We start from the raw sequence: 560,888 nt of genomic DNA, 5'->3' as shown, positions 1-560,888 counted from the left end.
ACAATGTTCTTGAAAAACCGCAAATATAAATTTGTTTCCTATTTTTTTATTAAGTTTTAAGGTTTTTATAATTTTCCCTTTATATGTAGCCAGTAACCTATCTTGGTGCCAAATTTGGAGGTTCTAAGTTTGCTAGAAGTACCTTAGACTTTTGATGATCGGTCAGTGAGTGAGTCAGTGACAAAATGGTGTAACTTTGATCGCTCATAACTCGTAAATTATTTATTCAAATTTCTTGTAATTTTGGGACTGAGCTTGTTCTAATACTTACTCTTGGTCATCGAAAACCTAAACTCCTAGCTTTGTTCACATGGAAGATACAGGGGGCTGAAATAGCCGCGAAACGCTTCGAGAAAAGATGGTACGGCCGTGCCCGCTTTGCTCGAGTCTTGGCTGGGGCACTGCCGTGCCCTCAGATACACGTCAACACGAACACTTAATTCCGAATACATCAAATCTATATCGATGAAATTATAATTGCCAGTCTCAAAAACAGCTCCCAAATAATAAAAGAAAACATAAATTCAAAAATTCCCATATAACATAAATGTTTTAATTACAGGTCCAAAAGTTAATTGAATTACAATTTTTGGAAGCCCTTCAACGGTAGGGTGGCCCTCATTTGCGTCTGCGCAGGTAAACGTCCAGATGCCGGAATATTATAAATCTTTCGCCCCATTGTCTATGGGCCTTTTTTTAGCCATCACTGGACACATGGCCCAAGACTTGGTAATAAGCAGATGGCCGTGAAATATGCTGGTAACTCGCTGTTTTTGTTACATTGACCACCTTTTGACTTGATTTTTTGACTTTTTATTTCTTAGTGGTCATCAATTTTGAGATAGATACGAGTATGCGAGTATCAGTGCTGGTCTGGTCTCCTTTTGCATGATGTCATTTATTTTTCTGCTGTCTGCTGAATTGAATTTTAAAATAATTTAGTATCAAGTATTCAATAATATTTGGCACAACATTGAATAAATAATAATTTTGTTTACTGTGTATTTCACACTTATATGGATGAACTCCAAGCATTAATAGTATTTTAGATCAGCACTGTTTGTAGTACACAACACATGACATGACAAAACTATTTTTATCAACGATTAGACCATTTATCTCAATTAATTACGAAAATCTTAACACAGCAATCAAACCTGATATAAAATGTTCAACAAATCGAACTCGACCATAAAGATACAACAGAGTTAATATACAATTCTCGATTAAACAATCTTTTATCTAAAAATCGAATGATACCTAAATCTGAATCGATTACATATTAAACATGATTGTAATCACATAAACTTTACCTCGTACATTAGCCATTTTAAATATGAACTTACCTTTGTTTTTCAATCATAAGCCTTCTGTTCATATTGATACGGTTCAGTTCTAAATACACTAACAAAAAAAATATCAAAACATTTTGCCAATGCAAATTGAGCCTTATTGAGGTGACATTAAGTTTAAAATACCACTAATCAAAATGACAAGAATCTCTATTTTTACGTCAAATGTAACCACACCCACGTGCTCCTTAATTTTAACTATAAATAGTAAGTATTTCATAGGAGAGGCCGACATACGAGATAATCTAACTTAGAATATGTTAATTGCATTCCGGATTATAACCACAGTTTGTAAACTTAACTGGTTTCTGTTGGCGACTGTTTGGCTAGAAGTAAAACAATAGTATACAAACTTATTACATGTAATTGCTTAGATTCTATACAAGGCTACTCAAGGCAGTTTACTTTTGAAGACAAGCAAAATAAAAGCAATGACGAAAATGAACCTACAGTCATAAAATTCAATGAAAAGGTTACTGATGTAGTAGTTAATAATACATGAGCCGCAAGTACACGGGTGAGTTGCATCAATATTCATTCAATTAACCAAATTAGTTACAATAACGACGATGTTTTGACAATTAATGTTAACATCTGAACAGTAGCGGAGATAGTACACCTTAATGGTAAGTTATAGGCATGTAGTGTCAATGATATTAAAGTAGCAAACATTTAAACTGTCGATGTACTTAATTCTGCTTACACTTATTGTAAAAATTGAATGTAACTGTCCCAGAATGGCATTAACACACAAACTGTATTACTTAACCTTTAGGAATTCTGATCTACGTATCTGGATTTTCTGTAATCTAGGCAAACGTAATCGAGAGCAAAATCTAATTGGTAATCTAACTATAGGTGAAAGGATTAAAGCTCACTAGATTATAATAAATATGTTCATGCAAATTTTGGTCCTTCGAGCCGCGAAAACACAGAAGGGCCCATTAAATTAGTGTCGTCCTTAAATTCTAATCCTACAAACAAGAGCTCCCGTTCCAATGCTTCACCACATTAAATGCTGAGCATAAACCACATTCGAATTTGTTACAATTCCCTAAAGCCTTGGACACGACAAATCTAACAGGTAACCAAACGCTCATTACCGACCTTCCAATTGAATCTGACACTGTACATAGTGTCACCACGATTGTAAGTATTTTTGAGGACAATAATACCAAATTAAAGTAGTAACGAAATAACTAAGAAATTAATTTAATTAAAGAACTAAGTTGAAACAATATTTTTGTCTGCAAACGAACTATTAAGCCAGTAATTTACAAAGCCCAGAAGCTAGAACCCAACCATTAGCAAACTAAATGATCAATTATCGGAAACCTATTGACGTAAGTGGGTCATATTCAAAAAAATTGTATATTAAAACGTCCAACAGAGTTAGTCTTTTTTAAAGAATAGCTACTAGCTAATTACTCTTAAAACAGAATAAACATTTATTTCAGCATTATGAAAAACAAAAATAACGCCCCATAATCCTCAATGAATGATTAATTTTAAAAGAAAACTACAACGTAGAACATTTGTTTTCATATAAGCAATGCGTGTCCACATTCTTGGCGCGACATTTAGAAAACATTTTATTATTCAATATTAGTATTTTAACTGACAAATAATTGATTTCTTAGCAGAGCATTGTGGAACCTGAAAGAATTTGCTAACATTATCATGAAATATAACACGCAGAATTCAGGAATAATTAATTAAAGCAAGTCTTGATTTCACTTCATTTCTGTTATTCCTGTCTGTTACATTAGTAATTTTAATATTTTTGTAGTAGTTATCAAAATTATTTTACCTAAAACATTAGCAACTGAACTGTCAAAAGAGTCGACTAATCAAAAATGTTCGGTAATTTTGTTAAGCGCAACAAGCACGAAATATTGTGGTGCAGTGATTATTCGACAATTAAAAGTTACTTATTACTGTGAGACTTTTAAAGTATCGGTAAGTACTTTTACTGTTTTATAACTCAGCTTAGAATAAATGTATATTGACACTATCACTGTACTATACAAGTTTCGTATAAAGTAAGAATTAGCATTGAAAAAGAGATTTTTTTAGATTAGACACAAGCAATTTATTCATATCGGTTATCATATCGATTACTTTTTTCTGTGACGTAACAGATATGAACGGTTAAGGTTTGTTCACAGTGTACGTACCGAGATAAAAACGTATTTAATCAAACCTACCACTTTTCTTTTTATTTTATAATTTTATAAAGGTATCTTTACGAAAAGTCGACATGAACAGAGTAAATAAAAATCAATCCACTAATAAAATATAAAACTCGAAAATGTTTTCTATCGATATACATTTTTACAATCGATATTTGCAGGTAACATCATGTATTATAATGGGATAAGTTTGGGATAGTTACCTACCTACGAATGGCTTTAGTTCGGGTATAAGAATTGCTGTGGTGTTTGTTTTAGAATATTTAATATTTATGTATTAAGGTTTTCTTTTCTTCACAGGCAATATGCCACTAACACCAGGTGGACGACAGCGAAATTATAGAGAACAATTCGAATACTACTATCTACTTATTTTCTTTTAAAAGTGCGTCGTTATATACTGACCCTAATAATTCGTCTCTGTTACTTTTCCGTTATAACAATATAGCTTTCCTATCTGTTTCATATCTGTTTTTTACAATTTTTTTGAAAACGACCCAAGTACAAGCTACTGTTTATGAAATCATACAACAGTATCTTTAATCGTTTCCACTGTTTCCACTCCATTCTTTGAGATGCGATCATCAATTCTTCGAACAAAACGAGACACGGATTCTAAGACAGCTAAGATAAAGAACGCATACAAAAATGCAGCACCCATGTTACATTGCCATTTTAAATACCAGGACGTTCCCCCAAAATGTCTGGCGATCCTAACAGCGTACTGTTTACTAAAACAACACATAAATAAACCGAAAGCCAAAGCTAGGTCAGGTGAAGGTAGTTCTTGCGGAATTCGATCCCCTCCCTCCCTTCGGTAACCATTCACCCCCCTCTAGCCCGCTAACTGTACTCGGGTTGAGATGATCCTTATTTGAAAGTTGCGGCTAAAGGTTTTAGCGAGAGGATGGGTTAAGTATGCTGCAACCTTTAAATATCTATCCATATAAAAAATATTGGAGATACGCCCAAACCTTTCTTAACATAATCTTAGAAAAAAATAGTTGTAAATCTTGCCTGGAAAATAAACATAAGCCAAAGGTGTATGCTTAAGTTAACCTTTAAAATGCAAACACATTTAAATCCAATAAGTTCAAATACTAACTAAACTAATATCTTAACGACTTAATTACGGTTAAAATTACTCAATCAGGCTTTATAACTAACAATACATGCACAGAATACATCCTACGATTCGAGCGCTAGTAAATGCTGCGCAAGCGCACAGGAGCCTGCGCGGGAGTGGCGCCGTGACCCGATGTGAGGACCCGATCGGCCTTAAAGGTCGCATTGAATGGTATTGGAATGCTTTTGACTATTTAAGTACCAGAGACAAGAGTTTTCAAGTTTTGTTGTGTGGGTATGCAAAGGTTTAGAATGAAGGATGGCTTTCATATTCTTGTATGTGCTATTGTAATGGTTTACGTGATGTTGATAGATTTTGTAGTACGAGTGTACTAAGTCGCGTTGGATTGAGACTACTCTTGTGTGACAAAGTCCATTCTTTTTATATGATTAGTGATAATTCAGTCCGCGTTCATATGTTGTTTGTTATGTTTATGAACGCGAAAGTATAATTTTGCAATCAATATTTTTTGATAAAAAAATTGCGACTAATAATTAGGGGTTTTTATAAATTAGAAAAAGAGTATATTGATAAAACAGGTAACAACCAATTAGTATAAATTGCAGCTTTACATACAGAACTTAATTCAAATGAACTACCAGTATGAATATATTGACCTAAAATGACGCCGATCATGACTAATAGTGGTAATTACTCTAAAGTGTGAAATAACTTTAATGTTAACTTCATTGCAATATAAGAGATAAGTACGTTTAATAAAATAGTAAATAGAAATACGAAAATTATAAGCAATTTAACATACATTCTTATCTGCGTAGTGAAGAGGCAAACTCAAAAAAAGGTAACCTTACAAAAGACCACAGTGTTAAAAACGCAATTACCCATAATAAAAATGACACAAACGATCAGATATTCAAAAACAAAACCCCCTAATAAAAACAGTCCACCCTAATAGATGATGATGTAAAGGTCACAGTGAGCGAGCAGGGAACCGAACCCGCTACCGTTGCTATCTACGAATAGTAACTAGTCGTGTGTCACGAGGCGTTAAGCATCGTAGTTATAACGGCAAGGGGATCCTAGGTCTTAGTACCGTTGCGACCAAAATTATGGGTGAAGATGTTTGGCAAGGTTAAGGAAGGTCGTGAAGGTGGTGGAATAAACTTTGCTCCTTTGTTTCGTTTTGTTTTTCAATGAGTTTGGTTGTAGCCGCTTCGAAATCTTAGTTTTATTTAGTAAAGTTGACTTTGTGATTTTATAGCCCACTAGCTTTTGCCCACAACTTCGTTCGCGTGGAATAGTGACTACCAGCAGATTTTTGATTTAACCAATAGATGGACATATAGCATGTCCGGATTTTTTTTTTTTTTTTGTAATAAAAACTATCCTATGTCCTTTCTCAAGTTTCAAACTATGTCTGTACCAAATTTCACACAAATCGGTTCAGTAGTTTAGGCGTGAAGAAAAGACAGACAGACAGACAGAAAGACAGACAGACAGACAGATAGAGTTACTTTCGCATTTATAATATTAGTTTGGATGAATGTTAAAAAGATGTATCTAGGTATTTACATATGACTCCAAGACTTTTTCATTCAATACGGAATTTTTAAAAAACACGCGGGTTTTCAGTTTACCGTAGTCTTCAACAGACGCCTTATCCTCATCAAAAACAATAGCTACAACCAATCCTATAAACTTAAAGCTACACTAACAACTTCCATATGTGCACCAACTATTCAAGCTCAAACCTGCAAAGCTCCAATTCAACAAATTTCACAATAAAACATCTGCGAAAATCCCAAAAAAGGTCATAAAACACGTGTTCTTCGTTGAAAAGTCAAATTCCCTAATTACCCAGGTAACGCACGTGCAAACTCATTATTATGTTCAAACAATGGATTAAATGGTTTAGCACATCTGGCTGGATGAGTCCTGGATCGGAAACATCTGGATCATTGTTTAGTCTTCGGCAAGTTAGGACAAGCATTTAAAAGTTTAATAACAGTTATATTTAGAGTTCAGTGTCTGGAGATAAAAATAATGCTGTTTGTAGGAGTGCTCCTTTGGACTTGAGAGAAGCAGTATTTTCAAAGGACGTAGCTGGTGATCCATTGGAACATCGAATTAAATTTTAAAATAGTTATAACTAAAATTAAATTCACCAAAAAATTCTTTGGTCCATAAATCAGATCTTACAGATAAAGTTACCTACTTCATCAATATAATTTCTGAGAACAATACTTCGTTTAGAGAAAACTAACAAAAGGATACATTTCTCAATTGAAAACATATTGGCATCAATAATGACGCAATCTCTCTTAATCCACATGAAAAAGATGTGATTTCTAAAGATAAAAATCTGACCCTAGTAGATTTATTTGCGGAAAAGAATGACTAATATAGTGTTAAATCTCATTGTGTAGTTGAAAACCATGAACTTAATACTACAGGTCTATAAAATGAATCAGATAAACATTATTAGCATCATCATCATCATGATCTAAGATCTAGCTTTCATGATTCATTGCGAAGATGCAATTTAATATAGTACTTGCAATATAATGCACTCGTATAAGCAAATTACCTGTAATAATGGATATTATTTTATGGGTAATATAATGTAATTTATCTATTGTTTATACTTCATCTTTATGTTCTTCTTTTGTTTTGTAAGCTTCTAGATCTTGTTTGACAACATTTTATACGATTTTTATGTGAGGGCAAGCTTATTTGTTACTCTATATTTACTTATCCACACTTAACCGCATATTTTTCTCAAAGATTACAGACATAAAGTCAATTGACCCTTTAACCTCTCCGACCAAAGATTAAAGAATTTGACGGCATACCGGACTCCAATTTATTCGAGGTCACATTTTCACCAACGGAAACCTCACCTTCGGAAGAGCTTTGCATAACTTCAAGTAAAAACGTCTTGGATGCACCTTTTTAGGGTCCCACAATATGCCGCTGCAGGCAAACCGCTTTCTACAAAAACTGCATGTAATCGGAAAAAGTGCCTATCAAAAATGTCCTCTTGACTAAGATTAATTAGGGAAGTTCTTAACTTGTATTTCTATAATTCATTCTAATTAAAATCTCAATAATTCACTCAGATACCGGACCACAGCCTTAAATCAAGAGGTCTCTTGACCTGCCATTTCATGACCCGTAAAAATATTTCACAATTATGTTTCATCTTAAGTATTTCAAGTTCCGGAATCCATGAGTCATCCAGTTTCCCATACATCGTGAGACGGTCATGAATCACACTTTGATAAAAATACTTACTTATATATTAACTATTCAATTGCAAATGTCAGTGGTTACATGTTGCTTGTTAGATTTTTTTATTAAAGCCTTTTATTCCGTCGAGTGTAACTGGCCAGACCTCTTCAATAATATGATGACTAAATACTGAATAATATGACAAGAAGTCTATGTAATTTTTGTTCGGCTATTAGTGTATCAGTTCTTAGCATATAATAGCTTAGCTATAGAATGTGAACATTTTGACCAAAACAGTAGTAGTATTGAATTCTAAGCCTCATTTCTCGAAATCAACCACTGTTTGTCTATATTTAGATTAGGGGAATCTAAATATAGACAAACAATGGTGGTAATTCCAATATCTTTGCAATTTAAAACAAAATGTTTGGTATTCCCCAGGGCTGCATTTTTGGGCCATTGTCAAATAAATGTTACTTTCTACAATTTATACGAATTTGAAAATTAATTGCCGACCTAAAAAGGACTCTTAACACAGAAGCAAAGTTTAGTAACTCGTTCGAGGAGTCAAACTTTCGGAGTAACAACTATGAGTCTATGACGCTTAAAAACCGACATTGCAAAACAGGTATTACTTATAATCCTATTGAGTAAATTCCTAAGAACTCATCGGTTACTCTGAGTTGGTTGAACCTGTTTTTAACGCAACACTATTTAAATATCAGTCTGTTTCGTCTATACAAATGTCAACTGTTCAGTTAATAGAGTTAACAGTATAGGTTATGTGGTATTTGTAGTTGCAATCTTAGATAAAGTAGTTATGTTACTGTTAATTGCGAATTTTATTGAGATTAACTGTTTAGTTTTGAACCCTCCAGTTATTTCTTGGGAACTAGTTCAACTGATACGTGTGGATTTAACGAACGAAAGTGAACTTTCAGAAGGATCCTAAAATCCAATATCTAATCTTACTAAAAGGTACTTACTGTGTTGAGGAAGTTAGATAGGAAGCCGTCGCTTCAAACTCAGCTGGATCCGGTCACACTGAAATTAAACTTTAATATAGCTGGGAAAAGGCTAGGCTAATAATGGAAGCCCCTAAACAATAATGTTGAACAATTAAAGAAATAAACTTAGCTTTTACGTGAAAAAGTCGTCAACACCAAAGTTAACCATAAACTTTTAAAGGAAATAGTTTATTGCAAAGCAATTGAAACAAGAAAATTCTCACACCAAATTAATGGTGTTGGATGGTTCGCAGGGCTCCCATGACACCATAAAATGATTATGACTCATCAATGACACAAATAATCGTGAAAACGTGTACCAACATGTTAAAAATACAGTTACTCGGAAACTAGCTTCGGTATATAATCTGGGTAAATTGAAACCTGATTGAGAAGGCATAGGAATGTCTAGACAACATTAAATTGTCGTAAATCGCGTATCAATAACATCGTGGCTTGTTTTCACTGAAAGGTTAAGTAGAAACTTGCTTACAAGTATAGGGGGTAACATTGTGTAATATTTCAAGATGTCATGGTTGTCAAATTATGTTCCCCTAAAAATAAAAGTCATAAGACCAGTAAAATTTTGTGCGACCTCATCTCATTTCACAATTTTCAGATTTTCAATTACGATATTATTAGGTTGAATTGAATGCTCAAATATGGACCATTCATTTTGTTTTTGTTTTTTCAATTATTTTCTTAGCTGTACTAAAAAATAAACCCCACCAATATCATCATCCTCCTGCCCCTATCCCAAATATATTTTTGTTGTCGTTTTCTTCCATATTCCTCTATCCGAAATCAATATCTCACAAGCAACATTTCCCTCCAACCATATCATCTATAAAAAAAAACATTCATAATCAAAATCATTTAACCAGCGCCCATGTCACGTATTGTGAAAACCAGCCTGCAACTGAACTTTCAAGCCGTTTCTCTGTAAGATGTTACTCGTACAGGGTGAAATCGTTGGCATGTCACTTGTTAGAAAGGGCACTACATAAACTATGCATAGATAACCCCGACAGAAGCTAAATCTATTGCCTAGACATTAGTCATTAGGTAATTTTGTTGGATCTGTTTGAGATACGCGTTATGTAAGTTGGGTTTAGAACTGTTTAACCTATACCTGTCTAATACTAATATCATTAAGAGAAACATTGTTAAAGGCTCCGAATCTACTGAACTGGTTTGAAATAGTTTTTCGTCGTTGGGAAGCTAGATTATGTCCGAATAACATAGGCTGTATTTTATTAGCAGTAGTTCCCACGGGACGCCGGTGATAAGAAAAATAGCAAGTTGAGTATAAAATTAAAATCTTACATAAGCCTATGATCAATAATATCAAACAAATGGATGTCCTATGGCTGAGATAATGATGATTTTAAACGCCGACTCAATGATGGAGACAAACCCATACTGAATATATTTTCACCAGTTTCGCTAAATCGTAGAAATATTTAGCAAGGCAAAGCAACAGGTATTCTCGCTTTTGTGGCTGGTGGTAAAGGAAGTCGTTTACATTCCTAAGTTATGTAAGTGGCTGATAAATATCATGCAATGCAGTGTAAATACGTAAAAGCTTTACGACTATTTAGTACTTAATCTGTGGGGTATTAACAAAAATTGTCACTTATTTACTGAGCTTTGGTCACACAGTCACAATACATGATCTTTATCACACTTATAGCTTAAGGAAACATTTAATTTTAGAAACTTCATTAACTAATCTACTATTACAATAAGATGACTCACATCTTATATGATATATCACTTACGATTTCTTTCAATCAGTCAAAAATTAAGCACCTGTAATCCATTCCGAATTGCCTCCAATCCCAAACAATAAAACAAAACAGCATCAAACATCAAAGTAACCAAAGTTAAAAGCTTTCATACATACACTATAGAGGTACTTTTATTATAATAGACATTGGAATTTTATCATCTAAATCTGGCATTTTATTACTGTCTACATTCTACATTATGTCTGTTACAATCGTAGCTGTAATCCTAAATACTTGCTTGAAAGCATATTAATTCATGTTTTCAACATATAAATTGTATATGACGTCTACATTTCGCGTAGACACCTGTGCTGGCTTAGCATGCGATTATGCTAGGGCTGACACTTAGCCCTAACTTTCGAGAAACAAGAAAAATTTTATGAGTGTCGGAAAATAGGGCTGCTTCATACATAGTAGTTATAGCAAAGTGTATTTATTTTTTCAATCAGAATTAAAGTATAGCTAATGATAAAATATTGTGAAATTCGTAAGTTCATATTATTAGCCACATGTTATAGTAAAAACATGTTTGTAAAAAAATGCCAAAGATACGCATGAAAAAATAAAATATGAGATCGCTGATTGCCTATACGGATCTTTAAAAATAGGCATTTAATGTATAACCTTGCTTTAACTATAGTAGTTAATTTTATGATCACAAAAAAACTAGTCGTAGATATATTCTAATTAATATAAATTCAATAATAAAACGAAATGTTAAACAGATAAGCAGCACGCGCTAATATAATAAATATTCCATTTACGATACAACAACTTACAACAATTTCAGAAAAAACCTAAAACCCGGTTTTGTTTTTTTGGTTGCATAATTAAAAAACAATGAATAAATTGTGCCTTTTATAGAAAGAGCTGGTTTTAGATAATTCTGAAGAATACTCCTATTATTTAATTTGATACAGAAATGTGAATAAAGAGAAGAAAAATAAATATTTTGTCATTGATTTTTATTCAAGCTTTATATTAATATGCACTAGCCGTTTTTGGGAACTACTGGCCGATAAATTATAGCCTATGTTGCTTGGGAATAGTGTAGCTTTCCAACAATTAAATAATCTTTCAAATCAGTTCAGTAGTTTCGGTGCCTTTTGGGTACAAAACAAACAAAAATATTTAAAAAATCCTCTTATATTACGTAGCATAGTCAAACTTTTGGACAGCCCTAAAGATCCTCTACAATATATCTTGGGCACACTTTCCAATGAAGATGGGTTACCACTTTCTGTTAGGCGTACCATACATTCCATACTGCAGCCTATTCGGCACGAGCGGGTCTACTGATTTACGAAGATGCAAATATGTTAGAAATATATGCATTTATTGTTGCAGAATTAATTTTTGGTCAATGACCTGTGGAGGGGGAGGGTATGACCCCGAGTTATATACATGTATATGTTAACGTAATATATGTATACTTGTTTTATTAAGAGCCAAAGTATATGCTTTTAATTTTATCAAGTAATAAAAGCGGTCAGTCACTTTGGAAGCTGATTAAAATTGAAAGTGAAGCTTTTGCTAATGAGTGTGATTATGCAAATGAAATAAATATTAAAATAATAGTTTTAATTGTCTAATATTCTCTGACATACCTAATTGAATGCTTTACTTTACTCATATCTGAAGAAACCAGCACTTTACTTATGTCACACAATACTCATGCCAAAAAGATCTAAACTTTAAAAAATAAAGACTTCAACCTCACATTCTAAACCTAAAACAAAAGCCTTACCATCAATAACCTAACCTTGGCAATATAGCATACCGCATCAACTCCTGCGCAGCTCAGCACGTAAGTGAATACCTATCCCCGCTGCCGAGGCCACTGGGTCGCGAGCAGGTCGCGCAGACAGACAGACAAACACCATCATGCCACCAGGATGTGCTTAATAAGATTATATATATACTACATTATATATTTATACATTATGTTTTTATTGCAATTTTTCTGTATGATTGATGTGTTACATAGGTTTATTTTAGAGTGTGGTGAGGTGCGGGATTGTTCGAAAGAGTTACCGCGGCCCCTAGTACTTAAAGAGTTTGAAGAAGGAACATGGTGGGTTTAGTCAGTAAGAGTCTGACACTCCCTCACTCTGCACCCACAGCGGAAGAGGATGTTTGGTGATGTCTTCATTGATACTGTTTTCTTTGTGTAAATTATGTTTTTAATAGAGAAAGAACATCTATTGATGAGCTTGAGACCTTATAAAACTACAATTTTATATGCTCACATACACATTGCAAGCTAGAGTAGCTAATTACTGCAAGTAAATCTAATTTATACCAAAAGCAGTGCTAGAAACAAAAAGTTCGCTAAAATAATTACGTTATTTTTGTATTACTGTTAAGTTAATAAAACTTAAAAATAAACCTAACAGTATTTGCCAAATAAACTCGATGGGAATCGCCAACCGCGATGTTTTTTGTTGATTCATAATAACTTGTTACTAGTTAAGAGAAACAAAAAAATTGCTCCGTCATTTGTACATTTGCATCTTCAAATGAAAGTTTGGTACAATGTTTAAGAACATTTTAATAATAGATATTAGCTTTAAGTTGTATTTTCTTGTTCAGTTAGAGCCGAAACAGGAAATTGAGATCAAAAGTAATCATATTAACAAGGCTATGAACCCAATTTCTTTCAAACCCATTGCCTTTTTTCTATATTTTTTTAACAAACTACAAGTCAATTTATAAAAGTATTTACAAAGATATTATAACACCTATTTCAAATGTTCCATAATTCTAAACAGGTCAAGAAACTGCCCAGACAATCTTTTCAAAAATAATAGACGTTGACACAAATTCTCGGTACCAATAATCTTTGTATCTGCATCAAGCGGAAGATTTTGGTAACACAATTATTTTCTTCAAAATAATTATAACCATACATTTCTAGTACCTATATATAACTTTAAAAATTACTAAGTGTCTTAGTATATACAGGTTTTAAAGGGGACGGTCAAACATTACACGTAACACGAGATATTTCATCCCCGTGTAAGATGCCAACACATCTGCTGAGCCTCTTGTCTGTAAGTGACCATATGTGGCTGCGACTGACATCAGGTGGGCCTAACATCCACCAGAATATATTGATACCAATTAAAAAGAATACCGATATTGATAACATTAATTTGCATGAACTTTGTAAAGTTTTAAAAAATATTTATGGAAAAACGAGTTGTTATAATTATTTTTTTGACGTAGGTTTTAAATTTCAAATCAAGCCTATTTGTGTTATTTGCAATAAAAACTAAAAAAGCCTAAATTGTTGTCATAACATGTTTGGCCACTTTTTTCTTGTTTTTATTAGTCTGACACGCACTGAAATGAGCTCAAGTTTTTTTTCAATTCGTAGTAAAATGCCTACAACCAGATTTAAATCATTTTGGAGATCATCAAATGATCTGATGACTAGTCGCCAACAGTGTAAAAAGTTTTTTAAGGCCTCAAAAGTGAGATAAATAAAAGAAATATGTACATCCTTCACTCGACTGCCAAGAAGAATAATTGTCTTTCATTAAATCAATTTACACATAAGGTACAAAAGTACTAAATATCAACTTACGCAAAAATAAAATCTAGTTTTTACTTTAAAACACATTTATCAAAAAATCTAAAAATCAATTTAAACACAAATAATATATTTTATTTTTATTTATCATTGCAACAAACAACCTAAACAATAACAAATTAATCCACACACAATCGGCAGATTCAAAGCCGTTTGCAAGCGCCTGCGCACCCACGTCACATTAATGGCAATCCGCTAAAATTAACATCATTAATTGGTTACGGCCACACTTGAGAATAAGCTTTATCAATATAAAGTAAAGACCACACGGTTATACCTACACTTATTATATTAAGTTTTTATGTTTTTTTTTTTAACTAAGTTAACTCGTCATAAAAATAAATCTGTGCGAACCTCTAGCTATATTGCGAAAAATCTTTTGGCGATTAATAAGTTTCAACTTGTTTTGGGCAAAGAAAAATGTCATCTTATCATAATTACGTATTGTTTTCTTGTGATTCACAATGACGCTAGTTATTATGCAGCCTAACTTTCATTTGTACCTAACTCGTTTATATAAAATACTTTAAAGCGTGGGCGCTTACTAAGGATATCTAGCAATGTATTCTCGTCAATACTACCGATGTAACACTTAGATAATTTCTCAAATCAACTCACAATACTCAAATATTTTAGCACTGTTCCATTCAATTCGACCATTAAAGCCACAACACAAGGACATATGAAAATACATTCTGAAATTCCAATCACTGCTACACTCATATAAATATTATAAAATAAACTTGTAATCTTTTACATAGGTAAATATACCATCTGTCATTGTGAAAGTACGATTTTGATGCTTATACCCATAATTAAAAGGTCGAGATTGATTTAAAAGGTGATTGTTTTACATAGCGCAATATGTCGACCGCCGATTTGGATCCTGTAGCTAATATATGAGCGGTCACAAAATCACCTGTTGCCACTACACACCTGTTCAATACAATCACATCTGACAGTCTTGCGCAGGCTAATATGAACCTTATTACAAACATCGTAAGGTAGAATGTAAATGTTAAAGTAGCAAACTTTTTTCCTCGACGATATCTGACCGAAATTACGAAAAAAGTCTCGTTAAAAAACATCTTTGGACAGTTTTGAGATTGATAAAAAATTTGTTTCTGATCGCGTTTAAAAAATTCGAGAATATCTGCGGCGCGTTGACACTGGCAGATTGCAAGTGCCTTCGCCATTAAAAAGTTATCGATGTTTTTTGGCGGGACATATTTTTAGCGGCAACATTGACGGTAAAAATACGCAATGCACATTTTTCGCGACATTTATTTCAGTTTTTTATGAATTTTACGTTACAACGATAAGTTTATCTGACAATTCGCACCTTGTCGACATTAGCTGAATATATTTCCGCACTTTTTAGGTAGTAACAGTTTCTCATGCTGTTTATCTAAATTATTATTTTTGAATACAGCTTGCGTAATTGTCGATAATTTCTGGCGCCATTTCTTCGAGCATCAATATTCAAACAGGACACAATAAATACTGTATAAACAACAAACTAATATACAACCTGTGGATCGACGTAATTATACAAGAAGTTTTCCCCGTATCCGCCCGGGCTCATCCTTATTTCTGCACTCCCATATAGGCAGAGCTTTCACTTTAGCCATACTGCGATTTGAATCTCTCTACAATTTCTATTTTAGAATGTACCTAGTATATCTACATATATCAAACCAGTCGTACCATCTCCGAGTTAGAAAATAAAATGTCAAAGGTATTGCAGTAAAGCATAGATGGTTCTAATCTGCATACCTATTTGTTAAGTAGGTAAGTCTTGTTCATTTCTAAAGTGCTTACTATAATTATATAGTGAAGACTTTGTTACACTGGTTTCATGGGAGCTTTGTACATTAAATGATTTATAACGACCATACTTATATCTAGTTTGAAATGTAACTAAAAATTTTCAATTAGCGCTCCGACCGTCTCATGCAACATGTCAGAACGCAAAAGGCGGTATGTGCATACCTCTATATATCTATACTCCCTTTTGTTTCAGAGTAAAAGATTTTACGGCTCCGCTAGTAAAGGTATGTAATAAACCGTAGAGTTTAATAGCTCTGTAACTGATTTTGTAACTTCGTCTTATTGTTAATTAATTCTGGTGACTGTTCAGAACGTTTTATGGGGACCGACACAGGCCTGAGATCTGTTAGGGAGTTATGGCTTATTCCTTCATCGTAAATGTCCACTACTGAATATTTCGCAACAATGACCATGGATGTTACTATGAAGTTCTAAGAGTTTGGTTTTGTAACTCTTTGTAGAAAACTTGTTATTCTTTATGTCGATACCACTTTTAGCTGAATCTATCTGTTATGGTACAAAATGGTCAGTCTAGTATGGTGTTTATGAATTGCTTTTAAGTTTGGTTATATTTTCGCCATCGATATTAAGTCATCTTAATATTGCTATCATCTAAAATGGAGTCATTTCAACATGGTTATAAAACAAAGTAAAGGTATAAATTCAATCCAGTATCAAATGTATGAACGAAATCTAGTTTTTTGACCATCTCACCGAAAGTTACAATAACTTTAGTTTTATTGGCACAATATAGAGCTTTTATATACATGTAGTTCCATGATATCACTGTAAAATAAGTTGTTTGGGATATATATACACCCTATATATAGTAAGTTATATACATATAGTAGTCCTCAAGCACATATAAATGTGTTATTACTTGCTGAATAAAAATTAAAAACAGGCCAACGAGAAAAGTCGAAAAAAATAGGTAACTGATACACACCTTAGATCGTTGCCTAAAATCAATTAATCTTAATCAGGTATGCAACATCTTAAATTCCACAAAATTAACTTCAGATTTAAATAATGAATGCAAATGATTTCCCAAATATTCGTCATAATTAACTAGCAATCCATAACAGTCAGTTAGTATAACCCCATCAATTGTTTTAATAATTAATTTCGTATCAGATCTCACGCCCACCTAACGTCACGATTTCGCTTTTAATGCAATTAGTAAAACGTCAAAATATTTTGAAAAATATATTAGTCTCGTATTAAATAGAAATTAATCGCTTGAATATATTGCGTTTATGCAATATTTTCCGATTTTATAGTCTGTAGTTTAGAATGACATAAAAAGGTTTGATTCGACCGGCTACTGTTTTTAAAAGTCATTACATGTAGTTTTTAATGACACAAACTTTCTATAAACATCTGTAAGTTTCAACTTTTATTAGATTTAATGATAATACAAGTATGTTAAGTAAGTCGCTTCAAGGCGATGAAACTTAATGCCCTCAAATATTTCGCCTGTATCTGTCCATCTCAACGATGTCAGCAGCCATATAATTTTATTTAATCATAATTTAATTTCTGTAATTAAATATTATTTTCTAGGATTTGAACCGCAATCTAAAGTACATCACGTTTTCTAATTTACAGTTAGTTGGTCCTGATAAGGCGTTAGTGGCCAATGTGTTGCGTGTGTATTACTCTGCGTATGCGCAAGTGTCGGCTAGAACAAAGATGCGCCTAATTAGTGATATCATTGCCTAACATTAATCAGTTGACCTCGTCTAAACATTCACTGCATCACCCTACGCAAATTCACAATGCGCAAGTATTTATTTTTAGCCAATTGTGCGATAAGGTCACACAATAAATTAATTATCCCAATAAATTATTTCACTTTCATATTATTAGGCAAATGATTAATTATTAATTGAGAATTATTAATTTATTGTAATCTGTATAAACGGTAATCCATAGAGTATCGTCGCTAGGTGAAAGTATTTTCTAAGATGTGTTTTTATGTTATTACTAATGGCGTTTTTCTGTTATCCATTGATTTTGATGAATAGTGTTTTATGAATATTAATCATAATACTCTACATATTAAACAGGTGTTCTTGGTTGTACGTCTAAAGTTTTACCAGAAGCCATTAAAATAATGATTTAATATATTCAGAGATATTTGATGAGCTAGTTCCATATTTCGACCAATTATAATATTAGAGTCTACTCTTCTAGTGATAGCACAGTCATCGAAAATGCTTTTCAAACTAGAAATTGTGATGGCTCAAAAGAATAAAAATAAAATAGAGTCGATAATTGCAATAAACACCGTATCTCCTCCAATATCAAAATATCGTAAAAAAACTAACCCAATATAAACCAAATTAACCGGCTCTAAACTTAAGAATGCGTAGAATTAAATAAATTAAGTTGTGTCAGATCTGTCAGTCATAAACGCAATAACGATACAATTATAAACAATCTCACGAAAGTCGAGCCGGCCCAATAAAAATAACAACGGTTATCAATTACATATCGACCGTCTTACAACCTTTTTGGAGACCTCTGGTTTTGAAGAGAAACCAAAAACTCTATGGTCAGCATCTGATTCTATTTTCAAAATTACGACGCCATGACATCACTACAATCTTCTGCCAATTTCATCGTATCGTCAATGATTTTTAAATAAAATATCAGTCTGGAGCTAAAATGTTGTATTAATAAGCAAAAACCACTTTTTTATCTTCCACAGACATGAATAAAGTTTTCAGAAATACTAGAAATGAGAACATTATATTTAAAAAATCACGTATGCGTTACGATGAAGTTTTGAAACAAGTATATTTTTTACATGCTTTAAAAAAAACAACCCGATATTCTTAAAAAAAAACGAAATGCCAAAGATTGTGACGCACTGATAGAAAACTGTTCAGTATAAAATTTGTTGTTTCTACCTCCTGATTTTGGCCTTTGCATACATACAGCAGCTGATCTAAACACAGGTATTGACGAATATTTGCCAAATTTTCTTCTATCTACTACTAAAGGAAAGTATTTTTCACAACCCAAGCATTTATATTTTTCGCAATTCGGTTCTAACTTTAAAGAATCCCATCTTTGTAACCACGTGTCTAATGTTAGTCCAAAATTGAATGCTTCTAGGTCTTTCCATCCTCCGTGTTCTATATCTGTCGTTAAGCCAGTAGGTTTACTTTTTCTATAGCTTTATTAATATGTCTCAACGAGTAAACATCTATAATAACTAGTTAGGCATGTATTTCAAGTCCCAATATTTTCTATAGCACGAGCCACCAACCAGTTGTTCCTTTTGATCCGCTGCGCCATCCAAAAGGTCAAAAATGGCGCGTGTCCAACTAGATACCAGCTAATTTAGGCTAATGACCTCATATTCTTTTAATATATCTACGGAATCTATCCTCCTTTTTTCGATTTAAACTTGCCTCAGACCGGTTCTTCAATGTAACAATAAACTGGTCAGTTACATCGGTCTATTATCATATGTACGCGTTCCAATTAGTACTTTATTATTAATAGTTAAAACGCGTGTCTTTATGATCTGTCTGTCTGTGAGTTTGTAGCACGCGAACATATCGGCTCTTATACGGAATTACGCCGTGACGATTGGGCGATGAACACACGGTGGGATATTGGAATGTACAGATTAATTTCGACGAAAAAACCTCACGGAATTGACGCGATCATCTTTTGATTTCAAATGTATTGTTTCATTCATAAGAAGAAAGTTTGTCTATAGGTATATACTGTTTCTGAATCGTGTCTTAGACTATTCCTATGAACACTAATAAAACCCAGTAGGGAAGAAAAATCATCTAATTTTGATTTAGCCGAAAGGCCATTCATCTTCATCCTCCAGCCCTTGATCCAATTTATTTGGGACCTGAAGTACCTCTTCTCCTTCTTTGCTTCTTTGTCTGATATCATAATCTCTAACAACATTTCCCAAAAGGGGACTATGATCCCAAAAATCCCCTCGTGTGCACCACACCGCCAAGTCACAGATCTTACACCATCGGACCGTAGCGATTGCTAACGACTCAGCAATTCGTCTCAACGCGTAAAATGTATTCCATATAACAACAAGACACGATCAACTATTATATATTACTTGCATTTAGATAATAACCTCCATAGATCTTCTTCACCATAAAGACCTCGTTACGGTAAGGTTTGAAATAACAAAGGTAACAGGCATTTTGGTATCTAACGCTTGATTTTTATGTGGTGTTAATCTTATGTTTAAAAGATAAAGATAGATGTACGAAAGATAAGAAATGCCGATTTGAAGGTAAGCTGTCGTATAAAAAAGCGAAAATGGTTATTTGCATACATGTTTTTATCTGTAAATGTTGGTCAGATTAAGTTCGAGGTAATCGGGCAATTTTGCTGTTTATTTCTAAGATATTTGCTAAATTAGGTGTAGTTTTTTAGGTATATGGTAATAGATCTGCAACATTTCTTGGAAATGTCAATGAAGAATATAGCTCTTAGTAAGAGAGCAGTACTAGTTTTTTGTATATTAGATTGTCAATTTATGTTGTCAAATTAGCAAATAAGGTCTCTTTTCGCTTGAGACACAGGTTTAACCTAGTTCAAGCAATTATAATGTTAGCACATATGTCTAGATTTTAAGAAATAATGTTGTTTAATGTGAACTTTGATAAATGAATAAATGATTTGGATTTGGATTTGGAGTACCAGCATTGAGACAAAAGTTTGAAGATAACAAGATCAAAGTCAAGAGATATATAAATAGGTAATATTCAAAGACATCTAACAAGATCAAGGTCAAGAGTTATATATATAATATTCAAAGAAAGACATCTTATAGCAAATAAAGATATTGAAACTTAAAAACAAAGCATTAAGCTAAACAATTGACAAAGATAATGACTGTCCCAGCATCGCTAATAAGTCAGTTGACATAAGTTCTAAAGATACATTAATACAAACTAGTAACAAAGTAACACTGGAATGTAAGATCTTACAAAATACCATAACCTGTGCCATAAGTAATGAACCGAGCCCAGAGTTAAATAACTGAGTCTATTCAAATAAAATGTCTAAGTGCTCCTAAACCTGAACATTCTAATTTATTTATCTTCATGCTACTTATCGTGTTACCTAACTTGCCTAAGCCATGTTCTTCTTCTTACTAACCTGCATTTTCCCTTTCTTTTCCAAACCTTTCCTTTACGACATCAGAAATGTCTTCATTATCATTAAAAAGTCTATTCATACATTTTTCATCAGTATCTATATGTTCATTTTGTTCTTCCCTTTCATAAGCCACTTAATCTTCCTGCTTTCCTCCATCATCTAAATAAAGTTCTAAAATCAAAAATACTCCTATCATAAACCCGTTAAAAGCTATTAAGTTCAACACCAACTCGACTAAAAACTAAAAAGGTGTAAAAGAGCTTACGGCCTCCAAACGAATATAATTTAATCCCACACCAATAAAGTGGAAACACTATTACTTTCTCATGATATTTGCAGCCGTATAAACGACTCGAATAGAAATGTAGGTACCTTCCTACACCGTAGTCAACAAGTCTGGCCAGCCCAAAGAATGCTCGAAGCTATTTACAAACCCAACTATCAAATTATGTAAATCACAAACTATACATCAACAATTGCATAACAAAATATCTAACAAGACGGTCATTAATTAAAATGTTCCAACTATCAAAACTTAAGTAGAAATCCGACCCGTAGCCGCTACTTTTAAATTATCAGAAAATTCGACGTCACAGCAAATTGGATTCGGAGACATTTATCAGAAAAATCTGTAATAACATCTCTTGATAAATTAACAGATCGGGTGTTAACGTTCTAACTTATATCCAAACTTTACTACATTCAAAAATAGACTCTAAACTTAAAATAGCAAAGCTCGTTTTCCAGTGTTGATATTTGAAGAATTTTACGGTCATCGGCTGTTGCCGTACGGATCAGTTGTATGTAGAATTATGAAACGTTTAGATGTTTAATGATATAATAATTAACAAAATAATGGGAATTACCATATTTTATAAAGAACTTTCAATGCTCTGACAGAGCAATGGAAGCAGGAAACATAGTGCGCAGTTCATTAAGACAGTGTAAATAGGGCAGTAAGAAGAAGAAGTACAACGTAAATTATCTAAGAATTTAAAAGGAAAACCCATAACATTGAAATCAAACAGCCTCACTCACTTAAAAATCCACATTCTGTTAAACAAATCTCCAAATTAACCTTCTCGATTGAAATCTAATTCCAATTACACCCAAAGTAGTTCCGAACAGTATTCGAGTATTCGTCCAATAAACGGAGGGCCGTATCTAAGAAACTTATCTGAATAATTTCAATGGCACGCCATCCAGCCGGGATGACCCATGGGTCGAGCTTTCTACAGGCTGCGACGTCATGCGACGCGTCAACTTGTAATTAATGGCCGCTGCAGCACTAGGAAAGCTGCGCAGACGCATTCGAAACCTGGAGGTTGTGATGCCAGCTACGGTTGACCCCCAAAATTGGGGTAGACTATCGATAGAGAAGTTTTTTTAGGGATTAATATTTGGAGTTGGTATTTTTGGGGTTAAAATATGTTTCTTCTGCTTGACCTCATCCCAATTTTATTTAAAATGTTGTTGGCATAATTTTTCTAACTTTACAGTAATTTCTGCGGATGGCAAAAAATCTAAAAATGGTTTGATTGAATACTTGGTCGTTGTTGAGCAATTTTGGTGGCAAATTCAGTTGACATTTTAATTGTTTTAGGGGAGAAATGCACATACAGTTGGCAACCCAGCCTGGAGCCTAAATCGCGCTGTTTAATTATGATAATTTGACAGCTGGCGAGTTGGCAAATTAAATATAACATTGCAGCTGTAATTTCGTTTTGTAATTAATGTGTTATATGTTTCGTTGTGTCGTGGTCAGTGGGTGGTTGATGTATGAATGGTCACGGCTTTTTTTGTAGCCTATAAGCTTATGATTGATTTTGTGCATGTAATTCAATTAGGAAATTGTAACCTGTTTCTTTGCTTAGATATGACTGTCAAAGTAGCTTGTTTTGCAAGTGCTGGTAGAAAGTTTTTTGACTCCTCTATCTAATCTCATAAAAAACTAGCTGATGTATTAATAACTGGGATGTCAAAATATTTTTATCCTTTTTTATATAGCTCCTATGTTATCCTGAGTAATAACTGTTTATTTATTTAAAAAAGTCAATTGATAAAAAAATGCCACTTGGTCATTATTGCAAAAAACACTATACAAACGGACATAAATGGTTGCTTTCATTTTATCCAAGAAAACAGCAATAAGAACAAATTGTATCAGAAATTGTGCATCAACATACACTAAGTAATTGTCAATGTCCCCACAAAATAAGTTATCAAAAGGAACAGTTGAAAAGTAATGTTTTATCCCGTAATCGTCGCCATTAGGCTGAATGCCTAGGCATTTAACTAATAATAGGCGCTTATCTTGTCCAGATGTCCGCCATCTTAGCGTCGCCCCGCCATTTTTGTGTCAAAATGATTAGTTTTAAATAAAACACCTGTTACACGGTTGTAAATTTTATCTGTACTTCGATATGCACTAATGGATATGAAAAAAGTATTTTATACATCTGTTAATAGAATTTTTGATAAACACAATAATATTTCGTAAAACTTATGCTTATGGCTTGAAAGTTCATGTTTTCAATTAACCGTGCTACTTAAAAGGTACCTAAAAGATAATGTAATGCAATTACATTTTCATTTTAATTATTATTGTGTGAACGATACAAGTTTCTGCTTTCGTAATGTTTAGTTTGTAATTTGGAATCAATATAAGTAACAACACCAAAACTGATTGACCAAATTACTTACTAAACCCGATGTGATAGAATAAGAATTCTACAAGATCTCCGTATAAATTCTCCCCCGATTTAGACACATATTCGTCGCTAGCAAAATATTTCTTTCTCTGACCAAAAATACCTGCCCAGCCTTGCAGAAATGAACGTAATGTTATCATATTACTTATACTAAAACAATATATAAAAACAGTTCAATGCCCCATTCTTACACCGTATCGTAGTTCTCATGCCAGACAAAACAAACGTAATATTTATAAAGATGAAAGAACATCATAATCAGGCTATCAGTTCCTGTGTTAACTTTGATAAACATACAGATTTCACTTTAATAAGAAACCGGTAATGCTATGCATATTTCGATAAATAGCCGAATTTATAAGCATTTTTGTGTAAAACATGCTAAGTACTAGTAGTATAAATTATAGTTGCGTTTTAGTAAAATTGCACGAAGTTAAGTTTATTTTTATGCTTGCGTATCTTGGGCACCACTATGACTGAGTAGCTAAAGTACCTGTAGGAAAATGTCTTGAGGAAACCTAACCTTGCAGCGTGAGGGAGTGTCAGACTCTTATTGACTAAAACCCGTCATGTTCCTTCTTAAGCCCTTTATGTACCAGGGCCACGGTCACTCTTTCGAATAATCCCGCAGCCCAGACAGTCTTTGGCCCTGGTGGGTCCCACTGGGGTGTATAATTGTACTGGGTAATACTTCAACTAGAATCCCCCACTCAGAAAATATATTTTCATTAGCTAAAAGTTCATTAACCACGACTATTAAAATGATACAAAATATGACCGTCACATACATACAACATGTATTCTGTAATGGCCGTTTCTTGTTCATAATACATAAATATTTTATAACCTCCAGACGCACAGCCATTGATGAATTTCTAACAGCTTGGAGACGCGAGGATACATAGCAATACTTCTATGGTCACCATAAATTATATGGGAGTTTAGTCCATTAGATATACCATTCTCTTAGGTGATGAGTTAACGATACCATTAAAGATACATACTAAATCAATGTCCAAAAATATACCGAGTCTATTAAAAATATTCTGACATTATGTTACCTACAGTTCTTGTCAAATTTTCCCGCTACAATATTACCCCTAATGCTGAAAAATTTAGCTCATTTTATGCTATTATTTGATGTCACATATTTCAAAACTGGCAACCCTATCTAAGATGGCGACGTAAGCAGTGTCGCGTCGTAAACGCATCTTTATTATAATGAAGTACTATCAAGTGTAATGTTGCGAGTCTTTAGCAGGCACTCCTAGGCGTTAGACCGCTTCTACACCTGTGGCGTAATTCAGATTCTGAATCTATGTGCATGCGCAACTGTTTACAATTCATAATTATATGTTGAACTGTGTTTAAGTAAACCATCTTACTGATGGTAGTATGATAACTGTCGGTTTCTACCACTAAAGACTACTTAGCTATAATTACTCGAACAATAAAACATATAACAGAAGACGATCACTTACGAAACAAACAAACAGAAACATACTTTACAATAAACATAGATATTAAATAAAAGCACAACAAACAAGAAGAAATCACGACTCCCAATAAATCAAAGACTAGTAAATGTAAAAACTGAGAAAACAGACTCGACATTCCATTCATATAGAAAAAGATAGCAAAGGGCTAACTCAAGACTTTTATTACATCTAAGTTATTAGGCATTTAGCGCAAATGATTAAAATCAGCGTAAAATAATTAAAAGATTTATGCATCTATAAAGATCTTTCGATGTTCTTGGTCGTTTTTAGTATGAATTCGCTATAGGCTGTATAAATCGTGAATTGGAAATTCTTGTTGATGGTGAACGGAGATGAAATTATAGATAAGATCTTAAGGTTGAGGTTTCTTATCGAAGTTTACCAATATGATAAAGCGGTTTGAACTTCTTCTTTCAGTGTTTAGATATCCTATCTAGCAAGGAAGGATAGGCTACTTTTTATGCGGCAGAGTGGATCAGTCCCAACACAGGAGGTAAATGAAACTATAGAAGTTAGTTTGTGATACAATGAGAAATACGAAATGAAGTTTCTTCTTCAGGAACAAATACCTTTCAGAGGGTAGTTCCGTGACGGTCAATGAATTCAGCAAAAATGACTACCTACTTAAGTACACACTTCTAATGATTATGATTGTATGCATTAACACGTTCATCGCGGAAGCCCATTTATGCATCTAGTTAATATGACGCAACGAGATCTATAAGTTCTCGTCGTGATCCATCAGGAATAACGCAACGAGATCCAGCAGATCTCGTACGACTCAGTCACTTCAAACCCCAATAGTTTTATGAAATTTGAATAATTTTATATTTTTTTTGTATGTGTAGGTAGGGGATGATCAGACCTTTTAGTAGGTTTTCACCGCCTCAAGTTATGTCGAAAACAATAATGGAAAATTTACAAAATAGAAAAACGAGAACTTTTGGATCTCGTTCTGCACTAGATAGCAAGAAAATGCGAGTTCTTTTAGATCTCGTTTTGCAGATATTGCATAGTATCGATAAAAAAAATAGTGATGAGAAACAATAAGACCAACAACATTATCGATAAAAGTAATCATTTATTATAATAATAAACTATTCAGTGCAAAAAATGACAATGTTTTTCATTAAAACATGGAAGACACATAGTTTTTTCACACTTCACACAGAAACCTTTTACCTGTTTTGTCTTTTTATCAGCTTCCTTGCTAGTCATTGTTTTTCGTGCCTTTTCATAGCAACTCACACAACGTCTCTTCTTGGTATTCACTATATATTTGTGTTCAGTGGTCACTTCCGGATTACAGCGTAATTGATATGCACACATCGAAAGTTGACACGACACTAATTATTTTCTTGTGAGGATTCGCACGAGATCGCTACGAGATCCTTTAGTTCTCGTTTCGCGCTAGATGCAAAATTTTACTATTTGGTCGCAACGAGACCTATTAGATCTCGTACGTTTTTATTCATAAAAATACTACATCCAATGTACCTAATGTGAACAAAAATATTTGTCTCACTCTGTCAGTAAAGAAACATACAGAAATATCATTTGCCGAAATGAGATGGACATAGGATTTCACTTGCGCGATACTAAAACGTCACAAACGAGAACTAAAAGGTCTCGTTCCGCGTTGAACGTGTTAATTTCTTCTGGGAAACTGTTTTAGTAGCAGTTGCTTGCAAGATATTCTTACTTACAAACTTGTGCACGTATTCGAGTAGGTACGTTGAAATCCAGCGATTTTTCAATGCACCACTTACTTACGTCACAACTAGACAGGTTTCTTCGATATGCGTGTGCGCTATAAGAATGAATCGTGGCCATCAAAAATGAACCTTGAGTTTAAAACAATAGAATACTTAATTGTATCCAGGTATTTTGCAGAGATATTCGAAAACATTAGTAAGGACTCAAAATTAGCTTCATTCATGTAGGTTAGCTTTATTTATTTTAGAAATTGCCAACCCTAAAGGTCACATAAACCTACAGGTCCCTAAATGACCCTAAGATGCGCCGGCGCCGGTAAAATCCACATAATTTTCAAATTACCGTATCGAAAACACGTTCATATTTCGAAGTTGTAATTATCCAATATAGTAACATTTAGTATTACAGGTAGGTTGAGCAATGGTGAACGCCTTATACAAATTCACTAATTACGACGGCAGACGAACAGAAATCTATGTAAACTGGTTATGCGGGGATACAATGGGTACGCTACTGAAATTAATACTTACGGCATTGCTTTAAATATTTTTTACCTCAGTACTTACCTCTTCACAATAGATTGTAATTGCAAATATTAGATGAGTAAATAATTAAAATGCAGGTCCAAATTAACCTTTAACTTGTAATTCACTTTGATCATAAAAATGCATAACTTAGCCACATAAAAATCTCCAAAGATGACTTCTAATTTTATAACACAAACACATCCAACAGACTATTTATCGAAATTATAGTGTTTTACGATCGATTGACATGAAAACATGGGCAATCATTAGCTTGTCTATGGCGCGTTTGGCGGGAAAAGTTCTGTCGGCCATGATGAGTTCCAAATGATATTTTATACGATAATCAAATGAGTTTTATTAACATAAATAGTACCGCGGTTTATGCAAGTGAATGCTTCTTGTGTAATCCTGCATTCTTGAGCCCGGCTATGCGTAAGCGCTGAAACCGAGGTAATCGCGTACTTTCGCGGCCCGGCGAATCGTAAACTTGAATCGATTTCGTGATATTTGTAGCATCGATATTGTTTTTATCGATTTTATTTACGTGTTTTTGATGATTTTTGCGAATTACTTACCTGGTAAATTTTGTTATAGGTCTTGGTCAGGTTTAAAGGTCATCGGTAAAAATTACTAAAAAAATATTGCATAAATAAAAATCACAATAATTTACACGTTTTATAGCCTTGTTTATACAAAAGGGCAGCTCGTGAACAAGAAATATCGATAAACTCTAAAGATCTCAAGTATCTTAACGCTAGTTAGCGATCTCTGTAAGTAGTAAGCAGTAAGTAGAACCGCACCAAATATGGACAATAAAACTACTTAATTAAAATTCAGTCCAACGAAGAAATTGATTAACCACATATTTATTCGCCTCATGCTCACTGATAACATCGAAAATTCGCTTAAAAACTCCTTACTCTCAATTAGCTAATTAATGGTTGATAATTATATCTACGTTACCGTATATTTTATACAACATTTCTTGGGTCTAGAAAGCTGCGATCACTTTTTTTTAACACAACACGTTTATACATAGAAAGAAAAAAATCCTACAAGTTACAGCATTCGCGAATTCCTACCATCAAATTGTTTGTCATGGGAACACTTTCGACTAACATTACCACGCTTAAAAAATAATATCGATAATTTTAAATTACTGTTTTCACTTCAAACGTATCCGTCATAAAATTCACTCATCAACTTCGACGAATCAATTCATACGTCAGTGGATACCAACTTACATACTCCAAACACATAGAAATATCAACCTTATCTTTGAGAAATAAGGTCTACATGAAGTTACTATGTAAGTTTGTGAGAATTCAAGTGACGTATGGAAATGTCAAAGACACAATGAAGTAATGAAATCGTCCACGCACGAGCATTCTTCTCATAGTGTCAATATTGTTGTCTATTGTTCGGTGTCAATTAGGTAATTGAATTTAAATATGCTACTTAAGCTTCAATGTAAGGCTTTATATTTTAAAGGCTGTAAGTATCTTTCTGATGTTGAAATCTTGAGGGTTTTGCAGATTTTTGAACGGCACAAGGCGATCAAGGCGTTTGGTTTTTTTTTACCAAAAATATATCGATTCTGCTTAGACTTATTTCAGCCTACAATTTCAGTATTTAACCAGTGATAAACTGGTCCAAAATCAAGTACTAAAAAGCCTTTACCTACAAAATTAAATTCCCATGACACAGCAATCAAATCAAATCTCAAATCCTATCAGATAGAAGATAAAACTTAACATGTAGGAAGTGGTTTCAATAAAAAATCCTTCAGGCTTCAAACATACATTGCTCACGAATTATGTACATTGTACATTGCCTATGTATTGTAATTGACTACTTTGCATCATCGATATCAGGCCGCCTTGACCTACAGTTGTCGGTTAGATTCGTTATCAAATAAGAACAATGATTTTAATTTTGCATGCCGATAAAAAAATCTATGATTTGTTCCGTATATAAATTGAATTAAAAGAAAAAATGCTTATCATGTTATAATTAAGTCATCGCAAGATTTAAGGTTCCATAAGTGAGATGTACTAGTGTCTTTAATTTCTAGCGAAATTAAGTTACTTTTTATTTCATTTACGATAGTCCTATCTTCTCTGATTTTTGACACAAAATTTACAAAAAAAAAAGCTTTGTGTACTTTACCTATTCATGAAGTATCAAAACTTTTAGACCTTCGCCAATATGTGCATACAAGAAGTAGGTACAGTTTAAAAAATGCCTGAACTTCAAACAAATACAACCTATTTATTTTTAAGGGGCACGGAAAAAATCAATGAGTTGACGGAAAATTGGTGGATAAGTGCTTTCATTAAATATCATTTTCCTAGGAAATGTAAGCTCAATCTTAAACTTAAGTCCAATATATCATACGTTTAGCTCAGATTTAATATTTTGTCTGTTTTCATTAGAAAACTGAACAAATCGGAATTATTGGCAGCGACAATACTTTATAGATCTGTCATCTAAAAAAAAGGCGGTAACCCATTTCCCGCTAATTTTGATGTCATTTTGACAGCACAGATATTTTTTCACTGGCACAGGCATTAAAATAGGTCAGCCAAATACAAAAAAAAGTTTATAAATATTCCTGCATATCTCAAAAACTAATTTTGATGTCAGGGTCTGAAACGAGCGTGTTGGGCGTGGCTCAGGTGTGGTACGTCGGTGATTCTTTGTTTAAACACCACTAATGTTATTGTTCTACAGCACGCCATTTTATTGACAATAAGCTTTATTTAAATAGGTTTTAATCAGAGTTCATTCATTCGTATTTTGTACATTGAACTTAACTTAAGTTTATTTTTGTCATTTGGAATAAAAATAAGTTATCTGTTGATGCTAATTTTATTAGGTTTTACAGAGGAGGAAATGGTTAATAACCGACAATTGGGTATCGTTAATTTTATATTTTTATATCTAAAGATTGAGCTGCCGATAAACGTACAGATCTATTTCCGAACTCATTTAAGACTGAATTGATGATAGTTAACGGGTTAACCACAGTTAAATAGGGTTATTTGCGATGGCCACTGTAAAATTAATACTTCTTTGTGTGTTGCCAGACGATAGAACAGCTTGGTGTTATTAAACTATTATCGAAGTTAGCGTCTTAATTAGAACACCTGTTTTATAATTAAGTAATAGAACTAGTTTAAGTAATAAAACTTACTAGATCAAGATTTCCTAGTTGGTGTCCAAAAAGTTTATTGTCTATTATACGCTTTTTTTGGTATAGACGTAAAGAACTTAGCTTATTTTTTTATATCGTTGGAAGATGCAAGTAAATCCACGGAGCTATAAACCGAGGCCCACAAGCCATAGTTCACAATAAAAGCCTACGCTCATAGAATTTCAGTGAACCCACAAACTTGCATATTTTACAATTAACTATTACATTGATGAATCATCGTCCTTATATGTATAAGGTTTAAGATTACGTAAGTACCTAAGCATTATCCTAAGATTTGTAAGCGGGATTTACTTAGGTAATATGAAGAGGCCATTTTATGAGATTGAGTAAATAGTTGATATAACTGTCGAGCCTATGAGCTTAGTCAAAGCGAAAGACACATACCTATCATCATCATCGACCTTCTTATTGTCTCACTGTAGGGCACATTCTTCTTCTCATGCAGAGAAAGAAAGAATGCATTGATCACCACGCTTGCTCACCAAAAGACACATTACGGATCTTTGAAAATGATGTGACCAAAGTTAAAAGTAAATAATTCGCCTTTTACCCTTTTGGAGCTCATACAGTTTTAATTTCTTCCTAGATTAAAATTTTCAACTTCTCTTCGCGATTCACCTTACCCCTAATTACCTTCCAATTGTTTTTTTTTAAGTTTAATATTAACAATACATATTGTAAATGAATGCTTACAAAGTAATTTGGGTCTGTCAATTCCAGGTAACAGGCGTGCCTAGACTTTAATTAGGCTTATCGTTAATTAGGACGTTTCTCCTGGGAATGTCTTTATTAGTCTGTCGGCGAAATTAGTATTTGAAAGGTTTTTTTTTAAAACAATGATGCATGTATGATGAAGGTACGAAGGTAAAACAGCGAAAATGTTGGCCAATATACTTAATTAGTAGGAAGAATATAACATGGACTATATTTTGCAAAATCATTAAAAAGAAGATGGTTTGCCTTTTTGAGCGGGCCCCATAAAAGAATCCTTCAAATTCAAATTTATTTAGAAGGAGGTTCTATATTCGAGTAATAACTTTTTTATGTTCGTTTATCCATCGATTTAACAGCGTTTGTTGGTATAGACAACTTGTATTATTTCTGTAGTTAATAAATCTAAAGAATTTTACAAGTAACTTTGCTAAAGAAAATATCTTACAAAGTAAGCACAATAAACAAACACACACACAATACACGTACTTTACGACATGTGCACAAGATAAAGCCGCTAATTATTCCTTTCTCAGGTCTATTAAGAGTTTTAATTAATATAATTGACTAATACGGACGATGACTACTGTAAAACGCACTACTTAATTGCTAGATTTAATCTGCCTAGACTGTTAGCAAGATAAACCCGGAATTTAAACTAGTTTTTTTTTTAAGTGGCATAAAGAGAATTTTATCTGTTTGTTGTCTAGAGTTGCGGAGTTTGTATTTTTTTTAATCTGTGGTAAAAAAAAAACACATTTAAAAACATTCTTCGACATAGGTACTTATGTATGTACATAAGAAGGTAGTTATATATGGCAAAAAAATAAAGGATTTTATTTTAACAAAAATAGTGTTAGAGCATTAAATAAAAATTGCAAAGTTCACAGATGATTGTATTTTACCCATTCCAAGATGTACTAATGAATATTGAGATATAACTCTACATAAACTAATTGCCTAATTGAATGAACACAATAGCCATTTAGCCTACGGAGTGAACTAAATAAAAAGGCCGTTGTAAGGCGTGGTAGCCAATAAAAGTAGGTTATTCGTTCTACGAAGTGCGACAAGTAATTAGTTATTTTTTCGACACTAGTCGGTGCTAGGGTTAATTAATGTATTGTGTTGGAAAGGCTTTTAAAGGTGGTCCTATTTTATTTTTATATTTTATGAGAAATTATACCTACCGACCCATTTAATACTTACCTTATAAGTCGAAAAAAATAATAAAGTATAATTAATATTACTTAGCCTAGTATGAAAACAACACACCTACATACAAGTCAAGAAACATACAAAATTACCTTAGAAAAAAAAACTTACTTAATAAAACTATAACAAGGCAAATTAAAATAATGACTTCATTCTTCCTGGGCTACTGGCGTTTACCACTCCAGGGAACGAATGGTTGTTTTAATATAAATCATTCATTCAGCCTTTGGGCTTCATGAATATATTTATCATTCTCTTATCGGTTTTACCAGCTGCCAATAATTGTGCAGATTTACAAAAATTTGCATCCGTAAAATGAAACGTTATCACGCCAGCCCTGCGCTTTCTTATTTACATTATTTAAAAACTATTTTTCAATGGCCTACAATTAAACACTGTTTTATTCCAAAATACTTAAATAAGAACCTAATCACAGTCTTCGAATTAAGAAACTAGATCTACCTTAATTAAAAATACCAATACCAACGATATTAAGTAGTATAGATAAATATACTAAGATAAAAGAAAAAAAATGTTTTTTTTTAAATATTTTAATACGTAACCTGCCGAACCCTTTAGAACACATAAGCTATTTGTTCCCACCTAGTCTGCTAGGAATCAACTGATTAGCCCCTAACATCCACCCACATAATTTCCTAAAACAAGATAGCTAGTTAGGTACCTTCAGTAGGCAAACGTTGATAGCCTGCCTAACTAACTACCCCTATTGAAACTGTCACAACGGCATGCTAATAACTGTGTTACCATGTGACAAGCCAGAAAACCAGTATGTTTATTTTGAACTTTTGAGTGTCCATAATGAATCAAGCTACTGAACATGATTATAAATGGCCATGTGTACAGACACTATAAGCTATCAAAATTTACACAGCGGTAGACCGGTACTCGAACATCATTATACATTCTTTTGACAAGACGTGTCTTTAAATAATTAAAAAAAAGAAACTGCATAGCAGTCTATTCATCTCCGAAGTTTTTACACAGGGGCACGTGTTCGCATACAGTACATGGGCTGTTTTCCGTGTATTTTCTGGTCGGGTGCGCAGCGGTGCGCGCGGGCGGTGCGCGGGGCGCGCGGGGCAGGTCGCCGGCAGCGCGCATCAGCCGGCGGCGCGCCCGCACCGCGGCCGCCGCCCGCCCTCAGTCCGCCGTCACGCGCCGCCGCGACAACACGTTATTAAGGCCTCTGTACGCCACTATACGCGACGCGCGCGTTTCGAACGTAGTGAACGATCTCGCGACCGGTTCGCCGTAGCCCATGAGCGACCAGTGACATCTCGATACTTGTGCTGTGTGACTTGCAGTGAAACGCTCAGTGCATACATGTGCAAGTGATGGATTACTGCGGATCTACCTTCGAGTGCTGACGACCGGGTACGGTCCCGACGTATGCCCCGGCGCCGCTAGCCCGGACGCGCCAGCATGCGCGCCCCCGCGGTGCTCATCGCCCTGCTAGGGTTTCTGCCCCAGGTACTGATATCGACACCCAAAACCGCGAATCCCCGTTTGTTTACGTTTCGCATCGGCGTAATCCAATCGAAAACTCGTGGTTCGCATCGCTTCTCATAAACAAGGCAGCGATGCAAACCGGCGGGTGTAGGTGCGACCGCTGTGCACTAGGCGATAGTTTCCCACGAGCGTGGCGCGCGGCCGGCCTGCCAGATCGTCCTGGATAGTGCTGGGGAGCGAGGGTGTAGTGTAGGTTAGGCGAGCGAGCAGTCGTGACCGGCCGCGACTCGGCCCGCCGACTCCTCCCCGCGCCTGTGTGTGTCCGATACGTTTACCGAGCAAACATAGGTACATAGTTATAAAGAAAGTTCAGGTTTTAATACGACCGGCGCGCGGGGTCAGCTAGGTCGCGAGCCTCTTCGTTTTAAAATTAGATGCATTCCGAGGCTTTGCGGCGGATCCGAGTCGGCACGAGACGTGTTCGCGACGATCTGCATGCACTGCACCAACGACAAGAATAACTCTTCCAGACGAGTCTCAAGGCGCGCGATATTTCGGGCAGGGTTAGTAGTTCGGTCTAGTTTACACGACAGAACCCTTTGCTTGTTTATTGACCGTCGCTAATCGTCGGAAAATAGGCGCCGAAAGTACTTAAACTGGACATAAATAAACAATGCGCTCTAGATGAAAGTTCTGAGAAAATTGACAAGAGGTGGTAGACTGTAAATATCTAGAGTAATATGAGGTCATCGCCCTGTGAACCGGTCAAGGTTACTTGTCCTACGCCAAGGGTTGCGGCCGTGGAGAGCTCACGGTGACGTGTGAACTTCACACTTCATGTAACTTTCGTGCTTTTTATCGCAACACTTTTATATGCGATATAAGTAGCCTGGCTTATCGATAAACGTAGACTTAATTAACTTCGTTATTTGCCTCATTAACGACTAAAGGAAACATATCAATCATTCGAGTGTAGCCTTTCAGTCCAATGGGCGGAGATACAAGATGTTTATTTATGTCCGGAGAACATCTAAGAGTACCTACATTTTAAACAAGCTAAAGAAAAGCACATCGTATGATTCACCCAACCACCGGTAAATAGGTACATGTTCGAGTCGATACTTAATCGATATGTAGATCTCCGCCTTACGTTCCCAACATTGTTAGGAGTGCGCCTAGCTAAAGTTAAGCCTATTTACAAGCGCTACCGAAATGTCAACAAGGGCCCGATAATAATAAAAAAATCGATACTTGTCTCGGGTAACTTTTTGTTCTCCCGCATCGTTTACCGGTCTCCGAGTGCAATTTACAACGAGGGAGCTATTCCCCAATGTATGCGTGTGCGCACTGTGAACGAATAGTTATAATGTGTTCGCAAAATGTACCGTTAATATCACAAACACATGCACTTTGTTATACGAATATTAATAAAACTCGTCCGCGAACAACCGGTGTGTCGGGAATTGATCCTCACTCCGGCTGATCCGTGTGATTTTTGTGCACTTTTTATCATCAATTGCTGTTTTAATTGTTTTTCTGATGCGCCAATCAGGTTTAATTAAATAGTGTGGGTCCTTTTCACACCAGCATACATTGTGTAGGTATCTATTTATTTATAGTCCTGTGCGTGTGTGTGCGTGCGAGTGAGTTTTCAAGGCGCTATAATACATTATGAATGAAGTCGCGTTGTTTCATAAAAAAACGGTATTTTGCGCACCACCGCTCAGGACTGGTTTGTCTTGCCCCTGGTCCCGTCTACGTGACGACGATCGTGCATTGATGTAATTGTCCCACCGATCAGTCAACTCGATTCTTTATACTCGATACATCCGTAGGAATCGATGTCCGGATTTTTCTTTTTTTACCACACGTGCAAGCCAGTAGCTAATTCAGCTGCATTATTCTTTCTTTGATCGCGTTCGAAACTCGAATCGCGTGATCATTCCACCGCCTTTTTGATCGGAAGCGGCGTCGGAAACACGTCTGCCCGAAAACCGCAACGTAATAATTTCCAATTTCAAATAAGTAAATAATTCACTGAAGGTTGCTTGTTTCGATTCGTGATCGCGTTTATCCCTGAGAAATTATTCAGAGGATAGGTTTATTAAAAACGGTTGTATCCTTATTTTCCATGTATGGTTATAAATTAGTTGATATTTTTTAATGCAATAGGTAGGACATTGTTGCATTCTATAACGTATTCTTGATTACGCTCGGCGTCTACCTGTCGCAAATCTAGGACATAGCATGTCATAGCGCGCATGGAACGTTAGCAGTGCGTGTATGATTGCGTTGCGATTGGTGATATAATCGATATATATTTCAATTTTAGGTGTGTATCTGTCTATGTGTTCAGTGTAACTTGTCTATGCGTTCATAGGGCTGTCAGAGTTTATATTCGAAATTTAAAATTCAACTCATAAAGTTGCCAATTCAATGTTTAAAAAATAAAAATGAAATCTGTTTTTTAATTATAAAGGAAGTTAACAGTTTGAAACTGGTAACCCCGGTAATATTACCCGAGCAGGTGCAGTCATTAATGGCAACTCTTAAACACACTAACATCTGCTTTTTCCACAATCCACTCAAGTCGGGCACACGAATTCTAATTGCCGGCTTGACATGTTGATTTAAAGTTCAATTCTCACTGTTGAATTGGTTAACTGAGTAAACCAGACGTTTTAATGGTCATTTTTACTGCTTAAAACCTCATATGAAAGTAGACTAAACTGTTATACGTGTCATACTTAAACTTACTAAAACTTGATCAAGTTTTACCTACATACGTTCGTAGAAAATGTTGAATTCCATTAGATTAGATATTAAATGCCTACCTAGAAAAACTAGCCAGCAGCTTGAATTATTTCTAATAAAAATGCCTAGTTCGTAATTTCAATACTGTAATCCACTAGTGTTCTCGTACCGTAAAGTTTACTTCATAAAGTTGGGTAACTAGTGTTAATTTTATATGAAGAAACCATTTCGTTAGCGAATACCTACCACTAACAAAGTTTTCTCTGTAATTTCCCAACAATTTGGTAAGTAAAATACTCTTATTATAAACCACCTGCCGTTTTAGAACCTCATTCACGAAAAAATCACATAAAACAGTAACAAAAGCACAATAATAAATTAAACGTCATATGTCATGTTAGCAATAACTATTTAAGTATGTGAAACTCCTTAACGGTAGGTTTTTAACCCTGTTATAATTTCGTCCATTGTCCAAAATGGTTTTTGTTCTATGTGAACCGACTCAATTATAAAAGACTTTATACGAAATACGTATAATCGCCGGTTTTTAACAGCTTAACTATGTGAAATTTTAAGTTTTCGTCTCATTGTGACGAGCATGTAATGACCGATTGTGAGGCGCGTGCGTCTCTCAATAGATACTTGGAAAAATATAATGCATCTAAAACATACTTTAAAAAATTATACTGTATGAAAAATACTAAAATTAATTATGCCATAACATAATTGGCCGATGTGGAACAGCCGCTCATTACAGCCATATACGGCCATTAAAATGTATAAAAGTTTTTGTGTTTCAATCCCGTCCGGACGTTTAATTGATTCCCAGTGACATTCGTGAAAAAACAAATATGGCTGCCAGGACCATTGATCAGATTACGCAATGTAACCAAACTGGATGCTCGGGGAAGTCAATATTATGTATTATTTATAAACAGACGCGATGCTTAGCTTTCTTGTGCGAAATTATCAAAGGATAAGTCGATTGAATGATGTGCTTCGCGATAAACCATTACCATAAATGTGTTTGTAATAAGTAAATAATTCAACCCTATTTCGGAACGAGTGCGCAATGTCGATGGTAGGGAGCTCGTTCGTTTTCAAATTTCGAAATTTATCGGATGCCGCGTAATTCAACCAGTAACCTTCTAATTTAAGGTTCTATTGTTTAGTGTTGCTAGTGCAAATTATTAAATTCCGAATTGGGTAAATGTGTCAGCGAAGCTGGTAAGTGTAGGTTGCACAAGAATAGAGCTTCAGGCATAGCGGAGTGATGAGTCGGTGCTTCTATTACACGTGGGTTGAAAGTTAAGGCCATAAGTTGACAGTTATGAATACTCACTTACTTGATGCTGCGAATAAGTTATTACTTACTGTGTGGGCGTCAATTAAGAAATAATTAAACGCGTAATGAGAATAAGATTACACGCTCGTTATTTCGTAACTGCATCTAAATCTTCTTATGTACTCAAAGTGGTAAGCAAACGGAACTGTGGTCGACTGTATTATACCGTTTCATAACGTTGCAACGAATTACGATGTGCAATGGATGATAGCAGTTACATTGAAAATAATTCCATTCCTTCCTCTACGCATTAAGTATCGACATGATGTATTTTAGATCGATATTCTATTGACAATTTAGTAAGCATCAATACTGCAGGATGATTTAAACTATCTCCCAGCTTTTCAAAAGTGTATGTCAAGTAATTATTTCGGTAGTCAAACAAGAAAGGTTAAACTCTAAAGAATTTTAATAAGTTCCATATTCAATCTCGTCAGTGAGAGGTTCACACGTATAATCCCAATAACAATTCAAGCAAGAAGATCTGGTTTACGATATAAGAGAGTACACGACTCCGATCATAGCGCTCCGTACACCGACGCACGAAATCTCAATTCGCTTGTGCAACACGCTTAAATAACCGCAAAATACCTTATTATGCGCTTTCCATATACGTTCTAGGCAATCTACGGGGCCTATTACGTTCCTCGCTCATGATTCTCCGTTAATTTCAAATTCCTGACTTAGATCATAAGTTCTTATGTCGGCACAGCTGCCAGCATCGACACAAAGGAGATCGCAACATTTGTCGCGCGACTAAATATCCTTACGTTTTATAAAAGGCCGTTTATTTTCTTCTAAAGACGTTCTGTGAAACGGAACGCCCTTTGTGAGCCAACCCGGCGCGTCCCCCTCAACACAATACCGACATTGAAACTAAGTTCTGTGAAAAGTCAGGTCAGAAAACCAATTAGTGACAGCGTTCATTCATCAGCTGCTATAAGACTTAATATAATAGTTTTTTCCATGTGCAATTAATTTGGTCTCGCGCCCGTCGTTCTATTTAAAGGCCGAACATCTTTATGGCATGTGTAGAATATGAACTCTAAAAAACCTAAATGAAAAAATAAATCATACTCGATGATTCCAAATTTAAATGGGATATTGCGAATTGATGCACTGGCCACATCGTCGCGCTATTAAAAGACTCTGTTTTGGTGTTTATTTTAACACATTTCGCGTGTGTATAACGGGAGAGATGAAAAACATTCCCCTGTGTTTCATTATTTGTGTTATTTTTAGACTACGTTCAACCTGCTTGAACGAGTGTTTACTCTGTTGCCTTACTTACATACAATAGCGTTCACATTATTACTCCTTATTATATCTCCGGATAAGTGACTTCAAAAATGCGTTTCGGCTTAATACTAAGAGGTAAATAGCATCCGCTTAGTAAGTGTTCAATAAATCATTCTGACGCAGTAATTTTCTTTGAAAATATGTCTAGATCGTGATTCTGTACGATTAAAACAAAAAAGAATTAATGTAACTCAATATATTAGTTGAAATGTTATTACGAGATGGCCGATTAGGTATTCAAATCAATTTGAATGGTTTGCTCGATGGCTCGCTCGGCGCAATTAATGTTGCCATGCTCGTACTTTCCTTTTAACGTGGAAAAAAAATATTGATGTTCACGACTGACGTCGAATGCATTAACTTGTATTGGTATGTTAAATAAATTAACGCCGTGTTGATTACTGACACACATTCGAATTTGTTGTATCGATTAATTTAATAAAATAGATCGTGTTAAGAAAACAATTTGAAGGTTTTATTAAAGTTAAATAAAGGTAGTGACTAATTGTCGATAAAAGTTAGCGCCTTTTAAAATGTAGTCTAAACAACATCAATCAGAGAATCAGCGCGTCAAATCTGCCCGAAGACATAATAAAACATAAGTTATTCGGTAGTCGGGTAAGTATTATTTAATTGTCGGTCTGTCCAGCCCGGGGCGAGGCGATGAACGCTCGCTTCCCGCTACGTTTTTTAACGCACTTTTTGTCTTTACCGTAATTCACTAACTTATTTACATTAACAACTTATTAATAGTTCAATCTATTAAGTAGTTTGTACTTTAATTTTTAGAAATTAGCTTTTATACAGTAGACCACAATCCATCAAATTCCTTGCTACTATAACTCGTCTATAAACAATTGACCGACAAAAAAGGGGATGTTTAGAGTGGTGCGTAGCTTTTTTTCTGCATTTTTTTGGATCCGCTCCTACCTGACAACCACGTGAATGTGTGAAGTGAGGGTACTCCATCCTCCTCTTTTGTAAGCTAGAAGAAAGAGAGGACGCGACGTTTCGCGCAGTCGGATACAGAGTTTCACCCCTGTCGCACACGCAGGAAGTTTGTTCAAATCTGGTGTATTTTTTTACCGTGGTTTTGTTTAAACGGGGGCTGAATTTGACGAGGATAGACATACCGTCTAATAGATAAGGCTCTACTGAATGGATGATTGTTCTGTCTCTTATCTTTGACAATACAAACTGAAGGTCATACTTCGTGGGAAACTAATTAAGAAAGCTTCTGAATGTGGTTATAATCCATTTGTTATGTGCCAAGCAAAAACCTCTGTACGGTCCCGGAATCTATGATACATACATTATTTATTCATGCTTAATTCAACATTAATTTTGCCTTGTATGTAAGCCGGGGCTATTAATAATGAGATGAAGGCTTATCAACAAAAAATATTTACTAAAATATAGTCAAAACTGACTGTATAAGGTATTCTGGGTCATTAACAAGTCTTATAATGATTCGGACCACGTCACGATTTAACGAGAGACATACTAAAGTTTTATGAATGTAATTTATTGTTGTATAGCCAACTAAATAAATAATCAATTAGAACGAAAGCACCGGAAATGATTCTTTTAAAACCTTTTTTATTTCATAAAGTTTATACCTTCTGCGCGCGCGCAACATAGTATTAGTCGCCGGTAATGATTTGCCAAGACATGGCCGCCATAATTTAATACGTACCACTTCCTTCCGATGCCATATAAAACAGGATAGGCTTTTTGACTTAACTTTTATAATCTGTGTTATTTTAAATTTTAATTCGACATTTACCTTAGCTTGGCTTTAAATAGTTTTAACATTATAAAACTCCTTGTTTCTTATAATTAATAATTGCCAGCACATAATTATATTAACCATACAATGTAAGGATAATAGACGGCTGTTCTGAAACTGCTAACATTACAAGCTCGCTCCCTAATGCATTAGTCTTAAAACTTGTTGACCCTACATGCACTGCGACCAACTGCATTCTTCCATTAATATAAGGGTTGTGCACCCTGGAGGGCAACAGAACCAGTTATTATTATTCATACAGTACAAAAAAACTCAGGGGAATTCTAGTCGTCTCTTTAACAACTGCTTATCTATCATCGCGCTTCAAAATATCCAAGTTCTTCATCAAAATCGGTAGTCCTGACTAAGATCGTTTAAAACAAAGCGGGGGGTATTGTTTGACAGTTCGATTGACAAAAAATGCATTGTTACGTCAGTAACGTTCGAAATTCGATTCATAGGGGTGTTACCGGGTTCACCCCACACGCGTTGTTACTTGCAACCCCATTTTTGAGCGACCTACATAAAGTGTCCAGTAAAACCGTTAATGTCTCGACGGGATCGATCGCACGGACAGTTGTGCAAATAGTTTGTTTGAGGATTACATCTTTGGGGCGACGAAAGCTGTATTGCCAGTTTGTTTGTTGTTGTCACACTGAATCTGATATATTGACACACTTAATCTTTACATTTACCCCATTCCTGACACGTTTACTACATTATTTGTTTTTCTCCTTCCAGGTGCTGACGTCTGGTTCCTTCGAACTTAGGATAAAAAGTTTTACGAACTCATTGGGTAGGTTAAGTAGTGGGCAGTGCTGTGATGGTTCCTCAAATAGTGACGCGCCGTGTTTGGCGCCGTGCAGGACTAAATTCCGAGTGTGCCTCAAGATATATCAAGCTAACATCGACACCACGTCACCGTGTACCTTCGGTGACATTACAACGCCTGTGTTGGGCGGCAACTCATTGGATGTGCCCAACCTGCACGTGGAAGGATTTAGCAATCCCATCGTGTTCCCCTTCGATTTCACATGGCCGGTAAGTGTCTTAAAATAAGTCTTTCGTACTCGTAGACGGTATTGATGTTTCGTAAACAAAACAACACCTCATTAATTTTGTAGGCAACAGTAAAATCAATACGTCGTAAAAGAAGCATTAAGTAGCAACCCTACATCAATAAATCAACGCGCTGGAAGTTACCAACGCTCAAATTCCAATAATCCACGCGGAGACCACTCCGGCCATCTCATTCGCCGTAAATAATAGTAAAAAAGAAATTAAGGGATTCTATATTCAAATTTGACAGAAGCGATGACGATAAGAATACTTGATGGTTTAACGAGCAGCCGCGTGGGAGGATTACAGCGTTCAATGGTTCATTTTTAATTAATTATGAAGTCGCTCTGTGTACGGGCAGCCGTGTGTTATTAGATGTAGTCGGTTAGCCTTCGTCGTGGCTGTGTTCTCATCTTCACCGGCGATTAGAGCGCAGAGGCCGGCCGGAATCGTGATTCGATATTGTAATTACATGTTATTTATTTACAGATCGCGCTTAGATCTATCTCGATTCCAAGGATAACGGACGTCTTAATTGGACCTTAGTTACGGTTATTTCGCTCGGCGTCAATTGTGTACGGTTTACACAGGCCGCGTGTGGACCTAGAGGTTTCGAGTGCTATTTGTATTTTATTTAGCGGCCCGCTTCAAATGTCGTACCGTCTCGTAATGTTTGAGCAAACAATCGGACCCAAGCCGCGCTTGCACAAGCTCCGACCATCTGGAGAAAACGTGACATTTGGTAACTAAACCAAACTGCAGGTACACCCAACTGGGCATAGTCGAAATTTAAAACTTTTTCGGATAGTGGAAGCGCGTCCGGTAACTGCCGCTATCATTCCGAATGAATTGGCGCTAAATTGAAACTTCCTGTTTAAATTCACATAGAGCTCTCTATTGCAAGCATGTGTTGACATGCGATCAATTGAGCGAAAGCGGCCTGCAGAATGGTTTAATCTATCAAATTTCAAAAGTGACAGGCTAAGCTGACGTCGATTCTACGCCATGTGCAGTTTATCTTACTGCAGTCGGACATCGAAAGTCACCCATATGTCGCTAAAACTGTTAAATCCTGTGCCCGAGGATATGCGCCATACGCCTCGCCGCTTACCGATACAGTTACAGTTCGATGCGTCTCATTTAAATAATACAATCTGCCCCTAGCATTATTAGTAGAAGCTGACTTGGATTTTTTCTCACAATGAGGTCATCGTCGGCCAGAGAAGCGCCTGTTTTACGAGGCATATCGCGCGCACGAATAAATATGTACCGGGTTATGTGTTAGTATATGGTATGTTCCGCACGCTGGCTTCGTGACCGGCCCGGCAGGTGAACGGGCTCCGCGCCGAGACGCTCGCAGACGCTCGATTTTCGAATTTGACATTTAATTTACTCATCGAATTCTCGATGGCTGGCATCACAATATTTTGAAACTTGAACCAGCCAGCGCGCTGACACTAACCGGCCTGCTGTAATACAACCTCGGCGAAGTAATCTTAAACGCAACTGCATCCGAACTTTATCTGATCCCTTGTGAAATAAATCGGTGCTAGAGCCGTAAGGAGATTTGACCCGCACGATAATAGGTCATGAGCATATTAATATTACTGACAACATCGAACAGTGAAATTACAAGTAAAGCGGCGCGCGCGTTAACGACGCATAGAAACGATATATCATGCAGCGTTTAGAGAAAGAGATGGCTCACTCCGAAAAGAAATCTCATTTGTATGCAGTCGCTCGGCGCGGCGGCGGGATTTCATTTATTTCACTCTCATACAATTTGTGTTTGTAAATCACAAGTTTTATATTGTGATGCGCACTCCGAGGCCCGTTAGGCAGTCCGGATGTCAAAGAGGTGAGGACCGGATTATGAGCGAGTCTTCGCACGTACCGAGAGCGGCTAATGGCTGGCTCACATCGCGGATAGGAGAAAGGTCAACGATACTTGCCCTTAATGCCAGGGGTGTACACCCCACGGCATGAACGGGCCCATTCACTAGCGCCGCGTACAACCGTTATCCGCTGCCGTTTTAATGCGAAAAAATGTTGAGCTTATGCAATTGTGCATTTACACCTGCTTTGCGGAGAGAGCGCCAAATGTCACAGTGTGCTTCCGCGCATGCGCGGGCCCGGCGCGCGCGCATTACGCGGGGCTGGCCGTGAACTATACTTTTTATGGATCCAAGATCCGTATTGCGTGATGTTACTCATAGACGGCATTGTGTCTTATCTTAATAAATTTGTCCATCATCTATTGTTACGCAGTTACAATAAATTCGATGGTTAATCTCTCGCTATTGTAGTCTGCAGCTGTTAATTCGAACTGTTTGGTGAGACTAGGAAGTGCAGTGTAGGATCGTAGCTGTCGTCTGATCATAACTCACAAATATTCCGCAAGTCATTTTCCCACGGGGCGGGGATTACGAAGACCCCCTACTATTTACGATCTTGCAAAAACTCGCACCGAACGGTCGTAATTATTAATTGCGGAAATACCTGAAACTGTTTTTCTAAAGACCTTTATCCACCGCATCTTAAAATAGCTCGTTTAATTTATTTTAAGTGGAACCTTTGCATGCATAGCGGTTGCTAATAGCGACAAATATCTAAAATTAAAATAGTTATTTGAAGGCTTAAAGAATAACCCTAGAATGCAGCGGGAGGTGGGCCCTGTATTCTTTAATTAGTTAACTTATCTATTCCGTTAGTAACACCTTGAATAAAAATAACGAGTTTCTTTAGTTTCGTGATAAGGAATGTTAGTTACTAGTTACTGGTAAGCTGTGGGCGAAGGAAATAATAAATTAGAATTGTTTTTAGGACATAGGTGCTGAATATTTTGCGATCATTTGCCTTTAGTTAATTTGCTTGTATTTTTTATTTATTCTTTGCATACTACTTATGACATTATTTGCCTTTAATTTTTAGCCCTATTTTTCAATGTCAAATCATCAAAATTTCTCTATTCTAGAATAAATAATTTCCAATCTAAATAGGAAATAATTAATAATAGCGATATTTTGACGGCCACCGATAACAAGGCCATGTGCATCTCATGTTTCGGAAGTCATTACCAGCAATGTGGCACAAACCATCCAGCATTTGTTACCGACTTGACTCATTTCATTAATTAACCTTAATTAAAAACACCAACTTAAATGACCAAATTCATGTTTTTAAAAATAATTTTCTAAGCAACAGACCGAGAAGTTCAGCTTCCTCTATGGTTCGGAGCAAAAAGTATGTATGCAAGTTAACTTGTGTAGAATTAACAAAACAAATACTACATTATCTACGGTTTTAAAAGCTCAGCCTGATTAATGTATTTGTGTCGTTAAGTGAAGAAACACACGTCTTTATTGTGGAACAAGTAGACTAAGCAACAGCGTAACTAATTCTAGAGATTGTTACTTATTTTGCATGTTTCGTAAAATAGTTTCACGCTCCAAATAGCACCGCTCTAATGAAAGTATGAAAATTCTTCTTTAAGTACCTACATGGTCACAATTCATGCGTGTACCATTTTTTTTTAAATAAGTACAGGTGTATTCTGAGAAATTAACGTTTTAGTGACGTCACGTTCCATTCGAATTTCAAAACAATAGTACGGTAACGCACGCGGCGTCGGTCGAATGCCGTTCTTAATCCATTGTCGCGTGTGAACTCAGTCGCTTTTTGCGCTTCATAGCGGCGTACACATTAGAAAGTAATTAACGATCCACAGCGCGTCGCGTAAAAACTCACACCTCGACCAAACTTGTGCCTCAAATCGTCAGTAATTACATTAGAATCGTAATCGGTTACGCGCCCCGCATTATTATTCGCCCGACAACCGCCGCTTATATAAGTTTCCACTTCAAAAACGTAAAACCTTCGCACGCATCATCGACTTATTACTACATAATGTAACGCGATATGAGCGTCGGACGCTTTATAAACCCATAGTTGGAGTAACTTCCGTCTAGTTTTTTATCGTGGAGAGAGCTCTTAATAATTTCCTTTATTTCAATCCGCTCGCGCTCGCTCGGGATCCTCTTAAAATACTTACCCCTACATCCGCTTCTTTTAATAAAGTCTACCGAAGCTATGGAATGCCTCATTGGATGTTGTTCCCTCTTCGACAGCGTCTTATATCTCTCTCCTTTCCGACGCGCGGCAATTAAACTTTAAACAAAAAAGCATCGCGAAAGAAATTCCACGTAAAAGTAGGGTGCGCGCGTTACTGCTCGCTGTATGCGCCATTACAATATCACTTGTAACGCGATTTCATAAGTTTCAAATTTAAACAATCGGAGCGTGGATAATTAGTCAGGTTGCATTGTTCGGAGCCAGTGCACATGCATTCAGCAACCTATCAATTAACCGGTCTCTGCTATTCTAGCTGATCCGCCTAAATAAACTGAACATACTTACGCGTAACCGAACGTCACTATTATTCCCAGTGCTAAAATAACAATGCGTGCATTAGAAAACTGGCTAGTAAATAATGTTTAGTCATACGAAAGATAAAGGAATAAGCTCATCACAGTGAATAGACAATAAAAGTTAACCGGCCTTGTTATAGTTGTTATTACAACGCCTCTCCGAGCGAGCGCTAAGAAAACACTCCTTTTTCAAATGGACGCTCGTTTACGGTCAAATTCTGACATTTTAACTGCGTCTCTATAACGTTTACGGCTGCTAATAAAATTGTTCAAAGAGCCCGATTTATTATGGTAGCCAAAAAGTAATTTGCGTCCCGGTATTTTTTTTAACGACGCATATGTATGCGGATTAAATACCTAATTGAGTGATGTCAATCAAAATTCGAATTATGTGTATAAATAGGCAGTCGGCGCGTTCCTAAATAAATCCGTGTCCGTTTTAGGCGATCGAGCGCGTTCCGTTTTTATTGAGTGGCGGCCAGAGTGCGGGTGAGTTCTCACGTACTGCTAGGGCGAGGAGCCCTCAAATCTGCAATGATGAAATTCCTCGCGTTCCTGACTTTATTCATCACACGCGCGCAGTTTCTAGGAATTGTGAGTCGCAGTGCGAGCGGCTCACATGCTCCGCTCGTATCCGCAACCTCGCGAATAAATCGTCGCCATTATTTAGTATGGGAGGAGCGCCGGTACTTACGTACGTACGTACATACTTCGACGAATTTATGGACGTGTCAAAGGCCGATCATAGGCTGGGAACTACCGCGAGCAAAACTTGCAAATTAGAATGACCGAATGTTTTGAATTTGTCAGAAATCGTACACCGAAGACCCCGATTACATCTGGTCAAGATTCAAAGTGGAAGTTTTCTTAGAACCCGCCACAATTTGTCAATGTTCACACGGTGTGATTCGATCACTTTTGGCAACCGTAATACTTTATTTCCATACGATAACCGTGTTTTGAATATAAACATTTCTATTAAAAGTAGTAATACAAGTCATCGCTGTTTCTAGTTTAAATACTGGCGTATGCAAAGTGGATTAGGAAAAAACTGAGATGATATAAAAATATACGGATCATGTCGAAACTTGTACGTGGAGGCTGTGCGCGTCATTCTCGGTAAAATCCGGATGAACCGATCAGGAGATTGTTTGTTTTTAGTGCGGTTTCGGTTTCATCGGCGTACCCTTCTCATGGCCTTATCAGATCACGGTAGAGAGCGGGGCCCGGCGTGGATGTCTCACAAAATTTGTTAACTCGATTCTTTATTTTTTAATTCTTATGCTTCATTCAAATCGGTCCGTTGTTTATGGCCGACATTTTCATTTTTGGAATTCTTCAGCGGCGGGCTGAGGTCCCGGCCGTCTCCGAATACCGCCGATGCCATGTGAAAATTAAGGGTACCCTTTTTCACTTCGGCCTCGATTCAAAGTCCCGAATTCCTTATGCGAGTGTCTTTTTTCGCGATGATTGTAATTGAGGGCAATAAATTGTTAATGTCTGACTTATTTCGTGTGTCGTATACGGAGCGGACCGGTCGTTAGCGGTAAAAAAAGTAGTTACGTCTGTCTTAATGTTTCCTAGCTGGGTTTCGTAAAATAATCGTCACAGATATAAAGTATAACATTTCGTTTGAGTTACGACTGGCTTTTTAACTTTTTAATGTTTCCCGGTAAAGCGGGCTGGGTAATTAATCCTTTCATAATGTACTAAACAGTCGGTTAATTTTTCCTATGTGGTCACACCAGTGTTTACTTTCTCGGTTTTAGTGGGCAACACTGGAACTTTATTATAGCATCAATTTAATGGTTATTATTTATGATTGGCGTGTGAAAATGGTTAACGTTTTTAATTGGTTGAACATTTTATGTCGTACCTGGACGTTAAAGATTAGTTAATTGACACGTCTCTCGGCGAGTGAACAAAATTATCTCATGAGCTTATTTGCAGTCTGCAGCGATCAAACATCATGAAGTTCATATAAAGTTATAAAAAACTGTCCTGTTGATTTCCCGAAACATAAAATCAACATTTAAACACTAAAATGTTTATGAATTCACACGTTAAGTAGGTATAAAGTCATAAATCTTGCGTAAGATTGTTGGAACAGATCCAAAACTCTTTATAACATTAGAATCATATTGCTTTATAAAAAAGGAACTACATACACGTATCTATTCGGGGTTTTTACCTCTTAATTTTAAGCATTCCATTTTCGAATACAAACAAAGGATTTCTCTTGTTAAACAATTTGAATTTGGAACTTGGTAGGTTCACATGAGCCACGAGGTCGCTATTGCTTTGAGAACGTCTCGCTTTTGTCTATATGCGCTTGCGCAGACGTGCTCGTACACCAACAAGGATAAACCGGCCGGCTTGGAAAGTACGTTCAACTGCTAAAATAGCTCCGCGGAGGTGGCCTCGCGATTCAGCAGCGCAATAGAGAGGCTCAGTACCTCGCTCAGTTACTTGACTTTAACACGAAACTGCTTAACATTCTAACAGAATGCATGTATGTACTCCATGTCGCCAATAAACTGTCGACCTGAATTTTTTGTTGGAGAATATTTGTACAGGAAGTCTCCCGTTCACACGGTGTTTATTACATTTATTACACAATCCCAACAAAACTTGCAGGCCTTTTTATTATACAAGAAAACCTAATTCGGTATTAAAATTATGATTCATCGGGTCAATGCACCTCACATTCGTCGCTGCCAAAATAGAAGGAGATAAAGTTAATTAAATGCATTAATAAATAAATGCGCTCGAAACGCTTTTAATAAATAAAACAAGTTACGCGTTCCATATTTATCGGACAGACTTGAATTTGCATATCTTTTTTAATTTGACGTATTGTACGGAGCAAGTCTTCAGTTGTCTACATATCAACACGACAACATTCGATTTACAAATCGATTCAGCCATTCATTGAAATCGAGACCTTATTGCATCGCGTTAACAATCGATTTTAAGACGCTGGCTGAAGCACAACTTTGTCGGGGTACAAATGAAAAAAAAAAAACCTGTCCAAAGCGATGTTACCACACTAGCAAAGTGTGAAATATGAAATCACGACTCTTCCACTTGCCCGGGTGTTTGTGTTCCAAATATTTTCTCGTGTCGAAACGATACTCGAAAGCGAACTAGGTACGGTAATATCTTTTTGTGATGTTTTATATAAATACTTCCGATATTGTACACTATTGACCGAAACCAATGGTAAGGTGACCTTGTTCCATTTTATCGAAGCGGTACCTCTGACTATTACTGTTTACGCTGAGAACTCCGATGAGAAACCCGTAGTCTCTTTCAAAAGTTTTTGTTAATCTCTAAACTCAATAATAAGCTGTTACCAAAACCAACAAACAAGAGAAACATCTGTTGCCATTTTTAAACGGCTTCATTTCACTTAAACAATAAACAGAACAATAGAAGGCGAAACACGTGGCGAGGCCCAAACAGAGGTCCTTTTCACTGGACACCTGATTATACCTTTTGTTCTTTAAAAATCCCAAACACATGGCGCTAACAAATAAGAAGCACTAAAGTTAAGCTCGGTTCCCACGTATCCTTTCGCCGGATTCTTTAATTAATAACGAAATAACGTCGAAACGAGCTCCGATATGGAAGTAGCCTCTTTAGGCACCCCCATAAAACGATTATCAAATAATTCCTCTGCATTCATACCGTGGTATCAGTCTATTCGTCCGTAATACAATTTAACGCATCGCTCTCGCGGGATAAAATTAATGTGTCTCGATACGGTGCGATCACAGCCCGATATTATGTTTTTAATGAATAAAAACCAAAAAGAACACGTTCAATTCGGAACGGTGATCATTAACGCGTCGGCTGGCGATGCTACAATATTTCAGAATTTAATCGAATACCTACTGCGTGTGTGACGACTGATAAAATTAGCATTTCGCAAATAAGGCTAGCTTAACACGGACTAATACGTTTCCTTAATTGCCTGTGTAGCCTAGGCAACGAGTCTCGCCGACTTGTTGTATAAGTATACGGTATCGCCAACTCGACACGTTCATAAAGGCTACCTGCACACGTACGCTTACGTCGGCCGCTTTTTATGGGCTGGCTCGAGAGTCACTGTCGTGGGAACCGGCATATACTTACGAGCGACCACAGCTGACCGAAATGCGTTCTCCATACTCGATTAACAAATCAATACGCTCTATACTACGACTCGCCATATTTGATCGGGTGCACGCAACACAAATCATAATAAAGTATTTTGACAAGCGTCTCTCGCTCCTTATATTGATACGACGTTTACGATAAATCCGCTTTTCAAACACTGATAATGGTGATTTTGTATCGTTTAAGGTTTAAATTCGTCCAGGCGGCGGGCTCGGCTGCTTGGTATTCAGTGAGACGCGATAACACGTCCGCTTGTATTGTCTAACTATTTAACGTAACTTATTATAAATTCGTCAAAACCGTGGACGTAACGAAAGTTTAATTGAGATCTCGTCGTTTAAAAAGTGTTAGAAAAAGCGCTCGCTTTTTGTGACGCGCCGTTGTGCGTTGTGAAACGTCAGATTTCTCGTATTGATTTCCATCAGCCGACAATAATCATTGTTCGTTAGAGACGTGGTATCAGTTCCTATGCAAATAGACACTATTGTTCGTGCATGCAAATACTGTTTTCATTCATAGAGCTTAATTGAAGACGGGCGACATCTGTCAGGAAAAACTGAATCACTCGTTAAAGTAGGTGGTGGTGATCAAATGAGGTATTAGTTAAGCGGTGACCCTTCGTATCCGGCGCGCGCGCAGCTGCGCCTGCGACCCGTCACATGCTTATTGTAATTATAATCCAGCTTCAGAGATTCCCCCGCGTCCGTCTTCGTCTTTAATCGTCGTCTTTAGTCTACAGCTTTCATCGCGGTTGATTGACTAACCAATTGCAAACAATATTATTTCAACTCTTTCTATGTATAATTAAAGCTACTTACTTAATTGATTTAGGAAAACATAAACACAGCAACATTAGTCTAAAATAAAACTTCTCGTTAAACTTGTTTAATTAATACACATGAGACCACCGTTCAAGACTTTTTGAATCCGATATGCGTGTGTCATAGAAGTGGGTCGCGTTTCCACTCGCCGTCAATGTTTCAATGACTTTTATTCTCACAAGTCAGTTTTATTTGTACGTTTCTTAAACGGCGATATAATCTGCAATAACACTCAATTTTAGTTTCAATATTTAACCGAAAATTGCTCATCGATAACTCACATCCGTAGTGTAATTAAAACAGCGATTAGAGAAGTAAAGGTCGGGAACACTAGGCGGCGGTCGCCGGTCGGCGAGTATCGGCGGGATCGAGTGTTTTATGACCGGCGACCGGTTCCGATCGCGCTGGGAGAGATTTCATAAACCGAGAGTCGTGTACATTTTTGCATGAACGGAACTTGACAAAACACCCATTGATAAGTTCCGTCCCAGGCGCCTTAAAGCTGTTGACACGCACCGTTATCAAGTTTTTAATCGATTTTCGACTGCCGTTTCGCCTCCTTACGTAAACATGGACTAATGTCAACAGCTCGATATCAGATACGCACTCGTTCCTATTCGTGTTTTTTATAAGTCCGTTTGCCACGGGATCAGCCGATGTAGGCAGCCCGCTCGTTAGTGAAGCGAGCCAGCGTCATTGCCTTATTGCGTTTGTATTATTTTTAGCATGATATTGAAACAATTTCGCTGCCATCTGCTCCCGGGTTCACCTGTCTATCATGTTGTTAATTTACACTCGTCGGCTATTAACATTGTCGTTAAATAAAGGAAATATTTGAAATTCTTAACTGCCGCGCCCATGTTTAAAGGTCTCTCGTGAATGTTCTAAGATGATGTACATTGATTATTTTGGTATGTTTTGGAGGATGGTTTAAGTAAATGACGCAATGCTGAAACGTAATAAATGTGTGAACTAATGAAAGAACTGAACAAACTTGACGTGAAAGTAAATTTCAAAAGACAGGTGGAATAATTGTTGTCGCCGGTAACACGAGACCTGCTAATAAGTTGTACAATTGGAGTTTCACTTCCTTTATCGACGACTTGTAGATATTGTGATGGTTATCTCGCCCCATGTTTGTAATGCAATAATGTAACAGGCTGGTTTTATGTTGCAGGGCACATTCACGCTTATAGTGGAAGCGTGGCACGACACGAACGAGACGTCCAGATCTGATGGTGAGTTGATTGTTCTCCTTATAATACGATTATGATAAAAAGGGTCATGAAAATCTTCGTCCGCCTTGTAAAATTCAAATCACGTCGGTCACGACTCACTCACATTCAGGTTTCACTGTAATTCTGGGTGTTTATCGTGCATTTAACGGACAGTATGTATATTTGAATGCTCATATTATCATATCGTGGAAGACAAAAATGTTCCCATGGTGTGGACGCTTGGTGTTCAAGGCACGCGGCGATGCGCGTGATTCGCTTCGCAATGCGCGCGCTATTCTAATAAACTCAGCCTTCTGTAGGACGAAAATTTAGTAGAAATGTTCTAATGTATTCCGATGGCCGTTGACCGGCACCTAGACGTCGCGCTATGAAAATTACTTACGGAATATAGGCAAATTGGTTACCTACTTTGTTTAAACTGCCTTTTATACGAGAACACTCGCTCTGACACGCCAACTTGGCCACAAAATCGTTTCTAAGCCATGTGCTCGAATATAATTTTAGATTGTTATCATTTTATAATAATCGATTGGATAAGTTTTGCTCGTTCCCGTTTGATATCACGAGAAGCCTAAACGCCCAATAAAGAATCGACAGTTTATGTCTTACATGCGACGTGGCGTGACCGAAAAAACGATTCAGAATGAATTGTAACCGTCCGGGTCGTAAATACATCATCGTGATAATACGCCGCGTGCATCGATACACAACTCCTGCTACATCGCTACACGAACAAAACAAAACACTCCACCAGACTCCAAGCCCGAATCTAAAACGACGCGCCCAATTCGATTTTCAAAATTATTTAAATGGCGGACGCGAAAACTGACCAGCGACGCCCATTTCTTAATTAGATTTTCATACCGCTGCACTCTGACCGACATAATTACTACTCCTGACCGACTAACAAAAAAACTCCGGTGATTTACTTAGGAGATTTGGAGATACGGCGAGGTGTGTCTACGGGCCGGTTTACCGAAAATCATTAGCGTCCGAAGTGGATAGCTTAGAGGACGGGTATATTTTTAATACGGCTCGGGAGCGATGGGCGGCGCCGGTTCACTACCGAGAAATGTTACCAACAGAAATCTAATCAACCATAATAACAGGTTACACGCACGCCGTTTGTGTTCACTCACTATCGACTCACCGGGCTAATGCTTAATTAAATCACATTCTGTTTTTTATCTAATACCCAAATTGAACAGCTGCATTGGCTTAGAAAGCGGCCGTTGCACGTAGCTAATTCATTGTCGCGACCCTTGCGAGTATTTCATATTTATGCACAAGACATTGAAGAATGGCAAGAATGGCGACACACGACTCCCAGAATCCAATATATCATAGATGAACACGCGGCGCATTGAGGAGCTCACGGCGATGAATAAAGAGATTCTTGTGCTAAACAAATAAGTATACAACAATGGTCGCTGGCAATCCTGATGTTGTCGCTCGGCTCCTTCACCGAAATCTTTTGTGTAGCGCCCGAGGCAAGCCGGGCCCCACCTGGCCCGCACTAACGGGCCGCCGCATTGTTTACTTACTGGATGCTAAAAAATACAACTCCGAGGGAAGTCAGGGAATTTTTTAGTTTACACTTCATCTTTCGTCGTCGTAGGGCTTGAACATGATAAAAAATATCAGGAAGGCGCTCCGGAAGGTTCGATTTATGATGTAGCAGGCGCGGTGGCTCTCAGGAAGCGCTGTCGACAGATGCTCGGCACATGCTCTCGGATAATAGGTGGGCACACTTCTTATGTCTCGTCCTGTGCTCTTGTTTACACTACCGCCGGTGTCGGCCGCACTGTTTACGATTATTGCATTACTTAGCTTTACTAGCCCATATAGGCGAAATCAGGAAAAAGAGCGTGTGAAAAGTGACGATAAGAGATTCGTAGAGGCAATTACTGACGCGGGCCGGTGCGCCGCCCCGGGCCCGGCTACCGCTCGCCGGCTGACATTACACGACCGAGATGTGATTATCGATACAGTTATGTTGTGACGGCTGTTTATCTCGCTATCCGGCCGTGCATTATTAGTCAATTCATTACTCTAGCGGGTGGTGCGGCCCGTGCGCGGTTCCCAGGGCTCTCGCGACTCGCGTATCATTACTCGCCTCGTTAATTGGCTTTCACGAAGGTTAAGCACCACGTCAGCCGTCTGGAAATGTAACGACTACATTGCGCAATCCTTCGCATTCATCGAATCCTTCGCGCGGAACGTTAACGTTCGTATTTTCTCACAGGACAATGGGGAATTTCAAACGCGAACCGTCCTACGTGTCTTACGCGAAATCTCTTAAAATAACATTGACAACATCTTGAAATCTTTAATTTGGCTCCTCGAGGCCCTCAAAGCTCGAGTGGATCAGTTATTTATCGAGTGCAAGAGGCGACGTCTCCGAGGCGCACTTCTCGTAACGAAATATTCGTTGAGTGTTAGAAGTGGACAGTTTTATAAACAAAAGTGGCGCGTCGTTTGTGTAGACAAGCCCATTGATGAGATGTAGTTTCCCACAGCGGCGGGCGGCGCGCGGCCGTACGACCGGCCCGGGCAGGTGTCCGAATCGAGACGAGTGGAAATCGACACATCGCTTAATGATGTGGGCCTCACCTGCGGAAAACGGTCGACGAACCTTCGCGCGTCAACGCTGCTCGACGTCGCGGTTTCGATTTCGTTGGAAACCTCCCACCGATCACTAATTAGATCGCTCGCGATCCAGTCGCGCTAGGCGCTGTCAGGCCGCGGCTATATGTATAATGAACGAGGAGCCAGGCTCAACATCCGGTGGCCGCATTATCGATCGATCGATCATATCGGCGGAAGCGTCGCGTGATCGTGCATCCCCCGCGCTTCCCCAAAATCGCGTTTCAACATCCCAAATCGCTCGCGTCCGCCACTAGCGCAGCCGACTCAAATTATCAGTTATTTTGCTTTCTTTTGTTTTTGTTTATTGGCGTTTGCTGTTCGGATATATTTTCGTTTTATTTGTAGTGACCTCTGGGTCCATAATTACACGTTATCTGGCGCACCGGCGCGGTCGGGCACGTACTGATGCTGCCTCGTCCTTCTTTAAATGTGTTATTTATTTGTGAATTGGAATTACATTAATAGATGCGATAGTGGGGTACACCTTCATTTAATATCGTTACGCCGTTGAATTAGGATGATGTCTGTAATTTGTTCGGTTGTTTCTGGAGAATCCAACTTTGGGCTCGGACGAGTCGAATAGAGGAGAAAAACGTTGTACGAACGCAATTTACCTACAAATTGCTTGCCGAGTTGAATGTTGTAGGGTTGGTAGGAGGACCTAATTATCTTCTTTTTAAGTATCTATGTGTTGGCAGTTCTTCGATAGCTTTATGCTTTTGTTTTTGTAAGTTTTTAAAATAAAACTGGAGCGTTATTGTAGTGATGGCAGGGCAATTCTCCGGACAGCCCTGTTGCACCGGAGGCTGGGTGCACGGTTGCCATAATTCTCGAGCGCACATTGGAACTAAATTGCAAGCGGTCGGCGCTCAGTTCCCACACATCACTTTTCTAATTCCCTCCGAACTGCACACTGGCTTTCATAATTTCTTTGTCCATTTAAGCCTTGAACACACTGCAGTTATCGTTAAAATTAAATTTTTACTCACGCTCACCACGTATAGAATTTAAAACGATAAAATTGATGAGTGTTGAGTAGAATAAACTTCATAATATTTAATCGGAATGAAAGGCCCGATCGAAATAAATTGATAGCTCTCGTCTGATTGTATTTTCGTTAGGTACACAACCGGCGTAGCATACGCGTTTTATCTTCTAGATTTATTGTACAGATACGATCTTTGTAAGCCTACACGAGACCGGTAAATCGTGTGCGCTATGCTTTATGCCAGCAATGTCGATGCAATAATCGTTTCCATGATATTAAATATGAAAATTGAATTTGTATTCTTTGCGCCATTTTCGCTGAATGTCGTGACAACGTCCAATGTCATTCCGATATTTTGCGAGTTGAGACTTTCTTAGAAAAGTTTATTTTTGATTTGTTTAAACAGTTGCTTAAGAACTGGATGTTTTGTGAATTCCTTGTTATTTATTGGCTTTTCAAGTTGGACAGTCGCCGGCAAAATTATACTGGGGCATTTGCCGATGCTCCTGCAAACTATTTGGAGCGATTCATTTGGATTTGCTGCATCAAATATAATTCAAAACAATGCACATACCGTAGAGCTTAGTTGCGCAGCATCCGCGTCGTTTATTCCAAGGACTGCACACAAGGATGTGTCAGTGACCTGTGACCTGTTTTCCGTATAAATACACGCACTCGACCACTCCAAAACTCAAACAGCATCCATCGCGAGAGATCGTCGATGCTGCATCTCGTGATCATTACGGACCTGCTTAGCACTGACATCGAAAACAAAAGGAACACTTGTACCCCATACGCCACGAAATTAGTCGGGATCGAACGTTTTTATATACCTTTTAATTTTATTTCGCGTCTGGTTTAATTTTATCTTCTGTCGGGATTGCCGGCTTAGGAATGTACCCATCGAAGCAACAAGAGTAAAAAGTGGGCATACACGACGAGAAATAAATAAAGGTAGAAACTGGTCGACGCTGAGATTTCTTAGCTAGGGCTGGCGCGTTAACTGTCCAAACTAGGACGGGCCACCGACAAAAAATGTTTTCTCACCACGATGACTTGTGTTTATTCCTTGTATAGAGCTTTAATTTGATAGCTCTAAATTGTTTCGGCGTTTGTCTTTAAACGCTTTGTGTTTTTCTCCCGCTTATTTTGAATCGTATAAATTAAATCAGTTTCTGGACTGTGCAGTTGCGAAGTCTTTTGTTTTGTTTCCATAATGAGAGCAATAATGGCAGCCCTATAGCGAGTCAGCACTTACGCGGTTTGATGAATGGAGTGGCAGTTTTTCAAATCAATGCAGCGGGTTGTTTTCACAGACTACTTTTTGCTCGTCACTTATGTAATGCCAGCCTGGCTCGCTCGGAGCCGTCCAGTGGCTTTTTCTAAGTTAAACGCTGTACTTACGCGTGGTTTACAAGTAATATGTTACATAAAGAATGAAGTTAAAACTATTAATCAATCACACCGGCGCCGGCGACGAATCAAAACAGTGAATCACGCTTGGGAACAATGAAATCTCACGGTCGAATGCGGGCTTCAAACGCTCCACGTTAACAGGTCAATTTACTTCTGTAACCCTTTCCCACGCTGATAAAGGAATATTTTGTCTCTTTACCCGTATTCTTATTAATTAAAAATGTCCCGTTAATTTTTTCGGGGCAGATGTGGCAAATTCTTGGGAAACATGTTTGTTTTGCACCTGCGGTCCCGAAAATGCGCAGTCCGATATTCCGCACCTGTATAAACTTTTAAAATTCATAGAGTGAACTGACGAGGAGGTAATTCCGACCGTGGAGTGCGATCGTATGTTTCAATTATTCATTTAAGTTCAATAGGCAAGCTCACCTCAGGCTCGGTATTAACGAGCCTCCGCTGAACTTTTTGCCACATTATGCCAGTCGTTAGCCATGTAGCATCGCGTTAGGTGCATGTAAACTAATCATTAGCGATAAACGTCAAACGGTCGAAGATTTTCATGGCTGTTAGCAGCCAACAACTTTATTACAGAAAAAAAATGTCTCTGAAACTAATTTGTTAATAATTGGTGTTTGTAGATACCCTAATCGCGCGCATGACGAAGCAGAGCGTGGCTGATGTTGGCGGCCCTTGGATCGAAGAAGAGCAGCGGTGGGGTGGCCCTGGTGCGGCTCACCTGCGGCTGTCCTACCGGGTGACCTGTGCCGCTCACTACTACGGCGCTGGGTGCGAGGTGCTGTGCAGGCCCAGGGACGACGCCTTCGGACACTACACCTGCTCGCCCGCGGGGGAGATCGTGTGCAAGGCTGGCTGGACGGGCGACTATTGCTCTAAACGTAAGTACCTACCTTTTTTTCTTCCAGCAATGACCATTACAGTCGCTAACCACATTGTCCTCAAAAGAATGCTATAGTCACATATTGTGTTCATTGACAAAGAAATTGAAGTGTATCTTTTGTGCGCAACGTTACCTGGCAGACACCCGATCGCGCTGGTTCCTTGTATAAACACTCCTAGTTACATAAAAAATTACCGAACAATAATGTGAAATTTCTAAATATACAGCTATAAAAATAGTCGAAAACTAAATAGATTAGTAGGTAGGCGTAATACGGTTCCAACCTGGATTTCGTGCGAAATCAGGCTGATTCACCTCGCTACAAATAAGAGGCCTTGATTATTACGAATTAAAGATAAAAATTCCGTACACCGTCATACATGGTGTCCTAAATTTCCGATATCCCAGTTTATTATATAGAGCGTCCCACAATTCACTCTTCCTCATTAAAGCGACGACAATTTTTAGCCTGACATCCTCTCATAAACATTATAATTGTGACCGCCATAGAAACATTATAATGATGTAACATGAATTCATGACACACCCCGTTTTGTAATAAACATTGTACAAGACGATCGCTAACTTGGTATAAAAATGCGCACAGCATCTGTTGGGAATATAATTATTGTACATGGTTTACTTGTAAAATCGTTTATTTCAATAATGTTGCGAACGGCGCACACTAATCTCTTCAGTTGTAACAAACAATAATGGAGGGTATTACTTTAAAATGTCATCCTTCATTCGACGATGTGACTTGAAAAAACGAATAACCATCTCCACTTAAAGTCGTTAAATTAGTACTGTTTGTTTAGTGCTAAACGCTTTAAATAAATATAGACTTACAACTATAAAATTCTTAATATGGCGGCATAATGTTTGCCTTTTCTAATGTCAGTTTTGACAGATGTTAGAACGGCGGACGTCTATATATTTTTTATTATTTCTAATACCGCCATGCGAATAGTAATGGCACTAATTATCTCATAGCTTGGGAGTCGTAAATCGTATTTTTAATTAGTCCCATATCATTTAGTGAATTCACATTATTTATAAGGTTATTTGTACTTCCCGTGCCATCGGCCGGCCTCCAAGCAAACGACTCATGATTTTAATTACTATAACTATTTTTTGTATTACGGTTCGTCGCTATAAACTCATATAAACTATAGTTTCATAGTAATTACAGCTGAATATTATCATAATTTAATGTTAAAATTTCTACATACTTACACAATTCATTACATTTTTATGTGTATAATTGTTGAGATATTTTCCTGAAGCTTGATTGTTTTTAATTAATTTTCTTGCTAATGGTACATTAAATTTCGTTGGCGCGGCACTAATTACACTTTGGATTTGATTTTTTGTCTGGTTCTGACATTATTACAATAGAATCGTTAAATCATATATAACTACCCATTCACGTAGACGTCAAGGACCTCTCAAAAGCTTAGGATTCATTATTTTTTGTAAATCTAATTCACAGTGATAAAAACCAACACATCATAACACCTAATTTATACTCGATTTCAACTTCTAAAGTTACAAAGATTCAAGATTAAGATTAGGTTTATCTACCAGAATAAACATCAAACTAATGGCTATGTTGGCAGTGAATGTCAAATCAACCGGCCGGCTTACCATGATATAATTTTCTAATTGATTAAAATTACATCATTATTTAGTATTGGAAATATCGGAATACAGTTGTACGGCATCGGCGCGACAATATTAATATTGTGTCCGTCATAGTTTATTGGTAGCGTGTGACCGCCGCGCGGCGCACTGTTTGCGTTCCACTGCGCATCATGCGTTTGTAAACAAAAGCAGCGGACGCTCCGCTCACTCGCCATCAGAATGTCCGCTCGCTTTTACCTATCGATCTTGCGCATTTCTAATAAAACAGTAAGATCACGTCATTACGACGTCCTGGCGTATGTTAAGCACATCGCGTCTCGTATTGTTGCACAAAGCTGCGCGTCTTGCAGAGATGCATTGTGGCCGGGCGGCGGGCGGATGTCGCGTCGCAATCTCGGCAGCCCCACCTGCCGCCGAGTTCCCACACTCCGGCGCCGCAAAAAACGCGCCAGACAGAGACGGCACGCCCCGCTCTCTGTAGCGCGCCGTCCCGCTCGCGCGCCAGGGCTGTGCCCGCCCGACGCAGCCTCCACGCGACTCCATAACCACGAAATCACAATTTTCTGGAAAAAGTAAACAAACGACAACCCGACACGATCGATATTCGAAGCATCCCAAAAACGGACAAACAAAAAATGTACTAATAAAATACACATTTTTGAAATGGAACGTGTGAAAGGTGCAATATTGCGAACGTAAACGGTCGTACATTACACGAATGTTCTGCAATAAAAGTGTCGGCAACCCTATCAGCGGAGTTTGTATCGGCGATTACGAAAATGTAAAAGCGAGAGAAGCGGCCATAATGTAATGAAAACAACGCAGTAGGTTCGCGCACGCACACAGCCGCTCGCGGGCCGCTACACAGATGCCACGAACCGGGTCAAAAACACCTTTAAACGAGAACTGAACACCAATCGAAATAAACTCTACTTGACCGTGTCACGAAAGCTGGCTCACATCTGCCGAACGGTATCTCGCCTTCTGGGAAAGCTTAACAATCCCGAAAACTTATTTGCATGTCCCGCCGGCATTATCCGCGTCCAGCTCTCCTGCTTAATGATAGGGTAAACATCGCGAGAGGAACCCTTTATGGCCGCTTAATTTCGCCTAATTGTTAACAAGAGTAAAGTTCTCACGAATATTACCTTCTGTGTTGTATCGCGAATCCCACGCGCACCTAATTTCCGTTTGGGAATAGGAGCAGATGCAAGGATCAGTTAAATATTTGCTGAACTCGTGTGGGAAGTGTCAGGGACGTCCTTTTTGTCATCCTACCTGTCCTCGGCGAAGGCCGGGGCTCCGGAGACCTTGGTCGCAGTGCGGCGCACGCTAGCCTTTCATTACGAATCGATACAGTTCATGTCCATTGATAATAATTAATAGGTCTGCAGGAGTGCGCCATAACATCCTCCCCGCGGCTTCTTCGTGCCCACTTACGGCCTAAATTGGTTTTGGAGTGTAATTTTTACTACCGTTTTACCTCAGTTCGAGGGTCAAGATAAGTTCGAGTGGTCTGGAGTGGCAGCACGGCACACATCCCGGCACTCGAGCGCTTTGATCTGCCCTGGCCGACCGGCCGCGGCGCCTCACTTACTTTTTCTCCGTCTCTTACGAGCCTCATAAAGTTTTATTAATAATTCATTGTAATGGCCTCCCGCAGGTCATGAGAAGCAATTGTTTTAAATAGCAATTTATTTTATTCGCGAAAGTGTGAAACTTACGTGAAAGCGGATTACATTTTCAATTTTCTAACCAGTAAAAAACATAGCAGTCGGGATAATAATAGAAGTTACCGCGTGAGTGAGTTAACCAATTCGCCGGAGTGCGGCTTAAGCCGATTTGCGCGCGCTCGGAGCAAGTTTGGGGGCTTTATGCTCGCTCGGCTGTGTTTAAACCTATAATAGAGTCTAGGGAGTGCGGCGGGAAGGCTAATCTCTTTTATGCAGCTCCCGAGTTTCTTTAAGCTCACAAAATAACTCTCCGACTCCGCGGTATAGTCGGAGCTTCGCTGAAATTGCTTCCTCGTTCAATTTAGAACCGGAATAAGCCAGTTTACATTTGCATTTGGATAGGGAATGAAAGTTATGATCAAGATGGCGTCTAGTATTTTTCTAGCGAGTTAGGGGAATAGTAACGGTCGAGCGACGGTTAGGCTCCCCGCGCTATCTGCCCCCCTTTGTATTCGCTCCGATAACTTGCCCATGCGCACCCGAGCGATACGACGAGCACACCACTTCTTATTTCTAAACCATTTTTCTTAACATCAGCGATACATTGCCGCTTGGCTTTTTTTGAAATTATGTTTGTTACGTGTCTACGCCGCAATGAACTTGTACTCCCTCAAGCTATCGAAACACATAATGCTCAACATGAAATGAGAACAGGGTAAAGTTCGACATATACAGTATTAAATACAAAGGTAACGATGCGCACATACCAGACACTGAACTTACTGCTACAATTAGCTCTAAATATAAATCCCTGAAGACACAGCTTGTAGCCGAGACCAAAGTGCTCTTGCAAATGAAATTAAAGTGAAAATTTTAATGTAATGTTATAAAGCAGAGAGAGGATTTCGTTGTAGTTACGAGGTGGTGCGACTGAAGATAAATAGTGTGTGTGCGCGACCTCGCCCCCGGCCGGGACGCTAACGAACCTCTCTCTTTGTTGCACTCGCCGTGTCCTTTACGGCGAAACTGCACACAGATTCCAACGTTAATGCGAGATACCGCGCGGGAATCGAATATCATCCCGATGATTAAACGCTCCTGCTTCCTCTACAATTAAAGAAATCCATTAGTGTAGTGCTCGCTCCATTGTGAGCGCTTTGTCTTTGTGACGCTAACGAATGTTTTGTTTTGTTGCAGCGCGATGCTTGCCCGGCTGCGACGCGGAGCACGGCCACTGCCTCAAGCCCGACGAATGCATGTGAGTATCCACTTCACACCTTTGTGCTAAACGCTTACGTTACCTCCCTCGGGTCTAAATCATTCATCCTCCTCATTGTTCGCTACGAGAAGAAAGACATGCTTTTTGTCGCTTGTTATCACGTCCTATTGTGAACTAACGAATGTTGTCGTTTAATTCCAGTTGTCATTCGGGCTGGGTGGGCGAGCTGTGCGACCAATGCGAGCGGCACCCGGGTTGTGTGCACGGCACGTGCTCGCGACCCTGGGACTGCATCTGCGAGGAGGGCTGGGGCGGCCTGTTCTGCAACCAGGACCTCAACTACTGCACCAACCACCGGCCGTGCCGCAACGGTGGGACCTGCCATAACACCGGCCAGGGCAGCTACACCTGCATGTGTCCGCCCGAGTACACGGGGCCCGACTGCGAGAAGTCGCTGCACTCATGCGCCGTGCGGCCCTGCCTCAACGGCGGCGCCTGCGTGCCCGACGAGGGCGGCGAGCTCGCCTGCGCCTGTCCGCAGGGGTACGAAGGTGCTCGCTGCGAGACCCGCCGCCTCACCTGCTCCGACCAACCCTGCCGGAACGGCGGCATCTGCGAACCTCGCGGTGCCGGCTACGTGTGCGTGTGTCCCGTCGGCTACGCCGGCACGGACTGCGCCCTCGAGGCTGACCCGTGTGCCGCCGGGCCCTGCCGCAACGGCGCCACCTGCACGCGCGCTGGCGACGGCTTCAAGTGCACCTGCCGGCCTGGCTTCCGAGGCAACCGCTGCGAGATAGACATCGACGACTGCGCAGGCATCATGTGCGAGCACGGCGGCACCTGCGTCGACCTCGTCAACGGACAACGCTGTCAGTGTGCACCCGGCTTCGTCGGCCCGAGATGCGAAACCAGAGTAGACCTGTGCCTCGCTAAACCTTGTGCGAACGGCGGCGAATGCTTGATTCTGGACAACGATTATGAGTGCCGGTGCCGGCCCGGTTTCGCCGGCAAAGACTGCAGCATAGACATCGACGAGTGTTCATCATCTCCGTGCCGGAACGGCGGCACGTGCAGAGACCGGGTGGACGGGTACCAGTGCGCGTGCCCGGCGGGCTGGGGCGGCAAGGCGTGCACGGTGTCGCTGGCAGAGCTGGCGGCGCGGCAGGCGGGCGGGCACCTGCGGCGCGTGGGCGACGAGGCGGCGCTGTCGGGCCCGCAGGTGGCGTGGATCGCGAGCGTGACGGCCGTGGTGCCGCTGGTGGCGCTGGCGGCCGTGCTGGGCATCGTGTGCGTGCGGCGGCGGCGGGCGCGGGCGGCGCGGGCGGCCGACGCCGAGGCGCGCGCGCAGAACGCGGCCAACGCGGGCGGCCACGTCATCCGCAACACGTGGGGCAAGTGCGACGCGCCCGCGCCCGAGTGCCAGAACGCGCACAACGCCGCCGCCGAGGAGTGCAAGCGCAAGACGCTCAACACCGAGAGCGCCCGCCTGCTGGCCGCGCTCGACCCGCGCCTCTCGCGGCTCTCCGCGGACTCCGCCTACTGCGCCAATAGGTCAGTATTTATGACTATTTCACTTGAGTTCCAAAACCAAAAATACTAACACTATCCCCAAAAGAGCCCATCTAAATCAGCTCTTCTTTTGGTTACCTCTCAGTGCTAATTCTCATACATACACCTTGATCAAATGTCGTGCGACAATAATCTAATGTGACATTTTGTATTGTTACAGCGATACATCGCTAGTGAAGCGGGCGCTAGAAGGCGGAGGGGTGTACGTGTTAGACGACCATTGCTTGCCGCCGACGTACGCGACACAAGTGTAGTGATACTAATGCGTCGATGGACAACACTAACTTATTTATTCACAACGGACGCTCGTGCGAAACAGGCTGTGCGCCGCGTGTAAATATAGCGTAAAGTGTAAAGTGACCCTGTATAAACGGCTAGTTATAAGCGTTCCGAAGTATTTATTTAAGAGAGCGATTCGTACGCCCCTGTAAATAGTATTGGCGGGACGGATCGTGTTTTTTCCGCCCCTGATCGGCGAGCGTCGTGGCGACCGCGAGGACCGCGCCGCCGAGGGGCCGGTGGACAAGTCCACGTCGCGATCTCTGTCACTTGGGGCCGGCGCATTCTGGCACAATGTAAACACATCTAAATCGTTGCTAAATTTCAATTACATTGTTGTATAAAACTTTTTTATAACTTTTTGATAGTCTCGTCCAAGTAGAATTCTCAAATACTTGTTTACATTGTTTACAAAATGATCTCGCCCCAAGTTAGGTAACGTGTGCTGCGTCCCGTAGTTCGGTCCGCTGCGCGACGCCGCAGCACGACGCGGCACTGCGCTCGGCTCGGCTGCTGCTCGGGGAGCGACGTGCCGCGCCGTGACACAACACAACTAACACTATCCCTCTAGACTCGCACCAGTATAGAAACCAAACCGTGCGTAAAATAAGATTAGACTAATTTATGAAAAAATAATAATCAACGCGAATGATGCGTTCATCAGTTTTACATTGATTTATATTTTGTGATTGACTAATTGTTGTCATTTGTTCCTATGATTATGATAGTGAATTACTCCACACGAAAAATCTTGATCAGGTTTTCTTGAAAATCGACATAGATTTTTTTCTCTTTTCTCCTAACTTCCGTACTCGGGATGTAGATCAGTTAGCACGATAATTTAACGTTCCTGAGACTGTGACCGCCATTTCTACAACGTGTATGCGCGTACGCATGCAGGTGGTAAAAGTCGCGGTCGCGCCACACAAATATTCACGCACGTAATTAGTCCATAGGTTAAAATTAACTTCAGTACTTATAGAAACAAATTGTCGAAACCTAAGTCATTGTGTATAAAAGCATAAGTTTTAGTGTAAGTATATTCTCCATTACTTATAAGAGTACTGAGACAATATAAAGGTGTCATTAGGCAACATAGGACACGATAACTCTGCTTGTTTTAACTTATTTATTTTAATAGGTACGGTTCTCGAGATATGTTGTGTTTATAGATTCGGCTCGACCCGCCACACCCGCCGCCGCGCGGGGTGGAGCGTCGACCACGAATCGTCTTTATGAAATAATTTATGTTAAATTACATTTTTATAAAGTCCGTGTAGATATATGCGGTAAGTGATAGGTAATATCACATCTTATGTTGCCTTTTGTACTCGAACGTAGATTAAAAAGGTTAAATCGACAAAATTGTAAAAATATGAATAGACTGATGATCAATAATAATTCTCTTGTATTTAATTTTTTAAGATGACAAATAAGTTTAAATTATGAGGAAATAAAGAACATCCAAATGTACTAAAAATAGAATCATAATTTTTGTACTTAATTGATCACAGTGAACCTTTCATTTTTCTTTTTGAGAATTACGTAATTATATGTCAAAATTATGATTTCCATTCCGAACAATAAAATGACAGTATTTTTAATTTATTTATTACAACCGTATCATTATAATTATTGTGAATTTCTTGTAATTTTTATGAACAAAATCATTGTTTAATTATTTTTTGAGCTTAAGTTTACAATTGACTGATGTAAATTGACTTATTGATATTTTGGACACATTTTATTAAATCATGAATGTATTTGTGCCTGTATGTGTGAGTATACTGAAAGATAAAAATGTCAAATCATTCCATTTCTTAGCTAAGTAGCCTTTATCTATAAATCTAATGTTTAATTTCGCTATTTTCTTATTATTGTTTATTTTGCATGTGAAACCAGTGATTGTCTTAATTGTTCTATATTTCGTCCTTGTGGACAAAGTACAATTATCTGTTATCTATCTTAGTATTATATTATTACCTTTTGGTATATTCACATAGATTTATGTTTCAAAAGAAAAATGAAAGTAATCTTCATTAGAAGGAAGCTGTAACCGATAATTCCATAAATAGATCCTAACAGAATAAAAGTCATATTGTGTTGCTAATGCGTGATGCATTACGAGTGTTTGTGACGACGTGTAATTATTGCAGTGGATGCAAACGAGAATAAAATGTTAATAATAAACAATTGTTTACAAAAAATTAAAAAGGTCATTTTATTTTCCTCATCTGTGGCACACAATCCTAACCCGAAAATGCTCAATTGGACTCTGGAAACAGTAGTTTTATATTCAATTGGAGTTCCCAAATAACCGGACTGAAATTACTAGTTTCAAACACGCTTATTAATGCACAAAAAATCATTACAATACTTTTCTAGTAAAAACACAACATGATGAGAGTCCCATCATACGGGGTATCGAGAGTATCATGATAATGTATTGTCATGAACAGCTGCCAAATTTTATGAACCTACGAGCCTCCCAAGATAGTTTCGTAACCTATAGAAAACTCTATTACATACTTAGGTTGACCTAATAAAAACGTGTTAATAAATGACTAAGCACTAATGATGCGCACGCAGCAGAAACTCTCAATAGAACAAAAAACCCCCGATTTTGAAACATTATTTATCACTGCTCTGCTCCTGTTAGTATAGCCTGATGATATATAGCCTTCCTCGTAAATGGGCTATCTAACACCTAAGAATTTTGCAAATCGGACCAGTAGTTCCGTACCAGTAGTTCAGTCAGTAGTGAAGGCGAATGTTGTTGAATTTAAAGATTTTAATTATGCAGATAATTAGTGTTAGACGTCCTATAATTGTGTATGGTAAATAAAAATTTGTGTATGCAGCCATTGTGGAGAAATTTACCAAAAACAGATTCCGCTGGGCGAACGTTGTCCTGGCGGAACTTTTTTAATCCATAGACTTTAGAAGAAAAGAGATGTGTCCAAAAATTAGTGTGTATTTGTGTATAATTATTTATGTATGAATGAAATCAGTGCATGCATAAACTTCGGAGAAATTCAAGTTTCCGCTACGCGAACGTTTGGTCATTAGCTAGTTTTCATATAAAGCGCTTGCACAGAGAGCTGTAGATTTTTACATACGTTGTTTTGAATTTATTTATATGTCGGAGGCGTCATCAGGATGGCACTATCGTCCGACATCAGTTAGGGTAATCAAGCAAAGAGATAAATTTGGATCTACAACGCTAGGCAATACCACTAGGTACGCTAGACGTGACGTAGGGTAGTAACGCCACGAACACTCAATGAAGACGACCAAGACCGAACTAAGACTGAACTAAGACTGAGCTCCGCGGACGCCGCGCTGACCGCCACGACTCCGCCAAGCGCGCCAAATTGTTGTTTCACCGAAAACGCCACCAGAGGGCGCGCTTGCGTCTCGTTCAGTGACCGTACTATTGACTATCTCCGACACGGCCATAACTGACATACACACGTCCTCGTGTGGCTACACATTGTACCTGGTGACAGAAGAAAACAAAACTGGAGTAATTTTTCAGCTCGGCCTACCTGACTACACGAGTAGGAATGACAAAATAATTTTAAACAAAACAGAAACGAAATGTTTAGAATAAATGCCACAATCTAAAAATCAATCGAAATCAGATCACACAATCTCGAATCAATGCACCATGTAAATGATCCAGACAGACCTAAGTCAATCAGAAATCGATAGGCTCCAGTCCTTCTCACTGGGCGTGTCAAAGATGAAAAATGATCAGTCCTTCTCACTGATATGATTTAAAATGATCAGTCCTTCTCACTGATATGATTTAAAATGATCAGTCCTTCTCACTGATATGATTTAGAATTATCAGTCCTTCTCACTGATAAGTTGTGACAATGACGATATCTTTGACACAAGCATTCCAGTCCTTCTCACTGATATGGTAAGGTAGGAATTGCATCTGAACAATGAACTTTACAATGGAATTATTAACTTGAAATAAAATCAGCGAAATCAATTCGAACAAAATCAGTCGCAATCATCAGTCAGATACAATTATCATGCGAGCATTAATTAGAGTTCGATGAAGTACCTTCGCCTGGGTCATCGACCTCCAAATCAACACCAACTAAATCTAATTCAGTAGCTTGGGGCATCCTTATATTGTGGGCATACTGCTAGGTTCTATTGCCAGTTAAAGATTTCAAAACATAGCGATCGCCTTCAAGTAACTCAAGAACTTAAAATGGCCCTTTAAACTTAGGGTCAAGTTTAACTGGATTGCGCTCTTCATTTTTTATTAAAAGTAGGTCACCAACTTATCAACGAGACAGACTGCCTCTCAAGGTTATTAGTGTCTTACGACAATTAATCACAAAAATAAACCAAAAATGGATTGGTCTCACCGGGTTTCCACTTTCCACTCAACGAGCATGATGATGCGCACATCGCTATGGCCCGCAGTACAGCAAGGCTTTCGCGGACGTGAAGCCACGGAGATGCACGAGCACCAACACTCCGACCTCACGATGACACGTTGGGCTCCTGGCAGGCAGCTGGGATGCTCCGCAGTAAATTTGTCGCCATATTGCACAATCACCGTCATTGTTGAAACATGAAAAAAAAAGACAAATTCGGTTAATTTTCTGGCATAGGCAAATTTCCTACCTTCAATAACTTAGCTTGACATGTAACAATGGAAACCGATACCATTACCATAACCGTAGTTACCATACTTGTACCTTCGCTGAAATTCTTAATAAATCTTCTACTACAAACTCCATTTCAAATTATCGACGTTACATTTTTTTTTGTTAGTGGGTAGAAATTTATCTTCGCATGGCGAATTCGAAACGCATGTGGGCATTTGGATTGCAATCCCACTTTTGATGTCGGAGGCGTCATCAGGATGGCACTATCGTCCGACATCAGTTAGGGTAATCAAGCAAAGAGATAAATTTGGATCTACAACGCTAGGCAATAACACTAGGTACGCTAGACGTGACGTAGGGTAGTAACGCCACGAACACTCAATGAAGACTCGACCAAGACCGAACTAAGACTGAACTAAGACTGAGCTCCGCGGACGCCGCGCTGACCGCCACGACTCCGCCAAGCGCGCCAAATTGTTGTTTCACCGAAAACGCCACCAGAGGGCGCGCTTGCGTCTCGTTCAGTGACCGTACTATTGACTATCTCCGACATATATTTGTTTAAAAAACAGATTTAGAAAAAGTCGCAGGGTTTAAAAGATAAAAATATAAACGTAAAATACACTTATTAGGTCTTAGTTCTTCAAGTATGCAGTTTGGGGTCTAAATCACGTTTAAACAAACCTTGTAAGTGTCTGCAACATGTTGCCAAGTATCAATGATGTTTTGTTCTAAAGTCTATGGATTAAAAAAATTTTCCGCCAGGACAACGTTCGCCCAGCGGAATCAGTTTTCGGTGAATTTCTCCACAATGGCTGCATACATTATTAAAAATATATCTGAATACATCAATGAGAAAATTCCGGTAGTAGCCATATTTTTTGACATGAGTAAGGCTTTTGATTTTGTAGATCATGAGATCCTGCTCTACAAATGTGAAAAATATGGCATCAGAGGTGTAACTCTAGACTGGATAAAAAGTTTTTTATCCAATCGTAAACAATGTGTTGAAATTACTTGTTTACATCATACAAGGTCAATAAATATGGTGTTCCACAAGGGAGCGTTCTGGGCCCCTTGTTATTCTTACTATACATTAATGACTCCGAAGAGTATAATCAGCCCCTGTGTCTAGCATTTGTGGACTATGAGAAGGCCTTTGACTCGGTTGAAATCTGGTCTTTTCTGGAGTCCCTGCAGCGTTGTCAAGTAGATTGGCGATACATCCAAGTGATGAGATGTCTCTACGAAGCCGCTACAATGTCCGTCCAAGTACAGAATCAGCAAACAAGGCCCATACCGTTGCATCGAGGAGTGAGACAAGGGGATGTTATTTCCCCGAAACTGTTCACTAATGCAATGGAGGATATGTTCAAGACGCTGAACTGGAAAGGACGCGGCATCAACATCAATGGCGAACACATCTCTCACTTGAGATTTGCTGACGATATCGTCATCATGGCGGAAACGCTGCAGGACCTACAACAGATGCTTAACGACCTGGCTGAATCTTCTCTACGCATCGGCCTACGGATGAACTTGGACAAAACCAAGGTCATGTTCAATGAACATGTTCTACCGGAACCGATTGCGATACACGGCGCCGTTCTCGAAGTTGTTCGGAAATATGTATACCTCGGGCAGACATTGCAGTTAGGTAGAAACAACTTTGAGGACGAGGTGAATAGGAGAATTCAGTTGGGTTGGGCTGCATTTGGGAAGCTACGTCGAGTCCTAACATCGTCGATTCCATAGTGCCTAAAGACAAAAGTCTTCAATCAGTGCGTCCTACCTGTCATGACTTACGGAGCCGAAACGTGGACACTGACGGTACGGCTGGTCCACAAGTTTAAAGTCGCTCAGCGGGCTATGGAAAGAGCTATGCTCGGCGTTTCTCTGAGGGATCGCATCAGAAATGAGGTAATCCGTCAGAGAACCAAGGTCATCGACATAGCCTACCGAATCAGCAAGCTGAAGTGGCAGTGGGCTGGCCATATTAGCCGAAGAACCGATAACCGTTGGGGTAAACGAGTTCTAGAGTGGAGACCGCGCCTCGGCAAACGTAGTGTAGGACGTCCTCAGGCACGGTGGAGTGATGACTTGCGCAAGACGGCTGGCAGGAGCTGGATGCGAGAAGCCGAAAATCGATCTCAGTGGCGTGCACTTGGAGAGGCCTATGTCCAGCAGTGGACTGCGATAGGCTGATGATGATGATGATGAATGACTTACCAGTAACCCTGTATATATAATAACTATATACTATTTGTTGAGTGTATGTATCGGCTCATTAACCTCACTCTAGCACGTCTTCACTCCGCGGCGGTAGGTAACAGACTGCCCTGTGCCTGTGCAGACTGATTCCCCCACCCCGCACCCTGCGTGTGAGTGTAGGAACGAGACGACAGATGTTTGATAGTGTGTGTGTGTTTGTTTGTTATGATCGTGTATGCTACACCGGGTACCACCTATGTTTTAAGCAAATAAATGTTTCTTTCTTTCTTACACAAACTTTTATTTACCATACACAATCGTCTTACACTAATTATCTGTATAATTAAAATCTTTAAATTCAACAACATTCCGCTGCGCGAACACACACTTCTTTTTAAAGTTTCCTTCATAGGTGTGGGTTGGTATAACCAGTCATAAAATAATATTTATAGTTGACAGAATAGAATTGACATGAAAATAGAGGTCATTTTCGATTGTTTGGTTGGTTTTGCATTGAATCATTTCTGCACAAAACGGTCCTTGTATATTATTGCACCGTGTGGAAACTATAGATGGCGTTATAATCCCGACAGTAGAGACACCGTGCGAGTAAAAAAAGAAACTTTCCAGACCCATTAGTTGTCACTGTCTAGTCTGTAATTGTGATTTTACAATAATTAAAAATATAAAATACAACGATTAAAATTATAAAATATCAAAAGGCCAAAAGCTATTCGAGTCGGACCATGTTTTTGATGTCATAGAAACAGTTGGCCAAGACAAGAAACAATATTAACTGGCAAAATTGTTGCTCAGACAAAAATTTCAAATGTATATGATGTTAAGATAACAGTAAGTACCTTTTTTAAATTAATTGTTATTACAATATCTTTAGAAAATCATTATTTCTATTTTTGATTTTTATCTCTGTCCTTTCAGCTTGATTGCAATAGAAACATTAAAAGTGCAACTTGTAAATCCAAGGCAGGTCTATCAGGACAATGTAAGCACGTCTGTGCCTTAGTGCATTACGTAAATTCTGCAGAAAGTGCAGAATCGAAAACCAGTTATGCACAACAATGGGGCAAACCAACGTACCGACAGTTACTGGGTTATGATAAAGGAGTGACAATGGCAGAGTTATTTCCAACTCCACCAATAAGTATTAAAGTATTACGTGTGTTTTACAACTGCATTTATCCATTTAATTCTTTCATCCCTAAGCCATGGCATGTGAGTACTATTAGTAGGGAAATAGTAAAATTTTACACCCTTGGAGTTGTTTTTGGATGTATTACAGCATCCAGCAATACAACAATACATTTTGATAACTTAAATTAGCAAAATTTAACACGAATATTCAGAATTTTTTCCATGGTTTGACAGTACAATTTTTGACACTTGAGGGAAAAGTTTCGGATATAAGTCACGAGATGGCAGGGTCATCGCTACGCACGGTGCCTCTGTAGGTAGACAATGAATCGTACACTTGTGTGATTCTTATGTTGCTGGGTGCGTAGTAGGGGAAAATTAAACAATGAATTACGTTACAGCCTTATTTATTATTTGGTTATTAGTAACAAATATACTATTTACAAAATACATAATTAGCCTACCAAGTAGAATTGTCTTAAAGATGTATGAATTAAATCTTATTTGTTACATCTTTTACCTAAAAATTGGTAAATTACAATATATTATCGTCAATTGAAGTTACTTTTCACTCAAAGTATGGGCAAATATTGAGAACAATAACTTTTCGTATAAAATGCAAGTGACTGAATTTTACTAATTAATTTTAATAGAAATAAAAATAATACATCGTTCAAAATTCAATCACAATAAATTAAAATCAAACAGCAGTCACGTTTTCGGTAAAACTTCCTACTTATACATAATAAGTATCTATTTGCCCACAAGCCCGGCTTCCTGTATATGCTGAAGTAAAAACACTTATGTGAATTAACGTCGCGAATCCCATGTACAGGAAGCCCAAAGCTATCCTAAATAACCCTAAAACAAAGACATCTATTCACCCGTGTGAAACAAAAATATCAACACGGTGCATAATAAAATCTTATATTACATTATCGTGACTTCAACAAAGCGTAAGCAGCGTTCTCCAAAAAATTAAACATTGTACTTTTATTTGCTGGCGACATCTTCTTGATGTCAATTAAATTCGTATACAATTAATTGGTATCTTAGATAGCCAAAATAACTGATGTATGTCAGATTCTACAGAAAAGCGTTTGGAAAAATAACAGGCAGTGAAAACTAACAGTGCAGTGCTTTGCATACTGGTAATAGTCAAAAGAAACATTATGGTCACTATCATTGAGGTCACGAGCTCGTAAAAATTGTAGACAAATAAACCTATGTAGCTTAAAACTAGTGTAAGACTAATCGCCACTGCGGGGCGAGCGATCTGTACTGGCGCGGTCTTGCGCGTCGCCGTTCTGTCGCGGCGAGCCGGAGCGGGACCGGGACGCGGAGCGGTCGCGAGACGCCGACCGGTCGCGGGACCCGGACCGGGACCGAGAGCGGGAACGTGAACGAGACTTAGTCGGACGACGTTCTTCCTCACGCTTCGGAGACGCTTCCTTGCTGCGTGAGCGAGATCTTTCCCTGTTAATTTATAATAAAACATTTGTTAGGATTGTGCAGAAAATAAAAAGGTTTTTGTCTTTAATTTCCACTTTCAATACGTTTTGTTTCATTTTATGTCAGGGAGTTTTAGTGATTGAAGTTAGCAGTGCAATTAATGGCAGAATAATTTTGATTTATTTATAAAGCTCTTAGTGATATTATTTACAGTGAATATAAGTACAGAATAGTTAAATATGAGATACATATTACAAAGATGCAGATGATGATGAACTGGCAGATTTGTTAGTATTAATTAGCAGGAATAATTCAATTCAGTAAAGTAAATTAATATGAATTGTTTCAAACCTGAGCCGATCTGGTAAGTGAAATGTAAAATGATTAAGAGCAAACAGCTAAACAACATCAAATGCTCACCTTGGAACGGCTTCTCTTCGTAATGCGGGAAAACATGGATCGAGTTAATAATGTTTGGTAATGTGCAATCAATATTAATAACATTGGATGAATTTTGTTAATATGTGGATGCCAATGGGTTTAGTTGTGGACTGAATCTGACAATAATGCTTTTATGTGCGAGATTATATTTCGGTCAGATAAAATGTAAAATTGTGGGAGTGTCTGCTATGACATAAGAGTTCAATGTTGTGCATTGCACACGTGTTTAATTAACAAGCACAGCAAATCGAAGTGCCCTATGCAAATTTCAAAACAACAGAATTTTGATAACTACATAGAAAAAATTGCATCTTTCAACATAACGGATATTTGGCCATTTTCATAGAGCATGTCGACAAAAGAAAAATAACCTCACAGAATTCGCACAACCGTCAGACTGAACGATTGAAAGCACACATGTGGACTTACTTGGAGGCGGCTTTCGGCGATCGGGACTTAGACCTCGAGGCAGACTTGTCGCCGTTCCTCTCGGCGGACTTGCGCGGGGAGGCTGATCGCCGGTCGGATCTACGGGACGCCGAGCGACGGTCGGATCTACGGGACGCCGAGCGACGGTCAGATCTACGGGACGCCGAGCGACGGTCGGATGCTCGGGACGCCGATGGAGACCGCGACTTCGAACGACTGCGATCCCTAATCGACGCCGACATCGAACGCCAAAAATGGTAGTAATAGCTGGGTTTAGTTACGTCCACTACTCAAGTCTGTCGACAGTTGTAGCTGCCCAATTTTGACCCAACCATAAGTAGTCCAATAAGTAATCTGATTTGATATGTTGGTTTGGCTGCATTGGGCAGATACAACTCTTTCGAACTGACTTGTAAACACAAACAAATGTGACCCAACATACATGTCTGTATCTTGCATCACATTTTGATTAAAAAATATGGCTAAGATGTCTACGATAAGTAGAGTACTATTGGCTAAGTACTTACAGTTTTAAATTTTGCTCAGCGCAAGTAATAACACACCTAGCCAAATGAATACTAGGTTAATTTGTATACATATTCATGCATATATTAATTTGATATTGATTGCATTTATTGCTGGAGCATTTTGCATTTTAGAAAGAAATTTTTGCATGCAAGCATAATATTTGAGATTTGAAGGGGAATGCAGTCAGTTAAGAAAATTAGCAGACTACTTAGAGAATCAGTATTTGTGCATATTTTATATCCCACCAGTCTCAAACTGTGCATAAGTTTACTATATGAAATAGCTCTAATATAATAGCTAAATAGTCTGCTCCAAACTTGACATTATGAGAGAACTATTGCAATGATCTATTGAGATGATTTTAATTGGGTCTATTCAACTAGTATGGCTTAAGGCCTTATTAATTACATGATGTTACATTATTTATGAGGCTCCTGCTATGTAAAATATCTGATGATATTGCAAATTAAATATTTTAGCCAATTTTACTTTCATGATTAAATTTCATATAAAATGATTATGCATACAAATACTAAGATTAATATTGCATAAAACTACATATGAAATTGCTGAAATCTAATATAGAAATTAGCTATTATCATATACTGCGTATCTAAAAGCTTGAGATGGTAATGAGCTATCAAATTATTTACATAGCAGGGTCACGAGGTGGTTGTTAAGGTGTATACTCACTTGGAGCGCGATCTGGAGCGAGACTTGGCGACGGGGCTCTTGCTCTTCGGTCTGGACTTGGAGCGAGAGCGACTGCGCGACGAGCGACGGGAGCGAGACCTGGAACGTATGTACATCACTTTTCTAAAACTGCAGTGGTGTTAGCCTAAGTAGTGAGTTCTGCTAGACGTTTCCTCAGTAATAGTTTTATCAGCAAGAGCTTTCAGCCCCGAAAGATGGTAAATAATATAGTATCATCATGAAAGTGGTCAGGTTGAAAATCACGCAACTTAGTTATGCATCCGTTATAAAATAAAATATATGAACCCATTACAGAGAGTGGCATTATTGTAGCCTGAAATCAGGGACGCTTTAATCAATTTTCATGATCAGTCACGTCGTGCTCAAGACTAAGAAATCTTAAGGAATTAATTTCTGTTCACTAAGAAAAAGGCTTACAATTGGTAGTATTACATACCTGGAGCGGCTGCGCCTGCGGTCCCTGGATCGCGACCGGCTGCGGCTTGAGGACGAGCGCGAGCGGCGACGGGATCCGCGCCTCGCCTCAATCAGACGGATTCGACGGCCATTCAGCTCAGTACCATCAAGTTTTTCAATAGCAGCGCGCATGTCCGAGTGTGTAGCAAACTCTACCACACTATAAGATAGAAAAAGGGAGTTTTAGAACATGATTTTAGAAATAAGTGGTGGTTTTTTGGATGGGAGGTGTCCTCAGTAAGATTTTTATCATCAAGAGCTATCAGCCCCGAAAGATGGTAAATGGTATAGTATCATCATGAAAATAAATTGTTTATATTAAGTCGGAAGTTTCATTGGTTATTTTTTTTGCATATACACAAAGAAATAAATTTCAAGATTCATATGGCTTGTTACTGGAATGCTGGAATGAAAATTATAAAACTTTCAAAATACCGACATGAAAGTGAAATCTTTAGCACCCTTTTCTAAACGAAATTCTAGAGATATTGTAGCCAATAGAATAATCTTAAGGTCATACCAATTTCCTTCTTACCGAGGCGTCAACTTACCCTTCATTTCTATGTTGCTTGTGAGCGTCAGCGTAGGTAACTTCACCAGCTTGACGCATGTAATCCTTCAAGTCCTGCAAACCAATGGTTCGCGTTAATAAAGTGAATGTTAAACAAACTTTAAAAACTTTTGCAAAAGTCATCATCAGAATAAAGTCTTATCATCAAGGTCTTCAGCCCCGAAAGATGGTAAAAAAACGATCTCATCATGAACTTTGCAAAAGTTTATGGAATTTTAGCGAATTCGATATTGGGATTACATATTGAGACAAGTATCCTAACGAAATAAAAAGATGGAACGATAGATACGCTTTTCACAGCGTTTTCGTATACGTTTCTCATCGGTTGGCATTGTTTACGTGACTTGTTCACAGTATTCTCGCCTGGTTTTCCTTACGCAGCTACAAATCCAAGTTTCTCAGGTATCGATCGTCCGCCCAGTTTCTTTGATTTCTGTAAGAAACTGCTCATATAAGTCTACAAGAATCGTTGTCATTGCCTTCAGCTATGTGACACTGTTGACTCGCCATCCTTGCTCTCATTTGTGTTGTTATGTCCCGGTCTGGTGAATTGCCACATCCATCCGAATAGTGTATCCAGCCATCATTGAGTTGCGTTGATTTCTGCCTTCTGCTCACGGCCTTGTAAATATCCTTTTGATACAGCCAAACGCCTCATCTGTTATTGGTCATCTGGACTTCAAGTGGGGTCAACGTTTGTCTTCTGGCATCAGCGATAATCAAGTATCAGGTATCATCTACTCCTCTCGTGCAGTCCATTGTACAACATGCATCTTCAACTTCCAAACAAGTTGAATATTCTGCGTAAACAATGTTACCGTGCGAATTTTCGTATACGAAAAGCTGATCAAGCCGTAATAGAAAATAAACTTGACGTACGAACGAAATGATTCGAATGGAAGTTCACGATAGTGAGGCTAATCATATTTTATGCTATTGTTATGTAAAGTATGTACTTCACTATTGCGAACAAGATGTTAAAACTTAAAGTTAACAATGATATAATGAATTTAAAATGGGAGATTGCACATAACGAGAAAACGGCTCCTGTTGTCTGTGCCCCCCTATCGACTTTACCTTGGCGGGGGCCACCGGGTGACCGGGGGGTGTCGGCTGGAGGGGCGGCCGGGGAGGGCGTCATCACGTCACCGGAGCTCCGGGACCGATCCTAACATCGCCTCAGACCACATCGCACACAGCGCTACATCGAGGACTCTGGCCACGATACGCCACCTTCTGTTGTTTTTAAAAATTATCTATAAAGCTCGTAAGTAAGTTTGGTACAACACTTGTATAAAAAAATACTGTTTTTAGAATATGAATGTTATGCACAGTGCTAAGTTTGACAGTTTAAGTATGTTGTGTTATGCTAAGTTAAAGTTATGATTGTTACTATTCGACAAATTATTTTGTATTGTTTCATGTTTATTAGTAAAGCAAATAGGGTGGTGTGGAGCTCTCGAGGCCTTGAAGGTGGTCCAAAGATAGGTTTGCACGACAGGTCCGTTCCTCGCCAGGTTTGGGTTTGATTCATCGCGCCGTCATTCCAGGCAGTGTTCTTTGTGATTGTTATCATTACTTGTTTCCTTAAAGTGTCCTTTCATGGCTTCAATATTCATGTCTCCAGTGTACGTCATCGGCGTCCTTCTCCAGTTCTGTCCACCATAGTGTGTAAGCGCCTTCGTCCGAATAGTGAAAGTCCGTTCCGGCCAGAATGTCCAGTGTTGGTGGTTCGTGATCGTCACGCTCGCGACTATAGGTACCGTCCGTGCAGGTGACGTAGGCCGGCCAGCCCTCAACAAAGAGTGAAGATGTCCAGGACCCTGGGTGATAGGTGATGGAATGATGATGGGCCCAATGGTGTCCCGGCTCGATTTCTTACCTGCCAGCTAATGCGGCTAGACAGATTTTCGACGACTAGTCGATACTCGGTGCGCGTCGGCGGTCCGTATCTATAACTGTAGTCACTGTGGAACAAATATTTTGTATTACAATATCATTCAATACTGTTTTTTAATGACTCCAACCGTTGTCCAAGTGATGTGTATGTTTGTTACACTTTTTTAATGGATTTGGATGAAACTTGGCAGTAACATAGCTTACATCAGAATAAGTTATGTAAATCTGAGTTACAGTCGCAGTATATTAAAGTGTATAATGTATGTATTTACAAAAAAATATTCTTCAGGGCTTGTATTTCATGACTTTGAAATATAGTTCATAATTGGACGTAGTTATGCAGAAACGTTCCAACCCACAAGTCACCCGAAATCGAGTTATTGTGATTGAACAGCCTAAAATTTAGCATGTGGTTATCTAAACTGAATATAATTCAACAATAAAACCTCTAGTACCTTTACTAGTTAGAATAAAAAGAATACAACTGAAACGCGTAAATGCTTATATAAAAAATTCAACTTGAATTTGAGATATAAGCATTTACGCGTACAGTGGGTTGGAACGTTTCTGCATAACTACGTCCAATTATTCCTTTTCATTTATAGTAGGTATACTACAGTTGTTTATCGTTGACTTGTTTTTCTAGATATTGCTTATAATGCTTATCTACAAGTTACACAAGTTATTTTAAATGACCATAATGAATTGCAAAACGATATTGATAAATCAATATCTATGCTGTACTTACAGAAAATGGCTGTAACGCAAAAGAAAAACCAATGTCATAACTATGCTCTAAAAACAGAATGTGATTGAACCTATGTCAATAAAAGCTAAATGGGAGATGTTATTCTTTGATCACCTTTTATGTAAAATACAAATTTAAAACTATATTTCACACTAAAGTTTTAAGCCAACTTAGATTGTAATTTGAAGCCACTAAGAGCTATTTCTCAGTGGTCTTTGTGCTTGTCTGTGCACAGGTAGCACGTGATATAATTTGTACAGTGGGGCTCAAAAATCTTCTCCTTTTCTACATCGAGGGTACTTTCTACAGCATCTAGTTCTATGTTCTACTGAGGCGGAACTAATGTTGTGTTTGTACTGACGAGTGTATTGTGCCTAGCTGAATGAAGACTGGAGAAAAAGCATAGCAAAAACACGTCCACAACAAAAATAGTGTACGAAATACGTAATATGTAACACGGGGCTGTTATGCAAAAACAAAACAAGGATAATCATAAAATGATTGAAAATTTTGTAACTATCGCAATATAAATAAAGCTGTAGAAAGATCAGAAAAGATGGGGTTCGAAAGATGTTTAGTATGTGGGAATGGGTCCTCAAGCAGACTAATGTTTAGCATGCAGAAACAATATAGGTAATAGCAGGAAAGAGTAAAACCTCAGAAATTGGACTCTGTAGAAATGATCTTATTATAGGTTGTGATAAGAAAACTGACAAGATAAGACTTTTCGGGTACATCAGTTCGAATTTTCTGCGCAAGCACAAAACAATCCCTTGTTCTATTTGAATGCAGTCCGGAATAGGACGAAAGTATGCCAGAAAGGGGGAATGTTTCATGGGCGCAGCAAGGATTAGATTTCAGGAGCATCAGGTGTTCTTCAGCCACCAACCCGTTTCCCGGCTTGACATTAACGGGCATTACCTCTCAGTCGGTTCCTATGTCCGTATAGGAGCTATAGGTTGTCGGAGGTGTATTTGGTTGGAAAGCCTGGCTACGCCCATGTATGTTGTTGCATATCATGCCCGTGTTCGCAATACAGACGGTTCACGTCTCGGCGGCGGGCGTCGCGGCGGCGGCGGCGGCAGATCCCGGCAGCGCCAGCGGTCCGAGCCCCGCGGCATGCCGCGAGCCCTCTCCACCGACACCCTACAACATAGCGACACTCACTCGTATCGCGACCGGCCGCGGTCGCGCTCGTAGTAGCGGTCGCGGCGGTAACGGTCGGCGCTGCGGTCGATGCCCCTGGCCGGCTCCACCACCACCCTGCGGCACACCCACGGTCTACTGTTAGCACTGCCCTCCCCCGTCCTCGCACTCCCACCGACCACACCATCTCCCACTGACAGCCTACCAATCGGCAGCTAATGCACACAGATACAACTTGCTGGGACTCGAACCCAAGTTGAAATAAATTCAATTATGAAATCTCCAACAGATTTAAATAATACACATTTAGAAAGTCAATCGGTGATCAATTTAGATTGCATAAGTTACAGTTTGACCTGAAAACATAGAAATTAACCAATTTCACATCTAAATTTGTTTGGCAACATTCCCAATCTCACCTAATGAAATAGGCACTTTGTAATTACAGTCTAAGATGTGTAAATTTAGGTTCAATTTAAATGCTTAACATACCAATTGGTAAGCAGATATTTTCATGGAGTTTTAATGCAGTCCAGTACATCAACATTCATTATTCAACACTTAACATGTCAGTGAATAAAATAAACAAGAAATTATGGTTTGATGTTTCCAATTGAAATAAACAAAAGTAATAAAAGATTATGATTTCCCTAAATAAACTTCACTCCATACAATTCTCTTACGTTCATTCATGTTCATATGTATCAGTCCTCCATGCACACAGTGATATGTGGAGCCGGCTGATAAAGAAAATTAATTATTAAATTGAAAATAAAGTGAAATTAAAATGATTTGATATTAATCTACATAAGACTGCTTTACTTTTATCTTACTAGACTATACATTAGGGAAATTGGCAGTATAATAAAAAAATATACTAAAATGTACTGAAATAATATCAACTTTACAGCCAGGAAAATTCTTACCTCTCCCCGAGTAGCTCTTTCCCATTTAATTCATAGACTGCATCATCTGCATCTCTATAATCTTCAAATTCCTGTTTAGATAAAAGTTGTGTTTAGTTTATATGGTAGCCAATAGCCATTGTAGTACGAGATGAGACTTTTAAACAACTGCTGTAATGTAATGTTTCTGTATGAAATTGTTTCAAAACATAGGTATTGTAACAGTCGTAAGATAAATAAAGAGATAGCCTTTTTATATTTAGTAGGAGCATTTGATTTAGTGACAATCAAATAGAATTACAAAATAGTTAATATGAAATTAAACCAACAAAAAATTGATAAGGTATAATATATGGCCTTCAAAATAATTCTAGAAAAACAAAACGCGGGAGATAAGAATATCAAGACCGCTATTAATTGGCAAAATAAATAGCCTTGTTTATGAACTCACCACAAATCCATAGCCATTCTTGATGAGTATGTCCCTTATTCTGCCGAAGCCTTTGAAGAATTTCTCCAAATCTCTGTCTCGGACGCCGAAAGGCAGTCCACCGACGTAAACACGTGAGCCCACCATGTTCTGATAACAGTATAAATAAACTATTTTACAACAATACAACAAGTTTTACAACGAAAGACGACCTCTTTACGAGAAATTGCAGCCACTGAGGCTAGAACTAAATGTGGAACGTGTAAATTTGGCAAATGCGTCGATGCGTGGCGGCTCGCCACTGGCGGCGTTTTTAGCCCCCGCGTGGGGTACAACTTCAACACTAATAGAAATATAGTCGCGAATTACAGTTCACTATACACAACAATATATCGTTTATTTCGAAATCAATGCTTCAAACGTTATCGATCAAACGTGGTAATTTATCTATATGAAATTCACTCACCGACGCAGTATCAAAACAGTGACCGAGCAATTAAATATGTATGGGAATAAAAGAGTAACGAAATGAAAAATCAATAGCGCTAACTTAGGTCTTACACAAAAATAAACCTAAATATTCTTACGTTTAAGAAATTATGCACAACTCCACGAGTTCAAGAACTTCACCCGCGTCTTGCGACGAAACAATATGGCGGCTGTACCCGGGCAAATTTTAACTCAAGTAGAAAATAATATTTACCTTATTTAACAGGACAGAAAATACATCAACTTCTAGAATTTAGTTTCTTGCTGCTTTTTTAACAATATTTAGTGTTCAATAGTGTATTATTTAGTTTAAATTTCAATACAGCTACACTCCAGACACGTGCACCAGTTTCGCAGAAGCCGGAAGTGAAACCAAAATCTAGAGATGGGACTACAATCAACTACGATGCAATGTGTATGATTGTAGTCGATTAATTTTTAGTTGCTACAATTGAAATCACTCGGTTATGGTGGGTGGTATTTAATACTGTCATAATCGATTAAATTCATTCGTATATTATGTGAAAATAATTTACTAATACTTAAAAAAGATATAATCTCTGACTATTCTGTTCATAGATTTGTTTTTCTAATATCAATATTTAACTAAAATCGACTATTTACATTTGTTAATCGATTGCTAGGTTGCCAAAAGAAAAAATATATTGGTCAAAACAAGGATAAATAAATAATTAAATAGAATAGAATAGAATAAATAAATAAAATTGAATACTATGATAGAATTTATTTTCATAAAACCCTTTTATTATGTCAACCTGTCTACCGACATCTTCATATTTGTGTTTGTGAAAATAATTTACGCATAATATGTAATAACCGTAATCTTTTATTTTCAATTAATCGAATACTGTTTGTATTGATATAAGCTACAATCGAGTGTTTACATTTCAGTGTAAATCACTAGCCGGATATCGCTGTGTTGCCAAAAGCAAAAAATAATTGGTCAAAACAAGAAGGAACTTTGATCATACAAAGAAGGATGGATTTCATTATTGCGTAGAAAATATTCTTGTAAAATAAATATTAATTTTGTATGAGTGTCAGTGTTGAAAGTCTCTCTAAAAGTTTATTATAAATTAATGTGACTGAAATAAATTGGTCTTATCAGATAAAACTTTAAAAATTACTGAATTGAGTTCCCAAGCCAAGGATAATCGATAATAAATCCTATCATTTTATCTATCCTGTGACTTGGTGTGAGTCGATTACAGATTACCTATTTATTCGCACCTACAGCACCTTATTATTTTAGAGATCACATAGATCAATACTCTTTTTTTTGGGATAGATACAAGGAACTAGCAAGAATGAAGGAGGTGGTTTCATAGGATTACGTTTGGGATGAAGGAAGTTTTTCTTTTAAGGACTGATTTCTCAATCATCAGTTAGCTTCTATCTGAGGAATAAATATGGCGGCTTGACATATTTTCTATACAAAAGCTGTCAAAACGTCGAACAAATTCATCAGATAAAAGTTATCTGACGATTGAAAAATCAGCCCTAATTCTAATCTTGTCCTGGCAGTGACATTCTCCGCCAATGAGGGTTTTCTAAAATGGCGTCCACTAGGTGGCAGCACCGAGGCGTCAGGTCCAGGTACCTGTCAAAACACATACACGATTTATATGGTTTATTTATTCTTAAAAACGTTACAAACGGAATATTGTTTTCCAAAATGCCACAGTGTTGTGCAGTGCCTATGTGTGCAAATAAAAAAGGAGGACATAAGTTCCCTACAAAAGATAAAAGCCGATTAAAACAGTGGCTTGTAGCCATTCGAAGAGATTTTACTCCAACGAAAAATAGCCTCGTTTGCAAAAGCCACTTCACAGAGGACGATTACGAGCTACCGAAGGACTCAGTATTAGAAAAACGTAAGAATATGTTGTACTTATTTATAATGATAAACTTTAGTAAAGTCACCTTGATTATGTCTGTGCGCGACTAACCTTCAATGATGTAGTGCAAACGTTTTTTAGTACTAAACTTGCCTTATCAAAAATTACTTCATTAAAACATTATATTTATTGAATTATTATTTCAGCCAGACCTGTGTTGAAAAAATGTGCAGTGCCAAGTCGATTCCCATGGAATGAAGAAAATTCTAGCTTGCATCAAAAAAAGAAGGAGCGACATCAAAGGCGTTTGGCGCGAAATAAAAAGAAAATTAGTGTCCAAGTACACATAAACAATGAAAAAGAGAAGGATGACACCTTCCTCATGGAAACTACAAACTTTTGCGAAGTAGAAATTGAATTCGAGAAGAAACAGAAAGATATTGGTATCCAATGTGATTTATATGGAAGTGATAATCTCAAAACATTTAAAGAATGTCCTCCAAATGAAAACAAAAAAAAACAATCTTCAATTGCAAATGTGCTGGATATAACCAATGCGGCCGAAGTACAGTTTTATACTGGTTTCCAAGATTATGAACATATCAAATTCATATTTAGTATTTTTGGAGATGAAGTAAATTGTTTAAAATATTATCCTCAACTGAAAACATTGAAGGTGCCGTTTCTAAACCCTTGTGATCAATTCCTTCTAGTGTTAATTAAATTACGCCGGAACATGCTATTTACAGAACTCGCCTTTCGATCGAAGATTGATAAAACGGTACTGAGTAACATTTTTATAACATGGATCAATTACTTATATTGTAAATTGAAAGAGTTAAATGTTTGGGTGCCAAAACAATGCATAGATAAAAATATGAAATACTATGGCAAGATTAATCCATGCACTGTGATAGTAGATTGCACGGAAATAAAAATAGAGAAGCCCAAAAATCCATTTACACGACAACTTATATATTCCACTTGCAAATTAGCAAATACTCTAAAAGTTTTAGTTGGGATTTCAGCATCAGGCTGCGTTACATTTGTGTCCGATGCATATGGTGGATCTACGAGTGATCGTGAATTGTTTGAAAAATGTGGACTTATTGATAAACTTGAACCTAATGATATCATTCTTTGTGACCGTGGCTTTAATGTGCAAGACCTAGTGTGCCATAAAAATGTTACAGTTAATGTGCCAGAATTTTTAAAAAATACTGATGGACAATTTGAGACTTCTCAACTGACAAGGTCAAAAAAAATATCTTCAGAACAGATACACGTTGAAAGGGTCATTGGTTTGGCTAAAACTTTTAAGATCTTAAGCGGCAAGTTGGATTCAAAATTGGTGCCTTTAGCAGATAGAATAATATTTGTATGTTTTATGTTAACCAATTTCAAAAATAATATTATAAAGTAAAACATGTTTTTTTCAATTTTATTTTATTGATGTCGCTTTTACCAGTACTGTATTAAACATACTTTGTTAAATAATAAATAACAAAAATACAAAATTAAACTTTGTTCTAATTTCTATCACATAGAATCTTACAATATACTATAAAAATATATTAACAATCATACATATTTTTTGCTACCTTTGGCAACATAAATTGAAAAAAGAAAGCTTTTACTCGAGGGATTATAATATTTTGTATAAATGAATCATTTTTTTTTAACATTTATTATTTTTTCATCAACATTAGTCCATATAAATAAATCACAACAATCTCTTCCTGTGACAAGTAACTGCGTTTGGATTTGGTAATAATAGTTGCTTGTTTCTTTCAGTTGCAAATACTCCGAATCGCGCTCTAAATGGAAATAATTGTTGGATCCAATCATTTCATCCTTTATGGAATATGGACATTTAACTTCTAAAATTTTGTTATCTCCAATTAATCCATCACGAGAAGCGCCAATGAAAGGGTACTGCACAGAAACATATAAACCACAGCGTTCTTCTTTTTTTCCAGTTTTCCCCTCATATGCTTCAATGAGGGTTTTCTAAAATGCCGTCCACGAGGTGGCAGCACCGAGTCGTCAGGTCCAGGTAACTGTCAAAGTGCTTATCTTTACTATGAATAGTGAACGATTTTAGTGTTTTTTTTATTATTTTATAATTAAAGCACTGCATTATTGTTTTACTATTGCGGTTGAGTAAATAAAAAAAACTAAATCATATTGTGTTAACAAATTTTTCAACAAGCATATCCTTAGTACCAGTGACTTTTGCACCCTCTCTCTTAGCTCAATTTTTAGTTCGGAAACCTTATTCTGACCGTAGTCCATAATAAAATCAATAACACTTCCAATATAACAGAATTTCAATAAACAATAAGTTCGGCACCTACAATAGGGTATTTTAGTCTAGATGAGAAAAAAATTAAAAGTGTATTACAATGATTGTTTAGAGGAAAAGCAATCGGGAAATGTTAGTTTCACTTCGTAAGATACATAAATATATTTTTTATTGCAGTTTAAAGTTTTTAGGTTTTTTTATCTGTCTTCTATTCTATTCTATTTTTCTTTATGGCAAATTGTCGATGCCTATGTCGACGATTCTGCCACTGACGAGTGAAAAGAGAGAAGCACGTAGTGTTGCCATTAAACAAACAACTTTGGAAGTGAACACTACGAAATGTCGCCGCCATGCTAATGACGTCATTACGGTAGTAAACAACTTTTAACCAAGTGTTTCTCATATTTATATCCACTGGTACTTGAATCCATAATTTGTCTGGTGTTTTTACACTAGTGTTCTCACATTCAGAAACAACACACTAACGATACGGAGCATAATTACTCATTATTAAAATTTTCAATACATATCAAAATATGTATTACTGACAGCTGTAGTTTGTTTACTAACGTAATGATGTCATGACCAAAAAACAATCATGGCGTCCGTTGTGTGCCGCGCATAGACATAATATTAGTAAACAGGACTGCGCATATAAACCCAAAAAACGAGCCGAGTGAAACAGTTAGTACAGAGGCTGTCTGTCCCTTTCTAATAGGGTGACTATGAGATTAAGCTATGTGAGACAAATCCGAATTTGCTAAGATTATTAAAAGCAGATTTTTATTGAAGTTTTAACTTACGCAGTTTGTGACCTTAAGATACTTATAAAGGCTTTTAATAATTAGCGGGAATTAGCAGTATAAAAGCAGGAAGATTCGAAGTGAAGACTGTTTTTTTTTGTATTTCTACTTCATATATAGACTGCTGAGCCATTTATGTCGCCTTTCTTCATTTTTTGGGAAGCTATAACAATAGTACAACAGTTTTAAAATCCATCACCCATATTTTCACTCATTACAAGAATTCATGGGCACCCTAGCTGTTTGGTTTACGAAAATGTTATTATTAGCTAACCTGTGGAACGATATATTGCAACCACCATAGCATTCACTTTTACAAGTATAAACGCAACACTTTTTCACCATTTAGGTAGTTTAAATTGATTTAATACAAAAAATATAAACAAAATTTTAAATGCTGATTACGCGCCAAGAATGTTCAGGGTTACCGTTAGAAAATAAAAAAAGCAAAATAAAAATTTATGTTGTTTATGTTTTAATAATAAATACGAATAAATTAATGCGATTGTTATTAATTTGTTGACTTACAATTGTTAAAATAAGATACAAATTTTATGTGATTCAATTGTTTTTTGGGAAGACAAAACTTTTGATCACAACATTTTTTTATGCTGGCAAGGTGTTAGAAAGAGACAAACAGCCTCCGTTCGAACTATCCCTGTCGGCTCGGATTTGCCTCTGTGTATTATGCAACCAATTTAGTACCTTATTGCGTTAGAATAGAGTTTATTTTCGTAAATATATATTTTGAGCGTGCGCAATCTTGTTTAGTAATATTATATCTATGGTGCCGCGTTTTCGCGAAATACGCGCGAAATTTGAAATTATGATAAAACAATTAATTTATATTCGTACATAACGTGAGAAAAAAAAATATTTTTAATTTTTTAGAGATATATTAAGACTAAAGAATTTATTTAAGGTATATTTCAAAAATGCATGTAATACCCTATTCCATACATAGGTACGTGGCGCCACCCGGTGGCAGAAAAAAGGGAAAAAACCCTCATTGCTGTGGTTTCCATAGACTTGCCCCATTCTAAGGCCGTGCTTACTATTTTCTTATTACATATAAGGCTTTGTGCATACTTTTCTTGGTCCTTTTTAGCAGTAAATTTACAAATCTCACCGACTCTTGAAGCAGTCACTCGAAAAGATCGTTCTGTATACCATAACTTTGACTTCGTCTGATTTTTAGTTTTCTTTTCAATTTCCTTTGCTGAGTCAGTAGTTACCTGTTAGGGGCAAAGGATAAGGAAAGTATGAAGGTATAAACTTAAACAAACATCTATAATCCCTATGCTAGTGCAATCAATATTGATGATTACATAATATACAAAATAATAAAAAAATCTGGTAGCTACAACTTCTCATGATTCACCACCTCGCTTGCAACAGTAGGGGAGAGCGGGGCTGAAAGTGCCGATTTTGACAAATCCTTTTAAGATTCGGATAAAACAAGTACTATGTCTGAAAGTAGTGGTTCATCCTAAGCCAAATTTAATCTATTTTACGAATTTAACTTCAGATTTTGCACATTTTTAATAGTTTTTATGAAAATGCGATTTTTTTATACAGAGGCGGCAAGGCACTACCAACCCCAATCTGGGGCAAGTTGTGCCGTAGCTGAGGTCGGTTGTGCCGTTGATAATGCTGGGAGTTTTATATGAATGAAAATTAATTAGGAAATTAAAACACATCAGTTTTATAATAATATATTTATTCGTTATATTTTTTAATATAAATCAACAGTTTTTAAAGTTTAATTGTATAATACTAAGTATTCCAATAAAAAAAAAACAAGGAAGCTTCTTATGTAATTATTCAAACATAAAAACGTATTTTTAATCAATAGTTTGTACTTATTTTTATGCGAATGAGATCAATTATTAATATGTTCCAAAATTATTAACTTTTTAATCAGTCTCGAGTCTTTTTAAGAAATAAAAAATATGCCAAAACTAGTTACTCTCCAGGTGATTGATCAGAATTAGGACATACAAATGCTTGGTTTTCTTCATCTTCAATACATTGCAAATGGGCCCAATTCTTACATTCTCTGCATTCAATCCATTGTTCTCCAGGGGCAGAGTTAGAATAAGCATCACAACAAATGATACAGAACCATTCTTGTTCGTCATCAGAACTGTCGTCATCTTGCAATACTCTTCTCTTAGTGGGGTTTTTAGTCGGCTTTTTTGTTTGTTTACCCTTTCCCTTGCATTTTCCCGTCCCTTTTCCCTTAACCTTCTTTTTAGTTTCGCTTTCTTTTTTCTTCTTTTTACTAGCCTGTTCTTCTGCTAAAGCATTTTTCTCTGGAGTGTCCGTAAGAACAGCTGTCTTTCTTTTACGTGCTTTAGTATGTCCAATTAGTCGGGGAGGTGCTTTAGGCAGTGGTCTTATTAGCTCTGGTGAGAAAACTGCTGCATTTTTATCTCCTGTGTTATTATCAACTGATTGAGGAGGCTGGAAACTGCATATTTTCTTTCTTTCATAATAGCTCGCGTAAATATAAACAATACTGAAACAATATAGGTTGGTTAGGGGTTGGTTGTGCCGCGGCACAAGCAGCCCCACATGAACGGCACATTTTACCCCGTTTATGATAGTGTGATATTTTGTCTCCCATATAAAAATCACTGTACACAAAGCATTAAAATTACAAACTAGGATAAATAACAAACATTTTACAAAAACTCACATATTAAAAGCACGAAAAATGCTAGCTTGAGACCAAAAAGTATTGAAACGAAAATATTTACTTACGTGGCGCTGGAGGACCCTCACATGCAGTACGACCCGGTCCGCGTCGCTGACGCAACTAAAATGGCAGCCGCGTGTGCGCGACTGTTAGGCCTTACGCGACACAATACGATCGCATATATCTATCTCTTTCTGTTTTTGAGATATTCGCGTTGGCACAATTTACCCCCGGCACTTTCAGCCCCGCTCTCCCCTACTGGCAATAAGATTGTACAAGTCGTAGCTACTATAATGAATAAATTCATCTGGAATAAATGGCTTACAGATATTTTATTAAGAATAAGTTGATGATGTAAAGGAAAAGGTAGGTAATCATGGTCATGTATCACATCTTGCATGTTAGCACTGTCCAAAATTCCACATAATCCCACACAAGTCTTTTTTGTGACAATGAGCAGTAGTTAATGACTTTATTTCTAACTGTTGCAGCCCATTCTTTTCCCTGACTGATAGACTGTGGTCTTGGATCATAGCACGTACTTCTTTTCTTTTTTTTGCAAACATTATATTCTGCTATTTCATATGAAAGGTTCTCTGCTTTTTCCGGCGAAACATCAAGTTTATTTTTTTTAGGTAGGTACATGCCATACTTGTTTTTTTTGTGTTGGAGTCATTTTAATGAACCATTTATTCTGCTCTCGGATTTTGAGTATAGCATAGCACAAAACTATAAAATGTAATATGTATGTATGTATGTATATATTTTGTGTATTATTGTCCATATATTCTATATATATATATATTTTTTTTTTCTTTGCATGTAGATTGTATTAAAAACTGCACCTACCACTGCTATTTCCCCACCACCCAAAGGTAGACTGGGAGAAAACGCCTAATGCGTTAAGTCCGCCATTGTACTATTTGTGCAAAAAGTATTATAAATAAATAAATAAAACTGACACATGCTTGCAAATGGCTTTTGGTCCTTTCCCTGCTACACATTCACACACCGATTGTATAATAGATCCACTTCCATTACATATGGCAATTGAAGCAAAATAAGTGAGGGCTTTTGTATTTTCAGAATTAACTTGACCTTTGAAAAATATATGTGTACTAGTATTTGCGGTCACTAATGCGAGTAGGTAGTTATTTTGCAGCATATTATAACCTCTTCTGTGCACTGCAGAATAATCTGACATTCCTATGCCGTCTTTATACAATTCAAGGAAATACGTATTTATGTTAATAATGTCAAAATTGGGTAAAACTGTTTTTGAATCCACACTTTTGTATAACTTTTCTTCTGGCCATTCTATTACATAATTAATCTCACTTGAGAGATTAGAATTATCATTTTTATTTGATTTGAAGTTGTTGTTTCTGTCATAGTCATTTAGCCTGGAATATATAATATACATTAATCAACAACAACTCACTAAAACACAAATAACTTCAATTTAGTAGTTAAAAAAAATCAATCAAATTGTGGAAACAAATAGAAGTAGATTATGTTTACCTTTCAATGAGCTTTTCTTTAGTACCAGTAACTTTTGCGCCTCTCTTTTTGAGCTCAATCTTCAGTTCGGCAACCTTTCTTTGGCCGTAATCCATAATAAAATCAATAACACTTCCAAATACATAAAATTTTACTAAAATAATAATACGTTCGGTAAGAATCTGTGCTATCTGACAGCTGTTTGGACCTGACGCATACGAAGCGCCGCCTGGCGGCAGAAAAAGTATCGAAAACCCTCATTTCTCTGTTCCATTACAGTCCTCAGTTTTAATAAAAACAACCAATTTAAAATTCAAAATTTTATTTCCATTCCAAAAGCCAACATATCATAATGCAATCGTTATTAATTATACGCTCTCGAGCCCTTCCGAAGAAAGAAAAAATTAAATGCATTTCCGTCGCATGTCTATTTTCTTCCAATTATCTAGTTATACACTAAATTATAAAAATTAAAAGAAATATGACACACTACTAGGGGCACTGACTGCCTTATTAAGAAAATTATAGAATGTTGGAAGTACTTTCGCTGTGGTTTTTTTTACAATAATAAAATTTCAAAATACTAGTTACCCGATGGGATAAAAACAATTCAAAAAAGCGTTTTTTAGCAAACCACAGGGAGAGTGTACTTAATTACATACTAATTATACATTCGTTATAAGAATGCGCCACACAAGACAGTCATACGCAAGGCTAAGGCATTTTACATTACATCTGTCCTGTAAGGACTTGGCTCACACATCGAAAGCATAACAATTTTAGTACATAGACCAAATGACAAAAAATCAGGAATACTAAAATTCCAATTTAGTTCTGATTAAAATATGATAAAGTTTATCTCTTTCAGATCAACCATTAAATGTTTTTACAATATTTTCAGAAGGTACATTTTGAGCTAAAATTGGGATATTTTAACCGTTAGAGAGACAGTTGCTAGTTTCTACTCTACTTCATTAATTGCTACCTACAAATTTTGGATAAAATACTGTAGTGTATATTTATGTAAGGCTGCAAACAAATTGCCGAATCATGGGCAGTTAATTATAATGTCTGAGCAACATATTATGAGCAAGTGTTGCCCACGCAATAAATTATGTTAATTGGTAGAAAAAATGTGTAAACCGGTACGTAAAGAAAAACAATAAAGTATGTTTACGTTTACGTATTATTAAATTGAATATTCAGACTGAATACAGTCTGCCTAGATTTTGAGAAGAAGTATATTTGAGAAAAATAAAAAGTATATAAACATTTAATAATAATATTAAAATGTCCTAGAAAATTCATGGCTAAAAGGGGAAAAGTATTATAATTGACATAATATAGTTATTTAAAAATAAATCAACAAATAATTGACAATACAATAAATAGTTACACATATTTAAAAACTAAATATTTAATTATAAAACAGAAAATCAATAACAATGAATAATATTTTTATTTAATCAGGCACATCATAATTTATTCAATGGTATTCGATAATAATATTTGGATAGTGATTGATGAGAATTAAATTGACGAAATTATTAATAAAATAAGATTTGAAAATGATTCATATTGTTTTCATGATTTATAATCAAGGGTCGTAATATTCACTATACAATGTACATACACTAGCAGATCAACCTACCCCAATCTGTCAAATTTTATCAATCAAACGTTAACCTTCCTCTATTGTGATAAGGTTGAAAATCTATTGAAGAAATTTGTCAGTTGGAGGTAGGTTGATCTGCTGTCATTTGTACGCAAATAGTTATTTGCACGGAACAATTACTATTTTTTGTATATGCCACCAGAAAACAGTGAAAATGAAAATGTATTTGCTATTTAGATTCATGGTTTTTCGTGATTGACACAATAAAAGTACTAAGAATTATAGATATGTATTGAATCAAATGTTTGTTAAATTGAAACACTAGTTTATCAGTCTTTATAAATATTTTTCAGGTAAGGCCACGACGATAACTCATTAAAATGAGAACTGATAATTCTATTTCGAGGAAGAAATAAGTTGTCGTTGTCTTAAATGTTAGATTTTTAGTGACTTTTTCATTGAGCTGACTTAAGTTGGGGCCTTAAACATGAACTTATAATAAGCCTGCTTGCTTAATTTGACTTGTTTTTTTTCATCTTTGGGAAAGGTTTTAAGTTCTTCTCCCAAGCAATGGATAGTATTAAAAATGTCAAATAAAGCTAGCCTCTATGGTCCCCGTTTTTTTATACCAGCCAGTGAATGATTTAGTGCGGTTGCTCTGTTGCAGGACTATCAAAGGTAGTCTGCATTGATTATAAAATATTATATAAATATACACTAGGTATATAATAATATCTCTCACATATAAACCAGAATAACCCACCAAAACTCATGCCTGGTCACGTGAACTCATGAAAAAGTCATTAAAAATCTATTTTTATTGAAAAATATTGTTTTCAGCAGAATATCTGTCACACAGCGCATTCTCACCTATTTTAAGTAATCTATCAAATAATTGTACTAAAATAGGCATGCTTCTACTCTACATACAAACTTAAGAAACGTTTGTCAATGTTAGTACATTATTACTAAAATATAGACTAACTATTTTGAACTTCATCTGATACAGATGATTTATTATTTTTTTGGAACACTTTTTCTATTTGAACTTTTTTTTGCTGTGAGCAATTAAAATGTCTAATAATGCGAATAGATCTTAATTAACTTCATCTTGCTAAACGTTAGTCATTCCAATATTTCGGTCACATCTATGTAGTTTAAAAATCTTCATGTTAAACATAATCATAACTTGGTTACTCCTACATGTCAGTACGTCATTCTGGAATTCTCCATAGATACGTTTCTATGTTAGTAACAACGTCAATCAAAACCTTTACTCATTCTAACCATTGTCTAGTCAAAATGTTAGTAAAATAATAAAAATTATTGCTTCACGCAATCCTGACTTTCGTCATAGCCGAACGTACTCGTTCTACATTCAAAAAACCGTCATAATTCCAAGCCGTTTGAATACTTCAAATTGGCGTTAGCACGAAAAGGCGTGCTGAATACTGAAACCTTTAGCTAGCTAGCTAGTGATTGTCACGTGGATTTACACGTTTAGTGGTTCAGACTGGGGGAGGTCCTCGCACGTAGCGGAGCTGTGGGGTGAGTGTTTGAGCGAGGGAGTTGAGGGCGTCGCAACAACGAGGCCTCTCGACCAGCCAGGCGGCCAGGAGTAGAGCCACGAGACACAACTGTATGGGCAGTGAAGACCGGAGAACTCGCCACACCCAACCTCCTCGGGGACTGTAGTCGGGGTCGCCAGACCCTGTTTTGCTGCCGGCAACTGCGGCAATGCTGTTGTCCCTGCTGGCAAAGAGAAAAAAAGAATTAATATTGACTTATTCGTGAATAAAGGGTCGTATTATATTGTTTTGTACCCTATAATTCAGTTTTGTGGGGGTAAAAACTATGTTTTATACTGATATTTTTGCTCTGTGCAATGAGGTGTTGCCAGAGTGAAATCCGAAAAAAACTACCAACGTCTGAAGAAGGTGTGTTAAAGTTAGGACCAAAATTACAGTAATGTAACTTACGTTTCCTCCTCAATCTTCAGATCAGGAATGCTGAGCTCAACTAAAGCACGACAAGATTCTTGTAGTGTACGCACTTCGTTTTCTGTTTGCTCCATACGCTGTAACCAATAAGAGAATAAATTAGCAAAACCGAAGATTTATAATATTTGTTTACAAATGCTTTTCTGGTAACTTTCTACTCGGTCTGCTGATGAAATAGAAAATACGTCTTATTATACGTATTTTCATATTTGAAACAAACCGTCTTATACCGTTTATCTATGCTTATCATTCTTAAATACTCTCTGAAGAATTAAATATAAACCACCTAGAAACTGATTTCTTTCTCAAGAATACTATACTAACAGTTTCTTTTATAAGATCCCTGTAATAAGATCACAAAGTTCTTACCTTAGCAATAGCCCTCTGAGCCGGTGAATTCGGCGCCAACGCAGCCTGCAGGCGCCTGGCGAGCTCTCGCAAGGCGCTCAGCCGTCGCGCGCGGCGCCCGGCGCCCTCGCTGTCGCCGTCCGATATACCGGAGTCGGAGAGCGAGTCGCATGTTGAACCACCCTGGAGGAAGAGATATATGGTCTATATGGACAGTAATACCCGTTACTTATACGCTCCATAACGGGAATTTTCGATGTAGGACAAAAGTAGCAAAATAGGCCTAAGAAAGAAGAAAAGAAAAGACAGTAAAGAAGGCCGTTGTTTTAGGAGGTTTAGGATGATGTAACTGATGTTTTTTCTTCCTTAGAGGGTTATAAAAGGACCCGTAATCCGAGAGGGAAACTAAATACTATAAATTAAATTTAAAAAAAAAGGAATTGAACCAACAAGAAATATTGCAAACAATGTCATTTTGCCAGGAATCAATGATATATGTAATTATGTTGCCCTGATTTTAGGAGATAATTCCCTGGCAAAATCAATAGAACAAACTTATTTACAGAAACAAGAAGTATCCAATGTATTCAGATGCATACCTTCTTCTTATCCACAAGAGACGCGGCCAGTTGCCTTATCTGAGCGGCGACTTCGGTCTGGTCCCCAGTAATGGCACCACGGTCCCTCAAGGCTTCCAAAGTCGCCAGGTCTCCTCTCAAAGCACCTTGGAGCTCCCGAAGAGCACTCTCCCATTCTGCCCAAGCGCAGACTGCTTTTTCCAAAGACAGAAGCTCGTTTGAAGTTCTGAAATGATTTTGGAGTTAAGAATAGGTACGCTGAAATTGCATAGGTCATAAAAAGTATGATTTAATTGATCTCCGTCTAGTCGTGTCGAATTGCAGTCCCATCGGGCTATGAGAATAAAGGAACAAAAGTGTACCTGCGTCTATGCAAATGCTTATGTAGGTTTTATAATATGTCCTGCGCAGCTGGCTGATCTCTATATGAGGACAGCCGTGGCCAATTCGGAAGCTTTTAAGAAAATAAGAAGCTTTGAGAATTTTCTAATATGAAGGCTGGAAGTCAATCAAAATTACGCAGACTGCATAAGTTACAGCTTCAAGTTTAGAGTAAAAAATGTGCAATAACCTTCTTAGTCTCACATATTTTTTTTACCAGCAAAAACGAGACACAGCCATTCAAACAATGTCATTGTACCCATGACGAACAATGAGACGAGCAATGATTCACTCTAATACTTAGGTATTGCTTTACGCTCCAGTAGTCAATAGATTTTGTTTATCTGTATCTCACGACTTGTCTCCGTTTAAGTCTTTTGCTTTTTGTTTGAATGAATCACTGTTTATAATTCTTGTGACTAACTTAGGTAGGTGAAGTCAGTCTTTTCTTGTGTGAACGTCAAAGGAATTAATTGTTTGAATCTAACCATACCTTTATATTCTTTTGTATTAACATAAACGAGAATAGGGTCAAATAGGGTGTGTAATAAAAGAACTGGCAACAGCTGGTTTGACTGCTCTACGAGGAAATCTTATTCAAACTTATGTGAATTGAGCAGTTATTATACTTGTGTTTCTTATAACAGCGCTTTCAAACTGACAGATTTTTGCTTTATGGATTGTGTCGCACATAGACCAATAGTCTTGGGTTTGTATTTGCGCCGAAAAATTGATAATTATCAATTCTTCTTACCGTTGATGAGCATCATCCCACGCAGACAACAAAGCTGCAAGATCAGCACCAAGGCCTCCGTCATCATTCTCCATGTCTCCCAGAGCACGGCGCACTGACACGGTCAGTTTCAACATGGATACCTTGCATTCTAGCAGGCGGGATAGACGCTCCTGTGAATAAGAATATTTAGGATCATTACACATTATACTCATTAGTTAATGAGTTATATACACTTTCGAAGTAGGAATTATATCTAACTATATACCATAAGCGCTTTCGCTCGCGTCCTATAGGAATTATTCTGAGTACCCGGATTAAAATTATCCGATACCTTTCAAGAATGACCACATAGACTACATATTCTGAATGAAAATGCTCATTTGCAAAACTATTTCGTTTGGTGTATAAAGTGACACTTATTTTTGAAGTGGTTATCATACTCGTATATCGTGAAGTATACCGACAAATATACTTGAGTAAGACCTTAGCGTTTGAGTAATCGGACGTAAGACCGGTACTGTGTAAACTAATTAACTAACCGGAATAGAATACACTAATAGGCGAACAAATTATGTTCACCACGTTATGCAGCTATTAAGACATTAGAAATTGTAGGTTCATTATGATAAGCTTGAGTCTGTTACTGGCCACATATTTATTCATATCTATGGATCGACTATTAACCTTAACGAAAACCTTAAAGAAATAGAAAAACAAATAGGATTGTAATGGTTGAGGGGCAATTGAAGAGGGATCCTGCCTTATCCACAGCACTTGACGAAACGAAAATGATACCTTAATTTTATGACTTCCAAAAACCAAAGGCCGTAGGAGGATAGACAAGACAGACATACTTAATAGCTAGGGCTACTCAACCTACCTTCAACTCCTCAATCCTCCTATGCAGCTGAGCTCTGGTATGTGGCTGAGGGGCGCAGTCTCCGGGCTCGCATATATCGTCGAGTGTCTCCCGGAGCGCCGCCATTTCCCTGCGCAGGCGTCTTGCACCACCGCGTCTGGTTGCCGCCGCGCGAAGAGCTGACCATCTTGCTGATACCGCTGTGGAAGAAAGAAAGGCAAGGTTTAATTAAAATGGAATTAAAGAAAACTAACCCACATTGAGCAAGCCCGGTGATTAATCTCCATCCTTCTCCTTATGAGAGGAGGCCTGTGCCCAGCAGTGAGACAACAAAAAGGCTGTACTTATGGGTATGTAATGTTTTCCAATTAGTAAGATTCTGTAGGTCTTTATCGAGACGCTCTGATACTTCAGTCTTAGTAAAGTCTCAATAACTTGGTAAAGACATACAGAAGTACCAAAGTCTTTGTTCGAGAGTCCATACATTGATGTAATCAAGACGTTTCTTCAAAAGATCAAAGACAGCAAAAGAGCCCATTGAAAGTGCTAAACGAAGCAAATCTGGGCCAATCTGTTGATCATAAAATACGCCCTGCAGAACTCAATGATAATGACGATAAAAATATAACATCAAAGAGTTATCCCGTTCATGCCTATACTTTGGAAAAATTACTTGCTATAGTATCGATTCCAGAGTTTCAATTTTCTTCTCGTACTTTAATGGTTTAACATTACACTCCAATTCCATAATTACACTCCGAGAGATCCCGTTAAAAATACGCCTTGTTTACTTGCATAGGCCATAGGATGCGCGGGCGCAAGTGGGTCGGTTCGCGTCCGCTAGTATATCAGTTAGTGGGTTAATGCGCCACAATAATACTCGTTGAATGCCAGGTGACGTGCTTTTGTTTTATAGGCTTTAATATGTATTTGTGGTACTGGCTGGAGATTTCGAATGTTGAGGTTAGACTGGATGGCGTCTAAGTATTGAATGGGTTTGTTGCGTTCCAGTTATATCTTTCATATTTCATGAAGTCTGAATGGGACTTAAAGACAAAGCTTCATAATCAGATTTACATACTTAATCCTAGTCATGTGATGCTTATATTTCTCTGTGTATATCCTAGATCAGAGGCTAAAATGATGTTGGAAGGCGATCGTCAAATGTTTTTACTCTATTTGCTCTACGACTCAAAATAACACGAAGTAGGTAGGTACAGTAGGTAATAGCATGATTTACACAAAGGTACAATGTTTGCGTGCTGACTTTGATCTTATGACCTCAGGCGCATTGCTAGTATGCACCGATTTAGCTTACAAACTAAATATTATAATACAGTCATCTATGTTGTCTTTTTTAAAGTGGTTCTATCAGTTCTTTATTAAGTCTGATGTCAATACTGGCCTACATAAACACCATAAACTAGAAAGCTTGAAAGGACAATCATAAATATTGCCAGCTGTTTGAAATTCGAGTGTTGCCACAACACAAAATTAAAACGTCAATAAAACTTGATTCATGTCGTCCTGTCCACCTCTATTAGTGATGTGACCGTTACTTTTAAAATATTTCTTTCTAAAGGAAACAGATTAGGTAAACAAGTTTATAAGTAATTCTTTGTAAAGTTAACACAACTGATCTATTTGTGGACGACGACAATATTGAGCCAGTTTAAAATATACTGAGAAACGAAGTTGGAACTGTCACTTCAGTAGCAGAGTTATTTGTTTTGGATCATAGTAAACCATAAATAACTAAAATAAGAGAACTGGTGGCGACATGTGTTTATCCTTAGTAAGGTAAACGGATATGTTTCCTAATAAAATCAAATAAAATAGACTTAAGACTATCGAACTTTCTTATTTAGTGAATCTATAGTCAGGAATCTTTCATGAATAGAAATAACAAACACTTGGGTAAGTACCTACAACATATTTAAGTTCGTAGCTTTGAGAGATTAATAAAAAGAAATGGCAGCTATACGAGTCAATAAATAGTTTCGAAAAGAGGTAATAAATAATAATAATACATCGTAACCAAGAGATGCTGAAATGTTTAAAACTAAAGAAAACGAAACTAATCAAATTAACAGTATTGAACAATATACCCACCAAAGTAATAAAACAAGAAATATCAGTTACGACATAACCAATAAATACAATTCCTTTCTCCGCAACTGCTGCACAAATTGCAATGCAATTCTATATAATTATAGTGAATTATGCACGTATGCCTCTGACTGCATTTATCTGGGTACAGGCAATACTTTAATTGGCATTATTAGGAAATTGCACAACAGATAAATAGGAGACTTGTAATATGTCTCTATAATGTTTAAATAGACTTAATCAAGTAATACAAACACGGAACATATTATATTTAATACCTATAATACCTGTGATTCACAAATATAAAAAACGATTTGATTTGAATAAGTAGGTACCAAATTCTGATCTAAGATGTAAAATTGTTTGAATGATTAACCAGGAATTCTAACTTTGATATTTAGCCGTTGATGTTTCTAATTAGTTAAGTATGGAAACGATTTCGTTCAATTAATTTATGCATCAAAAATTTCATAAATAACTTTTCTAAATCTTAAAATAACTGTGCTTATAAGATTAAATCTTTCAATGAAACCAGATTAATTCCATTAACGGAGATAGCAGATCAAATTGTAAATTGACACAACGAAATAAAAATGTGCATAAATAATGATTGTTGCATAATACTACTCGTATACTCGTACAGCTAAATACTTGAGGAACTATAAATTATAATATTACACAACTATCATCAAAGAAGTCCAGTTTAGTGGAAAGGAAACTCATTCATAAGATCTGATTGCCATCTTGGAACGGAAATTGGCGATGTCTTGCTAGACCTATCTATTTTTAGACATAACTGCAAAACCCGACTTAGATTACTCTACAGGGCCATATAATTGAGGAGTAAATGTACGAATCATGAATGAAAGATTAAACTAATGCTAAGATCTTAGCTAGCCAATCGGAATTAAGTACCTATCTGATTTATAATTATGTCTATGATTCGATTTATTTTAATGAGATCTAAGGTAAAGCATTTTCTGTGTAATAGTACTTTCAATTTTCTAGTAAGAGCTATATGATTGATGCTGGCCGCCATTTTTGTGCGGTCTCATACCATAAACAAGGCTTTCTGGAATAGAAACTCAAACCACAGAACTCATGTCAGTTATGCAAGTGTTATATTTGTTACTGCCTCGTTGGTCTAGCTGTCGCAAGTGCGGCTGCTGAGCACGAGGTCTCGGGTTCGATTCCCGAGTCGGGCCGAAATCGCTTTGTGGGTTTTAGAAGACTTTCACAAAGCAGCCCGGAGCCTGGAAGCTGGTGATTGATACACCCGTGCATCGGAGAGCACGTAAATGTCGGTCCTGCGCCTGATCTCTCTCGGTCGTGTCCGTCCCATCGGGCTATGAGAGTTAAGGAATAGTGAGTGCACCTGTGTCTGCGCAAATGCTCGTGCACTATAATATGTCCTGCGTATTTGGCTAATCTCCTTACATGAGAACAGCCGCCGTAGCCGATAATCGGCTTGGAGGACATCATCATATTTGTTTAAGAGTAGTAAGAATTTACGCAATCATAATTCAATTTAACCACGTTTGTTAAGGAAGAAGTAAAGCGAAAAGGGCCTTGTTTAACATTCGTCGTAAACCGACCATAAATCAGGATAGATACGACAAAGCCGGCGTGCGCATCGAAATAGCGCCCTAAATGTCACTGGGTCCCTGAACTTGTGTTGCACATAATATTGCTAATTTGAAGTCAACGAACTTGGGACATTTCGCAAATGTCTAGACATCTGTTTTTGGTTGGGTCGCTTCCAAATAAATCTGTGCCTATTGGTTCAGGAAATTGGGTACACGTTGGGTAGGATACAATGAGTTTTATTCGACAGTGTGCAAACTAGGATTCCTAATATTAGTTTCGTTCGTATTTTATTGATTTTGACTGATTTTTTTTATATTGACAATGCAAATTATAAACGATGAGTTATGACTATCAATTTCAGACATATAAATCATGTAAGATCATTATACAATTTATAAAATTAAATTTTCTATTCTCAAACACACAGAAAAAATAATAATTTAATGGAAATCACATAAATTCGAATACAATATAATTTATGTGGCAATTTAGAATCAGTACAATACCGCATTTGCAAGAACATTGTGAATTTTCATACAATAGGAGCAGATTTGTAATCGATTTATCAATTCGAACATTCGATTATTGGTTAGTCGCAACGCAATCGAGTAATGCAGCTGTATAGAAGGGATGTGACGAAATCTCCAATTGAATTCGAATATGGAGCAAACAATTTTGCGTCCTGAGAAGAACGGAAGGCAATTTGTTAGACTAGAGATGTAACAAAAGTATCGATACTGATACATATTGTGAAGCTACATCTTACTGAGGTAAGCCAAGTATATTTACAAATACCTACACAACTATTGTTGCAGAAATCCGTAAAAAAAATTATGAAATAGTTCTATGTTATCTGTAGGTAATGTTACAGTTATCAAAACCGTAAATAGTAAAATTTTGACATCATAACATAGCTTATCTTATCTCAAAATGGATAGCGTATTTTTACTATTTTAACTCTGTAACAGTCTAAAATATTATCGATACTTTTTCCGGATCCCTATTCGCAAGTGAGTCATTCGTCAGTCAAATTCAACGAGCTATTACGATTTCCTTTTGAGTGCGGGCAGCTTGAGAACTAACAGAACGTTTCTCGTTCAAAATCTGCATTCTATTTTCAATTTTAGTCGTTATTTTTGAATTCCTATCCAACATGGTGGCTAATTTGCCGCCATAAAATGACAGTTCTGGGTAATGGTTATGATTCTATTTTCAAATGTTATTTTATCTGCAGGATGTCAAATAATGTCCATATGGTTTGAATACTATTCTTGGCAAAGCCTGAAAAACGTTTGCAATTTGTTCCTTATTTTATTTTCTTTTACAATAAGACGCACGCGCAGTCTAAATTGCCGAAAACTGTTTTTATCGTCAACCGTTATAAAGTCAAGGTTGAATCGTGTTGTCGATACGGGGACTTTTCTGTGAAATGTTTGCATAAAATTTTGCACTTGTTATCGCCCTTTTCAGCGTGGAAAGCGTATAAAACATATACGTATGTTGAACAATTTAATTATGTCCTGTACGTAGATGGATAAATAAATACTAAGTGGAACGAACATGTCCGTTTTTAACACAAGATCTCGTTACTGCACATGTAAATCCGGATTACAAGAAATACTAAGCATTTCTTACGAAAATGAATACATTACGCCGTATGCGGTGTTGCCAGTTGCAAGCTGACAATCTCACATCCTCGGTGAAAGCAAACAAATTGTAAAGTAAGCGATTACGATGCGCCCGCGCACCTCGTAAACTTGCCGCATTAGGAATTCTTAATCGGTCATCGATATGTGCTTTAGACATCATTGACACTTTGACGTGTAAATTATTAATTTATAAACAAATCATTTATTCAGGAAATCATTAAATATTGCAATTACATCATTGTTACAATCTTTATAGATTAATTTTATCGCGTTATCGAACATCGATAACTTGACTGAAAACATTAGATAGCCACGGAAACGTTATCTACGTCTACGAAATTATTCTTGTAAAACTATTCATTCAAACATACTTAAATGTGTATTATATTCTAAACTTAGGGGCAACGATCATGACAAAGATGTACAAGAGGATGAGAATATTTTAAGACAGATCTCACAATACCTGGGTACTGTACGTAGCAATCCATTACCAAGCTGTCAACTCGATCATGCGCAGGATTCGACGGCAAGGTCGGCTGCACGACTGTGCACCGCGGCGCTCACGCACACATTGACTACAACCTGGCGAAAACGCCACGGCACTAACGATGACTAACTAGCAAACACTAACAATAAACTATTTCACCAAATGCAAATCCAACTTTGTCTTTTCGTCATCTGTTTCAATAACCCAAAGTGCACCTATTCAAGACACAATAACGTCTCAATTGCAACGTTCAAACGCCACACACTTGCAAATAAGGTGTGATTGACGGAAAACTAACGGTACAGAAACAAAGTTATATCTCTAAATGGGTCAAAGGAAAAAGTGCCTTGAGACGAAGCTATTTCGTATTTGCTTGACTGCAGAAACAACGTTGCACAATATAAGTACAACGTTACGAATGCAAGGTGACCCCGCCGGAGATATTGAGTTTCTTCATAGATCTCAGAGATACTGTATTCAATATGAATAGAAATTATGTATACAGAAAGGCTAACTTGTTGCAAGGTAAACCCTTGGGAAAATTGTATGATATTCATCCGCAGCATTTAACAGATTCAATTTATAGTGATTTCATTAAATTTCCAATTGCTGGAAAGTTAGTGAGCACAGAAAGTCGATGCGAAGATAATCATATTGAAACTGGAAATAACAAAGGGCACTTAGTTGAAGGTAGAAACACGAAACAAGGACTTGATATAAAATCTAATTAAGATTTGACACAAGCTACTTCACATGAAGATATCACTCACGAAACTGTCCAATGAAGTGAAGCGACGGTTGGGCGGATTAACAAGCGTAGTGAATTTGATACCAGAGGTTATCAAGACGAGGTCTTGACCGCAATGGAACAAATGAAGTCATAATAGAAACTCAGAAATTGAAACGACGCGGCCTTGTGTAGATACGATAACAAAATAAACAAGACAAGATAATGGCATAACGGAGAAGTGTGTTAATATAAAAGAAAAGAATATTTGACCTCGTATTATACTTGGCCGTTCACTGACGTTAACAATACCAGTTTTCATGAACAAAGCACAAAGCTAGACAAACTGAATTTCATAACAAAGTTAAACCTAAAAATCTAGAATCACGTTCCACAGACTAATTTCCTTATTCGTTACGGGACAGTTAACTTAATTAAAAGCTGCCAGCGTGAAACAGGATAAAGATTTATTACCAGAACAGGTTATCTGAGAGCAGTTAAAATCCGGCCAGAATGATCTCAGGATTACATCGTAATCACCTCCTTGACAAGGGGATTCAAAGTAACGACATTATCGCAATAGAGTTAACGTAAAAGCTGGCAAATCATGAATTACACACAATTGTTGCCGTGACAATACAAATAAAACTGAACCAGTCCAATCTTCAATCATAAACGCCGAAGAAAAATATAATCTTCGCGAGATATCTAAAGATAGCAACACGATATAGCTAATGCATCTTTATGAAAGTAAATTACTAACCGCTCTTCATAAAGAAACTCATAACACTTCCTTAAGTAGAAAATAAAGCTAATTAAATCATCTCACTCCATATGTTTGGCATCATTCAATCACGCAACGCTTTTACATACCAATTTGTGAACGCTGCCAGCATATTAAAAACAACGTAACCTAAAATATACTTGCCGGAACTTATGCCGTGAATCAAATCATTAATTTATTGTATAATAATACTGAGTCACGTTATAAGAATGAATTATATAGGAATTCTTTTGGGATTGCATTGCCGTTATTCGGTTATATAATGTTTAATTAATGCGACTATATTGTTTGCGTGTGGTAACAAAGTGAAATTGATACTTTTTTTAAAGTGACTTTTATAGCTACAGCTACCAATTGTTGTCTGGTTTCCTGAATGAATGACATTTGGGCAATGTCGTGTGTATTATATTCGCAGTTAACATCAATTGTGTCGTGTCTCTTAGCCAATAACATTGTCCTTGCCAGTTATATTGGCATAACAAGTGCCAGTTTTTGCCAGGAGTTGCGCAATGGATGCAGTTGCCACATGGGAAACGTGGACAAAATTAACGGTAAAAATATAGCCGTCATCGCTAGCTGACCTACTCACGATTTTGACTGCACTGTTAATTATAGAAAACTTCGACTAATCCTCTATTGTTTATGGATGTATGTTATAGACAAGATTAATGCGTTATGTTCGTGTATTTATAGACAAGGTTTAATTTAGATCGGCTGTACATACCTAAATACATAAGTTAGGATGCATTAAAAACACGTATATGTACCAAGTGGGCTACATAAATCTAGACTCCATGTTCCTGTATGTCATGATATCCAACTGCTAGAGGAGAGAAAATGATATATTTGCAATAGATGTTGTTCATTGATAAACGGTGTATGATATAGTGTCCCAACGATATTTAATACGACACTTACACCGCTTAGATTTCATGTAAACTGGCTCAAGACTTGCTACCTGTTTTGTAAGTAAATTGAACACTATTTCAGTGTTTCTTAATATAGTTTAGTGTGCAGTAGAACTTGTCTGATATAAAGGCCATTTTGTCTAGGCTGAGAAGTTGCGCAATACCTAACTTTGGTAATTACGGTACAAATTAAAATTATAATTAAGTAAGACGTTCGTTACGCTTCTCTTTTGTTCTCATTTTGGTCCATTTTTTTTGTTATAAAGCATTGTGTGCAAAAGTAAGGTTATCTGCAAATATGATCTTTTTTTTAACGACGTCCAAAATCATTAAATGACCCCTCCCGCTGTGGGTTAGCAGCGGTGAGGGAGTGTCAGACTCTTACTGACTAAAAACCGTCGTGTTTCGTCATAGGCCTTTTATGTACCAGTCCCTTCTTCCTACGACCATCCTCACAATTTCTAATCTTTCCCCACAAATACAAGCTATTCGGAACAAGGCAATTAAGGTCTGTTTCCTAGTCATCAGCTAACAAACCTTTGTTATAGCCCACGCATCTGATTCATTATTACGCGAACTTTCATATTGTGCAGCCATTGAGTAGGCGATCACCACCAAGGTTTTATTGCGGAAGATGCTGGTGCTACACTAAATGTTAGAGGGTCCTAAGGTAAGGTTGTCTGTAGACTAATTTTTTTCGAAAATCTTTCTCTGTCACTGACAACTTTTTCTGGCTATTGAAAAACATTCTTCCCTATGTGAAGCCTGAGTTTTTATGCAAGATTTTTCTTTAATTTGTTGGGGACTTTCAGTTGAATGCCTTTTAAAAAAATTATACCTAGACCTGTTGCAATGTTTTATATTTCTAACGCATGATCCCTTAAATTTTATCTTAATGGACGGCAGATCAAACATATTTACAGGAGTCTTTCACAAAAGACATATGGCGTCGTTAGTTTATCACTAGTGGCCTCTAACACATTCCTAATCTTATACTTCTAATAAGTACTATCTTATAGAGAAAATGGCGAAGCACGAAGATGTGGTGCGCGTTGTTGACAGGCGTAGGACGAGTGTAGGCGAACGAGTCCTATCGGGTCAAGTACACTGCCTTAGGAGTTTATTTAAACGCACTTTACTAAGTAAATAAAGCGCTAATGTCTTAAACCAAATATAATACCTTGATAATAATATCGCGACGATATAATCAACCCGAGTCTTTGTAAATAATGTCATATTTTTTTAAAATGTAGGGAAATACCTCTAGTACATTGATAATTTGATATACAAACTCTAGTAGTGCCCATATTTAGTAGGTGAAATACCATAGTAAAGAATTTTGGTATGCAAGTTTTGGGAATTTATTGTTTTCGGTCGATGCGTGTGTTTTTTTGTGTAATTGTAGTCTATTGAATGATCGGACATGCACAGGTGCAGTAATTGTATTTTTGCATGTTTGAAACTATTTCTGCGTTATTTTCTTTATACCTGATATTTTGATAATTAAAATAAACAATTTGTTATTTCTCACTGCGTCTATAACGCTGTAACTTTATTGTGTTATAAATAAAAGGAGATATTTGATAAATATCGAAACTAGACACATACAATATTATATTATCATAATATTCATAATAAAATCGTTTACAAAAAAAGAAACGTTTAAATCGAAAACCCACCGAATAACGCAGACAAAAAACAAATTAAAAAAAAGAAAGCTTCTCATAAAAAACTGTCAATAAAAATAAAGCTATCCATTCACTACGCTACTGAAACAAAAATGTATTACGACTAACATTTGGCAATAACTCACCGACTTCCTCATTGTTCGCGGTAGCGGTAGATGTCGCAGATAAGTTCATTTTGGCAACAGTATCACTGTGATATAATGAACAGGGTTCCTTCAATACATCACTTTCACACCACACTATGTAATGAAGAGCTGTTAGATAAAAATGTTAAGTCACTATTTGAACACTGGTAACATTGTGTTGGGGTAAATGGACTGATTGTCGGCACTAAAACTATCAATTTTAGTAAGTATTTATTTTTTAATGTTAGAAAAAAATATTTAAAATTGTAATATGTAATTTATAATATGTAAAATAATTAGATAAATAATTACTATGGCAAAAGGTTTTGATACGACTCTAATTTGCTTATATCATGGGGCATTAATAAAATATATTTAATTGAATGCCATATAATTATCATACAAAAAATAAACTTCAGTCAGGCAAAAGAGCTAACTTTAGAACTCAATAAACTCTATGAACTCAACTGAACCAAAATAAAATCTAGTGCCAACAACTAGTTCTTTCACCCCAATACAAAAAAGCATAGACCTATCAGTTATAGTTTTAAACAATGATGCAACGTCACGACTTATTTTGATCATTATCAGTCCGAAGAGGTCTTAATTGAAATAATGATAGTTATTGAACAGCTAAATCATGATTTAGTGAATGCGCATGAGTTTCAGTTTTGAGTTACGGTTACATCATAAAAAAGGTTTTACTACTTTCGCTTCAGAGATAACAATGTTGTGCGGTTGTTGCTGCCGTAACTACAATAAAAAAAAAGAAATGTACCTAATTTAAAATATTATTTACCTACACATATTGCAAAACGTTTTGTTGTAGTAAGAGGCAATTTCAAATTAAGAATGAACTTATTTTTTATTCGGTACCTACTACATTGTTAAACTATATTTCAAACTGGCACGTGCTTCGTTCTTGTTTACATCGAAAACAATTTGACCAATATTGAAAATGGAACGCGTTCAAACGTCAAACAAGCGAATCAATCACTCGGAAACAATTGTAGCCAGCCAGTAATACATCAGAGAATTCAATGTTAGCGGTACTCCAGACGAACTAGAATGTCCGCTTGTCCCGTTATTCCGACAAATGTAATTAACGGATTAATCTTTAATGACAATAGAATGACTGTTAATGATTTATATCTGACATTAAGATAGTAAATTGGTTTGTTTTGGTTTTAACATTCGAATTTATGTTTTGAGATTATGTGCTGAATTGAACTTAGTCTTTAAACTTGAAGGACTATCAAAAAAAAATATGGTTCTAATTAAATAATTACTTTATTTGAAAGTTTGTGTTTTATTAGAATCTTTACAGAGTAAAATCGTGGATATGATCTGATTTAAAAATTATATACAGGAAGTTAATTTATAAACCCGGCGGGGTATGTCCAGTATGTCACCGTGATTAGCAGTCTACTTGAGTGGAAGTGAAACTGTCGTAAGTTACCGACATGTATGATAGAACGAGTCTCAAGCCACTTTCCTTAACACGACACACGGATTCCTGCCATCAATTCTAAACTAAAATATGGACATTAACTTAGAAACTTAGAACCAGTCTTTAATTAAATCAACGACAATAAATCTCTATGGATACGCAGATAAAACTAATAAAACCATAGACTTAAGTGGATGACATAGAAAAAAGTAGGCATTGGCCATAAAATAACGGTGTTCTTTTTTCAAATTTAAAACCACGAAACCTCATAAAATAAGATTTCAAGACATAACTATAAAAATTAAATAAGACATTGAACTTTATGTGCAAAGTTCAATTTAAAAACGTTAATGGCTGCCCATAATAACAGACTAAAACAGTAATTTGGTGCTCTTATACTTATTATGTTATTCGATATAGCATTTAAGCAACTCCTTCGAACTTCGAAACAAAAAAAGGTAAACATAACGAGCACAAAAAAAGTCTCGATTTACTCGACTAATGAGTATCGATTAGAATATAATTGTAGTCAATTGTAACAAGGTGATCAATACTGACCTATAGGAACTAGATCAATGTCACTTGTCTATGAATAATTAGTAAGGTCTACATATAAGGAGGTTTGACTTGTAAGGAGTGGCTCTGATCTCATGAGATGACTGATGTACCTACGTAAAGGTTTCTAACGAAGGAGTATTGACCTTCGATTCTTTTGTAAAGGCTCAAGGATAACTTGGTTGTAATATAAAGTAACCTGTATGTAATCTTAAGGTAACTTGTAAAGTTTTTATCATAAGAGACATAATTTTGACTTACAACCAAAGAATGTTGAGATTTGAAAATCCATACTTCAATAAAAAAATTATATAAAATGCCCATAAGATATAAACCTGATCATAAAACCATAATAAAGTACACAGCACTTTCCCTATTTTATATTTTTAAAGCTTTAACTGGGTGTCTCATACACAATTTACTTTAAGTATGCTGCATAAATTACGTTAAAAAAAAGTTTAAAAAGCTGATCTGACCGCAAGAACATAAAATATGAAAAAAAAAACTTTCGCGTCGCAAGGAGAAATCTTTGCATTTTATAATAAAAAGACAACTTACGCAAATTATGTATTTGCGAAATAATTCACAGCATTCGACCTTTCAGCTCTTTGTTTAAAGAAAAAAAAAATTGCATGCAAGGTGCTGTTTTTGCTTGGTTATGCAAATGTCAGGTACCAAAACCAGACGCTAATGTTCTGAGGTTTACAATACATAAATTATATTTAAATAACGCCTCCGCTGTTTGGCGAGAACAAATGTTTTAAAGATCAAAGTTTGAACGACGATGAATTTTGCAGAGAGTAATTTTCAAAATATATCTACAGTGATTACATTTTTTGAATTGTCTGTAGAAAAAGATGTGCAATAAAGTAATCTAGCTTAAAGGAAGTTTGCAAGTAAAACATGTCTCTTAGATACCTTGCAACTTGAAAACTCGACAAACAATGCTATCAATACGGAGCCATTACGAACAATCTGAGCGTGCAATACTACTTAAACAAAATGGAAACATTCGACAGTGTCTTGTCCACTAATGCATTTACACCGGTATAGATTATTCAGCTTAAGAAAGAGAAACTAGTTACACAATATTTTTACAATTACGTCACGCCATAGACAATAATGTCACAAATTATGGGTCAGATTGATAGAGCTGTGATTGATGCAATTTAGAAGAATGAGGTTTTAATATGATTGAGACACTTCGAAGTGAATTATGGCCAGTAATCGTATGTTTAAATTAAGAATGACAAAAGACAGTAAGTGCATCTGAATAAAGTTATGATGACATGACAGCATTTTTTTTCTCTAACTACTGACGTTATTGTAGCATAACCATTTAATGATTTCTTTTAAGAGATAATTGAAATACAAGCTTTCAATGCAATCATAAAATATTCTCATAAAACAATAATTCCACGAATAAAACTTTCCACGATTGTTATAGATACCTTTTCCCTTTTTATCGACACAACCGTCACTGGAAAAGGTTTCCACTTATACTTCTTAGTAAAAGTAGATTTTTTATTCTAAGTACTTATAATAAAGAAGAAGAATAAAATTGAAAAGTTTGTCCCAAATTCAGAGTCGTAAAGCAAGTTCGTAATGTGTTTAAAAACGAGTTTTGTGTCAACATTAGGTAAAAAAACAGTGAAAGTGATTACCTAATTCTAAAAGGTATAAAGGTACCAATACGTAAACATCGTCATTTTGAATCAGAATACTTTTGGCACAAAATTATTTGATAACTTTTAACCTAAGTTTCTTTTTATGGATAAACCTAAGAAACCTAGGTAAAGTTAAAATAAGCGTATTAAAAAATATACCTTCATTTAAATCTATAATATGAGGAAAATTGTTCCGTTGTAATAATCGATAAGTTTGAATATAATAGAGATACAAAATGGTATCTTGCGATGTAAGACTCATTATTAAAAGTAGTCTTGAACCCTTGACCTTATGACGATAAAGGTGAACACATTATCGACAGAAAAGGAATTGATGTAATATTTATTGTTGTACAAGCGATTGGATATCTAAAAGATGATATAACAGATAGTGTAGCTGGAGGGATTATTCAAATATTTGAAATGGTTAAACGAATGCGATTGCGTAACGGATTTATGGCACTGCATCGATATTGAATGCCGAATGCATAATCAAATAGTTCGCCCACACCATGAAGTTTAAAGACTGCAAGTTCGAATCAATAACGTGAATTAAAATCCACCGAGAAACAATTTCTGCTATGTTCACAGCTGGCAATTTATAAACACTTCTGATATTATTCACCAAGGTCGTTTTAAGAACGTAGAAAATGTACGTAACGTTGATAATAAAACGCAGTTTTTCAATACCAACATAAAAATACATTAAATCAAAATTAGGACACCGTTGCAACCATAACACATTGCCAGAAGCGAAAGTCAAATAACCACTCATGCGCATCCAGTTTCACTTAACGAGACAAAATGCAAATGCAATTAAAGTGACGAACTAAATGGTTACATTAAAAAACCAATCAAATTACATGTTTACGAAGAAATTGGCACTGTTTTTAAACTTGATGTACGAACGCGAATCGGAAACGTAAACACAGCAACCGCGGACTGAAGCGACAGCCGACGTGCGTCGCTCCCCCGACCAGCTGATACACTGCTCCGTACCTTTGAGCACGAAAATACCTTCCAACCGCTTCAAGCGACAGATTACCAACTCCATCTATTAATACGACATTAATCATTAAACGCTTGCAGCGCTGCATTATCAAAATCTATTTATCGAATGATATCACCTTGGTGCTACACATAGAAGCATCCAGTACGAAATTAATGGAGTTATAAAGATCAGTTAATCCATTGTTTTGTGACTTAACAAAGGATGGGGTCATTTCTTGATCCGGTTTTGAGAAAGATGATCATATAACTAGTGCGCAAAGTCCGTTATTATTCGCTTTAATTAAAATACAAGGCCTCCTTTATATGCGCAACAATGAGAAAATTATAAAATAATCAACACAACTTGAGAACGCGAAAGTAAGACAATGGCAGCAATTTGTTCCACAGTTTTGCGAAACAGAAGCGCACGATTCTCATAATGTGCACATGTGCTTGGTTAAAATTAAACAATAGAAACTAAATGATCACCAGACAAGACATACCTAATACAATCTAAATTTCCTGACTGTATCACGGAATCCAAGAACTTAGTTTACAATCCATAAGTGTTCTTTGATATACAATATGCGTGTTTCATTATTTGTCGTGTCAATAAGCAATGCCATAAAATTACCAACAAGTAGCAGGCCAACGTTGATCTAACAACTAGAAAACACGCGACTATTATTTACAACAAAAACAAAAGGGAAAGAAATGTGGACGTCCTAATCGACCAATTTGTATGAATCGCCTTTCATCGGCATGTGTCTGCCATAGCAATTACATTTCCTTTTGTAGGTATAGCTACCGTAACAGCATTCCTAATGATTATCCCTTCTTTAGTAACATTATGGCCTATCTCCTTGCAATTAGAGAGTACTTAAGTAATTAAATCGTTAGACTCCTTTTCGATTTCAAGAATATCCGGCCTTTGCAGTTCTGCGAAAGGATTGAATTGTACTTTACGAATAAGGCAAACGGAATTATGTGTTTGTCGTCACGATGTAAAATGCTGTGTTTATTGGAGATTTCTTTTTGTACTGTTACTTGGATTTGCAGGATAATAATACTTGTTTTAGGGTCATCAACCTGATCATCTTTAGCCTACATTAAGTTTTGTTGACGATCTTTTTTCCTTATTGTATTTTGGGAACTCGTTCTTTTACCCGTTAAAGCCTCATCAGATTCTTTAACACCTCTTTTCTGTAGATAATTTATTCGGAATGGCTATGACAAGAATGCATGGCTAAATAAAGACTCAAACATTCGGTATCAGTTCAAGAGATTCCTTAGAATCCTTAGAGTAAGCATAAACGATAACGTAAGTCAAAGCCAATTAGCAGCCTGTTATCGTTATTTCTTTTAGATAACAATGTTATTTCTTGTTTTAGTTCACCTTCTACCATCGTTTCTCCGGCCTTGTGGAGATTGACATTACAGATGCAGATTTTATATAGAACTATTTTACTAGGCTGACAATAGTTGGCGCCATTGCCAAAGAATGCACTATCCGCCATTTTGTGTGACGTCACAGTACATGTTTAACGAGTTAACCTTGTGACGTTGGAGTAATTATACTGTTGGTCTTACTTAACTCTGTATTTACCTAGGAATTGTTTTTTTTTTGTAATGTTTGGGTATTCTATTCTACTTCCTATTTAAAACAGGTACAATTGTTTGGATGGGAAGATGATACTTCAACCTAGTTTTCTAAACAAATTGGGTGTTAGTTAAACGGAAAAACTAGGTCCTTGAATATATACAGGTCTATACAGAGTTACAGGCAGACCGTGTAGTTTATCCGAAAGGTGTGCTAGAATGGATTTGTCTTGTTTCAATGTGTGAAGCTGCTTGCAGTAAAATATTGACTGATCACATACATATTATTATAGGTAAGTTTATATGGATGACATCATATGTAAATATGTATGTGCTTAAGTTACCACGCAGATTATTCTCAGACTTTAGCTCTAAGTACTTCTATTTAAACTTACTCATAATATTGCTGAAGTATTAACGGTGCTTTGACCTACAATAAAGAGGTCGTAAGTAATATATTTCGATCTTTTCCTATTAGGTAATATCTTTTTTGTCCACGTGCGTGGAGTTGTCATAACAGCAAAGTGTTAAATACTTCGGTCACGCTCTGTTAATTTTGAAGATCTAAGCCGCTGCAATGTAAGGCGCGACGGCCGATTTAATGAACCAATGATCCGAATAATATTGAGACATTTTGTCATTAATTTGTTTAAAGATTTAGATATAATGAACAAATAAAAAAAATATACTGAAAATAATTTCACGCTGTATCACTCATTACTGCCAAATAAAATTTAGACACACTGTGTAATTATTACTGAAAATAATATCAATAAAAAAAACTTACATTTACGAGGTGCACTATGCTTTTTGAAATCCTGAACGAAAACCAAGACTCTTGTGCAAACTACCATTTTCATTCACAAGTTGCACCTTTAAAAAACAAAACAGCACTGACAGTTTTCTAAGTCTAGTTACTAAATGATTATTTATCCTCCTATTGAAAAATGATGTCATCTTTCGTGATGCGATGTTTACATAGCCAGGAAAAATCTAAGCTTATTGGTCTTTCAAATTATTATACTTTGTTCCACACCTACTTTGTACAATGAATTTGGTAATTTGACATCAAAATCGTAGTGCATATGAAATCAAGAACGTACCTATATTTTTTATCTGTGTTTGATTTATGATGACTGATGTCTGTTATTTTTAGATGGAGGAATTAAGTAGGTACCTATCCTTAAATTATTTTTGGAACAGTTTTTTTTAAGTCGGTTGAAAGATGAACGGTTAATTAAAGGTAGGTGAGTTTTGCTATGTAATGTAAATAAACGGTTAGAAAATATATTCAGAGATCAGATATAGGATTATTTATTGGGATTTTTCTAAGAGAGGTACGCACCTATTTCGCTTCTAAGGGGATGCGAGCAAAACCATGACAAATTAGTTTTAGAAACAAAGGTAAATGTTGTGTTTTTTTTTCTACATGGGCAAAGTATCTTCAGTACATAAAAATAATAAGTATATGCAGACGCCAATTATATTTTTATATCACTCAGACCAGTTTTTGTATTCCTTTGTTAGCAGAATAATAATTACATACGTCATCTTGTGCTAATAAATGCATTATCTAGTGAACATACAAAGTCCGTCTGCAAAGTTTGCATACTCGTGTCGCAATGTAGATTTTGGGGTTACACATGACACGAAACGTTTTCGCAATTTTGATTAACAAGCCAATGTAATAAGGTCTAGAATCGTCTGGCATTGTTATGCAGTTGACTAAAATAATATTTATTTTTGGACATACATTTGTTAAAAGAAACAAAGTGGGTGCAGGGGTAACTCGTTCAAGATATATTTTTAGATAAAATTATAGGTACGTATCTATAAAATGTTTACTTAAGATTTTATCTAGGTACATATAAAGCTTTTAGGGGTTAAGCAAGTGCTTGAGAGTCATTGAGATGTTTTTTCCTTTTAAAGAGTTTTATTTTAAGACACCCTTCAAGTTTACTGTTTTGGTTGGGTTTATCTGCCTTATTATTCAACGAAGTTTTATGGATTTCGAAATGTAAAGGCTTAAAGCAAAAGCAGCAATTCTTGAGGTCATTGACTTTGTATAGTGTAGGTATTAAGAACTAAATGCGTAACAATGCGTCTTAGTAATGTACTGACACAAATAATTTTATTTATAAATGATACAATAAACTATTGTGTTTAAATGAAGCATTCCTTTAGTTAGACAGTAATGTGGATCAGATTATATTCTGTTCTATAATGTTTAAACAATATTTTTCTCTGCTTGATCAATGTGTTCCTCTTCAAATATTTCCTTTTTTACGTGTGGTTATTTTGTTTTTATAACAGACAACAAGAATCTATCAATATAAAATTAGAATAAGCAAATCTATGATCGAGAACTTTTTGAATTCCGAACGTGAAAGGTGACAGTATGACATTTACGGTCGTACCAGTGACGTTTTACGTTGTATTATTCGGGCACATCACTACAAACGCTTGCAAAAAACTAGTGTGTCCACATTTAAGCTGTTAGCGAGACGGTTCCGCTTTCATAGGCAGAAATAGATGGAGACGAACGAATGGGCGTGTGATCGCCTGCCGTGTCGCCGTTTCCTGGTCCCAGGGCTGACAACTTGACAATATTATACCGTATAATACGCCTTATTACTTATTTGTGGAAACACTTCAAAGGACCAAGTTTAAGGGAACGATTATTGCGTGAAACGAGTGTTATTGCGAGTTTGTATGTACTTCAACAGAGCGGAAATATCTTGATACTGAGAATGGTTGGTTTTGTATGGTTTATTTTTGCGCAGCTCGGATTTTATATTAATAAAAACCATGTATAACTCTCTAGCTTTACTATTTCTTAAGGCATTGTATACCTACCTACTTATAGGCAGTTTAGAATAAAATATTTTTTTTTTTGGTCTGGCAACCCTAAATTGCACGGATGAGGATACTAACGGTTCGTAACTTGTGCAGGCTGAACTACCGAAATAATATGACATCAAAAGATAAGCTTTAAAACCGGTGTTTAGATATACAAATGCGATAGCAAGGAACATGTATTTTTGGCCTATTTGGTGGCCAATTAATAAAATATGTTATTTAAGAGAACCGTTAACGACGGTATCAATACTAAGAAAATAAATAAATAACATTATTAAATACGAATGTTGCTCGGTGTTGCCCTGTTATTGTACTTAGATTCCACTCTAAAAATGGTCCCCTTCTGTAAGTAAGTACTCAATGGTGCACCACTTACGTTTCCGTTCATTGACAATTCCGCGACAGTTTGATCAAACATCCGCCTTCGAAGCGTTATGGCTGTCTGGGCATAGACACTATATAGGTACGAAATAAATAGAGGGGGATAGACGCGTGCGGAAATGAGGTTGTAATTTTCTTGTCTTTGATCACAAGAAAACCATGTAATATTATAGTAATAGTGTTCATCAATACCGACATCTTGATTTAAAACGTATGATATAACGTGAAAGTACATTAACTCCAAACTTGATTACTTTTACGTAACACCGATTCCCTTACAAAACGCTCTGTACGACATGCAATTTGCAAACAAGAACCAGCTTTTGGTATAATTTAACGTCCCTCGAATAAAAAAATAAATCAAAAAGTGCAAAGGCGTCGTCTGAATGGCCAAATATGGCGTCAGCCTTGATCGCGACCGAGATTGGACAGTAATCGCGAGATTCGTTCAGAAACCGGTCGTAACATGAGTAACCGCGGTTCATGACCACCAACCGTCCGCAGTTTTGCATGAAACGAGATATTCATGCTTACAGTTGCGTTCATAATGCAATTGCATTGTCTTGTCATGTTCTTTTTTTGAACAGTTTTTTTCTGGTCGCAGCTGTCAATTTGAGGTAGTCATGAGTGACTTTGCGGTGACGTTTGACATGTTTTTTCTACATTACCTAGTGAATGTAAGGTCAGATGTTTCCTAACTTAAAACTGTTTGAGCTTTCCTTGGTAATTAAATGTTACGATAACATTTAACGGGTAACTTTATGTTCAGTTATTTGTGAAGTGTACTAACCTCTAACGTCTCGTTGCAAAGTGGTAGAAAGCGTGCCGCCAGCCAGGGCCGCATCTAATAGGTTGATATTTTCCCGGCACCGAGTGACGATCTCCGTCTGTGCAACGAAAAAATAACGTTTGCAAAACAGAAAAAAGTAACTCAAACAAAAAACTAAGTATTATATTTAGCGAAAAACATTTTACAATAACTTAATAATAATTACGACTAACTCACTTTATTATCCATCACATATCTTCGTTTTTGACAACACCATTCAGTTTTACAATGTGTATGAGAACAAACATGCAGCATTCGTCTGTATTTATTCAGAGTTTAAAACTTTTGTGTATGCAAACATAATGCCCAAGCTATCAAGAACTAAACGCCAAACATATATTAGACAAGCAGAAAGGCCCACTGCAATGCTATAAAGTAGAGAGACTGTAGGACATTTCAAAATCTGCTGAATTATATCAATGTACTGTCTGTATGTGTAGTATTTAGAGAAGGGTGTTAATTGACTGAAACTCCATATTAAATTTTTATAATTTTGCATTTATTTTTCAACCATTTATACAAAGATCACTTGGTTCTTTAACATTTTGTAAAAAAATAAGATCAATTAACAACCTATCCCTATTCAACATAATATTAATACATGTACAACTATACTGTGAGATGTAGGAGTTCAGTCAAATCACATTTACAAGAAAATAATATTAATATTATGCCAAGTTAACGTATTAATGATACAAAAGAATACAACCAAAGATTAATAAGACTATTGACAAAGTAAACACTAATGTTAAGTACGTAAAATTATATCACTCAATGACAAGAATCACGTTATTTAATAACGATGTACCCAGTCTGCTAAATAAATAGTAATAAATATTTTGAGCGATTGAAAACGATTGTTCTCGTTTCCGAACTGCTTCGAAAACGTCAAATGTGACAGCTGTCAATTTGACATTTCAAGCTTATCAGTTGATGAATTTTATAACTATTACTGCAAATGATTTTCAAAACCCAAGCGTTCATAACCCTGAGCACCTAACTTAAGACTAAATAATTAATAAACTGTAACGCTTTCCCTAAAATTTTGACCTCACCTAGCACCATGTTATCACCACCAATAGGATGAGGATGATTTAAAAAAAAAGAGAAAAAAAACAGGCAGTTAGTAAAAATCTACACAAATCACAATCACACAACAAACGTTCAATGTTAGTAGAAAGAAAAATCAAACATAAAAATGAAAAAGAACTAGAAAATGGCCAAATTTAGTTGCGATTCCAATCATGAAAGTTTCACTCGTGTACTAAAGCCAAAAAATACTGATTTCAATTCTAATAAAAAATCACTCTGAGCAAAAATCAATAAAATACAACTACATAATTGTGAAACTGTCACAATAATGATGAAATAAATTAATGAGTTAGTAATTTATCCGTACGTACACTGCGATGGTCAGACTTACGTATTCACTAGCATTTATAGATTATAAACTATAAATGCTTGCAGTTTGTACATAAATAAGTATTTACTTTTAATTACAACTATTCACACTATAAGTACTCATGTCATTATATTGGAATGTCTATAAGAGATCGTAGTTACCTCTGGCTACCTATGCATATCTGCTTACATTTTTACATGCATTTGTAAAATGCAGCTAAACCAAGCTGACAATTGACTATCAGAACAAACGTAACATATCCTATAAATAACTATAAAAATGAGTTCGTTGTCAATGCGTATATATAGGCACGTATACGTGTTTAACGCGTCTGACGATCGCAGCGAACCTAATGCGTATACTTACATAAATAAGGATAAATATCACACAAGCCCAAGCCATATGTCATTGGAGGTGTATGTAAACTATAACTAGGACGGAGAAGGCGGCGACGGCGAGGCAGAGCCGCGCGCGCAGGCAGGCGGGGCGGCGCGTCACGCACGACACCGCGTCCGAGTCGTCCGAGAAGCTGCTGCTGAAATCGTTATCGAATTGTGTCCTTACGTAGTCGAACGCGCGCAGCAGGTCGGGCGAGGCGTCGTGGCGCGCCAGCTGCGCCTCCGCCGCGTCCAGCGCCGCGCCCGAGCGCCGCAGCAGCGCCCGCGCGCCCTCCGCCTCCGAGTCCGACTCGCCCCAGCGCCGCTTCACCGGGCTCGACGACTCGCCCTCCGAGTCCGCGCTCTCCGTCGACCGCCGCCGCAGCTCCGACAGCGCGATCTTCTGCAACTCCGACTCCCCGTCCTTGTCCGTCCTCCTCCGTCTGCTCAGCGAGTCCAGTATGTCCGGCCGGTTGTTCACTTCAGTATACTCCAACGAGCTGTTGATCTCATCGCTGGTCAAGTTCGAGCTGTGCCGTCTGCGGCTCAGAGCCTGCACGTTGAGCAAATCGAACTCGGGCGATCGCTTGCTGTTTTTGCGTTCGCTCTCTGACGGTTTGCGGCGTCGAACGCCTTCGCTGCTTTCGATGCTAGTGTTGTTTCTAGATCGTTCTAGACTGTCGAGGAGGGACTTTTTGCGTTCGGCGCTGGACATGGACTTTTTCGGTTTTCTGGAGGGTGTTTCTATGGGCGAGTTTCTGGTGGGCCGCTTGTACCGAGGGAGGCTGCGCTCTCGCGACACGTCGGAGGGGGGACGGCGCCGGCGGGTGCCGCTCGGGCTCTGGTCGTTCTCGGGCTGCGCTGACAGGCTGGAACAGCAGTCGGACTGCGAGTCCAGGAAGGCTCGGTAGTCATCGCCGAACTCTAGGAGACGACGCGCTGCATCCGAATCGGGAGCTTCTGAATATGGTTCCGAGTTGTACTTTTCCTGTTGAAAAATAAACTTGATTAGTTATTCCATTTTATTGACACCCGTCAGTAGTTTTACTTAGAAATTAAAAACACATATCATCAATTACTTATGTAAAATACTTCAAAACTGACCTGATAGAAATCCCACGCTTGCTCCGAAAACGAGCTATGCTCTTCAGTGCCTGCGGTCACACTTTTGTCTATATCTGAGTCCTTGTCTATAGATAAGTCCCACAACCGACTGGGGTCTCCTAAACTTAGAGCTATGAAGTTCCTTTCTCTTTCTAGGCTTCTAGCTAGTCGGGGCCTTACTGGGCCTCCAGCAGGGCCTAGTTTGAAGCTCGGGGCCACTGGTTCGGCCTCATTTTGCTCTGGAATGGCACTGTCGGGTTCCCGGGTCGATATGTGGGTCTTTTCGATGCTCTTGCGCAGGTGGGCGATGGTGGCGAGTTGTTGCTTTATAAGTTCCTCGTCGCTGTCGTTGCCTGATGTTGATGTTGTGTCGAACCTGTTGGGAGAATAAGTTGTGTGAGCTTTGTTGGTTTCGTACTTAGAAGTCAGTGGAGCCTTGTAAAAAATGTGGTATGTCAAACTTTATTGTGGACAGATAAATACATACATAGATTCTAGTAATGAAAAGATTAACTTTCGATTGTCTGCGACGTCAAAAAATCAGGTCAAGGCCATCTTTTTAGTAAAAACCTATTATGTACTAGATACAATGTGATGAAGATGTCTTTGTTACAAGCTTCAGTCTATATTTTACCTGCTCTTCCTACTTGTAGCGGGGTCACTGGCAGCACTTCTCTCGTGCTTGTCCTCAATCTCAGGGCTCAACCTGCCGCAGAAGGAGAGGGACTTCACAAGCCTCTCTCCCCTCCTCACGGCGGTATTATTTCTGCGAAGTTTGAGCCTCTTGCGCCGGAGCCAGCCGTGTTTGTCGCCAGCCTCCACGCAAGACGTGCAGGCTTCTGTCATCGTGTTCGTACTTGAGACGTGACCCTGGTGATGGAAGATGGAAGAATTAGGAATGTTTTAAGGTAAAACTGCTGTGCTTCAAATGCAAAACTTTCTGATTGGATATTAGACAATTTCTTGATACATTAAATTACTGTCTGTAAAAAGGACCTCAAGTAAGGTAGGTTACTCAATATTGTGATTGAAAACTACATTGGCAATGATGCAGCGCTCCAGCTTGCTTCTTGCAGATTTAAAATCTTCTAACATTCGATATCCCAAAGACGTTGAAATTAAACTTGTTTTATAATATCTGAAGGAAACCTTATACTCTACTAACAACATGAAAAGCACATAAATACAATTAAATTAATCACAAATGCGATTGAAAAGCCGACAAGTGCTATATCTAAAGATTGCCCATATTGTATTTACATATAAGATCTAAAATATTGAAATCTTGAATTTGCTTAGTTTTAAGCCGCCATACCTGAACCGTAGTAGAACTTCCACGAAGCTTTGAGTTTGAGTTAGAAGGCGTCACCCTCTGAGGAGACGCGAGGGTGTTCAAAGCAGATTCAGATATAGACATGTTGTGCGACATAGCGGCAACGTCGCCCGCGGTGGGCGTGGCCGCGAGCGAGGTGCCGGCGCCGCTCAGCTGCGACAAACATGACACCGACCACGGCCGTGCGCTGTTGCCAGCCCGCTTCTTGCGCAGTGTCACCTAAAGCGAGAGTATGCCTCAACCTTATGTTATGTACAGTGCGATGTTAGTCAAAATCAGTGTGTCAATGTTAAAGCACACAGATAGTAACATTATTTATACATATGTTCTTTTTTTATCTATTACAGATTCTTTGCTGAAGTGCAGGTTCAAATTAGATACTTGGAAGTTCCCAAAATTACATCATTTGAAGAGAAAATTAGATACTGACGTGTCATTACATGGTTAATTAATGTTGTAAGTACACAAACAAAGCTAATCGATATTAGTCTTTACTACACGTAGGATAAAGTCTATTTTACCTTGGCATGGTGTGTGGGAGTTACGGTGCAAGTAGAAGTGCTCATGTCCATGGATGAGTGGATGTTTCGTTCTTCGGATGTCAGGGAGGTGTCCACTTCACTTTCAGTTGTGTATTCCCCTGAAGCATCGTAGCTTTCTGTGCACTGAAAGTTAAAATACGAATGAAAATTATCATATAGTTGTATTTAGGTACCAACAACACAGTAGATCACTTGTAAATGAAATTCGTATAATTTTTTAATTAAGTAAAAGTAAATGACCTTTTCCAAGTATCTAATAACATTGTTTTAGTCACTAGCGGTTGGATTACAAATGACTTTTCTCAATAAATTCTGAGAATGTGCTCAAAGGATAACTTTAAAGTCACTAACCTGATTATTATCATTCTTGCCTTCCGAGCTCTGATTCAACCATTCCTTGATCCTGGACATTTTGTTTCTACTAACATTCTTTCCCTCCTCTTCAAACGACAGCGGCTTAAAACTCCTCGAACCCTTCTTTTTCGACAGCGCTTGTTTCTGCACCAATTCCTCTGCTTGGTTCACTAACCTCACTATATCTTTGGACCTTTCCACTCTCAATAAATCCGGTGTTGATGACTCTAATTTCGGTTTTGGCGACGGTGGTTTTTCTTTCTTTTCATCCAAGGGTAATTCGCACTGTATTTCAACTGATGACGTCATTAAATCTGTGGAGTCCTCGTTACCAATTTTAGCACCACCAACGTAAGTCCATTCTTCTTCTGAAGATTCTTCTTGTGACTTCTCTGTTTCAATCATCTGTCTGTCCGAATCTGTGTCGTGGTGCCTGAAGTAGAATGTGGCCAAATGTTTCGATTTTCGATCTGTTTGATTAAATTTCGACGTGTCAACTGGCTTCTTTCTTTTAATTACTGTCGGCGGAGTTTTCAATTTTCCTTCGATGCCGACGTTGTGTACTTCGAGGCCTGTGGAAGAAACTACGGTTGTATGATCGTATGCAAATACCGTCACTTGTTTATTTGTTTGTAAATCACTGGATTTTTCAACACTAAGCACAATGCTATTGTTTTAGAATTCAAATCAGTCGAGAGTTGTGTGCTATGTGAAAATGGAAAGCGTTGTTCATTGATGGTTTGCTATTGATATGTGAAATGTCACGCGTCATTGTTAAGATCATAAGAAGGGATATCTTTACCTATTTAGAATGAGGTGAAGATTGTTTTTATACCAGTATAATTATAGCCATCTTAGCACTATAAGTGAAAGTTCTACAGAGAACGGACATATCTTCAAAGGCTGTACCCAGACCAAAATATAATTATGGACGGTTCAGTAATTGACAATCGCAAGACCAAGAAGGTTTCTAGGATGTTAGAGCCACCCTCTTTGAACCTAAGTGTGGGTGATGTTCTAGAAATTACCATCGACATGATCAGTAGCGGGCACGGTCTGGTCAGTGGTCCGCGCGGTGACATCACAAGCACCGGGCACGCGCCTCTCGTCCGCCATCTTGGAACAGCGCGAGCGCTCCAACTCCGACTCGCAATCCGACCCGAAGCCTCGCCAAGTGTACGTTAGCACATATTCTTGTTCCTCCTGAAAGAAAATTAATTTGTTAGTCTTTTTTGTCAGTTCTAGTGCAGTTTTAAAGCCAGTGTTTTGAATGGTTCGCTGTAATATATTAGCTTATCCTTAAAAGACGTTGTGGGATTCGTTGCTGTCGTGAAAACTGACGTCGTTGTGGTATATGAATAACATTAACTGGGATCCTATAAGAAACGAACTCCAGCTCTTCAAGAATTAAAATGTACGTAAAGTGAGATACAGTTTCGAAGATATGAGAGAAGTGCAGACTAAATTGCATCATCATCACTATATCCAAGTATAAAAAGGAAGATGTATTGTGTTGTTCAAGTTGCCATATTTTGCTCACGATTTTTGCACCAGTATTCAAGTACTACAACTAAAACATAAAGAAGGCCAGTGGCCAGTGATTCTTACCTCAGACGCAGACTGTCTGCTATCCAGCGAACTATCCCTTCGTCGCGCATTGACCGGGGTCCTCTGTCTTCGTGGCGAACCCTTCTTGCTGAGCCTCGGCTGCTTCAGTGCTGGCTCGTCGTCACTGTCACTCGCAGCTTCCACTGACAAACAGCCCTGGAATAATGGAAATTAGTTGGATTAAACATTGTGTTTATAAGTTTAGATGTTTATAGTTTAGATTGGAAAAATGGAGCTCCGTCAGTTACAAATTGATATGACTTTTTGGAAAAAGTAACACTCATTTTCTCCTGGTCCTTTTAATAAAGTGCTTCTAATTTTTTTTGTCCGCATTGCCAGTAATTGTATTTGCCAAAAGACCGTACCAGTACTAATGGTTAAATATCAATAAAGACTTAATCATAAACAATAATTTTACCGGTAAATATTGTGTCTTATCCGCCAAACAACAAGATTTTGCCAGTGCACTCATATTATGTAAATTAATCATATTTAATACATAATTCCGCGTTGTATTTACGTGTAGTTATCACAAAATACCAAATATTACTACGATAAAAATCGTTCGTCTCACTAAGCACGTCATATTGATTGCAGAACTGATAAAATATCTCTGAACATTGCTTATAACCTAGATCAAGGTCCATTTTGGTAGACATCTACTAAACTCATAATATTGCTTGGATCAAGGTACAGGTACAAAGTGCAAAACATACCTACATAGGTCTAAAATATTTTTACAAGTCACTACAAGATATCTAAATAAAAATATTCCAATCGTTAACTCTAAAATTCTCAGTCACACCGCCATAAAAAAAATCAAATATTTACTGCATCCATTCATAAGCTATCCAAGCAAATCCATTTAAAATTAATTTACGACCAATAAAAGTCATTTTTAAGATCCCCATACATTCATAGGCTACCACGAAATGATATAAATTAACCCTCAAAAGAGTCGTTATGGTCTAACTATCCCTAAGCGTGATATAAATGGGTCAACTATTAAGTGTAACCTAGCAACGGGGATCATAACATGGCGGATACCGTGCGTATAACTTACATTATTTATTTGTGTATGACAGAGGTCACGTGGCCTAACCCTTTAGTGTCCACGTTGTATTAAACGCCATTGTTTCGAAAATTCAATAATGCGTGTGTGGTTTTAATGGACGTATTTTTGTCCTTGAACAGAGTAGCTAGGGTATCTTTTAATCTGAATATTATTCTGGTCAGTATTTATGCTATTTGCATACTACTCATAACCACTACATCAAATTACTGACACTAACACTGACTGAAAAAGTATATAAGTACCATAAAGTCACCTTGCAGTTTCAATTTAGGCCCTAACCAATTCACAAGCCCCTACTTTCCCAGAAATTGAAGTTTTAGAAAAATATCACCCCATAGCTATTCCACTCAATTGCATCCCATTGAAGGGGGTTAAATCAATTCTGCACACTTGGGGTCTGGTGTCATGTTTGCAAACAACTCCGGGTGGCTGATTGCCCTATTGTATTGGTGAGAATATAGTGAGCAACGCTATAATGTCGCTTGCTCTTTTAGGAGATAGGGGGATAAGGAAGTACTAATTTCGTACGGAGTTTGATTATGGGTTGGTGTTAGAAGAGAAGTGATATATAGGAAGACGCTTTGTGAAATTATATTTTTGTAAGTGCGTTTAAAATCAAAAAGGTTACTGTATACTTGCTGATTCTGACAGTACTATTAGGCACCTGATAAGATTCTATCCTTCGGTCATGATTAGGTTTTTTAAAAGCTCTCTCCGAACTTAACATTTGAAAGACCATCATTGCGCGACCCACTTTTAAAATGCAACAGACTTCCTAACTGATGGAGTGACTTCAACTCATGCTATCAGTATGCAATATATGTATATCAATAAGCTTGTTTTATTTACCTGATTATCGATCCTAGCCAAACAGGCTTCCAAATGGCACTGCCACTCAATCGCCCGCAGGTACAGCAGATGCCAACGACGTTCAAGCGCACGCGCCGCGTCTCCTCCACCGCAGAGCCTCACCACCGAGCTCACGATCCGACCGTGGCATTCCACGTCGCGTTGTAATACCTGGGGGAGAAAGATACATACATGTGATAAGTATAGCAATTCAAAAGAGGGTGAAAGTCTGGAAGGCCGCTGGTAAGGGTTAGTCAAAACAGATGGATTCGCAGCATCATTAGGACGAACTTTCGAGGCATCAAATTATAATGACTATCATGATTTTACTTATTGAAACGAGAAGGGAAAAATAGAACGGGCCAATTGCTCGCAATACACAATATATACTTAATATAGGGAATTTATACGCTGATTAGGTGCGCCTACGGTGCAAGTTGCGTCAACGTGAGTTCCAGCTACATTTCTAAGTACCGCCACTACTAACCATGAAAGAGAGATCACTATAGCTGATATCACACAAACAGTTTTAGGTTAACAAAATGACAAAACATAAAAACCTTTTAACAAACACAATGCAAGTATCGATACTCATCAAAACAAGAATGCGGATCTCATAACAAACAAGATCATAGTTTCCGATACGAAATTCGTTGCGTAACACAGAACCAATACTATAAAGGAGCCGGCCCTAGCCTTTACATCCAAAGAAAAAGAAACAAAAACTATCAAAGTTTACACAATAAAAGATGGCGGTGCGAGAGCGAACACCGACCAATCAAAATTAACAATAGCCGTTGACACAATAAGTCAGAGCCATTTAGTTGGAAAAAATAAAATTGAAAATCGAACAATGAGCGGAACGTGCTCTGGTAGTCGCGCACGCGCATCTGACTATGACAGCCGATATTACGGTATTTATCAACAAAGAAAATTTCGTCGAGAAAGATGAATTCCTGATTTGAATTATAGGATTTTCCTGTTTTGCATTTGTTTGTCAAGTTCCTATAACAAATTCCAGGTATACGAAATGAGTTCTAGGTAGAACTTGTTTTCATTCGGTCTTAAAAAGCGTGAAATCAAACTGCGCCTGTCACGTCCTGATCGTATTTGTCACCATTATTCAGCACTTACTAAGAAGGTGCTAAAAGACCAGTACTCAAAGTATACGAGGCAAAATAAATCGTAAACCATGTTCAAGTTGACTAACATCACTATGCAGAATTATAACTAAATATTCCGACAATCCGAGTTACGATCTTCGAGCGTACTATCGTCACAGATACCGTCAAACCGACTTCATTGGCCTATCTAGGAGTAAAAGATGACATCACAAGACATGTCGACGGCCAGTAACAGTTTCTTAGTGAGATGAACGACCATAGATTGGATCAGTTCTGTTACAAACTCGCGAAGGGATACCATGTTTGGCGGTATCTTGGGACATGGCCGGCTTAAGAGGTGTAAGAAATATTTACTATCAGATGCGGTAGGAGATATCTCAGTTCTGGGTATTACGGCTTTGCTTAATGAGAGGAGTTTGATGGTGCTGTGATTGTACTTAATACTTGCAGAAGTATGAAAAGATAAGACGAAAGGGCATTTGTATAAATATAAAACTGCGTTTATAGTGCCTTGTTCATAACTTTAACTAGAAATAGTGGGTCTAACTACACGAGTCATTGCTGGCTCTGCTAGCGTTGCATCCCATATAAATTACAACTAGATGGATGCACCGATTACATACCAAATTACAAATTTATCGAGATCGTTGGACGTCGTTCCGATGCCGATTGCTTGGGAAAACGATACGGAATAGGAATGGGAAAGTTTACTATTAGAACCGACAGTTGCTTAATACGAGTTAGACATAATTTGATTTTAGGTTTAGTAGGTTCCTTAGCATATATGTTTAGGTTTGAAGACCCAAGCACAATGGGCCACGACACCGGTAAAAAAACTACATAAAATTAAAAGCTTTATGGTGTATTCTGGAGCGTTTTATAAGTTATATTGAGGTCACAGATACAAGATTTTTAGTGGGAGAAAATTTTATAGCTGTATCGTAACTATCCATAAACTTTTATCATTCGATAACATATATTAAGTTTTGATAACCAGGTGAGAAACGAATAGGCACTACCAATATCGCCCACAGGTAAACATATTATTAGTTTATTAACTAAAGATGAAAATGTAATATTTATTTTCACACGGAATATGTTGTGAAACTGGTTTTAGAAATGAGTTTCATTGATGCATCAACAATTTCAATATTATTGTTATTATATATGTCCATATAAAATGAGATAATATAGAAGTTATATGTATTATTTATAGGACAATTTATTTGTAAAAGTAATCATTTTCATCGCAAGAGAACATGAAAGTAAATATTGAGAATATCAATACTGAACTGAATATTAGAAACGAATTTCTAACCATACTAATATATCTAACCATTTTAATTTAGCAGTTGCAAAAGCCATTAACCAAAAGGACATCTAAAGGACAAAACATAAACTTGCAACTGATATCGCAACTACAGATCCTAATTACACACTCATTACAAATGATACTATCCTTAATATAATTATCACTTTACACGAAGCCTTACTCCAAAAGGTCGGAGGAGTCAAGGCGAATAATGTCATTTGGCATTTTCTTAGCGAATCCATTCGTGATATACCGAAGCTTCGAGTAAGGCAGTTAACTCTATTGAAACGTCAAAATGATTAGTAGGCGTCATGCTCAATGCATGCTGATGATGTTATAAATGTACTAACAAATTGTTTGTTGGGTGCTGCAGTTGTAAATGGTCTTTTAAGTTGAAGACAGTGAAGGCTAGCTCCCTTTCAGTGATTGATTATGTCTGTATTGTCACGATTTTCTTTAGGTACAATTGGGCTTGATTTCACTACAAAGCTTAATTAGATATTATCTTGTTTCTGAACATGGTTAGTTAGTGCATCAATTTATTCAGAATCTTTATTAAAATATCCATTATTATCAAGCCATATTTTTAGCTTGTCAACGTTAAAGTGTTCGTTGACTTGTAATCTGATGAAGCCATGGCAAATCAGTTCACCATGGCGATAAAACTGAATGGGATTACGCAAGTTAGGAGCCCATGGTTACTGTTGTGCTTAGTCAGGCCACGATTTTATTTTTTATTAGATTCTGCTGTTGCAACATTTTGATTCTCGTTGAAATTGTGGAAGGTGGGAACTTTTGGAAACTCGGCTTGCATGAAGTAATAGTCCATTTAAATCTTATTACATCATGCGCTATCATTAGTATATCTTAAAGCATTGCCAAATTTTTAACATTTACCTGCTATTTTGATACATTGCCTAAAGTAAAGAATCCTTTGTAAAACATATATATATTCCTTTAATTATGTGCAAATCATAAAGCTTTAATAAAGTGAGTGTATTGCTCATTGTTGTTATTGGCATTCGAATAAACGGTCATATTCCCACGCATTCCTTCGATGGCTATAACTTTGTTCATCTCCATAGAATGCCCACACATAAACTGTTACCTCATAATCGAGACATCTATTACTTTCGATAACAACAATGGCTAAATGCATTTCCTATGCATTGTACTGACAATAATGATTGTCTTCGACGTCATTATTACCAGTTTTGGTACAAACGTCATGTACAATGGTACGAGTGTCGTGTTGCAATGAGTATTTAGTTGTTGGACGTGGTTTATCATCATAATTGACAGATGTAAGAAAACGTCTCATTGTTTCTTGGTTTGTAATGACAGTATTTGGTCGGAGACTATTGTGAACTTGATGTTCATATTCGTTTAGATTAACTACAGCAAAAATCATAAACCTTAATTTTGTGTTTTCATTATCACATTTAAGCAACACTTTTCCTCTGCCCTTTATTAGAAATCAAACTTAAGCTTTAACAATAGAACAATAAGTACAAGGAAAACGCTTACCCGCAATTATTTTTTCTGGTACAAAGTATAATTTGTAATTATTGGCTACAGAAGATAACGCGTTAAAAAATTAAGAGCGACAAGATAATTGTGGGCTTTTGTTAACCATACTTATAATTACTTTAAAACATAAACAAGGTCAAATGTAGAAGTTATACTAAGACGGATGTGTTTATACCTTGAGGCTAAAGTAGAGCCTATTCATGATCAAGCGTTTGATCTCCAGTGCTTTGTATGAAATTGCAAAATGTAATTATGAAACGAACATATCATCAATGTAGATTATAGTTTAAAGAAAGTTGTGTCTTTGATTGAGAGTGACATGTTATAATACATCAGTTTCATATTTAGTCTCATACATATGCAGCTGGTGGTAAAAAATTAATAATATGTTATGGGACTTCGGCGTATAGAGATTTCACTTGTCACCATTGTCTTAAGAGCTTTTTGTATTGTTTACCATTGGATTAAGGAACTTTCCTAGTAAAGAGTCGTGAGTCGTTAATTTCGAGTAGGTACTTATTTCACCTGCCTTTAATTTTCTTTTGTGAGCATTACAAACGAAGTATTATTAAATCTTTTGAAATTGCAGTCATGACCCCAGCTCCGGAATAATTTACAGTTTGCATAAATGAGTTTCTAATGGTTTTAAGAAACGCATTATACTTACCATTTGTGAAGGTCTAAGGATGTCGTAGATTTTCGAATAAAATGTACAGTTTCCAGCCTTATCTCAGAAAATAATAGAGTCTACAGTTAAAAATCTTGAAGGCCTTTACGCTTTGCATCAAATCATTTTATTGCAGGTGTTAATCATTTCCGTTTCGTATATCCCATGCGGAAATGGTACAAAGCTAATTATCCATTACAATGTGCTTTATGTCAAGGCAATAAAATTGCAAATTGATTGTTCTAACTGCACGTGAAGTTTACGTCAAGGTCTAAACAGCGCATGCCGGTGGAGTCATCGTCCGCTGTCGACGGAATTAGCCGAACGGTAGACGGAAATAGCCGAATGTGAAGAAATATGCGCCTGTCCGCGTTTCTGCAAATGTTTAAGGTGAGACGGGGTGCGCACGCGCGGTCAATGGCGGACTGTACCTGTTTATATCTCAGCCCTTTTAAACTAGTTTTACGGTTACTGGAACTTACATAATCTTTGTTTACAAAGACAGGATGTTCTGACGACTAAAGATTTACCGTTGGAGTAATAAATAAAGTTTAAGAACACAGTAACACTGTCCCATCTCAATCCATTTGGAAATACAGTTTTCTAATCACAATAACGTACATACAAATGGGTTTTGTCTATATTCAAGTTCGAAAGTCTTCGTAGGGAAATTTGCAAGCCGCGGAACAATAGTGCAGACCTTACGACCTATCACGTTTGACCATAAAAGTGACGCTATAAAAGTTGTAAGTAGCACTTGCGGCTGGAAGCATGTAAGTGTGACCATAGATGTAAAGGAATGACTGTAGAAGCAATATGCTTGAAAGACGATTCAATTGACTTGCAATATTACGTATAGTGCTGTGGAACTGGTAATGATTTTAATGGTATTGGATAAGGAGTTGAGTTATTTAACAATGAAATTATATTGATCTAAAATCTCTTTCCTAATACATGCTTGGAGTTCAATAATATTGATCAACGACAAAGCCTTGACTTTATTGAAGATATGGACAATATTGCTATTGTTCGTAAACACGTGCACTTTAAAACCAGTGATAGGACAACTGGCTGTCACGGCGGGTTAACTATCAAGGCCTTTTGCATTCCTAGCTAATTGTCTTTCAGATAGAACTGCGTTCACGACTGAGTCAGTAATCTTTTCAAGCGTTTGTAAGCCTTGAGACTTATTGTTTCTAGAATTTGATTAGTTTGTTAGAATTTAGGGATTTGAGTCAGCCAAGGCTGCTGGAAGTGAACGGGCTTTTGGAAGGATGTATGATGATGGTAATAATGATTTACTAGTAACTGCTGGTTTTAAGCAAACTGCAGATGGTTTCTGACGTATTAGGTATTATTTTAATCTTATACTTGGAATTCACATGAAAATCGATTATGTTTATGTGGAAGAAGTGTAAAACGCAGGAGGGTACATGAGTACTGAGACAATGCTTCCTTCTAAATCAGAATATTGAAGGACTTCAAAAGGGATTTATATCTTCCAATACCTCAAATCAAAATTAGTTTTACGATTCAGACTTATCTAAGCTCCAAGCTAAAACACAATTTGCCACAAACCTTGAAGGCTCGTGCGATATCCGAGACCAATCAGCTGCAATTATGCTGTCGCTATTTATCCAAGTGCACTTTGAGGTGCCGCAGTGTAAATCATTGGCAGAGAAATCAATCTAGTAGGTGCCGTTATAATATGGGTTATGTCAACGCAAAAGGGACGAACGGACGTAGGACCGGATTGAGGTAAGCAATTTTCTAGCCTAGGATATTCTCAATTTACTGTTAATCAGGGCTGGGAGACAGGTAAAAAGGGCAATCGTTGTGCTTTGGATTGTTGAGGTTTTATTAAGTTTTATTAGAAAAATAAGAAGACTGCTCTGGTTAATTGCAAAATGTGAAGAAAAAGATTTGAATTAGGTGGTGCTGCTAAGCGTTTTGTTATGTTTGTTCTTTTAATGAGCTCAGTGAGGGACACGTAGTCTTTCATTAAAAAAGAAGAGACCTGTTCAATTCTCTAAAGCTTATTTAGCACATGCAGAATTAGGTACCATTCACTTTACATACGACGAAGGCTATTCAAATAATAAGCTTGGTAAGAATGATGCTATCTAAAGCAAAGTTAATAACAGAAAGGGCTTACGTTCAGAAGCTAACATTTATGATGGATTGTCTGGATAACCAACTGTTACAACGAAACCTGTCTGAACTCCAACCAACCCTGATTTTAATCCACTAAGCAATGGACGTATTAGATCCAAGAGAAAGATACGTTACACTAATCCTTTGAAGAATAAGTAGGGACAGTCATTGGTAAGCAGCAAATTATATTCTGACATGCAATGAAGATAGACGGCCTAGGTGCAAAGTTTTTACTTTAACATAGATTATGTGTGTTCCCGGATGAACACACGGAGTTTTACTAGATACTAGCAATATATTCATGGTTTATTATTCATTAAAGTGCCAGGTTCTTGCTGTCAGCATAACATATGAATAAAAGAAGATTTTGCCCAAGTAGTAATAAATGAGAATCACCAATTTAATTTGGAGAAAGTTCTCTTTAAGGGTAACCGCAAGAACAATACGTTATAAAATATTACACAACACCAAGGTTTTTATACTTATTGCAGTCTAATTGGGTTTCTTTAACACATTTTTGTAATTTACTGAATTACTGCTGAATGACGTAAAGCCTGTCACTTTCATAGTGTTGATCAAAACAGAAACTGTTACTTTAGAACAATATTAAGCTTAAACCTTAAGTCAAAAGCTCTGCGTCCTCAATGTGAATAGCCTCTAGATTGCAGAAGACAATAAAAATACTGAAGCGTTCTTAATAGCCGTGCAGAAAAAACTAGACTTAATTGCTACACGAACAAAGCCGTGCTCAAGGCCGAAACACATTGATGGAGGCACACAGCAAAGATCCGTTACTCATTGTAAAGGCTTAACAGTAAGTTGTAACATTTTGAGTACACCACAGAGAACATAGATTGTCAAATAGCCGCCATCTTCCCACAGCCCGCGAGTAATTGGCGCGAATTAGCTCAGATTCACATAATGCCGCCATTACTCGCAGAATGTTGCCAGTGTAATTAAATAAACGTTCTTCGTAAAGGTTCACAGAAAACATTAGTCGTGTGTGTACTCTAGGGAATAGAAAAATTGAACTACGATTATAAAGCAATGACTTGCTGCCAGCTCTGAAGAAATAATTATAAATAGTTATTACTTACTGGAATTAAAAAGAATTTCAATTAAAGCTTTTAGTGAAGAAATATTGAAAATCTTTAAATGGGAAAATAAATGTGAAGTCGTCATTGTTAAGTGCAGCAACAAGATTTATTAACCATATTTATTACAATATGCAATAATCAATAAAAACTTAACAACATTTAAGAGAAACTTTAAAACAAAACGAAAACTATCTTCATCATCTTAACAATATGACATGATGAATTTGTAAATGTAGATGTCGCTACTTGCAATTATATTTTAAGATTCAAGGGTTTCTTAGGCCAATAACGGCCATTCAAAAATTGCCATCGCGGACGGTATTTCACGTCCACACGGCGGGGTATTGGTAAAGTTTTCAACTAGCAATAATCGCACCTCGGATTAACCTCATTGGTTACGACATTGCCTCTGCGCAAAGTTAACTTGAGAGAAGTTCGCGCCCGACCCACCCAAATCGTTGTAACGAAACCATAGCGCGATCTAACTCGATCCCAACGCCATCTATCGAGCGAGGGGTAAGTTTTTGTTGCGAACGCTTCTTCTTTGAGTATGGACAGAAAATAAAACTATGAATGCAAATTGGATACTCATTCAGCTGCGAATTTATAGCGTATTATAATTCATAATATTATAAGTATTAATAAAAGACTTGAAAAAATATGAGACAGGGTTTAAAACACAGATTCGAATGAAAACAACGAGGAAAACTATTTACGCTCAAACAAAAAAGTAAAGCGGATATCTCCAGTCAATTAACCTTTTAATTACATGGAAGAACAAATTGGCTAACAAGCCTCCAATGGATTGGGGACAATTTCATGCAAGAGCGATGTCGTAGAAACAATGAGAGAAACAAAACTATAACTATGGGAAAGTTTTTACAATGCTCGTAGAAATTAAAACTTAAGTGGTTACAAAAATTGTGACGCAACAGTAATTGTCGAGTACAGTAACAGTCGAGTAATTGAAGGAAATGGAAATTAAAATGCAAATGGATTTAACGTATGGTTTGATTCACTTATTTTCTTCGTAACATCTGATTAGAGAAATGTTGTTTTTTGCTAATAACATGATGTTAACAAAGTAAAAGCAAAATGACATGGTCAAAATGAGGATAAAGATTTCAAACAATCTCGCAAGAACAAAAGTCGTAAACAGATGATTCTAAATAACGATGACGATAGAAAATCTAAACATTATCGTATCCCAATCGCAATTGAATTCGTTACGAGTGATAGAAACAACAATATTATGAAACACCATAGCACTTATTACGTAAAAAGTGATAAAGAAAGTTGGAATCATACGCATAGTGCTGTAGACAGCCGTTGCGAATTGCAAAACAGTCGTTTCGAAGGAGCAGCATAGCGAATTAAAATGGAACCACCATTAAGAGGTCATTCTGACGTAATATCGAGTATCGATAACAAGTGCTTGCATTAGGTAAACCAAATGAGCCGTGAACGAATGAAGCCGTGAAATTAGCTATCTCAGATTGATGTAATGGGGACGTTGTGATAGGCAGACAAACAGAAATAACAATCTATATGTGTCGATGGACTACTAATACTGTAATATCGATATTGTATCGGAAATGTGTTGCAATTTCTCACGCCTAGCTGCCGAGTTGCGGATGTAACAGCTATTTTATTTGAACGAAGTAATAAAAGAAATAGAACAATAGCTTTGGCACCATCGCCATTAGATGATGTTACGACTGTTGTAAATAGTGTCCGTCGGAGAAAAGTAATTTATAAAATAAAAAAGGCATGGGACGTGGTTTACGTAAGTCTAATATTGCATTCAGTGCTTTGCCCTCAGAAAATGCAATAAGAGCTACTGGTATCAATTTCAAAATATTGATTAAAACACGAATAGCAGTAATATTCTTAGAAATGAATTACATGGTTATACCTAATATTGCTCATATAACAATTGCATTTAACGTGAAAATTACAAATGTTTCCATTACGATGAATATTTCTGTACAATCTGCGCTGTCAGATACATCGGTTGTCGAAATTACTGACAAACCGCAGCGTGATGAGCTCTTACGAAATATAGTGAATCATCAAAATAATGTAGTTGCGAAATGTTAGATGAAAAATTCTTGAGTAAAGGAAAAGATGAAGTTCTTGGCTTCTTTTGGCTGAGCTGCCGATTTTCAGAGTTTTAACTTTCAATTCTGCAATCCTTTAGTTCATTCAAAGAATGTGTAGGCTTGGCCGCTGTTACTTTATTGAAATGTGGTTCGATTTGGTTTTGATTAATGAAAATTACAGTTGTTCAATTGAGCGAAACTATTATTTTCTTATGTAAATTATACTTTGACTAAAACAGGTCCCAAGCATTCCTAATATTCATTTATCAACTCCCAAAACACGAACAGAAACTACAGTATTTAAAGAACCTAAAACAACATAAAAGACAGTTTTAAAATCAGCATTTGCTCTACATTTTCCTCATTTCCATATAAAAACAAACCATTTTCCTTACGTCACAAATCATTGACCCCATCCACGCCTCCATTGATTGTAAACTTGTTACTCTATCCATTATAGACATCGATTACCATATTACACAACACTGCCTTAACAAGACTGCTAATATGACAATTTACATATTCAAATTAGTCATGACTCATGTTGAGATGAATGAAGACATTTTGCGAATCCTTTGCCTTGCCTTGTAGCATCTCAATATTGTATCTATCTTTTCTTCTTCTTAATCGAGATAGGAATTTGACATTACTTGTATGGTGCTTATGTCAAATTTCTATCTCTAGTTACCAAATCAAAAGATAGACAGTATATTGGAAACGGCTATAAATCGAAGTTTCGTTAGATTATGATCCGATGCAACTCATCTTTGTTTATGCTGCCCATCCGGTGAGGAAACTGGCATTTGCAAGGCTTGTGAGTCAGTGCTATTTGCAACTTGGGTTTGGGTTGAAGGACTATAATTATGTCGTAAGAAGTACTAGCTATAGTGATGCACGATGCATTCAATGGAATATTTTTGAACAAGCCCCTAGCTCGAAATACGATTATAGCTTCTGAATTGATCAATCGAAACGTTGAAACAAAATTCAAGTCTTAGCAACCTATTGTCCTTATAGCAATAAAGCCTTATTGCTACATGTAAATAAACTAATTACAGTTAAGTTCCAGCTGTATTTAACACAGCTTTATCACTTGAGACTGTTCATTGCTCAACGCACAGCTGCGCTTGCCGCCCCGGCCATACATCGCACGCGCATATTTCACAATTCGCCATTGGAACGAGACCAATAACCACATTGTTTACATGTTATGGCTAGAAGAGGTTAAACGTAAACAAATTCAGTAACGGATAAACATAATGAGTTAAATTAGTGTAAATACGGTGGAGTTTATAAAGATGTGTGAACTTATTTAGGGATTTTATCGAGATAAAATATGTGTAAATTGCTATAAAGCATAGTAAAAGAGTTCCCATAAGGATCTCTCGCAGTAGGTTCTCTATGGTATTGTTATAGAAAAATCACTAACTACTAAGGAAAACAGTTTCTGAATTAATAAGGACCATTGACGTAATCAAAACTGAAGCTAATCAGCAATTCCACAACCAAAACTAGATAACTATTGCAGCAACACATCAAGACAATTGAGAAACTATAATAATGACCGTTATAAAACAATTCGAAACCCGTGCTGCACTGCGATATGGTCCATTAAAGAATTGCATCGAACATATGCGAGTGGCCGATCATTACTATGATTTGCGGCGCTGCCTCGTGGTCATTGTGGTCTGATTGCTGACTTTACAAACTTACTGTTTCATTTCACATTCCTTTATAGTATACACTCTCTAATACTTTAAAGTCTGCAGAGAAAGGCTTTGCCGTTTTGTCATCAGCAACTATATCATTGTCTTATTCTCCCGTTATTATGATATCACTTTCTTGATGAAATCTCTTGAGTTCGAAGACAGCTGTGTAAACTAATGCTGTTGGTTTTGTTGTTTGTTCGCTAGCTGGGAAAAGTCCGTGATTCGATCGCTTAAAGCAAATGAGCCTACTTTTTAAATAAACTTGTTCGTTACTTTGAGAGTTGCAGTAATTGGTAATGTAAAAGAGAAATCTTTATTGACTAAAATGTCACACCTGCGTGACATTAAACCGATACTTATTGCATACACGCATATTAATCCAGATCCGCTTTTAATCGATAATGAAAAGGAAAATAATGAAGTGCAAGACGTTGCACCACAAATGACGCGACATTAGCACTTACTTCATGTTGAAGATATGCCTGAATATTCTGAGAAAGATAACGTATAAATGTAATTAAGAAATTGTACGACTCGGGACAATACCGCAACTGCAGTGAGACTTGAATTACGCACCAGGTGCAACGTACTGCTAATCTGATAAACTTCATACTTTATAACTTCACTGGCTTCTGACATCATAAATTGTCTATAGACACTTTTATAAGCCACCGTCTTTGTGCTTAGTTTATCGACAAGCGCTATCTTTTGCAAAGTAGGCGTACAACTTGTTAGATATTTTATGTGTTTTCATTTTACAATCCCAGGTGGTTCAAGGTTCTCTAGAATTTGATTCATAGAACAATAAAAGCGTGTTCGTTTTTGAATCGAAGTTATGATCAGATCATGTTTAGAATCGGCCACTGTTTGACGAAAACTTAACCGAAATAAAATGCCACATAACATCAGACTTCGAAAACCGCAAATTCAATAACCCTAATCAGACTTTCTTACATAATCAAATTACGAAAGAAATTAAATATTAGCAAACCAAACTTATCGACGCAAAACCAACAGTACTTGTCAAACCTCTTACTCGATCCACCGACGGCTTCGAATATTTACCTGTAACAAAAGAGTAGGAAACGTTAGTAACACAATACAAATCTGAAGTAGATTCTGACCCCTCCAGAGTTCAAGAACCCGCGGACACTTCAATACAGTTCAAGTACATTTGTAATTGAATTACAACCAAAGCCGCAGTTGTACTGTTTGACTCTGACATTAACAACTCCTTTTCGATGTAAAACAGAAATGTAAAGGGAACTCTCTGTTAGGGTCGGTACAATGTTGCATAATGGCGTCCCGTGCTATTGGAATTTTTCGTTCAAACAATGTTTGGTTGGAAAACAAAAGCTTCAATAGAACTGTTGTTGGATTGTGTTGTTACTGTTGCTTGATTTATAAGTAAACATTCATAAATAGTTGTGAGATTTATCTTTGTTTTAGCATTTTCTAACAATGCAACAGTTTCTTTATAGTGCCTAATGAAAACATGTAAATTAAGCAGAAAATTCTTGGTTCAACTTAGATTCATATGCAAAATCATAAATTCGCCGCTTTAAAAAACAACGCAGACAAAAAAGTACGTCCTTGCTTTCAAAAACTTGAACAATTTAAAAGTGCAGACAGCCCCAAATTACTACAAATTACATACCCAGTAGCACCGGCCTATTCCATTCGCGGAAAATAAAATTGCAATTTATACACTCAAGATATCAACACGTAACATTAGACGTGTTCAATCGATCAACTGTCAAATAAGTAATCATCACACATATAATTTACTTGATGAATTAAATGAAAGTCCGTCCGTCACTAGTAGAGCTAATCAAGAGTAAAGTGCTGAAATGTAAAGCATAGTGATCTAACCGCTGTATTATACAACTGACAATTATGTTGCGGTTGGTAGCATCGATAAATTGCAAGATGGATGGGTGGAAATATAGTTAAGTTGTAAAGATAGGGAGTAAAGTCGAGACATATTAGGGATTGACAAGAAAATCTAGGGCTTTCTATAAAAAAGCTAAAATTATAAAGCCTATAAATGTACAAGGGATTGATGTTTAAAGTAAAAGAATATAGTTTCAAGTCGTATTGATAAAGACCAAAAATAACAAACTAAAGATTAAAAACTTCAAAATAGGGATTAGATATGGATCAGGAAGTAACAGCTTATAACATAGTTATAACTTATAGTTGCATTACATAAATATCTACGAACCTTCAGAAGCTAATGTAGGAGAGGAAACAGTAATTTGCGTGTTTGACTGACAGACAAAGCACTTGTAATAAGTCCTACGTAACACCAGTATGAACCAGATAACAATAATATAATTGAACATTTGAAGCTTGGACCTTGAAAGTTACACAAGAACAAAGGCGTTATGCTTTACATTGTTAAATTTTGTATAATGCTGTACAGTTGTGAAACAGATAATGTAATTATAGATACCGAAATTGCATACATTGGAGTACTGGAAGATATTGCAGTTATAAACGTGGGCTTGTAAGATTATGAGTAAATTGATTGCGGTAACATTTTGAATGTTTTGATAGCCAATAATGACCAACTAAATGAACAATCGAGCATCAAAAATGAGTAAGACGGTCTAGTATGTCAAAAAGGAATGCAAAAATGAGAAACATAGATCACAATGAATTTTACAATAGCGTTGTCATAGTAGCGCCCACAATAATTTATAGTACGGCCAGAACGGTACACATAGTAACTCCTAATAATATGACAGCAATTGGAGCCAAAAATCTCGAGACGCATACCTAGACAGAAGTCAGGTTATTCAACCCGTATGAATAAACGTACTGTTCTATCATCATCCGCCTACATCATATTACTAATTCGTTTACGATTCGTAGTGCGTCCCACGTGCAATCTCGAGTGGATATACACTTCTTATGCTAATCTGCAGGTACTGTGGTTTTGTATAGCTTATTTACAATTTTGAATGCAGGTCGTAGGTCAAATGTATTTGCATTTTGATCAAGTAATGCTGTGGTATCTTCACGACTTCATTTATTTGGTGAAGGGTTAAAATGGCGGCATAGTATTTGTGCTACTACAAATTTGAAATAAGCACAGCAGAAACCGGCCAAAATTAATACTCTACTATTTAGGATTACTGTTCGTTGACACAGAAATGCATCTACATTACTTCCTTATTTAATTAATTAGTGTTAATTGCCTTAGCGACAAGGTAAATAATATCTTTGTAGGATATTACGTGTAAACATTTGTGCGACAAAAATAAACGTATTAACGAAAGTGAGACATGTCACGACACATTACCATCTTAAACGAGCGTTAAACTAGTTTTGCTGATGTTAAATGATACGCATTTATCTACGAGTTAAAACACACCTGTCGGGCTTAGAAGTCTTGTAAATTTTCCTTAGAAATCTCTTCTTGCAGATCTATATGTCATAGCTACTATCTGTAATTTTGAGTTTATGCCTAATCACCACAACATAAGTAAGAATCGACAGGAATGGATAATTCTGAAGTAATTAGTCACACAAAAGACTGAAAGCTTCTTAATTAACTTGTAATGACTTTACACACAATTTAGAAGCTAACGCTGTTCAAGACAGTTTCGCAAATTAAGATCCGTTATTAACAGTAAAACATAGCGAGTGGCCGGCAGAGCTACTTGACTTGAATGAGAGGCTCCAGGCTATACCTGATGAGGTCAACTTCAGATAGTTACCTATTGTTCAGTTCCTAGTAATAATATTCAAGATAGAAAAGATATAACATAATTTACGAACGATGGACAGGAAATGAGAGAAAAGTTCTGAGAAAATCGGGAGTTAATCTTTACTGGTTAGTCGTTAGAGTTAAGTGGGGATGCTGTTAACACGGTCACACTTGCTGGATGAGACAAAGATTAAATAGGGAATACTACACCAAGATAGACAAAGACGGATAAAGAAGAGTACAATTCAAGCAAATAAGGCAATGACAATGGAAAGGTTGGTTTTATTCTAGAATAAAAAAGCCTAGAAGCAAAGTTAAGTAATTACGTTTTACCACTTGACATCAATATCCACCAGACCGATTGAATATCACTGAATGATTGATTTGATTCTGATATTAACAAAATGCAGTGACCGGATGAATTTGTCTGTACAGAAACAATTTATTTATCTAACTAAATGCACAATGTGAAATGACTTTCAATTTAAAAATCTTTATTTGATTCGCTGACGTAACAGACGTGTTAATTATTAGTAAGTTTAGACTATCTGTTAAAAGCAATGAAGTTAGTTTTCGAAATAGACTTGAGGTACATTCAAAAGTTAATTGCGAATATAAAGTAGGAAAATAAGTACTGGAAATATTTAGACAAAGTTTATGGAAGCAACAATGTTTCGCTTAGGTAAACAATGTCTAAGTAGTTAGCCTGTGAGGCCAAGCGTAGCATTCAATGTAACGGCTGCAAGCTAAGTGAGATAAAGTTTACTATTTCAAAGTGTTTATGAAGCTTCAACTCAGCAGCTAAATACAATAGAAAACGCTGAGAAAAGTAATCAAAATAATCCAACCAAAGATACGCACTTCATGAAATATTTAGCTCGAGATAATGTTAAGAAAACAACGTTTTCTCGAAGTGGCTGCGAGGTATGCGAAGGGTTTGAGTTACAATGATGTCAAGTAGCAACAGTTAGTCTGTTGGAATTTAATCTCAATTGATTGTGACAACTGACATGATAAGCAATTGATGATCATAATATTTTCCACAGCATCAGTTACAGACAGATTGCAAGATAAACCATCACTGTTTCAACAAGTCTATTTAAATACAGAATTATTTCTAGGCTTAACGTAATACTCTCATAAGAGTATATAATTTTCTAAGTAGTTCAACCTCGTGCGGAAACATACAACTCAGTTATAAGGTTAGTCACAGACGTTTATTCTCATGATCTCCTTGTAGCAATTCCAGAGATTTACAAGTTCCCCTACCGTAACACGAGTAGGCGGAGCCCAGATTCTAAATCATTTAGCCAATTCTTACGTGGAACAAATTGAGTCATTTTGTCTATTTCAACGTCTATATTTGCAACCATATTACTTTGAACCCTTGCACGGACAACTACTGTGATACTTGCTTCAATAACGATCAGTTTCTCGGAAAATCCATGTTTATTTAAATTGGTTATGCTAGTGTTCAGAGGGCATTGTCGATTTACGAAGATGATGCAAGGCAAACGGCAAAAACTTATGATAGCATTATCTATTACCGCTACAGCCACAAGATGTTTGTTCAGCGACTCGTGTTAGAATGTAAAAGAGAGACTTATGTACTGGTGTTAAGTTACGGAAGTCTGAACAACTGACCAGACTCTTGAGTTTGTGATTTCTACTCGATTGCTTTTGAGTGCAGTCGTCGATGTCATAAAACATGACGATTGTATTTCTTGAGATAATATAAATGTTTATCATGAAACTGCATTTGAAGAACATTTAAGTGAAGTAAAAAATACATAAAATGATGTCAGAGGTTCAGAAAAGCATAAAGTGTTAGCGTGTTAAAATGTAATTTGAATCATACAGGAAGGTAAAAACAACGACCTTGTGGTGTCGACAGTTAAATGCGCTTCGAGTTTTGTTCAGGTTCCGTGAGATCATCAATAAAACGTCCAAATAAATGATAATGCAAACGTGCATATTTTGCACGGTACATAAACCTTGTCTATCATTAAGCCATCAGGAAATGCTACTGAGCATAACACAAAAGCACTACTCAAACGCAAAGATGCTTGCTTACGAATAGTTGATGCAAAGGCAGTTGTGTGCACAACAGGCTGTGCTAAGGAAGATAATACGGGTAAATGAAATAGAAGAACCTGATGATGGAGATATCAACAATGAAGAGCATCCCGCAATAATAATCCCAAAATGGTTTTAACAGCTTGATATTCTTGTACTAGATAGTATTATAAGGAAGTGTTTTTATTGCCAGTTAACAACAGAGTACTAAGAATGAGATCACCGACGTGTGAGTCATTTAGTCTATTAATTTACTACGAACATAACTTGTTTCTGGTTGTTGAGGCATTGACCTATTTAGAGGTCTATTCGCTACCCTTTGTCTATAAATTAATTTAGAATATATTGCGACTGCCACATGTTTACTACGGTTTGCTTATGAATTTAACTACAGATGCGTTTACTGGTAGTAATGTTATATCACATCCTGTGATGGTGGCAGTAATGTGTAAGTGGAAATATAATTGTTAGTGCTAGTCACAATTTAAAAAGATCGTCGTTTTTAAATGAAATTATGTACTTATTCAATTCTACGTAATTCTAAGATAATTGCTGGCTTCAGTAAAACTGCAAGTAGTAGCTATCTTGAGACATAATTAAAATCGCCAGTTAAAGTTATCCACTCGGAGAAAGGAAAATTTAGATCCAGAAAATAGATTATCCAACCACGGAAGTTGAACAAATCGTGCTGAGTTTTATCAATAAACATAACTCAATCTATTTAGCTGTAAATTTATCGAGTACAACACGAATAATTTCAAAAGCACTACAGCGATGTGGTAATTGGGAACAAATCACAGTACGTGCGGACAAATTAACCTACATCTCGCGTGGTTTAGGTTGACGCTTGTGTGATGACTGTAGATGTGGCCGAGGCGACGAACGTAACGGGACGAACACGTGCTCTCGATTCAGCGAACATTGCATCCGCAAACATTATTGTTTGCAAACCAGTTCAGCTAGCGTTAATTAGCATTCGACAAACTAAGCCACTCAATTCAGAAGCTGATCACATTGATTAATGATCAAACATTGAAGACAGAGATCGTAAAGACATGTTAGAAAAGCATAAGATGATAATTAAGATGATGCAACCGCTAAATATTTACAAGAATTTAATTCGACTGTTGTAACACGTTGTCAGCTAATTCACGTTGTCATTTGCCCCTCTGTTGATAACTCACAATTTGTGATGCCTCATACAATAAAGCTGTGACTAATCTTAGGACTGACAAATTTGTAGGCCACATTGTTAGACTAATCAAAAACAATTGCATGACTGAAATTGTATATGATTTCACGTGAGATCACGAAGATATCAAATTACTAGCATTAGTTACTCTTAATGAATGTTATGAATACACTTGACTGTGCGCTAGTTTTTCATTGGCAATATACTAGTGCAAAAACTATTGCTAAGACTATGTTTGCTCCGAATCTGATATATTGATAGTGTAAGCTAAATCTACTTTTGCTTTGGTTTTGCTGAATTTCAAAACCATTTGTTGAGTCTTGCAAACCTGAGTAGATTTGCATGATACTAAATCATGAATCGCTATCCCAGCTACCAAAGTAAGAATCAAAACATTACATAAACACATTAATCAAGAAAATAACAAAGAAACAAAAGAGAAAGTGGATAACACTAATACAGATACATACCCCGAACACAATGAAGGGTTCAATGGTGTACTCGACAATCCTTTCTGAAAGCCGACGATAAGGCTTGATAATGGCGAGCTGTTACTCACAGATAAAATATTGATCGGCGATTCAATAAAGCTTCGTTATGAAGTGCGACCTACCGTGGTGCTCGGTATATCTGGAACGTGGCGTATTAAGGGCAAGAATGGCGAAGTGCAATGGAATAAAACCAGTTTAGCAGAGCGATTTTATACATCTGTTTCTTTTGCTTTTGTTCCTTTTGAAAAGATAGTATTCTTGGAAGGTTTTGGGGCTCTTGTTTTTGATGTCATTAATGCCGTACCTTTTATTGCTGCAGTAACGAATATCGTGTTCTGGCTTGTTGTGAAAGGTTAATTGGAGAGGTTATGTGTAACTGTCGTGAACATGAATTTTGTCGTACTTATGCATAAATTCAATAATTTGTGCTGTCAACTGTATCAAGTGATTTCTAGCACGCTTCCTCAGTCATACATCAGCTACATATTCGTTTTCAATTCCGCAAGAAATAATATTATGGATATCTTCGTTTCCACACAAAGATCTTTACGTAACATTGTTTTTAGCATATGGATAATCTGATAAAAGAAATCCTTTAAAAAGATATCGTATGACATTGACATGCGGTGTGTTGTGTTAATCGGAGAATGCATTGCTAGATATGATATCGGATCACGTTGCATGTTCTTTATTTGACTCATTGTTGACCACGAGTACTATGACGCGATTTGATTTATGGAGTTGTAATGTGCTTTTACATTATTTATGCGTAAACATTATTTCCATAGAGAGCCTTGGATTTATGTTAACAGATAGCTAAACGGATGTTTAATACTCTTGTATTAAATATTTCTACCCTCCATCCATTATACAATGTGTCCCGGGGATAAGTGACCGCCCGAAATTTTTTGAATATTTGTACAAAATTAAGGATAATTTCCTTTATATTTGGGACTTACCGCCTTTGGTTTTTTTTTAATGATTTTTACTAAATACTGTGACGTGCTGCAGTTTTTTTAAGATATTTCCTAAGTTTTTACATATTTTTAAATTCTTTTTTCTTTATTGACTAGTCGACATCATAGTTTATCAATTAAAATTATCAAACATAACAACAATGTAATAAAACATTTATTAGAAAAAAAAGAAAATAAAAATTCAAAGAAAATAACGCCTTTTTTTCAGTTTTTCCAAAATAAGTCCAATAAATGCCCCTTAATATCACTTTCTTTTAATTTATTAATAAACTACATGATATTTCCTACAATGGCTCAGAACAATGTTTGCTGCTATTTCAAACAAATGCAAAAATACAGTCAGTTGAAATTGACTCCTACTCGGTAAAAAAAGAGCAAAGCCTGTTATTATCAGGCCTGACAAAAATTTTTTTTTTATGATTTTTTTCAAAAATATAAAAGAAATTATCCTTAATTTTGTACAAATATTCAAAAAATTTCGGGCGGTCACTTATGCCCGGGACACATTGTATTGTAATAACGAGGTACAGCAGTTCTGGTTGGCTACTAAATAACATTGTATGAGAATTGGTACTCAGTGCCTTTCGTCGCGTTAAAAAACCATTACAATGTAACAAGGTACGAACATCATTGTCTACCACCATAATGACCAGAAAGCTGTAGAGGTTGCCGACACCATGACACAGGCTTCTTCAGAATCGTTTCCATCGATTGCATCATCAATATCTGAATCGATTAAATCTAAATCGATTCCTCATACAAAGGCTTCTACTTAACGTTGTATATCCGTTAATGGCACACGTCATTCCGGCTGCATTACGGCCCTAGCTGCATTAGCTTCAACACTTTCACGTTGTCTATCATTGTTCAGTTCCTACACCACATCAAGAACTTACAACACCTCTATTACATCTTACAGGGTTGCCACATCAATAACATGTTGCTATTGTTTCTTGCTAATCGACGATTTACAAGTATGACCGCAGAGCGAGATATATAAGTCAATCAAAGCTCACAATGGCTGCTTTGTGACAAACAAGAATAAGAAGACAAACTTCTACGAGCAGATCGAAAGGTTTTTAACATGAACTCATTTTTTTTACACCTTAAAAGATGAATTTCAGTTTCATCAATAGCAAGCTATCGTTTACAGATATTAACTAAAAATGAATGAAGGGTATAATTAGAGTAATTAAATACCTACCGCACAAAATAATAGCGAAAATATTAATCTACTTTCTCAAGAATATCAATCAGTTTGCGTGATTGCCAACCTTACAATTCTGGACTGAAACCATTAGTCTCTGTTCGGACTTAGTATAAAGCCATTGATTAGACACAAATATTAGCATATTAGATTCGTGATAAATCTTACAAGGTGAAGGTAATTCTAGAGCTACTAATAAATAATTTACCGATTGAAATGTTCTGGTAGTCGGACATGATGTAGATAGATTTCCTAAGGGGAATGAAGGAGAAACTGCGAATGTAACAGGTGTTCCTTGATCGAGGGAAACAGAATATTATAGTGATTTAAACAATAAACCAGTCATCCATACCTGTGAGAGCAATACTGGAAGAACAAAATGAAATACATATAAACAAATCTTAACCCACGGATTTGAAAAAAAAGAAGCAATGTAGATTGGTGTTAACTAATAAAGTAAACGGGTAATCAAAGAAACTAAGAGCCATGTGTATGTAAGAAAATAATTGCAGATAAACAGTGAGCCAAATGTACTAAATGAAGGTGAAAGTGTCATCCAAAAGCTACGTAATACTTTGATTTGTTAACAATGACGTAATGTATGTAATGTATTATTTAATAATAGAAATATAATTGAGTTGCGTACAAAAGAAAGTCAACACTCGAAGATTTGGGATTGCTTCGGTAACGCAACGCAAACAGTTAATGGGGATATCAAAAGCATTGTAGGAACTACTACATCAAGTTCATAGACCCGGTTGGTTCGCAAATATTACTTCAACAGAAATAAAATTAATGCGCCCAGAAACTATTTGCAGAGTTAATAACTTTATAAGCTTAGTTTGTAAATATTTTATATACTTTAATATAATTTTAACCAATATCATAATTTTATTATTATCCTCTTATTCGTTTATGTCTGTTTGGCGCTATTATTGCCAAGTTAGACCCTAGTCTATTCATTACAAGATAAACCTTATAAATTTTAACGACATGCTTTACCATAAGAGGCCCTTCTTATATTTCTTATTCAATTGCGTTCTATTGCAGTAGTATAAAGCACTGACAAATTCTAGGTAATGCTAAACATTGACTTGATTGACAGTACACCTCCAAGTATCAATTACTTTAACGGCCTGCCCATGTACGAGTCGTATAAGAGAAAGTACGGATTTTCGAAGACGAGAACAAAATTTTACTGTAACGTCGCACGGTAATTGAAAAATATTTCCTAGACGGAATATGGAAACGGACAATTTAGACAAGTGACAGTCAAAGCTAATGAGATAAAACAGACTAAAATTTAATGCAAGAGCAACCTAATCCATTGTTGAAAATGATGAAAAAGAACAGCTATAAAACTAAGTTACTAATTACGTATCAAATTGGTAATTAGGTGTGAAGCCGAATATCTACAAAGTATCAAAATCCGACAAAATAAACGAAACAAAGCATCATTTGTAACACTTGCCCGACAACAAACAAAAGCCGACAGATATAACACTAGAGCCAGCCACATTATTTAATGCAACATTGTTACATGATTTATCGCTCGAAAGGACAATGTACAATCGATTTTATTGTTACCGCATCGATAAATCCATTCGAGTTATTAGAATTAAGAGTCGAATCGCGAGAATCGATTTATGCATCACGTTGTACGGAAACAATTATTGCAGGATTTGAGCTCTTCCCTGCGACAGCGACGGTGAAATTGTCATGCTCATGAGAATTGGTAAATAGTACGTTTGTCAGTCTAATGGCACCATCATTTACTTTCCTTCCGTCAAGGGTAGGAAGACATTCGAAGGAAATTGATTTTGATGTAATTTCGCTAAATGCATCATTGACGAGGTCACGAAGTTAATCATAGGGTAAGCTTAATTATGCAAACCTATCTATCAGGCCAGTAATGGGTAATTTTGAAAGTCATTACTGATACATGACTTAGGAAATTGGTAATTTATAGTCGTTATGGAAATGGAAGCTTTTCGATTACACGTGAGCATGCATGAGACGATTACTTTAATTGAGAAGTTACTTATTTCTAAAATGAACGTTACGATAGAAATTTTAGAATTTCCAATTTTACCAAGTGCAAGTGATTTTTAACTAATTAATCAGACCAGTCAACACTTCGACTAACAAACCTAAAAAGAGGAAGCTACCAAAAAAGGGTCCCCTTATCTAAAAGAAGACGAACATCAGTTGAAATAGACACGACAAATAAATAAGATTTACGATACCCTTCCCGGTAAAGACCGTGAACGTTCAGTAATTTACGAGCCTTCATCATGAGAAGACATCATTTACTACTTTCTTGCTTCACAATGGAAGCTGTATACAATTTTATGAGCGTCTAATCATGGGTTGAGAGATGAAGTCAGCTTTGCATAATTAGTGACCTAGGAATACAAATTATGTTCAGTCATTTCTGAAAGCTCTTTCAAGAGCTAGGTACTGTTATAAGAGGTGAAACTGCTTTCATAGCAGATAGACATAAAAATGTTATAGAAGTTGACAACTATGAAGGAATGGAATGGAGATCAGAAACATGCCAATAACTAAGACATAGTGGTTATAGTGTAGCATTGAAAAACAAGATTCAAGTACAAAATTCAGCTCTGTTAAGTTCACAATGATACCATTACTTGTATTTGTGTTCCGTTATCCTCAATGTGGTCATATCGCTATAATAAACATTATTTAAAGTGGTCCATAAAATCTGCAACCCTCATTGTAACGGTATTTGTTCATAACCTTACATCACTTGGAGTTATATGCTGTTTCTGTGATTCATGGTTTGTTAAAATGTTATTTTCGCAACTAATTGCCTCTACCTGAGGTAACTTTAAAGAAGACATTTGTTTCTGTCATGTTATTTTGTTCTCAGTAGCTGTGTTTGTTCTTACGTGGGAATCTTAAAGGATATTGTAATCTATGATGAACAAATCTACCTTCTTACATTACGTGGACAGTATCCTCTGCCATTCGATTCACCATCGATGTGGGAGGTTCAATTCGACAGTGAATAACTCCAAACTGTTACGAATCTTGGGATGTACCTCACGAGTAATAATTTTTACTGACCGTTCAATTAACCTTTACCGACCTCAAATTGGATGAAAACCACAGATTTCTTTCGAAGATTCAATGCTATCTGAAACTTACGCAACGCTTTCTTTCAAACTTCTAATTGAACTGTTATCTAACAAGTAAGTCACTGATATATCGACTGATAAAGTTCCTAAATTGAGATTAATGTTTGCGGCTGGTTTGACTGGATCCTACGACATTCACATAAATAACATTCTCGTACTAATTTAGATAAAAATGAGTCAGGTTTGTGAGAACAGATTTACGATTTTTGATAAGCAATGTGCGATTTTTATGTGTTGAATGTTAATTAAATGGAATTAATCTAAAATGTATCTTTTTTATCAACATCATAAACAACATATAACATAATAAAGAATATCTATCTATCTATCATTTATGGTGTTAGATATGTAGATGAACTTCAGGCAAACTACTTTTTACTAGTCAATAAAGTTTTACGCAAATCACCTTAAGTATGCAAGAACAAACTACACAAGTTCCGCTCATAAGTTGAGTCTCATCATCATTATACTAAAACCACGAGCTCAATACAAATCCTTCAAAACAAACTAGTGGTTCGTGCGCAGGTCCTCGTTGCAATGATTTACAGTAAACGCGATCAGCGCGTGCGCCTTCGCTCGGCAATCATCGGCGGGCGTCGGGCTGTCTCGGCGGTCACGAAGTTCGTTAGGCCAAGGAAGCGGAAACTCGCGAAACCTTGAGTGTTGCTAGTAATGTAATGTGTGAATGTGTGTTTTTTTTATGGTATTACATGGGTCTTATGTAAGGTAACTAATGGTGGATGTAAAATTCACACGTTTTTATGTGGCCTAAATCCACTTCATATGACTTTAAGCTTCTACCACCTTATTATAAAACGTGGCTTTAAGAAGTACCCGCTTTAGTAATAGGTTTAGTCCACTTATTTTGTTCGGGACGGTGTTTCAAACGTAATACGAAAGCTGGTACTTTTTTAATACCACATTTTATAATAATTTAGCTAGAGATTCATTTCGGTAAAGAATCGAATATCAATTCTAGATTTAAAAAAATACAAAACATAAGTGTAACCTGAACATGCTAATTTGTTGACAAATGCATTGCGTTCGAGTCAGACAAATGATCTCTTTAACATTGATTATGCTTACAAGGTTTCATATTGTATTACAGAAGCATATACATATTTCAATAGAAGCGTGGGAATTGACCGAAGTCAGTATAAAAAACTTTATTCACTTAAAACTAGAATGATATAAGAAATCAGAAATACATATTTATTTGTTTGTGTAAGCGTTATAAATATACATAACACCTATTTTGTTTAATTAAATTAAGCATGGAAAATATTTTTTGCTTGATATACCTCTATAAAAAAAACTCTTAAAATGCCGGAACGACTTGCGAAAATAATTTGCTTAATCTATGTCTTTTTGATTGGCGGATTAATGTCAACTTATAAAAGGCGTTTAATTAATTAAATTAATAGCTGTAATTTCAATATTATATGGGTTATGTGACTAAGGTATATTCTTTTTATTAGTGAGAATTCTTCGACTTGTTTAAGAAATGACAAGCCATGGACGTTTGTGCCTTTGCAGTGCAAAATCTATACAACTGATATATAAAATTCTTTCATAGTGTTACATTATATGTTGTGACCTTTTTGTTCCTATTGTAATATCGCCATTTGAATCGGTTTCGGAATGTGAATCTAATCCTTGAAAGCCTATAGGTGGAGCTAATATGATTAGTTCCGGGTCATTTAGTCGCCATAGCTGTACAGCCTACGATGATGTCATAATCGAAGTTATGGTAAGTAAACATTGTTTTTTTTTGTACGAATCTCATTTGAATTACAATTTTATTTACTTGAAAAGGTTTTATAGGAATTTAATATAAGAAAGTTTTCCTTTATTTTCATAGCAGTAAAAAAATCATACTATTTTTCGGATCTGATAAGATTTTAGTTAGCGTTTTGTCGGCCATTGATGAAGTTGAAAAAACTCCATAAGAGTCGTGAAGTATGGAATAACAAAAGCACCCTTTCTTCTAACTCCTTAGAACTAAAGATACGCACTTAACTGACTGTAATATTAACACAGCAACGAGCCGTCCCCATATTAAACTGAAAGATGAAAGCCAACACAACAGCTAATACCTTATCTGAGTTCTAATAACTATAAAAGCTAATAGCATAGTTCAGTATTTCATAGGCGTTACTAATTGTAGCAAGTCCGGCCTAGTTTTAACAACTGACTATTATGACTTCGCCGTACGAATAGCTGAAGTATGAAAGAACATGCACCATTTAGGAACAGTTGAGAATAGCTTCGGAACGGTAAGGAACAGCTTCGGAACTGTTGGAAATAACTTTGGAACAGTTCGGGACAGTAACTTGGTTATTTCAATAGGAACGCTAGATATTGACTGGGCATTGTCACCTAGAAGGGTTTCTAAGTATAAGAAGCCGAATTAGGAATATCAATATTTTACATTAAAACGACTTGCCATGTGACATGCTACATCGCTCCGGCGGTATAAAAAAGTTCAAAGTTCCAAAATCGGCAAATTATACGTTCTATTATGAAGAATTGTTTCACATGACGAAAAAAAAACAGAGAGCTTAATGAATGCATCATCTATCGCCCACAGATCAGTCGATAGGGAAGTTTTTTACCAAGAAAAAAATACAAAACATTAAGCCCAAAACTAATAAACATAACTCGATACAAACCATGAGCCATCAATAAAAAATCTGAGGGTATAAAAGGAAAATATACAAAAAAAGATAATTAAACAAGTAACCCTACGTTGGGATGCAGCCACCCTCTCGAAATAATTGTTTACACAACATGCCACCCCGCATGAGATGCCACGGAAACTAGATATTTTATCATGTGGTACATAGAGCTATGTAGGATTAGATAGTACAGAAGTTACACGGGACTTTATTTAAAAAATGTCAGCATAAAGCATAATAACATTTGGAGTATAATTTTTATATAAGTAAATGTTGATAATGCCGAGAACATGAAGTGACCTGTTATTTTTGGAATTATTCATATAATTATCTGATTTTATTCTGAGCAATGATAAAAATACTTATACGTATTCTGTTGCATAAGCAAATAAGGTATTGTGAAATTTTGAATTTGAGAAATACATAAACGGCTTGTTGCTTGAATAATTGTGCCTATGTACTATGTGTTCTATCTTTTTTTTTTCTGTATTCTGTGTGTGTATCTGTGTACATGAACTATTAAATAAATAAATAAAATAAATAAATAATTTGAAAAACCTAGCTATGGTGACCACCCAGCCTTCGGCCCTAGATTAAGTCTGTACGCACACATGTATAATGTGCTGACTATAATTTTAAGAACTTAGGTAGATAAGTCGCCCCACCGGAGATGTCGCGCCGAGATGGGTCAGACAGTAGATTAGTTTTTTTACAATTAAAAGTACCTCAGAATCGGTAACACGCTTTTAATTTGTCTCCCGAAATTCCTTAGTAGTAATACTTAGTAATTTCAATAGTTTCCCCGCTCCGGAAACAAGAGTGGCGCAGCCGGTAGGATTTCGCTGTTATATTCCTAAATTCTTCGCGGTTTTAAATTCGTCGCGTGTCTCGAGGACGAGCTGCACGATAGCTGTGGGAATTTAAGGACGAGTGAAATCCGACGAACCAAATAAATTACTCTTGGTGCGTGTGGGCAAACAAAGGAATACCAAGGATGAGAGTAGCAGCTGGCTGGTGAGTGATTTTTCGCCAATCCATGTTCCTCTATCCCCAATACTTAATACCTACATTATTTTGAGATTAAACCTCTCATTATAACGTGTTCATTTAGATTATTGGCTTATCTCATTGTGTTCTATAAATAGAACCGACATAGAGTAGTTAAACTTTCAGAGACGCCAATTAATTGTTATCTCAAGTGTATTCTTTGCATTGATATTTTTATAAATGTGTTTTATTAAAAGTAATAAGTAAAGTGTATGTAATTCTACACCTAATATAAAAAAAAATATATATTTTATACATTAATATTTTTAATTTTATTACCTAAACTATTACATACATTTTGCGTCTAATTATTTTCTGATTTACGTGTGTTATGTTTGAATTGTGTTATCTTGTGTGTTTCATAGCATAGTCAATTGTACTCTCACGAATTGTTTTATCTGTTCCGTTCTCTACTCTGTGAACATGATGACTTCAGTGACTATTGAACAAATACCCAAAGAAATTATTCAATTAATACCTTTGTATAATGGTGATAAAAGACAGTTAAATCTTTATTTGCGAAAGTGTCAGTATGTCCTTGACCGATATAAGGGTAGCCACGAACAAAATCTTTACGTTTATAATGTTTTAACTAGTCGATTGAGAGATGACGCCGCAGCGCTCTTATCAGAACGTGAAGATATTGTGACATGGTCTGCTTTTAAAGATCTACTTATTCAACATTTTGGAGACCCGCGTAGCGAAGCGTGCATTAATATCGAATTAGAATCCTTAAAAATTAAATCCGGTGAAAGTTATTTAGAATTTTGTAATAGAATCCAAAGTGTTCGATCATTATTGATGTCCAAGGTCAACATGATTGAGGATACTGATTTGAAGAGTGCAAAGACAATTATTTATAACAATACGGCCTTGAATGTGTTCTTATACAATCTCCCAGAGAATATGGTTCGTATTGTAAGGCTTAAGGCACCCTCTAGTTTAGAAGCGGCCTTGAGTATAGTACTTGAGGAAGTTAATTTCTTAGAGCAGTATAATACTAGGAATCGCATTTACGGTCAATCTAGCAGTTTCGGATCAAAATTGGTAATGACGCCAGCGGGATACAAACCTTTATTGCCAAATAATATTACCACACCTAAATTTAATTTCGGTATTCCACAGAATAAATTCAATCAGCCCCAAGGTCAATTACCAAATGCATTAACATCACGCCCCAAGCCTGGGTACTTACCCCAATCTCAACAATTTGGGTACAGGCCACCCCAACAATTCGGGTACAGGCCACCTCAACAATTCGGGTATAGGCCACCTCAACCATTTGGGTACAGGCCACCCCAACAATTAGGATACAGGCCACCGCCACAGTTTGGCTATAAACCGTTGCAACCTCAGCAGTTTGGTTACAAATCCCCCAATAATTCTAATACCCCACAAATACTAAAACCTCAAACGCAAACTACTGATGTGTCTATGCGAACAGCCCAACCTAAATCGAATGTACCACAAGGTTTCAATTTAAATGAATTGTCTGCTGACGACTATGAGCCTTATTACAATAACTATTACTCTAACTATGACGATGACTATTATGGTGACTCAAATGAAATTAATTATCATGACGAGACTCATGTTGACTATGAATTACAATCAGAAAATGAAATTCAGGCACTGGATTTTCAGGAGAGTGCCTCGACGGACAAGAAATCTTAGAATTAAATTTTGACTCTAATTTAGAGCTACCGTATATTTATGTAGAAGAGATAGACGCAAAATGATGATAGATACTGGTAGTATGAGATCGTTCATTGGTCCTACAAAAGCATATGAGTATTTTACGACTATATACGTAATGAAAATTTTCAGGTGGTTAGTACTCATGCTACTAGTAGACATAATGAAGTAATAGAAATTCCTCTTCTACCTACCTTTGTTAGTGACGATTGGCATAAGTTCTATGTATACGAAGTAGATCCACGGTATGACGGGCTTATAGGTAACGACCTTTACAGCAATTAGGTGCAATTATTGATCTAAAAGAACGAATCTTAAAACGAATTCCACTTGTATTCCAATAATCAATAATAATTTAAATTATAAAATTACTGTACAGCCACGTTCAGAACAACGATTTAAATTGCCAGTAGATCAATATTCAGGTGACGCTATTCTTGACTACCAAGAATTTCGAAATGGACTACGAATGCCTAGTGCTTTAGTAAACTGTGATAGTGGATACGCATTTACAGTAATTCAAAACACTTCAGATTGCCCAAAACAACTGACTATTTGCCAACCTTTCACAGTAACGCCATATGAAAATACAGAATACAACATTAATTTTACTACGACCAATACTCCTCTAGAAATTGACAAATTACTTGAAGAAAATTTAGATAAATTAAGACTCGATCATACCAATGGCGAAGAACGTGAGAAAATTTATGCACTTTGTAGGGAATATAAGGACATATTCTACTGTGACCAAATCCCCCTTACGTTTACTAATCAGGTTAAACATCACATACGTACCAAAAATGAAGATCCTATATACATTAAACCCTATAGACAGGCACCTTTCATCCAAAACGAAATAAATAATCAGGTAGAAAAATTACTTCATGAAAATGTTATACAAGAATCTCATTCCCCTTGGAGTGCTCCAGTTCACCTTGTCCCTAAAAAGAAGGATGCGTCTGGTGAAATTAAATACAGGATGGTAATAGACTACAGACGACTGAATGACATAACCATAGACGACAAATACCCCCTACCTAATATTAATGACCTTTTCGACAAACTAGGAAAGAGTGTGTACTTCACCACATTGGATCTAGCAAGCGGCTACCACCAAATAGAAGTAGAAGAGAAGGATAGACAGAAGACAGCTTTTTCGACGCAAAATGGCCATTTTGAGTTTCTCAGAATGCCGTTTGGACTTAAAACCGCTCCTGCTACCTTCCAACGGACCATGGATAATATTTTGCGTGGTCTGCAAGGACTCCACTGCATGGTATACTTGGATGACATAATAATTTACGGAAATAGCCTTGACGAAATGATAAATAAATTAAGAATTGTATTTGACCGACTTAGAACAACTAACATGAAAATTCAATTAGACAAATCTGAATTTTTACGCAAAGAAGTGCTCTACCTTGGACACACTATAACTAAAGACGGGCTAAAGCCTAATGACGACAAAATAAACGCTGTATTGAATTACCCGTTACCAAAGACAACGACAGAGATTAAGAGCTTTCTTGGACTTGTAGGTTACTACAGACGTTTTATAAAAGATTTTGCAAAAATTACTCAACCATTGACAGCCTGCTTAAAAAAGCGCAACAAAATTGTTATTGACCAGAAATACATAGACGCATTTAACAAATGCAAGGAACTCCTGACACATGCCCCACTGTTACAATACCCTGACTATGACAAAACATTTATACTGACGACCGACGCATCCAATGTCGCTCTAGGCGCTGTGCTGTCACAAGGACAGATTGGCAGTGACAAGCCCATTGCGTATGCTAGTCGTACCCTCAGTGATACAGAATCACGTTATAGTACCATCGAACGTGAACTGCTCGCTATAGTGTGGGCAGTAAAGCATTTTAGGCCCTATCTGTACGGTAGAAAATTCTATATATATACTGACCACCGTCCCTTAACTTGGCTCCAATCTCTTAAAGACCCTAGTAGCAAACTCACACGTTGGCGGTTACGTTTGCAAGATTACGACTTTGATTTAATTCACAAAAACGGCAAACAAAATACAAATGCAGACGCTCTGTCCAGAATAAAAATCAATGCCTTACTCACAGACGACGAAAATCAGTCTCTAGCAGTTAATATTGATGAGAAGGAAGATAAAAATCTAAATGAATGTGCAGATAGTAAAGGTTCATCAACAGTAACGATATCTGATTCTAGTCGAACTATGACCTGTAGTCCTATAGATTTTTCCGACAATATTAGAGAAGTTCACTACGATACAAATGAGTATCCAATACGATCAGTGTCCAGTAAGTCGAACGAAACCGTTCATTCCGCTGTAGAATTAGAATCAACCGGTATACCTATTTTACATGAGGCGATCGACACCAAGCCGAATCAAATCTTAATATTTTCATGGTTTAAAAATCAAATGCATGTTAAGAACCTGTCACGTGACAAACAAAAGATATTAGAAGTTTTCCTGCCAAAAGATAATCCGCAATTAGTAAAGGACTTTTTAAAGGAATACATACAGCCAAAATTAAAATATTTCATTTATTTTGAGGAGAATGAACATCGGAAACTATTTAGCAATATAATAATTGAACTATTCAGAAAGGGAACTATTAACCTATTTGAATGTACAGAAAGAGTTATTTTGTAGAAGATGAAGGAGAGCAAAAGGCACTTATACTTAAACACCATGAAGGAAAGACCTGTCATAGAGGCATAAAAGAAACGCTAGTTAGGCTCCGTAGAAATTATTATTGGAATAGAATGCAGGAAACTGTAACAGCCGTCATAAACAGTTGCGATGGGTGCCGTAGAATGAAATATGATAGGAAACCCATCAAACCTATATTACAACTAACACAAACCCAAGACGCGCCTTTTCAAGAGCTATTTATAGATCTTTTTAGTATAGAAGGTAAAACTTATTTAACTATAATTGACGCATTTAGCAAATTAGGTCAGGCAATCGAAACTCAGGGAAAATCAACTCCCGAAGTAACTAGAGCACTGATGAAATATTTTTCGTATTACGGTACACCCAGAAGAATAAGCTCAGACCCCGGAACCGAATTTAATAATGAACTAATTAAGGAATTTTTGAATTTACATAAAATTGATTTCCACATTGGAACCCCTAATAACCCCAATTCAATGGGTCTTATTGAGAGGTTCCACTCCACTATAATAGAAATTTACAGACTGGCCAAATACGAAAAACAATGTACTGATGCGGCTTCGGTTATGACTTATTCTGTTCTGGCATACAATCACACTATTCACTCAGTCACTGAACTTGCACCATTTGAAGTTGTCTTCGGACATACCGACTCAAGCAGTCCGTTTAGCATAGAATTAGAAAAACGTTATTTCCAAAAATTAGTAAAAGATCATGCAAAAAGAATAAAAACATTATACGAACACTTAGCAGACAAAATGGTTAATATTAAAGAAAAGAATAGAGAGAGTAAGGGTGGTGAAGGTGAAATAAAGTTTAAAAAAGGAGAAATTGTTTTCGGTAAAGACATAAATAAGCGTAAAAGTAAGGATAAGCCCCGATATATAAAAGCTGTAGTAACAGGCAAAGCAGATAAAAATATTTTACCTATAAAAATAGGAGAAAGGGATACCAAAATTCCTATTAAAAATATAAAACGTCCTCCACAGGTGCGGCATATTATTGATGACAGTCACGATGCTGTCGCTGGCCCTTCATCTGCAAAATCTTGAAGGTAATCCAGGAGTTTTACCGGTGAAACAAGGTCATGCATATTTCCAAACTGATCAGTGGACTATTGTAAAGATCATCAGCCTAGATCAAATTTATACTGACCTTAACTACATCTCTACCAACTATCAAGCGCTTTGTAATTTAATTGATTGGAATGCATCATACTCACAAGAAATTATGACTATTAAAATGCATACAGATTCCATACGTGATTTAACTGTAGAAAAATACCAACAGCTTATACCATCCAAACGATCTAAACGAGGACTCATTAATCCACTGGGCTCTATTATAAAAATTGTTACCGGTAATTTGGATCATGATGATGCGCTGAAGTATGATAATCTCATTTCTAAATTGAATCAAGGTCAAATCACTATATCTAAAAGGTTAACATTGGTCTCTAAAATGTTTGACAGTTTTATTAATGCCACTGAAACTATTGAACAGAATACAATTAACTTCCATAACAGGTTAACTAAAATTGAAACATTAATTAAAGATTTAACTGCTCAGCAAAATAGTTGGATTTTTCTGACGTACTTAACTGGGTTGTTCAATGTTTTCATGAGTAACTTTCGTACTATATTTATTAGATTAAGTGAAATCGAAACTGCACTTGCATTAAGCAGAGTCTCTATTTTACATCAATCAATTGTTAATTCTTCAGAACTTTTATATCATCTTAAATTAATATCCGAATATGAAAGCTTAATATATCCTCCCGCCGAAGCGAACTTGTTAAAAATAGAAGAGATTATATGTGTTAAATCATTTATTAAAAGTAATCAAATAACGTTTATAATGGAGATACCACTTACCGATAATGTTACTTATAACTATTATAAGATTTACTCCCTACCAATTTTCCATGACACCGAAAATAAGACCCTAGCTATTTTCCCCAAATACCCTTACCTATTGGCGAAAGAAAATAGATACTCACCAATCGCAATACCGTGTAGACCATTCTCTGCCGGTGCTCGCTTCCTCTGCACTGCAGACAACAGGATCCCCTTCTATGAACTTACCTGTGTCGAACAGCTTATGAATTTCGAAAACGACCTTACCCTTTGCAAACAACATCCAATAGAAATCGAACAGGTCAGAGTCCAACAAGTCGCTAACAACAACTGGATCCTGTATAGTGAAGAGAAGACCACACTAACAGAACGATGCAAGGATGAGACCAGTAGACAATTGGTATTTGGTACTTACCTGATGACCATCGAAGAACCCTGTGAGGTGGAGATTCATGGCATACACATTAATCATCGTATCTTCATAGAGTCCGATGTGGTGAAAAGAGTACCAATCATCGCCTTACCTCAGTTACGCACTAACGCACAGCTATCCAGTACACGTGCACTTGATATGAAGGGCATAAATCTAGACGAAGTGAAATATATGGCGTATTCGTTAAAACATAGTGAAGTGATCGAAAGTGTTTTTGATAAAAGGGACAGTAGCTTCAGTGCGTCCTTGGTGTACGTGACCTTAGGTTTAGTTATTTTAAGTATTTTTGTATTTTCCGTTTATGTTGTTCGGCTCAAATTGCTGAAATACACGTGTTTCAAGAAAAATTATCGGAACCAATCTAAAATCGATTCTCCCGATAATTTTCCTCTTAAGGTCGGAGGAGCTATGGTGACCACCCAGCCTTCGGCCCTAGATTAAGTCTGTACGCACACATGTATAATGTGCTGACTATAATTTTAAGAACTTAGGTAGATAAGTCGCCCCACCGGAGATGTCGCGCCGAGATGGGTCAGACAGTAGATTAGTTTTTTTACAATTAAAAGTACCTCAGAATCGGTAACACGCTTTTAATTTGTCTCCCGAAATTCCTTAGTAGTAATACTTAGTAATTTCAATAGTTTCCCCGCTCCGGAAACAAGAGTACCTGCACAATTATAGCAAGTGACAACAAGCAACAGTCCTTGACAATGTTACTCATTTTAATGGGGGTCTCTAAACGTTTTCTAACTCTATAAAAATTCAATCACCATCAGATAATAAGGCGATGCGCTCATAAGACCCGAAACCATGTCTAATCAACATCCGAGTGATGAGTGCAAGCCCTAATGCTTCTACTGCCCACATTACCAACACTTTTTATTCATTAGAAAAAGCACCATATATTAAGAGAACAATAATTAATTATAATAATTTATTTATTTAATACTTTTAAAGTAAAGAACGTTTAGAAAACGAAGATAATTTTGGAAATGTTGTCATGCCAGGTCATTGAGCCAAACTTTAAAATTGTCATCGTGGAAAGTTTGAACAGATTCATGAATAAACATGACGGAATCATGAATGAATGTGTACAACACGAGAAATATTGGCATCTTGACAAAACCGTAAGACTGACGAGCTGAGATTAACGCTAAGCAGTATTGAGTGAAACATTACATAAGATGCATTAACTACTTAATCCAACAGATCAATATCAACAGTATAAAGAATACGGTACATAATTATTTCATACAATCAAATCGTGAAATCAGTAAAAGTGACGTGGTATCTTAAAAGGATCATTATTACTTAATAGGTGATAATATAAATAATGTAATGGTGTCTACACACCAAAGCCGCTGATGCCGGCGGCACAGCCCGGCGGCCCAACCCGCCGGCCGTATTTTGTACAATCATGCCGCCGGCTTTCATAGAGTATTTGACAATTACTAGAACACCACATGCCGCGGTAGTCGTGCCGCCGGGCTGTGCCGCCGGGTCAGCGGCTTTGGTGTGTAGACCCCTTAACATTACCGGATGCTGAAGGTTTGAGTGATATAACGTGTTTAAGAAATCAACTAAATGAGATAGAGTAATTAAATTTAATTATTGTACAAGATTTATTACTTGTTTGCATTCTACAATCACCTAGCTCTAATTTTTAGCATTACTCAATTACGTTATTAGAAACTAGAATTTTGTTTCCATAATGCATTCTAAAATTATATGTAGGTATATTTAAGAAGAACAAGATTTCATCAATAATCTAGATTTTTTATCAATCGCCGTCAAAACTAGCACACGTCAGAGATAAGATACGGCTGACAATATGATTGATGTCCAAAACACGTCTGGTACGAAGGGAAACCAGCCGGATGCGGTTTTACTGAATAGAAGAAGATTTTATGACATCGACAATGTTTTTACTCTTTCTAAAGCAGGATATGAAACTATTCATCTAACATTTGACAATAAAGAAATTGAAGATGACAAATTCATGTAACAAGATATCAACGATACAATAGACGAGTACCCACATAAAAATCTAGCACAAAGGGATATGAGCAATTAAGTGCAATAGATGATTAGGAAGAAGAAGGCCAAACTTAGCATAACATCAAAATTATCAGTAAAACCGTATACATTACACCAGCACATGACTTTCAGAGTATCAAATGACAAAACAAAACCTTCAATTTAGAGGTTAAATTACATATTACAGTACCATTGGCATTGTATGTACATCTGTCAAATGACGTCGATGAAGTTGGGGACAGATGCGTGAACAATATTGTTCCCGATGAGGGAGAACTAAATGACCCATAATAAAACGAACGGAAGCACTTTAAACTTCGAAATTATAATAATGAATGGGAGTTATTGATTGGTTTAACCGGTACTTAACTGTTTAGTAGTAGAGAACGGTAAAGGGGAGATAACAACCCATAAACGGTTAAAGAATCAATCAAATGTTAAGAAATAGAACATCCGCGTCTGTCTTCACTCCCCCATCACTGAACCAAATCGTACGAATTCGGGGAAACCATGTTTTTGTGTCTAAATACGAAACAATGGAAGAACGTGACTAATGGTGTGACTTGATCTTATTACTGACTTTATTTGTTAAGAAACCGATGTTAGAATAACCACTGGCAAACTATTACAAAATAATCTGAACATTAGAGATCCGGATATAACCACAGATCCTGCAAATGAATATGGAGCAAATACCAGAAAGTAATAAAATAACTATAAAAGGAAAATACCTCTAGGCTTAATTAAGGCTGAAGCAAATTTTCAAACGACCCACAAATCCTTTTCAAACAACAATAAAGCGATAGCGAAAGCGGAACTGCAAATCGATTCACAATTAGCAGTAAAAGTTAATCGATAAAGGAATATTCAGATACTAGGCCAAGACTTAGGTCGAGTTATCGGAGCGTGGCTTAACCTCGTACTTGCAAAAATTTTGTTGATCAGCGACCTAGGGTGACAATAGAAAAATTCTAGTTACGGTCACAAAGTTTCTCTCTTCATTTGTTTGTTTTAGAATATTATTTAGTTTATTTTCATCTTCTTTAGAAGGCTGATGATGTTTGCCTACAATACGAACTAATGATGATTAATCACTTTTTATATTTCTATCCAAAACTAAACTAATTCCATTTTTTGTTTCAACCATTATTTTCGCTTCCGTTGCGTTAATTAACTAAACCGTTAGAGCGTGATCTAAACCAAATTCATATTGTGCATTTAGACCGAAATCCATTTCATTATTGTGTTGAGAAACTTCCAAAGTATTAATTTCAAGTAGCGTTGGTATGCTAAACAATTCATTTAGTGTTGAGTTGTGCATTAGTTGTGCGCAGCTGAACAAATGCGCGCCAAGGCTGGACAGATCGTGACAGAGCCCCTGTGAACGAGTAAACAATTCATTCGGTATCAGTTTCTAAAATGGTTCTATTTATGTTGTCCTTTAGGCGTAAGCGCACTTTATAGACGTCAAACGGTCATAAATTAAAGTCGCTAACTTGGTTACGGCAACCGATTACTGGTGTTGGCATAATCTCAAATATGGTATGATAGAATTTCAAGGCTCTTGGTGAAATATTTGCACGAAAGAAAGCCTCACATAACTGAATAATATAAAACAAAAGATGTAGAATAGACCACATCTATCACGTAGTAATATTTATTTTTTAGTTATGAATAAAAGGCCAAGCCTTTATCTCGTCTTAAAAGACAATGAAGACGCTAAACTTCTTACATTATCTTTAGTAAGTAAGGCTTATTCTAAATTACCCTTACATCATCATACTAATATAGGGTAATCCATTACTGAGCAGTAGACAGTCTATGAATAAGGGTAATCCTACATTATGTTCGTAACGTAATCGTTATCCCTTTGTGTGCTAGTTTCGTCATTATTGCTAGTAAATGTACTATAAGATCTAGTAATTCATTTACTCTTGTTTTAGTTTGTTGGGTACTGTCATTCGATGCTGTGTATTTTTTTTTCTATAATATTCATTATTTTATTTGAGACTTCCACTATTTCTATGCCTTTATCCTTTAGTTCTTCTCAATCAATTCATTCAAAAGTATTAATTCTATAGTCTTAGTAAAAAAAACTACGAGTCACAGCACTACAATTCATAAAGATTTTACGTTCAATATTTTTGGGGGTTTGTACAAGTAATCAATCATTTCCTCCCCATCTCTTGCAATAATGTTTCGACTAATGATTCGCGACCATCGATAATATTTTTTTCTACCATTACTGTAACTGCAGCACTAATATCGAGTATTGAAATATCAGCTAATATCGATTATTCTATCCAAATATGGGGTCGTTGATCTATGGTAGAACGATAAATTCAAATCGATAAGTTTTGCTGATAGCCGAGCTCGGTTCAGTACGATATCGATAGTTTTAATAATAATGGGAGCGATTTAGTATGCAGTAATACAGAGCATGAAATTGAACTGCTGAAATTATACTGCAAGCTATACTTGCAAGTTTAATAATTATTATTTACCTAAGAAAATTATCGAAGAAAGAAAATATATTTTGAAGATCATTATCTACTTTTACCTTTCAAACAATACCGGTGTCATTGCAAACAATTGATGATTTACCTGCAACAAATAAACATAAAAATAAGAAAAGTTATTATACTCCAATTTCAACAATATAAAAATAAAAAAGTAACCTGAAAACATAATATCTGACAATAGAAAAAAGATCGTAATAAGGCAGGTCAAAGTTCAAATAAAGAGAAGAGAAGATTTAAAAGATAACAATAACTGTATTCTGTTTACATGAGATAATCCAAATTGCTAAACTATTTTTAAATTCACGCTTCAATCCATTGCAAAATAAACCTTACAATCTAACTTATAAAGTACCAAATGCTATAAACATATAAATACACTCAATAGTAGCTTCGTGTAAAACCAAGCTCTATAAAAACGATTTAATCACAGCTTCGGAGTTCAAGCAGCAAATAGTTCGGAATCCATTCCAGTTTGTCTATGGTCATCATTGTTCTAAGAAAGCGAATAAAAAGTTTGGCAATTGGCAACACCAGCAGTGAAAAAGTTTTCATCCCGAATAATTGAAATTGTATGAGATAGATCGTGTTATTAAAAATTATGATTTGTATGGGTAATATAGAAAAAAAAAACTAGCTCGTATCATGTTTTAAATCAGTACGCCAGGTGTTCAACGGTAAAAAAAACATGAGCAAGAGTCATACTCTTCTCGTCCCATCTTTAAAAAAAAAAACCGTTAACCCTTACGTTCTATGCCATAATTTTTTATTCAATACAGTGATGTTATCTGAAAGTAGTTTTCTTTATACACAACCATCTTGTCTGAAACGTTCTTGTATTATTTAGGGCACAAACCAGGAATAAATCTCAACAACTTGAAAAATATCCATCATTAATATGAATTAAACCTTGACTCTAATATCTACAACCTTTATATTAATATGTATCATTTATCAAGGTCCTGTCCAATCAAATGGTCAAAATTAATTACGAATCTATTCAAAAGAAAATCTTTTTGTGTTTCGGAGATTGATTACAGACATAAGTAGAACATCATAAATGAAGGGAAAAAACCAAGCACACCTGTATCAGAATTTATTGTTATATTTATTTATAAAATGGCCAGTTTTTTATGGTGGCAACACTTGCGGTCATTGACGTGGCCTTGGTCAGTGTTGCAAGAGAAAAAATTAAGTGGACACGATAAATCGATTACGTCATCGTTTGGGCCACTCTAGTGAAACAGCAAAAGTTTTTATGATGGTTTTAAGCTGAGAGGCTTTTATGAATATTTTCACAGTTTATACCTTAAGTGGATTGTATTGTACCTACATTAAGTCTCGATGCAGCACTGAACAATAAGAAAATAAAGTTATCTGAGAATAATCTTGAACTAGCATCGATGTTGCAAGTGCATAAAAAATCTTAGCCAATAAAACAAATACAACGAAAAAACCGGCAAAGAAACTTCAAGGTTTCGCAAAAAACGAATACAAGTATTGAAATCTCTCAGTACCTAGATACCAACAAAATGAGTAATGCTTGAAAATTCGTGTCATATTCAGTTACATGCCCACGGCGAGTAAACTTAAACTTCGGTAGTCGATATTAAGTTTCTTGCGAACAAAAACATGATAATTTTTTGCAATAAAGAAACCTGTTCATACCGTACGTTAACTTTCTCGATTATCGTGAATATCGATATTTTACTCGTTCTGAAATTAGGACTTGTTACACGGTATTTACTTGACTAATTAAGTATTTACAGTTAAGGAATTTGGCCGGGTCAAGTTTTTTTTTTTCTTAATAAAATTGCCAGGCACTCCACTATGATTAAAAGTAAGCGTTAAAATGAATGGTGTCGGTAATTATATTTACACGTGCCTGGGTTCTAATTTCATGTTAATATAAGATTATGTAGTCATCTTTTATTAGAAAAAACGCTTCTTTTTCTATAAAACCACTTTAATTACATTATTACAAACAATTACTCGTAACTCATTTAAAGAATACGCTACAAAAAATAAAAAGATAAGAGAACACGCTTTTATTTTCCAAAAAAGTCCAAATACGACTTTAATACTATGTTCTATCATTAAGTTTCAGTTCATATCTTCCGGCTCCATCATCAGATCAGTTCGACTGTACCATATTTTCGTATTGTCATCAGAGGTCATTACTACATTCAGCTACCAATTTTTTTAACACTCTCCTTTGAAGATGGTAAAAAATTAGTTAGGTACCTAAGATTCCATTACATAGTTTCATACAGATCGACCTAATAAAAGCGTGTTAAAAACAAGTATAACACATCCATTTCGCATTTTAAAGGCAACACCTTCCCCGAGAGTATTCAATAACTTTCTCCGTAAACGCATTTCCAATCGATTGGGCAGCTATCGAGAATCGATATTGATTATCGATTTTATCTTTTATGGACACGAAATAAGTGTCAGTTTGTTTAGTCAAATGCGTTATTTAAGTGAAGAAACATCGCAATAAATCGTTCAGAGCACGCACAAAAATTAAAAGTAAATATTTATTAATGAATTAGTTTTAGAAAAGTATTGTTTGATTTATGAAATTGCACAAAAAACTGGTCGATTTTCTCAGTTCTGGTCAAGATTAATGACCAATACATACTTCTTTAGGGTTCGGTTGTTAGGTGGGATTCCTAATTGAGTACTGCCTTTTCTGGTCGTGGGTCTCTACACTTCTATACTATATAACTATTACAGCCACTAAAACATTGTTATCTCAAAGTATCAGTTACTCCGAACCAAATAAGAACCATACGGAACCAATATAGCTCTCGGAAGAGGTTCAATTCTATTTTTAAAATGAGATAGGCAGGCGTCATAAGTATCGTACGATAGACGCACGCGCAAATTATATATTGTGCAACAGATAAAAAGTAACGACAAATGCCGAATGGAGTCGAGAAAAGCTTTACGTAATATGAGATTGTGAAGTTAATTGTCCAATAATTGTTTAAGTGTTTTGTAGATAGTGAGGAAATGTTGGTAAGTAAATAAACAATGGTAGTTAGTAAAAGAATCCAATCGATAAAAATGGTATAAAGATGAATTCCTATAACATAAAGTAAGATGCACTTACTGAAAGTGAGTCAAATGTATTCACTGGAATATAAGGTGGCTAAAGCTGTGTAAATTGACATACAGTTGAATAACCAATAAAAAAAAAATGAACTGCAGCCTCTCAAAGTAGACAGTCAAACGTCTACCGTAGTCATATCTACCTCTCACTTAAAACTAATTACTAAAGACAAATGAGTGGTCAAACAAACCAATATAAGTACATTTCACACTTAGCTTACTGTAGCACGTCGGGTCTAGTTACAATGCTCGCGGATGATCGCCGGAGCGTTAAGACCAAAGACATGTCGGTTCACACCGAAGCTGCTACTTGTGGTCATAGATTAGGTACGTTCGTTTTAATAGATATGGCACAGTTTTGATTGGATAGAGGTGACAGTTTTAGAACGTTATTATGTGATTTATTTCTAGTGATAGGCATTTGTTGCCAATCTATGAAACCTGAAGAGGGATTAACTAATAGGAACTCTTTTTGATAACAAGTTTCAAGTTGACGATTAATAGGTTACTTTAAATAACAAAGTTTCAAGCATCCAAAATAGATGAAGGACTTATGGAAAATTTTGAATAAAACCTAGCTGAAGCCACATTAACAATGGATCAAATCAATTTATTTTGGAGCATTAGGAAACGCTGAGCGAAACAAAAACGACCTTATTTTTTGTGAGCACGCGCAACTAAACACCAGCCTTCAACGAACGAAGGCGTCATCGCTATTTCTGAATTCAAAATACATAATTACCAATACAATTTGATTTTCAAATTAAGCGTTATTGCTGCATAATAAAACAAACAACAAGAAAAAGCTACTCTTGATCATGACTTTATAAGTTTAGAAATCTCATATTTAAGTCAAATTAATTCCGAACTTGGACTGTCTGCGTTATTAATATTCTATTTAATTTAATATACGATATATTTGCTAGAAAGTTTAGCTTATAAGTCCCTTACGGATGTATAAAAAATCGGATACGGAGGGCATGGTATGGCTACGCTTGACGGCAGTTTGGTAATTGCAGTAGGATGTGATTAGTTCCTGGGGGCAATGCTTCAGCTACATTCCTTATTAAAACTTCCTCTGTATGCTTAACTATAGCAATAAAATTGATAATTTTATTTAAAGCTGTAATGCACTACTGGAGTCTTTTAGCTGTATTGGCATATTCTGCTTCAGTGTTCTCCAAGTGTCTGTCTTTATCAACCTGAGCAAGCAATTTCGAAAAGTCGTTGACTCTTTTGTGTCCATCGAAAGCAAGAATCGCTTCGACAGCTTTTACTCTCCACACATGTCCAGCCTAACACGCCATGACACATCTGTTTATCGCTAATTATCTCTTTCTAAATCGTTCACTTTCTACTCTAATACTGGCTAACTTCCCCGAGGCGGTACTAAGTACATTATGCTAAGTACAGCAATTTCATGTATGGAACATATAATTTGTGCATAAATTGACTCAGATTGTGCAACCGTGAACAAGTGGCCATTTCAACAGCTCATGTGAGCTTGTATTGGTTGTTGATTGATTGTGACGAGGGCAGCGATCCAATCACTTGTTGGGATTCGTGTTTTATTTGATTCTTTGAGATGTTTTGTGTTCTGGGTGTTGTTTGTGGCTAGTACTTTCTAGTATAGTAATGTAGGCATCAAAAAGTCTGAAATAACTAAAGAGCTTTGAGTGGAATTTGTCGTCACATGAAAAAAACATGCCTGGGTCGTACAGTTTTCTGGTAATTCAATTACAATTGACATTACCTGGATGACACTAATTGTTGAATCACAACCTCCCGGGAAGGACCAACATTTGAAATTCAAAAGGAACCAATATTATTCAACTAAAAGTCACGATTGAGCCATTATTCATCCCTTAGAACCCGTAATGAATAAAAACTTTAGAGAAATGTGTACTGAGAATAAGTAGCTTAAAGATGGAACTGTAGAACCAATTCTACAAGTCTCCAATCTGCTTTTGCGCAAAAATGAACCTTGTTTCGAAGGTGATAAGGTTCGTTATGGTGGTAATAAGTTGGTAACAGGACCCGAGCATCCGCCTGCGCAGGTGCCATCACACCTTGCGCATGAGTCGAGAAAAAAGCAAAAAAGTCGTCGAACAGCTGTTACTTTTGTTCCAAGATTTAAAAGGATTTCGCAGAAAAAACGCATTCCTTGTTCAACAAACGTTAGCGTGAATCCGCTTCCGAAGTTCAATGAGGTGCTATAGTAAACGCTGAGTAATTGAATTTAATTAGACGTATTGGAAACAATAAATCCTGATAATTTGCGAGTAGTACAGCTAATTGCATTTGTACTAGCCGATGATGTCAGAAGTGCGAAAAACAACACTACAGAAGCATAATCGATGTTAGTAAACGAATAAGTGTTGAGTAACAAGGATTTAGGAGAAGAATAAACAAGTATTACCGTTGAAGTGTTTGATTTGCAAGCAACTACTGCTATAACAGTGAAAGTTGAGAGAGTTAAATAAATAATAAAATAAATAAATAAATAAATTGTTTATTACTTCACTTTGTACATAATTTTTACAATATTTGCTTAATTCTAAAAAGTGCTGATGTATAATTTGCCCGAACTAGGTAAAAACCTGTGTCTCGGGCGTAAAAGTGCTTATTATAATATTTATACCGAATTAACAATAAATTGCTGTTAGTAACTAAAAACTAGGTCAATGTGACAAACACAGTGTTATTATTACACATATTTATAATAATGCTTACATACTAATTTAAAACTAAATGTTCTGATTATCTCTAGGTAATTTTGATTTATTACAATTGGCGTATAAAATCAGTAAACAAACTATCTCTAAGTAAAAACATACAATTATGTATTGTGTAAAATTGATAAAATCTAATGCATGGCGCTCTCAGGCGCCTTCATAATCCACCGAGTTAATGTACCTGTATTCAGCGGCTTTCCTAGCAGGGCAATCCAAATCTCCTGTCTTATGGTTGTGGGGTTTATTGTAGCGCTTGCAGGTTGCACATTTCGTTGGTTGTTCCTTCGAAGAGCACTCTTGAGTTGTGTGTCCTTCTGCACCACAGTGGCTACAAGTAGAGGTGATGGACTTGCAAGTCTTGGATGCATGACCATACTGCTGGCTCTTGAAGCACCGAGTCACGAGGGTGAAATCTCGTACCGGGCACGAGGTCCAGTTTATATAGATCCTGTTTTGATTCACTAGGGCTCTCCGGACGCTTGCTGGCACTTCAATAATAAAGTTGCAGTTGTCAGCATCCCTTTTTCCTGACTTATGGCTTAATTTGATTGAGGATAAAAATGCATCTTTGGTCAAATTTGGTAGTTTGTCGACAATGTTTTGTTCATAAATACATTTGAAAACTTCTATCTCTGCCATGTCAGTAGGGACCCCAATAATTACGATACGGGGCTTCCGCTTACGAGGTTCATCAACAGTAAGTCCAGATGTAGAACGCTCGACAGTCTGCTTCAATTTTTGGATGTCGTCCTTGGTCTCAGTGCTTATTATTACACCACCGTTTCTTATTTTTCGTAGTCCACGTACCTTCAGTTTCATTTCTTCAGGACAAACTGTCTTTTGTACTAAATTTTTGGTATCTTCACTGGTCTTGGTACTGTCTCTGGGATATATAGCGACTGAGCTGGTTGCATGAGGCCGTATAAGGGTTTTTGTACCCTTCACCATGTCAGCAAAGGAAGTGCTTTCCTGTTTCTGTTTGATCAGGTTCTCTTCTAGCTTTTGCTTGATCTCAGTCAAGCTACTAGCAAGGTCTTCATTTTCCTTAAACGTTTGCAAGGTGGCGTAGTTTTGGAGGGCTTTATGTTTCAATGACTGGTATTGCACAGCCATTTGAGAGACTGCACGACCGACTTTAAGACATAGGCTACTTACTCTTAGTTTTTGTTCGGAATTCATCTTGCCTTCCGAAACCATGGTCGTCACCTCATTCAGGCACTTCTCAATGCTATTCATCCAGGACTGAATTTCGGGAGTAGAATAAATCTCAACTTCATCATCTTGTGCGCGACCTCTGGCTACTGCTGGTGATGAAGAGCAATGCGGCAGTCCGCCACGACGAGAGGGGCTGCTATCCATAATTGTTGAAGTTTATTTTTTGTCCATATTTGCAATAAAAACTGTATATTTCAGAATAATAACACTATGTCTCGAAAACTAGGTCAAAATAAAAATTGTTAATTTATGCTATTATTAGATTGCTGCGATGAGCACGTCCGCGTTCGTCGAGTTGTGGTCGAGTTCCAAGTTAAAAATGAAATAGGAGAAATTATTCATGTAAACAATTTAACAGAGGCAGGATTAAATCTGAAGCTAAAGTCAGTATGAAAAAAAATATGGCAAAGAGAAAATGACGCAAAGAATAATCAAAAGAAGTCGATATTTTCTCGAAAGTTCATCAATAAATTCACCTGCTATTATATTGACAACCAAATTTCACAATAAGCCCTTCATAAAACATATGCAAATATGATTTTCACATGCTGTCATATAAAAATCATATTTATAGCTGCGGCTTGTGACTGCGTGGGAGTTGAACGGTGTCTTCAAGAAATCGAGTTATGAAGGTACATCGATCAGTCATACAGTAATAAGTGTCAACGGTTAAAATGTTTTCAATAAAATTAGAGGAGGAATATAAGACAATGGTAGTATTTTTAATATTATTGTTTTATATGACAAGAAAGATGGTTATGTGAAAGATGATATGGCTAGAAACAAACATAAAAATGGAGGCATCGTTGGAGGTATGGATGTGAAGAAAGACGTTCCGGATAAGAGACGGCTCTGGCTAGACTAAGCTAATAAGATTTGGCCAAATTTAAAACGAATGACAAAATACAGCAAAAAAATGTTTATTATAACATGAATGTTAAAGTGTTTTGTGAACCACATTTTCTAAACAATCACAGCATTTCATGTGAAAAGATCTAGTACTGGACATTAAATAAAGGTTGGTGACAATTTTGCTCTGAGAAAGTTGTGAAATGCATCATGATTATCTTATTGTTCTACAGATTTAAAACTTTATCTTCCATAAAGTCGCGTTTTATCACTTTCTAATCTTTTGTTTTTGTTATGAAATATTTCATTTTTGTTAGAAAGTTTTGTTTGTGTACTTAGATCGTTATGGTAAAGGTTTTTAATTTTTATTATACTTTACGTAACTATAAATTTGTTATAGTATATAGCCCAAATTGCTTTTAGTTGAAGTGATTTTTCATAAAATTCTTAAGCTCAACCTAAAACTAAACAATTCTTTCAAACTATAGAACAACAAAATGAAAATACTGATGAATTGCATAAAGTTGTTAATAATAAGGCCTATATTAAGGCCCTTCCGTCTAATTCTAGTCACGAAGAATAAGCAAAAAATCACAATGCCCTGTTTTTCCATGAGCTCCAAAAAAACTTAATTGTGCATTTGTGACTCACGATACACATCGAAGTGAACGATATAAAACATTCGTAAGTACATTCATATCTTTTTTATATCAACGTATAAAAACCTCTTTGCTGAAGTAGGCTTCATTACAGCGCGTGCGCATTTATCAGACATCTCTTTGTCCGGTAGGTGCTCTCAAAAAACGGCCTTGATTTTTTCTACTGGCAATTTTTCTTTTTTCTTTAAATGTTACACTTGTTTGGCTCGAGGCTGAAATATTTCTAACCACAGATTGTGTTAATCATTGTTACTGTCAGTCGAAGCGTTGTTTTATATCATGCCAGTATAAAATTAATTGATTATCGCTTTAAGTATTTCTTCCTAAAATGGTAAGCGATTATTACTCTGACTTGTTTGACGGTAGCAATAATTAATTTATTTGTAAGTATACATTTAATAACGAGTCAATAAACATCGACATTAAGACTCATTAGCATATATATAATATAGTTATTGAATGTGTTTACATTCATAATTATGTAATAATCAATACAGCGGATAAAGTAGCGACTAATAATTGAAATTTTATTACAAATCTGACCACACATCGAGTTAAAGATATCGATGACATAAAGACATATAAAAAGAAAGAAATGTCGATTATACCCAATGTTTAAAGAGAAATTGCTTTCGGTCGTAAATAATATTAAATTGAGGATATTGAATCGCAGTTTCGGATATTGCATAACGCTATTTGAAGCAATATTACTTTAGTCTTTAAAATAACGGACAAAATCTGGACGTCGCTAAAAAAGACATAAACACGAAGACAGCAGATAATGTTCCCATTGAATCTAGCAATCTTGTAATGGTTTGAAAATAATGAACATTTTAATTGTTATGCATTATTAATAGCAAAAGATTTTCTAATTCATAAGCCAATGATAATAAGGCAATCTAAGTGACCATAAAACGGTAATTGGCGAAAAGTCAATGACTGATGTACTGTTACTCACTGTTAAATCTAGACACAGATTTAATTGTAATGGTTGAAACATTACTATAACATAAACCATTAAATGATCTTTTAGCTATGATTTACACAGAAAACCTTGGAAACCGACTCAGTGATCAAGCTAAGACTAGAGATTTATTGGTACTAAATCGTTGAATTGTAAAGATTTTATGGACATCACTAATAAGGCGAGTAATAAGATCTATGCTTTATTTCATGGCCTATAGTTAAAGTTACTGACTGTTGAATAGTTACCTCAGTACCAGATACTTGACCTTCGTAAGAATCGAAAAGATCAGGGTGACTACAGATTTTCAAAAGTGTCCAAATCAAGCAAACAGACCAATCATGAAAACAACAAAATAAAATCCCAAAAAAAAAATGTAACCTGAAGCGGTAAAAGTGCATCAATTCAATAATGACTTTATTGTTTTTACCTTTACACAAGAGCTACAATTACTAGTTGTGAACAAAGCTGAAGAAAGTTAACAAACAAGATAACATGTGTTTTTGCTCGATAGTGAGAGCATACATTTTATAAAAAGACATGCCGAAGAATTATGGAAAGTTATAGAAGCTTTACACATTGCTAATGATGTCTAGAAAAAATGTTAAATTATCATTGGAGCGGATTTTAACAGCAATTTTAAAAGCAATTAACATGTGTTTGACTTTTGACATTTGGAGAAATCTGCAAGTTAGTTAACTTTCGATTAATAAAATGATTAATTATCAAAATTCATTAATCCAAATGTCAACTAGAATCCCAATCAACAATAGAATATACAACAGTAGTAATCAGACGCCTTTTCTTTAATACTGAAATGAATAGAGATAACGATGAGAAATTAATTGAAACAGAAATGAGAAAGACTAATACAAGGGAAAAGTATAGGAGTTATTTTAAACAGTGACATGAGATAATCAATCTAATATTAGCAATCAATCAACGACGAGTATTAACAAATAGTGGTGTACTGAGTGAATTTCCAGAGAAAGTGAACGATCGTTCAAACATAGATTAATATGATGTCAGAACCGTCAAAAGCCTCACTTTTAGACGTTAATGAGATGGTATTACGATATTTTAATGCGCCTATTAGAATTGAAACTAAAAACGTACAGAACAAATTGTATGAAATTGATTGTAATGATAGATCGGCCTTTTAAGTTCAGGGGTCAGAGTTGTGTAAGAATGTCTGCTAATCTGATGGCTGTTACAAGAGATTGAAGAGAGGTTAAACTTATTTGCATGTAATACTTATTTGTTTTACATGCTTTTACTTTGTCTTTAGATTGATTCAGTATGTTCCGGTTTGTTTTTATTAGTACTGGCCGTAGTTATGATGCTTGAGGAAGGCTTACCTCACTCTGATGTTGTTTCGGTTTGATATGGCGGTCTTGGCGAATCGAATATTTATGTATCGAAACAAGAAAACCATCAAAGAGACTTCGTATAGCACAATATTGAAAGCATTCCACAGTTTACATCGATTCATTCTAGGTACAGCTCTATAGATAAGATAAATGACTATCTCAAATTATTCATGTTTATGATCATACAATATTTCCCATTTTTACGTCACACATGCTTTCCGACTTTGATCGATCGTTCATGTACGACTTCCTTCGTCATGTCGTGTACTTGTCGAAGTGTCAATGCAGTTAGATAACTGTTGCATACTCATCAATCACCTTCAAACATAGTTTCCGAAAGGCTGGGGTCAACCAGTGTCATTGTGGATATATTATATTTGCGAAAGGGTTGTGTAAAATATTTAATTTGGTTAGACGTTTTGCGACATGCCAAGCTGTCAAGTTCGCTAATAATGTTGGCTTAAGTCACAATCGAATTTATGTAAGTATGAGAATTTGCATTTCAAATAATTGACGCAAATATTGAGTTAGCAAACATAGCCAAAGATGCAGGAGCAAAGTGTAAAAATAACAACAAAGCATTTCCAAACCACGGAAGTCACGAAGCCAAATTCACAAACATTTACGGAAGAAATTCAGCTAAACAACGCTCTAAAACATTAGTACCAAATTCTCGTGCATAATAGGGCTATCAAAATCGAATAACATCGTACGCACCTCTTGGTAATGCACCGGGGGCAATTTGCTGGTACTTTCACCTACGCACAGACGGAAATACACAGTGCTTTCCAAACTGACGGACTTAAGGATGGTTTACAGCGTAAATCGGTACTATAGATCTTCAGGCCATGTTGAGCAATGAGAAACTGTATCTTGAAAATGTTGGTAGAGAAGTAGATGGAGCAGATTTTCCAGTTTCGCGTGCAGGAGTGGTTGCTAAATAATTTCTGGGTCTAGTAAATAAACTTTCAACTGAAGCATAAAATGTTTATAAAGCTAATGTTAAGTACGTATGGTTAACCCATAAAATTGAAAACATAGCACTTGAAGATATAATAAAAAATAATAAGATAACTAGACGTCGGCAAAATTAGCCCATAACAAAATAAGAGTATCCGACAAAATATATCGTTGCTACTGACCACATCTAAAGTATGTAGTCCAATCCACTTAATACATTGGCCAAGAACGATCATAAATAAATTAAGCCCTTCAAATATCTCCAAGAGTACCAACATCATCAGAAAAATAAAAAAAGAATCTGGAACACTTCCAGCGACCTTGGGCCCCTTAAGAATGGTCGACTCACGCGCAGTATTAATTTAGAGAATGTCCTACTTTTCGCTCATAGAAAATTGCTGATTGTCTGCATAGGATACTTCTTTTGCAATCCGTGATTGATATTATTTTATTATATCATATTGTTCGTCAATTTCGTAAGAAATAATTCTATTAGTAAAGTGTGTAGCTTACTGTTTATGTGTTTGAGGAAGTAATTCTTTTCCAATAACGTCTTTGCCATTATAATGTCTCAGTATTATGGGCCTTTCAACAATAACAATGAATTCTAAATTATGTTATACAATGATGCGTTGATGTAATCTTTCGGAGCCACTATTGAATGTTTGTGCAACTTCTTGTTGTTCCTATTAATTATTCGGCATTGACCTATTTTGTCTATGATTCACGTATTTGGTTCTGGCGCCATCCATACGTTGGTCCTAGTTTTATTATGTGTGAAACAGATTAAAGTTGTGATGTGTTGCTATGCTTATTAGCAGGGTTACAAACATCAGACACAAAACTAAAATAATACAATGATTTTTTTCCGATCTGCGCTAGGATCGCAACGAAGAATAACTTTTGTATAAAATCTACTACCTATTTGAAAAGTTTGCTTTTACGAAGATGAGGTTTTTTTAAGGTAAGAGTTTCATGAAACTTCTCTCATTTGGATTCGTACAGAATGTATAACGAGTATATTAATTGGAGCTATCTGGTACATGCAATATACCCCAGCCGTACCCACATACCGCAATCAACATTTTAATAAAGTAATCGAACACCACCCATTTGGAAAGCGCAAACATGAACTAATCGGTATAAATTATCCGCAAATTGAACATGCTATAATAAATAAAATCAATTACTTCAACCTCATACATGTTTAGAATAATGATACTAGAAACAGATGTTCAAAAATTGCAAACTAGGCCATCTAACCGATCGTGTGAGAGCAAATTAGTCATATCTTAAAGTAGCGATGTATAAAAATATATGAGACCACCCAGGCCACTAACATCAATAAATTGTAACATTATTAATAGGAGTTTGATCATGAACAATAATAAATAGAGAGTTGATTACTATCATGACTTCTTAGCTACCGGAAAAGAATTCGAAGCTATGAATTATCTGTAAACAGATATAGGATCTGATGGACAGAATATTGTAAATAACGCAACAAGATCAATTAACGTAAATTAAGATAAAATACAACGTGCGGCTTTTCATAAATACTGTATAGTAGAATCAACGACGTTTACGTCTTTCAACAGTAACCTAAGGCTAAGGTCGTTAATAGCTTTCTATAAATACTGAGGAAGTTTATTGTGTTATGCAACTAGATTAATGGTAAGCATAATGTCCGTATCAGCAAGAGTTACAACTGGATCTATTATCGAATACGTCAAACTTGATGGTCAATAAACAGATGATTGACAACTTAACAAATTGTCCGTGTTAGAATTTCGAAAGATAAGGAAGCGTATTGTCTTCCTTATGAACATGAAAATGGTGAACAAAACAGATAAACTTACCAATACAATCTTGAAATGCGCTAAAAATTATTGCAGGCAAATCTTATTAGTAGAACAGTAACTATATTTAATAGCGAAGGCAATAAAAACTTCCAGTAACAAACGGTAAAGCAAAACTTAAATCTATGACTGCAGACAGTTTACAATTTCTAATTAAAATGTCCCACTAATTTCGATTTACACCCGATTGAGTATCGAACAATGATTAGCTTTAACCAAGTCAGAGGAAACTAGAAGCTGTTTTAGTGTTAGCTTGTTAACAGATAACGAGGGAAACTAAGATATACCACCATAATTATTAGCTATTAAAATATTAATATTCTATTCAGGAAGCCATTGAGAAAGTAATGATCGGATAACAGGCTATCAAGAGTTTTGATATTGATTGAAAATGGCTTTTTGTTAATACTGTTGGGAACGAGTTTCATGCTGTATTGTAGCCAGTTAATCCTATGCGGCAACATGAAATGGAAGAAATACCTGCATTGTGTATGAATATGCATATGTCGTAATGCTTGACCCTGTAGGGTTCATTCTCAGGAATGAATAGACGAATAGCAATGCTTCGGATGGGCATGAGACCGCTAAAATATTTCCGGGCTGCAAAGATCAATGTTTCTGCAAATATTTGGTTCTGCTTGTATTTAAACATAACAGCAGCTACAGATAAACTTTCTCTGACGCTTTAAATTCGATAACAATAAAAATATCGATTAAGAAGGCACGAAATTCCCACCCACATATCGACCACCTGGGTTACGTACTAACAGTACAAGTCCACAATTAATCACTGCAATCAGAAGAGTTCCCACCGGCGCAGGCGCCGCGCCTCAATCACTGCCTCAACGAGATTGATAGAGGTGGATAGTGCTATTCATCACTGCGCAACCCACTCATGGTGCCTATGTCTTATTGGCAGCGACTAGCTGTTTGATATGGTAATGCGATGGTTGAAGACGCATTTAAGCTTTAATATCTGATGAATAATACGTATTTAAATGTTTCGAAAACATAACGACTAAAAAAGCATACAACTGATTTAGCAAATTAGACGTACGATTTTCGGATTGTTCTATTTTTCAATGAGAATTAATATCTATTTATAACTAAAACCTTCACATTAAACGAACGACCCTGTTTATTCAGAATCCATGAATATTCGACCTATTATAGCTTTGAATAAAAGGCATTGTACTCAGGTTAACAATACAGACAGAGGCCACAAAAAGTCTATAACAAATATAATTTGGTTACCACGCGACGACCGGCGTTTCGCTTCAATTACAGATCGAACGCTTTGTGTCAAAAAATGTGAACCTTCAAAGTTTTAAATCAATATTCGAGTGACAACAACAACGACAGTAAACGAAAATATGATCTTAACGTTATTGAGACTTCAAACTGAAGCTAAAGATACAGAAGTAAATCCAGATGACGGAGATGTTAAAAAAGAAAGCAAGCATACAATAGGTGATGAAACAGATAATCCAACTAATCCCATCGCTACTCGCCATCAATAAGACGGCGGCGTATACGCAAGAGCCATGGCTCAAAACAGACAGCCATTGTGTAGGCCGAAACCCTAAAGTGGATCAAGTACAGCTAATTTTGTAAGCGATCGTCAAACTCACAACAAAGACTGTGAAACCGACTAAATTATGGTTGTAAGTTTTGTATGATTTATGTGTTGTGAGGCAAGATGGATTCTGCAACGCTTGTTGGAGATGTTAATGCTGATGGCGAGATGAATGATGTTACTTTGTAACCATTGAAAGATTCAGATGACAAGCGATGAAGCATGTATCGTATAGTAGTAGATAGGATAGTTAGGTATGGTAAGACGATGTCTGAATAAACCAAGTACATGCAAATGTTATAATGATAAATTCACTGGACTGATTAAATTCCTCATAACACCAAATGCATCAGCATAAAACTAAATACAACAACTTATAAAATGAAAGCTTGATCCAAAGAAATGATTGTTTTACACAATCGTAACACGCTCTGATTACGCACTGATTGCAAGTCAATCAAGATGATAGATATATAATTGTTATTACATTTACGTGTTATAACGCACTAGGCTTTAAATAATGTATCTGGTGTTCCATCTTTGAATATAGAAACAATATCTGAGACTACGTAAATGGTTTAGGAGCTAGGGATGACATAATCGAAATTATGGTCAACAATCATTCAAATACTAACAGAACGCCTACCACTTGTCTAGATTAGATAACTATTAGGTGATTGTGAGAACTAATATAATTGCTAAGTTTAATAATGGAAATCCTTCACATTATTTACGATCTTGCCTTCTTGCTATCCTACCATTGATGATACATCCGAATATGTAAGATGCAAGATCTAATCCATAAGAGAAGTAGTTCATGACTTCAGACAAAGCGTTGAGATTATTTCTCAGCGATAAATATTTCACCTCCAAAGCCCTTATGAAAACCACTTAAGCATCTGTCTTGCTATCTTGATCAATAAAAGCATCTCATAGAAAATGCACCGAGTATATGTACGTGTAACCTAGTAAGTTGTAGATGACCCTATCGATAACGAGATTTCTTCCGCTCTCATTTGTCGACTGAAATTATAGGCTTGTGAGCTACAATCTTACATGAATAATACAATAGAACGGAACTACTTAAGTCTAATTATAATGTAATTAATACTGTTGCTGATTATGATTTAATTGTGGCGTATCGTGAAGCTTTCAATTGGCCGTGAGATAGATCGCAGGATGGAACTGTCGATGTTAAGTGCACTGAAGAGGATGAAGGTTATGTAATTAATTCCTTGGTTTTTAATGATGATGGAGCTGAACAGTCTGTTAGTAGAGGTAGTATTTTTAAGGAAGGGTGGTAAAATGTCAAACATCTTAAAGAAGAGGTATGTTAAGTTCATTGCGTTTATCATGTGAAATCTGAGTGGTTGTTACTGATTACTGGTTCCGAAATGTGATGGATTAGAAAGATTGTATAGCAGAACAGACATGTAATTTTCATCGTCACAACTTGATGTATTGCTACAATTTAAAATACCTCTCTTCGCGTGTCTCGTCATAAGTGTATCACGCATGCTTGACTAATATTATAATACCATAGCCCATAACTTGATCCTTTAAAATGATGCCCTAAACAAATTCATAATTACTTGGGACCAGTCTAACGGCTTGTCACAAATCAACTTTACAATCAGCGGTACTTTCACTCTGTATTTTTCAATTACTGCTATTACTTTAATAACATAATCGTAAATGGTTGGAATAAGAGCAATGTATGTTAATTGTGATAGTATAAAAAGCTATGACTACTTTTACTATGAGGGCAATATTAATTGCTGAAACGGTTGCTTTAAAATATTATGAGCAGCTATTTAATTGAAGTGCTCTATCTTACAATGCTGTGTTACTGCCTAGTTAAGGAATTTATTTTCTAAGCTTCTATGAAGCGACCACCAACACGCTCCATTTCTGGGTCAATCAGCAAATACCGTATGCGACAATCCTATCGATAGCCAACGACATTTACAATTGTAAATGCAATTCATATCCGTTCAATTTAATTTAACTGTAACGCATACAGACGAAACTAATTGTGAATGATAAGTACTAGGAGAGCATCGCTCAAGGCAGATCTCGATAAGCCTAGGAATAAAACATACCTGTCGGCTGGCGTTAGACGACGATTTATTTCGAGAGTGGGTGTCACACAGTACTGTACCGCCCCCGCTTAGATTTATTTACTACGACTTAATTGACTGAGGAGGAATAGATTAGATTTAATTCAAACGATTAGCGATAAGATCTGGTGTCAGAGTGAAGAATGGTTGTGAGGTTGTGACCTGTTGGTGTAATGTTTTCTTATGCAAGGATATATTAATTTTTGAACTGTTTAATTATTTAACTTGTCAATCCTGTCTTTTTATATTTATTACAAAGCTTCATCTATCACCTATGTGCTGGTCGCGATTTCTTCAGCTTTTTTTACTCTCATTATTTATCCTAGAGCCAATAAAATCAAAATTAGTTGACGAACATCACCGTCCTCGTGTTACACACTCGTTTCAAAAATAATAACATTACACTTCGGTGTGACACACAGCCGTTTCAACACGGATGACTAGCAGTCGCGAACGATTCATTATTATTGTAATTGGACACGAGACACTAGGATAAATAGCTCTGGTTTATATCTGATCTTCGTACTATCAAATTGAAACCGAAAAACGAAGAGATAAAGTGCATTTTAGATTGACAAGGTGATGTGAAAATGGCTTATCAATCTGTGTCAGAAAAGTGAGGAGTACGTCTTTTAAGAGATTGTTACAAATTCGTTGGCTTGACTCATTTTTCTTTCCGTCTTCAACTTTTGTTATTAATTGTTGGTCTTTGAAACCTACCTTGCTGAAAGACTGGTAACCATTCTAGACGTTTTAGTGGAAAAGATGAGGTTCTTACCTGTAACAATAGAAAAAGTCAAACATAAGTAAATTATACGCTATAATTTTATGTAGATCACTATTATGTAATATCGGATATGTAATTTCTGTTCATTTAAAATCGTCGGATATCCCTGAAAATGCTGTTCAATATAAAACGTATCCTATGTATATGGCATTAAGGTTTTCTTTTCCTTAACAACCTTTACAGAGGGTAGTAACTATTATGCATATGAGAATGATAAAACAAGAAGCAATTTTAGAAATAGTGTGAAGTCACGATTGCAATAAGATGACTAAACAAAACATTGGATAGTAGGTATATTCTCTTTCGCTTCTTTAAAACGAGATCATTGATCCTTTTGGTATTAACATAGAGGTATTTCTACCTCTTCTGAAAAGGTACTTCTGAAAAGGCGAAAGCCTTTTCAGAAGTACCTTTAGAACCTTTACCTTTAGTTTTCAGTACGTTTAGAATACTAAAGATGAAATAGCTTCAATATTTCATTTTCTATGACAATAGAGTTAATTTCATCAATCTTTCAGGATTGTGGGTTTGTTCTTAGAGTTACCAAATACATGGAACGAAATTTTTTGATATATAACGTATGGATTTTCATCAATAGAAACTATTATAACAGTGGGACGACCATTTGATGTTTTTACATCTACATACATTCTTATCAAGAAGCCAATGGTTGTTTACTGGCTTGAAGGCATCTCAGGAACTATTTGTCGGATTTGAAAACTCTGTGTTAGGAAGCCCATTCAATGGCCCAGGTACTGTTCATCTGGTAGTAGTAAAATAAAATGTGTTCCACTACTGTCGAAAACACAAGGAGTTCCCATAGAAGTTTACTGTTCTCTAGGACATTAATAGATTCATAGCCTAGCTCCAAATGTGCCGTTACGTCCTTACTGCATAACCATAGAGTAATAATAGCATAGAGTGCCAGATGTGGGCCCTCCCACGGTTCGGTGTTGCCCTCATCAAGATTGGTCGATATTGTTCGATTCGGAATTCAAATTTGAATGTATAACGGACGAGGGGTGTGATGATCACGACTTTTTGGTCTAGCTAGAACACTTTTTTTAACTACTACAGCTTAACCTTAGCTTTAGATATTTTTCTGTCTGTCATTGTTCCATAATCAATATGTCTTAAGTCCATAATCGGAATAATTTACAAACTATGAATACTTTATAGCTTTACTTCTGAATTTATAATAATTCCTAACCCCATATAACAGTTTCCAATTGATTATAATGTTTATTCAGCTGTCGCATTTGGACTATAAAGTGATTGGCTATTAAAATGTAAATAAATATTATGCAGCCATAAACCGGACAGGCAAACGATTCGAATCGAAAGTTGCCATAATAAATAATGTGTTATTTTAGGTGAAATTATGCAGAAAGGAGGTCGATTGTGTTTACTGGTGCTATCTGGCAGATAGGCGCTCTGATAACGTTGAGATTAGTATCCCCTACATAATGTATTACAGATATTATTAATTTATATTATTAAACGGACAAGTTTAGTACAAACATAACCTTGGCAATACCTAACCTAAATAGAGACATATAGTATGCCGTTTTACCTGCGATGAAAACAAAGACGCGCCTAGAAGTTGAGAGTGGGCACTTATTTGACTATCGGATTAACGTTGTCTACATACTTATAAATATTTACCTACAACATAACCTTACCACATTAGAAAGGCTTCCTTAAACACCAGATTTTCTTTTATATAATTTCTAAATCCGTATTACAGACGCTCGAGAAGCCTCGAGGCAAATTAAACGTGGTCTTAAAAGCGCCTTTAAAATTTGACGTGGTAATTAACCCTGTTAATTCTAAGCTAGAATTAAATTCTGAACATGAAAGAAATTACCCTCAAGGTAGTATTTCACTATAAATTGAGCTAAGCGGATTTATAGCAGGATGTTGGTATTAAACAATTGAAGAGAATGAGGTTATAATAACTATACTAAATGTTCAGAAGCTTTGACCCGAAAACTTCACAAAATAATAAATACAATAATAAGATGAAGAGATTTATTGGAGTGACCTCTGAAGATTCTAGAGCAAACGTTTTTTGCACACGACTACCTGCATTTAGTATTCATAGAATTAGCAGTCTAACAGCAACTGACGTAATCATTTATTTTGATAGGAAAAAAACAGAAATCAATAATACTAGTTGCTAAGTGGACCAACAGCATTCAGCAGACAGTTTCTTATAGAAGCCAAAGAAATCAAACGAAATATTTCATCACATTTAAAGAATAGGTACAAATTACTGAAACATCGAACAAACAAACCTTGACTTATGTTAGAAGAACATGCAACAAGAAAAAACTCAAGTGCAAAAACTAACAAAGAACAAAATATAAATATGAAGAACTTTGTTTAGTTTGCAATACGTCATCACTTCTCAAGTAAGGTATCACCTGTTTGAAGTCACGTAATCAGCCAATACGGCTTACAACTGTATACAGCAAATCATCCATTTATCTGATCGTGATATACCAAAATCCTAATCTTAACGAGTGTTAGGTGTACTAACAATGGTATAGAATCATCGGAACGTTGCAAGGATTTTTTATTTGACACCTTTAGTCGGCACACGAGTCCAGTTCAATCTAGTCTACAGAACTATTTCTCGTAAGCCTTACTTATACGAAATACTCGTAGAGTGATCGGAGATAGACGTTATAAATTAAAGACGAAATCATGAAAAATAATCAAAGTATCATTGACTTGACTGAGGACGAACTCATCGTCCCATCCTTCAGATATCTTGAAATGGATATAATTACATATTAGCAGAATTATAACAAAGAACCATCATGCCCATGACTGTACACTATATTATATTTATCCTCCTCACATTCATGAGCATACAAGTTTCGAACAATTGTGGGAAATATTGCTCAAATTATACATCAAAATACCTTATACTGTAACATTAACATTTGCATGATCATGTAAATTCCGATCATTAAAAAAATTATGAACTTGGCAAACGCAAAAATGAAGAAGATAACATTGAAGGAGTTTATAAAGAGAGCGAAGACAAAAACAATATAAAGACAGTACTTAGCGCCAGGTTAAAATTAGGCTAGCCAGTTTGAACGAGAATTCAAATACAATGCAACAGAGATTCAAATGCAAATGCTAACAATGAGTAAGAAATACTTAAAATAGACATTGCAAGCGCGCAGCATCCCGCAGTAACGGGAAGCGGGTCAGTTTATTATTAACGCGTACAATTAAGAGTTGCTACGGCTGCACTAGAGGCAGGTGTAGGCCAGTAATACAGCTCCTTGTGTAAAAATCTTCAGAAGAATCTTCATCTATGATTGCACATTATTCATATAGCATCTGATTCAGCTTGCAATACAATACACCAAGTTCATCTTTGAATATTATATTTGCTTAATACTGTGAAGCTACATTACAAACGAAAATTGTATCAATTTTGATGACGACTAGCGTTGAATCCACACAGAAAGTTTCATCTACCTCTTTGACACATGGTTCAAACTATTCAAGTTTATGTTTTTTGTATAGTACAATATCGTCTTGTGATACTTCTGTCCTGTCCATGATAGTTACAAGTCCGTCAGCAAACAATAACACATGCATGCAATATGGTGCACATTGTACTGAATACGTGAAGTGTAAGCGCATGTGGGCCAATTCAGCGTTATTAGAAAAGAGCGATAACCTCCTTTGCTTTGGAATTCTTTTACGCTTTGTATTTTATTAAGAGGTTTTACGTCTAGATTTATTGTGTGATATGGATCTTTACTTTTTCTGCTCTTGCAATAGAGGATTTAAGAACCAAGAGACTGGCACGATTCAAATGTGTTTTAATTAATATAAATTTGGTTTACCTAATTCCAGTATCTTCTATACAAAATATTTGTGTCATATAAAAGTAATTTGGCTAGAGACCAGACTGGTTCTCGATCTTTGACATCTTTCAACTTTCAACGACTGGGAAAGACGTTTAAAATTGATCGCATTTCAACAAATCTTTCACCAGCCTCATTAACCCTTAACTATAGGAATTATGCCTCTGTTCATAATCAATATAAAAACCACTTCAAATAGGCACGTTTCTTCGTCACATCAGAGTGAGCTAAATTTATATTTCCGCATAATGAAATTTGAGTGATGTGTGTTGACTATTCCCAAAAGGAAACACTAATGGAAGAACAGTTTCCTTTCTAAGAACTTCTGTTACCGAAGTATTTTGAGAGTATAATGTCTGCTCTGAAGATCTAAATGCTTGCCCATTTGGTAAGGCATGAGTTTAAGAGTTAGTTTAGCAGGACCCCGTTTTAGTGCGTGTTGTCAATGTTGTGTAAATATTATCCCCATTCCATATCGCACGTTTGGAAAACTTCAATGGAATACACTGCTTTTGTATCAACGTCCATTACATAAATTACAATTCCTACACACCAATTAAGATTTGAATCATACTTTCATTCATATTTCACTAACAAATACTTTTCTGACAGCACCATTTGTTTTCTTAACACAAACAAATACTCTGGTGCATGATTTTTTAATCTGAGCATTTTATCGAATGACCGACTAGTGGGGGTTTATCGTAGTATTGTTATCAAGCATTTCTATTTATATTGCGACTACGACGGTGTACTCACGTGGGCCGATATTTGGTTTCTATTAGCTTATTGGTATAGTGTTAAATATATCGATGAACGTGAGAAAACTTACGATGATAAAATCTTTGATGTACACGACTTGTAACAATTGAAGGAGGTTCATCCTAGGTGATGTAGAACAATTGACAATACTGATTAAACGCCTAAGCAGAGTTTATGTCACTGATAAGATTACTTTAATTGATATAAAACTGACTCATTCGGAACGAGTGTGTAGAAAGTGTCACGTTAACAAACATATTTTACTCAAATAAAAGTAAAACTAATTAACACACATTCAGAGTTAGCAAAGCAAATCTATGTCAAATCCTAGCTATACAAATACAAACTAAACAAAATGGATTTGTCAAAGATAATGATCGCAAATGACAAACGAACACCTGAGTTCCAATCTATTAAAACAAAGAAACTCAAGAGCTTTCTAATTGCTTGGAACAGCCACTAATTTAGATTTATGGTGATTTTTAATTCACACCTGTGACAATGCAAATTAGACTTTATGCTGAAGAAAATAAAGTTGAAGTAACGAAGGGGTTTGGTGATGTATTGCTGCGCAAAAGGGCATTGCTATGATAATAGCGCATGTGTTACGGGACTGGCTTGCACGAAAGGGGGACCGATATAAAGTTGTTTGAAGCAAGCAACGTTTCTCAATGCATTGTGATATTGTCAGCTATATGAAGAATGACTGTAAAGGGGGAAGGAAAATGCACGTGTGGAGTTGAGAGTTCTACCAAATACTTGGAAATATGCAACATAATGCCACGGACCAAAGTTAAAGGATCTAATTTTTGGAGCATCGAATCAATGCAATAAATTAAGTCAAAAGGGTCGTTCTTAATGCTATAGATTTGGAGACACTTGGATCAGCCAATACAAACGCAATAAACTGCAGACCAGCTTTTCCAAGTACTTGGAAGCCAGATCTACTTACAACATAGAAGTTACGAGCTAGGAACAGCTACGGGCCACCGATTAAATCATTAACTCGTTCAACGACAGCAGTTTCTCGGTACAGTTTAAGTTACAAGGTTAAAAAGGTCAGGGTGAATGACCCCTTGTCAGTTTTTTAGTAAGCTTTCTCTATATTTATCGTGGTTAAACACGCTAGTTGATTTAATAGTAACTGGACTAAGTTAAGTAATTATGTGTTTAGATCTTCGTGTTTTAAACTAATTACTTGAGCTGGTTATTATTGCTATTAGCTGGTTATTATTGCAAGCGTCTGCGTTAAGTTTGAAGTGCAAAAACGTAAGTGCTGAAGTAACCTTTAAGTTAACTACTAAAGTTGGCTTTCGATCGCACTTTTTTACCTTAATCCTAGGGAATTTATTAATAAATTATGTTTATAGAAGACTCCTTTGTACACGATGCTTTTTTGCAAGATAATTCTTACCTTGTAGCTAAGGGACTTGGTTATTCTACAGGTTCACTATACACTATAAAATTCAAGAGTCCTATTATAACATTTATTTTAGGGCTGATTTATGGCTGAACTATTAATGACCGGCTCCTGCACTTTTGTTCGCTAATCAAAACTGTAATACCTACAGCTATATGGCCACGGAAGTACTACACGCAATTTATATTTATATGAACCCAACATTTTTCCCATAATTTTATTTTTATTATGTTTAATAAGTAAGCAGTGACTTTACGCAATAAAACTATGGTAATAGAAAGAAAATTGTTAGTGCATTATCATGTTCAATGTGTAGTTCCGTTATACGATGGGCTAATTTGTGAACAGATAAGATCTGATGGCGGTTTCTGATACGAACCTTGTTTTTACATGGTATGGGGTGGTGTTTTATGAGTTCTAAGTGGCGAAATGTGGTTATTTTTTACAGCGCTTATGTATTTACATATATTTTTAATTGATATAAAAATGGTTCACTCCTAGGTACGTCTAATTTTAATTACGAGTTTTAACGTCATAGTAGGTATTCAAGAGTTAATTATTATCTCACATAATTTATTATCAATGTGATATGAATAATATCACCTAAACATTCACTTTTACGTGAGTTCACATTCGTTGCGTGCGCAAGTACCAATATCAAACGTAATGAGGTCACAAATCAAGTAGGTTAACGGCCTTTTCTGTTCTTTTTTCGATTCAATATATTTTAATTTTTCTGTATCAATAGGCAGATTGGCATTTATTTTAAAAAAGTTCCATGTGTCAAAAAATAACTGTTCCATATTTGAATATACGCGGTGACAGTTAGTCCTTCGTTCGAAAATCGGTTCAAATCAGATTGTTTATGAAAAAAATACGTTACCTAATCGTATAGTTCATACTATGGGCCATGGCTACCTGTCAAGCGGTGTCGCGTGACTATCATAGCTAGGGGACGGGAACGCGTGTTACCAATACTCATATGATAAATATTGTAATACTTAATGCTAATACTTGTAACTGAGGGAAATACTCGTAAAGTTGTATTTAATCGTATGTGATTAAAAACTTGATAACGTAGTACCAAACATGCATGCCTGAGCTCAAAAGTCTTGTGCGCATTTTTTATTCGAACATAAGAAAAATTGTCGTGAAACAGATTTTTTTTTGAAAACATAATAATGATCGAATTTTTGTTTAGTCACTAACGAGAGCCGAATCAGCCTTATCACACATTAGCACTTTGGGTATTAGAACAGGAAATAACATTTACCATTGTTAGATTAATTTTTAAAACACATTTTATATCAACTAAAACCACTTTTGCAAGGAAACGACACCGTATTTGAATATTATATTTGTTTTTATTTCGGTAAATATGATCCCAACATGCATAGCATTAAACAGCTTTTTTGGACAAAAACATCCCCATTTTTAGTAAACCAATGGACTTATAGGATGTTATCTTCCTAAATATTTCAACAACTTGTTTCATGTATTATTTTAGTCCCAAGGGATCTTGTTAGAAAACTTTTTGCGTAAAAACTCCTCAGGAAACGGCCTCTTTGTCGCCTTTCTGTTATTTTTTTATACTGTGCATACTAAGAGCATCCGCCCGCACAACTTATTCACACCTTATGGTACCCTGGTGGAAGGCAAGGCGAGATATTCATGAGATTACATATTAAACATTGACAAAATGGCCATTTCAAAGTACAGAACACTTTCTTTCATATGCAAAGAGGTTGGTAGTGCGTTGAAAATTCAGTTTTACAGTTCAGTTGCTGTGATTTCCATGTTTAGTAGTATTCAGAAATTTGAATAGTTTAGTTTTACTTCAAAATATGAAATTAAAAATACGTTAGGGTTAAAAAAGACATAATTTCTCCATTTCAAAACGAAAATAAATTACACAGAGGTGTCAAACACGAATAAAAAATCAAAGCGTTTCGCTCCCTCTTTTCTTCGATAAAAATAAATACGAAAGCAATTTGAAAGAACAATTATCACGCCTTGGTCTAGGGGTGGCCCTTATGTGGGACAGGGCACAGCGGTCATTGAACCTTGTTGACTAATGGAACTACTAATTATGACCTATTTTCTGACATTACCGTCGTAAATACTTCGCGGGTTTTATTGTTGAGGTGAATGAAACCGCCGTACCTTGGTTTCGTTGTTCTTATGCACACAACCAGGGATATTTCCCGTTGTTCATTATGATTTATTACTGATGAACATTAGCATCTAAAATAGCGCCAATAAAAAATATTGCTTATAAATGAGACCAACCAGCTATCTTAAATATTTTAAACATTCAAATTCGGAACAATTTGCTCTCGTCTGTTGAAAACTAAAACAAGGTAACTTACTTTAACCCGCATTTCTCAGTGGCCAGTAACACTAGAGGCGTCACATTACTCAAGTTGCTAGACATTAATACTATTCGATTGACACAAAACCGAATCAATGGCACATATATTTATCGAAGTCGCCGCCGCAGGCAGAGACGCGGTCTAGATAATCAGATTAACCTGAAAGCGCAGCCATGAATTATTTGCAGAAATTATATTAGGATACCACGTTTTCATTTACAACAGCCTTTCCTGTTGTGTCGTTTGTGAGGGAATTTACGAGTTGGCTTTAATGAGGTTGGCTATTGGAAGTTGTGACTAATTTTACAAGCTAGTTATTTGAATTATGCCTACCTTAAGACAGGTTATTAGTTTGGTTTTAAGATGAAAAAAGTAGCGTCATTATAGTGGTCAATAACAGTTAATATTATGAGACAGTTGATAAAGTAAATCAATCAAAACAAACAAGTACTTTATAGATACTATTATAATGAACTATTAGGACATGCAAATATGCATTCAATTAGCTCAAGTGCACCGCGCCTCGAAATTCACACTTTTGAACTTACGATCGCGTAAAAACCAAGTACAGTGAAACCACACCTTTATCTACATTGAATATCAAATGTAATTTAATTTCAATTAAGGGGAAAAGTTCAAATTGTTAATGTATAAGGAAACCAACCCGCTTTTTGCTATCCTTTAGTAGGAAATGAATGCGCGGTAAATAGCAACTAAATCAATCAAAACTACAATAATATTGAACTATGTTTAATTTTGGAAAAGTGTTCCCTTATTTACTTTTTTAAACAAAAGACAAAGCTAAAACAAATGTTGCAATACCTAACAAAAGATTACGCGAAGTGTTACACCAAACAGAGTCCAAAACAAGATTCCCGACCTTACACAACAAATAATAAGGTCGCATATCTCTTAACACACTCAAATAGGGTCCCTACGTATCATCAATGTAATTTGTCCACCGTACTACAAGGCCAAAGAATTGAAATTGGAATATAAATCTTACTATTCATCCGCCATCATGATTAACAGGTCAATGACCGCGCTATTCAAAATGGCTGACAGGCAATCGCGGTTTTTGAAAATGGAATTTTATTAGAACGATGTGGTTATCGAAGCTATTTCTATGCAATGGTGGAAAACATTGATTTGTGAGAAGAAACTTAGGTTCATAGTAGTTTGTTATGTTGTGTTAAAGCCAAAATAACAAATTGCAGCAATAAAGTTTTATTTTTAAGAAGCATGCAGTGTAAGGCCAAGGAAAGTTAAAGGTTTCTGTTATCTTTATTAACTGTTACATAAATTAGCTTTTATATAAAAATATCCGTGCTTTACTAAAATGCAGTCGAATATAAATAACATAAAAACGACTTTAATGACAGATATTGAAATTCAATTTACTTTCTACAGCCAGGAAAACGATTCCCAGGTATTTTGTATTCAAATTAGTTTCGATAACTTAAATAAGATCGTTTGATTTCGTTCGTGGTGTTGAAATGACACCGCTCAATGAATGGTGACCTTGGATTATATGGGACTGTGACCAATCCATGGTTTTGAAGTAAAACCCATGATAATGTTAATGGTTAGCGGGGGAAAACTAAAATTAGAAATGTATATGAGGAAAAATAGTTTATAATACATATATTGTTTCTGTTTGCCCAAATATAAATATAGCTTGATTTTTAAGTGAACCACACAGGCCATGTTTGAAAATTTAAATGCTATTGACGTCTGGGTAATGACCATTTTCATGACTCAAAACGGTATTTCCGACAAAAGAGTTTCAGCTCGTGGTCATTTACCTATCTGTACACTAGGTATGATTTGATATAGAGACTGCACATATTTTCTAGCTGCAGTAATCGAATACTTTTCTCACACGTATGTACATTTCCTATTTACCCATACACAACAAACAGATTTTCGGCTTTAATTTTCACATTCTATACACAAAAACAACGGTCACGATTAGTAGGTATATTCGTCAAACAAAGCCCTTGTACACATCGATATACAAACAAACTTCCACCTCATTTTTTATTTACTTTTCCACGGCAACCGTAGTTACAGTCAGCTTGGAAGGTAGGTCAAGTATGAGGCATAGTACCAAAAATGTATGGCTCACGCGAATCGACTATTGACATGCATTCGTATTCTATTCTATTCTATTTTTGCTTCTGGCAAACGATGCCGTCGATGTCGACGTCGACGATTCTGCCACTGACAAGTGATATGAGAAGCAAGTAGGTATATTAAAAAAAAAAATAATAATAAAAAAAAAAAAAAAAATTGATAGAGAACTTTAAGAAAAATGCGTTCTTTCACTGATTGTGGAACTTGTCGAGTTAGTAAGACGGCACTGAAACAAACACATAAATAAAATTGATAAATTGTTAGTACACAAAAAAAACATATATATACATTAAAATATTGCCACAACCACATAGACAGTGACCAAAATTGGTCAAAGTCTACACTTTAATATTATTTTGGAGGATGTAAATTAATAGGGTATGGAACAGTTCTGGAGAGGAATGTGTTAAAAGGGAAGGGAAGTTAATTGGTACAGGAATCTTTAATTCAATGAGGCGGTTGTATAGGTCGAAGGATGGGGTGTTTATGGAGCAGTTGAAAAAGATGTGCTCCAAGCTACCTTCATCCAGTCCACACTCACATAGAGACGAGTCCTGTACGCGTATTTTGCGTAGGAATACAGGCGTGCAGCAATGGCCTAAACGAATTCTGCTTAGGACCGATATCACGTGCTTGGGAAATTTCTTAAAATGGAAATACCAGGGCTTGCTTTGAATGAAAGGTTGGACGTTAAAAAAGAATCTGCCCTTTTTCCTGCTGGAAACGTTCCAATATTCTTGCCACGCAGTCTCAAGATGCGCTTTTGGAAGGTTCAGCAGGTCATACCCTTGAAGGGAGAAGTGCGCAGGATCGGCTGTAGTTGATGTGCAAGCATCTTTAGCCAGGGCGTCTACACATTCATTGCCCTTGATACCACAATGGCTAGGTATCCATACTAAATGAACCTCCTTTTGTTGGATACTACAGGATAAAAGGGACTTTTTAATATTTAGGATGATTGGGCTATGGAGTTTGGTTTTAAATGGATTTTGGGATAGTGCTTGAAGGCAGCTTAGGGAGTCTGAAAAGATAACCCCTGAGCTGATATCATGGGATTCTATAAACAGGCACGCTTCCAATAATGCCACACACTCGCCTGTAAATACAGAGGACTCCTTTGGACATTTAAATTTTAAAATAATTCTAGAATTTTGATAATATACTGCAGCACCTGTGTAACCGCTTGATGTTAGTTTAGAAGCGTCGGTAAAAAATCTCTGAAACCCAAGCCATCGTTCTTCCACCACCGCATTGAAGGCAGAATTGGCCGAAGGGGACTTTTTGGAAATACCGACATTATAATATATTTTAGGAATATAACAAAGGACTTCATAGGAAAAGTTATAGAGGGGTAATCTGGGGTACTGGGTTATGGGGCAATTCAGATTTTGGATATGTCGGTATGTTTTCAGAATTAGTGGGACTTCTTTGTGTTCCCAGTACTTGGAGGATCTACATAAGGAATCTAAATCTTTGAGTTTAGGGATGAGAGGGTGGGAACTTTTGGGAAACACGCGGGATAGGAAACGGGAAGCTAGATATTGCCTCCTCAGGGCTAAAGGAGGTTCGGCACATTCTACCTGCAAAGCGTTAACGGGAGAGGATTTCATGCAACCTGTGATGATCCGAAGACATTGAGACTGGAGCATATCTAATCTTGCCAAGGCACCCCTGTTGCAAGGAATCAGAACAAATGAGCCATAGTCTAGTATACTGCGGACTAGCGCATTGTAAATTAGTTTCATGGTGTAGGGATGAGCCCCCCACCATACACCAGAAAGGACTTTTAATATTGAAATGACCCTTTCGCACCTTTTGACCAGGTAACCCAAGTGGTCAGTTCCAGTCAACTTTGAGTCAAGGTAGACCCCTAAGAATTTAGCCTTCCTAACAACAGGAACGCCCTGACCTTGAACTTTAATATTAACCTGAGGGATCAGACGTTTCCGAGAAAAAATTACTGCCGAGCTTTTTGGAGCAGATAGTGACAGGCCATGATCTAGAAGCCACTGGTGCAGAGAGTCCAGAGAAAGGCAGAGTGAAGAAGCAGCGTCCACAATTGAATCATTGGTTACGTAGAGCGCCAGATCGTCAGCGTATTGCAGAATGCGGCAGTCTCTGTTTAAGCAGGAACCAATGTCAATTGTGTACAAGTTGTATAAAAGTGGACTAAGGACAGAGCCTTGGGGAAGGCCCTTCCATGTGAATCTCTCCTCAAATACCTCACCCTGCACCCTCAGCACCAAAGACCGCGACATAAGAAGTGCGCATATGCATTGAACCATCTTGACCGGGAGACTCAGCTGTTGCAGTTTCTGCCTGAGAATGGGAAGAAGGACACTGTCATATGCGGAGGAAATATCTAGGAAGGCGGCTACAACAGATTCATTTTTGGAAAATGCTGTACGAACATCAGTTACTAATGTTGCCACGCTGTCCATTGTGCTAAGTCCCTTCCTAAAACCAAATTGATGACTCGGCAGCAAGTCCCTAGATTCGACCAACCACTCAAGTCTATTTTTAATCAGGTGTTCAAATAATTTGGCCAAGACTGAGGACAAGGCAATTGGTCTAAGGCCATTCGGATCATCAACATTTTTGCCGGGTTTCAGAAGAGGAATTATAATTTGCAGTTTCCATTGATCAGGAACCCAACCCGAACAGTAACAATAATTTATAATATCAAGAAAATATTTTTTTGGAGTTGTACCGGCATGAACGATAAATGAATACGGTACTCCATCAATGCCCGGGGCAGAATCCCGAACATGCCGGAGCACCGCATTCAATTCATCCAATGTGAATGGTTCGTCCAAAGGGTCATCCACTACATCCACAGGCGATTGTACGAATTCAGAATACAAGGGAACATAGGCTGGAGCAATTTTGTTAAAAAAGGATTCAGCGGTTTGTCTAGAGATAGGGGAGGATATTGATGGAGAGCACCCACGTCTGAAGCGGTTTATGCTCTTCCATACTGCGGACACCGGAGTGGAGGGAGAAAGAGAGGTGCAAAACTTAACCCAACCACGACGTTTCTTCTTACGAAGAAGTCGCTGGGATCGGGCGTACACTCGTCTGTACTGTAGTAAATTGTCGTTGTTCATCGCTTCATTGTACTGTTTTTCGACTTCTTTTCGTTCACGAATCGCGGCTGTGCAGTCTGGGTCCCACCACGGGGGTGAAGGAATTTTACTTTTCGCACTATTTCGCAGGGGGAACGTGGAATCAGCACTGGAGGTTATAGCTGAGACAAAAGACTCGTAACAACTCTTAGCATGGCAGTGACCAGAAGAATTTGCGAAAGCAGAAGTTAAATTTGGAAGATCTCTAATTTTCTCCTCCAACAAAGAAGCAAATCTTGACCAGTCCGGTTTAGATAGATTGTACTTCAGAAGTGGAGGGGAACTTTTCTCTAGATAGGTTTTATTTAATAAAGTGATAACAATAGGGAAGTGGTCGCTACCATGCGTCAGAGCGGTACATTGCCAATGAAACGATGCCGCCAACTCTACAGAACAGAATGTGAGATCTACACAACTCTTTTGCTGCCCAGGAAGGGATCTGCGAGTAGGACAACCATCATTTAAGATGCACAGGTTTAGGTCATCGAGGATTTCTACTAAACCTTCCCCAAACGCATCACATCGGTTGGAGCCCCACCTAAAGTGGTGACAATTAAAATCTCCCATAACTAGCATAGGCCCATCTACATTATTGAAAACATCTCTAAGTGTGGCTAAAAAATTTTGATGAGGGTGGGAAATATAAATGGATAGGACTGTTATGCCTTCGAATTTTGCTGCAACCATGTTAATTTCACCATTCAGAGCCGGAAGCGAGAGGGTCGAGAGCGGAACTCTATTGTTAATGAGAAGAGCCGACCCTCCATATCCATCAGACCTATCACATCTCAAAATATTAAAGTGTGGCATGCGAAAGCTGAGACTTGGGGTAAGCCAAGTCTCAGCGATGGAACAAGCCAAGGGCTTGTATTTGTTGAGCAGGAATATGAGGTCATGCTTCTTATGAAACACGCTCCTCACATTCCATTGCAGGAATACCTGGCGAGGCGCCATTTTTAAAATTCAGTAAGAGAGTAACAAGTTGATGGGCGACGTTGGACGGTATTTGGGAGTTATTGGAAAGAACAGTTGAAAGGACTTTACTTAGAATTTCAATTAAAGAGGATAAATTATTAGAATCAGCAAAGGGGTTATTGAGGGCGCAGCCATTAGGCTGAGAAGGTGGGGGAGTGTTAATAATATGTTGATGAGCAACTTTGTCGTAAGAAGGAGAGAGGGGAGCATGGGTCTTAGGCTTTAAGAAAACAGTTTTGCGGTAAGACTGAGAATTACTAACTGTTGATTTTGCAGCATTCGCATAATTACGAGAAACAGGTGGAATTATTTTGCTAACCTCAGCATATGAAAGTGATTTCTCAGCCATAAGATTCTTTATGGCTTTCTGCCTACCAAGCTCCGGGCAAGACTTGCTATTAGCAAAGTGATTGCCAGAGCAGAGTACACAGAAGGCCTCGCTCTCAGAAATGCTGCAACCATCACCAGGGTGATCGTGGCCACATTTGCTGCAGCGTGGTTTCGAACGACATATAGACTCCACATGACCGAACCTACAACACTTGCGGCACTGAATGGTAGGGTAGACATATTGTGAGACTGGAAGAGATGTATAGCAACAGTATATCCTTGTGGGCAGAACTTGGCCATCAAAAGTAATGACACAAGTTTCAGTAGGCTTAAATTCCGTTATACCATCTCTAAAAACCTTTCTACTAATGCGCCGAATCTTGAGTATTTGTCCACATCCAGAGGGCACAGTGAGGTAGTTCAGAGCTTCTTCTTCAGTGAGGTCTGTAGGCACACCAGTGACAACACCCATGCGGGTTATATTAAATGTGGGGATTGCAGCAACATAACTATTTTTTGATAATATACTGTTTATAATAAAAGAATTAGCATCCTGAGGGGATGAGAATTCAACCGATACTCTATTCCTACCTACTTTTTTGACGCCATCACGTACAATATTAGCGATATTGTTGTTCACCAGGAACATGCCAAAAGTAACTGGGTGTAATGTGGTACCCGCATTAGGCTGAGACTCCAAGCGTGAGACATGGACGATGAACGGAGCTTTATCAGTGGCAGAGTATCTACTGCGACCAATTTGGTTTCTCTGCTGTTTAGTCGGTACGTGGTTCGACGCATTATTATCATCACCAGAACGTTTCCTACCGTTCTGCTGAGGGGAGGATTGGTATTCAGAATGGGACGGGATCTGGGACTCCGCGATGCTGCAAGCAACATCTGCGAATTGGGAAAGTGGATAGTTGGGAGATGGCGGAGCAAAAGAGATGTCAGGTGGATCAGGGTCTGGCGGTTTATTGCGATCCATATCTAGTTAAAAACTTACTTGACTAGACGGAAAACGTTCACACACAAAAACGAACACAAGGACAACACACAAAAACGAAAACAAGTCACAAAAAGTCACTTAAACGCTCAAAATAAACAAAAATCCTAGACACACGTGCTACCAGAAACACTCTGTGGCGAGAATCCACATGCATTCGTAGCTTCTAATGACATTTCACGAGGAAACGTCAACTTTCCCTGTAATGATTGCCAAGGAGGTGACATTTGTGCTTGAGTTAGTCTATGTCTAGAAAGAAGAAACGGTAAAAATTTCGGTGTAAAGGTTGGGCTGCTTTTATTCATGATTGGTCCTTTTTGGTGTTAGCGAAGTTATTTTGTGCTATGACGCATAAGATAGGAATTCTTCTGATTAAATCTAACTTCTTTAGTTTCTTTTCTAGGTTGATATATTAATACCAGCATCAAAACTCAGCTTTACAAATATTTTGTTCTAAATCAAATACCCGAAAAATGAATGTGTTGGATGGGTCTTGTTTATTGTCGCGTTTTGTGCAGATGTTGTCGAACCTAACCTTACCTACCTATGTTGTTACGTTCTCAAGTATGTGACATGTATGTTATTATTGAGAATAAAGATTCTTTAAACCTAATACACATATAGTATAGAGGTAAATATCATGCATTCGAATTGTTAGGCTTCTACGGCAGTGAGCACTAATTAGGACATAAATACTAAAACCAGCTAAAACAGCAGAATAAGCCCCATAGGAGATACATAACAAGCAAGGATAACCCACGACTTCTCATAAATAAACATAAGCTAAATCTAGGCCACATGTCTACATTACGTCATTAGTAATCGAATATTACGTGTTTATTAATTTATCGAAAGGAAATGAACCATTAAGCATTTCCGCATTTAATATTAAATTAGGAGAAAGACCATATGTTTATAGAAACTATATGTTTAGAATCGATTTGATAATAATCGGTAGTTATTAATAATCGAATGATCTTTAAGATGATGTTTGCAAGGAAGAGACTTTCGTTGGTTCTCACAGACGTAATATTACTAATCATATGTAATTAAATGATTTGAAATTAGAATGCAGTTCCTGACAGTTAAAAATCGATTTAATAACTTCAAGTAGTCATATTATTATTTTAATTGAAGTTCGTTTTATGATCCAAAGTTTGCTATCGAATTTATGATAGTGTCATATTTACTTACAGTTTATGAAAACATTACGTGACCCACAGCAATAGGATAGGAGTATCCAATTAAACAAGGTTAATGAAGTAAATATCAATGCGACTCAAGTAAATACCAAAAATAACACTATAATATTTATTTATTTAATGTTTCTGCACATTTCGTACAAGGCGGACTTAATATCATAGGCGTTTTTGCCAGTCTACCTTTGGGTGGCGGACAAATAGCTGTGGTAGGTGCAAAGTTTTACCAAGTTACATTACAAAAAGTTTTTTAATCAACCATACAACCAACGACAGTGTACTTACAGAGAATTATAACAGTTTTTTTACTAAAACCATTGCTTGTAAGACTTTCTAAGTATACACAGTATCTACAAAGTTGACGTATCTTAGCATAAACTCTTGGACGGAAGCGTAGGGACACGTGTTCGGTTCCGGCCCCGCCCCTGCTTCCTCAAGGCCTCATTAACTGACTAAATGTGGAACATGTCCACATTGTTGTTTAGAGACATGAAACATGTTGCTGTTGGTTATATGTTGTTAGTGTAGTAACTTGTTGAAGTTCGGTTAAAATTAAATTGTTCAGTTTAAATGTCTTCATCAAAACTTATTATGCTTGATACATTCACGATTATGAAAATATTCTGTACTTGTTAATTGGTTAGCTAAACACAGGCAAAATTAACTACAAATATAGTTATCGGCACGGATATTGAGCCCTGACCTTCACCTGCGCAGAAGCGATTTATTGGTTTATTGCCTTATGTGTACAGTGCGCAAAGCGATCCCCACTCTTCCGCCGAGAGCTCAATATCCGTGCCGGTAACTATATCATACTTTAACTTAACTATTGGTGTCCTTCAAATGTTACTCATCATTATAATAGATCACAAATTACGATAATCATTTAAATTAAATTCCAACATTTCCAACACACTATTAAAATTCTTCACCCCAATCTAAAAACACTAACTTTCATCAGCCCATTCACGCATTCCAGGAACAAGTTGGAAGACAATCGCAAGTGCACTCGATACGAGTTTTTGATCGAATGACGTCGCGTTATATCGAGTACAAACAATCGTAGCGAGAGATCTCGATTCTCGCATTCCGAGTTCCCACGCCCCCGTGGGAGAGACGGGATGACATAGAATAAGTTGTTACAGAAGGTTCAGTGAGAAAATGAGCTGGATTTACAGATAGTTGAAACTGTTTTGAAACTACAGTTTATTGAATTACGAAGAAATGTTTCTTTTTCTTTCCGATAAGTTTAAGATTAAAATTAATGTGTACGATTTTCAATAGACACTGTTTACACACAAGTGTTTTAGTTTTACTCAGTTAGGTATAAAGTTCAAAAAAATAATATTTAGAATACAGCTTAGAAATGTCATTTCTGATATAAGGTAAACGCGGGTGAAGTCGTCATGCCCCAATAGTCGTCAATTAATCTTAAAACTTTTATTATTATTTTCTACTGAACTTAAAATGGGCCGGTTTATATATCAACATATTCTTGATAATATATTGCACAATTGAAATAACAATACGGGGTTTTAACAGTCACGGCTTTTAAGATATGTTATTTCAAACGTGTGTGCCCTAACAAAATCGTTTTTTCGTGAAGTTCAGCTGTCAAAAGTGAAACTCAGCACGTGGTTTTGTGTTTTGATTTACATAACTCCAGTGGGGTCTGTGGTATGTTTCTTTGTTCAATTAGATAGTTAAGTTTATTTGCTAGCGATGTAATATGCAATTTGGAATACTTTTAACATAGAAGATATATTTATTTTATGTGACATCTATTGGTACTTCAAAACTCCCATTTGACCCAAAACCCGTCAATTTTACAATTATTATGACGACTACTGGGACATGCTCAAAAGTTGCACCTAAACTCGTCATAATGAGGATATTTTGTGTTTTACAGTACAAAATGCGAATAAATAGCTAATATCGGGACTTTTACAAAATTGATAACTGTCTAGAACAAACATATTTAAGGTTAAGATTACATTTGTTCATAAAACTGCGTTTCTTTAAGCTTTTTCTTAGGGGTAAATTTTACTCTGCTGGTTCTAGATGCACGTACACAGTCATGTTATTCGATTCAATTAATATGTTTCTTAATGGTTAAATCCCCTGTTTTCTATAAGTATGCACTTCCTACGAGTGTTTTTTCAGGTATATATTGGCCGCTCCGCCATTCGATTAAGATCTACCGCTTTGGGTACAAGTAGGTCTAGCACTAGCCTTTGTTTCTACTACGCTTGGATTACAATTTGTGGCAAACAAAAATTGACTGTTCTTACACTATGCTTTTTGTTCGAAATAACTGCATTTCGTTATGCGTATTGTACCGCGTCTTCCTAACGTGCCTTAATAGCGCCTGTATAAAAATTAGGTCATTCAACTAGTTTTGACGCAAAAATATTAAAATCAGTTTTAAAACTAAGATGACATAGCTTTCATCGCTGTCACTTCTTTGCTTGTCGTATTCGATATTGATGGGTAAAGAGTAATCTTAAGTAAGATTTTTTATTTAAAATTGTCTGTATTTAGTGATTGCATGATCGTAATTTTAATAGCAGATCATGACTGAAAGAAACTACAAGCAAGAGGGCCTTTTAAAAGTCATAAAAGCTGTAAATCAAGGGCCCAAACACAACATCAGATGCAGCAAAAAAATTTAAAACGCCCTTTTAAGACAACTTTAATGAAATGGTTACACAAAACCGACGATTATCCCTGTATATACTATAGAAATGAACCCAAGGACAATCTCCGGTTCTGTGCTAAAGTATTGCTAACTATGGAGGAAAACTACTTGGGCTATTGCGTTGCGAGGGATGTTGATTGGATATAGGAAACTATAGGAACTATGGCACTTGGAAAAAAGTCGTGGTGGCCTGGTGGGCCAAGAATCAACCTCTCAAGTATGAGGGCGCGGGTTCGACTCCAGGTCAGGCAAGTACCAACGCAACTTTTCTAAGTTTGTATGTACTTTCTAAGTATATCCAGCAATGACACCAATGACTGTGTTTCGGATGGCACGTTAAACTGTAGGTCCCGGCTATCCTTGAACATCCTTGGCAGTCGTTACGGGTAGTCAAAAGTCAGTAAGTCTCACACCAGTCTAACCAAGGGGTATTGGGTTGCCTGGGTAACTGGGTTGAGGAGGTCAGATAGACAGTCGCTTCTTGTAAAGTACTGGTACTCGGCTGAATCCGGTTAGACTGGAAGCCGACCCCAACATAGTTGGGAAAAAAGGCTCGGAGGATGATGATGATGAGGAACTATGGCACCTGCCGATGACAATGTATAAAATACATGTTAAAATGGCAGGTGGAGACTCGCCACCTCACTTACTGGGCCCCCGGGAATCAGTTGCTAAATCGCAACAAGAGGGCAACAGGTACATGAGCGGCTGAAGGGTGAGGATACCTCGGCGGACTTTAAACGCAGATCACGCGCTCCCTGTGGGTCCAGCATCACCGGCCCACTCGCCACTTACCACGAGGCACCTACCCTACGAGCAGGGCTGCTAACCCTGCTCTAGCGACTCCACTCTGGTCGGCCAATGAAGGCAAGCCAAGAGGCGGGAGACCTTCACTCCAGCAGGCCGGAGATGGGGGACAGTATACTCTCCCTGGAGCACTCGGATATATAGCCCCGCGGGGTCGCTACTCCCCGTCATCCACCTCAGATGCCCTGTGGGGCTTATTAGATATTATTATTATTGAGTTTGAACGGTTAGTTGTACCTAATCATATTTTATTTTTTGATTGATTCCTTTAAGACAGTAGACAGTTTAAACTGTCTATAGAGATTTTTGCAAATGGTACTTAGCATGCGCTAAGCAGTTCAGAAGTTTTGATGAATGACTATTTCGCGATAAGCTATATAAATGAATGTGGCTTTTATTTTTTGTGAATACTAATTATTTTATTTTACAATTTAAATATTTTAAAAGTAATTATTTTACTCGTGCTACATATGCACATGACTGCATCGTTATTATGATTAAAAAATATAACATACTAGCTTCTGCCAGCGGTTTCACCCGCATCCCGTGGGAACTACTTCCCGTACCGGAATAAAAAGTAGCCTATAGCCTTCCTCGAAAGAAATATTCAAATCGGACCAGTAGTTCCTGAGATTAGCATCATCATCAGCCTATCGCAGTCCACTGCTGGACATAGGCCTCTCCAAGTGCACGCCACTGAGATCGATTTTCGGCTACTCGCATCCAGCTCCTGCCAGCCGTCTTGCGCAAGTCATCACTCCACCGTGCCTGAGGACGTCCTACACTACGCTTGCCGAGTCGTGGTCTCCACTCTAGAACTCGTTTACCCCAACGGTTATCGGTTCTTCGGCTAATATGGCCAGCCCACTGCCACTTCAGCTTGCTGATTCGGTGGGCTATGTCGATGACCTTGGTTCTCTGACGGATTACCTCATTTCTGATGCGATCCCTCAGAGAAATGCCAAGCATAGCCCTTTCCATAGCCCGCTGAGCGACTTTAAACTTGTGGACCAGCCGTACCGTCAGTGTCCACGTTTCGGCTCCGTAAGTCATGACAGGTAGGACGCACTGATTGAAGACTTTCGTCTTTAGGCACTGTGGGATCGACGATGTTAGGACTCGACGTAGCTTCCCAAATGCAGCCCAACCCAACTGAATTCTCCTATTCACCTCGTCCTCAAAGTTGTTTCTACCTAACTGCAATGTCTGCCCGAGGTATACATATTTCCGAACAACTTCGAGAACGGCGCCGTGTATCGCAATCGGTTCCGGTAGAACATGTTCATTGAACATGACCTTGGTTTTGTCCAAGTTCATCCGTAGGCCGATGCGTAGAGAAGATTCAGCCAGGTCGTTCAGCATTTGTTGTAGGTCCTGCAGCGTTTCTGCCATGATGACGATATCGTCAGCAAATCGCAAGTGAGAGATGTGTTCGCCATTGATGTTGATGCCACGTCCATTCCAATTCAGCGTCTTGAACATATCCTCCATTGCATTAGTGAACAGTTTCGGGGAAATAACATCCCCTTGTCTCACTCCTCGATGCAACGGTATGGGCCTAGTTTGCTGATTTTGTACTTGGACGGACATTGTAGCGGCTTCGTAGAGACATCTCATCACTTGGATGTATCGCCAATCTACTTGACAACGCTGCAGGGACTCCAGAACAGACCAGATTTCAACCGAGTCAAAGGCCTTCTCATAGTCCACAAATGCTAGACATTAGCGCGTTCAAACAAACAAACTCTTCAGCTTTATAATATTAGTATAGTTATCGGCACGAATCTTGAGCTGTGACCTACTCCTGCGCAGAAGTATTTATTGGGTCCCTTTTGTGGTATGAAGTGAGGCGCGGGGACGGGCTTGTAGTGTGTGTACCCTAGTAAGTAAGTACTTCATTATATTCCTGTGCATGTATGTTTAAGCTTAGTAATGTATTTTTGTAATGTACCATTTAAGTGTGAAAAGCACACAATAAAGTAGACCGTTAACGCGAACACATGTCTTTGATTTTACCCGACACTTCATGGCGACCCTGCCACACAAAGTCATATCGCGAGTGAAATTGTTTAAGATGTTTTGAAGAACTATATCAAGTTAATATGGACAATATATAAAGTGAATTTGGACAATAAATGTATATACGTATCCAACTCAAATCGGTGTGACAATATCATTATTTTCAACATGGGTACTACCCAATCAAGGGAGGAAACCATAATTGCGCAAACGGCAGCAGGTGATGGAAAGAACAGCGCTACTGCAAACCAGGGAACCGGTTACTCCAGCATCAGCACGACCAACATTCTTCTGACGCTCATCGCGATCGTACTACTGGCAGCCGCGTGCTACGCATTCTGTCATTTTTATAAGAAGATGCATAACAAGTGGATGGAGAGGCAGATGAACCGCAGGTCCATTCGTCGCAGGCAAGCCTCGGCGTTCTTCGAGAAACGCGCTACCCGTGATGGTACCGACATGCCCGTGTAAGTGCGAAATAAAAAGTGATAGTGCTTAAAATATAATATAGTAGTGCTGAGTTAGGTACCTATGAATAAAACCGTGTTCTACTTCATATATGACTGTTGATGCTCATTAGAGACATTATTTAATTAACAAACAACTAGCAAATCAAAATAGTGTTTTAAGTAAATAACCTTGAAAGTTTTATAACATTAACGCTCATAAATCGTGCACGGAGACACAACGAACTCGATACCTTGCGCCGTATATGTAATGTTATCGCTTATTGTTTTCTTGGAAGATAGTAATTGAAGAATCGTAGGAAATTATTATTTTAGTAGTTAGAAAGATAACTTAGTATTTCTTTATGTTCTATTTTTAGATTATGGCAGATGATTTTATTAAAATATATGGCGATTTGGTGGATATTCGTAAATATTTGATAAAGAAAGGGCAAGCCAGATTTACGGGTTCAATTGCACAGAATAAGTTAAAAGAGGCTAACGATTTATTTAGTAAAGCGCAATTATTATATACTAAGTTATCGCACGATTTAAAGCCGGAGTTAGTGACGCAATTATCTACTACTTTTGACAACATAAAAGGTATATTTTTAAAGATAACTGAACTGTGTAATTTGCCACCAAGTGAAATAAAAATTGACAAAATGGAATTTGACATAAAAACGGCGTGTAATTTAATCCCTCTTATGGACGGTAAAGAAGAGACTACGAAACGATTGATTGATGCTGTTGAAATGTATGCGGATATGTTGAACGAATCGGGAAAAAATCTCTTAGTAAAATTTGTGCTTAAAGGTCGCTTATCCGAAAATGCTAAGCTGCGTTTATCGAAAAGCTATGACACGGTTCCCACCCTAATACAAGATATAAGAAAACATTTATTAGTTGTAAAGTCTTTTACTGCTATTCAGTCTCGTATTCAAAACCTAAACCAAGGTTTTAGGTCAATTGACGAGTACGGTTCTGAGCTAGAACAACTTTTTACAGACTTGACCATCTCGCAGGCAGACGGAGATTCGTCCAAGTTCACGGTTTTAAAACCATTAAATGAAAAAATGGCCATTAAAAAGTTTTCAGATGGGTTGAAAAATTCTAGGCTGAGTACCATCGTGGCTGCTCGCAACTATGACAGCCTCAAGGACGCCATACAGGGTGCAAAGGACGAGGAGGTGTCTACGCCCTCTACGTCCGCTAAACTGGACGTCATGCAGTTTTCCAGAAGAAGTCGAGGTAGGTTTACACCTGCTACTGGATTTAGAGGTCAAGGTCAACGTGGCCGTAATTTCTTTTCTTTTAATAATTATAACCACCGGGGTTACGGAAGATCTTTTCAGAATTCCCACCGCGGTAGATCTTATTCTCAGGCAAATTTTAACAATACTCGATATTACCAGCGTGGCAATAGGCGAGGCAATAATTATAGGCGGAATAATATTTTTTCCGCGCAGCCTGTGCAACCCGCGCAGGAACCAGCACCAGGTCCTGTTTCCCAGAATTTGAGCGACAATAATCAAAATATAAATAGCAAGCAGTTTTTTCGATTTTAACCATTATATTTTAGCTTGCAAGGGACGATGTCAATTCGTAACATTTAATTGTAACGATAGAAAATATTCCTTTTTAGTAGACACGGGAGCATCAATATCCATTATTAGAAAGAATGAATTACCAGATTCGATACGCATATGTTATAATAGTACTACTATCAACGGAATAGGTGGCCAGATCAACTCCTTAGGATATGTAACCTTGAAACTTGTGTCAGAAAATAATGACGTTTTTTTTCATAGATTTTATGTTTTTGAAAATTTGCCCTTTCAGGCAACTGGTATTTTAGGCTTAGATTTTCTCTCTACTTATGGTTGTAATGTTGATTTGGCCTCCAACGTATTAGTTATTAATAATGGAGGTAAATTAATTTACTTACCTATCTCGTCTAGACCAGGATTAACGTTTGTTAATAATAACTGCATAGTATTACCGGCTCGAAGTGAATCGGTTCATTATGTGAATTTAGGTACTAATATAAATGCCGATTGTGTTGTTTGCTCAAGAGAGATAGAGAAAGATGTTTTTCTGGCAGGTGCTATAGTCAAGCCTAAGAACGGTAGGATTCCAGTTAAAATACTTAACGTTACAGATACGGAAATCAGATTAGAAAATTTTATTCCTGAAGTTAACTTATTAAACGAATATTATATTTTTTCTTTTGACAAGAGTAACGCAAATGCGAATAGAGCTGAAACTTTACTGTCCTTGTTAGAACTAAAGCATCTTAATAGTGAAGAAAAGAGTTCAATCGAATTAATTTGCACAAAATATTCTGACTTATTCTTTTTGCCAGGAGATAAGTTAACAACCACCAACGTCTACGAGCAATCTATAACACTTAGACCAAACGTTACTTCCACGTATGTAAAACCCTATAGACTGCCTCAATCAATGAAACCTGAAATTGATAGACAAGTAAAGCAAATGCTCAAGGACGATATAATAGAAGAGTCTTCAAGCGAATGGAACAGTCCAGTGTTACTAGTCCCCAAAAAGTCTGAAGGCTGTAAAAAGTGGCGTTTAGTAGTGGACTATAGAAAACTTAACGAGGTAATAGTTGACGATAAGTTTCCACTACCGAACATCACAGACATCTTAGACTCACTTTCAGGCTCAATTTATTTCACTCATTTAGACCTATATCAAGGTTATTTTCAGGTTAAACTAAGCCCTGATAGTCGCAAATATACTGCTTTTTCCACTAGTTCTGGTCAGTATCAACTAAAGCGTCTTCCTATGGGACTTAAAACTTCCTGTAGCAACTTTAGTAGGGTTATGTCTATCGCTATGTCGGGACTGACATATGACAAATGTTTTGTGTATCTCGACGATCTAATTATTTTTGGGCGTAACCTAAATTCCCATAATAAAAATTTGATTGACGTTCTCGAAAGATTAAGAAAAGTAAACTTAAAACTAAATCCAAGCAAATGCCAATTTTTAAAAAAGGAGATATTATATCTTGGACATTTAGTTTCTGCAGACGGGGTGTTACCCGATCCAGAAAAGACAATAGTTTTACAAAATTACCCGGTACCAAAAAATGTAGATGAGGTGAAACGCTTTGTAGCCTTCTGCAACTACTATCGTAAATTCGTACCATCTTTTGCTGACATAACACTACCATTAAATCGATTATGCAGAAAAAATGTAATTTTTGATTGGACAGTAGAATGTCAAAAGTCTTTCGACGCTCTTAAACAGAAATTAATTAGCCCGCCCATACTTCAATACCCAGACTTCTCAGAATCAAATGAATTCATCTTGCAGACAGATGCGTCAGGTGTAGCTATCGGTGCAGTGTTATGCAACAAGGACTTAAGGCCCGTAGCTTATGCTAGTAGACCACTGAACAAGGGAGAATTAAACTACCCCACAATACAAAAAGAACTTACCGCTATAGTCTGGGCAGTAAAATACTTTAGACCATATTTATATGGCAGACATTTTACTATAATGACCGACCATAAGCCACTTATTTATCTGTTTGGGATGAAAGATCCCTCTAGCAGGCTGTTGAAGTTTCGTTTAGTGCTTGAGGAGTATGATTTCAAAATTACGTATGTGCAAGGGAAAGATAACGTAGTCGCAGATGCATTATCCAGAGTGATTGTGACTTCTCGCGACTTAAAATGTATGAATGAGAAAATTTCAGAAGTTAATGTCATGACTAGAGCGCAAAAAATTAAAATTAATGAGAGGAGTAAGAATGAATCACTGCCAATTAGTAAATTTACCGACGACGGGTCTGATCAGCCTAGAGTTGTAGAGTTACTAAGAAAGCCGAGTGATGTTGTGGAGATGATTTTGTTAGAGAAGGATGAAGTAGATAAGTATAGAAGAGATAATATGATAAGTGATGAAGACGAGTGTCTCGCTTATATTCCTAATAAAATGATGTTATGTGTAAACCTCGACTTTAGGACACATTTCTCGCGAGCCGAATTTGTGACTAAGTTGGAGAAGTTTAGTAAGTACGTACAAATAAAAGAAGTATGCATAGTGAAAAATAATGAGAATGAAGAGTTTATAAAAGGTTTGTGTCATGAAATACAAACATTAAAAGATTGGACGGGACCGAGAGTATGCATATTGAGAGGAATAGAAAGAATCGATGACGATAATGAAAAACAATTTATATTAAATGATTTTCACTTACTGCCCACCAGCGGACATGCTGGTGTGCGCAGGATGACTAACAACATTAAAAGACGATATTTCTGGCCAGGCATCTATAAAGACGTTCTTGATTTTGTAAAAAAGTGTCCTACATGTCAGAAGACCAAATATAGTAGGTACACAAAACAGCCGATGACAATCACGACGACTGCGTCATCAGGTTTTGAAAAAATATTTTTAGACCTTGTAGGCCCTTTAGATAAAGACGAGGAAGGAAATTGTTATCTCTTAACCATTCAGTGTGAATTAACAAAATTTATAGAAGCTTATCCTATCGCAAATAAGGAAGCAGCAACAGTAGCTAAATCATTTGTACAAAATTTTGTTTTACGTTTTGGTATACCGAAAGTAATAGCCACCGACAGAGGTTCAGAATTTATTTCTCACATTATGGTTGAAGTTTGCAAATTGTTAAACATAGAAAAAATAATGTCAACAGCATACCATCATCAATCAATCGGTTCACTCGAAAATGCTCACAAGCACCTAGGCGCTTTTCTAAGGACCTATTCAGGCAATAACGGTTACGACTGGTCACACTGGATACCGTTTTGGTGTTTCAGTTATAATAATACCGTTCATTCAGAGACGAAGTACACGCCCTTCGAACTTATTTTCGGTAGGTCGTGTAATATACCTACTAATATTAAGAATTGTAGTAAGATAGATCCATTATATAACCCAAATGACTATTCTTTAGATTTAAGATATAGGCTACAGACTGCACTTAAAGATGCTAAACATAATTTAGAGATAAGTAAGGAAAATAGAAAACTAGTATATGATAAGAAGTGTAATCCTGTTACTTATAATATAAACGATTTAGTGTTAGTTAAAAGTGAAGGAAGAAGGAAATTAGATTATATTTTTGAAGGCCCTTATGTTGTAATTGAGGATATGGGTCCCAATGTCAAAATTTTAAAACAAAATAAAATTAAGTTAATTCATAAGGATAGAACTAAATTGTTCCATAACTAGTTATAAATCTTATTTTTAATAATCTTGTGTAATATTAACAAAAAAAAAAAATCAAAGAGCTCTGATTTTTTTTTTCCTCACCGCCGGAGGTGTAGTGTGTGTACCCTAGTAAGTAAGTACTTCATTATATTCCTGTGCATGTATGTTTAAGCTTAGTAATGTATTTTTGTAATGTACCATTTAAGTGTGAAAAGCACACAATAAAGTAGACCGTTAACGCGAACACATGTCTTTGATTTTACCCGACACTTCAGGCTAAAGCGGGGATTGGCCCGCAGTGCATCGCGTCATAGCGGTCACTCGGGATTGGTCCTTTGCTAATAAATCACTTCTGCGCAGATGTAGGTCAGAGCTCAAAATTCGTGCCGATAACTATATAGATATTTTATACATAGACTGGTTTTGTGATTCCAAGCGTTTGATAGATAGGAATATAAATTAAAATGCAACCATGTATCTGTTTTATTGAATACCTGCTCTTCTAACAGATTATGACCTGCTATCCTAAATAGGAATTTGGTTTTTTATCTATCTACCTACCTGATGTTTCAGAAGCACAAGTATGCTTAACAAATTCAAGCACAAAAAAAATGTACATAACTTGAACCTTATGTTCAAGAGCAGAGAGTTTACATTAGCATTAAAAGTTGACGAGTACTGGGATAATTTGACGAGTATCCGTACAAATCAGACGACTATTGGTACAAATCGCCCTTTTTTTACTTTTGCCTTAATAAGTATATAAATCCATCAAAATGATTAAAAAAACATTAGTTAATTAGAATAATGAATAAATACTCTATCACGTCATGCAAACATTTTCATTTTCTATTGAATATTTAACACACAGTAGCGCTTCAAAGTCAGTGATTTCCGAAATCCGACGACTATTGGTACGTTTACCTTATGTACCTCTAATGTAATCGCCGTAGTAGGAGGACCTTCTGTATCTACAAACTCCATGGTAAAAAATTATAGTGTACACACACAACTGTTACAAATATTGATAGAAGTGCACATGGCAGGATCTTATGTTTACTCTGCGCCTTACAAGGTTGGTCTATTAAAGTGTTTCATAGAAAAAGAAATGCTTTTCACTTGAAAAGGACATCAGAGATCTCTATCTCCTGAACAATTGGTAAATTAAATGATTGGTCGGTTTAAAAAAGGAACGAGCTATAAATGTAATAGGTAGTATAGAAAAGTAAGGATGCCTTTTACTTTTGAACTTCGAACAATGTCGTGTTGTTTTATTTTTTATAGATACATTTTTTTGATGCCATGTAAAATAGCGTTATTAGCTGATCATTTCCACAATTTTCCCTTTAATTTTCTCTTATCTTTTCCATAGTTAAAAAAACGCCATTGTATAAATTTTCGCACCTGTCAATTAACCTCAAATAAAACTACGTAACTATAGACAATTTTACGTTTTTCAAATAATGTAATGGCGGTCCCAGACAATAGGAGCGGCGATGTTACTTACCGATTAGCCCTAATGTGTGGACGCGCCATGCAAGCGCATTTTATAGACCGTAAAATTCGTTGTTTATGAACTATGTTGTTTATATTGTAACATGGGAACTATTTACGGTGTAAATACCAAAGATTTTATTTATTTGTTAAACATGCATACAGCAGAGGTAATCATGTTTTCTAGGAACATACATCCACGTTATTATTAAAATAAACATTAGTTTTAACACTTACATCTAAACTCGAACTCTAATGGCAGTATTAATAATCAGTTTTGCTTACCTGAAACAAAAATATTATCCATAAGTATTTATAAACAAAACCAACAGTACATACTATATTATTCTTTGACGAATCACCTAAAGATATCTTCCTAAACTAAACAATATAAAGTTTCTTTCACATTAAAAACCTCATTAATAAAATAAACAAACAAATACGTCTTCAAAATACAATTGAAACTTCAAAATTAATTAAAGCAAGTGGCATTTACTTGATCACGCCTCCACATTAAAATCTTAATAACAAAAGTGAACTAAACTATCATTATAAACTGTAACCTTTGCTCTAGCAGTTATTTTAACATTTTAAGGTCGCATTACAAAAGCACATTTTGACTGACAACTAATTCAGGAGAGGCCTTTTAGTCAAATGATTTTTAAGTCATCAGCGATAGCGGGTAACAAAAAAACAGCCGTTTTCTCGTGTCCAGTGGGAACTACTACCGGGATAAAATATAGCCTATGTTGCTTGGGAAGAGTGTAGCTTTCCAACAGTGAAAGAATTTTTCAAAACGGTTCAGTAGTTTTGGAGCCTTAGGGTATTTAGTGTTTGCTACTCCGAACATAACTGTGAGCAAATGGCCAACTTTAGTGGAATTTGTCAAAAACTGTTATGTAAATACTAAAATTAAAACATTGTGTTTGCACGCCTTTAGTTTACACAATGATTCATTGATAGATCATTATTAGAAAATCATTGACGCAATTACACAACTGTTAGTGTCATGTTTGCGTCAATTATTTCCTTAATTTGTGGTTAATAAGCCATATGTTGCATACTGCAATGGTTTTGTTCTAAATATGGATATAAGACCCATATTTATTTGTGTTAAGCCTTTTTACGGCTCAGGCTAAAACCATTCCGACATTACCAGAGAAAGTCATTAAGATATTTCTTTTATTCACTACGTTCCATAAAACTTTAAATGTGTTAATATTCGTATAAATTTCCTATTTTATTACTCAACATGTATTCAATACCCCGCTTTGTTCCTCTAACTTAATCCTTCGCCAGCGAAGTGACACTTTCCGTCCATCCGCGGTGATGCATAGCGAATGTCTCTTAACCATAGCCTGAAGATTCAGTTAAACCACACTTGACAGGTCGATGACCTTTTGTAAAATATCTATTACGACATCCATGCATCGGCAACTGGATTTAGGTTAATTTTTTAGGAGCTAAACTGGCATATTGTAAAGTATCAATTACATACATTGTTTTGATGATTTGTAAATAATGTATTCAGTTTTGTTATGACAAATAAATGGCCAAGTTTAAACAAAGTACTATTTTTCAGGTTGAATTATTTTACATATTCAAACAATAGGTACTACAAAAAGCCCAACCTAAGAGATTGATTTACAAAGTCAATAACTTACTTTGAAATAAGACATGTTAAACATTTGACATTGGCATTTTAATTTAATGCCCACTTAATTTTAAACTAGTTACACGACCTGTATAGATAAAAACTGTCACTTTTTGCAGTACACGGTAACAACAGACAGTTTGTCGCCCGATTTATTTAAAGAAACCATTTTGTAATCGATTCGCTCTGCTTACAAGCCGGATACTCAGTCGTTTACAGACATCAAAGGAAAATGCTATATTTATGGGTTAACGCCTGAAATGGCTTTAATAGATTTTGTTAAGTCCGGGATTCAATATACGAGTCTCAAATTCGATCTTTAGAATGAAAGTGTAGAATTAATGAGAAAATAATAAAGATAAAGAGTTGCTGCAACAGTAGCTCAACAGATTTGACGACCTCGATGGCGCAATAGTCACCATGCCGGACTGACGAATCTGAGGTCCCGGGTTCGATTCCCGGTTCGGTCGACATGTGTGTGATGAGCATGTTTGTTGGCCGTGGTCTGGGTGTTACAATATGTATATGTATGTATATGTAGCTATATGTAGTTTATCAGTTGTGTTAGCACCCATAACACAAGTTAACTAATAACTTACCATGGGGCTAGCCGACCGTGTGTGAAAATGTGTCCAGACATTATTTATTATTTAGATAGACTTAAAGCAAATTATGAACGAATGAATACTGAAAATCATGGCAATACTGTAGTTTACAGGGCCTCTGTTACTGTTACAGTTACCTTTTTATCGTCCTACTGCTAGGCACAGGCCTCCTGTCACACGGAGAAGGATTGAGCATTAATCACAACAAGTCCTCTACAAGTTCCAATATCCTCTACAACTATTAACCATGATTAATCGGAGTTATCATCCATAATTTAACAAGATGATAATTTCCCACAATTAAAATGCCTCTCACGTAAACAAGGCGGTTCTGTAAGTAAGCAATAAATAACAAATACACACATTAAAGGCTAGGTTAGGGCATCAAACGGTCCGATTGGAAATCTAATCGCATGCACAGCAAGGCATCATTTGAAAGTTACACGGAGTGGCTTTCGAACGTCTCCAACGATTAATTACCCCGTTAGTCTTTGTACACATGATTACAGACAAATGTGAGAAACTTACGCCTAGAAAGTGAAATTTTAAACCCGAGTTTAAAGTTGTAAAAGAGGATGCACCAATCCCTCCCTCTTAAGGTAAACTTCTAAGAGCTCTTCTTCATGAATACATTGTTAATTTAAAACCTCATCTTAATCTTAATGATAATAACATAATTTAGCTACTGATTTTAACCAGCTTCCAAGAAAAGAATCTTGATCAAGCGATGGACAACTATAGCCAGTTTCTTCTCAGCTTTGTCTGTGATTAGCTATGTATTATGTTTTTAAAATCAATGAATGGATGAACCGCCAACAATAGCACTGAGAATCCAGCCATAAACTCATTTGCCTTTCCCATAGAAATAGTCCAACAGATTAAAGATATACTATATTATACCGTGGTGCAAAATCCCATGGAAAAAGAGGATCAATATAATTCCCACACGATCAACACTTTTAGTCTAACGGTGTGGCATTAGCCATAAAGTGTAATAGAACCGACTTGTTAGCGAATATCACGACGATCATTAAGTAACCCACTTCCCAGGCTGGCACGTCAACCTGCTGATACACTTTTATGTTCCTAGTATTCAAATTACTGGAAAAAATCAGGAAAACAAGAAACCAAAATGTGCAGTTTTACCTCGATGATATTGTTGTTTGTAAAGATCTGTGACTAGGCAACACTGATGCAAATTATTCCATTAGTTTTTATTGGCCCAAATATAATTCCACTAGAAAGTGTTATTCGTCGAAAAAATCAGAAGTGATTTGAAGATGATATAATTGCGTCCTAATCACCAGGTGATAGTGTAAATCTAAACGATTCAATAACTGATCAATTAGAATATATGAATCGCTTAATTCATACCAATATATGCATCTTCGCACATTTCAATATTCGTAAAAGGCAATCAACGAGTAATTAACTACCGAATTCAGAAGCAAATTAATCCTCGAATTTGGCTATCAACAATTTAAAACATACTAAAAGAGAAAACGATGCTTATGAGTCTGAAATCTTACCTTAAGAAGAAAGAGTAATCAGGGGTCCTAAATCAAGGCACATTGAAATTTGCACAAAGCTCATCAAACAAAGACGCGTCCCACACAATCATTATAACGATCCATTGAAACCAGCCTCTAATTAGGTATTACATACAACCTGAATAGCCATGTATGAGACTGCATCCCATTCAAACGTTATCCGATAACACTTTAATTAGACTGATGTAGAAATCTCGTGACGTGCATGAGAATTAGCTGTCAAAAGATTAATTAAAATTAACAATATCCGCTGAGGAAGAGGGTGTTTCGTTTGACTTATGTAATTTGATCGCAGTTTAAAAGGTAGACATTTGAGCTTCTTGTTCAGTGGGTAAGTCGCTACGATGTTCAAATGTTTTTTCGAAATCACCACGACAAAAAACATCAACACGCTTAGCCTGGAGCAATATTGAAATCCAAATCCATTCTCTGCTTTGCTCGATGATTTATCAATAGCAATTATTATCTGCAATGCAAATATCAGTTTCGCAAACAATAAAACGTTATAAATATCGCACGCATGCGGCATCGCTGTGTATGTAATCAATCCCACATGCACTGTTTTTACAACATTAACCCAAATTATCAGCAATTAACTAATCGTAATCAAACACTGACATTTCCTTTTTAATCGCACGTCTGCAATGAATCAATAGTATACCTACTTGCATTTACGCAAGTTTCATATGATTGGAACGAAATATAGGGAATGGATAAGCCTACACTGAGCTTTCAAAATATTGAGATTACTTCAACCCACAACACGCATGTACAACCATAAAAGGTTAGATATAAATAATCCTATAAAATCAACGACAATCATCAACAGACAGCTAATCAGAAAATTTTGCAACATGAACTGAGGCATCATGAGTAATCATTCAGCTAGTTTAGTAAACCGTCGAATCATATCAAAGACGTTGTAGATAATAAAATTATTGTAGTGCACATTGATGCAAATCTGATAAATAAAGATAAAATTCTTACAATTTATTACGTCAAAGGCAAATTATTGCAAATCTGCCTTGTCTAAGCAGTTTATCTTAAACCAACAGCTTCACGGCAAATTACATAAAGTAATGAAAGTCCTTCATCAGTCCCTGTCAGAGTCCCTGCAATCTGCTTATCTCCATCGATTGAGATCATTTCAAGTCGCCGAGAGGGTACTATAACTCCAGATTTAATAAAATCCAGCCTTGGAGAGAGCTGGCCAAAGTGTTAGGGGCCAACGTTTGCACAGTCATTATTTTGTTAGCGATTTCAGTGAAAACACTTGGAAATTTCTGATCAAATTACCAGTTATGGATTTATGAGCAGTCGGATAGATCGTTACGTACGCATTTACTACACTTATCAATTTTCATCGTTTACATGTTCTGTGGCCAGTAACTTGTATTTTCTCACTTGATTCCAGGAATCCGGTAGTAATTCTGATTTAATTTTCTGATACATCGTGTGCAATATTTCAAAGTGTTGATTAAGCATTAGAGTTGTTATTGCCACCACTTACATCAAGTGATGGTTGCCATAAATTAATAATATTACCACTTATTGCTTTCACAAAATCACATCAATCTTGAGCACTATTATTTATGGTCCTTTAACAGATCCCAATTAAATATCATCTACAGAAGCCAACGCATTTAACAACGTAACGATACCAACTAATAATAACGTACGTAATACCCAAGTCCTACTGAAACCTATTAATTAACATTTGATCTTAGTTTTCCCTTTCATTACAGCTGGCAACTTGTAAATTTACGCCAACAATTTCTTTACTGAGGTGCTGTTCAATTTATTAAACAGGGACACTAAAGTCCTGTGTATTGTAGCTTTTATCTGCAAAGTTTCGACACACTCTGTGCTTCGTAAGACAAATCGTCTCGCCTATTCGCCTGACACCAGAACACGCAATTTCTCCTGATAGTTCAAAGATAAGTTCAGTTAGACTGTAAAATATACTCTCGTCTATGTTTTGGTTGTCCGTATTTGTTATTTCAACGTCTGCATCATGGCAAACAGTCCTGATTTCCATTACCTTGATCATTACTTTTGTCTGTTTCGTAATAAAGGTGGCATTGTGTGATGTGACCGCGATGTGCAACGGATGGCGATGAATAGACCACCTCAAGCATTAATTTTTAAATTGGAAAATAATTGCATCCGAAGTGACATTGCAGATTATGATGTCATACAGATGTCCGTCGAAAATACCGTCTTAGAATAAAATTAATTATGATGATATTTATAAAATGTCGTAGATTCAAATCTATGAGTAACAAGAAATAAATCAACATGTCCTCAGGGTTCTTAGATGGTATCAAGTACAGCCAACAAATTACTTGCCATTCATTACCATATCCACATTTTACAGGAAAACCTCAACAAAATGCTAGTATGTCCTAGCAGGAAGCATGGACAGGCCAGTTTAATAGCGAAGGAAGCTATCAAGTTGTCGCTGCTACACTATTAGCTACTATGCCGATAGAGAGATTTATGTAAGACCATCGCGACGAAAATAGACGGGGAACCTTCGGACATCCACGGCATTTGTAAACGTGAATTGCAGGAATGATAATTGACGATGATAGCCTAATCTTATTAGCGAACTGAGATATAAGGGAGATTGATGACATACTCAATCGTGGAAAAAGATTCAACAATCCTGAACTTGTTTCACTTTTATCAAGATTTATAGAACAACTAGATTATCTTATTTATCTGGCTACTTAATTAACATTATCGGGCCTGTTCGAACTTGATATAAAGAGGATAGTAAAGAGTACGGAGAAATTACATTAAAAACACTAATAGAACAAGAAAAAAACGCTCATCATGATGAACCAAATCATCGGTCATCACGAAACACGATGGCCAAAACAAAGGGAAAGGCAGGCGTTGCTTCATAAATGATAGCTTTGTAATACAAAACAATACACTCCTACGCCGTATTGCCACATAAATATGAAGTTTGAAGCATTCAAGCATTTTAAACAAAGGCAAACGATAATAAAATGGTAGCAGGGCTAGAAAGCCCTTCATGTGCCGCTAGCATATTGGTCATGAGAATTTTACGTGATTTCTATGAGTTTTACTCATTAAACATGGGTATGAGGCATGTTTACTATCCAATACCATCGGTACTTACATATTTGTAATGGAAAATTCAAGTGACAATACATAAATATTTCATCGGAAACGACGGAACACTTTGGTGGTATATTGTAATTTTATTTATAGGTGCTATGTAACGATTACCATTAACATATTTCGCAAATGTAAATCGCTGCTGAAAATATTTCCCTCCTATATTCTTATTCTTAATCTCTATGCTCACACGTGTGACCGACTTTAACCTGGTAACGATTTCTAAATCTAGACAACCTATATAGAAATTCGCAGCAAAATTCTAGACCACTTCCTCAATCCACATTAATTTCATTTCAAAGATCTCATAATATAATCCCTTAGCTAATTTAAAACTCAGTCATTAATCTACTTGCATTTACTACTACAATCGTAAACGCTGCACCGAAAGCCTTAATTAATGTTAACCGACTTTTAAAGTCACGCAATCTATCCAAGGTAAAAATAGAAGGCTGTTTGAACTTAACCCTGTTATTTGTGAAAATCTCTGTTCTGAATCACGTAGACATTAGTCAGTTGTTATTCACCAGCAGCGAGAAATAGACGGACCGAGATGCACTGGTACAGTTGACACCGCGTAATATTAGTTCATCCAGTAGGATGAGCCATGAGATCATGTTAGATATTAATAATATTGTAGCCGCTATTACAAAGTGCAATAGTGACTTTGTCAAAACGGATTTTCTATTTAGTAATCGCGATATAGATGCAGAGTACAAAACTAAAGATGATAAAAATACTACTCATGATATCTTTGTTTATAATCAAGAGCACATTGACCTAACAAATAAACAAAGCTTAGAAATGATCCACATTGATATTATAAAAATGTTTAGTTTTCCGTCTACCGGTTAGGTTGAGACTGCGGTGCCACCAATGTGTGTATATGATAAGGAGTGGGTCTACTGCTCAAACAAACACAGTATGTTTGCTTATTATTATCACAACAAATATGGGAAACATAGTAGACGGTGCATGACGAAATTTAAGCCACCATGTGAACCACCGTATCGATAAAGTCAATAAAGAAAGTAGGATTATAGTAGACTTAACAAATATAAAAGATAGTGAACTATTGGTCGTATTTAAGGAAATGCAATTGATGTAGATATATGTTTAGATCGAAGCCAACCATGACATATTACAAATTACAATACAATAATTATGAAAAACAAAACGCAGTAAGGCTGACAAACAAAACACGTTGATAAAGCTACAAACATAATTCTAAACTAGGTGTTATTTCACGAGAAGTTACAGCTAACAATACCTGCTAAGTCAAATGAGGTAAATAGGTTACGACAATGCAAGATATCGATCGACTGGCAATCGTACATTGTGGTAATCTTTGAACTTGAGTCGTTGATGTATGGGACTCTAACAAGTAATGATACATTGTACATGAGTATACTACCGTGCTGGGCCAAGAGGGCAGGAAGAAATTATCAATATTACTTTGGCGAGAATGAACAGCTAGTAGGTGTGAGAAAAGAGCTTCCTATATCATGCTTAGTTTGAAAAGTCAGATTAAGTCAAATGTTAGGTGCTGTTTCTAAAAGACAAAAGTCTTGACTTAGCTTAGACTACCTACCTGTATTACCCAACGAGGTTGCGAAAGCCTGTTGCTCTAAACTAAATTAAAATTGATATTCAACCGCACTTGTTTAGGTCGAAAGCGTTCAAGTGAAGAGTTTTAAATTAGTAAGGTAGCCAATGATAGACAGAATTAGGTTACAAACGTAAGAAAAAAGAAAATGCGCTATATTTGGAGCCTCAAGTGACAGTGACATACAGCAAGAAAAACCTGAAATGTACTTGCATCGTGTTCCAAGTATTTTTTTACTTTGTTGCTACGAAGTACGTGTTGTAAAGTAAAATATAAAAGCGTGATGTTGAGAGAAAGGGAATAAAAACAAATCTGAAGCTAGCGGATTTTAAATGACGTAGAAAATGTTAATGTTTTCTGCACAATCAGAGGTCAGAGCGTTGGCTTACTTCGCGACTATGTAGCGTGTGGCAGATGCATCATGGTGCATTGAGGTGTAATTTCACACTGAGATGTAGTTGGGTCTATTTTTTATATTGATGACAGTGTATCAAAGCCTGCTTTAGTACTCAAAAGTACACATAAGAAATAGAGCGTCGCCAAAAATGTATCTTAAAGGTTCCAAACTCATAAGAAACTAAAGCAACGGTTTTGTGTCAAATGGCAAGCAAAGTATCTTCATGCACAGCCAATTATCTTCATGTACGACAAACACCTTTCCAAGCCTACGAGTCATGACAAAGAAATTACAAATGGGCTCCATCAGCGTTCGACACTGACGAAAAGTGTGACCATCAAAATGGTCTGAAAGCCATCAGTGGAACATCCGACAAAAACTGACCTAGTCTGGATAACAACTGACTGCAACAGCATAGCGGTATATTCAGATTACATTTAGAGTGACGCCGCTTTCGGTTGGTATTGTTATACGCTTTTTAGTTCGCGGGCAGATCGTAACCGCTGTGGGTGACTCAATCGCTTCCACGAATTGTGTGCGGTGAACAGAAATGATGCTGAGAAAAGCCTTGGGTTGCAACTACTTGGAGATTTCCGCCACTTTGCATTTGTTGCGTATGCATTGTTATCTGTATGTCTGAATTTTGAATACGCATGCTGAGGCCCAAGCGCATATAGTTGCTCGAGTTCAGATATTTGTTCGATCATGCGTATCATATTAGAGTCACGCAATGTCTCTTAGGGTGGTATTATTGAAATCGATATTAAGGTCTGATCGTTGTACCGTGTCTGTTATTAAATTGCCTACAACAACAATCATTCTAATTAATCAAAGACAGTGCATGACATTCTTAACAATCAGCCTATCGTTAATCCGAATCTCTTTCGGTCACCAAGCACACTTTCAAATAAGGTTACTCCAATCAATGATGCAACGGTTAATATTTTTATTAATATTTTTTATAATCAATGCATCAATTTTAATCGGCGATACGAAAATATCGCAATCCTCCATTTCTACATATAATACCAAAACGGTTATATCACAAATTCACGCATTCGTTTCAATCGTTCAAATGGTAAATAAAATGTTATGAACATAACCTATAACTGGACAGTTAACAGAGTAATTGAAGTTTTAAGAAAACAATTTGAATTTAAAAAAGAAACAAGATGGCGGTTAAGTTGTAGCAACGAAACCTGAGCCGAACTAGGGCGTGAAGAGAACGTTGAAACAGTCGGATACAATCCAAAACACGCACGTATTCACCAATACCACGGTAATAATATATGAGAAAATATACTAATTGGCGAGAGTATAAATACTGCTGAATGTAAAAGTGAAAATTACGAGCCAATGAGTATTTTCAATAATGAAGATAAAGGCAGAGAAAATGTACTTCAAGAAAATGGATTGATAATTGTAAATTAAAAATAATTAAGAACAGCTGCTCAAAGAGAAGTTACTGATAGTGATAGATCTATACCAAACACACTGCGAGGTTTCGGTAAGCAAAGCTACAAGAGTAATAGAACACATGTCAAAAACATTGACATACGATATCAAACTTCATTGAGTAAACTACTTTCTGGTAAAGAAGGCCAAGTTCGTGTTTATTTGTATAAAATTAATGAGATTTGATACCCGGCCAAGATCAGTCTTATTTGCATTAATTAATGTGTCTGTCTGAACCTTAATTGCGACAAAACAGCGGTTTGTACAAATTGTTCTCAATTTCTGCAATACCGTTGACAGGGAGTGGTTAAGCTAATTATTCTAAATTCTTAAGATTAATGTCATCTATTTCGGCACCTCTTTCAACAACTGCTTTTGGAAATAGACATTTTTGGCAACCATCAAGATTGATAACCCCAATTATTTTTTAAACGTCTGTCTAGGAATTTAAGTTAAACAGTCTAGACTACACCCATAAAAGATGCCTAAATACAGCATTATCTCCATAAAAAGATAGTTCAAAAGCCGTTTGCGACTCCATCAAATTCATAAGCTTTACCACAGGCTTTACTAAAATTAAATGCATGGAAGATAGTTTCAAAACAGTAAGATTTATCAGCTCCAATGAATGTCTGAATATAGCAAGCCCAGTTCAAATTATTATGATTGAAAGGCAATTTGTGCAAGCTGTGTACCCAGGCTGTTTCAATATGATTTAGGTGTTCCAAACAATATCTCAACTAGCTTGGTATAAATCACAATAGTTCAATTAGTGAACATAAATCAAAATACGCAAGGCTAATAGGTCAGTGAGTCAACTATCTATGAAGTACGAAGCGAATGTAGAAGCAGCGAATGTACTTGGCACACTATCGATTAACGATCTGAAAGGGCGATTCGAATAATCGTAAAAAAATACTATGTAATTGCGATCGTTTATCGGCTTTCCGTTTTAAACTGTTCTAATGGCAACATTGCCCTTAATGTCTACTTTTATGTTAGGTATGTTAATATTAAATGCTATTATTTTTATAGGCTCGTTGGTTGATTGGCTCAAGTCAATTCTGGGAAGTATGTTTAGTGTATCATTAAGTATACCATGCCAAATTTTCGGATCATCAACTCCTATGTAATCATCGACAACTTGATCATCCTCAATGTTTATTTCTCCAATCCTCGTTTCTCCTTTAACATCTAAACGAGTTCCTTTTCCAAAGTACACATTATTCATACCAATTAAAGTAACGGTCAAGCATATGCACAAATTCACAGTTGTGTAAATTCTCATTGGAAAGTTATCATGGAGATTAACGTCAGCTGTCAATCACGGTTCATCGACTATTACTAACAGATGGGCACTCCGTTTTAGGGCAATCATTTCACAAGGCGTGTCAAAGAAAGTACCATAAAAGAGCCACATATGCACGACTGGCATAAATTACATTTGATGGGTGTTGGCTAATTCGTGGGTACTGAGACCGTAAGTATCTTATCACGCGAAGCTGTATTTATTAAATAAGAGATTGCTGGTGATAGGTATTGTGAGTGCGATAGTATTTTAATAGCTTCCTTAATTGAAGTATTCCCTCGATTATTACGTAACTAGGCTTGGGTGGTTTTCAAAATTAGTTGCTGGACTTCACTCTCGACTCTTATATACCTGGGTAGTTTGATTTGCTATATAATTTGTTAAAAATACACAACTCACCTAATAGTTTGTATCATCTCATTAAACGCGAAATGCTCCTTCCAGTATCGTGGTCCCAATGTTGAAGGCAATGATCCAATGGAAAATCATACGTATTCGTTTCAATTTCATAAAATACTTCAAAAATATGTTTGTACTTAGTTTATAAGAGCACTTGTTGCAGGTCACTTTGTTATTTCGATTGTTCGTCTGGAAAACGGAATGTTATGAATGTCCTTTTGGTACAAAAACAGTAAACAAACTTGTTTCTAACATGCAGGGAAACCATAAAATTGTTAGTTAGGATGTAAATAATTCAATAGATACACCCGACATTCCAAAGCCGTATAACATATTTATCGAAACTACATTAATGGACATCATCCTTAACGATCCAAAAAAGGACAAAAAAAGCAAAGATGCGGGCGCCTTAACAAACTCGGTTCAATTTCAACCTTATTATTTTAGTAATAAGTCTCAGAAAAGATAACAAAATTAACACAAGCCCAGTGCACTGTCACCTCGGTTACTTTATGAGCTATGTTTTGAAAGTTAATTTACTAACAATAGAACATAAACTTGCCGCATAACGATGGCACAGCTACAAGATCAAAAATATACACAAACAATATAAAAGAGAAAATCTTCATCACAATAAAAATAAAACGAGAGAAATGCAGTGCAATGAAATCGACACTGCGAACGAAAAACACCGCAAACAGCTCGTAAAAAGTAGACGTCTACTGGACGACCCACATAATTTAAAGCTTTTAAGTCATAAAGACGGCAATTAAATCTAGAATTGTAAGTAAAACAAAAAAAATATGCACAAAGCCGGTAAAACACTTCTAAGCGAAATAATTGGCCAGTGTCATAACAGTCGAAAGTCAACGATCAGTTAACAAAGCAGAAAATGAAACACATGAAACTGCGGCTTTCAATTCGAGTGAGTCATCAACGCCAGTTGTCTGCTTAATGACGTATTATCCAATTTCACTAATAGTTAGCGAGCAATCGAGCGTTTCAGGCGTCGTTGCAAAGACAAGTGTTTCAGCTTCAGAACATAAAATCAACAAAACTTCATCAAATGTGTCACATGCTTGACAATCAGTCCCGGTTCAGTGATCTTCGATTTTCGCTTTCTTTCATGGAAGTCATTCATTTTCGCGTGACAACTTGGATACTTGCCACCTTGAGGTTACGCAATACATGTGATGGTACTCACAGTTTCAGTACACACCATGACTCACAGGAAGTGTCAGATTAGAACCGGTGGAATTGTAATCGAAAATAGACAAAAACTACTACCAATTGCTACAGGTGAATTGGGTAATTTGAAACTAGATTGCAAGTTTCTGTTAGATAAGAGAATTCATGCTGACAAGGTGTAAAAAATCCAGCCACCGAAGTCACGTATAGAAGAGAACCGAAGCGTGGAGGGATTGGCAGAAAATAACAAAATCCAAAGCATTCGCTACTGGACGGTGCCGCAAATGTTGACTAATTCAAAGATTTACAAGCGACAGTGTTAAAACATAGATAATATTGGAGCTTTGATACAATTAGTGAAGTTAGTAGTAAATTAACTGCCCACACATGACACGTTGTTTACATTAGTTATGTGCAGCCGAGTACGATTAAGTACTGTTTATAAATGAAGAAGAGGTACATAATTTACTGTTAACTTTGAACATTATGGATGCTTTGTGCAAGAAAAACAGCAACTTTGTGTGGCAGCGGATTCCACATGCGAATCATTTAGGAAGTCGAGTCTTATGAACACTCCAGTTATGAGTAACAATGATAGCTGTTTACAACTCAGCCGTTAATAATCATGTATAAATAACTCGTGAGCACGTTAGTCACCAAGCAGTCTACGCTCAAATGCCAGTTACTGACTAGTTAGATATGTTAATTATTGCAACGAGCAAAGCTTTACAAGGTGCGCTCAGTAACCTCGAAACAGAAAGTCTGAATGCATCGCCATCGTATTAAACGGTCAAGGTGAATCAGTCTAGCGATTGGACAGATTAGCCAAAGATGCGAGCCATAAATGATATCAAAGTAGATTATGATAAACAAAAGCAATCCAACTGATTATATTTTCTACAGATAACACTGAAATTATTGACACCACAAAAATCAATTGTAAAAATAATGATGATGTAAGAAAATAAGCTGAAGTCGCAGCCTTCAAAGGAATACCTACAGATGCGTCGAAATTCGTTCACGAGAAAGACGCCCGCATATAAGTCAGGATAACCACAGCCGAACCGCACTCGCAAACTGGTTTCGGTGCACTATTATTATTAAAGGCTCGTGCCAATATACGGGCAGAAACGTGCTCCAACACAATACAGTTAACAAAGAAATATAAAACTTTAATCCGTAACGTAATTACTGCAAAAATTTTATACCAAAAGGACACAAAACTCAAGACGTCTCAGAAAATCCACACGATGTTACTTTTCATTTGTTTTTAGTTGTTCGAATTCATTACATGCATTCACTATCACATCCATTAATAATAAGGCACTTGTCTAAACGTTAGGTTATAAAAACAGTTCAAAAAGTGTGTTAAAATAAATTCTCCGAGTTGAGCGCAACAAACTGCCTGCGTGAGTCGGCCGCGCGCAGAGCCGGCGACTCGCAAACTGTTCCGTTCCGTTTCAAACTAAACATCAACGGCCACGCGGACTGCGCCCTACCTCTCTGTCTCCCTCACTATCGAGGAAATCATCACGCGAGAACGAGACGGCTACCAGTCAAACGTCGTCCGAGTCTTATCGCAGGATAAAGTTTACAGCGACGTGAATAGTTTCCGAGCATTAGCCAGAGAGGAATGGGGCGATTACTTTTTTTGTGTATTTGGCAGGACTTTTTTCTTGTCGAATGTTGGATTGGTTTGAACTTCTATTTTTGTTATCTGAGCGCGTTTGAGCGGAACGAGCGGCACGAGACAGACTTTGTTTGGAACGGAAGCAAGCTGATGATTGACCCAGGATTCTCGGAAGTCTCGTTATGTTTAACACATCCTCGAAGATAGACGCATGAACAATTGAGTCTAGTTCAAGGCCAAAATCAAGCTCTAATCGGTTATTATTAAAAAACCGCAGCACATAAAGATCAAACAGCCAACGCGATTTAACCGTGGCAAAAATCTCGAAACCAGTCGTTCACGATTTTTGCTATAAGTGGCTGCATGAACGCATGTATAAACGATGACCTCAATTCGCATCTGCTATCTAAAGAGATCTCCTATAGTTATCGATCAAATATCACGCCACAAGTTAGGAACCCGGTAGAATTAGATCATCGCTTGCTTCTAGTGGCATTAACAGGCAAACAATAATTGAGTTTTTGAGGAAAATGTTAATCAGAATGAACTAGAAAGAAGGGTTATGAAACATTTGTAATAACTATGCAAATATAATAAATCGACGTGTTAAGATAGAAGTGTTATATCGGGACGATTGTCTTGTAAATTGAGTTACACAACACCAGAAACGATAAATATTTATTTAGCATTAGTTTCTTTGGCCTGTTGCACGCCAAAAATTACCTACATAGAAAACAAAAGAAATTTTTTGACCTTATTTCAGCAGACATACATTTCAATAATTGCCAAAATAAAACAAAGTTAGACTTAGGAAGTGTATGTAACAATAAATTAAACGTATTTAACGAATTAATTGGAAACTATCCGCAATACAACGAAATCAAAAGCAATGACTCAAATACAATCAATTTGTTCTTGAGTATTGCAATTGCTATTAACAGCATGATATTGAAGTAGATGCAAGTGTTCTAAAGACATTGCTGTGTCCACTTTTTATTTTTGATCCTATGGAGATAGAAAAAGCAGCATACTTCAAAGACACATTACTAATTGCACTTTTTAGAGACGAGCTTCCATTACGACGAATATGGACATTAAACAACATATCCGGAAAGGAAATCACGTAAACAATCATTATAAAAAACCACTGGGGAATGTCGCGTGGAATTGTGTGAAAGAGAAAAGCGTAATTGGCAATCAGATGGTCGGCTTTCTCTCACAATGCGTTATATATTGTGTAGGATGCCGGAATCATCTTTGGGGCAAACGATGACCGTCTAAAACTTCAATAGGATTTATAATGAACTGACCAATTGAATCATTCTGATTAGCTCTTTTGTCAATTCCATTATCATATTGTTGCCAATAAACGGTTGAATAAGAACTAATTCGAGAATAATATGCGTGAGAAGGCCGTATTCTTCTTTCGTTTCATAATCTGCATTTTAATGTTTGACGGAAGCAATAATGGTTCCATCATAACATAATAGATTACCTAATGCAGTTGCATTATCAGCGATGGTTTTATTAATATATTTATAGATTGGAATCAGTTCTTAATGTAATATCTTACTATATCGCTATATTGTGTTAATCTTTGTAGTACTGGTGATTACCAAGAGCAGGGTCCTCCGGTACGTAATCTAAAAGAGATCAGTTCATTACGAAGGGATAATAAAAACGGCCAATTGTTGCTTTTCATACCAGTCACTCATGGCTATTGACATACGAAACAGAAAGTTTATGGGTTTTTAATGACTACTTTATATCTGGAGTTTGAGGCCATAGCATTGTAAAAGCAATAAATAAATGAAAAGAATCATAAACACAGTATTGCAAATATGATTACTCCGGAAGGACGTGAAATAACACAGTTTTATTAAAATTGTATAACAGCTTCAATTAAGATCAACTTGACAAATTGAAGGAATAACAAGCCTTTGAAAGATTAAATTGATGTCAGGCAGATGAACTAGAAATCCTAAAGTGACAAAGAAGCTAACAAGGTACTTTCTAAGAATGAGAGCAAAACTGTTCAATGCAAAAGATTGATGCTTCAACACAAATCTGGATCAGAACACAATAAGGGCCTTTTGTAGAAAGAACTGCCAAACTTTCTCCTAGCCCTTTCAAGTGTCGACAAAAACATTTATTTATCTTACTGCAAATTTATGTATGTACCTACCTATTTCTTCAGATACAATTTCGTCTTTCTTGAAAGTGAAGATTACTGAAAATATATTATAATTTGAAATTGAACAATTTGGGATCAATTGAATTTATCTCATCACATTCTATCAGTTATGTAATGCAACAGATAATTCTATTATCATCCGATGTGCGGTTCGATAAACCAAAAGGAATGGCATTTCGACATAAATCACTTTGAAAGTGTCGACATGTATATTCTCGTTCACTCGAAATATGAAGTAACTTTGATGCTTTGGCAGAAATCAAGATTAGCAGAATCTTTGCAGATCTCAGAAAAAGCGTGATTTTAAAACGAAAGAAAATCAAACTAAACATATCAATAGAAAGGGATAAGTTTGAAAACAAGTCTCAAAGACGACATGACATGATGGTATCTTCAAATTAAAAGCGTTGATTTTGTCGCGTGTGAGCATTTTCTAACCACACATTCATAAGATCTAAACAATATTCGTGTAGTACGAAGTCACGTTCGTCTGCACAAAAGAAGTACATATAACAATGGACAAGAGTTGAAAAGCGTGGTCTTTTTAGAAGCATGCGCATACATTTCCGACTAAAGGAGAGATGTAATTGATTTTTAATGGGAATAATCCAGCCCTTGCGCAAGATACATCACGAATAATAAAGGTCTGTGAAGATATTATGCGGCAATAAAACAGGTATCATAAAGTTTTAATATCATTTTCAACTTCAGTAAGCTTTCTAGTAAGAAATGATAAGGATTTATTTTAATGGTCATCTACGTCTAGCCTGAATTATGCACATGATGATAAAATTTTGCCTGTCTCATTACAGTCTCCTCTGCTAGATTTACTGCATAATATTATTTAACTGCGTCTATGGAGTTTAAAATATATCCGATTGACCCAACTTCACCATGATTGGTTGCAGCGCCTTTTACTCCTTCCAGCCTATTGGGAGTTAGAGCTTTCTCATTTACATGAAACACCTGTGTATTGTAGCAATATATCAAAGGAAACTGACTACGCTTCCTTAAACAGTGGTAATAGACGTTATCTCTTCATTTATATCGAGTTACAATTATTAGTGTTCGCTTCCCGGTCTTGAGCGTTGCGTGGCAAGCTTCCGTATTCTGCCAGATAAATATTGGATGTGCCAACAGGAACATACGGCTGATGTATGGAAATGGTAACTTTCTAAACAATTTTATGCATGCAAATTGTGGATTGTTGAGTGAAAATACGGCCCGCGGTTTGGTGTTATGGAAGCCGATGAAACAAAGATTGTGGTTGCATCGGATATATGTGATTCCGGTCAGCGAGAAGCTGGAATGAATATTGCAGAGAGATTCTATGTTTAGATTCAACCAACCCCAAACGAAAGGCATGGATCTTAAAATTATTCTCAAGCAGGCAATCATTAGTAGTAAAGTCTTCTTTCTAAAACAGCACTTCTAATTAGTCAAAAAAGATTAAGAAACCCTTGCCAAAATAACGGAAAATTAGAATCGTGTGTCTTATTGGACAGTTTTACGTTAATCCTGTCCAATTCATGTTGACTTTGGGCAAACGCCAATATTCACAATGACAAAATGTTACGCAAAGGAAACTGGTCATCGTTAAAAAAGCGACAAATTCTATTTTTATACCGGTCCGTTTATATGTTTCATACTAATGTGTGTTTTGGATCTAAAACTGGATCTAGTCTGTGATATATTCACCTTGAAATGTATTATAACACACGAAAACAAAATCAGATTCTCTTTACTCCATTTGGTATTCTAATTACTTTTTTGTTGTTTTCATTTGTATCAGTCCTCATAATATGTATCGTCTTGCTGCTCATCTCATACCAAATTATCTATATCTCGAATCATCCGTCAATTTCATTCCAAATTCGAATCCTTCTCCTTGGTGGCCAGAATGGGTATTCAAATTATATTCCTACGAGTACGTTTAGTTTCCCCAAAGGCAGCTAAAGTGGTAAGCCCTAGTCCCCATAACTCAGTGAGCATCGTTTCCGTGAGATCGCTGCACATCTGCTATGCTGCAAGCCCCGCCCACATCATGCCCACGCGCAGGTAATGCTCATGCACGGATTTTAAAGGTCTCACATTAAGTTAGACACATAATTTGTTTTTGGTCTGTAAAGGTTAGCAAGGTGCGTACTTAGGTAAATAACAAATTGTTTTTTGGTTATCTTAATTCGCCATCTTTGTCTTGGTCGACTGCAGCTTGCGAGATGGATCGAAAATATTACCATAGAGTTTCTTGCATTATTGCCCAACAAGTACTTCAGCCGTAACGTGATTTTCTATATTTATAACAAAATTACCAACACCAGGAAACATATCAATCATCAAATCAAACGATTTCTCATCTAATCGCGAATATTCCGAGAAAATCTTAGCTGCAGGCGGTTCCTATTTTCCAATAGATTTGAAGTGGGCAATTTGTAGAGATAACAATTCGTTGGCTAACAATAAGTTGCCTGTAGACGTTTCACATTAGAGTGGGCACGATCGACTTGTTGCCGCGAGCAATGTCGCGTAATTCCTTGCTTCGTGTGAAGTGACCCGTGCTTTACCGTAAGCAAGGGGAAAGGAAAGTGCAGAAGGCTTACTTTTAAAAACACTTCGTACTGAATTGGATGTGAGTGACAGATTGCATGAGTTCTTAAGGAATAGTGAAGCTTGGTCACATGGGGAATAAATATGAGAACAAGCTGCGTAATATAGATTTCATTAAATAATAGAATGTCATGAAGCCAGTTAAACTGAGTCAGTTTGCACTAATTAGCATTTTAATTCTGGTATTTTGGCTACCAATCATAAAAAAGTCATATGCATACATTCTTGCAAATATCAATTCGGGTGAGTCATTTGTTTCTATCATAATAAAACTTATTAGTGTGCATATAGATGATTTGTGTGAACTGCATCTACTGCTTCTAATTTTCTTTGTAGTAACTGTGGGTGCTTGGTTAACGTAATAACCACAGGTACCCAGTTACCCAATATTCCGTTACGGTCAACACCTGATTAGTGATTAGGATTCGATAATTGGGCTTAACTGACAGCTTTGTTATTTTTATTGTCCACGGAAGTTTGCTTAGAAAGTCTTACTGTCAAATAAACAATGGGGATTGCAGAACAATGTTCCGTATTATGACAATGATTTTGAAATATTGGATAATTGAAACCTGTGAGGCGATTGTCGTTATTCAATAAACATTTTTTATTACCTACCTCAAAAGCATGTTTTGCATTTCCGACGCCGCTGGTGAAAAGCAATGCTGAAGAAATATAGTTCAGAAACCAGACTACATTGAAGGGTCTTGAACATTAAGCAACACAACTACAGATAGAAGAAAAGACAATATTTTTGATTCAAGATCTTTTTGGCGACAACAATAGATAAAACTCGTATGTTTGCTTTAACATATTTTTGCTACTATAAAAAATAACATTCCATAAACTTGCATCGTCCACCACACTGAAGATATAATCCTCTACATATATGCACCCGCACACATTGAAACAATAACATATGCTCAACTCCCCACAATTACTCCCACTGATTTGTAAGGGCCGGCAGTTTAACGGGTTTCCATAAAATTAGGGAAACACAGGGGCCTACTCAACAAAACATCGAGAACGATCGAAAATTAAACGAATTATCGATACTCCCAAGTGATTTTGAACGCGAATAATAAGTACAGATTTCTCATTGAATTTCACTGTGCAAAGCAAATTATTCATAAGTTTTGTTTTTTGTCAAGTTTAGAGAGAGTGCAGTCACTGCAAACTTTTATTCTTCGTTTGTTTAGGTACATTACAAAGAGCTGGTATCTAGCCGGTATTAGGCCAACTGAAAAGTATTTATGATTGGCATAAAGATTTCTTTCAAAAAAATTGCCAGCCATCGGGTCTATCTCAGTTCTTAGTTCCCGGTCGCCCGTGTGTAGTGTTGGACAAATTGGTATCGATCTATCCTTAGTGCTGCGCGCGATACGGTCGAGTGACCGTCGATCAGACGTGACGGGCAAGTGTTCAGTGACGGCGATTGCTAAAAGGGTAGGTTTGTATAGTTATGGACATATGGCACGATATTCAAATATTATAATGAATTTTAATTTACTGATATTTTTGACCAATGGGATTCAATACCAACCTATTTAATCTGACATTTAGTTAACAACTTCTTAAAGTGAAACAGAAATGCATATTCGTTTTATCTCGAAGTCTGCCTCCTGACCATACCATGGTAGTATACCATATAAATTAGGAGACGAAAGAGATAAAACGAATATACATTTCTTTAATTGCCAAAGAGACAAAAAGTCCCTAAAAATATATTCGCCAATGATAAAGCATATAGACGAGACCCCTGCAATGATCGACACTTACAACCTAAAATAAACTTAGATCAAAGCTACATTTACACCTTAAACATGCCAATAACACGAAGCAAACTAAATTATGCAAACAACAGTTAATTGACAACTTTCTTATCACTTACAGGCGTGTAATTACATGTATTAAGAAGCAGCGTCCGGTTATAAAACTGCGTGTAAACACAAGTTCGATCCCGGGTCGTGAACGCCTCGTTTGTAGTAAGTTTTATAGACAACTACCTACTGACTAAAACCCATCATGTTCCTTCGTAGGCGTTTTATGTACCAGGGCCGCGGTAACTCTTTCGAACAATCCTGCAGCTCGCTGGGGTTGCTGGGCCCTGTTGGTGGTTGGTTCGAGGTTCTTCGAGTCGAGACTTTGCTTTATTTAATTTTAACATTTTCGAAACAATTACGACTAAAAGAAACGCTAAAGATGAGTAATTTGGTACTTGAAGGCCATTTAAAACTTTTTTCAAAATGTCGAATGTTTGGGAATCGATGTTTTATACACCAAAAATATACGGAGAAGCCATATTCCAGCCAAAGGTACAAATAGTTAGTGATACATTTCCTTCTTTCAGATTTTGTACTCTCCAGAAGAACGTTATTTTTCTTCATGAGCTGCTTATAAAACAGTATTAGCAGTGCGTGAGTACGTATTTAACTATGCAACAATTGTTTCAACAATAAAATCAAGAACAATCGTGATTCGCATTCCTTTGTTTCTCTACCTCAAAAATTAATAAGTGTACACTGTAATTAGATTTCTATCAAACAAAACATGTATAGAGCAGATAGTTCGCCCTACAAAGTGAGGGTATTATCTTAGTGTTACGATCGCCGTATCTGTGGTGGCCATCGATAAACATTGACTACACAATAACGTGGCTGTCATTGTAACAGTCAAACCTTTGTTCAGGTTTATGTCATTAGGGTTTAAGGTTTGGTTACACTGAGGCGTAAAGTAAGTCAAAAGTTACATTGATTGGAGAAAACTCAAACGTCATCTGGCTGTCATTTTTTCCTTGATTTAATTTAGTAATGTTACAAATGTCCAACTAATTCAATAATCTTATAGTTACTTACTATTTATGCAAACTCAGGATACATTTAATTAACAAGACCTGCAAATATTATGACACATAAAAGACTTTTCAATTCGTAATAAAACGTTAACTTATTAACTACAACATTTCAATTAACTAAACCTGACTCAATGTCGTCGACGTAAAACGTAATAGATCTGGTTTTGAAAGGAACGGAGATTGAAAAGTTTTATAGTTTACTAGCGACTCGCCCCGGCTTCGCGCGAGTGCAATGATGATACTAAATATTCTCCACTATTTAATGGATAGCAGCGTAGGACGTCCACCAACAACGTGAACAGACGATCTTATAAAGGTCACCAAAAGACGCTGGATGCAGGTCGCCTCAAACAGGTATCTGTGGAGATCTAAGGGGGAGGCCTATGTTCAGCAGTGGACTTCCTATGGCTGAGATGATGATGATGATGATGATGATTTAATGGATGTTATTGTAAAGCCTCCTTTTCAATCACTCTATCTATTTAAAAAACCGCATGTAAATCGGTTGGACAGTTTTGAAGATTTAAGGTTGCAAAGGGACACAGGGTTATAGGGACATGAGAACAGAAAAAGCGACTTTGTTTTATACTACGTAGTGAAGTCCGGAACTTAGGACCAGAGTCACTATCCTAAGAGGATGCAGCTTAACTAAAGAGACAGACGTTAGAGAAAGCTTTATTAAACGGATAATTGTTTTTATTGATCAATTACTTTCCAACGGATGTGGTTCTGGACATGCTTAATGAACTTTTAAGTACTGCACTAAATTACAAGCATCTTGATGGAGACAGTGAAATGAGCAAAGATATATAGGTACTAAACTGTGCAGGGCTTAGGACTAATTTTTTATAAAAATAAATCAGTTATATATTTTCTACATGTAATCATTTTTACCCTTAATTATTGGATTGGTTTATCCAGGCTTCCCTAGGTTGGTATTACTTTTTAACCGACTTCCCAAAAAGGAGGAGGTTCTCAATTCGTCGGGATCTTTTTTTTATTTTTTATGTATGTTCACCGATTACTCAGAGACGCCTCGACCGATTTGCAATTTTTTTTTTTGTTTGATAGGGTTTACCTCCCAGGTAATCCCATAGTCACCAGGTCAGGATCTGATGATGGAAACCCTGAGAAATCGAGGGCAACTTTCGAAAATTGTAGGCAAACGTACGGTAAAAACTTGACACTAAGGCGCATGTCTGATAACACTATGCAATGGTGAAGGTTTGGAGCTGACCTGATGATGAAGACCAGAGAAGGTCGAGGGAACTTGAACAATGAATGTGTAAACTACCTCGTGTTTGGGCTTATTTTGTTTGTATTGACGAGACCTTTGCAACAGTGAAGGTTTGAAGCTGACCTGATGATGGAGACCAGCGAAGGTCAAGGGAACTCGACAATTGAATATGTAAACTACCTCGTGCTTGGGCTTATATTGTTCGTATTGATGAGAACTTTCCACTGCGGATATGACATGCGGATAGTGACAACTATGCTTGTCACTGAAAAGCTAAAAATAAAAAACTTTTTACAAAAAAATAAAACCGACTCCCAAAAACACTGAAAAGCAAAAAAAAAAACTATTCTTAGGTGCATCGGCCTAGAAGTCTGTGGCGTTATAAACTTAGTTACATCCATTAGACACCGACTTCTAGGCCGATGCACCTAAGAATAGTTTTTTTTTTTTTGCTTTTCAATGTTTTTAGGAGTCGGTTTTATTTTTTTGTAAAAAGTTTTTTTGGTAATTAGTTTTGGTTCTGCATATGGTTCTGCATACATTTTATGCTTGTCGAAAAATATTTTGAAAACAGACCTCATTGCGTTCAAACCTTTACAAAAATCATTCATGTACTTACCCTCAAACGCAAAACGACTGGGTCAATTGCTCAACTTACCTGAAACAATAATAGCAATTACACTATAGTAGAGATACAATCATTTGACGGGCCCATGCGCCTGCGCAGTGGGCGTACAAAGGAACCAATGGACATTGATAATGAATATTCAATTAGATAAAATACAGTTTAGGTGTAATCACTATAAGTGGACTTGAAATTTTCTATGGAGAAAATTCTTGCCATATACGAGAACAGTTTAAGGAAATTAACATAGCAATAATAACGGTTTCAAATAGGTCGATTAAGTAGACCTTTACTTATTTTATGGTTGATTTTAGTTTAATAGCAGTTTAAGTATGGACAAGTAAGCATTCTACTTTTAATGATTGTATTGAATTGAAATAAGAAATTTTTATCGATCTCCTAGCACAAATGACTGATGCTGATAACATTGTGTATGATGAAACAAGTGGTGTGATTACGTTTCGTGATGTAAGAGATCGGAGAGAATATTGTTTGGGTAGTCATAATCTCACTGAATGACCTAAAAAAAAATCTTTGAATCGTCAAGTCAGTTACTAAAACACAAAATGTACCATGTTATTCGTCACTCGCAACAATAAGTTTAACTTCAGTTGTTGCACGTTACAAGGCTCTATATACACTAAAAGGCAAACTTCTGGAGGCTGCGATTACAGTTTCAATAGAAACATTACAAGTATTGCATAATGCTTTAAAAGATAGTAAGATAGTGATATATAATCGACACCTGAACGAACTCGAGGCGTGTACCGCTATCCATCAATGCTGCCCTGGTAGGGTTACCAATGGTTACCATACTAGGAACAGTAGAAACGATAGTGTTTCCTAAATCTAGTGCAGAGGATAACGGAAATTCTAAACTTGGAGGTTTTGGAGCTAAAATGTTTATGGTTATTGATAAGTTCTGGTGTATAATGGAAATTAATGATGTAGGTAAAATGACTGTAACATGTATTTAACAAATGATCATGAAACCGATCACCCGATTCTGGAAGAGCTGACAATTTCATAGCTTAACAGAGATGAGACGAAAAGTCTGATAAAGCTATGTAAAATATGCAAAGCTTTCTTTTTGTATGAACTTTCCTTCATCACCATATTAACATATTCATCATCAAGACCACACATGAAAGCCCTATTGGCGGTCAATATGAATTATGTTCGTACACTTAATTTATCGAGGTACCCACGTTCGATTCCGTGTTGGTTTCTCTTGTCATATTGTCCGATGGATGGATAGCTCCGCCCGTGGGTGTGTCTGTACGTCACGTCATGTATATGTGTATTAATTTGTATAATATTGCCTTTGTCACCTTTGACGGCTTCATTTTGTTCTTACAATATTTTATGGACTTTCTTTTCAAGTAGATTTTCGGGCTATGAATTATGATGTGCATCTTGTAATTTATGTAAATGCTTCTGACTATAAATCTTACGAAGTATCTTCCGAAAGACATTTCCTCTTATTCTTAGCGCCATGGTCTATAACTCCCACACCACTACTTTTTTATAGAATAAGAAGTGCCCTTTGTATCTACAGCTTATAAATTATCTATCTTCAATTGAAGCTATAAATCACGAATATTCATTGTTAAAAAGAAAACAAGTCGACAGACTTACTATCGATCGCAACCAGATTATTATACTGAATTCAAAGTTAGATAATGCTTACAGGAAGATGTAAATACTTTTCCGGACAGATTGTGGAAGTTCTTAAGGATTTATGGAAATGAGTAGGAACCTTTGGTCGCAATAAAATGTCATAGCTAAGCCAATAAATAACATTATTTATGACCTGAACGGAAAACTTCGTCGATCACGTCAAAAAAATCTCTAGTAGACGTAGAAGTGAGATATTTAGCAGAACTACGCGAAACAAATTGCCTGACAACTACTGTTTACGCAAATATTAACGTTACGTCTAGACTCAATATTTGATTGTATTATGTAAGAAATGACTGGTACTGGCCAAAAGTTTCGACGACGAAGCCAGAAATAATTTAGATATACGATATTTACAATATGTAGTAACCTGAATAGTTCCTCATTGGCTGTACATATGGGATAGAATAATAAAACCATATTACTTTTTTCAGGTTTATCGAAGTTTCAAAAAATGTGCTTATGCCTGACTTCAAAACTACGTAACAGACCATGCATAGCTTAGAATTTTTGAACCCATCAGACTTAAACCTGGCCCTTCACAATCCTGACGAAACCTTCAAACATAACAATCCTCAGAACATCATGTGTTACTCAATGTAAGAATTTGCAGCTCACGTTGAGGTCTGAGGTCACACTATAATTCAACACAGTCCGTGATATATCTCGGGATAATATTATCTTCTGCATCGTAAGTACTGAAGTGATAAGTGTTGTTGGTATGATCTAACCAATACGTGATTGAGGGTGTGTTGTTTACAGTTATGCTTGTATTTTAATATTTAACCTGACCAGTTTCAGGCGTAGAATATATGTTTACTAAAATTGCAGAAATCGGGGTAATGACTTTTTTGCTTCGTCCAAATTGATACCAAATATGCTGCTTACAAGGACATATATCTACTATTCTGTTTTCATTGGCCATCCTGTATTCTTCTTCAAACCAAAAACATTCATTTCGAATCCATAAAAAATGCCACTTTTCTTCTGATGATGCGCAATAGTGGTTTGCTTTGTGTAAAATGTTATCAGAATTCATACGCGATATAGCCATTGCGTCAAGATATTGTGCTAGAAACTACGCTCACAAGTTGACAACCAATAAATCATTGAGAATAACATCATCACTCCAACTAAATGAAGTCTCTATACAAAACTGAAGGAAGATTTATAAACTCGGTACTCTAAAGGACACCATAGCTCGCACACAGAAATATGAACCATTTGTCATAGCAGAGGTTCCTGAATATCGAAATATTACAATCGACCATTGTTTTGATTTCGTAGCAGATATTGCAACATTACAAATCGTACGCAAACACAGTCGCGGTGAACGAGTGAAATTCTAGATAGGGTTGCTAGAGATAAAGCAGAGGAAATTTCTAAAATGCCGAAAATTCGTGATAAAATCAACAGAGTGCATTAAGATGGTGAAATGATAATATTTAGAAATGATTCTTGTTGTGAGATTGAAGTGAGATTTCAAAACAAAAGTAGACGTTTTTGTAGCAAACGGTAAAAACTAAGCTACAGGAACCATAGATTCAATTTCGGTATCCATCATCATCATCATCCTCCTGCCCTTATCCCAATTTTATTGGGGTCGGCGCTTTTATTCAATTTCGGTATGCTATGTGTAAAAAAAATTAAAGCGCCTTTCATTAGTACTGTTCTATGTCTGTTCGTAGACAGCCCTGCACAAAACACCATAAAGTTGCCATCAGCGACACCTCGAGGTGGAAGGTAAATCATGGGGTGGAGGGCAGCCACTTTCGCGCCAACATGCATTGTTACACACACATACAAACAACACCTAACACATTAACATACACGTAGATATAAGATGTACATAGGTATCACTAAAGATACAACAGTTACAGTAAAGACATAAAACCTATAGTAAATTTTGCATTAGAATAAATATTTTTGCCTTGTCTAAGTTTAAGCTATAACCATAAAAATGTGGACTAATTCTGTCCAACAGATTAATTGTTATTGATTACGAAATATTCAAATCAACGAAATCTGATCTCACAAATATAATAACTTTCCATTCGAAGGAAAGGAAGGAGGATACAATTAAGTCTGTAACGAAGATAAATGCCAATAATTTAGCAGATTGGATTCAACGATAAGGATTTAGATATGGATGTGGCCTTTAAAAACCACACACTGATGACTTTAACTGATGAGAACTATTATAGCAAACAAAGGAGTAACTCGATACGTCATATAAATCTTCGCAATTAAATGCAAAACAGATAAAATCTCCCACAAGAACTTAATTATCATCAATAGTGTTACGTAAGCATCTTCCTTTAATTCCGGACACCCTGACCTTTAGTCTCGATTCTCAGAAGAATTTCACTAAAAGACTACTTGCACAAATAAAGAAAAGAAAAAAACAGGATTATGTGATGTTAATAAAGATATCACGTATAATAACGTAATCAGCCTCTTTAAGCTCGAGAAAGGAGTTTCTACGCCGAAATATACGACCGATGCTATCAACAACTTTATATTTTACAGAAACGTGAAAGAAATAACAATTATATAATTATTATGATGTTAAAAATTATGTCAGGTACATAAATGTATTACATTTTTTACGGCACTGTAACGGCTTTAATTTGTCCTAAAAAGATTTATCTGCGGGTGCTTTTTGAAATTTGGCGATTCAGCGATTTTGCCAAGATAGCTTATCAGAGCTGATATGAATCGGAAATACCACAATTTAGATTTAGTATCACTATGATAAGAAAATCTTACAATATCAGCGAACACGTAGATCGACATCAAAAAACTTCTAACAGTGAAAATCGTTCAAATAGAAAGGAATCCTAAAGCGAAAATACTAAAGACTGAGGAAATAGCTTAATAAATAAGTACATCAATACGCAATCATGTAACTGCTTTAAACAATAGACACTAAATACTCCACAGTATAGTAAAAGAACATGTTACGATACTTATGTATCTAAATACCAAATAACCACCGACGATATCTAAGAATTATCCAATAAACCTTTTCGTAAAAGAAGATAGCGGAACAAAAGTCCACATTAGGCGTATAATCATTGACTATAAAGATGTCAAGGCATTAGTAAATAAAGTAAACAAAGACAAGGAAGCCACGGCTACATTGAATACTTCAGCTTCATTTGCATATCGTGTTTTAAGAGTTGAGGAGAAAATCCACCACATTGCAGGAATAAGCAAGTCGTTAGGACAAATCGACGACGAAAGCTTGGATTAAAACATTTCACTAACCACTGTGGCTGTAACTAACTGTTCTCGAATATTCCAGCCAATTAGATCGCGTTGATTGCGAAACTGATTTGTTTAGTTATAGATTTTGCATGAGGAAAAGGAATTGTGTCTACGCTTTGTTTGTTTAGTGCACCCTAAATATTAATAAAAGGACCGTTTACTTTTGTGTTTTTAAGTAGCTTTTAATCAAATCCTATGATTACGAAATGCATATAAGTAAATCAATCAATCACAGCATACAACTCGCTTTAGTAAATTTTCAACGTGCCAAGACTAGTTAAACCTCTTACAAAACGCACGACAGCCGTTCACAATGATATCCACACATTCTAAACACTCCGTACCAATAAGACAATGATTTACCTCACACAATGCAACATCAAAACTAGACAGTTTCGACAAAGGTGTGGGTGATCTAGAATTCGTAGTACGTGTCGCAAGTCGCAAGGCAGAGACGATCGCGCCACCGATAGCCCGCACTAAGGATTCCGTCACGACCTACACGAACACATGAAACTACTCCGAACTACACTTATACACTCGCCTTCAAGCTTATTATCTTAATAAAGGTGGCAGAGATGGTGGAAAACCCAAATGCATGGAAGTTACGTGACCTGTAACTCCTGAACTAATTCAAATATCATTTATCTCTGCAAAAATGTCAAATATTTTCTGTATTACAACGAGCAGCCTAATGTGATTAATTATCACCACTGGACATATTATTATCTGACTGTAAGTATTAATTACAATAACTGAGCATTAAATTAAAGCATTGGCATGCGGATCTGAGGAATTCAGTTCACATTTCAACAAGAAATCGCGAGAAAGCAGACAAGACATTTAATTCAATGAAATGTAGTGCAAGAAAAGAAGAATTATTATGCCGTAGAACACTAAAAAGCAATCTCGCTAGAATTGAGGCTAGAATAGTGGGTGGACACCATCTGATTACACAGATAGAATATTACCAGACGAATTACAGAGACACAAATTCAATTTGCAGTATCATGCGATTCAATTATATCTAGATTAAAAACATTAAATTTAATTAAGCACTTCAGTATATGATCTCTCAGGTTTCAAAACGCAACTAGTTGCATGATCGAAACGACAAGAAAAAAGTTTACAGACAAACAGTAACACGACTGGTTCTGTTATCATCTTATGAAACAGTCTTTCTTGTACAATTAAGATAAGACTAATGCACAGTGCAAGAACTTGTAAATTAAAAATAACGATCTTGAAGTCACGACGGGTTAGAGGTTTCTCAGTAAAATTTACATAAATACTACGGATAAATTCCGGGTAAACGCAAGGATTGTCAACTATGCTCCGCAAAGCCATAGCGTACTGTAAAAGCGAAAGCTAATGGCACATTACATTAGATTTTATTCATCTTTGTGGATAATGTGATAGAATCTTTGACAACTAAATATGTGTGTATCTGTTCAGGAAATCATATTTGCCTAATGAAGACATAAGATTAGATCATCAGATTATATAGAACACTTAAATAACATTATATCAAACGTGTGAATGTGAGTCAGGTTACACAACTGTCCCTGTCAACCCTATTAATTACATTGATGACTGGGTCCATAATCAACAAGACAAGAGAGCCTAAGATAAGGGAGAAAGCAATGATGGCGAGGTCACGGGGTAATGTGCTGAAAGTAATACGCCCATTACATGGAAACCTGACGACAGCTTTACAAATGGCACTCGACAATCAGATGGCGAGAATTCATGCAAATATAAACACTGTTGTTCGTCGCTGACATTTAAGCGCTCAAATAATACATGAATCGCGTATCTAAAGTTTATCGGTAAAGTGAATTCAGCAAAGTCACCTTACTAATCTGAAATTAATGATATTATTGAATATCAAACTTGAATTGCGTCAAGTTATATGTTGCACGTTTGCGAAACCTTCAATGTACTTTATAATGGGTGTTGTTTTTGCCATCAATTAACATCTTACGAAACCACATCTTAGTGGGCTGCTAATGTCGTGTACAAGATTTAATAATGCGAACCTTTCAGATTTCCACAGTCTAAATCCACCTACATCAAAATTATATCAAGATTGCAATGGGACAATGACAGATATTAATCCATTTCCCTTATACTTTCACAATCTGCGTAGGAAGATGAACAATTTATAATAGACTTAATATGTTTACCAATTTAGAAATTCTAACTCGAGACAACAGTTGTGAACCCACAAGAATTTGTTCACAATTAAAATCGATTGGAAACAAAGAACTTTAATTCACAAAGGTCGTCATATAAAAATGTTATTTCCCAATCTACCGTAATCATAGTAATTTTGTGTCACATCTCGGCATATGCAATTATAACGGTGAATGGGATTGGCCGGCGCCGAACCACAGACCTGTGACATACGACTGCGTGAGCGCACATTGCTATCCTATTTGAAATAACGGCAATTTGTCCTATGAATAGTGAATTTCACCCAATTCATGGTCGAGTGCCAATGTTTGTTGGTGAAAATGAGATGAAAACGACGATAATGTTAATTAAGGTTTCATTTTGACTGACCTCGTTTGCTTTGTAGCTGGCACAGGATAAATCATAAATGTAGGAAATCTCTAATGTGAATAAGATTCAAATGAATACAACTTGAATCGGGTACTACAAATCACGGCGTATTATATTATGATAATAATTCTGGTGGTTTCAATGCAAAACTTGGATAAACTTATGGTAACAAACCTAAACACGCAAGACTTTATAATAGAACTAATACTAAATCATTCTACAATAACAGAAAGGGCTCCCCATATATTTTTTGAACAGTTGATGTTCGTTATAAAAACTGACAACTGACTCAATTACACACATTAATTGTACGAAACGTTGTCAATCGACGACAGCCGATAAGTCGTAAAAGTAAATAAATGCAGGCGCGACCGGAAACGCATACAATTGGTAGCACCGGATATTTGTTCGAAAAGGGTCCCGACCTTGCCCGACAATCAATAAAAGTGAGGTCAGTGGATACGATTTGATGGACGATATACTAGATGAATGATTGTCAATAACTACTGAGTAACGCAATGTCAACAAATGAAGCAGAGATGATGTGATACAAACAAGCAAACAAACAATAAATACCAAACACGACAATATTTATAATTATACTGAATGTATGCGAGCATTGTTCTTTGCTTGTAGTGATTTTGTGTTGTGAAGTGTCACTAAACAACAAAGTCGTTGAATAATGAAGAATTTGCATCTTAAAGTTTAAAAATAGAATCAGCATTAAAATGAAATAATCACTTAATGAGAGAGATCCTATAAAATTACTAAAAGAGTTATGACGAGGCAAACTGTTTAAAAAACCACTATTCGCAAATCAAAACGTCGATGATAATAACAAAGCACATAAAGTTGCGTGTCTTGCAAGCAAACTCGCAAAATTATAGCAATCTTCAAACGGCCATAATTCTGTATGAAAATGAAAATAAACAGAGATCTTAGGCTTCACCGGGAAAGAACTATAGCAAATAATTGTAAGCCCACGTAATTGCCGGTTTTCGCTCCGGGTTTATAAAGTGGTGAATAATGCAGTTCCAGGGAAGGATCCTCAGGGAAATGTACAAATTATAAAATGTCCATTATAAGAAACCGTCTTAGTTATATCATAGTAATTTAACAAACTGCAGCTACTGCTTCAAGTAGACACTGGATGAATTTGTCATAAACTAGAATTAACCATTTTATGCCTCGTAAGCTTAAGCGCGGAAATCCTGATATTATCTAACGTTCCTTCACTAAAGAATCAACAACTATCAATTTAAAATTTATTCAAATCAGAGAAATAGCACGAAAGGGGCGTGATCTAAGACCAGCTAGTGAACGCGTAAATCACATTACTACTCCGTGTAACTACTGTAATAAGGAGCATAAGCCGACCCATACAATTTCCTGAACTGAGTACAACACAATTATATATCAATTAAACTTCAGCCAGTTATTACAAGAACTTTCCTAGTCCACGTGCCGCGTTGTGCAACACGCTTTGAATTATGGAGTCACTAATACTGATCAAGATAACTCGAAAGCAAACCATGGAGTGCTGAATAGTGCTGGAAAATTTATAGCCCCAAGTGATAATATGGCAGAACAAACATTAATGGAAACTGATATAAATTATGCGGGGAAAGGAGGAATCTGTATTGAAAACAATGTTTCAAAGAAAGTCAATATAGAATACGCGCTAACTGATAATTCATTTAAGTGTTCCGTCCTTTCATTAAATTGAAAATTTGTATTAAAGCTCACAGTGACGCAAGAGGAAATAGACTTGTTATAATTTATCCGGCAGGCGATTCGCACCGACAATTTTATTAGTCTAGTATATGAGTCTTGGATATCGTTTACTCAAACGTAAATTCAATTTGAATATTCTGCTGAAACGTTTTCCAGTTACACTCATTTTACTTTCCATCTTAATGGTCAAAAGTTGCATATACACTTATAACCAAGATCGCTTTATCACCTTGTCGCTAACTTCAATACCATTAATAATTTCATAAGGTCCGGCTATGACATTCGATACTATCCACACAAACATTCGCGCTAAACGAACCTAATCGGAGAGATCTAATCGAGACATAATCGTCTCGAAACAATTTATTTATAGTCTCATTAAAGAGCTAAGTTTATATGCTTTTAAAGCCATTTAGGAGCGCAAAGAGCACTAATACCCGTGTAATATGCAATATACAAGATAAGGCCGGAGCTTCGGATAATTTATTCAATTGCAACCTGTGTACCTTTCATGCTAAAGTGGCAATACTAAGAATTTTGACAAATGGAATAATTGCTTGTCTTCTATGCACGTCGTACATGTGCTTCTGAGGCTGCTGAATAATTCAAGGCACGCATAATCGATATGCAATAAGATACCAAGTGTATCGATTTCCCTTTCAGTAAAATACGAGCTGTGTTCAGCGGAAAATGCCATGCAGATATACAAACCAAGAGAAACGTAGAAAATAAAGATAATATCACTGATAGTACTACGTCTCTGTATTTTACTTTCGAGTCAATTAAATCATCAAATGCGTTGAAAGAGACCCTTCTCTTTACCGAACATAATCAAACAGAATAAACACAATAAATTATTATAAACTTAATAGACCAAGGCGTAAACGGCGTGAAAGTTTAATTAATTAATGAAACTAAACCTTAAAACGACTTGCCGACAGTTTACAAAGATAACACAAAATACGTTCATGTTCATAATATAGAAATTGTTAGATATATTTACAAAGTAGCATTTGCTGGTACTGCAGGGGATTATAACAAAGGAACTCGATATACCATTAGAGAATAAGATTGAATTTCAAGTGCGAAATGATGTTCCAAGAGCAAAATCGTAATAGAAGGTGAGAAATTAACTAACGCCTAAGATTTTAATGTTGAGAAAATACGTTGTGGCGCAAGAAGTAGGAACTTTCACAGATTTAAGATAAGACGTAGTTAAAGTCAAAATGACAAGCACAGACATCTCAGTTAACAGCCGCGTTTGAATAACACGGCGGATGAACAAAGCAGAATGCTGTATTAGGAGTTAATCAACGTAGAAATATATTCACGTCCATGTTTATTTTTCGTAGTGGCTCTTTTAAATATATTAAGGAATTCCTCGAGTTTACTGAAAACATATGAAAGGAGGACAAAGACGCTTTTTTGATGTATAATAATTACCGATTTAGACTCTAGAATGTCAAAATAGTACTTAAACTAGTCCAGGCAAACTTCCACTTAAATACTTGTGAAATTAACACCACTAGAATAATTGCAGCTTATGTTGAAGTTTATGCATTAAAACATTGTAATGTCGTGAAAGTAGAAATTGGAAGCGATAATTTCCTAGTATTTGAAGAGAATGTAGTGAGCTTAACGCGTGACGGGTAGCTCATATGAAATGGCTGACCCTTCAACCTTACGTGCAATGAAGATTGAAGAACCACCACACCCAGCTTATATCTACATATTAAGAATTTTATACAGGTTTGTAACATTTAAATGTTGGCTTGCATAAACAACAATACTTTCCCTTGCTTTCCAATAAATAACATTTTGAATTCGGAAATATATAACTCAACTCGCTATTTGCATTTCAAATCCCAAAAATCGTGTTCATTCTTGGTACTTACTTTGAACAATTTCTCAAAACAAGCTTTGAATGGGGTACTATTTGTAATCCCTTCTATATCAAAATCCTAAATCTATAATCACGGTTGGAAACTCAATGTTCCGATCGGCTGAACCTCATTACAGCCAGCTAATGTTTCGTCATATTTCTGCACAATATTAAGGCTATCGCCGGGGGCTGTGAGCGTTATTGTGGGGGATTTTTGCCACAATATGTTATCAGCACTGCGTACCACAACCACTTTCGCAGTGCTTTCTAAATCCCCCAGAAGATTAGCACGCAACTAAAATACTGCCGGTGCCGACACGGAAGCTTTATTACCCCCTGTTCTTGTGATAGTATCAATATAAATATGTAACATATTGTTGCCATCTCTTGTTTTTGCTTTTTCATCTGGAATTTCATTTCCTTTACTAAGATTGCTGGAATTTTTAAGTCAGCATGTTTGTTGGGGAGAGATTGAGACGTTGCTATCTAGTGCAGCTGTGTCGGTCATTGACTACATGTATGTATTGTCATTCATGAAGCTGTAGTTTTGGCTCTGTAGTTTTTTGAGACTTGGATATACCTACCTGTGTTCTATCATATATTTGGGAACAGTAGGTCTAAATCGTGAAACTCAGTGAAATCTTGATAATTCGGAAGCAGTTCAATACTAGCCAACCCAACATTTTCAAATTTTATTAGCTTCACATCTACCAGTGCACGTTTAAATCTATTAACATAATAAACTATTCCAACAAAACAGTTCAAATTCGTGATCTTCACTAAATCAAATGCCGACGATCTGTCCTACTTTGTTCGTCCTTTAGAGTGCAGTAAATCTAATCCGCGGGCACTATTACTGAATGCTACTTTGCACGTAGTATCTCCGGCCACCACGGGGCGCGATGGCGCGATACTATCGCGTTGACGCCGCGGGAGAAATATTGCGCGCGCGCAGACTCGCATCTGGAGACCTTACGTACTACCACACAATAAAGCGAAAATTATTCAACTCAATTCTGAAATACAATGCTTATTTGGGACTTCTAAATTCAAATCCAGTATGAGCAAGCTCAGCAATGGATTGTGAATAAGTGGTAGCGTTTTGTTGTATGCTAGCTTTTAGTAGATTCCCGGACTTGTAAGAACGTGCCTTATTGCAAGTCGCAAGTTGTGAAATTATTCCTTTGTTACGTGTAGACATAACAAATTTGCTCAGTAACAATATTTTAGCTTCCCATAACATTGATTTGCTCAAAATACTTTTGTTGTTTGCAGATTTGAACAAAGCTGTAACGAAACGAATTTCGCGACTTTGATGGAAATGTTAAGATTAATTAGTGGCTTGTCTATATTAAATGCATTTGAATGGTTCATTAATCATTTGTATGAGACATAAACATATTGAATACTTTCTCTAGACATACAAATCTAGATGGCATCTCTTACGCGTGACGTCACAAGTTACAGATGTAAGAAGACGTGTAGACAGGTCTTAAAATAGATGAATCGAACCATGACCAACCAGTTAATACTCATTTGTAAATTGATATTAGGAGACGTGACGAGAGAATCTAATAGACCTACGATTCGCACGTTATGTCATGACAAATGTATGTAACATTACATCTGCTCATATTTTGATTTACATTGCATCTGAAATGCAATAGAGGAATGCGATTCTGTCTTATCAAGTTAAACTACACGTTTTTTATCTGCCACGCCTTTAGTACAAAAATTCATGATATGTAATTTTTATTATTTTACAACATTTTTGTTTATCACATTCAACGTGAGGCGTTTTGTTTTGCAATTGTTTTTCATTCGTTCTTTTGTTTCGCTATCAATGCAGTGGCTATCAACTATGTTAGATGCAGGATTCCTAATGATCGAATTTTGATGAAGAAATACGGCGCTCATGACCAGGAACAATGATTATACATACCTAAGTTATTATAAACGGAGTCGTGGTGGCCTAGTGGTCAAAGAACCAACCTCTCGAGTATGAGGGCGCGGGTTCGAATCCAGGTCAGGCAAGTACCAATGCAACTTTTCTAAGTTTGTATGTACTTTCTAAGTATATCTTAGACACCAATGGCTGATAAAAAGGTGAAGGAAAACATCTTGAGGAAACCTGGACTATATAGTCTGAAATCACCAACCCGCATTGAGCAAGCGTGGTGATTAATGCTCAATCCTTCTCCGTGTGAGAGGAGGCCTGTGCCCAACAGTGGGACGATAAATAGGCTGTAACTAAGTTATTATAACAGCCTACTCTCAAAGAAAAGACCAGACATATCAAAATATTTCGCTCGTCGAACTAGTTCTATTATTTGAATGAAAAAAGTACACCAATTTAATCTGAAACTCTCTCACATTAATCATATGCGCGCACACATCGTTATAAAACAAACCGCGAGTCGGATTCGCCCGCGGGAGCGAAAGTCGCTACCGATCTTGTCCGACGCCGCCCGACGTCGGCCGATCTTACACCGCGATAAATTCATTAATCACTTACACTACCGGCCAAACAAAATGGTACCGTTTTCCTACATTTACACTGCCTGCCAGATTAACTGCTATTGCTTTCCTATATCGTTACTAATAATGCGAAATTATTCCGTGTCTCGGTTGCATATTGAGACTATTTGTCTTAATATTTTGCCGTAATCTTAAGTTGTGAAATCTTTATAGCTATTGCTGGATTGATGTAATGATTACTACAGAAATGACAAAAACTTTTTTGATACCTATATGTATTTCAACGAGAATGACAACTATTTTTCATAATATAATTTATAAAAGATTTTTGATGGGATAATCTATTTTTTTCAGGTGTCAATCGTTAAGCTTATTTACGACTTTTAATTCTTATAAATGTTCCTTGTTTTTCCTACACTTCTCAAGGAAAGGACACTTAACGTTCAGCTCATTACCTGAAACAATTTTACTGTATCGACGGCCATTTTGCAAATGGCGTCCGTTTCTTGTCAGAATATTTTAATGGCGCTCATTTATTTAAACACGCTTTTATCTGTAGCATTAAATTGCGTATAATCAAATACTACTATTGCCGGTACAAGTGGTACTAATATTATAGATTACTGATATATTTACTTAAAGGAGGAAAATAATCCTTTCTTAATATTGTTTATGCGAGAGTAAAGTCATACTGTTCACTTATTTGTTACGCTTTCACGGTGTAACAGCTGTAACAATTAAGATAACATCTATATTCGATATGGGGATAGATTAAAATCTGAAAAAATCATAGGCGCGTGTAAGTTTCTCAGAAGTGAGTAAACCCGAAAGAAACCACTAGTTTGTATCTATAATTTTCTAAAATCTATGGTATTGAAAAGGGACATGTATGTTTTCACCTTTTACTTATCTTTTTGTGCCGACTAGGTCATACAATGATTGATAGTTTAGTCACAAAGCACGTCCCAAACCCATTTCCATTGTTTGTGACAAAACACAACTTTTCTCAAGTAAAAACAATCAACTGTACACTTAGAGACCCGCACACTGGAGACTAAATAGTCGGCCGACACTTGACCCAATGGTTGACAAACATTTTTTTAAACAAAATCTTGATTCCAGTCAAAGTTATAAGTTGGTCTGATATCGGCTTAACACCTGATTGTTGTAATTTGCGCACTTCCATTGATCTTCATACTGATTTATGAGCCCGAACAAACTTATTGGCCGACTAAAAGTCTGCAGTGTGTGGCTTAACGTGACATTATGTGTACGCTCGTTAACAAAAGGAAATAATTTACGCATTTTACCGTTGGCAATTTCCTCTGCACGCGAGTGTAATCTGTAATGTTTTAGTTCATAGTTAAATGGGCTATCTGAACAGTCGTCATTTGTACTAATCAGTGTATTTCTTGCCTATTAGTTGAGCCTTAGAGCGTAGTTATTATATAGGGCTATGATTTTAAACTTACACACAGAGATATTAAATTACTAGTACCTAAGTGTACATATTTAAACTGAACTATTTTCCGTGAAACGACAGTATAAGTAAAGCATTTAAATTTAGGTGAGTCTTTTAAAATCATTGAAATATTATATTGTTACGCACTGAAGGATCCTACTCACCCTAATTAAAAAAAGAAAACATTCTTTACCGTAAAATGGCATCTACTTATTTCACTTTTGCACTATCTTCGAATCTCAAGAATAAACTGCTATACAGATTTTAACAGCTGCAAACATACCTATTTCGTCCATTCTGACAACAGTTAGATAAGAAAATTGAATTCGAGGCGTGAATATTGAAATCGATCATAAAAACGACATATTGATAAATTGAACTGACAAGCAAAACATTTTAAAATCTACATTATCAACATATTCGTTACACTGCATCATACAATATCAAAAAAAACAATAGTCACATTTTATTTATTGAGGCTGTATTTTGTTATTACGAACGACTTCACACCAGCTTCATACTCGAGATCTTTCCGCGAGAAAATGAAAACCCGACGCGCGATTTCAAGTGTCATCGTCTATCAATTCTATAAATAATACGTCATAATATCAACTTTACTTATGCAAAAATAAAATCAACATAAAACTTTGCAACCCAGTACAGGTACCCTTTTACCTTTGACTACATTCACATTTCTCTTACAGTACCGATAGCTAGAGAAAGAGGATCTATTAAGTCAGATCAATGGCTCCAAATAACAGATGGTCGGTCATGTCACAAATTGACTTAAGGTTAATTGTGACAGCGACCTCTATTGGAAAGTTGCAAACGCATTAGTCAATCAAGACAAACGTTTTGTTATCTATGGTTTTATTGTTATGGGAACTTTATGTTGTCTGTGGTGAATATTTTTTACATAATATTTTGTAAACAATAGTTTAACTTTATTGCTTGTTTGTAAGCAAGTCTGTTTTGTGTTATTGACGTAACTATTATTAGGTAAGAATTCAAATGCATTTTTTTTACAAGAAAATTACGAAAAAGAATGCATAAATTGTGTTTTATTTTTTCCAATTCGATTCAAGTTTTCAACCATGAACAAACAAGGTACTGATTGATTTTCGCATATTAGTTTAGAAGCTACATAGTTTACACTGTTTAACCTTTTGAACACAACAGATTTAAGACCAAACTTTATTGGTATAACAGTACAATTTGCTGGCCCATAAATGAGGTGACTAATAACGAAATATTAATGGCTAATAGTAGTACATAGTTCTACAATGTAAGCGATATAATAATCGTAAACAGCCGTTTTAATTAAAGCGGAACATTGTTTGTATGGTGTAATAAATATCAGTATCTAATGACCGGTACTAAGTTACGGTTGCTACTCGATTCTAATAACTTATCAAGTGTTACGCGTTAATTTCTGCGTAACGTATAAGGCCTTAAAGGGAAGTTTGTCTGTTGAATTTAATTTGGATCTGAAGTTATTCGGGTTCTGTTCTACCAACTACCTGCGACCTTGGACAAAGGATAAAATATTGAGTATAAGCTTTTCTTTTTAGCATCCAGCGTGGCAATGCTTCCAGTCTTTTGGGCGCGATCCCTGTTGACATCTTGAGTTTAATATACATATCATTTTTGGATAAACTTGTAAATAGTTTTGTTATAAAAATATGTTCTGAAAATTCATATTTCAAAACAGCATTAGCAAAACTGTTTTCGAAATGGAAAGTAACCTCAAAATTGGTGTCGTAACTCAATTTCTTAGTTACTCAGATACTACTGTAGTTTTCATACCAAAGTATTCCATATAAGGCTTTATTTTCTTTTCAATTTGGATATGTCCGTACACACAGGCTGACCAGCAGTGTGTACGAGCCTTGCTAATCAGATAAGGCCAATTTGTAAGCCGGTAGATACATGATCTCAGATGATCTGATGACCTCGAGCTTACGGCGCTCTCGTTTACTTCAGATTCTACTATCGTTGCATAGATTTATCAATTTAAATGGACATTGTGAATGTTATGTTTTGTTTATTGAAATGTTTTCTGTGTTTCTGTTACATTTTCTATTTGATATTTATGATATAAAGGGCAAACGGCTAATAAGTAAGATCATAGATTAAGAAAAAAATATGAAGAAGTAGATAAAAGCTACAAGAAGGTAAAATTAAAAAAAAAGATTTAGAAAAATCTTGTCATTATGATTAAGGTAGGTCTATTCTTTTAAAAAATAACAAAAGGCTTACATGTTCTGATATTATTTTTCAATGTAAGTAGATACTCTCTTACAATTTAATTTCCCTTTCAAAATCTGATTTAACAAGATCAATCCGACACAAGCTATCATAAGCATATCTTCTAAAGCATCAGTTAAGGATAATTTGTGCAGCCACAGATACACGATCGGCGATGATCTGATGACCTGCGCCTGCGTCGGTTTAGTTAAACGTTACTTGCGATTTCCGTACTATCGAGATATCTTCTAATTTGTCAATTTTAATCGAAAGCTGAGAAAGTATTGATTGCTATCCTGTCTTGTCTCTGACAGGACACTCAGTAGCATTTATGCCAAGTGGATTAATCGTGAGCATTGTTGCAGATCAGAGCCTTTTGATAAAACTGTCAAAGAGTCAAGTCCTAATACTTATTAGTAAGAAATGTAGCATGGCTTGTCGGGCTTAATGTATGGAATTGGTGTAAAATTATGATGGACTTTAATTTCGAAAAACCAAAATAGCTGGGATAAAAAGCCTTGGGAGATGATGAATTTCAAATGTTTCGAAACAAATGCATAGCGCTACTGTATTGTGAGTTTTACAAGTTACTTTTTCGCATCTGGCTTTTCTATCAAAACTTCCATGATAAGTAATATGCGCATAGATTTACATAAAGCCAGCCCAGAAGATGCGACATTTTATATTTATTGTTATTTTCTGACATCTAAATCTCTTTAATTTTTGCACCAATAGTTAACTTTGAATATTTGCTTAAGCTTTACATAACACGTATTTCCTACAGTAATCCCATCATTAAGAGACCATGTAAATATCTACCGCGATCATGATAAGATGTGCATTCATAGGGCTTATCATGCACTTATCTTCGATGCAATAGCTGGAGGTGGCTGGGTAAGGGTTAACTAGTACATTATGCATCTGCTGACCTTAGCCCTGTGGGTAGGTATCTTTGTGTTTTAGCTTTTACAAGAGGTTATGTAATAGTGGTGATACTTTGAATGTTTGTGTAAAGTGGAGGTAAAAATATTCTTGTTGGCTTTATAGTTCGGACCGGAAGTTTTATTATTATCGTAGCTATCATATTATAAATGGAATAAGTTAGAGAAGGCAGTTTTGGTGTCATTTTAATAGAATTGCGTGATTTAAAACGAAATAGATGTTTTGGGAATCGATTTTAAATCTAGAGTGATTTTATTAATCACCTCGTTTCTTAAATTAGGATCCAAAATCCTAAAATCAGTCCTAGAAAATACGACCCGGATCCAACAATCACACAAACAAAACAAACCTCTTTATACACATGACTTATCTATGGTTAAGCACCATAAATCCATAGGGCACACGGCACAAAGAGCTCTCGCTCACGAACCGTCGAACCTAATTAAGGGCATCTCTCCATCGCTGGCTGATTTATTATCGTCATTAGAGAGAGCGAGTGGCTAAGTCAAAGCCACACGGATCGAACGATCATGAGGTTAAGCAACGCTTGGAGCGGAGGGAACGTGGATGGGTGACCGTCCTTTACGAGTTTCGGAGTGCGTGACAAATTGGTGGGTTCGGGCTAACATTTGAACATCTTTGGCTGTCGTTACGGGTGATGATCAGAAACCAGAAACTTTGACACCGGTTTTACCAAAGGGTATCGGGTTGCCCGGTTAACTGGAAGGAGGTCAAGTAGGTAGTCGCTCCGTGTAAAACACTAGTACTCAGCTGCATCCAGTTAAACTAGAAGCCGATCCAAACATACTAAGGCAAAGGCTAGGCAAATGATAAGATCGATGATGAGATCGTTCGACTTGTTCGACGAACGATAGCGCGCAATGGATACTGTACCATAGTACAGAGGGAAATAAATCGCAAGTGATGTATTGGTATTGAGATGTTTTATTGTGCAATTTGTTGGCTCTCGTGTTTGGGTTAAGTGCCTTATTTTTATGATAGTAAGCAGTAAAATACCTATATGTAGAAGAGGAATATAAGAAGCCTCCCTACCTAAGGTTAAATAATTTTGTATGTGGTATAGTTTCGGTTTAATTTAAGTTTAACATGTTCAAATTAGATTAAGCTATGTTGATTTATTACAACGCGATTATGGGATTGATTTAAATATAATAAATAATTCTCACTTCACCTGTAAAAATATACAGACCTAATCCTATAAAAATGCTCTTATTAAGTAATTACATAGAAAGCCTTAACAAAATCATATATTGTTTATTCCTGAGAACAAGGGCTGTGTGCTTTTCAGCACGTTATACCGTGACATCATTAACTGCACTGCAGCCTAGATAACGCCTTATCGAAGTGCAGCTAAGCCTGAGTGTTATTTCCCTATAATTGGTAAAACTAGTTATTCTTCCTTCATGAAATTCTATTATACTAAAATCTTTCTGGAATTTACATTACTGCCTCCAAATGTCATACCGGTTCTATCTAATTTCCTTTTATGATACGAAACTTTCTTCTTCTTCATGTGTAGTCGGTTGTCTCTATCACTCGTCACACTAACATTAACTCTTCACTTATTCATGTAACATTTTTTCTGTGGTCTGTTTCCACATTATCTCTTATTGACGTTAAAATAAAAACCTTAGAAACTATTCCTACCTTATGTTCACTGAGTTTCCTCAGCAGGTCGTGGTAGTTAGCTCCCCGGGCTGCGGCGAGTGACGGCGGCGGCAGGCGGCCTTCCATGCAGTGCAGCCAGCGACGCAGGCATCTTAACTCGTGAGCTGTGTCTGGTTAAAGAAACAGAGAAATAAATATCTAATCATGTAAGCTAAATTATTATTATTATAAAGAAAAATGTAACTCCAACACAGCTGGGAAAAGGCTAGGCAGATGGCAGATGCATTATTAGGTTTTTTTTTTGATCTCCTTACATTACTGAACCGATATGAAACATTGTTTCACTGACGGTAAGCTATATTATTTTATGCCCAGGGGTCTAGGCTATATTATCCGGGGACGCAAAGAAGTTTCAAGAGATGCGTGCAAGAAACGCTAAATAGAATAATGGTATATAATAAAAATTAGAAGTAAACATTATATTACTGTTCTGTTTCATGTTTCGTTTTCAATACGAAGTCAATGTTAAAGAATCATTAATAAGAGCCTTGAAGTAAGATATCAGAATCATAACTTAAAGAACTTAGATAGCTCCCTTATATAAGAGGTAACTTACCAATAAATATTTGAAAATATTGGTTAAACTGTAACTTAATTACGTCCAGTACAGACATTGCACTAACACTGAAAAACGCCTTGCAAGTGTTCTTGAACAGTAATTACTAACAATGATACTTGAATTCAAAGTTATCTATGTTTATTAGCATGTTTGATTATAAGTTTTATTATTCCTTTTAAGTACCTACTCTTTACGTTATATTGTTAAGCGCCATCTATTGGTAACTTGACTATACTACATGTAAAGTAACCTGCGTGAATAACAGACCTGCATTGTAGTACGGCTGCTTGCTCAGAGATGGCGCTGAGGTCAATTATCAACACTACTTGGATATAACCAAAGAAGCAGCTTTAGGTATGTACATTTCCAACGCTTTTCCCACACTTAATTATTCAAAACATTTAGCTAGCAAATATTTATATACAAAAGATCACTAACCAACTGTGTCAGAACTGTCTCCCTCTCGATGCTGCTGCTCAGGACTAAGTAGCAGCCGGAGACCTTCCCACTTCACATTCAAATGTTCTATTCGCCACGTCACCTGGATTGTAAGGAGAAATATTATGTAGTAAAATATAACTAATTTAAATGAATACTTTCTTCGGAGACGGTGTTTATGAATTTCAAATGATGATTGAACTTTTAATTATTTTGGTGTTCCCCTTTTCACTTGTTTAACCTCGTGAGTTTGACCGCTATGTGTCTGTCTGTGTATACGTTTGTCTCTGACACCGCAGTTTTTACACTCTACTTTTTATTCTAGTCACCGTCTTATGTGAATATCGCTTACAGGTATATCTATAGAGAACTAAGCTAAACTACTCCAAGTACTACAAGTACTCACTTCAGCACTGGCTTCTGGTATACGTTCGAGTATAGCGGTGGCCTGCTCGATGAACTTGGCGCGGCGCGGTTCCACTGACACCAGCTCCGTCATACGACTCTGTAACCAACATTATGATTAGTAATTCATTGAAATACAAATTTTGAAAAAGATGGTGCGTTATAATAGCTACTGGGCTATTAAGTAATCTGTGCCCGGGTTTTATTTTAAGCGGTCCTCAAGATTAAGTTGATTCAACATGGTCATGGTTTCAATTTGACCAGAGGGTACTTTATAGATACCTATCTACCCCTATAATAGTCATACTATACTAAAAGGCATTTACCAGGTTTAAGTTGTAATGCCCATTTTAAATACTTGCTACAATTTTACTTTTGCATGATAATGAGAGGCCGTCACATCAACCCTTTAAACTCACCATCCTCAGCTTCCTACTGGATAAGTTCTCGGGACTAGAATAGATCTCCTCCTGTACTTGACTAAGCCACTGGCAGAGCTCGTTGAACTCGGCCACCAGCTGGCTCAGTGACCACTGGCGGTTGAACCCCGTTAGCAATAGTAGCAATGCAACTAGAAGTACTCAATACCCACCATCCTCAGCTTCCTACTGGACAGGTTCTCGGGACTAGAATAGATCTCCTCCTGTACTTGGCTGAGCCACTGGCAGAGCTCGTTGAACTCGGCCACCAACTGGCTCAGTGACCACTGGCAGTTGAACCCAACTAACAAACACTAGAAGTAATCAATACCCACCACCCTCAGCTTCCTACTGGACAAGTTCTCGGGACTAGAATAGATCTCCTCCTGTACTTGGCTGAGCCACTGGCAGAGCTCGTTGAACTCGGCCACCAACTGGCTCAGCGACCACTGGCGGTTGAACCCAGCTGTCGGGTTTAGGAGCCGCGGACACTGGACTGAACTGTGGAGGAGTTCGCCGTTTGCTTCCTGGAAAAGGATAAAATATCACTGAGTTAGTAATTTCAAAATTACAATACATTAACCGACGCCTCTACCGAGAGTTTGTTGCGCCACCTCTTCTTCCCAGCAATAACAAATAGGAAGAGGAGAAAAGCGGGCGTTTGGCCAAAAAGACAGCCCGTCTTTGCATATTTCCTTCACGTTCAAAAAGTGCTGAACTCACCCTTGTTTCAGTTAATGATTTTGTTTCTATGTTCAGCCCTATACACTTTCTTATATACTCCCCCGCTCTTTTATGCACTTCCTTGTGATTTACATCTAAAGAGGCTTTCGTTAGGTGACTAGATCAAGCTCTTTATGCAGAAGGTAGTTTCTGTCGATTGGGGTCCTGACTGCCGTTAGTTTAGATCATGTACCACATGTCGGTGGGACACTTTTATATTTTTATATATTTGAATTACCTTGCAACTATCAATGATCTGGTTGTCCATGATATAGTCGTAGTGGTGCTGCAGCAGCGGCCACAGGTCGTCTCCGGCGCTGCCGCCGCTCGCTGCGGACCCCCAGCTCCGACGCCACGCTTCGCGGCATGGCTCCTTTCTGGAATAATGAGGTTTCTTATGAATTGGTGCACTGAATCTGAAAGGGCTTTGTGTTGTCAATATTTGTGTTTGACCTGGCTGTCAAATGTGTAAAATCCAAACTAATATTATAAATGCGAAAGTAACTCTGTCTGTCTGTCTGTCTGTCTTTCTGTCTGTCTGTCTGTCTTTTCTTCACGCCTAAACTACTGAACCTAACCCGAACCCTGTGAAATTTGGTACAGACATAGTTTGAAACTTGAGAAAGGACATAGGATAGTTTTTATTACAAAAAATAAAAATAAAATTATTTCGGACATATAGCGCCATCTATTGGTCAAATCAAAAATCTGCTGGTAGTCACTATTCCACGCGAACGAAGTTGCGGGCAAAAGCTAGTTATAACTATTCTTTCAATAGCTGTAAAGGTATCTAGAGTCTTAGGTTTTAACCACACTTTCAATAAGTGAGTGATGGTCGTGCTTCCATTAGTATTTCTAGAAAATCGCTTGAGAATTTTGAGTACATTCGACCAAGAGTTGAGCTCCAAAGAGATAATAATCAATCACCGAAAACCGGCAACAGAGAAGGAAAATTCTGGCGTTGCCCAAGAGGAAGAAGTAGGTAAAGGGCTGTACTTAATTTTAGCGAATTTCTCAGAATAGATCATCAATAAACTGAAGAAGAATCCGTCCATTTCGTTAGATTCAAGGATACAGTCAACGATATAAGAGTATAAGATACTCAAGTAACTGAAACCAAGAACGTTCTAGACAGAGAAAGTACCACCACAGCAAAACATTACAACTACCCAAGTCAAGTTCAATGACAACAAAACCGCGCTGTTTACGTCCAAAGCGAAATGAAAACAAAATGGAGTATTCATTAATTGTTGTTAGGTCATGCGCAACATGGCTTGCACCGGCGTAGGCGCAGTAGACTATAAAATAGGCTTTTTGTAAGGCCCGCCATTGGATACTTTGTACATGTTGGTTTTAATAAGTGTAATGTAGCAGGTTATTTAATATTGCTACTGGTATTACAATGCTTGTTGAACGTTTGTTGAATTTTATAGAATGCACCTATCTCACAGAGGTCATCTAAAATGTTTGGTTTCAATGATTCAATAAAACTTTAAGTAAAATTGTTAATACGTTTGGTCACCAACCTCGCTGTATTATGCTTCGGAATGTATATGCAGATAATAGATACCATTAGGTACATAACATAGCAATACTTAGGTAAACTATGAATTCCATTCATTTTGCACTTATGGCATATAATATTATATTTATTTTTGTTCCAATTAAAATCCCATCTTCAAGCTTTGGGTACAATTAAGTTATCCAATTCTTAACCATACCATTTAATAGCATACCTCTTTTTAGTGAGACTATGGTAGGGCCGCTCGAGTTGATCGCAGCGGCCGCCAGGCGGCGCGGGCGCGCTCCTCAAAGATGACAACGAGAAGCTACTCTTCATTGAAGAGTGTTCGAAACCTGGAAATTAAAAAAGAATTGAATTAAATTCTTAAATATTTTTTATTTATTCCCTTTTTATCAAGGGAAATATGCTTACTGCTTTCAGAATGAAATAAAGCTTATCTTGGTGTTAAGCCTGATCAGAAACCTCCCAGAGAAAGACTGCCTTAATCCTGGTGATTCAAATAGTTTTGGAAAATCACTAATTGTGAACAAAATACTTAATATTAAATAGATAAGCTGCTAGCTAATCTAGAGGAAATATTTTTTGGGTAGATTCATTCAAGACCGCTTAATCCCTCGATTTACGATCTAACCTTGGCAAAATGACTTACTAAAATATGTAAATATCCCGGGTTATGTAATAAATTATTGTGTGTCGTTCTTTATGAGGATTATAATAAGCCTCACACGGAGTAGGTAGTACTGAAGCCATAAAATATGAGCATTATGAATATACACTAGCTTTTCTCTGCGGTTTCATTCGTCTGGAACTTGCCTGTTTGAGATATAGTAGTAAGTAAGTATAAGTTAAGCATAAGTTGTCAAAACAGTCTTGCTGTGAGCAATCATTTTGGTTAAGGTAAAATTGGATCGTATACATATACATTCCACATTTTGTTGTTATCCGTCACCATGGCAACCAGGGTCGGATCTGTCTGCATACCCACCTAAGAAGTCTTACTGACAAAGCGTTACAAACAAACTTACACACAGATATTAGTATAGAAAGATTGGTCTACTTACTTGTGGACATCTTGATCGTTTTATCTCAGGGAACTTCTAATACATCAATTTACTAGTAAATCAACATTAGGGCCCCACGAGTCGTTTGTACTGTCTCTTCAATTCCTTAATCTTTGTACTTCAATACGATGTTCAACCGTATTGTTCTAGTAATAAAGTCTAAATTGCTTCGTTTAAATAGTGCTATGGCGACTAGATTCGTTTTCTAAAGTTAATAAGTACAATAAATATTGATTGGATCATGTAATCTTGCAGGACTCATGAATTTGAAGGGTGCTTGTTGTTTTGGTTACTTTTTCGGTGGTCACATTTTGGTTGGCGGTTCTGCTTTCTTTTGCCGCGTTGATTTTTGCCGGTCGGTCCTGGAAACAAAGAAAAATATGTTGTTAGAATCTTTTCGAAGGCTTTAATAGTAAGGTAATATAAGTGACGTCTGGCAGAGATTCAATATTTTTGTAGGCCTATCCTAAGCCCATTATGAACCACAGTGCCCGTTTTTGATCAGAATATTAATCGCAAAATAATATACACAGCCATCCTTTATTGCACGATACACATATCCAAATATCGTTAGGTAAGTACATAACTTGCACATTTTTTGTTCAGAAAAAAGTAATTAAAATACTGCTATGTAATATTTAAAACGGAACAGGATGAAGGAACGGATCCAAGGCTTTCACCGGACATACCCGCGCGTCATAATTTGATATCTTACAAAGGAAGCTGATACAATCAATCAGAACGCAACGCGGTTCCTACACACAATATAATTAGCGTTAACATGCATATAATTATAGTGCGATTGACAGAAATTCTCACGAGAATCTAATATTTTACTATAGTATCTATAATATTAATTTTATGAGATACCTACAAGCCCACATATACGAGTTCGTAGGTTGAGGTGTGAGAAACACACTGAATACACACGTCTGTACTAATCCTAATGAATACTCAGGTAGGTAAGATATTGTTTGCAAAAGCCGAAATTATATCATCGATCATAACATTGTTTTCACGTTTCTACAAGCAAAAATAACTCAAGAACAAACTGGCAACAAATCTTAGTCATTATCAACACCATATAAGGACGTTAAGTTACGACTAACTTAAGCATTCAATCTGCAATCTCCGATGAGTATCTTACATAACAAGCAATACGGAAGGCGTAGCTTGTATGTTATGAAAGATTTTAATTTAATTTACGCACTTCATACAATCGGAGCTACCGTGTATGAGTTCCCGTGAAATTGATTAAGTTTTAACAGGTTGGTGTTTACTACTGAAAGTAAATAATAGATATTGTAAAAGATCGAGAAATTGATTAGACTGAGAATAGTAGAAAATAAGTGCACAGCAGAATATACATCAATCACAAAAATATGAAGATTTTGAAGTTGTACAAACGTGAAGCAGTCGTGTCTAGTTTAGACCGTCCTTCGGAAATTTTATGCCGACCTATTGTCAGTAACAAATACGCAACCAAGTGGTGTAAGAGATGAGACATCACATATACAAGGTTAAACCATAGAAAAAACTTTCTTATCCCACCAAACATTGTCAAAACACATTCGTTAACAAGACATCAAGCAACAACATTACACAAACAGGCATCACTCAAAAACGAAAGTGAAAACACCGGTAGCGTCCAATATAAACAGCTTGGAAGAAAAAAACCTACATGTTAAGCCGAGCCCTTATCTCATAATAGCCTAAATACTTTCTCCAAACTACCGATTGTTTTCACCGTACGTCACCAAGGGCGACTGACGACTGCACGATTGGAAAGTCGCAATTTTCCTTCACTGTTTCACACCAATTTGCGGATTTACAAGACAAATCGCTGCGACACGCGCCCGGAGGCTAGTTAGTCGTTACTAAAATGGACGATTTGTGAACGTTTTTGAAATTGTTTCGGATGGTTATGGAGTGAAAATAGTGTTTGGAGTAGTTCCGTTAAACGTTAGAAGAGAGGATTATCTGTTGAAACCTGGTTCCTATAAAACCTTGCATTAAATATTAATCCTAATAGTGGGCAAAGAAGAGCTACATATCATTCAATGCAGATCATTATCACCAAAATTACTTAATAAGAGAACCAAAAGAAATACTGTCACGCATCAACAGTAGATAAGTTTAAGTTGATAGAGCCATAAAGGCAAAAAAACAACGCAAACAATATAATAACAACACATATTTATATACAACCACTTAACATCTTTATTTACAACACACGAAAACCAACTGAGAAGAAAAAAAAACATTTGCCCAAAACTTTTCCCATGGTGTAAAGTAAACACTGTTCACTTTCTACAGCTAACCCATAAACCGCATGCTATGGGTCAAACTGACCTCCACAATATTGTGGAACAATTTGATCTGTATACTCTAACGGTAAACACATTATACCTTAAATTTATGGCTCTAAGATAATAGCATAAGCTGTCTCATGTACTGAGAATATTAATTCTGCTGTTTTTGAAGTTACTTCGACCATTTTATGGTTTAGTGTCCTAGAAGTTACACAAGAGAAGCAAGATAGAATAGCAGTAACATGGGTAGCTATTTCCATAATCCTTGTTAATAGAATTAAGATTACCCAACTATTCGTGGAAGAATGTTCGTTACGGATTGAATACGAAACACGGCTTGATCAGATCTCATTTGAAATTCTGAATATTCCAGAACTACACGTAACGTTTAGTTGGAATTAACAGTCATACACAGATTCCTAGAATGCATCGGCAGAGAACAGAAACACGACAGTTGTAATGAGACTTAAAGACTGCAAACACTGATTTATAGCCAGGAAAACATGTAAAAGAAAAAAGATAACACAAAGGTAATAACACCAGTGATGTTTACTGAGGAAAAGATAAGATTTAATAAGTAACCTGACCCTTAGAGCTTCTTTAGTCTAAGTCTGAAGATAGTATTGTTAGACTTACAACATTCTTCCTCAACAGATGTCAGATCTAAAGAAAAGAGTCTGCTTATTACCCCCAAAGGTCAAGAAAGGGAAATGGTTAAGACTCTGCAATCCTTGCACGTGAAAGGTCATCTAATTAGGTGCACTTTGGCATCAAAATGAAGATTATATCAAGATGATGAGTTGCATCTAACTATGGATTAATAACAGTAAGTGACGTTTGACCTCTGGTAACCTTACAACAACTAGATACCTCTAGAAAATTTTGAGAGCTGAACAGATTGCGATTTCAACCTATCATTAAAACGATGCCTAGTTCATAACGACAACATTCCACATGACTATTCCTTGGGTAAGAGATTAGTAATAATAAACTAAGCTACGAATCTTAATCATAAAGTTTTTTTTTCTATAGAAAAAGTTTACACTAAAGCGTTTGACACGCTTAACTAATGCATATTACGCGCAGCAATTTCATTGATTTTATCTCGGTTCCAGACTAACTAAACGTATTGACATGTTCAATGATCATAGTCAAAATGGCCTATAGAGATAGGTATGAGATATAAAGTCTAGACAGATATAAAGACTTCTTTGTGGCATCCCACTAGGTGGTCCAATCAAATCCTAGGACCAAACGATTATTTCACTTGCGCACACTTTCAAGTAATCAACGTTGCTCAAAAATTTCTAATGGTTATATGATTAACAAGCGGGTAAAAGTAAAGATGTGTTCTGACAGATTAAAAGATGAATGAGATATTTAATTTGAACGAAACGAAAGTAAATACGTTCCCTATCAAGATCATTACGTGCGAAACATATTCTAATTTTTGAACAATGAAAAAAGTAGTGTTTTACACATTACTTTCCCTTAAAAAGTTATTATAATTATTATAATAAATAGGAACACCTGATTTAAAGGAAATAAAAATTGTTTTCTTTTTAATAAAGACTGGTTAAAATTTATCTAAAGAGATGTTTCTTATACTCATTGAAACATACGTAACGAGGTGTGTAGTTAAAACCGGCCAAGTGCGAGTCGGACTCGTGCACGAAGGGTTCCGTAAATTACAGTTAAATCAACCTATCTCAAAAACTATAAGAGATACTTTGATCAAACCAAAAATCGTTGAAAGAGTTAATTAGCATGCATCACCTCTATTTTTTTTAGAATATTATACCCCGTAGTTATAAAAATAGAGGGGACATACTTTTTACGACTTTGAGAGCTGATATCTCAAAAACCGTTCACTTTAAGAAAAATGTTTTTTAGAAAACTTTATATCATTTTAAAAGACCTTTCCATTGATACCCCACACGGGTATGTACATCGAAAAAAAAAATTTCATCCCTCAGTTACATGTATGGGGGGCCCCACCCCCAATTCTTTTTTTTACTATTTAGTGTCATATTTTTGTAGCGGTTCATACAACACATATTCCCATCAAATTTCATCACTGTAGTACTTATAGTTTCCGAGTAAATCGGCTGTGACAGACGGACAGACGGACAGACGGACATGACGAAACTATAAGGGTTCCGTTTTTGCCATTTTGGCTACGGAACCCTAAAAATGAAATTAAGGCGGATCTTAATGATTGATGAATCAATCATCGTCGCTTGACGGAACTCAGTGAATGTGATTGAAATAAATCTATTGATGTAATGAATGCCTTGGGCAGGTGCTCTTTAATTTTAGAAGATTAACACACTTAAGCTTTGAAAACTAATGATTTTAATATTTCAATATGTATCATTGGTTTACTATTGAATGATGACCATACGCAGAGCCCTTGTTAATGAGCTTACCCTTCATCTCCCGTTCAAACTCCTGAAGTCTGGAATGGTGCTAACGATAGGCTAAAGTTTGATTGGATTCACAAATAATTTCAAAATTAACTGTCAGCTAACAATCGGACTAAACATCGGCCGACAGTTTAGTCTTCAATGTGCGGCTTCATTGGCTTTAAAACGCATAAAGAAAATCCACATTTTAATGTTTCTTGTGCAGTCCCTCTCTGCCTCTCTTCATCTTTCTCACTACATAAGATCGCAGAGATAAATCCAACTACATCTATCATTGTTACACTGCTTTGTTTAATTTTGTTCGTATCTAAGTAAGCTATCAAGTATCAAGAACATGTACACTTAATTAAAATAATGTTTACTTAGACGTAAAGTGTCGGTGTAGTTGGTGTAAAAAGTTTTGATACGTCATGTTTAAAGTTCTCATGGACGCAAGCGCAGACAATGGATCGTGATTTTATAAAGAATGTTTTGTTAAACGAAGCCTCTGGTGTTACATTGTGGTGCAAGTTTGTTTTTAAATAGAGGGAGAAGAATTCATTACTACTACGCTTTCAGCTGAAAGGTAGAGGTAAGTAGTGGATTATTCTTGGAATTTGAATAAACAGAACGGTAGCTCACTAAAGAGGAAACCTTGTTCAAATCGATTGTATCCTGAAGTTGTGGAAAACAAAATTATTGTATAAGTCGTTTTCGAAGGAACATTTGTACCTTCAACTGTAGGTTGATTGACCCATCAATTAATTAGGCAATATTTTGTTCAGTTGGACATCAATACATAAAAGCAGGGGCCTAATATTACTTGCGAGATGACGGCAGATAAAATAGTATGGAAGGAGAAAACATGGTGTGCCGACCGAAACAAAACTGTGATAAGGGCAGGAGCATGATGATGATGGTGATGATGATGAAAAGTAAGGGCCTAAATCGCTATCGCTTCCGCACCTAACTTAGAATACCACATTATCTAAAAGGTTATCAGATCAACAGTGTAAGCGTTACTACTTTCATCCAATATGAAAAGATAAGTTAATGAGCAACTTGTATCATTCAAATAGGTAAAAATGCTTTGGCGAAAACTCCCACACAATAGTGATATACTGACAGGAGAAAGAGACGTGAATTTCACTGTACTTACTTGGAAAAAACTAAATACCAAAATAGGGAACACAATTTAAGTTACTAATTTGAAAGTAGTCCCTGGGGAATTAGATGCGCCATTTTTTCACTCCAATAAAAGACAAATTGGTGAACTAAAATTAAGCAAGAAAGACACTTTTGATAAGTATTTATTTATTACACTAGTCGTATACGTCACATAAAATATAAAATCAAATGAATCACCTCAAAAACATTTATCACTAATTCTTGTAATCTAAATACCTTCTCAAAAAAAAACACTCCATCGAAATAATATCTTACCGTAACAATAAAAAAACGATTCATTCTTAAATCCAGTTCTCGTTGAATGACTTCCCTAAAAGGGCAGAGCAAATAAAAAGTTGCGCGCGCGCACCCAGCGATAGGACGACGACCACACGGCTGCTATGTAGGAGACTTATTTGTTTTACTTTGGAATTATACGTTATTTGCTTTGTGGGACAGTGTAGCTGAGGTTTTTTGATGATTTTGACCTTTGCTTTATCTGTTGTGAAAATAGAAGGGATTTTGAATGTGGTATAAAAACGACGAACGACGAAGGAACGTACTTAAACGACATAAAAAAGAACTATCTGAACTGAAAAGACTATAAAATCTAATTTCGATCAAGTTAATTGATGTAATTAAAAACTGATCCTGATTTCAGTGCAATTAATGCTGGACGAAGTGTAAATAATACACGAACGCCGTGCAATTAATACACGAACCACTGAGCAACTTAGTTCTAACACCAAAATTGATGATTACCAACAAAACCGAACACCAGCACAAAAGAAAGGTAGTCCTCATAAAACTTCCGACATTCGTGTTGAACTATCATAAAACACCAGATATAATCTGGAATGTTCTCCGACCGATAATAGGGACTCGGGAATCGACTCCGGCGCAGCGGATCGTATCACAATGGTGTAATTATCCTACAGATCAAAGGATCGCTGGCTAGGATATAAGGCCTTATACAGGGGAGCCTTATTTGGTGTGAGATAGAATTTTATTTAGAAGGTATAGGTTGGTTTTGCTGTTAGAATTTTGGAATGAGAGGGTATTTTAGAATGGATGATGGTAATGATGATGTTAGATGCATGGATGATGATGTTTTTGAAATTGGAAATGGTTGAATAGATTAGTTATAATCAGGTGTTGCAACGAGATCCATATTTCTTTGGAAACATTAGAGGTTGCATTTGAAGAGCCAGCAGTGATGATTTTTGCACTAGAGAAGAAAAAACTTTCGCCAAGTTATCTTCTGGAATCATAAGTATCATACACCCACGGCCATGATATTGTCTCGATACAAGTACTCTATAACAAAACATCGATATCTAAACTTTCTTCAACCGAGTCTACCGAATACGGCAAATCGATTAAGATGCTCATCTAGATAAGTGCAGGACCAACATTACGGCGAGAATGTCTAATTGATAATTTATAGCTTTAACGGGAAATTTTATTATCACAATATACCCTAGATACGGTCAGCCGAATAAGAGTTTTAAAAGTCGGTAGTTGGAGACTGGAAATAGTGTCCATGGGCTAACACGGCCTTTTAGGAGTAAATTGTAAAACTAGACCAACAGGGGTTATTTTCAATCTTTCATATAGATAAAAAAGGCATTGTAGATAATTCAAAAATATTTATTTGCAGCTAATATTATATCTCTTGACATGTCGACATCAGCTCATAATCTCATGGAACCAATCATAAACACTACATTTTGAAACATCCCGGCAATTATATGAAAAATTACCACCTATCCCGCAATCTTAGTCGATAAATTCTCGATTCTACGGTCATAGGTGAACATAAACTGAATACCGAGTGGAAACATCCTGTATCGATAACGCAATCAACGCACCTCTAGAAACACTTGTATACCAAGACGAATCCTGGCCGGACAGACCCAAAAAAAAGTAAAAAAAAATGTCTATGCCTCACAGAAAGGAATGCAATGACGCGCTCTGCTTCAAATCTGAACGCACCGAGACTAAAATTTGAAATTGGAATTGCCACCATGTTAAAAATTGTTTCTTTTTTAAGAATTCGATTATAACCTTTTTTTGTTTTGGCCTAAAGATTATGATCGAGAGTGAAACAATGTTATGTTTTTAACACGCTTATATTAGCTTCACTTGTAGCTATTTATGTAAGAAAATCCGAATGTTAACTTGACCCACTTCCCGGTCTTCGATTACGATGAAATTTTGCACATACTCTGAGTTCGAATGACAATACATTTTTTTCTTTTTTTTTACTATTTTTTTCATTCGTTTTTATAGTTCCGCAAATACTTACATATTTAATTTCAACCAAAGCTATTTCATAATATAAAATTTACGCCCATTTTAATGAACAGAATACATTAGTACATAACAGTACAAACAATAAAGTAGAACAGTTCCTTTTTGCATTCAATAAAAAAGCGGTAATTATTTGCAAGAACCGTTTAATAATAACATGACCAATCAATCTAGTTAGCAGTTACGAAAACAATCAGTCGATAATTATTAGCCAAGCTACTTTCACGACTCTTAGCTACCACCTATTATAAACATTCACTATACACTGTACACTCACTGACTTAGACTTTTTAGGGTTCCGTACACAAAGGGTAAAACGGGACCCTATTGTTTTCGCTCCTCTGTCCGTCCGTCCTTCCGTCCTTCTGTCTCTCATGAACCGTGATAGTAAGAGAGTTGAAATTTTCACAGATGATGTATTTCTGTTGCCGCTATAACAACAAAAACTGAAAACTAGAATATAATAAATATTTTGGGGGGCTCCCATACAACAAACGTATTTTATCTGCTCATTTTCTAAATAATGGTGTACTGACTGGATAGCAAATAAAACACACTTTCCGGGCCACTGGACGCGTACGCGTACGCTCGCGGCCACGGTTGTTGCACGACTGCCCTCACGGCGTGAGGCTCACGCCGGGCGCCCGCGCATACACTACAAATGGTACGGAACCCTTCGTGTGCGGTTCCGACTCGCACTTGGCCGGTTTTTAAATACAATTTGCATATGTCAGATTTTATTGTTAAAAATGTAGGTTAAAAATAGCGGATGTTATGTAAACGTAAAAGTTATGGTGCGTTATGGAAATAACTTGTGAGTAGTAACACTTGAAAGTGGTAAAACATTGTTATTTATGAGAATAGAACAGAGATAATATGGCATGCCTTTACCATAGAGCATTTTTAGTTTCAGGGTGGTTAAATAGGTCGATGCTACTCGAAATTTTGTTGTCATACTGTTTTTGCCAAGTTAGCATACAAATGTAAAGCTAAGTTATAGAACAGGCTACCTTCATCACAATATTAACTGCGATAGGATCAACATTTTACCCACCCTATCTACAAACCATTAGTACCAACCAAACAAAAGCAAACACATGAACCACAGACACAAACGAACTCTCATTAAGTCACGTGTCAAATCTAATCAAGTCATCAACTTAAATAAATAAATAAAAGAACCTAACCTATTGTCTACCCACGGGTACAAAACAAAACTCCATATTGTATCCGATCCATGGAGAAGAAAATTACTAGCGGAGGTGCCATAACGGAGAATCTCCTACGAAAGTCGTGCGCCACAATACGGGTGTGCTCGTGACGAGCACCGTTTACTACTATCTTCGCTCTTATACACCTTAGATGTAAAAGCAATCGTTGACAGATGTCTCAAAGAACCCGAACGCCTGGTTAGTTCAGTCGTAATCGTAACTGATTGTTTTGGTCATGACCTCCGAACGTATTTCACCTAGATGAAGGCGCCAGAGCTGCTTTGCATTATGGCATATCCGCTCATATTTCCTTACTCCTGATTTCTTCCGACATGAAGTAATAGAAAGCTCTCATTTGTCTTTGTACGAAGAACCACTCGCGATCACCCACTACTTGGGCCACGCTTAACTACTTAATTACACACAAACATCGATTAATGTTATAATGAACCAATTTAATGGTGAATTCGTTTTCAATTAGTTTGTTAATAGCTGCAATTATTTGATCATTAAGAGTTAAACGTTATATTACATGTCTTTGGTTGTTTTACTTTCGATTTGGTATTATTGTAGGCTTTATTTTTTATTGTTACAATTATTTATTGTCTACTCAAAAGGATTTTTGCATCCAGGTCGTACTATCTCTGGGTCTTTTGACATATAAAAAGTTCCAATTTGTTGACATGTTATACAGTCCGGTTACCATGGCAACATATCAGAATAACCAATGTAAACAAAACATTGATAGTGTAGTGTCGATCGCTTACGTAAGAAATGTTATACTGGTTACTCATCTAATTGCTCAAAATTGCTATTATTTAACTTCTCTAACGAACTTCACGAAAATGAATGATTTTGGATTATAAAACTTTATAGTTCCTAAAAAAAATATATCAATTTTTTCGCACCAACAGGTTTATTTACAAATTCCAGCTGCTGAGTCCGATTGCAAAGAAAATGATGTTATTTCAATTTGCAAGAAAGGAGAATCGTTTTCAATTTTTATTCGGTGTCCACAAAAATAACATGCAAAGTTTGAATATACGCAGTCATAGATAACCATCTTAAGTCGAACAGTTTCACAGCACATAAATAAAAAGCTTTCTACGATTTTCTTCTCTGATTTCCCCGGACCTCCCACGCGTTGTCATAAACTCATAATATAGCGGACGCCATTAAATTGTTACCACATGGTAACATTATAGTGGCGTTTTGACCCTAGAAAGGGCACTATTGCAAATGTTTTACGAAATATTAATATTTTGTATTAAATATACGAATATGCACTCCTAGCAAAAGGCTGAGTTAATGTCGGAGACTTATTTGGTAGTAATATAGGGATCCTTTATACGGGAATATTTTATGGATGTACCTACACGCAGGTATTAATAAAAAAACTGATATTTTAGAAGACTATAACTACTACTACTACTAACTGGACTAGGCAACTAACTACTGTCCGAGGGCAAAACGCCTGAAGCATGGAGCAGAGGTGGGGTGGTGTTGTTCTTCAAAAAAGGTGATAACAGCCTATTGAAGAACTACAGACCCATCACACTTCTAAGCCATGTTTATAAGCTGTTTTCAAGGGTTATCACGAACCGTCTCGAACACAGGCTTGATGACTTCCAGCCTCCCGAACAAGCCGGTTTCCGAAGAGGCTATAGTAACATAGACCACATCCATACGCTGCGGCAAGTTATACAGAAGACCGAGGAGTATAACTTGCCATTATGCTTAGCGTTTGTGGACTATGAGAAAGCCTTCGATTCGGTGGAAACATGGGCGGTACTTGAGTCACTCCAACGATGCCATATTGACTATCGGTACATCGAGGTTTTGAAGTGTTTGTATAATAACGCCACCATGTCAGTCCGAGTACAGGAGCATAGCACGAAGCCGATTCCATTGAGAAGAGGCGTAAGACAGGGGGACGTTATCTCCCCGAAACTGTTTACAGCCGCAATGGAAGACGCCTTCAAGCTCCTGGAATGGAAAGGACTTGGCATCAACATCAACGGCGAATACATCTCTCACCTTCGGTTTGCCGATGACATCGTAGTCATGGCAAAGTCGATGGAGGAACTCAGTATGATGCTCGATGGCCTCGACCGAGTTGCACAACGGGTGGGCCTGAAAATGAACATGGACAAGACGAAAATTATGTCAAATGTCCATGTGGAGCCCACCCCAGTCTCTGTTGGAAGCTCGGTACTTGAAGTTGTTGACTCATATATCTACCTAGGACAAGTAGTCCAATTAGGTAGATCCAACTTCGAGAAAGAGGTCAACCGCCGAATCCAACTCGGCTGGGCAGCGTTCGGGAAACTTCGCAATATCTTTTCGTCCGACATACCTCAGTGCCTCAAGACGAAAGTCTTCAATCAGTGTGTGTTACCAGTGATGACTTACGGCACCGAAACGTGGTCTCTCACTATCGGCCTCATCTCAAAGCTCAAAGTCGCTCAACGAGCTATGGAGGGGGCTATGCTCGGGGTTTCTCTACGTGATCGAATCCGAAATGAGGAGATCCGTAGACGAACTAAAGTCACCGATATAGCCCACCGGATTAGCAAGTTGAAGTGGCAATGGGCAGGTCATATTGCTCGCAGAGCGGATGGCCGATGGGGTCGAAAAGTGCTTGAGTGGAGACCACGGACTAGCAAGCGCAGCGTAGGACGTCCTCCAGCAAGGTGGACAGACGACCTTGTGAAGGTCGCCGGAAGACGCTGGATGCAGGTCGCTTCCAACAGGTATCTGTGGAGATCTAAGGGGGAGGCCTATGTTCAGCAGTGGACGTCCTATGGCTGAGATGATGATGATGATGACTACTAACTACTAAGACTACTACTAAGACTAGAAGGGTGACCTGTCATGAAAAAACCTTTGTACCTTGGCCATCGGGCCAGGGTCAACAGACCCAAAAATAGAACCTTGTGAGTGAATGCGAACTATTTTTATTTCTTCTGCCGTGTCGCGACAAATAGAAGTGGCTACAAAGGGTCCATTGTGAGTTACATATTTTATAATCCAAGGCTGCAGCCTTATACAATACATGGGCTAAATCAGGAAGTTTAAAGCTTTTTTTAAGAGGCTTCTACGACAGTATATACTAATTTCCCACCCCCAACCACTTTATTAACACCATACAACGAATATCACGTTGAAATACTCCCCTATCCATACTTCGGCCTACTAAAGGCTACGTTTAGCGTGTCGTACACGATTTAAGGCTTAATAGGCCACGACATTAAGAATCCGGTTAAATCCGGTACTCCGGTTAGTGGGCGGCGCTGTTGATTAATTGCTAACTGCCTGATTTCAACCTAGATCGACAAACTACTTGATTGTTAACTGTTAAGTTGGGAACAATGACATTTAATGAGGTTTTGTTTCTGTTTAAATCTTAATGAATTTAAAGGGCATTGTGTTTTGGATAAGATTTTAAGTAAATAAGGGTTATATGAAACATTATTTACTGACTAGGTATTTCCCTCTTATTTACTATATCGATTTAAAATAAAATGTGAGGTGTGCAGAGGATTTATAGACTAATGTATGACTTTCAGTTCCAAATTACTTCCATCGATCGAACAGCATCCTCTGTCTATATATAGAGGACCAAAAATCCATCATGACACTAAAAGAGGAACCAATATTTCACGCTAAAAGTCTATCACTGCATCATCATCCAAACATTCTTCATACAAAACGCCGGCAGCATAACGTAACAAAAAGTACCCAATCAAAAGTTATGTAAACATTCATTGAATCCATTCAAAACATAGAAAAGATGATTATAAACAATTTATCTTAGCTTACATAAGTCTGTCCAATTTAAACTGATGAACATTCATACCGAAGAAGAAGGAAATTATTTTTGACCAACTATGGAACCGCATCCTACGTAAGTACCTAGGTACGTTATATTTGAACTTTCTTTTGAATGGCTGAGCAGATTGCATATGAAAACTGACGGATATGATAAATACATAGTGATGTGTCCATGTGTGTTTGTGTCGTCAACTGCCTGTAGCTTTGGCAAACATTATGGTTGACAGCCAAAATAATTATTGACAAAGCAACCTTTGGTAAAGAATTTTATCCAAAAAAGATTTTAGCAATTTCTAGAAATTAAAAGCTATTACATATTCTACTCAATCTGCGCTAGTAAAAACACGTTGGCTTAAATTCCAATTTGTCATGGGAGTGACACAATGAGATTATTTGCACGGAACACTACTGAATGGATGATTATTGATATAACTTTAGTTTGTACATATCTATCCATGGCCATGGCCATACATAGGATGAAATAAAAAAAAGGTCTTTCTGTTGTTTTATTCTCTTTGGCCAATAAAATAGGCAAACCTATAGATTTGCGGACATGACAAACGTTTATTAGCTCAAAAACATGAGATACAAACACTTTTCTTTTCGTCAGTTCATGTCAACACAGAGAGCGAAAGTGTTCTGACAATATTTATTATTTACTTGCACAATACAAACTTTTTTTCTCCTTAATACCTGCACTGACAAACGATATTGGACCTTAAACACATAACAGTTAAAGAATAGATTAGATTGCTTTCAAATGTATCAAGTATGAAAATAGTTTCTGCTATAAAATTGAAAGCCCTTCCGAACACGCCCTAATAAAATACGAAGGGTGAACTACCCCACACGTCTTACCGGGAAATTATGAAATATGGATACAGTTTTACTACGATTAGCCCTACAACAACTGAAAACACGCAAGCTTTTAAAAATTCAATGTTGTTTAAGTAGCCTCGTCGTGCCCCGGTTTTACCCGCCTCTTTAAATGGTCGCTATGGGGTACTTTACTTAGAATTCTTTATGTCTGTTCTTTAAAGTGTACCTTGTAAGGGACAAATGGATATTAGCTTCAAACCTTCTTCAAGAATTAAACCTTTGAGAAAAGAACCAATTTCACCTATTAAAAGTTAAACACGAAAGCAGTCCTGATTACAAATGGTGACGCATAATTTAAGCCAATCAAGTTAGGTATTTGAACGAGCACTAAGGTACGTGGTAAGAATAGATGGGAGTTCGATACCCAGAAATAGAAATATCGTTGCACAGACGTGAGCTACTTGCCTTAAATAAATAATTAAACGAGGTCTGCTTTATTAGAAATGCGAAGATTATGTATGTATTATACGCGTTGAAGCGTAGACATTGAATTAATTATACTTAGACTTTATGTGCAGTGAAGGAATGCTGGTTATTTCTTAATGCAGTGTGTTGTGCATTTTAATTTTGGTGATGTTAGAGAGTTTGGGAATTCGTTGGTATGCAGTAAAAGTCTCTATACGTAGTGTAATCTTGGAAACGCTTGCATTAAGATATAAAATGTACCAAATAAACACTAAAAAACATTGAAAATAAAGTTCAACAGCTCGGGAAAACATGCCATTCTTAATAAGGCTGAAGAACATAAACCAGTTTAATCTTCATATCTTGAAAATCCTCAGGAATCCCTAAATTGTTGTAGCGAAGAATGTGTTGTAAAATAAATATTGGCTTATCATAATCTGAGTTAAGACAACATCCTGCTATGCAACATGTCTTTAAGATTGATTACAACTTGAGAAGCACGTGTTAATCTTGATTATAATGATAAAGCTGTATTCTTCAGCTCATTATAACAAAAACTTTATTCGGCTTCTTTTAATTGAGCGAGTTATAGGTTTATTCACCTAACAAGCCCTGACAGGCATCTGTCTGATGACCTCTGACGTAGAATATTAGATCAAGGACTGTTACTTTCTAGCATTCGGGGATGCCCTTAATGTGTGATGCCATGAATAGGTATTAGCCCTCCCAGGCAAAGGAAACGTAATATATGTAAAATATTAAATCCGCCGTTCTTCCGCCAATACTCTATAAAATTAAACATCAGCGATATTTTTTCAGGGCCTATTTTTAACTACGTGAATAAGCCATTTATAGCTTATATTTAAAACAGGACGCCATCTATGAATATTTATGTCTACAGCCAAAAGGCTGAGTTCCCTGAGTCACGTTCTATTCGGCAAGGATTCGCGTGACGAACACGAAACACGCGACGACAGCTGTCGAATTGTAAATTAAGCTGTTATGGTGTCGGACTAAGAATGGATTTTTTATGGTAATGTTCGCGAATACCCGGAATATAGTGATAACAATGAGGCTTTAATAAAGATTCCAATGAACTCTTGAGTAAGAAAAAAACTAAGACTCTGTGTCTGTGACAACTTATAGGCTCTTATCGTTGAGGTTCCAAGTAATGGCACATAGTTTGTTACATTATTACATATGAAGATCGTAATACAACTGATATTATACAAAAAATGTACTACAAAACATATCGTCTATATACAACAAAGGACCTTAAAATCTTTATCTCCAAGCTCTGATCTGTCGAAGTTTTTCAATATATTTTGAAAAGTGAGCACCGTTATGATAAGCCTATAACTTTATTCAAATGATTCGTTCCTCCCAATCACTACAACAAAAAATTCGCCTTTGATTTTAAGACAGATAAAGATGTCGAACATAAAAGGTGCACAAGGCCTCACTCACTCATTTCTTTGAACAAGTCGTCGTAATTAAAGAGTCATTTGAATAAATTCAAAAGATTTACGCAATAATGGTGTACCTCCATACAATTCGTGTCATATTCAAACAATACGCGGTATTATTAAATATTACACGAAACGATACATTTCGTAAGAGTTGACCACAATATCTTGGAACACGGGTCAGCTTGGAACTAAAATAAACTATGTTCTCAATTTAAACTATTTCTGGTTGTTTTTAAGGCTACTAGCCATTACCATCGACCAAGTTATGTTGGGCTATCCGTAAAAAGTTTATGCGGTAACAAACCATGAAGGTTTATTGCGTATATCGAAATTCCCATAAGAGTTTCTGATTATTCACAGCCAGTGTTTCATTACTATAACATGTAAAAGCTATTGATATCAAAATATTAAGTACTAAGGACCAGCTTAGGTTTTCACTCCATTCAACTGTTTTATTTTAAGTTTCAGTAAAACAACGCATTCATTAAAAAAAATAGCGACATTTTCTCAAGAATTGAGTGTGTCGTTGGAAATTTTTATTTTCTTATATCCAATCTTACTCATATTACGGGAATTTTTATAACAGCATATATAAAATACAGTTTTATTGGTCAAATAATCGCACGTACCGACAATGGGCTCGTCATGCGTACGAAATTCATTCACATTTATATTCAGTCAGCGTCTTGTCGTAATAACCGGCAATTTTTTCCTTTGGAAGTGCTATGTTTGGACCATAACGAGAATAATTACGTATTGGTATGGTATATAGAAAATATCTTGTTCAGATAGAAGCTCAGATTTCTATGCAATGCTACCTGCCTACTCTTACTGTAGGTGTTAAAAGTGTGTATAATCTCCAGTATTCTTGCGTCTACCTACATGAGCAGACACATGAAAAAGGTGCTGTTAATCTCACACACATCCAAAATGTAAGTAAAACTCAGCGTATGCGACCAACCTCCCAAGCCTATCAAAACAAAAAATTACGAAATGCAGTACAAATTGTATGAACACTGTTACAATTTTTCATAGAGAGTATGAAGCAAACAATCTATGAGCGAGTCATAAAGTGCACTTCATATTACATTCCCACCCGGCTAGTTAAACAAACATTTGACTAACAGTGAAAACGCGATGTGGTGGGTCAGACTAGCTGGTTTCACTAAATGGATAGATGCAGAAGATTCATATACTTTCTATGTACCTATAGGAGATAACATAGAATTGCTAAATGAAAATGATTGAATATGTTCAACCTTATGGTATTAAACTAAATGTTTAAGTATGTGTTGCACTGATTCTAAACAATGACCCCATATCCTGATTCGTTTTAGCGAAAGAATGTAATCCTCTATCAGGAAATTACTAGCACACGTACAAGAACAATACCTGCAATATTTTATTGTAATCTTAAAGAACCATATACTTATGTACTGTAGTAGTGTAAGTCAAAATTAAAAACCCTTGCAAATGAAATTAGCCTAGAAACTAATATCTGTTAAGTTTGACCGCACAGACTGAACTAATAACACTTATCTAGCCTTGTTTAAAGTGGTTTTTCTGTATCTCCTCGATCATAATAGAATGAATCACCACTGACCGCGGTTTCGCAACGAGCCAGCTGATGACAACATTATGAGCCTGAGATATTACGAACATAGCTCACTTTGGCGCCTTACCCGATTTATATTGTGGTAAACGCTGGTTTAGACTCAATTTCTTTTGTATATCTTCCTATTTTATATTCACGTAGAAAGTGGAACAGTGCTGGTTAAATATAACAAGATTTTAGCTCTTGGTTCGATGGTTTTAGATCTTCAAATTAAATTAAACAATTGAATCACATCTTTGATTGAAAAAGCAGAAATTAATGCAGAAATTGGTTCGGCAGTTACGGTTAACATAGTAATGAATTTGTATATTGAAAATATTATTTACAAAAGAATATAAACAGACATAATAAAAATAACAAAGTTAACATTTAAAAAGAATTTGGGAACGGTGTTGAAATATTTCAACAACAGAGTTGCAGAATTCAAGGTCTTGATCTTGACTGCAAATTGTAATAAGGTGGGTGCGATTAATTGTGCTGTTCTTTAGTAAATAAATGAAGGTTCTTACCAAAAAGATTTGAAAGATAAACTGGATTTTGTTTAAGGAATGAAATGTAGTAAACTAGTGAAATGGTAAAGTAGGTAGTAGTACGCTTGATGATCCATTTTGAAAAATGCTAGAATAATTAAATTCCATTTTGTGGTCAATTGAAATATTTAAACAACGGTGTATGGCAGGTAATCTAAAATAATTTTGCCCCTGTACATACATCCATTAGGCTTCTCGCAAAAGCACAGCAGCGAATGATATGATTTTTTTCAAAATTATCGTGAAGACACGAACACCCAACTTCGGAGCAGTCCAGTTATATGACGATAACTGTACATGTATAAGCCACAGACAAGTGACCGTTGGTACAAAAGATGGCCGACTCCAAATAGCAGCAAGGCGTGATGACAGACGCGAAAACAAAAGACACCCGATACTCAGTAAGCAGAGACGACCCGTCAGAAGATTTCTAGAGCGAATAGCGATACGAACGCGAAAAGAAACAACACTTTTTTATAATTAAACGGGTTGAATATGATATGTTTTACTGAAGACAATGCAAGAAATAGTCTACTAGTATAATGAAGTGAGCTACTGGGCCTAAGAATCAATAAGCTGCGGTTTCTAAAGATGTTGTTTCAAAAGTCAAATATCGAATGTTCAGCATAAGATATATTTGCAAATTAAGGAATAACCTACACAAGAATCTTCTCATATAAAGTTCAGTTGCTGAGGCAATAAAGTTGTCATCACCCCTCACTCAACATAATTGAAAAACAAACATATCTGTTTACAAAAGCATTGTTACAATTGCAACCTAAACTAGGTCATTAGGACAAAATGGCGGCCTTCACATGGTAGTCCTCCCGCCAAGATATGAACCACATGTTCCATTTTCAAAAACAGTTTTGCACCAATAAGGTTCTTCTTGAACCATAGACATAGTTATGTTGAACTCATTGTTCTCTTTAGCATAGCATAGTTTATAAGTTCAACCTATTGTAACGGCGCTCCTACATATAAATTGACCGAAGAATCTGGGTTTCCGGAGATGACGTCAGCCTCTCCTAGTCATACGTTGGACGCCTACATGTGAAGCTTAGTATGCCATGCGTTTTATTGTCAACCCCGTTGGTATTTGGGCCTTATGATCTCTAGAATTATACCCACGTATTGCAATATTAAATTCCATCAACGCCTTTGAATACTTCAGCTATGTTTTATGTGGTAAAGCTATTTGAAGTGAATTTGCGGTCTTGGATTGAATGTTAAATTAAATGAGCAAGACTTCAAAATTACAGGTTTACTTTCAGAAATGTTACGAAACAAAAACATCCAAGTTTAAACATGAACAAAAATAATGGTATTGTCAGTGAAACGGACCGTAAACACGATGCACCGTTTTCTCAAATAACGTTTACTATCGTACAATCGATGACCGTTTTGAAACCGTAACAATGTCCATACGTTGTTTGCCTACTTATTGAACAGTGAACAGTGCCGTTACTGAGGTAAGCAGAATGATAATGAGTGTTAAAAATTCTAAAGAACGTAACTTCTGTTGTGTCATTTCATGCGTGGATCCGAACGCGTTTCGCCATTTTTGTTTTCCCGCAAATATTGCTGTGGATGTGTTCGGATTTCAAATTCTGTCAATTTTTTGAATGGCTTTATGTACCAACTCTGTATTACGATAGAAGTTAGCTTAGCACTTAAAGTTTTCGCGTGCCAACTAGAACAAAACATTTATTGAATTTAATCATATTTCTCTATGTGTGGAAAAAGTAGATGTAAGGCCAACATTACATAGCCTTTAAGCCTCAAGGCTTTTAGCCTTATAAAAGTTTCTTCAACAATTACTCTACCCACGTTTTTCCTTTTAACAACCATAACTTAATTCACAGCCAAGAGAAACAAAGCAAAAACAAAGGTGTTAATTCAGGAAGCAATTCTATCCAATGACAAAGACGTTATAGAGTACCGTGGCTTGTGATCTAATTTCACATTGTAATGCAGTTCAATTTTCACACGATTCCGTGAAACGCCGCGGTGCGAAAAATTAGGTATGTGTCACGGTGTTGAATGCTGAGAAAGTATTGCACATGTCAAGCACAATGCACTAATATAATGACTTTATATACCCGTATCGCTATAAGAAACCGGATAGAAGACGAATTATACGATAGTCATCTTTTATGTTGCGCAAAAAGTCTGAACGCAAAAAGTTTGAATGAAGAAAATTGGGTTACCGGGCTTCGCGGCGTTGGTGTCACTGTACTATGAAGATAACATGCAGACGTAGGTATTTACGAAAACAAGGTTGTTGCAGGAATTAAAAAATAAGAGTCTGTCTCACAAACCAGTGTTCCATTTTCAAATTCAAATATAGAAGAACCAAATTGAAGATATTATCTTGTTTTTAAAAGCTTCTACAAACCTACTCTTGATTTATTACAGACACGATCACAATGGAATACAATGAGTTGTTTGCAGTTTTTTTGAACGAGACTTGCAAGGTCTTTAGTACAAAAAAGATCTAGTTACTAAAAAGCAACGCTAATGGGTCGAATTTTAAGGTAAACCTACTACTGTACTAAATATTCATAACTTGTAAATCAACCCGTAAATAACATTACGACATAGCCAAAAAAATATTTCAAATGTTTAATTGCTTCGTCTCAATTAGGCGTTACCTACTGCGTATCGCATCCAATCAATGCCCCGATATTTAGAGCACGTTCGATTTTTAAATGAAGAAACTAATCGAGCGGCTACTCGATTAGTTACTCGAATGAGTCTAGCTCGCTATTTCTCTAGCATATCGATTACCTAACGAGTCGGTTGCATCTTGGTTACCTCACCGCGCTCGGCTCCGAAGGTCATTCGCTGTATGTCGCTACAATAAGTCTTTGTACGTGCTTTTCAAGCTGTTCTGTGGTCTTAAAATTATTGATGACTCTATAAAACTTTCTTAAACCCAACTTACAAGAACTCCGGTCGAAGAATCATTGCCATCAGCAAAGAGTTGCAAAAGGAAAACCACATAAGTCGCAATTACCTGAAAGAAAAAAGAATTTTATTTAAAAAAAAACTATAAGAAAATATGTACACTTTGCTAAAGACTAAACAAGTAATTAAATACCAGAACAAAGCAGTACCAAAAACAATAAATGTCGAAATCATAGACAATAACATAAAGCACGCCGTTGTCTATGTCTTCCTTCAGGCTAAACTAGCTTCCGCTACTTTCTAACAAACGGCCATATATAATAGCCTACATTTATCATTAGTCATAACAATACAATATGTAATTAGTGCCCTTGTTTTTAGTTTTACGACCAACATTTGACAATTACTTAAACAAATGTTTGATCTGGATTTGAAGATAATTTAAGAGCGCGTGGGTTGTCTATGGTAAATACGAGTAACTGTTCTGTTTTCCAATCATGTTGTTCTTGTATTATGTGTCTTTGCTTGTCTGAGGTCTCTAAGTGGTGACTTTATGACTGTCAAAATGTATGAATGAAACTTTAATGGGAATGCAACGTCAAGTCAAATTCGAGGGTTAAGAACTAGAGTAGCGTAAGGCCAAAATGACAACTTCTCAGGAGAGCCCGAAAACAACTCAAATTCACCTACTGTTATCTTATAGCCCTTTTTGTGGGGTAAATCTATAGTAGTTAGATATCTGATTTTTACTAATAATAAAACTTTATTTATCGGCTACAGAATAATGTAACTTTTTGGTCAATCAAAATACGGTTTCATTTTAATAAAATTTCTTTTTCAAAAACTGGTTGACATACGTCATTTTAGCTGTTCCTTAAATTAGTGCCATAGTAGCGTATCCCACCGTTACGTTTTTTTGGCAGGAAGAAAAATTACGGAAGCTTACGAAACAAGGACAGTAACGGTGCTTTACGTTTATTTGGAACGAAACAAACTAAGCCTACATAATCAAACTTTCTGCGCTATTAACGTATGGCAAGATACGCTATTTAAGCGATTACATTGAAGGCATATTTTGGTGTCTTATTCGCTCTGTAAATCGAGTTACGATCGTTGTGCTCGTAATTTTTTTTAGAAAATAATGTCAAGATTATTGTAAGTAGAAACACTTCATTTTGGCAATAAACAAATATCTTTTTTTTATATACGTTATTCTTGTACTAAGCAATCAACACACTACATCGTTCCAGTTTTTTGGCACATAAAAATATGGGGATTAAGTAAACGAATGGTGAAAAAAAATTTTTTTTGTATTTTTGCCCTTACGCTACTCTAGTTCTTAACCCACGAATTGCTAACTTTATTTGATAGATTTTGTCGAGTTTGAGTATCAACATCCGTTTGACCACAAGTAAGCCAAGTTTACGATGGTCATTTGTAATTTATAGTTTGCTTTCTTTTCCTTATTCATGTGTTGGAGAAATTCTGCAGTTTGCATAGTTAGAGTTGATGGGTGTTTTACTACACCTATCAACCTTGCACTCGTTTGGTTTTGTTATAAAGTCTTCTAAGCCGTTTTAGCCTTTACATGTGTTTAACCTTCTTTAGAGAAAAAACTGACTTTTAAACAAAATACACATAAATCACCCCTTTTTGTGAAATAACCGAAAATTTCGTTAAACAAACAAACCGAACCTGTTTTCTCGTCTGCATTATTTAACAACTGCTCAAAGCAATCAATCGTACAACTGCCGTTTCCGGATGCGTCCAGCCCAAACAAAAATACCCTTTGTCTTCGTTCCGCTAAAATGTTTGCACAAGAAACAAGTTTGGGCCACATAAAATGGATTCCAACCAGTTTTTAAACTCCTTGGTACCAAAAAGGCAATATTAAAAGAGATTGAACACTCAACCCAAACAAAAAAAAATTAGGATTGTAATTTGTTCTTATTTCAAAAGTTGTCTTCGAAGGCCAGTGTCAATGGTTCCGAATTTAAATATTTGGCGGTTATTTTCAAACTCCACGTGCATTATCAAATATGGCGGGGTTTGCTGACTAATACTTCCGCGGAACGAATAGATTAGAGGACATTATAAACAATTACTATGGCTTACTGAGTGTCGGTACACGATATACGTCGAAGCAAGGTTTTCTTGCTCAATCAAGCACGTTGAAAACTGCACGCGAATCATTGTTGTTGCCATGGTATTAGCATATCACTGTAGCGAAACTCTTTACTTATTTATTTTTTCATACTATCGCGTTACATTAATTTAATCTATTGTATGAACTATTTGAACAAAAGCAGCCTTAATATCTTAAGCGACCTTTGGGTGTTGCAGACGAAAATTTATCTTGATCTTATAAATTGCGTAAGGTTATTAATCATGCTAAGTTTAGTATTTATGATTGAGGAATAAAATCATATCGTCATAAAGATCTTACTGCGAGCTATAAGTTTTGTTGATTTTTATGTATGGGTAAATAATATTCTGACTAGAGGTCTTGTTATTGTACTTTTACAAAAAACCTTACCGTATTGTACAGATCATTGGACATCTGTTTCTTGGTTACTTTTCATGCGGGTGCGTGAAGCTATACCCCCGAGGGAAACCACGGACAATAGCCAGTCGGTAAATACACTTAATAAACATATCAATCACTAATTAGAATCAGCAGACATTAAGTTCAGAGAAATTAATTAACAGTCAGCCGGGGAACATTCTGCATGAAATACGTAGGTAGGTAATGTATATCGTGACGTCTTGGGCCAGATGTTGCAATATACTGTTACTTTCTTACAAAATGTCCAATACAAGCGGTTGTCATGGTCAAAGCTCATGTGAAATCAAAAAAAAACATTGAGTTGTGCGAAATATGTATGTTTACGTACTTAGATGACCCGGCGACTCGGCCACTAAGAACTGAGCGGTCTCCTAAACTTACGCATACAAAGGCATATTTACTAACATAAATAACACACATGGAAGAATAAGATCTTCATTATTCTTTAGACAGATTTTAAGTTCCTTTTATTATACGTATTTAGTGCAATAAGATTTCAACACAAAAACGATCATACTTTAATTTGTGCATTACAGTTCCGGCAACTATAATTGCATCTACATTGAATTGCATCGTTTGTCTGAGAGATCAAGAGTCCGATTTTTGCAAGGTCGCGTTTCCGCAATTTTAATTAACAGCAATAATTAGTAACGTTTCAACGTTTGATGTATTTGTAAGAATGAGTGATTAAAAATCTGTAAATAAACAGTTCAGGATCTTAGAGAGGATATAAGGCAGTCTCCAGAGTCCCATTTGTTTAAAAAACCGGTTTAAATCGGTTCATCATTAAACAAATTATGAACAAACTCATATTATTTTGTATAATCCTATTGATTGGGAAATATGTCCATAATTGTTAAATATGAATGCATAGGTACCTACTCTTTAATTTCTCAAGCATTGTCGACATTCGGAGAATATTTATAAGGTCAGTATCACAGTAAAGTAAGCCACTCTTATTTGATCATAAATTAATGATCTATGATTAATAAAGCTTAGTTGTTTGATTAATTGTTTTTGATGAACGCATTAAAATTCATTGGAAAACTGTTTTAATAGGAAATATCACCGGTTTCTCTTATAATTCGGGTCAGTAGGCTTATACATGCTTTTTCTTAAACGAAGACAAATAGTAATGTAAATTATTAGAAATATGACCCGAATTAGAAATAGGTCAAATTTTTTATGCATTTTATAATAATGAAACAACTATTGACATCATTTACTTTTAGATCGCAATTTAATGATATCCTATGGCATCGTATCTAAGTGTTTATGCTGTATAAATAAATAAATGATCGGAACCTCTATTTGTATATCCGTCAATTTACTTAATTTGTTGAATGATATGAAAAAACACACTCAATAAAAACTTTGCTATTCTTAAAAATATTCAGTTGGAAACGGAAGCAAGCTAAATGTGTAACAAATGCAAAATTTTCGAAAGTATACCGCGATCTGTCTTCTCGTCTAGAGTAACTTTTAATTTCCTTTTACATGTCTTAAATTATTTGTTTATTGTACCTCACATCCTCATAATAATAATTTTATTTATTTGAAGCTAATAACGTCTAGTTTATAAGACAAATTAGTTTCCGTTTTGCTTCTAACTATTAAGTACTCAACATTTTTTTTCCCATATTCGATACGAAACAAGAACGAAAACCGAAGACAAAAAACTACGTTTCAGAACACAATAATGGAGAAACTAACTTATGATTCCAATATAATTTTGTAGTGTAGTTATCTCGAAACTTCGGTATATGAAGTGTCTCTATCTAAAACCCGTCAATTCGTCAGCCTAACTAATACACGCACATTGGAAACTAGTCTCTTGATATTAATTATTATTGATGATATTGATCAATGATCACAAGCTAAGTCGAGCTACTATACAATTATCTTAAGTAATATTTTCTATTTCCCGAACGATAGACTGATACATTGATAGAATCAATAGAATAGATATAATTCTCTGATAGACATGTATGGAACTAATTACCTACGCTACGAGAAATCCAAAATGTATTGGTAGTACACAGGAGAATGACGATGTAGATAAATAATAAATGCTCCAGAAATAAAGGGAAAGAAAGACCCTAGTTAAAAGTATAATAAACATAAACAGTCTGTAGTCAAAAATTAGCAATAGGTATGCAATTGACTCACAAATAACATATTATTCAATAAATTGCATTCAATAACACTTACATATTCCATGATTTCCACTCAAGCGTGGGGAAGCCGTAGAAAATCGCAATATCGTACATAAAGTCAATGCTATATTTAGAAGCTAACCCCTTTAGTAGTGCGTAACCAATGCAACCGAGTATCTATTGGAAATAAAAATCAATGTTTTGGATATTAATAAAACAATGAAAGGTGATCATGGCACTCATTATTTTGACGATTTGGATACAAGCGAACATAAACATTTTTGACTGGGGAAAGTATGTGAAAAAGTAGGTCTACATAAACAAGTAAATAAAGAAGGGATAAGGTTAATAGAGACAAAAAAACATGACACTTGAAGCTTTCCCATATTAAATACAAAATTCCCATACTAAAGACTACAAATTTATAACCAGAGAATAGGAAGACTATAATCATGACAATAGTTCTTTGCCACCTTAGGATATAATTGTCGAAATCGATCAAACCGATTGATTTCCTGGTCCCTACAATCATAGGACCACTACAAATGCAAATGCATCATTATGCGACTGTAGGAATCGTGAGCAATAACAATAGATGATAACTTATAAGTGATTATGTTTTATATGGAGCTCACCTTTTAGGAACGGTTATATGCTGCTTGCTTAATGACAGGCATCTTATGATCTTTATCTTTAAAGATGTAGGCATCGTGTTTATCAACATTGACAGGTGATGCACGCCCACTTTAGGAGGGAAGTGGTTCTTCATATATTCATTAATGTACTCGTATTTATAAATGTGACTGATGTTACTGCTCAAATGTGATGCATGTCTGCAACACAACATATGTGCTGTTTTTCATCGGCTTTAGACTAAGTATATGGAGCCCGATACAGTCTAGCTGCAGTAAATATAATAAAATTGACATCAGATACTGATCTGAAGGCAGATGCGTCAAAAGGATACCTTGAAATGTTTTAACCATAAAAGAATGTACAAGAATCGATAAACCCAACAAAACATCCTAATACCAGCCCACCACTATAAACAAAGCTTAACCCTAACCAGACCAGTTTATCGCAATCTATTAGCCAAACAAACTAAATCTAACCGCAGAACTATTTCAATTGAAGGGGACGGCAATAAACCCCGGGCTACACGAGTACACGGGTGAAAGTCCAAGTACTTACAATTATCACCTGTGAAGCAAGTCTGCAGGAATTGCCGCTCGTGTCCCCGGGCCTTATTGCTCAGTAATCTTGGACCAATCATATTAATTTTAGTTTGACACCTTTTCCTGTTATCATATAGTGTATGCGTCTACTAGTGTCTGTAATTTAGTGCTCGCTATCACTTACGAAATTGCCTTCAGGAGCTAGATTTAAATTAATGTTTAGATCAGTTTGTAATTATTTTGTGTTGCAAACGTGTTATTTGTTAGATGTTTGTCGATCTTCTGCTTAAGCATAAGATTAGTTGTATAGTAGATCAACTCTTTTACAGGCTTGACCAAAATAAGCCTTAAATCTGCATCTTCAGAATTTTGTGTAACAAGGCATTTTGCAAAAATTATTGTTTGTAGTCTACGTTTGGAATAATGATAGGTCAATACATATGTTTAGGACCACTAAAGGTTGAATGTTCATCTCATTCATTATTTTAATGCATTAGACATGAAATTCTCATTACAATTTCTGTATCATTCGTCTCACCTTAAATTATACTATGGCTTAAAGGATCAGATATCAATAGCGTCGTAAGTATAGGTTGAGATAAAAGCTATGTCCTATAGCCATGCATAGCCTATCTATAGCTCGTTGGAGCAATCGCTTCGAATAGCGATGCGACATAGCGATGACCCAGCGTGTTTGCTAAGAAAATACAACAATAAACAGAATCGATACATGTCGTTCTGTTAAATGAAAATTCATTATGCTATTCGAACTAACGATATTAGAATTGATTGTACTCTTTTCTTATCACTATCATTAGTTTTATTTTCTTCTTGTCTGAATTCATGTACATAGTTTCAGATCGTCCGTCGTTGAATTTTATTTTCTCTCAGCCTTGATATTATCACTACTCCGATGATATCTACGTATGAAACTCGGCACTATAATTTACTTTTATATCCCTCTCTTTATTTTACAACTCATTCATACTCTTCTTCTCTGCATCGAAATATCCTTCACCCATCAACTCTCAGTCTCTCAGACTCTCATCAATTGCTCAACAAATCGTGTCGACATGTACCACCCAAGCAAATATATGGCAAGCAATACATAAGGCTTCTTCGCACATTTATTCTTCTTTCTTAAAATGTACAGATATACCTAATAGGTTCTCAGAAACCAGCCAAGAATCTCCAATACAACTTTAACAATACAAATTCCATCAATTTTCACTTACAATCTCACAGTTCGCTTCAGCTATCAAACAGACGTATCTCGAGTGAGGTGTGACCCCGTCAACCTGTCGCTGCGATCTTTATTACTTTGCCAGTTAAAGTTCAGGCGGTTCCCTGCGCTTGCGCCGGCCGCTTGCGAAATAGCTGCGGTATCGAACACGCCTTTGGTCTTTAGATATGGTGGCGTTTGATTTTGTAAGTGAGTAATGAGGTTTAGTGTGAATTTTGGCTACTGATTAAAAAACTACATACATTCATGTTCAATAAGGATAAAATTCCAAAAAATCATTCTCCGAGCCTTTTCCCATCTGTTTTGGTGTCGGCTTCCAGTCTAACCGAATGCAGCTGAGTACCATTGTTTTACAAGGAGCGACTGCCTATCTGACCTCATCAACCCGGTTATCTGGACATCCCCACGGTACTAAATAATTTAAATGTTGTAAAGGTGACCAAGGTCGAATTAATGAAACAAAACCATCGATTTTTCACCCCTCTCCCTTAAAGTAGGGGGATGGTTATAGGCAGCTTTGTTGTATACGACCACCAAAACATTACGTGACGAGTGTCATCCAACCGGTCACGATTTACTTACGACTTTATTATTATTAGTCACATTTACATAACCCGCGCACGCCGCATGTTAGAACCTACACAATGCACTTAAAAATAAAATATTGATCATAAAGAACCAGAAGAAAGCGGTCGATTTAAACAATTTCGTCAGAGAAATCGATATTAATTGGACTCGAGAAGGTAAATCGGATAGCTGTTACTGTGACGTATTTATCGATCATAAGTAATGGCGTATTTTTGGACAGAAGACAACTTACGATTTTACTTTTCTCGTGATCTGGCATTCCAATCAAGTTTTCTTTTGGCAATGAAAGTTTGGTGTGTAATTATTTATCTGCAAATCGATACAAAAATGTTGGATGAAAGTAAATTTCAAGGAGTGGGTTCAAGCGAAAATGCAACAAAATACGAACAAAATAATTTAAAAATAATATTCGCTAAAATTACGCGTTGATTAATTCACCTACATATTATCATAGGTTCGGTGAGACACGTACGCTTATGTATATTACTGGAAAAATCTATAGATAACATGTGTCGAAATTGTCGAACTGGATTTATTTCTTAGTCAATACCGATATAAAAGGTAAACACACTTGCATCATTAGCTAAACTAAAAATAAATATTAATAACGCTTTCGCTGATAAACCAGCCGAGCCTTATCTTATCAACTTTTTGACTTGTATTTCCCTTCTAAGAAAATGTTGTACCTAGTGGTCAGTTTAATGGGTGGAGCTGGGGTCTACTTCAATTCATCGAAAAACAAATATTACATAGATCATTTATTTGACAAAGTGATGAAAGTGACGAGAAGACAGAATTGCGTATAATGCAATTCTGTCACGACTTTTTGAGGGTAAGAGAGGTATCTTTTCGCTCAGGTCCATGGATTGATAAGATCAGATATGTAGTCTGACTACTAATAAAGTAAGTAAAACTATAATCCAACCACCTCAAACTAGTTGCTAAAGGCTAGACGTATGATGATTTTGCTGTCTGCAAATAAATAAAATTAGCCTCATGTGACCCATTTTTGTTAATTTTCGATCGTTTCCGATAGGTACTTACATTCTTCGTAGAGTTACAGTATACCCCTGTTAACGACTTAGCAGTTAACGATATAAAACTCATAAGGAAAAGTCGTGGTCTAGGTGTAATGGGACTTAAGCAATAGTGTTAGCCTGACCTGGGTATCGAGATAGTTATTAAACGTCTAGCCGTCGGCCTAGCCCGATGGCATTTAGTTGTTATGTTTTACACAATGGAACTGATGTTAACTTGGATCTATTGTTTTAATTTATAAGGTTTAGAACGCGATTTTTGCTTGGTCATGAAATTGTGTCTGTTTACCTGATGACCAAAAACTTTGTCAACTAAGTACATTCACATTGCATAAATAAAGCAATTATATATTTACAAAAAAAAAAAACATTGAAGAAAATAAAATGTTTCGTCACAACGGTGATAAAATTAAATCATAACAGTTAGTTACAATCTCTTTGTTTCAATAAAAATATAAACGGTACCTACTCAATAAACAGTACCAAACTGGTTCAATTTTCATAACATGCTATAAACTTTAAGATAATAAAAACAATGTTAATAATCGATTACATAAACTATTGAATCTGAATTACTTTCACTTATGTTATAATACAAAACGTAACTTTATCGATTCATGTGACCTAATTTTTTTTATAAATATTTGAGATCCCCAAAAGTTACTTTTTGTGACAAAATTCTAGACGTCTGCATTGAAAGGGTTAATAATTTGTCATCAAAATTCGTAAAATTAATTTCATTACAAAAAAATGCCTTACTAGAAACCTTCTCCTTTTTTGAAAGTCGGTTAAAAATACAAAGGATTCGTGTGTGAAAGTTTTTGAAGTTCCTCTAAAGAAAATCGGAGGAAGTAATTAGGAGTGCGAAGGATATCCGCTTATCCGAAAACACCAAAGAGTAACTATTTAACCAAGCGTCATTATGCCATGTTTAGTCAGTCACCAACCGGATTGACGATGCCTAGTTTGGACTTCGTTTTCCGGCTTCCACTTTTATTTTACATCTTAGACACGCGTTGTTGTATGTAGGTACAGAAATTACATTAAGAATAATATGACAGCTGCAGGTATGCATTTAAAACCTTAATCAAGTGTATTTTAAATTTTCATACTGTCTTCTCCACGTTTTGCTTCTGTTTTCTTTCAAGACAGTTAAAACATTAGTTACGTCTAGGGCTGCTATCTCGAATTTCGCGAAACCCGGACAAACATTAAAAAAACCCGGACATTTGGCGTAAATTGCATTTTTTTCCCGACCGAGTACGATTTTTTTGAACAAAATAATACCTAATTTGTAATCCATTTACTATTAACATATACTTAAATTCAATGAGGTACTTCCTTACATGAAAAGTGTCCGGGTTTTCCCCGGACGCTTCTTGAAAACCCGCCCGGACGTTCCCCGGACGGGGTCAAAACGAGGACAAATCCGGGGAAACCCGGACGGATGGCAGCCCTAGTTACGTCAAACATTAATTTCATCGTATCTACACACGATTTACTAGAATTAAACACAAATGAGCACTGACTCACGTAATGTACGGTAATAATAAGACTATTCTGCGTTAGTAGTTATATAACTTCTCTTTATTGTTTATTTCATTTACATAGTTAAGCTGTTAGTTTGAGTCAAAATATTATTCTTCCATTTTAATATGTTTGCTAAGAAATGTAGTAAGAACGGAATCTGAAAGCAAACTTTAAGAATATCCTTTTTTTTTCAGGTAGAACATCATCAGATGAACGCTTTCGCAGCAGGTACACCGTACAGCGTAAGGGACTGTCAGGTTTACAGACTGAGGGCCCAACTATGTTCCTTCTGGAGGCCTTTATGTACTAGACTAGAGCTACAATAACTCTTTGTAGGAAATAACCTAGCGTTAACGAAATGTGAGTCGTAAACCGAAATGTGAGGCGCCAAACGCCTTTAGAATTAAAAAGACTCCATTCCCATTGAAATTCAAATAGACAACTGTGATTTATTCATAATTACATCACCATTAGGTGTAGCCAGCAATAAAATAGGGATCGAATCTTATAAAGTTACAACATCACATACTATTAGAACTAGGCCCAATTACACCGACAACATAAACGTCCATTCTTAAAACAACCGTTTACTTTGAAACTTGCAAGTGAAACTCAATAGAAAACAGTCGTTTTAAGAAATCTAAGGTTTACTATCGGTGAACTTGGCTCAAAATCATTTACCGGACCAATCAGCTGACAAAGCATGCCCTCGTCTTAAGCATTTACGGCTGTCATAAAACCCGTCAATAAAACAGGAAATATAAATGAAACATCAATTTAAGGGAAATTACAGTTAATTGTGTAAACGCAGTTAGAAAATCGTTAAAAAACGACGTATTACAAGTTGCTTTTACCTAGATTTCCAAAATAGCATATTTCCCACGCGGTTTTGCCGCGCGTAGGTATCGTTATTGACAACCTTCGTCCGGAACTACGCGACAGATTTTTTGCCCCCAGAAATATGCGCGTAAACACGCGGTTTTTTACCGCACGTATACGCGCGAAAACATCCGCTATGAAATATATATATAGTATGAAAGCTATTGCTCAAAATAAACCTGCCATGTGACTTTGCAAAAAATACAGAACATTACTGACATTATCCCGCGTAGGTAAGAACACAAAAAAAAATATCTGTCAAAAACTTTTATCACCACCATCTCACAAATCATTGCCTGTAATTAAATACCTTAGTATCGATTACGCAACTCGAGTGGACAACTCGCTACTAACAAACAAAAACTATCCGTGTCCAATCGAGTAACTTTTGTAACTATTAACGGAATCGATTCTACGCCAGCGTGAGAACATTCGACTAATATTGCGACAGAGCTTGATAACAGAATATAGGTTAACACTAGGTAGGTAAGCTTGTAGTATTCAAGGTTTTAGTCGAATACTATTAATTCGTTTGTGAGTCGATGCCCTGTAAAAGGCCAGTGTTATATGCTTGATTTTATTGCTTCTGCTGGCGTATTTGAGTACGGGAAACCTTTGAATAAGTAACTAGTCAAATGTTGAATCAATGCAATGTTTTAACTTTTAACTGAGTGTGCGATTAGGCTAGGAGTAGATACTGTCACAGATTACTATAATAGCTACTACGTACTATGTACAATACTGTATAATGTGGTAGGAGAAAATAAAAACAATAAAGAAGATATGAACTTAAAATGATCTAGATTGGAATTGGACATCAAAACAAATATGTAGTTCAAGTTATCCTGTTGACTTAAGAAACTACTACCACACCTCATAATCATTGAAGAAACATGAATAATATGGAGATCTCGACATTATGTGTTACCGGGAAGGTAATGTATATTACTCAGAATTACGTAAGTTTTAATACGGTCATTAACGCATGACGTACTGTAGTTCAAGCATGTAGAAATAATAAATTAAGCAAGGACATTAAAAAACTCGATACCTTCGTACCTAATGAACAAAAAACTCATTAAAGCAGTTACTTAGTTTTTATGGAGTTTCATAATGAGAATAATTAAATGAGTTAAATTAAATATGACAATGAGATTGTCTCGGTTAAAGAGACTAGTGGAAAACTATTGGAAAACAAAGTTTGTTTGGATACTGAAACAAGAAAAGTTACGGGGTTTTTGCATATGTATTGTAACAGAAGACAATTTAATACTCGGCTAATTTATTTCGGTCAATTATGATCGGAAATAACTTTTATAATGTATAAAATATGACAGAAGTAACAGGCACAAGAAGTAAGACATCTTTACAAACATTTTGAATGGCAGCATTTACAAATACAGCACCATACTTTCATCTAAAACGATCAAACATTGAATCGATTCAAAAGAATCGAGAATCGAATCGGCAAGTGTACACCATCGAACAATGGCTTACTTTGGTGTGCCACTTACGCCAATCTTTATAATTCTCAATTGTATTACTCATTCTGTTTAGATTGCCTTAATTCTTATCTTTATGGCTCGAAAGTTGTATTGAGGCCGACATCTTAAGCATATTAGAGTTGTATCATTAAAAAACACAGTCATTATTGGTCGATTCTCCTGTGAATATGTAACGGTTAAGAACGAGTGTAAAAGATGATGGGTAAATAATTTGTATTGATTCTATAAGTACTGTTTCGTGGTTATAAACAGTGTAACAGTTATTTAACAAAAGCTTTAAGTAGGTACATGGCTAATACCCGTAGTAACATACTTCCCAGTAAGGCTTTATTTAAACTGCAGTTTTCTTAACGTGTTAAAGGAATTAAGTTGAAGCTAAAACAAATCACAAGCTTTACTGATGTGGTTACAATAACATTCATCAACGGTAGGGCTGCCATGCGTCCGGGTTTCCCCGGATTTGTCCTCGTTTGGAGCCCGTCCGGGTGCCGCCCGGGCGGGTTTTGAAGAAGTGTCCTGGAAAAACCCGGACCATTGTGTGAAATTAAAAAAATTATATGAAAATGAGGTCTTGTGTTTTGTACATATTATTTTCGGTCTCGTCCGGGGTTAAAAAATACGCCAAATGTCCGGGTTTTTTCAATATATGCCCGGGTTTGGCGAAATTCGAGATGGCAGCCCTAATCAATTGTAAATATTGTTGGCTCATGTTTTGTGATATTACTCAAAATACTTATCCTCAATAACACCCAAAGTAAGTCTTCCAATCTTAATCTTCTCCGCATTACGAACTTCCTTAACACGGTGTTCCTCAAAAGACTTGTAGCTGTTAATTTACAATCAACGCTTCGAATCAGCCTATTGCCTTGCCGACATCTAAAACAATCCTTTTTAAACCAATGCAATGCGCATTACGTTATCGATTGCGGCAAATACGGGTTAAGTGCTAACATTAACCCTACAATTTCTCATTACATTAACAGTTGTACCGCCGTATCGATAAATCGAAACTATTATCTGGCTATAGACTGTAATACTTATAAAGGAAGGCTGAAGTATTCGTTTAATGGAAACAGAGAACTCGTAAACGTTATCGCAACTCAATTTTCCAGAAAAATTACGAATCATTTTTATGTACAATCTATTGCACTGAGGATTTCACAGCATTTTCAGTATCTATATAAAAATCTCAGTCCTTTTCCAAGTTTTATTCTATTTCATGCTACCAATTCCATATTAATCAACGCTGGAACTTTACCGACACGTTACTTTCGCAGTTGATTTTACTACCAAGAATAACCAAATTTTACACTTGAGAGACTAAAATTCTCTTCACCATAAGGTAAACTTATGTTCAAGGTATCCAAAAATAGATTCCCTAGGATTTCCTTCCATAGTAAACTTCTAAACTACCGTAGTAGGTAAGTACCTACTAAAATCTGCGCGAACTCTTTGAACCAGCTTAAGTTGCGAACAACAAACTTTTATGTATGTTACTGTAAGAGCCTCTTAACTGCTCATTAACAAGTTCACTCAAGGTACGGCTGACCGAAATAGTCTCGCTAATTCACTTTCATACTCACGACCACGGAGCAAGGGAAGATGAGCGGAGATGCCATAAGGCAGGTAGGTCAGGCGCTTTCTTCTAGGTCAAAGACATGATGACATGACCAAAACGTTCAGTTACGAGTATACCAACGAGGCTTTCGGGTTCTGTAAGACATCTGCCAACGATTTTCGGTATTACAAATAATGGCCGGGTCTATAAGGCGCATAGGGGAGGAAACAGTAACGTTCCTCGTCCCCCGCACACCCGCATTTTGGCGCGCTACTTTCTTATTAGATTTTCCGTTATGGCACCTCCGCTAGTCATTTTGTTCTCCATGCGTATGACCGAACAAGAACGAACGATAAATTGTTTCATTCAATTGAAGCCAGTCTCATTAACAACATCGTTTAAGTAAACACTTTCGATTTCCGCGTCATAATTCCGTATAATAAATTAATAATGACTATGATTAATGCGAAAGTTTAACTTAATTGGATAGTGTAGAAATCCTAGTTTTGATTTGGTTTAATATATTTTAAACGAGGTGCTATTAGCCGGTAGTGGAACATTTTTAACTAACCATTAAGTACACCATTTTATCTCAGAGGAAGCTAGAAAAGTAACAAAAAATACATGTCAAAATTGTTTTATAGGGTTATTTTATTGACTCTACAAACTTGACCCGCATTCAAATTGGAAGAAAATCATTTAATCTTAAACAGCCGCTTTGTAACCGATAAAAACAGGTCAAAATCAACTGTAAATGCTTGATTTTGCCTCTTCGATGACATATACAGAGAGTCATCTATCTCAATCAACTCTTCAACTGTCATCCCAAGAAGGAAAATATGCATTTAACTCATTTTAAATTATTTTTCGTTCGTAGCAAGTATTTTACGCATACTTGACCCACTGCAGGTGAAATTGCATTTTTTATGATCATTTGCGTGGTTCACTCATCTTAATTTTCCTATATTTTTAATGTGCAGAATAAATTCACGCATTTTTTACTTCTTACGCATAGGTAATTTGTGGTTTCGGTTTGAGAAAAAAAAACTGAAACGTGTTTATGAAAATTGTTGGCAAAAAGAACTGTTTAATTACAAATTAGTTTCTTGCATGGCCTTGCCGAATATACTTAGTTTATTTGTAATTTGATATATTTTATTTTTAATTAGTTTACGAGTATAATGAAGGTTTATTTTAGTGACCTTGGTATTAAATTACTACGTAAATAAATACATAGTAAGGTTTATGGTACCTTCCACGCCCTTGTACAGAATAATAAAGTAGGTGGTAAAAAGGAAAGCATAATAACATTCAAAAACCCTTTACAAAACTATAGCAAACGCCCCTTAAATGCGGAACAGTTGAAAGTAAGTTCAGATATTCGCACCGATAATACGGCGCATAATTCCAATTTATATAATCTGTGCCAACTGCCAACATTGTAAAAAAAAAACTCTTTACGCGCCCAAGTTTAAGGTCGAGAATCGAGAGTAGTTTTTTACAAAGAGTAAATTATTTCGTTTGCATTATGAGGGGCCAACATGGCCGCGAGACCATGCTGTGAACAATATCCTCGCGAATAATATTCAAAGCATTTCAAAGCCGGATTCACTTTCGCTATCGTAATGTCGAACGAACGAAGATGGCCGCTACAGATAAACTCCAATGAGATATTGCCCGATGATGAGACTTTGATTAAATCTGAATTTTATTCCGACACGTTATCAATCATTTTGCAAACACTTCCTTCACAAATAAATGTAATTCTTTTATTTGTTATTTTGTTGTGAATAAACTGTCGGAAATCATCTTTCCATACGAGCGGGTTTTGTGTAAATATCACGTTATTCTAAGTCGGTGTACTAGGAATGATTAATGTGCACTAATGAACACGTTTTGAGCGCCCGCGCCGGTGCGCGCACGCAAGCGATACAGCGGATCGTGCTGAACTTTCTTAGAAAATCTTTCTTTTTTATTAGAGCTGTGAGGTAATGACATAATACGATGACAAATGACTTGCAGTTTATTGCTGGCTTTGTTACGGCATACATACTTTTTTCTTGTTGTTGTCTTTTTACGATGTGTCGATATGAGAACGAAAAATATTAGAGGTTAACAGAGTAGACGCTGGTTTATATCGATAGTGCGCCGATGAAGTTTATACTTTCGGTAAAAAGTAGTATGTTTCTTTCAATGTGAAACATAGAATTGTAATCAATTTATTTTCAGCTTTCATGAGAAAAATATAAGCGAGATTAGGAACTGTAAAATCTAGAGTATTTACAAATTGTCAATGCATCTCTCCGCATGTGATTTTACTAGTCATACTTGCACTGTGTCGAAGTAGGTCGGAGGGACTTACATAACGTAATGGAGTCAGCTTTGAATGTGATTAATTATCCCAAGCTCTGGTTACCTGAAATGGAAAAAGCGTAAAGTTATCAATCAAGTTATTAAATAAGATTACTTATGATTTCATTTTAGATTAAATTCATTACGTAGCTACTAAGTACGCAACCCTTTCGTCTTATATTTCCAAACATATTGCAAAAGTTCCATATCAAATTCATAAAGTATTAAGTTCGTTTTTAGTATGGCCAAAAGTAAGGGTCGGAAAATATTGCAAAAAAATGGGTTTTGGTATTAAACAGTTTTAATCAAAAACACGCAATATCCATTTCTAAAACAAACATTCAAACTGATGCGTGTGCCATTATGTCAAATAACTTAATTCTAAGTACCGTAACTTTACCGACATAAATCATAATTTACGCACAAAGTACTTGTAGGTCAGGAGCTCAAAGTTATGTAAGAACAATCGTAGTGCTTAGTTTAACGGAATGCCTCAAATTATGCGGGTAGCTCTCCCACTATTAAGTACCGTTCGGCGCAATGACATCACGGTCTAACACGTGTGGGAGCGATCTATGCGTCTGCGCATTGCACTTGTCAATCACCTGTTTTGTTATAACTACTGGAAACGCCATAGAATATTTATGGCCAGTTTTACATCCGACTTTTCCCTGAAGTCGGGATAAACTTAGGTTTTCATTAATCTCTGCAAAATCAAATCAAGAATCAATCAAGAATCAGGATTTTTTTGCAAATATTATTTTGTAGTCTACATTGGAAAATGTATTGCATAATGATGCTCATAACTTTTTAACACCTAACCTCTTCGCATCGAATCCAAAGACACAATAGCGATTGTTTTCCCAGAGATTGAGTAACGGCCACTTACAATGTTTAATTAAAGAACGACAAAACAAAAGAACCTCATTGGTCACTTCCAGAAACATCATCGGATAATAAACATGGCGACGACAGCTGTTCGCATTTTGAATGGAGAGCAAGCGCGCCACGATTTCAACGGCCTCGGGAGAAAAAAAGCGGTGGCCATTGATGCGTGAACTTAGTTTATTTGGTGATCGAATATTTTGTGTTGTGGGATAGAACAATACCAGTCTTTGAACGTAAGTTAGGTTGATTTTACAGAAGACTAAGGGGCTTGATATGTCTTTGTTTGCAAAAAGAGTTTGAGAAAATTTGCCAATACCATTTTGTTTGTAAAAAAAAACTTGTTTATATACCCTTTAGACTTAGCGTTATATTATGTTTAACATCAAAGGCTTGAATTTTATGAACATATTTTAAAAGTGTTTAAAATATTAAAAGGGTTTATCGGCAATAAATTACACCACAACGAAGTGTGTTTCTGTATTAAACCATGTAGTATGTAATTAAACTGACCACCTGCTTCTATAAACATGTGTATTTTTAATGGATGAAAACATAAATATTTCCATAACCCTTCGTTGCTATTTCTAATAGATCAATTCCGTTTCTATGTCATACTACATCAATTTTCTTGTCTACCAACATGACATCATTACCTAAACTTGAAAGATCCGCCACAGAAACTAAAACAAACAAAAAGTAATTAAGCAATCTAATCAAGATTCGCAACGACAGATGATTTCACTTCATAACGATCGATCATCAATCACTTCGTCATTCATGACAAAATCATTACGAGTTTCCCCAATTTCCCGGCGTTTCCCAGGCTTTCCCAACCGGTTCTCGATGATTTATTGTATCGATCTCTATATTGATCGATCGAGAAAAAATCGTTATCGACTTGTCTATTTACGGTATGTTAAATGTAGGACAGTAGCCATGTTAGTTTCTGTAATTTAATAGAGATTTTTCTACTTAGAAATGTCAATTATAGCTTGGTTTTTGTTGGGGTGATGCATGAGTCACTGCGAATGAGTTCAATTCAAACCTGTATTCGCGTAGACCTTATCCATATCTAGTTATAATACTTTCAGTGCAACCTTATGGCTTATAGGTTAGTTTCTTTATTTTTTAACAAGTTAGTACACTAAGTACCACATAAGTTAGTTTGACAGGTAAAGCGAAGGCTCCATTTCAGATACGAACATCTAACCATTGAAGGCAATAACCCAACTCACCATCAATCCTACAAATAATTCTAACACGTTATACCTAACTGCTTCTACCAGATAAGGGTCAGAAACAGCCAATCTAAGGCCAGGAACGCACTGTCCAATTATACTTCAAACCGCTACAGATCTAATGAAAGAAACGCTAACATTAACGGGTTGTCGGTGCATCTGTTACTAGCCTTATATGGTGAACAAGCTTACAATCGAACTTAATTAGAGATTTCACGCGATCCAACGAGTAGGGATGTGGGTTGTTTGACAATGCGAATTGCCGGAATGTTTGAGACCGATTTGTTGTTTTGTTGTCATTAAAACGTTTTAAGGTACTGTTATTTAGAAGGGTATTACTTAAATTAGGGTCTTATTGGCAGAAAGTTTGCAGTAGGAAACTTATTATGATTAACTTACCGACTTACCAACTTGATGCATATGCCAAAATCACTTAGAATGTCAATAATGCGTAAAAATCCGTAGGTTTATTTCGAGATTTTTTACCAATACTTTGAACGCCAATGAAAGCCCTCAAATATTTACATCAAACAGAAACAACTTCCGAAACCTCTCGCGAATTCAATTTTCTTGTCGTAGGTAGTACCGCGAGTACAATCACTCAAGCCCATCCCTAAGTTGAACCGGTAGAAATACCACCAGGTCTCAAGCAGGTTATCGTGACATCACTATTGACACATTTACCACTGCAACTGGCCAGTTATATACCGTTTAGTGTAAATGATCGGCAATTAGACGCATTCGATCAAACCTCTAAGGTACGCAATACGTAAGCAAGTGACACGAAATAACCAAGACTTACTGACCATGAGAAATGTAGTAATTATATCGTTATGGGTATGCACTTAAGAATTATGTGTGAGAATTAAAAATAGCGGGTTTAATACAATTGCTAATAACGGGAAATAAGGTATTAAAAGTAAAATATTTGGGAAATATTCACGAGCCGAAAAGACATTGCGGAACCGAAAATTCTTTATGAAACTTTATTACAAAACTGCAGATTAATGAAAGTCTGATACATAACAATACTTTTAAACTAATCTAGTGTATTGATGTGATTACAGACAAATAAGATAAGATTATACCGCAGAATAAACAGAGATAATTCGGTCACTAGGTCACCGTGAATGATTAGTGCTCGTTGCAACAATACCTGTGATTACAAGAAATACTCTAGACAGCTGTTGATGTATTTTGCAAGGTCGGAACGAAGACAAGAATGTTACTTTCAGATATAGGTACCGTAGTAGGTACAAATAATAATTTCGGTAATACATGTATAACTCGGTCAGCAAAATCGAGGAAAAAAGAAAATTTTAAAGCGAAAATACTTAATAATCCACTCAACACATGGTAACTGTTAACCATAGAAAAGATTTACCCACAAATCAAAACCAAAATTTCCAATAGAGGAGAGGCAGTTAAGAAAATTGACCCTTCATAATACTGCAACCCTACTATTACTAATACGAACAAATATGACAGTTTCTCTGCTCTGTGTCACAGACATAAACCATCGGACTCCATTGCACGTAGAAACAACGGCAACGTGAGCAAGGTCGAAAATACTCTACAAAATTCGATAAAAACCAAGAAAATTCCACACAAACCTAAACCCCAACAATTTAAACCATATACATAACAAACTGGTAGCCACTATCAAGCCAGGAGCCGTTGACATCATTTCTTGTACAAGCGCTGATGACACAGGCGCTTCCGCGTCTATCATGCAACTCATTACACGCAGCGGATATTGACTGTCACACACTGATTCGTGTGCCATTTCCCTGGTGATTAGTAGTTATTAATATTCTGATTTAAAAATATTATTTAAGCCATTTATTTGCTACAAAGACGCGTCACACAATCAGGACAACAAACGGAATGAGAAAATGATGTGTAGTAAGAGACTCAGCTCAGTAGGTATGATGTGGTTAGCAGCGGTGAGGGAGTGTCAGACTCTTACTGACTAAAATCGTCGTGTTCCGTCATAGGCCTTTTATTCAGCTCAGTATACGCTGTGCATGCAAGCCCATTATAAGCAAGTCAAGTTTAAAAAAAAAGAGAGAAAATACTTATATTCTTCTCTTTGAGATAACTGTGTAGTAGGACACCAAAGTTGCTTACCTATTATTACGCAAACTGTATATTTGTACATACAAAATAATCACTAGAACTGTGAAGTTATCGATTTCATATTCTCTTCAATTATATAGAGATCAGAGATGGCATCCAATAAAAATGTTATTACCAATTAATATTACGAGCACCTAAAAGCTATTTAACCTCATATAAGTTCAATTAGCAATTAATAACAACTTAACGTAGCAATAAATATAAAAAAACGGAAATATAAATCTTGAGAGCCCACCTCATTTCTACATATAAAGATTACTATTAAGTGTTACACAATAGTCATAATACTAGTTTTTTTAATTACTGCAAGGCCAAGGGCAATTTTGACTTAAGTCATTAATCTATGGAAGTGTGTCACAAATTAAGTATTTATTTTTTTATTTCTAGGCAATAATCTATACTCTATCTATACTTCTATACTAATATTATAAAGAGGAAAACTTTGTTTGTTTGTAATGGATAAACTCAAAACCTACTGGACTGATTTTAAATATTCTTTCACCATTAGAAAGCTATATTATCTGCGAGTAGCATAGGCTATATTTTATCCCGGTGCGGGCAGTAGCTCCCACGGGACAAGGGTGAAACCGCGGGAAAACGGCTAGTTTATGATAAGATAGCTTATGAATAAGTGACGCTTGACTCATATTCAAAATGGCGGCTTTCATTTTGACAGTTCATTGATTTCGACAATATGAATGAATAGCATTAATTTATTTGGCTGTCGGAAGAGACAGACATTCTTTTCTAACATAATAGAATTGTACACATAAAAGCTATAGTGTGTATGTCAGTCTTATGCAATTGCCTTGCATTACATGAAAAATATTGCAGTAAACTACCTACTGCTTTTAAATGCAAACTCATTTTATTGGGTAAGATTCAAACTATACCGGAGTACCTATTATATTTATTAATTGGTGGTAATTTCCCTTTTATACAAACATTGTATTATTGTTATTTATGTATTTAAACATTTAAGCCAGTGTACAGTTAGGTACGGAAAATGGCCAGGGCTCTATAAATAAACATTTGATATGGAATTAGTAGAACGAAACAGGTAAACAGAATTCATTTCTATTTATATAAAACTGCACCTCCGGTTTTCCTCCCTCTATGTTGCTATAATTGAATATATTTAGTCCAATTAATGTAGATTCCGAAACATTTATTAGTGAATGTCCAATATTTCGGCATTTATATAGTGCAATCAGTTACCTACTTATGTACATAATACATACATGCTACATAATCTAACTAAATATAGGTACTAAGCTCAACTATAGTTTACCAGACACAGGTTACATTACGGGTGCACTATTCTTGGTGTAATCTCTATTAAATATACGTTGAGCCTCTGCTACTGTATAAAAAAAAACTTAGCCAGTTTTAGACTCCAAGCCAATGTACTGGGGAATAAAAAATATCTATGTTACTGATAAATAAAAACAATTAACAGCTCACAGAACTGGGCTAGCATGCTTCATCAGGTATTTTATCAGATTGATTACCCGACCTGACATTGGGCGATAAAATAATGGCATTGAAAATAAAACCGTCTGGTGAGATACACAACATTCAAATTCTTTTGAAGATAAAGCCCATCCTGTGATAAGGAATGTCCTTAACCCTGATATACCTTGATAAAGGTGATAGACAATCTAAATAAAGTACTTAGTGTACAGAGCCTTTTTGCATTAGGTGTTTTGGTAGGTTGCTAATTTATCACGCTAGTCAAGTAAATAGGTACCTTCCTAGCCTATAAGTATCTTTACTTCTGTACCAATATAGAAACGATTTTTTGTATTTTATTATAATTTTCGATTTTAATATAATAAGCTGAAGGCTACTACTGAACCCATTTGAAAAAATCTTTCACTTTTGGTAAGCTAGACTTCCCGAGTATATTTTGTCCGGTTACGAGAAGAGGAGTCCCATGGAAATGGATAAAATCGCCGAGAGAGCCAGTGAAGAAATATAATACAATACCACGTTGATACAATACAATATAACATTGTCAAATTGGTCCAAAGCTCTTCTAACTGGCGGTAAATTACAAAGTACCGTTTTCAACAGTAAATCTAACAAATTAAGCCGAGTTCAAATAGCCTGTTTGCAGATCAATTCCAATAGAATAAATAAATACACAAACCATTTAAAACTCACTTCTACATCCGTTTTAATCTAAATAGAGCCTTCGAAAAGCTGTCAAACTATGTAAATATAATCTGAAGTTAAATACAAGACATACGGGGAATATATTTGTATAAGTGGAGTATATTCCGCACTAATTATTTTAGCGGCGAAAGTTTGTTTAGAGAATTCAGTGTTTTGTTTTCATTAGCCCAGACCGTATTTGTACACGATAGAATACAAATTGGTTTGATAGAATACTCAAAATATCGGTCCTTTTGGATTACAAAGATACACATTGGTCGAACCCCTTACTCTCTTCTATCCTTACTAATATTATAAATCCTAAAGTCTGTCTCTCTATCGCGCTCTCACGCTCAATCTGTAACCTGGGTTCTGTAACCCACACAAATTACATTTTCTACACAGATAATTTAGAGCCTTAGGAAGGACAGGCTGATTTTATCCGCCTGCAGAAAATGCGGACATAGGATGTAAAAGGAAGTAAACAACAGACATACACAGCTTCATAAACAAGCCCTTTCTCCGAAGAATTAAAAAATCTGTAATTTAATTCTTGTAATTTGTATAGATATCCCGGAAAACCTAAAATTACGAACGAGCAATGCCAAAGGCGCGGCTATTATCTAAATCGATCTATCAATTAACTCGCACCGATTGCAGCCTACAATACTGTTTATACCAAATAAATCACCACGGTTTGTGATTATATCATTAAATAGTTATTAACGTTTGTAGTAAAATAAACGCAAGACAACTAGAGAATGTAGCTACCCTTATAAGTAAAGTATCACAAGAAATAAGTAGTGAAGTAAACGTACGACACCCATAAAATGTATTTAAGTGAAATATGACAAGAATTAAACCTTCATTCTACAATATTAAGTAATCTGCAATACCTCTAAAGTTATTTGAACGTAGAACGAGGGCAATAGCTGCGCATACATTCTTTTAGAATGCTGCTATCCCCATAAACAAAAGCTATAGTTTATCCAAGCTATTTGCTGCCAAAAGTAGCAATAGTAAGTAAAGCCGTGAGAAATAACCAATCCTAAATAGATTTCCATTATACTTACTGCTATTTAAAAAAATCCCGACAAATAAACTGCTCAACACTGTTCGACGTTACTATTTATCTCACAACCAAGCTTATCAATAGCTTACCACTAATAGTCCAACGAGACACTTAATTTATACGTTAAATGCTAACTAAACCAACCAGGACAACCCTACAAGCCTCTAATTATAGGAAAACAAGCGGTAATTACTCTAACCTAGCGTTTAACAAAGTCACAGTGAATTTACAACATAAATCATTGAAGAAAGTGAGTTGGGAATGACCCCTACGGGTTTTTAGATTGATCGAGCATATACACACACATACACACACCGTAGATCATTTAACCAACCGGATCCACCATGAACCAGTAAGTCTGACGCCAGTCTAACCAAGGGGTATCGGGTTGCCCGGGTAACTGGGTTGAGGAGGTCAGAAAGGCAGTCGCTTCTTGTAAAGCACAGGTACTCAGCTGAATCCGGTTAGACTGGAAGAAGACCGCAACATGGTTGGGAAAAGGCTCGGAGGATGATGATCCACCATGAGCATAAATCTCTATGCGTTGAAATCAAATAGTGATAGCTCACTCACTCATTATGACAAAATTAACAAAAACATTTATACTGGAAAGAATGTCTGTGGTGTTTTTGCCTTTGTAGTGTTTATGTTGTCTAAAGTTTAAATAAATCAATACTTGACACACACATCGAGTAAACTCCGCTGTGAAATGATCTAAAGCTCACACACACATGCGCAATATAATTTTATTAAGAAAGTGTGCTAAGCATAGAATGATGATCATTATCCGCTTTGTCTGATTATAATAAAGATGTTTGACCTATTGCTCTGGAGATCGTAAGCGGTTAGTTTCCTTATTTTAGTTCCAAAGGAAATTAAATTTTCTTTTACGGTATAACCAGCGGTCATCCTGAGTTTTCAACCACGTCCTGAAGAAACTACTTCAAGATAAAAAAGTGACTGTCGCAGTCTCCTGTGAGTATCCTCCACCTACACCAATTGTAATACCTACCTACTGGTATTTTTCGTCCAAATATCCAGTTTAACATCTATTTACTCAAACCATTCAATACCTGAATTCAACAAATAAATCAATAACCACGTACAATCACGTCCACAAATCATTTCCACACAATATCGTCTTACTAACAAATAATAACTCAACCAATAAACTTACACGGTCTATTGCACAGTAGTACAATCGCGCACAATTAGTTAACACACATTTCATTCATATTTACACTTCGTACACGTAAGGTACTATTTGGTTAAAATTCGTGACTAAAACGGTTGTAAACACGTACGTTTAGTGTATTAGTAAATTAGTAATTTATATTGTGTTTTTATTTGCTTGATTATGGTGATCTGCGATGTCAGAAATTATGCTTCCAACTTGAACAAAACTTTTTCTGCATTCTACTCTCATAAAAGTATTCACCAGTATTCTGAAGTTTCAACCCACAGTTAAATGAAATGTTCCACCCAACATTTCCGGGCAACACGCGACTTACTTATAACTAATGTCCGACCGAACTTTCGGTTTCGGTTTCGGTTTCGGCCGAGTTTCGGCCAAAAATCAAGTTTCGGCTGCAGTTTCGGTTTCGGCCAAAATCGGCCGAAACTTTTGCCGAAACCGAAACTTATCTCGCAAGGTCACGCACATTCGCCTAACTTCTTTTCCGCGGCAAAGCTGTGTCGTAAGCCGTCGGCTCTGTTCGGAAATCATCGTGTGCCATTCGGATAGCTCCGTAGTAATGCAATAAAACTTAGTCAGTGCGTGTGCGTCCGACGGAAACATTATTTGGAGGTTATGTTATGATGGAACTGATAACATGTAAGTTTTTGTTTTGTTTCTGTACTTGAATGATTTATATAGTTAATTAAATATTGAGTCAATAACTGTTTTGTTGTTATTAACAAATGAAGTCACATGTAAAAAAGAAATTGTAAGTAAATAAAAAATGTGAAGTGTTTAATTTCATAAATTACGTTTTATAGGTAATCTTATTCGAGATGTGTTTTTCATTCCGATGACCTATTGTCCGATTGTTATTATTACGGTTTAATTTTTAATTGTTTCAAAGTAAAATGTCACAACGAGAAAAAAAGTCCGATTTGTCAGTACTTTGATAAAAGTATCAGTGATACATCAAAAGCTGTTTGCAAGATATGTAACAAGTGCTATTCATTAGGAAGCCACGAAGCAAAAAAACAAACATCATATGGACTGAAGTTGCATTTATCAAAATTTCATGACCAGGAATACAGGCAAGTAAAAAAACGTGTCTCAGAATTGAATGATTTCAAAAGTGAAGCAAAATTGAAGCGAACAGACTCGAGTGCATCGTTGAAATCGAGCGCAGATCAGTCAACTCTTGTTCAGACAACTATCTTAAGTTTGACTTCTAAACCTAAAGTTGCACTATGGCCTGATGATCATGAAATTACAAAAAGGATTGACAAAACTATAATATTTACTAAAAGATTTTTTAATATTGTATTAAATAAATGATTACAATACCTACAACAAACTGAATTAATATACCTACTGTGTTTCCACTTCATGCCCTAATTAATGCAAAATAATGGTAAAAAACACCAAATTTCAGTATTTTAAGAAATTTTATACTTGACCATGTGAGTTTCGGTTTCGGTTTCGGTTTCGGCCGAAACTGAAGCCACGGCCGAACATTCGGTTTCGGTTTCGGTTTCGGCCGGAAAACCAGTTTCGGTCGGACACTACTTATAACTGCACAGCAATTTCTGAGATTAAGTCCACCAAACACACCTCCGTCTATAATGACAGAACACGTAAACTGGTACAAGTGTACAAGTGGTACATTCAAACCACATATCTGACGAGGTTTCTAAGGTATCAAGCCAATCAGTAGCAATGATTCATAGTTGATAGGTACAGCTGCGACACAAACAATGTCCAAAGAGTACCCTCAGCTTGCGCTAGGAAGCCATTATTTCACAGAGCGAGACGTTCTCAAAAGTTTAAAAAAACTGAATATCTGCAAGGGTCCAGGGCCGGATGGTATACCACCGAATTTCATAAGGCAGTGTGCCAAACATTTAGCATTACCGCTCAAACTTATTTTTAATAGATCCCTTATGTCTTCTAAGTTCCCCGAGCAGTGGAAAATCGCACACGTAGTTCCTATATTTAAAAAAGGGGAGCCTAATGATGTTGGGAACTATCGGCCCATATCACTTCTTTCAATTTTCTCGAAAGTGTTCGAATCATTAGTCTGTCCTGTATTAACTTCGCTCATTCAAACTCAATTGGCTACGCAACAGCATGGTTTCCGTAACAATAAGTCCACTGCCACCAACCTAATCCAATACATTAATGATATCAGCAGAGCCGTAGACTACGGTGTGCAAGTGGACGCAATTTACACGGACTTTAGTAGTGCGTTCGATAAAGTAAATCACCTGCTTCTACTTCAAAAACTCGAAAAATACGGTGTGCATGGTCATTTGCTGTACTGGTTCGAATCATATCTTTCACAACGTCAACAGAGAGTTGTGATAAAGGGTTATCAGTCGCCACTTTATCCCTCAACATCTGGGGTGCCACAAGGATCGCATCTCGGTCCTATTCTTTTCCTTGTTTTTGTGAACGACATCATACACTCCATTAAAAACTCAAAATGCTTAATGTTTGCGGATGATTTAAAACTATACAAGGAAATTGAATCAGGTACTGACGTTGCTTTGCTACAGGAGGACTTGGACGCAATTCGCGAGTGGTGTCAAAGTAACATGATGACTCTCAACGTTAAGAAGTGTTATCATGTTACTTTTACACGAAAAAAGTTGATACATCCTTCAGCATATCACTTAAACGACAACATCCTTCAAAAAGTCGATACCATTCGTGATTTGGGAGTCCAACTTGATAGCAAACTATCCTTTATATATCACTTCGACACTATTGTCGCCAAAGCAAATAAAATGTCGGGGTTTGTAAAGAGAACTTGCAAGGAATTCCGCTCATGTGGCACACTCAAGGTTCTCTATAACTCTCTGGTGAGGAGTATACTGGAATATGCATCTCCTGTATGGAATCCCGCGTATCGTGTCCACATTGACAGAATAGAACGCATTCAAAAAAAGTTTACGAGATACCTCCGCTTCAGATCACAGACTTGTGATCATGAAGCTGATTATCCTCAAAGGCTCCGCCATTTTGGGATGAGCTCCTTGGAGCAACGAAGAAGGTGCTCAGATTTAGTTTTCCTTTATAAGACCCTCCACAATTTGGTGAATGTACCGGAGTTGTTATCGGAGATCAGTCTAATTGTGCCCCGCCGTACCTCATTTAGATCCAATTTTAAAACAGAAACATTTAAAATGCCTAAAAAAAGAACTAATCTTGGTCGTTCAGCTCCTTTATACCGGTTTTTGTCTAGCTACAACAAGCTAATCACGCGTACTAACAATTTAGACATATTTTCAAACAGTCTGAATGAATTCATACGTAACATCCTCAGTTGTTAATCGATTTAATTGTTCATTTCTTTCACAAAAGGGTAATTTGTGTGACCTTATTTAATGCATTTTATATTGTACAACTGATTATTATTATTATTTTTTTTTCTAATTTATAATGTATATTTTTTGTTACCAATTTCAATCTTATCCTCTAAATTTTAATTGTTGCTATTAATGTGATGTCCTACTGTATCTGTTATTGTTTTAATTTTTTTTCATCATGTAATTCCATTTTTTATTTTTTCCTCATTAATGATTATAGAAGTGCTGTGCACGCCTATAAGTGACGAATTCACCGCAACGCCATTCAATATAACCTAATACCTAATGTAATGTGTTAGTGAATAAGTCGTTGGTGTGTCAATAAATAAATAAATAAATAAATAAATAGCTGTATGCAAAAGGCGTCGGACACAACGACTGAGCTGCATTCATACTTAGACATATCCCTACTAATATTATAAATGCGAAAGTAACTCTGTCTGTCTGTCTATTACGCTTTCACGTCTAAACCACTCAACTGATTTTAATCAAATTTGGTACAGAGATAGAGTTGGCCATGAGAAAGAACATAGGAGAGTTTTTATCCCGGACCTTTGAAGAATTCTCTTGGAAACGCGATATAACCGAACTCTACGCGGGCGAAGCCGCGGGCGGAAACTAGCACTTAGATATATATTTATATACTAGCACTCGACTAATTAACGGATGTCCGTCACCATAAAGAAATCCGATGAGAATATGAAATTGCTACTTGGAGGTTTTCTAGAAATGAGTTGAGTGTCTATGCTAATATTATGACGCTGAGTTTGTTCGCTTGGACGCGTATATCTGAGGAAATACTGAACCGATTTGAAGAATGATTTCAGTGTTAGTTAGCCAATTAAATTGTCATTTAAGGCTATAGGATACTTTTTATCCGGGTGCGCGATGTAGTTCCTATGGGACAACGGGACACCAGGAAAACGCAAGCTAGTTATAAAGCGAAATTGTTATCTTGTTAAACTGTACTGTATAAGAAATAAGAAAACTACTGAACAATGCTTTTTCTGCAACAAACCAGTCAAATTACAAAATACATAGCAACAAAAACAAGTATTAATTTATACATCATCATACCTCGAGAGATAAAAGATCACTATCATACATATGATGTAACGATACACAAAGAAACGTCGGCGAAATTAACTTAATTAATCTGCACAAGGAACGACAAGTATCAATTAAAATCCCACTTATGCACAATTGCAACACGAGTTGCATCCAACACAATACTTATGCAGCTTATCGCATAAGAATCATCAGGTCTTTGGCCTGCAGAATTCTATTTTTACATCATAAGAAAAAATACTCATTTTAATCCAGTATATACAGCGACAGAAAAACAACAATTTTTCAAAAATAAAAAAAATCTTCACTATCCATTTAAAACCTACAGGAAAGAAAAATATAATTTAAATTGCACGCAGGCCGGCGCAAGCGCACCGGAAAAGGGCGCGACAGTTGCACTTTCGGCCAATTGTGTGACGCATAGGCATTCGCGTCGATGCATCCAATGCGGATGGACGTGCGTGACTCAGGGCTCTACGATGCTTTTGTAGCTATACGCGATTTGCACACAGATTATGTTAGATACCTGGATAGTTTGAGTCAACGTTCGCTTTATTTATAAATACATATATAATGAAACAATCATTTTATGAAATAATTATTTTATGTATTCAAGGGCATGATGACCTTACCACCAACAACATCATGATAAGAACCTTATTTCCTTGTAGCTTAAATGAATCACTTCATTCAATTCGTGTTTTAATTTGCACATTTTTTTTTGTAGCTTGCGCCCAAGTCTTTATTATTTTACATGGATACCACAATGATTTTATCAAAACGCACTATTTGAATACCAACAAGTGTGACGCCATAAAAATCAATGTCATTTAACGAATGTTTAACATAATTTAACATAATACACATAAAAAAAAAACTGGGGAAGTAGATTGCCTCATATCCAATGCTTAACGCTTGATAAATAAAACAATTAATATGAAAATTTACTCGTACATTGTATAACGCACATTACGTTTTTAATTAGATGGATATCGGTCGAACGTGTTTTTGAGGCTGTAAAAAAATCTTAGAAGAAAAATCCTATTATGTAACGCATGCATGCGCTTCACTAGGTATTTTTATTAATTTCCTGTCAAATAAATTACTCTGTTTTAAGATGACTACGAGTTTTAAAACATGAAAAACACAAACACTTAAATAATGGTGTGTACATGTCGTACCCAAATTGTTTTCTGGCCAGTTAAAAAAAACTAATAACCTAAACCGACGGCATTGTATCCGAAATGCTACTAATTCATGAAGTGAGCAAAAATTCAAAATACCTTCGACCTAAAATGAATTGGACGTATTCAAACAAATCACTTAAATTATTAATAAGCAGTTCTTAATCCTACATTTCCCACTGTAAATAAATAGAGGTTGGTAGTTGAAACCTGTCAAGTCTAATAGCAAATTATTTACGTTATAAATTACTATACTTGCATCGCTAAACAGTTCACCGGACGAATATAAATTTTCAATCTCTTACGCCAAGGTTTAACGCTGCAAGTTATTTAATAGGAAACCAATTACTGCCTGCGATATCAGGCATTAACGTGATTAAATATTGAAATTATATAATCTAGAATTCTAGACCAAACACTCGATATTCCCTTCACTGTTTGAATAAAATATTTCTTGAATTAAATTGAATATAAACTTGTTAGTGTCTATACTTATTGACACGGTACTTATAACTGTCGTTAAAATTAATTTTGCGCAGCGGAATTAATCCTTGTAATATTATTGGGCTTAGTCATAGCTTATTTTTGGTTTAAGCCTAAATGTCAGGATACGCACGTAGCTAGCCAGGACCGTAGGGTAATTTTAGTTTTTAGAACTGCTTCATTGGTCGTATGATGTTAAATTACAGGCCTATACAGCCTATATAGCCTTAATGGAGCACGGCTAGCATTAAGGCTATATAGGCTTCCTGTGGGATTCCTCAGTCTTGTATTACATTTCAGGAGTAATAACTAATTATACTTCCTATGGAATTTCTCGGTCTTGTAATGCATGTTAGAAGAAATGTCTTATAACCATGCTTCTTTGACACGATCTTATAAAGATGTTGTTGGTAATTAGGTGCTAATTTGTCAGTATATTTCTTCGAATAATAGTTGCAATCAATGTCTATTAAGTTATTTACAAGGAATAGGAAATATCATTTAACACTAGCTTGTATATGCATCGTATTTCATAGTGCGAAATGAAGTGTTATACCTATATGTAGATAAGTTTACAAATTGACATAATTTATTTTATAATCGAAATTTTAACATATTTATTTATTTTACGAAACGCGAAAGATTTCCATAATTTCTCAAAAGATTTCCATCATAAACTTGACCGTACGCAGTAATTATTTCTCGCCTCACGCGCAGGCGCAGGGCGGGACGGGATACATGGCGGGCGTGACCCCGCGAGTCCTGCGACAGGAATATGTATTGCACATCCTTGAATATATTGCACTGGTGTAGTATTTATTGTAAGCTAATCTTTGATATATATTTTTAATATTATAAGGATAGTTTTTGGGTTGAATATAGTTGGCCTTATCACAAAAACTTTAAACACTGTTTTACACTTGTCTAAAAAAAATGTGGCTCCGAAATGAACCATATGTCAACGTCATAATTTGTCATTTTTTTAGACAAGTCTTAAACTGACGTTAAAAAGTTTTTGTGGTAAGACGGAGTAGGTTTATTGACAAGTCCGACCAAATATGAAATACATAATACATAGTTCTCTGTAGGTGTATGCTGAATGCACTTTATATGAAACAAAGGCATTTTTTAGTCTTTTGGATTTCATAAAATACGATTTCCGTATAATAAAATTCTGACTACAGTATCTTTTGTAAACTTTATACAGTAATTATACATATAAATTATTTTTCACAATTTTTGACGCACCTATTTACGTTTTTTAAGTTTGCCAAATCGATTCAGTTCACACCATTCACGAAAAAATCTTATAAGATAATTACTCTACCTACATTTTATCATTAAAATAACTTCCATTGACAAACCCAAGTTGCGTGAATGACACAACACATGAATGAATGTGTAATAATAATAACATAGGACGCCATTAAACACTAATATGCTATTCAAATGACCCATAATTTTGTCATAAAAACACCTATTAAACATATGACGTAAAATTATTGCCGTATTCACTTTATATGTATTTGGTTTAAGGGCATTATTAACCTCTGATATTAATATGTTTCCTGTGAAATTGTTTAAGTAGAGCATCGTGCTTAACTTAAATAATAACTGAGAGTAAGAACAAAGTGTTTGAAAAATTGATTCAAAATAAGGAAGCTTTTGTTTTAAAAGCAACACGAAAAAACACAAAAGAATGAATCATTAATAAAAAATCTTTGTGTTTTCAATCATTAATAATAATAAAAACTTTATTTTTTAACAAAAAAGAAGCTATATCAGTAAGGTAATATCTATAACAGAACACCAACTTCTGAAATACCACATGTATTTTACTACAGTTTTGTACATTTCCTGACCACATAGGTAACATAAAACAGAATACAAATGAGCTAACAAACAACTTTGAAAACTATTCTAAAGCAAAATAGTTTGTAACACCAATCATTTGTGGTTCTACCATTATTAAATTTTGTAACCACTACACCTGTAGCAAAATCCAATTAACCCCAGCCAACAGCTACCAATAAGAATATACCATTGAAACAAAGAAACATTTCCAAATAGGTCACCGAGATGCTGAAAGCGGTTAAAATTTATTTAAGAACAATAACCATAAACAAGTTAGCGGTGAGATAAGTTTGATTTACAGCCTCCAAAGATCACAGTACCATGTTTCGTTTCGCACCTCGGAGATAGATCATTGGTTTCCATTGAATTATTTCTATTACGTCGCGATATTGATTCAGAATGGAGCACAGGATTCTTGTAGTTTTATTGAAGGAAGCGGTTGGTGTTAAATTCTTGAAGGGAATTGTGTTTTGAGAGATTTCATTCGTCAGCTCACACAATATTTCAGAATGATATTTCTGTTAATTAAATCACATAAGTACTCTAAATTCTTCACTTTCACACTCTCATTTGACGAACCGCAAAACTGTTCTGTTATCTACTCGTAGTTTCTGTAAAGGTTTTTTTATACATAGGTATAGGCTCATTGCATAAAAGACAGATGGATTATTTGATGTCTACTTATGTATTTGTGTTCCAAAATATGTTAAGTTTATTTCTATATTTTTTATAAAATCTTTTATTGCCTTTACAAGCCAAGATTCTTTAGACAACTTATTTTCTTAATCCCCAAACTAAGACATTATAACCTCACTAGCGCCACAGCATTCATTTAACCCTTCAAGGTAAAATAGTAATAATACGCATTACATCACCCACGCTTCTTTCCTTTTACGATGCAAAGCAAAACTGAGCACAAAGCTCTATTAAAGCCGTTAGAATGAGTAAACCGTGCACATACGCAACTTACACAATATGGCGCTTACAACCATTCAAAAAGTACTCCCATTTTGTATTTAATGGGTTTAGAGGTGAGAAAACAAAAGCACACATTGGCAGCATTGTCTAATTTTTTAAAAAGCGAATGTCACCCGAGCATGTGGCAAAAATCAATATAGATTATAGCGTGTTTTGTTCCTGGCCATGTGAACACTCCCTTACGCGTCAAACTATGGATTTGAGAACTACATTGCAGTGACAAGCCGGTAGCAACTCCTACGCATGCCATAGACTTAGCGAACTGTCTTAACTTTACATACAATGATTTAAATACCGACTCGTTTCAAGTTCTCGAAAACATAAATAAGAATGTTCGAATAAAGACATAAAATGACATAAAACAAACTACATTTCTGAGAAGCATGTTTAAAACCGATAGAATACTATAAATATTCACAAATGGACTATAACTTCGTGTGAGTGAAAACAGCATTAATCAATAATATCTAACATTTCCACCAGCACGGTACCTATGACAATAACAAATAATTTCCAACAACGACATTTATTTTGTATAAGGCAACACTTTCTCTTAAACTTTACATTTAATAAAACAAAATCTGTTTATATAATTTTACAATTACTATAATGCAGAAGAACTAAAATAATATTTAAAGACTAGCAATCATTTTTAGTTTGATTTTTTGCTTATGGAATTACACTTTACAAATTGACAATAATAATCATTACTCATTTCATTTCTATTCACTTTAGACTAATCTGTACATTTTTATTATTGCCACTTCGCATTAAAAACTACTTGTACTGGCAACATAATCACAACATAATAATGTCAGCTGTCAAAAACAAATGACTAATTTAAACGCGGGAAAAGCAGAGGTATGCGCCATAGAGACTGATTAATTAAGTATGTAACATTATAGCAATAGAAAGTGTTAACACAAACTCCTTGGAGAGAGGGTGTTTTTTTTCTTTTAGTTGTATTTTTAGGTAAGTGTCATGAATTTCGTTTTATTCTTGGAAAAATGTAATTTCAGGAGGACAAAAAAAATTTGGTAATTAATTAGTACAATGGATTTTCTTACCTAGGGTCAGTAAAGCCCACTAAACGGCGACCAGCAAAACTGTCCAAACAACAGAAATAGCGATAAGCAAGATCGAACAGAAAGTGTAATCGAAAACAAATGATAGTAAATTTACCAAATCAGTAGTTCCAGGGGGGCCATTGTCACTTTCAACCAACAATTACTTCATGCAACAGTTGCCATACGAATAGGGAACAACAAAAGGATTGATGACCGCGCTGTATCAAGGACATAGCGATTTGCATCGACCATCGACAATCGATGGAAATAAAAGGCTATCGTGACTAACGCAATTATCGAAGGAATACGATACGTAATAAAATCTAATAGAAAAGATTGTTATTGTCGTTTTGAAGTTCCCAGGGGCCATGAGAATGACATTCGAACTTGACAAGTTTATTTCTCTATATCTAGAAAAAAAGTAATCATTTCTTGATTATCCTCATGTAATATCATCATTGGACATTACACTTTTCTGTAGAAGGTTAAGGTGACCATCATCAGCTTATAGGTTTTAAATTCTAAGTAGTGTTGGCACTTTGACAGGGACTGTAATCTAATCTAGAATATCATTAACAAATCTTATCTAATATTTCTGTTAATTCATGACGTGGATTGTTTTTGGACAAGCAATTGCCCAAGATCGGCAGATATAATATTTGTAAATATTTAAATATTTTGATTTTACGATAACTTCATGCCAGCGTCTGTGTCTCAAAAAGGAACTCTTCTTTCATTCAAAGAACTTTAAAAAAAGAAACGATAACTCTCGATACTCCACTAATTAAATTTAAAAACAAACAAATCAAATAACATTCCAATAACAAAATAAAACACAAGAAGATCACAAAAACGAAACGTTTAATTAAACACACAAGCTGGGATCACGACTAACAATATTTGTAGTGGTCGTGACACTGAGGTCACGGTGTGTGTCTGTTTGTTCGTACATTCTATCTGTGCCTAGGTCAAACTCTCTAGTTTAGGGCTTAACTAATAATTCTAGCTGACTGTAGCGTTAGCGGAGACATAAAACTGTAAAGGACTTTCTGATTAGAATTACAATTTGTTGGGAATAAAAGCAAGCTGTGTCTACAAAGGTATTAATACGGTTCTTGATGATCTTTGTGGATTAGAGGCATTTGTACTGGGGGAAAAACTACGTCATAGAATAGACGGTAAAGTAAAGTTTTGACACTATCAAAGCATGTATCATCTTGCTTGAACTATTTCTTCTAATAAAACTTTAGCTCATAGTTTAGGTAAAATCCCAGCTGGATTATGTTTTCCTTAATATAGTGCGTCATTTTATCATTATATACGTTTTTTATTTACTATTTATCATCATCCATGATTTTTTGAAAATCTGACACAATAGCTAACTAAAGTGTACCTACAGTTCTAGAAATATCTTTGATTTATTCTACAACATTTGTGTCGAATGGCTCACCGTCTGCTGAATCCACAGTATTATTAATTTCAATGTTAGCATTAGGAATGTTGCATTTCATAGCCGTACAATGTTATCTAAACTTTCTAGGAATTTAACGGTTTGTAACTAAACTATTATTCGTAGACGCTGCATTGCAGGTTTTGACGTTGCTTGTTTATTTTTGTTTACTTTTAATTTCTGCAATGTTATGTGGGTCATGCAACTCTTCTCGTTTTACTTTGAATTTGGATACTTTGCTTCTGGGGAGATGTTATTTTATCTACAGAATATAAGTAACTACTTTACACTGAGGCTGACCATAAAATTAAGGGTTTGTTCAAAGATCAATTCATTGGACGTTCTACAATTTACTGGAGCAAACCGTATAATAATTTTGAAATTGGTCAATCTTCTGTCTACATCGGCTCTGTAATTTCTTTGAGAACAATATATATTATCAGAGTAACATTAAAAGTGAACGGATTTCTCAAGTTCCAGTTTATTTCGCGCACAATGCCGGTCTCACTTGTTCGCAGTGATTCGCAATTAATAAACAGCATGACCCACTATCGAAGTCTCAAAGTGTCCAATCATTCTCGTATTAATTAATTTCAAATGTTCGGTAAGCTTCGGAGCAAGTGTTTCGGCGTGATGGATATGCGTGCCAGTTCGGTAATAAACTTATTAATGTCGCTTTCTTCTTCACGGCTTCAATGTCACAGTCGAAATCTTAAGTTTCCGTTTACAAGTGTCGAGTAAGACTCAGCCATTCAACGCGTACCGCCTTGCCTAGCCTTTTACGGAAGTCTACACGAATTGTCATTGAATTAATCACAGTTTTATATCCTCACGTGTGTCAACCTTCACTTATGAACCGGTGTTGTGAAACGTATAAATCTGCTACTTATCTCCACTTAATCCAAGTTAGGGAAACAAGGCCAAACAACAAACAACTAAATGATATCTGTCAACTATAAATCCTAACACTGAAACAAGTGAACCGAATGACTTACCATAAATCAAGCTCTGGACAGGGGGAAAGCACAGCGTATCAATACTCCGGTAGTCACATGAACTCGATAACAAAACCACTTTTTGTATCGCGTTCAGTGAAACGTATCGCAAGTCTCGAACCAAACAAAATTAGCACTTTCCACAAAACACATCCATTCCACAGCACTGATAAAGCACAATCTGCCGACTTCTGCCGACTCCGCAACACACAAAGCTTGCACACGTTTCTTCACAGTTATCTGTTAAGACGGCAGCGTAACAGAGTGAAGCAATCGCACTGCCAATCGCAATGCGAAATTTAGGCGGTCGCAAAATTGTTCGCCTAAAAGCGACAGTTAAACCGACTTTACCGGTCGGAAACGTTCCAAATTCGTATCGGAAAGTCGGTTTACGTTTGCAACAGCGAGAACTTGAACACACGAGTGAGCTGCGCGGGCAGCGCGAGCAAACTGAGGCGCCGCCGTGCGCAACCACGCGACGCATCTAACCGAGTCGAATGGACTTCAAACTTTTACCCGACCGAATCGAAACCGCACGCCACTGCACTACAGCCCCAACTATCCGGCAATTTTGAAATCGGGAGGCTTGCTAAGTTGCAAATAAACTTGCAAGTTACATACATGGACAAGTTAACCGGACAAGGCTCTCAAGATATGACATTCGTGTACGCACGCAACGATTACGCAGCGAATGTTTAATCGAACTGATATGATCCATCAATGCGAGCTCTTGACGTAGATACTCGAAGATAACCAAATTAATGTATACCGCTTTCGGGTTCGATAATGATAGTTTGGATTTAAATGATAATAACACAGCGGAAATGAAAATACGATTGCATTGTATTTTTAACGGTACCGAAGAACGTAAATTAAGAAAAATCAACCTGAATTCTTTTGAACCAAATGCGGATACAGTAACTGTTCAAATAACCGAGAACGTTGCATTCCTGAAGTAGCACGGAATTTGATCTTAAGATCTTGATTTAATGCAATGTTTGTATAAATTAAGGCAAACAGAAGTCTGTGGGAGACTTCGGAGCGAAAGCTGTAAGTATGACTTTATTTAGAGATCAACTTTATTTATAGAGTGGTATAAATAGTTAAATCTGTAGAAAAATCACAAGTGGTCAATTTATCTTTACTAAAAACAGGTTCTTGGGTTAAATTGTACAAAAGTGATCAAGTCGAAAATATTTACTAATAAAGAAACATGAAGAACACAAGAAGTAATACTTAACAATAGATGAAGCATATTTAAAATTAAAAATAAACATAGAGAGAGAAAGAAAAAGCCAATGATTTCTCATAACATGAAAAATATTCTAAAGCGAAAACAGAAGTCATAAAAATATTATACTTGAACTAAAAATAAACCCGTAATTGCAAGTAATAGTAATCGAAAGCGCAGTATCCGTTGTGGTTGCATCGGTAAAATTTGCATCCACTGTTTAATAGTTTCAGAAACATATGGTCTAAAGGCCTAATGAGTAGCGTTTGCAGTTCATGATCGTGATAGTAACAGGTTTCAAATTAGCGTTGAAGTAGATGCTAAAAGTTAGGAATTCGGAACGAGGCAATCAAGATTCAGGAGATACAATTTGGATCAACTTAGAAGAGGCCGCAGGAATTTTGTTTGCATTAGATACGGTCCTCATTCGTAAAGACTGGCCACAATTAATTCGCGAAAACACTAATAATAGCACCTAGAGGAATCATTCTTTTTTGTCAAAATTGAGGATACCAACAATTTAACTGGTATGCAAATTCCAAAACAATTAATAGATGTCTAAAAAATCCAGGACATAAACGTGAAAGTTTTCTAGCGAAAAGGATACAAATAAACAAAGTAGAAAAACGCTTCGAGACATCACATACAGAAATCATGAAAGTGTTTTACAAAATTGCCTTCAATTTGAATAATGAGGAGTTATTTCAATTTTCCGCTAGTGTTGCTCCCTTGAGCCAGGGTCCTTGCATGTCGCAGAGCTACATAACAACTCTAATTAAAGTATATGCAGATCGGGCCTGCAGCACTACACCAACTGGATTCTTGCCTCATAACCATGGGAATCGTGGCTAAGGTGCGACTGGTTTCTAGGGAATTTCTAAAACCCTATAATCACATAGCCATAAACTTACGATAAAGAATTGCTCTGAAGCAGTAAATATGACTGAACATAACAGTCGCGCATATAATTTTAGTGCGATTGATTTAAGATTGTGGAGTGCACTTACAGCTTCGGTGTATAAAACTGATAATAGAAATAGAACTCCTATGCTTCATCCACTAGCAGGGCCTTTCAAAAGAGACGATATGTAATGTATGCATGTTAGTCATGGTATGGACATAAATACAACAAGGTGATAAGTAGGTGACAAAATACCAAAAACAATTGACAGTGACTAACCACGAGGTGATAATGTACCTCACAATGAGTTGCTGCATAAAGTCGACGACCTGTAAGATATACCTTTTGTAGCTGGATATGGTAAATTACGACTTGTTATATCATTACTGTACATGTAAATAGCGGCTTCTGTTACCTGATTTATTAATTGCTGTGTTTATTTCATTGTACATATCACAATGGCTGGGAATGATTTCAAAGAGAATCTTATAAAGTAAAAAGGTAAGTACTGAAGAAAGACCAACAAATCTACTTATCAAGGAATATTTTATGATAGAGATAAACAAACTCAAAGTTAGAATCCGATAAAAGAATAAAAACATACAAGCCATCGAAGCGGAGCGATAAGACGATGGTGCATAAAAAATACACCATTCCAATGAATTTTGTTATTTGAACGATGCGTTTTGTATTCCAAGAAGCTCCAAGTTATTTGATAATCGAGCCTCCTTAACCTGATATTCTAAAAAGTAAACAAAGCTTTATATGGAAGAATAATGATAGTGGATGAGCTTGACACCGTACTACTAATATAGCTGAACAAGATAAATAAAGGTGAAGAATTTGCCTAGCTAGAATAAATCAGGTTAAAGATAATAATGATGACTATATTAAAGCAGTAATGAAGATAATCAATCTCAATAATGTGTGAAGAATTTTCTTACAAATCAAGGCCGGTAGTAAAGTAGAATATTTACTACGAACAAGAATGAATACTACATTAATATCATAAAATGAAGTCCTCAGTTTAGTTCAAGTAGATGCACTGACTGACGTGAGAATATCTCTAATTACAAATGCGAGCCACATTAATCGTACCATCTTTAATGATAAACATCAACATCTATTCCTGTCTTTCCGTTTGTTTGACCCTTTAGTTTTTATGAGAACAATAGAACCTGTCTTGTAGTTACCACTTAATTCTTTGAAGAGAAGGATCCGAATGTTTATGTATCTTCGTTCAAAGGTAAAACCTTTCAAGCATTTTAAGGTCACCTGGACTTTGAAATCATGACTGCAACGTGTTTATGATCAATAGGTATACGACCCACATGAGATCATCATAGACCCTAAGAAACAAAAGGCGAATCATCAATTATATTTAACATTTTATTACGAAACAACTGTGTACTTGTCATTGGGCAATACGGCGCTTATTGATATTTCTTCACCAATAGTACTTCAAAATTTTCCGAAACAAAGACTAATTGGTAAGTAGGGGGCGATAATAATCAGCTAATTAACGCTGAGTTTACTCCATCGTTGTGTGAACATTGCTCAAAGCATGGCGCTGCGCCCGCGCATCTAGGGGTCAAGGTTATTCTAGTAGGTGGTCAGGCTACTATTATTTTCAAGTTTTATTACTTAGAAAATGAAACTGTAGTTTACGTTATTAAGTTTTAAGCATAGATGGAGAGTATAAATTGAAAATATTGTATCTAAAGAAGTAAGTACTAAATCTTACTCTCTCTCTACTTAAATTCAAAGGTGGGCCTGTCTGTTCGCTTCTCTAATATAAATCATGCAGTTAGAAGAATATTGTGATTGATTCAATTACACACCAAGATGGAAGTAAACCGCTAAAAAATGGTAATAAATGGCGTAAAAAGATTTTAGTAGATAAAGATTACTGAATTATACAATCACGTGCCAACCGCGACGAAATGTATTCAAATCCGAGAGCATTAAACTAGTTAATCAGTCCGAATAAATTGAAACATTGATCTAATATTTGAGAACTGGTTTGATTTCCTTTCAAGAATAACACTTATATTTCAGCTTAATGTTTTATTTTATGACTTCAATCACTCACTTGTTTTTACAAACCACGAAGTCATCAACATAGTTGATACCGAAAAATGCAGTGATGTGGGAAGAAGGAAAAACGATCACAGCTAGAAATCCTAGGTATGTCACCTCGTTAATCGCAATAAAACTGTTCATAATACAACGTAAGAACACGTAATCGACAAAAACTGGGTAACGTCGACATAACTGATACAAGTTCAAAGAGATCGCATGCATTGCTGTTACGTCAAACAATACGGCAAGAACAGCGTCGTGATCGAAAAGCCGTTAAATTCACATAAGATATGCTTCCTGAATGTTACCGTTGGAAGTTTGAAAATGCTGGCATACTTTACTAAGCTTCCAAGACACGATGGCATATTTTTTTTCGTAATTCCGGCAGTATCTAACGAACATAGTGAGAATTATTCTTAACCAAATCCAACTTACATAATTCAATTTCTAAATCTAAGAGTTATAGATAAGGAAGATATGATAAATAATGAAGAAGCGATTCAATGACCTGAAACATTTAAGTAATGCAAAAGATTGGTTCAGTAATACTGTTTTGAATTGATCATTTGAAATTGAAATATTGCATGATTGCTTTTAAATCAGATTGCAGTGGTATTGATGCAAATATGCTTGGAGATGACACAAATGACTCAATTTATAAATTTTATAATGAACATCTAGAGGAAAAAGTCGATCGTAAATGAAAGGCCATTTCAAACTCAGTTTATTTTTCCTATACATTTGCACGCTATCACGAAACCTTATGGTCCAAGGAGCGCTCCTTAATGAAAAATTGGCTAGAATAACAGCAGACCCAGACAAATCTCTATACAACTCTTCAAACATCAAGTAACCAAACATACCAACAGCCAACACTTGAATACACAATCAAAGCATCATTCACCCACTTCCCTACCCTGAGAAAGGTACAGCATATCATTATCACGCCGGCAGCTGATCACATTGACTGGCTCTAAATAACAGTATTAACGCTTCACATTCGCACTAACGTCTCTTGGATCCTTCCTTGTGATTTATCCATGTAATTTACTTGAAAGCATACTATCACTTGCTTTGGAAATCGAGTCTCTACCTTCCATTTTATATTTCGGGTATCATCAAATATGAATCCTGTCTGACCTGTTCTTCTTTTATGTTAATATTCATCATTCTATAAATTGATCTCACGCTAAATGCATTAAAAAGTGTGCAATCCCAAAAACTCGCCAACAAATTGTTATTGAATTATCTGAAAGCCTTGATTAAAGTCATTGTGTAGGTATCTCTAACATTGAAAATAACTGAACTATGAATCGACTCTAATACTCTATTGTTTGTTACATTACCCGTGACGGTGGTCTTGATTTATTATTTACTAATAACAAAGTAGATTAAACCGCTTTCTTTAATATGTTATACTTATTATAACAATTAAGCGCTACTTATTGTCAATTTTCGAACTAGGGCACCCAAATTGGGTCTTTCATTGTCTCATCAACTTTCATTGGCAGTTCTTTCCATCTTTCCTTTCTTAAGCAGTAATTACTTCTGGGATTAATTGCTCTCTTAATATTCATTTTTGCTAATGATGGTTGAAATTGCAAGTTATGTATCGCAAATATTCGCACGATCGTCCCAAATCGAAAGTTATGAGTTTCACTAGCTTCAACAGAATTGGTTAATCTTGATTCAAATTCCCAACAATTACAGTTTTGCGCGAATTTCTTATACTTTTTTCCGCTATGGGTCAATTACGTTGATGTTTATCGTGATAAAATATCTTACTCTATTGGACTTTCATGTATAATATTCATTAGTTATAGCTTTATGGTAGTTTATTCAACGCTAGTTGGCTGCACTAAAATTGTATTTATTACTGCTTCAATGGTTCTCTTAAACAGCTACTTATACTTTTTATTCTTTAAGTTTTTATGGTCATATCTAGTACACCCATTAAAATCTCCTTTTATGTCGATTATAATCATTTTTACGTGCCCTAGAATTATTCCCTCCCATAACAGCACATTGCGCAAAAATGGGCCCATTTCTTTTTATGCCACTTTATAACGTCCTTTTCCTATCTTCACATTTATGGATGTGCATATGCCTGACATTTTATGTTATTTGTATCATCTGCAAAATAAACAACATCAAAGGCAGGTGTTATTAACACGTAAGGAGTTAATGAAAGTGCAGGTGCATCTATTCTTGTGAATAAAATACCAACTGATATAAGGCGCGTGTGAGTTTTTATGTCCCAGTTGGCAGAATCAATTTTAGGGCTTCTAAGGGCAGAATGACGGAAGGTTGTTTCAAGAATTTGTTAGTCGATAATTAGCCAAGTTCTTTGTTCTTTGCAAGGATATTAGTCTTAGCGTTATTACATTCTTGTCATTAGTCTTTGATAAAAACTACTCAAAAATTTGCATTTTACTGAAATTAAGTCCGCCTTATACGAAATATTGAATTTATGATCTGAATAAAAATGAGTCCATATTTTTTGCGCTGTAACATTATTACAATTTACTGCTACGAAAAAAGGATGGCATCAATTTAACTAACATTTATTAATATTCATAGATTCAGTGTATCGTTACGGCATTACATATTTATAAATGGACCGGTTAGCAATAAGAAGCTGAATTCTGCGCCATCAAAGTATGTTTGGCATAAAAATGTCTATGTATTGTAAGATCGAGTTGTGCGCAGACCACAGAGCAGCAAGGTTATCCACTTGCGCTTGCGCAGGCCTAGGTTTTTTACTGACATTGCCATCTGTCCTGTTCTATTACTGGGCGGTAATAAAGTGAATTATAGATGGAATGCCACTTTTTGTTTTGTTCGATATAAGCAAGATGGCTTTAATAGCCATATCTTAAAACAAATAAGCACACAATAAGAATGACATCGTTTGAAATAAAGCCCACATAGTGATGCAACTATAAAAAAATTACTACGCGAAAGCAAATACAGTGCCCAAACAGAGATACAAAAATTGGGAAATAAGTACGTTTGTAACATTATCTTCTGTCCCCATTTTGGCAGATCAAACAAATGCAACCTGGCTAACATTTCTATCTCGTATTAGTTTCACAATACGAGTATATTTGTGTCGCAAACCGCGTCGAATCTTGAGCATTGTTTGTACCACATTATGGCCCCCATACATTCACATGTCGGCCACTAGAGAGCTATTTTTGCCGGCGAAAATGACACAAACTAGCGTCACTTACACATTTCACTTATTGTTGTTATTTAAACACAATAGTGTGAACCCTTTATAGAATAATTGGAAATTCACTTTCCAATGACCTTATAAGTAAATAGGCCTTATTTTTTTATGAATGCTTGGCAAATCACACAACGGTTACATGGGCCATAGATCCTTAGGCTTCGTAAATAAAACATCAGCAAGATTAACTTACATGAAAAAGACTTACTTTCACTCCTAACTATTATAAAATCTAGCAACACCGGCTAAATAAGACAAGAACCACAAAACCACAAACAAATTAAAAATAAAAAGCTGCAAAAAGAACAAAATAAAGCGCTAGAAGTAGCAAATTGATTACCTCAGCGCTTCAATGATCATGGGACAAGTTATGTTAATTTGTACACCTATTGAGGACAAGCAGTGACTTGTATCGACGTTATGGTAACTGAGGCTACATTACATGACATAAGTGACAAGTATCGTATTGATCAATCATGGTGACACAATATGAAATGGTCTGATGGGAATGACAACTTGACATGACAAGAGTAAATGTCATTTGCGTAAGCCCATCGATGGTGTTGTGATAGTTACTAAATGTTTTGGTAGCACCATCGACCACAATTCTCAAACCCATAAATAACTGCAATAATTCTTGAAAATAACTAGCGTAATAATTTGTGAAATAAATTAACATAATAATATCGTCGACATAAATTCTTAAAAATATTAAGATTGACGAAATTATTCAAAATGCAACCGAGACACCATTTAACGTTAAAGAAAGTAGATTCACACACGTCCCATCTTAATAATTAAGTGTAGTCAGAATTTAAGAAGGTTCTCCATCAAGCTAGAATTCCAAATTCAAACTTAATAAATCAAGATGGCCGAAGCGAAAGTCGCCAAGACGATACAAAGAGCAGATTGATAGTACCCTATTGTTACCTCAAACATTTAAACCCTCATATACTCGTACAAGCCGGAATACATAAGTTCTTACATAACGTTCAGACTGAAATCTTTTATCACCTAATAGCTTGAGATAAATCTGTCTAAATCTAGACTATTGTTGAATGAAGAGCTTGTGTCAATATTTGAAAGCAGGTCTTACTTTCTTGTTACGATGGCAAAGGACTCATTATAGCCTATTAGGTAATGCAACTTCGATTTTCAGATGAGTATGCTTAGACTGAGAAAATAATATGTCATGAAGTAAAGGAATCTTAACAACCCTGGTCAACCGTAATATACCTTGACTTAACTTGAAACAAAGCAATAAAAGATTTATTTACTGTGCTACTGAACATTAACGCACATGAAGGGTTTGGAAGAGCCTAAAATAACAACAGCTGTCAACAAAAGAATAAACAGAAGTGGTAATGGAAAGACATTACCTGTAAATAGACCATCCCTAACATCTTTGGTAATAAATCTTACAGCAATAGCGGTAAATGAACTAGAACATTCTTAAGGAGAAAGGTTTTGATAAGGACCAAATGGTCTTACTGACCGCAAGACATCAATTAAACATATGACTGGCTGTGACAAAGGAAAACATTACAATGACTGATAAAGGCCCGAACATGGAACAATAGCCTGTATCAGTAGCTATCGTCTTACAACCTCAGGGTAACATTAAGGCAGCTTTCCCGAGAACTTGAGAATTATCTAAAATCGAAGAAGATTAATGGTCAATGTGCAGTCGAGCGTGTACCGAGAGATCTTGTCTCGATCCTGTCTGAATATATCGATTATGACTGTACCACTTTACGTTGAAGAGAGATTTGTAACAGCTGATACGTGCGCTTGTACTCATCTTTATCTGTTTTAGAAATCAGCAGGAAATTTCAAATATGGTTAAGTAGCACTCGCTCTAATATCATAACAGGACAGGCCAATAGCAATCAAACCAAACTTAAGAGTAAAAATTGCCACAGACATTCCATTTTGAAATATTTAATGTCCTCAAGTAATATATAAATCGCCCATAACATATTTGTATCGCTATTGCCAAAACTGTAACGTCTGAAATGGATTTTATCGTTTAATAAGTTGGTTATCTAATCTAAAATTATTTTGAAAGGCTTGAGCGTAATATATTGGTAATATGACGTAATCGATACAATTCTTGCAAATATGAAATCTTAATTATGTTTCAGCTTTAACGATACCCAAATCTGTCAATCTAGTCTATTGGTTACTTACATATGATTAAAATTAAAGGCATTACAGGCCTACTTAGCTACAGAGTGTCTCCAAATGTACGAATTTATAGCTGACCATAATAACGTCAACGCCAGCACTCAAGAATATTTTTTATTACATTAACATTAAAGAAAAGCTGTTTAGTATTCACAAGTTCTGTTTGACATAAAACTATCTTTATTATCACCACAATTTTATGTTAGCTCCTTACTAGACTATCTTTAATCTTTGGATCATAAGTAACCCAAAGATAAAATATTATCAGTCGTAAAAACACAAATCATAAAAGGAATGGTAAAAGCCATGACTTCTTAACTTACTATAATCAGACGAAGTTAATTATTTACATCCCATTAACATTATGTCTGCTGGTTTAGGGATTCATCAACAAAATGAAAAATTACCAAAGCCGCATCAAAGCATCATCTTTTATTCTTACAATAAATAATATGAGCTGAAAACTCATAAAGCACGTAACTCAAATAATCTTAACGAGGTTACCGTGTAAAACGATGGTTACACTTGCAGGAAGCCGTAAACCTAGTGTTTATTAAAACATCTAATCATAACGCACCATAAAAGAAAGTAATACTGAAATAGAATCAATTAAAGAATGCGGAAGATATAAAACAGACTACCGAATCTGCTCCTGGCGTAACACAAGTTAACACATCGCAGACTATGGCCCAAGCAGTGGCGCCTATAAATCCAAACTAGTAAACTAACACACACTACTATAAATCTTATCCAAGCTTTTTAAAGAAATCCTTCCAAAATGTGCATAATTTGGTGAAGACGAAACAGGAAACCTGCTTCCGCGACTATACGACCACATATCTAATTCTGGAGACCTACAAAATGGTTACGTAATCTAAGACATTAAAATAAATCTGCTTCCAGAGATATAAGTTTAGGCAATAAATAAACATGGAGCGTTTTGCGTCGTAACAAAATGTATCCGATAAAATGTTTCCCTGATGAAACACGATCTGACGCGTCCATCCAAATTTCCTTCTGACTTGATTGACGTTAACATTCACTGTAATAAATAGCATACCATCTCCTGATGGGGTCAAACTATGAAATTCGATTAACCTATTCACGATGAACAAACATTCCTTTATTAAGTTCGGATAATTTATGGATGTTATTGCTCGAAATGGCTTGAATATGATTTAATGTTGCGAAGGCAATTGCACTGGACATGTCGAATGTATTAATCATAATAACATTAACTTACATAATTTTGTGGAAGACAAATGTTGTTTAAATATTACCAAAGATATGGGCTAAAGAAATGAACATGGCTTCCATTGCGACGCTGTTAGAGTCAACCATTAAGAAACAGTTGTAGTTAAATCAATTATCAGTGACCAGTGGTAGACACGTGAATGGTAACTGTCCATATCGTCTAAAACTGTCTCTCCGGTCAATTAATCACAGGTTGCGGAGTTTTTGGTGACGAAACGCTCACAGAATTTATCATCGCCAATTAGTAGAAACTTCCGCGTCTAAAAAAGATTTCAGCCTGTCAAATTATAGACGAAACTAAAAAAGAACGAGCACATCCCGTTTCCTTGATATTAACAAAGAAAACAAAGTTTAAAACGGCGTTAATTTTTTTGTAGCCAAATAAAGACTGAATATTTACTTTGATAACATCGGAGTCATTTAAATTCTTTGGCCGTTTTAATGAATCAAAATGATTCATTTGACAGAAGTTTATTTTTTCAGAAACTATAGTATTAGTAGCCAGATAAAAATACAATGCGCAGTTCACATAATAATTAAGAAACACTGCTTACAATTACAAGTCCGATACGAGGCAGGTTTTCAACAATGGATGAAGAAGACATTCATTCACCAGCAACCGACCCAAATACACAGTAAACCTGCATAGTTGCAAGTGAACAGTACCGAGTGTCACCAGATGCATACAAATTCGAAGTCACAACAAATACCTGACATAGCTGAGAGCACGCTAACTTTGACATTCCGATCCCGAAATACACACGAATGAGCGGTAATGGCCCGCCAACTTACTGCTTGAGCTTTTGACTTATGTTGTGAAGAAATAGTCATTATGCAGGAATTTATGGGAATTTGTCTTTTACAATTGTTGCCTAAGATGAATAGGTTAACCATGTCACATTAGGAAGGGGCAGAGTTTACTCTTTTAAAAGTCTTCATAAAACATACAATTTGAGTATTACCTATACTGTGTAATGTACCTGCTCTTCACTAAATAAGATCCGTTAGCATACTTAATTTATCTGTAGCATTTGATTATAAATCGGTCGCTGAACAAACAACTGCACTAATACCTAAACTTACCACTTATAGATTGCACTAACGTTCCTTTAGCGTCAACGACCTCTATTTGTATAATTGGCATTATAAATTCGTCATTGCCATAATATTCGTGCTTTGAATAAAGATATGGTGGATACCTCTAGCGTGAATTATCAACCCATTCGCAGAGCTATGGAAACTGTTAATAGAGTGGAGTCTAATGCCTTCCTTGAGACTTCCTCAATAACAATATTAAGAATATCAGGAAGACTAAGAATTAAGATATTAAATTATGGCACGCTCGCTCCCTTCTCTCGGCATAATATTATAATCATGGTTTACTTTTCATACCTAGAAGGAAATGAACCGTTACACAATAATATGGCAGAAATTAATACCAAAGCCACATCTTGTGACAAAAGTTACGTGAGAGATAATGTTTTGCAAATCGGATCGAATGTTAATTCACTTCATCGATAGAGAAAGGGCATTATTAAAAGTAATGATAGCATAGACTAAAGCACTGATATTTGTTCTAAGAAAAAGAAAGCGTTAGATAATTTTAAACAAGGTTTCTCTCTGACATTACTTAAACCCGTGTGTGGTCAATTGTGTTCACTCAATCTACATAAACAAACGTAATCAGACATTACAACATGTGACAGTAATTACTTTCTATGATCATGTTGGTGGCCATTTTCTTTTTTGACAGTTACGTTTGAAAGTGACAATACAAACTGCCTAATTTGACAGCTGGACGCCGACAAACTTATATTTTACATCTCGATACAAGATAGCCTTTGGGGTTCCTGAACATCGTTTCGTTTGACAGCTACATTTTTAACTTTGCGGTCAAGATAAATTGAGATGATATGTGATACGGTTGTTTACGAAAGTAAATAAATGTACTACATGTGTAATATTACGAAGTTAAGCTTTTACTTACGAATCGAGTATAATTGGAAGGAACCAGAACATGCGTGGTTTAGAAAAAAAAAGATTCTGTCAATTTGATCTTGTAATCGAACGCGGAAATTATATCTTCTATTGGAAAGTCATTTGTAACTTTTCAAAGAGTAGTATTTTATCATATGATACGGGATACTTTTGATGTCGAAGAGAAGTTTTAAATAAATAAAATTTTCTTTATAATTATTAGACTTATTTAAATGACAGTCAACGTGACTGGTCATTTTTGTACAGAAGTGCTGATAGGACTAGCTTTTTTAAATCCAAGTACTTAAGTGGTTAAGATAGTGATATGGCTATCTCCAGATTAACCAAAATCAATTGGATATTTCTAGATTCATGCATTACATAGCAAAATCAGTATGTACATAGTATATAATTGTGCCAATATATTGATCCATAGCTAGATATTAATTGGATATGATATAATGGACTCCCAGTATTACATGGGTCACACACACGGCTCATAACAGGAAAAATTGCTAAATTCTATTTAAACCCTTATGTACCATCAAACCACACAAACAGTACATTCTAATTCCATTGACAATAATGAGTCAAAATCGTAATCTTCATCAATTTGCGTTCAACAATTTTGACAGGTATTAAGCTGTTACACACATTTGCCGACTCGGTCAATTTGTCCAAACCACTCATTGTAAAGAGAATCTCATTATCTATCAATAATATCCGATAGATCTGTTATATAAGGCAGTAATAAATATAGATGATCTTGATAACCATGTAAGCGAAAGTTTAATTTCATGGCAACCCTAAGGCGTTTTAGTAAAACACGTGCTCACGATAATTGTGGAGCATGAAACAATTTAATAAATATTACCTGTGTTTAATGTTCTCATCGCCCCATTTGTCACGATGACTGTTTTTTAAAATTACTTCCTTTATAGGTACATATGTATAGTTAAATTGATGTTGGTATAAAAATTATTTAACTAATCAGGCAGATGAATATTAAAGGTATGAGCAAGGTTACATAAAAATGCAATTTACTAGTAGCAATTGCAGAAGAAAATAAAATAGATAAACAGCTCAACAGGATGCAATTATTCAGCCGCCGTAATTAATCTTGATGATTACATTTTTTAACCCTGTAATGGTCCATCTACGTGTGGACGGTTCTAACTTTCATCGACATCTGTCATGTTTGACATTTGAGCGCAGGTGTCACGGGTTGAAATGTCACGATCCTGAGCCCGCGCAATTGTACGCCATTAATATTTAAACGTAGCACCAATTATTCATTACAATATGGCCTTTTCTCCGCATTAAAATGTACTTCTGCGCTCTAACGGCAAGAAAGTTTACCATTCAATATGACATTCTACGTTCATACATAGTAATTGTTTGAGGAAATTTCACTACTAACATAAAACGTTACGACTGTCTGCCGTTAACGAACATTGATCGAATCGACTCTATGTAAACTCAATAGTGTGGATTGATATACTTTTGTTTTGTTCTCCATAAGCCTTACGTTTAAAATTATCTAATGTTAATACAAATGTGGCATTCTGATTAAACTCAGAAACCGATTTCAACGCAACAAAACTTAGCAGTCCTGCCACGCAAACTGATAGGTTACAAATTGAGTCATGTCTTGGAAATTCAGCAGAAGAAAGCCGAAACCTAAACAGAGAACGTTTATCCCTTAAACGTTCAGATAACTATCATATCTAAGTACCAATCGCAATTTAGCGAGAAAGGCACACATCCAATGAATCGTGATCCACCTAAGGCGGCAAACACATTTGACGACTAGACGATCAGACGCAATATAAACCTGTCCAAGAACAAATTAATAGCTGCGACTAAATTATTGCAGCTAAACAATGGTTAGTTGCACTTAAGTAATAACTGGAATGAATAAGCATGTGCTTGACATCATACTTTATGATATCGATTGTAATTGTAGTTTCTATTGCGTAAGTCGATTTGCTTTACATTCTATACATAGTCACACATAACCATGAAGCTGTGGCTAAACTAAATATTGATGAAAAATTACAGACTTATCAAAATAAAGATCGTTTCAAACTGATGACTGACGCATTTGGAAATGCTAATAAACTATTACCTAAACCCCATCTTGTTATGGACATGTTTAGATGTAGACAATCGACAGTAACATTTCGCAAGTTGTGTTATCTACAGTTAAACAATACAAACCTGTCTGATATGCTAAATATGGAGAAACCGCGACACATGTGTTGACAGCATCAAAATTGCGTGACAATGCTGAAAGCGACATATGTGCACACGCCCTAACAGGCGCTTTCTAGTATGTCTTAAGTGGCGTAAAGGACTCGAGTTATTTGTTCGGAATTACTCTTCCGATCAATGTTCTTAATACAGCTTACAATAGATACTATTCAGGATGGATAATATGGCAGATGAAAACTTCTCCATCTAAAAGTAGGAGGATTTACAGACTTTCAGGGTTCACAGGGAATGTCAATTTAAGGGTGAAAATCCTTTATATTCCTAGACCACTATACTTTACTTGCAGAACCTATATATCGATATCTAGCTAGATGATTCGAGCTACTATCAGTCTGCTTGCGAAAAGAAATCTATTTAGCCGTGACAAATGTTACGGAGCAAACCCTGAAACCCTTCTGATAATCTTTTCTCCAGTTGAATTCAGATCTAACATATATAACAAACCAATCCGCACAAATATAACTAGTCTTTACAACAACAGTTTGACATATTACTCCCACATAACCGCCATTTTGCAGATGAGCACATCTAGAGAGAGTAAGTATGTGATGGTAAATACACGATTATCGGATAAACCATGGGAGGCAACGCTAATCATTTGTTGATTGGTTGACACTTGACAGTGACAGCGATGGAAAGGCACGTGGAAATTGCAGTCGGTAATAAGGATGAGTTTGTTGTGGATAGTAATTTCACTTTTATTATGGAAAGAGATGAAAAGTTATTTAAACTACCCCAGCATGCCTGCCCTTCTAAACTTCCAATATCTTGCTCAGAATGTTTGATGGACATAATATAGATAATCATTTGCTGAATAACTACAAGCACAGGTACCGAATATCGATATAAACTAATAACAATGTTTGAAATCGCTACATTTGATCAAACGCTTATTTCGTCTATGTATGAGAAGGCACTCCTGTTCTCTGCAGTGGTACCTACAGTAAAACAGACTTATTTTGAAGGAAAGTAGATTTGAGTTCGTATTCAATTTTTGTCTGCAAGTGTACGACTGAGCATACAATGTTTCCTGCCACCTCTTACACAAACACTTCATGATCTATCTCTCTAACACAATTCAGAGCGCTTACACAACTGCTCTTAATCCCTATTCAAGCTATCATTAAACTGTTTACTAGCAATAACTGTCATCTAAACAATGGTACAGACGGCGCGAGTTCTAGATCGATATGAAATCGAAAGCGATATTTATGGGAACAACCCTTCCAATATTCAAGTCGTAAACTAGCATCGACTCATTATATTATAGGTGTTATAGGTATTATAGGTGTTACGAAAGACTATTTGCTTGATGATGACAAAAATATAGAAGAAGGAAGAGATAGATTTGATAAACTGCCAACCAGTTGAAATAAAACTGATGAAGATATCCAAATGTTAATCCTTAATGCCAGCAGCTTTTGGTGATGCCGCCAAAAAAAATGGAACAATGGTAGTTAATTTATATTTAGGCTACGTGTAGGACGTAGCCTAAATATAAATTTCAAAATACATAAAAACCTTAATCTATTAAAGCAAAGCTCATCAGTCAAGCAGCTTACAAATGAAAGCCCTACTGGAACTATTAATTCCACTTCTACAGTACTCATTGTCATTTCTCCTTGACCTAAAATTGTAAGTATTGAGAAAGCACAAAAATGAAGGCTAAACGATTGATGATACTGTTTGTCGCTATTCATACTCCTACTGATTCGTTATTTGTAGAACTGCAATCAATCACTGTTACGAAATTGTTTAGGTTGATCTAACAGATGGCACCTGTACTTCAATTGTTAGAGTAATTAGTTCGTCAGAATAACATGAATTTAAATTTAAAGGTTAGGATTTACTCCTGATATCAGTACTATAAAATTCTTGAAAACCAATAAGGAAATGGATCAGCAAGCTTTTCTATTCTGAACGAACCGTAAAGAAAACACGCAACAAAATTCCCAGCAAATAAATCCCGCAAGATCTTGATAAAGCAAAACAAACAATATTTATCCATAAATTCGTTTCTAAATACACAACGAAAACCTCAGGAGTGCCGTATTGTATGCCTTGCCACCATAACTTAGGGCAAAACTTAAATCGGCCCTAAATAAACTCTCCCTTTCAACTTAGTACAAAACATAGACATAATCAAGCCAGCTCCATAAAGCATACATTCACAGCTCATTTTTAGAATGATTGCTTCATGCTTGAAACTACACTTTCTGCAGCTTTTACTGCCCTAACACAATAAATATCAAGATTGATGTGTTTCAAGTAACATTCTGTTAGATATTTTACTTGTATTATCTTTGTAAATATCAAAATATTGACGAGTTCCATACCTCATCAGTTTGATTCACTAATCTTACCATCGCTGAACTTGTTAGAACTAACTAACACAAACAATATTAAAATTGTAAAGTATAAAGATCAAACGTTTAATATAATTATCGCTAATGCGACTGCTTTCTCAATATCAATTGGTCATTTTCCAGTCAAAGCGAGCGTGAAAGTGTTTGCAAGACAAATGATCAGGGCTATAGTTAATAAGTATCAGAAGACAATACGCGTGGGTGAACGAAAGTGAATATTTGATTATACTGTTAGTACCTGCTCTAGTCGCCTTCCTTCTCTTTATCTATGTGATCGATATTTGTATTAGCTTCCTTGTTAGATTCTATTTTCCTAACCTGAATGACGAAGCGTACCTGCATCATCCTGGCCTAACGGTAATGTATCAACCGCGTTAAGTCTAAATACCGACCGGAAAGTCGACAATCCCTAACTATCAATATTGGTTTGGGCTCTCAATAGCAGGATCTACCGTCTGCTCCTGTGCTGCTCAGTTTCCATCTATTACTTCAGCTTCCCTTCATCAATTACATCAAGAATATCCATTCAATTCTCGCTCATTAATAATCTCACTCAAAACAACATTATTCATGTGACCATGCTCACAAATCCTATTAGCATTTCCCTGTCTATTTTGTTTGTAGTCGCGCATGCCCGGCAGAAAATATTTGCGATTCAATGCAAGCCAACAAATCCTGTAATAGATTCTGTCACAGAATAAATGGACGCAATATCAATGGTGCTACTGGAAAGTCTGAGAACTTGTGTACACACGACACTACTACTCAACTTAACAGAGTATGGTTTCTTTTATTTGTTACATTGTTTGCTGTAAACGATATAGACGATATGTATGTACCAATAATTTGGCTTGAAAACATAACTACAATTTACAACGTTCCAAAAGGCTTAAATCATTAAAAACTTTTTTCTCAAGGATTAACTGTATTCTTCCTTTCGTCCATGCTCTATTAAAGTTTTATCTACTCACTAAAAAGAGACCAATCCCATCGCCCCATTTACAATCACACACCTTAAAATAACCACCGAAACTGTAACGAAAGCCCAGAATCGTGTCTCGCATAACCTTCAAAGGCTTGATCGAATTAAAGCTTAACCAGACACGGTAGAACTAAACCTTTAGTTAGTCGTACATGTGAACGATTTCCGACAACCATTCGATTCTGCTTTCTCTTCGAAATTTAGTTTCATTCGAATCAATAAGAGCTGATATTATGTAAATATCTCCATTAAAAACAAACCAATCGCATTTATTGCCCATTTTACGATGCTTAAGCCAGCATAATCGTGGTTGTCTGAAATTACTCCGCCATATTGGTGCGTATACATTTTACAGAGTAAAGGATGAATTGCAACTCGCATGCCGATGGGCACCGAGATAAAAAAAGAATAAATTAACACACGCTAGGCTTCGACATCGCCAGCATTTGCTGGTTCTAAAAATAAATCTGCAATATTAATTTTTATCTGCATTGGTGCACTTAGCTTGTTACTATGCGATGGTGCAGAAGGCGTATGTTTATTGAAACATGTGTCCTTCGAAATAAAATGTAAAAAAACCTCCGGACTGTATGGCATAGTGCTGTTTTTTTATTAAATAGCGTGATTAGATATATTGAGAGAACCAAACATCTTTATCCTGTAATACTAGTTATCCTACTTGATTTACTTTCTTACACGACCAGTTAATAAAAGTGGTCCTTCTGACCCCAATAATTTGTTCACACAGTCTGCAGGCCATCCACGATGGTGTATTTATCCATGGCTGGCAGGAATGCAGCTCAACTAGGCTGCATTAGCATAATGTACCATTCATTAATCACGATGCCGGTTGCAGCTAGCAGCCATTTCAACGCACTTTATGCTGAATTTGTGGTAATGGCCGATAATTTTCAAGTATTCATTTGCTGCAGTGACGTTTATTTGTGGGATTAACGCTGGATCTGTTATGTTTATGTTGAGTTTCTAGGGGAGAAACGGCTGCTACAGAATTTATTTTAGCATAACGGTCTGTCTTCTTTTTGGAATTTATTATTGTATAATTTATATAGTAGATCCGTGTATATCCATTTTCAGCAGTGCTAGCGACTTCATAAACGTTTTTCTTCAACGCATAAAACGGATGTGGCAGTCACAGAAAAAACTTGAAACCTAGTCACTGGTGTGAAGAGATAATTTATTTTTAATTTCAATCAGACAATCACAAGAAAAACTAAAGATTTATGTAACTTTTTACATCAGCTGCGATCATATCTAGATAATTTCCCGTCTGCCCTTTTTATCTCGAATATGAAGCTGGTCAAACTTGAAAGACAAGAAGGTTTGAAATCCTAAGGTTTTTTATTGGTACGCGATGAAATAAGTGGATCCATTGAAGCGATGTTACTTACAGGAGAAAATAAAAGTAAGGATGCATTAACATAGTAATGGGATTTTGTCAACCTGTTCTACAGAGCATAGATTTCGTTTTGAGATTAAAAAAGGATTAAGTTCAGAATGTTTTTGAATGAGCCAAGTTTATCGCTGGTGTGTTTAGATAAAGATCGGTGATCAATTCCTTCAGGGTTGGAGCGTAGCAAGAAACATGAAAATAGTGAGAGAGCTTTATTGATTCTAACTAATTTGCAAGTGCTACACACGTAATTAGATAAATGAAATGTGTCAACAAGTATTGAAGAAACAAACATATGTAGCTGATTTAAAAAAATGATGAGCTCGTGCTTCGATAAATAATTTGGACGGAGTGAAATTTTATTTCTAGCTAAATCTAACTGAATTCTGATAACTAAATCTTAATCCAATCTCGAGACCATTAGGCTGTCGTGACTACTTACTTAGTCTTACCAGCTCAATTAAAAGCCCCTTTCTATTTTAATTTATCCAAGCAACCCTGAAAAGAAACTAACTTTAATTTGAAGTAGAAACATAAAATTTATAGGTATTTTCAATGCAAAAATTGTTGAAGCACTAATAAGTTTGAAGCAGGTTCTAGGTGTTTCTCTTAGCTATTAGCAAGGCGACAAGATAAAACCGACTAACGAACGAACAAGTCGCTAACGACTAGCCCCATGCCGTCATTCAAACGTCCATTTTAATGTAAGGTCTACGTAGTTAGGGCTAATTGTTAACACTAATAATGTGGGCTTGGCTTTTATACAAAAAGTAAACAAATAATAATGAACGAAATATTTGGGCTATGAAAACAGACAGGATCCAGCCAGCTTGAGACTCATTAGTTCCTGAATTTACCTATTGCTAGTACCTGGCCACCCAAGTTTTTTTATTGCATTGTTTTGCATTTGCATTGCAATTGCAAATGTTGTGAATCTTAGGATCATTAAGTGTACATTAAAACAAGTAAATGTATACTAGAACATGGAATTTCTTGATACATACGTGCTTGCAAACATACTATATGTAGGTATGTAAATCGACGATGTCGGATAATGCTATTCTTCCGAGCAAAAAACTTTACTTCCGTGAGATCCTTAATGAAGATGACTTCGAAATATTCCTGGAGCAATATGGCACAGATATACCTATACTATATACCGTATACTCGCTTACAGCAAGATAGAGAAGGAATGCGAACCAAACACGAGTATTAAACACACATTAGTTACGATCCAGGGAGCAAATGGAAGCTACAAATGAACCGTATTGTAGCATTACTTGCTTTACTGAGGAAATTCAATATCAATGGTGTTTGGAAGTTGAAGACTGTGATGTTCTATGGTTTCGGGAGTCGTATGGCATGGTGGCATACTTAGAGTAATCCATTGTTGGAAGAATATAGGTCATAGGTAGCCACGAGTTTCTCCTATTGTTACATAACTAAATCACCTGAAGAAATTACTCAGATGATATATATGAAGGTTACTAGCATGAAGTGCCAAATTACCTAAAAATCTTAACAAAATAGGAAACCAAAATTCGGCAAGCAGATATCGAAGGAAAACTGTAGCTGTAGTCATTTTCAAAGATTCACCTACTGAAAAACACCGGTTTAGTAAAATCCTGACATACGTGCAGTTGCACCAATCATCCGCTGAGCTTCAACAGACGGCATTTGATCTCTTTTCTCGGAAAGTTTACATAACACCATCCTGAACTCTTCACAACAATGAGAGTACCCACACACTGGAGACTTTTAGTTGGCCGATAGTGTGTTCGGGTTCATAGTTATGAAGGTAAATAGGAACGCACATTACAAAGATCAGGTACTTAGCCAGTATTAGACCGTTTGGTTTGATTGGAATCAAGATTTTCTTCCTTTTCTTTATTTTTGTAAATATGGTATATAAGATTTAATCTATAATATATTGAATAGGTATTTATTTGTATAAAAGGTGTTTGTATATACTTAATTACAAGAAGATTAATTAATGTAACATGGATTTTTTTTAAGAATAAATATTTTTTGCTGGACATCAGGTCAACTGTCGGCCAACTGTTGAGTCTCTAGTTTGCTAGTACTCTGACTGTTGACGTCAATCTGCTTATCGAGAATATGACTTTACTCGAGCGTATTAATTCATACACGCTAATTTTAACGGTGAATGTTTCGCGGATGTTATGGCTTTTATATCTTCATTAGTTATAATAAACGCTAAAATAGCTGCAGGTTTAAGCAATGATGTAACGGCTGATGCAGTCATGTCGATGCTTTTGCCTCAGTGCCAAGGTTTTTTTACCTATGCTTCATGTTTTATTTATTGTATTGATTATTTCAAATTCATTAATCGTCAAGCAATTAATCGTTGGGATCAGAATGTCATGCTTAGATGTTTCCTAAAAAAGTTATATCTTCAATCATCCAGCTATCCAATAATTCACTAGGTATACATACATACCTATCTACATATTAAGTCTATACATCATCACCACAAAATCATATATTACATTTCGAAATTTAAAATTCCACAATAAACAGTTCAAATCTTGATATAAGAGAGGTCGATACAATAACAATAAATTCCGAACGCACTAAAGACCTCTTTACACGGTACGTTTCTGACGGAAGAGACTATATCACAATCGTCGCCTACCTACTGAAGATGACAGTAAGGGCCGCCGTACACGGACTGCTCGAGCAGTTAGCGGCTGAGTGAAATACACGGACCGCTCGAGCGGTCGGCGTCGACTGCTTGAGCTGTCGGTTGTTGACTGCTCGAGCTACGACCCAACTGCTCGAGCAGTTGATTTTCTACCACAGTCGAGTCATGGATGAGTTCTTGCGTTTTAATTGCGCTAATAAGGGCATCACTATCGCACATGCCCTCCATGTTCAAAAAACAATCGGCAAATGAGAAAACAGACGCCGCGAGGCCGCTAAGGGCGGGGGGGAGAGGGAAGTCGGAGAGCTGTCGACTGCTCTAGCGCAGTCAACGGCTCGAGCAGTCGGTGTATGCCTCGCAACCGCTCGCGAGCGGTCGACGGCACGATGGAATTTCATCATGCAGTTGACGGCTTGAAGCGGTCGCGACTGCTCGAGCAGTCGTGTGTACGGCAGCGAATGAATGACTATAGTTCACTGCGCGGTCGCGGCTTTAAGCAGTCGGTCTCAACTGCTTGAAGCAGTCCGTGTACGGCGGCTCTTACTTTGCCAGTTGCAGCCGAATGCAGGCTCACCCACACATACGTTGTTGGATATGGAGCGGAGCTAACATGTGAGCTTGGAATAAATGTGTAGATGCGACATTAAGAATTTCGAATTTGGAACGAACGCGCCCAAAAGAACTTGCAATGTGGTGAACGTCAAAGTACCATAGACAAATGTCAATACAATTATCATTCTTAAGAATTGAATTCATGCAATAAAATTCAGCCCACATTGAAAGTAAAGGAATTCATCAGCTGTTTCATCTCGTTGCTATAGTGTAAATGTTAACTGCGTTATTTTAGTTCAGCTTAGGCGACAGGTGACAGACTAACGACCCGTCACTCACACCTGGCTTTAAGTGGTGTCAAAGATCTCATCTCATAAGAAAACTGGCGTTGAAGACACTTGTTGTAGATAGCAGAAATTCTCATGGCGTGTGCGTTCGTAATTATCGCCGTACCAACTTCTAATTTTAGTTTTACAGTGCCATGCACTAATGAACGTGTTAACACGCCTTGTGTACGTTCTAAGTTCAATATTTACGACGTTTACGAGCGTTTTCTCTTTAATAATTAGGTTATAAATAGTCTAGATCTGTACAAGGTGCATTTCCAGGCACAAGTTGTTGAATTTTATACGCTTAGGCATTGCTGAACCGGTATGCTTCTTAGTGACAATTTCTAATGATGCCGCTGTTATGAAACCTTTTTCCTGTTTACCTACAGAATCCCGTCTATCATTGTTTTGTTTATGCATCATGTATTGTTTGTAAGCAAAATTCACAACTTAGATACTAAGATACTACTTAGAACTATGTCAAACGCATCCTGCTAAAATCAGGAATTTTAATCCATTTGATTTTGAAGGCGCAAACAGGACTATACATCATTCTCCAACTTTGTCCTAGGACTTCATCGAGGCCATTACCACTGGCTTCGAGAATTTCACAAGAATTACGCACAAACCCTTTCCATACAAAGCTAAAAGATCTGGCACATCTGCATCATAATCGTCGTTCGCCACGGCATCTTGGGCACGGTTACATCATAATTGGACACCTACACCTCGGAAGCAGGCCATCCATATTCATTGCTTAGTTTGGATAACCGGTAGGCAATATAATTGCTCTTTGTATGCTTGAATAACTTGCATCCAGTGACGGCGTTCGTTTAGAAATGTTATCAATGGATACAAAGGTGTCCGCCTTTTTGTATTCGGATTTTATTAAAGGTTGAGTTGTAAGTAAGTATCTAATTATGATTTAGGGGCAATTAGAAATAACCGATTATATATGTTCCTACTCTTTTGTATCTGCTTTGGTGCATGTTAAAAATAATGAAGAATGATATTGGTAATACCTATTGATTGAACTGAAATCTATTTCTTTCTTTACGTTTTAGTAAATCAGCTAATTACGTCTACCAACAGGCGAAACCACTATGGCATCGTAAATAAATAATTAAATGCAATTAGGTAAAGCTACGACCTAACAATTTACGTAAGCACTCTAGCGGAAAAAAAAGTTTTTATCTTACAAACTAATACCTAGATTTACGAATAAACTCTCCAGTTATTCCAAACTTAATCCATCTTTACGCAAAGCGGTTGGAATTCATCTTTATTTGGAACGCGGGTCGGTGAACCGACTCAAATAGCAATACAAGGCCGCCATTGGTATTGTCCTCTTAGCAACAGATAGCCGCCTCCATTAATTCTTTAATTCATAGACAAACCATGAAGATAATCTGTGCACGTTCTATGTTTGAAAATGGCGGGATATGGAAAATGGCGCCGCCTAGAAGTATTGAACGCAAGTAAACGTTTTGCATGCAAATTCACGCATAGCTTTGCAATTATTTTCACTAAAAGCGTCATTGAATGCAAAAATTTAAATAAGAATTAATCTAGACAGTAGGGATATAATAGTCGGATTATTTGAAGTAAATTCGCTTAAATAACAACAAAATAATTAAGTCACAGATAATTTATTGTAACGCAATTTTTCGCTGTTCAAATAGTTCCGTTTCAATTTTACACCGTTTATCTGGAACGCTGTCTTAACTTCATTTATTTGTTCAAACGGCTTTTTGAAGTTTTTCTTCGTACATCTTATTTTTGTCTCTATTATGTGTGGTTAACGGGCAGTTTTAGCACACATAAAGAAGAACTTTAAAGTTTTATGCTTTTGACCATATATGAGAATTCTTTGAACTACAGATACCAAAAATATTTTTATGGCCCAGTTATTCTAGTTATAAAACAAAACCCTTTGAATATCACTTTTGCTTTTGTTAAATAAAATAATATTTTTAATAAAAATGTGTCTATAATTTCCTATGAACAATGTATAATAAGGTCTCACGATTGTTATTAGTTATTTAAATTCTTAGACACCAAATTCTTCAACCAGACCCGGTACTACCACAGATTAAATAAGCAATCATTCTATTCAAATAAGTTCTCATAGCAGCCAGTCATTTAACACCATAATCGCGATAATAATACGAAAGTGTATCTGAAGTTATACCGAGTCGGTCCGAACGAAGCCGAGCGTAAAATGAGGCCCGATCGGACCCCGAACAAGAGACCGCTGAACCATGGCCTTTTGGCCTTAGATGACTTCATTGTTTCATTGTAGGGCTGACAATTCATGAGAAAGGCAGTGTTAGAGAAATTTTGTAGGTTATAAGCAAACAATAATACCTATACAAAATATTAAGACATCACGTCAATCAAATCATTTGAATGAAAACGCGGTAAGTATATCTAACAATTCTTCTCTATCATAATTAGTCTGAACTTGTTTACTTACATACCTAAATAAAATCATCGATGTCACATGTTTCACAGACTCGGTGTTCAGACCTGAAAAAGAGAACAAACGTCTAATTAATAAAATGTTCACGTAAAGGCTAAAACATTCACGTAAAAGCAGTCAAACTTCACGTTTCATTATCTTAGATCAATGTGAAAAAAACCGATTATTTTTTGTTTTATGTTACATAATTTTTCACAAAAAGAATCTGCTATGCAGGCCGCATATAAACTGCATTAAACATACCATAAGGTGTTAAATTTACCGTCGTTTTCACTCTAATATAAGAGATGACCGACGCTCTGGCGTTCTGCCAGATGCTAGAGTATTTCAGGACATCCCTTTTAAGTGTTTTATTAATTTGCCTTAAGGTTATTCTAAGCTGGTTCGTACTACGAGAATGCCAGCACTAAACACGGCACACTAATCAAAACAAACGACTTGTTTAATGTACATTGCTGTAATGTTATGACTAGATTCGTTTCGCGTCATTGGGAAGCAGCGATGTATCAAAAACAATGCTTATCATCGTAAACTATCTGCCAACTGCATTCTATAGTAAAGTTAAATGACGTATAGTTAGCTGTGTCGTCAGTCATCCAATATAGCCCGTTGTAAATAAACTTTAATGGAATTTCTCTATCACTGTCCTGTTTATTACAATAAACAAACCATAACCAAACATGGATAATTTAGCTCGTTAGCAGTACCTTCTTTTTAGGTACATATTGGTCTTTTCTATTTATCTAGACACTTCACCTATACCAAAAAATAATATCCAAAGATTCACTCCTGTACCACATCTTAACCAAAATAATCTTATTCCACTCTTTGTGAAACCAACTCCTTGGTACAGAGACAGAGAAGCTTCATTAAATCTTTAAAGGAAAAGTAAAAGTCTACAAATCTGCAACAAACTAAACAGTTACAGATGGTTAACACCAGCTAAATCGTGATATGTCTGCCGATACCCCTGGGAACTGGCCTAATTACTGATCATTGAATCTATGGGTGGGCTTCGAAAATAGCGGGAGAAAATAAAAGACTGAGCGAAAAGAAAAATAAATTAAATCGTACTCATAAAGTGGAATCAATACCCATAACGGCATTTTTAAAATTGAAGAGTTCATCTCTCATCTTTTCATTCATTCTCCGCCTTTTCCCTTGCCCATTGTCCCTTTGAAAGACACAGGTCTCTTCTCATACAGAGATTTCTATTAACATTAGGTATATCGGTCCTAGTAGACATCTGTAAGCTGTCATCTTTCACTAATCAACTAATAGATATTTGAATTTGTCTAAACTACTAAGCAACATAGTCTCAAACAAACTTGATCCAATGTTTTGAAGTTATAAGCCGCAAGTTATCCTCGATATGACAAGATTTGACAGTTTGGTAACAGGATCGGATAAAGGTAGAATTATACTAACGACAACAGTATAATTTTAGCATGCGATTTAAGTATCACGACCTTTAAAATCAAGTACCAATGCTTAGGATATATAGGAATTCAGCGATTAACTTTAAAAGGCAATCTAAATTAAAGTTTTTTTCTAAACGCTAGGAAATTTTTCGGTTGCTCTCATAGCCACAACTTGTTTAGGTTGCGCAACCGATTCACAACAAACCATAGACCCTTGGTTACATCTCACTTATCTTCTTAAGTAAATGTCAACAATACAAATTGAGAGGCGACCATTTTCCATTTGACGTTCCCATTAAAACCGTGTGATGTACGGTAAATAATGTCTATGGTATGAAACACCATTCAGAATACCTGTTCCATTTCCCAACTTGGTGGTAATAACGTTAGTTTGATGTACACCTGTCTTGAATTATGGGGACGAGTTTTTCCGGATGGCAACACTTGAAATTAATGTTCTGTGGTTCGAAAACTAGGTTGTTTACCTACTCTTTATTGGTGTTTTTATTGTTCACCTACGGGTAGAAAAACATAAGGTAGCCTAGCTTTTTTCTAACGCTTTATCCTACTCTGCTCCTTATAAAGAAATTATGTTATGCAATAAGCAATCATTTTCATATGCCTTTTGAAATCAATGATAGAGGTACGTTTCAAACCAATTAATTTAAACTAAGTACACAAAATCTATGACAGCAACATTCCCCCACGCCTTAGTTCATAAGCACCAGATATTTAAGTTACCCGATCAATTTATGGCAACACAGATAATTGTAGCAAGCTCCATTGATCGGCTGCAACGACACAGCTGCACTAATCACTGCGAAGCAATTAACGCGTTAAATACGAATTAATTTGATCATGCTAACAAATGTAGAGGAATGTGGATTTTGTGTAATCGATGTTTGTGATCAGCAACTGAGGTAAACACACAATTAATTGAGAAATAAACACTTAGATTTTATGTAAGACATTGATAACTTTTACAGAAAATCTTAATTAGGTAGTTTTTGTTGTGCGTTTATCCAGTCGAGAGTAGAAAACTCCGCAACTGCTGTCGCAACCTATAATTTTCAGCTCCTATCAAATAACTTTACAGCTATGCAGTTAGTATTTTCACAATCAAAATGTATCAAACAAAACACTACTGCGTATGCGCGACTGACAAAATGGCTGACTTGGCAGTTGTAAACTAATCTACTCCAAACGGAATAAGCTGCTAAATAGATGTGTGAATTACACCAGATTGCTAATTTACCCAAGTTTCCCCCATAAAGCAATAATTGGACGTAAATTGTCGTCTAAATACCTTTCATCTTTGCAAACTAATTGGGCCCATTACCCCCATTCCTCGTACAAGATACCCGACTAATTATAAAGACGTGTTTGCACAACTCTCTAGTGTCCACTAAATTATTCACCAGTTTAGCTTATTATCTGATGTCAAATAACAATGGTATCTAAGTGAACCATCGAATGAACATTACTTATCGCAAAATTCCTGACCAAGATGGATTCCTATCGAGAGTTTAGAATGGCACGAGAAATGTGTGTATGGAGTTAACTGTTTATTGACCAACAAAAAATAAACCTTCAAACCGCATAATCCCCAATTATAGCAACAAATATTACCATTATAAAAATTGATAATTTTCCGGTATTTTCGTTTCAAATATTTCTGTCATGAGACAGTTTGCGACATGTCCAATTTTTTATGAATGACACGACCTAAATCGATTAAAACTGAGCCACTAATCGATTAACATATCAAATCAAGCAGTCTAGCAAGTTCCAAAAGAAGTTCTACTGCTTATAAAAGTTACATCACCAATAACAATCGAAAAATATTGAATGAAATCTAGGTTACTACTAGTTTGACAAAACTAGCGTGTCCTTGGCTGACAACTGTTTATACAAAGTGGTTCTACTATCTAGGACACGCATGGCATGGTGCTACATAACATATTTATAAGGGCTGTTATAGGGCATTCGAACTCCACCGTTCGTATATGGGTTATGAGGTTTTTAAACGCCTAATAAAACTGCAAAAGAAATAAAACTTATGATCGGCATCAGATAACAAGACTGCCCCGTATTTCCTTTTCGCATTAGGCAGCTAAGTTACCTTATAACTTTCGACTGTCAACTTTTAATTTTAAGAGATTTGGCACAAATCACTTGGAACTGATTTACCAAACGACCGCACCTAGGTACCTTAAGACAGACATTTCAAGCGATTTAATTTAGAACCTCATTCCAGCCTGTCTAAAACTAAACCAGAACGTATCTGCATCTGAATAAGATAGATATGTTGCTAGTGACTTATCTAGGTACGAACTCCAATCATCCTGTTTGATCCAAGCTACAAGAAACATCCTGTATACAGTATTGGGGCAAACATGTAATGGCCGCTTTCTATTTAATCGTCCACCTGTCTCCGACCGTCAGAACCTCATGTTTAATAAGGAAAACACTCCACAGAGTCCATTTACAGGTCTTAGAAATAATGTAAACTTCATTAAGTAATGGGTGTTCAGCGTTTACACTTTTAGTAGGTATTATTAATATTGCTGATTAGAACGGGTCCCGCAAAATTGCTTTAAGAAAATCTAGGCTACTAATAAGGTGGATTATTATGTAACATAGTCCGTAATATGAGTTAATTATAATATCGGCGCCAATTTGTGTAGGGTTTCTCCATCAATTTGTAATCCTACTCAAGACTGGATTGGGTATGATAATCTACAAGTATTTATAAGGTTGTAACATAACTGACAGACATGTCGAAATAAATACAGATTTAGAAACTATCTGCATGTGTCTGTAATAAAAAAAAAATTGGCGACGACATTTCTAGAAAAGTTGCAATGGCCACTCCCATAAATATACAAACTCCTTGCAAAAGAACTCAATGCAAAAAAAGACCCCACGCGATTGAAGAAAGTCAAAACATTTTGCTCCATCGTGGGAGTTTGCTCCCGGACTTTACACGAAGTTCAGACTAAATATATCAGTCAGCATTATCTCGAGTAGTATCTACAGTAACACACCTCTTGACTTCAGCCATGTGTTCGAAGATTCTAGATAATGCGACTGGTTATTAGCGTCAATGTGGCTTGTCAACAGACTTGCCTTTAAAGGTAAATTGATGGAACAAGTACGGTGGTATTGAGAATAGGAAAATATCAAACGATTTATTATTCATAAGCTTATCAATTAAGTACATGTAGACTACTTTTCTTTAGATGGCTTTTCATTTTCTTTTGGTCATTAATTTGCAAACGCATTTTGACACATTCGGCCCAATAAAATTCCTAATCTCAGGTGAATATTTCACACGTCACACTTACAGAGATAGACATACTCAAATTTCAATAAAAATGTAAATTATGCATATATGCATATAATGCACACTCATAAATAAAACTGCACTAATAACCTACTGCCACAAAGACCCAAGCTAGAATCGAAATGAAGAATGTTTAAGGGCTTCCCACAAACGGCTGTATTATTCATAAACCGCTAAAGGGCTAGCTATCGAGGTCACACGACCAGATGATATATGGTAAGCTGCAGGTAACAGGAAATGTTCCAATGAGAGGTGTAGAGGTTATTGGAGGAAACGCGTAACAAATCGCTGATCAGTGCCCGTAAGCTGGCGAGAGGTCGGATCGGGATATTAAGTGTCGATGGTTTACACTACATCTTGCCGGGAATAAAGAAAGCAGGTACTTATTTCATGCAATTGATGGACTCAAAAATCCTCTTTAATCGTTTGAGTGATGTTTGAATCTATAGAATCTCCTCTATTGAAAGTCGGTTCAAAAGAAATGCTCCCACACGTGTGCCTGAGTAAATGCTTCATATTTTTCGTAACGTTAAACGACAGTATCGTTTTAGCACAAATGACCAAAACACAATTTTTATTTTTATTGAACAAAGATCAAGATGGTCTAATGCTCCTCTCCATTATAACTGTATCGAAGCATTACAATGCAATGATACACAATTTAGAAATATTTCAATTGATGGTCTATTACGGGTAGTGTTAACGTTAATACTAGCAATCTCTTAGCCTTCATTGTCAGGGCCTAATTCTCCGATACAGTTGACACAGAATTCGCTTCCCTTTGGCTATCGGTCAGTGTGAAAACTCACGCAAATCGCTCAGAGCTGCAGTCACGATGCAATCTCACGTTTACTTACATAGAAATCGAAATAATGCACGCTGCATTCCAGAAATTAATGGATCAGTTCATACGTGTAATATAATAACTTCTTGCACCTCTGGAAAACTTAATCAAGTTGATAGATCCTAGTACTGAATGGAACGAGCGCCAATAGAAATATGTGTTTTTCGTGACAGGTCATAAATATACAAAATAACCCAATAAAACTTTTCGTGATTTAAAAAATATTCAATTTAGATAATCATCTCATTTCAAAAATGGCATTCAATTATCTGGGAAAAGGATCATTCCTTTTTATATCTCTATTAGTGGCATCATTAATTGACCTAATCACTTCTTAATTAACTAAATAAGTTGACAACATAAATGAGGATCAAACCATCAAAAACAATAAAACAACGCTTCATAAAATTGGTCATCACAGAACCGCGTTTAATTTTCCAACATGGCCGCCGCACGGAAAAGGGCTTTTACGTCGACAACGGTCCATAACAGATAACTGTACAGCATATTGACCATAACCTTTAATAAGCCCCCAATACCCGCGAACCGTGTAGTTTCCACACTTAATTCGAGTTAAGACATAACCACTAACAAAAGGTTGGTTGCTGGCAACATTCTTCCTAGGTGGTTTTATAGTACCTACATAATGATTTAATGGTCGGAACTTTATTTTACTTGTGGTCTTAAAGTCGGGTATTAGCTAATTATGTGCGATGCAATTACTTAGGAACTGTTTCCTTTAGTGGCAATATTTCAGACATTGATATTTCTACATCAATTATTTTTATGCGTACCATAGATGTATGTAACATCTAGGTACAAGTCTAAAGTATTCGTTAAACGGTATTCCTAAGACATTTTATTATCATAATATGACATCTCGTTTGAGGCCAATAGCATAAACAGAAAACGGATCACTGTGCCACACATTGACTTTCATATCACATGAAAAATGAAACCCAATAAAATCATATTACAATCTAACCGTAAAATATGAAAATAGAACTCATTAATCTCCAATAATTTTCCAATATAAAATATAGGTGTTCGTTTTATGTTACAACATAAATTGGAAGGTACCAGTAAATAGTGACAATTAGCATGAGAATCGTAGAATAACTGTTGGGCCAAATACATAATTCAGCACGATGAAGTTTTAAAGTTATTGCATAAAGTCGTAGGCCTAAGATAAGTTTCATTTACGAAGACAAGAGTAGGTACCGTTACAAATGATAGTTTGAAGACGTGACTCAAATATTAATTTTTCACACGTTTCCCATTCTGGTCGTAAATTTACGATGGCTTGGGGAATATGGAATGAAATTGCAGGTACGAAGTTCTTCAATCAATCAAGACTCTTGATTTAACATCACTCGTGCTCGTTCATTTTCTGCAAGCTACCATTTAACTTCATACTCGTTTATGATATGCTGCAGCCTCGCTGAGAGTAGGTAACCTAAAACATAAATAAAGATATACCTTGGTCCCTACAGGTCTATAACTTATAGCCATTACTTGTCATCTTGTAAACCACATTTGCAACGAAAAATATTTACACAGTTGGTACCTAACGCTGATCCACGGTGTTGTGTCCCCTACGTAATAAATTCTTCTATTTGCTATTTACGACACCCACGAGCGTAAAGGTGGCCCATTTCGGTACTTTCCTGACAAATACGTGAACTCACTCTTCTCTAATTGGGCATCCAATATTCTCAATTGACGTTTACTGCTGGCCCAGAAACATCAACAATAAATTTCATGTTTCCCTATGTCCCATATCAACTGCACTGCAGTAAATTTTGCTGAATAATTGATTATCTGCGTGAATTCTTTATTATGGTTGTAACTTGTGAGTACAGCAGAATGGAGTTCCAAAAAGTTCAATTATCTATAACCAGTGTTCATTTTGTGTTTCCTTTATGAATCATACAAGAATAGCTCACGTGTTAACGTGTCAGGTGATATGGCATGTCGAATTATAGAAGAAAACTAAACGTTTCTTTTATGACTTCTATGGGGATTTGTGTAATGCCGGAACGCTTCGGAAATGGAGCAGTTTACAACAATTAGCTGCACATACTTTAAACTAGAGATTACGTAAGTCCTTTGAAATAAGCTGTTTCTTTTAACAATAAGCAGTTTCCATTTGCCACGAAAGCTATAAACGTTACAGCTAAAAGTACATAACTGTACGCATGTTCCAATATTAAACATCAGAATGCGAACAGACTAGACTGAAGTTGTGTCATACAACGGCATCCACAGACCATAAACAGAAAATATCTATTGAGCAAGTGTACCCAACAACAAACGAGGTAAGTACCAATATAAAACAAACGTTATCCCAGAAACACGAATGTTGAGGCTCGGCGGGAAAGCAGCCACGTCGAAAACAATAAAGCGAGACGTCATTTACATTAGAACTACCGTTTTATAAGACCTTTTGTGGTCTGCTTGAAGCACCAGAACCGTTTTGTGTGATATTACCCGCTTTGTACGGGTCTACACGCAAGTAACGCACAATATAAGATCACGATATAAGAGTTCTTAGTTTGGGAACAACTTTGAAAAACTTCTTAGTGAAAAAGCTGCTAAAAGAATGCTAGTTTTAATAAGTGTCTAAACTGTAATTGTTCAGTCCAACTAACTCAAAGGAAAGAATAACGACGTCCCTTTTCAGTTCAATTGTGAAACATTCTTTCATAAGAAATGTTTGAACACCTGTTTTCTTCTAACGCATATCAGCAATAGCTTTGCGAGCCAAAAGAGGGCAACATCAAACAAAATTGTTTTTCAGTTCTGAAATTAAAAACCTTAACAACTGAACAAATATCGCATAACGAGTACAATTACCTTTAGGACATTTTCTCGAAGTACTTGTAAGTGTCGTATAAGAATGTGGCCAATTTAAAAGGAATTTACATTAACAAACAATCGCGGTATTTCCATTATTTATTTATTGTAAAATACCGCAAACATTAGGCGGTCGAATTTATACCATATCACATTATTGTCAGTAAGACAATTTAACATCGAGAAACATCTAAAAATAAAAGGGAAAAAGTCTAATCATCTCACGTAAACACATTGAGACCTACCACACGACACGCGTGTCTCAATTCCAAAAAATATTACTGCGGCCACAAATTACGCCGTTGGGGACAGAAGGGGCAAAAAACTACCCCTCAAGATCCACTGGGCGATAATGTTGTGAAGGTTTAACTGCCTTATTGAATAATATTGCCTTATCAATGCGGGCGTTGACACCGTTAACAATAACATTTTGGAAATTAGTCAATTGCACTTACGAGTTTTTATCTAATTTAAGTACAGACAAGTCAATATTTTTTAAGTACCTAGTTTATGCCATTGCAGAAATAGGATAATATTGTAGGGCATTATAATACACAAGGTCTAAATAATATGAGCCCATACTCATCGCTTTCCTCCGTCATAAGTACCAATCTAATTAATACTTTACTCAACATACTAATTAATCCAATAATCTAATCTCAAACGTGATTCTATGAACTCCAAAAAATAGACGAAACGAACAAAATTCTTCGAAGCGCATTACATTCCTAATTACATTTCAACTATTTTTTATCTAGTCACGTTTCGTTGGTGGGAACCATTCGTTTTTTCTGGTCATCATAATGACATGTAATGATTACCTGTCCCTTTATTAGAATTCCTGTTGCACTACCTTTTGATGTGGGAAGTAATCAAGATTATTTAATTCTTTTGACATTAGTACTAGTCATCAGTGTGATAAAACTTATGTTCATTAGGTTTGATTGCTTGGTCAGACTAATCATGACTACTTTCTTCTGTTAAGACATCTATAGGACAACTGTCCCTCTCCTAGTTTCACTTATGTTGTGTACCTAATAAGAAATGAATAAGTAGGTTAGCTTTTTGACCTAATAAAAAAATAACAAAATATCGTAGTAGTTGCTTGCTTAAAGTACCTAATTTACAAAAAATATCCTATGAAAATGACCACATATTACTATACCGCGATAAAAATACATGCATATACGCTATACGCCCATGCGCGTACTGATCACGGTTCATTTAAATGTATTAAGACCATTAAGTTCCCGTTTGATCCGACACTCGTTAGCAAGTTAATAGCAGGTTGTCGTGCGCTCATAGTTACGGTTTGATTAAAAATTAAGCCATTACCGGTCATTAGGTAACATACGCCTTCCCGAACGCCTGACTTTCTTTGGAAAGCACGATATTGTATTGTGTTTTTAATAGTCACGCCGTTTTCCCATAAAAGGATTTATGTGCAAGTAAACTAAATAATGCATTGTATTTATTCCGAACACCATTGTTTTGTGTTGCTAAACCGTATTTATTGTTTGTATTGGTTTGTATTATTCTAGAAAATGTCATGGAGCGCAATTTTCCGCTTCAAACGGCTGTATATTTCTGAATTCTATTTTGTGTATTTCTATTTTACTTGTATGTATTGAGCATTTCATTTGAACACATTCGAAAACGCTATCTACACATTAAAGACAGTAATAGTACCGCGTGGACAGTTCCAATCACATTAGGCGATTATCACACTGCCCCGCATGATGCAGCGTAGTGCGTGGATGCGTTTTTTTCCGTTGTATGGAAATACCTCCGTTTGTATGGAAAACACGCATAGTCCAACACACTGAAAATGCATCTACGCGCGTTCATGCGGATCACGCACATACATGCGGAGAAACACGCACCCCCGCGCGTAGGTGCGGGGCGAAACGCAAGGTATGGCACACTGATCCCGCAGTGACGCGCGTGATTTTGAATGGGCGTGACGTGTATATTTGAAAATGGAAGCCGCCGTGCGTGAATTTACAAAACGCACCTACGCGCGTGAGTGCGTGAAAAACCCGCACGATGATGCAGATCTGCACTCCCGCAGGAACGCGCGTAGGTGCGTCGACACGCAAGATGCAGCGTGATGCGGGGCAGTGTGAAGATCACCTAACTCAGTAGTAGCCCTCACTTACATCGAAATCAACCTATCACTAAAACGAAATGGCTTCAAATACATATTACAGTCACACTGCTTGACATTAGGGCGGTTGTATGGCAAGTAATGGCCATTATTTTGATATTGTATACAAACTGACCGACCAAACATTCCACTTTCGCCGTCATTCCTGGCTCCCTGTTGCTTTCTTCTGTCAATCTCTACGGTTACACTTAATTGGTACAATATCGAAACACATGGTAATGATGTTTGTGTTCGGACAGATTCGATGTCGAAATGGATATCTCTTGATTTTTATCTCAAGGTGCTTTATGGTAATGTTTAGTTTCGTGCGGTCAACCGCTTATTTGTAGAACCAACAATACACGCAATCTTCCATTATGGTAGATTTACTTGCATTTGTTATTGGTTTGGTTAGCTAAATAAATGACCATTTTTGGTACTGTAAGATTGGTCTTCATAACCATGATGTATAAAAGTTAGGGGCGTTTTTCCAAACGTTTTAGAGAATCCACTTATTTCTCATTATTTAAAGCTCCTTGCCCCACTCATGACAGTTTACATCAAGTATTATTTTTAAACACGAGCACCTTGATCTGTAAACAAGAGCCCAGCTGGGCTGGCTCCCGCTGCGCCATACAATCTAGCGTAAAAACGTTAAACTTTAACATACGTAAGTACGCAAGAGCTTTGAACAGTAACTTAGATTATACTGTTTTGACGTAGTAGTAGCTTAAATCCGGATAACGTAACCAAGGGAATAGTTTAGTTCAAAAGTAAGATCTTTTTGGCCTTTTATGTAGGTATAATCAGGTACGGATATTTTATTTGACTAGCTTATCGATCCACTTTTGACGTTCAAGTATGCCTATGCTCGTAGGTACAAGCCATAATAAACTCGTTTTATTTAAAAAAAGTGGCGTGCATATAATTTAGATTTCCCAGCAATTCTTGTTTATGATTTAATGCAATAAATACATGACACCATAAACACGTGCTCGATTTCCCAGAACATAATTATTTATATTGATTTTACTTTTTGCCCTTGACTTGAAGCAGACTCATGCATAAAGAATGAACTGCTGCAGTAATACCGACCTTTGGCACACAAGGCCGCCATATTCTTTATTCATGAAGACACACTGGCTGGAAATAACCACAGACATAAAACATAGGGGGATGCCGGAAGGGTGGTAAAGAAAATTCTAGCGTATGTCTTTGGCTTGGGTTCTTTATTATGGTGCCAAATTGAACTACATCTCATTTTTATTTTTACTGAAAACTTCCTTACATTGTGCAGCTTATATCTTGCAGCTTTGATCCACGCGTTGAGGGAAATACTTCATTGATCCATGCCCCGAGGGTAGGGCTGCCATCTCGAATTTCGCCAAACCCGGACAAACATTAAAAAAACCCGGACATTTGGCGTAAATCGCATTTTTTCCCCGAACGAGTACGGTTTTTTTTAAACAAAATAACACCTAATTTGTAATCCATTTACTATTAACGTCCGGGCGGGGTTTCAAAAAGTGTCCCGGACACTTTTTGAAACCCCGCCCGGACGGACCCCGGACGGCCTCCAATCGAGGACAAATCCGGGGAAACCCGGACGGATGGCAGCCCTACCCAAGGGAAATACTTCAAGCTCGAGTACCTACTTATAACTCTAACATATAGGTAGGTGTTAAGTTAGATCACTATCTACATACTTACTTGTGCCAATTCAGCTTTTCGATCAGCCATTAAAGCGTGTTAAAAAACAAACATTCAAATATCCAAAGATACTTTAAGAGAGTTCGACCCTGTACGAAAAATACGTAGTACCTACTGAAGAACAATCACATGATAAAGGGTAATAAAGAAACAGCAGGGCGGACCTTTAGCGTACGTACGTAGAAAGGCGGAAAGTCGTGAGATGTCGGATACGACATCAAAACGTACCGTATGCAAACATTGTGAACAAGTGGTGGGAAATAGCTGAAGATTTATGTGCACAAATACTCTCATCTTTAGTACGAATCGTTGATGCAGAATGCAGTTTATACTGGGTGGTGACTGTAGGTAAGTAGGTTTGCATTTTAGAACGCGAAGTTTTCAATATAAGTATAATTTACTTTCTTACTATTTTTGTATTTGCCACTTAGCATTTTGACATTGGCATAACCCGCTGATTTTAATTCAACTTTCCAGAATTTTAATTAACTAAATAGATACTCGACCTTACGAGTAATACAGCACAATGAGAACATTCTAACATAATAGAATTTGGCTCAAATAACTCAAAATCTTCATGAAGGGTACTTATTATTCAAAGTGCGTTGTCTGTAATTTAATGCACGACTATACTACTTAAGTACTTTACATGATTCTCTATAACAATGCCTAAATTTCGCAAACTGCACCCATCCCATAGATCACAGACGCAAAATATCAAAATCATGATTTGAACCAAATAACAATGGCGGTTACGAAACAATTTGAGCCCGAAATAATCTGATTAAGTTCGCATAACTTAAAAGAAACCAGTGTTATGTGAACTCCTAGATATACCGATTTGGGTATTACCCAATAAGGGTACTACATTGACAAAAGACCTGCCCAAAACGGTCTTTATCAAAATTCATATTGCCAAGACACGATTCGGACATACTTTCACCTAAAATGGCATGGACCTGGAGTTAGAGTTTTGCTCCGTATTTTTCGAGAATCCGTATAAGGTAAATTGTTACGTTGGTTGAAGAATAGACTACATTAATTCAGAGATCAATTTATAAAACAACATAATTGCTCAATTTTCAATTCCTCAAAACAGGCCTAATGGTTCTTTAACTAGGAAGTAAATAAGTCCAAAAAGGTCAATGATACCCGAAACACCCCTAACAAAAATATAGCCCCACGCGGAGATTATAAGCCCCCGCGTCACGAAATATTTACGGCACTAAAACATGCGATCACACGCACACGCAATGACAACAAAACTTAAATCATAACAAGTCTTCAAGCATTTCCTAATTAAAGTGAATGTAAATTAGCACTTTTATTTGTTACGTTTCAGCACGTTAAGCACGTTCTTTTGTTTTTGTTGTGTTCAGTAGATTCAGGCGTCTTTGGAGTGGGTAGTTTTTTGTCTGAAAGTCAATATTTCCATCGGTTTGCTTGTACTGAATGTGAGCCCCGTGAGGTTCACACTGAAAAAAAAAACGACGGAGATTTCGTTATATTACGTTTACTTTGTTAAACAATTTTCAGAAAAGTGAGGATTTTGCGTTGAAGGAAATATAATTTTAGGGCCTCAATTTTCGGTTGGCCAAAGATTATCGTTGAGCCGTGTATCTGTTATTAGCGAAACTAACATAAATGCAAGATACAAACCGATAATAAAAGCTTCTTTCAAGCACTCTTGATAAAAATCAATCAGTGTTGCAAGCTCCATTAATCGCTCATGAAGAATCGGCCTTAACATCGCTATGTGCAGTGTCTGCATTGTGCACATAATTACTGCACACGGCTTGTCAACGCTTGCGCAAGTTTTATCGGATCAGGCGTCATTATCGGCCCATTACCTTTACAATTCAATTACTGCCTCACAGGGCTTTACAGCATATTTTAGAGGTTTATTTAACCTTAAATAATAGAGCATTCAAAGCATGCGAGGTGATTCTGAAGAATTTACTTGCTGATACCGCTCAAGCAATACTTATAGGGCCTATATGATTCGAATATTGCTTATAGGAAGTCATTGTATTAAATTAAGAATTTGATTAACATATAACAAACTTGTTAATAAATCATAAGGTATATTAATGCTTCACATTGAACTATGTTTGGAGCTCAAAGGATTACTTTTGTTATAGTACAGCGGAAACAATAAAATATTGTTAAAAGTTTAGCTGACACACAACTTACGTTGACTTTGTAGCAATGATTTATTACGGGTTTTGATACTTTAGATTAATAATACTAAACATAAATCAAAATACTGGAAAATAAGCCTGTATGTATAATGTATTAGAAATAAATTGTGAAGGTTTTAGTAGAAACTTTAATAAAACTGCAATGTGAACATCATTCTTTATTAACTTTTGTCTATTTACAGCATCTTACGACCACCATGCAATTGCGTGAAGCCCTTTGAGCACGCGATGAATCGACACAATGTATTGTATTGTATCGAGACAAGCCTTTTGTTTAGCACCCGTTCTTGCAATTAGCTCTTAATTCTATGTCTACAACACGTCTGGCTTAATTGAACAGTGTGAAGGGACTAATCAAAGAGTTGGTATTTGGTTGGGTGTAGTAAAAGAAAAGTAAGTTTCGCCCCTTTGAAAATCAGTAGAGCTAGAAGGTCTTAATTGTAAACGACTCCACATTTTCGCGATTGCAAGTGTGGTTTCCGTAGTGTAGCGGTTATCACGTGTGCTTCACACGCACAAGGTCCCCGGTTCGATCCCGGGCGGAAACAGTACTTTTTGCACCTTTTACATAAACACATCCACCAAATGACAAGGGGAAAGTACGTAAACGGGAACACAATTTCTCATTCCCAACATTTCTCGGGAATGAGAAATTCTGTTCGGTCAGCGTTTAAATTGTTTTTGAATCGCGATAATGACGCGGAAGAACGTTGACAATGTGTAGTACCAAACAAGAGCTGGAAAAGGCGAGTAATTAAGCTTAGAAAGTGGTACAGAAACTGGTAGAGCACGGGATCGGTTAGTTTCTAAATTGACCGGCAGACGGAAGGTCGCCGACCTGATATCGAAAGGTACTGCATCTGTAAACTAAACTGACCTAAATACTTCACTTATGAAATCCTCTTGTTATCTGATAGTGTATTTTCTTACTCCACATACACCAACCATAAAGGCTGTCTTTAGTGCACGAAATTCAATCGCGCGTTCTAAAAGTGGTTTAATGTCAGTTTCTGCTCAAACGCGTAGCAAATCAGATTTATTTATACAATCACGTTCGATATCTAGTACTGGTGGAGGCGGCAAAAACTATACCGGATTGTTTCAAGTAATAATGAATGTAGGAGTCAGTCACTTCATTACATAAAGGCCTCCCAAAAATAGGCCTCCTGAATTACTTGCGGTTTTGAGGAGTGTCTGATGTTTTGTATAATCGAAGATAGATCTTTATGGATAAACTTAAAATGATGTTATAACTTTTATACCTGAGTGAGCAACATCAAAAATTAAGCTTTAACACAATCTCTGAACATCGTTACGCAACTAAAAATAAACTGGAACCTTTTGTAAAGTTTAGTGACACTTCAATCAGGTGAACGATGTACTCCGGTGCATCATAAAGCCGCCATATTGTTTTTATTGTCGCCTTCCGCTTTCACAGCGCACGTGTTGGTGTATTACATCAAACTAAGTGGCAGGCACGCACCACATCCACATAAATCTAAGTTTTAATTACTTGATCCTAGATAAGCTGTCTGTTGTCCAGACCAAAAAAATATATGTGGGTGAAACGGAATTTGATATGGAAATGAACTCATCAATCATTTGAAATTTCTACCTTCACAACAAATTCCTTGCAAAAAGCATTTAATTAGTTAGCTATTCTAGATAGACCGGCACCCAAAGACCTGGATTTTAGCCCGATTTTACCCAGCCTGCTCTCTCAAGTCGTGACGTCTTATAAGGCTATGAATGAGGGAACGCACCTGGTTGACACAACAACCACTGTGGCCGAAAATCGGGCTGGAGACGCTCGGTTTTAAAAGATTTTGCCATCTCCTAAGTACGGTCTTTTTTTTAAGGGAGATCATTATATGACCCCTCCTGCTGTGGGTGCAGCTTGAGGGAGTGTCAGACTTCCATAGACTAAAACCCACCATGTTTCTTCTCAAGCTCTTTATGATACAGGGCCGCAGCAACTCTATCGATAAATCTTCAACTTCACAAATGAAAGAGCGCGATGTTTTTTCAATTCATCAAACATGGAGTTTTCGACATATCATGAAAATTGCACTAACCAAATTAAAACTGAAATGTATTACAAAACGAATCCCACCATTTCAATGGTGTAACATTCCCTAAGTCGTAACAGAGTCGTAAGCTGTCATTAGTGATTGGATTATCGGTCAACGACCTCTGAACACGTGAGCGCACGCCCAAGGTGTTATAAAATGTGTCAACTAGACACGTGTTTACTACCCTACAAACAGGAATTTATCACTTTTTTACTATTCACAGGCTGTTTTTCTGCCTTGTCTAATAAAAGTGAATCTAATATATGGGAATCCAGCAAAGTATCCACATAAATTGCTAGTATTGTAGGTGTTGTCAAAGTACCTGTATTATACGTATGGCTGGCAGAAAAATAATAATTTAATAAGCATAGGTACTGCTTATTTATTTCAATCGCACATTGTAAGATTGCATAATGCTACTACCTGCATTGATGACTAACACACACTCACTCACTTATGTGTAGGGGAGACAGTAGAAATGGTTAGTTACAATAATGTTCCATTGCCAGTTTTTTTCATTTTAACCTTACCCGATAAGTGTTAGAAAGTAACACACTGTTTTCAACAATCGCTCATCAGCAATTTACAAATCAAACAATAATATAAACTGATGCCAATGATAATTTATAGATCTTTATTATCTGTTATGGATGTGAAAATGTGGGTTCGAAACTTTATGTCTTCATTTCATCGTCTTGAGAATATTATTCCACAACATTGTCTTATAAGCATTGAGTTTGCTCAAGCATTCCATTTGTTGTAAAGTAACATAAATAGAATTATAAAGCTTCAAAATAATGAACTTCTTATTTCTTGAACATAGCAATAAAACAATATTATGCATTTGAGATTTCATTTTTATGGCTTTACGCTCATGGTTTCTCTTTCTTTCTGAAACATAATAAGAACAATTTCATGAAAGAGCTCTTACAAATTAGAAATGCTATAATAGACTAATAGGAAATTTGGAAATGACAAATAGATGAAGATGACTTACATACCTAGTTACGATGATGTATGAATATTATAATCAAGAAGGTAAGAATTTAAGTTTCTATCGAAATGGAATGGAATGTTTAAAGTTTGAATGAAATGTGTTTGGGAGTGAACGCAATCACTACAGTCTACAATGCAAGGATACACAATATAATAGATGAACTCATTGTCATAGATAAATTTGTGTATATTATAGTGTGCTCCGCAACCGATATTAGGATAAACAGATTATTTACTGAAAATACATGATTAATTGAGAAGAAGCTTCAATAACTAAGAGTAAGTTACTCATAACAAAGGTCAAACCAAGTAGATACCATCATACCAACCAACTATATAGAATAACAACAAACTTTAGCTCACATAACAACAACTTAACAAAACAATACAATATAAACTAAGATTATAGAACAAAGCAACAATCTTTCAAGATAACGTTTGTTGTAAAATCGAGGCGTAACAGCCACTGACCAGTCACAATGCGTCACAATCGATAAATACTGGTCAGACTGCAGTTGCAATTTTATGACACCAACTTAATGTAACTTACGACAGAAATACCGTAACTTCTCACATCGTTATAACGGTATCCCAAACGTAATTACGTGCCACGCTTATTTTAAGACCATCGTCTGGACATATTTTCGCAAATTTAAGCACATAAACAATATAACTTACCGGGCGACAGGTGTAGCGAGTGCAACATGCAATTACAGCACAGCACAGTTTAACCAAATAGTTAACTAAAACCTTTGCACACTTCACTGATACAGCACAAACAACACGAATTTTATTCAATTCTCTTGTATTTCCTATTCGATTCGCGTGGAATACAAGAAAAGTGCATCCTAGAACAATAAGCGAACTTCTTCACTCCGCGGATCGCCCGCGCCGCACGCAACAAGCAAGTTAGAATTCCAACAATGACACTTTGTCATAAATATGACCGGTACTGGCTAGGACATAAGAGCTATTTTCGAATGTTAACTCGAAGGTTCTACTTCCAGCCATACAACCTTCCGGATACAACACGCGACGACACAGAGCTTTTGTTCTGTACGTTTTGCCGTCGAATTCTTTTTTGCAAAAGTATTAGTTCGCTATAAAATATATTTAAATATAAATAAAAAACTAATGCATTTAATACAATCCGTTTTGATTAAAATTCCACTTCTAATAACGTGTCGTGTAAAGCGCCCTTTTATTTGCTTTCGTGTAACTAACGCCATCTGTTACAGAGGGGAATAAGCTAATGACGTTCACGTTTGATGGCTTGCTCGCTCGCAGGCGCAATATCAATATGTACTTCTTATTTATACTGCATGCAAATTGTTATCAAAGCATTTATTTTGTATTGCTTAAAATATTATCTACATTATGACGGGTTATTTCCATTTTGATTTTTGTTCGCCCCACGGCCGCACCGCAGCCGCAACGACACGAAAAGTCGAATTTCATCGTCACACAATTTTTTTTGTTGGTTTAGGTTGGTGTTATCATTGGTTGTAATATAATTAAAACCATTCATTAATTAACATTATACTTTAATAAACTACTTTATTACACAATAAAACTATTATTTATCCAAGCTGTGGTTTAGGCGCAGTAAAAGTGCGCTTCCTCGTCATCTTCCTGCGCGCGAGCTGCAATTGTTTCAGTTGATTGTTCACTTCAGCCCAGATGTCGTTCTGATCTTCTATTGGTATGGTTTTTCTGAAAAGAAGAATATAAACGTTAATAGAACTGATCACATGTAGCTTTTTGCAACATTCAAAATTATCTATAGACATGAAAAAGCCCAGTTCCTAACTCCAAACCATAAACAATTTTCTGCATCACCTGAAACTTTTGACTAATGCAAGAAACTACTTTCCGTGAGCAAAACATGATTCTTTTAATATGAATATTTATCTAAACATAGGATCTCATTATTTACCTGTATTCCTTCATCAAGTCATATTTCTCCCAAGGAGTTTTCCTCAACTCTCTCCTGACTCTGTCCTTCTCTTTCAGATGCTCCTCTATGTTAGCCACACCCTTCAACTCTTGGCGCTCCCACCTTTCCAGCCAGGGTCTAGGTTTCAGCTTCACCTGAAAATAAGTAAAGTCTTCATTATATTCTATTCATTGATAAATTCGAAATATAAATGTTACTATAATCAAACCCTATATTTTATAAGTAATTTTGCAGTAGATCAAGAGATTGTCCCTAAAAAGATCCTCATTCAGCACATAGGCACTGCAGTTACTATCCATTTTGTGCTCAGTAACATGCTGGCCCAGCATGGTAGGACAATTCCTGCAACTTTGGGAAAGCCTTGTTCAACAGTGGATGTTTTAGGCTGTGACAATGATCAGTCACGTATATATTAGTAGACATTATTTAACTTCAATTCATTATGTATTAGTCCTCATAACTCAGAGACCTCTCAAGTGAATAATAAACTTTCAACAAACCTGAACAGGATTAACAGGTACTGGTGTTCCTTCAGGCAGTATTTCAGGATCCATGTCAAAGGAGAATGTACTGTACTCTGGCAGGGCGTCTCTCAAGTAGAAGAGCTTGTCGTCCAAGCGTTTCTCAAGACGTAGGACTTGGATGCTGTGGACTGTTGGGTCGTAGAGGTCATACCTTACCTGGAAATAGAAAGTTTTAAATGTTAATAGAAAACATAATAAATAAAAGTGATCAACATTAAGCTTTGTTTTTAAAATTTTTTTGTTACATTATTTTCTAAAAATGATCTCCAAAGCTCATTACAAGAAGGCTAGTTGTAATGTTGAATTTATCAGTTGGCTATGCACTGTCTTGTCTAGTTTTATGGAGAGTTGCCCTCTTCGACTATAGTGATAACCAAAACAAAACAAGCTGTGAAATTGCCACCCATGGGTCAAGCTTTGCCAAAGGGCTAGCTGCATGCATTATTGAATGGCTATTTCAAACAATCAATTGTGACATATACATTAACAAAATCTATTAATTCATACAAACCTCGACTCCCTGATGATTGACAACATTTCTCAAAGTGAATTCAGCCCTGAGCCCACAGCCTTTCCTCTCAATACAGATGCCAACAAACCGGTTGGTCTTGCCCTGAGCATGGGGGTCGGCCACTGTCACAGCTAGGATTGAACCTGGAATATAGTGCGAGAAAAGATTGAATTCATTGCAAGAAGGATCAACTACAAGAGACTAAAATTATGTTCTTTTTTTCGAAGCAGATTTTTTTTCCATCATAAATACTAATTACCATGTGAATAAAAGCTTTAATTAAATATTGATTTATTGAATTATGCCTAACATCGAAATGTACTTTTACTAAATTTGTATAGTTTTGGAAATTAAGGTCAATCAATTTCAACAGAATGAGACATTTACTAACCAACCTTACCAACCCTAACTAGAATTGGGCAGTTTTTATTACATAATTAATATTAATACTGGTTTAACACAGACATGCCTTTAGTAGTAGTTGAAGTTATATCATTAACTCAAGTAAGTATCTACTAAAATGATAATGATTCTGTCTTACCAACATAAAATTCAGGAATATCAATTTGATTGCGTCTTTTCAGCATATCAATCCTCTCTAGCTTCTCACGAAGGCTGTTCCTCCATTTGGGATTGGGATCAGGCAGAAATTCAGGGTAAACATGTCTCAATGCTAAGTTAGGATTTCTAGAACTATTCCTGAGTCTAGACGTTGAAGATCTTTCTCGCTTAGGTTTTACTTCAACCTCTTCCGCTTTTTCAGGCAGCGTCGATAATGCACGGCAATCTGAAATATAATTTCAGAGTGAAGATACTTCGTTTAGTCATGAAACTCGAAAAGTAATCACAAAAATTCTAACCTCTTCTGATGAACCATTTCGCTGCACCAAATATCTCACTTGAAGACCTTCTGATCGCTAGTGCCATTTTAGTTCTTCAAGTCTATTAATTGAAAATGCAGTGAAATTATAGATTTTTACACAGAAATTACAAATAAAACATTACATCTCCCGCACTCCCCAAGAACAGTTTGACATACAACGTTTTATTTTATCATCTTTGATCAGTATTCCAGTCAAGCTTTATATTGTCACGTTATTTCATATTTTTACATTTATTTAGCTTTGAAGTAAATAAAGAGTTGCTCCTAGTTATTTGTAATTTCTAATTAGCACAATTATGTCCAATCTTATTTATAGAAAACATGAAAGCTTTCGTTAAAAGGTGAAACAAAACGTAAAATACGAACTGTTTAGAAAGCAAGTTTTATCATGAATTACTTAAAACAAACAATAAGGACTAGTTTAACTTTTAGTAAAACCGCTGATAGAACATTTCTGTTGTGTTTTTTTTATATTTTATTACCATAAAATGATAACGACTATCGATTGAAACCAAAAATCGCAACATTCTATTATTTATAAAATAATTTGAGAGTAGTAAAACAAAACGCAAAGGCATCGTGTAAACGCTTTAGTTACGTCAACGTCAAAATAAACGTCACATACGACGTCACGTCAAACCATACGAAACGAAAAATCGATTGGTCCTCCTAATTTTGTAAAAGTATCGTTAAAATATTTGACTAGCTAACCAGTAATTGCAATTAACGATCATGCAGAAGTGTAACGATGACAATATACCTTTAGCAGACGATGACCCACAGGTGATAATCAATGACGAAATAGAAAATCACCATTTAGATCATGGTCGTTCAATGGACTCATTGCCTAGCTCGTATACTGGTGGTTCCTCGAGCCCTGGCCTCAATGGGCCGCCTAGTTTCGAGCCGGACTCCGGAATTGATGAGCAGGAAGAGAAGGCAAGGTTGATATCACAGGTTTTGGAGCTGCAGAATACTTTAGATGGTAAATATACTCATTTTTGACTAGTATGTATGTTAGACGTACGTCAAAATGTTGTTATCCGAACAAAGTTTTTTTATCGCCGCCTTTGTTCGTATTTAATTACTTAGGAAACATATTTAAGGTCTTGAAAATAGTAATGTAATTCAAGTTATTTATATGTGTTTTCATATTCAACTATTTTGTGTTATTCAACACTCTAAAGTTTTTAAAACGTATGTTTACAGATCTGTCACAAAGAGTAGACTCAGTAAAGGAAGAAAATTTGAAGCTCCGTTCAGAAAACCAAGTCTTGGGCCAGTATATTGAGAACTTAATGTCTGCATCATCAGTTTTCCAGTCAACTACACCAAACATTGTCAAGAAGTAAAATAACAACAAACACTACAAGTGTTCAAACACAAGGGCATAATATTAATAACAAAATAATGTCACACTATGTCAAATACAGCATGGTTTGTAAATGCACCTTGAATTTGTGGCTTAAAGTCACAGGCATAATAACCATTGAAATTATACAAATATCTAAGAGTTTGTTGCTGAAAAGCTTTAGAAAAACAGATGTATTCACTATACCTGTAACATACCTAAAACATCCTGGACTTTATCTTTAATAATCTTTTTACCTTTGGGACTTCATTAAAATTTAATACTGTGATATAAGTCCAGAGATCAAAAGCTATAAAAAGCTCAGAAAAAGACTGGTAGAGAATCTCAAAACAGTTGTCTAAAAATATCTCCATCATAGAAAGAGTCTCATAGAGATAAAAAATGGTTGCCTCTGACTTTTGGCTGCAAAACAAAAAAGTATGTAAAGCCCATTTTACATTGAAGAGAAAAACGCTCAGTTTACAATTACAATTTATAAAATACTTCATAAACAACTATTAATACTTATTCTATACCATCAATGCAAACTGAGTGTAAATAATAATAATTGTATGAACAAGTCATGTTCAAAAATGCACTGCCTATAAGTGTAAGCAAAGAGTTTGTGGTGTAAAGAGGCTTAGCTTCAAAAGCTGCTGTCTATATTATAATATTAATGTCACTCTGTCTGTTTGTTATCCTTTCTCAATGTTGGATATGGCATTGTGATTCTTAAAAACTTGCAGTAAGACAAACTTTCTTGGATACATGTAGCATCTTCACAAGAACTCAAATGAAATTGCTTGTGCAATATAAAAAAAATCTTCACTCTATAGGTACCTACTCTGTGTGTAATATGTAATACCTATCTTACATTAAATAGTTATAAGGTTTCAAAACATGCTAACACACTTATTGCCTTCATGTATAAAAATAATTACATATTTATAAAGTTAAATACCTAATGCATTTTGTATACTTCACCTCACAGCTGCAGACATTCCAATTTTTTTATTTAAAAATTGAGAAATAATTCTCAGCAGGCTCTCTGTAATGCAACTATGTAATAAATTCTAATATTTTTAATTAATTATTTTAATTTTAAGCTTATGATTATGAGTATTATAATTTCTATTTACAATTTGACTTCGTTTTATTTTTAATCTATAGCTGCGAAAACCTATATTTAAATTACCTTTCATTCTTATTGTGCAATCTTCATTAGAATTGCCAAAGTCCACAGAATTTTAAAAGTACCTAAGTTCAACAAATGTTTCACGAATAAATTAGTGCCTTTATCGTGCTCACTTTTTTGCCAGGTATGCATTGCTTCCTTGTTTTTTGCAAGGCCAAAAATTAGCCACTTTGTTCATTGTAAAGAGAGTAGATGTAAAAATTGTAGAATGCAATAAGTCCAATAGGGTAGTTTCCAGGGTCGAAATAATGAAATAATATTTAGTCCGCTTTTTAGATAATCAAAAAATATTGGATACGTTTTTTTTCTTTTTTTAATTAAACATAAAATGACAAAGATAATACGCTTCAAAAATTAGGAGTGGGGGCCTTTTACGTCACAGTCTCCTGAAAATTGTAGCAACTTGTGACGTCACACTCAACTTTAGCACGCTATATCTTAACAAGTTCTGATCCAATTTAAAAAAGAAAAAATACGTATCGCTTAATTTTGGACAATCTACAAGACGGACTAATTATTATTTTTTAGGAAACTACCCTATTGTATGGGTGAATGATACTAAAAAAAACATACATAGTTATTTCCCAGTACCTAATACATATGAGTAGGTATAACTTTCCTAATCCAGTAGGTAAACCTAAATCTAATAATTTAGGCTAAACAAGTATGACTCATACAATCACGCCATTTGACTAGTCTAGTCGCCTGATTTTTGGGAAACATGCGTCATTGCGCGTCAGACCGTAAAAAATTGGCGAAGATTAACCGTGTGAAAATTATTATGAGTTGGCTGAGCCAGCATCGTTAGCACACATGCATCCTGCATGCGAGACGGCACGAAACACCGCTGCGGTCGCGTGAATCATGCGTGACAACAACGTGACGTAGTGAGTAATGCCGTGTTTTGCTCGGCAACATGGTTCTTGGTAATTTAATTTTATTGGGAAAAGTTTTTAGTATACCTACTACTAAATTTGAAATAGAACGAAGAGAAAATTGATATCTACCTATACTATACCAATGTTGAAAGGCATGTAGAGTTTCGTTTGTTTGCCTTAATGCGCCTATCTCGGGAACTTCTTAGCCGATTAGACGATTAGAAAAATTATTTCAATGTTAGATAGAATATGAGGAAGGTAATAGGCTACTATTTATCCAGGTGCGCCAAGTAGTTCACGCGGGATGTGCTTGAAACCAGCGTTAAAGCTAGTAAAGTAATACAAGCATACTTACTTAATGATAATCGTAAGAGTACTTTACGATTACAGTGTAATTTCATTAGGGGCTGAAAAAATTATTAATCAAGCTATTTTCCATACAAAATAAAACTATAGTTTTATTGTGGTTGTCCAATCCAAATGTTCCCAAGTCATCATTTTACCCATGAGATTTTGTGCAATAGGGAAAATTTTATTCAGCGCATGGTATTACTGATTTTGCTATCCTTGTCTCTTTCATGCTATTCAGGGTATTGATTATCTCTCCATCTCATTCTGGGTTGCAAGTAAAAGAAAATTTATGAAAAAACGACAGTCGTTCATTGACAGTTACCGAGTGAGTACTTGTGTTTTGTGAAGAAATATTACGTTGAATTAATACATTTCGAGATGCCGAAAAAACTGAAAGTAGTCGTGAAATCTCTGTACTCTCACGAGATTCGCAAAGATGTTAGCTTGGAGAATTTAAAATCACTCAAATTGGAGGATGCTTGGCCATTTATCAGAGATGAAATTGAGATCGAAATTGGTAGCAGCCAGTTGGTGTGTATTCCTCATATTACCGAAGCGGATTTGTATAAAGTAACATCGTTATTCGTTCCAAATGAAAAGGCAACAAACGGTAAAATGTTCACACCACTCGGCGAGCTGGTGAAGAATGTAAATAAAGAGAAATCAAACCCTGAATACGTGCAGTGGCTGGAGGAAGGTGACTTTCAAGAGGCTGACTTCAAATTCCCCCATGAAAGCGTGAAGGTGAGTAAAATAAAACAATTGAGCTGCTTTTTTATTGTTTTCAACTTATGGCGCAGTTTGGTATCCACAAAGTGTGTAACATGGCCCTTATTCGACCTTGTCATGTCCTGGTTAAATAAAAAAACCGCGGAGTTCGTATGTTTGGCGAATGAAATTATTGACGCTATATACAAATTGAAAATATTACAATACTTAATTTCATTTCAATATAAGTGTGACAATGTTTTCATAAAACATTGCACAATAAGCCCAATTTCTTCACAATACAAAATTTATCTCTGCTTCCAGTACATTGTCATGCTAATTTGTAAACTATTGGTACCTTAACAATAGAAATTGATTCTCAGGAGACTATCATGCAAGTGATGAAACATAGGTACACTATACCTTTGAATAATTCAGCATTTGTACCTAATGTCTGCCATGCATATTTTATTTAGTTTAATTACTAAGGTCATCCTTTGTACCTGCATTTGTTTCTATTTATAATAGGAGTTTTTTAATTTGCACTGTAGCACTAATTGAGCATAATTATCTTTTTCTATGGACTCACCTGCACTATGAGGTTTCGGTTTTATGCAACTATAAAAACAATATATATGAAGTTGCTTCTAAATATTTTATCTTGTTGGTAATCAGCCTAGCCTTTTCCTAACTTTTGGGGTTGCCTTCAAGTCTAACTGAATGTAGCTTGCCAGTGATTTACAGGAAACCTTTACGTAAAACAATATAAGCAGAAGTTAAAAACTTAAAGTAGAAAATAAAATGATTTTGATATCAATTGCACATGCAAATTCTCATGTATAATATAGCTATCAAGTACAGTGCTTAAGATTATTGTTAGAGTAAGAGCCGGTTTTGTTAATGGTTATTACTGGATTTCACAACACCACTTGCATTTGGTTGGCTTGTGTTAAAATACAACTTCAGTGTATAACATTTAAATTAGTCTCTCAGTTTGAAATTCGTCCTGGGGATTCTGTCTATCTCAATATCAAAGTTGTTCCTAATTGTTTCAGTCAAACATGCAACAATCTTGCATTGGATTTATACTGTTAACCCTCTGTATGCTAAAGCACAGATATACATCAGACACAATTGATTTTCTTTTGTTTTTCATAAGCTGCGTACAAGCAGTTAATACGATTTGGCTAGGCTTTCAACTTGAATACTATCCTTGACACTGAGACTCAAACACAATGAGTCTGTAAAGCCAAATACCTAAACATTCTAATGTTTCACTATCTATGCTTAGTCATGTTTATTCCATAAACTGGCAGGAAAGAGGCCATAATTTATCACATGTCAAACGCATGTTAGTTAAGGAAAACCTTTTTTAATATTGAATAATAATAATAATTTATGGATCTATTTATATCTGATGAGCTTATAATGTATTTTACCAAAACTGAAATCTGAAGTGAAGGTTCGTCTTATCTATTGTACATTGTTAACAGTAGGTAGCCCAGGGTCAGCTTTCTTCCATGAGCAGTCAATTTGATTGATTGAATCTAATTTTAGGTATTTTGCACTATGCATAGATGATACAATTCTGTAAATTAATAGAGTTTTATGCATTAAGTTGCCAAGTTGCATCATCCTTTTACCAAAGCTGAAAATGTCATATGGTTTTATCAATTTACTCATTAAAATCTAGTCAAAGTTTATTCAAACAGAAGTAAATAATAAGATATTTCAGAAAAGAGTCAAGGAACCTTTTTGCTCTGGCTTCAATGTAATTGGATTAATAACTTTCAACTGTAGCTACCTCACTATAGTCATGTAGTAGGTACTTGAAGAAGCAATATAAGTCCTCAAGCACCTAGGTACTTCCCTAAAGTAAAGATGTGATTGATAAAATTGTTGACTGTTTGGGGAATTACTTTTATCAGTGTAGGTAGTCTGATCAGTGTCTTATCATTTGCGTAGATTTAAAGAATTGATAGAACAAGTAACTACTTGTAGCGCTGACTAATTCCTGCTGTGTCACTTTTTTTTTCAAACCTTCTCTTTTAAGCTGTACTTACATGGCTAGTCACATATATACCTACTTAATTAATAACATAGGTACCTAGATAGTCTTACCAAGGGGTTGCCCGGGTAACTGGGTCGCTTCTTGTAAAGCACTGGTACTCAGCTGAATCCGGTTAGACTGGAAGCCGACCCCAACAAATTTGGGAAAATGCTCGAAGGATGATGGAACATAGGTACCTAGATAGTGCATTGACTCTACTTTCTTATTCAGAGAACTAAGAGCAATTCAAGGAATCTACTTTAATTCAGCCAACAGGGTCTTCTACGCAAAACGACATAACAATGTTCAATCTTCAACGTCACAGAGGCGTAAAATGACGTAAATTGCTTTCATATTGGATTTAACGCTCTTTCAAACTTTGATTAGCTTTTTGTCGCTTAATACTGTTTATGGCTTCTGATCAAAACCATTTATAGCTGTTAAACCGGTTTCTTCATGCCTAGGTATATTCTAACAGCACTATTATTTGGAAGGCTGAGGTAATTAGCTAGGGATACCTAGGACATTTATTTCAAAATACCTAGATTTGGTCTTTCTGTACGCATCACGCATGGCATCGCATTTTACAGTTACATCGCCACGCAAATGTTTAAAAATAAATTGTTTTGTTTATATTCTAATCATATTACAACACGAACCTTTTCCTCATCAGCTACAGCGAAACGTGACTTTGATTTGTGCCAAGTGTAAACTCAATTAGTAGTGTATATGTCACCGTAAGATTACAAACATCGTTAGATTGCAATCTATCTCGAGAGATTGTAAACTGTCGAATTATTGTGAACCGTAACATCTGATTGCAATTTAACGCATTATTTTTCGCTATATTATAATCTATCGATGAGAAATTGTCAAATTGTCAACTGTCCGAAAGCTCTCCCTGATTGGTCAGTCTTTTTGTAAGATCGACCAATCACGACCAGCCGTTCTGTTGCCATGGAGTTCCCGTAGAGTTAGGAATGAATTTGTGTTTGAAGACAAACTATCTAATTGTTTTGTTTTTTTTTTATAAAAGTTTCTTATAATTTTCCAATTTCATTTAAATAAATTTTACGGATCACGGTCGGTTTTAAACGTCGGGATTAAATAATATAATATAACCGCGATAAAATCCGTAAAAGTAGTTTTATTTAAATGTCTAATATTCGCGTAAGTGTCAGAAATCAATATGTTTCCAATTTCAATTTGTGTTTGAAGAATAAATATTTCGTTACAATTTGTTCTCTCCATATGTCAGGAATATTAATTACATACTCGTACTAAATAACAAATACTTGAAGAATTTTTGAAGAGCATTTATTTTATTTAACTGACACCTCTATTTCATTCCTAACTCTACGGGAACTCCATGGGAACAGAACGGATTATTGGTCGATCTTACAAAAAGACTGACCAATCAGGGAGAGCTTTCGGACAGTTGACAATTGGACAATTTCTCATCGATAGATTATAATATAGCGAAAAATAATGCGTTAAATTGCAATCAGATGTTACGGTTCACAATAATTCGACAGTTTACAATCTCTCGAGATAGATTGTAATCTAACGATGTTTGTAATCTTACGGTGACATATATATCGTTTTGGGGCCGTAATAAAGAGATTTTCAAACGCACGATCCTTCGATAGATGATATAAAGACTAAATTCGACAACTATATTACACATGTGGTGATAAAAGCGTCTTGATTGCCGAACTTTTTGAATCCCAAGCTCTCAGATCAAAGAAATTGATCTGAGCCCAAGCTGTCCAGAAATGTGGGTTAACGACTTAAAAAGGACAGCGAACAAAAAGAGACCTCAGAACAAAACCTGTTACTATAGGGCAAGGCTTTAAACAAAGAAAGTCACTGTATTGTATAATCAATACTTTCCTTCCCTCACAGAGTTCAACGCGTAATCCAAAGAATATTTTGAGTATTAAGTAAATACTTAAATACCTTCTTTATTACGTCTAAATGTTAACTATGATGGCCAACCATTTGTTTATGCATCCTTATTTCGAATCGTTAATATGTAATTTCCTTCAATAACGGGCTACATGATTGGAAAACGGAGCCGAAAGCCTAATTGATAAGTCTGTCCTTGTTTTTATAAGAATTATGATTTCCAAATCGATTACGCTTTTTGGGACTCAAAGCTCTAGGCCTTCTTTCCTAAACGGCAAGTTTTGCCGAATTGCAGGCATTGTTCTCTAGAATCTTAGACTAAGATTAATTCAAACAAGAAATTCAACTAATACTGCATGCGTAGGTACGTGACACTGAGCTTGCTAGATACTCAGTTGATGTCATTCTACTTCGTTAATCATAACTAAGCTTTCCTCTACAAAGGATTTGCCATCTACTTGAGGAAAACAGACCTCGCGTGTTACAAATGCCCGTGCATTTTCTAGTGTTTTAAACATGCTTACCTTTTAATCTTATCTGAACCTTGTTTGCATTTCAACCGATAAAAGTTTTAAAGTCTGTATCATGTGTGATTTATATCGTCCATTTATAGTGAACCTATTATAGGTATATGCGTAACAGCGTAAGCTTATCCTGGTTATCGTAACAGCGTAAGCTTATCCTGGTTATCTGAAAAATGCATTAGTATGAGGAAAACATGAACCTAAAAACATTTTATGTGCATCGTTCCCAAAATATCATACCAAGAATTCCTCTAATTGAGATACTTATGTGGTTTATGACCTCATAACTTTCATGTCTTTTATGAACTCTCAGCAAATAAAATCCTTTAATTAACAGAGCAGTTACTTTTAATGTATTTCTTAATGATGGAGAAAATATGCTGCACCGACCCCTAATAGGATTGGGAATGGGATAAAGACAGAAAGATGATGATTATTATTATTTCTTAATACATTATGTCTGTCTTTATAAAGCTACAATGGTTGATCCAACTACAGCAATGAGAATACTGGATAAAAAACAAAAGAATAATACTAATGATTCTTGGCTAGATACTGTTATACCAACTGCTCCTACTTCGGTCAATGCCCTGTTACATGAGCTCAGAGCAAAGAATACAAACAGAGAAATGAATGACACATGAAATGAAACACTCATTCAACAATTTTATACTCGTACAAGTGAAGTTTCCATCGTATGTTGTAGCAGTAAATTACGATTTTACTCAACAGAAATTCCCAGGAATTTGAGTGTTAGTCACTAAATTCTGGAGATTATTAATAGAAGTACTGAAAGTAATAAATAGGACGGAGATTTAGTAGTTTAGGCGATCCAAAACAAGCTCGCAACATGGGACATGATGGCGTAATCACAATCATGCCACATTTCCATATCTGTGACCTTGTTTATTGTTCTACTAAAGCCCACATCCTCGATATCAAAGTAACGTTAGCCTAACCACCATTTTGTTTACAGATTACACTGCAAGATGAGGCTATCAAGAACAAAGTTCGAGTCATCATGGTGAACTTTTCTAGAACATCTGTACCTAGAAATAAGGAGCTTGTCAACAACATTTATTTGGATGTTGATAACATTAAAGGTATAGTATGGATTTTTGAAGATTAAAGTATTCTTAAGTACTAAGATGGAAGAACGAGAAAAAATAATGAGCCTTGAAGATGTGTCGTAATTCTATCGATTGATGAAATGAATACATGTACGTGTTATAAAGACCAAAACTATAAAATACCTGGACACAGCATTGCATTTGCTTAAAATAAATAGGTACCTAGTTTGCGGTGATGATTTATTTAGAATGCCGTCATTTACAACCTTCCTTATACTTCCAATCATTTATTTAGGCCAATAAATAATGCGGTTTTGCCCAAATAAGCAGAACTGCGCATACCTACCTATTACTTCACTATTATTAATTTAACCAAATAACATCCTGTTTGTTGTAGATCTGAAGGGCAAGAAGTCTGTGTACATGATCACAAATGTTCTGATGGCGAAGACCATTGAATTTAGAGTGACGAGGGAGACATCTTCCAGAATATTCCACCTTGGAACCGCGTCACCCCTCGTCTTTGGATTAGAAGAGTTCCTGATTGGTGATGATGGAAAACTTATTGCTAAGGTAAGATATTTATTGTAATGTACCTACTTTTCACTATGTGATGCCCAAATAATACCACTCTGCTCGGCTCTGTTACCCATTTAAAAAGAACTTCTATTGTCTCTAAAGCTGCTGCATATAATGTACCTAGTTGATGCAGTTATTATGTTCTCACTTCTTTATGTAAAAATTGCTTCTCAATCTTCGTAAAACCCTTGAAAGTGTCATCAAAACAAGCGTTGTTTGTTTTATGAAGTAAACACGAGTTACAAGGTCGATATTTCCGAGTACCATAAAGGAACCAGTTCCTTTTAATAAGCCTCGCTTTGAATAATGAGTAGTGAGCGTATTGTTCTTTAAAGTAACTTGACGTGGCTTAAGTACCATTTGCCGTTCATGAGTTTTGTTTATGAGCTAGAAAATTAATCGTGAGTTTTATTTCCTTCAGCTCGTAACATTACTTTCAAAAAACTCGTTTGAACTTTGCATCCGTGGTTTTTATTTTGTTTTATCTGACGCAGCCATATCATTAATGAGCTGTTCCAAGAATCGAGAAGTAAAAAATCTTGGTTACGCCAAAGGTGTACCTTTGAAAAACTTATTGCAAATATATGAACGTCTGATTAAGTCATCTAGTTAAACATATTTATTACCCTGAAAATGACACATAATATAATTTTCTCGGCGTATCGCGATCACTTATCAATACGTTAATGTGATTACGTGTTCTCATTGTCATGAATGTTCCGGGTGATAACTTGTTGATTTTCCAATGGCTGCACTTGAAACGTTACACGTTTTTTAGAAAGCGTAAAAAATGTTCTGGAATTGCACGAACGTTTCATAATGTCTTTCCGTTACTTATTGAAAATAACACTCTTGTACCTCTGCCAAGATTAACGGTAAAATGTGAATGGTGACTAAATCTTGTGAAGAGAAAATATTAAATCATTTCTTTTTTGTGGACCTTTTTTACAACTAGCACTAGGTAATCGAGTGGTCAGACTACATGTAGGTAGTCTTGTGACTATCATGCACCATGGTTGTGATCTCAAAGCTTGTTACGCTAACGCTAGTCGCGACCTCGAGGAAAAAACATCAGACTCTTGTTACAAAAATAGTTTGTTGTATTATAATTTCTCACATCATAAGTACCGTGTAGAATATGTACCTAACAGTAACAAGCTCAAATAGATTAGGAAAGTAAAATAAAAGAGAAAGCTAGACGACGGACAATAGATGCGAACTGATAGGCTAAAGATCTGGAACTAGCTTATCTACTATAAACTTGACCACAATATCCATGAACTTTCTCTAACGACCAATGATGATCTTTATTAGCAGCAATATGACGGATACATAAAAATAAGCGAAACCGAGGTCTAGTTCATGGAAGTTTTCTAAGCAAATAAATTATTGTTATTAGAGTCCCTCAGGGTCCTATTTTAGGTCCACTTCAGAAATAACACTTCTGTAACTTTTAGTAAGTAGGTCAGTCTTCTCTGAGATTTCAACAGAAATATCAAACGCATTTGTATTGCCCTATACTATGCATCGCAACATATGCGTGAATCATTATTTTTTCGGCTTGCTAGCAATCTTGCTAGCATAAAAGCAAAGCATCTGCTTTACATAGGAACTATAACTTGTTATAAAGACAAGTCTTAAGAAATGATATATCACTGTTGTGATTTTTAGGTATTCCTAGTTAGTTTTGAAAGAAAAAAATCGCCTGCCTTTACGTATAAACTTTATGAAACGTTAGTAACTGATATAGGCTGCTTTAGCGTATCATTATCCATTGTAATGATTTGGTCCGTCAAGCCAAACCTGACCCAGATACATCTAATACGATAAGTGACGTCACAAACGACACGCAGTCTGTGCCACTAGAGGGAAATCTGTGTCAAATGTATACGTTTTAGTATGAAACGAGTGATTAGTTCAACTGGTTTGGTTGAATGTTTTAGGTCTGCAAAAGTGGTATAAGATAATTATATGAGGCATGGTAGAACATATAGTTAATAGCAGCAATGCAACATTTGCAAGCCCCGTAGTCTGAGAGTTAAATCAGAGCAAAAATATTACGAAAAATACTGATAAGAATCTGGAAAGTTTTGGCATCTACCAACGAAACTTACAACGTGACGTTATTGACCGTTGACCGGTTTTCCGCATTTTCTACGATCACTGGAACTGTTTCAATCTTATCTCTAAACTATTGATTTCCTACTAAAGATAACGTCTATGATCCTTTCATAGAATCGCTTGAAATGTTTTATAGTCTGCAGTGTTGCACGTAGTCTAAACCAACTCTCAAGTCGATAACAATATAATAGAGCTAAATACATTGCTCTTACGCACTTGAAAGATGATTCAAATCTAAATACCATTGTAATCGGTATAATAAAATATACTTCAAACTTCAATTTGCATCTGTTTCGTTGCAGATGTCTGTACCAATACACTATAGCCTGGATTAAACGAGAATTATCGTAAGTGGTGTGAAGCTTCAAGTCGTAAATAAGAATAAATGTGATTCACATGAACTAACACCCCATCCTCATCCTCATCCTCCGAGCCTTTTCCCAATCACGTTGGGGTCGGCTTCCAGTCTAACCGGATTCAGCTGAGTACCAGTGCTTTACAAGAAGCGACTGCCTATCTGACCTCCTCAACCCAGTAACCCGGGCAACCCGATACCCCTTGGTTAGACTGGTGTCAGACTTTCTGAATGAACTAACACCCCATTGTGTGGTTTTCATTTTCCATCTAGTGGTTTAGTTCAAGCATAATTTATTCGGTCTCGCTTGTTTTGTTTTGAATATTAGATTTAGATGGTACTGGCAACGATTGGTGAAGCGTACGGTTTTCGATTCAATATTATTTCCTTATTACATTGTCACGTACGAAGCACGAGCTGGTCACCGTTATAAAATGTTCGTTGAGTGTTTGTTCACTTGACGACTGCGTGAATCATTCTGATAACTTCCACCGATCTCATATAAAATGTAAATACAAACATGATTCTCAGGCCCAAGATATTCTTATTTATGAACGTCTGCATAACGTCTAACCCTAATTTGTGTGCTCGCTTTGATGCTTTATTATTGGCAATACGCCCATGGGTTGACGAGATCCGATCTCCAAGAATTTACCTGGCATCAAACATTTTAGCTTTAAGAACGTTGCCAAAATTAACAATTATAATGATATGAGAAGTAATATTTTGGTTGGCAATAAAGATTTCACATTTCACTATTCAAAAGATTTTTATAAGGAATTTTCTGAATGCAGTTCGAGTTGCCAATACTTGAACAATGTTGCACAATTTCTTGGCTCGATATCCTATAAGGAAGTGGTAACAATTGTTGTAGAGCGAATTACTTTTTTTGTGTTCCTTTTTTAACGGTCATCTCAAACCTTTGTGTTAGTTTTAGAGGTCATGGACTTATACAAAGGAAAACCTCTTTGTTAGATATCGGTATGTGGGGGCAATAAGCCGTTTGGAAATTATCACCACATTTGCGCATCTAAATAGGATTACCGGAATTAAGTTTTATGTTCTTTATTACACATACATATTACATATTTTATTAATTTATTCGATCTCATAAATACAGTAGCTATTGCCAATATATCCACATGATAAGGAGTATATTGCAATAATAAAAGAGCAATTAAGTGTAGGATTACGTTATCCTCAAGACTTGCTACTGGAATATATTCTTCTATCAACAAATTAATTATCAACTTTTACTTTACTTTACCTATTTGTTATTATGATTTACTACTTTATTCATTACTTGTAGAATATATTTATTTCTTGCTATTTTTATCATGTATAAAGATGTCAAAATCTCCTGTAGCGTTCATACGAACTTTTCTGTCTTCTGTTTTGTAATATTCATAATAACTGTTGCCCTTGAGACGAGTGTCATGTAATGAGTATGAACATCTGTTACGTTTTTTGTTGTAAAGTTCTTTGCACTCTTGGTAACTGGTTTTTATTTGAGTACACCTACGTCCCTGGTTCTGTCTGTCAGCCTTACAATTACCTACGATTTGGGGACTGATCTTTCCATAAAAGATTTTGAAATGCCTGTATACATACAATATATTCAAAGCCTGTTTCCAGTTTTATGATAAGCTTGTTGTACTACAGAGCTGTTAAAACTTTCTCTCGTTGACAGGTTCTGGAAATGTACAGTTCTCAAGTATTTCCTTGCTCTCCGTAACGAATCTATAAAAATTTTACCACTCATACACTCGATCGTTCGTTGGCTTTTGCGAATCGTTCTGAAATGACTTCATGCTAACTCTGTTTGAGTGCTACGTGACTTTCGAGTCGTACGCGCAGAACTGCATGCGATTTTAAATATAGATAACATGGCAACGTGGCTCTTGTCACCATAACATTAGGCTAAGCTAAATCTTCATAGATAGTAAGCCCCTGTTGTGATAGGCTCTTGTTGTGTATGGATTTAAACAACTGTTTTAATGTTCTTTGCATGTGTATACAGGAAATACTTGTACAGTCGTTCTATTTCGGTCTTTATGTCATTGTAACCGTCAGCGGTTGCGCACGTGTTAAATACTAATTAATGCACCGAAACCTCTTTTGAGTACCGTTCTTGGTCATAAAGCTTGACTCAATAATGATCTAGAACTTTCCAAGATTGCATTACGAACAAATGTGGAACTTGGAATTGTACCCAAGTGTGTATGTAAATATTTATGACAACTCTGCAATATTCTGCATCTGGGAATAATTCATTTTGAGGAAAATATGATGCCCTGTTTCATATTCTGTACTGGTAACTGGTTGGATATAATCAAAGACTATAAAACCACTATAGTTTATGGATACAATTCATCTTCAATAGACAATTTATTGTGGCTAACATAAATACCGGTACACAAAGCCTCTTATAAAAAGGCTTATGTATGAACAATCTACATATACAGATGAATATATCTCTCCGACAGCAGACATCTTATTTAGCACCCATTACGTATAACAAAAGAAGTATTGACTTCCAAAGAGGTGTGTCTCTATGAAAAGCAGTCATTGGCTGACTGCCATTCTATATACGAATGTTAAGTCACGTCATATTGATTTTAATGGGCAACATCAATTAGCAATTTTGGCTAACCCAGTCGATTTAAATATATTAATACGAATAACAAATAAAAGGTGATAAATATTCATGCAGTTAGGTACTACGCAGCACATGATGTGTCGCTGATCAATTGTTATTTATATATTTCTAAAACCTTTTCCGGTTGTTTAAACAAACAGCCTATTATATTTTTAATGCGTACTGCGTAGTAATGATGATTATCAAATAGTACCAATATCAATCGCAGTAATCAATAGGTACAGAGGATTTTGACGCAGCAAAAACTTATCTTCCTAAATTCAGAATAGTATTTGATTTTCATATCAAATTCTATCGTATCAATTAGCTTTGTTATTGCTATCTAAGTATTGATTTCTTGCCTTGTTGTTAAGACCACCTATATTCATATCGATTTCACTGTTGCCAGCCTACCTACCAGACAGACTGGCTGAATACATTAGATATACTAGTCGATATTGATTAACGGCTAACGGTTTAATATAATATGGTTTATTGGTTTAAGTGCTCAGGTTTATAACTGTATTTTGCTCTTGCAATCTATATTATAAAGCTGAAGTTTGTTTGTTTGCTTGAACGCGCTAATCTAAGGAACTCCTAGTCCGATTTGAAAAAATATTTCAGTGTTAGATAGCCCATTTATCGAAGAAGGCTATAGGCTTTTTATCCGGGTTCGTGCAGAGGTTCCCACGGGATGCGGGTGAAACCGCTGGCAGAAGCTAGTGCATTTTATAATCAGTTAAATTGAAGATTGTGGTCAATCCGTACCAGACACATCAAAAATCCATTTGCGACTGGATTTTAAAAGAAATCGTTGCTCAGACTTTGTACTTAGGGCACTAGGGTTAAGCTAGAAACCTGTTTATCAACCTCTAAACTCTTAGCTACATGCTATAGTCATTATTTATACAACCTATTGCTTTCTGACTATAATGACAATGATGAAGGAAAATTGTATTGAAAATTGCTAGAAAAACTACTCATCAGCTTTTTGTGCAAAATGCAAAACAGTGGTCGGAAAAACCAACTCATCGAGTGAGTTAAGTCGAAAACACTGTGTAAACTCATTGATGACAGGTCCTAATCGAATTATCACTATATCGATTGATATTATATTTGAAATGTATTTGTGTTTTATTATCTTTCCACTATTCGTAATCTTACTTTGTTTCAATAGCTATGGCCACGCCTGCATGCACGTCATTTCTGATAAAGTTTATTTTTATTACTCGTGTTAATCGTATAAAAACTATTAAATGTCAAAGTTTACAACTTGCTCTTTATAAAATCCCAATACATAATTCTTTGGATGTTTTCACATGGAATCTGCCTACAACGCAATACTATTCATAACATGCCTTGTTTTCAAACAATCTGCCCGAACATTGTTTACGAACGATTGGTTCAATACTCGTCCCTCAATCTCCATGTACGAACAATATTGAAAACAATCACAAAAAGAGACAGGTTCCACCGAGATTTGAACTCGGATCGCTGGATTCAAAGTCCAGAGTGCTAACCATTACACCATGGAACCGGATGATTGGGGCCTCCATTTTTCGAGACCCTTTCTAAACCCGGATTCTATGTAGTGATTAGACAATGTTGCTCATTAAGGTATTGACGTAATTTTAATTGATAATCAAATAAGTGAGCATTACTTCGAACAATAATCATTTACTTATTCTGCGTGTAATGTTAAACAGATACTGACCTAGTTATTTTTAATGAGTGTGTTAATGCTTGCGTACCATTTACATTAGCTTATGACATTCAGACATTAATACTCTTTAAGTAGTTAATCATAGATAGGTCAGCTGCACCCACTTGGTAGGTACAAGTGGATGAATTGATAGGTATACAAGAACAATATATATTTTTATTGATCATTAAAAAGTTATGCTCACACACCTATGTTATACAGCGAGTACCTAGAACAAAATAATATTAAAATCATTTATGTCTTGTAGGAAGTTTCCATTCAAGAAGGTTAATTCTAGCATCATATAGTTATGATCTCATCTCGTTTTTTCTCACATTTTATAAAATTCTCATTTTGAATATTTGCCAAACAACATTCAGCCACTGCCATAGACAACTAGGTTCACTTCCCAAAAAGGTTTACTAACAGTTTCGTTTTCTCTTTTTACAGGAACCAGTGACCATCAAATCCAAGTCTCTCCACTGGCAGAAAGTGAGCCCTTGTGACCAGCTATACATCCCAGAGAAGCCAGACACAGCATGCAAAGTATAGATCACATGCTTTTCACCATGGAGCACGCTTGGACCCATACATGATGCTTACGAAGTTAGCGTCTAGGTACAACACTATAACACGCTTTCAAAATGCCCTGAAGAATTTAGAATGATGGATTCATAAAATGAATTTCGAGCCTCAAAAGGATTGGCAATTAAAAAATAACAAGTATTATGAAGCATATTTCAAGGGTATTGAGGGCATAATAAATAACGCCAAAATTAACATCGTAGAAATACAAAATGGCAATTTTTTTCTTCTTAGGCTAATGAGAACTGATAAATTGGACTGGTCAGACTAGTGATTGTCTGCGCTTCGTAAAATTATTATATTGTAAGAAATATTCGTGTACTTAATTTTCGATAGGTAATTAGGATTGCATGTGGCGATAAACGATAAGATGTGTGTTTAATTTAAGGTCAATGTTTAACATTATCTTTTAGATTAAGATTAATTGTGTTTTTCACACCGTTTTACGCGATATCTCTTTACACTGTAACTTGATATAATTTTAGAACAAACTTGGTGTTTAATTTAGTAGGGAGGCCTATAACAACTTGATTATGAAATATACTCCAATATTGGATGACGTTTCATGTATGGGCCCTAAAATTAGTTACTTATAGAAAACTAGAGCTTACCAACTACCAACTCACAGCTGTTGACCGTTTCTAAGTAGATCAAATGATTATGTGGCTTAGCCATGACTTAGATATAACTTAGTGTAGCAGAACAAATTATTTGCCTGTTTAGACAAAATATTATTCTTTATTAAAAAACTTTAGGACAATCATAACCATATTCTTGTTTGTTAGTATTGATATTAGTATTAATGCATTCCAAAATATTTGTGTGTACTTTGTACTTAATTTTGAGTGGCGTTTTTTAAAAGGGCTTACGCATACAAGAGACTTCGTGCGAACAAGCTTGCTTCATGATTTAAAACCAGTTTTGTGCGTGTTCTCGTTACAGAATGTCTTTTGTGTGCATAAATCCTAAGCAGTGTATTACAGTCTGTGATTTTTTTGTCAACCAATACCAATGGTATTAAATTTTTACCTATAATTAATTTATGACCGTTTTAAGTTTAAGTAATAATGTGATTTCTTTCATTGTTTGATGTTTTTCATGTTTGTCATCTTCACTGTCTAATTATCACAATCATTTCAATAAATTGTGTCTTGAATGTAAAATAGTCGTTTTATTTTGCTACTTTGCCATTCATGTTCCAAAAAATTCTGCACTTCAGTCAGGGCAATGGCCAAAAATGTATGAACCAAAAACCCGAAACCGATTAAAACGTAATAAATGTTTGCTGGGGTAAAAAGCAGACATACTGTGCCCTAAATACAAGTTTCAAATAATCTTTCCCTATTCTTTTTTTGTATGTGGTGATTGTGATAGCGAAACTTGTATTTAGGGCACAGTATGTCTGCTTTTTACCCCAGCAAACATTTATTTACTGAACTTATTTCAAGAGGTGCAAAAATGAGCAAAACATTCTCATTGAATATAATAAGTCCTAAACACGTATCAATATTTTTTTCGATTACCTTCATTTTGAGAAAATTTAAGTTGATCCGCAAGTGTTGCTACCTAATAATAGGTACCAGAGGTTCAAGCAGAATAACTAAACAATGAACAAGTTATTCAATGCAGAGAGCGTAGCACTGGTAGCACTTAAGTGTTGTTAGTTGCTGTTGGTGATTATAGGTTATTATAGTTTTATGCAAAAGAAACAAATTGCATATTTGTGATATCCTATACATTTTATGGACTGATTTGCTGTGCATACATTATTTTCATCAGCTGTGGTTTTTGGGCATCCTCCTATATTACCCTATTTTACAATATAATACAGACTGGTAGAAATTAGGCATCATATAAATACAATTTTTACTGTGTATTTTGAGCTATTCTGATTGATGAATTTAAAAATTAATTACATATCTAATTCAACTAAGTTAAAAAACCAACCACAAATTCAGATTCATTTTAAACTCGTTTACTCAATTTAAATCTTAGCCTAAAATACACCTTAATCGAAAAGTAAAGCTTAAGAATACAGTCACAATATTGTTTCAAGTAATTAGTATTTCTTGATGGTCTTCCGAATGAGGGCCATGCGTTGTCTATGGGCTTCAGTGACGGCGGCACGCTTGTACGGTCGCAACTCATCATTGCCAAAACCAGGTATCCACATGTTCCATTGTCGCTCTGGAAATGGAAAGTTATATCTTAGTAAGTAAGTGAGATTTGTATGTTGTATGTAATCAAAACTGCCGAAAGTAGGCTTTCACCATCAAACAAGTAATATTTAGACAAGAGAAAATTACTGGATATCTAATTTTAGATCAGATAGTGTTTTTTTCCATAACATTAAAATATGGTATTACTTTCTTCATCTCTTCGTAATACTTATGCTCTTTAAAAATCTTACTGGTTTGTAGCAGTGGGACCCACAATTTTTCGGGCCTATACAGTCTTCCTCGATAGATGGGATATTTAAAAATGTTATTTTTTGCCAATCTGGCAGTTAACGAGATTAGTAACTTCAAATAAACAAAATCTATACTAATATAATAACAAGGAAACATTTTTAGTTTGTTTGAAAACCCATTAGGAAAATTCTCTCACTGTTGGAAAGCTGCACTCTTCCCATGGAACATGGGTGAAACCATGGGAAAATGGCTGTATCTATTAAGTAATATAAATAACTAAAGATGTGCAAAACACGCAACCAATTCTAGCAGCTGGGTAACACTGAAAAAAGTTGATATCTCACCTAAATGTAGCTGTACATCTCTCAACTCCACATTAGGAGCATGCCTGTGCTTAGCCATTGCACACGCTGCATTCAGAGTAGTGTCTATGAAGTCATCAGCCAGCTGCAGCAGCATTTCCTCTACCTCTTCATCAAGTTGGACTGTTGGGTCTACTTCACGAACCAACTCTTGGAGACGCGGTCGGCTTAGAAGCTGAAATGTTTTGGTATAGTTTGAAATACTTATGTGAAAAAAAACGTCTTTTTGTCTTAGCATATGTTACTAAGGCTATAATATACTGTATTAAATATGTGGGTCATTGTATCAAGAAATTAAGTAAACAAAAAGATTGGTACCTACATTTGATTTTCTTGTCATTTCATGTTTTTCCTACAAATGTAGCTATAACTTTATCAAAAAAGCATTCCTACTCTTTTTTATTTATTTACAAGGCACACCAACAACTTATTTACAATTACTGACGGATACTTTTTGCATAAAGGTATCGTTAAGTTTTTTATCAGATTAAGATCAATGCATGTTCCAACAAAAATACATAGGTTGTTTTCGTATGAACAATGTTTACCTGAGTAGTTTGGTCCCCAGCACCGCTCTGATTGGCTTTCGCGCCAACTTGGGACTGAGTGCCCATAGGGCTGTGCTGTGACGGAGAGCCTTGGAGCGAACTGGACTGCAATTGAGGACTTTGCAAGGGATTGTTTACGTATTGAATAGCACCTTGATTTATTGACCCAATTGTGGGCATGTTGCCGCCTTGGCCCATAGAATTATTAGACATGTTGAAAATAGATTCAATCGATTTTATAGAAATGCCAAGTTTGGTTTGTCTCTATTATGTTTTCTAAAAAAGTGAACGAAGCAAATGCAAAAACAACGCTGTATTGATTTGACAACTTTGACAGACGTGAATGACAGGAGGAGTGGTGAGAGAAAAAAACAATGAAAAAAATGGGTATTTTGGATACAGGTCTTTTCAATTAATGAAAAAAAAAACAAAATAATACTAAAAATAAATATAGTTAACGTTACCAAAAAAATAATATAAGCCAAAATTAGATGCAGTGTGGCCGCAATAGGTGTCCATTTCGACCGCGCGGCCACCTCATAATTTTTGATGAAACTTTGCCAGGAATTAGTAGTAATTTGTTACTTTTCACTCCTCTTTTCCTGAATTTGTTACAAAAAAAACCAAGACGCTATGACAAAGAACAGTTGGCCGCTAGTACCGCCACTTGCCGTAGTCATCGCCCGTGATTACTCAGAAACTATACAATGTAGATAGACGAATGATACATCAAAAGAAAGGTCTTAATTTGTTAAATTTGTTACAAAAATAAAAAAGGTCAAAACGTAGATAAACAAAAAGTTATGCAATGTTAAGTTTTCAGGTTATGAGTAGGTAAGTATATCACCGTAGGTATCAAATTAATAGACGCTAATGTGTATAGAAAATTAGTCTTTAATTTGTTACAGCGAAAAAAGACAAAAAAATACTAGAAAGTAGGTTCAATAATATGTTAGAGTCGATTTTAGTTGGCCGCGCGGACGGCAATATGCCTAAAATACAATTTCGTTTTTCTCGTTATTAAAAGTAGGTTTAAGCTAAATTAGAGTACTAATCGATGGGTAACGTAACCTAGTTTGAATAAATATAGCGAATTTAACTGCAGCATTCATATTTTAGGAGATATTTACAAAACACAGTGGTATGAAACTGTATGAGAGTAGGGTGTCCATGCATTTTCACATATTCGAAATTTTCGTTATTCACGTCTTATTTTTTTAGGGAGAGTGCATACTAGTAGAGTACCATGATTACATTAGTACAAAGGCATGTTGTTAATTTTGTATTCTGAACAAATATGCGGTTCGTTTTGCGGTCATATTGATGTCCATTGTTCTTAATTCTTTAAAGCACCCATTTACTGATAAAAAATTAGTTTCATTGACTTTCCGCAGGTGTTTTATGATGGGAACGATTGCAGAAAAATAATCTCTTTTGTTTTCAATCTATTGTTAAAAATATTTGTCGCAAGCTGTTTAAAAAACGATATTTTTTTGTTGCCTATAATATCATTCCTGTGCTGAATTTTGAAGTGTATAGGTACTCGTACGTATTTAATTCCCGTGATTTTCATACTTCTAAGTTACTGAGACAATTATCATTATAAATCCAGAAGTGTCTACAAGTGCTTAGTTATCAGTTGTGCCCACTGTATGTTGGAACTCACCACCAAAAAGTGTATTGCAGAGGGATCCAAATCGACTGCGGTAAGTTTATTTTTTTTCAATTTTATGATGACTTGTATAAAGTAATAAACTGTACGTAAGGACGTACGTCCTTATAATTATTAAGTATATGTAGTTGTTTTTTTAAATTTGAAGATGCATAGACAAGATGGCGACGGTGATAGAAGTTTTATCTGGTTGTCTTTTATTACTTGATTTGTTTGCCTTTGTGTTGATTGTAAATAAAGAAATTTTAATTTATTTGTGACTTTGATTTTTATAAAGTATGCACTCTCCCTAAAAAAATAAGACGTGAATAACGAAAATTTCGAATATGTGAAAATGCATGGACACCCTACTCTCATACAGTTTCATACCACTGTGTTTTTGTAAATATCTCCTAAAATATGAATGCTGCAGTTAAATTCGCTATATTTATTCAAACTAGGTTACGTTACCCATCGATTAGTACTCTAATTTAGCTTAAACCTACTTTTAATAACGAGAAAAACGAAATTGTATTTTAGGCATATTGCCGTCCGCGCGGCCAACTAAAATCGACTCTAACATATTATTGAACCTACTTTCTAGTATTTTTTTGTCTTTTTTCGCTGTAACAAATTAAAGACTAATTTTCTATACACATTAGCGTCTATTAATTTGATACCTACGGTGATATACTTACCTACTCATAACCTGAAAACTTAACATTGCATAACTTTTTGTTTATCTACGTTTTGACCTTTTTTATTTTTGTAACAAATTTAACAAATTAAGACCTTTCTTTTGATGTATCATTCGTCTATCTACATTGTATAGTTTCTGAGTAATCACGGGCGATGACTACGGCAAGTGGCGGTACTAGCGGCCAACTGTTCTTTGTCATAGCGTCTTGGTTTTTTTTGTAACAAATTCAGGAAAAGAGGAGTGAAAAGTAACAAATTACTACTAATTCCTGGCAAAGTTTCATCAAAAATTATGAGGTGGCCGCGCGGTCGAAATGGACACCGCAATAGCCCGAAAAGTTTTTGGAGAGCAATTTTTGCGATCCAATTGAAAAGGATAAACACAATTTACCTGCGTACCGTTAGTGTTTATGCGCGATTATCTCTCGTCTAAACCGATTTTGATGCGGTTTTCAGCATAGTATTTTCAGACTTAGGAAGAAGTTTACGCTATAGTGTTGAATATTGAAATCAGTTATTTTTTTATTTAAAAAATGAATAATGTAGGTAAAATCTGCAACATTATTGGCTGTGCCGTTCACGGTATGCGGTATAAGTGAAACTAGATAGAAGTAGTCACTATTTATTCAAAATATTTTATATTACTTAAATATTGCATTTCTTAATAGTCAATATCATCTAAAATCGATGAAGAGTCAGAAAAGTCAGAGTCCATGAACAACTCAGTCGCCATCTTTTTACTTTTTGCGTCTGCCATGAAATTCTTCAAAGCATCTCTTATATCCCAGCCATGGTATTTTAAGCGTCTGAAACAGATGAAGTAATAATGATAGCTAAAATTATGAAATCACAATAGCGTTTTGCGTTCGGCGAATGGTGCAATTTTTTAAACCGAGCAGATAACGGGTGCGGTTCTACCTATTAAGGTCATCTGTGGTTCAGGGTTCTACCATAATGGGCACTGTGGACACGCATACATCCCGTATTAACTTGAGACGCCACGATTGATTTTTTATGAACTCCTCATGTATTTTTCCATGTATGTACTTTTTACGCAATACCCTTACTATACACTCTCCCTATTTACCCCAATATACCTGAATTTAATGACATGAGATACGTGAATTTTTGGCCACATCTTTTGGGATGTGCCTATAACCTTCTTGAGGGGTGGATCCTGGCGGATAGGTTGAAATGGTTGGAACCGCTCGTAGCTCAAGCTATAAATCTTGTTTCACAGATTTAGCTAAAATACTCACAGTTCAACTTCCGGTCTCTTCAACTGTGTGAGGTGTTGAAAGGCTTTTATAATAGCTTCACTTTCATCCGGAGTGGGGTTTATTAGTGATAACGAATTCATATTTCTTATTGGATGCTGAAAGAGTTAAACTTTAGTTACAAAATCTGTTCATTATTACCATTACCACATAGACCATAGATTAAAATGCAGAATAATTAACGCTAAAGTTAATGGCGACGCGCAACCAACTTCACAGCACATGGGTACCAAATCCCTTGCCAGGGACTCGCTTGATGTTCCGAGTCACCATAAATTTTCATGAAATCTATGCAATATTTATAAGATTAACAGAAAAAACTTTTTACCTGAAAACTGTAATTCATCTGATCTGTGTTAGCATAGGTCAGACTAAACATATCATGAACAATATGATACACAGAGTTATCTCGTACCGTGTAGATACCAAACATGAAATTCCTTCGAAATTGTAACAGATTTCCTCGAATCTTTTCTCTGAAGATGCCATCTATGATAATGTGTAGTGATTTTTTCTGAAAAAAAAAACAAATGAAAGAAATTAAATTTTAGAGTTCATATTTTGTAACTGTATTTAAGTAAAAAAACAATCTATCTTATTTAAACGCCATAAAGAAAATGACGAGCAAAGATGTCGAACAGAAAATCTCCAAGAATGCGGGTGTTCCGGGGACGAAGAGCGTGACAATCTGTGCTCTTACTATCTGTTATAAAATGGGAACAAATATAATGACCACCATAAAATGCTTTGATACCCTAAGTTTTGCAACCAGAAATAGCTACTGAACACCAGAAAAATAAAGTCTAAAAATGTAATAGTACCAGCTATTTTAGTCACGACTTCACTTTAAATTGTATTCGACCACCAAATTTAGTAAATGATCACCAACTCTTGACGACCAAATTAATGTATTATTTTTGCCTAAATAAGTCACTGTGATTGCCATAAAATGTAGGCTTATTACCAAATAAAGTATTATGATGCCATATTAAGTTATGTGTCCGGCTTGCAATGCATGCGTGAGTGTCAGTATGACGAGTGACAGGGGAAAATGGAAGAAAATGACATATTGCGCCGACGCCAAGTAAAATTGGGAACAGGGCAGGAGAAAGAAGAAGAAGAATGTGTTTCTCAATACACTCTTATCGCACTGTTTAGAGGCATGCAATAGACAATTTTCCACGCTAGTGCAGGAAAAGGGTCCCCATAATGTTATTACATTTATTTTATCAGGCCGAACTTATTTTTTTGGAGTCAGTTTACTTAAACAGGATAGCAAGATGTAAAAACTTTTTTGATGATCATTTACTACTTTTGGTGATCATTTACTACTTTTGGGATAACAATGATTTTTTTGGACTCATTTTGCTTAAATAGGATAGCAGAATTTAAAAACTTTGGTTATAATCTTACTTTAAAATGGTGGTTTAATTTTGGTGATCATTTACTATTTTTGGCTTACGCATGATTTATTTTGGAGTAATTTCACTTAAATAGGATAGCAAAGTGTTAAAACTTTGGTGATAGTTTTACATTAAAATGCGAGTTTCATTTTGGTGATCATTTACTATTTTTGTCTGCTGTTTGTTACTATATCTGGTGATCAGTTAAACATAAGCCTTATAAAATCATCGGCATAGGCACGAATGTTAAGCGCTGATCTTCAGCTGCGCAGAAGTGATTTATTAGGTCCCTTTTGTGGTATGAAGTGAGGCGCGGGGGCGGGGTAAAGCGGTGATTGGCCCGCAGCGCATCGCGTCATAGCCATCACTTGGGATTGGTTCTTTGCTGCGGTTGACGTACCGCACGACGACGAGTACACTAACGGCCAATTTAATTGTATACGCCTTTAAGGCAATTTTTTATCCGGAAATCTCAGAATATCTGAAAATAGTATAATTAAAAAAAAACTCACATCATTTGATAGCACGTCCACTGTAAAAGTGCTTCTATCATGAACAGTTTCAGGCAAAGTGCCAAGTACGTTGACTATATTCTGTCTGGACTTATAAGTTTTGCTCTGTGCAGTCGACGGGTTCTTATTAGGATTTAATAAGTTGCGCGAGTATTGCGTGTAATGGGATACGCTTTGGTCTGTTTCTGAAATAACATAAAAATAAATAAGTTTCACATTGCATATGGATATTTAGTAATCTCAAATATTATACATTAAGTAAAAGGGTTTTTTTTTGTAATGGTTAAACTTAAAAACTCCTGGACCGTTTTAAAAATTCTTTCACCATTAGAAAGCTACACTATCTGCGAGTAACATGGAGTATATTTTATCCCATTTTACGGGCAGTGGTTTCTATGAAACACAGGTAAGATATAGGTAGGCTATGTTTTCACGGCTGGGACAGTTTCTCTAGTATAACTACGTGCAGAAGTGTCAAAGCATAAAGCATATTTACAGTACTTACCTGCAAAATCGCAAGCTAATGTGAAAATCGCCTTTTCGTCATACAATGTTTCAATCTTTTTCTTTCGCACTGAAGGCGGCTGATCATAATTTGAGAAATATAGAGTTACAAACTTTTCGACAACCATTTTGGTTTTTCTGTCGTGTGAGCATAGATAGTTTCTGTAGAATGGAAAAACCATTCCATGCTGGTTTAACGATACTCCATCCTTAAAGTAAAAAAAAAATATATACTTTAGAATTATATTATTTTAAGAAAAGCTGCAAACGCAAGTTTTATTATTTTTTACTCAGTTGTAAAAGCTGAATGAATTTTGATGAAATTTAGCATACAGCTGTTTCATGATTCAGTTAGAAAATCTCTTAATTATGCGTATAAAAAGTTTAGACTTTGGCCACTATTTTAAATTACATAGCCGTTCAGGTAAATGTGGGGAAAAATTTGAGGAGTACAAATAATTGAAGAACAAGTTGGACAATTTTAGTTTTTATGTACTTACCAGCTCAACTAATCTAGGAAACTTGACAGTTACAGTCTTTACATAGGCCACTGGATCTAAGTTCTCGCACAACGGGTTACCTTCCAGCCATAGCTTCTCTATTTTACTGCTGACCCTTGATAACTCTGTAATTGATAGTATCTGGGAAACAATAAAGATTTCATTACTGATACCTATTTTAGACATATACATGATAATATATTAAGATAGTAAATAGTTACGAGTACGAATAAAGTAAATAAGTTAATTAGGCACATATAGATGTAATTTGTAATTTACACTAAAACAACAACAAAGGCTTTTTATTTTATTTTAGAGCAAAAATATTACAGGAAAAAATGGGTTCAACGCATCTAAAAACTGTGATTGTTGTGAAGAATAGTATTTTAAAAATAACTCACATTATTGTTGCTGAGGTTCACCGCCGTCAAATCTGCCTTTATGAAGAAGTTTAATATTTCTAATGGAGCTTGGCTGAAATGGTCATTAATTTCCATTAGTTTGAACACAGTTTGAATAGCTGATTATAGTAAAGCATTAAAGTAAAGCCATTAAATAGTGTGTAAATAAGTGATCACTATACAAAACAATGCCTTATAACATTTATTTACCTTAAATTATTGTTGCTCAAGTTTAACATTTTCGTGTCTCTCCCCATTCTGAGCATCAGTATTTTAAAATTGGCCAGGAGGGATATTTTATAAAAGAATATTTTTTTATTGGAAAATTCTGAAACAGTATACAGTTATACAATTAAAATTATTTTTTAACATTGCTATTTAATGTCTAAATAATAATATTGTTGAAGAATTTACTGACCTGGATCATCACAAAAGTTAGATAGATCTAATTCGCATCTCTCGCTAAATCTACGGCTCACTACTCCAGAGACAATCTCATCAATAGTTGTCTTTGTCCCAAAAAACTCTGCGGAGGTCTTATCATTGAACAGTATGTCTATGCTAAACATGTTTCTATTGAAAGGAAACATGAAGTCAAATTTTATAATATCTGCTATGATACTGAGGTTGGATGTGTAAAATGTGGCAATGTCGCCCTGGGTTGAACAATTGACTGGTACCACACCTAGGACTTTGCCATAGTATGATGATAGCCTATCAAAAAGCTGATGCAAAGTATCCTGCCAGTTATGTATCTGAAAGAAGGGGACGTTTTAATGTTGTGTGCACATAAGGGGTAATAAAAAAACAAATCTATCATTAATCGAAACGCATTGAAGGCTTTTTAAGTTATGAATTTACTAACAAATAGTTGGATAAAAATTATGTCAGAATATTGAGATATAATTGAAGTAGAGAAATGGGGATGGTCATAGTTTAGTTAAAAAATACAGAAAAGTCAGTAATTACCATAATTTTGTGGAAATAATGTTTAGCGGCTTTGTTTTCAGTTTGTAAACATTTCTCAATACTTTCAACTAGGACTGTTGTTGCGGTAACTCTGTTAAGTAAGAATTTCTTGTATTTGTCTAAATCATAGTCATCGTCCGCCATGGTTTTATTCAATTATATCTATTTGTTTCAGTCTGAAAGACGTAAAAAGTTAAATAATTAATATTTCCAGTCTTCAGCCGTACGCATACTGACAATGACAGGTAAACAAAATAATAATGTACCAGAGACAATAGATAGATAAGAGAATTTAAGAGCTGTTAATTATTAATAATACTAATTAGTCTATGACCGGTTTAGTAACCACAAAACTAAATGTTTGACCCTCTATTATAGGACTGAAAGCGGCGAAAAGGCACGTCACGTCATATTTGACAGTTTCAGTACCTCATATTGGCATTATTTTTCAGCTAGAATTCTCTTGTAGTAATATAAATTATTAGCTTTTTGGGTCTTTCTATCAACATAGTTTACTTCTGCCGAAAATAACAATAAGAAATATGAAGGCTGCCATTCTAACATTCTGTAAAATTGCACTGTTTTTATTGATATTTATGAGTGTGATCTCTCATGTCGTGATAGGCGACTCAGCCCCTAAAAAAATGCAAATTGGGGTTAAAAAGAGGCCCAGTGAGTGTCCAATAAAAAGCAAGAAAGGAGATCTTCTTCACATGCATTACACGGTAATTTATTATTCAATTCAATTCATGCATTCATGATATACAACACATACTACTAGGATACAAGATACTGGATTTATTTATTTATTATTGTCGGATGGTTTGTGAAAAACATGGTATACATAGCTACAAAAGCTAACCCAATCTTCTAGAAAAATACAGCCACTCTAGTGTTTTGGGGCAACAATAAGAGGATGATAACAAGAAAGTCATTCATTTTGAGAACCATAAATATTCCGTTTTTACCATTATCAATTTGAACTGTTCTTAATTTGGAAACTATAATTTTCAGGGCACACTGGACGATGGCACTGAATTTGATAGCTCAATTCCTCGAGGTAACCCGCTTACCTTCACCTTGGGTTCCGGACAAGTCATAAAGGGCTGGGATCAGGGTTTGATAGGCATGTGTGAAGGAGAGCAAAGGAAACTAGTCATTCCGCCTCATTTGGCCTACGGTGAGGCTGGAGCACCTCCGAAGATACCAAAGTCTGCAACTTTGACATTCCACGTTGATCTCGTGAAGATTGAGAGGAAGGATGAACTATAAGTTATTTACAACACCTTCAGCATTTTTATTTTATTGTCTGTAATGTGTTAATTATATTGATTGGTTAATGTAATAATTTTAAGTACAATATTCTTTTTTACTTTTATAACAAGTGAATGATGATGAAGTAATAAATGTTTTGCTGAAGGATTAAAGTGTAGTATTATTTTAGTAGTATTGGTTGAACACAGTATGTTATGGGCGATAATATAGTGTATTTATTACCCTCAAGACAAGCATAGATTTAGGTACCCAGGGTTTTGCATCCTACACCTACATAGATACTAACATGAGTGAAAGTTGTAATTACTCACTAATTACCATCAGTAAATATAAATTACACCCCTGAGTTCATAATGTAGTATCAATTCATGTGTGCTATTAGCATTTACCTACTACAATAGTGCGGTAGGATATAAGTGTAAGGCATCAAGGCGAAACGTTAGTTTTTAGTGTTACACAATCGAGCCAAGATGGTTATTCAGATCTACCAAAAACGAAGGGACTGGGAAACATTCTATAAGTGAGCAACTAATTTGTAGTAAAGTAACATTTTTAACAAGTTACAATTCATGTATTGGTCCGATAATCGACTAAACGATGATCCGATGTGTCATCCCACGGCACGGGGCGTTTAGTAACATTTTATTGTTATCGATAATGCTCAACACTAGCGTGTCTGTCTGACTTTTCAAGGTGTCATTCAGATTTTGCATTTATTTACAAATTATCTTTGTAGTTTTAAACGATTCAATGATATCTTGTAACGTGGCAAAATATTAAAAGTGGTGTAAAATGGTTAAGGTAATATTTCTCCACCCAGATTTGGGTATCGGCGGCGCCGAGCGACTGGTATTGGATGCTGCACTGGCGTTCAAGAAAAAGGGCCACGAAGTAGCATTTTACACGAACCATCATGATCCTTCTCACTGCTTCGCGGAGACCAGGGATGGTACTTTCCCCGTGTCGGTCGTGGGAGACTGGATACCGCGCTCTATATTCGGTAGATTCAAGGCAGCGTGTGCTTACGTACGCATGGTCTACGCCGCTGTTTACATGGCATGGTACGTCATACCGGCTGAGGAACCGACTCTTATATTCTGCGACTTGATATCCCTGTGCATTCCCTTTTTGAAAATGGCTAGAGGACCGTACCGTGTCGTGTTTTATTGCCATCATCCAGATAAGCTTTTATCCTCAGAAGGGGGCTTATTGAAAAAGCTATACAGAGCTCCATTGAATTTTTTAGAAGAATTAACAACAGCACAGGCAGATAAAGTGCTTGTCAACAGTAAGTATACTGCCAGGGTGTATCAAGATGCATTCCAAAGAATCAAGGACATACCAGACATCTGTTATCCATCTATCAACACTGAGTTCTTCAGACAAACTACTCCAAAACCCTTGAAGGAGGTTGTTCCTGTAGGTACTGACAAGTTCATATTCCTGTCTATAAACAGGTATGAGAGAAAAAAGAATCTACAGCTAGCATTGAGAGCATTTGAGCATTTAAAACACATTTTGAACGAGGCTGATTGGAACAGGGTGCATTTAATAATGGCGGGAGGATTTGATCCAATAAACTTGGAAAACATGGAGCACTACATTGAGTTGACTGACTTAGTTGCTGAGCTAGACATAGAGGAAAAGGTAACATTTATGAAATCTCCCAAAGATGATGAGAAAGTGTCTCTTTTATATAACTGTAGAGCTTTGGTGTACACTCCATCAAATGAGCATTTTGGCATTGTTCCTCTTGAGGCTATGTATTTCAAGAAGCCAGTTATAGCTGTGAACAGTGGAGGTCCCACAGAGACTATTGTCAATGAGGTAACAGGGTTCCTGTGTGAACCGAACAGTAGAGCATTTGCTAATGCCATGAGCAAATTGGTAATCAACCCAGAGTTGGGAGAAAAACTGGGGGAGGCAGGCCTAAAGAGGTTTGAAACCAAGTTCTCATTTGATGCATTTACAGACCAGTTAGATGGAATTTTAAATAGGGAGAGGCAGATTGTGTCTGAGGCGAGGGCTATTGAGTACGAGAACCGTAAACGTAAATAACACGGTGCCGGCACTCCAACAATATGTGATATTGTTTGAGTGTGCTAACCAAAGAAAAGTCCACATAGTACGTGTGCGTTCGCGCAGCGGAATGTTGTTGAATTTAAAGATTTTAATTATGCAGATAATTAGTGTAAGACGTCCTATAATTGTGTATGGTAAATAAAAATTTGTGTATGCAGCCATTGTGGAGAAATTCACTAAAAACAGATTTCGCTGGGCGAACGTTGGCGAACGTTGTCCTGGCGGAACTTTTTTTAATCCATAGACTTTAGAAGAAAAGAGACGTGTCCGAAAATTAGTGTGTATTTGTGTATAATTGATTATGTATGAATGAAATCAGTGCATGCATAAACTTCGGAGAAATTCAAGTTTCCGCTACGCGAACGTTTGGCCATTAGCTAGTTTTCATATAAAGCGCTTACATAGAGAGCTGTAGATTTTTACATACGTTGTTTTGAATTTGTTTATATTTGTTTAAAAAACAGATTTAGAAAAAGTCGTAGGGTTTAAAAGATAAAAATATAAACGTAAAATACACTTATTATGTCTTAGTTCTTAAAGTATGCAGTTTGGGGTCTAGGTTTTCACGTTTGCACAAACCTTGTAAGTGTCTCCAACATGTTGCCAAGTATCAATGATGTTCCGTTAGTAATTAAAAAGTTATAGGATATTTTACCATGAACAGATCACTGTTTACAAAGCAGTCGAATATCACGACGTTCTAAAGGAATTGCATGGTAAAATGTATGCCAATAATTAGTTTAATCATTCAACTATTCACTTGCAAAATTTCATGTCATTAAATTCAGTAATTAAAGAAAGACAATTATAATACTGACGGAGCATCGAAACCCTACATAATCCGACCAAGTTCGGATAGCTACAAAAAAGCGGCCGTGCCATATGTCTAAGCAACGTTCTTAACTTGGAAGGTTAGTATATTTATTAATATGGTACAGTTGCGTACACAAGCGTTAGGAAAAAATAAAACAATTGCATTTCTTGAGTGAAAAATATTTGTTTAATAATAATGCCACTATCTACGACATTTTAGTTAAAATACGTAACGTTTATTAACGTTATTTTTAATCACGTAGTCAAGTAATTTATGTAAGTAATAATAATAAAAATATTTTGGTACACGGATATTTAAATAGAGAAGTACTTGTTAATTGAAGATTTATTTTTATCGTAGATAGTGGCATTATTATAAAAAAAATATTTTTCAATCAAGAAATACAATTGTTTTATTTTTTCCTAACGCTTGTGTACGCAACTGTGCCATATTAATAAATACTAACCTACCAAGTTAGGAACGTTGCTTAGACAATGGCACGGCCGCTTTTTTGTAGCTATCCTAACTTGGTCGGATTATGTAGGGTTTCGATGCTCCGTCAGTATTATAATTGTCTTTCTTTAATTACTGAATTTAATGACATGAAATTTTGCAAGTGAATAGTTGAATGATTAAACTAATTATTGGCATACATTTTACCATGCAATTCCTTTAGAACGTCGTGATATTCGACTGCTTTGTAAACAGTGATCTGTTCATGGTAAAATATCCTATAACTTTTTAATTACTAACGGAACATCATTGATACTTGGCAACATGTTGGAGACACTTACAAGGTTTGTGCAAACGTGAAAACCTAGACCCCAAACTGCATACTTTAAGAACTAAGACATAATAAGTGTATTTTACGTTTATATTTTTATCTTTTAAACCCTACGACTTTTCTAAATCTGTTTTTAAACAAATATAAACAAATTCAAAACAACGTATAAAAATCTACAGCTCTATGTAAGCTTTATATGAAAACTAGCTAATGGCCAAACGTTCGCGTAGCGGAAACTTGAATTTCTCCGAAGTTTATGCATGCACTGATTTCATTCATACATAATCAATTATACACAAATACACACTAATTTTCGGACACTCTTTCTTCTAAAGTCTATGGATTAAAGTTCCGCCAGGACAACGTTCGCCAACGTTCGCCCAGCGGAATCTGTTTTTGGTGAATTTCTCCACAATGGCTGCATACACAAATTTTTATTTACCATACACAATTATAGGACGTCTTACACTAATTATCTGCATAATTAAAATCTTTAAATTCAACAACATTCCGCTGCGCGAACGCACACACATAGTACAATAATTTTGGTGGCTCAATAATTACGATGGCTTTGAAAATGTGTAATTAAAGGTTCTATCAAAGCTTGCGTTATGATAAAATGTAATATAGCTATGTAAATATTTAAGATACAGTCATATAGAAAAACAGCTAACAATATTCTCATTACCTTGTAACTTTATGGAGTCCATTCAAGGAGTTTCTCAATTTGTAAAGAATAAAAATTGGTTTGTATGTGACTGTATTGACATTATTAGCTGGGCTTAGACTAGAGTAGCAAAACCAGTGGGTACTAATACTTATTCTAAAATATCTAAGATTATCTAAGATTTTTTGTTTCAACTCTCGTGCACATATTGCTAAACTACCAATATTAAGTTTATAAAAAAAATCTATAACATACTGTTTGTATACTTGTCTATTATTGTAAGTACATAATTTTGTATATATGGCTGTGCTAAGCTATTTCAATTGCTAGAAATTAATGTTTTTGAAAGATTGTTTTGTAAAAAGTTTGTAATACCATGTGGACTAGATGAGTAGATCATAAAACTAGAATTTAAGATTTCATGTTGTTACAATTGTTGCAATCCGCTTAGAATTCAAGTAGTTTTCAATGAAGGTAACTTATGCAATTAGCAAAGGCCTTGGATTTTATTCTGGCGATTTTCTTGGCTTCTCTGCAAATGCTAGCCTAACCTAAAATACTAATCTGTCTTGTACAATATATTACTGAAGCTGCCTAATATCACGCAAAGTTTGTTCTATGGGAAATGTTAATGTTACAAAATGTCCTACTTAAAATTGTTGCGATGATTCAGAAATATGACTTCTTAGTTTATGACTGAACCTTGGTGACATGTAATAAATAAAAAAAATTATGATTGTTTTCAGATTACATACTTAAAGTTAAGCATAGATTTTCTAGAGCATCAATAATTTTAGTGATAGAATCTTATTTGTAATGGTAGGTATGAGAAGTTCCACATGAAGTGGCCAACTCCAGAGTGACAGGGCTGTAAAGAATATATTTGTATATGTTATATATTTGATTTGATGTAGATGCTTAAACTATGCTAGTATGATTTTGGATCTTAAATATTTTGTAAGTATAACTAGTCCTGTTCTTGTTTAGTAAGTGAACATTTTTGTACTTTGGAATGATAAAAAATATTTAGAAATAGGTACCTTTGGTATGAATACCTATTTGCTTTCGACTGTACCCTCCTGATATAGCATTGCTAAATTATTAGCTTGACATTGAGTAATATAGGTATCAAAAGAAAAAACAACATATTTTCTTAAGCATAATGTATATTTAAAATCTCACATAAGTGTACTGAAAATTGAAGAGAGATAGCATTTTGTTTGTTGTTAATGGTTGTACTGATGTAAATATATGGTTATTGTAAAAATTAAACTAATTTTATTTTATAACTTCTTATAAATATTCACCTTATGGTTAGTGGTCACTGCCATGTTTTGAACATGTGGCTTGGGCTAGCGGATTTTCCGCGCGGAACGGTTTTTTTCAAAGTAGTGGTACCCAACATATTAATATCATGTGTGCTGTGATGAAGTCTGAATGTAGATGTTGATGACTACATTATATTCATCGATAAGCATGCGGACATAAATCGGTAAGTATGTAATAGTTACGGATGTTTTCAAAAGATAACGTTGAGTAGGTGATTAATGAGTAATGGGTAATCCGTAATGAGCTAATATTACTTCATTATACGATATGATAGTTAATATTTCTATAAATATTTATTACTATATTTTTGACCACGTGTAATAGGTACAATTAATTTTATACTAAACACTCTGTAAAAAGAAACCTAACTTCTGAAAAACCCTTAACCTTACAAAAGCCTACACGACCACCCTTCCAAGATCAAGACCACGCCCTTGTTCCGAGAAATCAAGCATCTCTTTGTTCTCAGCGTCCCAAACTTAGTACCTACGTCGTTGCCTAGGCATCCGACGAGAGCTGTATCGATCTGTCTACGAGACCTGCGCTCTGCACTCAGGTCATGTGGCAACGCCTATCTGCCCCCCTGCATCCAGCAGTGTGATTTTGACCGTGCACCGAGCAAGACGTGCTAGTGTTTCGCTTACCAGCTAGTTGCTGGCGTTCTGGCTTGCATTTGGGCGTGAGACAATAGGTAAGTCTTCGTTTGTTTTGTGAATTTTATTAGGCGTTGTCTGATATAGGTAGTTAGAGGTTAATTTTGATACTTTGAGACTTATATACGGATAAAATGACCACCACACCCCCCCTAGTCGATAGTTCCTGAAATACATATTAACGTAATTAATGTATCTTATTATATTTTTTGCAGAGATCGACTATCTGCAGACACACCGCCCAACGGCAGCCTGACACCATGTTACTAGGTATGTATAGTGCTTAATTAATTACTCTTACTGATTTCGGGAATTTACCTGCAAAAGTAGAAGGGGGTGGTACGGACTACAGCATCGCTCCCTTCCCCCTTGACGCATCTCCCGTTGCAAGGACGCAGCCATATCCTTGATAGGTGAAGTGCGGGGGGCATAAGTACTGCAGTATTCCCCCTCACTCCGCAACCCCTCTGCTTTCAGCAGGGTGTGGTCGCACCGGTTGAGACGCGCAGGACGATGCGTCAAAAGGTCAATGTGGGGAGAGGAGGTGGTTGCTGCAGTCTGAGGGTGGGTAGCGGAAAATGTAGGGTGGAGGGGGCATGCAGCATCCGCCCCCTCTCCCCACATTCCCCCTTACCCCCTTTTGACGCATCGTCCTGCGCGTCTGAACCGGTGCGCGACCACACCCTTGCAACGAACAAAGGATCTAGAACTTATACTTGCACTTATTTATTTTATTTATTTATAATACTTTTTGCACAAACAGTACAATGGCGGACTCAACGCCTTAGGCGTTAAGGACTTATGTTCAATAATAATTCAAATATACCCAAACCCTTGTATGGATTGGAGAATGAGTAACAATTTAATAACAAGGTTCTTTTCAACAGTTGCAGGGGCCGATGTACCAGCTCTCCTCGCTGGATGCACCGTCAGTCCACTCACTCAAGCAACAAGCAAGACATCAACATTCGAAGCTGAAACAAGACCACCCGCAAACCTTATCCTGTCTCACAAATTACTTAGGTCCTCTTCTGCCTCAAGTAATCTGTGACACCTAAGTCAGAATGCTAAGAAGTATTCAGAAAATCCTGTCGACCTCAACTTATCTAGAGTCAGTCGAAGCAGGTTTTAGTTGATTCGACTACTTGAAGATCACTAGAGGTTATAATGCTGTAAAATCTCCCCGGTCAGGCGGATCTCCGTCTACAGAAGCTTTCGGAACCCGTACATTATATTTCCACGCGACGGGGCATGGTTTCTCTTGAGACCATGCATTTTTGCTATGCTTCTTGACATGCACATGGGTAAAATGCTGACGAGCACACAGCATTATATTCATCATCATATAGATTTAGTCCAGGCACGTAGGGGGTTGGGGGTCAATCCTCTTAAATCTCGGGGTTTAATTTCTTTACGTTGTTTTATTTTGGGAGTTTCTGGCTTCTCCCTGGGGCAGAACGCGCCTGAACTAGAACCTGCATTCTGTTTAGTTGCATGTGCTCCCTAAGGGAATGGGGTCCGAGGCAATCATGCGCGTGGTCGTTGGTTTGCGTTACATTGCGGACTGACTTGTCACCTTTAATAAAACCGCCGAAGAAAGCCACCGATGGTCACGAATGCACTTGCTTCGGATTTCATTTATGGGTCATATTTCAGCGAATGGTGGTTCGGAAGCCCAAAGCCCGGACCTTCATATACCATACCTTGTGTATGTGCATAGAATTAGTCTAAGAAACCTCACTAAATTGTCTATAATTAAACTATATTTAAGGAACTCCTTGTTTTATTCTTGTTCTTTAGTTTCCCTCAAAAATCCCTGAACTAATAGTAAAATAATATGTAAGAAGGACGAAATATAGCAGGTAAAGTATAGAGTAGGAACTAACAAGACTTAGAGCGTCACTGGTTACAGGTAAAGTGTGAGTTAGTTACCTAATACTTGAGACTTGTGAAACTAAAAGTTATAGTTTATCTGCCAGATGACTTCCTGACCGGCTGTCAGAGCTTTTCAGTAACAGTTCATAACTTTTGTCAGCTTTTGTCCAGAAACTATCTCAAATCCTTGCTTATGTAGGTACGCTTTCGTCTGAGCCGCTTTACATTTATTTCTCAGATAGAAGTTAGGTAATTGATGATTGAAAAATCGGCGATTCAGGCATTCAGATATTGAGTGCAGGTGGCGAGCATATGAAATAGGTAGCAATATAAAATCCTGTCTGCTGAGATTGTTAATTTGTAGGGACTAAGTAGAGACTTGGCATAAGACAGGCGTAAATGGAAGGAGCTGCACCAACAAGAGCTGGGCTCTTAAATTAATGATGATGATGAAGTAGAGACTAAACAAATTATATTTTAATTTATTAAAAATTTTCGTAAAGCACCTTGCGGTTTCGATTCCCAAATGATGCGTTGACCAACCACTCGACGAATTTCAAGTTTCATCAGTTTCCTGGACAGACGGGAAAAATGGCATCTTAAAATGTGCTAATCACATCTAAGTATTAATAACTTTGAACATATACTCAGTATTATTTATTAGTATAAAATACATTTAAGTATAGCAAAAATATAATCTTATACCTATATAATTTAATGCACGTAGCTAAGTAACATAAAAAATCTCCATGCTGCTCATCAATACCTACTTATTAGCTATACCCAAACTCGAGAACAAATTATCTCCAAACGTTAGGGCGTGGCCGAAGCTTCTAGAACTTCAATTGCATAACCTAAATACTTAGTACTTATAGCACACTGCGGCATTTCGTCCCGAGCCTGCGCTCTGCAGGACTTTAGGGGGCGTTGCACCACAACCCTTCCTCGTTGCACTGAACTCGCAGTCCCGCATTGCGCCGCCGACCTTCGAGCTGGCTGCCACGGCTTCACAACTGGTCCTCATATACGCAGACTCCTTGGTGATTTAGAAGGTAAGTCTCCAATTACCTTCACTGTAAATTAAAAAGAGGTTTAAAGTTTTAATTTCAATTAATTGTGGTTTCGATTTGATGATAGGTATTGTAATTTTTTGGGATTTCATAGTTTGCTACCATGTGCCACGCCCTTAAATTTTCTATCTTAGAAAAACTAAGAGTGAGATTACTTTGGTTTTGTTTAGGTCCTTACTAAAGTCAAAGTAAAGTTTTTGTACCAAAACTTTGAATTGTAACCGCAAGAAAATATTTAAGGGTGCGAGGGAAGGGCGTGGCCAACACGTGCTACCTAAGAAAATTTCTTAAAGTCAGTGAACATCAAATCGGATTGAAATCTAATCTAATATGATTTAATTCAGAGATTTGTTCGATACATCTGCAAATATAAAAACGTTTAATTGCAGCCAGATAGGCCCCTCAGACTCACCCTCCCGTTCCCCTCTCCCCTCAACCCACGACCACACCCTTGCTCTTTGTTCCTGAGTTTGCAGATTTATTTAGGGTTCAGACTTTTTGAAATTAATTCTTTTTGTTTTTGATTTCCAGATTCCAGTGCGTTTCCTCGCTTCGCCGGCGCTGCGGCGTGCTGGGCGAAGCGAGGCGAGCTGGTCCTTCCAGTCTCCAACCCATAGTAAGTATTTTAACTTTGTGTTTTTATAGTTTGAATAGTCTTATCTGACAAGAAAAGTTTATTAACTTTTGAAATTAATTTTGGACTATTGTTCAGTATTATAACAAATAAAAGTGGCGTGTGCTTTCTATGAAAGATGGAGACTGAGAAACACGCCCAAAATGTGTCGTTAAAATTTTTGGTCTTAATTTTTTTCCGTCTAGCTCGATAAGGGTCTTAGTTCCAACAAAAAAAAATATCCTAGTAATAAAACTACAACGATTTTTTCCTAATTTCAGGTAACCTCGGGCGGCCTTCAAATTAAATACCCGTGATGATGCAGCCTTCTTTGGGACCCTGTTTCACCATCTCCAGCTAATCGGCTAAACCCACTCGTCGAGTCCGAATCAGCTTTCACAGATTATTTATTTGAAAAAATAAGTAATCTGTGAAAGCTGATTTCTGTGCTAAAGAGACTTTTGTGCCAATATGTCGTCGAGTTTAGTGTCCGTGTGTCAGTTACAATTGAATCAGGCTAATAGACCAAATGTTTGCGTTGTTGCGCTACTTTGGAATATAGCCTCCCATTGCTTACCGATAATTACCGGTATTGTACGTTCTGCTGGGGCATTTGTTCGTAGGTGTTTTTCCTCGGAAATCTTCCGTGGAAAAACTCCTAACGCATAAACCTCACTTGGCCTATGAAACCGTTCTTTGAACGTTTTGAGCAAATACCTGTAAGGATTTGCTGTTCATCTTTCTAAAAGCCCGCAATCGTATTATAATACGGCATAGGTACATGGGTAACGACGAAAATGATCACCATAATAGACTAGTGATCTAATGCATTAACACCGTATGCAATATCTTATCTATTAAGGAAGTTGAAAATGTTTTATGTTAAAGCATTTTCCACTTTAAAAATGGATGAGCACAAGGTTATGAAAATTGTTACCGGTTATGACAGCAGTAGGTTCTATGTGAATAGATAACTGCTGGGGCGCGTTTCCAGGGGGAGGTTATCATCCCCTCCCTCCATAACAAACATCATTTGTCTGTCATGGAGCTCATGGTGGTGTTCACTTCTATGAGACTTGGATTCGCGCCTTCATTAGGTTTTAGGTAAAGAAGGTACTTTTTTAAATTATATCAAAGGCATCTCTGGTGTATTTAATGGCAAGATAAATAGGTGTAAGACTATATAATAAACTTAATTGTAAGACCAAATACTGTTTTATTTAAAATCCTTGAGGCTGAGGCTGAGCTATCAGTCGCAAAACCTGAATCCGTCATTTCCTTTTTCAAAACCGCTCCCTTAGTATCCCGTCCTCTTAAAATACCGTGTTTCACCTTATTAAACATTTAATACTTCCTCCTTAGAGACCCTTAACAGCCCCAAACAGATAGTAGCTCGAATCCCTGGCGTATTACCTACGTCTGCCTATGTAGGGCCTAATTTCCGTTCAGTCAAATTACTTGTTTCATGTAGACCTTCACGGATCTTTGGGGGCAATTTTGAAGGTTTTAGGTTAGCCTAACTGAACCTAACCCCTGATAACGTACTTATACCTCTTGCAGACAGATTTTAAGTTTTAAAACTACAATAACCAAAAAAGACTACCTACTCTTTATATAGGAACGTAGGTATTTACGTATCGATACGATACATTAAGTACAATCATAGCATGCGGAAATCATGAGAACTACAAAAGCATGAGTATGAGTACCTATAAGAAAATAAAATGTTATATTGCACCAGCCTTCGGACATTTTACAAATATTTCTTAATTTTATAATCAGTGTTTGATGAGTCTCTGAAACGTTATATTTTACTATCAGCCTGATCAATGGAGCTGTCAGACAATGAGAGAAATTACGAGCATAGCCCTCTCTGTCTTCCAGCATTCTTCGGCTTCTTTTCGAATCAGAAATGGGGAGATCTGTAAAAGAGGAATCACCAACATAGCCGAGCGGATAAGCTCTTCAACGGAGAGGTTTATGTTCAGTATCGAAAGTTACATAGCTAAAACGTTGGATGGACGCCCATGGCTGAACTTAGGCCTTTTCTATAAAGCGCGAATCATCCCACTCTTGGTTAGCCCGCATCCATCCTCTGCCCACCACCCGTCTACTTCGACCCGCTATAGTGGAGCAGGCATGATACCCAGTATATTTATTGCTTAATCGTTTTAGGTGACCCCTCCCGCTGTGGGCGCAGTGAGAAAGACTGTGTGGAAGGCACCTTTATTCCTTCTGGACTTCTTTCTGTTTCAGTGCTGCGGTAACTCTTTCAAACAATTCTGCAGCCCGGGTAGAATCAACGAAGAAAGGGCAAGATTTGAGCAGAAGCAAATGATTTATGATTCTCGTGGTTTGTGATGGACGCTGATTAAAGTGCAACTCATTTTCAATTACCTATGTATACGTGTTGTATGTTGGTGAAGTGAAAAGTAGAGGTTTTTGTATTTTCTTTCTCTGAGTGTTGGGTTGGTTTGTGAACTGAGATAAAGTTGCACAGGGTCGAAGTCAAATTATCTTTCGGGGGTATTGAAATAAAACAACAATTTTAATTACATGTTTAGTTCAAAGACGCGCCGAACTGTATTTATTATATTGATGATATCATATAAGTGAGGGTTTTTTCGTTAGAACCAAAAATCATAAAATACACCAGAGTTTAATGCTTTACTTAATCATAAGTCTTAAACTACTTGCTACGGAGTTGAGGCGCGAATCCAAGTCTCGAACGAATCCCGAGGACCGTGAGCTCCAAAACAAACACATGTCTGTTATGGAGGGAGGGTGTGAGATGCCCTCCCCCTGGATCCGCGCCGGTTACAGTTACCTTTTCCCATAGGTAACCATGCCGTTCCCATTCATATTTTCAAATCCATGTACTTGTCTTAGAAAAGTTTGTTAACCTTTTTTAAAGACAAGTTTTTTGCATATTGTGTTTATGCATAAGACCACGACGTGAACTTTTGTGATCAGAGTCGTCGTTACCCGCACGCGACGTAATATTACGTTGGGGGATTCTGATAAAGGTTGAAGCAGCAGAACCCTATCGGGTATCTGCTGAAAACGTTCAAAGAACGGTTCCTTTGCCCAAGTTTGGTAATTATCTGTACGAAGTTCGCCCCACAAGTTGTAGCGGAACAAACACCTGCAGACAATTTACCTTACAATACTATCGACAGTGACAACAAAAATCTCCTAACAAAACGATGACAAAATGGATGTTAAAAGAAGAAGCTGTGTTCGGTCATCGAAATCAGCTTTTACATGGAAAGCCGATTTGGCCTGAGGTGTTGAAGGCTATGAAGGAGATGAGATTGCCATGTCGAAGCTTCCACTGCATCTCTGCTAGTTGTCTGGTGAGACAATTACCTGTGAACAAAAATGATTCCTTAACGAATGTGTCAGAAAATAGCCAGTAATTCTGGAAAAATACCACCTTATTAGACGCAGGAGACCGTAGATTTCCGCCTTGTAGATTATTCTGTCCCAATATTTAAAGACTACCTTACCTTATGTCGGAAAATGTAGAGATCCAAATCCTGATTCCTGGTACTTTGTTTGAGAGAAGACTTTACAAGGAGATGTAGAAAAAAAAAGTACTTACTGAAGGCTGTATTCTGATGACTTGATGAAGGGCGAGCACGCCCCGCTTCGCACACCACGCAGGGGCGGCGGCGAAGCGAGGTCGCTAGCAGCTCCTGAAAACCACAAGCATCTTACACTCATTGAAAGACCTTCACACATAAAAACAAGAGAGTCTGAAATGAAGGAATTGAAGGAAACACCCACCTTCTAAAGTCACCAAGGAGTGCGCTGATGCAGGGACCGGTTGGTAACCGTGGCAGCCGGGATGGTGGTCGGCGGCGCACTGAAGCACGAGGTGGGCTCGGTGCAATTTATAAGGGTCGTGGTGCACCGCCCACTGGAACCCTGCAACGCGCATGCCCGGCCCGGAATACTGCAGTGTCTTATATTATAGAAGCTGTGTAATTGTAGAATCTAGAACGTACAGATGATGGTGTCGGGACAGAGGTAGCTGCGTGAATTAGTAATACCTTTGTTCTTATAGCACCGTATTCCCTAAAGCGTTTGAAATTTGCCATAAGCAGCATCATCTCATGACCCTTCCAACATTAGTTGACTCTTCGTTTTCATTGTAGTCATTCGTTGGCTCAACATATGCTGATGACGTACATTAGTATCATATTATGCATACCTATAAGTCTTCTTGAGACCTACTAGTCTTCTTTTGGTTGTTGATACCTTCAAATATAATAATCGGTACTGAAACGTACAAAGTGTACTCGCCTGGTCACGCCTTGCGTTTGTGTAAGGGCGTGGTCGCCAGTGGCCGCGTGGTACTTTGTTCGCGTGGAGAGCTGTTGGAATTCCTCCTAATAATTTATTTTACATCAACTTTTTTTATCAGTATATTAGTAAAGTCATCAACATAAGCTAGAATGCACATTAATAAATTCATGTTATGATTAGCTTGAGCTCGCCTAGCAAAAAAAAAATCTTCTAAATTACATTTTTGCAAATATTCATATTCTTTGTGTGCTCATCATTTACCATCCATATGTCTGTAGAGGTAGATATGGACGGTTGCACAGATCTATGTAGATTTTGGTGTGGAAATGGATTGATGCCCGAAGAGGGTCGTTGGTTTGAAAAAACTTAATGGATAGTCACAGTTATAGTTTAGAATTTAAGTATATTATTTATTTGTTAGTTTGATTCTTGGATTAAGACTTAGGTTAGCCTTCATTCCATAGGATTTGAGCGAAACCGCGGACAGTAGCTAAAGCAGATTTTCTCATCTGTGTGCACCTGTGTAAATAAATGAATTTGAACTCATACATCATAACGGGATGTATTGATTGGACCTGCGCTCTGCAATAGGGCGTTGTCCCTTTATGTTGCAGCAGTCCGAATAATGTGATCGTGTCCAGTGACAAGATTATTAACAGCAATTTCGAAATAATTTACGACTTAGGGTAAGGTACGTATTAAATGTATAGTATATGAAATAGTTATTAAAAATAAACTGCCACACCCACTCGATATCTTTATCAACGTACCCACATCTGCGAATCACCATCATAATCTGCGGAGGAAATGTCAACTTTCTTTCAGATTTTTAGTCCTGAAAGCTTCAGATCATGTAGAAAAATTGCTTTATGTTATCCCTTATTAATTTATATTTACAGGTGGAGGCAATAACTGCTAGACAAGGCGAATTGGCCCCGCGAGTCACCGGATAGCTAGCCACCTACGTCCCTATATCTCTGCTCTACCGTTCAAAACTCTTGTCGTGCGGTATACACGAAATTTTATTAACTAAGCCATAATTGCTTAAGCCAGTAAACAACCTGTAGATTGCTAATACAGAAGTTCAGGTATTTGAAAACGTAACAGGTGGCACATTACCATTCAGCCACTATACTCTTGGTATAAGAACTGCCACAACGGTGAAGTGTGTCTGCATAAGTAGTTCACCTGTTGAGCGTTAAGTTATTGGCTTGTTGCCAGCTTTAGGAAAAGTATCACTTAGGGTTTGTTCAACTCGCCTCGACTTTTTAATTTTGGCAGAACTGGAAAATTGAACACCTACTTAATTATGTACCTGAAAAAGGTCTCCCTTCCCGGTCAAAATACCACAATTGATATAATACCTATATTTTTTTATGTCACAGATCCCTGAGGACCATTCACAAGTAGCAAAAAAAAAAACAATACAGAAAAAAATGAGCACCACCGCTACAAAATACGACAAAGTTCGAGATTACAAAAAAATTGTGGATGAGCTCACAATAATGCAAGTGGACATGACAACTCTTACGGAAACCATTAAACTATTTAGCGACCGCATATTCGCTGAAGACTACAACCATTGTTACGAAGATATCGAGGAAGCATCAGTCACTGACGTAGGTGTGCTTACAGACTACAAACTTCCAAAGTTACTTCAAGAAGAAACGTTATTCGGAAAACTTAATTGTCTAGCTGTGGCTCATCAGTTGTTTGAGCCAGAAGACATAAGTGCCATTGAGACAAAATTAGGAAGACCACTTGATGAACATGACACGTTTTATGTAAAACGACCTCCTAAGGAACAGGAGAATAATGGAGATGGACCGGTGACTGGACAGCGTATGATGGTGGTGCGCCTGAAGAAACGCTCCAATAATAATGTGTAATTGTTTGAATAAATCATGATTTTAATTGGTTTTTATTTCTACACACCCTGATACTTCTCTTGCGATAGCTTTTTTAACTTCTGTATTTTTAGATGGCTTAATACATTGTGCTAGGAAGAATCCTTTGAAAGGATACCATAAAAGGCATTAAAAGTAGATACATGGGGGTAGTAAGGTTTTCCTCTGGGGAAATCTGGAATATTCCTGCTGAAGCATCGAAGTAAGGAACAAAGAGCACGCGGTGCGGAGAAAGGAACTAGGGCGTGGCTCTATAAGTAAATGAGGAAGTTAGGTTTAAAATAATTGGGATCAGCTTTGGTTTTTCGTTGTAATCTGGGATTATATTTTTAATCAACTTCTCAAAAGAAAGAAGGTTGTCAATACGGATCTTTATAATTTTGGTTTTATATACTTGGTTACGTCTCGGCTTTTTGTTTGAAAAGGAAATAGGTATATCAACCTCCTAAATTGTTTCATAATCATCAGATATAGAATCTGATGAAGCCCTAGGACCTGAAACTGTAGGCACGCTTTGGGTATGGAGTTGGGTGTGTCTGATGACACAACAAAATAGTGAAAGATATCATCAGACAGAGTGGCGAGGGAACTCCTCAACGGTATTTAGCAACTATCTCGTTTTTTGGGCTTGTTTTATTTGTATTTTTAATTTTGTTTTTTGGAGAATTTTACAATGCTGCGCGGAATGGTGACAAAGTGCAGTTCAGCACTTCTTTTTCTAGCAGTCTCTTCATGTTCGACTAATTTTCATTGTGCAAAAATAATTTAAATAAAAAAATTAATCACGTCGAGCCCTCGCTCACATATCTATAGGGTTAATAGCATTCTGCACATAACGCATCGAATCGGAACTATTGATTTTTCCGCGGCACGCATAGGTCTTGCATCCCCATAAATATATCAAAATGTCTGGTCCAGCATCTAGATCTAGGTATATTAAATCAAATCGGGACTATCGATTAGTTCCGCGCTGCGCACCTAGGTCTTATGTACCTCTATAATTTGTATAGATAGGTGACGCCCTCGAAACTGCATCTAGTGCGCTATCGGATACCGAGTTGGCGAGACGGATTCTCAAACTAACAATTACTGGGACACCGATTGAGGTAATTAGACAGATTTATTACTCAATTTTAGAGAAGTTTAGTAATGTTTTTATTCGATTTTGTTTTTTTTTTCGAATTTTTAACAATCAATTTTAGTGTTGTTGTACTTGGATTTACTAGGAGTAGGTACTTGTGAGGAATAACCGGCATCACTAATATTTAATTGTTTATGATTTCAGGAGGTGCAGTTAGCTGAGCAACAAGTAGGCGTGGCGACGTCGCCGCGCCACAAGTTGGTCCTCCGCGTCAACTTAAGACCACGCGCATCGAAAGTCTTCTACATTATCGGTAGGCTTTTAATATCTGCTTTTTAATCACCTTATATCTTCTTTTAGATTGTTTTGAATACTTTGTAATTGAGGCTGTCATTAAACATCTTTGTTAAGGTTAGTCAGAAGCCAGTAAGTCTGACAATCAGTCTTACCAAGAGGTATTGGGTTGCCCGATTAACTGGGTCAGATAGGCAGTCGCTCCTTGTAAAACACCTAGCTGCATCCGGTGAGACTGGAAGCCGATCCCAACATAGTTGGGAAAAGGCTCAGGAGACGATGTCTTTCCAATTGAAGCTATAGATACAGTTTAATGTGAGCAACCCGTGCTTAAGTTTGGTTTTTACTTTACAGATCCTGGTTCCTCTCAGGCAGCTGGACCTCTTTCTTCGTAGCGGCTAACATCACCATGGGTTGATCTAAAACTGAAGCTGTAGTAGTGTAGCTTCCACTGATTATTTATTTTTTTATAAATAGGGTATTATAAAATAATAAGTAGTCCGTGGAAGCTACGATTTTAGTTTAACTTCTTTTTTTTACTTTTGGATCACACGAAAAAATTTGCAAGCTGAGTGTAGTAACGCAGGTTTAACGTTATATCATTCTCTAGTGGAAGCTTCGATATCGATCTCCTGTATTTTAAATGCCATGTCACTGGAAATTCAAAATGTTATAACCTGGATTATGACCATTGCCCCCTAAAGTCGCGAATCCAGCACGGCTTAAATGGGTGGATACCCAACAATGACACTGATTGCAATAACATCCATGCATTTTAAATGCAGATCTGCAATCATTATTCTCTTTCTGCTGCAGTTCTTAATTCACAAATGCAGTTAAGAAAGACTAGGATTTATTGATTGGATTTTTCGCTTAAATAAACGGTATCGCTGTGTTTACGTAGCGTTAAGATTAAATAGAGGAAGCGACAATGTGTGCATCATTTTCATGTTTCTTTCTATTGCCTCTGATATTTTTGACACGGTCCGCATTCAATAACCGACAACAACAGAAAACTCACCTGGACAAACGAGTTAAAGTTGTTAATCAGATGAAATATTAGATTAAGTCTTATTTAGTTTGTAAGAAATGAAAATATATCAAAAGTCCTTGGACTAAACGAACAAATAAAACATCAAAAAATTATTGTTGTGGTCTTATTTCAATGTAAGGGCTAGATTCGCCTCTATTTCCCTTTTTGAGTCCCTTAAAACTCTCCCTAAGAAGTCCTAAGCACCTACACCATTGTACTCCCTTATTATTTCTCCATATACTCCCTTATTTATGACCCTCATGAACTCTCTTATGTACTACCCTATATGCTCCCTTTTTATTTGTTTTTGATTCTTTCCATATATTACCTCTATGAACTGTCTTTAGTGCTCCCCTATATACTTCCTTGTGTACCTGAATTTAATATTGGATGGATGTGCCCACATACTTTGTTGAGGATTGGATCTGCTCCTGGGTTGTGGTCATGCTCAAATGCCACTATGACAGACTGTCACTGGCTATTACGATATCTGACTAGTCCTTAACTACCGATATGAAAGTTTTAAGATGGTTGACTTCTAATCTTGGTATCTCATAGAATTATTATAGATGGTCTCTTTATGTGGATTTGAGGACCTCAAACTACGGCCCTGGTACATAAAAGGCCTATGACGGAACACGACGGTTTTTAGTCAGTAAGAGTCTGACACTCACCGCTGCTAACCCATAGCGGGAGGGGTCATTTGATGATTTTTGACGTCGTCAAAAAAAAGGACCTCAAAGTATAGGTAGACTAATTTGCAGTCTAAGTATAAGAACAGGAACAAATCTGGAATAGGTACCACATTTTTAATAGTGGGCTCTTTAATAAGTTGTTTTTTAACATCTTCAAATATTTTCGATACGTGCATTTTTGATTTGGACCATCCTGATCCAACCGGTTTAAAAATAAGTCCTGAGCCATTCTTCTATTATGATTTAAGTACTCAGATTGCAGACACAAGCAAAACAAACAAAATGCAATAGGGTGGTGGTGGGTGGTAGGTGGTAAAGCTTCTAGAACCTTCCAAAAATCAATAATTTCCGCGCCACGCATCTCGAATGTGGCAAGGGGCGTGCAGGGCAGGGTAGGTACCCTAACTATGCTATAGCTAGCTTATGTACTAGTTTTTAGACTAAATTGCAGCCGGATACGAACAGAGATTAATCTAGAATGCCACATTTTTTTCTTCTTCTTTTATTAAACATCTTTGGATGTCTGCAAGATGGAAAGTAGGTAGTAAGTATATAAGATACCCGTTTTTGTTAGTTAAAGTTATTGAATTTTAGTATCTACTTGGAAAAAAATGGAATCACCCCCTTGCGCTATACAAATATAACGTTTGCCAATGATATAATATTTACAGTTGAATGTTTATGATCTCGTTTGAAAGTCTATACTTTTAGCTTTAAATAAAGGGTACAAACAAAAAAATAGAAACAGTCCCAAAGGCATTCCCTTGTTATGTTCATTTTTTTGCCCACAGCAACAAAACATATCAAATGCATGTAGGTACATACATAACTTATTATAACTACGATGGGTGGTGGTGGTGGGTGGTAGGTGGTAAAGCTTCTAGAATGTTCTAAAATCAATAATTTCCGCGCCACGCATCTCCGGCAGGACGAGGGGTGAGCAGGGTACCTAACTGTGGCTAGCTTATGTAGGCACTAATATTTAGACTAAAGTGCAGCCGGATACGAACATGGATAAATCTAGAATGCGTCATTTTCTTTTTTTTTTTATTTAAAATTTTTGGATATCTGTAAGAAGGATAGTAGGTAGTAGATAAGATATCAAGTTAAGTTATTGAAGTTTAGTATTTAGTATAACTACTTTTAGCTTTACATAAACAAGTCTAAATGATAAGACCAGCTAAGCATTCAATCGGTTTAATAATCAATCCTAGAGGCATTATAGAGATCTCTTAAGATCTAGGCATTCAGATTCCCCACAGCAAATAAACAAATCAAATGCAAGTACATAACTAACTATTATGGAGGGTGGTGGTGGGTGGTAGGTGGTAAAGCTTCTAGAACATTCCAAAATCAATAATTTCCGCGCCACGCATCTCCGGCAGGACAAGGGGTGAGTAGGGTACCTAACTATATGAAGCTAGCTTATGCAGGTATTCATTTTTTGACTAAATTGCAGCCAGATAAGAACAGGGATAAATCTAGAATATAAGCATCCAATCAGTTTAAGAATATCCCAGCGGAATTCTCCTCTTATGATTTAGGCATTCAGATTAACAAAACAAAGAAAATGCAAGTACCTATATAACGAAATATAATTACAGTGGGAGATGGTGGTGGGTGGTAGGTGGTAAAGCTTCTAGAACCTTCCAAAATCGATAATTTCCGCGCCACGCATCTCCGGCAGGACGAGGGGTGAGTAGGGTACCTAACTATATGTACCTAGCTAGCTTATGCAGGTACTCATTTTTTGACTAAATTGCAGCCAGATAAGAACAGGGATAAATCTAGAACATAAGCATCCAACCAGATTAAGAATCAGCCCTAGGGGCATTCTCCTCTTATGATTTAGGCATTCAGATAAACAAAACAAAGAAAATGCAAGTACCTACATAACGAAATATAATTACAGTGGGTGGTGGTGGTGGGTGGTAGGTGGTAAAGCTTCTAGAACCTTCCAAAATCAATAATTTCCGCGCCACGCATGTCCTGCAGGACGAGGGGTGAGCAGGGTACCTAACTATGTGTACCTAGCTAGCTTATGCAGGTATTCATTTTTTGACTAAATTGCAGCCAGGTAAAAATAGGGATAAATTCTAGAATATAAGCATACAACCACTTTAAGAAACTATCCCAGCGGAATTCTCCTTCTATGATTTAGGCATTCAGATGAACAAAACAAAGGAAATGCAAGTACCTACATAACGAAATATAATTACAGTGGGAGGTGGCGGTGGGTGGTAGGTGGTAAAGCTTCTAGAACCTTCCAAAATCGATAATTTCCGAGCCACGCATCTCCGGCAGGACGAGGGGTGAGCAGGGTACCTAACTGTATGTAGTTTATGTACTAGTTTTTAGGGTTCCGTAGTCAAAAGGGTAAAACCCTATTAAGTACTAAGACTGCTGTCCGTCAGTAACTGCGCTATATCTCTTGAACAGTTATAGTAGGACAGTTCGCAGAAGATGTAGGTGTTCTTTTTTCTGCTATGACAACAAATACTGAAAACTGGAGCGGGATATTATACGATAAATTAAACGACATATTAAAGGGAGAGTTAAAGTTTCTAATCACAGGAATTTCGGCTCTACCCGGGAATCGAACCCGAGACCTAGTGCTCAGCAGCCGCGGGTGCAACAGTTAGATCAACGAGGCAGTTTACAGTAGTATAAAATATGGAACCCCTCATGTGCGAATACAACTCGCACTTTACCTGATTTTGATAGATGTATAATATCATCGTATATCAATCAGGGGGGTTTTGGTCGGGCTTGCGCGGTGCAGCTAGCGTCGTCCTTATAACTGCATCCAGTTTCCAGTGCGTTATCGGTCATCGGGCGAGACTGACGTGCCTTTGGTCCTTCGGTCCTCTTAACATCAGACAGAGGTGTGTTTTTGAATATTAATTTTTATTACTTCCTTTTGAATACTAATTAATGTGTTGATTATAATTCTTCAATTTTTGTGGGATCTTTTCATCACATTTTGAAAATTCTGTGACGAAGTTGCCTGATTAGGGCGTGACCACATGACCCTTTGTCTTTTCTCTTTGTTCCTATAGGGACTAAAATTACTATTAATAGTTTAATTATATCTGCAATTATTATGAAACTAATATTTTATTCGTATGATTTCAGGCGGAGTTTACAAAGCTGTTTCCTGACCACGCCCACTTGCCCGTTGGAGTCTTATTGATAAAGGTGAGTCTACATGGCTAGCTAATTTGTTACAAAGCAGGGTTTTATTTTATTATGTATATTGGAAAGTTCCCTTAAACGCCTAGTTTTAATTATGGGCCACACCCATAGGCAGTAAAAGACCTGTGAAATAATAATTAACTGTAAAGCTGTAGATATTACAATTTTAGATATGAAGCAATGCTAGCTACTAGCAATTAGCAATATACACTAACAATATGTACTACATACTACGAAATGGCTGAGATATAAATGACAAAAATGGGCGTGGCTGCCTTGTAGCCTTGTGATCTTCAAGCAATATATCTACTCAGTAGTTGAGTAACCTTTACATGAGCAATAAGAAGGTAGATACTGGTAGGGACATGGCGAGAAGTCTATATATTTTTTAAAATGATAACTTTGTTCACAGATACCTGGATATTGAAAGGCATCGGATCTCCCATCGTGCCACCAACGATGGATAACCACGCAGCTTCCATTCAAGCCATGTCGAGAAAACTGCGTCGAATAGTCTAAGCAAACATGTAATACTTTACCAGCTTCCACAGATTACTTAATTTATGACCGATCGTCCATTGCCAGATGTAAATAATAATAAAATTAATATTTTCATCTGTGCAGTGGAAAATCGGTCTGAAATAAAATAAGTAATTTGTGGAAGCTGATGGTGTGTTACGAAAGACACGCAAGCTGACTAACATAATTATAATGCTAGATATATGCATGAAGACTTGTAATCTTACTTTTGCAAACAATGTTTTTATTGGTTGCTGGTACCGACACCTTCCCCTTGGTACTAACTAGGACTACAAGTCACTCATGCCTTTAAGTTATTATTTTACACATTTTCGGAATTGACACATATAATTTCCTTTATATATATAATAATTATATTATAACATCATCCGCACCCTCGATAGGAAAAAGTTGCTCTAATCAACGAAGCAGCTTTAGGTTAAATATTTTTTGTTTTAACTGCATTTGAATATGCAGAAAGAATATGTAGCTTGAATATGCACGCATATAGGTTTGATCATCAACCAATAAATCCGGTAAATGAACATTTTCCGGTGTAGCTATGAAGTTTTACAAGACGTGTGTGTGTAAAAATCATAGTTATTTAATTGTGAATCATAACATCTGGATAGTTTAAAGACTGCGACATTGTCACTTAATGCAGTCAATCGACTTACACGGACTTGACGAACCCGGATTGGACAAGTATAAGCGACATTTTTAATCTTTCCCATTCGCGGATCTAAACGTCGTAGAACAACGTCGACATTTGTAACATCAATTTCGAAGGAGTCAGACCGCGGCTCCTTCGATAGTTTAGATTCGCACTTTCCTTTATAAAAAACCTTCCTATAAGTGGCTTGATAAATCGGAGTCAATGGGGCATCGCCTCAGAATTTCATGTTAACATCTCATGAAAATAAAAAATGTAAAAAAATACAAAAAAAAGATAAAAATAAAATTCAAAAATGTCTAAGCTTGTTTCTTTTATTCCCTTTTCCTTCTTTCTTATACCAAAAAGTTATTTCATATGTGACTAGATAAATAAAAATTAAACACAAGTTTATGAGCAAGAAGTTGTTATTCCAAATTCTAAGCAACTTACTCAACTATGAAGACTGCTCAAACATCAGTCTATCTCATTCAACTGGCGTTAATTTCTGCGATGAAAATGTTTTTAAATATAACTTAAAATTGAGTATTCCGAAGTGAATATGTGAGTACTGCCTCGTTGGTCTAGTTGTCGCAAGTGCGGCTGCTGAGCACGAGGTCTCGGGTTCGATTCCCGAGTCGGGCCGAAATCGCTTTGTGGGTTTTAGAAGACTTTCACAAAGCAGCCCGGAGCCTGGAAGTTGGTGATTGATACACCCGTGCATCGGAGAGCACGTAAATGTCGGACCTGCGCCTGATCTCTTTCCGGTCGTGTCGGATTGCCGTCCCATCGGGTTATGAGAGTGAAGGAATAGGGAGTGCACTTGTGTCTGCGCAAATGCTTGTGCACTATAATATGTCCTGCGCAGTTGGCTAATCTCCTTACATGAGAACAGCCGCCGTAGCCGATAATCGGCAAGGAGGACATCATCATCATCATGTGAGTAAAGGAACAATAAAATAGCTAAATTAAATATAAAATAATTTATTTATTTATTTAAAAAGCCAGTTCATTCAATGATAGTCTTGTCGATATCGTACACTCTTTCGACGTTCTCTTGCGGTAGGGGGTCCATTAATTCTATTTGTAGGTCATATTGTTGGTCCAGGCCCATGTAGCTGTCGCTCATGATGTATATCGTGTAGATTATGCGACCTGAGACAAAATATAACCAGTTTTAGGCTTTTCTAAGAGATCCTAATATTAAAGAAGATGGCGCCAGTAAAGATGGCGGTCTATCTGTCAAATTCTGACTGTCAAAAACTCTAGACCAACAGCCTATATACAAGTATTTGGTTTAAAAATAAGAATGTAATTTTCCTAACAAAACACAAAATAAAAACAATATAACATAGTTCCAAACTAAGCAAACAACTATCTGACCTCCATATTCCTGAGATTATTGAGACAGGTCAGACTTAAAGGTTAGACTTTCTACCAAACTTAACATGTGTCAACCGAATGAGAATTGAGACTGAAGCACTTTCACGCACTGACAGAATTTCGATACAAAATGTACGTTTTATAAAACAAACCCCACCAATTCGCACAGCTTTTGGTACTTGCAGATACCTTGGCATAACTCACCTCTACCCGATGGCGTATAAAACGCGACCTGCGCATTGCCCCTAGCCGGGACTCGTTTCAAGGCATGTAACTCTCCCTGGTCTATTGTACCCATGGTGACGAACCAGCCTTCATTCTTCCCGCGCGGGAAGCGGGGACAGAGGACGTTGTTAGGGTTGCCGCCGCGACGGTTCAGCTCTAGTACTAGGGTGTACTCCTGGAAAAATGTGAAGAAGAGAGAGTGATGACGGTGGCCTTCTTTTTTTGTAAGTATATGTTGTTTTTATTTTTACAAGAATAATAATAATGTAAAGAATGTATTAAACAATAAACAATTTGAAAAGTGAGAAACTGACATACTTTGTGTTCTAATAAAATATGTTTTTTTGTTTTTCTTACAGCAATTTTTAAAAATATTATTCAAAATGGTAATGTTTGGTTTTTTTTTTAAATTTCAACTCAGCGTTGAATGATTATGTTTAAAATTCTAAAAGTGAAGTACAAGTTTTGGAAATACAAAGTAGTGCAGATGATGAATACCTATATCACTAAAAATATAAGTATTTACCTGATCAGCATGTAGCGGGATCCAGTGGTCCCTGGCAGGTGGCTGTTGCACCGGCTTATCCTGTTCGCCGTTGCAGTCGAACCACAACCCGCGTATGCGCATTTTTATATCTAGTGTCGGCATCTCGCTTATTGCCTAGAGAGAAAGCATTAAAAACCATACAAATAATAATTATAAGCTGTTATATGAGGACAAGAATGCTTTATATAATTGGTGTAAATAAGAAGAAAAGTTGAGATTTCTTCTAATATTTGCATTGACATAATTTGATTTTAGTACATGATAGTTACAATACACCGTATGCTGCGTCAAAAATACTGTAAGTCTCAAATGATTTCTCGATTTTATAATAATTTTTTTTACTTCAAAGTCACTTCAAATTGATTTGTTACGAAGATTTCCACAAAAAAATAGTCACGCATTTTGTTCCCTCAAATAACCAACATATTCCGAAACATCAAATTTACGTAAAAAAAACAACTCACCCTATGAACCTGTTCAATTTGACCCTCTTCGAACTCCCTCCTCAAATATTTAGCCAGTAGCTCATAATTCCTCATACAAGCCACTTTAAGCCCGTTGAGCATATGGCATGGCTTATTCGAGTCTTTGGCCATCTGGCTAAACATGTAGAGATGTTGGGAGTCTATGTGTGGGAGAGTCAGTAGGGGAGATTCGGTCGGCCATCTGGCTTGGACAATGCCTTGCATTAACATCTGACATGATAGACAGACGGAAAGCCAGCCGTTTTCTGCTGATGTGTCTATCATTGCCTGGGGAGATAAATACATTTTGTGAGTTTTATTTTTTAACTCTGGAACCTTTTAGGGGGATGTTATAAGTTTGACTGCTATGTGTCTGTCTGAGAAACCGAAGCTGATAAATGGATGAACCAATTTCGATGTGGTTTAATGAGAGCTAAGTACCAGCAATGGTACCCGGACAAGCTTAGTTTTTTTATCTCATTACAATCAAACTTTTTTCTTTATTTAATGCCGGAAATACTGATCAAAACCATTGTAGTAGATTCTTTCTGAGGTCACTTAAATAATTTACAAAATTTACAGTTCAAATTCAACTTTAACTAAATGAAACTAAAGAACATACACTGCAGTTTTAGTGTAATAATAATTCTTATGACAACAAACAAAAATGAACTCTACACTAATGGACTTAAAGTTCACTTTACCAAAAACGAAGCTACTTATAATTTTACCTGTAATATCCTTATAGTCTGATCGAGCACAGACTTGGTATCGGTCAGGTAGTCAGAGTTGGGTAACGTTAGTCTCGTCATATGCGCTTGTAGCAGTAGGAACGCTTTCACGTTCGACGAGTCCAGGCTTAGAGCGTCAACGGGGAGTCGGCATTGTTGGGATAGTTCGCTGAAATTAAATATATTTTTGTTAGAAATTTTTGGAGGTTTGGTACTTATTTTTAGAGTAAAATATGGTTGTAGTGTATGCTTTGCTGTTCTTGTATTAATCCATCCTAAGGTTGCCTTGAAAGTGTGTTTTCAAGTTGGTGTGTCTAATAAAGCAAATCTATCTCACTACGGAGTATTTAATAAAAAAATGTATTTCTGCCTTGCCATCACGTCAGGTATTGACCTTATTTTAGTTTTGTTCCATCCATTTTTCAATAACTCCCTTCCTTGCATATTTACTTGCCACCGAAGACCAAAGCAATGCTTGTGCAGTCCCTAATATTTCCTATAATTGACTATGGTGACGTGTGTTACTACGATCTCAATGCGGACTTGCTCAACAAACTTGATCGACTTATCAACAATTGCATAAGATTTGTCTTTAACCTGCGGAAGTACGATCATGTTTCTGAGTATAGGACGCAATTGAAATGGATGCCCATTCGCCAGAGAAGATCGCTGCGCGCCTTGACGACCCTTTACTCGTTACTCAACTCTCCAACTCCTCCTACGTATCTAACTCCTCATTTTCAATACCGTTGCTCCGGTCATTCCAGAAATCTCCGTTCTTCTCACAACCTTCTTCTTCACTGTCCTTCTCATACTTCTGATACTATCCATTCTTCTTTTCATATTAAGTCTATCCTTTTGTGGAATGCGCTGCCCTTAGAAATCAGGAAGTCCACCAGTAAGCAATCATTTAAAAGTGCCGTGCGGAAGTTACTGCTTAATAAATTGCTAGAAGAATCACCATTATGATAATCATTGGAATATTATATGCTAGTATATGTATTATATAGATATATGTTTATATATAGGTATATATATTATTATATATATATATTATTATTTTTTTTAATCTTTTGTATGTTATATATTTGTAATAATATTTATGTACCTACTTACGTCTATTTTAGTATTCTATCTAGTCTTTCTAAGTAAGTAATGCACCTACCATGTTATCTCTGCATCACCTTAAGGTTGACTGGAGAGAATGCCCATGGCATTAAGTCCGCCTTTGTAATTTTATGATTGCATAAAGTTAAATAAATAAATAAATAAATAAATAAGACTGCAGATGAAGTGACAAGCAGATGCTAGTAACAATATCTCACCCATTTGAAGTATTGAAGCATTAATAGATCATTTATGTTCATGTTGCTGTGCAAGTTGCGGGTGAAGTGGGCCATGGTCTTGTATGACAGATAGTAATATTAACGCGAATATATCTCACCCATTAAGTAAGTCCTCGTTATGTCTGACAGGCAGCGTGGAGTACTCCTCGCTGTCGGCTAACACTCGCAGCAGCTCGTCCATGTTCATGTTGCTGTGCAAGTTGCGGGTGAAGTGGGCCATGGTCTTGTATGACAGATAGTAATATTAACGCGAATATATCTCACCCATTAAGTAAGTCCTCGTTATGTCTGACAGGCAGCGTGGAGTACTCCTCGCTGTCGGCTAACACTCGCAGCAGCTCGTCCATGTTCATGTTGCTGTGCAAGTTGCGGGTGAAGTGGGCCATGGTCTTGTATGACAGATAGTAATATTAACGCGAATATATCTCACCCATTAAGTAAGTCCTCGTTATGTCTGACAGGCAGCGTGGAGTACTCCTCGCTGTCGGCTAACACTCGCAGCAGCTCGTCCATGTTCATGTTGCTGTGCAAGTTGCGGGTGAAGTGGGCCATGGTCTTGTATGACAGATAGTAATATTAACGCGAATATATCTCACCCATTAAGTAAGTCCTCGTTATGTCTGACAGGCAGCGTGGAGTACTCCTCGCTGTCGGCTAACACTCGCAGCAGCTCGTCCATGTTCATGTTGCTGTGCAAGTTGCGGGTGAAGTGGGCCATGGTCTTGTATGACAGATAGTAATATTAACGCGAATATATCTCACCCATTAAGTAAGTCCTCGTTATGTCTGACAGGCAGCGTGGAGTACTCCTCGCTGTCGGCTAACACTCGCAGCAGCTCGTCCATGTTCATGTTGCTGTGCAAGTTGCGGGTGAAGTGGGCCATGGTCTTGTATGACAGATAGTAATATTAACGCGAATATATCTCACCCATTAAGTAAGTCCTCGTTATGTCTGACAGGCAGCGTGGAGTACTCCTCGCTGTCGGCTAACACTCGCAGCAGCTCGTCCATGTTCATGTTGCTGTGCAAGTTGCGGGTGAAGTGGGCCATGGTCTTGTATGACAGATAGTAATATTAACGCGAATATATCTCACCCATTAAGTAAGTCCTCGTTATGTCTGACAGGCAGCGTGGAGTACTCCTCGCTGTCGGCTAACACTCGCAGCAGCTCGTCCATGTTCATGTTGCTGTGCAAGTTGCGGGTGAAGTGGGCCATGGTCTTGTATGACAGATAGTAATATTAACGCGAATATATCTCACCCATTAAGTAAGTCCTCGTTATGTCTGACAGGCAGCGTGGAGTACTCCTCGCTGTCGGCTAACACTCGCAGCAGCTCGTCCATGTTCATGTTGCTGTGCAAGTTGCGGGTGAAGTGGGCCATGGTCTTGTATGACAGATAGTAATATTAACGCGAATATATCTCACCCATTAAGTAAGTCCTCGTTATGTCTGACAGGCAGCGTGGAGTACTCCTCGCTGTCGGCTAACACTCGCAGCAGCTCGTCCATGTTCATGTTGCTGTGCAAGTTGCGGGTGAAGTGGGCCATGGTCTTGTATGACAGATAGTAATATTAACGCGAATATATCTCACCCATTAAGTAAGTCCTCGTTATGTCTGACAGGCAGCGTGGAGTACTCCTCGCTGTCGGCTAACACTCGCAGCAGCTCGTCCATGTTCATGTTGCTGTGCAAGTTGCGGGTGAAGTGGGCCATGGTCTTGTATGATAGGTAGTAGTAGGATGCGATGCGGCCCATCCAGGTGCAGTGGACTGTGCGTAGATCCTGGGAAAAATAGAAAGAAATCGTTACGGTTCGGGAAGTTACAATGGCTTTTTTACAACTGATAATAAATGGGGTAAGGAAGAGGGAATAGATTGAATACATAAAATATACGTTCTTCTTCTTATATCGGGTGTGTCGTTCATAATCAAATTAAATTAAATGCGTTAATATACTGGTTAATATATGTCGATTAACACAAAGATAAAAGAAAAATACGTAAAAATAAAAAAATGATTTTTTCAAACAAAGTAAATGGAATAAAAATGTGCAAAAATTGGAACACCATATAAAAGTCAGTCATTACAAACAACTGAAATTCTCCCTTGAAAACTGACAGCTGTCAACTGATCAAAACATATGATACTCCTAACTTTATCTCTGCTTTACACATGATGTTGTAAATTATAAAAACGAAAAATGACTCCTGTGGCTAAACCACTGAATGGATTAGGTTATTTTTTTTACAATTCGCCATAGAATATCATAGAGTATATGTGATATGATTTAATGTGATTGTGAACGACACACCCGATATAAATAGGTACCTACCTTGGGCTACAACTTTTAACGTAGAAAGCCGCTTTGACGTGACGACCTCTGACATGAAATTTTAATCAAAATTGCTGCCAAAGTAGCAAAGAGAAGTTTTATTTTGTTCTTCTACAAATTGCATTCGACTAGGATTTTAACACGACCCAGTACTCGAAAACCATACATACCTCTTCAATCTCCAAACAATTTGCATTCGCCAACGCATCGAGCGAGCTTTGCACTAAGTTAGACAGGTAATAGTTAACATCTTGCGGCTCCACGCTCTCCAAGTTATAGTATGAGGGGTTCTTCAGCAAACGACGGAAGAAATACGTCCATGTCATGTAGTCTAGGATGTCTTGTTTTGTTTGGACCGTGCCTGGAAAATAAAAGGAAGAATTGAGAACCTCCTCCTTTGGAGAAGTCGGTTAAAAAAGTATTTTTTCCTATGATGCTACTGCGAGCCGCTCTTTACCATTTTCCTAGCCTTTTCCCAACTATGTCGTGGTCGGCTTCTAGTCTTACCAAATGTAGCTGAATAACAGTGTTTTGTCGAGCAAATACCCATCTGACCTAAATTAAATATTGCTAAATGGAAAAATATGGTAAATGTACACACTAAGCACTATCGAAATTTAAAATACCTATACAGAATAGCAGCTTAAGGATTCTAAACCTTATTTACTTTGATGTTAGGATACACGAATACCGATAGACACCTAATACCTAATACCGTCCTATGGATATAGCAGCTTTTTACCAATATTTGCATGAAATATATTTTCAAACTAAAATTTCCTTTTTAATTACCTAGCTTATAAAAGATACTTACCAGCTACAATTTCAGCGTTAAGATGGTCGGGCAATACGTCCAGCAGACTGGACTCAACCGGGAACGGCTCGTACAGGAACTTTTTGTAGAAATTCTTCTTTTGATCGTGGACTAATACTACAGCCACACCCTCGTTGTCATACTGGAAAACATCATAACATTATTTTGTAGAGATAATTGTTAGTTTGCTTTTTTTTTTATTAATTTACCATTTAACCTAAACTAACCTGTTTTTAAATAGACTTGGTTTCAGCTAACTGTCTGAACAGCTGTTAACGTTTTATTTAGACTAATAAAATACTTGAATACGTTGAGCAAAAGATAAAAAGGTCTTGCGCAATTTGCGCAAAACTGCGCTAAACCAATTGTCATTTTTTTTTATATATTGTTGATTCGTGATCACCTTTGCACACTTGTCAGATATAGCTATTCATTAGACCATTTTGAGCTATACCTATCTAACTTTCACAGGATTTCTTTACGGATGATAATCATCATCAAGACTATGTAAATATTATCTTCCTACATCGAATTGTGTAGTTACCTATATTTTATGCAAATAAATAAATCTATCTATCTAACTACATATGTTCATACCTGTGGTCGTCCAGCTCTTCCCATCATCTGCAGCACATCAGTGATGGGCATGTCAACGTATCGCTTCTGTTTGCCATCGTAATACTCCGTGCCTTTGATCACTACCAAGTGAGCTGGGAAGTTCACTCCCCATGCTAGAGTCGCTGTGCAGATTAGCACCTGGGGAGAAAGGTGTTTTGTGAAGGAATTTTGAATAGAATATAAATATGAGAATTTTGAGACAGAATATTGTGCTATATGATTTTCGATATTTTAAGCTTTGATATAGACAAGTTCACAAGTTACTTAGAATAAGTAGTGCGTCATATTTTACATTGCGTTGGATAAGTTTTGGTTTGCAATTTGATAGCAAGGAAATCAATAAGTGACTACAGTTATCTATCTAGTATCTGCTAGATTTTCTTATATTTTTAACCGACTTCAAAAAGATGAGGTTCTCAGACTTTTTGTGCGCGATTATTTCACGTTTAGCTAAATCGATTTTGACGCGGTTTCAGCATTATATTTTTCAGACTTAGGAGAAGGTTTTAGGTATACCTATTATTGAAGCCGGTTTTATTTTTTGTAGCATATAATGTTACAACTTCTTTTTAAAATTAAATTCCAACTAAGAAATAAAAAAAAAATCCTGACACTAACCTGTATCTTCTGATTAATAAACAGCTCTTCCACGGTAGTTCTATCTCGTTCATGCAGACCCGCATGGTGTATGCCTATGCCGAACGCGAGCGTCAGCTTCAGGTTCGATTCCCGGATGTTGGCTAGAATCTGCTCCATTTCCGATTCTTGCATATGCAGCCATTGTTTCGGATTGTCCTCCGCTGCTAAATATGCGATGAGATCTAGAGCTGTTAACCTGAAAAGTGATCGTTTCTTTATGAGTTTCGGAGAATATTCAGAAACATAATACAATACATCCTGAGATATAATATTTTATCGCTTGTACTATTTATTATACTATATCCCATAGTGAAAAGCCGGCTTTATGAATACCGAATCAAACCAGTCGTCACTAATTTGAGCAATGGGTGGCAATTTAACGGCTATACTAGTTAAATCGTGCACCTTTACAACATTGAAATTTTCGCTTATTTAAGTTTTTAGCCAAGTTTGTATTTGTAACTACCTCTTAATCCTACTAATATTATAAACGCGAAAGTTTGTATGTATGGATGTATGGATGTTTGTTACTCTTTCACGCAAAAACTACTGAATGGATTTTAATGAAACTTTACAATAATATAGCTTATACATCAGAATAACACATAGGCTACAATTTGTAAACATATTGTTCGAAATACTAAACCTGCGCAGACGAAGTCGCGGGCACCAGCTAGTAAACAATATACCTTGGTCCGTGGTACACCTTATAGCAATAAAATGACTAATTGAGTGTAGTTACCTGGTCTGTCGTCTACTGGAGACGAAGACAAGTGCAGGGGCGCAGGGGGAGTGCGTGCGTATCGCCTGGAACGTCGGCTTGTTCATCGTCAGCATGCGCGGGCAGTAGTGCCGACCCGGGTGCCCTGATATGTGTACCTGGACAAACACGTGTAGATAGGACTTCGAAACACAATTAAGATAAACCCCATATATTTACACAGCATCATCTAGATCCCAACTAAGTAGAGATTGTAATATAGACACAAGACCACTGATAAAACGTTGTTGTATACTCTTCTTTTGTAAATTCGTACACATTACACACAGACGTTGTTCATGCACACAAATGTTTGACTTGGCAGACGTACGACCACTGACGTTGAACGAAAGACAAGTGGAATTAAATAAAAACGAGTAAGTAATAAAATAATATATTTTAAATTCCTAATAGTTTAAGTAAATTATAGCCAACCACGGGCTGCTTAAATTCTGTTCCCGATATCAGTGGTCACCTATATATTCACACGTGTCGTATATTTTACAGATTACGTTTAAAAATATAAATAATTTAGGCACCTGTTGAAAATAAACAAATGTAAATATTGCTTATCTTAGAGGTAATTATTACACACCTCTAAAGGCACAGGTCTAACAGAAGGCCTGAAGTTATACAGTCCCATTTCTCCAATATTCAGCCAGTTGGCCAGGTCCTTAGCGTTAGCCAGAGCTGTTGATAATCCAATGATACGGAGTCTCCGAGACGTGTGCGATTCTATGAAGTTTGTTCTGTAACAAAAGATAAATATTATACATTAAAAAAAGTTTCATCTTTTTAATAAAAATATTGCAGATTTTTCTGTTACGTAATTTTTAGGTACACATATTACATAAACGTGACGTCATAAACTTCCATTTCCAACTTTTAATGCCTTTTATATTTAGGTTTATAGTGTAACCGGAACGACTGTCAATCTGACCTGCTAATGTCAGTTCGATACCCCTTTTTAAGACAGTTTGCCAAACTTTCTGGCTTCTGGCTACCTGCCTGTAATGACTGTCAAGGTGTGCAAATGACAGCGAGGAACCAGCGAGGAGCAGGAAACATGGAGAATTTCTCAGGTCACCCTTTTAGACCGACATTTGTGAGTTATAAACACATATCTAGGTCAATATAAATTACCTGGACACAATAACTTCGAGCACGGGTCCTCTATCCTCCCCGAGCAGATGTATCTCGTCGATAACGATGAGGGCGACATCTCTGACGTAGTTGCGCGTCTGCCACGAGCGACTGATGCCGTCCCACTTCTCGGGAGTTGTGACTATCACGTGGGAATTGCGAATTGCTCGGATGTCGGGGGATACGTCGCCTGGGAGAAAAAATAGTTTTGATGTGGTATAAATATTAATATATAGTATATTAATGTTATGTTTGAAAACTGAGTAATTCAAAGAAATAAGACAGGGGTCTGAGCTGCTCTACTTTAAGATAAAATTATATATTTTTTTGTAACGAAAATTCTGAGCATATTGTTCAGGTCTCTGACTGTAACATTAACTAATACAGTGGGCATTATTCAATCATTGAGCTAGCAGTTCGATTGAACGGCAAATTCATATACAAAAATTATTCTCAGTAGGATTTTTTTTGTCGATTAGGGTTTCAAATTCATATATTGACTGGAGTAAGAGTTACCTTATTTATATGAAAAATTAAATAAAAACACGATAGAGCCTGGTAATCGTTATTACACCTTATTACTGACCTGTCAACTCAACGACTTGTTTTCCTAATCTCTCTTGAAGTCGCACCTTCCAGTCTTTTATTCTTTCCTTTACGAGAGCCTTCAATGGCGCTATGTATACCACCTAAAAGTTAATTATGCACTTTATAATGGAGGTTTTTTTTTAATGTGGTTAACATTAGGTTAGGTTTAGGTTTGAAAACCTATGGCCCTATTTGTGCAAAAATATTAAAGCTGAATATCAAAAATGTTTTATCCTTTCTTGGGAGTGGTTTCATAAAGCCTTTAAAGGCATATTGCAATAAAACTCTTGACTTTTAAATTGATCAGTTTTTTGAGAAAATAAAATTAGACAAAAAAACAACATACCTTACAATTAGGGTACTGATTAAAGACCCTAAACATAGCGACCTCAGCTACAATAGTCTTGCCGGACCCAGTAGGGGCTCCTAACAGCACATTATGGTCTGTATGGTACAAACAGTGGAATATCTGCGTCTGAATGGGGTTGAAATGACTGAAATTGTACAGCATTTCGAAAGCAGGGTTGTTTAATGCCGTCACTGGTAGCGGTTGGAGTTCTAGGAGATCTGTGGATGAAATTAGATAGATGTTAATTGGTGAATAGGTTATTTATAAGGGGTTGAGAAGAAATACATATTAAAAGGAAAGAACAGCAGAGAGAGGATAACAGGGAGAGAGAAAAAGGAAGGTAAGGTGAGAGGGGCTGAGAGAAGAAGAGATGAGAGTAGGGGAAGGTGAGAGAGGAGCAAGGAAAAGAGAGAGAAGGAGGCGGAAAGTAGATTTAAATGGAGAGAGAACAAGAAAATATCAATTAAAAACAAAAAAGGTCCACGTCTCATTGTAGATTATTTGAACTATTGTCACCAGAATCAAGAACAGAACGTTAAGATAAAGATATACAGCCTTACTTATAAAAATCAACTAATCATCTTCTAATCATTGTTTTAACTATTTACTACTTAAAGCCTTAAGTAGTGATTAAATTATTTTGACCTATAAACGTTGCTTAATCATGTCTTAAGTAATGAACAGATAATGACATAAAAACATACTAATTTCTCAACACTACCGGAATGTTGGTAGCTTAAAAAAATATTTGTCATGAAAACGTTGTGTAATGGCAACAATGGCATCCGTAAAATATAAAATTAAAAAGTTGAACTGTCAATAAACCGGAAATGAAAAATCAGCTGGTAAGAATCCAGCCATTTTGCTAATTAGCGGGTTAAACAAGGGTGTGAGGCTACTTAATTTGACAGCTCATTTAAGACATTGCTAAGAAAATGATTTATTTCAGCCACGTTTATAAGTAAGATTTTTTCATAAACACCCCTTAAGTATAACTTATTATTTTATAAGTAAGGCTGTTAAATTGTATTACCTGTGTGAGGTGGATGAGTTTCAGGCAGTATCAAGTGCTGGAATGTGAGTGGTAGCACACTTTCTGATCCTAGCCACCTGGTGGATAAACAAAATATGTGAATACTAACATACTTATTTCTCACATGAGTATGTAAAGCCATAACTTAGGACCTTTGAAAAGACATATTATGTAAAGTTATTGAAAGATTTCGACATGTCTTACTTTGTTGCATAGATGGCGCTGTAGCTATAATACCAGTATTTACCTTTCCGATGTAGCTCGTATGTAGTACTGCGGAGGTAAGGGCTCGCTGATTGGTATCGTAATTACCAACTCCTGCGGTTCATTTGTTATCACCTACAAAAAATAACATAATTTTAAAAGATTAGCAATTATATTTTAGCCCGAAAAATCTATAAACCCTGACTACTTCTACTGCTAGTCTATATTTTTTATGTTATTATTTGTTCCTTTATGTATTTCAGGCCCATAGAAAAAAAATACACAAGTATAAAATAGTAAAATACATAAAAAATAGAGGTACATGTAGAAAATCATTATTGTGGATTTAAAAGGAACATTGTTCTTATCCGATGACTCTTTGAACTTAGCTCCCAGGCTGCTTATAAGATTGTTTTAGATGTTTTCTAATTAAAAATTTTAGGTAATGAGAACTTGCCTGTTTCTTAGTAATGAGGAAGTACTCGTGGTAGTACATGATGTCTGTCTCCGGGTCCTCCACCCAGATCCAGAACGCCTCGGGCGCTTTGCCGTGGTACTTGTCGTTCCATCTGACAGAATCAAATAAAAGTCATTACATTGTTGTTCATTTTATCAAATGACCCCTCCCGCTGTGGGTAAAGCAGCGGTGAGGGAGTGTCAGACTCGTACTGACTAAAAACCGTCGAGTTCCGTCACAGGCCTTTTATGTACCAGGGCAGCGGTAATTCGCGCGAATAATCCCGCAGCCCACGAGCGACCCATCCCACGCGGCAAATAGCCTTACATGCAGTGCCACGTGTTATCGGTTGAAACGGGAGTTATCAATTGTTTCTTGTTCGCGAACGCGCACGAACGCCCGAAAGCTTCGTTCGTTTATTAGATTATACAAACAGTTACGTACTTGAAATTAGGCGTGATAGACAGTCGTATCCTTAGCACAGTTCTCGTGATAGGATGTAAGCTAGCCTCCATTTCTAGCAGCGGAAACTCGTCCGCACATTTCTTCAGATGACGGGCGTTCTTCGGGTTACGTATCAAATCACCTGGAATAGAAAAAGAGGATGGTTTTATAAAATAAAATAATCATGGGGGATCCTTACAATTTCATTTCGAAAAAAAGTTGGATTAAGCTGTAGGTAAGTCGAGTTTTCAAAGAGTTATTTATTGTGATTTGTATTTTTAGTATTGAGCCTTTTGAACCCACATCTTGGGACAATCTGAGGAGTTCGAGAAAACTTTAGAAACCTTGACAATCATTCAACGCAGGAAATAATTTAACCCTATTAATGTCAACAAAAAGGCAACTTGATAATGAGTTCATAGACCTTTTTGCAATTACATATTTTCCTACCACTCTTACACAAAAAGAACAAGACATCAGCACATGGTAGCGATTGTTACAAGTTCTCAAAAAAAGACTCCACTAAGAGGTCCACTTACCAATCAGTATACCTGATGTTATCCGGCTTGAGCATGGGATACTCAATATGTTTGAGTGTCTCTACAGTGAAACAGTTAAACTGTCGCATGTCACTGTAGAAGTGCCACTGTTGCAGTTCCAATTAACTAACTCTATTAAATACCTTATTTATAGTCCAACTTACCAATCTCCTTCCAATCCATGTCCCTGATCTGATCGGGCTTGAGCATGGGATACTCAATATGTTTGAGTGTCTCTACAGTGAAACAGTTAAACTGTCGCATGTCACTGTAGAAGTGCCACTGTTGCAGTTCCAATTAACTAACTCTATTAAATACCTTATTTATAGTCCAACTTACCAATCTCCTTCCAATCCATGTCCCTGATCTGATCGGGCTTGAGCATGGGATACTCAATATGTTTGAGTGTCTCTATAGTGAAGCAGTTAAACTGTCGCATGTCACTGTAGAAGTCCCATTGTTGCAGTTCCCATTATAGACCTTATTATAAGAACAAAAGGTCGACTTACCAATTTCCTTCCAATCCATGTCCCTAATCTGATCGGGCTTGAGCATGGGATACTCAATATGTTTGAGTGTCTCTATAGTGAAACAGTTAAACTGTCGCATGTCACTGTAGAAGTCCCACTGTTGCAGTTCTAACATCTTCGCCATCTTGAGATATAGGCCGGCCATGTAAGCGTTGTTCTTGCGGAGAGTTATCTCGAAGAGGGCGCGGATTATACGGACGGCGTTCTGTAGAGTAATAGGAGGAATATAATATGATAAATTGAAAATACAGTTCTTTACACTTTCTCCACCTAAAAAACCGTGGTCTTAAAAAACTACCGGCTTCAGTACTAGCTGTAAACAATCATTTTGAATAGTGCTAATGCTCTAAACCTAGAATCAAACCCAGTCCTTTTTAAAACCAGGTTTTTTAATAAGGAGTAAGTAGGTACATTTCAATAAAAATATAAAGTGCTTTGGGGTAAACATCGAGATTTTGAGTCACTATCCGCAAAGGAATTTTCAGTTTGCCAATTTACTAGATTTTACAAATGAGATATTCGCAATTTCATTTCTAGATTCGACTGTTTGTTTCTAAAATATGTGGTTTGGTTGTAAATATGTACATAAAGAAGTGCTTTGGGGTAGTAAATAATGGAGTACATAACGGTAGTATCAAAATTACACTCGAGAAGAATCCCTATACTCCTTTAACATAGCAACATATAAAAATAGCTCTTAACACCAACCTGACTAATATAATTAAGGTCCGACTGCAACGAGGATCCATTAACGCGTCCCCTTGACAGGTAAGTTTGTAGCAGTATGTTGATCTTCCAATGTATGTCTTCCGGTGCGTCTTCTATGCGTAACTCACAGTACTGGTCTTTTAGACTCCAGAGTTCTGTTAGCTCTTCTTTGCGGACCTAGAAAATTGAGAATGTTAACCAAACATGATTCCAAATATCGTGACACCTTCACACAGGGTCTGTTAGTTCCAAAGTTAGCTATTAACTAAACTACATATACTTTACATCTACATTTAATGATGACCAGGCCACAGCAAACAAGCATGCTCATCACATAAATGTTGATCGTACTGGGAATCAAACCCGGGACCATCAGTTTGGTAGACCGGTATGGTGGTCTGTACTGTGTGGCTTCCAGGCTGATTGTCAAATGTCAACAGTTACATAATATGTAACTGTTGCTCAATAAGCATATTATGCTTATCAAGCCTAGCGCCAAGTGAACTAACGAGCATTGAGCAAGCGTGGTGATTAATGCTCAATCCTTCTCCATGTGAGAGGAGGCCTGTGCCCAGCAGTGGGACGATAAAAAGGCTGTAACAGTAACAGTAACAGTAAGTTGACGAAAGAAATATACGATACAAAATGTGGAAAAAATCTATCCAAACCTGTTCAAGCCAGATTTTATGGCACAAAATATTATTGACAGGAATTGCAATGTTATGGGAGGTATTGAAAATGAGAGTGATACATTAAAACGTTTGCAAAATATTTAAAACTACTATCAAGAACATACCTTGAGCTGCTGGAAGTCAGAGCATCTCGTAAGCATCTCTAGCACGTATCCCTGCGTCATAGACTTGCGCACCATAGAGTTGAACACCTCCATCGTCTCGCACGTTATGTAGTAGTGACTCGCGGTGCGGCCCAGGTCTGTAAGTTACGAAATCATTTGAAAATTAAAGCTTTCTTCATCAATCCTTACTAATATTATAAATCGGAAAGTGAGTTTGTTTGTTTGTTCCGCTTTCACGCCGTAACTACTGAACCGATTGCTTTGAAATTTTGCAGACGTAAAGTTAGAAGTCCGGATTAAATAATAGGGTACTTTTTATCCCGAAAAAAATAGATATTCCCGAGGGAAAACAAAAATATTGTTTGCTTGATGGATGGATTGTAGATGGCGCTGTGTGTCGTTTAAAACAAGGTAATATATTGCAAACGAATATAAACATGTAAATTTAGAAGCTAAATGATACGATAATGAATCCCCGAAAATGAGGAATTCCCGAGGGATGATGTACAATTTGTTTAATCGTCTAAACTGTTTTTTTTTTACATCTACTTATATATTGCAGACGAATATGAACATATAAAGGACAATGGGCACAAATATATGGGACCTGGTATACCCCACCAATAGGAATGTCATATATATCATTGGATAGGCCTTTTTATGTAGAACAATATTTACTATGACAGCTTTGCTGAAATGTTTGTCCGTTCTGAGATATAGATCAAAAACTGTGCAAAAGTTAGAACTAAGTAATCTATTGATACCTCAAGTTTTTAAAGGAAAATCTAAGTACTACTAAGTGTAAGTCTTGTAAGTACTACCTGCTGTGCCCGATAGGGTCCATAATTGTTACTATTATGTAGCATTTCAACCTTTTATTGTACCAACTGGATGTTGGGCGTAGTGAGAAACCGCACCAATAGGAAAGTCATACATATCATTGGACAGGTCTTTTTAACTGGAACAACATTTACTATGACAGCTTTGTTCTATTGTTTGTCCGTTCTGAGATATAGATAACAAACAATCTTAAAACGGATGCTAATCAATACTGTAATCTGATTTTCTTTCATACAAGACTTACACTTAGTAGTTCTTAGATTTTCCTTTAAAAACTTGAGTTATCAATAGATTACTTAGTTCTAACTTTTGCACAGTTTTTGATCTATATCTCAGAACGGACAAACATTTCAGCAAAGCTGTCATAGTAAATATTGTTCTACATAAAAAGGCCTATCCAATGATATATATGACATTGCTATTGGTGGGGTATACCAATCTGCCCATTGTCCTTTAGAAGCTAAATGAATCCTCGAAAATGAGGAATTCCCGAGTGATGACGTACAATTTGTTTTATCGTCTTAACTGTTTTTTTTTTACATCTACTTATCCTGAAATAACTATAATTCAACGATCAATTCAATTTGTCGAGCACCTCATCTAAAGCTCGGGCAATGAAAATTGCCCGATCTCAAGAATCGTCTCTCCATTTTTCGCATGGTCAGCTCTATGTAGCGTGTTCCCGGGTTTCCAGTGCCCAAAATCCGCATGTTTTTGCTCCACAAGGGAAAACGTATAATATAGTGTACCATTCAGTTTTGGTTTAACAACTAATCGTATCCAGCGTTACATCGCGCTTCTTAGATTTTTCCGTGGGAATGAGAAGTTTTCTTATAGTTGTGATTTATACCGCAATATAACCGAATTCCACGCGGGCGAAGCCGCGGGCGGAAAGCTAGTATTAAATAAAAGCAAAAGGATTTGTAAAATGTATAAAAAAAGTCGCCTTGATGGGATGTCTAAACGATCTGAAACGCTGGAGGTTATTAAAAGGTATAAGGAATTTGAATTGACTTTGAGCATAAGTGTGATAATGATAATATATAATATGATGATGGTATATGATAATGGTATATGTGTAATGGTAATGACACACATATACAATTGTGTATGTGTTTGATTACCCAATTGGATAAAGAGCAAAAGAGAGGCCTATAAGTACATAAACGAGCGTCATACTGGTTTCCGTTACGTCATGCTATTCGGTTTTACTGCAAAGCACGGTAACAGATGTCAAGGGTATATCCACCATACATCGATAAAGAAAAATAAATAAATAGTAAGTACCAGTAATATTAAGTTGTCCAGTCCTCTCATTGTATCGTATCATATGAGTGTTATCTAACTGCATGGCAGCCGCAGTGATGAGCTCGCGACGTTTAGTCTCCAACATCGGTTCTTCTTGTACGTCTGAATATGTTAGACCATACACCTAGAAACAAACAACAACGTTTATTGACATAATTATATTAATATAATGCTATTGTCATTTTTTAGTTTGAAAAGTGAAGACATATCGATTTCTGAAACTTACGTTTACGGCCTTACTACAAAAACTTTAAACACTGTATATGTCAACGACATAATTTGACATTTTTTTAGACAAGTCTTAAACTGACGTTAAAAAGTTTTTGTGGTAAGACGGTTACGGATTACTTTTACGGATTTTATGGCCGTATATTATTTATGGATAAAATCTGTAAAAGTAGTTTTATTTGAAGAGAAGATAGAATAAGAAATAAGAGTAAAAAGATCATTACCTGTGGGTTAATCCTCATTCTGACAAATAGGTATGTGTAACTTAACCATTCAACAGCTTCATCGATATTTGTCACAGTGCCTAGAGCAACCTGAAAAGTTTGAATATGTGAATGGAAGTGGTATGTAGCCATTGAAAAATAAATATTACAAAAGTACAGTCGATTTTAAAAATATCAAATATTCACACCACTAGTATCTAATATAGAATAGTAGATATATAATTTAAAAGAACATTTTTATTAAGTGCGTTACAACTATCTCAGAATAAAAAAAAATAGATATTCAATTTAAAAATATGTCCAATGAATAGAATTTAAATTGGTATACAAACCTCAGCATTCAAATTATCAGCCAACAAATTAATAAAGTTGCTCTCAATAGGGAACTGATTAGTCATACTCTTGAGATAATGCGTCAGTTTATCGTGCGTAGTGATTATAATGCCTGAGGCCATCCTGTGGCATATAACCATTAATTTTTGTTTTTTTTTTTTTTACGAAAGTTAAGTCGATTTTAAAATGATCGAGAATTCACACTAGTGTTGTGAATTCGATATCGATACTAATAAATGGATATGAAAATTTAAGCATAGATACTATCCTACACAGATCTAGCACCGTTACAGAATAGTGCAAAATAAAAACATATGTGAAATAAAATTGGTATACAAACCTCAGCATTCAAATTATCAGCTAACAAATTAATAAAGTTGCTCTCAATAGGGAACTGATTAGTCATACTCTTGAGATAATGCGTCAGTTTATCGTGCGTAGTGATTATAATGCCGGTGCCTGACGTGTCGAACTGCGGCCGGCCCGCGCGGCCGAATATTTGTAGCACATCCAGTATGCTGAGGTCTACGAATGTGCCGTGGCTTTGGTCGTAGATTTCTGTACCCTGAGGACATGGGAAATAATTAAATTTTATGTCATAGAAGGCTTATCAAAAATCCTCATGAATCTAGGCGTGAAATGGTATTAGAGAGAAAGATAGAAAATATAATAAATTGCAGGTGTAAAAAAAAAATTGAAGGGGAATCCAAATGCATCGTAAAACTTCCTGGCCCTTACGGCTTACGGCCCTCGCTCAGCATAATGCTGCGACCCGATACGAGACAGAGTCCCGGCGCTGATTAAAACGTAGAAATACATAAGTAAAACTTTATTCTTGTGCATTTCATTGATGCCTTTCACGTAATGAATTTAGAGGGAGAATTCGAATTTGAATGCCAATTGTATCAATATTTTATATATTAACTTACCCTGATAACAACAGCGTGAGCTGGTAAGTTGACACCCCACGCTAGCGTGGAGGTACAAACTAACACTTTTATAAAACCTTCCGCAAAGTATTTTTCTACCATATTCCTGAAAACAAAGAAAGCAATAACATATTATACATACATAGACAATGACGAACAGTAGAGAAAATATCCTGCTGAATTGACACACTACTACACTCTTCTAACACATTTTAATTGGTGTGCGTCATTTCAGCTTAGACGAGCTATAATATCGGAAAAGTCATAAAGGTTCAACCCCAGTATTTCCTCATCTTTGACTTACCTATCACTCCTCAGCATACCAGCATGGTGACACGCAAACCCACTGGCAAACAACTCAGCCAGTTGCTTATTAGGACTACTACTTATACTCTTCATAGCTTTAACAAAAGCCCCTGAGTCTTCCGGCTCAAAGTACTTCAAATGACCCTTCTTTTGAGCTAGTTCTTTGAGCACCATAGCTGTTTGATGGGTGGCGTTACGAGCGTGGACGAATACCATGACTTGATGACCTTTCTGGACCATGTCGGCCGCTTTGTCGTAGCATATCTCGTTCATTGATTGCATCTGTCAGAATTAAAACAAAAAACAGAATGTAGGGTTGTTACTCTTATCGATATTAGGTCACAACTTATCGATTTTTAAAAGCTTTAGAAACAATGCGGATTGATTACCTTAACTATAGTATTTTTATATTTTTGATTATATCTTTTGGAACAAATAAATGAAAATATATGATTGTTCATAAATGGCAAAACTTTAAACTTAGATCTTTTTGATCAACAGTAGTTCAAGAGATCCAAGTTTTATTTATCAAATCTTTATGCAAAGTAAACACCAAGTGCTCTTTTATTTAAGAGTACATATTATGTTTCTCTTTTATACAAACACAGAGTATCGATATTTTTTCCACCCTTAATGAATACCAGAAAAAGATTATAAAAATAAACATACCTGTCTGAGATGTGACATGCCACCGCTACCAGACTCCTTGATGCCTATAAACTGTTGTTCCAGCGGCACTGGACGGAAGCGAGAGTCGAAGAAGAATAGACCGATATTGGGGTTCACGCGCAAGAACCTGTTCAAAGAAAAAACGATATTATGAAATAACTTTATCTAATTAGAACGTCATAGGTATGGTTAAAGGGGTAATTTGCTTTGAGGACTCATTAGTAGCCGTGTACCATAATTAAGTCCTCAAAAATTTATTTTTAGCGACATAAGATCGCTAATTTTACCTTACATTGCATTTATTTACGTTCAAATCATAATGTACAATCAATATAATAATATTTATCTGGCCAGAAACGACCATGTTTCATAAAAAGATCAAGTGTTTAATAAAATATTCAATTCCAAACCAGTGTTGTACAAATATTTTCGTAGCAACACTAAACAACCAAAAATTGTATTAAATACTCAATACTTTTACTGCTTTCCACATGTATTCTTAGGTGGTATTATTAATCTCGCCCTAATATTACTTACTTACCTAGCAACATCTAAATAATTAGGCAGAGTAGCAGACAGTCCGACAATACGTATCATATTCTGCGTAGACTCGACTTGTCGCAACGTCCGAGCTACTATCGCTTCGACAATAGGTCCTCTATCACCTTGCAACTAAATAACCCTTGCCTATTATTTAAATAACCGTATCTTAATATAAAAACTTACCTAGCAACATCCAAATAATTAGGCAGTGTAGCAGACAGTCCGACAATACGTATCATATTCTGTGTAGACTCGACTTGTCGTAACGTTCGAGCGACTATCGCTTCGACAATCGGACCTCTGTCACCATGCACTAAATAAACCTTGCCTATTATTTAAATAACCATATCTGAACATAAAAACTTACCTAGCCACATCCAAATAATTAGGTAGTGTAGCAGACAGTCCGACGATACGTATCATGTTCTGTGTAGACTCGACTTGTCGCAGTGTTCGCGCGACTATCGCTTCGACAATGGGTCCTCTGTCACCTTGCACTAAATTAAACCTTGCCTATTATTTAAACGACCATATCATAATATAAAAACTTACCTAGCAACATCCAAATAATTAGGCAGTGTGGCAGACAGTCCGACAATACGTATCATATCTGTGTAGACTCGACTTGTCGCAGTGTTCGAGCGACTATCGCTTCGACAATGGGCCCTCTGTCACCTTGCACTAAATAAACCTTACCTATTATTTAAATAACCATATCTTAATACATATAAAAACTTACCTAGCAACATCCAAATAATTAGGCAGCGTAGCAGACAGTCCGACAATTCGTATCATATTCTGCGTAGACTCGACTTGTCGCAGTGTTCGCGCGACTATCGCTTCGACAATAGGACCTCTGTCACCGTGTAATAAGTGTACCTCGTCTATTATTATTAGTTTTACTATGGACGCTAGTTCGGTGTCGGCTGAAATTAGATGCATGAGGTATTAGGTAATTTTGCTGTGCGGTAATTGTATAGGTCTTGATATTTATTATTTTTGACAATTTATTCGACAACATAAACCGTACCAACAGTCTTTAATTGAATTTACAATGGGCAATATTTTATAATTAAAAAGTCGATAAAAAAGGTGTCGTCGTAAAAAAACGTCTATATATGTAGCCATTATCACACAACACGAATCTTTCAAATTGCTATAAAAAAAACTTAGCACTGGACACTTTTTGGAATATCAATATTTTAGTATGTAGGTACTAAATATCGATATTATAAGATCTGTCAGTGCTCTAATTTTTTACTCCTTAATCAATTAATTCAAACATCAAAAATCTTATACAGCAATAACATTTTTGGAACATCGATAATTTAGTCCTCACTTAATATCGATACTACAATATACCACTAAACACATCATTCCCATCACTACCCCACTAACCCAAACACCAATAATCTACTTACTAGCACCCTTCCTAGTAACGACATCCCATTTCTCAGGCGTAGTAACAATCATTTGCGTTTGTTGAACTTCAGTCTTAGTGAGTTTCATATCACCAGTTAACTCTCTCACGAGTATACCGAGCCCTTTGAGTCGCTTGCCGAAACTCGCCGTCATTTCTGACGCCAAAGCTTTCATTGGGGCTATGTAGATTATCTGGAAAAAATTATAATAATAACATGTATCTATTTTTTGAGGATAAACCTATCCTCAAAAAATAGATACATTTGGAAATAAAAGAAAGGCAGGAAATATGGAAAAAATATTTATAAGTCAATCTTAAAGTCCCTTTTGTTTACATTTAAGGATACGAAAAAAATCGTGTGTAAATGTTGGTAGATGGGACATGGGGTGGGAATGGGAGCATCGGTCTTTGTACTCCCATTTATTATGAGTTTACGGATGTCCGCAATTTTATTAAGACTAATAAATGGGTTTTGAAATGGGGACCATTACACAATCCCAGTCATAGAATTTGTGGCAAGTTTGATACAGTAGATCAAAAGGAATAATAGTTATAGTAGAATTTATTTGTCCCAGATTCCAATCAAGAAAATACCTATAGTCAATAAAAAGTAGCACTCACCTTAAACTTATTCTTCATAATAACATTATTCTCTATATGCTGTTTGATCTGATGCACTACAGTTAACAGCGCTATGTTAGTCTTGCCGGCCCCGGTGGGAGCGCAAATCAACAGGTTTTCATTAGTATTGTATGCCGTTTGAAAGACTACGGACTGTATCCTGTTTAACTCCTTTATGTTTTCGAAAGCCATTTGGCCTATCTGTGAAAGAAAAAAGAGGTAATTATTGTCGAGTCCAGTGCAGTAGAACCTTAATATGTGTGAAGTTAAGTTATTTACTTTTCTGTTCTTTGCAGTATACATCATATGCAAAAATTTGTTATTACAACATATAAACATATCATAATATAGATAAAACCTAGTCATCATCATCATCATCATCAGCCTATCGCAGTCCACTGCTGGACATAGGCCTCTCCAAGTGCACGCCACTGAGATCGATTTTCGGCTTCTCGCATCCAGCTCCTGCCAGCCGTCTTGCGCAAGTCATCACTCCACCGTGCCTGAGGACGTCCTACACTACGTTTGCCGAGGCGCGGTCTCCACTCTAGAACTCGTTTACCCCAACGGTTATCGGTTCTTCGGCTAATATGGCCAGCCCACTGCCACTTCAGCTTGCTGATTCGGTAGGCTATGTCGATGACCTTGGTTCTCTGACGGATTACCTCATTTCTGATGCGATCCCTCAGAGAAACGCCGAGCATAGCTCTTTCCATAGCCCGCTGAGCGACTTTAAACTTGTGGACCAGCCGTACCGTCAGTGTCCACGTTTCGGCTCCGTAAGTCATGACAGGTAGGACGCACTGATTGAAGACTTTGTCTTTAGGCACTGTGGAATCGACGATGTTAGGACTCGACGTAGCTTCCCAAATGCAGCCCAACCCAACTGAATTCTCCTATTCACCTCGTCCTCAAAGTTGTTTCTACCTAACTGCAATGTCTGCCCGAGGTGTACATATTTCCGAACAACTTCGAGAACGGCGCCGTGTATCGCAATCGGTTCCGGTAGAACATGTTCATTGAACATGACCTTGGTTTTGTCCAAGTTCATCCGTAGGCCGATGCGTAGAGAAGATTCAGCCAGGTCGTTAAGCATCTGTTGTAGGTCCTGCAGCGTTTCCGCCATGATGACGATATCGTCAGCAAATCTCAAGTGAGAGATGTGTTCGCCATTGATGTTGATGCCGCGTCCTTTCCAGTTCAGCGTCTTGAACATATCCTCCATTGCATTAGTGAACAGTTTCGGGGAAATAACATCCCCTTGTCTCACTCCTCGATGCAACGGTATGGGCCTTGTTTGCTGATTCTGTACTTGGACGGACATTGTAGCGGCTTTGTAGAGACATCTCATCACTTGGATGTATCGCCAATCTACTTGACAACGCTGCAGGGACTCCAGAACAGACCAGATTTCAACCGAGTCAAAGGCCTTCTCATAGTCCACAATGCTAGACACAGGGGCTGATTATACTCCTCGGTCTTCTGTATAATCTGCCGCACTGTGTGGATGTGGTCTATGGTGCCGTATCCGCTCCGAAACCCAGCCTGCTCCGGTGGTTGGAATTCGTCGAGTCTTCGCGCAAGTCGGTTCGTGATCACTCTTGAGAACAGCTTATAGACGTGGCTTAGGAGGGAAATGGGTCGATAGTTCTTCAACTGGGTTTTGTCTCCCTTTTTGAAGAACAGGACGACAACACTCCTACTCCACGCCTCTGGAGTTCTCCCTTCAAACAGGACGGCATTAAAAAGCTTCTGGAGCTCCCCCAGTACGGGCTTACCTCCTGCTTTTAAAAGCTCTGTTGTAATGCCATCCTCGCCAGGGGCTTTTCCATTTTTGAGCTGTCTCAGAGCGATCTCGATTTCGCCACTGCTGACTTCTGGCAGGTCTTCGGTGAAATGGCGTGTTAATGTGGCTCTAGAATCCTCATTTCCGGGATCAGGTCGAGATGCATGCGATGCGTATAACCGGCCATAGAAATTTTCCACTTCCGAAAGGACTGCCGGCACCGAAGAAACGACTTCTCCACTTGTTGTGGTCAGCTTCGTCAAGTGGCTTCTTCCAAGAGATTGTACGAACACCTTTGACCCCCGATTCAGCTCAATTGCTCTTTCAACCTAGTCCCTAGAATAAAATTCAAACTCAAATATTTTTTGCACTAGTTCTAAAGCTCAAGTTACTAGAAAAAAAGAAAAGTTATGCAACAAAGATAAAGACAGGCGAAATAACATAACATAAGGAAACAGAGTAATAACATAAATAAGAATAAGAATAAGTAAATAATAAATAAAAAATGTATTTACCTCATCTAACTCAGCAATAGGCACTCGTTGATTGCCAACAGTGAGCGGCGGGGGATCGTTCTTAGGTATTATCACCTCTTCATATTCTTTATTGTCTTTCCTTATTGCGTTCTCCGGAAGAATCAGTTTGAGGCCCGATACGAAACCTGGAATTTTAAAAGTAAATTGTAAACTTTATGTTTAAATTTTTAGTGAACCTACCAACATTTTGTAATAAACCTACATATCTTTGCCTTCAACTACATCAACTGCCTTGTAACATAAATATGTTATTGTTTTTTTCAGGGTCTATACTCAAAGAGTAAAAAGGGACCACATTGCTAAGACTCTGCTATACGTCCGGCTGCTTCTCACCAGCAAGTATCTCTTGAACGGTGATTTCTAGATAGTTCAAGAGGCTGACCTCCTTTTAGCCGGATTCAAAAGTGATTCCTGAACGAAAACAGACGTAAAACTAGAGGTACTTGTAGTAAAATTCTTACCAGCAGAGTTTTTGGCATCAATAGAAGAATCGTAAACGTTGGGATATTGCACTTTGGTTTGGAAATACGAGATCTTCTGTAGCACTGGGTCGATGTTGTTCGCAGATCTGGATGTAGAAAATGGTACCACCGGCTTTGACAGCTCCGCTAACCTGGAAATTCAGTTAGAAGTATTATATGCGTCAACTTTGTTTAATTAAACCTTCTCTAAAAAAACATAAGTTTATAGAAATATTGATTAAATTATGGAAAAGAAAATTCTACAGCATTTCAAAAGTTTATTAAATACTTTATGATAAAACATAACAGATTCTTGTTCAACGTTTAGGCTGGGTTGAACCATTTAATTATAACGATAACTAAACCATAATCAGCCGCGAAATTGGCACCCATTGCTCAAATCGAAGATTTGACTGCTAGTTACGATTTAGTTACCCATAGGCATAGTTAAGTAGTGCAATCCACCATTGATAACTTACCGTTTAGCCCTCATCTGAGCAATATTAATCTCCTGTTCCTCATCATCATCATCATTCTTCCTGTTCTTGGCTTTCTTCTCCTCTTTCCTAACTAGTTTGGCTAACATCTTCTCCTGTTCAGATAGCACTGACACCTGGCATAAGTACTGAGGCATTTTATTCTCGGGGAGTATTGCTGCAACTGAAATTAACGAAAATGGGGAGTGTTAAAATAATTTACCGGTAATTATCAGACACTGGCTTCAGCCCGCGGTTACACCCGCGTTCTGAGACAACCGCTTCCCGTATTCTATATCCTTCTCCCGAGTCTAAGTTACCTCCCCTCTAATTTTCAGCTTAATCGGTCCAGCCGTTCACGCGTGATGGCGTGACGGTCTGACGGAGGATGATTATGAAATTATTGATAGTATCACATTTAGAAGGAAAAAGATCCACTTCCAGCTTCCAAAGGAAATTATTATTCAAAGCCAAAATAAAATTCTACATTATGCAAGTCTATGTTAGTCGCAATTATTACACCATCTGTAATAGTTAATTAGTTGCATTACTTACTTTCCGAAAGGGTAGGTCCAGGCGGAGGTGCTTTCAAACTATTGATAATATCATTTCTATGTTCAAGTATTTCCTGTATGAACTCAAACTTGTCAAAGCCGAGCAACTCGAACAGATCATTTTGCATTTCATCATTACTCCGAGGAGAATTCAGTAGAGTTATAATGGATTGGAGAATGTCCACGCTTGATATACCCTCTACGTTCTCGTATTGACCTTTCACTTTTGTTTCTAGCCAGGTTTTGCCAAACTGAAAATATTTAAACTGTTGAACTATATTTTAAAGGAAAAGTATGCCTTGGGTCTTTGAAATAAAGCACAAAATTGCATGACACTTATTATATAGTAGTAATAATGGATGGTGATGTCATCAAGAGTTGAGAGAACAATTGAGATAAAAATCTATTGATTTAGAGATATAAATATTATGAATAACACATGGCACTATGGCCAATCCTCATTGAAGGCATAAAAAATATCAACAGCCTTTTTATCACAAATCAAATAAAATCAAAGCATTTATTCGTGTTTATGACGTATAAAGGACACAAAATAGTCAAGCGAAAACATGGTAAACAAGAAAAAAAACGAACAAGGTAGGAGAAAAATATTTGTCACAAGTATGCGAAATGGCTCTCGCTCTGATTTCAGCATTTCAGCATCATTGCTGGTATATAAAAATATGTAAAAGTTAGGTAACTTTACAAAATATAAATCACACTTACTTTAGACTCAGGACCAGCGACAGGAACTTTAGTAACACTACTACTAGGTTTAGCAGCCTCACTGTTATACTTCATAGAAAAATCAGTGACAAAAGCACTAGCAGTTGCCGGCTTGCTCGTCAACTTGGCCAGCGGTTTCTTCACCGGTTTGTACGGGATATAGTGGCATTGTATGTGGTCACCCCATAGCTTGATGTTCTCTTTATTAGATTCGGCCTCTTCAGTACGAATGTAGTCTTTCGTTTCATCCATTAGGTCTTCAGATATTTTTGTTACTATCTGGAATGTGAATAATTTAGGATTAGCAATAGTTCTATATGTATTATATTTTGATTATATATGTGAAAATCGTCTTGAAATAAAAGGTGAAAATTAAGCATACGTTTTCTCTATTATGCCTAAAATTGGGTATGTGGTGTGAGTATTCTTTCAGTTCAAACAAGAGCCTAAGATTTGTATGAACACACATTAAGTTGCCTAAATTTTTGGTCTCTTATTAGTTTACAAAATTGAATGAATCATGAACTTTAGAATAAGTAATTAAGTATACATTTTACTACAAACTAAAAATTAACAAAAAAGAGACATGCTATAATCACCTCACAAATTTTATTTGCTGTAGCAGAAGTAACAGTGCCAAAAGTTTGCCGTAACTGAGACAGATGCTTTAACATCACAATATCTTGATCTAGAAACATTCTCAAGCTCATTACTGTGGCGTCTTCTATGATTTCATCAGATTGATCTCCGGTGAGCAGCTTACAAGCTTCTTTTAATTCCGCCAAGAGTTTTAGGATCTGATTTGAATTTGGTTCATTTTGTTTTACGTAGTTGTAGATGTCGGTGAATGATTTGTATCTGGAAAAAATGGGTTTTTTACATATTACATTTTTCAGGCACTTCTGGTAAGTAATTAACATACTTACATAATATTTGGTAAATATAAAAAAGTTTTGAATACACATACTGTGTAAGTAAATGAGATGGAATTACATAATTATTTATTTCCTCAAGAAAATTATTAATACAGTATAGGTAGGTAGAGTTCATAAGGAAATATTTAAATTAAACAATACATGTCTATGAGCTATGTTAAAAATATTTTTGCCATTCATCTAATGAGAAATATTTACAGAGGATTTTTTTAAAGGCTTAAAAATTAATTAAAAATGCTCATACCTCTGTAAGTTCTTTTTCTTCACCTGCAGCGGTTTCGTAGGATCTATAGTCGGCTTCAAACATCGTGGTTTGTCCAACTGAGTATGAGCCCTTAGGGCTCTCGTTATCCGTGGTAACTCAATCATATTTCAGTTGTTCCTGTAGAATTTAAATTTGAAATATATTAGTACTTGATAATAGATATCAGGTGACTCTATTTCATAATAAAAAATCAAAATATGTACCTTTCAGTCGGTGAAACAATGTTGTGAAATATACAACGATGAAAAAATGTAAACAACAAAAATTTTAACCTACATTTAAGAACACTGTTAGTTAAAGTATTTATTTACATGAAAATTGATTTAATTGAACGTAAAACAAGTAAGTTCAGTAATATAAATTAATTAATTTACTAAATAAATTCACGAAAAGATCGACACGTATCAATGACAATGACGTTATGAGCAGCTGTCGATTGACATTTGACAGTTGAGTTCAGTTGAGTTTGACAGAAGTGAGAATGACAGTGACAGTTATTTTTTTATGCTGGTAATCGTTTTTATTGGGGGTCATCCATAAAATATGTGATTTCATTGTAACAAAAAAGGTCACAAGTAATGCTTTCCTCAGCCATAACCACAGACCATAGCCCAGATGATGACCCTTTTATTACATGCTAACGATACTAACATTAGGTTGATGCCTGTATGATGGGACGATGAAAGGCGTTACGGTAATGTTACTTTTCCGGGTTGATGATGCTGTGTGCGTACCTGATTCCACTGCATTCTGGGCTATGTACTTACTTCGCGCACTTGGATAAAAAGTAGCAATAGGCTGCTTTTCTACCGGAGGTTTACTATGCTATAGGTGGATGCGGTTGATATCCACCAGTCATTGCATTAGTAGGATTATTACATTACATTGTCGTAGCACCAGTGGAAGAGTAACTATAGACTGTTCTATCCTGGTCACCTGACCGGATAATCTGTCCCCTTTAAGTCCCACTATCAAGCTCTTTCCCACGGCTTAGCTGAGGTATGGAAATGAAAAAACAAATATCAGTTACAACATTTTTATTTCATTTAATTATTATATTTTATGACCACAATGCTTATAGCTATGGCTTACCTACAATGTTGTTTAAAATATATAGCGCAGCGACGATAACTAGTGACGCTCTGACGTCATAATGTAAACAACGCTATAAGTAACAGCCAATTTATTATCTAATCCCATAACATACTTCTGGTGTGTTATCATTTTACCTTACAGTGAATGTTGGGTGCCATCGTTCTTGAAACACAATACCATAAAGTTTAACCTATGTTTGTAAAAGGCAAACTTTACTCTTAACCTTTTTTTGAGTAGGGATATTGATGATATACCTACTCAAAACTTTACCAATTTCCTTGATCGTTTATCTTTCAATGGTGACATTTCTCTTCCATGATGGTTTTAGAGAGCATTATTTTGCAGCGTGTGTCTTGAGAAAATTATTTACATTATTTTAAACGTCTATGCATTTTAGGCTTTCTTATGAAATGGTAGAAACATGGAGCTTAGACTACATTGAAGATGATGGTGTTGGTATTAAAAAAGGCTGCAAAACTTTCAAGATACTGACAAGAAAATATATGAAAACTCCCGCGTGTTATACTTTTTCCATTTTCAAAAATATTGTGTTTCAAAACCGTGGCGTCATACTTAAAAATTACGATCTAATTTTCTCCCCCTAATGAGACTGTCAACAATAACGATGTGCAACTTACGTACTTTTTTATTAAAAATCGGTCTCCGTACATGATATGAATATTTACCTATGTAGAGAACCGATTTCAGTATGATAATGTAAATCCCATCCCCCTATATTTATGTAGTACTGGCCAATTTTCCCAATACTATTCTATATCGTAAATGTAAGGCAGGACTACGTTTGGTCGTACTCGCATCGAATTGTGTTTGTATGGAGTATTTACGTGGTTATTAAAATCGATGGCAATGCGATAGTGCATTGCAGTTTGCAGTGCTTGAAAAATGTTTTTTCATAATTGAGTGTGTGGCGCAGTAAGCTGTTAACGACCAACAGTAGTCTTGCCACGATTAATATTACTAATGAGTGGCTATTTATTTGAAACATCTAATTACCTAGTGTGAATTTTTACAATTTCTAACTACAAAGCTGTTTTTACATACATTAATACACACACAGTAAAAAGATATTTAATGCATTATTTGTTGTAGTTACACAGGATAGATTATATATTTTTAAAAATATTGGCCAGTTACGATTATAGTTTATGTAAAAACGCAAGATAGCACAAGTCCTTAATATAACTCTAATTTAATTTTACTTAAACAAACAACAATTTGATTAAGTACAAATTTTCGTTTCAAATAGAGATCACGGTTATAGATTACAGCTATATAAGCGATTAAAACATAGTAGGTAAATAATTCACTATACCGTAGTGTGGTGCTACCATGGGCCCGATACACGCTATGTAACAGAACAATACAGTAACTCGTCATTACTCGGAACTTTGAATACAGAATCAGCCCAAACGTTCGCCCATTTCATAAATGGACCGATATTTATTAAAGTGTAAATATCTATTCATATAACACCTATAAAGTGGTAGGATTTACAAGCAGATAAACATATTTGTATAGGTAGACAGTAGATAATATCAAAGGCTAACAATTTAAACGTTTAAAAAAAGTACAAAAAGAAACGACTCAAAATAAATACTCAAGAAATTTGGTCCAAATGGAAATCAATACCATTGCATTAATAACAGCCTATTTTCGAAAAAGTAAGAAAATATTCATGATATTACTGTATTTTTGATAAGTCTTATCTAATAGCAAATATTAATTTCTGTGGTAAAATTTATAACAAAGAAAGATCATCTAAAAATACTATATTTCGTAGTAAACAGAGCATTTGTTAGTGATATAAAAGAAATCATGTCAAAGACGCGTGATTTCGAAATTTTACAAAAAGTTTTGATAGGATAAATAGTTGATATTTAGTAGGCAAAACATCGGATATATTTTGGTGATATTATCCAGAGGATATTTAATAACAACACTAATTACTAGGAAAAGAAAAACAAAAGTTTCAAAGTTCTTTGCTGATGCCTCGGCAGCTGGGATGTTTATGTCTCCTGCAAATTCAAGACAAAATTATATTTTTGATTCTTACAGACTCGATGGTGCAACTAAAATTACATATTATATAACTGATTTTAATTATGTATAAGATAGGATGATGGTTAATGTGGACAGTTAATGTTATTTGGCTCTTGAAGTGAAGAGGAAGAGATGAAATCCAACGATGGAAGAATTAATAAAAAAAATGATGGTGATGAAAGTAACATTAACTTTTGAGCACTATATTCCGCAGACGATAATGAAGTTCAATAAGATGATTAAATTAATTTAGATGAGATAATGTAATGAGGTGTACCTGTACTCAATCCATACCTCTGCCTCAATCCTCCATACAGGTGGTTTACAGACCTAGAAAATTAAAGCTCATTAAACAACGCCATCTAATGATAAAACAGAAATAGCAGTACAAAACGAATCCACAATATGTATAATGTTTGTAAATCATTAAATAGTTAACTGTGCAAGAATCAGTGAATTTTATCAAAAGGACGACACATTAGAATGAAGAATTTTGTGTTTTAGTCTTTTTAGAATTCTTCGTCATGCAAAGTTTTAATGTTAGAATTTTTTTTTCTACTGAAATAGAATTTGTTTTTTAGAGCGCAATTTGTTTTTTAGTCTATATGATGAACATGATTGGCTAGTAAATTCTGACTTCAATATAATCTATGAGAATCTTTTTTTTTATTAACACAGTGGCAAAGATTTGATGACGATTAAGGAAATTATCAGATACGCTATTTATCTTTTCTTTTCATATATTCTTGGATGAATTTCACAAGACAAGAGCTTGCAGTACCGCGTATAAATATAACACTGTTCAAAGCATCGGAAGCACTGCATTGTAGCAATGAGGTTATATACTTTTTTAAGCTTTTTCATTTGTACGTCATTATTGAAAAGCAGGTCCCTTCATCGATGTAAGTTTATCTGACGATAACAGTAATATATCAATTATTAACGCATATTTTAATAAAGCATAACTAAATTGGGGGTAAATCTGGGACAAGCATCGCATTCTTGGATAAAAGTAGAATAACTCTTTAGATCAAGCAATTTATAAGATCTAAGTTCTAATTCTTCAGTAAGTCTTTGCATAATGGTTTAATAGATATGATTATAAAAACCACAAGAGCAATCCCAGACAAGAGGAAACACATTTGCAAAATAAAGCTGAAATTCACTTATAAGTTGCTATTCACATCAAACGACACTCAGAGGAAGAAATAATTGTGTATGAGGATTTGGTAGCTGATAGACTTGTTATAAAAGATGTGATGATCAAACTGTAAGATGAATATTCAAAAACCATGTAAGTGATGTGAATGCAAACTTATAATATGAACAGGAAGATGTCGAAACTGCATGAAACATTCTCCGATAGAGACAGATATACGAAGTGACAATAGAACAGACAAAGCCAACACTTATTCATTAACAACGACAAATGATACGTCTTGCCCACTTACCAACATAGGCTTAGTACCAGTAACGTAATTAAAAATTAACAACATACGTTATATACTAAGTATTTCATTAATTATAACAAGTAACTTCTAAATTAAACTTCGGTTACCGAAACTTGTTCACACAAAGTTGGCTGAAAATGTGGAAAAAATAATGGTATGGTTAGTCTAATAACATAATAATGTGTAACAAAACATAGATGTTACTAATATGTTTGTTTAGAAACAATTGTATTTACGTACCGATGATTAGAGCCAGGATGATGATTCCAATAACAGCTGCGATTATCATCATCTGGAAAGTTTAGGAGATCATTAAAATTGAAGGCTAGAAAGGAACATGAGACCCATAAATCAGAACATAGAATATAGGTAAGCAGGATGCAGAGTTAAAGAATGACTTGTTCCTTTTGAAAGGTGCAGATATAGTATTAGGATTGATTTCGAAGCAAAATCAATTCTTGGCAAATCATCTCTGGGTAGTTCAAAACGTCTAATTCAACTAGATGACGTAGGCTAACCTAATGGCACCTTATTGATCATTTTGTTTTAAGAAGCTCTTATCTTATTTACTTTAGAACTTGTATACTTTACCACCTCCAATAGTTTTGTCAGATAAGTTTACCTTTAGATTTTGCAACCAGAATTTGCTTTTGAGTTTGCCAGCCTGCTGTTCAAACTGTGATGCTCCCTGTTGCAGTGCATCTGTGACATAAATACTTAGATTTAAGTACAATATCCACAAAAAGTCATAGAGATGACTGACAATCTCATAATCCGCAATCGTTCTAATTTTGTCATGGATTATTTTATTTTGGATGGTTTCAGAGCAGCATATAAATTGTTAACTCAATAGCTCTTGATCGACGAAGAAGATGAAATGATCGATAGATTGTATAAAGAACGATATGGTTTGATATGGTTTTGGAGTGGTTCTTGAAAGATGTCAGCAGATAAGTGGGTATGGCAGATGAGTTGGTTCAAGGGCAGGGGAATGATGATGATGACATTACTCATTGTTTTCTTGCTTACCTGCTCGGTCATCAAGTTCTGAGAGTTTCTGATCCCGCTCCAGCACTTTCTCCACGTTCGTCTTCATTATGTCCACCACCTGTAAAATAAAAAAAGTTATCAAGTATGTGTGTGTACCTTTATTTGATTTATCGACTGAGTGGCCGAGAAAGACCGAGAAAAATATGGATTGATTTTATCTGCAAGAGAACATGAATTACTGCTGATAGAGAGGAATGGAAGCGGAAAAGCTTACGCTGATCCCAAATTAATTTTTGAACGAAGGAAGAAGGTGTTAATTTTAATTTCAAATTATTTAAAAGGCTATGTTACCTAAACTACTTGCAATATAAAAGCACGTTCATGAAGGGATAAAACTATGTAAAATAGTTTACCAACTATACGAAGTACTTATTGTATCGGTGTTTCTCATTAGTGGTAATGGTGTTATATCGCTATAGCAATTAACTACACGCATATGATAAAATGCAAAATGATTACTGAAACCTAACCTTGTTATTAAACAAAAAGGGCATTATTATATAAGTAGGTACTACAATCGTAAACATCCGAATAAATTTTGATGCAAGAAATGAATGCAAGAATGCGGCGATGTAAGAATAATGTCTTTTATAACAGTGCTATATTACAAACTGTTTCATATTGAACACAGAGTAAAAACCAAAAAGACTAACACATAATTCCTACTAAGTTGCGTATCATGGTGTCCCTTTTATGAGTCTGCCAAGAGATAATGAACAAAGATATTTAGGCCAAGGAATCCTCAATAACAATATACTTGACATAGTACCAATACTTAATGGAGACAGAGATGTGATATCAGCAAACCCTTGCCTCAATTTCAAGAGCATTTTCTCCATATATGACGTCACTAGCAAGATAGTTAGGCTCAATGACGTCAGAGATATGACGAATCACTTTCGAGGACTGTGGAAACTTAATCTTGTGAAGTGAAGGATTTATCATTGAATAGATTAATGACATACTGCTGAACATTATTCATCTCTCTATATTCTACTAGCTTTTGCCCGTGGCTTCGCTCCCGTCAACTGACTTCTCTACTTTACCCTATTTTTTCATAAGAACCTTCTCCTGACAATAACAAACACAACAAAAAAAGAATTAGCCAAATTGGTCCAGGCGTTGTTGAGTTATGCGCTTACCAACACATTTTGCGATTCATTTTTATATAATAGATTAGGTAGAAGAAAAGTAGAACGATTTTGTTTGAGAAACTACTGAACCATTTTGAAAAATCCTTTCGCTGCTGCCATGTTACATCATCCAAGGGTGACATAGATTATTATTGTATTAATTTTGTAAATAATCATAGGTATGTGTGTATTTGTCTTTAGGGCCTATTTTATCTATGGACCAATGCAGCCTGAAAATAAAAGGATTTTAATATGACTATCCGAAAGAGAAACTACGAGAAACCGCTAAATAGAGTAGTTGTGTGTATCTTCTTCATTAATTGCTATACACCTTGTATTTATTACTAAGTTAATTAACCCTCTAGGTGGAGAAACATCGGACATTTCGTTAGTGTCAATAGCAAATAGTTGGTCGGGCAACTGGCGTTTAATTTCCTGCTTCGAGTCTACTCGGTGACATTCGGTGGCCATTTATGTCCGTAATGTGAATTCAGGCCGTTTGTATCTAGTAAATATCAATATGTCGTGTAGGTCGGGTTTTTAATGAATTTTGATTGATTTAGCTATTTTTTTTACATTGTGCTCTTAGAAACCTTTGAGAGTATGTGAGATATTTTTGTTCAGATTCGGCCTAGTCAAATGAAATCAAATAATGTTATGTTTTACATGTTTATTATGCTCACCATTTTGTTCCTTCTCCGGTATTTAATTATGTACCTACTTAATTGTATATCTAATTGTATAATGAACATGGTGGTGACAGAAAGAATACTGTAATACTGAAAGTCAAAATAGTTTATTGAAAGTAGACTAATTAGATTAGCACTAGTTTTTTTCGTCAATATTTACAAAAGATTACCCGACTCCCAGACTAACTAAACTCGTATTTTTAAGCAAGGGTTAGACGGTTCAGTCTAACCGATCAATATTTAAATATAATAACTATATAAACAAGTACATTTCTATATCCATAGTTTGACGCGCGACTGGGCGTGCCGACAGACAGGTAAATATCCGCCCACTGACCATAGAGTTCAAATGTCACGCTCACGCTCTGACTCATGACATTAATCTATACAACATATTCAAATACACAATGGCCCATGCAATACATGATTTTAATAACATATGAACATTGAAAATCGCTGATAGTCAAAAAACTACCCGTAGTCACTTTCTCAAAAGCTTCACAAAATGGGTGATGTAGGTGGCTGCCATCTCGAATTTCGCCAAAACCGGACCAACATTAAAAAAAACCCAGACATTTGGCGTAAATCGTATTTTTCCCCGAACGACCACGATTCTTTTAAAATAAAATAATACCTAATTTGTTATCCATTTACTATTATTTATTAGTATTTAACATATACTTAAATTCAATGAGGTGCTTTCTTACATGAAAAGTGTCCGGGTTTTCCCCGGACATTTCTTGAAACCCCGCCCGGACGGCCTCCAAACGAGGACAAATCCGGGTAAACCCGGACGGATGGCAGCCCTATGTAGGTAGCACAATTTGTCAAATCGGACCACTAGTTTCGACATTAAAGCGTTCAAGCAATCAAACTTATTAAATTGATAATATTAGTGTACATAGTTTAAATATCGTAAATATTTACTTCTAAAGTTAATTTCCATCCTGAAAATGTTTTGAAACGCCATAATGAATGAATACGAGCGTGCGGCTGACAGCAAATTATCCACCCGCCCACGCGGACCGAGTTCTAATGTTTCACTTAGTAACCTCTGACTTACGACTCTAATCTATACTGGGTTACAGATACGCAAATTGAAGACTTATTTTAGGTAGTACCTAAGTATTGAAAGCACGAGTAGATCTTCCGAACAACTCGTACGGACGTAAACTCGCAGATTTTCCGTTGGGTTTTTCCAAACGAACATGAGCGATAGCAAACAATTGACAACTACCTACTGGTTCAAACAGTGATACATGAAACGCGACAGGCTTTTCGTCGCTCGCATGGCGCGAAAAAAAACCTCTATTGTGAAATCGTTGTAAAAATTGGACACAAGATGACCAAAAAGTATTCCTCAACGGTAACATATTTCCACTAGCTTAACATGTTTTAATTTGAACGCACCCGGGGAGAAAAGAAAAAAATATTTCTTTTTTGGAGGCGGCTGTCGAAATAAAAGCTCGTCAGCTATTTTTAACCTCCTTGCAGAAGGTTTTTCCCTATCATTATCTAAAATACAACAAAATATTAATATTTAAAAGCAGAACTGGATCCTCACCTCATCGACCTGCGCCTGCGTCTGCTGCAAGCGACGCTGCGCGGCGATCTGCTGCGGCGTCTTGGGCCCGCCCACCGGCATGTCCCCATCGCCGCCGGGCGCCAGTCCGCCTTCCGTCGCCCTGCAATGTGGGAATAGGGGGTTTATGACGTCATCGAGGTTTTGGGGGTGATATTCTTCGCACGGAATGTGTGGTTGGGATGTATTCCGTAATGTATGTACTAGCTAGCTAGCTGACGCAAACTGGAACAGAGAGATAGATAGGTACGGCTGAGGACTTTGTTTTGTACTCTATGGATATGCCAACTTAAATATGCTGCATGGTCTATTTACTCTCAATTATCAACAAGTTCCGAAGATGGTTACATAATACATACATAGTGAGAAGCATTCTTTTTATACATAATACTCGACTAATATTTATGAAAAGAAAAGAAGTAACCTGCCAGGAAATTATTATACTCCGAGAGACTCAGTAAACCAACCATGTTGTCATCTTTTAATTTTCTAACAGTTTTTCTCTTCAGCATATATTTCCCAAGAGCACTAGCCTCCAGTTTATCTAGAATATCGCTTAAGTAATGAGTTCGCTTCATAAAACTAATAGGTCGAGGAGGTTGTCGCCATTGTGGGCTCAGGTCTCAGGTCAACCCTCTCCGTAACCCCTTGATAGTACTTAAATTAAGTGAATATGTGAAGGATGTGATCAGTTGTGTACCTATACTAGGGCTGTGAAAGTCGACAAGTATATAAATCATCGCCTTTGCACGTGTTTTAAAGAAGTAGGTGTGCCCCGCCCAGATAAAGACCGCCATTGTTATAAGACACACTCTTCAGTTGTTTTGCCATATTCGAACAAAATAACAGAAATATCATGAAGATTAACATTAAGAAATCATAAGATTAGTTAGATGTATTTCCCAACCCTACTTCAAAGGTTTACAGCATCTCCATCAAACACATCTTTGTATCAACCTTTATGAATCGGAATTTCCCAGTATTCTCTTCAAACTGAATCTTCGAAATAAACTGGAAATTATTCTCGAAATTCGTGGAATGGGGTCACAGTTTGAAGATACTACAGTACGGTACACAGACGATACCCGAAGGCGGGAGGTAGCCCTAGTTAGTGATCTGTTTCAGAGAATTTGTGCCAACTCAGCCCCTGTAAGCTTTATGCCCCAGTGTATTTTATGTGGAGTTGTCTTTTACGAAAAAGGGTTTATTATAAAATTGAGGACGGTAAGCTAGTGAGGTATGAAAGACTGTAGATAAAGTTGAAGTGTATAATAAGTGTGTTTATGGATCCCGCAGTTTTATCATGTCTAAATAATAAATCAACTCTAATTTGCATATTTTGTGGTTTGATTAGCTTGAAGTACAGCGTACAGTAAGGGGTACTTTTGGAAGAATAACCATAATGTTTGACGCTGTAAAAATGCAATTATGAAAAGAAAGCACGCCGTGTTTCTTTTTTGTTTTTGATTCCACACAGTTAACTAAACTCTGTACCCAGCTTAACAAATAATTCAATATTTTCTACAATTTCCTGAAAAAGGGAAGCTGCGAAGTTCTATCAAAATGAAACTTAAAAACAGTCTTTGAACAAGGAAATTGAGTAAAGAGGCGAAAAATTATTTTCGCAGCGTTCCATTATCAGGCTTTTGGCCGCCTATACGAGAGGAAATTGAATTTAGTTGGTTCCTTTTAAAGAGAAATTCTCTTTGTGAAGGTCAGTGACTTTGGAACTGATGAACCCTTCAAACGTGATAGATGAAATCATTTGTATCATATTTTTATTGTGCTATAGTTTTCTTTGACAGAAATATAAGTATTATATATTATATGTTTCTTTATAATGTTGTGTGGATAACGTGAAACAAAGTAGGTAAGATTGTCTGACATACGAGAAGTAGGTACTAGGCCTTCTAATATAACAAAGAATCATCATCCCTCGAGCCATTTCCTAACTATGTTGGAGTCGGCTTCCAGTCTTACCGGATTCACCTGACTACCAGTGTTTTTTGATATAACAAAGAATATGCTTCAGAAAAAACGAATTGTGAATGCCTACTTATTACATCAATTTTGTTCTTTATCCAGAGTATCAATTCAATAACGCTCCAAGCAAATATGAACAATCAAATAACAATCATATGTTTCTGTTAACATTACAAATATTTCGCTAAATAAACTGATGAATGAAGAATTTTTCTTCATTGACAATAGAATTCACAATGGGCTATATATTAATAATAACAACCATTCATTTTCAACATCAAAGTAATTTATTTGACCTTTGGCATTAACTTATCATAAAGGTAGCTTTAAGTCTTACTTATTTTGTTTCATTATTTTTATTACGCTTTATAAAATGCCAGTAGGCAAATACAGAGCGTAGGATTTGGTCGAGTCTACAATATTTTTTTTGATCTTTGTGCCTGGTCAAACATGGGAAAATTTTTAGCGAATGAATTCATTTACCTTTTCTGATTCCATGGACATGGATATCCTTTGTAAACGAAATAATATGAGCATAATGTCGGTGCGTTTGTTGTGAGAGTTTGTCAACAATATAAAAAGGGGTTTTGAATGCCCATGACTAATCATATTAAGGCCGAGTTTCCACCAGCGAATGGCACTTTTTTCTGACGGACACAAATGTTTTTTCTGGTCTACTCGCTCTAGCAATAGTAACAAATTGCGTACGAATTGCAATTGTGAATTGCAAATTTTACAAAACGAGTCCCTGCTGAAAACCTACATATTTAAAATGCGATCTATAGAAGTAATCCTTCAATTAAAATAAAAGCTCCAACCGAGAATTTAAATCCGTAATAAGTAAAGAGAATAGAAATAAACTGCCAATCTTCCCACAAGTAACAAGATAAATACCAAATATCATAATAAAAGCGATTTAGCACGATGATCTCAACAAAGAATGCGGTCCGTAATACAATTCTTAGCGAAATTAGATTTTCAGACAATTCGGGAGCCATTTCCCGCTGTTAATTCTCCTATGGTCATTTTGTAAATGATTTTCCTTTTGTATTTCTGTTAACTTTATTTATTCAGTAGTCTCTCTCACAAGATGTCTTTTGGACCATGTGTCTATTATATTACCATATCCACGTTCAATGTTGAAAATGGCTTTTAACGGATTAACTCTTTCAAAGTGATGTTTGAGATATAAAGTAGGTACATGCGGATAAAAGATAGCGTCAAATGGGTTATCTAATATTGAAGTATTTTTTAAATCAAAGTTCGTGAGACTAACGCATCGACGCTAAGAAACAAACTCTTGAGCTTTTAATATAGGTAGATGTATGTAGGTTACATGTAAACAGAATGTTAAGAAAGGTTAGACAAGGAATTTTCAGCGAAGAAAATCGTCTAAAGCTTCTGAGAGCACAAATTCCCCTAAGAGCGAAAATCACATCAGGAATTTCTGATCGAATAAAGTGGCCTTTTAAAAGTTCTTCAAGAAATATTGAAGGCTTATTTAATTTCTTTTTATCTTCCGATTTCTTAAAGTTATCTAGATTTAAATCTTTATCGGCCACAGCTGCATCACTGGAGATTTTAATCTTGCAATCAAAGTTTTAACTTTTCCTAGCAGATATTGTATATCTTCTTAATTTTTAGGAGTCACTGATTCTTAAATTATCTTTGACTTATTCTTAAGCCTTTTGATTTTTATAATACAATTGAGTGCTTCAATAAACATTTCTTCAAAGGAGGATAAAGAAATTCAATATTGTTACCGTTGTAAAGATTTTCCGGGCCGTGCACATTTCCTCTGCTTGTTCTCACAAAGATAACTCAAGGATACGGGTAAAATGGACATGAAAAACATGGCTTTGGTATTGATTACAAATTGCGTGTTTTTTCTGAATATTTTTGCAGTGATTTCCCATGATAACTGCGCCAAGTTTTATTTACGTGAACAGAGAGAAATAAATATATATATAATAAATAAATATAAATATAAATATATATATAAATAAATAAATATAAATATATATATAAATATATAAATAAATATAAATATAAGAAATAAATATAAATATATATATAATATATCTAAAAGTCGTGGTGGCCTAGTGGGCAAAGAACCAACCTCTCGAGTATGAGGGCGCGGGTTCGATTCCAGGTCAGGCAAGTACCAATGCAACTTTTCTAAGTTTGTATGTACTTTCTAAGTATATCTTAGACACCAATGACTGTGTTTCGGATGGCACGTTAAACTGTAGGTCCCGGCTGTCATTGAACATCCTTGGCAGTCGTTACGGGTAGTCAGAAGCCAGTAAGTCTGACACCAGTCTAACCAAGGGGTATTGGGTTGCCCGGGTAACTGGGTTGAGGGGGTCAGATAGGGCAGTCGCTCCTTGTAAAGCACTGGTACTCAGCTACATCCGGTTAGACTGGAAGTCGACCCCAACGTAGTTTGGGAAAAAGGCTCGGAGGAAGAGAAATAAATATATCTTAAAAAAAGTGATCACACACACTTCTCCTAGGTACTGATCATCGTTTCTTCCATTTTACATACATAGTAGGATAGCGTCAATCTTATATCTACACTTCATGTTTTTCAACAATATTCTAAGAAGACTCCAACCAAGCCATAAACACTAAAAATAACCTAAACTTAGGCTACATCACCAACCTATTTCAAAATAACCTTTTCCCAGAAGCAGACATTTCATCAATAAATAACAGCCTGGTATATTCAAAGGGTTTAATTATCCTTTCAATTAGCAAACATTGAAGGACTATGAATGGCAAGCGACGCCGGGAGTCTATACTATAGTTAGCATCTCTGCTCTTGACATTGGTGTTATTGAATAGTTCTATGAGTAATTAAGATAGAAATAGGTGAGGTTTTAGACGAAAAGGGATGTTAGCGTAAATAGCCATTGAAATATTCTTACCTTCCATGCTTTTATGGGTTAACGGGTGAACGGATTTTGATAAGCTTTGGTATGTGGATTACTTTACTTGAGGCACATCGAGGAAGATGATATAACTAGTTTTTCATTTTTTATTGTACACAAAAATACATTTTGACACACTGAAAACATAGAGATCATATAAAACGGCAAGCTTTTTTATGTTGAGCTTGATATTTTATCAAAACACCAAGTTTGTGTCAACTTCAAAGTTTTAATACTTTTGCTTAGCGATAACAAAGGATATAGTTTGAAGTTAAATAAGCTATACTACTTGAGTTAATATAAGTCACCATTCTGTTATATGTATATATTGTCAATTACCTACATATCATCTTCCTAGTCTTTTCCCAGTTCAAGTCAGTGCAAAGTACCTATACCTATGTACCTACGAGAAACTAAAAATATGGGCACTTAAATTAATCCTCTACATTACTTTATATCATACTAAAATTTTACTCCAATACAGAGGTAGTTTAAACCAGTTTCATTTCGAACTAAATATCCTTCATACCAACAGCTATCTATTTATTAATTCTAGTCATGAATTTATGCATTACCGATGTTCAAAGCACGCATTGAATTCCTGAATAGAATTCGCTTCGTACTGAAAGCGTGACCTATTTCATGAGTGAGAAAATCTGCTCCACCGCTCGCTTTTATAATGAGAATTTCTTATAATCAAGTTTGTTATGAAGACTTTTGTACAAAAGGAAATATTTCGGTGTAATTATGAAGAATAATGAGATGAGATGGTTTTAGATCGAGAAGTATGGAAGAAAAAGGCATACAAGGGTACAGGTCCCAAATAAAGATTGGGCTAAGGTATGATGATCATAGATTAAGCATCATCATCTGCCTAGATTTTTCCCAACTGTGTTGGGGTCGCCTTCCATGATATTTAATTTAGAAGCATGATACTTAAATCATAACCATTGAACGAGTTTGAGCCTTCATCGAACATCTTAAAAATCATCCTCATATAACTTAAGTACTTTTTGATAAATATATGTAGCATGTAGTATGTACATGCTGTTATGTTAGTGTAAAATCTCGTGAAAAAATAATAACACAGTTACTGTAGATAATAAGTCGAAACGAAATATCAAAGTACAGAGAAATTCAAGAAATGGAACAGTGGAGTTTCTCGCTAGAAAGAATTGTAAATGTCAGTGTGTCAAACACCAAGTTTTGATAAGAACAACGTTGTAACACTTTTCCTATAGTTTGTTATAGTTGAGTTTGAAATATTTCTTGAGACCAAAAAGTAATATTATGTAGAGTAAATTTATTTTTTTTAGTTTATGAGAGTAATGCGTAATCTCCAGACCTTCAAACCGATTTTTGGAAAATATTTCAGCTAGTTATCTGTGACTGTGCTATTTCAATTTTTTCCTAGTGAAGGCAGTAGTTCTTACAGGTTGCGAGTGAAACCACGAGAAGTTACTGTTCAATTCTATAATTTATAATATTGATCGAAATAATATTTTCAGGCTATGTAGGCCCATTAACATTAAAGATTAAAATACCTAGTGGTTTCCATTATGTTTTCCTACATGTAAGTGTAGACAAATGTAGAACCACAGTTTTCTACAAAACTTTTATTAACAAGCATGTTTGTTGTTTGTTTTTAATTAATAATTCGTTTGTACGGGTTCTCACGAAATTAAGACGATGTTTGGAATGTTGAGGTTTTGTGTTTTGGCACGTGTTTTGGGAAACTCATTTTGTTCGCTGGTTTTAAACTTTGTTATTCCTGCGTCTTTCACTAGACTGATGATGTGGTTTGATGGTTATTGATGATTAATTATGTCAGATTTTGAAACGTCATACTTAGAGTATAGGCAACAGGCTACTTTTGTACACGACATGCTGCGCCGGCACCAAATTTTCATATACTTAGGCATGCAGATAATGTTGATCTTAAGAGAGTAAATACCACTAAAACCAGAAGCTTTTTACTGACTATTAAGTGCCTTAAGAAATATTTTATCTGTAACACTGAAGTCTTCTTCCAAATAAAGGAATCAAAGAAGAAAGTCAATCCGAAATATATAAAGTGAAGTCTCCTACTAGGTACTGCAAATTTATAACTTATCGCCGAATATGAGAGACTATTAAAATTTATCCTATAAATGACCCTTAGGTTGAACGACATAATACCTTTATCTGACCCTTGTGTTCTAATATCGTGTATGCAAACCATAAACGTAGCATGCAAAAATACATGTGTGTATATTTTCTAAAACGTTACCGTTCATGCACATTTAAGCATAGAATAAGTATGGACCAATAAAAATATATATTTTTTTAAGTGTTTCAAGAATAAAAATGTAAGATAGAGTAACACAATCAATCTGCACTTGATGATTTTTAGCAATCAACCAAACTCTTCTGTTATTCTTGTTACGGCATTTCCCATCCGAAAGAGAGAAAATACGACATCTAAATCATAATTTTTAAGATGACCTTGACCCTTTCCACCTTCCTCTACTACAATGTCAATCGACCTTTCTACACCTTTTGAAAATGTCGAGTTTATTTTAGAATATTTCCTACGTATCCTTATAAAATATCTTTCTACTTAGTAGTCAGTGAGGTCCTGATAGGTCAACGGTTTTATCCCGACCTTTAGAGCGTCAGTCAGGCTTAGCAATTAGGATCAAGTGTCGATTAAATGAGGGAGCGGATATTTTGTAGCTGGCAACATTATAATGGATAATGAACTTCAAACAATTAAAATATAATTAAAGTGTTTTTTGGGTAATGGAATAATTTAATGTTGTATTTCAAAAGATCAATGGGGTCTTTCAGGATATTTCCATTATTATCATTTTCTTTGGAGTTCAGGTTGTCTGGTAATTTTTTTGTCTCAACATCTCTGTTGTAATAGGAAAATACATGGAACTCACATTTACTGATCTTATGTCTTTTATATTAAAGCTGATTTATTTAGTACAATGGGCGCCGCGAACTATTTAGAAATAAGTACCTATTGGTGTAGTTACCAACATATCCCTTCGAGATAAACCAAAGCAATTTTGTTTCGTTGTAACAAAATACTTGATTTATAACAATACATAATCAAGTATTCGTAGCAAACATCCACAGCTGACAGACAAAGGTCAGTCTAACCCTAAAATACTGATGAATACTTTCGCAACACAATCCGTAGGGAAAGCTAAAAGATAACATCTACGATTGAACCCGCATGTTGCTTCTGTACGTTCGTGGTTTGAAATTTTAATGTATCTACCTATTGTGCAGGGACGGTCAATATGGGCGCGTGTATGTACCTACTGACTTCGATGGCGTTGGTAGAACGTCGGCTTTTTAAGGTTAGGTAGTCTTGTGACGTTGCTGGTATTGGGATTTAAGTCCCTAGTACAACATACATGTCAGTTTTCTTAACACAACTGTTTAGGTACCTAATCTAGTTCAATTTTTCAAAGCAACAATTATTTTTAGTAAAATGGAAGTTTATGTTCTTTGGGAACTTAAATTGTAAGTTCGAATTATGTTTCTGAGACTGATGACTCGAGATGATTATGTTTCTTTTTTTAATTAATCTTTAGATAGATGAAGCAATTTAGAAAGTTGTGTGGTTTTGTGTCTTTTTAACCAACAAAATCGTTTCGTTTAGTAATAGTTTGACTTAATTATTATAGCGGTTAATAGCTCTCATATTACAACTGCTTTAATATGAAAAGTCATTGCAGTTCAAATAAGTAGCTTGTACTATACCACATTATTTGGCTTGCCTTTACTATCGTATAGTTTTCAAAAGCTATAAAACAAATAGTATGGAATTTTGCCAGTTCCTTTCCATGTGGTCTACTTCTCTAAAACGTGCAACTAGTGTTTATCCATTCACAAAACTAGTGTTTTGGAATAAAACGATGTCTTCGACTTGTTCCTATAAACATAGGACGATTCGTTTATATGGAAGGTACGTTTTCCAAAAAAGAATCTTCTGTAGGCTGAGCTCTTGTTCTTAAAGTCCTTTAGTTAGTAAATTACTTTGTAAAAATATATTTGAATGTGTTTATTCTTCGTGTATTCAAGTGTGAATACTTGAGACCACCCAAAATGACTGGTGGTAGTCAAAACTCGGAACCTTATGAACCAGACTCACAAAGCTAACCCACTTACAAGGTTGTGGCAGGTCAAATAGTCAATTAGTCGTTTTAAGGATGATTCTGCAATTCTGGAAGCCGACAAGAAAAAGATACCTATAAAATGCCTAGGCATATGGTGTTGGTCCAAATACAGTGTGATGTGCTTAGTGGATCTTCTCCAATATTATTGTAGAATCTGTACAGGAACGCCGGCCATCATTTGAATGTATCCTTAGTGTACCTACTTATAAACCCAAAGGAGTCTACCATCAGTATAGGCCAGTGACTCTATGTAGGTAGTCATTTGGAGATATCATGAAGACCAATAAACATGCACTACAAAACCCATACATACATACATCTACAGAATGTCAAACAAGAAAAAAGATGACGGATTGACTTCATACAATCAATCATGTAGGCTACAGCTACGGCGTCATGGCTTCCCAAAAAAGTCATGTTAATAAGTAAGTACATACTGACCTGTTATGATAAAAAAGGATGAATATGCCAAATTACCACTAATATTCTAGTTATTGTTCATTTGTTTTAAGAAATTATGGAATACCTCTACATAAGGACAAAACGTACAGGCCACAAGGAGGTTGCATATCTATAGAATCTATAAACCATTGTGAGGCGGCGTACTATCGAACGATTCATGAAAGGCGCTATAAAATGATGATTTTAGAGATCTCTTATTTCTTAGAAAGTATGTGGTACATATATGAGAATGTATGAGAATTTTTAGACGTATTTGAATGGTAGAAAGAATGGAACTTACATTTTTCTCTTGTGTCCGGCGCGAGTTCTTCACAGTCGACAGGCAGTGGCCCGGTTATCGATCCTTTTTAGCACTCCAATCTTATCACCGAACGATATAGTCATTCACCAGTTAAATCGCTTCTCCCAACTGTATTACTTCACTGCCCGACACCAAATGAATGTAATTTATGAATGGAAAGCTCTCACTAGATTTCCCTACAAGTATATCGGGCAGTGATCTATTTTTAGTCACACCTTTCCCGACAAAAAACACCCTTTCTACGTAAAATGAAACCCCATGAACACACACAGTGATTACACGTACGAACTAATGTAAAAATACGCCGAAACTGCGATGCAAAATGTGGATATTTTTCAGAAAATATAGACAGAAAGTGGAAAACCTTCCGCGACGAGGTTTCCCGATTTGTATGGGAGAGGGCGCGTCTGTACTCGCCATAATAGGCATGTATTGTCTAAAAATACCAACTGTTCCCAAGCTGGTAGGATTGTCAACCTTATGTTATCAGCTTTGAGTTGAAAATGTATCTGTGATAAAGTTGGAGGGTGCGTCAATGTGTGGTCGTTAGTTAAGGGTGTGTGCGTGAAATTTCGCGCATGCGTGCTGTGACAGTGAGATGGTAACAAAAATCAATCCGCGTCGGTAGGTGGGAGTTACGTAATGAGTGGGACACGAACACGTCGACAACTGTACTTGCCCTTAATTGGTATTAATCTTTAAAATAAAACATGTCGCAATTTACCCTGTCATTGTTTTACTTAAAACAATTTAATAAATAAATAATTTGATATTAGCAATATAATTTGTCTTTGTTAAGCGTATGCCTGAGTAGGCGATGGCGTGGGCGATCACGAGTATATTCCCGTCGTTGGCACAGCTTTATAATATTATTTCTTTCTCGAAACCTGTTGTACAAAGGGAAGCTTAATAAAGCAGAATTTTCTCTATTAAATTGTTAATAGGTAATGTATTTTTTGGTAGTTGTGGGCGAGTAATCTCGTGTACTAAATGTAGCGCCCACGCATGTACCTAGTATTTGTTCTCCAGACACAAATTATGTTTACTTAATATAATAATATTACGTTGTACCATCCTACTCCTCAGTAAATGAAGAATAATTTATTATTTGTAGCTTTTAATGAAGATTATTGGGGATAAGATTATAGATAAACTTGTTGGATTTTGGAAAATCCCAACTCTTTTTATATCCATTTATCTATGACTCGTGCCCCTGAAATAATATTGGAGCACCACTCAATGTATCACTAATATACAAACAAAATGTATAAAAATCTCATTTTACAAACAGACTTTGTTACAACCCAATTTTCCAGTCTCGGGAATTAATTATGCCGTCGAAAAGTGGTCACTATAACATTGCGATATGTACCTATTTCGGTTATATGACCCTCGCTGTTAGACACAATGCACTATGATTTTGAATAGGGCCCTCAACCATTATGATAACAAAACTAGGACGAGCATAATACCTATACACACATCATGATAGAACCCCGGGACAATCTCCACTTGTTAAATAGCAATAGAAGAAGACCAAACAATATTGTATGGGTAGTTTCAAATATGACATCGTTGGAAAGCCGGTCAGTGACGGGACAACTCCTGACTTTCTTTTGTGTGTTTTATGAAACCCTCACAAAGATGCAGGAGTCTAGAAGTGATGTGATGAACGGACTATGAGGAGTAGAGAGTACAACTTTGTCTGCGTGTATGCTTGTGTTTAATATGTCTTAATCAGCTGACGGTGAATGAACAAGTTACATGTTTACAATGAAAATACACCCTTATTCAAAAGATTATGAAGAAAATATATGAAAGGAGTAAAGCTTATTGATTTTCTTCGACACCAGCTCTCGTGGCCGAATATCCCTTGTGATACTTTAAAAAAAATACTGAAAATACCTATGACGTCATTAACTTTGTTCAACCTTATATTGTCATTACTTTAAACGACTCATTCACGCCTTGACCCTAGTCTTAGAATGCTTATAAGCAATATTAAATATTTATTAGTTTACAATAACGAGGACAGAGGTTGGAATATGTATACTCTTTTTTTTTCTTTGACAAATATTTTTGAAATAAGAACTTAAAACAACCAATCAACTGTCTAATTGACGTAGGCATTTTTAAGTTCATTCATGTTCATCTTGTACAATAGGGTCAATAATGCAACCTAGAAAACTGAAAAAAGTGTCAGTTTCAGATACCTTTCATAACACCTTTGCTATACATAATATGCTCGTGTGTCCACCATGTAGATAAACAAACACCCACGCGAAGAAATGTCCAGAAATAACTTTTCTTACAAACAGGGTGTGGGCATTTAAATACCTTACACGGTGTCGATATCAAAACACTTTCATTTTCATCAAGTATGTAACATATTTTTTGTTTTCTGTTGTGGTATAATGCAGAACATTAAGTTCAACGTCTGCCTAGTCTTTTCTCTTCCCTGGGCCATTTCTTAGAGACATTAACTTAATGCCAACCGCCAAAGATGTTCAAATGATAGCCAGGATCGGCAGGGTCCACCAATCTGACGTACCTTTAACGAGTGTTATTACAACTATTCTAATATGCCAATTAATACCTAATCGTGTAACTGAGTCACCTTTAAAGGTTCTATTCAGGTTTATAATTACTAGACAGTTTATAAGCTAACATAACAGGCATTATTATGTTTTTAAGTACAAACATAATAATATAGCTACGTGATAAAACTCACGTAATAATTTGCGTCGTAATAAAACGATTATTTCATCATAAACTTTAAGGTCAATAACTTATTACATTTACATTGCTAATATTATGTGCATCTACAATCTGCATATTCTAATATTATAAAAAAATATTTCGATGTAATTGAATGCAATATTAACATTCTTTACTTTTTTTGTGTATTAAAATACGATAGAAAAATGTCCAAAGTAATTTAGAAAACACCAATCGAAAGCAGTTTGTTTTTAAATTGGGATAATTACTGACTTAAAACAAAAAAAAAAAAATTGGAGTGTTGTAATGCGACTGTATAGATAAAAAAAAATATTTTGCGGTTGAATTGAAAAGCTCCTTTTTTGGGAAGTCGATAAATAAATGGGCTAAGTTTTTACAATATTTTGTGACACAAATCAATGTGTTTAATCACAGCATCTAACTCTAAACTATGAATCATTATTAAATTGCTAATAATTAATCTAAATCAGGAAACTATTAAAGACAACGGAAGTATATGGCTGTGAAGTCAGGTGTGCCGTCAATGTCAGTTCCGAGGTGAACCGGGTTCATGTCAACGCGCTTGCGTCGGTGATGCAACTGTTGATCTGACGTTAAACGTCATGCGTTGCGTGTGCGCATTGAAAGGTGTGTTTTAGTTAAGCGTGATGACCAAAAATTATATCGTTTTTGCAGTCTTGATATATTTTGTTGTATGGTAAATAAAACACATATAAGGCGAGTGTAGAAAAGGGCTGTACTAATTTGTGACTACTACTGGACTACTGTTGGAGAAATTATAATTTTCTGAAAGGCGTCTAACTTTCTCATTCAATTTCACAAAAAAAATACTGCCTGTAATAAAATCATAACATTAACAACCAATTTTTCTGTTACATCATCTCCAATTAGCAAAATCTTAGGCGCCATCTTGACCTTATCTATGTTTCTAGAACATTCCTCGATGTTGTCAGTGAATGAACGTGCAATGTGTAAGACCGTCATAGAGTCATGAGACCTTCAAAAGATGCATGTAATTACTTCGTTGATTGTTTAAAAATATTACCTAAGAAAATTTTGTAATTGTTCAGTGATAGCATTAGCGTTAGCATTTAAAAAAAAAGAAGTCTTTTATTTTTGACCTAAGCTTCATCTTTGAAATAAATTGAGTGAAGATTTTTGTGACTGAATGTACTCACATTCTTCAAAGTTTCCCATTTCATATTTTTGTAAATTGCGGAAACAATTACTAGTTTACTATTTTTTATTTTATTGCAAAGAAGTTTGTAGCAAATTTTTATTAAAAATGGTTCAATATAGGAAGTTGGTTTTATACGTACAATATGCGTTTGTCGCGTTTACTGTTGGTTAGAATAATACACGTTAAAAATGGCTGAAAATGATACTGTTACGCTGTAGCATTGTGGCAAGTAAGATGATATCGAAGTATTTTATTTCTGTATACAATATTTCTTCTGTACTGCGTCGTTAGTGTAGGTTTCGATAACAATACTCTTAGTCTTAAGCTCAATTTGTGTGTTATTTTATACATTCAACTAGAGCCTACGAGATACATTCAGGGCCGAATATTTGTCCGGAATGACAAAATTGCATACCTTGTTCTACGTCATGCTGTAAATAAACAATTGGAAAATTGAAGCTGGTGGCATTATTATTCCAGAACTATCTTCTCGTAACCAAAAGGCCGGTATCTTAGGCATAAGATATCATGTCATCCACCAGCCTTTCATGCATCTGCCCAATTTTAGATCTTTGCTCTCCATATTCAGAGTATTTTTAACTTAAATGTGGAGGCAGGTAATGAGCGTAGGTGCCTATTGCGAATGAACGTAGGTGCACTAAAATAATTGTGAGCAGTGAGTTACACGAGCAGAAAAATGGTAACAAGTAATAGCTTTTAAAGCACTAAGTGATATGTTCAGCTGGGCGTACAATACTTCTTATTTCCCGAGAAGTGGGTTATTCCCTAAGGCTTCACAATTTTCTTCAGAATAAAGCTTTACTTTAGGTGGGGCTTTATAATTTTCTTTGAAAGTTCTTATGCAGGATACCTCTGATAGAAAAATATAGAATGAACTCGGAACTGTATTTTATTAGGTAATCTTCACAGAACTCGACTTTAACGAGTCATTTCATCGTCTTTTTTCATTACCATTAAGATTTCAGTGTAACCAATGAGTAGATAGAAGCAACCATACAATCGGAGGAGTTTGAACTGAACCTTGGTTTTGAAATGGAAAGTAGCATTTATTCATTTGTTTTGGCGCTATACCAATTTGTTTGTACTCCACGATCTTTCCTTTTGGGTAGAAACACTCAAATATTTAAATGTGGGGGATGAACGCCCCACACCCGTCCACGTTGAGACTTCTTCCTGCCTCTTTTTTTTTAACGCGTGTTACAGTGCTATACTTAGTAGGTACCTATATAATAATGTAGCACTGGTACTCAGTTGCATTCGGTCAGATTGGAAGCCAACCCCAACATACTTGGAAAAGGGCAGATGCAAAGCAAATGATGATATTCCTGTATTCAAAATCAGCCCCAGTTACTGACATTTTTGAAACTGTGATAGCATAAAGACTATAAAGAGCATAAAGTCTTCCACAGAATCATCTGGAACACTTTTATGTCTGGTTAGGAGTACCTTTTTGTATAACTTTTTTAATGAAACGACAAATATTTACCAACTAAAAATGATTGTGAAATACACATTTTTCGAGTCGAGAAAACTGCAAGCAGCTTACAGTTACCTGTTTCTATTGTAGTTGAAACCACAGCCTTAAGTCCTACTTGCTCTGACTTAGACTTTCCAGCGTAGGCGAGGAAACGTGCACGTGTATTAATAAAAATAAAACATCTTTTATATTTTCAGTGATCATATTTATTCCTCTGACATCAATACAACATTTTCTTAAGGTGAGTTTTCTATCTTTAAATAAAGCAATAAAGTGGTTTCTTGTAAAGAAAATAATATATTAAAGAGAAAATGGAAGTGCGATGGATGTTGGTTTGTTGGTAAATAATGTTGTTTTTTTCAAAACAACTTTAAATAAACATGCGCTATATTAGTCTCAAGTTCGCAGTAAGTCCTTGGGCATTGTCAAGATTTTTTTAAATATACCTAAGTATGGCCAGCTTCCACTTATAGCACGTGAAAATATAAAATGTAGGTATAATATGTTCGATAATCTGTTGGTCTACAAGGTCAAAAAACCATCGATTTTCACATTCTCACAAAATGTTTTTCATGAAAACATAGGCTATACGTATACCGCTATACATATGTACATCGCCGTCTATTTTAAGTGCACTTATAAATTCAAAAGAGAAAAAATGAAAAGCGAACTATGAAAACCCACAGCTTCGGTCTCATCTCATTAGCGAAATAGCTTTTATTAACGTTCCGACCGACACGGCTGTTAAAACAGTCTCCACGGACGAGGCTGAATGAAAACTGACACAAAAAATGGAATTAATTAAGTTGTTTTCAAATACAATTTGACATGAAAAATGCTTTTAATTTAGTGAACTGAGATACATTGCTGGCTGAAAGACAAGAAGAAGTTCCCAAATATAGTTTTCTCTATCAGTGTTGTAGGCTTTTAGTATGGGAATGGGGCGCAAATTCTGCGTGCGGTGCAGAAAACCTCAAGCGACAGAAATATAGCCTTATCGGCAAGCATATTTTAAAACTGTTTAGGGTTCAAACCTTCGGGTCATGGGGTTCGAATGCCCCCGTTATTTTTAAGCATCATCATAAAGCTGACTACTACCTTTAACTAATAAGCATTGCCATCCAGCGTGGCAATGCTGTCAGCCTTTTGGGCATACCTCCGGTTTTTTGACGTTTTTAGTTGGAACCACTAAGTAACTGTCTTCTAGCTGATATTTGTAATCACACTTGGATCCCGGAGTGCGGACAAGACGAAACCACGAAGCATTTGAGACTGTTCATAGATGAATGCGACCTTTCCGAATATAACTGTGACTATGATATGAGTACGTATGCAGTTATTGTTGTTTGCAATACAATTCCTCACTTTTTTTTAATTTTGACACCGGCCTTTTAATTTGCATGCAACAAATTGCGCTTCGTTCAGCACTGGAAAAAGGCCGATATGATGATAACCTAACGTTCATATAATTTCAGATTATACAGTAGTCAACTACTCCGAATGCTTTGGACCTGCTGCCCATACCCATACCTGTCCAACCGTGGGAAAGCTGTTTAGAAAGATCAAGGGCTACCATATTTACCAAGTTAACAGAAGAATGATGCATATGCACATGGGTAGTACTCCTGCCCTGGTTCCTATAACTGAGATAACCCCAAGGAGGACCAAAATGAGGACGCAGCCGGGGAAAAGACGGTACCTATACACTAAAGAATATTGTACCGTTGGTCCTAATGGATTCCAAACTGTAAAAATACAAAGCGTAGTCACATTTTACTTAGCAAATCTTGCTAGAAGACCATCATTTCTTGCACAGGGAATTCTCTCACTTGCAAAAACCTTTTTACTTCACAACCTTTTTCTGATTTTGAAAACGGTTCGATGTTCCTGATGACCAGTCTGCCATTCTTCTAGGTATACACCTGAGAAGACGAAGAAGTTTAAAACTACGACTACAGAGTTGCCGCCTTGTATGAGAGGGCTGACGGGGCACACGCATGTCATGCCACTACCTAACCCTAAGGAGCCGAGACGATTTATGCCACAACAAATTACGCCTCGAAGAATTACTCCCAAGATTATCAAAGCTTTGACTACACAGGTGGGTAACCTTTTTGTCTTGAAGCTGAAATTTTTACTTCATAGGTATTTGTAATGTGTTTAATCACCTAACAGGCCCTAGTGTCAGAGTTTTTTCAAATCCACTTGATGGCCTCTGATGTGCAATGAACTATGACTATTTCGGAGTTCCATTCGAGGAACCCAATTATATGTAGCCTTCTTAAAGCTTTATTTGTTATTTTAAAGCTGCTATTAAAACTAAATTTTTTATTTAGGTCTCTCGTACTTCTACTGTTGGGACAGTAGAGTTAAATAGAGTAACAGTGTGGAAAAATGGCAGAAAGATGGTGAAGGTAGTCAAGGGTTTCCAGAAACCAAAGGCGACGTAGGATGACTCCAATTTTTTTGAATGATCAAGATCTCTTATCAAATATTTTTAAACGGTTTTATTTCGCTCACCCCGTCTGTTTTTCTATATAATCTAGTTAAACTTGATTAAAAATTATTGTTATTATTTTTATTTCCTTTCTCCATTTTCTAGTGGTTTTTCTTGCCTCGATATCTGTACAGTGTCGTCCTCCGAGCCTTTTTCACAAACTACGTTGGGGTCGGCTTCCAGTCTAACCGGATGTAGCTGAGTACCAGTGCTTTACATTTATATCTGTACAGTGTACGGTATGTAATTTGAAAAAGATATATTAGCATAAATATGCAATCACATTATTTCTATTAATCATCCTAAATTAAGAAAAGTAGTATGTAAAGTAGTATAAGTATATATACATATAATGGTACAAAATATTCAATACACCGAATTATTGAAATCTATCAAATCAAATTCGATCATTGACGTCAATACGACGCTGAAGTTGAGATATATATTTTTCATTTCAATAGAAACCTAACGAGACTGCATATTAAATTGAATTTCTTAAGAAACCATCTTCAATAGCTCTCTTGATTAGTTATCTTCTGCGAACTGAAATGCGTGGGCAGTAACTATACTATACTAAACTATATATAAATATATAGTTACTAACCTAAGGCTTTTTAGAACTAGTATACATATATTACCTGAGTAGATAAATATCTACATCTCCTCTAATATAATTAAGGGGAAACATTGTTGTGTTTGTTTGTACCCTAGAGGCTCTGAAACTATTGAACTGATTAGTAAAATTCTTTTACTGTTGGTAATCTAGTCTGGATCCCCAAGTAACATAGGCTATATTTTGTCCGGGTACGGGAAGAATTACCTCCGGGATGCGAGTGAAACCACGACGAACAGCTAGTTATCCTACATAATTAAGTAATAAGATTTGATTTCTCAGTAATTCGAAGTACCCTGCCAAATGTGGTGTGCTTTGTATCAGACAAATGAAGAAGTGGTTTGTTTTCTACTTGAAATGTAAAAGAGTTCATTTGACTTATTGCCATGCATAAGTGATGCCAGACTCTTTCCTTCTATTTCAACATCGACTTTTCATCGTTTCGTATCGTGTGAAAAAAACATCGAAATAAATGGGTAAATAAAGAAGAAATTATTGTTCCTCAGACATAAATCGCTACCAATTTACACCCTTGTTTTATACGTGTGATAAAACACACAATATTGTCGAAATATTGCACAATAAAACATGATTCGGTTTGTACGCTCAGAATAATATTACGATTTTATATATGTTAACATCGATTTTATACAAACATCTATGTTTACTTCCATTTTGTATAGATATACAAATACAATAAAGAGGGAAAAAATCGAAAGGCTCCAAAACTATTTAAAAAATTGTTTTACTGTCGGGAAGCTCCACTATTCCCGAGTAACATATATGCAAAATTTTATCCGGACTCGGGTAGAAGTTGCCCCGGGAAGCGGGTGAAACTGCGGGAAATATTTAGTGAGCATATATGTTAGTATGTTATATAACATATAGATTATGTTATGTAATAAAGAAGTGGAAGAAAATAAATCGTTTTGTTATATCGATTCGAAAATGTTACGACAGACGCGTGTAAAAGAAAATGGCCGAGAGTAACGGTTTCAAAAATGAATGAGTAAAAGAACTCTTTTTATAAAATGTTGTTTGAAATTCTAGTAGCTTTGGGTAAGTAATTCCAATTTTAAAATATTTTGTTTTGTTTTTATCGTAATGGAAATAAAAATTGAAGTTTTTTTTTTCGTTTTCAGCCTGTATTTTAATATCACCGGTGGTGCAGCATTACATTGGGGTACGAACACTTTTTGTCTTTAAAATTAAAATGAAAATGTATTATTTCTATTGTATTACAATCCATTTTCTATTACATTAACAAGGAAATATTTTTGAAACAACTTTCTAGAGTATGTCAGTTTTTCAAAGTGTTTTGGATACCAATGACCGCGTAGAGAAAACGGAAAATTTCATATGGAAACATGGACTTTAAGCAAGCGTGGTGATTCACGCTCATTCCTTCTCTGTATGAGAAGAGGTCAATGCCGTGTAGATAGACAATTAGAAGGCTGATGATGATGTTTTTGTTACAGAATCTTGATGACTGTACTCTATCGAAGACTTGCAACCACACGTTTGTTTCTCTCTGTGGTCACAACGATGCCGATAAAACTTATCGAATGTTCTTGGATAAATGTGACATGAATGAATACAATTGCATGAATAATAAAAGTAAGGATATATTTATAGCTATAAATTAGGCTGATTTCTGTTTCTTTCTATAGTTGGTATGCAGCCTGAAAATAAAGAGATTTGATTTGATTTATTCAAAGAAGTCAGAGATTTTTGGCGACGCCGATGGTGTATTCAATAATAAGGATATGCTGTCACCAAATTGTCAACAAGTTGTCAAATAAAAATAATTTGGAGAACCCGAAAAGCATACGAGTTCATACATTCAATAATTCTTTGCCATCCAATAAGTTAGTATGTGCTTTCTCTTTCAGCATACGTAGAAGCAGCTACCGATTTGTGTGATAAAAAGTGTACACATAATGATAGTGCTTACGAATCAACAACTACTCCTATGACGCCCACTACCGAAGTTACGACTACTGTGGTAAGCACTATCATCATCATCAACGAAATAAATTATGAACACTCATCTATTAACAAAACTAATACTTCTATATTTCTAGATCAGTCGGAAATAGAGACACAAAAACTAGAACATACTGAAACGAGTACCGCTGAATCCGTGACTACTATAGAATCTACAACTACTGCTAAACCTGTAACAACCACTGAATCCGTAACCACTGCTGAACCTTCAACTACTGTTGAATCTGCGACTAATGCCACAACATCTCCTAACAATGAAAATAGCACCAAAGACAATGACAACACAATTCCTGAAGAAACTACTCAACCTACAACTGCAAGTATGAATACTACTGAAAAATTAAACACTACCTGCAAACCTAAGCAATGCGATATACCTACAACTTGGGAAACCACAGCAGTAGGAGAAACCAGAGACTTTGTACAAATACTAAAGGAAAGATACGGTGATAGACTTAAAGTTTTGAGGCACACCAGACATTATCCGAAATCTACAAATTATGTTAGACGAAGCATGTTTTTTCGAGGTCGTCATGTAGAAAATTCTTTGGAAAACTTTCCTATGTAAGATGAAACTAACAATATAATTTTTGAAAACTTACATCGTACCTAAGTACATATTTATATATGTTCTATATGTCAAATGTAGTGTGGTCACTATCCCATGGATTTCACAATAAAGTTGCTATCTTAAGTCACGCATATTAAAAATAATCCCAAAAGAACAAACGACTTTGCTATTGTTTTTCCAAAACCATCCGATCTTACTCGACCTTAAATTCTCCATACCGTAAGAGATTGGCTTAAACACAATACTAATAGCGGCTCTTAGTTTCAATTTGTCTACAATCATGACATTGACTTGTCCTGCTTTTGACAAAGGAGCTCACATTTCGTGTCTCAGATCTTAAATTTAGATCTTCTCACGTGATTCATAAAGGCTAGTTGTTACACTATTATCTTTATTACATTTGAGTATAAGACCATTAGCTGTTTACCGCGGTGTCACTCGCGTTCCGTAGAAACTACATTCCGTAGGTACCTAGATACCGAAAATATGGCCTATGTCAGGGGATACTGTAGCTTTCCAATAGTGTAATATTTTTTCAAATTGAATAGATTCCGTTCCTTTAGGTACTGATAAACAAAATATGGTAAAGAGGGTTTATGGTGTTATATAAAAGTAGATAGTACATTATGTTGTCTGGTTTCCTATGCATATTTGGCTCTGTGCTGGGCGTATGTCTGCAATTTATGAGTTGTCCACATTCGGATGCAAATTCAAATCGATACGTTAGTGTGGCCAAATCTGCATCGAGTGCCAAATACTCGAGCATGTTTTGTTATTGATACGAAACGTTCACTTGGCTGAATTTGATCTGCATATAGATAGCCCAGAAATCTACACTTACCACAAAAAATATTATAATTACAATTTAAATGCAAAGAAAACGTTATTTAAAAGGAAATGTTTTTATAATTGTGTCGCTTCGTAAGCTCTTTATAATTACAAGCCAAGTCATTCTGCGTGCCCATTAAATTGATATAAAAGTACCTCTCTTCCTATATCTGATGTAGTTCCCGGAGAATGCAAGTGAAATCACGGGAATGACCTAGCTAAAAAAACAGCAAATGAATGATTTTTTCACTTTTCACGGAAATCCATGACATAAAATGTTAGGAAAACATATGAAGCGTTAATTCCAGGAGACAATAAATCCAAGCTCGTATGCAGGATGTTGTACCACTTTCATGCATATACAATTGCCGCAAGGGTCCCTATAAGCACAAAGGAGATAGTTGCTAAGCAACCGAACCTATAATGTATGTTTTTTAAACAGTAACTCAAAATCAAGATTCTCAAGAATGCAGTAAAGTGGTCTATTCGCCCTAATGTCAAGGTTTTTTTTGTTGCGAACGCAGAAAGCGAAATGGCCAGTTACTTCGCGAATTAGATGTTGCAAGGCAAATCATGACTAGCTTATGATTGGTGTTGCGTTACATGAGATTTAAGAGCCCTTTGTATTTTATTGCGTTGCACGTGGAAATCGCAATAGAATGTTTATCGGTTACGCCAACATCATATTTTTGCAATATTTCAATATGACATTTGATATAGAAAAAAAAATGTATGCTTGTATGCAATTCTTTTCAATCATGCGTTTGATGAGAATTGACCACTGCTGTCAGGTGAACCTCAGGTTACAGAAATATAAAATTTTGAGGTTACAAATATTTAATTAAATAGGCACAGTAAATAAAATACGATATTTAATATAATAAGAGAGGAAGGGAGAAAGTGAATAGTGGTACAAAAAACATTGTGATTCGAATTCAACAAGCTTTTGTATCATTTAGACAGCTTACATTATATACAAATCATTGTTTGTACTTATCTCAAAACAATTGGTAATCTTATGATCACTGACGTTATTATGTCTTATTTATTACTGTAACATTTAAAAAGTAATCGTTAACTATGGAGTTGCAATTATTGCCGTAACTAAGCTCGTTAAAATGTCAGTAGGTTACTCTAAATTAGTTAAAAATATTAAGGTTACCACCGATATATACGGTGATATATGAATGAAAATCTCTTTTGGGGCTACGGGATCGTTCGAAGAATTATCGCGGCCCTGATACACAAAGGGTTTCAGAAGGAACATGGTGGGTTTTAGTCGGTAAGAGCTGCACCCAGTGGGCTATTTGATGATTTAGTGTCAAAAATCAACCTCCTTCCTTTTGGAAAATCTGTTAAAAACATGTTTGATGTTTATAATTTAAATTCAAAGTTGTTCTTTGATTAATATTAGACTTAGTAATCAAGACAGTATCTTATCAGTTACTAATTATAAAATGTATTCAGATATCGAGTAGACAGATGCTTGTACCAATTAGTGCTGTAATCGTAACCTGTCGATGTGTCGAACTTGTAATGTGTTTACATTAGAGAATGGGGTTAATTGAAACACTGGTTCTAAGTATACTTAGCTTAAAATTATGGATTTAAGATATCGATGAGAAAATTTAAGGTTTGATATGAGAAACTATGATGTTCTTACCTACTTTATAAAATGTATACGGAATGAGTACCTACCTATTAATCACACTACGTGTATTTTAAAGGCGAAAGCTGAGTGTGGGATGTAGTGTGGGTTATGTTTGTTACTTCTTTAAGCGCAAACAGCTGAACGAATTTTAATGAAACTGCAGTAATAGGTAGCTTATTTATATATTTACTTCTAATTCTATGTATTCTATATATTACATACGTACTTCTTATTCAGGTGCGGAAAGTGGTTCTCTCAGGAAGCTACAAATTCTTCATAATACTTATTACGATACTTTCTTTATGAAAAGAAACATCTACAATAGCTTGCTTACATTGTTAGCTTTAGTTTCAAACACAATCCCTCTTATTATAAAAACTGCCGCAAGTAGTGGTTTAAACCCGACTGAAAACGTCTTGGTTTGTTACGGTACTTACGATAGTCTTTACATCCTTATTACAAAACGTAGACTAAGAGAAGACGGTTTAGTACTTCGATTTGTCTTTGTGTGTGTGTGGTTCAAATAATATCCACAGATTATAAGCAACAAATATTTAAATCACTCGTTCAATCGGTCCGAATTCTATGCGCCGTTCCTTTTTACATTATTTTGTTAAGTCTATTTTGATGAAAAATAAATAACTATGATAATAAAAAAATATCTCTGCAGTTGAAAATATTACTTTTTATTATTTAAAGGTAATTTTATATTTCTAGTATCTTTTAACGATATACATGATCCAATTATTCTCTTTTAAACAACTATCGAGTTTGCGCGTATAGCGGAACGTCAGCGCGCGTATCCGAGTTATGTTTTGTTTTTAGGTTAGAAATAATTTGGATTATTTTCATCCCGATTTAAATGATTAAATAAGACGTTGTGCATCTAATTAGAACCTCTTCAAAATTAAGTGCACAATAACTTTCACACAGAATATCGTGTGCATTAAATTACCAAAAGAAAATGAAACATTTGAAACAACATAAAAGTAGAAAATTATATTTTATTCCGATGTCTATTTATACAGTCAAATGCACTGATACATGTTGGACACTGTTCTTCATCACACAATCTTGTTCCCTTTCTCATCTAGGCATTTTTGTACATTTTAGCAAGCTTCCAGTCTTTTACAAACATTGCTTATTACTGGCAGAGATACGGCGTGCAAAACGCCAAAATAGTCTTGAATCTGTAAATAAACAGTAGACTGTATGATAATCTGATATATTTTCGGAGTTTCATCAAAATCTATGTGGTAGTTTATGCGTGGAACATAAACAAACATCCATAATAAAATCTTTGACTCTTATACAATTAATTAGGATGTTTTGGCAACCTACTTGCACTGTAAAGGCTACTTACTTTATGGCGAGCCCAGTTGAGCATCCATAGGATCATCCTGGATTATCACCATGCATTCAATTGACTATTATTTCGAAAAACGTTAATCGATATTTATATCGAAAATTGTCGTCAGGTAATTTGAAGAGATTTTGTCGATGACGCATTCTGTTGGGTCCCCGGACACTCTCAATAGTATTCTAACACATCCAAGTATTCCAAATCACACATATTTATATCCACTTTCGTTTTTTTCATCACAAAACAAATAACCTCAAAAGTAAATAATGTCGGAATTTGACGTTTGTCGACTAAGTACTGCAGTTAAACTAGGGGGCTCGATGGTTTATCTTTTGTACTACAGATAGTAATAGGACTTGCGATAAACTGCGTTTTGTAATAACGTTTTTTCAAGGTCGCACTTAAAGGTGGATTAAAGGTAGTACAAAAGCCGATACTTATTTGATACCGCGTTTTATAATAAGAGGGTAACACTTTAATTAAAAAGCTAAGCTATCGTTTTTCTCGGAAGTTTCGTGTCTACCCACTTTTGAACTTTCAACGTTGTATTAAAAGGTAAGTTCGCGTGTTTATAGAACTTGGTATTTGGGTTAAAAGATAAAGGTTAACAAAGAATATGTTGCGAAGTAATTTACTGAAAAATAAATAGTGTAATACATGATTTTAGCATTTTCCGTACTTGAACTCTCGAAATTTATTATTGTAAATTTTTCTTAACTACTGAACCGATTTGTTTTTTTTTGTTCTCTTAGGAAGCTATAGCCCATGTCAACCGGGGACTATCCGCGGTTGACATGGGCTCTTTGGAAACAGTTCACTTGGAACGCGGATTGAAATGGCGGGGAATTGCTAGTGAAATATAAAGATAAACGAGTACCTAGAGGTACTTCCAGGGACTTCATAAAAACAACAATTAACCCATGACTAAAACATGACATTTAAACCGTGCTATACGCGAGACATAATCGATTTTCCATTGTTTTATAACTAGCGACATACAAGAGGTCAATGAACTCCGCAATTATTTTGTCCCGATCTTTTATTACGATACAAAAAGGACTAGAAATACTTCGAACAAAACTATTGAAGTAGCCACAATATCCTGGACAGACGTAATACAAACTCTTTGAAGAGTTATTGGCTTCCTGAAGACGAAGTTGCCAGAAGCAAGCAGGTAAACTTGTGCAATTTCACGAAGAGAAGGCAAAATTTTTTGCCAAATCTTTTTTTATATATTGGACTGGGTAGGGTGGATCTATTTTGGTCTTTAGATACGTAATTAAGTTATTAATGTAGTGAGAGGTTGCTCCAGGTTTTCTCAGATTAGGTTGCTGCCTTATTTATAATATGGTGTGTGATTGAAAGAATATTCAAAAATATGCCATCTTGTCTTATTTACGCAATAATAATAGGCACTCATTAAATAAGCTCTAAAAAGTTAACGTTCATGGTGTAAGAAAACTCTTAAAGATACGTTCTTCCATTTCAAATGCAGTAGGTATCTAAACTTACTTGTTTACTAAAATATTTCACAAAACACAGTTAAACAGGTTGATAAATAAACGTTTACCTAAAAACCATCAACATTACGAAAGCTCGTCGTATTTAAGTCACGTACGGAGGTCCGATGCGAAGGACATGCAAATAGATTAGTTATCTGTGGCAACTGTGTATCTGTGTTTACGTTAAACTGGGTTAAATGTTCTGCCTATTGGATGAAGATATTTTGTTCATGTTATTCGAGTCGGGTTACGAATGGGATTAATTAGACTTGGAGTGTTTTTGTCACGTTTGTGTAAGCTATTTGTTTCCTTAGTCATAATGTTTGTTTAATAAAGAAGTCGTTTTCTCATCATCATCATATCAGCCAACTGCAATCATCAACAATCGCTATTTCCAACTGTCATTTAATATTGAGAGCTACAAAAAAGACAAAAAAAATACGATCAAAATAATACATTAAAGGTTTTAATCCTAATAGTTACGATCTGACACACTTATATTTCTGGTTTTTCAATGCATTAGAAAACAATTTGCACAAAAACAGAATTTGCTCAAAATCTCGAAAGATATCAAAAACTACACATAACCCCCAACCAACAAAAAGCGTGATATCTCGCAACACATACATATTAATGTCCACAGCTGTGCATCGTTTGACCTGCATTCATACCACTGGGCACTGCCCCGCCTCGCAAATTTACCACCGTGCAGAGCATTGTTACGTAAACGGAAAATTTCAGAGCACTTTTATAGAATTCTATTTTGGAATGCTTGGACTTGTGTAATAGGAATAAATATGAAGTTGGACTCAATGGAAGGGAGCTTTTTTAGCCTTAAAAGGTCTTCAATTGAAAGCTGTTTTTACTTTGTTGCTGAGTTGTTTGTTTTTATTTTTTACGGTGAGTTCGAAAGTATTTATGTGATTTCAGTGCTATTTTGGGGTCCTCAGTACAGGATAACGGAGTGTCTAAAAGGTTTTCCCTTATATTAAATTAAGTAGATACCTACCTACTAAAATGTCATCTACATAGAAACAACCACAATTCCCATTTACCTCAAAAAGCAATTTCGAAAAACCTAAAGCAATTCCACAAGCCCAGTTGTAAATTGAAACGCCAATAAGTTCAGAACAGTAAATGCGGATATAAGTAATTATGGCGACGGAAGCCCCGGGCGGACGGAAATGGCGGCGGTGAAGGCAAGCCACGCGCTCAGATAATAAACTGTGCCTGATTGGATTCATTGTTATTAGGTCTTTTAGGACTAAGATAGCGTGCTTTAGGAACAAAAATGATAGCACAGAACATTCAAAATGGATTTTGGTTATGATTAAGTGAGCGTATCTTTTTTTTGGGTGTGGGTGCAAAGTGACAAACTTACAGATTTAAACCTAGAATAATGGTGGCGTAATTTTTGCAGGAGGATATCATCAAAAGATTCCCCCTGCGGGTGCAGCTTGTGGGAATGTCAGAGTCCTATTAACTCAAACCCACCATTTTCCTTCTGGAGCCTTTTGTGTACCAGGGGAGCGGTAACTTCTTCGTAGGTAGCGTAACTTAAGACCATCTTTGACAGCACAAAACATTCGACATAAATGAGTTCGTGAGTCAGTGAGCATTAAAATTGCATTCACGAGATGTGACTTCGTGAATTAGGGTAAACTCGTTGAGTAATATTTTAACGACAAATTCAGGAATTTTTATTCAGTTCATGGTGTGGTGTGGTCATAAAATAGGACTTCAGATAACTTTGTTGACCAGGTATCTTCGAACACTAATTGAAACCCACTCGTTGCCAGTAATTATATCATCGCAGAGAGCACTGCAGAGGTATATAATATTATCATGAATCCTATTTTAAGGACCGGTAGGTGTTGCGTGGGAGGTCTGAAGGTCATACGGTGCACTTAAATAGCATTTACGAGTAAAAATATATAACGGGTTTAAATATGTTTTGCTTGCATTGCTATTTAAGCTACTGAAGATTATTATTTGGTAAATGTTTACAAAAGAAGATTGTTAACGTTTCTGAAGGGCATTTGTCACACAATTCATTTGAGATTTCTCAAATAGAAATGTTAATTCCAAAAGAAGAATTTAATTGATGTAAATATTGAAATAGTTTAGTCATAATTTTAGTTTACCTTATATTAAAATATGATTATAGCTTCCTATAATCAAATTGTCACCTTACAATCATTCAGAGACATTACTAGAAAATCACAATAGCAATCAAACAGTTCTATCAGAGATCTATTAATAGTCTGTCACACCAAGAATAGGGTACGGATATAGATCGTATTTATCGGAAGCGGCGCGGAAATGAATGGAGCCCTAGGCGATGCCGGAAGGCGACCTGGTGCTAATTCTCAGCTTGATTGTCTGTTGAAGGCTTTGGGCGTAACGTAGTAGGTGATAGGTTTTGTATGTGTGTTTGTGAAGATAAAGAAAAAGTTCTACGATAGAGCTTATTTTCGAAAATCAAGTAATTATGAAAGATGCACTTCAGTATCTATACAAATACAAATATTCTTTATTGTGGCCTTACATAGGTAAACAGTGAGTTGTTACATGGTTTTAAAATTGTACACAGCTCTGACCCGCAATACCCGCCAACCCGCCATGTACAATGTACATGTCTTTGTTCTAGTATATGAAATTCTGCATCTTTACCGATTTTGCGTGCATTTAATTAAAAGCACGGCGATTTGACATGCTACAAGTTTAATTTTAATGAAAGGAGGTTGAATAATAAACATTTCTATCGAAATGTTTCGTGACCTTTTGAATTGACATCAAAGGGGGGTGCGTTATTGCACTATTTTCAAACCTACGTATAGCATAAACAAACAGAATCCTCCATCAAAGAATAAGCAGCAATCAATAATTATGAAGACACAACGTCACAAGTCGACGACAGTATAGGTAGTAGAGCAGTCTATAGTGCATTTACCAGCACTAACAGGATTAGGTCGTGGGCTCAGTCTCTGCGGCCTTCGGTAATAAACCCAGCGTCTTTGTAATTATCTAGCGGATTCTAGAGTATTATATTTTTAATCGAACTTGGGTTTTAATAGTCTTGTCAGCCTCGGTTATTTGCCCTACTGACCCTAATATTAAAGCTGGTAAGATGGTTACAGCTGCAATATAGCGTAGAAGCCTTATGTGTGTCCAAAATTGAACGAATAAAACACCTTCATCGGGATATTGAAAGGCATTCCTGTGTCGATAAAGTGATGGATTGGGATGCATTGAGTCAACAAAAAAAGAAGGCAAAAAAATGTCAGTGAGGTATCAATTTGAATGTTGCTCCAATGTAATAATATTTACAGTGGTAAATAGTATTGATGTGGAATCAAAATTCGGAAGCCACTTAATATTCGTCTTAATTATTTGCTATTTCAAGGTTCATCCTTAATACTTCGAAGCAGAATGATATTAATAATTCCGACTATTTTAGCGTTATGTCAGGGACTATGGCCTTGAGAAATTGCTCTTTGATACAGATTTTCATTAAATGATTCAAACACCTCTGTCTGTATAATTTACCTAGTATAAAACTGCAATGAATGCTTTATTGTATTGAAATCAGAATGTATGTAGGTACGTTAATTTCAAAAAGTTAATTAATAAGTAGATAATAAGCATCTATAGTTAAAATACTACTATTAGTGTAATAAAAAAAATTAAGATATCAAATATATCCATGTAAATATATGTATAAAATATATGTATATATGTAAATATATGTGTATCAAATATATGTATGCCAAATAAGGCACAATATATATCCATCTAATATAGCTTGAACTATCAACCACTATAAAACTGGTACTTTCTAGGTTCCATGCAAATAAATGTTTTTTTCTTTCTTACTTAGAAAAGTGATTCAGTAGCTAATACATCAATGTTAGCTCTAATGGCATCGAAAACAAAAAAAAATATAAAATAAATGATTCCAATTTCGAAGTGTCTGCGCTTGCAGCTGGGCTCTTGGCTCTTCGATTCATGGCAAGGTTTCAAGTTATCTACAGGTGTGTAACAGCGGGCATTCTGCCAAATCGCACCCTGTAGTTGTGACGTCATTCTTGGTGCAACTTTACGAGCTCCAAGTTGGGTAAAAATCTTTATCAGCCCTCGTTTTGGCGTTTAGTATCTTTGGCTACATCTTTGTTAGGCGAACTTGGTTACCTAGGTTGAGGTTTTGTGATTTTAAAAAGTACTTCATTAAAGCAAAAGTTCTTCGTTAATACTTCAAGCTTCGCTAGAGAGTTACCCTTAGTGAATCTGGCTCTGTTCATCATCATCATTATCAACTTTCAGTCTTAAAACATTATTTTTTATCTCTACTTTTGGACATCCTGCATAATCTAAGCGTAAGGAATGTACATCCAAACACACAAACCCACAAACTATCACATTTACAATATCTATTACTAATATTACCGTTACATAAATTAAATTAACTGTCTACGTTTTAACCTCGGACTTGACCGGTAGAATACAACAGACGATCACATGACGCTATTTATTTCAAAACATTTCGCAAGGCGAGCCACCAACCTTGTCATTTGAATAAACAATCTTAGTATTGGGCAATAAACTTGCATTTGTGAAGATGGGTCAATTATAATAGTGTTTTGTGGACAATTTACTGAGTTTTAAGTTTGTAATCATCGTGTTTAGACAACAGGCCATTATTTTGAAGGAGCTAGGTTACATTTTCTTTCTAGAACCCTTTGTACGGGGGCCGCACTAGCTATTTCGGATACTCTGCAACTTCGTTACAAGCACTTCCAGGTTTTTTAGCTTTTGATTTCTTATCTCTTTTGTTCATTTATTATTCATTTTTTACACAATACCACTGCACTTTTTAACCTTAACTTTACAATTCAAAATATTTTTCCCAAAACCTTGTGCGACTGGTAAATACAATCGCTCATTTAGGTATTAAATGTCTTATACTTAATATTCTACGCGTTTGTTGTTACAAATTGGATTAAAAGCCTTATTACGTAACGCTGAGATTTCTCACGTGATACCGTATTAATGTCGAGGATAAGATGATACATGCCTTAGAGCACATAACCCACTGGAATCGCTATGAGCACCAACCTTTATGCGAAAAAGTCTACTATTATACTGGAGGCGGGTAAGGCAAGGAAAAAAAACAGTGATAGCTCAATCATGCATTTTTGATCACATCATTACGCACGCAATCGACAATATTGACAAACACAAGCATAAACTTTACGCACACATATAAACACGAGTACGAATCGTATCTTCATTCCTTTGACATCTCCTGCTAGTTAACTTTTCTTAGATCCATAAATAACACACAAGTACTTAAACATAATGGTACTTAACATAATGGCGCCGGCATAATAATTTAAGTACATATTATGTAATGAACAATTGAATTGGTCTAAGAGATCTTTTGTTATTGAAGGAGGTTAACAAATCTCGATGAGAAGACTGTTGAGTCCTATTTTTGTTGAAGCATAGAAAAAAGGATTATCTAGTGTCATTATTGTCATGACTGTTTAGAGATATGTCATGTGACAGAGGTTATAGTTCTACATTTTGCTAGTTACACTGTATACATGGAACATGAAATAAAACAAACATGGAATGTAACAAAGAGAAGTTGTGGTGGTCTAGTGGTTAAAGCACTTCTTGCCTTTCAAGTGCTAGTATGCGGGCCGATACCAGGTCAGAGAATTATCATTGTAACTTTTTTCATACATGTAAAGTTATAAATACTATGTACTTTTTTGGAGTGACTGAGAAAAGGTGAAGGAAATCTTGAGGAAACCTGGACTTTTAAGTCTGAAATCGCCTATGCACCTTGCTTTATGAGAAGAAGCCTGTGTCCTGAGGCGCATGAACAATATTGAGAGGATTTCTCGAAATGTCGCCAAGGTCCAGACATCAACCAGGTAAAAACTGAAACAACTTAGATCCTCTCACATGTACCTACCCTAGGAGAACCTCTTATATTTAGCACACAGAAATATGCAGATACTTGACGCATTTATAGAAACATATTTCAATCACATACATGGCAAGACAAGTATCGCGTCTCTTCCTGGATTAATATGTTGTTTTTGAATATATTATAAAGTACAAAAATAATTGAAACCTTGGACTTATAAAACCGGTTATAATTGCTCTCGATTTACTTTTACGGATTGCAGTTCATTTAGGCTTAAGTTCACCGACAAAAAACGCCCGTTTTTTCTTAAAACAACCGTTTACTTCTAAAATTGTACGTCATCATCATCTCCCGAGCCTTTTCAAAACTATGTTGGGGTCGGCTTCCAGTTTAACCGGATTCAGTTGAGTACCAGCGCTTCATAAGGAGCGACTGCCCATCTGACCTCCACAACTCAGTTACCCGGGCAACCCAATACAACTTGGTTAGACTGGTGTCAGACTTACTGTTAATGTACAATGACAGCCGGGACCTACAGTTTAACGTGCCATCCGAAACACAGTCATTGGTGTCTTAGATGTTGCATTGATACTTGCCTGATCTGGAATCGAACCCACGCCCTCATACTTGAGAGGTTGGTTCTTTACCCACTAGGTCACCATGACTTTTATTAAAATTGTACGTAAAAATTCATATTAAACAGTTGTTTTATGAAATCTGACGTTTATATAGTTGGTAAACTTGGGCTTTAATGTTATTTTACTTGATTTATAAGCTGTTAAATTATCTGGTTTTGTATAGAAGGGTTGTATGAAGGACGCAGCGGCTAGAAAGGGAATCAATACTTTGATGACTGGTTACATCGCAAGATATAGGTAGGTATTTATTACATTCTAAATAAGTAAGAAGATAATACTGAGCACCTATTTATATATGTATTATTCAAATTATATTGGAATAAGTGATTGTTTCCGATGTTTAAGTAAGTACTTATGTTTGTTTTTTGATATTGTGTGAAATAGTCAGGTATTGTGTTTATTTATTATTGAATTGCTTGTCGATGATGATGTTCTAACTTCTGGTCTGAATGATAGAAAGATGCACAGATATGGCTTCACATGTACAATGCAAATGCATGTTATAAGACGTATTGATCTTATGTAAACAAATCCAAATCTAAAGTATAACATAAATATTACACACAAACATCAACAATCACTTAGCAAATCTTTCTTCACCTAACAAAATGGGAAACTTAGAAAAACACACCTACAGTATTACCAAATACAATGTAACAGAAAACTTATTTAAGTTTTGATGAAATACAGTTGCCAACAAACAAAGGAACAATGGTTAAAGCAAACAGAGCGGTTAATATACGTCTCTGCACATTTGTTAACTCATCTTGTACAAAGCTCGACTCATATCACTCTTTTGTAAGCCTTAATACTTTAAGAACTTGTGCACACGGATAACTTTTTGTCGGCCGATAGTTTGATAGCTCACTATGCGGCATAGCTTTTCTCTTCTTTAACTTGTGTCGTTGTAGTACCCATCTTATTAAAATAATGTTAACAAAGAAGAAAAGTTAATAAAAGAATTAAGCGTTGATAGGTCTACAAATCAGTATGGAGTTGCATGTCAGTGCAAACATTAGCTACAAAAACCGAGTATCCGTCCAGTATCACCACAGCTAAAGAATTTAAATAAATAAATCATAATTTTACAATATTTTGCTTAATTTTAAATAAGTGCTGGTGTTTGATTGGATTCTCGATCTAGGTACTTGAAAATAAACTGTCACCCAACCATCGGGTCTATTATCGTCCTACAGTGGTGTTGTTAGTTTGCATTATGTGGCTCTAATACGTGTTTCTCGAACTTTCTACAGGGTTGTTTGTATTTGGGAAAGTACATTTTGTAGCTGGAATATGTTTGTTTACATGTTACAGCTTTGGAGCTGTCTTTAAAGTAAATAAGGTATGGAGCATTTACTTTATTTGCAGATTTTAATGGATCTAGGATTTTTGCACACTTTGGTCCTACATAATCTGACGTCTGTGTTGATATGCATAATAATCTAGGTTTTGACGAGTTGAAATCTTAGCACATTTATGATATACTCCAATTATTTACTTTGCTTAAATAGTATAAAGGGTAATGACATTTGACAAGTGACAGCCCTAGCACATAAAAAAAAAACATTTGATCCGCATCTACTAGTAACAGTTGTAATATAATCAAAATCCTTGTCAATGATACTCGTTCATTCCCAAGCTTCGTCCCGGAAGCGCTCAGAAGGTTACAAGCTGAGCTACCTCTATATATTCGTCGTCTCGAGTGCCCGCGCGCAGTATCGCTCGCGCATGCGCTCATTCTCTGACCGTGTAACTTGTAAGTGTGTTTGTGTGCGTCGTTGTGTTGTGTGCGTGCGTTTTTGAATTTGGATTGCGTTTGGTTGCCGTGATTACATTCCTTTTTTGAATTTTAAAAATATAGTGACTGTTATATTTTCACAACGTGAAAAGTTTTTTTTTGTATGAAGTAAGGTTCTGAACGTGATCGTTATAGGACTCTGTTTTACTCATAGTTGGACTATTGAGTGCACTTACCCCAGTAATTTCCTTGATAGCCGTATTGGTGGCATTGCGTGGCATTTTGGTCCATTTCTGTTTTGCATAACATACGAGCTCTATTGGCTTCCTTATTATTGGTAAGCTTAACGTAACGAGGTCGAATTAAAGAACTTAACCTTTCAACAACAATAATAAAACTATATATTTCCATAGTAGAAATTCTGAATATTATTCAAGTCTAATTCGGGGTGACTAAGAGCCCCCGCAGACCACAGACTTTTTATCGGCCGATAGTTTGGTCGGGCTCTTAATCAGTACGCAGATGTTAGCAAGTGCGCACACTATGACGATTTGGTATCGGCCGATAAACAAGTTTGATGGGCCTCCCGATTCAATTCAAACTAAACTATCGGCAAACTATCGGCCGACCGTATAATCAGTATTGGCTCCCTACCACACGCGCACACATAACGTTTTTTTAGTCGGCCGACTAAGCCGATAGTTCAGTTCGCTCCGAGCTTTGACAGCGAATGGTCGGTCGCGCGTGTTTTGTAAAATGGCGTCGCCCAATTCTCAGTCACTTATTTCGGAATCTTCGATCGTAACTTTGATCGAGGAAGTCGAAAAACACCCTGCACTTTAATAATCGACTAATTTGGAATGCATAGTGTAAAATTTTCCATTTAATAATCTATCACTAAAGATAGGATGCACCCAATACTCTCGGGCTCTCTTTTTAATTTTCCTTCTCCGGTGTATGAGACTAATAATAACATTTCTATGCAATGTTTTATTTATTTTCATTGTGCGGTGCGACCACTCTTTTCACCAGTTGGTTAGAAACTAGCAAATAGTCGGCAGACTGTTGGATAGTTTGCGCACTCATCACCGACTAAACTGTTTAGTTGGCTCGGTGTGCGTACTAGCAGGCCAACCCGACTAAACTATCGGCCGATAAAAAGTCTGTGGTCTGCGGGGGCTCTAATAGAGCTTTCAGAAGTTATCAGCTAAGTTGAGCTGAATAATTTACTTGTCCAACTTTAGGATAACCGCCCACGCTCATTTGCTCGTGTTTATTTTACTAGTAGTTTATTACGGCTTTGGCTGTATTGATCATCCCATTAAGTTGTTGGTAGCTTTAGTAATACCTATTTTAGGGCGGAATAGAATATGTCACCGATGTCTTATCGGTGTCAGGTCTATTTCAAACTTAAACTTAGGCATGTAGGGTCACCTGGGACTCGTCCTCGACGGCCGGTGGAGCTTCGTCGAGCACTTCCGACGTTTGGGCCCCAAACTGGAGAAGGCAGGTGCTGCATTCAAGCGGCTCCTGCCCAACCTGGGAGGCCCAAACGCCCCCTGCCGTAAACTCTACGCGGGGGTCATGCGGTCCATGGCCCTTTACGGGGCCCCGGTATGGGCACGTTCGGCACGGCCGCGGGCTGTGCACTACCTGAACGTGCCCCAAAGGGTGATAGCCATTAGGCTAATCCGGGGGTACCGCACGATCTCCCGCGAAGCAGCTGGCCTACTCGCTGGACTGCCACCGTGGGATCTGGAGGCGAGGGTCTTCTTGCGCCTGTACGACTGGCGCGAGGAGGCTCAGCGCCGGGGAGAAACCCCGTTGCCGCGGCAAGTTGTCGCGCAGCGGGCGGAGCTCCGGCGCGATCTCATGGTGGCCTGGAGGGAGCGACTATCGCAACCCAGTGCAGGGCACGCCACCATCGTGGCGGTAAGTCCCCTTTGAGGAGTGGCTCGGGAGGAGTCACGGCGCCCTCACGTACCGCATGACGCAGGTCCTCACCGGACACGGTTGTTTCGGGAGGTACCTGCACCGCATCGGTCGTGAGGAGGCGCCCGGTGTCACCATTGTGCGGACAGCCCCGAGGACACGGTGGACCACACAGTCCAGGTGTGCCCCGCATGGGAAGGGCACCGCCGGGTCCTCGTCGAGGCTTTGGGCGGCGGCGACCTCGCGTCCGGCCCTGGTTCAGGCCATGGTCCGGGGCGAGAGGGAATGGGATGCCGTCGCCTCCTTCTGCGAAGCGGTCATGCTCGAGAAGGAGGAGGCGGAACGCCAGAGAGTTCGCACCTCTCATCCCGGCCGCCGCGCTGGACCAGGTAGACACCATGGGCGCCGGGTGTCGCGAGATGACTCCCGGCCACCGTAGGCGTGGGTCTGTGGGCGGTGAGTTCGGGTGGCTCATCGTCCCTCTGTCTTCCTAGACGACAGACCCGTGTCGACGGCGCGCGTTGTTCCACGCGCTCCTCAAAGAGACGTCAGCAACCCCAGCGGGGCCCAGCAGGGCCAAGGCCTGCCGGGGCTGCGGGTTGTTCGAAAGAGATACCGCGGCCCTGGTACATAAAAGGCCTATGACGGAACACGACGATTTTAGTCAGTAAGAGTCTGACACTCCCTCACCGCTGCTAACCCACAGCGGGAGGGGTCATTTGATGATTTTACGTCGATAAAAAAAAGGCATGTAGGGTCTCTTAAATTAGACCGTCGTCATAAGGCAGGCTGGTTTTCCGCAATTTGTTATTACGAAAGTGATTACGTTTTATCTTTTAAAGCTTATATTTAATTTATTGATTATGTTTTTTAACTATTTATTTGGTATATTTCTTTATTTCTTCGATAACTAGCATGGATAGTTTCGATACCAGTTTCTAAATAATAATATGTTTGTAGCATTCCGGTTGTTTCGTCAATTGAACTTATTGATTGCATCCATAATTTGATTTATTCGCCAATTCCTAGTATTAAATACTTGACATTATTACAGCAACTTTCAAAACGTTGGCACACAACCAAAATATCATTTCCTTATTTCTTTGCAATACCAGTTTCTATAAACATATTTCATTTGATTTCAGAACAAAATGAAATACCTCATTATCGTCGCTTGTATCTTCGGGATGGCGTATGCTAGACCCGGTCTATTCTTCGCCCAGCCTCTTCAGCCTATTGGAGTGGAGTACGTGTCAGGTCCGGCTGCTGTCCACCCGCATCCTGCTGTGGAACTGAATGCTGCCAGCGAAGCCCAGCTTCCCCGAGGACTGTTGAAGTCCAGGGACTTTTATGACAATCCTCACATCGCTGCAGGTTTGGCCAAGGAGTCCTGGTTCACTAATAAGGAGATGCAGGTTGTTGAGAGGGAAGCGGAGAAGATCCCTCGTGAGAGCATCTATCATATTGTGAAGAATGCCGGCTTTTTGGATAGGCATTAAGATAGAAAATTGTTAAGCATACGTACTCAAATCTGTAGCTGTAATTTTAACACCAGAAGTACTTATAAGTAATATTTTACTTTTATAATTTGAGTGTTCAACTATATGTAGAAATAAATAGCACTAAGATTGTGTAAGTATGAATGAATGGGTTTTTGTAAATAGTTTTTTTATTCATATCAGTTTTAATGTCATAGTACAACGTAATGTAAATTTTATTTAAGCTGTCGTCACCTTGTAATTTAAAGTAGACAGTTTTACTTTTGCATATCAATGTTTTAGTACTAAGATATTCTAAGTCACAAAATACTAGAATACTTTAAGTATGTTTAACATGTTTATTTATAAACAACTTAATTATATTCCTATGATTAATTTATGTAAATAATATTATGATTGCATAAGGTAAACCGGTTTAGCCTATCGGCTTTAATAGTAATAAGATAGTGTAAGAATGTCAATGATAAATCTGTGATCTCGAACAATAAGTACTCTTAGTAAGTTATTGTTCAATATATTTTTGTAAATATTAGAAATGTTGATATTAAAAAAAATGTTTTTGATAAAGATTTTGTAGTTTTTTTAGTTCTTGTAGACAGAGTTGCAATCGGCATTGTAGAGGGGTTTCTTGAAGCTTCTTCCTCGTTTGCAGGTGACCCAGCATTCGTGCGTTGGTTTTTGGGAGAAATCTGAAGAAAAAATAACATTATTACATTATCCACCTGAATATTAGGCACTTTAAAATTCCAACTGGTTGTTATTTCTTTAAATTTTTCTATATAACCAGTCCCTAACGTAAAAAAACATTTGAAAATCAGTGAAGACACAGTTAGCAAATAATTAAGTATTCACTTTGAATAACATACATATTACATAGTATTACCTCGTATTACTCAATGAATACCTACCTATATAACTAAAAAGTAACGCAATTTAAGCAAACGTAACGTTTCGATTCCGTGTGTGTGCGGTCACAGAAATAATTATTCTTGCAAAATATGCAAATTAACAAAAAAACTGTTTTCACGTCTTCCTGTAGGGTTATTTTAGTACGATATATAAGATTACTTCAGCTATGTGATAATTTGGTAGAAAGTCTGTTTTTAATTAGGAGTTATATTTTATTTTAAATTTTTACACAAAAACTAATATTAACTAACAGCTTTTTAATTTTCCACAAAAATAAAGAGTAAAACTCTTCAATTTACATCAAGATCAAATATGAAACAAGAACATCTATGATCAGAAGTTCGCCGAATTCCCTTTGAAGGGTTAAATTCCTACATCAAACAGATACGAAAATTCGCCGTATTTTTGAACGTTTGGTACGTATTATGGTGGGTCCACACGATACCAACTTCACATAGACTTTCATAGAATTTTGTCTGCTCAACGAATACGTGGTATACAAAAATCTGTATGAAGTCTGAGCCAATGATAAGTCTGCATAAATATCTTGTCATCATATTTTTACTCACATTTCAGATTTTTACGTAGACTTTAAGTTTGTACAAATATTTGTACAAAAGAGTCTGTATCCACCAATATTTTGTACAGATATATGTACAAACTTAAAGTCTATATCGTGTGGGCCCACTCTTACATATATAGATCTACATATTCTCTCGTATATGAGGCCTCGGTTTCGCTAAAACAATAGTATTGGGTGACTGTCTAGTTTGAGCGTCACCTACCACTTAAGAGTGACCTTGAAGAGGTTCAGATCTACTTCTGTGTGCCATTTAGCCAGGGGTCTACTTATATTGGTGGTGTAAAAACGTGCCTGAATTGAAGCTAATATCTTTGCGAGAAAAGCAAGCTAGGGTTAGTAAATAGTCTTAAGATTCTATTATTGGTTTTGGAAACTAATCTGAGCTAAGTATTTCCTTTACGCAATCACGTGCTGAGGAACTAATTACGTCAATATTCTTGAAATAATAAAAAGTCTTGGAGAACGAGACTTTACGAAGAAATGTTTACATCAGGATCTACACATTACGGTACGCAATAAAGTTACTGAGTAGATATTTGAGTACAAGTAAAATAGTAGTGTAAACTTATATTTATTTTAGACGGAGTTAGATGCTCTATTCGATGCATATAGTTAGGATTTGGGTATCGATTGGGTATTGTCAACGCAGCCAGCCGACGCTTATCAGCTATGCTGTTTCCAAACTTCAACCATTTCAGAAAGCAGTTACCTTAAACAAACAGATCTATAACTTCTTCAGATTAGGGAGTCACGTTCAAAAATACCCAGATTAGGCAAAAATAAAACTTCACATGAATAGGGTCTTAAATAAAGGCAGTTTCTTTCATTATAGAAAATACTGGGATTTGTGAACGATGGGGAGTTTGTTGCCCTGTCTGGTTTCGTACGTCAGCAAATGCTGAAAATAGCTCCAATCTACTTAGGTATTAGTTTTTTGTCCTCTCTCTGTTAGAATGTTCTAGATTTTGTGTTTTATGCATGTTGCATGTAATGTTGCAGTTTTATGGACTAAAGTGGAGTATTTTTGTTGTGTATGTCATTTCAGTGTCGAATATTTGATGGTTATGGTAGGATTTACGAAGAAAATATTGTAGCACATAAGGGGTCAATCTGACTTTTCACATGACCTCTCATACAAAGATGAACTATATATCAAAACCACTAACATGTTTGTGATTGATCACTAGAGACAATTTTGAAAACAAAACCAAGTTGCTATTGGCTGTTCCAGCTATTTACCTACTGTGAGAATCCGCGCCCGTTTAAAAAGTTCATGTAACCTTTTTCAGGCTTTAAACTATAGGTATGTGTACCAAATCACGCACAGACAAATTGGCAAAGTTACTTTTTGTGATAAGTAAGAAATATTTTTGATTTGTACAAGCATGTATTTGATAATCTTACCTTTCTTGCTATCACAGTTAAACTCGTGCATATCACAAGTATCGATAAAAGTCCTCATCTCCCCGCACGAGTCGATGCCACAGACCGGCACCTGATCGTGACGACAGATGTCAGCTATCTTGCATTCTTCTTCTAACTGAAAAACAAAATCTCAATCAGGAGTCAAACTGTTAATTGTTAAATAAATAAGTATTGATGTTATTTACGTTGTGAAGCTCTTAATTATTGAGAAATTGGCCAGCAATAGTAAGCCATCTAACTAACACTTCCTATTAATTTTTTGAACAAAGTAATTTGACACTATCTTTTTAACTTGTCTGAAAGTAACTGACTATGACTGGGTGTCATATAAGGAAAGGTAGATAAAGTATCCTAATATGACACCCATTGTGTCACCGACTTCAAAATGTTTGTTTGTTATTGTTGATTTTTTGGTGTGCACAATAAAGAATATATCTATCTATTTCGAATATATTTATCTATCAAATAATAGAAGTACCCACCTTTGCTTGTTCCACATGAGCAGATATACCTCTAATTAAACTCAAAACAACTATCCAACAAGCTAAAATAGTTCTAAACATCCTCGTTTTTCACCTTTCACGAAAAATCATTTTATACACATAGACCATGAATGTTGAAAAATTGTTTACTAGTTCCAAATCAAAAACATGAAAATGAAATTCTGTGAATATTTTAAATAAAAGTTTTGAACATTTTATAGAGCTATAGAAATGGTAGTTAAATGTTTGTAAAAGTTTATAGTTTTATCCGATTGAAATAGTTGACGTTCAAATAAAGATAGTTTCAGTTTTATATGGTTTAAAGTTAAAGCTTTCACATATTCAGTCTCTATGTTTTATATCCTCTTATGAAGATGATAAGGGTGTTTTATTTTAAGTGCTGAGTAGGTTTCAAACGCAATATTCGTAAAATCGTTCGAGTTCTTATTAGACTGGATTTATGCTGAATAGCAAAATCTTGTGCAATTATCATTGGCCCATGGTAATATTGCTGGGCAATGGTCTCTCCATGTGACATACTAGCAACTATATAATAAGAGGCAATCTGAAAAAAATATGAAAAAGCTCAAAAATACCCAAGACGACAGTGTTTTTCTGCTTTATGATGAAAAAACATATGTATATTTTTGCATAAGCATTATTTGATTTGTTAATTGTTACACACACGTTGTGCTTAAGATTGTGAATTATGAGTTTGTTATGTAGTTATCGCTGGACCTTACACAGATTTTGAAAATTCTGCCAATTGAAAGCTACTTTATTTAGGAGTGTCATATTATTATTCGGGTACGGAGTTGTAGCTACGGTCTGGAGGTAAATAAAGTCAATGATTTTTTTAAGGATTTTATTACAAAGCACTACGATCTAGATTTGGGATTAAGATTACAGTCTGTTCTGTATTCTGGTTTCTTGAAGGAACGCCCTCGCTTGCATGTCACCCAGCACTCGTGGATCGGCCTCTGCTTAAAATCTGAAAGGCAATGAATAGTGTTGGTTGTTTTTATTTTCATCAGTCAAATAGCTAGATAGACCATTGCTATGGCCAGTCAACTTTATGTGGTTAACCTAAACTAAGTGTAATACCTAAAGGTAGGTAGGTATGTAATTTGACGATTTTCGGGGACTCGCTTTTCTCTTCTTTAGCTGTCATCCAAATAAATTGTTTAAATTGAAGGAACCTGACTGTTGGATTTCGTTAGTTACTATGACATTAATTTTAATATTGGCACAAATTACTAGTTACTACGTATATTGGAAAAGATACGTACCTTTCTTGCTATCACAGTTGAACTCATGCATGTCACAGGTGTCTATGAAGGTCCTCATCTCTCCGCACGAGTCGATGGCACACATCGGCACTTTGTCGTGCACACACAAGTCTGCTACTTTGCACTCTTCTTCGTTCTAGAAGAAAAAACAATGTTTTGTTTTGTAGTAACACTTTTACGAGCTAATAATAGAAATATGTAGACTTAATTTGTAATACGAGTATATTGTCTAATGTACCTACATATGTAAGTAAATTAAAAAGACAAATAAAAAAATTGGTATGTTTAACTAGATTATTTAACTGAAGTAGTGGTATGTTTTGGATCCTAATTAGGTTTTCGCATTACCATAATGGTTACAGTGTGATTGTAATTTGACTATAAAGGCTTTTACCTAAAAGCTGATGTTAACTTTATATTTTCTACATCATTATAATTATATTATCAGCTTCATAGCGGTCATTTGATAGTACCGTTATCTGGCATGCAAAAGGGGGAATTTGGGGATGGAAAAATTTCTCTAAAGAAAAGAGGTTATGTTTGGGACAAATGTAAAAGACCGAATGAAAAACAGGGAGAGAAACCAATGAATATTGCACGCAAAGTGGGAACACGTTATTTATTTACGAAATGTCGTATACATGAGTTGTCCTTTGATGATACAAAATACGAAAATAGGGAATTGGTTATCGAAGCTGCTCTGATAAAATATGTTGGATCTAACTGAGTAATGGTTGTGTCTCTAAATAATATAGTTTCTTGAATGCAGTTTATGGTTTTTAGCTATAAACGGCTACGAAATTGTTAAAAGACTAATGTTGATAAGAATAAACTTATACTTTTCTTAGAAGTTTCTGCGGTTTGATGTTCTGGCTTTTTTGGGACAGTTAAATCAAATGGTACTTCGTCTATGTTATATAAAATTGATGCGAAATTACAAAGTCTCCTCTCTTTACAAACCTCTTCGTAGTATTTAATGTTTTAATATTTAAAACTAATAAGAATTATCTAGAAGTAGACTTTAGATGGTGTTATGACAGTTGCTCCACATAATTTACAAAAACACAGCTATATTTGGTCATTCTGGAAGCCCAAGCCAATTCATTTGGATAAATGCTGGCCAGACGAGACTAATAAATGGAGTCGTGCCAGTAAGAAGGTCACTGATACAGTTTTTAGGAGAAAAATAAAGTTCATAGTTCATTGACAACTATAGTGGTTTATACTTAACTGCTAGTTAAGTATAAACCACTATAGTTGTTTAAATATTCTTGAATGGAATTACTGGTTAATGTTATCCGACAATTAAGGTTTTGGGACATCGTGGCCTTTGTGAAGCAATTTGCAGACTTAAATGTTTTTCTTTTATTTATATTAGGCGCTGCTTTTATAAGGTAATGAAGGAAGGTTGGATTAAACCAATAGAATTAAGTACCATCATATTTCTTCAAAAGTGTTATATTGAGATATGCTTACAATATAATTATGGTGTAGAGTAATAAAAAGTAATAAATCTGTACTTACTTTCATAGCCTCGCTATGAGGTTCTACCGATGCTATTAAAAATATGACAATGCCTGAAAAAAACCATAAATAATCGTATTTTTCATCAATGAAATATTATGTTTAATACTTATTTATACCTACATATCAAAGTAGAGTATGTTGAGAATAAAGAACTTACCTAAAAATGATGCTATCATTGTAATACGTCATAATCTTTTGTAGTGGACTTTGTACATTTCTCAACTTGCTAGTTCGGGTGCTAGTAGGTACGGGTAAATGAAGTCATATTTGTTTTAGAATTTATTACGCACATAAAATATTATAACTTTTTTACAGCTTCGGATGTAATAACACCATGTAGGAAATGATAAATGAAAAACACGTGATTTCAAATTATAATAAATACGGATCCTTGTACTCAGGCCAAGGAACGAGACTTAGTTAATAATAATTTTCTATGTAATATTTTTTGATACTTATATTTTTCTGACAACGGGCTGAAGCTCAGTACATAAATGAAACTATTGAGAGGTCTACAGCAATAAATGTAAAAAAACCCATCAAAGCTTTAAATAATTGAACGCATTTACAAATTAAATTTAATATAATATTAGCTGAAATTATCCGAAGCCTGATGGCAGTTCCCTTGGGTTTGGACAAACGCCTTCTTCTTCTTTCACGTGCCTGAAAACTGAAAGATAATTATTTAATAAGCGTATCGTTAGAAATAATTCTGAAAACAGATTTAATTAGTCACATTTGGAGATAGTTAAAAATACACCATGGACTGTGTATAAATGGTATAATGTTTTGGTAAATACTGGATATTAGGTAGAAAGAAAAATGAATTTGCTTGTTCACAAGACTGCTGTAGTACGATTTATGTGATTTAGAGATCCTTTTTACCGAGGAGGAATACTGAATATCTATTCAGTCTTCTGCACCTAAATAATTTAGTAAATAATTCGATGTTTATTACTTTTACATTTTATGTCAATCACACATTATCTAAGTATATGTTTATTTATGGGTAAAAGTCCAGAAACACTGTTCTGTCTGTTTGTCAGTAAAACTGAAAATATTTGTGACAGTCCACGGTAAAAGGTACCTTATGTGTGTTGGCAATTACGACGTTATGTTTCTGTAGTCTAAGCAAACTTGTACAATTTGTATTTCTAAATGACTTAAGCGCCAAAGTCGATAAGGTACCTTTTGTCATGGAATGACACATTTTTTTTCTTACCCATATTATGTTCGCAGGAATACTCGTACAGATCACACAAGTCTAAAAATGTTCTCGCCTCGTTAACCGACTTGCCGCAAACGATGACCATGTCATGAAAGCATATGTACGCATGTTCACAAACCTTCTTCAACTCAGACTGAAACAAAATTAAAATGATGACAAGTCTTATAGTGAAACTACAATGAGATACTGAAAATGAAGACAAGTATGGAAAATAAAAAAGGTGGAATTTCTAAATTTTTTCCTATACATTATTTATTTTTGGGTTTAGGCTATGTGTGTTGGACCCGTTCGACCAAATTCAACATACATTTTAAGATTTATAAAGAAATACAAATATAAAAAAAAATCCTACTTGAATTAATTTTGCGAAAAGTCAATCTTTATGAGTCGATTGATTCAGAAAATATCTAGATCAGTTTTCAGTATTATAAAAAAATTGACTTACCACTACAACTTTATCTCCAACAAGATGACAATCAACAAACAATATTACTTGTAGTAACAACAATAAGCTTTTAATTATAAACATTAGGATTAAATTAATAAACAGGATTTATATTCAAAATAACGTCTGTCTATGATAACAAGGTATTAAGGTCTGTCTGGTATTTGTGGAAGGAAAACATAGGACAATCGCAGGATGTTTTGGTGTATGGTCGCTAACTAGGTCTTTGTTTAGATTCCAAACATATACTATGATAATATCATTGGTACTGAGAAAGGTTAGTTTGTTGTTTACTGTAGTTAAACTTATATGGCCTTACTACAAAAACTTAAACACCTGTTTTACACTTGACTAAAAAAATTGTGGCTGCAAAATGAACCATATGTCAACCTCATAATTTGTAATTTTTTTAGACGAGTCTTAAACTGACGTTCAAAAGTTTTTGTGGTTAGACGGTTACAGTCCTGATTATTTCGCAAGGAGCGTCTACGTATTTGAAATCATTTAGTCAAGTTCTATGTCTCCTGACTACCAGTAACGACTGCCAAAAGGGGTACGACTGAAAATTCAAGGCCCACAATTCAACGTGCCTTTCAAAATATGGATAGAAATATCTCCGTATAAGCTTAATCAAGCTGAAAGAAACTCATTTTTTTAATATTTCCAATTCATACTGCTTTTTAATCTCGCAAATAAAAGAAAAATTATAATGGGCGACTCAATGCCAAATCAAGAAGTTTGTTTGGGCGCAGTTATCATATTTTATCGAAGGTAGCATTATGAAAGAAAGAAAGAAAAGATATATCATACTGACTAAGACCCATAATGTTCCTTCTGAAGCCCTTTATGTACCAGGGCCGCGGTAACTAACGCGAAAATTCTCGAGATGATTCAATAACTAAGAAATTAATTCATGTTAGACTAAAAATTACTACACCAAACTTATAATAAAACAGCCTTGAAAGTTTTGTTATGTTCTGATCTAAGTAAAAACAAGCTGAGAATAAGTTTTCTCAAACTTATTCTCTATGTAACTTTTCTCAATGTTTTTCTTCGTCATCAATTCTCTTGTACCTACTATTTATGAATCAGGAAAGTGGGGTTAAATTACTGGGTGTTATTTATATCAAAACTCCTTCTCAGAGTTTTTTTCTTAGAATAGATTAATTGAGTACTTATTTAGAGGCATAAAGTCACGTGGCTGGTTGTTTTGGTTAGGAAAATGTACTCTGAAGCATGTTGCATAAGACTTTCGACCTAAATGCGACTAATTATTGATCAGATTATACATATATTGCAGATCTATATCAATTGCATTAGCTTGCATTGCTTGGCTTTTATAAGATACAAAAAACGTTATGTGTGCTCCTTAGTACAGCGGTGGATAGAGGTAGGTAAATCTTCCTCAATCCTTACTTATAAACGCAAAAATTTGGTCAATATGGATGTCCTTCTTTGCATTCTTCTGTTCATTCATTCATTATTCATTCAGCTTAAAGGTCAGAACAACTTTTTACTCGGGCGCGGGCGTTAATTCGCTCAGGAAGCGGGTGAATCCGCAGGCGTATTTAAAAAATAAAACAAACAATACAACCGTGATACAATTTTACTACATAAAAAATAAACGAATAATTTTCTCCTAATATCTAAGTATAAACACATAAGTATGGAATATTAAAATGGTGTGGTTATTAATGCAGTTTTTCAATCAATCATCGAAGTAACTGTTGGTGGGTCGGCGAGACACCGTCAGAAGTGATCTGTCTTCCGGACATGGTGTCTGCTTGTAATCTGGAATTTTATAAACTTACGATAAGTTTTCGTTACTAAAAAATACTATTAAAGGTATGGGTTGTGTGAAAGACAACATTTTGGGTGTAAACTGTAAAAAATCCTTGTGAGATGACGTTATATAGAGGATTATGGAAGAAGAAGACATAGTGAAAGGACCCTCTAATCATTTGAACTAAGGGCAGAAGTTCTTTAAAGCACCTGAAGGTTTTGTTTTTTGTTTGCTTGACAGAAAACCAATTAACGAAGAAATTGCGCAATAAAAAATTACACGTTTGACATTACACGTTTAACAATTACACATTGTAACCACAGAACAGAGAAAAGAGATTGTAGCTAATCGAACGTCAATCATTGTGGCTAGTACTCGGCTTATCTAGGACTGCATTGTACGTGCTAATGTCGACGCTGTGACTACTTTGTAATTACAGGTACGTTTATGATAAAAGTATGACTATATTTTCTTTTAATTTGGTTCGGTTCTGAAAAGAACTGGACTATTTTCTTGATGTCACTAATTTGCTTTGAAATGTGAATGTTTCAAATAAACTTACTGCAGTTTGATAAAAGTCCTTATAAAGTTAAAGACACGCTTCATCGGCAGCCAAGGCTTTAAGCATAGTTATTAGAAGGAACTACATTTTAATTTCCATGGACGTAGGTAAGATATGCCTGATTATAACTAATAAACGAAGAATGGTTACTATCATTTTATATCCATTTAATAACATCATCTTGATCACTGTCCCTCTTTGTCGACTAACCTATAGGATCATCACTTCAAGCATTCAGCTTTTGTTGTTACAGACTGTACCACATTTTATTTGCCTGGTAATAGTTTCCAATACTAATGTGTAATACTAACTCCTCCTCCTAATACAGTTGTAGTCGAACATATCGCAGAGGTCTCGGAAGCCCATGATGTCCCCAGCGTGGCTCAGCCCACAGATTGGCACGCGGTCGTGGTTGCACACCTTCGCCATGCTGCACCATTTGGCTCCCATCTGTTGGTAACACTGCTATTATTTTTCTTTTAGTAGATATATTTGAACTAGCAGAGATATACGCTACAGGCCAGAAGCTTGGGGCCGTGGGATGGTCCAAAAAAGTTGCCCAGGCCCCGGTACACAAAGGTCTCCAGTAGGAAAAAACCTGGGATTTTGTCAGTGAAAATCAGTCTCTCTCACTGCCTGCTCCCACAGCGGGATGGTTTTGATGATTTACCACGAAAACGGTATGCACTTTGGCATACACTTAATCCTAGGGGTTAATTGTATAGCGACTCGACTTTCTTGTCGTTTTACAGTTTAATGATTTATTTTCCTATTAATCTGATTGAAGAAACGATAGAAATAAGAAATAAAATATGATGTTTGATTGGAAACACTTCAACTTAAAAAAAGTATGTCGTAGATTAAGTCATATTTTATAACGTGTTACGTTAGGCCAAAACGTACATGTTAACTTGGAACTTACACCATACAACGTTACTGAACAATGTCGGAGCACGATGTGACTTAGTTTGTGGCACGGAGCCAAACTGTTACGACTTGAACTGCTCGTACTACAAGTAGTTGTTATGGAGTACCCCCTTGCCGACATATGGTTCAAGTATGGCAGGGCTTGTGGTTTTAAGATTTTAGTACTAAGGGATAGTTTTAGGTCTGTGACCTCGGAACATAATGACCTAACTATAAAAGACAACAAATCAGTAACTAAGTAGTAGTATATTATGTAGCTGAAGAGTTTCTTTGCTCGAACGCACTAATCTTAGGAACTTAAGAACAGATTTGAAAAAAAAAGCTTTTCCGCACAAATAGTAGAGATTTCTTAAGCAAACGGTGGGAAGATTAGAATTTATAACAAATAACAAAGGTCTCCTAAAAAGCAAGTTTTATGACTCGTTTTTCTACGCTAAAGATGAAATGTTTAGTTCACGTTGAAAATTAGTTTTTCTACCTTTCGCCCCATGGAAACATCTTCATTATCTCGCTCCTTGGGAGGGCCGTGAGCAGACGCCATTAATATGAGCGAGCAGAGCAGACACGTTACTGAAAAATAATATTATATTAATTTATTAGGTAAACAAAGTTTGTTTTAAGGGAGTAGGTGGCGAAATGAGTTTTAAAAGCTTTAAACTTTACTGATAAAATAAGTATGAAAATAACGTTAAAATGGTGTCAAAGAACATAACTTATCTACAGCAACAGTACTTTAGAAACTTTCTGCCTAACATAATAGGTTAAAGAAATGAGTTTGGATACGGAAAAATTACACTGAAATATTACTAAGTAAAACATAATTCTATAATATTTGTGCAGGTTTTTCTTACTCTTGGAAGCATCCATTCATAAAATACGTGTTTTGCAACAAAAAATAGTGAAAAACATGGAGTGCACAGTTGAGTGGTTGAACTTTTACGTTCCTATTGAGAAAAAGAACAGCTGCATAGAATTGGCAATCTGCCATTATTTGGAGAAGCATTTAAAAACTTTTAACAACCTGTTCAAGGGTGGTTTTCATTAATATAATTGGACTTTTTATATATTTGGATAGCTGAACTTAAGGCATTTTTTAAATAAATCTGCATTCAATACGTATAAAATAATAATCTAACACACCATTAAAATATATGAGGCTTCAATTCTAACTTAAAACTAGTGTAGCTTACAACCGCTCGAAAATTGAAACACTATTTTACAACCAACTTAGAAAATAAGTGGCTCTTAGTTTTACCTATTAATTAAGCAAAAACTTATAGACCTCCATTTTAATAATTGTTAGTTATAATTAAGAATTCATATAAAAAGACTTACCAATTATTTTACTGGAAGCCATATTAAATACTCCTTCGTCGATACTTATTCCGTCGAAGGATCTGCTCTAAGTGACACCATGCTGTGTTTACCTAACTTAGCATCTAGAACATTCCCATTGTCTAATTGTTTAGCTAAACTTCCGCTAATTCTATGAAAACGCCTGCATTTTGTAAATATGAAGCTTGTGTTGTATAACTTCGTATAATTTTACTTTACAAGTACCTAGGTTTATTAGTGTTGTACTGAGAAAACTGTCAAAACTGTTCCTTTTGAGAAATTTAAGTATTTTTAGGGTTTTGCCTATATATGATAAATAATATCTTTAAAACGAATGAGCTCATTTTCATCAACTACACATTGGTTTTCACCTGGAAAAGGCATCTGAATCGGTTTTTCCATCAAAGAGCTACGGTGATATAGACTTTAACAGACCTAATTGCGTTGGGGGTTAAAAAAATACACAGAGACACAGACAAATATTTATATTATACAATAATGTTCAACTTCTGGGAAACACTCTCTTTTTAAAGCACAAAACAGAAAAATAAAAACAAGTTCAAGAATCACTAACGAAAAAGAATTGCGATATTACACTACGTTGCAACAATGTCGAGATAGCTGAAGCGCATTATAGCTACATATTTAATCTAGCAAAGTCCGGAGTGACCCACATGTGTTTCCTGCCCGCTTTTGTGGCTGCAGCCGGAATTAAAATAGAAACTTTCAGCTTTACCTGAGAGAAAAGATTTCAAAGTATTCTACAATGCCTTCGTGCGCTTGAATTCGTAATAGCTGAAATGAGTACATGAACTTAGGAAGTATAGTAGTGTGATTATTTTGGCGTTATGGTTAGTAGCCAATTGGACATCTTTGGAAGCCGTTACGGGTTGCCAGGACGCACTTTCTTAGGGGTATCTTACGCGGAAAACTGGGTTAAGGAGGTCGGATAGACAATCCCGCTACGTAAAGTGTTGGTATTCTGCTACCTGGGTTAAGCCTTGATGCTAACCCTGACAAATGCAGTTGGGAGAAGACTCTTGGGACACGGGAAAAGCCTCGAAAACTGCTATTTAGTGAACAAATAAAAGGGCAAAATAATTATCCAAAATGAGTAAGCTGAACTACTCAGTTATTCAAACAAGAGATGCGATCTAAGATGGCTGAACGATCTGCGACTATTTTCATGACTCAAATATTCGCAGAAACGGGTGTTTTTGAAACACAAAATCTATACATATAATAAAATGATAGGAAAGTCAAAACTGTACATTGAATATTTTTAAAAAAAAATACTTGGGGGGTGATCTATTATCGATTCTGAACCCAAATATATAGTTTTTAGAATTTTTGTCTGTTTGTCTGTTTGTCTGTTTGTCTGTATGTTTGGTCTCACTGAACTCGAAAAGTACTGCATAGATTTAAATCAAATTTTGCATGAATATTACCTGGGAGCCGGTTCAACATATAGGATATAAATTATCACGCTATCACCTACGGGGGATGAGCAATGAACGATAATTTCTGTTAACGTTTCTGCAACAGCGGGTGCAATAATGACACATATTTGAATGTTGAACTTTGTAAGTTTATCGGCCTATTATCAATCTTTACATAGAAAATAATGCTTTTATAAGTAACTTGAGCAAAAAACTGAATTTAAAGAAATGATATCCTAAAATTATAGATGAAGAAAATCATGCAGAAACAGATGTGCCATAAAACTGGTAGTAGGTAAAATATCAATGAAAACAGACTTCACTTTGTCATGGTATGTTCTTACTTTCAAGAAAAAATTATATGACAACGTGTGTATTTCGCTACTATAAAAACACTACAAGAAATATCAGCGCATCATCAGGGACATTTTTATAATTCTTTCACCATTAGAAAGCTACATTATCTGCGTGTAACATAGGGTATATTTTATCCCGGTGCGGGCAGTAGTTCCCATGGGAAGCGGCACCCACGTCCCGAAGAAATTATGAACTTCCCCACATTCTTAAAAAGTCTACATATGTTGTTCTGACATAATATAAGCTATACCTCTCATAAACATGAATATCCATTCATTTCGTCCAATAACAAACACACATCACACTGAAAGTGCATTGCGAGTCTAAGATTTTATTATTATACAAAAAACATTGTAATTAATATTCAAACGTCCTTAAAAATAAGTTCCTGGTTTTAATATATTACATTATTTTGAATTCACTTACATATAAATAGAAGGTCCTTATTAATATACTTTTTGAGTAATGAAGAATGTAGGCAAAATACGACCAAAAACATTGTGTCACTTCTAAAATTAACATCAATGGGAATAACTACCTGTCACAATACGTCAACAAGATGTCAACAGAAGACAAGAGTTCGTTCGTTCTGAAAACGTACAAATTACGCGTCGCAGGCCAGAGACATACTTGCTTTCAACTTCTGATCACAAATCATCGAGCTAAGAATTATATCACAAATACACCGTTTACAATTACGAACAGTCACAGTCAGACCCACGGACTGAGTCTAAAAAAACACCTTTTATATAGCTACGTTTATATCATTTATATTATTCAGTTACAAAGACAGAATTACTATCAAACGTGTTTTCGCTAAATGTTCTATTAGTTTAACTCTGATCTCATGGAGGTGGCGCCCGGGTGTCACCACTGTGCGGACTGTGCGACCTATCGCACCCGGCCCCGGTTTAAACCATGATCTGGAGCGAGAAGAAATGGGATGACAAAGAATGAGGCGGCGGAGCGACTGAAAATTCCCAACTCTCATCCCAGCCACTGCGGTAAGACACCACGAAAGCCGGATGTCGAGAGACGACTCCCGGCCACCGTAGGCGTGAGCGATTAGTTTTGAGTGGGTCTTCGACCTTCCGGCTTCTGGGAGACCCGTTATTTCACGCGCCCCTCAAGGAGATTCAGCAAACCGCTGTGAGGCCCACTAGGGCCAAAGCCTGACACTCCCTCACGCTGCTCAAACTGATGGCTGAGAATTACGTAACTTTCCAGGATGCCATGCAACGTGTTGCAAATGCCCAGGCCTTTGGGAGCTTGGTAATCCTTTTCTCCACCTTAACTTGAGTTTTGTGGCACATGAACAAATTAGAATAGTAATGAATTAGGTCATCTTCATCACGTATTTACCAACTCTTAATGTTCATCATGCACACCCGCTTCTCTAACTTTATTGAAGGATCACTAAAATTGTTTCAGTTAGTTTAACTACGCTACTATAGCCCGTTGTCAAACCTTTTAATATCAATTCTGTAGAAGTGTGAATATCGAATGTGTAATATATCGAATTTCCGTTTGTGCATTGCACAAAAACCAACGTTATGATTTTCGAGAAGTCAAAAGAGTCGGCCGGCTAAGAATTATATTCATCGTTGGTTAATTGAATACATTTTCAGAAACCACAATAACAGTAGGAACCAAAGCGAATGATCGCTTCATAGAGCTCTGATTTTCTCGAGGCGATCAAGTCAGTTCTTTCATCAGATCTTTGAAAGCGGTTCGATGATAATATACTGTTGTCCTGTTTACCTACGTGTGACACATAATATGGTATTTAAACGTCCTCCGCAAGAGAGCGAACGTTTGTGCTATTTATAAAGACGAAATTTTACCGTTGTGCAGTAGTGACGCACAGTATACACAGCACTTATGTTTCTTCTGATCTGCTGGCTCCACCAAGAAATGACAAATTGCGAGCGTACATTTTGAAAATCTTGGAAGAACTGCAGGCTTTAAGTGCCAACACACGAATTGGACTTACTCTCTCGGACGTATACTTTACCTGATTGTGAACTAATGCAAACATTTCGGTGGAATTCCAACATAACATAGTGAGTGAGTGCACAGAAAATCCCCGGAATACAAGTAGTGAAACTATGCGCTTGCCTGATGACTCAGTCATCATCCACCCAGCTATTCCTCAATTGTGTGGGTGTTGGCTTCCAGTCAAACCGAATCTTTTTGAGTACCAATGTTTACTTGGAGTGCCTATCTGATCTCTTCAACCCAGTGAACTAGACACCGCGTTATCCATGGTAACTAAAACTGTTTGACAGACTTTCTGGCTCCTGATTTGTCGCAGCTGCTGCAGAAAATGTACAAATGACAACTTTGTCAGACCTTTGTTTTATGTGAGAATTACGTAATAATTTTCCAAATCGGTTGACTAGATCCAGAGATTTCCTCAACGTCACAAACTTTACTTCTTTTGTTTAGATAAATAGTCACACATCGTCGACACCACCTTGATTGATCAACCCGTGCTGCTGCTAAGTGGTAATCCTAATTATATTGTTACGTAAAAGAATACACCTACGCTACGGCATAAGTAGTATTTTGACCATTCCAAATTGCCCACGCAGACGAAGTCGCGGGCAACAGCTAGTAGATAAAATAAAGAATATTACTGGCGCCGGCGTGGGAGTTAGGTACCAATGTAACGTGACCCCTGACAACTCACGATTATTTGTTTGAATCCTTTATATTGGTTTTGTTGAAGGGTTTTCTTATACTGGTGGTCAACAGCGTAGGGCTTCTGAGAAATTGTCTAATGCGTGGGCATGAGTCAACAGTATGAAAAGGTATCGCTATAAACAACGTTATTACTTTGTTTTTTAATATTTAAATCTAATATGGACAACCTACGCTTTGTTTAGGGGTGAGTGAGCTTGGTAATGGAGCTAGAATAAAATGGTTTTGATAGTTCTTTATAAAAATATTTTATCTTGATTATGAAATATACTGTGTGGGTGTCATTTTGTGTTGTTATTTCAGAGTTTTGAATGGTCAGTTGATTTTGAGTATTTTATTTTCGTTGGTAGGTTTTATAGGCAAAAAGTGGTATATACAGTAAATAACTAAAATTTGTGTCACAACAAAAATAAAAATATTAATTTAATTGAAACTAAATAATTTCGTAAGTAAGATAACAATGAATTGGCGTGCAGAATATGATTAAGGCCAATAAGTAATTGAATGTAAGAGAGGCGTATCAACGTCCCTAATTTAATCATAACATGCCTAATAACTATAAATCATATTCGAGAGGTGAACGCCGACCAGTCGTTCTTGATACTTTTAACAACATAACATGATTTGGCATATATTATGGCATAGGTATTGGTATTGGTATATGGGATAGGTATTCAGATACGTTACTTTAAAGGGGCAAGGTTTCAATTGTAGGTACGAGTTTATTAACAGAGTATCTACTAGCCTATTTTCCTTTAGTTAGAAATTGGGTTGATACTTGCACAAAGGTACACATTTATATACTACTTACTTTCATATGGTTATTGCTATGGATGTCATTGTCATATGGACGTCAAAATTCACTAAAGTACCTAGTCTATTACTTTTTGTTATGGGCGTCATATGAACCTCCAAAATTCACTAAAGTGAATTCAATTCATAACACAAGAAAAGCTGAAATGAAGACTCATTATGATTCTACGTCGATAATATCAATCCAAACAATTTATGATTTTCTTTATTTAAAAACTTCATAAGCATAAATAAAAAAGCAACTCAATTTGAGCAAATACGATGTTCTCGATACAAGTGACCTTTAAGTTAAATGAAACCAATATTATTTGCGTACCAATGAATGATATATAAACGTTTATTGAGAATGCAATCAATGCAGCGGGTTGCAGTAATTTTGCCAAATGAAAGGATTTCCGTTCTGTACTCGTTTTGAGTTATTTATGAATGTTGTCAGTAAGATTTTGTATGATCTGAGTAGGATATTACTTGAATATTTTGTATGGAGAAAAATCTGAGTTTTTTAAGAGATCTTTTGAATTACACACATCAAAGATACAAACTTAAAAACTTCAGCCTTCAAACAATTCATTAAAATATGCTAAAAATCTTCTGTACCGGATAGTGTATCGTTTTTTCTACGTTTTTTGAGGTACACAAACTAAACAGAAATATGGAGTCAATACATTTTAACAATGCTATGTAAGGAAAAACAATTCAATGTATACTATATTTAGAAAAACTTTATACTTCTAAAACTTATTTAGAAGAACTTAATGAAATAAATACAAACGAGTATCAAGACCATGCCCGTCACTCGTCAATTATCGACACTATAAGTGGAGCAAGCACCACTACCGAGCTACTTGTGTCGCCGTGTCTTTCAAGTACGCACCATGAGACCCTTAGTTATCGGTGAGACAGAATTTGCGGATAGAAGGACCAAATTTTCTAAGGATTTCAAGGAATAATTAGGAGGATGTTAATGAAACCCTTCGTTGTATCTTGTTGTCAGAATAACCAAACGTTTCGAAATTAATGTCAAGGTTTATAAAATCGAAACAAATCATATGAAAAAAAAATGCTTCGCTGTTTGGGTATACTTAATTATGGTGTTACTAAAACGTTTTTCTATTTCTAGGTTTTGTGGTATTGACAGCGATTACTTGTACAAATTTGGCACATGTTGGAAATAATCATCATAAGGTAGATAAAGAAAACAAGTGACATATTGAATCAGAAATAACTATCGAAATAATAAATAATTATTTTATTGCACAGGCAAGAATTACAAGGGAAGCAGAGAAAGGAGATAATTCACTGGAAAATACTAACGCATTCATAGAAGAGAAACTAATGCATCAAAATCAAGCACTAGAACACCTGATCATAGAAGTAGACAAAAGCAGCGATATGATCAAAACGTTGATTGATACCCTAAGCAAGGGTCTGGAAAAACCAAACTTGCCTATCAGAGTAGACCCTGGAGACGAATCCCAAAACACAAATAAACCAAGTAATAGTAATGAGGGTCAAGATCATCCCATAGGAAGACAGGGTAAAGAGCATGCTATAGCAAGGCTTGGGAAAAATCTACCAAAATATGGCAAACTTGCTAAAGATTTGTTAGTAAAAGACGTGTATACCGGAACAGATCCAACACCTATTGTAGAACAAATAACTGATGGACCTCTTTTACTACAGGTAACTGAGATATGATTGTCTTGGAGAAACATACTTTTCATCATTATATCTCACCATCAGTTGCAGAAGGATCCATTAAAGTTAAAGCTTCTTTAAATCTATCTCTTTCTTTGTCAACAAGTTAAAAAGTGTTGGCAAAAGATTTCAATAAGTTTTAATTTTAATGGATCTTTCTGCAATTGATGGTAAATCACTTTAACTACAATTTTATAAATAATATATTAACAGGTTGTACTGCTTCCAGAGATGAGCGTAACCTCACCCACGTGTGAAGCTTGAACATATTTTTAAAATAAATCATTCTTTCAAAATTTGTGTTTTCATTCTTGGTTTCGGAGATTGAAATGATAGAAAATATTGTAGCAATTTCATGTGTTGCTTTTATTGCAAATAATATGAATGATGATTAAGTAAATGTTGCTTTTGAAATGAGATATAAATTATATTTTCTATCTTTTCAGTCAAGACGGTCGAATGGAGGTGATCCCACGTTGGGCTCAGATCCTCACAGCAATGGTATTAAGGTTAACCCCTGGTGTCCAATGGCTTTGCTTTGCCCGAAATCTGAAGACCCTATTTGTGGGTTTGATGACGAGTTTGGATACGGAAAATTCGAAAATTTCTGTCATCTTCTCCGCGTCAATTGCTATTGGAAATACAGTAAGTATTTATTTTTTCGTTCCATTTTCATTATTTAGTACCAACAGTATTTTATTTTAATCCAAAAATTATATACTTTTTAATATGGACTTTAAAGATTCCTATTTTTTTTTCAGATTTTTCTATTGTTATTTCGTGCAGCCCAAAATTATAAGACAGACCACATTGCATCAATGTTATAAAATCGCAAGACAGAAGTAATCAGATCCAATCCAAATCCATTTTTTTTAAATAAAAGTTAACTCTAAGCCATTGTTAGTTTTATTTTAATTATTAAACATTGCTTAGAGTGGGGGGATCTGCCTACAATTCCTCCTCCTTGCTTTACGAAATTCTGAAAAAGAAAACAGACAGTTAAAATTGTTTAATTGATTCTTTCAGAATTTTCACGTTCAATTTCAAATTAAAAAGTCGTTTTAAGAAATAAGATAGATACATTCTTTATTATGTACACCAAAGTAAAAAATATTTTTGTAAGAGAAACTGAGTATACCTTGATATCAGGTTTTATGAAAATTTCAGTGTCTAGTTTGGCAGAGTGATAGCGGTGAAACTTCAGTAATAAATATGTGAGACACTACCTTGTCTTTATAAAAACCGTAGAACACATTTAATAATAGCAAATTCTTACTTGCTTTATATTGACAGTTGAACTCTAAAAGGTCGCATTTGTCTAAAAACCAGCGCACTTCATTGGTCTCTCGTTCCAAACCACAAACTCGTCGTCTCCTTCTGTGCAAGCAAACGGCTGCGTCTAAGCAGGGTATCTAGATTTCAAAAGAAAAAAATGTACTTATAATAAAACCAACTTTCTCTTTTTTCTCTCTCCTCTCTTCTTCCCATACCCGAATAAAATATAGAGACGGCATCCAGGGATAGTGTATCTACCAACAGTGAAAGATTTTTCAGTAGCATCGAGGCTTTGTCATGGACCGGGTCTGCGGGATAGTTTGAAAGAGTTACCGCGGCCCTGGTACATAAAAAGCCTATGACGGAACACGACGGTTTTTAGTCAGTAAGCGGCTGATACTCCCTCACCGCTGCTAAACCACAGCGCGAGGGGTCATTTTGATGATTTTTGACGTCGTTAAAAAAAGGCCTTGTCATGGGTCCACACGTTACCAGGTAAGAACCTAGGTATAGAATTTTGTCTGCGCATCAAACCGGTGGATACAAAAAGACTTTATGGTAAAAAAGTGTGAGTGGACCACTTAACCCAAAAACTTTATAATATCAAGTTTCAATGAGGGCAAATAACGCGTCAAACAAATTATGTTTAGCAAAACGACATGCAACGAAAAAATAAAGCAAATTGAATACTTACTCCATATTTCTTTGCTTCTATATTCAAGAGAAATAACTCTAGAAGTGTTCCTAAGATCAACAACTTTATAAAAAGACACATAGACATCACGAATCCTCATCAAAGTTGCAACATGTACTTTTAATATGACTGCTCATAAACATGTATGTAGTTTCTGAAGACAATTTTACTATCAAGAAACTAAGACAATTATATTTTTTCAAACCGTAGCCTCCATAAGTCTACTTTGAATAAGTAATAAAAAGGCTGTAACGGAAGTAAATAATATGCTTCTATTTTCTTTTATAGTGGTGGTATAAATAACATTGAATTGTTTTTCTTTGATAATACTAATCTTATTTTGGTGTATAGGAAAATGAACGTCGTATTGAATATTGGTGAGATTCTATATTTATTGATAGGCATTTTGTTTTTTAACATATTTATATGTTTAAGTATCATAGACATTGATTGATTTCTAATAATGCTAGTATTTATTTATCTTAAATTCATATATTTTTTTATAAGTAGGTAATTTGTAACTGAATTCGATTTGTCATTTTGTTAATACAGTCGATAATTTGGTCCAAGGATAAAACGAAATATGTACCAAGCTGTATATTAAGCTGACTAACATAAAATAGGATACAAAACCTACCAATAATAACCGTATGCTTAGTTCGATTCAACTGCAGGCTATTGTGTGAGGGCGCCACCATCGCTCGCTTTCCACATGAGAGTGACCCCGAACGATTTGGCTTTTGTTTTCGAACGTAGCTTTGAATAATGCCTTCGATATAGACGCTGAAAATAGTTTAAAATAGGGGTTATTGTGAAGATAATATACTATTTTATAAAAAGATTTAATGCCTTAATAACATGTCGTTAGGGTTCCGTACCCAAAGGGTAAAACGGGACCCTATTGTTTTTGCTCCTCTGTCCGTCCGTCCGTATGTCACCAGGCTGTATCTCATGAACCGTGATAGTTAGAGAGCTGAAATTTTCATAGATGATGTATTATTGTTGCCGCTATAACTACAAGTACTGAAAACTAGAATTAAATTAATATTTTGGGGGCTCCCATGCAACAAATGTGATTTTTTGTCCGTTTTATAAATCGGTACGGAACCCTTCGTGCGCGAGTCCGACTCGCACTTAGCTGGTTTTTATTTTTGGAAGTATGATTTTTTCGTGACCATAAAGGAATATTAAAATTTTTGATATATTTTTCTTCTTTACTAGTATATGGCAGTATACTTGTCTTACTGCTCTCGTTTTATCAAAAGGGTCGAAAATGTAAAGGAATATAATACTTTAAAATGGAATGCTGTCTGTTTAAACTTTTTACTTGAGGATAATAAACGTTGATGTGCCCTTTACCTATCTTGTATACTTAATGAAAAAAATATTGTTTTACAGTGACGGTCATATTTCTGGTCTTTGTTTGGCATTCTGAAACTACGAAAGTAAGTGTAATGCAATGTAATTATATACGTTCTTAATATTTTATGTTTACGTAATGTCTTCCTATCATTCAACTACATACATGTATTTGATAGAATAATGCTAAAACTATGACTGCAAGATTGATTGAATAATTTAACCGCTCGCGTGTACTTGTTTAAAATACAGTGTACCTACGAATTATTAAATTTGAGGATAAGTAGATATTACCATTTATACCTTTGGAACTGTGCACATACGTATTATATCCAATAGGGTAACCAAAATTATATTATGTTTATTGTACATATGGTCTATAAACTTATTAAAATAATACCTAATTCCAGGAATGCTATCAAGCGAAGATTTGTTTCCACGATGCGATAGAAAAATGCGGTATTGATGAAAAAGGTACCCTTCGGAGGTTCCTAGACAGTTGTGATATTATGGAGTACAACTGTTACTATAATGGCAGTACGTACCTTTTAAAAAAAAACATTTTTATTTAATTTGTTTATTTAGGACAACCAACAAATCTTACACTAGTTACCATGAAAGTTATTACGAAGTTTTAAATGTTATGCTAAGTGTAGACTTAATTATAGGTTGCCACATCATGCATAATATGTGGTCGGATCTTTGTTATTTATTAAACAACATATATCTTGATGAATACTGTAAGTAATAGAAGTTTTCCGAGTACCTACTCTTTCTCGCGGCTAGGATTATGTAATCAGAAGCCAACCGTAAAGGGAACGTTTTGGAAAAGTGCTGCTAATTGCAACTGACGACGGCAGGTGCAGCGACTGCCGGAAATCCAAAGTGATTTCATGAAAATACATACAAACCACCGCACCGACCGTTGCAGTTGCAGTCGACAGCTCGCTTTCAAAACATACCTTTTTTTAACGACGTCAAAAATCATCAAATGACCCCTCCCGCTGTGGGTTAGTAGCGGTGAGCGAGTGTCAGACTCTTACTGACTAAAAACCGTCGTGTTCCGTCGTAGGCCTTTTATGTACCAGGGCCGCGGTATCTCTTTCGAACAACCCGCAGTTTCAAAACATACTGGTAGTCGTTAATATTAGCACATGTTTTTAACAAATTAAATTAAAGTTCTTCGTCATTTATTTCAGCGTATGCTAAAACCGACCCAGCATCGTGTGTAAATCTGCCGCCGATACCTACTGATAACAAAACCGATGTTAAGAATTGAATAAATTGTATTTACCTAAATTTTATTTTATTTCATTTCATATCAGATCAATAAACCATTCTGTACTGAGTTGACGTATACCAGTATTTTACATAATGGGAGTGCCTATCAGATGCATCCTGTTAAACGACTCCAACATAGCTGGGATTGTCGTTAAAGTAAAAAATACGAGAGAGCCACAAAAGCGGTTCAAACGAGTACTATTGAATATTATTATTATTAAATAGCTGCTTCCTGCTTTGGTTGCATAATAAGGCTGCTCAATAACCCTTTTTTTTTTCTTTTTTTTTTGTTGTCGCTGGGCTAAAAATGCTATTACGCATCCCCTTCCCGTCGGGGGACGAGAGAGGGGTATGTGGGACTCCCCGGTAAAGACGTTCCCGGTATACCCACTAAAAAGGCCCAGCGGCACTCCGACCTCGCCTGAGTGGAGGGGGTCTGGGAATCTATGGCGTCCAGTCCCCGTATGGCGTCCAGTCCCCCTGCTCAATAACCCTGGCATCATCAATATTACTCCATAAATTCTATGACTATTTCGCTGATTCTGGACATGTTATTTGAATCAACATCCCATTTTTTATAAAACCTAGATCGGGCAAGCTCTTCAATCGCTATTCAGACAGAGGCCCTACGACGATGGTGACATGAAGTACGTCAACAACCATTGGTGCAGGCGAGCTAAGATCTGCCACAAAATGGTTGGCCATCCAGTTTGCGGAGTGGACCCGAAGCGAAGACAGAAGAGGATGTTCAAAAATGCTTGCAGCTTGTACAAACATAATTGTGGCCGTATGCAAGGTAACGGCAAACTGCTTTTAGTCGGCCGATAGTTTCTTAGGCTCACAAATCAGTATGAAGATGGTGATACGTTACAAAGATCTGAGTGCTTAGTGCGAGTTTTCGTGAATTTTTTTACGGACTCACATGAGAGCGCGTATACTAAGATTTGTATGCAGTGTTGCCAACTTAGTGGATTTTCCACTAATACTGGTGGTTTAAGTCCCCTATTTAGTGGCGAAATGTTGAAAGTACTGCGGGTCAAGTAGCGAAATGTAAGTTTTGTGGTACAACTTTAAGGAGTTACTATGGAGATTTGAAGTCTCACGGAATGTCAAAAAAGCATCTACAAAACAAAAAGGTGAACGACTACTATATAATTATATTAAGTACTCATTCATTGGTCAAATGCGTAACTAAACAATTTGTGAAACTACTACGCCGATTATAATTTGTGAAGGATTCGGATCGGGTCGGATGAATTGCTAAACAGACGTAATGCTTTGTCTGTTTTAATTTTCTATCGTTGCCGAGTTACATCTTTGGATGATTAAATTGTTTAAGGTTACAATAAAATATAAACAATATTTTTTTAGTGGTGAATTTGGTGATTTTAAGTGTGGGATAAATTTTTGTTAGTGGTTTTCTGGTGGTTTTAAAAGTTGACTCTGGTGGTAAGCTTCTACAACTGTTGGCAACACTGTTTGTATGGAACAAAAACAGGTTCCAATTTTTGACATTAGGTGGAGCTGTTTTTGTTCCATACGAATCTTAGTATACGCGCTCTCATGTGAGTCCGTAAAAAAATTCACGAAAACTCGCACTAAGCACTCTGGTATGTAGCCCGGTATCAGATCGACTTAAAACATAAAAAAAATTACAACCACCGACTGTCGGGCGACTGTTTAGTCTGCAGTATGCTTTTAGATACGAAAGAATCAAATCTATAAGGCAGAATTTGTACGGGCACTGTATTTTGTTGTTTTAGCAGAGAGGGAGGAGTCTTGCTTTATGTTACTGTTACAGCCTTTTTATCGTCCCACTGCTAGGCACAGGCCTCCTCGCACACGGTGAAGGATTGAGCATTAATCACCACGCTTGCTCAATGCGGGTTGGTGATTTCAGACTAAATAGTCCAGGTTTCCTCAAGATGTTTTCCTTCACCTTTTTATCAGCCATTGGTGTTCAAGATATACTTAGAAAGTACAAACAATGCTTACTTTATAATGGATAAAAATAGGAAAATAAAAGTAGGTACATATTTCCTATTTAACCTATATTCTACATTCCAAGCACCAGAATGCGTATGAGGTTATACTTTCCCCCCTCCTTCGCTACCAGTTGAGAACAAAAATTTGTTTCGCTGCATGCAACTCACTCAGAGAGCTTAAAAAAATATCAATTTTGCATGTAGATTATATTGCTTGAAATAAATCCTAGTCCAGCTAACACGTTTTCAGTAGTTGTTATGAAAACACAATTGTTAATGAAAATTTCGATTGATTAATTACTTCTAATTATGTTTTCTCAGATTTCCAACCGCGCAATTGGATGGAATGCAGTAGTGCATCGATTAATCAAAAACCTAATGCGAAGAATAAACTTAAATAACCGTGTAATAGTTTTTTGTGTTTTTTTTTAACATACATAATTAATAAGTAGAATGAAACATACTTTTTGGTAATGAATTGTTTTATAATAATATTTTTAGGTAAGTTGATAATTGCATTCGATTAATTGAATTACTTATATTATAAACTAATTGAATAAATGAATATTTTCAGCTTTAATTACTTTGTCTAGGCAAGGGAAATTACAGAGCACTTATGAAGTGAGTAAATTGTATTTATATATTTTTTTATACCTAAACGTTCTTCTTATAACTTTCTAAGTCGTTTATCCTGACCTGTTTTTCTGATGTTATTACTCAATGAAATCTATTACTATTTAAGAACATTTTAATTAAACGTTAATAATTAATTTAGATAGTTTTTGACTATATCCTTGTTTTATTATTCTCTTTTTACGTGATAATAATTGAACTGAAGACTAGGAGGGGCACCATCCGTCGTGCCTTCTACTGCTCTCTCCCTAGTGAAATTGTTTGAGTTTCTTTTGATAAAACGAACAAAAACCTAATTAGAGCTTTTTTCACAGAATTTTAGGTTTATTTCCCAATAAAAATATTAAAATAGAAAGGGTACCGACGCAAAAGAAAACTCTTTAATGCTCAAAATATTGATGGCTCCTTTTATGACTTATTATTTTGGTCTAAAAAAGAGTTTCTCAAATTCGTCCATTTTTGCTATTTGAGCGTAATAATTTATCCGTGTTTCGTAGCAAGACGAAAAGTTGTCGGCAGACCGTGAGTCTCAATTCTACTGTTACAAGTTAAAGACATGCACCCCCGATGATCAGAAAGTGTGTGGCTACGACCCTCATGAACCCTGGCTTGCTGTATTCGCAGATATATGCACCATGTATAAAGCCAACTGCGATAAGAAAGGAAGTTAGTACGATTTCTTTTAATAATAAATGCAAATATTTTCAATATAAGTATTATTTATGAAATCAATTAAACAATTTTAACGAACAGAATTTATTTAAACATAGCAAACTGTGCTGGCCATTGAATACATTGATTTATACATACGTCCAGGATAAAAGGACTCATGAAAAGAATATTCCCCTACAAGGATGTGAATAGAAATTAATTACCATAATTTTTTTAGTAACAGCATTAACACCAGTACAGAAACGATATTTTTTAACTAAGACATTCGTTGCAGGATTCAAACTGGTAGACCAAGTGGTGTGCGACACCAGGATAGCGTATGACAAGGAGCATGTAAACGAGGAATTCGAATGGATCCATTTGTCAACCACTACGAAGAAACCTAATATTACTACTACAATTGATTTACCCCAAAAGGCTCCCCAAGGCAAAGTTAAATTAGTCTTGTAAAGAGTAACTCATAATTTGTTAGTAAATGTTAAATAAATTGTAAATCAACTTGGTTATTTTATTTCTGAAGCCTGAGAATACCCACTCATTGAAGACTTTTTAATCGGCCAACAGTTAAATCAGGCGCTTTATAAGTACGAAGATGTACCAGATAGACCGAAAACTTTTATATGTATAATTAGTCAGAGATCAGTCCACAACCGGACGAGTTTGCAAGAGCCTAAAAACGTCTACTGCTGGACAAAGCCCTAGCCCCAAGCTGGGGGAATTTGCCCATGGCTGGTGTCGATTTGCTATCACATTCGTATATTATATCCAAACCCACTATTCTTGTAACAAAAGTCACTATTCAGCAATGTACGATTAAAAAAATATTGATGAGAAAATTTTATTCAAAATGAGAAAAAATAAATAATAATTATTATTTTTACAGGAAAAATATGCCTTATACCATTGTCTCCAAAAGAAAATTTGCACTCCAGGGGGAGACAAAGTGTGTGGGGTGGATCTAAAAACAAAAGTGGTCGCGGAATTTCCAGATAAATGTACTTTGCATGGAGTCAACTGCAACAAGATGGGATGTTAGTTAATTTTACCTTGTCAATTTTATTTATTGGGCTGTTCTATTCTGCACGGCAGAGTCGTTTACAAACTCCTAAAATATTAGGACGTTATAGGCATTTTATTCTGGTAGATTGTCTGGTACATTTTTAGCTTTCATAATCACAGCTTTGTAAGGACACACATTTTCTGACTAAGTATATCTTGTACAGCACATTCATCATTCTTATTTCGACAAAAATAATTGCACAAGATTGTCCTCTTCCTAATTTTATTTGGAATCTGCGCAATATGTCATCCTCTTCCATTTTTCACTGTCACTCGTCATACTGACACTCACTCCCTTCCTATTCATGTCATCTTTCAGACAAACCATCCATCTTTTCTTAGGTCTTCCTCTTCCTCTCCATCCATCTACATGCTAAATTACACAAGATTGTACTTCAAAAATATTTATTTCAGTTTACTGGAAATTAGACACTGATCATTGTGCCGCGACCGTGATCTTCGGTGCAGAGGTGTTCCACCTTGGTCAACCTCAAGGTTATGAGACTGTCACGCCAAGTCAAACTCCTGCTAATACCACCAAGAGTGTCTTTCCCTCCTGGATCGCAGAACGCATCAAGAAAAGTTTCGCAAGCCTCCTGAATAGAACTCATGTGACCCAGATGAGATAAAAAATAATACAAAATTATTATGTTTATTTTATTAGACCCTCAGTCAGTTGTTTGATCGGGCGCTTGATAAGATCGGAGATGTATGGGAGTGTACACGTAACTCATGATTTTAAAAAAATCTACCATAATATAATACCTAAATAAAACCTTACAATGAAAAAGTTTCTAACTAAATACACTACATGAGCTACGCCCTTAGGATAAAGTTGAAACTTTATCTCAAAAGCGCAGCTTTAGGCGGACAATCATATAAATTTTCCTACCTAATTCCTAGCAGAACGTTACCTATGTGTGGAAATTAACAATAAACACGTCCAAAAATGTCCAATAAATACCAGAACATGTAGCTACTTCAATCTGTAAAACTTTCCCAAACAAAAGCTTAAGAGTAGTCGCATACTGCAAACTTTTAGTCGGCCAATAGTTAGATCAGGTGTTTGGTTTGAGACCTAACTGAAAACATTGATTGGAATCAAGATTTTCTTTTAAAATCCAGTGTGTTAGAAATAAAGCAGATAATATATTTGCGTAGGTATAAATGATAAACGCTAGAATCTGCACATTGGTATCAAATCCATAAATCTCGAGTCTTTGTTATCTTCCGGCTACTTTACCTACTAAACGATAATAAAGGATTTCTCAATACCTACGCAGTTCTCAATTCTTTATATTAGCATTTCATATGTCATACAGGTGGTACATTTTATAAGGTGGCCACAGTGGTGGTGACTCGGTAGGGCACAGCTTAAAGATGGACAGTTATGCAGTAGCTTACTACTAAAATTATAAAAATACTAGCTTAGCCCACGTGGTGTGTTGGTAAATAGTAGCCTATGTGTTAGTCCAGGGTATCACCTATCTACATACCAAATTACCAACCAAATCGGTCCAGCCGTTTATGCGTGAAAGAATAACAATCATACATCCATACATTCTCACAAACACATTTATAATATTAGTAGGATAGTAGGAAGTAGAATATTACCTAGAAGGACATTAGTAAGAAGTAAGATAATGTATATTATTTTAATAAAATGTGTGTTTGTCTGTTATTAATATTTATTTTTATTTCAATATTATGTAGTTTCATGACGGTGGTCGATGACGTGAGACTGAACTGTCTCTGTACAGAATTTTAGTATTATTTCAAGAAAATAAATAGTGAATGTTACTTCTAAATCAAGATAAAAAAATTTAAGTGTAAAGATTTTATCACTAGAGCGACAAATATCACTTTGCGTGCCTGAAGCCGTGTGGTAAGTGTCAGTTTTCAAGTATTTGCGTAAGGATATTTTTTTACGAATGCAGTACCTACTTAACACATTAATTTAATTAATAGTTAGTTTAATTGCAATTTATGAAGTTTCATTACCGTGAAATCGAACTTCGTGTTTTATTTCTATTTTGTAGAATAGAATATAGTTTGTTGCGATGAATTATTTAAAAATAATATTTTTAGGTAAACAAGCTTAAAGTTTGGAATTGACTTCAATAACTTGAATTACAAAATAAATAACTGAATTGATAATTTTTGATTAATTAATATTTTTCAGTTTTATTTGCTATGTTTTGGCAAGTCAAATCACTCACGGAACATTTAAGTAAAGTGAGTTGAGTGTTTTTTTTTAACTACATATACATATGTTTTTGGCGCAATAACCTCATGAGGTGGTGTGGTTTCATTTCAGCAAGTCATTTAGTTAGGCACTTCTGAATGGCTACAACAGAATTTAGAGCTCCCGCAAACTACAAACTCAGCTGTCAGCCGTCTAAATAGTGGACCTGAAGATAGGCTAACAGTTTATTTATAATTTTTTCGGTCTGTCTTGTAGCCACCGGGCACCTGAGCGTTATGATGGGGATACTAACATTTATCTTCATACTGATTAATGTGGGGCTCCATCATCATCATCTGCCTAGCCTTTTCCCAACCATGTCTGGGTCGGACGCCAGTGAGTACCATCCTTCACAAGGAGTGACTGCCTACCTGATCTCTTCAAACCAGTTATCCGGGCAACCCAATACCCCTTTGTAAGACTGTTGTTGTCAGACTTACTAGCTTCTGACTACCCGTCACGACTGCTAAAGATATTCAATGACATAGAAAGACTTTCTTTCTCCTGCCCTGTTCCCAAATATTACTTGGGGTCGGCGCAATATGTCATTTTCTTCCATTTTCCCCTGTCACTCGTCATACTGACACTCACTCCCTTCCTATTCATATCATCTTTCAGGCAATCCATCCATCTTTTCTTAGGTCTTCCTCTTCCTCTCCATCCATCTACATTCATACTTAGCACACACTTTGTTGCATGCGTATCATCCCTCCTCATTACATGTCCATACCACGACAATCTTCTACTTCTCATCTTTTCTGTAACTGGCGCTACTTTCAGACTTCCTCTAATGTAATCATTCCTCACTTTATCCATTCTTGTAACACCACACATCCATCTCAGCATTCTCATTTCTGTTACATGCACTCTCTTCTCGTCCCTCTTTTCAATGCCCAACACTCCGATCCATACAGGACGACAGGTCTAATGACGGATTTGTAAATTTTGCCCTTCAGTTTGAGGGGCATCCGCGGGTCACAAATAGCGCTAGTTACCTGTCGCCACTTCATCCATCCAGTATTGATCCGATGCGTAACGTCCTTGTTCACCTCACCGTCACTTTGGACGAGTGAACCAAGGTACCGGAAGTCGGAGCAAACTGGTAGGGGCATGCCGGCTAGGGTTATGGTCATGGGTCCCGAAATACCGCCAAAATCACAATGAAGGTATTCGGTTTTACTCCTGCTCACCTTTAAACCCACTGTCTCCAGTCTCAGCCGCCATGCCTCCAGTCTACTCTGGACCTCTGGCCCACTCTCCCCCACCAGAACAATGTCATCGGCGAAAAGCATACACCAGGGTGCCTCCTCCCGTATATCTGCCGTAAGCGCGTCCATTACAAGCAGGAAGAGATACGGGCTGAGGGCCGACCCCTGATGTAAGCCAACACCTACACTGAAGCTGGTGGTAGTGCCCGCTGCGGACCGGACTTCTGTACGGCATCTGCTGTACATCGCTCGGATCAACTGCACATACTTCCCTGGTATACCTTTCTCCTCAAGGGCCCACCACAAAACCTCACGAGGCACCCGGTCATATGCCTTCTCGAGGTCAACGAACACCATATGCAAGTTTTGTGTGCACCCCTGTACTTTTCGCACAATTGGCGAATACAGAATATAGCGTCCGTTGTACTCCGACCAGGCATAAAACCGAATTGATTTCGTGCGATATCACTCTCTCTCTCAGCCTCCTTTCAATAACTTTCTCCCACACTTTCATACTATGTGACATTAGCTTTATTCCTCTATAGTTGTTGCAATTCAACACATCACCCTTGTTCTTAAAAATGGGCACCAGGAAACTATTGCACCACTCGTCTGGTATAGTTTCCTCTTGCAACAACTTATTGAAGAATAAAGCCAGCCATTTCCATCCATCCATCTTTAATAATTTCCACACTTCCACTGGTATTCCATCTGGCCCTATCGCTTTTCCATTTTTCATTCCATTCACTGCTAATCTGACCTCATCCTCACATACATTTCTTACAAGGCCCTCGTTCACCGCTTTATGATGGAGCACACCGCTCCACTCATTTTCTTCATTCATCAGTCTTTCAAAATATTCCTTCCACCTACCTTTAATCTCCACATCATTCGAAAGGACCGTTCCGTCTCCATTCTTTACACACCTTATCTGGCATACATCTCTTGTCATTTTCTCCCTAGATTTAACCAATCGGTAAAGTCATTTTGACCAGCTGGGCTATCCATCTCGTGCGCTTTTGCCCTTGAAACAGCCACAATCTTTTTTTTCATTCATCATATTCAGCCTTTTTCGTGCTTTCACTATCATCATTGTCTTCCGTCCGCTGCCATTCCTTGAATTTCATCTTCTTTCTTTAATACACTCTGCACTTCTTCCACCCACCACCAAGTTTCCTTCTCCATTCCCTTTTGATTCTCCTAGAATGCTTCTTGCCGCTTTCCTTATACACGTCGCCATTCCACTCCAGCATTCATTCACATTCTTTTCATTCATTTCTCCCATTTCAATCATCTTATCAACCACTACTTTTCTAAATTCCTGGCCAACTCAGCCTTCCCCAACAGATGCCATTTGATTTTGGGGGGCCGTCTCTCTTTGGCTTTTGGCCGGGAAGTTAAAATCACATCCATAATTAGGGGTCGGTGCTGCGAGACTACAGCTTCGCCTGGTATCACCTTGCAGTCTTTGATGTTCTTTAAACTACTGCGTCTGACCAAAAAGTAATCTATTTGTGTCACGTGGTGACCGCTTTTATAGGTGATTAGATGTTCGGTGTTCTTTTGAAACCACGTATTTACCACTGCTAGGTCAAACGCAGTAGCAGCCTGTAGCAGGGCTTCACCCTCGTCGTTCTGGCAACCGAACCCCCACCCTCCATGCACTCTTTCATAATTCCCTCTCATTCTGCCAACATGGCCATTAAAGTCTCCTCCCACAAATACCTGTTCATTCGTCGGCACATTCATCATTACTGCATCGAAATCCGTCCAAAATTGTTCTTTCACCCTGTCATCACAACCGACTTGAGGAGCATACACACTTATAACATTTATTATCAAACTTTCATACATTATTTTAACAACTATTATTCTATCATTCACTCTATTTACATCTATCACACTTTCTTTCAAGTTCTTATCTAACACAATGCCTACCCCATTCCTTTTCCCATCACTTCCACAATAATAAAACTTGTATCCTTCCCCAATTTCTCTAGCTTTCGTGCCCTTCCATTTAGTCTCTTGCAAACATGCCACATTTAGTCTTCTCTTTAATACATCCGCTAACTCTCTGGCTCTTCCAGTCATCGTTCCTACATTCCAACTTGCATACCTCAATCTTACTTCCCGGACTCGCTTCTTACATTGCACCCGCCCAGGTTGGTGCAAAAACCCTTGTCCACTTCCCACAGGCCGGTGCTGCCCTGCGCGTCGCCTGAGGGGTACGCCCTAGCCCTATCGCTCATCTCTTCAACATTCGACATATTGCTATATGATTTGGCATTGTGTTTTTACGACCGGCCGCCTGCCTGACGTCAACCCTCTTTGGGAATGCAATTGCTGGTGGTCACTCTCCTACCACCTAAGGATTGGTGTATTTTAGGATACATACATTAAAATATTAAACATTAAATTAACAAACATTAACAAAAATATCACACTCCAGTCTTTTAAAATCCGGATCATAGAAAGACGATACTATAAAAACGGAGATCAAGCCAGAAATGAAGATTCAGAGTAAAAAATAATGAATAAGATATACAAAGAGTAAAATATACAAAGTCAAATGATTAAAAACCATATTATATTATTATATATATTATATTATTATTATATTTTTTGCAGAATTTCGCAAGGTTTCACTGTTACAAGCTGCTGCATTGTGTCCCGGGTGGAGTGTCGCTGTGTACGAAAGATATCGCGTATCGTGGGGATCGCTACGTGGATCTCATACGATTCCCTGACAAATGTTCTTTCTATTCCGCCAACTGCCGTCAATTGGGACGTTAGTCAATATTGTTTCGTTCAATACAATAATTTTTGGCTTGGTATTGCAAACACTGCAGGAAGAAGTGCTTCTTGGCTGAACTAGCCTAGATACATTTTTGATGTCTTTATAGGTGCAATTAAAATCAATAATATTTTACAGAGTTTCTCAATATGTACGGACCAAATGCAATGGGGTTATAGACAGCAGGCCCCGAAAAAATGGATAATCATACTTACATAAAAGTCTAACTAAAAGTTTCCATTTCAGACTTTTGGGTATTAGAAGAAGATAAATGTCACGGATGGATGCCTTATAATGAACAATGGTACCTCGATCGTTATACCAAAGAACCAACAGAGCCTACAGAAGCTAAAGAACATACACCACGCAGCGACGAAGATACTGAACCCGTGACAACAGTATCAGATACTACGGTTACTACAGCCAGCAGCAAAGATACTGAACCCGTGACACCAGTAACAGCTACTACGGTTACTACAGCCACCAGCAAAGATACTGAACCCGTGACACCAGTAACAGCTACTACGGTTACTACAGCCAGCAGCAAAGATACTGAACCCGTTACAACAGTATCAGCTACTACGGTTACTACAGCCAGCAGCAAAGATACTGAACCCGTGACAACAGTATCACCTACTACGGTTACTACAGCCAGCAGCAAAGATACTGAACCCGTTACAACAGTATCAGCTACTACGGTTACTACAGCCAGCAGCAAAGATACTGAACCCGTGACAACAGTATCACAACCTGAGGGTCTGCGAACACGAAGCGACAAAGATGCAATAGAACGTGCAAGGTTTCTGCGTCATATCCTTAAAAATATGAATTTTGGCCTGCTTAATTCGAATTGAGCACCTTATTTGTGAGAACTCGCTTTAACATTTACTTGGGTGATTGATTATAGAAAGCTTAGGTAAAAAATATATTTCTGTCAATTTTCGTTTTTCTTGCCTGAAATAGTCCTCGTGTGTATCATTTAAATGCGAAAGTTACTGTGGCTATCTTATTGTCCACGCTTTCACCCAAACAACCTGGACCTTTATGGGGCCTGGGCGAGCGCTTTCTTGCGCCTGTATGACTGGCGCGAGGAGGCACTGCGTAAGGGGGAAACGACTTTGGCGAGTACACGACGGTGCTCTTCCCAAGCAGGCCACTCCTAGACTATGTGCTTCACCATGTCCAGTGATGAAGTGGTGACAGTGGTGACACTCGGGTGCCACCTCACGCCCGATCCGATGCAGGTCTCCTGAAATAACCTGCGTCACGTGGTAAGTGAGGGTGCCATGACTCCTCCCGAGCCACTGTTCAATAGGGGACTTAACGCCCCTATTGTGGCATGCTCTGCACTGGGGTGCGATAGTTGCTCCCTCCAAGCCAACTGAGATCGCGCTAGAAGTCCGCCCACAGTACGACAACTTGTCATTTCCCCCCAGCGCAGTGCCTTCTCGGGCCAGTAGTACAGGCGACCAGCTTTACTAGCTGTATCAATCTAACTAGCCTTTTTAGAATTGTATTAAGGTCGGCTACACATTTTAGATATTTAACATGAAATTATAATCTTTACCTAGGTACTTGTTTGAAGTGTCTTTGAAGATATTATATAAAATTGCTAGTTAATGTGGTTAATTCTATTTCAATTATCACTTTATCCAAATTGAGTAGATTTTATAAATAATGGCTAGAGATTAGAGAATATATATGTCGGAGAATGAATATTTTTTTATTTTTCGAGTAGCAACACTAGACTGAATGTTGTGAGCTTCATATTGATGTTTGACAGTGACAGTTGTCTGTGTCATTTCAATCTGTCAGTAGTGTGAATGTCGATGGAGCTCGCTCTCTTGCTCCTGAGACGTCGCCGGCGCCGGGTGTGCGCACTGACCGAGAAATATTAAGATGGCGGACGAACATCACCAACACGTGGATTCAAATCCGTTTGAATCTGCGACATATATAATATCCAGATTTATTACTTTGGCTGTAACTGTTATTTTTAGTTTACATAAATGACTTTCCAAAACATGTCACCTTTTCTATGGTACTTTTTGCTGACGACAGCAAATGTAAGACAGAATAAAAATAGAAGTTATGAATGTGACATCAAAGACTCATTATAACAATCAATTATTTGGTTTGATCAAAATAATTTACAAATAAAAAAGTTAGACTAAAATTATACAATTTAGACAAAGAGAAAGATTATACATTTGACGATAACAGAATTGAAGCAGTAGAACGCATAAAACTAGGCTTCACCATCTAGACACACGGCAGTGTGTCCGCCAAGTTCGTTGACTCTAAATTGACTTGGAAAGAATATGCATCAATCAATACTAACCAAAAAATTAAGTCGATTTGCTTTTGCTCTATAGAATAGAATAGAAAGTTTATTTATTCAAGTAACATGACTCATAATGTTAGTAAAAGACTTAATTTAATGTTAGTAAAAAAAAAAGAAAAACAAAAATACACACCAATTATTTATGTGCCATCCCGTGAGAAATGGCACAACAGCGATTTACATAGGAGCAATCCAGCCTATCAGCTATCATTTTTAGGACACTGTTGGAGCTGACCCGCACCCTACTCACCAGGGATGCACACCGCTTTCGCATTGTTGCATAGAAGCAATCCACATGAGCGTCAGCAAACATCCCTGATGCGCTACAGAAGCGTGGCAGCCCCAGCAGCATCCTAAACGCATTATTATACTGAACGCGGAGAGCGCTGTAGGACTTCCACGTACACCTGGCCCACAGGCTGCAGGTACAAGCTTAAGAAAATAGTTAATCAGGCAGCTGTTATTGTTGCATATTACCTATGGTTATGTTGACTGAACGTTGCATTACGGCGTATTTTTTTTTGCAAACTCTTGAGAAAAATGCGGTTTCAAGAGCACAGAAGAAGTGCATTAGATCGATGTGTAATTTAAAAGTGACGGATAGAATATGCCATGACTTTACCATGCCTTTAAATATACGAAACCGCATTGATCGTCAAGAAAAATACCTATATTGTTTAAAAATAATTCAGAAGAGCGTTACAGATCTACAAGGCCAAAATATCGACACGAATTATGTCTCAGATCCTCAAAGACAGCCCTTATTCACAATAGCATTCTATGTACCTATGGCTCCTAAAATACAATAAGGTCCCAAATGTTATCAAAGATTTGAACTTGACACAATTTAAAAGGAAACTTAATGATTTTTCAAATGCATTTATTGTTTACTAGCTTCTGCCAACGACTTCGTCCGCGTTAAATTCGGACTTTGTGCAAAGAGAGGAAGAAGTAATAAACACCAGCCTATCCAATTATCCAAATATTTACGTACCTACTACTTTTAGATTTTACTTTACCCAAAAAGAAATAAAATGTAAAATATTATTAATTTGTAACAAAAGAAAGTTAAAAATTAATTAAGTACTTAAAGTTGCGCTGCAAGGTTTGTCAATATCAATTATTGTCGTTGAATACGGTTGAGCACAACTGCTAAGCTATCGAGAGTCACACGTGTTATTGTGAGCCAACCATAAAAGATAGACAGACATACGCTGTCCTGGTATATTTTTTACATAATTTTAAGGAGAACATTTCCGTCAAACATGGTTTCTGTGTAGCTTCAACGGAAACGAACGCTTTAAATGGAATTACTTCTCCCGTTTTCCCAATTTTTCCCTTCACTGCTCTGCTCCTATTGATCGTAGCGTGATGAAAAGTATCCTATAACCTGCCCAGGAGTATGAAGAATAATTGTACCAAGTTTCATTAAAATCCGTCAAGTAGTTTTTGTTTCCATAACTGACATACAGACAGACAGACAAAAATCATCAGTATCGATCACTAATTAGGCGATTATCACACTGCCCCGCATGATGCAGCGTAGTGCGTGGATGCGTTTTTTTCAGTTGTATGGAAATATCTCCGTTTGTATGGAAAACACGCATAGTCCAACACACTGAAAATGCATCCACGCGCGTTCATGCGGATCACGCACATACATGCGGAGAAACACGCATCCCCGCGCGTAGGTGCGGGGCGAGACGCAAGGTATGGCACACTGAATCCCGCAGTGACGCGCGTGATTTTGAATGGGCGTGACGTGTATATTTGAAAATGGAACTCGATGAAAGCCGCCGTGCGTGAATCTACAAAACGCACCTACGCGCGTGAGTGCGTGAAAAACCCGCACGATGATGCAGATCTGCACTCCCGCAGGAACGCGCGTAGGTGCGTCGACACGCAAGATGCAGCGTGATGCGGGGCAGTGTGAAGATCACCTACCCCCCAATAGTTATTTGGAAAAATATTTAATGTACAGAATTGACCTCTCTACACATTTATAATAATAAATTGTAAGCTTATATTCAAATATTTTATTGTATTTTAACTAAATTGTGACGTTTGTTTTGTATACTTATCAATTTTAATATATTATTTTGGGTATTTATAATGGGTATCTTTTTGAGTTACCATTAAACTAGTCATTTTTTTATCTTACAACATATTATTTATATTTTTAAATATTCGATTATAAAAAAAATACTATTAAGACCTACTGTATCACCAAAAAGCACACTAATATATACTTTGACTTTGAAAAAAAAAAGCTGTGATTGATGTACCCAAACTTTCTAAGAATCAGTGGCGCCATCTACCAGTTTTCTCGGTCACTAACACAGGTTTAGGAACATGTAGCGAACAGTTAATATCATAAGTAACACGATCCGGTTCAGAAGCAGGTTAGTGCGTTAAACGGTAGATGTCGCTGGTAGTATCATTATAAAAAGTTTATGAATTAAATCGAGTATTAATTTATACATTTACGCTGTCTATATAAAATTTTAGTTTCAATTAACAACATTAACACAGCAGAAATTAATGTTTCAAGTTTAAAAATATTTATTCACAAAATATTTACATTAATTGAAAAAATTAAATAAAATAAACTTATATATATAAACACACTAGCTTTTGCCCGCAACTTCGTTCGCGTGGAATAGTGACTACCAGCAGATTTTTGATTTGACCGATTTTTGATTTTGATTTTGAATAGATGGCGCTATATGTCCGGAATAATTTTATTTTTATATATATTTTTTTTTGTTATAAAAACTATCCTATGTCCTTTCTCAAGTTTCAAACTATGTCTGTACCAAATTTCACACAAATCGGTTCAGTAGTTTAGGCGTGAAGAAAAGACAGACAGACAGACAGAAAGACAGACAGACAGACAGACAGAGTTACTTTCGCATTTATAATATTAGTTTGGATAATAAAGAAATTAATTGTTTTTTTTATAGTTACCTCTTGTGAACGCAGAGCCTCATACAAAACAAATTCGTTTAGCCTTTTCCGACTAATATTATGGTCAACTTCTACCGTTTAGCTTTATCCGACTTTATGGTCAACTTCTAGTCTATCCTAATGAAACAAAGTATTTGTTTATTACATGAATCGCCTACCTATTTGAATTCTGACCTCCTCAACCTAGTGCCTCCTCCGAAACAGGGAGGTTATGACATACATATGTATGTAGAAGGTCACCCACCACCATCTATTGCCTTTGTCTTGTGTTGTGTCAATATATGACTTTCTTTCATCTTTTCAAATCACAATCTTAGTCTCATTACCATCATATTAGGGCACCTATAAATGGCAACTGTGTAAGCCGACATAGGTACTTGTTATTCTTTTATTTTGTTAATTTGTACACAGAAGCTGTTGGTGTTCCTTTAATATCATCATCCTCCGAGCCTTTTTTTCAACTAAGTACCAGTGCTTTAGAAGAAGCGACTGTCTATCTGACCTCCTCAACCCAGTTACCCGGGCAACCCAATACCCCTTGGTTAGACAGGTGTCAGACTCACTGGCTTCTGACTACCCGTAACGACTGTCAAGGATGTTCAATGACAGCCGGGACCTACAGTTTAACGTGCCATCCGAAACACAGTCATATTGGTGTCTAAGATTGCTTTGTTATGGAATAAATAAATAAAATAAAAATATCAGCCAGTTGCCGTCCTCTACCGATCCTAGGCCTCCCCCAAGGGACGCCAACCACCCGGTCGTAAGCAGCCAACTGTACTGTACGACATAACATTAAATTCACTCCCACACATGTAAACCATTGCGTAATTCATTTGAATGGAACTCAAGGAAAAAACCCTTAATTCCTATTCTCTAATTAATAGTTAAGCCAGACTTACGTAGCATTTAAAATTAAGCCGACAATGTGTACGATGCGATTGCAAATGCACATGAATTTCAAGTTCAACGGACTAACGGGATATTCAGGTGACGTTGTACAGGAAAAACGGCCAAGAAACACAACACTAGAATACCTAAACAAAAAGAATAATCTACCATTTGTTAGTGTCACATCATTTTTTAGTTAAAGGTAAAAAAGTGATTGCAGTTTTTGTTTTCAGTTTGTTTTGCTAATCTTTGAATGGTGCTTGAATTTTCAATTTTTATTAAGGAAAATATCCTTGTTTTAAATCTAGTTTGCTTAATAATCTTTTTTTAACTTTAGTGGAAGGTGTAGTAAATTATGAGTTATGCCTTGAGGTACATAGGCACATAACATAAGCCTGTATCAAAATATATGTTTTAATGTACTGAAAAGTGTATGAAAATGATTTTTATTTTCCAACAAAAGTTATATACTTACCTACCCACTATCTATTTCAAATAGCAGTTTGTAAGAATATCTAATTTCAGAATCAAAATAAGAAACAACTCTATATTTTTGTAAAGTATAAAATTGAAAGTCAAAAGTTTCTCAATAGCAGGAAAATAGCTGATGTTCTAAGTCAAAAGTAGGGGAGGTTCGCGAAAGAGGCGTGCGTGCCATTTAGTCGTCGTTTAGAGAAACTGTCACATTATGGTGTATCAGATTAGATAAGCCACGAGTCCACCTGTAGTTCCCACGATCTCTATTATAATATTTACTAAGTTTAACCTGCGGTGGTGCTTGTTCATTGTTTCTTTATATTCGGCACAAACTTGCCAAAAATAATTCCGGGAAAATAGATTAAAATGCTGCCAGAGTAATGATACGTCACTACGATTTAATTGTAACGCTTCAAGCTCAAACCTTCAACGAATTGAATAAATAATTTAAATACCTGTGCAAAAAGGTATTTTAAGGCTTACTTATTTTATACTTTTACTCCAATATAAAGTTAAATAAGTTTAAAAATGTTTGCAGTTATTGTCACCGTCTTATTAAAAACGCCGGCAAACAAACATAAAGTTTGTCATTGTTACATTAATCGTATAAAGTGAAGACTTGTGACTCCACTACCATTTGTGACAAAAATATGACTCCTAAGTCGAAACGTCACTACTTATTTATCTCTTCAAATTAATCTACTCTTAAAATTTTGCAAAAACAACCAAAATTCTTAATGAAAGTTTTATGTCCCTTTGTATTTTTGTTAGGTAATGTTTACTTATAAGGATAAAATGTAACAGGAAGCAGAAAATGTAGGTACTTTTGTATGTAAATCAAGACTTTAGTGAACGTTGTTTTAATTTTTTGCTGTAATTTTTGTTATCGATGTTTAGTTAGAGATTTTTTTACATCACGAGCGAGCACGAGCCTAACATAAACACTTGTCCAAGGAGCCAATTAACTAACTATTATCATGAATAACCTGATACCTACTGAAAGGACAAAGTAAACAATTGTATTGTCGGTTTATTCAGTGTAAAAGTAACATCAAAACTCATTGTTTAACGCAGGTGAGGACCCAAAAACCCTTTGTAGCCCTTATCATAAATCAAATATTCCTTCCTTTCGTTTCATCACCCGAACTAGATTATGACAAAGCAAGCCGCGACTAATGACAACTCAATCGATATTTTCCCGTCCCTAACAGTACCAAAAACATCGATACTATCGACAAACCGTTATCACACCCCTTTGTATTGTAATCGATAACACTAAATTTAAATCGATTTAAATTCAGTTGCGTTTCATGGCACGTGTTATAAAATGCGTGCGCTTAAACAATTAGAATTGGAAAGGGTAAAAATGAATAATATTGTTTCAATCATTTCTAATTCAAGGAGTAAGCTAAAGTCGTGTATACGCTCTGAACACGTGGCAAAAGACATGAAAATCGTGCGTGCGTATGAATGAATAGTGATGAGTCGCGGCGTCGGAAGCTTATCGATACTTCATCTATGAAACTGATTGCTGTTTATAGCCCTTACACTCATAAAAGATCATACGCACCTTTCAAGAGAAGTTTCAAGAATATAGATGCAAGTTAAAGCTAGTATTAGATTAATTTATTCAGCAAAAGACTACTGATTTAAATGGATGCGCATTTCATTAAATAAATATATGAAATTACCTCCAATTAACCTAACAACGGTATAGATAATTAGCAGATACTATAGCAATATAACGATCATTTTGGTTAGATAGAATTTGGAGCTCTTTAGTCTGAGAGTTTCCAATGCCTCAAAAAGCTTGTAAAAAATACACAGAACATGTTGTGACAAGATCTTGTACCACATAAAAATGTCGATAAACTTTAATTGCTTATCGACATTTAATCACTGTGTCACATCCCTACAATAAAGCTGTCGGGTCGTGCGCTACCCTGTCGATTGTTTTCAATATCGGCTCCATTTCGATTAACACGAATAATGTAGTCTTCTTTGACGGTAATCCACTTAGTATGCATCGTTTGTTCGAGTTTGAGGTAAGGGGCAGCATTTTTGCACCCTAATTATAATAATTATGACCATTTCGCTTGAGCTTTTCGTCGAAAACGACTTTTTCGGTCCAAATACTTAAATGGTCATGGTTGTTTATTTGACGATGGCTCTGTAATATGAAAGTATCTTTAATAAATTTATATTAAAATTATTTATTATACTTATTGTTTAAAAAATATGCGATATCAAAACACTGAAGAAAAATTTAAGTTTCACTGGCTGAAATACGAGGAAAAAATTAAGCAATTAGTAAGAAGTCTAATATTGAAAATATGTTTTCCAATTTTATAATTTTTGCCTTTATCCGCTGAATTAATTGGTCACCGTACATCAACCAATTTTACCCGTAACCCACAGTAAAATAGTTTCGAATAAAAAATCGAGTGAGTAAATCGTAATCCCATTGAAAAGTACAGTCACAGTCGCCCACATCCTAACACCTTGCACAATGAAAAGCCGCCAGCAAACTTCGCGACACTTAGAGTATCCGCACACTGAAAACTAAACAGTCGGCCGATGGATGACAAAAAATTTAGTTACAGTCTTTTTATCGTCTCACTGCTGGGCACAGGCCTCCTCTTACACGGAGAAGGATTGCGCGTGTATCACCAACCTTACTCAATGAATTGGTTATTTAAGTCCTCGAGATGTTTTCCTTCACCTGTTTATCAGCCATTCGTGTCTAAGATATACTTAAAAGTACATACAAACTTAGAAAAGTTGTATATGTACTTGCCTGACCAGGAATCGAACAAACTCACACTTGAGACTTTTTACCCACCGTGCCACCACGATTCAAAAATTTAGTTAAAGGACACCTGATCGTTGCTATGTGTGTACTACCATATCTTTAAACTGATTTATGAGCCCAAACCAACCATCGGTAGACAGTTAAGTTTTTTTTAACACTTATATTAGCTTCACTTGTAAGTAGATAGATAGATAGATAGATAGATAGATAGATATTCTTTATTAGGTACACCAATGTTACATTTTTGATCTTAAACTAGGTATTTAAAGTAGGTGACATAATGGGCGGTCTTATCGCTAAGAGCGATCTCTTCCAGACAACCTTAGGATGGATTGAGACGAGAAGGAAAAGATTATATATGGTAGGCAGTAAGGCAAAGTGTACACTTGCTCCTGCAACTTGTGTACCTATAATAATATTGTTCTCATAAATACATAAACTATATATATATATATAATAATAACAATAAATACATATATACTTTACATATAATGTCAATGCTAAATATAGATTTTTGGAAGTAGGAATAGTATCCTACCATTAGGAGGAAAGGTAGTGTTCTTTTAACATTCTCTTGAAAACGGCTAATGATTGAGCCTGTCTTATTGTAACGGGCAATGCATTCCATAGCCGAACAGCCAGAACAGTAAAAGATTTGTCGAAGAAGCTAGTGGAATGCATCGCCATCTCAAGCCTCAAATTTTCTGATGACCTTAGATATTTTGTATGTGTGTCATAAAGGAACTTGAAACGTTCTTTAAGATAAGGGGGATTAGTGGGATTAAACAAAATGTTGTATAGCAAAGACAGGATATGAGTATTCCGGCGAAGACGTATAGGAAGCCACTTGAGCTTTGAACGAAATTCAGAAATATGATCATATTTGCGCAGGCCAAATATGAATCTAATACAAACATTTTGAAGTCGCTCAAGTTTATCTAATTGTGCCTCTGTGAGATCCGGGTAGCTGACATCTGCATAATCAAGGATGGGAAGCAGGAGGGATTGTGCGAGCGCAGTTTTGGTGGCAGTCGGGAGAAAGTTCCTCAGTCGTCTCAGGGACCGGACAGATGCAAACACCTTGCGACTAACCTCTTGTAGTTGAGGGCCCCAGGAAAGATGTTTGTCAATAAGGACTCCTAGGTTTTTGACTGTGTCCTTGACTGGAATGGTAGTGCCATTGAAATTGATGTGCGGGAGTTGTGACCAGCTAACTTTTTGTACCATCCTAGAACTGCCAATTACAATGGCTTGGGTTTTTGACGGATTAACCTTAAGACCGTAAGCCTCACTCCAATCAGATATTACAGCCAAGTCACTATTGATGATGGCGATTGCATCTGCCAGATCCGCTAAGGCAGCTTTCCTATAAATTTGTAGGTCATCAGCATAAAGGTGGTAGAGAGACTGAAGATTATTGGAAATTGAATTAATAAATATCGCGAAAAGTAAAGGAGATAAAACGCCACCCTGTGGCACGCCAACAGAGGTATAGCACCATGAAGAGTATTTGTCTTCTATGCATATACGTTGACGGCGTCCAGACAGGTAACTACGAAACCAGTCAATCACCGTTGGAGATATGTTAAGTGAGCCAAGTATGCCAAGCAGGATGTCAAAGTCGACGGTGTTGAATGCATTACTGAAATCTAGCAAGCAAAGGACCGTCAAATCTCCCTGATCCATGCCGCAGCGTATGTCCTCAGTAATATTGACTAAGGCTGTAGTGGTGCTGTGACCAGGTCGGAAACCGGATTGGAACGGATTCAGCAGACTGTTCTTGCACAGAAAAGCATTGAGCTGATCATGGACAAGACGTTCTAGGACTTTAGAAAGGAAAGGTAAGATGGAAATGGGACGATATTCAGAGAAAGAGGTAGGATTAGATGTTTTGGGTAACGGGATGACTTTTGCATCTTTCCAGATGGATGGGAAAATACCACAAGACACAGAGTAATTAAGGATATGGGATAGGACTGGTAGGATTTCGTCAAGGATAGGAAGTATCATTTTCCGACTGACACAATCATCACCAACAGCGTTAGAGGAGATGGATACTATACTCTTCTTAACATCACAATCAGAGAATTGACTAAAAACAAATGCAGGATAGTCCGGAGTTGGTAATTTTGAAAGATAATCTAATGTGCGTGCTTTTTTGGTCCCACTAAACGGAGACGACGATGTGAAGTGTTGATTAAGTAAATCAATATCTATGTCTTTAGAAATTGTATCACGGCGTGATTTTCCAACTCCCATGGATTTTAGGAATTTCCAGACTTTTGCTGGATCTCCGTTTTCAACTGAATGATGGATATGTTGGCGTTGTGCATCTCTACACACCTTGTTGCAACGATTTCGGACCTCAACATACTTCTCCCGAGTAGACATATTAGGTCGACATTTAAATTTAGACTTTGCAACAGCTTTTTTATGCATGGCAGTCTTAATGGCACCAGTTAGCCACGGAGCCGGAAGATGTTTAAGCTTAATTGCTCGAATTGGAGCATGGACGTCATAAAGCCGAACCAGTGAGTCAGTGAGTAAGGCAACTTTATCATCAACCGACTCAGCTGCAGCCAAAGGCGCCCAATCAATACAGCCAGCATCACTGCAAAGGTCTTCAGTGTTTATACCACCAAAATTGCGTTGCAGTAGAATTGTGGGTTTGGGCTTAGGTGGACGGATTTTATAGGAAAGGAATATTAGATCGTGGTACGAAAACATATCAGCTGAACATTGACCATGCTTACTGACATGTTCCGTAGACGATACAACAGCAAGGTCCAGTAGTGAAGGGTTGCAGTTGGGGAAATGGTGTGTGGCACTTAATGGCAGGATTGACAGATTGGATGAATTAAGTATTGAACATAAGGAAGACGAGCGAGAGTCGTTTTTCAATAAACACGTATTAAAATCTCCCATAATAATTGAATGACTGTAAGAAGGCATTAGGTTTTCGAGGAGATGTTCAAGGCTGGAAAAGTAATTAACACGTAAGGACGGACTATAGAAGACACCAAGCAAAATTTTGGCATGATTCAGGTTGACTTCCAAAAAGAGATGCTCACCGGCACCCAGCGGCGGGGGCTGTGCTGACATACTAATGATTGAAAAAGGAATATGTGGACGAAGATATATGGCAACACCACCCCCACCGCCAACCGCACGATCATTTCTTATCAGCTGAAAACCTGGCAAGGAATAGGAAGTAGAAGGAAGACATGGTTTTAACCAAGATTCTGAAACAAGGATAGCGTGTAAATTCTTACAGTCTAGATTAGCTAGCATGTCAGAGTAATGTGCCGGTATACTTTGGGCATTTATATGGACTACATTAAAATTCTTCGGAACATCAGAAAAAGTGGCTTCAAGAGAATCAGCAAGTGTTGGAAGGCTGGCAAAGCTGTCGTCACTACTACAAGCCGAGACAAAGGTTTCAGCATCGCTGTCATCATTTAAATGAAGCATTGACGTTATTAATTATATAAATATAATATATATAAATAAAATAATATTCTAAACTAATAAAAATAGATCAATTCCGCGTATTGTGCAGAAAAAAATAAATAATAATAATCTAATAAAATTGGTAATCCACCCGCCAGTTGTGTGTAAATAACGGAATTTTAAACACTAATAGAGTATGAAAAAAAAACAATAAAAAAAAAATATATAACGTTAACAACAAAAGAAAAAAAAAAACAAAATATATTATTGCATTACCCGAGCTATTTTAACTCTTAAAGTTTCCGAACGAAGATTAATAGCAGCAATGTCACAATGTGACAGTAATAGGTACTTGACGTTTGACTAAACGACATTTGACATTATTTATTAAGCTAGTTGTTATACTAATGTAGTGGAAAGAAAAAGCAAAAAAAATAAAAGATAATTTAGGGTACCTACACTACTTAGTACGCAATAAAACAATTTATGCTACTCGGATAATGCAATCACTTACAAAGGGAAGCTATGTACCAAATTACTTCTTTTTGGCAGCAACTCGTTTTGCTTTCTTCGGTGCTGGCGTCGACTGTGCCTTCTCTTTAATTTGCTGGATTCGGTTGAGGTCGCCTAGTGTGCTTACTCGATGGCGGGAGCCGTCCGCGCCCATCACATAAACAAGCCCCTGTTTTGTCCAGCAGTTGTTTACGCCGAACTTATCACGCGCTGACATGAAGAGCTGATGACGGGGCCGAGTGAGGAACTCCGATAATGTTATGCCAGTGCCCTTCAGCTTTGTCTTTGCAAACCACATGCTGTCTCTCAAACCAACATCCCGTAATTTACAAAGAATAGGCCTGGGTTTGCTTGCATCGGTCTGTCTACCCATCCTATGGCATCGTCGCACATCATCAACAGCAAATTCCGGAATTTCGAGATGACGCCGGACAACTTCTGCAACGACCTGTGCTGTGTCCTCCTTGGTCTGTTCAGGGACGCCATGCAGCAGCACCATCTTTCGTCGTCCACGCATCTCCATGCTATCCAGCTCCTGCGACAACGCCTCCATCTGCTGCTGAATGCAGCCCAACGCATCAAGAATGAACTTCTTGAAAGAAGTATAGTCAGCAACCAAGCTGTCTGTGCTACTTGAAGCACCAGGATTCTTCTGCAGCTGTGCCTCAAAACTTGTCATTCTGTCTTGGAATAATGACATCATATCGGACAGTGAACTCTTTAGTGCCTCCATGCCGTGTAATTTAGTGTTTATAAGAACCGTGATAATGTGGGAAATAACACTGAACTGGTGGGTGAAGTCCAATTATATATTAATAAAGCATTTACAGTTAATAAAAACAATAAATACTATTATTTATAATTATTTTAAATGAGAGCAAAAACTTTGTCACCTCTTGTCAAAACTACCCACCAAGAAAAGTCGTAGTAGATATGTATGCAAGAAAATCTTGGAATCTTAATTTGACCCACTTCCCGGTCTACAATTAGGATGAAATTTTGCACACGCTCTGAGTTCTGATGACAATACATTACTATCTTGTTTTTTTTTTGTTATTCAAACTATAATTTTTTTAAGATGTTGGTAGATGTGTCTGCTACTTTTATACAGATTTGTGAGCCCAAACAAACTATCTGCCGACGAAAAGTTTGCAGTGTGCTGCTATTAATCTATAAAACGCCATTCAAAGTGTCGCGTAATCCGTCCGCGTTGATATTTTCCTTTTTAAGTAGAATCCAGGATGTGTGGTTATATTTGCATGAATATTTATCAGGCATATCACCGGCAATGTCGTAAAGCGCATTTTAATACATTTTTATCTGCACTGTACTGTCGGTGTTACAATGATTTTTATGATGGTGTAATATCGTATTGTGGTTATAGCTCTATTATGGGTTTGTGATAAGAATGAAGGCTGTCGATGTTAAGTGATAGTTAAGTACGTTTTTGTACCTAATTGGTTAATAGTTTTTGTTTGCTCATGTGTTTGTTTTTCTCTTTTACTTGCACCTGTTCACGTAATTTGGATGAGGAGGAACATTTTTTTCGCTTGTGATCTGCGACGTAATTTACGTTTAAAAAAATCCAAAACAATAAGCGTGGTCACGTGGGTAGTCAGTTTAATGGACCTCATCATCACTTTAAACTAATCTCGTCATTAAATAACTCAATGAAGATTCATTCAAATTGCAATGAATTTAAGATTCAATCCATGCAACGTTGCGGTGGTCAAATTTATGTCGCTAATTTATTTTATTAGTAAAAAATCCCAGATATTTTGAATGCGTTGAGCAAAAATTCACTAAATTCTGACTAAAAGCGAGACTTATGTCTTGCTAACTATGAAGCTACTTATCCTCGACTTTATGATGTAAAATTTTCAATTCAGAAAACAATGGAAATTTTTCTGAGATTTCTGCCAAAAATAAACTTTCTGTCAGTACCTAAGTATAAACCGCCTTTATTTTGATATTTTAGTTTCGTGCGGATCATATAAAGTACTCAACGTCGCGTACAATTAGGGTACAACCAATTTTGTTTATATATTTACGTTTTTGTTGCATACAAAGTGGCGTTAACCTTCAAATAACAGAGCAATAAGTCGATGTTTCACACTTATTTACGAGTTACACTGAACTCCGGTAGGTTTTTGAATCAGATTGTTTTTTTTCTCGTTTTATTTTGAACGCCTGGATTTTAATAGCAATAGAAGGCTTCAGTTTTACCATCTTGGTATTTAATTCAGTCATTAGTGTGAACACAGTCTAATTTATCCTTCAAGCCTATTTCCGAACTACGTTGGGGTCTGCTTCCAGTCTAACTGGATGTAGCTGAGTACCAGTGCTTTACAAGAAGCGACTGTCCTATCTGACCCTCTCAACCCCGACCCGGGCAACCCAATACCCCTTGGTGGACTGGTCTCAGACTTACTGGCTTCTGACTGCCCGTATCGACTAACACACGACGTAACACACAGTTTAATTGAGTGAAGTATTATGCTTATGTACCTACATCACGTCTCTTGCACTGAAACATTAAGATAGGTTCACTGACATCAAAGGGTACAGATCTTTATTTGTATTGCTGAAAATTCCTACCAACACAACCAATCTAAAATTATTTGCCATTCTTGCAAGGGATATATTTCGCTGTAGTTCAAAAGTGTCAAAAGGGAGCATCATAAAAATTTTTACATAGCTGAATAAAAAAAAAATATCAATAACCTCAAAATTGTATTAAAAAAAAAACTAAAATTAGGTAAGTACACTAAACGAGATTGCCTATTAAAATACAAAAAAATTTGACCATGGAGCTTCTTGCCCGTTCTTCTTCATAAGAAGCTACTTTTTGAACGGGCAACTAGAATCAAAGCTATTTATAATTTTTGACGTTCATAAGCGCTTGTAAGGGCCTAAATGAAATAAATGATACTTTGACTTTGACCAGGCCTCCGTCACTCCATGTACTTGCGCGCTATAAGTGCCTACCGCCCAGCCGAGCGGTCTCGGTCCGCCGGCGGATCAAATTCAGTTGCGGTTTTCACAAGCGAAGCGCGCGCACGCCGTTCAATTTTTAACCGACTTCTAATAGTGCTGTTCGTTCGTACGCGCATTACGATGCCGTGTGGTGCCTTATGTGCTGTAACTTTAAAGATTTTTTTATTTTACCTACACACTGATGTATATAATTATGCTTTATCTAGGTTTCTTCTACAGTCAGCACCAATAGGTATATAAAACAAAACAAACTTACAAAAATAATAAAACAAACTTTAAAAAAAGAGAACCGACTTCAAAACACTAAACCGTAAGAAATAATTTATTTTTTGATGTCGGTGCTTTTTCGATTCGTAATTACCAGCTGTTAGCACCAACATAATTACCAGCTGTTAGCACCAACATAATTACCAGCTGTTAGCACCAACATAAAAAAAAAACCAAATTATTTCTTACGGCTTTGTGCCTTATTTGAAGTCGGTTCTCTTTTTTTAAGGTTTTTTTTTTCATTTCTAGTGAACATCTCCGAAGATCATCATCAAACTAAGAAGTATTATACTTATTTTAAAACGTTCTCCTAAATGTAACAAATCCTTTTCTGAAAATCGCATCGATATCGGTTTAGCCAAACGCGAGATTATCGCGCACAAACATACATACCTACAAACCATACAAGTCAAACTTCTCAGTTTGGCCTGTACCTATGTCTAATCACCTCCTTTTTTTTAAGTTGGTTAAATATTTTATAAATGATAAAAATTTTAACTGCCACATAAAAGTCAGAACATATTCACAGTTCTCAATAACATAGATAAAAAGTTATGTTAATTTAATTTTACCGAAGAGGCAGCCCTGCGATTACTGTGGAATCGCGCGGTGCGAAGCAATCACTGCTGTACGCTTGAGCATTTAGGCGCATTTTAGCATACAGTGGTTGTTGACGCGAAGGAGTAGGCAATTATCGTAATAGGTATTGGAAGTTTTCTACTGAGTGAAGTATCTGTAGTAATCTGTGCTTTGACTAAATAAAAATACCTACTACTCATACCATGCAATTTTAAGCCAACCATATTACGTAAGTCTAAACAAATGCTTGCCAACTGTTTCTTCTTTACGACCTGTTTAAATAAATTAGCTTCACTTCCCACGCGATGTGTGATCAGAAAACCTTACAAGGGTATAATTTATTAATTTGTTTTCCGCTAACGAGTCTAGTAATGCGAACCAATGTACCACGGGATGTTTTATGCAGTAATGAGCAATTGAAACCTGCTATTGATTAGTAAGCTATATCTGCTTGGATTAACTGTAAGTTTAGAGAGGTTTTCTAGGAATTTTGAATGTTTGGAAGTAACTGTTAATGTTTAACGGGTTGTTCGTATTGATGATGTAGGTAGTGCTAAGATAGGAAATTAAAAAATATAAATGAAAATTATTTTTTTTCTACATGCCTAATTAAAAAAAAAATGTTTAGTGTATATGCCAGGAAAACATTTTCTTTCTTTTAGTTCCTTTAAAAATGTTAACACTGAAAAAATAATCTTACGACTGGTTCAAGTAACATACAGTCATGACCGTAAATAAATCTTCACAAAAGTAAAATAGTTAGGTACGGAAATTCATAAAAATTACTCATTTGAAAAGAAACCATTCAAAACAGAATGAGACGCATTAAACCATTATTAATTCTATAAATGAACATATTACCCACATCTTGATATTCATGCTATCATAACATACCGCGGTACAAAAATCGAGGAACCACAAAAGTATATACCACTCACATATTCCATACAAAATTCCTCTCATCAATACTTAAGAAAGGACACAAAATAATGTGAATATTTTTCATTTGTTTTTAGTAGAAAGGTGTCCTCTAAGTTCGTGCCTCGTTATAGTACAGGTTAGCCTGGGATATAGGATCACGTATGTATCCTAGGCATCAATAATTCATCTGGTTGCAGTCAGACAGGCTTGAAATAACAATGGATCAAAGTTTTACTTGAGCATTTAGTGTGCAAGTTATAGAAGAAAGCGATTTTAGATGTCGAATGTATATTAACAATGTAGGAAAGGAGCTTCTTCCTTTTAATTTTTATTTTATTAAACGTATAATTTAAATTAAGTTTTATTTATTAATGCTCCATTTATTAGATGTCATAATTAAATTTTTAATGGCCTTACAAAACACCAAAGTATCTAACTCCATTTCATGTAGTGTCAGAAGTATTTTATGATTGATAGTACCAAAACTCGCTTCAATTTCTTCACTTGTACCACACGCAATCAAGCTTAGCTTTTGCCTGATTGACAGCTATAGCGCCGCCACTCTATCTTGACCCTTCTCCCCTCCCTTTATCAAACCATCTTAGAGCAATATAGGGGGACTTAGCCCATTCTTAATGGTCCAACATATACTGGTTGTTTGTTAAGCGCATTACATCTATTAAGAACTTCAACGCTTGTATCTTAATGTAATTCACACGCATTAGCCATTTAAATATAATTCAAGTAACTTATGTAAGTACTGAAACGGCTAATGGGTGGCATTAGGAACACTTACACACTGTGCACATAATTTACCTTTGAGTTTAAATTTTAACCGCGTGTAGCTTGTTTTACATTGTTCTAGGAAGAGTGACATTCTGACAGTGTGTTAGAACAGTTGGTAAGGATCGCGAGTGGTCGGATGAATTACCTAGTATTTGGTGGTCTTAGTCGTATTGGTTATGTGATATGGTAATGAAGAATGTTGGTGTATAATTACTTTGGTTATAGTACGACCGTTCGCAGATAACTTTTAGCACATAGCGACTTTGAGCATTCTAGTATGATACCTTTATTTGAATCCTTCTTGCGGTTTCTACCTTAAAAGCATTTTGCTGTAAAATCTTGCAAGAAAGTACTTGTTTTACATTGTTCTAGGAAGGGTGGCATTCTGACAGTATGTTAGAACAGTTGGTAAGGATCGCGAGTGGTCGGATGAATTACCTAGTATTTGATGGCCTTAATACTAATGGCTATGTGATATGGAAATGGATAACGTTGGTGTATAATTGATTTGCTTATAGTATGTATGTGTGCAGATTACGTTTAGGAGATAGTGATAATCAAGTATTCTAGTATGATACGTTTCATTGAATCCTTCGTGAGATTTTTATCTTGTATCCGTAGTAAAATAAATATTCATAAGAATATTACGAAGCTGTAAGCGTTGATAAGTAACAATTTCAACCATACTTTTTCACCCTTAAAATAAATAAAATAAAAAAAATTGCTTTCAGAAGCTTATCCACCAAATTAGACGGTATCTGTGATTTTCGTAGTACCTTGTAAGCAGTTTCATATTTTGTGCTTTCCATTTATACAATACATTAGGCACTAACGAAGAAGCTTGCTCAAAATCATGTGAATTTGGTTATTTATAATTCTTTACAAAAAGGTACATAATAGGAAGGCTTTAGGTAACATAAAATCTTTGTCCTAGAGAAATTACTGCGAGCTTTTGGAATCATGTTTCATTTTCGTGTAACGCTTTTTTATGGTTTTAAAGTATACAAATCTTGAGGTCCAGGTAGAATTAAGGATATTTCTATAAACGTCGTTAGGATTTACTAAGATGTATCAAATAAAAAAAAAACACAAGCACTGTAACTTATAGTTTTTTATTTAACTATTTTTCTCTTATTTCTTCTTAAAGACAATTGCAATAAAATAAACTTAATATTTACATAAATGCCACTATTATTATAAAGAAAATATTTACATCGAAATATAAACTTAACTATTCCTTTGGAATGCAAAAATATTTGGACGGAACCATATTCCAATACTTATGTTCTACACTATACATTAACTTACGAAGTAAAATACTGTTATAATATTATCCTTATCTTAAGTTGGCTCACTAAAATAAGAATTCTACTACTTTTTTAAGTACCAAAAATTTTGGAATTTCCATGACAAATATTTTTCACATTTTGCCTCATTTAAGCCAATTATTAACCGCCAACTTAGGATAAAGCATAACATATGAGCTTAAACCATAAATCAAATGAAATATCTTAACAAAATTTTAAATGCATCGAAATAGGAAGAAGAAGTAACTACATCTAATAGTTGGTTGCAATATGCAACACGAAAATACATAATTTTATTATATTTCCAAGTTGAAAAAAAAAAAATGTATTGCTAAATAATTCACATTTAGGACGGATTTATTTCCCTATATTTAACATGAAATGAATTCAGAAAAGTGATGATAATTTAAATTGTCATAATATATCAATGAAAATATCGAAGACATTAGCTATTTTAACAAAACACTATCTCACACTTCAATTGGTAGGCACATCACTATATATTATCTCGACTTACAGCACTTTCACACAAGCAAATTTTCCGTTCGGTTTTACGAGCGGATAATATCTGCGGCTGGTAATTGTCGCACGACATGATTTTTGTCGGTCGGAATGTGTCGTGCGTAAAAACCCGCTGGTGTAAAAGCACTATCACAATCTAATACCGAAAACAAAAGAAAATCTATCAATTCATTTCCCAAGAAATTCTATTTTCAAATCATGAAACATACGTAATTTTTGTACTTATTATAACTTAAACTAAATCTTAAGTGACCATAGCTCTTTCAGGGGGCATTGGTACCATATGATTGTAGGTGAACCGTTGGGTGTAGTCGGGTATTTTGAGCGTGGTGTCCGACCAGGGTGGGCTGGGGTTCCATCGGTCCATGCCGTCGGTTTCCTCTAGCGTGAGGGGAGGTGGGGCTAGCCGCATTCGCTTTGGACTTGGGTATTCCATACCTGAGAAGTAAGAAATGAAACTGAGATGGTTGTCATCATCCTCCGAGCCTTTTTCCCAAACTGTGTTGGGGTCGGCTTCCAGTCTAACCAGATTCAGCTGAGTACCCAGTGCTTTACAAGAAGCGACTGCCTATCTGACCTCCTCAACCCAGTTACCCGGGCAACCCGATACCCCTTGGTTAGACTGGTGTCAGACTTACTGGCTTCTGACTACCCGTAACGACTGCCAAGGATGTTCAATGACAGCCGGGACCTACAGTTTAACGTGCCATCCGAAACACAGTCATTGGTGTCTAAGATATACTTGAATGAAGAAACTGAGATGGTTGTAATTACGGTAATAGGTACTTCTCTTATTTCTTACCGTACCTTTACTGTACTGTAATTTTAAATTTATTCACTATACTTATTTTTTATTATTATTGGGCGTAGTCTAGTCATAGAAAATTTAAAGAACTAAGAAACAAAACTAATTGTCAAACGCTATATTACAATAGATAACCATGTTTCGCAAACATTTTGAAATATGCGATTGATAGTTAAGCTGTCTCAGAAGTTCATCTATTTTATCCATTATTCAAAAAATTGAAAAGTCATCATATTTGTTTTGATTCATTAACCTTTAAATCTTCTATCTACTTACACTTATAACGACTTATGAGTTATAACTTATAACGATATTATTTACCTTCAACAACAGTACTAGAACAGGGCTCCTGTACATGGTAGTTGACCCTGGGGTACTGCTCATAGTACTCTCTCTTCCCGGGGTGAGGGTACATGTACATATTGCTGTTCACGACAATGTCTGGTGGCGGGTCATAGTGGTGGGGAGATCTGGAAGAAAATGACTCGTTAGATATGGTATAAACGCTTACTATATAATCATTAATCAAAAGTTCCCTGTCGTGACTGTTTGTTCGCAATTATCTCTAAAACGAATACACGGATTTTCATGGACTTTTCGAGAATAGCTAGATTTCTGAAATTGGTTTAGATTATATTTATGTATGTTTTAAACTCTGGATGTAGCCTGAGTGAGACGCTAGAATACTATATTTATTAACAATACTACAAGAAATACCAATTTAAAATGGCAACCATATTTGTAACACACTGATCTACAGAGAAAAACATCACCCATCGTTAATTCGCAGGATAGGAACGACTGAACTAAACCAAGCACACATGTCTATATAACTGTATAGATAAGCAATTACGAACTCAGTAATAATTTACATCATAAACACGCTGTGAACGTCAAAACCAATACTGAACTACATCAAAATAATAAACTATCACTGACTTAAACCCTTTTCAAGCCAGGTTTTTGATATTTGGTTTACATTAACAACTTTACATTGTAACCCACAGACTTGAAAGCATTGAAAAATAGACTTTAATAGAGAAAGAATAAGGTGATGTAGGGAGTTCAGTGATCGTAAAATAAAGTTGGTAATAGTAAGTTTACAATAAATATGGTAATGAAAGGTGTCAAATTACGTAGACGGACAGACGGACGGACGGGGTGATGATTTTCTTATTTATATTCCTTGGTGCGACATGACGGGTACAAATTGTAGCAGCTGACCTTTGCTTGCTTGTTTTTTTTTGTTTTTGTCCTAGTATTTGTTTTTGTAAATTGTGCATTTAGTAACATTTTTGAGTTTACTTAAGAGGCCCACTGTTTTTGAAGCAGTTTTGTGAAAGTGCAATATTACCCTTAGTAGTGTAAAAAATATTTATCTATTCCGAATATCGATTCTTCAATGATCGTTTTCCCCAATCTCCCCTCTTCGATTCATTTCTTTACCGATTTGAATGACTTATGATTTTGTATTGCATTAATTACATGTGTATTTATTTATTTATTTTCAAAAATACAATCAAAAGTCCTTACCTTTCTTCACTAATCGTACTCTGAGGTGAATGCGTAGAATAATCAACGGGACCTCGATCCGTATACACTCGCTCACAGCCACCATACTCCTCAACTGGCTTCGGCTGTACATACGACGACACGTGGTACCCAGAATACTCCATCTCCTGGTTTTCCACATAAGGATATTCTTGGTACTCCTGGTAGTACTGATCTCGTCGGAAGAACTTCTGGCAGCGAGGGTCCAGCATACCGCAGGGTTGGTTCTGATAACCGTAGTATTGGTAA

General features: G+C 36.2%; 23 protein-coding genes, 6 long non-coding RNA genes and 4 other non-coding genes across 66 annotated transcripts in view; 17 read left to right on the top strand and 16 right to left on the bottom strand.

Moving 5' to 3' along the window:
- The first annotated feature begins 34,005 nt into the window (after positions 1-34,005).
- LOC110373726 (neurogenic locus protein delta) lies at positions 34,006-67,752 on the top strand. The gene is made up of 7 exons (XM_021331067.3): positions 34,006-34,331; positions 42,239-42,538; positions 53,143-53,203; positions 58,895-59,152; positions 63,669-63,729; positions 63,892-65,241; positions 65,420-67,752. Exons 1-7 carry the CDS (start codon positions 34,284-34,286, stop codon positions 65,511-65,513), a joined length of 2,172 nt encoding a protein of 723 aa, XP_021186742.2. The 5' UTR covers positions 34,006-34,283; the 3' UTR covers positions 65,514-67,752.
- A 6,176-nt stretch (positions 67,753-73,928) lies between these two features.
- On the bottom strand, positions 73,929-84,131 carry LOC110376278 (serine-arginine protein 55). Of its 18 annotated transcripts, none has more exons than XM_049837864.2 (12): positions 83,845-84,131; positions 83,279-83,407; positions 82,849-82,919; positions 81,818-81,922; positions 80,012-80,096; positions 78,110-78,183; positions 77,539-77,718; positions 77,082-77,180; positions 76,388-76,423; positions 75,861-76,085; positions 75,411-75,425; positions 73,929-75,014 (listed from the first exon to the last, which is right to left on the bottom strand). In XM_049837864.2, exons 2-12 carry the CDS (start codon positions 83,402-83,404, stop codon positions 74,789-74,791), a joined length of 1,242 nt encoding a protein of 413 aa, XP_049693821.1. In that variant the 5' UTR covers positions 83,405-83,407; positions 83,845-84,131; the 3' UTR covers positions 73,929-74,788. The 18 variants fall into 18 exon arrangements, 17 of the variants coding, with proteins under 17 accessions (XP_049693821.1, XP_049693828.1, XP_049693824.1 ...); XM_049837871.2 differs by having other exon boundaries at positions 75,861-75,986; positions 83,961-84,130; XM_049837867.2 differs by having other exon boundaries at positions 77,082-77,153; positions 83,961-84,130.
- Positions 84,132-85,270: 1,139 nt separating this feature from the next.
- LOC126054061 (uncharacterized) lies at positions 85,271-87,127 on the top strand. The gene is made up of 2 exons (XM_049837861.2): positions 85,271-85,641; positions 85,812-87,127. The coding sequence occupies exons 1-2, from the start codon at positions 85,323-85,325 to the stop codon at positions 87,026-87,028; spliced, it is 1,536 nt and encodes a 511-aa protein (XP_049693818.2). The 5' UTR covers positions 85,271-85,322; the 3' UTR covers positions 87,029-87,127.
- Positions 87,128-93,219: 6,092 nt separating this feature from the next.
- LOC110376274 (klarsicht protein) lies at positions 93,220-368,782 on the bottom strand. Of its 7 annotated transcripts, XM_049837835.2 has the most exons (26): positions 368,521-368,782; positions 350,249-350,297; positions 265,569-265,930; positions 264,719-264,839; positions 263,221-263,359; positions 262,595-262,786; positions 261,842-261,940; positions 261,436-261,538; positions 260,418-260,548; positions 128,470-128,640; positions 126,546-126,701; positions 125,966-126,140; positions 124,935-125,509; positions 124,563-124,706; positions 124,024-124,260; positions 123,343-123,578; positions 122,709-123,084; positions 121,792-122,592; positions 119,787-119,883; positions 109,496-109,624; positions 99,453-99,631; positions 98,591-98,742; positions 97,477-97,681; positions 96,899-97,060; positions 96,509-96,606; positions 93,220-96,281 (listed from the first exon to the last, which is right to left on the bottom strand). In XM_049837835.2, the coding sequence occupies exons 3-26, from the start codon at positions 265,576-265,578 to the stop codon at positions 96,038-96,040; spliced, it is 4,932 nt and encodes a 1,643-aa protein (XP_049693792.2). In that variant the 5' UTR covers positions 265,579-265,930; positions 350,249-350,297; positions 368,521-368,782; the 3' UTR covers positions 93,220-96,037. The 7 variants fall into 7 exon arrangements, with proteins under 7 accessions (XP_049693792.2, XP_049693791.2, XP_049693794.2 ...); XM_049837834.2 differs by lacking the exons at positions 350,249-350,297; positions 368,521-368,782 and adding an exon at positions 324,326-324,786; XM_049837837.2 differs by lacking the exons at positions 350,249-350,297; positions 368,521-368,782 and adding an exon at positions 324,326-324,786 and having other exon boundaries at positions 93,220-96,278.
- LOC126054069 (U4 spliceosomal RNA) lies at positions 136,635-136,774 on the bottom strand. Its single transcript, XR_007510673.2, has one exon. It is a non-coding gene; the product is annotated as a U4 spliceosomal RNA (small nuclear RNA).
- On the top strand, positions 156,220-163,952 carry LOC135116642 (uncharacterized). The gene is made up of 2 exons (XM_064040771.1): positions 156,220-156,675; positions 162,070-163,952. The coding sequence occupies exons 1-2, from the start codon at positions 156,656-156,658 to the stop codon at positions 163,808-163,810; spliced, it is 1,761 nt and encodes a 586-aa protein (XP_063896841.1). The 5' UTR covers positions 156,220-156,655; the 3' UTR covers positions 163,811-163,952.
- Positions 365,250-365,322, top strand: Trnav-cac (transfer RNA valine (anticodon CAC)). The gene has a single exon. It is a non-coding gene; the product is annotated as a tRNA-Val (tRNA).
- A 587-nt stretch (positions 368,783-369,369) lies between the features above and the next one.
- On the bottom strand, positions 369,370-371,890 carry LOC110376253 (large ribosomal subunit protein bL19m). Its single transcript, XM_021334659.3, has 6 exons — positions 371,695-371,890; positions 371,376-371,621; positions 370,835-370,977; positions 370,300-370,479; positions 369,779-369,933; positions 369,370-369,555 (listed from the first exon to the last, which is right to left on the bottom strand). Exons 1-6 carry the CDS (start codon positions 371,759-371,761, stop codon positions 369,423-369,425), a joined length of 924 nt encoding a protein of 307 aa, XP_021190334.3. The 5' UTR covers positions 371,762-371,890; the 3' UTR covers positions 369,370-369,422.
- A 440-nt stretch (positions 371,891-372,330) lies between these two features.
- On the top strand, positions 372,331-373,085 carry LOC110376254 (short coiled-coil protein B). Its single transcript, XM_021334660.3, has 2 exons — positions 372,331-372,702; positions 372,927-373,085. The coding sequence occupies exons 1-2, from the start codon at positions 372,450-372,452 to the stop codon at positions 373,067-373,069; spliced, it is 396 nt and encodes a 131-aa protein (XP_021190335.2). The 5' UTR covers positions 372,331-372,449; the 3' UTR covers positions 373,070-373,085.
- A 2,696-nt stretch (positions 373,086-375,781) lies between these two features.
- LOC110376281 (uncharacterized) lies at positions 375,782-390,895 on the top strand. Of its 2 annotated transcripts, XM_049837881.2 has the most exons (5): positions 375,782-376,236; positions 381,659-381,785; positions 382,150-382,325; positions 384,755-384,799; positions 389,598-390,895. In XM_049837881.2, exons 1-4 carry the CDS (start codon positions 375,871-375,873, stop codon positions 384,785-384,787), a joined length of 702 nt encoding a protein of 233 aa, XP_049693838.2. In that variant the 5' UTR covers positions 375,782-375,870; the 3' UTR covers positions 384,788-384,799; positions 389,598-390,895. The 2 variants fall into 2 exon arrangements, with proteins under 2 accessions (XP_049693838.2, XP_021190375.3); XM_021334700.3 differs by lacking the exon at positions 384,755-384,799 and having other exon boundaries at positions 375,784-376,236.
- On the bottom strand, positions 388,911-388,982 carry Trnaq-uug (transfer RNA glutamine (anticodon UUG)). The gene has a single exon. It is a non-coding gene; the product is annotated as a tRNA-Gln (tRNA).
- Positions 390,896-391,691: 796 nt separating the features above from the next.
- On the bottom strand, positions 391,692-393,372 carry LOC110376282 (transcription initiation factor TFIID subunit 12). The gene is made up of 3 exons (XM_021334701.3): positions 393,054-393,372; positions 392,488-392,680; positions 391,692-391,919 (listed from the first exon to the last, which is right to left on the bottom strand). The coding sequence occupies exons 1-3, from the start codon at positions 393,264-393,266 to the stop codon at positions 391,792-391,794; spliced, it is 534 nt and encodes a 177-aa protein (XP_021190376.1). The 5' UTR covers positions 393,267-393,372; the 3' UTR covers positions 391,692-391,791.
- Positions 393,373-396,011: 2,639 nt separating this feature from the next.
- LOC110376273 (nuclear RNA export factor 2) lies at positions 396,012-401,202 on the bottom strand. The gene is made up of 10 exons (XM_049837860.2): positions 400,970-401,202; positions 400,419-400,755; positions 400,211-400,328; positions 400,001-400,073; positions 399,600-399,740; positions 399,101-399,308; positions 398,596-398,780; positions 397,009-397,194; positions 396,663-396,778; positions 396,012-396,209 (listed from the first exon to the last, which is right to left on the bottom strand). Exons 1-10 carry the CDS (start codon positions 401,111-401,113, stop codon positions 396,065-396,067), a joined length of 1,653 nt encoding a protein of 550 aa, XP_049693817.2. The 5' UTR covers positions 401,114-401,202; the 3' UTR covers positions 396,012-396,064.
- A 174-nt stretch (positions 401,203-401,376) lies between these two features.
- On the top strand, positions 401,377-402,396 carry LOC110376283 (peptidyl-prolyl cis-trans isomerase FKBP2). Its single transcript, XM_021334702.3, has 2 exons — positions 401,377-401,694; positions 401,984-402,396. Exons 1-2 carry the CDS (start codon positions 401,512-401,514, stop codon positions 402,239-402,241), a joined length of 441 nt encoding a protein of 146 aa, XP_021190377.1. The 5' UTR covers positions 401,377-401,511; the 3' UTR covers positions 402,242-402,396.
- A 504-nt stretch (positions 402,397-402,900) lies between these two features.
- Positions 402,901-404,368, top strand: LOC135116570 (alpha-1,3/1,6-mannosyltransferase ALG2). Its single transcript, XM_064040779.1, has one exon. The coding sequence runs from the start codon at positions 403,037-403,039 to the stop codon at positions 404,300-404,302; it is 1,266 nt and encodes a 421-aa protein (XP_063896849.1). The 5' UTR covers positions 402,901-403,036; the 3' UTR covers positions 404,303-404,368.
- A 4,101-nt stretch (positions 404,369-408,469) lies between these two features.
- Positions 408,470-410,347, top strand: LOC110376265 (uncharacterized). The gene is made up of 3 exons (XR_010277618.1): positions 408,470-408,611; positions 408,789-408,843; positions 409,461-410,347. It is a non-coding gene; the product is annotated as an uncharacterized LOC110376265 (transcript).
- A 4,330-nt stretch (positions 410,348-414,677) lies between these two features.
- Positions 414,678-416,089, bottom strand: LOC110376247 (uncharacterized). The gene is made up of 3 exons (XR_002429524.3): positions 415,921-416,089; positions 415,736-415,829; positions 414,678-415,500 (listed from the first exon to the last, which is right to left on the bottom strand). It is a non-coding gene; the product is annotated as an uncharacterized LOC110376247 (long non-coding RNA).
- A 3,218-nt stretch (positions 416,090-419,307) lies between these two features.
- LOC110376277 (uncharacterized) lies at positions 419,308-420,533 on the top strand. Its single transcript, XR_002429533.3, has 3 exons — positions 419,308-419,455; positions 419,635-419,743; positions 420,079-420,533. It is a non-coding gene; the product is annotated as an uncharacterized LOC110376277 (long non-coding RNA).
- A 3,670-nt stretch (positions 420,534-424,203) lies between these two features.
- Positions 424,204-426,142, top strand: LOC110376248 (uncharacterized). Its single transcript, XR_002429525.3, has 3 exons — positions 424,204-424,337; positions 424,588-424,650; positions 425,060-426,142. It is a non-coding gene; the product is annotated as an uncharacterized LOC110376248 (long non-coding RNA).
- Positions 426,143-426,786: 644 nt separating this feature from the next.
- On the bottom strand, positions 426,787-456,070 carry LOC110376272 (activating signal cointegrator 1 complex subunit 3). The gene is made up of 39 exons (XM_064040751.1): positions 455,835-456,070; positions 455,611-455,748; positions 455,031-455,289; positions 454,432-454,710; positions 453,707-453,956; positions 453,155-453,335; positions 452,676-452,827; positions 452,194-452,339; positions 449,893-450,093; positions 449,270-449,462; positions 448,588-448,774; positions 447,306-447,432; positions 446,635-446,918; positions 446,331-446,436; positions 445,742-445,966; positions 445,069-445,158; positions 444,596-444,740; positions 442,469-442,605; positions 441,673-441,849; positions 440,944-441,169; positions 439,896-440,037; positions 439,452-439,563; positions 439,038-439,129; positions 438,791-438,867; positions 437,755-437,975; positions 437,407-437,509; positions 436,821-437,010; positions 436,273-436,426; positions 435,660-435,796; positions 434,897-435,113; positions 434,258-434,416; positions 433,661-433,802; positions 433,017-433,207; positions 432,107-432,297; positions 429,169-429,337; positions 428,438-428,725; positions 427,953-428,087; positions 427,406-427,601; positions 426,787-426,973 (listed from the first exon to the last, which is right to left on the bottom strand). The coding sequence occupies exons 2-39, from the start codon at positions 455,733-455,735 to the stop codon at positions 426,828-426,830; spliced, it is 6,552 nt and encodes a 2,183-aa protein (XP_063896821.1). The 5' UTR covers positions 455,736-455,748; positions 455,835-456,070; the 3' UTR covers positions 426,787-426,827.
- A 583-nt stretch (positions 456,071-456,653) lies between these two features.
- On the bottom strand, positions 456,654-474,953 carry LOC110376258 (neuronal synaptobrevin). 6 transcript variants are annotated; one of them, XR_007510664.2, is made up of 8 exons: positions 474,526-474,953; positions 464,675-464,795; positions 461,268-461,346; positions 460,861-460,940; positions 460,479-460,530; positions 460,239-460,369; positions 459,065-459,117; positions 456,654-458,762 (listed from the first exon to the last, which is right to left on the bottom strand). XR_007510664.2 is itself a non-coding variant. In XM_021334665.3 (8 exons), coding segments are annotated over exons 1-6 (348 nt in total). In that variant the 5' UTR covers positions 474,528-474,953; the 3' UTR covers positions 456,654-458,762; positions 459,082-459,117; positions 460,346-460,355. The 6 variants fall into 6 exon arrangements, 3 of the variants coding, with proteins under 3 accessions (XP_021190340.1, XP_021190342.1, XP_021190341.1); XR_007510663.2 differs by having other exon boundaries at positions 459,082-459,117; XR_002429528.3 differs by having other exon boundaries at positions 460,346-460,369.
- A 5,172-nt stretch (positions 474,954-480,125) lies between these two features.
- Positions 480,126-482,413, top strand: LOC135118568 (uncharacterized). The gene is made up of 5 exons (XM_064040945.1): positions 480,126-480,204; positions 481,143-481,287; positions 481,439-481,658; positions 481,878-482,064; positions 482,300-482,413. The coding sequence occupies exons 2-5, from the start codon at positions 481,284-481,286 to the stop codon at positions 482,411-482,413; spliced, it is 525 nt and encodes a 174-aa protein (XP_063897015.1). The 5' UTR covers positions 480,126-480,204; positions 481,143-481,283.
- Positions 482,414-483,902: 1,489 nt separating this feature from the next.
- LOC110376261 (uncharacterized) lies at positions 483,903-484,683 on the top strand. The gene is made up of 3 exons (XR_010277610.1): positions 483,903-484,132; positions 484,216-484,256; positions 484,552-484,683. It is a non-coding gene; the product is annotated as an uncharacterized LOC110376261 (long non-coding RNA).
- A 14,531-nt stretch (positions 484,684-499,214) lies between these two features.
- LOC110376249 (uncharacterized) lies at positions 499,215-502,755 on the top strand. Of its 2 annotated transcripts, none has more exons than XM_021334657.3 (2): positions 499,215-499,327; positions 502,387-502,755. In XM_021334657.3, exon 2 carries the CDS (start codon positions 502,393-502,395, stop codon positions 502,738-502,740), a length of 348 nt encoding a protein of 115 aa, XP_021190332.1. In that variant the 5' UTR covers positions 499,215-499,327; positions 502,387-502,392; the 3' UTR covers positions 502,741-502,755. The 2 variants fall into 2 exon arrangements, with proteins under 2 accessions (XP_021190332.1, XP_063896925.1); XM_064040855.1 differs by lacking the exon at positions 499,215-499,327 and adding an exon at positions 499,628-499,646.
- A 4,246-nt stretch (positions 502,756-507,001) lies between these two features.
- Positions 507,002-509,240, bottom strand: LOC110376269 (uncharacterized). The gene is made up of 4 exons (XM_021334677.3): positions 509,113-509,240; positions 508,953-509,005; positions 507,429-507,564; positions 507,002-507,130 (listed from the first exon to the last, which is right to left on the bottom strand). The coding sequence occupies exons 1-4, from the start codon at positions 509,129-509,131 to the stop codon at positions 507,018-507,020; spliced, it is 321 nt and encodes a 106-aa protein (XP_021190352.1). The 5' UTR covers positions 509,132-509,240; the 3' UTR covers positions 507,002-507,017.
- Positions 509,241-509,529: 289 nt separating this feature from the next.
- On the bottom strand, positions 509,530-510,761 carry LOC135118501 (uncharacterized). Its single transcript, XR_010277617.1, has 3 exons — positions 510,629-510,761; positions 510,178-510,316; positions 509,530-509,625 (listed from the first exon to the last, which is right to left on the bottom strand). It is a non-coding gene; the product is annotated as an uncharacterized LOC135118501 (long non-coding RNA).
- Positions 510,762-512,308: 1,547 nt separating this feature from the next.
- On the bottom strand, positions 512,309-514,465 carry LOC110376262 (uncharacterized). Its single transcript, XM_021334672.3, has 3 exons — positions 514,379-514,465; positions 513,285-513,423; positions 512,309-512,419 (listed from the first exon to the last, which is right to left on the bottom strand). Exons 1-3 carry the CDS (start codon positions 514,439-514,441, stop codon positions 512,337-512,339), a joined length of 285 nt encoding a protein of 94 aa, XP_021190347.3. The 5' UTR covers positions 514,442-514,465; the 3' UTR covers positions 512,309-512,336.
- A 7,167-nt stretch (positions 514,466-521,632) lies between these two features.
- On the top strand, positions 521,633-523,098 carry LOC110376256 (uncharacterized). Its single transcript, XM_021334663.3, has 4 exons — positions 521,633-521,732; positions 521,808-522,230; positions 522,692-522,890; positions 523,007-523,098. The coding sequence occupies exons 2-4, from the start codon at positions 521,883-521,885 to the stop codon at positions 523,042-523,044; spliced, it is 585 nt and encodes a 194-aa protein (XP_021190338.3). The 5' UTR covers positions 521,633-521,732; positions 521,808-521,882; the 3' UTR covers positions 523,045-523,098.
- A 21-nt stretch (positions 523,099-523,119) lies between these two features.
- Positions 523,120-524,297, bottom strand: LOC135118490 (uncharacterized). Its single transcript, XR_010277609.1, has 3 exons — positions 524,215-524,297; positions 523,522-523,657; positions 523,120-523,224 (listed from the first exon to the last, which is right to left on the bottom strand). It is a non-coding gene; the product is annotated as an uncharacterized LOC135118490 (long non-coding RNA).
- Positions 524,298-524,518: 221 nt separating this feature from the next.
- On the top strand, positions 524,519-531,839 carry LOC110376263 (uncharacterized). 4 transcript variants are annotated; one of them, XM_064040734.1, is made up of 7 exons: positions 524,519-524,591; positions 525,613-525,659; positions 527,443-527,650; positions 529,161-529,340; positions 529,414-529,460; positions 531,028-531,175; positions 531,618-531,839. In XM_064040734.1, exons 4-7 carry the CDS (start codon positions 529,313-529,315, stop codon positions 531,830-531,832), a joined length of 438 nt encoding a protein of 145 aa, XP_063896804.1. In that variant the 5' UTR covers positions 524,519-524,591; positions 525,613-525,659; positions 527,443-527,650; positions 529,161-529,312; the 3' UTR covers positions 531,833-531,839. The 4 variants fall into 4 exon arrangements, 3 of the variants coding, with proteins under 3 accessions (XP_063896804.1, XP_063896805.1, XP_063896806.1); XM_064040735.1 differs by having other exon boundaries at positions 524,525-524,591; XM_064040736.1 differs by lacking the exons at positions 531,028-531,175; positions 531,618-531,839 and having other exon boundaries at positions 524,525-524,591; positions 529,414-529,461.
- Positions 531,840-535,961: 4,122 nt separating this feature from the next.
- On the bottom strand, positions 535,962-536,923 carry LOC135118567 (uncharacterized). The gene is made up of 2 exons (XM_064040944.1): positions 536,804-536,923; positions 535,962-536,381 (listed from the first exon to the last, which is right to left on the bottom strand). The coding sequence occupies exons 1-2, from the start codon at positions 536,921-536,923 to the stop codon at positions 535,962-535,964; spliced, it is 540 nt and encodes a 179-aa protein (XP_063897014.1).
- Positions 536,924-537,290: 367 nt separating this feature from the next.
- Positions 537,291-538,378, top strand: LOC110376271 (location of vulva defective 1-like). Its single transcript, XM_049837385.2, has 2 exons — positions 537,291-537,444; positions 537,697-538,378. The coding sequence occupies exon 2, from the start codon at positions 537,735-537,737 to the stop codon at positions 538,302-538,304; it is 570 nt and encodes a 189-aa protein (XP_049693342.2). The 5' UTR covers positions 537,291-537,444; positions 537,697-537,734; the 3' UTR covers positions 538,305-538,378.
- Positions 538,379-558,335: 19,957 nt separating this feature from the next.
- LOC110376279 (PAS domain-containing protein cky-1) overlaps positions 558,336-560,888 on the bottom strand; it is a 16,013-nt gene continuing 13,460 nt past the window's right edge. Inside the window, exons 9-11 of the mRNA XM_064040867.1 lie at positions 560,622-560,888; positions 559,410-559,558; positions 558,336-558,721 (exon numbers count right to left, since the gene is read on the bottom strand). The exon at positions 560,622-560,888 is cut by the window's right edge and continues 39 nt beyond it. Coding sequence (XP_063896937.1) covers positions 558,528-558,721; positions 559,410-559,558; positions 560,622-560,888 — 610 coding nt within the window. The 3' untranslated portion in view covers positions 558,336-558,527. The remainder of the gene's footprint in view (positions 558,722-559,409; positions 559,559-560,621) is intronic.

Source organism: Helicoverpa armigera, chromosome 23 (assembly GCF_030705265.1).
Source record: "Helicoverpa armigera isolate CAAS_96S chromosome 23, ASM3070526v1, whole genome shotgun sequence".
In the NCBI taxonomy this organism is placed as follows: Eukaryota; Metazoa; Arthropoda; class Insecta; order Lepidoptera; family Noctuidae; genus Helicoverpa; species Helicoverpa armigera.
Note: the sequence above shows the minus strand (reverse complement) of the source record. Positions and strands in the feature narration are given on the sequence as shown.

Excerpts from the sequence above, each read along its gene's own strand:
- LOC110376269 (XM_021334677.3), bottom strand. Across the intron at positions 507,565-508,952 it reads CTCATAGCGAGGCTATGAAA|AACGAAGAAGAGTGCAAAGT; the intron begins GTAAGTACAGAT and ends TTTTTCTTCTAG. Across the intron at positions 507,131-507,428 it reads CAACTGTGATAGCAAGAAAG|ATTTTAAGCAGAGGCCGATC; the intron begins GTACGTATCTTT and ends ATTGCCTTTCAG.
- LOC126054061 (XM_049837861.2), top strand. The coding sequence starts at position 85,323 with ATGGCGTCCACTAGGTGGCAGCACCGAGGCGTCAGGTCCAGGTACCTG. Across the intron at positions 85,642-85,811 it reads GGACTCAGTATTAGAAAAAC|CCAGACCTGTGTTGAAAAAA; the intron begins GTAAGAATATGT and ends TTATTATTTCAG.
- LOC135116642 (XM_064040771.1), top strand. The coding sequence starts at position 156,656 with ATGAGAGTAGCAGCTGGCTG. Across the intron at positions 156,676-162,069 it reads ATGAGAGTAGCAGCTGGCTG|GTGCGGCATATTATTGATGA; the intron begins GTGAGTGATTTT and ends CGTCCTCCACAG.
- LOC110373726 (XM_021331067.3), top strand. The coding sequence starts at position 34,284 with ATGCGCGCCCCCGCGGTGCTCATCGCCCTGCTAGGGTTTCTGCCCCAG. Across the intron at positions 42,539-53,142 it reads CCTTCGATTTCACATGGCCG|GGCACATTCACGCTTATAGT; the intron begins GTAAGTGTCTTA and ends TTTATGTTGCAG. Across the intron at positions 65,242-65,419 it reads TCCGCCTACTGCGCCAATAG|CGATACATCGCTAGTGAAGC; the intron begins GTCAGTATTTAT and ends GTATTGTTACAG.
- LOC110376271 (XM_049837385.2), top strand. The coding sequence starts at position 537,735 with ATGCCTTATAATGAACAATGGTACCTCGATCGTTATACCAAAGAACCA.
- LOC110376272 (XM_064040751.1), bottom strand. The coding sequence starts at position 455,735 with ATGATTGAGTTACCACGGATAACGAGAGCCCTAAGGGCTCATACTCAG. Across the intron at positions 452,828-453,154 it reads GCTCAGATGAGGGCTAAACG|GTTAGCGGAGCTGTCAAAGC; the intron begins GTAAGTTATCAA and ends CTGAATTTCCAG. Across the intron at positions 445,159-445,741 it reads CTGATAATTTGAATGCTGAG|GTTGCTCTAGGCACTGTGAC; the intron begins GTTTGTATACCA and ends CAAACTTTTCAG.
- LOC110376249 (XM_021334657.3), top strand. The coding sequence starts at position 502,393 with ATGAAATACCTCATTATCGTCGCTTGTATCTTCGGGATGGCGTATGCT.
- LOC110376258 (XM_021334665.3), bottom strand. Across the intron at positions 460,941-461,267 it reads AGAACTTGATGACCGAGCAG|ATGCACTGCAACAGGGAGCA; the intron begins GTAAGCAAGAAA and ends TTTATGTCACAG. Across the intron at positions 460,531-460,860 it reads TCTGGTTGCAAAATCTAAAG|ATGATGATAATCGCAGCTGT; the intron begins GTAAACTTATCT and ends TAAACTTTCCAG.
- LOC110376256 (XM_021334663.3), top strand. The coding sequence starts at position 521,883 with ATGCATCAAAATCAAGCACTAGAACACCTGATCATAGAAGTAGACAAA. Across the intron at positions 522,231-522,691 it reads ATGGACCTCTTTTACTACAG|TCAAGACGGTCGAATGGAGG; the intron begins GTAACTGAGATA and ends CTATCTTTTCAG. Across the intron at positions 522,891-523,006 it reads CAATTGCTATTGGAAATACA|ATTTTTCTATTGTTATTTCG; the intron begins GTAAGTATTTAT and ends TTTTTTTTTCAG.
- LOC110376274 (XM_049837835.2), bottom strand. Across the intron at positions 124,261-124,562 it reads CTCCCACACACCATGCCAAG|GTGACACTGCGCAAGAAGCG; the intron begins GTAAAATAGACT and ends CTCTCGCTTTAG. Across the intron at positions 99,632-109,495 it reads CGCGAACAATGAGGAAGTCG|CGGTATCAGCAAGATGGTCA; the intron begins GTGAGTTATTGC and ends TTTCTTCCACAG.
- LOC135118567 (XM_064040944.1), bottom strand. The coding sequence starts at position 536,923 with ATGTCGAATGTTGAAGAGATGAGCGATAGGGCTAGGGCGTACCCCTCA. Across the intron at positions 536,382-536,803 it reads CCAACCTGGGCGGGTGCAAT|GTATTTGTGGGAGGAGACTT; the intron begins GTAAGAAGCGAG and ends ACGAATGAACAG.
- LOC110376281 (XM_021334700.3), top strand. The coding sequence starts at position 375,871 with ATGCCGAAAAAACTGAAAGTAGTCGTGAAATCTCTGTACTCTCACGAG. Across the intron at positions 376,237-381,658 it reads TCCCCCATGAAAGCGTGAAG|ATTACACTGCAAGATGAGGC; the intron begins GTGAGTAAAATA and ends TTTTGTTTACAG. Across the intron at positions 381,786-382,149 it reads GGATGTTGATAACATTAAAG|ATCTGAAGGGCAAGAAGTCT; the intron begins GTATAGTATGGA and ends TGTTTGTTGTAG.
- LOC110376282 (XM_021334701.3), bottom strand. The coding sequence starts at position 393,266 with ATGTCTAATAATTCTATGGGCCAAGGCGGCAACATGCCCACAATTGGG. Across the intron at positions 392,681-393,053 it reads CTGGGGACCAAACTACTCAG|CTTCTAAGCCGACCGCGTCT; the intron begins GTAAACATTGTT and ends AAAACATTTCAG. Across the intron at positions 391,920-392,487 it reads AGATGTACAGCTACATTTAG|AGCGACAATGGAACATGTGG; the intron begins GTGAGATATCAA and ends TTCCATTTCCAG.
- LOC110376254 (XM_021334660.3), top strand. The coding sequence starts at position 372,450 with ATGCAGAAGTGTAACGATGACAATATACCTTTAGCAGACGATGACCCA. Across the intron at positions 372,703-372,926 it reads GCTGCAGAATACTTTAGATG|ATCTGTCACAAAGAGTAGAC; the intron begins GTAAATATACTC and ends GTATGTTTACAG.
- LOC110376262 (XM_021334672.3), bottom strand. The coding sequence starts at position 514,441 with ATGGCGTCTGCTCACGGCCCTCCCAAGGAGCGAGATAATGAAGATGTT. Across the intron at positions 513,424-514,378 it reads ATGTTTCCATGGGGCGAAAG|ATGGGAGCCAAATGGTGCAG; the intron begins GTAGAAAAACTA and ends TGTTACCAACAG. Across the intron at positions 512,420-513,284 it reads CAACTGTATTAGGAGGAGGA|ATTACAAGCAGACACCATGT; the intron begins GTTAGTATTACA and ends ATAAAATTCCAG.
- LOC110376263 (XM_064040734.1), top strand. The coding sequence starts at position 529,313 with ATGAATTGTTTTATAATAATATTTTTAG. Across the intron at positions 529,341-529,413 it reads TTTTATAATAATATTTTTAG|CTTTAATTACTTTGTCTAGG; the intron begins GTAAGTTGATAA and ends GAATATTTTCAG. Across the intron at positions 531,176-531,617 it reads CAACTGCAACAAGATGGGAT|TTTACTGGAAATTAGACACT; the intron begins GTTAGTTAATTT and ends TATTTATTTCAG.
- LOC110376253 (XM_021334659.3), bottom strand. The coding sequence starts at position 371,761 with ATGGCACTAGCGATCAGAAGGTCTTCAAGTGAGATATTTGGTGCAGCG. Across the intron at positions 371,622-371,694 it reads GAAATGGTTCATCAGAAGAG|ATTGCCGTGCATTATCGACG; the intron begins GTTAGAATTTTT and ends ATTATATTTCAG. Across the intron at positions 369,934-370,299 it reads TACCTGTTAATCCTGTTCAG|GTGAAGCTGAAACCTAGACC; the intron begins GTTTGTTGAAAG and ends ACTTATTTTCAG.
- LOC135116570 (XM_064040779.1), top strand. The coding sequence starts at position 403,037 with ATGGTTAAGGTAATATTTCTCCACCCAGATTTGGGTATCGGCGGCGCC.
- LOC110376283 (XM_021334702.3), top strand. The coding sequence starts at position 401,512 with ATGAAGGCTGCCATTCTAACATTCTGTAAAATTGCACTGTTTTTATTG. Across the intron at positions 401,695-401,983 it reads TTCTTCACATGCATTACACG|GGCACACTGGACGATGGCAC; the intron begins GTAATTTATTAT and ends TATAATTTTCAG.
- LOC110376278 (XM_049837864.2), bottom strand. The coding sequence starts at position 83,404 with ATGGTGGGCTCACGTGTTTACGTCGGTGGACTGCCTTTCGGCGTCCGA. Across the intron at positions 80,097-81,817 it reads CCGCCGCCGAGACGTGAACC|TGACTACAGTTATAGATACG; the intron begins GTCTGTATTGCG and ends TTTGTTCCACAG. Across the intron at positions 76,424-77,081 it reads CGCTCCAGATCGCGCTCCAA|GTGTGTTATTACTTGCGCTG; the intron begins GTGAGTATACAC and ends TCATTTGGCTAG.
- LOC135118568 (XM_064040945.1), top strand. Across the intron at positions 481,659-481,877 it reads ACGCAGCCGGGGAAAAGACG|GTATACACCTGAGAAGACGA; the intron begins GTACCTATACAC and ends CCATTCTTCTAG. Across the intron at positions 482,065-482,299 it reads TCAAAGCTTTGACTACACAG|GTCTCTCGTACTTCTACTGT; the intron begins GTGGGTAACCTT and ends TTTTTTATTTAG.
- LOC110376273 (XM_049837860.2), bottom strand. The coding sequence starts at position 401,113 with ATGGCGGACGATGACTATGATTTAGACAAATACAAGAAATTCTTACTT. Across the intron at positions 400,329-400,418 it reads TAACTTTTGTGATGATCCAG|AATTTTCCAATAAAAAAATA; the intron begins GTCAGTAAATTC and ends ATACTGTTTCAG. Across the intron at positions 399,741-400,000 it reads TGAACCTCAGCAACAATAAT|ATACTATCAATTACAGAGTT; the intron begins GTGAGTTATTTT and ends ATTGTTTCCCAG.